The following is a 576,716-nucleotide window of genomic DNA, read 5'->3' as shown; positions in this document are numbered from 1 at the left end:
TAAATGAGAAAGATCAAGTCACGGAACCTGAACTTAATAAATTATGAGGAGAAGCAGCAGCTCTACAACATGGCGAATTACAAGGTCTTTGGGGAGATTCTTTCAAATTGTTGCATATGGTGGTTAAATCCGCCCCCTTAAAACGAAATCACTTGTTCACATCATATAGAGCGTATTTTTTACCCAGGAAGCTGTCTAAATTTACGAATTTTGAATATTGTTGTTTACGTTGTAAGCTTTCCAAGGCAGACAATATACATATGTTCGTTGAGTGCCCTAAACTATCTCTGTTTTGGTCCAAAATAGAAGAATTTACAGCAGAAGTGTGCAATATACGGTTTAAAATCACTCCGATGACCCTCTTTTTTGGGTTAGAGTTTGGGTCTCAGCTTAATGAGATAAGGACTAAATTTGTATTTTACGCAATGATTATAGCAAGACGAGAAATATGTAAACTTTGGAAGTCGGAGATTTCACCTACCTTTGCAGATTTTTAAAGCTACATTATATATATCAGCAAAGCCGATATTGCATGTGATAACTCTAGCCTTGATAAAACTTGGGCGGCCCTGGTGGCTTGGCGGAACCGAAGAGATATATTCCTGTCATTTCACCTGGGCCCTGTGGGTGCTTGGTATCCTACCCAACCGAGGGCCGTACAGACTATAGGGTATGGAGTGGACCTAGCTCACAGTGGAGGCTGGAGGGGTATCCTACCTCCTCTCCCAATCTGGAGAGAATATGGTAGATTTGGTCCAGCTGGCCGAAACATCACATTGAGGAGAGGAGGGGATACCCTTTCTAGAATACCCACTTCTGGTATATGAGGAATAAAAAACTTTAAAAAAAAAGACTACATATCATGAGTGAGTACATGTATGAGTGACTATATAGAACTGTTGGTGAATGAGTGGATGTATATATAGATGCTGGAATTATTGATTTTGTTGTTGTAACTGGTATGGGTATCTGCATTGTTTTGAAAATGTTAGTTTATATTTTTGAATATGTGTTTCAAGGGTTACATTACAGTGAAAGGAGGTATGTCACTGTGTCACAAGGATGGTGCCATGAGTGATGTCATGAGTGATGTCACTGACCATGTCATGAGTGATGTAATATGTGACGTCATCAGCAGTGCATTGCACGCGCAAGTTATAGTGAGTCCAACTAACTATAACGTGGGAATTTCAATGGTTTTTTTGTCAGTAAAATTCCCAGCTAACTATAACTGGTGTGAAACCTATGGATTTTTCAGTGAATTTAATAGGTTTTTTAAATGCTAATTCCTAACTATAACTGGTGTGAAACCTATTTTTTTTTCAGTGAATTTCATAGGTTTTTTAAATGCTAATTCCTAACTATATATAAGGCCCCAAACCTATGTATTTTCCTTTGAATTTAAAAATTTTGTTAATAGCAAATGTCTAAAGCTATAAAATGTAATATTTTTGAAAATAAATGAATCCTATATTTTATTTGTATTTAAAACAATTTTTTTAATGTATATATATATATATTTTTCTTTTTTTTTTATCCTGGAGCGCTCCCGGGGCGCGCCCCGGTGAGCGCCCCGGAAAGCGTAGTCTTTTGAAGCGCCCCAGGGCGCGCTCCGGAGAGCGTCCCATTAGCGCTATTGCCGCGAACGAAAACATCATCGTGACGTGTCGCGTAGCTGCGTCCACGTGATACGCACGGCGTAAGCGCACCCGAAAGCACTTGAGCGAATACGATCGCGCAACGTAATCATGTGACGCGCTTGCGGGGCGTAAGCGCGTCGGTCATGTGACCTGAAAATAACACTTTTTATTGGTGCAGAACAGTTTTGGTTTCATAATGATAAAATCCCTGGTCTTGTGACCTGAAAATAACACTTCTCATTGGTCCAGAACAGTTCTGTTTTCCAAATGATGAAAGACCCCACCTTTTTTCCTTATTCTGACTTTGTCCTTTGACTGAGGAAGACCTGTTTCAGCAATACAGAGAACTATTTTGTACTTTCAAATGGCTACTGTAGCAGCAACAGCTGGAGCATCTGCACCACCACCACCACCACCAAGAGGACCACCACAACAGTACATTGGTGGTCAAGAAGAGGAGGAGGAGGAAGAGGAAGAGGAGGAGGGGAGAAGATGGCTGCCTGAAGAGAATACCCCATACAAGCCAAGGCCACACATTGTATGGGAGTTTTTTTCAATCCCAGAGGGCAAGAAAAAAAGTGAATGCGCCCAAAGTAACTTGCCTAATCTGTGGCATGGAACTCTCAAGGGGCAACCCAAACAAAAGATATATCTTTTGGTAACAATACCATGATTAGGCATATGACCCGCAAGCATCCAAACAACTATTCTGCTGCAGAGTTCAGGGAACTGGCCACTAACCTCCCCCAGTCTTCAAGGACCACCTCCAAAAGAAAGCAACCCACTCCATCGGGACCAGAAACAACAGAGACGATGCCTTGTATTCAACAACTATTTGAAGATTTTTTAATTACATGCATTCATTGTGGCAAGCTGATCTCCTATGGGGAAAAGAGCGTAAAGCTCATCGTCCTTGCTGGTGACAAACACAATTGCCCCAAAAAACCCTAATTTTTTCATTTTTTTGTTTTTTGCTCCAGTTGAGCCATTTTCAATTCGCCCCGCGGGGCCCATTCATAACCCCCACATCAAACCTAGGGGGTCATAGGGGGTCTACTCTGCACCCTTATGGTCTTTTCCCCCTTTGTTTTTGCCAAAATTTTGATTTGAGTTTGAAAGGAGCAGGACACAATGCAGGAAAAGGTTCACCTCCAAGTGCTGCCTGACTATTTGTGTGAGAGGGAAACTCCTCCTCCCGGAGCTCCAAAAGTTCTTGCGTTACGGCTGCTCCCACAGTGACTACTTCACTGGTATCACTGGATGCATTGTGGGCAAAAGCAGCGTCCTGAGTCCCAATCGATGTATTAGAGTCCAATGTTGTGCGCGAAGCATGATATTTGTGCAGTTTTCATTTTCGCACATATTTGAACATGTCTATCTTAGTTGTAATTAAAGTCAACCCGTGGACTATATGTTAGTCCTAAATCTAAAATAGATGTTTCCTTTGGGGTCAGAGCAATGTCGGTTAGATTGATGACTGCATGAACATTGGTGTTGGAGTCATTGATAGTGTTTACTGCTGTGGTTGCGCTGGCTGCGCCTTGTTCCACTGCCATCTGGAGCGAGGTTTCCTTTGTCTTCCTCCTGCATTTACGGTGTTTGCTGCTTTTCCGCCTCTCTGCACGTTTCCTGTTGGCATGCTGCCGGCGGCTGCCTGGGTTCCTGAGCGCAGGGTTAGCTTTCGATCCTGCTGGACCATCTCCATTTCCTGCGCTGGAGTAAATTTTCGAAACCCCAACCGTAATTGACGCCTGGCTTCCGTGTCAGATTCACTTTCAGGTTGCGAGCTATCCCCTGACATCGAGGACACCTCAGTCTGCCCTGTGATTGCTGTAGTGCCTGTGCTAATGTTGGCGGCAGTAATGTTGTTATTCCGGCGCTGTTTGATGTTATCATACCTCTTTGCGAACGTGAAAATCTGGCCGTTTTCATAGTCCAGCCTGTCGCGTTGGAACTTGTACGCCTTCCTCTTTTTAATGACATCTTCCTTTCGCTTGAGGTGTATATTCATTTCCTCTCTGTATTTGGTGAGTTCAGGTGAGGGAGGTAGTTTGTCAATTTCAGCATTGATTAAGGCTATTTCATCCAAAAGCTTGATTCTATCACTTTCAGCATACTGGATGAGTATGGCCATTAGGCGTTTCGAATTTTCAAGGTTACAATGCGCCCAGTCAGCTAGCATTTGTGGGTTGGGTTTCTCATAAGAGGGGGCTAACAAGATGCCCAATCCACGCGGCACCCGCCCCACCTCTAGATAGCCCGTTAATGAAGTGTGCTCCCACCACTTAGATTGTTTACTTTTGCTGCATTTTTCGAGCCGCTTGAATAAATCCTTTGCACCAGTGCTGTGTTCAGGCACGGAAATAGAACTAGTATGTATATATATATATATATGCCTCCAAGGAATGCTAACAGCAAGCAGACACGGACCAAGATTGCGTGCATAAATGTCAACGTTTATTTTCAGACAGCCATTACGCGTTTCACCACCGAGGTAGCTTGATCACATGACAACACCAAATGGATTTTGGACCAGATATGAAGCTGCACCTTTGCACGTGACTGAGTGACCAGTGATAAACAAAAAGAAAACACTCACTTTAACCAACAAATATAGCATTGCAAAACAAAATATAACGTAAACGGGTTCATTCTAAATTGCATACATATAAAGTCCTTACATTCAGGCCTACTGTAATCCAATTAGTATTTGGAATGAATTGTATTATATATAAAAGTAAATATTTCATATTATATACACTAATACAAAAATATATATTCCGATTAGAAAATCTTAAAACCTTCGATGGTTCACCTAATATTAATTCCGTTGGTACAATTCATTTTACATGTCCTGAGATGACATAATTATGTGCAAATTTCATGATTATCAAACAGCACTTTGAAATTGTCAACTTGCGCTAAAATCATTGCTTAAATGCGGTACCCGTTCAATCTTTTGCAATTAATTCCCCCACCCTTTGGAGAAACTGGGAAAGTGCGTGAATTAAAGTGCATCGGTGAAAAAAAAATGTGATGTTAATTGAAAAAAACTTTATTTAAAAAACCAATATGATTCTTGGTTTAAAAAAGACTTATGCAGCTATTGGGACCTAAATGATAATACTCAACAAGGTTTAACACTATTGCTTCTTACTCATAGTGCTGATTTACATGGCATAAAATCTATAATTAGTTACATTAGCCATGATATAATTCAAATCAGGGTTAACATCGGGAAGGATTTGAGGGGTGAGGTCATTTGGAAAAGGAATACCAAATCACATAATTTGCTGTGTTACAAGCATGTGTGTAAATCTTCCGTATTGTTTAAGCCCCTGGGGTTCTTGCTGTTAAAGTTAAGGATGTAACGGGTCTCAAGTTTTCTCATCCTTTGTTCCCTGTCGCCACCTTTCTTAGTTTTGGGAATGGTGTCAATGACGTAATACGAGAGGTCCTGAAGATTGTTATTATGGACCTCACAAAAGTGTCTTGCGACAGGGTACTTCGGGTCATGATTGACAATGGCCCGAATGTGTTGTAGAACCCTTTTGCTAGCAGGTAATGTTGTACTGCCCACATATTTTAACGGGCACCTACATTCCAAAACATAGATAGCAAATTCTGTTTTGCAATGCAGGGGCTTGGAGATTTTGATTTCTTTATTGTTAAATGCCGTGCAATAGATTTACTTGTTAACACCATATTTGCAGGCTTTACATGTTCTGCATTTGGTGAAACCATTGGATGCCTTCAACCATTTATTGTGAGAGGATAATTCTGGGCAATTGGAAACCAAAGCACTATGCATTGAGGGTGCTCTCTTAAAGGCAATGCTAGATTTACTAGGAATTTCATGCCCTATCACAGGATCGCTCTTGATTATCGCCCAATTTTTATTGACGATTCTGGTTATAACTTCCTCCTGGGCACTGTAAGGGATAGTTAGTCTCACTGGCTCAGGGATAAGCACCTTTCTATCGGCTGCTTCCCTAACTTTTCTTGGAATCAAGAAAGTGTCCCTATCCTTCTCCAATGTTTTATTGATAGCTGCTTGGATGGTTTTCAGGGGATATCCTCTGGCAAGGAATCTCTCCTTACACTGGAGTTGAGCATTTATTAAATCTGCTGGATTGCTGCAGATTTTTTTGATACGCAGCATTTCCCCGTAGGGAATGCAAAATATAGTTTCACGCTGTCTCCTTCCTGTATAGTTTGGTTTCCAGTTTGTCACTGGCCACATAGATTTCGGCATCCAAAAAGTTGGATTTGGTCGCACTAATGTTGAATGTAAAATTCAGATTAACAGTATTGATGTTTAGAGATTCCACCCAGTTTTTGGCCTGATCAGCTGACCCATCCCAAACGAAAAACAAGTCATCGATGTACCTGTAATACAATTTTACATGTTTGTCATACAAGTCCGCAAGAATGACTACTACCTGGACTTTTGCAGGACTGACTCAGTAGTCTGCAAGGGGTTAAGGGACTGCATACATTGTGCACATTTGACTGTACCACTGATTGTCTCAATGCCTGAGTCATTCTGCAAGTGCATAGACAGTGACTGGGTTCCTAGAGTGCAAGTAGTTGACAGCAGGATACATTTAAAGGCACTTATGTTTCAGCAGAGTGATTAGATAAGGAGATGCTTCTGTCAGGATGCTTGTAGGAGTTGACAGAGCTGCTTTAGAGCCATAGAACAGGTCAACAGAGCTGCTTAAGAGCCAGAGAACCAGGTCAGCAGAGCAATTGAAGAGCCAGAGATCCAGGTCAGCAGAGCTGCTGTAGAGACAGAGAAACAGGTCAGCACAGCTGCTTTAGAGCCATAGAACCAGGTCAGCAGAGCTGCTGTACAGCCAGAGAAACCAGGTCAGCAGAGCTGCTTTAGAGCCAGAGAACCAGTTCAGCAGAGCCGTTATAAAGACAGAGAACCAGGTCAGCAGAGCTGCTCTAGAGCCTAAGAACCAGGTCAACAGAGATGCTCTAGAACCAGAGACACAGGTAAGCAGAGTTGCTCTAGAGCCAGAGACCCAGGTCAGCAGAGCTGCTCTAGAGGCCGAAAACCAGGTCAGCAGAGCATCTGTAGAGCCAGAAAAAACCAGGTCAGCAGAGCTTCTCTAGAGCAAGTGAACCAGGTCACCAGAGCTGATTTAAAGGGAGAGAACCAGGTCAGCAGAGCTGCTTTAGAGCCAGAGAACCAGGTCATCAGAGCTGCTCTAGAGTCTAAGTACCAGGTCAGCAGAGCTGCTGTGGAGCCAGAGAAACAAGGTTAGTAGAGCTGCTTTAGAGCGAGAGAACCAGGTCAGCAGAGCTGCTTTAGAGGGAGAGAACCAGGTCAGCAGAGCTGCTTTAAAGCCAAGGGACCAGGTCAGGAGAGCCGCTGTAGAGCCAGAGAACCAGGTCAGTGGAACTACTTTAGAGTCATAGAACTGGGTCAGCAGAGCTGCTTTAGTGCCAGAGAACCAGGTCAGCAGAGCTGTTGTAGAGCCAGACAAACCAGGTCAGCAGAGCTTCTCTAGAACCTAAGAACTAGGTCAGCAGAGCTGCTCTAGAGCCAGAGAACCAGGTCAGCAAAGCTGCTTTAGAGCCAGAGAAACCAGGTCAGCAGAGCTGCTTTAGAGGGAGAGAACCAGGTCAGCAGAGCTGCTCTGGAGCCTAAGAACTAGGTCAGCAGAGCTGCTCTAGAGCCAGAGAACCAGGTCAGCAAAGCTGCTTTAGAGCCAGAGAACCAGGTCATCAGAGCTGCTCTAGAACCAGAGAACCAGGTCAGCAGAGATGCTTTAGAGCCACAGAACCAGGTCACCAGAGTTGCTTTAGAGCCAGAGAACCAGGTCAGCAGAGCTGCTCTGGAGCCTAAGTACCAGGTCAGCAGAGCTGCTCTAGAGCCAGGGAACCAGGTCAGCAGAGCTGCTGTGGAGCCAGAGAAACCAGGTTAGTAGAGCTGCTTTAGAGCGAGAGAACCAGGTCAGCAGAGCTGCTTTAGAGGGAGAGAACCAGGTCAGCAGAGCTGCTTTAAAGCCAGAGAAACCAGGTCAGCAGAGCTGCTTTAGAGGGAGAGAACCAGGTCAGCAGAGCTGCTTTAGAGCCAGAGAACCAGTTCAGCAGAGCCGTTATAAAGACAGAGAACCAGGTCAGCAGAGCTGCTCTAGAGCCTAAGAACCAGGTCAACAGAGATGCTCTAGAACCAGAGACACAGGTAAGCAGAGTTGCTCTAGAGCCAGAGACCCAGGTCAGCAGAGCTGCTCTAGAGGCCGAAAACCAGGTCAGCAGAGCATCTGTAGAGCCAGAAAAAACCAGGTCAGCAGAGCTTCTCTAGAGCAAGTGAACCAGGTCACCAGAGCTGATTTAAAGGGAGAGAACCAGGTCAGCAGAGCTGCTTTAGAGCCAGAGAACCAGGTCATCAGAGCTGCTCTAGAGTCTAAGTACCAGGTCAGCAGAGCTGCTGTGGAGCCAGAGAAACAAGGTTAGTAGAGCTGCTTTAGAGCGAGAGAACCAGGTCAGCAGAGCTGCTTTAGAGGGAGAGAACCAGGTCAGCAGAGCTGCTTTAAAGCCAAGGGACCAGGTCAGGAGAGCCGCTCTAGAGCCAGAGAACCAGGTCAGTGGAACTACTTTAGAGTCATAGAACTGGGTCAGCAGAGCTGCTTTAGTGCCAGAGAACCAGGTCAGCAGGGCTGTTGTAGAGCCAGACAAACCAGGTCAGCAGAGCTTCTCTAGAACCTAAGAACTAGGTCAGCAGAGCTGCTCTAGAGCCAGAGAACCAGGTCAGCAAAGCTGCTTTAGAGCCAGAGAAACCAGGTCAGCAGAGCTGCTTTAGAGGGAGAGAACCAGGTCAGCAGAGCTGCTCTGGAGCCTAAGAACTAGGTCAGCAGAGCTGCTCTAGAGCCAGAGAACCAGGTCAGCAAAGCTGCTTTAGAGCCAGAGAACCAGGTCATCAGAGCTGCTCTAGAACCAGAGAACCAGGTCAGCAGAGATGCTTTAGAGCCACAGAACCAGGTCACCAGAGTTGCTTTAGAGCCAGAGAACCAGGTCAGCAGAGCTGCTCTGGAGCCTAAGTACCAGGTCAGCAGAGCTGCTCTAGAGCCAGGGAACCAGGTCAGCAGAGCTGCTGTGGAGCCAGAGAAACCAGGTTAGTAGAGCTGCTTTAGAGCGAGAGAACCAGGTCAGCAGAGCTGCTTTAGAGGGAGAGAACCAGGTCAGCAGAGCTGCTTTAAAGCCAGAGAAACCAGGTCAGCAGAGCTGCTTTAGAGGGAGAGAACCATGTCCGCAGAGCTGCTTTAGAGCCAGAGAACCAGGCCAGCAGAGCCGCTTTAGTGCCAGAGAACCAGGTCAGCAGAGCTGTTGTAGAGCCAGAGAACCAGGTCAGCAGAGCTGCTCTAGAGCCAGAGAACCAAGTCAGCAGAGCTGCTTTAGAGCCATAGAACTAGGTCAGCAGAGCTGCGTTAGAGCGAGAGAACTAGGTCATCAGAGCTGCTCTAGAGCTTAAGAACCAGGTCAGCAGAGCTGCTCTAGAGCCAGAGAACCAGGTCAGCAAAGCTGCTTTAGAGCCAGAGAAACCAGGTCAGCAGAGCTGCTTTAGAGGGAGAGAACCAGGTCAGCAGAGCTGCTCTGGAGCCTAAGAACTAGGTCAGCAGAGCTGCTCTAGAGCCAGAGAACCAGGTCAGCAAAGCTGCTTTAGAGCCAGAGAACCAGGTCATCGGAGCTGCTCTAGAACCAGAGAACCAGGTCAGCAGAGATGCTTTAGAGCCACAGAACCAGGTCACCAGAGTTGCTTTAGAGCCAGAGAACCAGGTCAGCAGAGCTGCTCTGGAGCCTAAGTACCAGGTCAACAGAGCTGCTCTAGAGCCAGGGAACCAGGTCAGCAGAGCTGCTGTGGAGCCAGAGAAACCAGGTTAGTAGAGCTGCTTTAGAGCGAGAGAACCAGGTCAGCAGAGCTGCTTTAGAGGGAGAGAACCAGGTCAGCAGAGCTGCTTTAAAGCCAGAGAAACCAGGTCAGCAGAGCTGCTTTAGAGGGAGAGAACCATGTCCGCAGAGCTGCTTTAGAGCCAGAGAACCAGGCCAGCAGAGCCGCTTTAGTGCCAGAGAACCAGGTCAGCAGAGCTGTTGTAGAGCCAGAGAACCAGGTCAGCAGAGCTGCTCTAGAGCCAGAGAACCAAGTCAGCAGAGCTGCTTTAGAGCCATAGAACTAGGTCAGCAGAGCTGCGTTAGAGCGAGAGAACTAGGTCATCAGAGCTGCTCTAGAGCTTAAGAACCAGGTCAGCAGAGCTGCTCTAGAGCCAGAAAACCAGGTCACCAGAGCTTATGTATAGCCAGAGAAACCAGGTCAGTAGGGCTGCTATAGAGGGTGAGAACCAGGGCAGCAGAGCCGCTCTAGAGCCAGAGAACTAGGTCAGTGGAACTACTTTAAAGTCATAGAACTGGGTCAGCAGAGCTGCTTTAGTGCCAGAGAACCAGGTCAGCAGATCTGTTGTAGAGCCGGACAAACCAGGTCAGCAGAGCTTCTCTAGAGCCTAAGAACTAGGTCAGCAGAGCTGCTCTAGAGCCAGAGAACCAGGTCAGCAAAGCTGCTTTGGAGCCAGAGAAACCAGGTCAGCAGAGCTGCTTTAGAGGGAGAGAACCAGGTCAGCAGAGCTGCTTTAGAGCCAGAGAACCAGGTCATCAGAGCTGCTCTAGAACCAGAGAACCAGGTCAGCAGAGATGCTTTAGAGCCACAGAACCAGGTCACCAGAGATGCTTTAGAGCCAGAGAACCAGGTCAGCAGAGCTGCTCTGGAGCCTAAGTACCAGGTCAGCAGAGCTGCTCTAGAGCCAGGGAACCAGGTCAGCAGAGCTGCTGTGGAGCCAGAGAAACCAGGTTAGTAGAGCTGCTTTAGAGCGAGAGAACCAGGTCAGCAGAGCTGCTTTAGAGGGAGAGAACCAGGTTAGCAGAGCTGCTTTAAAGCCAGAGAAACCAGGTCAGCAGAGCTGCTTTAGAGGGAGAGAAGCATGTTCGCAGAGCTGCTTTAGAGCCAGAGAACCAAGCCAGCAGAGCTGCTTTAGTGCCAGAGAACCAAGTCAGCAGAGCTGCTCTAGAGCCAGAGAACCAAGTCAGCAGAGCTGCTTTAGAGCCATAGAACTAGGTCAGCAGAGCTGCGTTAGAGCGAGAGAACTAGGTCATCAGAGCTGCTCTAGAGCTTAAGAACCAGGTCAGCAAAGCTGCTCTAGAGCCAGAAAACCAGGTCACCAGAGCTTATGTATAGCCAGAGAAACCAGGTCAGTAGGGCTGCTATAGAGGGTGAGAGCCAGGTCAGCAGAGCTGCTCTAGAGCCAGAGAACCATGTCAGCAAAACAGGTTTAGAGCCATAGAATCAGGCCAGCAGAGCTGCTTTAGAGCCAGAGAACCAGGTCAGCAGAGCTGTTGTAGAGCCAGAGAATCAGATCAGCAGAGCTGCTCTATAGCCTAAGAACTAGGTCAGCAGAGCTGCTCTAGAGCCTAAGAACTAGGCCAGCAGAGCATCTCTATTGCCAGAGAACCAGGTCGACAGCCCTGCTGTAGAGCCAGAGAAACCAGGACAGCAGAGCTGCTTTCGAGGGAGAGAACCAGGTCAGCAGAGCTGCTTTGGAGCCAGTGAACCAGGTCAGCAGAGCTGCTAAAGAGCCAGAGAACCAGGTCAGCAGAGCTGCTCTAGCTGACACTGACTGACACTGACTGACTGACTGACACTGACTGACTGACACTGATTGTCTGACACTGACTGACACTGATTGACTTCAAAGTTTCAAAGTTTCAAATTTAGCTTTATTCGATTTGTTTGATAAAATCATAAAAGCATACAAGTACATTTTATACAACAAATTTTAAAAGTTTTCCCCATCGAAACATTTATAAGAATCTATGAAACAGTTTTCCATATGTAAAAAAGTCGATGATGAAGTTACGGCAATCGGCCTCATGTTAAAGCGTCTAATAAATTTTTAAACATGTAAGGCTTACAGCATAGAATTTCTGTATTTCATCACTGACATTAAAAAGCGGGAAACGACAAAGATGACATACACCTCATCTAACAGGAGTAACTTCAAATAAGCGGTTTTACATGTTCTTATGCCCCAGTGTTTAAGAAGAGGTAAGAGGTACAATTTCCTTGGGGCAGAATACAGATTGCAGAAGAACATAATATGAATGTTACTTTGTGATGAATGATCATCGCATGGGCAAATTAGGTTCGGCGAAATCCAATCATTTTGTTTTGGAAGAGTGACCATACGGAAGAAAGTTCCTAAACACAGCCTGGTAAGAAGCATACGAGGATAAGGTGCAGTTTCAGTCCTAAGATACAATTGCAAACCTTCGATGGGGGTGATTATTTGGTAACTCAGGGTAGTATTTTTGAGTTTCTCAGTGTCCCATCTAACGCCTTCCAGGTGTGTGATTAAAAGTTTTTTGAGAGCTGACCTAGACAAATGTTCTAAGGACTCTGGGTCGTCATAGTATTCAGGATGTCCAATCTTAGAGAACATCAACCGGACGTGTCGCAGCCATTTGATTTTGGATGCAGCATCCAAGTTCATACAATCCGTGATGAGTTCTCTATTAAATTGGCATTCCATAGTGGTCCAGATTTTGTGCCAAAGCAAACACGGTGATAGCTTTATGGTGTCGCTAAGGTATTTGAGGCCAGTCTCAATGTGAGTAATAAAGGTTGAAGTAGATTTACTCACACCTAATAAGTAACGAATAAAAAGATTCTCACAAATTTGGAGTGAGGACACATCTTCAAAGCCCCATAGGCCTGCTCCATAGGTAACTGTCGCTACACATTTGGCTTGGTAGATCTGTATCATCTCAGCAGTTGGTTTGCCCCCGATTTTAGCTGCAAAAGTTCTCAGGGCCCCAATAGCACGGGTAAAGGCAAGCCTCCTAGCTGATACTGCATGTTTCCAGGCTCCTTTCCTCTCAAAAACAACACCCAGGTAACAAAAAGTGTCTGTACTCTCAATTCTTTGCTCGTCAAGATATATCAAACATTGTGGCCTTTTGCTTTTTTGGGTGCACGGCATGGAGAAAGTTTTGGAGATGTTCACTTTCAGATTTCTTTTCCCCATGTAGGATGAGAATTCTCTTACCGCTCTCTGCAACCCTACCTTAGTCCTAGACATAATTGCCGTGTCGTCGGCATATAATAGGATGGGTACAGACCTACCATTGACAGCTGGATAGTCACTTGGCAGATTTGTTAAATGCTCTACAATAGAGTTGATATAAAAGCTAAATAGAAGGGGCGCAAGTATGCAGCCTTGCCTAACCCTCTATTTATGGCAAACTTCTGAGTACATTGCCCCTGGGTCCCGAACCTCACTCTGGCACCGGCATCTCTGTACAGTTCTTTTATAAATACCACGATGGTAGGATCCACCCCAATAAGCTCCAATGTTGACCAGAGCTGCAGATGATCCACACAATCAAATGCTGAGCCAAGGTCAACAAATGTAACAAACAGGTCCCCTTTTTTGGCCTCAGTATATTTGGACATCAATAAGGACAGGTTTAAACATTGTTCCTGGGTACCCAATCCCTTTCGGAAGCCATATTGGAGTTCCGAGATGACCTTTTTTTCTGTCTCCCAGTGCTGAATTCTCTTAAGGACGATCCTTCCTGCGATTTTCATGAGGCCGTCCAATAACGATATAGGACGGTAGCAAGCAGGATCGTCCCTACTTCCCTTTTTAAAGATGGGCACCACAATAGCGTCTGACCAGGTGTTAATTAAGCCGCATTTGTTTCCCATATTTAAAACGTTAGTTAAGAGGGGAGCCCAAAATTCCAGATTTGTTTTATAGACATCCACTGGTGTGTGGTCCGGGCCAGGGGCTTTCCCTGAAGGGCTTTCCCTGATCGCATTTTCAACTTCTAGGGTGGTAAAGACCAAGTCGATTGGGTATGGGGAAACTGGGGGATCACTTAACTGATAGTCCTGCGTAAATTTATTCAAGGATAAGAGTGCCTTTTGTTGATTCTGGTTGTCCCCCTGGGTGTTGGTGTAGAGTTTGCCATAGTGTTCTACCCAGAGCTCTGCCGTGATTGCTACATCTATGCAATTGTCAGTGTCTTTTGTGTTGTATACTGATCTTATCACTTTCCAGAAGAGGTTAGTGTCCTTGTTCCTGGCAGCTTCTCCCAAAGCTTCCCAGGCCTCCCTTTTCATAGTTGCTTTCCGGCGAATGATTTCTCTCTTATACTCTCGTCTGGCCTGGGAAATTTGAACCCTATTTTTCGGAATGGCGTTTAAAGCTTTCTTCAAATTCTTTAGAGCAGCTGTGCACCTAGAGTCAAACCACCCGGATGCGTGTTTCCCATTCTTTTTGTGGCTCTTGGCTAAAACATCTTTTATGTACTGCTGAATATTAGCGAAAGCTGCCATAATCGCCTTAGGATCAATATCTTCTTCTAAACAGACAAATATTTCTGCAAAACAGGATGATATAAGGTTGTGAAAGAAGATTGTGGGGTTCAATTTTCCCACTTTAACACATAGCCATTTATCTTTGTTAAGGTGACCTCTAGTGGATAAAGTGGGCCGCTAGATTCCTTTGCTTTCTCCACTGGGAGCCTGACCCCAAAGGTAATAGGGTAATGGTCACTCATTGGGTCATCCCCTACCTCCCAAAAAGTTATAAAATTGGGTTTAGTGGGGGATATCAGTGCAAAGTCAATTGTGGTTTCACAGCCTCTTCCATTATATGTTGGGGCAAAGGGAACTGGGGGAGAGCATGCCTGATTAATGAAGGTGAGATCAAAAGAAAATATAATACTGTTAAGGAGAGACCCCAGATTGGTGTGTGAGAAGTGGAAAGGGCCATCCTCCTCACGATCTGCAAGGCCGCACAAACCTAACTCAGAAAATGGGCAGATGGCACAATTGAAGTCTCCCACCCAGAGAACTGTATGGTCTCCCGTGTTTTGATCTCTCACTTTATGGATGTGGTTTGACATTTTATTCAAAATGAGTTCCATTTCATTTACTGGCATATTGTTATAGAAGTTCACCAGTATAACCTTTTGTGTGGTGCCCCATTTAAAAGAAAGGATTTGGAAATATTGGTCAGAGTAGAAGTTGTATACCTTTATATCCCCTACATTCGAAATGTATATGCACAGACCCCCTTTATTGCGACCCTGGGGAGAGGGAGCAGCGGGTGAATGGAATGTTCGATACCCCATAATATGCCTTTCCTCTGCAAGCCAAGTTTCTTGGAGGCAGAGTATACCATGTTTCTGCACGGTCTCCAGCCAAGGTGTATGCATGATCTTATTGCCTAGACCTGCTACATTCCAGGATAATAGTGAGTGCTTTAGTTCGCTAACTTCCTGATGTGTTTGGCCCACGTTCTCCGTTACGTCTACCGGGACTTGGAAATGTACCCTATCTAGGTGTTGTGTGGCTCGCAGTGGGAGGGGGTGCTGGACAGGGCAGGGTTGTTCCACCGCCAAATGGGTCGAGTTGTTAACAATGAGTGGTGAAGTATCACTACTACTGGCAATCATTGCGTGATTTTGGTCACTTGGCCGGGGTGCGGGATCGACGGTTCCCAGTCAATCCACCTGATCTAGGCATCCAAACCTATTCATAGTGGGTGCTCCTTCCCACCAATTGTTGGTGGGTTGCCATCCCTGCCCCTGCCCCTTCCATCTATGATTGTGGGCTATGGTCCAGGCCCCAGGACGCTCTACTACCTGTTTTGGAGGGTAAAAAAAGGTAAGGGGTTTAGTGACAATGGCTTGTTCAGTCGCGTATGGGTCCCATGTGGTGATGAGATGGGCTGTATGAGGGTCTGCAAATGACACCACGATGCAGTCTCCTGGTATCGATTTGTAAGTACGGCCCACCCATGGGACTCTCCTGACCATTAAGACCCTACTCCTGTTGGTGTGAGGGAGCTGCCTGTTGACATTTAACCAGTAGATCACTTTGTTCTTTAAGGACCACTGGGTTTCCACAATGTCAGGGTCAAGCGGAGGTACCCCAGCCAAGATAACAACGTAGGGCCCAGCCTCAGGGGGGAGATCAATATAGCCTCCGCGAAAGTTCTGGTGGTTTTGATGTGAGTTAGGTATGCGCTCTAAGAGAGGAGTGATAGGGTTGCTCGCCTTCTGGTCAGCTCTAGAAGAAGATTTGGGCTGGACATGTTTTTTGGGCGGTTTTTTCTCTATTTTTGGTGGATTGACAGCGACATTTGCAATTGTCCTGGGTTTGGGAATTGGAGTAGGTTTGGGTAATGGGGGGGGGTAAAGGTGAGGGCAAGATTAAAGGGACGGGGGGGCCTCCTTAGACGCTGAAGCCGCTTTGATGCCAGTGTTAGAGACTGGAGCGGGTTGAATGCCAACGTTACTAACCTGGGGGGGACCCTCAGTAATATGGGGATGTGTTGCTTCCAGCTGTTTTAGGCTAAGCGTGGCAAGGGATACTAAGGTTTTATCCATTTCAAGAAGGTGATTCTCAATACGTGACAGTCTGAGTTCGAAGGGTGTCAATAGTTGTTTTAAGGTGACCCAGACTGTTTGGAGAAAATCTTCATCATCACCCGCTTTATCCATGTCCCTCCCTGACTCATTTTGCCCTCCCATTGTTAAGTTCTCAACAAGGATGGTAGGATTCTCTACAGCAGGGGCAGTAGTGGTATTAAAATAAGTGAGATTGCTATTACCCCCTGTTGGCTGGGTAGCTGGAGGTGATGTTTGTTTAGAATCCCCTGTGTTGGGTAGAGTTCTTCTATGATTGAAAAACTGCTGCCTTGCAATTTTGGCTTTCTTACGAGCATAAGCAGATTTTGCATTGTTTTTCTTTTTCGGACCTTGGCGACCTGGGTTTGTAGTTTTTGCTACAGAAAAGGAAGGGGCAGTTGTGTCCGGCAAAGTGGTAGGGTTTCCCTGTTCAGTAGGCGGTTGGCCCTCACTAGGTTTGGAGGTCATGGGTGAGAAGATAAAGGAAGAATCTAATGGTGGTGGAGAGGAAGAAGGGGGGGAGTGATGAACATCGGCGAGAATCAACAAAGGGGGGGGACGTGCAGCCTGTTGGGGAGATGCAGCAGACGCTATGTTTCCCAGGGAAGATTTTTTAGAATTTGCAAATGTTTGGGAGAGCCTGCGCGCAGCGTCTAACTCGATTGAAACCCTCTTCTGCATTTTTGTGATTTCGGCATCTATTGCCAAATTTGTTTTTACAAGGAAATCGTCCAAGGTACCTTTTGGCTTAGTTAAACCCAGCGCAGTCTTACTGCGACTCCCCCGAGTACACATAATGTATAAAGGTTATGATTTCTATATGGTACTCACTAAACTCAAGGTCCAGGCACGATAACGATGGAAAGAACCAAGGGGGGGGGCCAGGCCAGTCCTCTTAGTCCTCGAACGGCCTCAAACGGTCCCGCCCTTGTCCCGGGCTTCTCCCGGCGCCCTCCCGCGCGCTCCCACGCAGCAGGAAAGACTGCTCCTCTTAAAGAATCACAAGGGTGGCCTAGGGGGCGTGGCCGGCAGGGAGAGGAGCCCAGCTGACAGCGGGCGCGCGGGGACTCCTGGGAGTTTGAGTCCACCTGCTCTACCCTCGCAGCCCTGCCGGTGTCCACACGAAGCCCCTAGCAAGTGTCCCACAGCCGCCTGAGTCCGCGAAGCGGGATCCGCGCAGCGGGTCCGGCGAGCAGCAGCGGCTCAGCAGGCTGGATTTAGGTGATGCGGAGGTCCGTGGCGTGACAAGGATTCCTGATGAAGTTTTCCACTCCTGTGTGGGCTGGAGGCGCTTAAGTGGTGTTATGTTGGAGGCTGGGCCGGCAGGGAGAGGAGCCCAGCTGACAACGGGCTCGCGGGGACTTCTGGGAGTTTGAGTCCACCCGCTCTACCCTCGCAGCCCTGCCGGTGTCCACACGAAGCCCCTAGCAAGTGTCCCACAGCCGCCTGAGTCCGCGAAGCGGGACCCGCGCAGCGGGTCCGGCGAGCAGCAGCGGCTCAGCAGGCTGGATTTAGGTGATGCGGAGGTCCGTGGCGTGACAAGGATTCCTGATGAAGTTTTCCACTCCTGTGTGGGCTGGAGGCGCTTAAGTGGTGTTATGTTGGAGGCGGGGCCGGCAGGGAGAGGAGCCCAGCTGACAACGGGCGCGCGGGGACTCCTGGGAGTTTGAGCCCACCCGCTCTACCCTTGCAGCCCTGCCGGTGTCCACACGAAGCCCCTAGCAAGTGTCCCACAGCCGCCTGAGTCCGCGAAGCGGGACCCGCGCAGCGGGTCCGGCGAGCAGCAGCGGCTCAGCAGGCTGGATTTAGGTGATGCGGAGGTCCGTGGCATGACAAGGATTCCTGATGAAGTTTTCCACTCCTGTGTGGGCTGGAGGCGCTTAAGTGGTGTTATGTTGGAGGCGGGGCCGGCAGGGAGAGGAGCCCAGCTGACAATGGGCGCGCGGGGACTCCTGGGAGTTTGAGTCCACCCGCTCTACCCTCGCAGCCCTGCCGGTGTCCACACGAAGCCCCTAGCAAGTGTCCCACAGCCGCCTGAGTCCGCGAAGCGGGACCCGCGCAGCGGGTCCGGCGAGCAGCAGCGGCTCAGCAGGCTGGATTTAGGTGATGCGGAGGTCTGTGGCGTGACAAGGATTCCTGATGAAGTTTTCCACTCCTGTGTGGGCTGGAGGCGCTTAAGTGGTGTTATGTTGGAGGCGGGGCCGGCAGGGAGAGGAGCCCAGCTGACAACGGGCGCGCGGGGACTCCTGGGAGTTTGAGTCCACCCGCTCTACCCTCGCTGCCCTGCCGGTGTCCACACGAAGCCCCTAGCAAGTGTCCCACAGCCGCCTGAGTCCGCGAAGCGGGACCCGCGCAGCGGGTCCGGCGAGCAGCAGCGGCTCAGCAGGCTGGATTTAGGTGATGCGGAGGTCCGTGGCGTGACAAGGATTCCTGATGAACTGATTGAACTGATTGACTTACACTGACTGACTACTCTACTACTCTACTACCCACTCTCTCTTTACTTCTCACTCTCTACTACTCACTCTCTACTACTCTCTACTACTCGCCCTCCTCTACTCTACTACTCTCTTCTACTCACTCTCTAATACCCACTCTCTACTACCCTCTACTACTAACTCTCTACTACTCTCTCTCTACTACTCACTCTACTACTCTCTACTACTTCTCTCTACTACTCACTCTCTACTATTTACTATAGACTACTCTCTACTGCTCATTCTACTACTCTTTACCACTTGCTCTCTACTACTCACTCTACTACTTACTCTCTACTACTCTCTCTCTCCTACTCACTCTCTACTACTCACTCTCTACTACTCACTCTACTATTTTCTACTACTTACTGATTACTACTCTCTGTCTACTACTCACTGTCTACTATTCATTCTCTACTACTCACTCTCTACTAGTCACTCTCTACTACACACTCTCTACTGCTCTCTACTACTCACTCTCCACTACTCACTCTCTACTACTCGCTTTCTAGTACTCTCTACTACTCACTCTTTACTACTCTACTACTCTCTCTACTACTCACTCTCTATGACACACTCTCTACTACTATACTACTCTATACTAGTCTCTCTACTACTCACTCTCTAGTACTCACTCTCTACTACTCCTCTCTACTACTCTCTCTTTACTACTCACTCTCTTCTACTCTAGTATTCATTCTCCACTACTTTCTCTCTACTACTCACTCTACTACTCACTCTCTACTACTCTCTACTAATCACTCTGCTACTCATTCCCTACTACTCCCTACTACTCACTCTCTACTACTCCACTATACTCTACTACTCACTCTCTACTACTCTACCTCTCTCTACTACTCTCTCTCTCTACTACTCACTGTTGCTTACTTTCTACTACTCTCTACTACTTACTCTCTACTTCTCTCTACTACTCACTTTCTACTACTCTCTCTCTACCACTCACTCTACTACTCACTCGCTACTACTCTCTACTACCCTCTTTCTGCTACTAACTCTCTACTACTCACTCTCTACTACTCACTCTCTACTACTCACACTCTACTACTCACTCTCCACTACTCTCTAGTACTGACTCTCTACTACTTTCTACTACTCACTCTCTCCTACTCAGTCTACTACTTTCTACTACTCACTCTCTCTGCTACTCTCTACTACTCACTCTCTACTCTCTATTACTCACTCTCTACTCTCTACCTCTCTCTCTACTACTCTCTACCTCTCTACCTCTACCTCTCTACCTCTACTTCTCTAACTCTACACCTCTACCTCTACACCTCTAGCCTCTCTACCTCTCTCTCCATGCACACATATGCATATATATATATATATATATATATATATATATATATATATATATATATATATATATATATATATATATATATATATATATATATATATATATATATATATATATATATATATATATGCATATATATGCATTTATATATATGTATGTGTATTTTTATATACATACATATATAAACATATATATAATATGCATATCTATATAATTACAAATATAAATGCATACATATACATATATGTATATGCATATATATGCATTTATATATATGTATGTGTATTTTTATCTACATACATATATAAACATATATATAATATGCATATCTATATAAATACAAATATAAATGCATACATATACATATATGTATATGCATACATATGCATGTTATGTACATGAACGTTTGAAAAACACTAATACAAGCTAAAAAGCCACCTAATTACAAACTGAATTACAAACAGAATTGCTTTAACTTAAAAGAGGGTGAAACCTATTGCTTAAATGTTTTAAGTGTTATCACTTCATTCCAAACAAGATGGCTTCAGGTGTGCTATACTTGTGTCATAAGTAAGGCTGTTAGCACTCTAGTTGTTCTTTAGAACACTCTGGGAAGCTGCAGTAGAACACAGAAGAATCAACTGACAGCCTCTGCCCTTGTTGGATGTACATGTTTTACTGGGATTGTCAGACTTCATTCTCACATGACTGAGAAAGATAATGTGAATTTACAGAAAATATGCTCTCAGTTTAGCTTGTAGGCCACCTTCCAAACCTCTGTGGGAAAAGCATGAGAAAATAGTTTTCTCTCAAACATGATTCATGATATCCCATCAAAAGGCTTTTTCACATGGTAAAATCACCTTAGAACACACCACAATTCCTAAAATGAGTATGGTACCATCAACAAATGATTTATAATGTAACTACAGTCTTAAAATCTTCTATTATGTGCAATACTTTTTAATGAGGTGCTATCATGTATATTGGTCCCAAGATGGCTGCCAACTCTTCTTGGATGAAGTGCTGACAGCCAATAAGATCTCACGATGAGATGAGTGTTTAGGCTCCGCCCAGATATATAGATATATATATTTTTTTGCTTTAATATTTAAAAAACTACTGAACAGATGTACACCATTTAACATAAAGGCACGAGTCTAAACCAAGGACTACCTCTTTGCTAAATTTGGTGTAATTCCATTCAGCAGTTCGGGCTGTAGCTGCGACTAAAGATTCCTATGGATAATTGCATGGGGAAAACACGTTTTGGGACCCTCCTTTTTTCTCGGCCCCGCTTGACGAATCAGCCTGAAACTTTCAGGAGAGGAGCGCACCAGAGCTGGCCAAAAGTTTTGAAAATGTTACGAAGATTCGTCAACCAGCGCCAAATTTAGTGGGAATATGTTGCAGATTTCCTATGGAAAAAAGGTCCTAACTATAACTACGTATATGTATATGTATATGTATATATATACTATATTTCTACAGCCACTTATATACACATTTAGAAAGCCATAATGGTATTATAGCAGGCAGTTACATATCAGCACATTTATTTAAACATCTCACAGCCCTGATAGAGGTGTACTTCTACACTGTCTCAGATATGTAGGCAAGTACTGACACAACCTTCTCAACCATGTGCAGAAATAGTATACTAGCTACTAGTGCAGACCCTGTCTGTGCTCTCTCACTGCAAACTTTACTTGGCATGTTATAGGTCTATTTCAAGTGTCAATTCTACTCAAAACCTCATGCACCCAGTCACTGACCCAATCAGACACTCATGCACTCACTTAGACATCTACTCAAACAGTCAGAGAATCACTTAGACAGTGATGCACCCACTCACACACCCATTGAGACACTTATACACGTAGTCCAAGACCCACTCAGACACACTCACACCCACTCACACACTCAGTAAAGCTCCCACTGAGGCGCTCTTGCACTCACTTACACACTTATTTTCAAATGTTACAGGTAGGGCACAGAATTTTTCAAAAACCTTAGAAATTCACTAAAAAAACAAAGCTGACAGGGATGTTACAGTTAGGAAATAGAAATTAAAAACCTTTAAAATTAACTGGAAAAACCAAAGACTACAGGAACATTATATATAGGCTCACATGTCACATGTACAAAACCAGTGAAATTTAACAGTTATAGTTAACTGAGCTAACTATACCTTACACCCCCGCAATGCACTGCTTATGACCTCACATATTACATCACTCATGACAGGGTCAGTGACATCACTCATGACATCTCAGATGACATCACTGCTGACATCAGTGATGGCATCATCCACAGAACCATTCACGTCCCCATTCACACACCTTTACAACTTCACATACACCCACCCCCACACAATTACTCACAAACCCATTCAAAGACTCCTACAAGTACTCACACACCCACTCACTGAGGGGGGCCATGCAGCCCCTTCCCCTTTCAGGTAAGCAGCAGTCCTCGGGCATTGGGTCCTGGGGTCTTTTAAAGGCTCGGGGAGGCGGACCTCGCAGCCCCCTTCCTTTAAAATATACATTTGGCCACGAGGAATGGGGTTCCAGGGCCGGAAATGGCTCAGGAAGAGGGGTCACTTTAGCCATCGACGGTGTTCATTGTGATTGACAGCATTTTTCCTTTGCAAATGTGTATATCCCCAATGTGAACTAGTGCACTTCTGTGCAATTTCTCTTGAGCCAAAGTTTCCTTAAATTTGTTTATTTGTGTGTTTTTTTTGTTGCTATTTATTAATTTAGTTTTTTGTGCAGAAACTGGTAGCTCAGCTCATGGTATGCGGCTCCTGCTTGCTTACTTCCATACCCCAAGATGATTTTTGGTCCCCCAAATATCAGATGTGGCTTTCTGTTCATGCTAAAGAGGATATTGTGAAGCAAATAGCTTTGACATTTTAATGATTTTGGGGGAGGTCTGACAGCTCCCAAACATTGCGATTAGCTCACTTCTGATCTCTTGCACTCTTAGATGACTTCTAGACAGCAGACATGAGCTGAAGAGACCGTTCTGAAGCAAAATCAGATCAGAATTCCTTTTTCGTCTGGTACTGCACAGCCTACTAATACATAATCATGCTCCAGATAAAAGGCATGAACTCACCCAAAATACTAATCAATTCGACATAACTGAAAAACAGTATTAGTTGCAGGAAGCAGTTACTACAGTGTAGTGGACCTTACTGTGCTTTGGAACAATTGTTCTATGTTGGGATACAAGCAGTTGCTAGATTTTTTATAAATAACCCTCAAGCTTTGGATTGTGAATTAATGTTGCTGCTTGCAACAATTCTGTTTCTAGATGCATGATAAAAAAAACTCACAAATCTTTCACTGAGGCACAGTGGGGAGGGGGGACAGGGGTAGGACTGCCACCCCACTGCTCTTTGAGCAGTGGAAAAAGGAAAAATAAAATGATAGTAACACAATGTGTTTATCATTTTATTTTTCCTTACTGAGGCAGTTTTATGGGGTCATCACAACCAGCAGGGGTGAGAGTGGCTGGTGCACTTCAGTCCGCATTACAGTTTGGCCGACTGTCTTGGGCAGGCCAAACAGACATGTGCACTTAGAGTGTTCTCCACATGGTTGTATTGCACAGCCTTGGTCGAGAACATGCACAGGCTCCACCTACCTGTCTGAGTGTCGAACCAGGCCACTCAGACCAATCACAATGCCGCTGTCATGCTGGTGACAGCATCATAGTGACTGGCTTAGGAGAGTCTGGGAGCCTATGAGCATCCATGCATCAGCCAGCAGCCAAGTAAGTGAAACATGTTTCACACTGAGTTAAAAGTATGCAACTGACCTAGAATTCACACATAACATTACAAAATGTATAACTAATCATTCTTCCTTGTAGCAAAAGTGACTGAACTTTCTGCTTTTAAATTGAATCCCTATTTTATCAAAACCATGAAACAAAATTATCCCCATTAACCCTTTCAATGCGCCCGTCGGCCAACAGCCGTATCGGGCACTAACTCCGTAGTGCTGTGCATGTCCATTGGCCGACGCGGCCCCGCACACTCAATAAAACCACAGCACCACAGCTAAGCGGTTAATGGATTACTTTTAAGATACCCATGCTAGTCATCTACACTGATCAGGACATAAACGCAAAGCTAAATATCATATACCATGGTGAAGTGTCTACAACAGCACTATGCCACAAGAAACAAAGACCAGCAATGTAGTAGAATGGTGGCACAATTCCTTCTAAGGAACATTTTAAAGAGGCAACCAAGACCATACCAAATTTGAAAATTAACTCAAAGAACAAAGGTACCAGGAACGAGGAATGGAGCAATTTCTGACCTAAACCAAGCCAACAATATCTAAACAAATTAGGTTAATGAAATCTTAGCATGCTATCTGTTTGCTAACAACTAAGGCCTACCATGTCTAGAGTCAATAGTATGAAGCCTACTTTAAAACAACCATACTAAACAACAACTCTGTGAGATGGTGAATTATTAGTCGAGTCCAATAGGGTTTCAGTATTTAAACCTGAGCTCAACCCCTAATAGCTATGGCACAGAGCATACAGGCTTAAACGTAATGAAATGCGAAAGGTATTTAAGATGTACAAACAGTCAAAAACAAAGCACAACAACAAAAGGACAAAAATCCAGTTAGGGGAACCAGAGATATGAATTTAATTTTAAAATAAAAATAGCACCAAAAATTGCAAAGCTCCAACTAGTTGCTCTAGACCATGGCAAGGTCACAAGTTAGAGCCAAATCCGATTAATTGTTGGTTGCAAACAGGGACTGGATTAGCATCGGTCAAAAAGTTACCTTTTTATTTCAAAACAGTCTTTGAATGTCGAGGGGCCATCGATAAGACTGTCTGTGATAAAGGCAACAGGCTGAAACTGAAGCAGGGCTCACCAATAATGGGTTGCAGGAGGATGGGGACATGATGTGGTCTTTGATGAACGTGAGATCTCACATCGTGGGAGGTTCATGATTCGCACAAAAAATGGCCTTGACGATGATCAGGTGTTTGTCGGCATTAATTTAGTCATTGATGCTTCTCTGAAGAATGAGATTCCTTTAGAGTACTGCAGACTGGAGTTCGATGTCGTCAGATGCAACTTTGATGACTGTCCTGGGGAAGAATGTGGGGGGAGATGTGGGAAGTCCAGTCCCAAAGGTGAAGCTCCCTTTACAGATCAGTGGGCAGGTAGGTCTCAGACCTACGTCGGTTCTCTTGAGGAAACGTTGCCAAAACATCTCCACTTTTTGGGTAAGGCAGGAGCAGTATACTCTGATATCAGCCAATGGTTCCATGACCTCAGAAACAGCACTTGGGGGTCACTACTCAATCCACAGAAGCCATCATCAGGGTCCAGCGCAGTTCCAGTGAAAATGGGTTGGCTGGGATTGTCCTGGAAGTTGGACTTCTTACGGCTTTTGTGTCCTTGTAGCTTAGCAGGATTGTCATCCACCTAACTCTTGGGATTCCACTTCTTCATCCTAAGTGGGAGCAGGACAAGACCATTAGGGGTCTCCTCATAGATGTCAACAGAAGATGCTGTTCTACATCTGCCCTCCACAGGTCCAGTAGTGTTCTCAAGAAGGTACCCAGGTGTAACAACGTTTATGCCAGTGCCAGCTTGTGGATGAAGGACAATATTTTGTCCACACCCAAACTAGTTCTAGGCAGCTCTCGCACTAAGTTTGGAGCCAGACTGACTAGAAGGACAAAAGAGAGGCAGTCCCAGGTGTGAGCTGCATTTCTCAGTGATAGGGCAGGCATCCTTTGAAGGTCAGGAAGGGACTGGGCACAGCCCGGCCATCTGGCTCATAGAAGATAAACACCTCCCCACACCCAAATCCCACAGTCTGGGAGAAATCCATATCTCACTTCAGGGGAGCCATCGGGCTGATGACAACAGGACACTGCAAGGAAAGCCTTTTGGTTTTGGGCAGAAACAGATAACTACTTTAAAATGTCTGTTACTTCATAGTAATATAACATCTGAATTTTCTATTAAATTTAATTTTAAATTACTATTAAAATTAGCCCTTGAACCAACTTTCGGGCTATTCTCAAAATGAATGTAGCAGTTATTAAATATTATAGCGTAAACAGGGGTTAGCCTATGAGAGAGCCAATTTTGACATTGTGAAAAATTACTTTGGGTGTTTGTTCTGCCAGGGCATGTAAAATATTAAGGGCCAGGTGTAGGTGTTCAAATACCGGTCGGTAACGGCCGAAAATCGGTAATTTTGACTGTTACCGACCGGTATTCCGAATTTGAGATGTAGGTGTCAAAAAGTACCCAAATCGGTAAATAGGAGTCGATATTATTCTGAATCGGTATTTTCCGAATCCTTATTTACCGAGTTCTTTATTACCGAATTGGTAAATAAGAAATGGTAAAAATGGCCCATCGAGATGTAGGAAAGGCAAAAAATACCGAATTCCATGAAATTCGGTATTTAAGAGTCCGTATTTACCATGGATTGAAAGCAGTGGTAACCAGGTGCAGGCTATAAAAAAGGGCCCAAAATGCAACAGTTTGGCAAGAATAGCATTCTACATGATTGCGAGGCGGCTACGGCTACAGGCAGCAGGAGAGAGGGTTTGGAAAAGGGAGGAGCAGGTCTACAGGCACAGGATCACCCTATACCAACTGACTGAGCCAGAGATACTGCAGAGGTACAGGCTACACACCGGAACCATCCTGGACCTGATTAGGGACCTCCACCCATACCTGGATCACCCAACACCCAGGGCCCACGCCATCCCACCCCCATGTGCAGGTGCTGTGGAGCCTACACCTGCTTGCCTCTGGGAGCTACCAGAGTGTGATTGCTGCAGTTGGTGGTATGTCCCAGAGCTGCCTGTCACATTTTTTCCGTAAGTTCCTGGAGGCCATGACGCAGAGAATGGAACATTACATCCGGTTCCATGACACACCTGTGGAACTTGCAAAAACTAAAACTGAGTTCTATGAACTGGCACACTTCCCTCACGTGATAGGCTGCATAGATGGCACCCACATTCCACTCTGTCCACCTGCAGCCACTGAACACATCTATAGAAACCGTAAGTCAACGCACTCCATCAATGTGCAGGTGATATGCAATGCTGGCAACATCACCACAGACATAGTGGCCAAATTTCCTGGTAGCACCATAGAACTCCTACATTTTCCAGAATAGTGGGATATACACAAGGCTTGTTGCTGGAGAGTTTGGGGACGGATATCTGCTAGGTAAACAACTGTGATACACCCTGATAGTCATAGCAGATGTATGTGTCATGCGGATGTAACTAATGGCCCTCTCTTTACCACCTAGGCGATAGTGCATATGCTCTGCTTTCCTTCGTGCTCACACCCTACCTCAATCCAACTACCAGGAGTGAGAGGCGTTATAATGTGACTAAAAGGTCTACTCGCAACGTAGTGGAGCGCACATTTGAACTCGTCAAGAGCAGATTTTGCTGCCTCCACAAGAGTGGAGGTGCACGGCAATACACCCACATCCTGTGTTGCAAGATAATAGCGACCTGTGCCATGTTGCACCATCTTGCCACCAAAGAAGGCACAGAGGTGGAGGTAACACATCACGAGGACATTGATGATGACCAAGAACAGGCAGTGTAGTGTAGTTCCTAGTTTCCCACTAGGCCCTGCGCATTGGAATAACATAAACAGTAGTATCGACGTAGAAGTGCGGATCTTCCAGGCCTCCACTGACTATGCTAAACTTAATTGGGTGTGTTACCAACTAGCTCAGAGGTCACTGGAAACTTTCTTCTCTGCATAGGAAGTGATCAGCTTCCCTGGCACAGACAAGAAGGGATTCAGCTTTCCAACAACCGTGCAACATGACAACTTTGCTCCTCAGATTAAGAGTCAATCTCTAGGGTCGTGTGAAACAATAGACAGGTATTTCACTCAGTCAGGTTAGTGCAGTTTACTTTTACGAGATGTAGAGAATAGAGAGACGGGCGTTTGTCAATAAAGGGTTAACATTTATTGAACAGTCTTTCTTCTCGTACAAGAGAAATGTATTGCCACAATTGCAAGACTTGTTATTATAAAAAGTACGTACAGTAAGATAAGTATTGCGAAATAATACTGTAAAAGCATTGATATGGTTTCTTAGCCATACAATGGTTTAAGAGTAATAAAACATATATACAGTCATATATACATTAGGCTAAAATACTCAACTGGTGCTTCTAACTACGCCTACCCCAGTGTGCCTGACCTAAGCCTAACACGTGGAAGGGGAGTAAGTAAGTAGCTTTAAGTTAAGTTGGTTTTGCCAAGGTTTGCTTCAAGAATTCTCATCTAAGGGTTTAGTCAACACCATACCTCTGAATAGAATGATGGAAGTCTGGTATTTCTTTCAGGGGGAACTCGGTATCCCAGTCACCCGCGAGGGCAGACTGGAAACGCTGGAACTCTGTTCAGCGCGTCGAGAGGAGGAGGGGGGACAGCGTCCGCGGGCAGCTTGGCATCTGCTGGGCTCTTCGCAGAGGGACGGCTGTTCAGCTCCTAAGCTCACCACACCATCGTTCGCGCTTTAGCAGCGATAATGGTATCAATAGCTTCACCAACAAAGGGACAGCAGCAGCATCAGCGTACTGCATACAGCATACAACAGCAATGGGACACCAGCAATTGCTTAAGGCAACGTTGGTAGTATTTATACCTGACAGGTGCCTGGTTTGACGCAAGTTTGCTGGACATAAGACGTCAATTAAAGATGTCACTAGGAAGTGATAGCTATCAGTTGCTCATTAGAGTTCCATTACTAATCAAAACACAGCAAGCGGGGATTTCCAGGTTTGCTGAGTTTTTATCTTGTTGAAGAACTCGGAGTGTTAATCTAGGAATATCAGATAGTGACTTCTGCTCTGTCATTGCACTAATTGGTTGCAAAGGAAGTGGCAGAGAACTATTCTGGAATGTGGCTCTGTTTGTGTGAGGCCAGAGATGACTTTCTGAATATCGCACTTGAACGGTTATGCCAATATAGGGAATAAATGGATTTATAGCCGAATAGGGGCATAAGGTCACAGTATCGATCAGGAACCTAGATAAACACGCAACAGCAGAGCCCCAAGCAACAGGAGCAGCAGCAACTGATGGTAGATTGAGACGGGCAGAGATCACTCGTCGATATTTCTAGGTATTGAATGAGACACAGACAGGTGAAGTATGTAGTTTAATTATCACTACATTATGCAAATGTTCAAAAGTCATTGTCCAACATTGTCTGTGTCCATGACTGCATGCTCACAGTTACCCTCACTATGACCAGTCCTGTGGGGTGTGGGCAATATTTAACGTTTTCGGCCACGCACTACAGTGCGGGATGCACAAGGCTGTGTATCCACACTTTGGGTGGTGGCTGGGTCTGAAATGTTGCGCCTGAGGCTCCTACGCATCTCAGGCACAGGTGTACTGGAGCCAATCCTGCTGGTGGACCCTTCTGTTTTATCCACACCTGTGTCACCAGCAGTGCCAGTCTGGTTAGTGAGCATCTGCTCCATTGCAGAGGTGACCCCCCATGCCCCTTGATAAGTCTGTGCAGCAGTGCACTATTGCATCCTGCATTGATATTGAACGCCGGCACAGCAGTGACGTTGCAGTGGCAAAGCGGTCCAGGGCCTTAGACTGCTGCCGCATACACTGGCGCTCTCTGCGACGCTCTAAGTGGTCTCTGTCCAACTTATCAGACAGAGCACCCATGTACGGAGAGATGTCTGACATCCCCTTAGCAATTGCCTCCATGCTCACAGCAAAGTTGCCTATTCCATGGTTGATGTGTGAAAGTTTGTAATTGATGCTGCGCACCTGCCTGTGCACTGCCAACAATGCCTTTGCCTGCAGGTGCGGCACCTTAACCATGGTGGCCTCCGGGCCACAGAAGACCCCCTCTCCTTCCTGCCCTTCACCACTCTCCCGTGCCCTTCTGCCAAGGACACTGGCCCGCACAGCACCTGCAGTACTCTGCTGCCTGGCCTTGTCAGCCACAGGTTGATTACTCTGCATTTCACCCTCCTCATCCTCCTCATCTGAGGTTTGCAGAATCCTTAGAGGGGGCACATCAAGCCTCCTTGCTCTTTCCTGCATGGATGACTGTATTGTTGGTGTTGGCGACAGTGCTGCTGGTTCCAACTCAGGTGTTCCAAACAATAGTGGGGAATGCGGCTGAGGTGTTGTGGCTCGCTTAGGTGTTGTGGCTTGCTGGGATGTGGTGTTCTCTTTTTCAACAGCGCTGTGACCTGCACTTTGTCTTTCTTTTTCCTTTCTTTTAGGTACTGGTGCCCTCTCCTCCCTTTCTGGTGCTGTACTGCGTGAGGACTCTCCTGTGAAAAGATATGGACATAGGGTCAGTGGTGTCCTTCACCTGTGTGTCTCAATTAAATGCATTTATATCACACATTTGCCTAGTCTACATCAGCAGCTCGAAGTTGTGCGTGGCATGCCTTGCTGGATTCTATGGTGTATGCATTGCATGTATGTACCTATGACTACGTCCCCCATGATGCATTGCTGGCCATCAGTAAAAGCTGTTCTGGAGTGTTATGCTTACACACAGTGCGGTAGGGGGACAGGGTAATGGGTGAGGATTACTGTCCATGCATCTTACCTTGTTTCTTTGTAGCTCTGGCAGAGCTATCCATGTCCCCAATTCCATGGATGCTCTCTGGCTCCAGGGTGGATTCCACTAGCTCCTCAAGCTCTGTTAGTCTTGGAGCTGGGTTTTCCCCCCACCTGTGACACCAGCTTCCTTTCTTTGGGCAGCAATTTTCTTCTTAGTGATGATGAACAGGTCGTACCATCTTTTCTTGAGATCGTCGATCTCCCTGTGCGTCACCCCAATGGCATTGACCTTTTTCTGGATGTCAAGCCATGTGTTTCTTTTTACAGACTCTGCAACATGCAGAGACTGTTTCCCAAAAATGTGGGTGTGGTGCTTTACCACTTCTTCCACAAGCACCTGCAGTTCTGCTGGGCTAAATGTTAGTTTCCTTCTTCGCTCTCCTGCATCCTTCTGCCCTTCCTGAGACTTCATTGTGATGAACAGGTAAGCTCTGTAAAGCCAGCTCCTCTCTGTTTCCTCCTGCTCTGCTAACTGTTCAGTTGCTCTGCACCTGCATGGGTGTGGCCACTGACAGGTACTGGGGAGGGGTGCTTGATTTTGATTGGTTGTTTCCTCTGTGCCTTCGTTGTGGGGTGTGGTGGGTGTTCCTGATTGGTTTACAGGGTCACATGTCATTTTTCAGAACGCCTGAATCCTTATTTACCGATTTGGTAAAGCCCATTCATTCCTATAGGCCAGAAGGACCATAGGCATGAATGGGTATTTCCGAATCCTTATTTACCGAATCTGTAAATACCGATTCGCTAAGTGCCGATTTGAAATTCCGAATGATACCGAATCGGTAAAATTTACCGATTTTTTATCTACATCCCATTTTCCGATTCTGAAATACCGATTCGGTATGAGTCGGTATTTAAGAGTCAGAAGAAAAAGATTTACCTACATCTGGCCCTAAGCATTTATGTCCTACTTTTTAAATAGCATGCTCCCTACCCTGTGGTAATTTCAATCCTATTTTAGGGGTGAAAAACATATTAAAAAGGAAGGTTTAGGCCTGTCAAAAAGTTCATTTTGACAAGTCTAAATGGCACTTAAAGTCTACACAGGCAGCTTACTGATGGTAGGCCTGCAGTCATGTTTAGCATTGTCACTTTACTGTTGGCAAAATATTTGCTGCAGTCCACTAGGGACATTTAGCTTACAGGACTAGCTATGCTTTGCGCAATGTATAAAGGACGTATATGTAAGTTAAATATGGCAATTTGGAATTTAGCCAATTTAAGTATGTTTTAGGGGTCAGAGCACATGCAATGGGGCCTCGCTAGCAGAGCCCCATTGCAGAGTTACAAATTCAGCAGCATCAGTCCAAATAAATGGAGGTGATCCTGCAAAAAGAGGCATTTCCTTACAAACTCAATTTAAACCATCCCAATAACTAAAATACATACGTTATCAATATTTATTGAGCGATAATACTAAAACAGATCTTACATTTTAAAAACCTTAAACAAAACCTAAATATACAATACATAATACTTTGCCAGATAATGAAAAATTACAATAATTAATATCTACAAACACACATGCAAACCAATAAAACCGTCATTCAAATAGCCAATCACATCTCCATCACCTACACACATATCCTAACATACCATAAGGCATATAATAATACATAATAACACAACATAATTAACATCAACAAATCAACATTTCCCGCCCAATAAAAAAACATATAAATTAAAATAGCATTTACAATTGAATTGCTGACATCCTAAGAAAAGAAAGCACAACTGCAAAAATTGCAAAAGTAATATTAATAGAAAAGTGTACCAAATAAGCAGAAATAAACTGCACAGAAGAAATTATCCAATATACCTTAATTAATGCAGTGAATTCACTCAAATCTGAAAAACTTGCAATAATGAACAAACACCCCACTAATAAACTACAAAATCAAGAAAAACTAGCAATTTAATCACTAACAAAAAAAATCACCCAAACAACATTTAAAGTTCACAAATAAAACACAACTCAGTGCAAACCCTTTAAAAGCAATCATATAATCATAGAAAGCATATACAAAGTACATAACAATATGACAATTCACAATAAGTCCTACCGCATTACCCTAAGCTAAGGAAGTCAGATTACACTATGAAACAGCAAATTAAAATGAAAAAAACTAATAAACACTACCCGAGCTAACTCTTCATACCTCCTCTCAAACACTAAACACTTAGGGGTCTAATATTATAGCGGGCAGATCGCCACCGATCCGCCTGCCAAAAGTCACCGCCCACCTACCTTTTCCCCCGCCACATTACGATGGCGGGGGGACCCAGGCAGATTGGATGACCGTCTGCCGGTTTTCCACCGGTAGGCAATCCGATTGCCTACCGGGTGGAAAAGCCCAGCAATATGGTGGCGTGCCTTGCAGGCGCTGCCATCCATATCAGGATGTGTCTTTCCATGGCGGAGACTCCGCCATGGAAAGGCATGCGGTTTGTACATTGGGGGCCCGTTGCAGGCCCCATGGGTGTTGGGGGGTGAGGGTGCACTTAGGGGGCACCTATGGTACCCCCTACATTTGAATGCACAAGGTGGCAGTCACTGCGCAGGCCTGTCATGTTGTGCATTCAAATGCACAACATGCATTTCTCGCATTCCGGCAGCTGCTACTTGCAGCACCGCCCACTGCAATGTGACATATGTGAGATGTGCACGCCAGTGTGGTGGGTGCATCTTCATGCCACTGGAGGGACCGCTGCAACAATGGCACGCGGTCTTGTTTCCCGGTATTGTGGCCCGCCCCCCATCGTAATAAGCCCCTTGGAAAGTAATAGTAAATTACTTTTACCTGAAGCTGAAAACAGAAACAGGAAACTGTGACTTCAATGTTCACAAACAGCCCAAAATGTCGAAGACAGACTACATAATCAAACTGGCTAGAAAAGGGCAAAAAAAATTGACATAAATAACGCTTGCTTCAAATGGCAAACAATAGTACATCTTTAATAATGTTTGTAAATTAATCAAAATATATTTAAAATGTGACTAATGTAAAATAGATTATCAAAAGATTCTGAAAAACACATGCGAATAGTTAGTACCAGTACTTTTAAAATATTAAAAAGTATAACAAGCAAAAAATAATTACAAATAAATTACGTTTAATTAAAAATCTTACTATTTATAAGTAATATATGTTTAAAAAAATATATATCTCTACAAAAAAAGTATTTACACTTATTAGGCTATTCACAAAGTAACTTAAACTATTGTGTAAGTTACACATGTAAATTTACTCTTACACTTTTTAGTAAATGTACCACTTGTGGCTATTCATGATTTATGAGTGTAAATGTACTTAAAGTGTTGACTTACATGTCTATGCTGCCTGAAACTGAAGGTAGTGTCTAATTTGTAAGTGTAAGTTACCACTGTTGAAAAGTAGCAGTAGTAAATCAGTACCACTCGTAACCAACTACTGATACTGTAATTGCCTTCCATACATAATATTAGAAGAAGGCATTTAAAATAAAACCCTATAAAATAATGCTAAATTAAATATTTTAAAAATCATAATATTAACACATATACCAAAATATTTTTAAAAAATCACAAAGGAAACCCTAAAAAATCAAATAAATGTACAGTGTATAAAAATGACATATATACGATAATACAAAGGTATTGAAAGGACCCGCTGGTGCTCTGCACCACAGGACATACTTTATTTTTTGTTATCCTCAGGATGCCCAGGAAGAGCTACCTGGGCAGCCTTAGTGGTGTTTTTTTTTTCTGTAACAACAGTAAGCGCACATGGGTCCATATTACATAAGTTGCCCTGGGGGGTGCAACGTGCCTTTGCAGCACCAGCTTTGCATGCCCCTTGGGCACTTTGGTATTATAGAAGGGGACTCAGACGCTTGTGCGTCCCCTTCCATAATACTGATTGCGCTGGCACACTTAATGTGCCAGCGCTACCTTCAGAGGGTGTTCCCTCATTTGCATAGGGGCGTGCCTTATGCAAATGACGGATTTGCTTTGACTCTGTGCCCAGGTCATATTACAGACACGGGCATAGAATCAAAGAAGCCCTCAGGAGACTCACTGACAGTGCACCATTTAAAAGGTGGCACATGACAGCTGCACTCTGAAGGGGGTAAAGTGGTCCCATGGACCACCCAAACATCCCCTTGAAGGTGGATGCAGTCAATGACTGCACCCGCCTGCAAAGGGATCTCTATTGCCTTTGCTGCCTGCACTGTGACAACACGGAGCAGCTGCTCCTAGTTTTCACATGAATGTGCTGCCCCCAGGGTAGCGCGGGTCTGTGACTGCCCTAGGGGCAGTGCATACAATATAATAAGGCCCACTGTGATTGTCTGCACCTGGCGCACCTTTTAAAAACGTGCGCCGGGCGCAAACTATCACAATGCTTAATACGGCCCCAGGTGCGCTGACATCATTGCTGTAAAAGTGAAAGTAAAATGAGACAATGTGGTTGTTTTACTTTCATTGAATCAGTACTCGTGGGCATATCTCAGCTCTTCACCAGAATATGCTCCTCTGTGCAGTTGTATGTAGCTCCGCCTGACCAAGAGACTGAAGTTGGACCCACCTGTTTCCAGCAAAGGCAATAAATACGGTTCAGTGCGAGTTATGGAGCCCCTGGCCGAATCCATGGGCAAAGCATGTGTTATTTGGGGAGGTAACATCTCACCTTTGCAAACACGTTTGCTGTATGTTTCTAACCATCCAAGTAAATGGATATGAGATCTTCATATTGTAGTGTATTGGATGTCTGTGTACACGAGTTGTGTATATCACTCTGAGTCATTCTGGTGTGTTTATCTTTAATCCATGCCAGGTGCCTGGTACAAAGTATGGCAGCCTACATGGCAATGTGTGGTATAGTGATGTTTTTGCAAACTAGGATATAATAATAAGCACCCCATGCATAGTTCAGCAGACCTGTTCACACAATGGGCTTTCATTTCTCAATTCCCAATCTGATTCCCAAAGATTAATATTAATTTGCTGCTTATATACCATCAAATAATCAGCTGGTATTTAATTTTCAGACATAAGGATTTTGATGGCCTAATAATTAACACACAAAATAACATTAAAGCATACTTTAAATACTGATTCCATTGTGACAGAGATAACTGTCTTTGGTGCATTCTGTATTTCTAATTGACACATAAATGATTTGGAGATGCAAAGAAATATGGGGCATATTATCAAGGGGGTTTATCTCTGCTTTTTTGGCTTTAAAAGCCAAGAAAGCGGAGATAAAATTATCTCCCTATTACCTAGCTGTTGCTAACACCAGTTAGCGACAGCTAGTAGGAGATAGCGACCATCTTGGGCCCCACTTTGCATGTCAGTGATATTTATCACTAATGACATGCAAAGTGGGCGTGCCAAGATGTTAGCGACTGGAAACAGTCGCTAACATTGCTATCTCCTATTACCAACTTTTGGAGATATTCGCGCTAAGCGCGAATATCTCCAAAAGCTAACACCTGCCCTGAGCAGTTCTTAGCCATGTTATCCAATGGGAGGTGGATAACATGGCTAAGAGCATTAGCTCGGTAATGCATGAATATCGCTGACTTTTCTGCGATATTCATGCATTGTGGCCGATTTTTATCGCATTTACGATAAACCTTGGTAATACCAAGGTTTATCTGCGATAAAAATCGCCGCAGCTCAGCGGTAAATTTTTGTCTCTAACCAAGCAATAGCGATAATTATCGCTATTGCTTGGTAATATGCCCCTATGTTCTCTAAGTGGTGCGGTAGAATCTGAAACTTTGGACAACTCTGGGAGCTTCCTTTCAGGGCAGCTCATAGGCTTGCGGTTTACTAACTCATTTCTAGGTAACGTGTTGCAAAAGCCAACATATTTCTTCATTTCACCCATGTTCTTGTGTGGTGGAATGGCTTGCCCTCTAGATATTTTCTTCCTAAGGGATGCTTAGAGGTGTTTTTCTGTTATGTGTGCAAAATGCACAAAGAGGCCGTAAAGAGCCATTTTGTAAATCTGTGACACTCAAGCTGCATTTCACTGTGCTATTCTGTCACTCAGCTGATATATTGGAGTGGACAGCAGTGCTATGGGAAGTGCATTGGGCCCACTCAGTGTAGCTTGAAAGGGTGTCCTTAAGCCTTTACTACAGCACTTCTTTTAGGTAGTCATATTTCTTTGTTCACCTTAATTGAAATTAAGGAAATAATGTATGCACCACTAATTATTTGTTAAACAAAAGCTGTGGTGCATGAGTAATGTGGATGAGTGTGCACTGGGCGACAAAATATGCATAAATAGGAAATAATCAAATGATAAAATTATTAACATTGTTATTATTATTTATGAAAATTATTAAGCGCGCGGCTACCCCCAACCGGGGTGTCCCGGCGCTGGGGACAGCAGCGGCAGAGACCATAGGAATGCTAGTAACTGAAGAACAGCCATGTCTTCAAGCTGCGCCTGAACTGAGATTCCGATTCGATCAGTCGAAGATTTAGTGGAAGGGAGTTCCATAGCTTTGCCGTGACCACCGCAAAAGCTCTACCTCCTCTTCATGAGCAATGGAAACAGGGGGGGGAGCAGGAGACGGAGGTGGTTGGATCTGAGAGCTCGAGATGAGTGGACTAGCTTCAGCCTACGTCTGGGATATCCTGGTCCCTTCTCATTCAGAGCCCCGAAGGACAGGACCAGGGTTTTAAACTGAATTTGAGAAGATATCGGGAGCCAGTGAAGGCTCTTCAAGTGAGGGGTGATAGAGTGGCGATAGGGAAGGTTACATATCAGCCTGGCAGCAGCATTCTGAACAATCTGCAACTGATGTATAAGGTAAGCTGGAGCTCCCACATATAAGCCATTAGAGTAGTCCAGATGGGAGGTAATGAGGGCATGCACGATAGTCCTCTTTGAATCCATGGGCAGGTAGGGGAAGATCTTTTTAATCTTGCGCAGTTTGCCAAAGCAGGCAGAGGTGACTTTATGGATTTGGGCTTGAAAATGAACAGATGAATTGGACACCATAGAATGGTTAACATGCATAAGTGATCTACTGTACTGTTGTAGATGTATGTGGTGACAGATTTGGAGCATAATAGAGATGACAGAATGAAAGAAAGTGGAGCGGAAGATTGTAACAGTGATAAAAGTCAATATGTCTAGAACTGTAACAGGAGTCAATGAATGCTCACAGTTTCACACACAATAAGGCCTGCTTGAACTAAGTGATAAATAAAACAAGGCGACTGTCCAAACCTGTGTAACTGGCAATGCATGTGTCATATGAAAGGTTGGTTTCCTGTCTTGAAAAACTGTTTATTATTTATTTATTGAAAACACAGTTCCTGAAGCTTGAAGCCAAAGAGTATCCCAGGGCAGGGTGGAGAGTAATAAAAAAAGACCATTATAATGTTGCCCTAATAGTGATGTCTGCTTAGAAATTAATAGAAAGAGCAAGATTTTAATTTAGGCCAGGGAGGTTCAGTAATAAGGAATAAAATTCATTGAGCAGCAGTCCCACAGAAGTGATGATGCAGTAACTACGGAAAATCAAGAGCACTTGGAGTAGGCTGATGGGAGCACTGAGTGATAGAACAGATATATCTGGAGACCAGCTAGAATCAAGAGTTTTACAGGAGTCAGGGAACAGGATACAGTAGAGAGACCTATTCATATTAACAGTAACTTTCATAAATATATGTGCTTTTGTGCAATTTGTAATGACAGCATTTGATACGGAATTAGGGAAGGAACAATTGAGTTGTGATGCCAGAACAATGATCCATTTTCAGTGTACTCATAACACAGCTTAGCATAAATACATTCTCACTGAAGAAATTTGAACCGAACTGTAAACAAGAAAACGCTATGTAATTTTTTTTATATATGTATATACAAAATTAAACCGTATTGATGTATGTGTTATACATATGACAAATGTATTTCCTTCTAGACTGTAATAACACATGTTTAGAATCAATACTTAATATCATATTTAGTATTCCACTTTGCATGTTGCTGGATAATTTGAATCTGGTTTGCTTTGTTTTCACAGTAGTTATTAGTCTCAATGAACTAAACTGCAGAATGTAGATTTTTCTAGTATTCATGACGGAAAATCTTAATTTTATTAAAGACACGGAGGCGAGTATTATGCTTTCTAATCTTGCATTTAATTGCACAGCAGCCAAGATAAGCAAAAAACTACAGTTCCCACAGGGCCAGAAAACCAACTGGGCCATGGGAACAAACTGGGCCATGGGAATGAGAAAAAACGAGAACAGAGTAACCAATCACAGAGGACCTATTAGATAAGACCCTAAACTGACTGCGCAGCTTCCTCTTTTCGCTGGCGAGCAGATCATGAATAGTCATTAAACAGAGGGAAAATGAATAAAATGAAGGATATAGCCAAAGTCCAGGAACATAAGTCTTGTATCAGAGGAATCCAAGGAAGAAGACCAAACAGTAGTCCAGGAGGAGGATCCAGGAGCGTCGGAGTTGGAGAACTTGGAGGTGAGGACCGTAGGAGCCGAAGGGAAGATCTCCTAAGATGAAGCCGGTGGCAGGGCTGGATTCGCTGTAGGGAGGGAGAACAAATGTTAGAAAAATTTGTGGCGGGATAATACTCGCCTCCGTGTCTTTAATAAAATTAAGATTTTCCGTCATGAATACTAGAAAAATCTACATTTTATGGCAAGACCGGAGGCTCCTATTATGCTTGTTTAAAGCATATTAACAACATCAGAAGCCACAGTATGAACAGGTTTGCAATAGAACATGCGAAATATACTGTCATTTGACCAATCTGCTGATCTCAGAATGTCTTCCAAACGAGAGCCAGACCAAAAGGCTGTAGAAGCCATGGCTCCCCTGGCCGAATGAGCCCCGAAAACGGAGACATCAATTCCGGCAAGAGACATGACCCAACGGACCCAACGGGCAAGGGTAGGAGAAGAGACAGGAAGATGGGGTTTGCGAAAGGAAATAAGGAGTTGAAAATGAGAGGGTGTTCTGAGATCAGCAGTTCGTTGTTTGTACACTTTTAAACATTGCCCCACACACAATTTGGGATGAGCTGGAAAATAAGGATAAAACACTGAATCCAGATGAGTTTTAGTACGTCTGCGTATTTGAAATAGAACACCTGTAGGAGAGAATTGGCGAGCAGAAACATCTAGAGCCTTAACATCAGAAACTCTCTTAATGGAAATCAGACACAGTAACATGGTAAGTTTAGCAGATAGCATTTTGAGTGAAAGAACAGCATTGTCTGGCCAATTTGTAAACAATTTAAAAACCACAGTAATATCCCATAAAGAGGTATACTTAGCCAACGGTGGTTTCGCACAACGAACACCTTTCAGTAGACGACAGATCAGAGGGTGAGCACCAACCGGTTTACCATCAATTTGGGAATGGTAGAGAGAAATGGCTGAACGATAGAGGTTGATAGTGCGATAAGCCTTACCGGCACTGGCTTGCGAACCAAGGAAGTTAATGATGAAATTCAGAGAGGCTGAAATGGGATCGAGGTCCCTTTCCAAACACTAGCTTGTCCAAAGAGACCAGGCGGATTTGTATGCTTTGGATGTTCCAGGAGCCCAGGCCTGGCTGATAAAGATCGAAGCCTCTTGTGAAATGAGGACATCAGAAGTGGAAGGCCGGAAACTTTCCAGGCCGAGAGCTGCAGGGAGGAGTCGAGAATGAGACTGTGTTGTTTGCCCTGGGGATTGAGTAGAAGATCCCCGAAGGAGGGAAGAAGTACAGGGAAGTCCACTGCCATCTCGAGAAGAGTCGGAAACCACACCTGCGCTTGCCAGAAAGGGGCTACAAGAACCAGAGACGAAGACTGGCGGCGAACCTGAGAAAGAACCCTGTTGATCATCAGAAAAGGCGGGAAGGCATAATGCAGATGACGAGACCAATCCTGCAGGAAAGCGTCTGTCACCAAGGCCAGAGGATCCGGGCGCCAACTGTAGAAACGGGGCAATTGGGAATTGAGCTGGGATGCAAAAAGATTGATAGAGAAAGGGCCCCAAAGATGAAAAAGGGAAAGGAAGACGGATGGACAGAGCTTCCAATCGCTGGAATCTCGAAGAAATCTCGAGTGCCAATCCGCCACGCTGTTGAGATCGCCAGGAAGATACTCTGCTGTCAAAGAAAGGTGATGGGCAAGACAGAATTCCCACAGACTCTTTGCCAAGTCCGCTAAGGGTTTGGATCTTGTTCCGCCGAGATGGTTGATGTAGCGGACCGCAGAAACATTGTCCATACGAAGGAGGATAGAACAGTGAATCCTGTTTTTTGAAAGGCTTTTGATCGCAAAGGAACCTGCAAGCATCTCTAAACAGTTGATGTGCAACTTGGACTCCTCGGCGGACCATGACCCTTCAGTCGAGATTGGTCCACATCGGGCGCCCCAGCCCGACAGGCTTGCATCGGATTCTAAGACAAGATCTGGGGCTGTGGCGAAGATAGTGCGCCCGTTCCACGCATCTAAATGGTCTATCCACCATTGAAGCTCGGTGCGGGACTCGGGATCTAGAGCCACGAGATCTGAATAAGCGAGGCCTTGTCGAAGGTGTTGAATTTTTAGGCGCTGAAGAGTGCGATAATGGAGAGGGCCGGGGAAGATGGCCTGAATGGAGGAGGAGAGGAGACCGACAATCCTCGCTAGGGATCGGAGGGACAAAAGAGAGGACTGAAGAACGGACAGAATTTCCCCTTTGATCTTGGAAACTTTGGAGAGAGGAAGGCGAAGGGACGCTGCAGCAGAGTTCACCAGAAAACCCAAGAATTCCGTGTTCTGAGACGGAATCAGAGATGACTTGTCCGTATTGATGAGAAATCCCAGATCCAAAAGAAGCGACTGTGTCAAGAGAAGGTCGGAGAGGAGAGACTGTTTGTCGGAATTCATGAGGAGGATATCGTCCAGGTAAATAATTTTTCTTATGCCAAGAGATCGAAGATAGGCGACCACTGGTTTTAAGAGTTTTGTGAAGCACCAGCGCGCGGATGATAAGCCAAAGGGAAGTGAGGTGAAACAGTAGTTGACACCTGCCCACTGGAACTGAAGAACTTCCATTGAGAGGGATGAATGGGAACCGTGAGGTAAGCATCCTGAAGATCCAAACGGACCTTCCAGTCGTTTGGGCGAAGAGTGTCTCTCAGATGCAAAATTGTCTCCATTTTGAAATGGCGGTAAACCACAAACTGATTGAACTACTTCAAGTTGATGACGGTGCGGAGCTTCTTGTTTTTCTTTTGAACAAGAAAAATTGAGCTTAGAAAGCCTGAGGAGTCGAAGGGAAAAATCTGAATTGCTCTTTTTTGGAGTAGAGCCTCGATTTCTGTTGAGATCTGAGATGCCATGAGCGTTGAAAAGACGAGAGGGGGGGAAGAGTAGATTGAACGGGAGGGGAAATGAACTCGATTAGGTAGCCTTGCACCGTGTTTAAAACCCAAGGGTCTGAACTGAGGGTGCACCACTTTTGAAGGAACAGTGTTAAACGACCCCCCACAGGAGGGGAAGAAAAAGGCTTACCTTGCTGGTTGGAGTTCTGACGATAGTTTCGTTGACCTTTCCCTCTGAAGCCACGGCCACGTTGGGGGTAAAACTGAGGCTTGTAGTCCTGGTTGTTACTGGACGAACCTCTGGAGCCTTGGTTATAGGGACGGCCGGAAGAGCGGCCCCTGCCTCTGCCGGCCCATCCAAAAACCCGAGGGGCGAAAACCTTTTTTACTGTTTGCTGGGCTTTGTCCAAAGAAGCAAAAGTAGAAACGAATCTACTGAGGTCACGAACCAAATTTTCACCGAACAGGAGACCATTCGCCTTGGGGCCAGGATCCATGGGTGCCAGATTTGAGAGTTTGGGATCCAACTTGATTAGGAGACCCTTGCGACGTTCATGTGTAATTGCAGAATTCGAATTTCCCAAAAGACAGAAGGCGCGTTGGGCCCACATGGAGACTTCCTCAGCAGAAAGGTCTGTACCATCCAAGCGGGAGGTTTCCGCTAAATCAAAAATACGGGCTAGAGGGCCCACAATGTCCAGCAACTTGTCCTGGCAATTGGACCAGGCCTTGTCTACCCCTCTGCGGGGGTCCTTGCCAAACTTGGAAAAGAAGGTGAGGAGAGGTTGGTCAATCGAAGGAACCAAAGTGATTTTGTCGGGAAGAGCAGGCTTAGGGCATTCAGATTTGAGCCTGGCTCTTACCGGGGCCTCCAGAGGAAGGCGTAATCTGGAAGAGATGTATTCCCCAACATGGTTAGAAGGGAGCCATTCGGTAGAATTGGGGTGACGAATAGTAGAAGGATCGAACATGGGAAAACCTTCGGAGTCAAAAACTGGGTCAAAAGAAAAGGAATCCAAATGAGATGATTTAGGAGTGGGGGTGGAAGGGTCAGTTGTGTCAAAAAGGTCAATTAATTGATCAGCGTCATCAAAATTAGCATCATCATCATCATCTGTGTCCAATATGGTGGAAATCACTAACTTTCTCCTGGGAGACTCTGCATGTTTGTCTTTTTGTTTGCGTTTACCCTCGAAACCAACAAACCCCTCCTTAGTAGGAGGCCTGGGAGGAACTGAGTCCTCAGTCAAGAGCGAGGAAGACTCGCCAGTCACAGACGCTTTTTTAGAGACATGAGTTAATTGAGCAGAGTGGTCCACCTTTCTCTTTCTTCTTTCCCCCGCAGATTGGGCCAATACTTTGGACATGATGCTTAACATGGAGTTCTCCATATTCTTAGACATTCTTTTCATGGAAACTTCCACAGCAGTTTCAACTGAATTATTGATAAATTTACTCAAGTCCTTCTTGAATGACTGAGAGTCCTGAGCAGGGACCTCTTCAGAGGAACTATTGAGTTCCATTATCAGGTTGTGGCAGTAACAACAACAGAAACAGGCAGGAGGTAGGCGAGGGTTAATAGAAAGAGCAGGGGCGTGTACTGGGGGCGGGCCAAGCAACAAGAGGCAGCCGGCTTCACACGCGGAAGCTGAGACCAAGCAGAAGCGTTGCGCTGAGGAGCCGGTGACAGGAAAGGCTTCCTGACGAGAGAGCAGGTCGGAAAAGACGCGCGAAGCAGCGCGCGTAAGGGAGCAACCAAGCGCTGACAAAGGGGAGGGGGGGGGAAGCGAGGGCAAAAAGCGCCGGAGCACAACAGAACACGCGAAGAGCGTGAAAGGATTAGCGCGAGGTCGCGCTGTTTAAATATGTAGCAATAACATGAAAAAAACGGGCATAAAAACCAGTAAACATTAATTATAACACTGTGAGCATAGATAAAGTCACTTATCTGACTGCGAGCAGCAAGAAAAGAGGAAGCTGCGCAGTCAGTTTAGGGTCTTATCCAATAGGTCCTCTGTGATTGGTTACTCTGTTCTCGTTTTTTCTCATTCCCATGGCCCAGTTTGTTTTCTGGCCCTCTGGGAACTGTAGTTTTTTGCTTATCTTGTCTGCTGTGCAATTAAATGCAAGATTTGAAAGCATAATAGGAGCCTCTGGTCTTGCCATAAAATTGGGATGCAATACTCTTGACAAGATGATGGCTTCAGATTAACAAAGCTGTAAAGGTTATTTTTTTGACCTATTGTCTATTGTTATGTGATAAATACTGTACAGTGAGTGCCTTCATATTCGAAAACATTTACCAGTATACTGGAATTAGTTGTATGCTGCCCATATGTTATTTATTCGACCTTTGGCAGTGAAGTATGGGGTTATGCCAACATTGACCAACTGATAATAGCAGAGTTTAAATATCTCAGAAGGCTCATGGGATCGGGACAATATATCTCCACTGAAATTATACATGAGGAATTAGGTATCAGTTACATGATGGATTATATTAGGTTGCGGCTCCTCCTGCTCTGGTGTAGTGTTTGGTAAAATAAATTCTTAGTCTGAACGGATTAATCATACTTGATTGCATGAAATTAGACAATGTATGCAATATACCATGGCTGGTTTCCAGCAAAGATAATTTTACAAACTTAGAAAAACAGAATTATTTTGTATTTCATCTAATCTTACCAAACACGTCGTGGCCTGATTAAGGAAATATTTTAATGTATGAATGGCAGCTGAGAGAGAAACTCTATCCCTGGCCAAACCATTATTTAGAAAATGAATCATCGTTACGACAGTTCCATGGATAGAGCCATTTTTGCTCTATGTGATGCCTATTTACCAGCTCCGGACCGTCATTAAAAAATGTTTTAGGCTGGGCCTGTTTATTAGTTGTTGTATCTGGAGGTAACAAAATATAAGCATACTCATCCTCCATATTGTTCCTGTAATTTGTCTTTTAAATGTGATACCTTGCAAATTGTGATGATAAGTCCTGTGTCTGCTAAATGTTATTAAAGTTTCAACTTCTCTTTGGGAGGATGTTTTGGTGTTTCAGTTTAATGTTGATTTAGTGTTTTTGTTTATGAAAAAAAATATGTATTGAACAAAAAACAAATTTAATAAAATCTTTCTGAAAAAACATGATTAGTTCCATTTTTAGCCCCGGGACTGTATGAAAGCAAATGTAACAGAAGGTAATATAAAGTACTTTCATAAACCAATTTTGCCTGTTTTTCATACCACACAGCACATTAACCAAAAGGTATCACATTCTGTTGCATAGAAAGGAGAGAGTAGGACAGTATCTTATCTACTAAGAATTATGCACACACCTTTGCACCTGGCTATTTCTCAAGTTGATTAATGTATGCGTGGGTAAGGTATGCAATCAGTGCTATCACTAACAATGCACAAGTCATGTAGGACTGCTCTTGCAAGATCCAAGTGATCCTCAGAGCATGGACACAACGATAACACACCAGACACCAGCACTATCAATCATGTTAACCGAATGTTACATTTCTGCTCTTTCGAATAATTGCTACATCTCATGCTACAAACAGATCCCACAGATTCAAGTCTCAAACAGTAGATATTGCCCTGGGTAAACATATGTTGCAGATGTGTACATCATACTGCAGAGATCTCCTCAGGTTATACAGGGGAAAAAAAGCTGTGTACGTCAAGTGACAGAGCTAACCCTTAGGTTAAACATTTGATGCATGCCTGACCTCCTGAAATTATGCTTTTCCCACAGACTCAGACAGTGGACTTTCTGTTGGAATTGCACAGACGCTACACCAAGACACCTACAACAGCAGACCTGTTCTGCAACTTAAATATGTGACATGGAATTCATCTAAGACAGCAGAACTATCTCTTAGATTAAAAGGCACCTTAAACAGCAGAGGGAAAATTTGCCTAGAAGTCATGTAGTGCAGTGTGGCAACCAAAGAAAAGGAGCTACTGCTATCATCCCCTGCTGACGCATTTCTTGCTTCCTTGCATCATGGACACATCTTTGCATCCTTGTGCCTGGGTGAGTCTAGCAGAGATTGATACTGATATGGTGCCCCTCTAGCACAAAATGCTAAGCTCAGGCATAGTTTAAAACGTTTCTCACTTTGTATGTGTACATGGGAAGATGGAAATATTTCCAGAAAAAACGTTTGTTGAACTTTGCTTTTGTATCATGTTGTCCATTTTTGGTGTAAAGTTTTGTCCACCAATTTTAGCAGATAAGACTTTTGGACAAAAACCATGGGTAGTTGTCAGGGGTGGCTGTCACAGGTAAGAGCGGAGGGGCGGTGAGGTAGGGTGGGGGCATAATGGTGGGGGAGGGCGGGGCGTGGTATTGGGGTAGGGCGGGGAAGGGTGGTGGGGGAAGTTGACAGATGAGGGGATTGGTAAAATAACATTTAAAAATCAATAAAACTACTTACCTTGTGCTTGCCGCATTACCGAGTCGGTGATGCGGCGGGCGCAAGGTAAGTGGTTTTATTTATTTAATGTTATTTATACTGTCGTCTGTCGAATTCCCCCCCCCTGCCCTGCCCCACTGCACCACACTGCTCCACTGATCTTACCTGTGCCGATTTTACCTAGTAGTTGTATGAGAATGCTCGGTTATCCCCCAAGGGATACCCCGTTGACCTATGGCAGAGAAAAAGCAGGGCAGAGTGCTACTTTAGGTCTTATTTCCAGTGCAAACCACGTTTTACTGTGGAAAATGTATCCCAAATCAAAACTGTGTGCCAGTTTGCATAACTTTTGACTGCAAGGAGCGAGGTCGGCTTGCGGCACATGACCCAGCGGAACCAGTTTGGCAGCGCCCCTCCGTGGGTTCCCTTATACTGTTTTCCCCCATGCTTGGGCCACTTGTTCAGGAGCAGTGCGACATACTTTGCTCTGTCGCCCTAGAATCCCTCAATGCTTCTGCTCACTCATGCACCTTTTGACCGCCCAATGCCAACTGCTCTTGGACTGCGGTCTTGGCGAACAACTCTGGTGCAATCTCGGTCCAGCGACGGGGTCCGAAGCCATCAGCGAACAATGCTAGAAAATCCCGGTCCAGCGACGAGGGTCCGAGGGCCACCGACGAGAGGTCAAGGTATAGCCTTCCTGCCCCAGGCCCACTCTGTTATCCCCGCTTCCCCAGAGGTGCTTTGCTCCCATTGAGGGGGTTCAAACCCCGCCGGCCAATTGCCTGCCCCCCCCCTTTTCCCAGGCTCCCGGCTCATTTTGTGAGCTTCGCCTCCATGCTTTAGACGGCCCGGTCCTCAGGAGACATTGGGGCATATTACCAAGCAATAGCGATAATTATCGCTATTGCGTGGTTAGAGACAAAAATTTACCGCTGAGCTGTGGCAATTTTTATCGCAGATAAACCTTGGTATTACTAAGGTTTATCGCAAATGCAATAAAAATCGGCCGCAATGCATGAATATCGCTGAAAAGTCAGCGATATTCATGCATTACCGAGCTAATGCTCTTAGCCATGTTATCCACCTCCCATTGGATAACATGGCTAAGAACTGCTCAGGGCAGGTGTTGGTAATAGGAGACAGCGATGTTAGCGACTGTTTCCAGTCGCTAACATCTTGGCACGCCCACTTTGCATGTCATTAGTGATAAATATCACTGACATGCAAAGTGGGGCCCAAGATGGTTGCTATCTCCTACTAGCTGTCGCTAACTGGTGTTAGCGACAGCTAGGTAATAGGGAGATCATTTTATCTCCGCTTTCTTGGCTTTTAAAGCCAAAAAAGCGGAGATAAACCCCCTTGATAATATGCCCCATTATTCGTGGGCCATTATTCCTGGGCCTTTCTGGCCCGCGCCATTTTGCGTCACTTGTTGTGACTTTGCACCACCATAAAACTTGCTACATTTGGCCCTAGACTGACTAAAACTAGTTCAAAGGCGTAAATGACCTTATCTGCGGAAACAAGCGATGCAACATTTGAATAGAAACTAACTGATAAAAAGTCAAACGTATATGTGGTACGGCATAGTAAGAAAATGAAGGGATCCAGCAAGCGGCGGATGTAAAATAATACGGCATGGTAAGCAAGTGAAGGCATCCAGCTAGAGTAAAGTCATGCTCTACAATTATGTCAGTGATGCTCTGAAATGTGTAATTATAAACTAAATCCCACTGAAGACCTATTAAACGTGGGCCTTGTGCTGGCCATAATGGAGTTGCCTTCATGCTGGCATCGTAAAAAGTTGATTGTAGCATTATGCAAAGCTGTAAACTGCAGCTGAACACAGAGAATAAATAAATGGCGCCTGATTGAAAAAAGCGCTACAAGTACATTGAAGGAGTTGCTGTTGTCATAAACAAGGCGAGTGGGCTCATGTGTTTTATGGACTGAATCAAGCTCCCGGGATTAAACCACTGACTAAATAATTAACCCGGGGCTCTTGTTCGGTTGCTCGAGATATTAGACACATATCTATTTATTGTTTCGCTGAATTTTAGTGCTGGTTTCTTACGCATGTAAACCAGGTGAAAGATTTTGAATAGCGAGCTCATGCCAGCCATAAATGAACGTGTTACGCTCCAGATGAGCATCGGTAGTAAACAAAGAAAATTCTCGCCAGCAATAACATCATATTCTCTCGCTGTCCCGCAGCATGCGTTAAACTCTGCATCATAATTTGGAAAGGTTGGCTCTTCTTAGCAAGCAGTCGCCTTGCCACTGACCGTCCGACGTCTTCGGAATTTTATCGTTTTACATTTTATCGAAGGATTTAAATTATCATTATTCTGGGACATCAAAGCAATGAACACTTTTTTTCAAAGGGGTCCTAGTCAGAGTTTTTTTAAACATACCAATACAGTTACTATCTAAATTGAAAATATCATCTTCGATCTGCGTATTATTACAGTGTAACATTCTTACTCTCTTTTGTTTTACTTTTGTAAGTTTTATATAGCGCGAACCCGACCCAAAGGTGTCAGAGCGTTTTTACATGAGCACCAGTTGCGTTACAGATGGACATTTTGGTCACTGATTTGCAAAAAGCTATCCATACAATTTCTAGTCAATGCCACTCCCAAAAGACAAAATGTACCAGGACAGAGGATGAAATGGAATGTTCATGCTTACATGAACCCTTACCTTGTGTTATGTTAGCAGAGATTCGTATAGCCCTTTTTCATTACTACGGCCTTACAGCGCTGTCTGGTTGGGGTACAGTCACTGTCAGATTTCGAGGATTCCGTCAAAGAATAGAGTGGCATATTATCAAGAAGGGCGTTAAAATTATCGCCGCTCTAGCGGCAGGAAACTGCTGCTTAAGTGGCGATAATGGGCTTGATAATATGCCCTGGAGAATTCCAATAGAAGCCCAGGTGCACACCAGAACATGGGCTTCTATGGGAATTCAAATTCAAATAAAAAAAAAAAAGGGAATTCACAAGGGCATATTATCAAGCCCATTATCGCCGCTTTAGCAGCAGTTTCCTGCCGCTAAGGCGGGGATAATTTTGACGCCGTTTCTTGATAATATGCCCCGGAGTTTTTTATTGTTTGCGAAGGGTCGTTAGTATTGTGCATACAGTTGATATATTATACTGTTTGAAGTGTCTAGCGGAAGATCTGAACAATGTGGTTGCATGCCTTCTAAACGCTAGCATGTGCATGGCCCACCTTGAGGTAGATGCCTGATGTAACTTGTGGAGGTGTCGGGTCAGTATTTGAAGAGTTCATTATGTGTTTTCTTACAGAGCGTAAGTATTATTAACCCGTTGCATGTTCAAGCTGCACTCATGATGAGCTGAGCTCGTCACGGCAGTTGGAACGTTTGCACGCGGGGATAATTTCCCCTCGCTGTGCTAAACGTTCCAAAACGGATGTGGTCGTGACGAGTTCAGCTTGTCATGAGTGCAGCTCCACTGTGCCTCATGGTGAGCTGAGCTCGTCACAAGCTCGGCGCTGCCGCGCGCGGCCCCCCTACCACCTGCACAGCAGGCGAAAACGCCCAGCAGCCATGGGGTTAAGATCTGACTCAGTGCCGTTGGTGGATAGATTGGGCACCTATAGAGTACTTCTGATCCCTGTTGGTTGTCTATCTGATGTTCTGTCTAATCTCTAATGTATTCTTTTAGATGCTTCGATTGTTTCTCATTATAGTTTGTACGGTTGAGAGCTCAGTGCTCATTAATAATAAGGAATATCTAAGTTATGTTGTATGTGTGCTAGCTGTTGTGTTCACTGTTCAATTAACTCTCTTGTATGTCGTTTGTAGTCTTATAGAAACATTCTTTTGGGTGCACATCAGTTTGCAAGTATTAGTCACATCAGCATGGCACTGCACTTTTAGGTGAAGCATTGATACATATGCACAGTTGTTGGTGTTATTTACTATTATATGTGCTATTTTTAGTTCGTTGATACCAAACAGCATGGAATATTTGAGGATGGGTGCTGGATGAGTGTGCAGAGTAATGTCCACCATGTTGTTTTGATTGTTGCTGCTAGGAGAGGAGTGTTATTCTGAGAACCGAGATACCCACTTACATTGTGTATCTGTAAATGTGGCATATTTGTATAGCGCGAACAGTGACCCGGAGGCATCCCGGCGCTTGCACTCCTACCACAAGGGAACCCCTCCTGACTTTTCCTTGTGGGGTGTCCACTCCTGGGCATCCCATGGTGAAACCAGGCATCCCTTGTGCATCGTGGGCCTTTGTGGAGACTAAGCAAGCTATTGCCCAGAGTTGCAGCGTGGGACCCATGCTTAGAATCGGCACTGAGGTGAGAATATGCGGTCAGAGGAATTTAAGACCAAAACCCACCGAGGCGGGAATCGAACCCTGGTCCCTGGCCAGCGTTCTGCATCAAGGTCTGCCGCTCTAAGCATTGAGCCACTCTTCTCCACTGTACTGTGTGGGATGTGGGTAAGTGGTCTGTATTAATGTTTCTGGTTGGGTGCAGTTTGTAAGCGTATACATATTTTTGCCCACACTTCTCTGTGGGCAGGAACCACGGTCGGACCTCTCACTCTCCCATATGTTGTCTGTTTCAGTGGATCACATTTGTTACTCTCATTTGAGCAGAACAATTTATTTCTATTAAGCCACTGGGTTTAGAGAAATGTAGATTATCTCATTCGTTGTCGTCTGTATCTCTTCCCCCCTTAAACTGCCCTGCTCCACAAAGTATCCAAAATTCCTATTACCACCTTCCCTTTCCTTTTCATAGTATATGACGAGGTCAGGACCGGAGATGGTGCCTGGGTATGGAAAAGTCCAGAGGCTGATTATAGGGCCTACCTAAACTTGATTTCTGTAAGAAAGGGTATCCTGTTTACAGGAAATATGGAGAGTATATGTCCCTGGTATGCTGCTCAGAATTGTGGAGATCAGGATGCTTTCAAATGGCTAAAGTTTTGGATAGCATGCAATCCAATCTGGATCCTAGGCAAAGAAATGTTTTACAGGAGATGTGCGGCCAGACAGGCATCAATGATATTTATAATGTATCACACTAGGCCACAGAAGACGGGTGAGTCCGGGTGAGTCCAAAACACACGTCTAGAAGAATTATCATTTGCAAATGAACATTACAGACCAGACAACATGATACCACCACAAACTGCAAGTGTAGACAGGAATAAATTACAATCAAAACCTAACAACATGTTTTTACTAGTGCGTTTTTGAGCCTTCAGTGAATTTCTTTGGTTTTTTAAAATTCTATTTCCTCACTATAACATCCTTGTAACCTTTGTATTTTTAAAATTAATTTTAATGTTTTTTTTAATTCTATTTGCTAACTATAAATTCCTTGTAACCTTGGTTTTTATAGTGAATTTATATGTTTTTTTTTAACTAATAGTCACGTTTGCAGAGTGATGGAGAAGGGGGTCAGTGCCTCCAACCAGCTCACAGCAGTCCCACAGTGTGGGACTCACTGGAGGCATCAGGAGGGGTTAATGGACCCCAAATAACCTCAGCATCCAAGAGGACTTCATTCCCCAACTAGTAGTGCACCAGGGGGCACATGTGCAGAGTGTTGGGGAAAGGGGACGGGCCTCCGAACAGGTCTCAGTAATCCCACTGTGTGGGACTTACTGGAGGTAACAGGAGGGGTTCCTGGCCCCCAAGGACCCTCCGGAGCCAATGGGACTTCATCCCCCAACCAGTAGTGCACCAGGCGATGCATTTGCAGAGTTGTGGTGAAAGGAGATGGGCCCTACAACAACCTCTCAGAAATCAAGCTGTGTGGGACTAACTGGAGGTAACAGGGGGGGGGGGGGAGGGGGGGTGGTTGGTTCTCAAGGGCCATCATCAGCCAAGGGGACTTCTTCTCCCAACACGATGTGCGCCAGGTGGACCCTTTGCAGAATGGTTGTGAAAGGGGATGAAGCCTTCAGCGACTTCTCTGGGCTGGCTTTTTTAAATGTTTTTCTTTTATTAAGGGAGTGGGGATACTTTGCCCCCATCCCGTGCTATTTTCAGCACCGGGGACCCTATGCCCCACTGCTAGACCTTTTTTTAATGGTTGAGGGAGACCGTGCAGCTTTCTCCACAGCTGATTTCAGCCCCTGAGACTCCATCCACCGGGGCCAGCCTTTTAAAAAAAAATGTGGGTTACATAAGGTAGGAGGGCTACACGACTCCCCTCCCAGGCTGATTTTGGCCCCAGAGACCCCATCCCTTGGGGCCCAGCTGTTTAGAGATAGGGGAGGAGGAGTGTGCGGCCGCCCCCACCGGGCCAAATTTTGTCCCAGGGACCACTTTCCCAATATAGACTGGGAAGGGCTGTTTGTATCTCACTTCGCCAAAACTGCTGCTCTCGCATGCAATGGGCGTAGATACTCGTGGAGGTGATTCCACGGACTATTATAAATCTCCCAAATGAAAGCGTACACATTCGGGAGCTCTTATTTCAATGCTTTATTTAAAAAACGCCATAAACTGACAAAAGCGTTTTGGCCTACACAGCCTTTGTCAATATCTCTCTCTGCCTCAGTTGTGCTGAAAGCAACCTGCACACTTTCTTCCCTTGCTTGCAATGTCAGTTTCACAGCTTTTGGAACACATATGCGGCCTTGGCGGTGCAGAGGCTACTGAGGCCCCTTGTGTGCCATTTTCAAGCTGTGCCTAGTAGCATCCGAGTGGTGAGTCATAGAGGAGTGCATGAGACAGGCTATAGCCCCTTCCAGGGCTGCCTGCCATTCTTGCCATCGGCTGTTGGACACAGCTACATATTTCATCAGCTGGCCCCTGATTGTGGCCTTTGCCGGAACCCAAAGTGTCAGAACTGAGGCAACCAAGTCTTGATTGGCGTTGATATGGGCTGCAAGTTGTTCTTTGCCCACAGGATGAATGTAGGGGAATAGGTTGAGTGGTAGGGTTTCCGCACAGGTGAATCCACAGAGCAAAAACAAAATGACAAGTCAGCTGGTACACACAAGACCTCAAAATAACTGAACAACATTGCAAACAATTGGAACAGAAATGGAGAACCAGCAAAGGTAAAGTGAAAAATGATACTGTAAATAATACTCTGAGATAATGCCACCAGCTAATCTGAGAAACCAAGTGGAATGCCTAAGCTGAATGAATAAACAACAGCTCCAACAACAAAGAAATCTTTGCAATGATCAAAGATTTCACCACTCCCACATCGGCCAGCAGCCACATCAGCCAAACTCAAGACCTGAGAGTCCATGAACCTCTCTAGATGTCTTTTGGTGACGAACAAAGAAAACACAATAACCACATTGGACACCATCTGCACAGAAGAAACCACACCAGTGATGAAGATTATGCACTCCAGGACCCCGTCTGACCCTTCCCCACATCACGCTTTTGTCAAAGGCCTTCATCAGTGAGGTCCCCACCACCAACATTGTAATCAGCACACATACAGCCATCAATGCATTTGTAAAGAAGACATCAGCTGACCTGACTAAATTCACCAAATATCGACAAATATCCCTCCTTCCTTACCCCTCCTTCCTTACCCAGCCAAAGTCCTGGAAACCCCATCAACAATGCCTCTCCAACCACATCGCCATTCATGGACTTATCAATGCCACACAATTAGAGTTTAGACTCAACGACATGACGGAAAACACCCTCATAACAGCAATGTACAACATCCAGATGACCCTTGACATGGGGGAAACCAATCCCTCCTCCTCTTAGACGTATCAGCAACATTCACTATCTCCCACATCATTCTGATCTAAACACACCCATTTGATGGATCTGCACCTTCCTCACTGTGAGAACCCATACCATTAAGAGGCCACTCTATTCCTCTGAAGCATGGGAGCTCATTTGCGTGATCCTGCAGGATTCCTCGCTCAGCCTGATGCTCTTGAACATATAAATGACTCCACTGGCAGATATCATCTGGCATCAACATAAACATCTATATATGCACAGAATGCCCACAACTGAAACTGTCCCTATTGTACAAAATAACACCCAACACCAGGAACAAGTTCACCTGAAGTATTACCAAAGTAGCTCCCTGGATGAAGTTCTACTGTGTCACACTGAACATGGACTGGACCAAAGTGGTTGGATTTGGGAAAGACGTCTTGCTGTGGGACTTCACCTGATGGCATGTGGATCTCGGTACCATGCCAACACCTAGCTCACAGGCAAGAAACCTCAGAATCATTATAGACAACAAAGTGGATATGGCGGCCCAAGTAAACACAGTTGCATCATCCTGATCGTAAAGAAGGTTTTCAAGTGCCTACCAGACAGCACCAGGGAAATGGTCATCCAATCCCTCATCACCAGCACACTGAACTACAGGAACACTCCTGAGCATATTTACAAGATCTGTGATGCAGGGCAGTTCATTAGGTTACCTTGCTCCACTGTGTCACTGGGAAAGGGCTGGAATGCACCATATGTATCCAATATGGTGCATTAAATCCCTTTTACCTTGTCATTTCCACTTGCGCAGGCACCATTTTGGCAGCCTACCGCCAATAGCACCATGGTGCAAGGGTGCCTATGTTGCATGCAGGTTTGTGCAGAAAGGGGCACCTTCCTGCACAAAAACAATCCTGATAGGGTTTTCCCTCTTTCTATGTGTGCTAGAGAATGCAGCACACATAGCAAGAGAAAACAACAAGGAAAAATAAAGGTATTTCACCTTATTACACCTCACTTGGGGAGGAGCAAGATTTTGGCTCACTCCCAGGTTTACAAGTTCTTGTAAATCTGGGACTGCATCAAAAACCATGAGAGATGCATGGGAACACCCAAAGCAACTCCCATGGAATGCCTCCCTTGTGCAGAGTAAAGCAATACAGCGATTTGCTCTGCGTTACCTCACTCCAGATTTTTTAAGCCACACAAATTAGCTATGTGTGGCTTCATAAATCTGACTGCAAGCCTCTCATAAATATTCCCCTCTATGCACTGGAATAACCAACCAGCTCACACAAAGACTTCAGACCATTCAGAACAGTAGAGCCAGCCTTTTCCTCAACCCCTCCCATCTACAGCCCACATCACAACTCACCTTAAGGAACTCCACTGGACCTACACTGGCTCGCAATACACCGGACACACACTTCACACTCCTCACCCACACCTGCAAAACACTCCACAACACAGGCCTGAGTCTATCAGATTTAAACTAGCACACATCCCATGCTTACACAAAGGCTGATTGGGGGTGGCTCCTAAAGCCTGGAACAACTTTCCTCAACACATCAGAGCCTCCTACTTCTTTCATGAATTCCAAAAGAAGCTGAAGCCCTGGCTCATCAAGTAAGCCCACAGGGCAAGCCCTAAGCACCTACCACAAGCACCTGGAAAACCTTGCAGGTCATTAGCGAGCTATAAGAATACAGATACATGACATAATAAAGTCATATTATATTCTTAATGATCCCATTGATGATGTTAATAATAATGTGATACATAACCTGACCTGTAAGACATTGTAAATGGATCTGTTACATTAAGGGTTAAGTGATGAGTATATTATTGCATTGATGTATGAATTATGGCTGCATGTATGCTGAATGAGTTACAGACTGTAGAGAGATCATACATTTCAAATGTTAGCAGTCTTTCATTTGTATCCATAATTACTTTAACTATGTGTCAAATGAATTTATATAGACTAATATAAATATATACATTAATTGAAAACACCCCAGATATGGATCAGTGTTGGACATGGTTCTCCCTACATGGTCACTCCCAAACTGTTTGCCTTCACCTCTCCTGCTTCCTGCTTTTTTATGTTGGCACTATCACTTTGAGAACTTGACCTTTGCTAACCAGTGCTGAAGTGTGTGTACTCTCTTCCTAAACATGATAAAATTGGCCTACGCCTGATTAGCACATTTTCTTTACATGCGCGTCCCTAGTATAAGGTACTACATGTACCTAAGGTCTGTAAATTAAATGCTATCAGTGTGCCTGCAGCACTCATTGTGCCACCCACAAAAGAAGCCCTTTAAACATTTCTTGGGCCTGCCACTACAGCCTGTGTTGCAGTTTTAAACTGCCATTTTGACCTGGTAAAAAAACTTTTGAACTGTATTGTGTTGTGCACACCCTATATTGTGGTGTTGATAGTAGGTGATTTACATTTATTATCAAAATGATCACTTATTCTCGTGTGTATCAGGAAAGAGGTTACCTGCCTCTACTAATAATCCAAACACTTGAAAAGTGTCCCTGCACTTGATGCCTCATCGCACAGCATTGAATTACATCACACACTTACTGATTTGTTAAACAATGTTATACAATATCAAAGTCTAACTCATCATTGTACTATTTATTCAAGTAGAAATTCTTTCTCTCAAAATTGTTACTTTCTTTGAATAAACGAAAACAAATAAATTTTAATGTTACAGCAACAAAAAGTTCTTTAACAAAACAATGTAAACAAAATGTCTTAAATTGCACAATGTGGCAAAATTCCTTGAACATTCTGATGGAGATGCCTAATGCATATCAGGATATGAATTCCCTTCTTCAGGGGCCTCTATGAACAAAATATTAAAACTCATATTGTCAGTTATCTCATTTTATGTACAGGGAGAATCACAGCAACCCCGTTTTCTAAACCATGTAAGGACATGAAGACTTTGAGATAGAAGTACACTAAAGCATGCCAATGATTGTGCTCCCAAATGTGAACCAAAACATGTGATAACCACCAACGAACAAGCAAAGTTACAGAAAATTCCCCAAACTGTGCACGAGTAAATAGGTATATAAAAATGTGGAACTAGATGTAGAACAGCAACCACTGTGACAATCAATATAATTTAACACCAATCTCTGTGATGTAAATTTGAAACACACTGACTGAATGTCTAAAAGAACTCCTGATTCCATTCAATAACAAATTCACTGTGTAGATGAACACTGACATGGTCTACAATGAAAACAGCAGAAAGTTCCAAGTGCATGAGTCTCGTATAATGTGTTAATCTAATTTGAAAATTAACATTTCACAACTTTGATTGATACCTCGTGTACGATTTCCTAGGTGTAACCATGCAGAGTGACAAACGGGAAGCCCAATAATCGCAATCCTGGCCGATGCTGGTGCTAGAACGTAGAATGATGAAATATTGTGCACCGGCAAACATTGGGTACATAATTCGATTGCCTCAAATTAAATGTAAACGCCCTTGCCTACCTGTAATACGAACTGCCCGTGGACCACTCAAAACCGACGTGTGTAGTGCAACACTCCATTCATTCAACGTTCAATGTTTAAAAAAAGAAGAGAAAGAAGGACTACAACCCTTTGCGTATACTTGAAAGATAACCCAGTGAGCTATCGCCATCCTGAAACATGGCTTCGACAATACTGAAAATCCAAGAAAATGTTCTACACAACTTGAAACTATTCGTAATCAAGTCCAAATGTCACCAATTTCTGAAGGAGATCCAGATACAAGGTAGCCAATGTTAAAAAGTGGTCCCACTGTGTGACTTGTTGAAGTGGACACTAACTGAAAAACACAATATATAAGGAACATAAAAAACACTCCATATAGGTTAATAAATGCGAAACATTGTGCTCAACTTCCAATTCGTAAAGGAAAAACATCTGTTCACAACTACCAAGAAGATGTTATTGAAACTGTGACCTTATATCTCATGGTCGTCATTCTGAGGGATAAGTAGACCTGAACAGAAAACCCAAGGTAACATGATGAATGCCAGAGCAGATGCTCAGCAAACATCCAATATTTGAAAACTACACATAGATATCTCATTCTTGTGTTCTTATGGTGAACTCCATAGAGTGCCAAAATGATAAACAATTCCATTTCAAGATCATCAACAGCTGTTGCAAAAAACAGATCATGTCCATTTAACCCATTTAGAGTCATAGTATTAAACTTTTTAATCCACCAGATCACCCTCTGTAATAATATTTTGGAATTGTCTTTATCTAAACTGATTTGTAAAATTTCCAAATTGAGAAATCTAAGTTGGGCTATGTTGTGTTTATGTTCTAACCAAAGAGCACTTAGATTAGATTTGTATTCTTGTTGCGTATCATGCTCTTAGGCTCTGTTATTCTGATCTTGATTTTGCGTTCTGTTTTTCCTATATACATCATGCCACATAGCCACTTTATACAATATATCCGAAATTTTGAATTACAATCTCCTAAATGCATAATTTAATCAATTTCCTCATCTGTGGATGGTTGACGGTGTTCCCAGGAATTACTTTGTTGCAACGTATACAAATGTGGCATTTCCGTGTATGTGGTTTAGGTTGAGTTAATATTTCTTTATTGCCTTGACTTCTCGTGAATGCAAATAGAGGCTGATCTGCAAACAAGCTCTTGAAATCTGGCTCATGCTGGAGTAGTTCCCACTGTTTCTTGATGATTCTTTTTGTGGCTGTTGATTTAGTGGAGTATTTCGATACAAATACTATTCGATTCTGCAGTGTTTTGTCCCTGTTGCTAGTAAATCTTGTCTTTGAATAGAAGATGTTGTGACTTCAGCCTTGGTTAATGTAAAATGACGGTATCACCATTGCTTGAAGTTGTGTTTTTGGTGTTCCAGTGCTATCACAAAATCTTCATGTGTAGATGCTATTCTTTTTATCCTCAACATTTGTGAAAATGGTAACTTCTGAATGAGGATGGGAGAATAAAAACTGTTAAACAATAACAAATTATTCCCATCCGTTTCCTTCTTGAAAACTGTGGTTCTCAAATTGGTGTTGGATTTAGTGATGAGGACATTCAGAAACGGTAAGCTTGTGGTACTGATGGAATGTGTAAACTGGATGCGGGCATTTTTCTGGTCAAATTAATTGTGATCTCCAATGCCGCTTGAGTGTTGTTCCAAATTTTCAAAATGTCATCAATGAAATGACAATAAAAGATCAGACTGGAGTTCCATCCTGGATCCATGAAGATGTGATCCTGCTCGAATTTGGACATAAAGATGTTAGTATACTCTGGTGCTCCAGAAAAGCCCATGGAGGTCCCACTTACTAGCAGATAAAATTCATCTTTACACATGAAATAGCTGTGCTGTAGACAAAATTGAAGGATTTCCAAGATGAAAACTCTATTCACTTCAATAGTTGGTAATTGTAACAGTGCCCACTCGCATGCTTCAATACTTTCCTGTAAAGGTATGGACGTGTGTAGAGATGTTACATCAATGGAATATAACAAACATTATTCATGTACACTGATGTCCAAAAGGTTTAATAGTTGTAGAAAATGTGTGGTGTCCTTAATGTTAGATCTCCAATTCTGTACAAATGATCGCAGAAAATAAGCAATGTGCTGTCCCACTGGTTCAAATATCGACTCACAACATGAAACGATCAGTCTGAAAAGAGGATCATTAAGATTTTTGTGTACTTTAGGTAACATGGATAGACGGGGGTGTCTAGGATATTGTACTTTAGGAAAATGTCACGTTTTGGAAGAGATCCAATTAATTTCTGAAGCATTGTCCAATATCTTCATCAAGGCTTTCCTTATTTCAAACGTTGGATCATTCTCAAACCGCATATATGTAGAAGAATCCTTAAGATGATCCTTAACCTTAATTTCATGAAAACATGTTTCCATGACAACTAAAGCACCACCTTTGTCCGCTAGTTGAAAGGTTATCTGTTAATTCCGTGCAGGAGCTTAAGAATTTACTTTCATTATAGGGTAAATTAGACCTCATTTTGGGCTGCAAGTTTAATCTGATAAATCCTTTTTGATCATACACTCAAAAGTGTCCAGCATTTTATAGGATACCGGAGCTATGTACGTACTTCGAGGTTCAAATTCCTTGTATGGTATGTTGTATCGTGTAGGTGACAAAGATAGATTGACCCACCTTGTGAGCTCTCGGTTCCGTGCCCCCAGCTTCCGCGTGCGGGAGAAGGATCGTTGAAGTTGGAGGTCTTTTTGCAGGTGAATGACTTATAGCTTTGGTGTCCCCTGCTCGCCTTGCCTTTTGCGCTGGTGTGCTGCCACCCTGGAGTTGAGGCGCGGCCTCCGGGTCAACAGCGGCAGCGCCAGTATGAGATGTTTTTTTGCGATTGCGAAGGCGAGTGCAGAGAGCAGGGATCTGGCCGAGAGCACTTCAATAGCTTTTGACTCCCCCAAAGCCCCTCACACGGATATCAATATCGTCTCCCAGAAGCTGGCGTTATCCTCACTGACTGGCGTCCAGCAGGACCAGCATATTCTATCTTCCCCACACTGTCAGGATGACGAAGATAGGCAAGACGGTGGGAGGCCTCCAATGAAACGAGGTAAACCAATACTTAAATAAAAGAGAGGCAAGGTAAGAAAATAGGCAGAAGGGTGTCTGGAAGGAAAAAAGGGCAACCCAAGGAAAAGGGGGATACATATGGTGACCAATTAGTGGGGGAGGGGGTTCAGAACACGGCAATTATCCCTGCCACATCTAAGTCAACTACCCCACCCTGTGATAATTCAGCCTTCCAGAATTACCAGGTAAAAGGCAGGAGTATTAAAAAAGGGAAGAACAAGGCAGCGCCTAACACATTGAAGGTCACCCCCTCAGTAAGTCCGTTTTTAGGGTCAAGCCTGAGGTCCTACTGATTAGAAAGCAGGGGGTGGATCAAGGGGTAAAGCGGGCCGATATGCAGACTGGCATGTAGCCTACAGGGATATCATGGGCAGATTCTGAGCTACCCAAATTGTTTTTTACTTCTGCCACAGATTTGGCTACAACTGCAAGGATTGTTATTTCCCCCATCACCGACATCAATGCTGTCACCACTGTCACTGCCACTGCCACAGCCATTGCTAGACAAAATGTGGATGGAGTTGGGTTGGAAATAGATTTAAGACCTGAAACTTTAGAGCAGAGCGGGTCTCCTTCCTCTCTACCTCCATCCTCCCTGGAAGCTTTATTTGCATCCTTAAAGGAAGATATCAAGCAAGGGTTCACTGAATCAGCTCACTCAAGGGGAGAATAGGAGTTCCTAGAAAAAAAAGTCGATCTCCTAAACACAAACACCAGAACAGAATCACTTGGACACTCAGTCGTAGAGATAAAAACTAATTTAGGGACAGCAGAGGCAAAAATCCAAGAGCTACAAAAGGGCGAAGCCGCGCTGCGTGAAAGAGTGGAAACGCTGGAAAATAATTCCCGCAGGAACAACCTCCGTATTTTGAATATCCCAGAAGGGAAAGAGGGCTCTGACTTAAGAATATTCATAGTAAATCTGCTAAAGGAAGCCCTCCCACTTGATGACTCAGTAGAGTCCTTGACACAAGATATACAGAGAATCCATAGAGGCCCTTTCTGGTTAAATCCAAATTGGACCAAACCGAGGAAGATACTCATTAACTTTCTGACTTATGCCGTTAAAGAAAAAATCCTGAACTTGGCATTAAAAAAGTAAAGCAGTGAAAGGCAAACATTTCACTTTTGAAGTTCATTCAGACCTCTCAAGAGAAACACTGGAAAGACAGTGGGAGCTCGGGAGAAGAATGGATTGTTTTAAGAAGGTTGGCGCCTCGGTGCATCTTAAATTCCCTGCCTTCTTGAAGGTAATGCACAATAACAGAATGCATAACATCAGGTCCATTCAGGAGGCAGATGAACTATTGGACAGTATCGGCAAAGGGCCCCCATAAGCAACTAACCATGAAACAATGTTCTATAGTTTGAGTTGAGGGTGCATACAAAGGAGGAAAAAGAGGAGAGAAAGAGAGGGGTAGAGGGTAGGAAGGGGAAGAAGGGAATAAAGGGAAAACATAATATTAATAATTAAACAAACAAAAAAAAAGAAAAAAGAGAGAAAAAAATAAGAATAGAATAAAAATAAAGTATAAAAATGCTTTTTAACAAAAAGAGAAATAGGGATATGATTTGATGTAAGGCACACATTTTTCTTTCTTTCACTCTTAGGTTGGTAATACAAGGGTTAAAAAGGTAGAGGAAAAGGAGGTTACGGGCGCCCCATCTAGACAACAACTAGTCGAGACAAATAGGGGTTGGGTTCTCCAAGGTGGGTGGGGGGATGGGAGCACAGGGGCATAAAATATTAAAAAAACGAATTTGTCTTACTTTTCATAGGTTATGTTGACCAGAACGTTTTAGTTAGGTTAGCATTGACTGATGGGCTAAAACCAAGGTGTTGCTGTAGCTTCTTCTTAAGGAGGGCCTCGAGGGCAGAGGGTTTCCCCCAATGAATTCTTTGCAGTTATTGTTTTGGAATGTCAACGGTTTGAGGGTGGGGTCGCGGAGAAGGAAAATCCTTCAATATCTAAGAGATTCCCCGGCCCAAGTTTTGGTTATCCAGCAGACACACCTCCTGGAGGCAGAGACAAAAGACATATTAAGATCACAGAAGTGGGTGGATTCTTATGCATGCACAGATCAGACTGAAAACATTAGGGGGGTGTGGATCCTTTTTAAAAAGTCAGCCAAAGCACAGATTCTACAATATAAAAGGGACCCAGGAGGCAGATTGCTAATAATGAAAGTTTCTGTTAGAGAGGCTCTTTTTACATCAGTTGGATATTATGGCCCGAACTGTGACAACCCCACTAACCTTCAAACCATCTTCTCGCACTTATTGGAATTTCCCGAGCCGGTGATATGGGCAGGGGACTTTAACATCTTCCTAGATCCTAAATTGGATAAATCCCCTAATAGTAGAGCAACCACTCCTTCGAGATCAAGGACAGCCCTCTTGACAACAATCACGGAATTGGGTCTCAGCGATATCTGGAGAGAAAGGTCAGGGCAACAGTTGGGTGCTTTATTTAGGAATTTCAAATACAAACATAAATCACATATCGATTACATATTGGTTAGCCATACTCTAAGAGATAAAGTAAAGGACATAACCTATCTGCCATTGCATATGTCAGACCAATCCAGTATTATATTGACGTTACAGAGCCTAGGTTCCCAACAGGCCAGAGGGTGGTCCTTCGACCGCACACTCTTACTGGAAGAAAATGAGATGAGTTTCCTTTCTCGGGAAACGAACCAGTTTTTAGAGATTAATTTGGGAACCGCCAACATTCCTATTGTCTGGGACACATTTAAGGCTTTTTTGAGGGGAACAATAACCAATAGGGCTAGTTATATAAGTAAGAAATATAGAGAAGAGATCAGGGGCCTTGTGGAAGATATGAGGAAGGTGGAAATAAAATTAAATGCCCTAGAGGGAACAAAAGGAAGATCGGGACATTAGTAAAAAATTGAAGGAACAAATGGAGTCGGTTCTCCTGCGGAGGCTTATGCGTAGGTGGGAAGTGAGCAAGAGGGCCCATTTTGAGTACGGGGAAGGAGCTGGCAAATTATTAGCTTGGACAATCAAAGCAGACCAGCTCGGAACCATATCAAGGAGATCTCAGTGGGAAATGGAGAACCCCCCATTCTTTCAGATGGGGGCATAGGAAAGGCTTTTCTAGATTACTTTCAGGAGATTTACAAAGAGACACCCACAGATGATAAATGTAAGGGTATGTCTTGGCTGGACAACATCGCTTTAACACCTATAAGTTCCAAACAACAACTAGATTTAGGGCAGCCCCTTACACAAGAAGAAGTGAGTAAAGGAGTGGTAAGTGGGAAAAGGGGCAAGGCGGCCGGCCCGGATGGGCTACTAATAGAATTATATTGTGCACTTGGAGAGAGTTTAATACCAACAATAACTCTTCTATTTAATAAAATCTTTATAAATGGAATTAGTCCTCTGGCAACGTGGAATGATGCCACTGTTGTCCTCATTCTGAAACCAGGAAAGGACCCCACTAGCTGTGGGTCTTATCGGGCCATACCGCTCCTGAACATCGATTATAAAATCTATATAACTTTTCTGGCCAATAGATTGGTGGAGGTGGGCGGAGATATTTTTCATCTCGATCAAAAGGGCTTCGTGAAAGAGCGACAGTTAGAAGACCTCACTTATGATCTGGTCAGAGCAATAGATATCACCTCCGCATATTCACTACCTCTTGCCGCCTTGACCCTCGACGCTACCAAGGCTTTTGATAGGGTAAATTGGACCTACCTATCTGAAGTCATGGAGAAATTCAATCTGGGCCTAATATTTTGCCGGGCTATACAATCAATCTATAAATCTCCATCGGCCAAGCTCGTGGTGAATGGTTGCCTTACAAAGCCATTTGGCATAGCTATAGGACCCCGACAGGGCTGCCCTCTCTCCTCCCTGTTGTTCGATATGTATATCGAACCATTCGCACAGAAATTAAGGGACAACCCTGACATCAAACCTTTTAGATATGGGGATTGGGAGAGAAGGATAGCCCTATATGTGGACGATATTTTGATACTGTCAGTCGATTTAGACAGAACTCTCCCAACAGTTATTAAACTGGCTGGGGAGTTTGGTAGGGTCTCTGGCTATGAGATAAACCCTGGAAAGACAGAAGCTATGACTTGGAATATCCTGAACCCTGTACATCAGACCAGTCACAGTAATATGCATTATCTTGGGATCACAAATACCCAGGACATGAACAAATTGACAGACATCAATCTATCACAAACTTTCCGGGATTGTCAAAAACAAATGAAGTCATGGACACACCTCCCCTTATCCATTCTGGGGAGAATTTATCTAGTCAAAATGTCAATACTGCCCAAGGTCACTTTCCTCTTTAATACAATACCTCTCTATTTCGATAAAGATATTATTGGAAAATTCCAGCAAGATATCAATTCTTTTATTTGGGCGTATAGATCTACTAGAATCGAATGGAAGAAATTGAGACGCCGGAGAGAAAAAGAGGGGTTGATGTTACTGATTTAAAACTCTACGATTGGGCTTTCCAACTCACTCACTCTTGAATGTTACTGAAAACACCAAGAGACAAAGGGAGTGGAGTTCTGTTTTTGGCAATGCTGAAAGGGGCAGGGCTGCAAGTAGGTGGGTTTATGTATACATTTGGTGACCAAACATTTTTTAAAAAGGTCAAGCTTAAGGTCCTGCAGGGGTTTGCCAGGATATAGGCATCATTGAGAAAGGCAACAGGTCTCAGTTATTTTTCCAAATTGGCACCACTCTGGGACTCTCCAGCTTCACCATGTTTTCGTGACAGTTTGGCTATCCCACTAAGAGATGCTGGAATCAAAGTTTGGGGAGACTTAGTAACAAAACACTCATCCTATGGGAAGATCTAGAAAGGATAGTGTGTAGCGACCTTGCAAGATTCAAATGCATTCAGCTACATAGTTGGACACAATCTCAGTTTAAAAAAGGGGAAAATATAGGGGAAGGAAACAGCTTGAAGAAACAGCTTGTGGAAAGGCCAGCAGGTAAAAAGGAAGTTTCCCATTGGTATTGGACAATAGAACAGGAGATTGATGGTGAATTTAAGTTGGCTAATGAGCTATGGGGAGGAACTAATGAACAGTGCGACCATCTATGGCAAGACTCTTTTAAAATTATTTTCAACATCGTTAAACCTGCATGGATAAGGAGGAACCAACTATTTACAGCCCATCGCACATACCTAGCCCCCCTCAGACTGTCAAGAATCAGCAATGGTCCACAAGTTAGCTGTAAAAACTGCGGAATGGTCAAGGCCTCGGACCTTCACATGTTTAGAGACTGCCCCCATATCCAGACATTCTGGGAAGATGTACAAAGAACATTGGAGAGCATAATGGGAGTGAAAATCGCAATCAACCTAAAATTAGTAATCTTTGGCTTACACACCCAGATACTAGGTCCAGCCAGACTATTTCTATTTTATTCAATCTTGCTGGCAAGAAGACAAATATGTAAATATTGGGTTGATTCTGACCCCCCCCAACTCACTTGTGCTGGCTGACTTCCCTGTATGAAACATCAAAAACAGATAGGGCCAGAGTATGCAGAAGGAAAAAGATTGCATACTGGGACTTTTGATGCAGTGGAGTTGAGGTTTTTGTTTTTTTTTGGTCCTATGATTATGCCAACTGGACACTCCCTGGACCAAATCAGAAATGGCCATGGCTTATGGGGCTTTGAGAAGGTCCATTGGATCTTTTTGATCAATCTGGAGTGATACCTAACCTCCCAAAATCAATCATTGGGTAGTGCTCTTCTGTTTGATAACATATCCCTTCGGGCTTCGGGCAGATGGCATTGTGAGAATCCGAGGGTAGAGCCCACGTCATTCTAGCCCATTGAGATAGGGTAATGTACAGACGGTCAGTACGCAACAGGTATTGGCGCATGAAAAAAAAAAAGGTAGATTGTCTGACTCTTGGGACATAAGTGAAATATTGGAAAAGAAATGTCATAATATCAAGTTTCTCATGAATTTGAAGACTGATATCTCCAGTTCCAATGTGTTGCTGTCCTAAGCTGGCACAAAAGATGTACCTTTGTTCAATACTTTTCTTTGTTAGTGTCATGCAGGATACGTTAATGATCAAGCCTTAGTTTTGCTCCTCAAATTCCGACCTTCTGTTCTTTTTCTCAGCCCTCAACATGTTTTTTTGGAGCCCTTGATTTGGAGCTCATCCTGTTGACTGAACACTCGTTAAAAAAGAAGAGGACATGGAGTATGAAGTCACGTTGGGAATGTTTGCTAATTGTTGGGATGTACTCTCGGGATGGTGACTCGAACTCAATTGTGTTCTATTGGCATCAATTTCTTGATCTGAGACTATACTCTCTTGTGAGGATGTTGTTGGCTTCTGAGTCATTCTTCTATGAGCATAAACCTCACCCCATGTGTATACCTCAGTGAGCTTATAGTTAATTGTGTCATGTCAAAATGTTCTCAATTTACATTCTTGAATTTCTTTGCCAAAAGTGTCAAGTTTAATGTTCAATTCTTCAAGAGTTTTCTTCCAGAATTATGGTTCACATCTTAAAATCAGATTTATTCATTTCTACTTCCTCCTCTAGTTCTCTAATGGTACGTGAAAGTTCTTCTGTGAAGAGGAGGATTAAATCCAGTGAGCACTTGTTGCCATTTTTCCATAAATGCTTTGTTGAACTGGAACCTGAATAACAAAGGTTGTTTTGGTAATCACAGGCCATGTGGGATTCTCTGTACCTTATTGTATTGTGTGAGTGTGGAAGCATGAAGCCATTGATTCAGAGCTCTTAAGGAAATGTATTTGAGTTGTTTGATTTGTTGTGTGATTGTGCCTTCCTGTATGTTCAAAGCAGTAGTTTCCTTTATTAATGCATAGATATCCTTGCTTGAGATGTTGTGTAAGTTCTGGTGTCTGTTCTATTGTCCGTGGTGTTTGAAATAGCTTCAAAAGACATGTTTAAATGGGGGGGGGTGCTGCATCTGTGAAAGTGGCATGGAATCTAATGAACTGTATTGTGTTGTGCACACCCTATATTGCGTTGTTGATAATAGGCGATTTACATTTATTATCAAAATTATTACTTATTCGCATGTGAATCAGGGAAGAGGTTCCTGCCTCTACTAATAATCCAAACACTTGACGAATGTCCCTGCAGTTGATGCCTGATCGCACAGCATTAAATTACATGACACACTTACTGATGTGTCAAACAATGTTTCACAATATCAAAGTCTAGGTCATCATTATGCCATTTTTTTAAAGTAGAGATTTCTTCTTTCGAAATTGTTACTTTCTTTGAATAAGTGAATACATTTTATTATTACAGCAACAAAAAGTACTTTAACAAAACATTGTAAACAACATTATTGATCAAAGGTACATCTTTTGTGCCAATGTATGACAAAACATTGGAAATGGAGATATCAGTTTTCAAATTCATGAGAAACTTGAGATTATGGCATTTCTTTTAAAATATTTTACAGATGTCCCAAGATTCATAAAATCCATCTTCGTCACCTACACAAGATGACATACCATCCAAGGAATTTAAACCTCAAGGTACATACACAGCACTGGTAACCCATAAAATGCTGGACACTTTTAAGACTATGATAAAAAAGGATGTCATGAATAATGAAAGAAAAATTCCTAGAGATCTTGCACGAAATCAACAAAGGCAGCACTTTAGTTGTCATGGACACATGTTTTTATGAAATGAAGGTTGATGATCATCTTAAGGATTTTTCTACATATATGCGGCTCGAGAATGATCCAACGTTTGAAATAAATAAAACCTTGATGAAGATATTAGACAACGCTTCAGAAATTAATTGGATCTATTCCAACACATGAAATGTTCTATCAGTACAATATCCTAGACAACACCGTCTATACATGTAACCTAAAGTACACAATAATCCTTATGATACTCCATTCAGATCAATCGTTTCAGATTGTGAGTCGATATTTGTACCATTGGTACAGTACATTGATTATTTCTACAATCATTTGTACAGAATGGGAAATCTTACATTAAGGACACCACACATTTTCTACAACTATTAAACCTTTTGGACATCAGTTAACATGAGGTATGTTTGTTGTGTTCCATTGTGTAACATCCCTAAACACATCCATACCTTTACATGAAGGTATTGAAGCATGAAAGTGGGCAATGTTATAATTACCAACTATTGAAGTAAATAGAATTTTCATCTTGGAAATCCTTCAATGTTGTCTAGAGCACAGCTATTTTATGTGGAAAGATGAATTTTATCTGCAAGTAAGTGGGACCTCCATGGGTTTTTCTGGAGCACCAGAGTATGCTAACATCTTTATGTCAAAATTCGCGCAGGATCTCATCTTCATGAAACTCCAGCCTGATCTTTTATTGTCGTTTCATTGATGACATTTTTTAAAATTTGGAACAACATTCAAGCGGATTTGGAGATCAAAATTAATTAACTTAACTAGAAAAATGCCTGCATCCAGTTTACACATTCCATCAGTACCATTAGCTTACAGTTTCTGGATGTCCTCATCACTAAATCTAACACCAATTTGGGAGCCACAGTTTTCAAGAAGGAAACAGATGGGAACAATTTGCTATTGTTTAACATTTTTTATCCTCTCAACCTCCTTCAGAACTTACCATTTTCACAAATGTTGACGATAAAAACAATAGCGGCCACACATGAGGATTTTGTGATAGCATTGGAACACCAAAATCAAAACTTCAAGCAAAGGTGATACCCTCATTGTACATTAACTAAGGCTGAAGACAGAACAACTTCTATTCAAAGACAAGATTTACTAGAAACTAGGGACAAAACACCACACAATCGAATGGTATTAGTATTGAAATACTCCACTAAACCGACAGCCATAAAAAGAATCATCAAGAAGCAGTGGGAACTACTCCAGCATGAGCCAGATTTCAAAAGCTTGTTTGCAGATCAGCCTCTATTAGCATACACAAGAAGTCGAAGCATTAAAGAAATGTTAAATCAACTTAAACCACGTACACAGAAATGCCACAATTGTATACATTGAAGCGAGTAGAGCTTCCATCTTGGAAATCCTTAATTTTTGTCTACAGCACAGCAATTTCATGTATGAATTTTCTCTGCAAGTAAGTGGGACATCCATGGGCTTTTCTGGAGCACCAGTGTACGCTAACATCTTTATGTCGAAATTCCAGCAGGATAACATCTTCATGGGTCCAGGATGGAACTCCAGCCATTAATCAATCCCTCAGTAGTTAAAAGTTTGGTAAGTGGTTAGTGATCACAAATCAGAGCCAAGTTTCTGCCACACAAGAACTTTCTGAAGTGATCTAGCACCCACACACATGCCAAAGTTTCTCGTTCAATAACCGAGTATCTTTCCTGAGTAGGGGTGAGTGAGCAAGATGCAAAAGCAATCACAACTTTTCTATCGTCACCATTCAGTTGTGTGAGGAGGACACTGCCTAATCCTTGCTGATATTATGAGCAAGAGGATCAAAACGTTGTAAATTTGGTGTTCTGCCAATAGTATTCTTCATTTCCTCAAACGATTGCTGACAGGTGTCACTCCAAACAAATTGTACTTTGTTCTTAAGTAAAGATCTCATCGCATAGGTTTTTTCAGAAAACTGCTCAACAAATGTTGCATAAAATTCTGCAAGACCTAGAAAAGATCTAAGATTGTCCTTAAATTTAAGTGCGGGAGCATCAATTATAGCTCTTACTAAGCTGGCTTTAGGAATAGTATCAGAGGAACTGATCTCATGACTTAAATAGGTACGTTTCCTTTCCGCAAATTTACATTTTGAAATTTCTCCTGTCACACTTTTACTCTGCAGGATACTCATTACCTCTCTCAAACGTTCATCATTGATTTTTTTGTTGGAACCCATAACCAATATGTTGTTTTGGAAGATGACACCATGCATATCACCAAATAATTCTGACATCAATCTTTGAAAAAGTGCTGCCGCATTCGCCAAACCAAAAGTCATGCAGTGAACTGGAAACAAATGGTGTGCACAAGGCAGTAAATTCCCTGCTAGAAGGACGCAAAGAAATCTGGATATTGCAGAGGAGAGGTTAATGGTAGAAAACCATCTTGGACATTTAGTTAAAGAGCATTTCTCCAATCGTGGGTATAGGAAATTGGTCCACTATGATATTGTTGTTTAAATGCCTCAAATCAATTCACATATGAATCTTACCAGTGGCTCGTCTTGCGATAACTACTGGTGAGACCCATTTTGAATCTTCAATAAGTTCTATATTATGTGATGCCAGGAATTTTTAAGCTCTTTCTTACCTCATCTCTAACTATCAAAGCAATATGACATACTTTATGGATCTTAGGAATAGCATTAGGTTTCAACAAATCTTATGTGTGAACCCTTCAAGTCTTCTAATTTCACCACTGAATACACTAGGGAATTCTGTTAGAACCCATTTTTTTTTCTTCAGCTTCACAGGTGACTAATACTTGCTCGGGACTATTTGGATCCAGAACAATGTCTAACGCATGTTGATCTTTCCATCCTAAATCGGACTGACTATCTACTGCCACATACAATTTACATGACTCTCTTCGGCCGTTAAACTAAAAAATGAGCATTTTATATCCTAACATTGATTTCTCCCCTGTAAATCTTTCAGGATTAACATCAGTAGGTTCCAGATAAGGACCTATTGTATTAACAAACCTCTTCCCAAATGGAACGAGCAACAATAGTGAATGGAGATATAGAGTCTGCTGCTACTTATAATGTTATATCCCCATACATAAAGGTTTGTTGCAATCATATCCACTTAAATTCAACACTACATTTTTTTTCCCAGCAAGATTGGTACAAGACTTTTCAGTAGAATCATCAAAATCATTACCTGATAAGCTGAACCCACTTTTGTTAAGACATGCCATAACTGGGTTGGAGAAGTGAGATAAAGAATGATAATGGATTCAACCCAGATCTATGCCTGATAAGTTTTGGTGCTCCATCCATCAACTCCTTCTGTTTGCTTTTGTTCACCCTAAGTTGGCAGGGGATGCCCAGACATAGGTCTCTTGCTCACTTTGCTACTGGATTGAAGCTAGCCTGGCTGAGGAGGGATATTATCAGAAAAATGGTACCAGAATGCTTGTTTTAGATCCATGGAAGACCTGGCTTGGCAGTTTGGGCAGAACTGTTCCCATGAGGAACAGACACAAGACAGATTAGCATTTGCCTGGGCCTGAACTGGGGTGACCAAGTAAGCTAAAGAACGATGATGGATTCTACCCAGATCTGGGACTTGGGTTGATTGTCTGAAAAGTTTCAGTGCTCCATCATCTCTGTGTTTTCTTTGTTTGCCCTAAGTTGGCAGGGTATGCCCAAATGTGGGTCCCTTGCTCACTTTGTCACTGAATCCAAGCTAGATGGGCTGATTAGCTGTGTTTTTCTGAAATCGGTCCCAGGATACCTGTTTCTGTTCGAGGGAAGACCTTGCTTGGAAGTTCAGATTGGACTGTTCCCATGAGGAACAGGTTCAAACTGATTTGTGTATGGCTGGGTCTGAACTGGGGTGGCAACGTGAGCTTAAAAATGGTGATCTATTCAACCCAGATCTGTGACTTGGGGTTAATGGCTGAAAAAATCAGCGTTTCATCCATTATCTCCTTGTGTTTGATTTTTTCACCCTACGTTGGCAGGGTATGCCCAGACATGGGTCCCTTGCTCACTTTGCCACTGTTTTCAAGCTAACCTGGCTGATATGGGGTGTTACTCTGAAACCCATCCCAGTATTTTTGTTTCCGGGCCAGAGAAGATTTGGCTTGGAAGTTTGGGCTGGACTGTTCCCATGAGGAACAGGGTAAAGACTGATTTGCGTATAGCTGGGCATGAACAAGGTTGGCAAAGTGAGCTAAAAAACGATGATGGATTCAGCCCATATCTGTGACTTGGGGTAAGTGTCGAAAAAGGTTGAGAGCTCCGTCCTTCATCTTTTTTTGTTTGAGTATGTGAGTGTGTTCCCATCTTTCCTAGAATAAGGTTTGTGATGCATTTTTTGTTTGTTAGGTGTATTGGATTTTTCTCTTTTTGCATCACTAATTTGTTGACCAAAGTATAGTCATTTGAGGGAGTCACAGTTTGAGCGCATCTCTCTGAAATTTCCGCTTTCTTGACTAAAGGTATGATGTCTTTGAGGCTTGCTTCACCTTTAATTCACAACCTATCCTGAATGCTTTTGTTTTTTGTGCACATAACAAACTGATCTCTGATCAATTCATTAATTAGGGATCCAGATCTTCATTTAATGACAAAATCCCTAAGAGCAGAAACATAGTCTTTGATGGACTCATTGGTATCTTGCTTTCATTTGTAAAACACACGCCTGGAAACAGCAACGCAAACTAAAGATGAGGTGTGTTCTTCAAAATCAGAAATTGCACATTTAAAAACATCAAAGTCACCTCCTCTTTCTGATTTTTGTATTTGAATATATACTCTAAGAGCTTCAGAACCTAAACAATGTAATAATATACACTTGTTTCAGTCTGGTGACATGATAGAGCCATTGTCCTCTAGGGTGGCAATATAATAAATGAAATATTCTTTCCATCCTTGCCATTTGACCTTTGGTTCACCAGGATTAATAAAGAACTCTTTAGGGGTGTTTAATTTTATGCTAATGTTGATTGCACCTATAGAACTAGTATAGCCTGATGATGTGCCTGCTGAATTGCCTTCCATTTCTTATGAGAGAAAAATGTGAGGTGGCAACAAAGTCAGTAATAGAATTAATGCAATAAGAAGGAAAGGAAAGTACATACAAAAAAACAATTCTTTAGTTATTACTATAGTTTAAATTTCATTGATTTCAGCAGAGCCTCATTAATGTGTATTCTATGTGAAACTGTGAATGATTAAGCATATGCGAGAGAAATGCTGATCCAGGAGTTTAATGCTGATCCAAGATGGCCGAATGTAGGGTCACTGGAAACAATGAGATGGACACTTTGCGCACCAAAGGACTAGGGTTCAATCTAGAAAAATAACAATCGGAGCGGAAAGGAGAATGGAGGAGAGGAGAGGAGTTGACCTTATAAGCTGGGGCGGTCAACTGCAAATCTGGGGAACTGGGTTCGAGTCTCGTCAATGATGCTGAACATCCTGTGATTCTGGGTAAATCCCTTAATCTCACTGGGGCTGATTCACAGAACTAACTTAAGACAAAATCCTAAACTTACTACTTTTGGTATTCACAGAAGTTAGGATTTTGTCTTAAGACAAACTTAAGACAGACTTAAGACAGACCTAAGACAAAATCCTAACTTAAGTCTGTCTTAAGTCTCTCTTAAGTTTGTCTTAAGACAAACTTATGACAAAATCCTAACTTCTATGAATACCAAAAGTAGTAAGTTTAGGATTTTGTCTTAAGTTAGTTCTGTGAATCGGGCCCACTGTGCCTAACAAAAATGAATGTGTCCTCAGATAATGCAACTGGTGCTATTAAAGCGCCCTGATACCCATTTCAGGTCATGTTTGCGCTATATAAAACTCTGTAAAAAATATATATATCCTTTGGTTGGCAAATACTGAGAGAAGTCTTACTCATTCACTCACCTAACTCACACACATTCAATCATGGGGGATACAGTACCAATTGAAAAAGCAGTGTGTAAGTACACAAGAAAGATATCAGAAATATTATGTATCAATTCATTAAAAGCATATAAAACAATTGTAGCAAATTAAAAAACAGTTAATCACACATAGTATATTTATGTTGAAAGTAAAAAAACATCACACTATAAATAAACAAATGAACAGACTCAATAACAAAGACAATTAGACGAGAGCAATAAAAAGAGACTACACTTCGTCATAAAGGGACCATATTCAAATGAGGTAACATTGGGGCTGGGCCCTGATGTAAAAAAAGACAATCACGCTTGTCACGCAATAGAAGAGTAAACCGCACAGTGGGATGCCACACTAGATATTGATTGTCTTTTGATAAAACTAAGAGTAGGTTAATTGCTGTTTACTGTCCGCCTTTGTGCAGCTCCATAAAAATTGTGTCAAAGTTATGAGTAAATCAAAAATATTTGAAATTGAATCTACATGCAACCTGATGTACTGTATTGGCTGTAACTTGCTAAAAGATCAATAAAACTGCACTGAAACTATAAGCAAATGAGCATTTTATTTTGCTTTCCATTTAACTTTAAACTACTGACTAATTTGTCACGATTTATGACATAGTGCTACAAATAATAGCAGATCAACAGTTGTTTACCCCACTTTTTAAACTGGGTCCCCCTTGATGGATCAGCTTGAATTTAAAAATACATAGAATGACCTCAGCATACTAAATTACTGCAAAATTTCAGTGCCAAACTTCTAAGCACGCTACAAAAAACAGTGGACACAATGGTATACTGAGCTAATAATCACACACCTGATAAGTGTTATGTCTTTTGTCCAGCCGGACAAGGAATTTATTTAACAATTTTCTTAATAAAACTGAATGAACACATTAATAACAAGTGGGCACAGCCGTGACCCACAACATTCAGACAAAACAACGAACAGAATGGTAAAAGGAGCAAAGCAAAAATATGTCTGTGTACTTGTAGTCAGTGTTACAGACAGAGATTGTTATAACCACACCATTGCATTTCACAATATTTTAAATGTCATATTGCATAAGGGGTTTTTTTGGTCGACGACGTTTCAATGCCTAAGTTAAATGAGGGGCATCATCATCAGGACAAAAATATAGTCATTGTTGTCTTTAAATATTACACAGCCTTTTAACGCAATTGCGTATTACAACAGGCAAATCATCAGATCAGCAGATACCATGAACATAGGAGGAATCGGTACTGCCTTTTCCAGTGTGGAGAGTCGTCTGGATCGGGAGCGTAATAGCTCGGTATGCAGAAGTCGGCGGCGCTGTGGCGGATGGTGGGGTTCTGAGCGTAATAGCTCGGTATGCAGAAGTCGGCGGCGCTGTGGTGGATGGTGGGGTTCTGAGAACCCCACCATCCGCCACAGCGCCGCCGACTTCTACATACCGAGCTATTACGCTCCCGATCCAGACGACTCGCCACGCTGGACAAGGCAGTACCGATTCCTCCTATGTTCATGGTATCTGCTAACTATAACACCCCTGAAACCTATGGTATTTTCAGTGAATTTCTAAGGTTTTTTAAATGCTAATTCCTAACTATAACATGTCTGATACCTATGGTTTTTTCTGTGAATTTCAAAGGTTTTTTAAATGCTAATTCCTAACTTTAACATGTCTGAAACCTATGGTTTTTTCAGTGAATTTCAAAGGTTTTGTAAATGACAATTTTTAAATGTATTAACTGTTATATTTATATTTTTGATACTGATTTACTAAATTTATTTAAACTATTTATTTTCAGATATTTTATTTTTTAAATTACATTATAATTACATTATACATTACATTACAAAATATACTTTCTCAGATTGAATTACTTTAGTTTAAATACTTTTCAAATAGGCAATAGACGTTTAAGTACAGTAGTTACAGTTGTTGCAATGGGCAACACAATTTCAAACACAATGCAACATTGAGATCAATGTGAATTTCTAGTTAAATGTTACTTTATGGATTACTTTTCTAACCACAGGACTGGATCCAAAATTCAGTCCTGGGACATCTCCTGTAAAGAGTTGAGTAAAAGGGTTTTGGTTATAGTAGTGATTTTTAAGGAATATTATTGTATTTTAAAAGTTGACACAGATATTCTTTCACATAGAATCACCAATGTTATCCTATGGGAGTAAATTCACTTTGCAGGTAAGTAGTGTTATCGTAACTTTTTCTTACTCAGTGGTGGATCCTGAATCCAGTAGTGGTGCATCTCCTGTAAACAGTTGAAAGAATGCATTTAAGTCATACAGGCGATTTTTGGGAATATTTGTAGTTTGTGAAAATAGACACCTAGAAACTTTTCTGGTGAAAACCAGACAATGGATTCCTATGGAAGGAAATACAAGTTGCTGGTAAGTACGATTAGAATTACTTATCAGGGTCAATGCTGGGCAAAAAAAGATGCAGCACTGGGTTCTCTCCTGACAACAGGTGAGTTAATCAGAATTTGTTGTTCCGATGAATTTAGGTGAATATTTTAAAGTTTCAAAGCTCCACACAAGAATTTCCAAGTGAAACCAGTCAATGTTAGCCTATGGAAGGAAATTCAAGTTACTGGTAAGTATGGTTAGAATTACTTTTCAGGATCAGTAATGGGCTCAAAGATGCAGCACTGAGGCCTATCCTGATAACAGATGAGTAAATTGGAATTTGTAGTTTGGCTTATTTTAGAGTAATATTTCTAAGTTTCTTAAATCAACATTTAGGAACTTTTTCAGCAAAAAGCAGGCAATGATATCCTATGGAAGGAAATTCAAGTTACTGGTAAGTACAGTTAAAATTACTTTCCAGGATCAGTTCTGGTCTTAAAGACACAGCACTGAGGTCTCTCATGATAACAGGTGAGTAAATTGGAATTCATAGTTCGGCTGATTTCAGTTCGGTCCAGTATATATAGAGCCACTTTTCTACACCATCCCCTCCCTTCAACACTGTGCAAACAGACCCTCTAGCGCGTTTTAAGTTGGGGAATAATTCCCCTTCAATCATGAGAGTCCATAGAGTCCAACTAGCCCACTAGGTACATCCAGTAAGCGCCACAGAGCTGCGTAGCAGAGAGATGTAAAAAGGGGCGCAGCCTACACCACCTCTCTGCAACACAGCGCAGTGGTGCTTCCTGGAAGCACCTGGTGGGCTACTTGGCCCAATGGTCCCTCAGGATTGAAATGGAATTTTTTCCCCAACTTAAAATGCGCTACAGGGCGTGTTTGCACACATCACCTAAGGCCCTGTCCCCTCCCTTCACCACTGTGTAAACGGCACTGTGGCCATTTTAAGCTGAGAGATTAAGCCCCCTTCAATCCTAAGGGTCCCTAAGGTCAAACTAGCCCACTAGGTACCTCCAATGAGCGCCACAGAGCTGCGTTGTGGAGAGGTGTAAAAAGGGGCGTGGCCTCTGAACACCTGTCTGCAACGCAGCTCCCTGGCGCATACTGGAGATACCTGTTGGGCTATTTGGACCTCAGGAACCCACAGTATTGAAAGAGAATTCATTCCCCAACTTAAAATGCGTCACTGGGAGTCGTTGCACAGTGGTGAAGGAAGGGGGCGTGGCTTGAGGTGACATGTCTGCAAACACGCCCTGTGGCGCGTTTTAAGTTAGAGAATTAATTCCTCCTCAATCCTGCGGGTCCCTGGGGGTCAACTAGCCCACCAGGTACCTCCAGTATGCGACAGGGGGCTGCGTTGCAGAGAGGTGTTTCGAGACCTCGCTCCTTTTTACAACACTCTGCAATGCAGCTCCGTGGCACTTACTGGAAGTGCCTGTTGGGCCCTGGGGCTGGGGGGTCACGGACCCCCTATTAGAATTTTTAGTGCCCCGGGAAGATGGCGGTCCCCAGGACATGTGGGGGGGCTTGAGCCCCCCAGACAGGATATTTATTTTAAAAAAAGAAAAGCCCCAGGGTTGGCGGTCCCCGGGGCTGCGGGGGGAGGGCTTTGTGCCCCCACAATGTTAATAAAGTTGAGTCCCAGGGGTGGCGGTCCCTGGGGCTCGGGGGGCCTTAGAGGCCCCTCCACATTAAACTATTAAGCCCCCCGCAATTATTCTTACTTTGCCTCGGGGGTAGTGGTCCCCTGGGCAGTGTGAGGTGGGGGGATTGGACCCACCCACACTTCATTTTTACCAAAAACCCGGGATTTAGCCCCCCAGGGGCTAATTAGCATTGATGAATGGGAGCCCGCACTTCCTTTTTTTTTATAGGCAGGATCAGCGCTGATTTTGCCGATTTTTTGGGCCTTGGGGGTCCTTGTGGGACCCCCTGGGCAGGCCTAGGGGGTTAGGGCGTTTCTACCCTGACCCTTTTTCGCGTTTTCCGTGTTTTTTTATTAGTTTTCTTGTGCCTCGGTTCTACCGAGGCACAAGATGGCTGCCAAAACTTCCTAATTTGGAGTGTTGCCAGCCAATTAGAATACAGCTTGTGCACGGCAGGGTGCGCGGATCCTGCGCAGCTATAGATATATATGTACTTTTAGTTGTGATTTTCCCAGGAACTACTGAACGTATTTACACCATTTAAGCAAAAGGCACGAGTCTGAACTAAGGACTATCTCTTTGCCAAATTTGGTGTAATTCCATTCAGCAGTTCGGGTTGAACGGTTCCTATGGAAAATTGCATGGGGAAAACATGTTTTTGAACCCCCCTTTTTTCTCGCCCCCCGCTTCTTGAATCACCCAGAGACTTTAAGGATAGGAGCAGACCAGAGCTAGCCATTAGTTGTGAAAATTTCTCGAAGATTCGTCAACCGGTGCCAAAGTTATTCCAAATAGATTGTTGCGGATTTCCTATTTTCCAGTGATGTCATCAGTGATGTCACTGACCATGTCATGGATGATGTAATATGTGACATCATCAGTAGTTCATTGTGGGCTCGCGAGTTATAGTTAGCAGAACTAACTATAATGGAGGAATTTCTATGGTTTTGTACTAGTGAAATGTCCAGCTAACTATAACACCAGTAAAAGCTTTTTTCTAAGAATTTCTAACGTTTTTTAAATGCTGATTTCTAACTATAACATCTCTGAAACCTATGGTTGTTTCAGTGAATTTCAAAGCTTTTTTAAATGCTAATTTCTAACTATAACGTCTCTGAAACCTATGTTTTTTTTAGTGAATTTCAAAGGCTTTTTAAATGCTAATTTTTAACTGTAATAATAGTTAAACCTATTTTTTGGTACTAATTTTCTACAGTTTTTTATCTGTTTATTTATAAATATTTTATTCATTAAATAACATTATATATTTTTCTGAAAATTCCAAAACCAAATTTTTTTTCAAAATTCAAACTGAAATATTTTTAAATGTTTTTGTTTTCTTTTTATTTATTTATATTATTATTATTATTTTTTTTTAAATCCAATTTTTTTTCGGCGTCACGCACCCAAAGTGTACACATCACGGTAGGTGCACGGATTCTAGCTGCCATTTTAGAAAAGTCATGAAGGATCCACGTACGGTGTACAACGGCTGCTTGTTATTCAGTTGCATCATATACATTTAATATTATGTGATGTGCGCAATTGGTATGCGACTAGTCCACGACTCCTGCTCCAGCGCATTTGCAACACATGCGTATTACGGTACGCGATGCTTGCGCAGTGGCGGGTCCCGCGTGACGTAATATACGTACTGGGGCGAGCTGGGTGCGCGTCTCCCGCAAAAAAATGTTTATGTTCTAAAATGATATGTATTTGTCCTTCATATACATATTAGAGCAAGAGATTATCTAAGATAGTCATAAAAATTATATATTTATACTTATAATAAAGGTATATTATTTTTAAATGTATTTTCGCAAAGATGCGTCGGGTGCATGCTTCATGAGCGCAGAGTGCACGGATCCTATGTGATAAAAAAAAAAAAAGATTTAATTGGTTTTATTTTATTTATTTATTTATTTATTTATTTATGTGCTTTTATAGCGCAGGACTCGTCCCCCAAAGGGGTATTTCCGCGCTTATGTTCTTCCAGGGTGCCTAAAACGTATCAAGAGGTATGCAGGGGTTAGGGCGTCAGGAACAAGTGTGTTTTAAGGGACTTCCTAAAGGCTTGGAGGTTGGTGTTTTGCCTCAAAGTAAGGGGCAGTGAATTCCAGAGGATAGGACCCTTATATGACAGGGCTCGGCCTCCCTGTCTTGCCCTCTTGACATACGGGATCTGAAGTAACAGTTGGTTACTTGAACGCAGGAGACGGCCAGGTCTGTAAAGATAACATTTTTCTGCCAGATATTTGGGACCCGAGCCAAAAAGACTTTTATGAATTTTACAGCAAATTTTAAACTGGACCCGCTGACAAATGGGCAGCCAGTGGAGTTTCTCCAAGAGGGGGCGTGATGGTGACCTGGCTGGGGCATTAAGAACCAGTCTTGCTGCAGTATTTTGAGCTACCTGCAGTCTGTTAAGCTGTTCTTCGTTGGCAGATAAAAGAAGGGCATTACAATAGTCCAGTCTGCTGACCACAAGCGTCTGGACAAGAGTCTTTCTATGACTGTCAGGCAGAAACGGGAACACGCGTCTCAGGAGTCCGATGATCCAAAAACAGGACCCAGTTACCTGGTTTGCATGTTCTTTTAGCAGTAATGTCTGATCTAGCCGCACCCCTAGGTTCTTCACTGTCTGCTTAGGACGGGGAACCGGGCCTAAATCTAGAGGCCACCATTCTGGTGACCACAGGAGGGGTTCATAACATTTAACACTGTAACTATTGAAGGACCCCACCCATTTTAATCATTCTTGTTGGAGCATCTTTAGAGAGATATCTCTTTTCCTACAAGAACCCTTTTTGATTGTTTTTTTGGTGTTTTTCAAAAAATGTCAAACAAAATGTCTTCTGGACAGCTGCAGCAGCAGGAGGAAGTATCTGCTGAAGAAGAATTCTTGCAGGAAGCACCACGTCCACAGAGGCCGGAATCTGTTGTGTGGAAATTATTCACTTTTCCACCTGGAGAGAAGAAAGTAAATGCGAGAAAGGTGACATGCAAATTTTGTGACCAAGTCCTGTCAAGAGGCAGTGAAAAAAAATACTCTTGTGGCACTGCTTCTATGTACAAACATCTCCGGACTACACATCCTCTCAATCTTGCTCAGGAGGAAATGAGGGGAGCTGCTTTGAACCCCTCACCTACTGTGGCAAGTACATCTGGAGCGTCCTCAGGAACACCTGAAAGAAACATATGCTTCGGTGAGCAGTCGGTGGATGCAGTTTGTGCTGCGCAATACAACCATCATTGTTAATTTTTATTTTTATTTTTTTGGAATGATAAGTAATTCCAAAATTTTCCTGTTTTATTAGTTCTTTTTATTGGTTCATTTTTTGAAAAAACACCAAAAAAATACAAAATTGTTCAAAACAATACACCAAAAAATTTATCTGGTTAAAGAAAGAACTATATTTACAAGGTAATGTGTGAAAGTTTAGTTGAATATATGTATACAACATGATTGACTTAAAGAATGCATTAGTAGTGTATGGAGAATTTATAGGTGAAGATTTATTAGGAAGTACTGCAGTGTGACACTGCAAGCTCTTTAGCTGCACTGTGGCACTTCCGAAGCACAGGGATGTGACATATGTATATGAATATGTTGCAACTCTGTGCTTCCCTCTGCACTGCTGCAGAAACTGCAGACATGCGGTGGCACAGGCACCCTTGCACCATGGTGCAAGGATGTCTGTGTTGTGCGGAGATTGTTTTTGTGCAGGAAGGTACACATTCCTGCACAAAAACAATCAGTAAAGGCATTTTCCTCTTTCAATGTATGCTGTGGAATGCAGCAAGCATTGAAAGAGGAAAAAATTAGGAGAAATTAAAACAATTCTCCTTGTTGCGCCTTGCTACACCAACTCTAGGATGTCGCAGCATTAACACACATCTCCGGATTTATGATTTCTCATAAATCTGGAGATATGTCTTTGTCTATGGGTGTTGCGTGGGACCACCCACAGCAACACCAATGGAACGCCCCTTCAAAGCAAAGTTCTGTGTATGAAGGGGTAGTATTTACAAGGAGAGGAAAAACCACGCTGGGTGGCTTTTCCTCTCCTTGTAAATATGAAGGAGTGCCTGGCGCCATCACTACGGTACAAAAAGTGACATACTGGTGCTGCAGGGTGTTAGTAAATCTGCTCCATAAGTGCTTAGGTATTGGCAGACTTATACAATAAGGACATAGTGCTGGATCAGTGATTGAAGAATTGCATGAGACTGACAGGAGGTATCCTACGCTGTACGGGTACTACTTCAGTATTTATTGTAGTGGACCAATAGTATGTATCTGCTTAGGTAGGGATTAAGCTCAGAATATTTTATGTGTACTTGTGTTGGTGCCTAGGTCATTTGTATAAGAATACCACTAGTAACTGGAATGATGACAGTGCTGCAAACAGAGTGAACACTTAATTTATAAGTGCTTACGTATTGGTGGAGCGATAGGATACTTAGATAGTGGTAGATAAGTGATTAAAGAAGTGCATGGGACAGACTAGACGATTTCTACACCGCATAAGCACTAACTGCACGCAACCTGGGTTCATGCACGCAACCTGGGCTTCATCCTGGACTCCTCCCTCTCCATGACCAGGCAAGTCAACAACGTCTCCTCGGCATGCTTCAACATCCTACGCATGCTACGAAAGATCTTCTGGTGGATCCCCACCGAGACCAGGAAGACCGTCACCCAGGCCCTCGTCACCAGCCGACTGGACTACGGCAACGCCCTCTACGCCGGTACCACCGCCAAGCTCCAGAAGAGACTCCAGCGGATCCAGAACGCCTCAGCCAGACTCATCCTCGACATCCCACGAACCAGCCACATCTCCGGACATCTGAGAGACCTTCACTGGCTCCCCGTCAACAAAAGAATCACCTTCCGCCTCCTCACCCACGCACACAAAGCCCTACACGACCAAGGCCCGAGCTACCTCAACAGCCGAGTCAACTTCTACGCTCCCAAACGCCACCTCCGATCAGCCAACCACGCCCTCGCCGCCGTCCCCCGCATCCGAAGAGCGACTACAGGAGGAAGGTCCTTCTCCTACCTGGCCGCCAAGACCTGGAACTCCCTCCCGACCGACCTGCGCCTGACCCAAGACCACCTCTCCTTCAGGAAGAAGCTGAAGACCTGGCTGTTCGAGCAGTAGCGGCTCCCCCCCTCCCCCCCTCCCCCCCCAGCGCCTTGAGACCCTACGGGTATGTAGCGCGCTTTATAAGTGTCACTGACTGATTGATTGACTGGGTATTTAGAAGAGTGTATCAATAGTATGTAGCTAGTTAGAGGTCTGCTTGGATAGTGTACAAAATACTATAGCTGTACTTGTGTTAGTAGCTAGGCCATTCTATAAGTTCATGACCAGTAACTAGAATAATTACAGTATTACAAACAGAGTGTATGGTGAATTTATAAATGCTTAGGTATTGGTGGAGTAATAGGATAAGTAGATAGTGCTGGATGGGTGATTGAAGAAAGGCATGAGACAAACAGGAGGATTTCTACACTGCATAGGTACTAACTGGGTATTTAGAAGAGCGTATCAATAGTTTGTAGCTGGTTAGATGTGTGCATGCATAGCGTACAAAATATTGTACTTGCACTTGTGTTAGTGATTACGCCATTCCTTAAGTATATGACTAATAACTGGAGCAATTTCAGTGTTTCAAAGAAAGTGTGTGCTGAATTTATAGGTGCTTAGGTATTGGTGGAGAGATAGGATATGGAGATAGTGCTGGATGGGTGAATGGAGAAGTTCAAGGGACAGACAGAAGGATTCCTAGACTGCATAGGTAGTAACCGGGTATTTAGAAGAGCACATCAATAATATGTAGCTGGTTAGAAGCCTGCTTGCATAGTTTACAAAATATTGTACCTGCACTTGTGTTAGTGGCTAGTCCATTCCTTAAGTATATGACTAATAACTGGAGTATTTTCAGTGCTGCAAAGAGAGTGTGTGCTAAATTTATTAGTGCTTAGGTATTGGCAGAGTGATAGGATACATGGATAGTGCTGGATGGTTGAATGGAGAAGTGCATGGTACAGACAGAAGGATTCCTAGACTGCATAGGTACTGAGTATTTAAAAGACTGTATCAATGCTATGTAGCTGATTAGAGGTCTGCATGCACACTGCACAGAATATTGTAGCTGTACTAGTTTTACCGGCTAGGCCATTCCTTAGGTACATGACTAGTAGCTAGAATAATTTCAGTGCTGCAAAGAGAGTACATGTTGAATTTATAAATTGCTTAGGTATTGCGGAGTGATAGGCTGCATAGATAGTGCTGGATGGGTGATTGGAGAAGTGCATGGGACAGACAGGAGGATTCCTAGGTTGCATGGGTACTACTTTACTAAGTAGCTGGTTAGAGGTTTATATGTATATAGTGCACATCTGAATGCAGTTGTGCATTGATAGTGGTTGGATTACTTAATCTTACCTTGACAGTAGTACATATCGAAAAATGCTAAACATTGTTTTCAATTAAAAGTGCTTAGGTATTGGTGAAGTAATAGGATAAGTAGCTAGTGCTGGATGGGTGAATGGAGAAATGCATGACAGACAGAGGATTCCTACACTGCATAGGTACTAACTGGATATTTAGAAGAGGTTATCAATAGCATGTACATGGTTAAAGGTCTGCATGCATAGTGTACAACATATTGTACCTGCACTTGTATTAGTGGCTAGGCTATTTTTTAACACCTTCCATGCTCACACACGGTGCTCGTGTGCTCATGACGAGCTGAGCTCGTCATGACCGTTAGAACGCTCGCACGCTGGGCAAATTCCCCTGCTGTGCGAGCGTTCTAAAGAAACGAGTGTGGTCATGACGAGCTCAGCTCGTCATGAGCACACGACCACCGTGGCTCATGACGAGCTGAGCTATGTTATGATTTCATAATTTCATAATTTCCTCATTTACTACAGTCTCCTCAGTAGGAAATACTTTCAGTTTTTTACTTTGATTCCATCAAGAAGGCAATGTTAGCACTCGAGTTTCTTATTAGATCACTGTAGTAAAGCTACTGCTCACCAGAGAAGTCTGCTGCTGGTATTGAAAGTGCATGTTTCAGTTTCCATGTCGGAATGTTTTAATGAAATAGAAGAGGATTTGAGAAGTCACTCAAAATGTGCCCTAATTCTGGAGCACTAAATATACTTTCTATGGCAAAATGAACCCCCTCATTTTGTTCCTTTTTAATTTAAATGTTTTAAGAGTTACCACTTTATTCCAAACAAGATGACTTCAGGTGTGCAATATGTTTGTCATTAGTAGGACTGTTAGCACTTTATTTGTTCTTTAGAACACTCTGGGAAGCTGCAGTGGAACACAAAGGAATCAACTGACAGTCTCTGTCCTTGTTGGATGTACATCTTTTACTGAGAATGTCAGACTTCATTCTCACATGACTGAGAAAGATAATGTGAATTTACAGAAAATATGCTCTCAGTTTAGCTTATAGATCCCCTTCCAAACCTCTGTGGGAAAAGCATGATAAAATAGTTTTCTCTCAAACATGATTCATGATATCCCAGCAGATGGCTTTTTCACATGGTAAAATCACCTTAGAACACCCCACAATTCCTAAAATGAGTATGGTACCATCAACCAATGATTTATAATGTAACTGAAGTCTTAAAACCTTCTATTAACTGCAATGCTTTTTAATGGGGTGCTATCATGTATATGTCTCCCAAGATGGCTGCCAACATTTCTTGGATGAGCGGCTGACAGCCAATCAGATCTCACGATGAGATGTGTGGTTAGGCTCCACCCAGATATATAAAGTTATTTTTCCTTTAATATTTAAAAAACTACAGAATGGATTTACACCATTTAACAAAAAGGGCTCGTTCTGAAAGAAGGGCTACCTTTTTGCCAAATTTGGTGTAATTCCGTTCAGCAGTTCGGGCTGTAGCCGTGTCTAAAGTTTCCTATGGAAAGTTGAATGTGGAAAACGTGTTTTAGGACCCCCTTTTATCTCGCCCCCCCCCCTTGATGAATCACCCCAAAACTTTCAAAATAGGAGCTGACCGGGGCAGGCCATAAGTTTCAAAAATGTTGCGAAGATTCATCAATCGGCCCCAAAGTTATTGGGAATAGAATGTTGCGATTTTCCTATGGTAACTAAGTCCTAACTATAACTACCTACTGGCGACCTAGTGTGTTGCATGTTATTTTCAGTATAAAGCTGTACATCCAAAAAATCTGCCAAACTGTCGTTGATGGTGGCCGTGAATTTGAGATTAAGCTCATTGTTGTTAATGTCATGCAAAAATGCCATGGCCTCATCGTTAGAACCCCTCCAGAATATGCACACATCATCAATGTAGCGCCAGTAATGGACAATGTAATGTAAATGTAAATGTAAATTGATACTTGTATAGCACACTACTCACCCACAAGGGTCTCAAGGCGCTGGTATGAATACTGCTGTGGAACCCACCCTGGCTTTCCCTGTGAGGCATCCACTCCTGGGCACCCCCAGGGTGGAGGCCAAGCATCCTTAGCATTGTGGGGGCTATTGTGGAGATTAAGCAAGCTATTGCCCAGAGTTGCAGAGTGGGACTCAATGATTGGAATAGGCACCGAGGCGAGAATTATCAGGTCCGTGGAATTTTGAGCCCAAGACCCGCCGAGGTGGGGAATTGAACCCTGGTCCCGGGCTAGACCTCTGCATCAGGATCTGCCGCTCTAATCATTGAGCCACACTTCTCCACCAGTGTCGGTGGGTGTCGCCGAGCACGTGCCTCCCCCACCAGCCACATGTAAGCATGAGTAGCTGGGGGAGAAACACAAACCCACTGCCACCCCACACAACTGCTGGTAGATGTCATTCTGAAATCTGAAAAAATTAGAAATTGAGACAGATTTTAATCATTTCTGTTAACATGTTATTGTTTCCACTTAGGGGCACCTCACAGAAATTGCTCAATAGCTCTAATGCCATGGTGGTGATTGATGGAAGTATATAGTGACTCTATATTCATCACCACAAATAAATAGTCAGGATACCAATTAACATTCTTAATATTGATTAAAAAGTCAGTTGTATCTTTCAAATAAGATGGCAGGTTAGTCACATGTGGCTGGAAAAAAGAATCCAAATATTTGGAGATGTTCTCATTAATACTGCCTTGTGCAGAGATTATCGGGCATCCTGGGACAGGGGTAACCAGCTTGTGGACGTTGGGAAGCAAACACAAAATTGGAGTTATTGGATGTTCCACGCTAAAAAATCTGGATTCTTCTTTGGTAAGTAAACCAGCTCTTTGCCAATTATGGATCTTTTTGCGAGTAGTTTCCTCACTTTTATGCATTTCAAATTGACTGGACTTGGCATAGCATGAAGAATCAGACAAATGTCTTTCCGCCTCGATTAAATAATCGGACCTGGAACATAAGACCGTATTTACCCCTTTGTCTGAATTTTTGATGACAACATCATGATTACTTTGTAGTTTCTTGACCAATTGACGGTATTGACTGTTGTTGTAGTCAGTTTTTTTGACATTGTTAAGAACTTTCCTGTTAAGATCTTTAAGTTCTACAATAACCCAGTCACTAAAGACGTCCACAGCCTCCTTGGGCATGAGAGGTAGAAATGTTGATTTGGAGCGGAATGGACTGGGTGCTGGTGTGTTTACATTAATAATCTGACTGACCGCTGGAGCAGTTTGCTACTCATCTTCAAAAGCTAGGTCGTATAAATTTTGTAGAAATATCAGTTGGTAATTTCTTGCGGAATGAATTAAACTGAAAATATTTGATGCGCTTAATCTTGCGGATAAATTTAAAAACATCAATGCGGGTTTGGTTGTAAGAGAATCTATTCTTTGGACAAAAAGTCCTAAAGATAAAAGTTGGTTCTCAGCTTTAGAGAGTATCACGTCTGTCAGATTCACCACTGTATTCTCTGCTGAAGCTGTTATTTTCTCCATTTGGTACCATTATCTGCGCTGGCCAGAGGCGCAGTACAGGAACCCACGCCATCCAACTGGGTCCAGATGCGATCTGGCATGCCTCACAGCAATTGGCAACTTTTCAGTAATGGAATGTGCCTGGTACCTGCCCCTGGTGTAAGAGAACGGTAGCAGGAGGTATCTTACCTCTCTTGGGCACAGTGCTTCGCAACGTAGCCCCTGTGCATTGAACTTCTGAATCTGGTGGATGTGGCGGTATGAGGGGACTCGAGGAAGGGCTGAAGGATCCGGGCACAGCGGAATGTGTCACCATGCCCTGTGCACATGGGGTTCCGCCGCAGTGAAAATCTTTCAACATTTCCAACTCTCCCTGTCATTATCACCTACCTGGGCGGCTGCACGACTAAGGCATCCTGGGAGATGTGGTTTGCAATATTGTGAACAAACTACATCAGGTGAACAGCATTGTAGAGGGGAGGAGTGGGCCCGTGTCAATCAATTAAAGGCAGCAGGAAACAAAGCATGATGACTCATTGGTCTGGCAGAGGGCGCTGAAGAAGACGTTTTTCGAAATGCATTCGCCTTAGCTGGAGTCTGTGTCTGGATAAATAAAGCCTCTCCAACCTTCCCCTCAGGGTCCTGCTTCTTCTTAGTGAGGGAGATCTAGTGATATATATATATATATATATATATATATATATATATATATATATATATATATATAATATATATATATATATATATATATATATATATATATAAATATATATATATTTTTTTCTGTACTTTCTGTTGTACTTTGCCGATCCCCCTCCTGACGTCGGCGGTGCCTGCAGCGGTGACGATAAGCGCAAAATAATGTTTCCACAAAGTTAAGTCTCCGGAACTCTGAAGAAAGTAACAAGCGACAAACCAGAGGATAGCACAATTTACACTTTATTGTGCCCACAACAACGCGTTTCGGCGACGCCTTTTTCAAGTTTGGTGACCTGTGCCCAACTTTCCATAGAAATAAAGGCCGAGGTGCATATAAATGAAAAACATACTTGCCGGTCTCATTATGCATGGTTACATTTCAAGAAATGTTAAATAAAGTTTTTAAACATTTGAAATGAACGTGGCAATGAATTACATTTCATTCTGGAAAAATGCACATGATTATTGGGTGAAATCATAAACATTCAAGTGCGTTCATAGATCTGCATACAAAATATAATCATTAACTCATCATGTGTGGTCATAATACGGAGCGTCCATTGGTATGCCTCATATGTCTTGGGATAAAAACATGTTTCACTACATCTGAACAAATACCCAAAGATGAAAAAATGTACAAGAGGACCATACATAGAAATCACACATATGGGGCACTACCTGCACAAAAGAAATACTGATCCAACATCGGTTATTTATATATATGAAGTATAGAGGCCATTTTCAGATTCTTAGAAAAATAGGAAATAAACCCGTAACGAGAATGCTCTCCCTATATAGGAGCAAAGCTATTTCAACTGCATATTATGGCGGAGCATTATGAGGGAAAGCTAATACTGCAATCCTCCAAATACAGGAGAATACGCTTTTAATATTTGCTAGCAGTCTAATTGCTTAGTTCATAGAGAACTGTCTGTCCCCTATATTAGTGATTTTATTAAAACAGCTGGGTTAACATTATGGCATGGGATTTGGACACCAGAAGAAGCTAGGTTCACACAGAACATAATACTTGATTGTTTGGCCCTAGACAACAGTAGGAAAATATTGTGGCTTGAATACATACAAACCTTATTAAAAAGCTGCAAATTAATCCTAGAGCCTAAAGAACATATGCCTATTCTAGCATATAGCAAGAAACAACTGAAAACAAGATTTATTGCTGCTATGGACTTAGCAAGGGAGGATGAACAAAGCACGCAACACAGTGTTATTTCCTATTATAAACGCCCTTTTTTATGGGCATACAACCCTACCTTGTTACAGTAAGAAATGTCCAGCATAGGTTCTTGCTGACCAGACTAAGACTTGGTACCCTACATTATTTGGTTGTGTTTCCCAAGACGAGGAGAAGGTATCATGTCTTACCAAATTGTCCATGCGATGGAAAATTGTCTCAAACCACACTGCATTTTTTATTATTTTTTGATTTTTATAGGGCCATTCGTAAATTCGCTTTGAAACCCATTTTTAAAACAAATACATATTATCACTATAAACAAGCTTTTAATATTATATGTAGCTTGGAGGATGAAAAAATTATGAATGCTGCTTATAGTTTTATTCAAATGTCAATAATGAAAAGAAAGACTTACTCCCAATTGGAGGATTTAAGTTATAAAAACTATGAGAACTGAAGTTGGATAACAGAAAGCTCAAAATTTGATTATGAGTGATACTTAAAACCGAATGCACTTTATGTACCATGTGGTGATTTTTATGAATTTGTACTGAACAGTTTCCTAGGAACCTTATCGAAATGGACTGTAGTTTGTAAATTGATAGAGAATGTGTAAATTATATATTTGCTATTTTATGTTTTTAGCATGCTTTTATGGGCATGGAAAATTTGCCGAATAAAGCTTTTTGAATTTGAATTTGATTTGAGTGGGATCATGTGTTATGGAGAGTAATTATGTGGTATGGTAGTCAGTGTTCTGGAGTGGCAACATCAGGTTTAGTCTTCCTCATTTCCATAGAAGCTCAACTATGAACTCAGTGAGACAAAAAATAAGGAATCACAGAGGAGCACTTGTGGACCTAGTCAGAGGTCTGAGCAGGGCCACTGGAATTATACGCCTGTTTGGCTGCATCGATTTTTGCACAATTATACATTTTTTGCATTAACCACATAATTCATCATGTGCACCCTAATCTGAAGATTTGAACAAAAAAAGCCTTGTTTCTTGCTCAAACGTTATAAAGTGTGACAAGTGTTACAGTGTGGTGGAAAGCCCTTTGCAAACCTAGAATGGTCACCTGTTACTTATTGCTAAATGTGGGTGTTAAATTGGTACTAATGGTGTGCAAGCCACTCTTGCTTCCCTCTGCACCTCTCTTGCATTTTTATGCATTTCTGTTGCTTCTTTCTGCATGTTTTTTCTTTTTCTGCACTTCTCTTGTCTCATTCTGCAAATCTCTTGCACTTTCTGCACCTCTGTTGCCACTTTCTGACCCTCATGTGCTTCTTTCTTTACCCCTCTTATGTCTTTCTGAGCCCTCTTTGCCTCTTTCTGCACCTCTACTTCTTCTTTCTGCACTTCTTTTGTTTCTTTCTGCACCAGTCTTGCTTCTTTCTGCATCCCTCTTGCCCCTCTCTGCACCCTCGTCTCTCTTTCTGCACTTCTGTTGCTTCTTTACATAGTTCTCTTGCCTCCTTCTGCACTTCACTTACCTCTTTCTGTAACTCTCTTGGTTCTTTGTGGACCTCTCTTTTCTCTTTCTGCTCCTCACTTGCTTCTTTCTGCACCACTTTTGCCTGTTTCTGCATCCATCTTCCCTCTTTGTGCAACTCTCTTGCCTCATTCTACACCTCTTTTCCTTCTTTCTGCACCGCTCTTGCCTTTCTGCACCTCTGTTCCTTCTTTCTTCACCTGTATTATCTCTTTGTGCACCTCTCCTACCCCTTTCTGCACACCTCTTGCCTCTTTTTCCACCTCTGTTGGTTCTTTCTGCACCTCTTTTGCTTTGTTCTGCACTTCACTTGCCTCTTTCTGAAACTTACTTGCCTCTTTCTGCAGTTCTCTTGCCTCCTTCTGTACCTCACTTGCTTCTTTTTGCACCTCTGTTGGTTCTTTTGCACTGCTCTGGTTCTTCCTGCACCTCTATTGCACATTTCTGCACCCCTCTTGCCTCTTTCTGCACCCCTTTTACCTGATTCTGTACCTCTCTTGCCTCCGTCTGCACCTCTGTTCCCTCTTTCTGTACCATTTGTCTGTTTCTGCAAATCTTTTTACTTTTTCTGTAGTTCTCTTGCTTCCTTCTGCACCACTGTTGCTTTTTCTGCACTTCTATTGCCTTTTTCTGCACCTGTTGCTTCATTCTGTACTTTCCATGCATCTTTCTGCACTCCTCTTCCTTCCTTCTGTACCCCTCATGCATCCTTCTTACCTCTGTTGCACCTTTCTGCACTGCTCTTGCTTCCTTCTGTACCCCACTTGCCTCTTTCTGTACTTCTCTTGCTTCTTTCTACACCTCTGTTGCTTCTTTCAGCATTTTGCTTGCCTCTTTCTGTTTCTCATCCTTCTTTCAGCACCCCTCCTGCCTCTTTCTGCACCTCTCTTGCCTCTTTGTACACCCCTAAGATGTTTTTCTGCACCCCTCTTGCCTCTTTTTTGTACCTCTGTTGGTTTTTTCTGCACTGCTCTTACTTCTCTCTGCACCTCACTTGCCTCTTTCTGCACCTCTGTTCCCTGTTTTAGCACCTTTTCTGCCTGTTTATGCAAATCTCTTGCCTCTTTCTGCAACTGTGACTTAGAGATAGTTTTAATTAAGCGTGAGCGCAAAATCCGTTCCGCTTGCGGATTTCGCGGATTTTCGGTAAATCCGCAATCCGCGAACTCCCGCGAATTTACCGAAAATCCGCGAATCTGCGAGCGGCAGATTCGGGGGCAAAAGTTCAAGCCTTCAAGCTTGAAGTTGTTGTTGTAACTATTTTAGGATGGTGCCGGCAAGCTGCCAGCGCCATCCTAAAATAGTTACTAAGTTAGCTTCAACAGGAAGCACAGGAAGCACCTGCTTTATTTTATCTATTAGTGAAGCTAATTTAGTAACTATTTTAGGATGGCGCTGGCAGCTTGCCGGCTCCATCCTAAAATAGTTACAGGAAGATGATGGATGGACAGCTCACTCAAGGGAGCGTCGTCGAGGCTGGGCAGGTGTGCCTTCTTCCCAAATTTACCGTCGAAAATCAGCTGTGATGCTGGATAGAGGCCTTTGCATCCTTGACTTTCACGAGCGCAATCCTCGTGCTGTTCCTGTGACCAGAAGCTTCTTTCTCTTGATCTGCTGCTCTGATCGGTCTCTGACCTTTTATACACACAAGAGGCATGTGAACTCGCATGGAAACCCCGCCCGTTTAACCCCGTTCACACACCGCAGTGTGCACCGTCTTCCCGCCATTTACCCACTATGATGGACAGCTCACTCAAGGGACCCCTGCGCCCTTTGCATAGTAACACACACATGGTCGCTGGAACTAGTTGAAGCTCAAATTCAGTGACTCATTCATCAGCCCAAAAACAATTGTGAGCGTCGTCGAGGCCGCACAGGAGAAGACCCCCCACCATTAAAGAAATCCGCAAAATCCGCAAATCCGCAAAGTCACGGATTTTGCGGATCCACGAATCAGCAAATTCGCGGATCGTGGCTCCGCGAAATCTGCTCATGCTTAGTTTTAATCCCCTACCCTATTATAAACTAGGGCCTTACAGGGCAGGTCATGTCAACCACAGGGGTACCCCAACTCATAGTGTACCCTAGTAAATGTAGATGTTTTGACTGTATTTTAAGTGTCTTTCAGCATAGCACTGGCTCCGGGCCTGGTTAGTCAGAGTCAGTTACCACCAGTACCAGTCAGTAAAAAGTTGGGGGCACAGGATGACTTTGCAACAAGGCCTTTTCCTGCACCTCTGTTGGTTCTTTCTGCATATCTCCTGCTTCTTTCTGCACTTTTCTTCATAGGTTTCTGGGACGTTATAGTTATTTGGACATTTAACTTCTATAAAACCAGAGAAATTCAACCGTGATGTCATCAGTGATATCATTTGAGATGTCATCAGTGAGGTCAGCAGTGACCATGGCATGAAAGATTTAATATGTAACAACATTAAGGGGTCGATTAGGATCGCGGACGGACTTGCGTCCGTCCGCGACCCCAGAGCAGGAGGGAACCTCCGCATGGCATGCGGAGTTTCCTCCTGTGCAATTAGGATGTGACCGCAAGGGTTGCGGTCACATCCTCTATTTTTAACATTGCCGCGGGTGCAGCTTGAAGCTGCACCCGCGGCAATGTTAAAAATGCACGCATTGCATTTGCATGCAGAAAGAGGCAGGCACCGCGCGGTGCCTGCCGCTTTCTGCATGCAAATGCAGGGGGGTACCATAGGTACCCCCCATGTGCACCCCCCACCCCCCCTTCACCTAGGGGGCCCGCAACGGGCCCCCGCAGTGAAGTTCCGAATGCTTTTCCGCGGCGGAAAACCCACCGCGGAAAAGCATACTTTACTGGCCATCCTAATATGGTGGACGGTGTCTTCCAGACACCGTCACCATATTAGAGCTTTTCCGCCGCGGTTGTAAGCCAGCCGCGGCGGAAAAGCTGCGGACGGAAACCAGGACCCACCAGCCATCCTAATGTGGCGGTGGGTCTTTGGTCAGTCCGCTGCGGATTTTCCGCATCCTCGGGGCCGGCGGTGGCTTCCGCCGGCCCCGAGGATGCGGAAAATCCGCAATCATAATGACCCCCTAAGTATGGGCAGTTTTTGCGAATCAGCGGTCCGCGAATTCGTGCGAAATCGCAAAAAATTCTGCGAATTCGTGGATTTTTTTTACTTAACTGAAGTACTTTCTACTGGATAATTAGTAAGTGCTACCTTGTTGGGTAAATGTATAGTGCTTTTCCTGCACTATAGCTACGTAGGGCCAGAAGAGTTGCCTCCAGTGACCATGTGTGTGTAGCTTTGCCATCGCACCGAAGGGCGCTGGGGTCCCTCGAGTGAGGTGTCCATCATAGTGTGTAAAGGGCGAGAATACGATGCACGCCGCTAGTGTGTGTGGGGGGGGCAAACGGGGGGGCTTCTTTGCGGGTTCACATGTCTCTTGGGTGTATAAAAGGTCAGGCACAGATCAGAGCAGCAGATGAGGAGAAAGAAGCTAGTGGTTACAGGAACTGCACGGGGATTGCACTCGTGAAAGTCAAGGATGCAAAGGCCTCCATCAAACATCATAGCTAATTTTCGACGGTAGATATGGGGAGAAAGCACACCTGCCCAGCATCGACAATACGCACATTTGTTTTGGGCTGATTAACTTTGCCATCACGCTGAAGGGTGCCAGGGTTCCTCGAGTGAGCTGTCCATCATAGTGGGTAAAGGGCGGGAAGACGGTGCACACCGCTAGTGTGTGGGGGGGAAACGGGGGGTTTCTTTGCGAGTTCACATGCCTCTTGTGTGTATAAAAGGTCAGGCACAGATCAGAGCAGCAGATGAGGAGAAAGAAGCTACTGGTTACAGGAACTGCATGGGGATTGCACTCGTGAAAGTCAAGGATGCAAAGGCCTTCATCAAGCATCATAGCTATTTTTCGACGGTAGATATGGGGAGAAAGCAAAGCACACCTGCTCAGCCTCGACAAAACGAACATTTATTTTGGGCTGATTAACTTTGCCATCGCGCTGAAGGGCGCCGGGGTCCCACGAGTGAGCTGTCCATCATAGTGGTTAAAGGGCGGGAAGACGGTGCACACAGCTAGTTTGTGGGATGGGCAAACGGGGGAGGGGATTTTTTGCGAGTTCACATGCCTCTTGTGTGTATAAAAGGTCAGGCACCGATCAGAGCAGCAGATGGGGAGAAAGAAGCTCCTGGTCACAGGAACTGCACGGGGATTGCACTTGTGAAAGTCAAAGGATGCAAAGGCCTCCATCAAGCATCATAGCTGATTTTCGACTGTAGATATGGGAGAAAGCACACCTGCCCAGCCTCGACAAAATGCACATTTGTTTTGGGCTGATTAACTTTTGCCATCGCGCAGAAGGGCGCCGGGGTCCCTCAAGTGAGCTGTCCATCATAGTTGGTAAAGGGCGGGAAGACGGTGCACACCGCTAATGTGTGGAGGGGGCAAGCGGGTGGGGGGCTTCTTTGCGAGTTCACTTGCCTTTTGTGTGTATAAAAGGTCAGGCACAGATCAGAGCAGCAGATGAGGAGAAAGAAGCTACTGGTTACAGGAACTGCACGGGGATTGCACTTGTGTAAGTCAAGGATGCAAAGGCCTCCATCAAGCATCATAGCTAATTTTCTACGGTAGTTATGGGGAGAAAGCACACCTGCCCAGCCTTGACAAAACGCACATTTGTTTTGGGCTGATTAACTTTGCCATCGCGCTGAAGGGCACAGGGGTCCCTCGAGTGAGCTGTCCATCATAGTGGGTAAAGGGCAGGAAGACGGTGCACACCGCTAGTGTGTGGGGGGACAAACAGGGGGGCTTCTATGCAAGTTCACATGCCTCTTGTGTGTATAAAAGGTCAGGCACCGATCAGAGCAGCAGATGGGGAGAAAGAAGCTCCTGGTCACAGGAACTGCACGGGGATTGCACTCGTGAAAGTCAAGGATGCAAAGGCCTCCATCAAGCATCATAGCTAATTTTCGACGGTAGATAGGGGGAGAAAGCACACCTGCCAGGCCTCAACAAGACACACATTTGTTTTGGGCTGAATAACTTTGCCAGCGCGCCAAAGGGCGCAGGGGTCCCTCGAGTGAGCTGTCCATCATAGTGGGTAAAGGGCGGGAAGACGGTGCACACCGCTAGTGTGTGAGGGGGCAAACCGGGAGCTTCTTTTCGAGTTCACTTGCCTCTTGTATGAATAAAAGGTCAGGCACCGATCAGAGCAGCAGATGGGGAGAAAGAAGCGCCTGGTCACAGGAACTGTACGGGGATTGTGCCCATGAAAGTCAAGGATGCAAAGGCCTCCATCAAGCATCATAGCTCATTTTCGACTGTCGATATGAGGAGAAAGCACACCTGCCCAGCCTCGACAAAGTGCACAATTTTTTGGGGCTGATTGAGGAGTTACTGAATTTGACCTTCAACTCGGCCACCTGCTTTATCTGTATCTGTAAGTGCTTCCTGATCACGTTTAATTGTCTACTTGTAACTATTCTCTGACCCTGCTTCGAGGGTCAGAGGAGGGTCAGAGAATAGTTGCAAGCAGGCAAGGAGGCGCCGCTCAGGAAGCACTTACAGGGCTACAGCAGGTGCCCAAGTTGAAGTTAATTTCTTTGTAACCATTTGAAAATGGTTACAAAGAAATTAGCTTCAACTTGGGCACCTGCTGTAACCCTGTAAGTGCTTCCTGAGCCAAATTCGTCCCGTTCGCGGATTCTCTGATTTTGCTGCGATTTCGCGCGATTTGCGGATCACAAAATCGCGGAAAATCCGCAAATTCCACAAGCGGAACGAATTTTTCACCCATACTTAGACAAGATGAGCAGTACATTGTGGGGTGCGAGTTATAGTTAGCTCAAATACCTATAGGAGCCACATTTCTCTGGTTTGACTGAGTGAAATGTCCAATTAACTATAACGTCCCTGAAAGCTATGGTTTTTTCAGTGAATTACTATGGTTTTTTTAAATGCTAATTTCCAACTATAACGTCCCTGAAACCTATGTTTTTTTTCTGTGAATTTCAAAGGTTTTTTAAATGATAATTTCTAACTATAGCGTCCCTGAAACCTACGTTTTTTTCAGTGAATATATATAGATATTACCTACTGGTGGTCGCCAGTAGGTAGTTATATTTAGGACCTTGTTTCTATTCGAAAAGCGTTTTTCCTTTTGCTAATATCTTTGGTGGCGTTTGGCAAATCTACATGAAAGTTTTAAAACTAATGTGGCGCTCCGGTCATCTCCTGTCTTGAAAGTTTCAGGTTGATGTGTGCACACTTCAGTAACACCCACCGTTACAATGTTGGTTCAAAACATGAACTATGAATTACTTTAAACAAGGTCAAGGTGCACCACTTTGGAGTTTGCATGAACTGACAACTTTGATGAGGTTAGCAGCAATGATCACATTAGTTGTTACTTGTGTCCTTTAAGAGTTCTTTTATTAAGTTCAGTTGTAAGTAACAAATCACACACAGGAGCTACAGCCGACGCGTTTCGTCCTCTTGGGACTTCTTCAGGGCGAAGTGAGCAAAAATAGATAGACTAGTATCCTTGTGTCTTCTCCCGTGATTATCAGGGTACGTGGAGATCTCTGTAGCGAGTTGTTATACTTGATAGAGCATCCTGTTGAACAAAAAGTTCTCTGTGGAGGGATCTCGTATGTCCGAGTCGTTCTTATTATTGAATGGTGTATATCTATTTGTGGTCTGTACTGCCAAAATTCTCTTGAAAGGGTGTTTCAATATTGTACATATAAATATCATCAAGAATATAGATGATGATCCAAAAAGAGCTGGAACCAGGGTAGTAGTGAATGTAGGTATTAATCTGGCTATCTATTGTAGTTAGCTTGTTATGAGGAAAGGGGTATTGAGCCTTCTGCTTAGACACTCTTATTAAAGTGAGCTAAGGCATCCCCTGGTTCCTATATCCACCTGCAGTACAACGTCCTCCTCCGTCAAGTAGCAGCAGACCAGATATTACCTACTGGTGGTCGCCAGTAGGTAGTTATATTTAGGACCTTGTTTCTATTCGAAAAGCGTTTTTCCTTTTGCTAATATCTTTGGTGGCGTTTGGCAAATCTACATGAAAGTTTTAAAACTAATGTGGCGCTCCGGTCATCTCCTGTCTTGAAAGTTTCAGGTTGATTCGTCAAGTGGGAGCTTAGAAAAAGGGGGTTCCAAAACATGTGTCCTCCATGTTAATTTCCATAGGAAACATTTATCTTGGCCACAGCACAAACTGCTGAATGGAATTACACCAACTTTCGCTGAAAGGAAGCTCTTGGTTCAGAGTGCACTCTTGCTTTACATTGTATTAGTAGTTTTTTAAATATAAAAGAAAAGGAAATGTATATATCTGGGCGGATTTGATTGGCTGTCAACACTTCATCCAAGAAGTGTTGGCATCCATCTTGGGACCAATATACATGATAGCACCCCATTAAAATGCATTACTGTGAATGGAAAGTTTTGAGGGTCACCAAAAGGAGAACTTATAAAGGGTGATAACAGACTTTAGTTACATTATAAATCATCTGTTGATGGTACCATACTAATTTTAAGAATAGTGGTATTTTCTAAGGTGATTTTACCCTGTGAAAAGCCTTCTGCTGGGATATCATGAATCATGTTCGAGAGAAAACCATTTTTTCATGCTTTTTCCATTGAGGTTTGGAAGCTGCTCCAGAAGCTAAAACGAGAGCATATCTTTACGTAAATTCACATTATCTTTCTCAGTCATGTGAGAATGAAGTCTGACATTCTCAGTAAAACATGTACATCCAACTGTCAGTTGAATCCTTTGTGTTCTACTGCAGCTTCCCAGAGTGTTCTAAAGAACAGCTAGAGTGCTAACAGTCTTATGTGTTACAAAAGTAAGGCACACCTGAAGCTATCTTGATTGGAATAAACTGGTAACAGGTAAAACATTTAAACTAAAGAGGAACAAAATGAGGGGGTTGATGTTGCCACAGACATTATGATTAGTGCTGAAGAAAGAAAAATTAGGGCACATTTTGAGTAACTTCTGAAATCCTCTTCCATTTTTTCATTTAAAAATTCTGACATGCAGACTGAAATATGTACTTTCAATACCAGCAGCAGACTTCCAGTAAGTGGCATTGTGATTGACTCTTTAGTGACTGACTACGTGTGTGAGTAACTCTATGGGTGAATGGTGGTATGTGAGGGTCTGTATGGGTGTATGAGTTAATATAATAGTGGCTGTATTGATGAGTGACTGCATTTACGAGTGACTGTATGGGTGAGTGAGTGGATGTGTGTGTAGACCTAGGAATCAGTGCGTGGATATGTACTAACTGGTATTGGTGTGTCTATGGTTTCGAGAATGATAGTCTGTATTTTAGACTAGTTGGATGAAAGGTTATATTAGGGTGTGAGTAGGTGCACTAGAGATTAAGTTGGATGATGTCATCAGTGATCTCATCTGAGATGCCATGAGTGATGTCACTGACCATGCCCTGCGTGTTGTAATATGTGACGTCATCAGTAATGCATTGCGGGGGCGTGAGTTATTATTATCTCAGCTAACCATAATGGCTGAATTTCTCTGGTTTTGTACGTGTAAAATGTCAGACTAACTATAACGTCCCTGTAACCTGTTTTTTTCAGTGAAAATATATACACACACATACATATATATATAAATATATATATATATATATGTATATATGTATATATATGTATATTATTTTTCATAAACAAACGTGACATTTTGACTTTATATTTAGATGAAAATGTCATTTAAAATGTAACATTTAAAACTAAAAGAATACTGACAAACCAATTAAGTTCATCAATTATAGTTCCCTGAGCTAACTATAGCTTGTGCCCCCACCATGACCAGTGTTGTCACCAGTGATGTAATTTGAGCTGTTATCATTGATGTCATCAATGATGTCATTGAACATGTCATGAGGAAGTAGTCTTTGAAGTCATAAGCAGAGTATCGTGGGGGCAAAATGATCATGTGAAGCAAAGGTTTGGCTACCCTCCCGAGTTTTGGCCACATGCAGAAGGGGGTTTCGCTCAGGGCCTGGCTTTTGACCAACTCCCGCTGTCCATGGCCACTGTTGTGTGCAGTGGGGAGTGGCCACCTTCAGTCAGGCCCTGCACCCAAATCCTGGCTGTGCACAACTGAAGGCCATGCACAGTGGTTCATGGGCCATCCATGGCAGGGTCATGTGCAGGGCCTGGCCGGAGGCCAGTTCACAGCGGTTGTAAGACAGAGCCATACATGCATTTCCCACACATGCTTTTACAATGCAGGAACTACATAGAACGCATCATTAACATGTGTTCCTTTAGCACACAAGTCGTTACAATGACTTGCTTTAGGGAAGTGCTGGACTTTGGAATAGTACACTTTACACTTCCAACTCTAGTCTGCGTAACTGTAGGGAAGGTGTTGGACTTTAAATCCAAAAACCAGTCCAACAATGCGTTCCCTAAATCAAATCTTTGTAAGGGCTTGCATGGTAAAGAAGTGCACGGGAATGATGCACTTGATTTAATGCCTGCATTGTAAAGGTTTTAAAGGGTGTTTTTTATACACAACAGGCAGTTGACTGAAAATATTTTTTTTTAAAAATCAAAGGTTACAGTGGTACTATTGTTAGATGCGTTATTAAGGTCTCAACTTAAATTTTAAAGAATAGAAATCTACTAAAAAAAAACAAAGGTTAAACTGACATTTTACTTAGATGTTGAAAGTAGAGAAAAACTAACTTTTAAAAACCAAAGAACACTAAAATCCAATTTTAATTTTAAAGAATTTAATAGAATAGTTTCAATCAATCTTATTTTAAATTCCAAAATGTACTCTTAATTTATATATAAAATGTAATTATAAGTATGTTTAACATTTTAAACTACCCGTCCAAGTTCTAGAACTCCTTACAATCCCTATATATACGCTGCTCATCCTGGAGCCCTAAAATCTTCATACCAGCCTTTTACACTAACCATCCCTATACATGGCAAACTCCTTACTACCCATATTCATTACCATCCCTGAACCCTATAAATTCCTTAGTACCACTACACCCTACTCATCCTTGAGTCCTAGAATCTCAAAGCTGAACCTTAAGAACTTCTTACCAGCCCCATACACTATCCATCCCTGAACCATAAGTACTCCTATTTATCCTTTCCTCATCCCATAAAAACATTACTGCCGCAATTATACTTTTAAATGAATTCCAAAATCACACATTTCAATACTTTTTGTTGCATTTTGTTAATAATTTCCATAAATAAATTACTTAATTTTTTCAAATTTTAAATAAAACTATTTTTACTCACATGTAATTACATTTAACGAAAAATACTTTAACTATTGCAAGTTCCATAACCTTAATATGTTTACACACAATATTGTTAAGCTTAGCGCACCTAAAAATTATCTTACCTGCAAAGTAAAGAACTGTGATGAAAAATACTGAACACTTTCCTGACAAGTAAAGATTATTGATGGAATTACCTCAATTTAATTACTATTGGTATAATTCTAGCAATGTAACAATAACATATCAGTTCCATATCCATAGCAGATTAAATGTCAGCAATAATACCTTCTGACATAGTGGGAATCTCTAGGAATGATGGACAGACTTCTCCCTGGTTGCTGGGCAACCTTCCATACTCTAAATATTCCCATCAGATTTTTTTTAAATACATCTTTATTAGTTTTACATTTTTCACACTGCACAATAATACATTCTCAGTCTCATGGTAGAAGCCTACACTTCAGGATAGTTTCATCCACGTGATTCACAGTCCTAAGGTGGTTTCTCCTTCTGTGATTCAGAAATGGGCCATACCCTTCCCCCACTGGTTATCACAAAGCCATGTGGTCAACTCAGGAGGGGGATCAATGCGTCACCAGGGCAACAGAGATAGCATATAATGAACAACAAACAGTACCCCAAAAGAAGTAATCCAACTGTGTGTGTGACCCCTCAGTGCACCCTTTTGACCGCAAGACTGCTCAGGAAAATATTCTATTCCTGGGAGTGTCCCCTCTTTGCTTTTAATGCGCTGTTAGCCGGGGCATGACCGTTCCACCTCCATCACCCTCACATCAATTACATGGACTGCTTTGGGTCATGTCTTCCCCTCAGAACCCTGTGATCTCACCCATGCTTAATCTGTCTGTACAGGTAAGACTTATTTACACCTTTTCATGAGCTGGGAGATCCACTGACTTCCATGCCATTGCGTTATATATACAGTGCCAGTGCCAGATTAATATTCCTGCATTCTAATTTTGCATGCTTTGGGTCTAGGCATCATGCCCAACATTCAAAGTTCTGGCTAGGGATCCAAAACCATGTCCAAAAGTTCTGCAAGTACAGTGAGCAAGTTCCTCCAGGGTTTCGCTACCTTTGGGCATTCCTACACCATGTGGTAAAAGTGCACATCCTATGTGCCACATCTAGAGTACCTAATCCTGGCGCGTGGAACAAGCCGACCTGGTTTCTTTGGGGTATGTTTGGTGGTGTAGGTAATTGAATTGTAGTAATTTGAGTCTACTATTCCGTGATACCGTCTTGACAAATGCAGTGGCTACCACCCATTACTTATCAGTTTTGTTGTGGATGAGATACTACGTTAATTTTGCCTGGATTTCATCAATCTGTTCTGATAGGTGTGCCTGCAGAGAGGTGTAAAGGGTTGTTAAGGCTTTGCACCCACAGCCTTATTCCAGTAAACATGTACAACATACCACCACAAATTCCTCCACGATCACCCTCTCCACTCGGACCCTGGCCAATGGCTTTGTGTGTAAGAGGCACCCCCAATTCGGATATATCAGGCACAATCCAATCTTTTCCACTAATGTCTGCAAGTAAGGCCACCCCAGTGTATCCAACTCTTTCTCTCTGTACAGAGAGGCAGCCACCTCCGATCCTGTACCTCCGATATAGATACAGACTGAGGATTTGCTGGGATCAGCAATTCCTTCCCCTCAAGTGACACTTCTTGAGCAATGTGTTAAAACGCCGAAAAAAAGAGCACTTCAACTGAAGAAGTACAAGCTACAGAGTTATCCGGGCTTAATACACAGGATAGCGTAATATGATCTAAAGACTGGCAAGTTTTAAAAGAGGGAGTGTGGTGTTGGATATACTAAAAATTGGATGAATCCCTACAAATACTAGAAGACTCATTAGTTGCATCTCTTCCCCTGGTTGAGTAGGCGCCCCCTTTTTAATAAGGTTCGATATCTGGCAGGTCCCGAGGAAGGTGGCATGTCATTGTTGTTGTAGCCACCGAAACGCGTCGACCGTAGCCTTGTTAAGATCCTGCTATATGCAGTTGCTGGACTTGGTCAACTAACCTACTATATCACTCGGTAGCGGAACTTCCCAGATTAATGTGATTTGTGTGAAGGCTGGATTAGGATGGTGAGAGTGTGGTATGAAAGGTGTTGTGTGAACTTGGTGTGTCTTTCTACCTGGGGTTGATATTTGTTGTATATATAATGTTTCCTTGTTTGTCCCTTTGCATATGTGTATTTCGATTTTGAATAATCTGTATATTATTGTTTAATATATGTAAAACATTGTTTTTATTAAAAAATAAAAAAAGAGAATAAGATGATGCAAACATTTGTGATAAAAGAAATGAATTAAAAGAATATTTTTCTGTGAACTGATTGTGTCTATGAATAGTTTCTTGGTGCCTCACTTTTCAGGATTGAAATAATGTTAATATAATAAGATCGTAGGTCGTGAGGGAGATTCTTGTTTTCACGTTTCTGTATTTCCCCTCTTCTCCTTGACCTTTTTTGCTCTTTCTGAAGGGGTCCCCTATATATGCACAACCTTCCACCGCATCCATCACAGTGAACATTTTCTGCACACTGAACAACGCATTTATGCTTGTATGAACCTGCTTTGATCTGGGTGTACCAAGGCGGGCAGTGGAGGCAGTAATTTGTTATCCAGGATACCTCTGAGTATTTTGTAGTCTTGGTTTAGTAGCAATAGCGGACAATAGGACCAGACAATAGTAAATCACTACCTTTCTTGGGCAGTAACACTATCAGTGTTTCTTTTACTGATTGCAGGCCCTCCTCCCTCTGCTCGGTCGCCTGATACATAGACAAGAGTTTACCTGCAGCATCGATCTGTAGGCAGCATAAAACTTTATCTAAACACTATCCAGGCCCAATGTCTTTTTCCTTGCCATCCGGGATATAGCAGCCCAGACCTCCTCTATTTAAAGTGGTTTTCAAGTTCTTCTCTAGATGGAGGGGTGGGGGGTCACTGCTTTCCATCCCAAGTATGCCTGTAACACCCTGTGTGGCATATAACCATCTGTGGTAGTCTATGAACACTTTGCATATTGCTTCCTCTGTGTTAACTATCATGGGATTTTAATCCCTTATGGCCTCCATGGATAGTCTGTCCACTCTTGATCACAACAACCTAGCCAGCATTCTACCTGCTTTGTCACCGTCCGAGTTCTGTTGGGCTATGTGTGCCCCATAGGAGATACATCCCAACCTATGCCTTACTTCTGCATGGCACTTCAGGAGCTAGGGCAGGAATTGTTCCTCATCATCTGATCTTACCATATGCTGTTCAGCTCTTTTCAACACAAATGAGCCCATCAGTTTAGGGTCTTCAAATCCTTGCACTGGTGTTGTGCTCTTGTGACCTACTGATCATCTCAGTGAGTGTGAACTCTGGTTTGAGAATCTGAGGTCAACGCATTCTGATCTGGAACCCATACCTTGAGATTAGGAAACCAAGGGGCATATTACCAACAACTAGCGATAATTTTTGTCTCTAACTTGTTTAGAGACAAAAATTATCGCCGCACATCGGCGATTTTTATCGCAGATAAACCTTGCTATTAACAAGGTTTATCGCAAATGCGATAAAAAACGGCCGAAATGCATGAATATCGCTGAAAAGTCAGCGATATTCATGCATTATCGAGCAAATGCTCTTAGCCATGTTATCCACCTCCCATTGGATAACATGGCTAAGAACTGCTCAGGGCAGGTGTTAGCTTTTGGAGATATTCCCGCTTAGCGCGAATATCTCCAAAAGTTGGTAATAGGAGATAGCGATGTTAGCGACTGTTTTCAGTCTCTAACATCTTGGCACGCCCACTTTGCATCTCATTAGTGATAAATATCACTGACATGCAAAGTGGGGCCCAAGATGGTCGCTATCTCCTACTAGCTGTCGCTAACTGGTGTTAGCGACAGCTTGGTAATAGGGAGATAATTTTATCTCCGCTTTCTTGGCTTTGAAAGCCAAAAAAGCGGAGATAAACCCCCTTGATAATATGCCCCCAATTTCTATATGTTTGCACTTTCAAGCTTTTTTTCTTCAACATACTTTTCTCATGCTTAAACTAGGACTTAAAGAATGTTACTGGTGATGTATTCCATGATATATTCAGCATTGTCAATGGTGCTGGTATTAAGTCTGTCATATGTGATTTCATCAATAACATCATCAATGGTGTATTTGTGCAGCCACGTGCAGAGTCATTGCAGTATCTAGGCAATTTGTTTAAGCTGTGTAGCTTATTAAAAATGATGAATAGTGAGTTTTGGAATTTTGCAAGTACCCATGTACTGGAATGGGTATTTCCTGCAAGATAATCATTTTTTTAACAGATGCAACAAGAAATAATCAGTGATGGTTATATCAATAACAATAAAATGTTACGTGTACAATTTCTGCACTGTTACATATTGTTTTATTATATTATTGTATCCAAAATATTCTCGCAGACCAGGGGTTTAGTGCAGTTTCCTGAGGTCAGTATCTGAGCCAGGTTTTCAGAATATTCATTCCACATATTATACGTTTACATTCCATAAATTTAGATGGAACACATTTACATAGTCAGTGGTTATCCTGGAATTATAGCACAAATCTAGCTCTCCTGGATCAATGTAAGCTATCCTTGCAGTAAAGGAAATGTGTTGCACTGAAACATTGGTCCGTGGTGCTATTGCTTGTTACTCCTTGTACACGTGCGACTACCAATCAGTGTGTAATGAAGAAAAGCAGAAATACACTGTCATGGGTTGCTTTTTATCAACTGATTAGAAGACCTTTCAAATTCAAAAACTCAAAAAATATGTTTTTCTTATGTAGATGATATTTCCCCTTTAAACAGGAGATGAAGAGGGCACACGTCATAAAGAATTACTTATTTGTTCGAAATTAAAAGTTAAAAACAAAGACATAAAGCCCAGACAAGTGATGTTTTACCAGCTTTAAATGGTTTACTTTCTGTGTGTTTTGTTTAATAGGACAGTAAAGTCTGATTGGATTCCTTCAGCTGAATATGTGTTAAGAATATAAGATACATACACATAATATGTGCAGGGTTCCAGCAGTACTCTTGCAACATAGGAGGTAGGGCTATTTCTTAACAAGCCAAGTCCTAGAGTTCCGAACAAATTGCCTTATGTGCAGAAGAAGACCTGCTAGCTGGCGTTTTAGTATGTCCAATACTGTGGAATAGTGTTTCTTGTTCGTGCAGTACATAGCCCCAGCCAGGATCAGCAAAACGCATACAGTCAACAGTAACATCGGCAGTCGCTTCGATGATCTTTCATGGACTACGAGAAAGTAAAGAAAACAATATTTACTTCACAGAACAGTTTTAACATTACAGTATCCCTCCATAGCATTTCACGTCATGGCAATCTTTGCATTCCATTTGCTGTAGGATTATACTTTATGTCTCGTAGCAGAGCCAATTCAGCATAAAAGAAACCAATCTACAAAGATTGTCTAGGACAAGATTGACTACCACCTCCAGGTTATTACGGACACTGTTTCCAGACCTGGATATTTGTGTGATAGCCTAATACGTACATCTTCATGTTCAATGCACAAAATACTTTCAAATAAAAAAGTTAAACCTATTAGCTATCTTCATGCTTTATATACTTAAATTAATTGTATTTATGTTTTAATTGTTGGTCACTGCACCTTGACCAGGAAACGGGCGCATTCTATTTTACTCAGCATTTCCTTTATTGGGGAGGGGTGTGAATTTCCTGAATGAGTAATCTGAAAAGATGTGCATCCTAACTGCATCCTAACTTGTTTGCCAAGGGCATTTTTAATCACCTAACAAACAAAGGCATTGTGTCCAAGATTCACTCGGATAGCTGCAGCAGGCATTGTAATCCACCCAAATATCATCAAAGGGATGAGAACTAGTGTCTTTCTCATTAAACTCTGATCTCTTCAACAGACATGTAGCATACAACCTATTTAACCAGAATATAGAATACTGGAGAAAAGTATGGGCCTGATTCACAATGGTAAACTTACACTTTGTAGTACATTTACTACAGTTTTAGTATTCTAAAACTATCAGTGTAATTTTACCTCAAGTAATTTAATGACTGCAGAGTGTCTGCCACAAATGCAAAGTCTCCATTGTCGTAAAATTACTAGTAGTAAAATTGTGTTTCTAGGGCCTGATTCACAAAGGTATGATTGTTTGCTATTCACAGATGTATTTTACTAGCAGCATTTTTATGACTGTGGAGTTTCTGCACATAAAAAGATAGGACCTTCCTATTTTTTATATGCAGAGACTCCACAGTTGCAAAGATACTACTAGAAAAATACCTTTGTGAATTGCAAGCAATCGTAAACTTACACAAAAATGTAACTTTACCTTTGAGAATCAGGCTCGTAGTTTATGAATACCAAAACAAATGTGAACTTACAACAAAGTTTACCCTTGTAAATCAGTCCCCGAGTATTTAAATGTAGGCGTTTTTTGCAATTCTTTGAGGGCAGCAGGCAGTAAAATGGCCACTCCACTAATCTTGTCCACCTCAGGGAAGAAAGGTAAGGCTGACCACACCATGAATCAAGTCTACGACTCGTAGATAACGTATTTGTCACCACAGCAAACACAATAATTATATGCTTAGAAGAGTAGAAGTCAAGAAACTAGTCCGGTAGAACATGTCTAACCTTTCTATCCTTGCACTTCATCTTGCCCTTTGAGTTGTTTTTGGAATTAGTGCAAGTGCCATAACTTTTTACAATAAGGAATGCTTTTCTCATGAGATTGTCAGTTTCACAGTCTCGCTGAATTAAATTTACCAGAGGTGGTTAGCTCTTGACATTTTGGATAACGGTAAAAGTTTACACAGCTATACGTACGTCTTTCAAGATATAGGGGCAGATTTACAAGCCCCTTGCACCACGTTTACGCCGCCTTGCGTGACGCAACAGCGTGGCACATCCCTCTGAGGCATTTACAACGTGACGCATCTATGGAGATGCGCCACGTTATAAAGCCCAGCACCACAATGGGGGCGTTCCCACGCAGGGTGGGCCTTCCGGCGCTTGTGCCGCGACTCCAGCGATGCGCCGCCCTTACGTCACAAGATGCGTCACGCATCTGCCTACCCTTGCGCCTTGGCACACCGCATTGTAAATGCGGCGCATCTGCCGTGACGCAAGGGTAGTTTTGCGTGACGCATTTGTTCTGGGGTATCTCTGCTGATATGCAGAGATGCGCCAGAACTCGTAAATATGCCCCATAGATTTTAGTTGTTATATATCCACTCTGTTCATGCAGATTATGTTACATTTGAAACTAATCACGGTGTTCTTTTTGGGAAAACTACTTGTTCTCCTTAAGGAGTGTGGAAACCTCTTTGTGATTTTTTTTATATCAAAATATGTGAAGAAAAAAAACTGAATCACTGCTGAGGATTTTAATCGACACAATAAAGCAAAAAGGCGCTGTAAAGATTCATAGTTATAGAGAAAGATGAGGTGGAAACATTTCTGACCTGATTTATTATCGTCTATTTTGTATGTAGAACAAACCAAATAGTCCTTCTAAACACTGGGGAATTTATCGACTATCTGCAATGGGAGAACACGATCTCATAACCCAAGAAAAACGTATTTAAGGGCAAAAGGTTTTTGACTCGTATTGATTCTTTTTGCTGTGGGTCTTTTAGACATGAGCAAATTTTGTGAATCTCGCGTTCGTGAATTTTGCGGATTTGCGAACTGGCAATCCGCAAAATCCGCGAATTCTCGCAATTTTTTTTTTTTTATGTTCGCACGGGTTTCTGCAAGTTCGCGAGGGTTTTGTACAATTTCGCAAATTGCTAAATTGTACAAAACGCGTGCGAACTTGCAGCAACCCATGCAAACACAATTATATGAAGAGAAAGAAGCTCCTGGCCACAGGAACAGCACGGGGATTGCGCTCATGAAAGTCAAGGATGCAAAGGCCTCTACCCAGCATCACAGCTGATTTTCCACAGTAGATTTGGGAAGAGGCACACCTGTCCCGCCTCGAAGACGCTCATGATTGTTTTTGGGCTAATGAATGAGTCACTGATTTTGAGCATCAACTAGTTCGAGCGACCATGCAAAGGCTGCTCTCTACCCAGCATCACAGCTGATTTTCCACGGTAGATTTGGGAAGAGGCACACCTGTCCAGCCTCGAAGACGCTCAGGATTGTTTTTGGGCTAATGAATGAGTCACTGAATTTGAGCAACTAGTTCGAGTGACCATGTGTGTGTTACTATGCAATCGCCCTGAAGGGCGCAGGGGTCCCTTGAGTGACCTGTGTGAGGCTGTGCCTGTAACTATTTTACAATGGTGCCAGCAAGCTGCCAGCGCCGTTGTAAAATAGTTACAAAGTTAGCTTGCAAAGGAAGCACTTAGATAAAATAAAGCAGCACCTGCTTCATTTTATCTAGTGGTTCCTGTGCAAGCTAACTTTGTAACTATTTTACAACGGCGCTGGCAGCTTGCTGGCGCCATTGTAAAATAGTTGCATGAGTGGGGGTTCAACTTTTGAACCCGTTACGCTCGCGGATTTTTTTTTGCGGATTTTGCGGGAAATCCGCAAAATACGCGGATTGCGGATTTCCCACAAATCCGCAAAATCCGCGAGCGTAACGGATTTCCCGCTCATGCTTAGTCTTGGTGAAACATTCACTATACGAGTATGGTAAAATGAGTGAAGAGTTATTATATCTCTATGATTCTGTTGTTATAGGTTGATTATTTAATCAACCTATACATTTCTAAAACATCAAACTGATCTTCATCTAAACTTTTTTTACTAAAATGACAGATTAAGAATCAGACCAGATCATATTGATCAAGCGTCCCAGCAATGTTCCGATCAATTCAGCCTAAACCAGTTACGTTTTTTTTTTTTTTTTTTTTATATTGAGCAGAGCATCAAGAACATAGCAATCACAATCGAAATACATAACAGGGGAACATCATTAGATCAGCGGGTATCAAATAAGGATAAAATCAATTTGTTAAAAGCGTAAAGTAAGTGCAGGAAGCATATTTTATCAGAGATTCGAGAGCATATCAATTTTCACAATAATACCAATAATAAAGCATATTTAGAGATATATGGCATTCATTTTTTCGAAAGTGCTACAGTGCTAGAGTATTAACGTGCAAGAGTGCTAAAGTGACGGAATGCTAAAACGCGGAAACTGCCAGAGAGCAAACCTCCAGACCCCAGAACCTGTATCCCCTATTCCACCAACCCTAAAATTCAAAAGGTCCTAAATTCCTTGTTGGGATAAGGCTGCTAATCTGTCGGTCTAAATTCCTTAAATACTTCTAGGTTTCATTGAACTTTTTGGAAGCGCCCACCCGCCTCGCATAGGTTTCCTCAAAAGCCCTTATCGGTTTCATTTTGTTTAACCACTTCTCATAAGTGGGGGATTCCGCTGACCTCCAATTTTGAAGAATTAAAGAGTGTGCAACCAGGGAGGAGATGGATAGAAAGTCTCCTCTGCTTTTGTCAGATTTTCCCTTAATTTACCGATTCCGAAAAGGGCAACCCCAGCCTCTAACTGTACCCTCTTCTTAATTGCCCGATTTAAAGTTGAACAAATCTCACCCTAGAAAGGCCCTAGTCTAGGACACGTTGAAAAAATATGTAGCCAGGCCCCTTCACCTTCTGCCTGGCAGCGGAAGCATCTATTTTTAATTTCTGGGTATTTTTTATTGAGTGCTTTGGGTGTAAAGTATGCCAGTCACTGGGACAAAAAGGCCATTCTTTTAAAATTAACTGCTCTCAAGGCCTTGCTCCCTAACTGGCAAATGAGTAGCCTTTCTTGACTAGAGAGAACATTGAGTTTCCTGTGTTACCCTTTCTAGATGTTTCTCAACCAATAAGGGATTACTTTTATTGCTCAATAGGTGATACCAGTTCCCTACCTCTCTAAGCTTTGCTCCAAAAAGGGCAGTCACCAGCTTTGCCGGTGCACTAAAAGAGAAATTTTGTCTATTCAGAAAATACAAGATCTGTAAATATTTAAAAAAAATGGCTTCCTCCGGACCCTACTCCTCATCTGCACCTCTTGCCAGGAGATTACTCTGTTCTGAATTGAGAAATGCCCTATCTCTTCTAAACAACAGTCCTTCCAGTTTCTAAGAAGACTAGATTGAATTTGGAGGTCAAGGTTTTTGCATTCTCCTAATTTTAAATAAAAGACACCAGAAGAACCAGCATGTTTAAAAAAGGATTGAAATCTAATAGAATAATCCTTCAAAGTCTTACATCTCGTCTTTTTGGAATGTTTAGATGTTTTTAAAAATATTGAGATCTGAGAGCTAGCTTCCTGCACCAATTTATCCCAAAACAGTTGTCTTTTAAACCATATGAAACCAATAAATCAGCTGTTAAATCTAAAAAGGCTGCTTCATAATATGTTCGATCATGGGGTGAGGGCAATCCACCCTGGTCAATGACTAATTGTAATGGGGAGAGCTTACCCTTGATGTCTTCTTGCCCCAGACATAATAATATAATAAGGGAAGTTTATAAACCGCTTGGTTACGCTCGGAGCGTGTCCCCGCGCTGAAACTGAAAAACTCAGAAACAGAAGTAAGGAGTGGGCCCAGTTATCTTGAGAATAGATATGTTGTTAGTTTCTTCCGGAAGCTAGATTCAGATGGATCCAGGCGGAGGTTAAGAGGTAGAGCATTCCAGCTCTTCGCCACCAAGTAGCGAAAGGATCTTCCTCCCATGCAGGCCCTTCTCACCCTAGGGACCTTTAACACGCCTCCATGTGAGGAGTGCAGAGCGCATGATGGTACATACCTGGTGACTAGGGTCTGGAGTGGTGCTGGCGCCTTCCCATCAAGGATGCGATAGCAAGTGCAGAGGGCTTTGAATTCAACTCTGCTCCTTACTGGCAACCAGTGGAGGGTCTGAAGGGCAGCTTTAGAGTCCGATCTTTTGGGGAATTTTAAAATGAGGTGGGCTGCCGCATTCTGTAACACCTGAAGGCGGTTTATTGCCTTACAGGTTGCTCCTAGATACAGTAGGTTCCTGTAGTCTAGACGTGATGTGACGAGGGCATGCACCAGCGTTCTACGGACTAGGACTAGGACTAGGACCCTCCGTAGTCATTTTAGAACACTAAAACAGACACCCGCCACCCCGTCTATCTGGGGTCCAAAAGACAGGTCAGCATCAAGCCAGACCCCAAGGTTTCTGACTTCCTGACGAGGTGTTGGAACCTCACCTAGGCATGGGGGCCACCACGCCGACGACCAGACATATGGGTTCCTCCCCACCACGAGCACCTTGGTCTTGTTGCCATTTAATTTAAGGCAATTAGTGGACATCCAGGTTGCAAGATCTTGCATGCAAGCCCTGAAACTGTCCATGGCAAGGCCGGGCGCACGTGAAAGGGAGATAACCAGCTGCGTGTCATCGGCGTAGGACACAATTTGCAGCCCATGGCCCACAGCAATCGGAGCCACTGGGGAGACATAGAGATTAAAAAGGGTGGGGCTCAGGGACGATCCCTGGGGAACGCCCTGGCCCAATCCTATGTCCCTGGAGTAGTGATCACCCTGGCGGACCTGGAAGCTTCTCCCAGTCAGGAAGGATTGGATCCATTGGAGTGCAGCTCCTAATATTCCGCCACTGTTCAGACACTGTAGCAAGGTGGTATGAGCTACAGTGTTGAATGCTGCACTCAGATCCAATAGGATGAGGGCCATAGTATGACCCTCATCCACCCCCTGACGTAGGGTCTCCACCGCCATCAGGAGCGCAGATTCCGTTGAATGGCGGGGACGGAAGCCAAATTGGGTATCGTGTAGTAAGGCAGCCTTTTCCACGAAATCCATCAATTGCAGATTGACCGTTTTTTCAGCCACTTTGGCCAGGTAGGGTATAAGGGAAATTGGCCGGAGGTTCTCTAGTTTATCAAAACTGATATTAAGTTTCTTCCTAAGGGGTAGGACCACTGCCTTTTTCCAGTCTTTGGGCACGGTCTTGGTGCTAAAGGACACGTCTAATAGATATCTAATGTAAGGTTCCAATACCACTAGGCTATCCGCTAGACGTTTTGGTGTGGTGGGGTCCCGTGGAGATCCCGACTTCACAGATCTGCAGATTTTTAGGAGATCTTCTGGAGGCGGGGTGACAAAGTTGGTCAATCTATATCTATCCCCCCATTCCCTAGGGCTTTCCACAAATTCTGTCCCACTAATGGGTTGAATCGGAAATGCCGAATAAATTTTAGATATCTTTTCAGCAAAGAAATCTGCGATCCTATCGCAGGATTCAGGCGAACAGTCATCTGGGGCAGTGGCTGGTTTTCCACTCGAGAGAGTTTTATAGAGCGAAAAAAGCTCCTTCATCGAGTTACCAGCTTCGCTAATTCTGGTTGTGTAATATGCTGCTTTGGACTTCCTAATTAGCCCCTGGTAAAGTCGCCTCTCAATCAAGTAGGCATCTCTAGTTTCTTTGGAAAGAGTCCTACGCCATTGTCTTTCGACTCTCTTCAATGCGGCTTTCATGACTCGTAGTACATCATTGAACCATAGGGCAGTTTTTTGAACACGGTCACCTGATTTTGCTTTTGAAAGAGGAGCTGAACAATCTAGCACCTCATTGATGCGCTTACATAGATTGATGTTAGCCGTGTCTGCATCATTCCCCCCGGGGTTCCCCCCTTTAGTCAGCGCCTCGCAAAATTTAGACTGGGAGAAGGTGGCCCATCTCCTCCTGAGGTGGTACAATGCCGTTGGCTGCGGAGATCTTCCTCCAGGAATTCGTATAGAGAAAGGTACTAGGTGATGATCCGACCAGGGGATAGGGATAGGGGTCATGGCTTCTACTTCGCCCCAATTAACAAATATAGGATCGAGCAGGTGTCCTAACTGGTGAGTGGGACCACTTACAATTTGATTCAATTGGAGGGCTCCTAGTGCCTGACAGAAATTCTTGCTAACGTTGTCTAAGGGGTTGTTAAGGTGTAAATTAAGGTCTCCAAGTACCAGAAATTTGTCTTTACATAGCGCGGTCTCCATAATGCCCTCAAACAGACTCTCCTCAAACCTGGCTATAGGGCCTGGGGGTCTATAGATTAACATGCCCTTCAGCGTGCAGCCGTTATTCACTTTAATAGTGAAACTCCCTGCCTCACTGTCCAGGATGGGAGAATAGTCTAGTTGGCATCATAGACTTTCTTGGACTACAATTGCAATACCCCCTCCTCTGCCTGTGGGTCTATCCTGTCTATGTATAATATATCCCTCTGGAAGTGCCTCTAGGGCGTCAGGTGTAGAACCTTCGTCTAGCTATGTCTCAGTTAGAAACACAAGATCCCACTGTTTCTCAGTGAGAAGATCGTATAAGTCTAACTTGTGTTTCCGTAGCGAGCGTACATTAAGCAGTCCGCAGTGCATGATGTAGTCCGTAGTGGCCATATTCCTACCAGGATCATAGGAGAAGTGACAGTATTCGCAGCCTATGTTATCCTCCACTTGCAAGTTATGCTTACAAGACTCAGCAATGTTGCAGCGGAAGGTTAGTAGTTCCTGCTTGCTCCACCGTATGTGGTCCTCCCGAGGGGCATAGGGTATGGCCCTGGACCGCGTACGATCGTGGATGGGCGCAGACGGGCTTGCCTTAGGCGTGCCTTCGGTGCGCAGACGGCGCGCTGACGGCGCGCCCGCTGCGCTTACGTGGGGAGCACATTTTTAGGTGGTAGTGAATGGGCGTGGCCTCAAAAGTGGGCGTGCCCCAGCGTTCGAGCCGCGATGGCGGGAGTGGAATCCTTCCCTGTACCAGCGCTCAAGTCCGCTGTAGCAGGGTTAATAGCTGGCGTTTTTCAGGGAAAAGTGCTCAGGGTAAGTGCACAAGAGATTTTAAAAACACAGAAATACAATTCAATTTTTAAAAGGTTCGAGCAATCTCTCCCGGCTTCCGCCTCAGGAGTCGGTCAGTTACGTGTTTGGCGCGCTAGCAGATCAGCGCTTTTAAAGGGAGTGGAGGAGAGTGGGCGTGGCCTCAAAAGTGGGCGTGTCCCAGCGTTCGAGCCGCGATGGCGGCAGTGGAATCCTTCCCTGTATCAGCGCTCAAGTCCGCTGTAGCAGGGTTAATAGCTGGCGTTTTTCAGGGAAAAGTGCTCAGGGTAAGTGCACAAGAGATTTTAAAAACACAGAAATACAATTCAATTTTTAAAAGGTTCGAGCAATCTCTCCCGGCTTCCGCCTCAGGAGTCGGTCAGTTACGTGTTTGGCGTGCTAGCAGATCAGCGCTTTTAAAGGGAGTGGAGGAGAGTGGGTGTGGCCTCAAAAGTGGGCGTGTCCCAGTGTTAGAGCCACGATGGCGGCAGTGGAATCCTTCTCTGTATCAGCGCTCAAGTCCGCTGTAGCAGGGTTAATAGCTGGCGTTATTCAGGAAAAAGTGCTCAGGGTAAGTGCACAAGAGATTTTAAAAACACAGAAATACAATTCAATTTTTAAAAGGTTCGAGCAATCTCTCCCTGCTTCCGCCTCAGGAGTCGGTCAGTTACGACTCCTGACAAACTGTCTAAACATTGTTTCCAGCTCCTTAAAATAATTAATATTGATTTTAATAGGTATATTTATGAAATGAAAAACAAGTAAAACAAGTATGGATATTTTGATAATGGATACTCGGCCTTTCAAAGTTAAAAGTAGTAGCAGCCAATTATCCAGAAGTTTCTTAATTTTACTCTGCATTTCTACATAATTCAGCTTGTATAGCTGTTGATGTTGATCAGAAATGTAGATCCCCTAAATAACGTATTGGGTCGGGCTTAGCAGCTTGGTGCCTAAGATTGACTGGAAGAAAATTAATTTCCGAATTTTAAACAAGAATTTCTGTTTTGTTTTGGTTTATTTTATAGCCCCCAATTAATCCAAATTTGCTGAATTCTATTATGGCCTGTTCCAAATCCTGGCTATAGGGACTAAGGTATAATATAATATCGTCTGCAAATAACTTTAGCTTGGACATACCCAGAATTGGAGCATTAATTGCAGCATTTTCTCGAATTTGGATGGCTAATGGTTCAATAAAAAATGTAAATAATAATGGGGAAAGCAGACACCCTTGTCTTGTCCCCCGGTTTATTTTTAATGTGCCAACACGGTTTGTACTAATTACAACCTGAGCCTGAGCCCCCTGATAAATGTTCCAGAGCATTTCAATAACCTGAGCAGGAATTCTGAACCTGCCAATACCTGAAAAAAGAGTATTCCAATTTACCAGGTCGAACGCCTTTTCGGCATCGACCATCATGATACAAGCCGGGGTTGAGTTATTGTTACAGTAATCAGGAGCTTGAATTAAAAATTCAGTGTTTGATGACATTGATCTCCCTGCTATAAACCCTGACTGATTCTTATAGATTATTTCCTGTGCAACTGGTGTAAAAGGCTGCACCCAAGTCTTCATTAAGATCTTATAATCATAGTTGAGGAGACTAATGGGTCTATACAGGAATTGACATCCTTTGGATTCCTGCCCCTTTTCATGAAGCTGACAACAATCGCCTCTTTAAAAGGCGAGGGCACCGCACCATCATTTATGATATGATTGAATAGCTTGGTCAAGGGCGGGATCAACTCATTTGCAAATACCTTATAAAATTCTGTGGGTAGCCCATCATCTCTACAGGCTTCAGCTCCAGCAGTTGATTTCAGGCCTGCCACAATTTCAGCACTTGATATATCCTGTTTTAACTGTTCCACAAGAAGGTTAGACAGTTTCAGGAGATTTACGCCATCAAAATATTTCTGTATGGCATCTTGCCCAACTGGATATTCTGTTGTATAAAGCTGTTGGTAGTGCTCCAAAAAAGCCCAAGCAATCTCATCCCTATTTGACAATACGGATCCGGTCTTAGAATCAACCACCTCTTAGATTAAAGCAGCTTCCTTTCTAGTTTTAGTGGAGACGGCTAACACTTTGCCTTCTATTTGGCTTTCTTCATATATCCGTTGTTGGTAGGTTTGGGAGCTGCTAATTTCTTCTAATAAAAAGAATTCCCTCAGCTCATTTTTGGCATTTGCAAACTGATGTTTTTGGGACGCATTTCCCGGGTCTTGTGCACTTTCGACAGCCTGCTGGAGTTCTGCTATTTTAGCCCGTCGTGTTTTTCGACTGAGTAGCCGAGTAGGAGATCATTTATCCGTGCACAGCAGCCTTGAACCCCCCCCATACTGAGAAGGTTTCAGCCGTCCCCTCAGTAAGCCTAAAATATTAAAGAATCCATACTCTTAAACTTTTGACCCATTGTTGATCTTGAAGAAGACGATCCATCTGCCACCTGGATCTCTCCCTCCTCCCCTCATCAATTTCTAGGTCAGGCTTAATATATGAGTGGTCAGAGAAAAAGTTAGCCCTTATATGTGCCTTTAGGATATTCAGTGGCCCGGATATAAAAAACAATCAATACAGGATGCCGTCTGGTATTGGCAGGAATGGCATGTATAACTGTTTGTAGCTGGGTTGGCATTGCACCATGGATCCCCCAGCTGATAGTCATGCATTATAACCTCAAAAACTCTTTTTGTTTTTGGTTTCAATTGGTTTTTATTTTTATTAGAGGTGTCTTTTTTTAGGTCCTGGATATAATTAAAATCCCCCCCAATAATGATCTTACCAGGGGCTCCCCTTAGCAGCTTGTTGATCTTTGCCACCACAGAAGAGTCACCCGTAATCGAACCATAGTAGTTGACTAAGTTCAAGATACTCTCATTTAATTTTGCCACTACCCATAGCCATCTTCCCTGGGGATCTCTCCGAACTTGCACAAATTCCCAAGACATGTTTCTGGAAAAATAAATGGCTACACCTGTCATTGCTAACCCAGCTGATGCAAAAAGGCATCAGAAAATGTTCTCAGTAAAAAGAGCTTAGGTGATTTTGATTTGAGATGTGTTTCTTGGAGAAAAAGAACTTGGGGCATAAGGGAGGCCAGCCATCTTATAAGCCCACCATATTTCTGTTTGTTAAGGATACCATTCACGTTTACTGACACAATTCTGCATTTACTAGCTATGGCTATTGCTTAAATAGCCTTGATGTTTGATCAGATGAAAGTTCAAGTTCAAGTTCTGATATTTGTATAGCGCGCTACTCACCCAGAGGGTCTCAAGGCGCTTGAGGGTGGGTGGTGATTTACTTATCGAATATCCAGGTTTTTAGTTGCTTTCTGAAAGAGAGGCGGTTCTGAGTGAGGCAGAGGTGGGAGGGGAGAGAATTCCAGGTTTTAGCCGCTAAGTAGGAAAAGGATCTTCCCCCCCATGGTGGGGGGAAGATCCTGTTTTCTCCTCTCTTTGTTCCCTTTGCAACGGCTCTTTTTACTGCTATGTAACCCCCCATCGAGCCCCGTGGCCTTCCCCCCAGAAATGTGGAAAACCCCCAGCAATAAACCAGTTACGTTTTTCATACATCTGTCTCGCCTGTGACGTTAATTAAGTCGCACAAAAATGTTGTTTAATTGCTTTGCACTTTACTTTCTTGAGGTCTATGACTTCAAATCAGTCAAAGTCTTCTTTATCTTGTTGTGACAAACAATGTTGGTAAGCAAAGTCAAAAGTTCCAAACTGAAACGGAAAACAGGTAGCTCTATCACAGATATCGAGGTCACGGGATATCATAAAAGCCTCAAATTCAGAAGAACAAACAGAATAGTAAATGTGGTAATGTTGTGATAAATGAAGGTATCAAATGAACAACCTGATAACTGGACCTTCTGCACATTGTTGCAAGAGTAGTAGAGCTTCATCGCCAGCCTGTGAGTCCTATATACTTGAAACGCTATGGTAAGACTAGTTTTCTTTTCTCTCATGCCTTCTTTGAGATACATACATGATTAGGACGGCAAACAGTTTTGGTCATCATGATAAAGAAAGTAGTAACAAGCATCTTTTTTTAAGTTTATCTAATCTGCTATGCCCTAACGCTTTAACAGTGGCAAGGCATCTGGCCTTGATTGAGTCCCTTTCAACATCTATATTAGACCTGTGTATAAGGAGTCATTTCCGTACAATTGGTGCTACAAAACATAAATGTAAATAGAGCTATAGCAATGCTGTACGAGGCTGTAACATTAGCCTTTAAAATCTATCTTGCTCTGCTATATGGTGACCAGGACTTTTTAGAGCTGTTCAATTTGATTTTCCTAATTTTTAAGTCTAAATGGATAACACAGCACTTTGCAGAGGAAAAAACACAAGAAAAAAAATGATGTAGGAATCAACAAATGTATGACTGAAACATATGAAACAGAATGCAGCAGTAATAAAATACAGAGGTAGAATTCCCTAGGTCCTTAGTTTAAAGAGTCCGTCCTGAAACCTAAATGCCATAGTTGTTAATAGAGAAAATCTAGAATGCAGGAGGAACACAGACTATTTAAAGCAGTTCTCTTGTACCCGAAGAAGCATATTTTCCAGCAGTAAAAAAAATGTTAAACAAAAAATGGACAGGTCAATGACAATTCTCAATAATTATATTTTATATACAATTATATTCCAAATAAGGTAGCCTTTTCTCAAATGTAACCAACCTGCTTGTTATATCAGCCTTCTGCATCATTTGATAATGAGAACTCGTGTAATCAGCTTTTCAAAACAAAAAAAGTTGAAGGCATTCCAATTTCCATCTCTCAGGCTGACAAAAGTATGGGTCAAGCGAACGTCTGAGCAGGAGGCACGGGATTATGATTGATAACTACCACTTCCAGAAGCTTGAGTCAATAAATATCGAAGCAGTGATACATACCCTCACTTTCCCAGTAGTCTGAGAATTCCATATAATCCCTACCGTGTCTGGTCGATAAATGGTAGCTACTTTTGCTCTGTGTGTTAACAAATTCATCACCTAGTACTAAATGCTGGATTAAGAAATCTGTTCTCACCCAATTATAGCAAATGAGTCTCTTAATTCTGATAATTTCCTAAACTATTTACCAAGTGCAGGTCTTCTTTTGCTTTCCAAAATCAATGAGCAAACAGGTGCCTACCAGCAGTTCTTGGAACACCATGAACTGCTGGATAATAATTTTTTTGTTTAATTTTTTTTGTTGAGATAGAAACATAGGCGCAGTGAATAACCCAAATTGGGCTGCAATTGGATATATCTGAAATCAGAAATAGAGCTTAGTAGGACACTATATTTCCACATTACATCATTGTCATCTGTAAAAAAAGTCCCTCCTGGCATGGGGTAATGTGACCTGAAATGGGGTTATTCCTCTGTACACCAACCTCCGTCCTGCAGTATGAATGAGTAAGATCTACTGGTTGGCATCTCTCCAGTCGAATTAATAGATAATCATCAGGGTTGTGGGACTAGAACAGCTAAAACTTCTGGTTTTACTTTTTGACAACAATCTGGCACTGCAGCTCAATCAGAGTTCTATTTGCTCATACTCCTGAATCTGATCATCCTGGGTTGCATGGTAGACCATAGCTTGCTCCTTAGCTGCTTACGAGCAGTGGCCAATGTCTCAGAGCCAGAATTTGAATGGCTTCAGTTACTTTTCTCTGAGCGATCACAACACCTCCAGCATGGACCACTTCAATCTTTTGACACAGCTGTCCTCTATGGCATTCTCCTGGGCTCGCCTTTTTCCCTTTTGCTACTTAAACATTTTATGAAACCATTCTTTCGATCCTAAGTGACTGAGGTCTGTCATTCATTCCTACACACATGATACGCAGATTTAACAGCATGGCAATGGTCCACCAGATGACTTCTTCCTCTAGGACTGGATGAAGTGACCGCTTAATGATGTACAGTGTCCTCAATCGTAATGGGACCAAGACAGAGGTCTTCTTGCTGGACCACTGATATGGAGTTTAATCTTTCAACACCACCCCACAATCTTCCAACTTGTTCAGCTTTATCACACCATTCACCAACACAGCAGCAACAATGGTGATATTTGGTCCAGGGAGCTCTGTTTTTTATCACCCATATTGGGGCAGTCATATGATCATCATTCTTCTGCTTGCGATGTCATAAACAGTTAATTTTATGTATTGACTGAATCCATTAAAAGGGGGATTGTAGGAGCACTGATCAATGCAAACTTGATAATGCAAATGCTTTTATGAAGGGGCTACTCAAGACTCAGACTGACCAGCTGCAGGCAATGCCAGATGTTACTTTACTTCCATGAGTGTTACCTAAAAATTAGGCAGTATCTCTCTCACTTTGCGACACTGTAATGGAAAGCAGGTAGATGGGCACATTGTTTTAAAAATGTAATGCATGATCTACAAATGGCTCCCTTGAAAAAAACACCACCCTGCTTTTACTTCTATTTGCTTCAGTTTTACACAGTTGAAGCAATTTAAAAACTTGAGCAGCTGTATGATACTTGTAAACACTAAGGGCCCGATGTAGGTAATTCCTATTTACCTACTCTTAAATACAGAATCATACCGGTTCGGTATTCAAGAGTAGGTAAATAGGAAGGGGGCAGATGCAGGTAATTCTTATTTTAGAATTACCGAATCTGTAAGATTCGGTAATTACTGATTCTGTAAATACCGAATCGCTATTTCCTATTGATTGCTATGGGCCTTGAAGCCCATAGGAATCAATTGGAAATACTGATTCGGTATTTACCGAATCGGTAAATACCGAATCCTGCAAGGGTGAAAAGTGTGTTATTTTGATACCCTGTAGCACCCCAATTCCAGGGTTGTGTGCCATGTGGCACACATACATGCCCTAAGGGCATGTCTGTGTGTCACATGGCACAGGTGTACATGCACAGATGTGCATGTACACCTGAATTCGGTATTTTACCACCCAATTGTATTGGGCGATAAAATACCGAATTCTGAAGGCCTGTAGCACTGTAAACATTGCTACCTACATCTGGGATTTACCGAATTGGTAAAATTACTGATTCGGTATTTTACAGAATCGGTAAATTTACCGATTCGGTAAAATAATGGCCCCTACATCTCAATCACCAAAAACCGTTCGGTAACGGCCAAATTCGGCCGTTACCGACCGGTATTTGGTGACCTACATCGGGCCCTAGATGTGGAAAGTTGACCAGGCCTTTCTGTTCATAAAACAAATTGTTTTACCTCAATAGTTTGCATCTTCTTGGAGACAATTAAGGGCCTGATTGTGATGTTGGTCAGAGTTCCCTCCAACTGTCATCTCTGCGGTTTCGGAACTGACCGACCTCAGGTCGGCAGTCCGAAACTGTAATGATGATGCAATTGCACATGGTGCGGTCGCAAACTCCTATTTCCCTTATCGAGCTTGTGCTGCGGTCGCAAATCGTCTACAGCACAAGCTCCCATAAAGAAATGGGAGTTACTGTAAATCCCTGCACCGTGTGGCAGGCACAACATCAAATAGAGGCTCAAAAGCACTGTAATTATAATATAGAATTATGGCCTTTTTTAAAGTTGATTGATTAAGTTATTGCAGGAGCTGCTGCAGAGGAAAGCTACCCACATTGAAGTGCAGCAAGAACGAGGGCAAGAAAAGTGGTCTGTTTGTAGTAAAAAACATAATGTGCAAAAGAGGAATTCCCCCTTTTGGGGAAGTATGGACATTACTAACATTACATTCATAACATCAAAATCACTAAAAGGATTCCCTTAAAGTAAACTGGAGAGGACTGGCAATTTAATGTTACTATATTCAACTGCTATTGAAAAGCCTGCCCTGCCCATTGGTCATTGTGGGCTGCCAGTAGAGCACACTTGTCACCAAAGGAACATGACGAGACATGCACAGAAGATATCTTTCTGTAGGCTCTTCTACTACTAATGTTCCTGGTGTTCAGCAGCCGCGGTCGGTAGTAGGAGTTTCTGCAGGGCTGTGATATGGGAAGGGGGAGGGCCAGGGTGGGGGGAAGTAATGCATGGATTTCAGAGTTTAGCAGGTAAGTAAACATATAAATAAATAAAACGAATTTCGCTGCGTGCACTGCATCACCAAATGCGATGCAGTGCGCGCAACGAAATTCGTTTTATTTATTTATATGTTTACTTACCTGTTAAACTCCGTAACAGCCGCGGTCGGTAGTAGGAGTTTATGCAGGGCGGTGAGGTGCAGGGTGGGGGGAAGTAATGTGTGGATTTCGGAGTTTAACAGGTAAGTAAACATATAAATAAATAAAAAGAATTTCGCTGCGTGCACTGCATCACCAAATGCGATGCAGTGCGCGCAACGAAAATCGTTTTATTTATTTACATGTTTACTTACCTGTTAAACTCCTTAAAACATACATTACTATCCCCCCACTCTGCCCCTCCCCATCCCCACGTCATCGCCCTGCAGAAACTCCTACTACCGATGCGGCGGCTCTGTAATCTATACATTACTACCCCCACCCTACCCCTCTCCCTCCCCACGTCATCGCCCTGCAGAAACTCCTACTACCGACGCGGCTGCTCTGTAATCTATACATTACTACCCCCCACCCTGCCCCTCCCCCTCCCCACGTCACCTCCCTGCAGAAACTCCTACTACTGACCGCGGCTGGTGTTCAGATTTGCAGTAACAGTTACCTCTTTCTTTCTCTGAATCCTTTTGATTTTCGTTGCAACACAGACCTATTTTGACAAAAAGCTGTATATTTGGTCAAGGATGCGCCCACTGCCGCATGTAAGAGCAAAGCAGACTGGGGAGTGTACATGTGAAGCACTCTCTCAACTCTGAGAGTAGCTGTCTCACGTTACCATCATCACTCTTGTGTCTCACTCTCTTCACACAGGAGATCTTGCACTATATACGGCACTCTCGCCCTCCTCTCCTCATCAAGTAGCAGTCTCACACTCCTGACCACATTCTCACACCCCTCACAAACGAGCAGGCACACTATCAGAAGTACCTTTACACCCATCGAAGACGTGCTCTCATATTACTGACTGCACCAACAACCCTCACAGATTGATATTTTCAGGGAAGAGACAGCACTCTCACATTCAGTCACATTGAGGCCACACTCTTACATTCCTCGCAGACCAGCAGTTTCACAATACCTGTGATCAACCTCGAACACTAGCTACCTCACACTACAGGCAGCACCCTCACAACCTTCAAACTGCTGGTCTATAGTAGCAACAGAGCCCTCACACCTCTTACAGAGTATCATTGTCACTCTACTGACAACACTTTCATACTCCTCACATGCTAGGGGTCACACATTATTGAAAACACTCGCATCCCTCACAGAGAGGAAGTTTCGCAACCCCCATAGAAATATCACACCCCTCAGAGCAGTGGTCACTCACAATAATAGCATTCATACATGCCTCAGAGATCAGCTCTTACACTAAAGACAGTCCTCTCGCACCTCTCACAGACCAACAGGCTCACACCACCACAGACACTCTCACACCCCTCATGCACTAGCAGTCCCACACTAGAGACATCACTCTCCCTCCCCTCACAGAGTAGCAATATCACACTGATGACAGCACTCACATTCCTTAAAGCCTAACAGCCCCACTGCAGATAATACTTTCGCACCCCTCAAAGCAGTGGACTCATAACACCACCTCACTCGCACCCCTCACTAACAAGAAGTCTTACTTTACTGATAGACCCCCTCACACCCATCTCAAAGTAGCCATCTCACACTACACACAGTACTTTCACACTCCTCACCGTGTAGCAATCCTGCCTCATTAAAACGTTTTTTTCCTACACCCGAGGACAGTATCTCACACTACAGACCACACTTACACACCTAACAAACTCGCAGTAAGGCACTGCCGACAGCACTCTCGTGCTCCTCACACTCGCAGTCTCACACTACAAACAACACTTGCATACTCCACACAGTCTAGCTGTCTCACACTGCCAACGGCACTCTAACATCCCTCGCAGACCAGCAAAAACGCAAAGCCCTTTCACCCTATCACTCGTAGAGTCGCAAAAGGTGCCCACATCTTCTACTACCTGAAGTGTCTTCAGGGAGCTAGGTTATTTTAGGAACCTTTGTAGGAGTATTTTTAGAGGCATTTTATTACTAACAACTCCTCTTTCTAGAGCTTGTCAGTTAAACCATATAACTGAGTATCTGCTTGGAAGGCACTGTTGACTCTGGTGTAGGCATGCACGTGCGTGGAATGATGGCTCACTGACAGACCTATCACTGCTCCGTAGAGAATGCTGGCATGGAATACAAGTGGGACAGTTGGAGAGGAGTTGAAGTGGTGGCGACTGTGTCCTGTTGTGTTCTTTTATCGGGCCTTAGGTATAGAATATAACATGTGGAAAATAATTATTCTGGAGCACCTTTAAGCATGAGGTACAAGTACGTTGTAAACAATTATAGGACTTGCAAAATTGAACCGCCCACATCATCTATTGCTTTTCAGACGTTTCAGAGAATTGTCATCATTTTTTCAGATTTTTCTTGGAGCGGGTGGACGTCCAACAGTCCTAGGGCCTCATTTATGAGGCTGTGTGACACTTTTACGTCGCCGGTGCGTCACTTTTTGTGATGCACCAGTGGCGCAAAAAATGCGCCTTGTTGCGCCATATTTACAAAGTGACGCATCTAGGTAGATGCGTCACTTTGTAAACCCCTGCGCCACATTATACCTGCGCCAGGTATAATGTATGCAAGAGTCATAGAAGTGACGCAGTGAAATCTATGAGATTTCACTGCGTCACTTTTAGGACGCCGTTGCATCAAAATCTTGTGCCTGCCTCACAGCAGGCGTAAGACTGAAGCAGGCCCTTTCAAATGGGGCTTGCCCCATGTGAAAGGACGCATTGCTGGAGTTGCGTCACTTTTGTGACACACTCCAGAAATGCGTCACTTTTGCGCTTACAGATACGTCAGAAATACTGACGTATCTGTAACTTCTTGCGACATGATATGTCATACATTAAATATGACGCATCAGGATTGTCACAAGGAGTGCGCACTGAGAAGTGACGCATCCCTGCTTTCACGCAGCGATGCGTCATTTCTCATAAATGAGGCCCCTAGAGAGTGACAGGCTTGCTTACCACATCATGGAAATACTGACAGTTTTTAAGAGACTCCTTTAATGGTCCCGGGGAACACTTGTCTTGCTGGATTTAATACGAGGGGGGTATTTATACTTTGCCTACAGTTCTTTTATGATATCTATGTAATTATGTTTAAGATAAAGTAATGGGTCATGATTTCTTGTATTTGCTTTGATCACTATGTTCATAAGAAACACTCAATCAAGTATATTATGTTATGTCTTATGTGTGTTTGCTAGCTACAATTTTAGCACATCCACCATGGATGCCAACACTTGATTTCCATGTGCCATAACATGCTCTTTGTATAATTCAGCATTTACGCCTATGAAGAAAAACTACTTCCATGCGCAAATACCTTGCGCAGGTCTTGTCTGTGTTATTTTATCCAATTTATCCTGGGTGTGAAAATATGGGGAATAACACGTAGAAACACTACTCGCGTTGATTTATGTGTATTATTACATTTTTCGCACTAGTTAACCTAGACAATTGCGACCAGGATGAGCAAGTGGCATGAGCCCAGATAAACCCAGAAGAGATCTATAGGCGCCCAGCTCCTGATGTTAGTGTTAAATTGGGCGCAAAGGCATCGTATGCACGTTAACATCTCAACTCATGGGTCTAAATCGGCCCGTGAGTTTAACAAAGACTGAATTCAAAGAACAACACTGCAGTTGTTTCTAGGATTGATTTCACAAGTTTCTGTGGCTTTTTATTCCGATTTTTAAAGCAAAAGCAGGTCATTTAACTAGTGTTGGACCAAACATGCACTGCAGCAGCTTAAAGTGTCACTGTGAAGAATGCTGTGGGAGCGGACAAAGCTATAAAGCCAACCAAACACATAACAATTTGTTAGAAATTTTAAGGGAGGATGAAAAGAGCAAATGACCAGGCGTTAATCTTTAAAATAGCCTATAAAATGAAGCCGAGCAACTAAACGATGGCCTGGAGATTGTTTCATAAATGTTACATTTCTAAAGAATTACCTCTATGGTGAATGTTTTTTTTTTTGTTTCTCGGTAACACCAATATCACAGATTAATTATAAATGTAGAGGGACCGATTCACCAGAGATCATTTGTTTCTTAGCTTAGGGCAAAACGTGGACGGTGTGTGCATATTTTTTTCTCGTTTTGCATCGAAAAGCGTCACCAGAGACATTAGCATAAAACTAATTAGCACGATATGAATTAAAAATGGATTGCGGAATATTTGCTAGATTTTGGAAGTTATCCTTTGGACAAAACAACCTCTCAGGCATATCATTCTAAAATAATTTTACAGCAATCAAACGCATATAATTAATAATACAGCCGAAGCATTTCGAGGTCATTAATAGCCGGCGGAGCCATCACGTCATCTTCAACTTACCAATCATGTAGTTACAGCAGGAAATGTCTACAAATTGCAATGAGAAAGAATAATCATTGTCTGAAATTCAGTATGCTCAATCCAAATCACAGATAACTTTTTCTCTCACTTGGAAACTTTTACTCTTTCGTTCTGGGTGCATATCAATGATATCTACAATCGATTGATGACGCCTTCCTCCCGTACCTGCGTCACCCATGAAGGGACAGGATTCTGCACATTACTACCTCACCTCAGATCAAGAGGATACAGTTAACCCCAATGATAAGGCATCACACCGTAGAACAGATTCTGACGCACACATGTTATTAAAAAATACTCTATGATTTAATACAATGTTATTTATTACTTGACAACTATAGTATTAATTATACATATAAGGTTATATAATTCTGTTTTACTTTTCTCTCATCTTCTATTCTTCCTATTTCTCTCTTTCTATCTTTTTTATATTTTTCTCTCACTCTTCAACTTCGCACACATTTCAAAATACAGACTGCAGTTTCCGTAAGGCACTCTTCTCTTTAGCTTCGGTCATTGGTATAATTGGTATACAGTGCATCATCTTTCTGTTTATTCACCTTGGTCTCTCTTATCTATTTATGTATTAATCTCATTATAGACATGTTCACTATTATGTACCTTTTGCCGAAATTATTTTAATAAAGCTTATTGGAACAGATAAAAAAAAATAGACATCAAACGTGCACCTTGATTCGGGGTTCAGGAACATATTCTTGCAAAAAAAGACCTTGGTCTGCACCCAGCTTATAATGCTTGATCAGAATACTGCAGTTTTAGAACATGGAGACCCCGTACATTCTGCCCACTCATGACCCAAAGAAAGGGTCCTCCGAAGCCATTAGCCATGTGTGTGTGTGTGGGGGGGGAGAACATAATATGGGATAATGGTAACAATAGCGATCTTCATCGGAGATCAAACAGATTTATCAGTCTGTAGTTACAAGGACTACTCTCAAATCTTTAACCTAACTATACACATGTGGTTACTCATTGCAGTGTTTTTATTCACAGAAAAAATGTCTCTCAACTTTCATTTTTGGACTTTACTATAACTTTTGCTTTTTTGTTCAATGTAATCGATCCCTTTTTTACAACAATAATTACTGAAGGTCTCTAGAGTCTGCCCATTGCTAATGCTTTACTGAAGTAACACCAAATACACATCAATAGGTGGTCAGATGTAGTTTAATGACCATTAGTCCCAACAGCTCCCAGGAAACTGCCATTTACGTTAATAAAAATCAAATGAACAGCCAATAATAGGCTCAGAAACAAGGCATCCTTAAACTTTGATTAGCCCAGATCTAAAATTAATAAATAACCTTTCGCAACATTAAGAAATAGGCTCAATTTGGTTGGTTCTAGTACGCAAGCTTGCTTGACTGGAAGAGTTACTAGAATTTTCATGTCACTCACCTCTTTCCATCATAGTGTATTTTTTCTATGTTTCCTTAAGGGTCATATCAGATTGTACTGCTTTCATAGTTATCGACTTCACAATCAAAAGCAGGTTTGATATCAATACTTGCTAAATAGATATGTTGTTTCATCAAGGTTGTTTACTTTCCTGTAAGTAAGTATGAGGAAAGAATGTTCACCTGGAAGGAGAAGCCACCTGATGCCTGCAAGGGTGGATTTTGGGACTTTGACAAGCTGACCCACAGGACTATGTTAGGTCTATCAAGGGCCAGTGGTGCTGGCCTCTTTTTGCGACCTGAATAATAATTGGGGGAATGTACCTGTTGGGAGACCCTGGATGCTTTCTCTAGAACATCTGTGGACTGGCCCTTGGCTCTACTGACACACAGGTGTCCTGCAAGCGGCCAGGAGACTCTGGAACCTGGAGAGTGAAGCAGAAAGGATGTGCTGCTTCTTGGCTACAAAGAGTCTGCGCCTGGTACCCCCCACAATCAGGAGAAGAGTACCAATAGCCAGGCAAATCACAGAACTGGTGTGGGGATTCCTATAAACCAAGTTCCCCATTAACATCACCTTTAGACACCAACAGATCTGAAGAGGATGCTCCTGGTGGCTAGTGCTTGCCACCAGGAGCAAAATGACACATTCCATGAGAGAATGATCCCTACATGAACCAGGTACCCCAGTGTTAAAGCAGTCATATTTTAAAATATTAAAAATCCCTCTTTCTGGCCTTTCCTGGCATGTGTAGGGCCAGTGCAACAAAAGCTCCTCGGGCTGCAACAAGTGGATTTGCTAGGCACATTCCCTGAATCCCGTGTTTGGGTGGCGTGTCACGCTGGCTTCTTGTTCTGCTGCCCAAAATGAACACAGCCAGGGGAGGTAAACAGATTCTGTCTGTAGCTCCATAGTCACTGACAGGTCCAATGTCATATTTACTGTCTCTCCTGTGTGCAGGGAATTTTAAGTGAAGGTGAAAAGTTCTACAACCCTGGCACCACTGGCCAATCCTAGATCCCCATAATCACTCCTAACCTGTCCCAAGCCTCCTACACAGCATTCTGGAACAATCTGATGTGGCAACTTCAAGTTGCTCCTGAAAACAGGATCCCTGAAACATAAGCTCTGTCAATAGATGACATCGCTACCTAATCCATTCATGCCCAAACCTCCTGCACTGACTTTAGAGGTCTGGCCTTCCTCCTTTGTTTCTGTGGGCATAGGCTGTCCCAGCCCATGAGCAATATGACAAGCTAATTAACAGATACAGATTTTCTCTGCATCCCTTACTTTCCCTGGAACTGGGTGAAGCACTGGTAATGTCCCTATTATGTAAGGAGGCCTCCGATCTTTCTACTGGTGAGCATTGCAATTAACTTGACACAGTTGTGGGAACCAACACCTGGAACCTGAATATGAGCTGAGTCAGGGAAATATAGCTGGGGCACCTTGGTACAACGACTCCCTAAGGGAGATGAAACGCGGGGTGAGGAAGAAAGAACGGGCATGGCGTAAAAAATATGACGCCATCTCCAAACAAGAATATGTCTCATCCTTAGCCCAGTATAAACTAGCCATACAATCTAGGAAGGCTACTTTTTTCGAGGAGAGAATAGTGGCTGCAAAAAACCCACAAAAAGAAATCTTTCGGGTTTTGGCAGAGCTCAGGGTCAACAAAGAGCAAAGTCCCGAGTTTACTCAGGAGGACTGTCAGAGGTTTCAGGATTTCTTTGTAAAGAAGATATCTGACATCTTACACGAAATTGAGGAAATGGTACCCCTCGATTGCCCTTGCCTACAGGACCTTATCACCCCATTAAACATCCCATCATTAGTTGAGTTCGCCCCTATGTCTAAACTAGAATTACTTAACATCGCAGGCCGAGTTAAATCGGGTTCCTTGGTAGACCCCTGCCCTCCTGACATATTCAAGGTGGCAATGCCAGGAATAGAGGAAGAGGTCCTGCACTTATTGAACACCTCTCTTCGCACAGGACAGATCCCTCTAGCCTTCAAAGAGGCTCGCCTGATCCCCTTATTGAAGAAACCCGGTGCAGACACAAAATGTCTGAAAAACTTCCGGCCCATCTCTCAGTTGCCTTTCTTGGCCAAAGTGATCGAGCAGCATGTGTTAGCTCTTCTCTCGGCCCATCTAGAGAGTAACAACCTGCTGGAGACCAATCAGGCAGGGTTCCGTGCTAATCATAGCACGGAACTAGTCATGCTATCTATTCTAGATGAGCTAAGAACCCGGGCTGATGTAAAAACACCAAGTGCCCTGATACTATTGGACCTCTCCGCGGCGTTTGACACCGTGTGTCACAAACAGCTCCTGTCGCGGTTGAGATCCTTTGGTGTCATAGGCACAGCACATGCATGGCTCGCATCATTCCTGCAGGGTAGGACACAACGAGTGCAGCTGGGCGATTTACTCTCCACCCCCGCGCCGATCACCTGCGGGGTCCCACAGGGCTCTGCTTTGTCACCCCTACTTTTTAACATCTACCTGCAGCCATTAATTGCTCTCCTGAACAGGATGGATTGCCTAGTGTATAACTATGCCGATGACACCCAGATCATCATCCGGCTGGATGATGGCCCAGGAGCATCCACTAGGCTACAGGACATACTGAAAACCACAGTTAACTGGATGTCTGAGAACTCTCTGAAGGTCAATCCAGACAAGACGGAAGTGCTGCCCATTTCCATCTCGGGCAACCCCTGGAGCGACAAATTCTGGCCTAAAGAGTTGGGTACACCACCAAAACCGGCAGCCGCAGTCAAAAGCTTAGGCCTATTTGTGGATAACAAATTATCCATGGAAAAACAGGTTTCCACTGTTGTGGGCACCTGTATAGGCCTCCTAAAACAACTAAGGAAGATCTCTGCATTGCTTTCATTCCCTACTTTGAGACACGTGGTCTCAGCCACAATTCTGGCTAGGCTGGACTACGGGAACTCCCTATACCTAGGCTTGCCTCAGCAGCTGCTGGACAAGCTTCAGGGTGTTATGAATGATGCAGCTAGGCTCATATTCAAAAAACCCAGGACTGCCCATGCCTCTCCCCTGATGCAGGAGCTGCATTGGCTCCCAATACGTCAGCGAATTGTATTCAAGGGATTGTGTATTGCTCACAAGGCTCTGTACGGCAAAGCACCCAAATATCTGAAATCCCGAATATCCCCCTACACACCGGGTAGGACCTTGCGTTCATCGGACGCCACTTTTTTGTCCCAATCTCGCTTCAAACTGACCACGGTGGGGGGCCGTGCGTTCTCCAACGTGCTCCCAGCTTTGTGGAATAATTTGGATTCAGATCTCAGGAAGGAAAGTAATTTACTTCCCTTCAGAAAAAAACTAAAAACTGTGGGGCATATTATCAAGGGGGTTTATCTCCGCTTTTTTGGCTTTAAAAGCCAAGAAAGCGGAGATTAAATTATCTCCCTATTACCAAGCTGTCGCTAACACCAGTTAGCCACAGCTAGTAGGAGATAGCGACCATCTTGGGCCCCACTTTGCAAGTCAGTGATATTTATCACTAATGAGATGCAAAGTGGGCGTGCCAAGATGTTAGAGACTGAAAACAGTCGCTAACATCGCTATCTCCTATTACCAACCTTTGGAGATATTCGCGCTAAGCGGGAATATCTCCAAAAGCTAACACCTGCCCTGAGCAGTTCTTAGCCATGTTATCCAATGGGAGGTGGATAACATGGCTAAGAGCATTTGCTCGCTAATGCATGAATATCGCTGACTTTTCAGCGATATTCATGCATTTCGGACGTTTTTTATCGCATTTGCGATAAACCTTGTTAATAGCAAGGTTTATCTGCGATAAAAATCACCGATGTGCGGCGATAATTTTTGTCTCTAAACAAGTTAGAGACAAAAATTATCGCTAGTTGTTGGTAATATGCCCCTTTGTTGTACAAACAAGCATGGAGTAGCTCTTAGGTGCACAGCCGATTTCAAGTGAATGTAACACCTCATCACGTAACATCTCCCACGTAAATCTGGACAGACAGCGCTTAGAGACCCCTGTGGTTATAACGCGCCATACAAATTAAATAAATAAATAAAATAAATAAAATATGCCTAATACTAAAGTGTCATATGGAGTGCTGATATAATATTAGGGACTGTAAATCTGTACTCGGCTGAATGTGCAATTCTAGATTGTACCTTGCTGAATCCTGTAGGATTAAATGGAGCAACACTGTACTTTAGTGCAGATTTCACCTATAATGGTAACTCAGTGTAAGAACCGTAGACCTTTAGTATGAACCAAACACCTATGTAATGAATTTTCCCTTACATTATAAGGCCTTCCCCAGGTCAGTACCAATCTATGAAGAATTCATTCTGCAACAGGCTACCTGTGTGCAGATACCAGGCTGAGCAAGATGGCAGTGTCACATGAAAGCAAATGTGTGTTCATGTGTGTCCAGCTCAGATCCTCATAGCCTATCTGCACAGCAGTAGCCTCATGTTAAAAGATAGATGCTGGTGGGCAGTCAGTCCATTTATTGTCAATTTATCGTGAGTGGGGCTCAGGTACTGAGAGTTGTTCACATTTAAAACCCAAAACAGGGTAGTCAATTGCAAAAAGTCTAGGGGGGCGAAATTGGGGAAGTATGATTCTTTTGTTGAAATATTTTAGGTAGCCAGATTAATTAAATACTTTCATACCTTGTTCCCACTTTTATATGTCAAAGAACATTAAAAAACTCCTATAACAGATCATACATATTAAGGACTCACTGCCCTCGTCAAAGCGCTCTTATGTACTGCTGTACCTCCAGAAAATAATATAATGTGAGTCTTGACCTAAATGAAGCACATCAAGTTTTTTCTTGGAGCCTCAATAGAGAATCATCCCATTCAAGATTCTTGAATAGTTTGTTAATCAGGAATTTGTTAAATTCATTGTGGCTAATGATATACTAAATTCTTCGCAGAATTGCTTCAAAAGTGGCAACAGCACCGAATCTGCTCTTATTGTGGCTGCTGACGGTATTTGCCACCAGGTTGATGGGGCAGCCATTCTTGCGCTGCTTGATTTATTAACAGCATTCAATACCGTTTTCCTGGTAGGCTCTAGTCTAAGGCCAATCGAAACTGGATTCCTGTTGTCATACTATGATTGGATGTAGCATACCTAATGCTCCAGTCATATGTCACCATTCACACTAATGCACCCATGTGATCTCAAAAGAATCGTGACTCTGTTCCGGATACCGGTTGCCGCGCACACTCACTCCACAGCGCATCACTTTCATTCCAGGAAGCCGCATTCGAAGGAGCAGACGTCGGTCTCTTGATGTACTGCGTCTACTCGCATGCGCGCACTCGCGGATCCCGGAGGATCCTGCACTGGTGGCAGCTTTTGGGGAAAAAACGCAGTCCAAGACGCTGAGCTGGGCAGAGGACCTGCGACGCGTAGAGGGTCTTAGGTGCCCAGTAGAAGGACTTGAAAAGTCAGTGCGGTCCATGAGGGGGAACCAGTCATTGCCAGGGTTTGGCAGAGAAGTGAAAGCAGAGTTTGCAGGCACCTGGTACCAGCCCTTAATATGCCTATTTAATGCCTATTTAAACGTTGATCTGTAGGTGTGCTCCCTAATACCAGCTGAGTAGAGCTGGAGACAGCACCTGAATAATTAATCTGCTAATGGTGGCAAGGGGTTGAAAGTGTGCAGCAGTAGACCGTGGAACAGAGGTAAGTGTAGAGCAGTTTGCCCTATATTAATTTAAGATGTGGAAGAGCTGAAACTGCTTATTTCAACAACTGAGGTTATTACCTTTACCTAAAAACGTCATCGGCAGTTTTAAGTGTACAAGCTGTAAAATTGAGATTGGCAAAAGGAGCCGTGTATCTCAGGTGGACATTGGGAGGAGGAAGTAACATCTAACCAGGCCATACCATTGGTGACCCGAGCCCGGAGGGGGATTAATTATTATTATTATTATTATTATTATATAAAATTTATAACGCGCTCAGATTACCCAGGGGCATCCCAGCAACTAACAAAGAAGAGAATCTAAAAAGATGGCACCGTCCAAAGTAAGAGCCCGTAAGACTATAAAAACTGGGAAAAAGACAGAGAAGAACATTCCAGGGAGTGGAGTAGGCAAATCAAAGGGGGTGCTGAGTGAGCCAGCTGGAAAGAAGAAACAAGCTACAAGAAATATACAATCCTTGTCATTAAAGCCAAAACCAGCGAAGCCAAAAATAACAAGGGGTGGCTCATCAGTATCTAACTCGATTAAAGACTTCTTGGGAAGACATTTTAAGGGGAAGGATGTGACTAATAAGGAGGCAAGCATCAGAAGAATTTAGTATTGGTGGTAGGTGATTTCAATCATAGATTAGATCCCCGAAGGGTGGATAGTTGGTACAAAGAATTTTTAGAATCCTATAATATTGAAGTGGTCATCTTTCCAAGAGGTGAGATCTCACCACAGGATGAGACTTTTACTCAGTTTATGGGATCACTGGGCATGGTATGTGCAAATGGGAGATTGCAGCTAGATCGGCCAGCGGGACGGACTTTCGTGAGGGGCCAGCACCGCTGCCCAATAGATTATGTGTTTTGCCAGGCCTGGTGCTTTGATCTAATTAAAAACGTTGAGGTGCTGAAAATGACTGGTAGTGACCATTTTCCATTGAGGGTAGAACTACACATACCAAGAAGTAAAAATAGAGAAAGGGCTCTGCAGGTACATGTGGACTATCCAAAACGGTTAACAACTTGTATAACAGATGAATACATTGAAAAGTTAAAGCTAATCCAGCAGACAATCTCAACTGAAGAAATTCAACTTAAAGTTGGAATTTCTTGGTTTGAATCTACCATAGGGAAGCTGGCAGACTCTCTAAAGAAGAAATTTAAGGCAAAAAAGTCAGGGCTGGGGAGCCATAGTGCTAATAAAAATAGGAAGACCTGGTTTGATGAAGATTGCAGGGTAGCCAAGGCACAGATAAGACAGAAGGAGAAAAGATTAAGGGCTATGTTTAAGGTGGACTTATATCAGTCACTCCAGCAACTAAGGTCCAAATATAAAACGGAAATACGGGGAAGTTTATTTTGTTATTTTGTAGACTTCCACGCATCCTTCGATCTGGTGAACAGCGAGCTGTTGTGGGAGGCCCTAATTAGATATGGAATCCCAAATGATCTGCTACGTCTGATCCAAATGATCCATACTAAAAACTGGGCCCAGATAATTTTAGATTTAGATGGTAGCCTATCTGGGAAAATAGAGATTGGAAATGGGCTGCTGTTTTCCTTGTTCTTAGCAGATTTGCCATTGACCTCGGAGAATGCCATTGGGGCAAGCCCGAAACAAAACGGTAAGCATATTGCATGCTTACTTTATGCCGACGATCTGGTGATTATGGACCAGACCGAAGTTGGCCTGCAAAGGAAACTGAATATGTTTAAAGATTATTGTTCCAGGAAAAATCTTGTGATTAATATAGATATGACCAAAACCTTGAGCTTTGGCCGGAGGAAAACTGGGTTCTCATGGTGGATATGGACAGAGAAAGTGGAATCGGTTACTGAATACAGATACTTGGGGCTATGGTTTGAGAAAAGTATGAAATTGAACACTCACCTAGAAGCGTCAAAACTAAGAACCTCTGCATCGATTAGCGGCCTGAAATTGTTTAATAAAGACTAGTAATGACAGATAGACCAATGCTAAGAGCTTATTCAGCAATCGTACCCCCGCAATTTCTGTATGGCGCCGAATTGTTATATTTAAGCGGCAAGGAAGACTGGAATGTTGAGGAAGGTAAAAACCTAAAAATGGTATTTGCACTTCCCTTGTCAGCAATGGTCCAGACTGTAAGACTGGAATTAGGATTGACTTCATGGGGTATTCTAGCCGGTATGGCCCTACTTCGCTTCTGGCAACGTCTAGGAGTAGGCGAAAACACGAAATATCTCAATGGTGTAAAAACAAAATACAGAAAAGCAAACTAAAATGGGTAAGAGAGATTTGGGCAATTATGACGAAGCTAGGTTTTAAGATGGAGGTTAATGTGTGCCCCACTATCTCTGTGGTTAACATTGATAAGATACTTAGGTCGTTGGGGAAGGAAATATCTCATGCACAGGACCAAAATTATCTTGTAAATAAAACCTCAGTTCATTTTATGACTGCTGCATGGAAAAATGATCAATGCTTCCCCTACATTGATAGGTTACCCGATTGCCGATTACGGAGTGAGGTTTTTAGGGTAAGAATTGGGGTGAACCCTTGTTATATAATCAAATTGGCAAAGTGTGCAAGAATTGATAAGACAGGAAGATGCACCTGTACTTTGGGCACCCACTGTGATCTGCTACATATTTTAATAGATTGTCAGAAGTTCCTGGATTTACAAATTATGTTCTTAAAACAAATATTTAAGAAATATGAGATTAAAACAAGGGCCCAGGCTGTGACCCTGATGACTGAAATGACCCATTTAGATGTTGCTGTTGCTATTGGAAACTTATGCAAAGAGTGAAGGCATTTTTTTTATACCTTTAATGAGTTTTAGCAAATAGTTTACCAGCAATTAAGGTAAAAGTAGGTTTTTATATTGAATATGTTTTTAGGATGTATTTTAGCGTGTTTAATGAAATGTTCCTTCAGATGTATTTTTACTAAGATATGTATTGTTTGTGGACCAAATGGTCCGAATAAACGTGAAATAAATTGAATTGATCTCAAAAGTTTCCACTCACCCCTGCAGGATGCGTTGGGCAAGCTCTATTCTTCGGCCAATCAAAAGAAACTGTATTCCTGTTGTCATACTATGATTGGATGAAGTGTACCTAATATTCCAATCATATGTCATCATACACATTAGCACACCCAAGTCATCTCAAAACAGTCTATTGGTGAGCACCAGACCTGCCGTGCGGAGGCAGTGTGTGTAGCGAGCGAGAGCAGGCACTTTTAGGGGCAGAGTAAAAGTGCTCCCGGAGCAGGAATGGACTTTGGTGCCCTTGCATCTGGAGACTTGGAAGGACGAGTGAGGCACAACGAGAGGAAAGCTATCAGAGAGCAGCTGTATGTTGTTTACAACAACACCCGGAGCCCCAGCATCTAATCTCTCTGGGGCAGGTCCATGGCCATGCACAGACTGGCTACAGTGCAGGAGCTAAGGCATCTAAACTGCTCCAGGAGGTATGATAAACTCGCAATGGTGCCCCACACTTCATCACACCCCCTCCCTGTAATGGTGTTCTGGACACTTTGATCCATGTCAAAAACATGATTTTGTAAAGCAATAAATCTTGGGAGGAGAACTTGCAGGGAGTCATGAGTGGCATCACACCCTGGTCCTGACCCGATTGGCAGCCTTTAATGGTCAGAGCTGACCTCAACCTGGTGCCAGAATTAAGGTAAGTAGCGCATCGATAAATTTGGTTGATGTGTAATAATAAATTGATGAGCAGTGGGATGCATTGATGGGGAGTCCTGCACCGAGGAGGGGGAGGTGTGGTTGAAGGATCTGAGAGCCCTAATGGCCGGTTCTTTTCTTCAGAGCACACAGGTGGGACTTGAACATGAAGTTTTGGGTCAGGGCTTATTTCTGTAGCGCCTACCTCAAATATTATCAATGCGCTATAGCAGGGGGTGGTACTGCGTAGATTAAGAAGTAGTATTGAATAAAATGAGAAGGCGAATGGCAGTATGCGCTGGTGTTTGGTGAGAAGCCCTTAAAGTTGACTTTTTCGCCTCAACAGGATTTCACGAATTTCTTGGATCTGGCCCAAAGGTGAAGCCTTTTGACCCAGTGCAATTAGTGGTTTCATGAATGGCTTCACTCTTGGACCCAGCGCAACTCAACTCTCTTTACCGCCCTCTCCTATCACTCCAAGCCTACTAGGAGACAGGGCTCCACAAAAAGGGGTTACGCCAAATCAAATTGGCACTGTTACCATAAGAAAATCAATGCATGAGTTTGATGTTTTCATGAATGTGAAAGGTCGTGCAGGCATTTATTCCAGCTATTCCTAATGCATTTCATGTACTTTTGGCAAATGTCCCCCTTTTGTAGGGGTGGCTGAGCACTATTCCTCCCACTCGCGGAACTCCAATCAATCAATCAATCAGTGACACTTATAAAGCGCGCTACATACCCGTAGGGTCTCAAGGCGCTGGGGGGGGGGGGGGGGGGGGGTGCCGCTACTGCTCGAACAGCCAGGTCTTCAGCTTCTTCCTGAAGGAGAGGTGGTCTTGGGTCAGGCGCAGGTCGGACGGGAGGGAGTTCCAGGTCTTGGCGGCCAGGTAGGAGAAGGACCTTCCTCCTGTAGTCGCTCTTCGGATGCGGGGGACGGCGGCGAGGGCGTGGTTGGCTGATCGGAGGTGGCGTTTGGGAGCGTAGAAGTTGACTCGGCTGTTGAGGTAGCTCGGGCCTTGGTCGTGTAGGGCTTTGTGTGCGTGGGTGAGGAGGCGGAAGGTGATTCTCTTGTTGATGGGGAGCCAGTGAAGGTCTCTGAGATGTCCGGAGATGTGGCTGGATCGTGGGATGTCGAGGATGAGTCTGGCTGAGGCGTTTTGGATCCGCTGGAGTCTCTTCTGGAGCTTGGCGGTGGTCCCGGCGTAGAGGGCGTTGCCGTAGTCCAGTCGGCTGGTGACGAGGGCCTGGGTGACGGTCTTCCTGGTCTCTGTGGGGATCCACCAGAAGATCTTCCGTAGCATGCGTAGGATGTTGAAGCACGCCGAGGAGACGCTGCTGACTTGCCTGGTCATGGAGAGGGAGGAGTCCAGGATGAAGCCCAGGTTTCGTGCATGGTCTGTCGGTTTGGGTGCGGTGCCCAGGGCGGGAGGCCACCAGGAGTCGTCCCAGGCGGAGGGAGAGGAGCCCAGGATGAGGACCTCCGTCTTGTCCGAGTTTAGTTTCAGGCGGCTGGTCGTCATCCACTCGGCTACCTCTTTCATCCCTTCGTGTAGGTTGGCTCTGGCGGCGGCGGGTTTGTTGGTCAGGGAGAGGATCAGCTGGGTGTCGTCGGCGTAGGAGATGATGCTGAGGTGGTGTTTGCGTACGATGGCCGCGAGGGGGCTCATGTAGACGTTGAAGAGGGTGGGGCTCAGGGATGATCCTTGGGGGACGCCGCAGATGACTTCGGAGGCCTCTGACTTGTACGGTGGTAGGCGGACTCGCTGTGTTCTTCCGTCGAGGAAGGAGATGATCCATTCCAGCGCCTTGTCCTGGATTCCGATGTTGCTGAGGCGCCGTATTAGGGTGCGGTGGCAGACCGTGTCGAATGCCGCGGAGAGGTCTAGGAGGATGAGGGCCGCTGTTTCTCCATTGTCCATCAGGGCTCGGATGTCATCGGTGGCGGCGATGAGGGCGATCTCGGTGCTGTGTTTGGCTCGGAAGCCGGACTGTGAGGGGTCGAGGGATCCGTTCGTCTCGAGGAAGGCGGCCATCTGCTTGTTGACGGTCTTCTCGATGACTTTGGCTGGAAACGGGAGAAGCGAGATGGGGCGGTAATTCTTGAGGTCGGTGGGGTCCGCTGTTGGTTTCTTGAGTAGAGCGCTGAGTTCGGCGTGTTTCCAGCTCTCGGGGAAGATGGCGGTGTCGAAGGATGTGTTGATGATGTCTCGCAGGTGGGGTGCGATGACAGCGTCGGCCTTGTTGAAGATGTGGTGAGGGCAGGGGTCGGTTGGTGATCCGGAGTGGATGGAGTTCATCGTGCGGATGGTGTCTTCTGTGCTGATCGGGGTCCAGGCGTGGAGGGTGGTGGTGGGGGGGGGTGGCTGGTCGGTCGTGGTGTGCGTTGGTTGGTTGTTGAAACTGCTGTGTATGTCTGTGATCTTGTTGTGGAAGTATGAGGCGAGGGAGTTGCAGAGGTCTTGCGATGGGGTGATGTCGTTGTTTCCTGCGTTGGGGTTGGAAAGCTCTTTCACGATGTTGAAGAGTTCCTTGCTGTTGTGTGCGTTGTTGTCCAACCGGTCCTTGAATGCTGTTCTCTTGGCGGCGCGGATCAGCTGGTGGTGTTTCCGGGTGGCAAGTTTGTAGGAGGTCCTGTTGTCCGTTGTCGGATCCCTTTTCCAGACTTTCTCGAGGGCTCGGCAGTTCTTCTTGGAGCTCTTGAGTTCATCGGTGAACCATGGGGCCTTCTTGCTGCCGGGTCTGCTAGGCGGGGTCCTCAGCGGGGCGAGTTCGTCCGCGCAGTTGCTGATCCACTTCGTGATGTTATCGGCGGCCTGGCTGGGGTTCGCTGAGCTGGCAGGAGGGTGTTGGCTCAGGGAGGTGGCGAGCTGGTCTGCTGTGATCTTGTTCCAGCTTCTGCGGGCGGTGTGTTGCTGGTGTTGGTGGGTCGTCGTTCTCTTGAAGGTGAAGTGGACGCAGCTGTGGTCCGTCCATTGAAGCTCTGTGGCGTGGCTGAAGTCGATGTCTGTGCTGGATGAGAAGACGGCGTCGAGTGTGTGACCGGCGAGGTGGGTGGGGGTGGACACCAGTTGCTTGAGTCCCAGGTTGGCGAGGTTGTCGAGCAGGGTGCTGGTGTTGTGGTCGTTGTTGTTCTCCAGATGGAAGTTGAGGTCTCCCAGGAAGATGTAGTCAGCGGAGGGGAGGGCATGCGGGCTGACGAAGTCGGCGATGTCCTCGCTGAATTGTGTGCGTGGTCCAGGGGGTCGGTAGATCAGGGTGCCTCTGAGGGTGGTGTTCGGGTTGGTGTGGATCTGGAAATGCAGGTGTTCGGCGCTGGTCAGGGTGTTGTCGGTGCTGGTCGTGAGACGGATGGTGTTCCTGTGGATGATGGCGATGCCTCCTCCCATCTGGTTGGCGTTTCGGTCCCTCCGGACGATCTTGTAGCCCTCTGGGATAGCGATGGCGATGTCGGGAGCTGATGAGGCGTTCATCCAGGTCTCCGTGAGGAAGGCAACGTCAGGGGCTGTGGCGTCTAGAAGGTTCCAGAGTTCGATGGCGTGTCTGTGGACGGAGCGGGTGTTGAGGAGGATGCACTTGAGGTGGGTGCTGCTGGAGTTCGACTTGACCGGTGCTGGTGCGGGGCTGGGCCGGATGCAGGAGAACTTGCAGGCGTGGCAGCTGAACGGTCCGTGGGTGCGTCTTGGAGTGGCTTGGTGGCAGTCTGGGAGTCGGCCGGTGTTGAGAGCGATGAGGGTGGCGGCTGAGTACGTCAGGCGGGTCGGTCGGGGTCTTCGTGGGCCAGGGGTCCTGGCACTGGTCGCGATCCGGTCGCGGACGGGCGCAGACGGGCTTACCTTCGGCGCACAATCGGCGCGCCCGCTGCGCGTGACCGCTGCGCGTTCGCACGGTCGCCATTTAAGGCGAAGTGCGCGGGTGGGCGGGGCAGCTGGGAGGCGGGAGCGGGGAGGGTTACAGAAGACAAAAGGGGCGGGGACAAGCGGCGGTGGCGGGAAGGGAGGGCGGGGGGCGGCGCGGTAGGCGGACAACAAGGAAGGAGAGCAAACACGATAACAGGCAAAAACAGGCACAAATTACCGCTAAAAGCGGCAAAAACAGAGTTTAAACACCAAAAAAAGACAAGCACAAATTAATGACAAAACAAGGACAAAAAGCACTCGCAGCGGCGGCAGCCGGCAAACGAGGCAGCAGCGAGGCAGGGGCAGGCAAGGGGCACACGCAGCAGCTGGTGGCCGTGCGGCGCGGGGGTGTCCCACAAGTGGGTCACAGAATTCTGTGGAGTTTTTTGGTAACTCCTTAAAATTCCACAAAGTCAAACTCTGCAAGCTCCGCCCAGGCCTAGTGTTTTTTAAGCTTTACATCAGAAAGGCTCCCGCCAACTTAAATCACTTTTTCAGTGGTATTCCTCGAGTAAATAGCTAGGGGCCAGATGTAGGTCAAATAAAATTTGCAAATCCTTGCAAATCCTTAATAGCGAATTTTACTGATTCTCTATTAAGGACTCGCAAAATTGAATGTAGGTAGGAATCGCTAAAATATTAGCGATTCCTTAATATTCCCTAATAAAGAATCGCAATTTGAGATTCGCTAATAAGGAATACCGACCTATTCATTCCTATGGGCTAGGAGGCCCATCGGAATGAATGGGAAGATATTCACTATTTGCGATTCGCTATTAAAGAATCGCAAATAGCGGGCACTATTTCAAGGGTGCCAGGGTGTCAAAAGGACACCCTGTTGCACCCCCGATATGTTCATGTGTGCACATGTGGTGCACATACTTGCCCTAAGGGCATGAATGGGTGCCACATGACACTTTAAAAAAAGCAAAAAAGTGTTTTTTTTAAAGGAAATCGCTAAATACCACCAAGTATGAAGTTGGTGGTAATTAGCGATTCCTTAAGGCTAAAGTGCACTTTCTTTTGTGCTACTTACATTGCATTTAAGGAATTGCAATTTGCGATTCCTTAAATGCAAGAGCAAAATAAGGAATAATGATTTTGTGATTTCTTTTTTTGCTAGTAGGTTTAAACTCACCTACATTGCTAGCAGCCAAATATCAATCGCAAACGTGATTTTCAGCGTTACTGCTCGGTATTTGGCCACCTACATCTGACCCTGAGATCCGTTCCTATCGCAAGCAAGTGCTAGTTCACAGATTCCACCGGGTCAGATGGGCAGGCCGATCCATTTCAGTGGCTGGGGCCAAACTGTGGAGTACCCTGCCTACCTACACCTCAGAAGTGAATTCTTTTTCTGCATTAAAAAAAACTACTGATAACCTGGCTTTTCTCTCTCCATCTTCCTTAGTCATGGAGTTCTTTTCTGTTTGTTTGCTACTGGGTGCTCTCTGCTAGCGCTTTGACACCTTTTGGTATAGTGCACGCTATAAGTTCCAATAACATTACATAACACGACACGACACGACACAACATAACATAACATAACATAACATAACACAACATAGACATTCTGACTGCACAGATCAAAATAGGGTTTTTTGGGAAGTATCTGTTGACTACAAAGACTTCCTGATACAGAGTATGGTGAATAATTTAAAAAGACATCAAAATGATTGGGCTCTAAAAATGTATCTTTACATCAAAGATGACTATAAGCAATAGAAGGTGAAGACACAAAAAAGAGGACAATAAGACCACAGCTGGCCTTCTAACTCATATTTGGGTGGGTGGTTGGGTGACGCTTTGAACAGGACCACAAAAGGAAAACACAATGGAGGTAGAAGATATCACAATCAATACCCTAAAGTACCAGCACCCCAGCAGATGTTGTACTTGCCAGGCCCCTATGACCATTCACCCAAGATCCCCACTACCCCTTTTCGCCAAGAGGACGATGGAGGGTAGACGTTGAAACTGAGGCGAGAAACAAGTTTACTGGGAATTACCAGGACAAGAAGGGGTGAAGACATAGAGCAAGATCAGGGAACCCAAGCGCTGGACGAGCAGTCAATGGACTTGGTGGTGAACCTCACCAAAAAACAGATGACCATAGAGGAACATGGATCCTCAACAAGGATCTGGGTATTGTTCAAACTAGCTGTGCTGAAATGTTCAAACTATGATGTGAATTAGCAGAATTCTTCTAGAAGATCGGAATAAAAGCTTTCTTTAAAATGAACATGAACCTATATCAGACCAATGCCATACTAACTTGAAAAGAAATTGCCACTTTAATCCACCTCCAGCAACAATCACGTCATGGGTACTAGACATTTAAGAGGCTGTAATAAAATACATTGAAGGCTTTGATATCAGAAAAGTCAGATATAAGAATTTGACAAGGAAAGAGAGAGGCACTCTAGAACCTTAAAAAAAGAACCCCACTTGGTTATCAAGCAAGCTGACAAAGGCAGTGCCATTGTAATTCAGATCGAATCAGACTACGGGAAGCATGCCTTACTCTATTGAGAGATCTTAGTAGCTACAAAATATTGCAAAATCATCCCACAGAGGAACTACAATGAGAAACTGCAACATTGGTAGATCAAGCCAACCACGAGGGGTGGATTACAAGGAAGGAGGTTGAATCTCTCACCTCTGTGAAACATAGACACCCCTATTTTTCAAATTTCCCCAAATCAATAAACAGACAACTTCTCCACCAAGTTGTCCTATAGTGTCTGGCATCAGTTCCAAGTTTGAGCCACTATCCCTGTTTGTTGATTGGTTGCTGAGGCCACTTGCTAGGGAAATGAGGTTCTATGTAAAGGTACAAAACATCTAACTAACATAATTTCAGGGCTAGACTAGGACACCAGAACAGAGTTAATGATATGCTTGAATGTTGAATCATTCAATATGAGTATCCCTCAAGAGGAGAGCCTGAGAGTCATCAAAAACTTCCTGTCTGTAAAAGAATGCCTCACAAAGCCCCTGTTACTGGATCATGTGGCTAGCTAAACTAGCCCAAACAGAAACTATTATAGATTTATGGACATCATTCGCCTACAACAGCAGGGCACTTCAATCGAGAGCGCAATTGCCACCAACATTGCCTGTCGATATGTACAATGATTTAAACAACTACATATATGGAACAAAAACCCCTATAAATAAGAACTACTAGTATAGCATTGATACTTTGACATAGTGTTCATTATCTGGCATGGTGACACAGAGTAGGCTGCACAGTTTGTAGATTGGCCTTTTAATCCGAATCAGTTTCAGAGGTTTATTATGACTATCAACAACAGTGAGATATCATTTGTAGATGTAAGGATTAAAGCAGAAGGGGTTGACTGTACACTAATCTGTACTCGAAACCCACAGATAGAAAGAACCTTCTTCATTTTGACAGTGCACGCTCCGTGCTCTCAGGGCGAATCTCTCAGATGGACAATTTCTCCATCTGATATACTCACTATTAAACTAACAGACAGCACTAACCTAGTAGATTGATTCAGAAAGCTAACAACAGGACAAGGAAACATCATAGTGAGACTCTACTACTAAACGTAAACAAAGAAGAGAAGAAAGACCACATCTGTGTGAGCATGCATAGTAACATTTCTAATCAGGTCAAAAAAGTTATTACAGAACAGTGGAGGATACTAACATGCAACCAATTGGCCCTTGAAAAGCCCTTATTTTCTTTCAAAAGGAACACCAGGTTCAGGGACCTCAGAGTCCACATGAGACTGAGGAGAAACATCAACCAAAGCCAAAACACCCTTTTGGGCCTCCTAGGGTCATTGGCCATTTCCTGTGTGGACTGTGTTTCGTATGTCCCATGACAAAATATACAACTGTTGATCTTGGCTTAACCACAGCATGGGAACAGATAAGCAATACAAATTGTAATTCCAGCAATGTGATATAGCTAATTTAAAACCCTTGTAAGCTGCAGTATATAGGCATGGCATTAACAACATTAAGACAAGGATTAGAGAACATCAAAGCAATGTTATCTCCCATAGATTCTTGACCAAACTAACCATACACTATGAGGAGAAAGGACACAACAACAGAGATCTCTATTGGACCATAATTGAGAAGATAATAGCCAGTAATGATTTGTCAATAACCCTGCTGGAGCAAGAACAACAATGGGTGAGCAGACTGTCTCCCATAAACACAGCCTAAATGATGATACCCCAAGGAACCAGCTTAATTCTGCACAGTAAACTATTTAGGGCACCTGTCGTAGATGCCCCATCACACTGGAATCAGATGAATACATAACCAAGAGGCACAAGGCCCATTTAAGGTTATATGTTTATACAATTGTATGTATCCAAGCCCAGCCTGTAATTTATAGATTTCAAAAACTTTGCTACAGGCAGTCCAGACTGTGATTAATTGTAAATAAAACGAAGATTTTTGAGAACTCTTCAACTGGCAGCCCACAATTTGATGTGTTGGTGAGTCTAACAAACAGGCAATTGCCAGACTGCTTTTCCCATGAGCACTTCAGTAGTGTTTTTGATTTCGTTGATGACAAAACGTCACTGGGTTACATGCAGTCAGATTTCTGATTCAAAGGTATCCGCTATGGCAGGACTACATTTCCCATGAGTACTTAGGCAACTTTTTGATGACGATGACAACAACCCATCACTACACCCCTGCACACTTCCTGGAAGAGACTGTCAGAGCCTCTCCACATTAGTCGAAGCCAGAAGGAGAAAGGGGTTAAGTAAGGTCTCCAGGCGATATGGCACCCTCACAGAAACATGGCAAGATGAGGGATCTTTTTGACACACTCGAAGAGCTGTTCAGCAACTACCCAAACAGTGTGATCATAATGGCCGGGGGCTTTAATACTCATAACCTGGGGACAGTAACAGATGCTCCATCACCCAGGGACCGTGCTGGAAATTTACTGAATACATCTTTAAACACTTACAGACAAAGGTCAGTACAAGAGATACAAGTCATCATTCACGTCATGACTATGGATTCCCAGGAAAAATACAAATCAACAATTGATCATATTTTTATGTGCAAGCGCTTGCATGAACAAGTGGTAGAATTCCTAAAACCAGTGCAGCAGACTAGTGATCATCTCCCACTGGACGCAGTTTCTTTGCAAACGGTTCGTCTTCTGCACATCACTCCCCTGGGTTTGTCTAATGGGGAGGAAATACACGTGCTCCTGAGAAGACTAAAGTGGAATAAAATCGATTTATCAGGCCTGGCAGCCTGGAAAATCAATTGGCCAACACTTAACAATGATTATATTGAGGGGAACATACCCGAGAATTGGACAAAATTGGTGCCGGAGCTGCATCACCTTCTGTTAGGCAAAAAACCAAACCATTTGCCTGACCCCAGAGAAAGAGTGTGTTGCCAATTTCAACCAAGATGCAACAAAATTCAACTAAACAAGAAGGGACTGATATAAACGAATTGCAACGACAAGCAAGAGAGAGATGACAGAGCACTCCAAAATCGTCTGACAGCGAGGAAATTACACAGAAGAAACATATGGAACTTTAAAAGGCAACAAAAAGACTCCCAGTGGCTGTACATCTTCAGTCTGTTAACTCCAAGTAGACCGGCTGAATTTTAGCTATACATCAAGAGGTTGTCTGGGCACGGCCACGACCAGTGTAATGGACTGGAGTCGCAAGTCACACATGGATCAACCATGTGAACACACTGTACTGCAAGTCTTCTTATAACACCCTTCCATACCATCACCGACCCTTCACGTGCATTAGCACGCACAACGTCAATCAAATAACTATGGAAGAAACAACTGAATCTTTTGAAATGGGCAATCATGTGCTAGTAATATTAAAGAACTTCAGAAGAGACGGGTACCGAGGCCTAATGGCCTACCTGGACCCCTTTTTAAAGAAGGCTGTGAATTTTGGGCAACTATATTCACCCCGTTATACCAGTTTTGCATGGCTAATTCAACAATTCCTGAAGCCAGGAAAGACTCCTTATTACAACCAATCCACAAAAAAGGCGACACTGGAGATCCAACCAATTACAGGTTGATGGCCCTTCTGTATATTGAGGCAAAGGGATATGCATGCCTCCTCCTACAAGATCTACAAAACTGGGTTAACAATAACAGAATCCTACCAGTTTACCAATCTGGCTTCAGGGCAGGAGCATCAACATTGGATAACATTCTATCCCTAGCGTATCTGGTAGAACAGTCTACCCAGAAAAAAACAGCACCCTTTCTTCGCATGCTTCATGGATTACTCTGCGGCATTCAACTGTGTCAACAGGAATTTGCTCTGGCAAACTTGCAAAACTGGAGGATACTGACTATGCTGCTGAAAGCCAATATTGCCCTTTACACCATAACCTGGGTACAGGTGAAATTAACCCAAAACACAGCAACAAAAAAGTGTACATTGACTGAGGGCTGAAACAAGGCTTCGTACTGGCACCCCTGCTCTTTCAGACCTGGTAAATCAGTATCAAAAGCCATCCTGTTAGCTCCTAAACTTGGGTCAACTAGACTGTTTCTAATGTGGTATGCAGGCGATATGGTCTTAATGGACCACACTAAGATGGGTATGCAAAGAGCACTGGGCGAACTAAGCATTTATAACAACAAAAATGATTTAACAGCAAATGCAAGCAAAACAAAGGTAATAATCTTTGGAAAATATGCTAACAAACTCAAACATCAATGGCGACTGGGCCACTTGAAAATAACAACGACATCTAAACACAACTATCTAGGGGTCTGGATTATAAGCAATGGCAAGTCTACTGCACATCTTGCATCCATACAATCAAAAGCCAGGGCGGTGACGTATGCCCTTTGCAAACTCAACTCCAACTGGGCAGCCCGGCAACTGAGCCAATCTGAAAGGTAATAAGAGCCAAGTTACTTCCCTCAATTTCCTATGGCCAATTAGTATTTCCTGTGGCGCTAATTAACACCATGGAGTTTGCCAACTGCCGAGCAGTTAAACAGATTTTTCGGATACCTGCCCATGCTCCGAATACCTTGGTCTGGCTGGAATTCGGGTTATATGAACAATTTTACGAACATTGGGCATTGATTATTTGATACTACCAAGGGGCATGCGCAGCCCCTCGAAATACAATAAAAGCAATTTGAAAGGTAATCTTCACCAAAGGGAAAAATTCTTGGGCCGACGGCCTACTTACTGACTGCACTGAATTGCACTTGACCTGTCTAATTGGCAGGATTTTATTCACCAACCAGGATTTTTTAAAACTATTTTAAAGAAACAAGTAAGACTATTATCAAACCAAGATGATATGAGGCTAATAGAGTCCTCCAGCAGCAACATCAGACTCTTAGCTTGCTCCTACAAGGATAAATTGAGACAGGCATACCTTGACTCAGCCCGGAACAAAACAATTCTAAAGCAAATTCTGTCAGTCAGGCTTATGGTACTACCAATAAAAGATACCAATATTCTCTGGAAAGCACTAGAGTCGGTCACCACCGGCAGACTGTGTCATCAGTACGAGGAATCTGTGGCTCATCTGGTTTGTATCTGCCCCGATTGAACCACGCCAGCAGCACTTTACTAGAACCAGTGTTCTTAAAATATGGCACTCGCACCCATTCAGAGCAATGAAACTTCTTTTTAATTTGGAGGTGCCAATGGAATTGACAAGACGGGAGATTTGCACGCCAGCTTGCAGAACTCATAAGTAGAGATGAGACAAGGTTTAAAGGTTGAGCACAGTTTTAAACAATTGAACATATATCACATTTTTACAGTCTTTTAATTTCACATTTTGTGATTGCTTGATTTGTCAAATGAAATGTTTTAATGATGTTTTATCAATGATTGAAGAAGGTGTGTGGATGAACACTCCACATCCAGCCTTTTGTAACAATTTTAATAATTGAAACAATAACATTTATTCATTCATGTCACCTCAGTTTGGACCCAGCTATATGCAAATCAGTCTTGAACCGGCTCCAATCGGAACAGTCTAGCCCGGACTGCCAAGCCAGGTCCTAAACAGGAACACAAGCAACCCAGGACTGGTTTCACCCTATTTATGGGCTCTTCAGCCAGGTACAGCTTAGTTGCAGTGACGCAGTGTGCACGCGATCCACCGCTGGGCACACCTGCCCCCTTTAGGATGACACACTAAAGTATACAAAAGGTACGTTCATTGCCTGCTTGCCTACATATGTCCTCACATTGCATTAAGATGCAGCCCTTAATAGTGTTTATTCTCACAATTAATCAAGTGTTCGCCACTTGATGTTGGTACAGCAAGTGCTGGTTGTCCTTTGACACAAATCATCATGGAGCAAATGTGTAATTTACAACTTTTTGATAATTCATGTACATTTGTGTATAGCTAATGCACAATTTACCCATTATGGACGTTTTGAATGTCAGTAATAGAATTTATATGAGGCATGCTCATTTTACTCTTTTTATAAGTGATATAAATAAGTATGTGGTATTTATATACTGGAAACCTAGTCAAAAGACGGCGGAGCACTAAACATATTAAGTATTTGGAGATTACTCTTAAGCAAAAAGGGACTGTTATCGCATGATGATGTAGTGTTCTCTAAAAAGGTGTGTCTCGGCTCTTTGTTAAATTGTAGCAGAGGAATATATGATTATTCAACGATTACAAGTTCCACGCATGCCTTTACCACGCAAATTTTAGTTCGCATGTGTCTTTTGCACGCAGCATTTGACAACGCATGTTTTTACTCCGCAATCATAACGTTACGAAACATCTGACGTCCCATTTAAATTTACATAATGATACTGATAGGCTACATGCAGTACTAAGGAAAAGATCGATGTTTTAAACAATAATAAACAACAGATTCCCTTACATTTTATTTTTGTTTTTTTCATAATGCGCTTAATTAATACCCTAATTTACAAAGTTTTGATTCTTATCTTACCCCTGTACGTCTTTCACCATCAGCCCTTTCTTCCACCGACCACGGAAACAAGCATCAAAACACGTCTATCAAAACTGATAAAGGACTTCTATTATGACGTGCTCTTTTCCTTGTTCGTTTTGAGGCATTGTAGAGCATTTTTTTTACGTTTTCTTCTTATTTATTTATTAATATCCGCTTGTTTTTTTTGGGGGGGGGAGACCCCCCCAACCCCCAACCTCCCCCTCTAGCCTCCCCCAGTCCCCCCCCCCAGCCCCCAGCCCCTTAATTCCCCCCCCCCAGCCCACCAAAGCCCACGCAGATCGTACTTGCAGAACGACCACAGGAAGGAATACCACTCGCGTGGTAAAGGCGGTCGTTGAAGGCATACGCGTGGGAAAGACCTTTGCGTGGTGAGTGACGCGTGGTAAACGTTATGCGTGTTACTTGCTTCGTAGTAAATGATGTTTCCCATTTTGTATAATACCAAATTCGTGAGTTTTATAAGTATGTATACGATTTCATCCTGGAATACTGGCCCAAGAGACATGTGTTGCGAGTTTTACGCATACCATGCAACCAATGTCCTACGGATTTATGGACGTGAGAATGAAGACAATCCCTGAAGGGTAGAAATGTTGGGGCCTGGTCTATTGTGAGTTCGGTAATTTGAGGGAACACTACTTCGTGGTACTGTCAACGTTTTTAACATTTGACTCAGTACACTACATGCTTTAGTACTTTACTACTGCAATGATGGACATTTGGAAATATAAATAAACTCTATGCATATTATCTTTTGTTGGTAGTATGCCTTGTGTAATTGTAATAACACACTACAAAATAAAATAAATGGTGTAGTTCATAGTTTAGCAGCACTCATGTTACTGATAACAAGACCAGACCCGTTAGTTGTAACGACAATTGATCGCAATGGCTTGAAAGAACGGGGAATGAATGTAGTGCAAATGTCTACTCCATAGGTTTGCAATGGGCTCGCCCTCGAATAGGCATATGTTAGCTTTAGCACTTTTTAACTTAACCTCCATAAATTCCATCTAATTTATGCCTCCTCATAGGCTCTAAAGCGTGGGTCTGGCCAGCGCTTACTAAACAAACCTGTCCCGGATATTCCATGAGGTACCATAAGGATAATGACACAGCAGGCGCACCATTACAAGGCAGTAAAGGGAGAAGGCAAGAGATGAACAACGAGGCTGCAGGCCAAGGTGTTCATCACAGCTTGTCCAATTACTACAGAGCTGTGTTAGGGCTATTGGAACATTATTGTTGATTTACGATACCCTGCTGAAAAGGACGAAGAAGCAATACCCCAAAATTGTTACTTTTTTTATTATGAGCCACGATTTAATCTGTAGTTTTCCAAACAGAACTTGTCAGACAAAGAGTTACAACGTCTCAGTACTGCAAAGGGCCTCTCTGGCTTGTGATTGGATAAAGAGCTATATTGTTATTTGGAACAGGAATCTAGCTACTGCAAGGCTCGTATTGATATTGAATGGATTTAAAACGGTTCCATTCCTGACCTGAATATTGCATGTTAAATAATATTGTACTATATTAATAGCAAAGTTTAGTACATCCAAGACCATTGCAGGTGACATGTTACAGAAAACAGTAAGGGCAGAAGCCATGGTAGATTTTTAGGATGTCCACATGAAATACATGTAGGTATGAGATAGGGTATCCCTGTTGTACATTATAAGGCTATTGCATCTTAAGTTCTATGAACATATAGAGGACTGGGGTCAAAGCTGATCATGACACCACAACTCAGCTGTAACAACTAATCCGGTTGAACAGCTGCTTCATTTTCTCATTACATGTTAGAGACAGGTGTTATACTAAATTTGTGGGCTTCCTAGTATTTTACAAGGATCAATGAATGGTAATCACTCACAAAGCCATTGATTATGTAGAACACCCGAAATGAGCAAGACATTTTAGTAGGGGGGCAATATCCTAGACCTTTAAAACACCACTGATCTTTCAATGGTCACATCTCTACACAGAAAAGTGTTCCTTATTACGTGTACAGTACTTAATCGAATCAGGTGCAAGAGTTCTTTGCACTCTAGCTAAAATGTAATTTTGCGAATTAGGTGTTTTTTCATCCTTCAAACAATACATTCTATCGCAAACTTTTTTTAACACAAACTAGATCATTCTTTCTTTGGAAGGATGTGGCACGCATAAGTGCTTCCCTATGAACACTGTTTTTTAGGCATACATCTTATATACCACCCAATAGGAGAAATAAACCTATAACAAGTTCATATCGATAAGCTGGGAGTGCGGGCCACATGAACATCATATTTTTATACAAGTTCACGCTATGCTCCATATGGTGTTCAACAATTTTAAAGCATTTTACATACCGTGCACAGTTATTGCTACTGGGTCTCGAAAGCGAACTCTTCTTTCTACTTTGTCCTTTTCACCAACTACTCGGCTGACAAGTGATCTTTTTCTCAGGATTGATGGAGGGCATTTTCCTTCATTTATCTAATTTAAAAAAGAGACAGACTTTTTTATGAATGCACTGTGGTTATGAATTAGTTATGTTCACATTGTATGCATTGCTTTCATTTTAGGAGACTGAGTAGATTCATTATAAGTACACACCATTTTCGTTTTTAAAAACAAAGGGCCTGATTTCGATGTCGGGTGGAATCTCACCGACTCGGTCTTGGGACCGACCCACATCCGGTCGGCAATGCTGAGTGCCTCAGTAGGATGCGACCAAACACTCTTCGGTGGCATTACTACATTTCACTTTGGGAGCACGCATTACAGCCGCAAAGCAGCCGTAATGCATGCTCCCATAGTGAAATGGGAGGTGTGGTTCATCCCTGCACCTCAAGGTGCCTGCCACAAGGTGCAGGGATCAACAGGCGGCACCATAGGTGCCCCTTCAACCTCCAACCAGATGCCATGCACCAAAGGAGGCCCTGCTGAGGGCCCCCAAACACGCTATAGGCCGGCATGGAAACCATTGTCAGAAACTGTGCATTGTAATCTCAAGCATAGAATAGACAATACTGTATAATAATACCTCAGTTCCCTCTTTGAGAGCAGTTTAAATTCTAGTACGGCCGAAAAACCGGAGCGATTCGGTTACCAAACAAGCTTTTCTGTGAATTGCAAATCACCCACTTCAGCCTAAATATATCTCCTGAGAAAATTGCAAATTCAAATAAGTATGTTACAGAAATATCTATTTTTGGGCCTGGCCATCTCTGCAAGGTCACCCCAAAAATATTTGCCTTAACCTTCCACCTTTTAGCTTTTTGTTGTTGTTGGCCTTGGGGTTCCGTGCACTTTACCATTGACAACCAGTGCTAATGTTTGAGCTCTCTTCTTAAAATATGGTAACACTGGCTTATACCCAATTGGCATATTTAATTGTAATTGCCTAGTAAAGGGGCACTACATGTTCCCAGGGCATGTAAATTAAATGTTTGTAGTGAGTCTGCAGCACTGATTGTGCCACCTACTAAAGTAGCCCCTTCAAAATGTCTCAGACCTACCATTGCAGAGCCTGTGTGGGCAGTTTAAACTGCCATTTCGACCAGGCAAAATAAACCTTTTGCCAGACCCCAACCTGCCTATTAAATACATATGTCCCCCCTATAGTAGGCCCTGCACAGCCCAGAGGGCAGGGTGCAATGTATTTAAAAAGTAGGGAATGTACATTTAAGTTTTACATCTCCTGCTAGTGAAAAGCTTTCAAACTTGTTTTTCAATACTGCTAGGCCTGCCTCTCCCATAGGATAGCATCAGAGTAGCCTTATTACATGTCATTTCCAAATGGGAATAGATAATCAGTGAATGTTTGGTGTTTCTGGATTCACAATTTAAAATTCTATCTTACGGTAAGATGAATTTTAAACTCTAATTCGCAAAAGGCTTCTTTTAGAAAGTTGGTATTTTCTTGCCTTAGCCGTTTGGTGCCTTCAACCTGTCTGTAGGTCACCTTTTCCAGTGTGGGTGACAGTTGGGGATGTCTATTCCTCCTAGACAGCCACACACAATGGCAACTTAGAAGTGACTGTATGGCCCATCACTGGCCGGATGGGAGGAGGAGTTGGGTACACCCCTACTTAAACTTGAAAAGGCTGTGTCCTACCTCCACACAAAGCGATACAAAAGGGGATGATGGACGGAGCGTTTGAGCCAATCAAACACTCACCCCAGTCAACTGATCTGGGTTTAATCCATCACCATTCTTTAGCTCACTCGGCCACCCCAGTTCAGACGGTACACAGACAAAATATCGATTTTTAAATATCGATATACAAAAATATTGAAGTTTAAATATCGATGGGACAAAATATCGAAGGTAAGTAATATCGACAGTCTTAATATCGATATTAGTATGATATCAGTAATATCAAAGTTGTAAATATCGATGTCAATAATATCGAAATTAATAACTTCGATGTTACTAATATCAATTTTTAAATAAATTTAGTGTATATTATATTGTATTTATTATGTTTTATTATTTATTTTTAATGTAATTTAATTAAATATTGTCTTTTACTACTGTAGCGGGTTGTGGGTTTATAGGGGAATAGGGTGGGAAGTAATTTAATTATGTTAAATTAATTATTAATTAGTAGGAATTATTAATTAATTAATTGAGAAATAATTTTTAATTATTTTTATTTAATTGATTAATTGATAAATATGTTCTGTAGCGGGTTATGGGTTTATAGGGGAATAGGGTGGGAAGTAATTTAATAATAATTAATTAATTGATATATGTTTGTACATATTTTAATTAATAATTAATTGGTAATTAATTTCTATTAATTAGTTAATTAATTAATATAATTTTGTACATGTTTATAATTATTAATTAGTTGGTAAATAATTAATATTAATGATTTAATTACATTAATTATAGTAATTATTTATATATAATTTATTGTTATTCTTAATTAATTAATTGGGAAAAATAATATTAATTATTAAATTAAATTAATTACAGCAAATGTGCTAATATATTTACTTTATTGTTATTGTTAATTAATAATTAATTGGTAATTAAATAATATTAATTAATTTTGGGTAAAGGAGTATTTTTAGGGTTCAGGGTCAGTTTTCAGTTTTTGGGTAAAGGGGTATTTTTAGGGTTCTGGGTCAGTTTTCAGTTTTTGGGTAAAGGGGTATTTTTAGGATTCAAGGTCAGTTTTCAGTTCATGGGTAAAGGGGTATTTTTAGGGTTCTGGGTCAGTTTTCAGTTTTTGGGTAAAGGGGTATTTTTAGGCTTCTGGGTAAGTTTTCAGTTCATGGGTAAAGGGGTATTTTTAGGGTTCAGGGTCAGTTTTCAGTTTTTGGGTAAAGGGGTATTTTTAGGGTTTAGGGTCAGTTTTCAGTTTTTGGGTAAAGGGGTATTTTTAGGGTTCAGGGTCAGTTTTCAGTTTTTGGGTAAAGGGGTATTTTTAGGGATAAGGGTCAGTTTTCAGTTTTTGGGTAAAGGGGTATTTTTAGGTTTCAGGGTCAGTTTTGGGTTTTTGGGGTACAGGGATATTTTTAGGGTTCAGGGTCAGTTTTGGGTTTTTGGGGTACAGGCGTACAGGGTGAAAACAAAAAAATATTACATTAAATCAAATAAATTACATGAAAAAAATTAAAATTACATTAAATTATTAAGTGTTTTATTTATATTAAATGTATATGTATTAGTTTTAATTTTGTTTTAATATTTTTATTTAATATTTGTAAAGTTATATGTATTTTAAAATTATTTTTACATTATTATTAATACATTTAAAAAAACGATATTTTTGATTCCGATATTTTTGTACTACGATATTATTTTTTCGATATTTTTGTACTTACCTTAATGAAGATAGGATTCCGATATTTTTGCTGTCGATATTTTTGCTCCGATATTTTTGCATTTCGATATTCTGTCTGTCGATATTATGTCAGACATTCAGTTCAGACATGGCCATATGCAAATCAGTCTGACCATGTGCCTCATGGGAATAGTCCAGCCCGAACTGCCAAGCCATGTCTTCCCTGGACTGGAAACAAACATCCTGGGACCGGTTTCGGATTCATAATCCTCATCAGCCAGGCTATCTTGAATCCAGTGGCCAAGTGAGCAAGGGACTCACGTCTGAGCATACCCTGCCAACTTAGGGCGAACAAAGAGTTACAAAAGGGGATGATGGACGGAGCGTTTGAGCCAATCAAACACTCACCCCCAGTCAACTGATCTGGGTTTAATCCATCACCATTCTTTAGCTCACTCAGCCACCCCAGTTCAGACATGGCCATGCATTCTGTCCATCAACTGTGTTTTTTGCAATTTTCACCCCGAGTGGGCTGGGTATGCTCAGACGTGAGTCCCAGGCTCTCCACATCACTGGAGTCAAGCTATCCAGGCTGAAGAAGGCTGATAGCCAGAAACCGGTCCTTGGATGCTTGATTCCGGTCTAGGAAAGACATGGCTTGGTAGTTCGGGCTGGACTGTTCCCATGAGGCACAGGGTCAAGGCTGATTTGCATATAGCCAGTGTCTGACCTAGTGTGGTGTGGAGAGCAAAACAAAACCTCAAAAAACGATGGATTTAGGCCCAGATCCTTGTACTGGGGTGAATGTAAGACATTGTTCTGCATTCTGTCCATCAATTGTGTTTTTTGCTACCTCCACACAAAGGGCTGCATAACACCTATAGGTAGTCTGGAGCCAGAACAGGGAAGGCAGGGCATGTGTACACTTTACAGACATGCCTCAAGAAGCTTCTACACACTTCAAAAGGACAACTGTGTATAAAAGAATCCTCAGACACCAACTGTTCATTACACACTGGGCATGTTGATACTCTGCCAGAAAGAAGGACTGCTGTCCTGCTAGAAGCACTGCGACTCTCTGGACTGCTACTCCAAAGGAACTAATGCCTTGCCGTGCTGACCTGCTGCCCTCTTGCCTGGGAAAAAAGAACCAGACCTGCAGCTTCACCTTGAACCCAGGACCCCATAGTGACTCAAAGTGCTAGTCTGTTGACCTTCTGATCTGAGCCACAGGGACATCTAAGGCTCCCCAACAGCTCCTAGACCCGTGTTCAGTGAGTTTCTGACCCCAAGTACTGCCTTTCAGATCCTGGACACTTGCTGTAGCTCACAGGCTCTTAACATCATGCTTTTGGTGACCGCAAATGGGCCTGTTCACACCGGAACTGTGCCACTTGCACCAAAAGTCAGCATGAGATGCCACCAGCCTGCTTCTTTGCACCGCAAGCATCGCTCGCCCACAGAGGACTCCCACCGCAAAGCCCCAGCCTGCATGTTCATGACGCTTCACCTGCTCTTTGAGAAACGCCAACCACTATCCGTAAAGCTCTCCTTTATCCCTGTGGTCCTCTCCAAAGTAAACAGGTCTCATGCAATAAAACTTGAGAAGACAAAACTTCAGTGGGACTAATCTGAGACTTTATCCCACTCGTGATCTATCGCAGTCAGCCTGAACTTTTGACTATGATCCCGTCCATTGCAACGAGATAGCCACGATTGGCGTTTTATGCATTTAGGCACTGTATTGTAGCTTATTATAACTCTGGTTCTACTTATTGGGTTTTCATCATTTTGGTCTTTTTATATTTATTGAATTCATCTTTGCCTCTCTAACCTGGTATTAGATCTTTTTGTGTGATGTTGTCACTGTTTTACTGTTTTTAGTGTTGCACAAATACTTTACACATTGCCTCTAAGTTAAGCCTGACTGCTCCATGCCAATCTATGAGGGGGTTGAGCACAGATTAATTTGAGGTTCGCTTGTGAATGTTAATGATAATGATATTTAAGAAGTGCGCTAATACCAATGGCGTCTTGCTGCTACTGCCAGTAGTACCATAGTAGATACAGTGCGAAGGTAAAGGTATAAAACCAAACCTGGGATGCAGAGACAGAGAAATATATTGACAGATTAGAAAGGAATTTTAGAACAAGGAGCTAAAAATCATAGTTTCAGTTCCTTCCTGAACTTCAAGGGGTTAGGCTGAGTTCTTAGGTGGTTGGGCGGAGAATTCCACCATTTGCAGAATAGGAAAAACTTCTTCCTCCCCAATGTGCTCTTTTTATTCTAGGGACAAGAACTTTCCTAGCATTGCTAGACCATAGAGAACATTAATACTATATAAAAATGTATTGCTGGAAGCGAGGGCTAAACTGCTGCAGGGCCTTATGGGACCAATTTAAGGACTTTAACTTTATTCAGGCCCTTAATTGTCTGAGAAGGTTATACCTGCTGCTCAGCCAGGCGTGACCAGGTTCGTGGAATGTTGGTTTGGGGATCCTATTGAATGTTGTATGAGTGTGGTGTCAGTTGGAGGATGGGCTGTTCAGCAGGAAGGCTGCTCCTAATGGGGCTCTTCATCGTAACATTTATCCTAATAAATTAACTTACATAATCTAACCTGGACCATTAGACGTCAACGAATCCGTTAAGGGCATTGACCCATACAGTGTACCCAATTAAAAATGGACACGTTAAAAACCAAAGGTTTTTCTGAAGAAGAATTCAACAGAATTGTAAATGGCACTTCAAAAAATTATACTTCCATTACAAATACCAATAATGATGAAGACAAATGGCGCGAATTATGGAAACAACAAAAAGAAATTAGTTCGCACAGAATTGCATGCAGACTTTCTAATTGATTATCTTAAGAAAGGTATAATCCCCAGTGGCTTACAGGTCAAAAACGAACCGGGGGTTTTTATACGACATGCGGGATTCATAGTAAACTGGACCCTGATTGCCAACAGATGTAGCAGGGATTGGATGTTGCTAATAATCGAAACAGCCAACTCCATCCTAATAATAGAGAGAAAAGAAACAGCAGAATTAGAAACCAAGTTAGATACCTCAATACTGGAAGATACAAAGAAAAAACTAGAAGACATCTAAAGGGATGTCTCTGGCTATAGGGACTACTTTTTTGGTAAAAAAACGAATACATTCAATAAAGATGTCTCCAATTATAATACTGAGATAGTCTACCCCTATACTCAAAAAGATTTTTTTGATTGCCCAAGAGACAATTTCCCCAATAGAAACCAGTGGCAACAACCTTGGCGCACATACCCTAAAAAACGTGTGACCTTTTTGGACTCCTCGTATACAAGCACTGACTCTGAACAAGATAAAACAGTGGATAAAAACAGAGCAGGTGAATCTACATCGACCCCTAATAGAGAGTCATTGCCTTTTTTAGGACAACGGGGACGGGGGAACCACCAAAGCCATCACAACCATCCGAGAGGCAATGGGAAAGGGAAATTTTACCCTCAACCTCAACAACAGAGGAGATACTACACAAGGAGCAAACCGAAATGGGATTAAATCAAAAAGCATCAATTATAAATCTCTCTGATATCGCCCTTAATAAAATAGAAAAAGAAGTTCTAGAAAAGGGCTTAGGTTTTGCCATCAGCACCCGGGTCAATAAATATAATTTAGAAAGGGATCTACAGGGATTCTTTAGAAAAATTAGGCTGCAAGACTTCTCTAGAGATAAACCTCCAAGAGAAGGCCCCACGAATAAATCGGGTCTTAAACCCAAATCGACTTGGACACCCCATGTTGGTATGGTTAATAAACAAATAGACCTGTTCGAAAAGGTGGTAGAAAGTAACATCTCAGAACTATTAATGCATCCTTTGAGTGGCACAAATAACTTAAGTAGAGAGGAGAGAGTTGCTTTAAAAAACCTAGAAAAGAATGAGCTTTTAACCATTAAACCCAGAGATAAGGGAGGGAGTATAGTTTTAATGAATACTGAAGATTATGACAAAAGAATGATGCTCTTGTTAAATAATTCTGAACATTACTGTTCCTCTAGCAGACTAGAGTGGACTGCTCTGATCCAGAGAGTGAATGTGCTTCTTAATTTTGCTCATGAAGATGAAATAATCTGTCGAGATGAATATCATTTCTTAAAAAATGAGGCACCTATCATTCCTGCCCTTTATGGACTTCCTAAAGTCCACAAAAATATAGCTGACCCGCCTATGCGGCCCATTGTGTCATCCATTGATTCAATCACAGAACCCTCTAGTAAATGAATCTCTGACATAATATCGACAGACAGAATATCGAAATGCAAAAATATCGGAGCAAAAATATCGACAGCAAAAATATCGGAATCCTATCTTCATTAAGGTAAGTACAAAAATATCGAAAAAATAATATCGTAGTACAAAAATATTGGAATCAAAAATATCGTTTTTTTAAATGTATTAATAATAATGTAAAAATAATTTTAAAATACATATAATTTTACAAATATTAAATAAAAATATTAAAACAACATTAAAACTAATACATATACATTTAAAATAAATAAAACACTTAATAATTTAATGTAATTTTAATTTTTTTCATGTAATTTATTTGATTTAATGTAATATTTTTTTGTTTTTACCCTGTACGCCTGTACCCCAAAAACCCAAAACTGACCCTGAACCCTAAAAATATCCCTGTACCCCAAAAACCCAAAACTGACCCTGAAACCTAAAAATACCCCTTTACCCAAAAACTGAAAACTGACCCTTATCCCTAAAAATACCCCTTTACCCAAAAACTGAAAACTGACCCTGAACCCTAAAAATACCCCTTTACCCAAAAACTGAAAACTGACCCTAAACCCTAAAAATACCCCTTTACCCAAAAACTGAAAACTGACCCTGAACCCTAAAAATACCCCTTTACCCATGAACTGAAAACTGACCCAGAAGCCTAAAAATACCCCTTTACCCAAAAACTGAAAACTGACCCAGAACCCTAAAAATACCCCTTTACCCAAAAACTGAAAACTGACCCTGAACCCTAAAAATACCCTTTTACCCAAAAACTGAAAACTGACCCTGAACCCTAAAAATACCCCTTTACCCATGAACTGAAAACTGACCCTGAACCCTAAAAATACCCCTTTACCCAAAAACTGAAAACTGACCCAGAACCCTAAAAATACCCCTTTACCCAAAAACTGAAAACTGACCCTGAACCCTAAAAATACTCCTTTACCCAAAATTAATTAATATTATTTAATTACCAATTAATTATTAATTAACAATAACAATAAAGTAAATATATTAGCACATTTGCTGTAATTAATTTAATTTAATAATAAATATTATTTTTCCCAATTAATTAATTAAGAATAACAATAAATTATATATAAAAAAATTACTATAATTAATGTAATTAAATAATTAATATTAATTATTTACCAACTAATTAATAATTATAAATATGTACAAAATTATATTAATTAATTAACTAATTAATAGAAATTAATTACCAATTAATTATTAATTAAAATATGTACAAACATATATCAATTAATTAATTATTATTAAATTACTTCCCACCCTATTCCCCTATAAACCCATAACCCGCTACAGAACATATTTATCAATTAATCAATTAATTAAAAATAATTAAAAATTATTTCTCAATTAATAATTAATAATTCCTACTAATTAATAATTAATTTAACATAATTAAATTACTTCCCACCCTATTCCCCTATAAACCCACAACCCGCTACAGTAGTAAAAGACAATATTTAATTAAATTACATTAAAAATAAATAATAAAACATAATAAATACAATATAATATACACTAAATTTATTTAAAAATTGATATTAGTAACATCAAAGTTAATAATTTCGATAATATTGACATCGATATTTACAACTTCGATATTACTGATATCATACTAATATCGATATTAAGACTGTCGATATTACTTACCTTCGATATTTTGTCCCATCGATATTTAAACTTCGATATTTTTGTATATCGATATTTAAAAATCGATATTTTGTCTGTGTACCCTAGTAAATATATAGATAGGTTCCTACAACCAATGGTAACAAACCAAAAAGCATATATAAAAGATACTACATGCATGATTGAAAAAATAGAAGGCTTACCGTATGATATAACTACACAATGGCTGGTCACTTTGGATCCCACAGGATGATACCATCATGATGTTGGAGGGCCTCCTAAAAAATGGGGCTGAAGACCTGAGCCAGCACGCAACGTTTATTCTTGAATGTGCAGAAATTATTTTGAAAAACAACATCTTTTTATTTAAAAATAATTTTTTTAAGCAGATAAAAGGGGCCAGCATGGGGGCAACCTGTGCCCCAAGCCTGGCATGCTTATACGTAGCAGCCTTTGAGGATAAACACATTTTTAACAGTATAGCACCATTCAGTGAAAACATCACATGTTGGTCGAGATATATCGACGACATTTTTTTCATTTGAACGGGCACCTTAGATTTACTTAATGAATTTATTCTTTGGCTAAATCTAGGAGATAAAAACCTCAAATTCACTTCCAATTTTAACAAAGAAGCAATTGAATTCTTAGACATTAAAATCAGAGTGGACAATGCAACTTTAGGTGTTGACCTTTACACCAAACCAAGTGATCGTAACACATTGTTACACTATAAAAGCAATCACCCCAACAGTCAAAAGGACAACATACCATTTGGACAATACTTACGCATTAGACGTAATTGTACCAACATGCAAGATTTTAATAAACATGCAGATGCCCTTTCCATTAAACTCAAGAATCGAGGATACCCAGACAAACTAATCAAACGCGCATACAAACGTGCGAAATATTACAATAGAGATGCACTCTTTGACAAAAATGAAGCAAATAATGACAGAACTAACGATAGACTAATTTTTGTAACTAATTTCAGTGCAGCGAGCAACAAAATAAAGAACATCAAAAACCGTAATTGGTCTTTATTAAATAATAGACCAGGTGAAAATATCCCAAAACCGATGTTCAGCTTTCGACGTAACAGAACAATTAAAAACTGTCTGGTTCACACCTTTAAAGAAAAGACTCGAAACACCCTAAATACAATCAATAGAACTCCTCTCCCCACTGGGAACTTCACCTGTAATACGTGTTCCAACTGCATATTAAGCATGGGCGAATTTTGCGAATCTCGCGTTCGCGAATTTTGCGGATTTGCGAAGTCGCAATTCGCAAAATCCGCGAATTCTCGCGAATTTGAGGATTTTTTTATTTTTTTTGTGTTCGCGCGGGTTTCTGCCAGTTCGCCATGGTTTTGTACAATTTCGCAAACGCGAACTTACCTGTCGGGTCGCAAGTTTTGCGAACTTGTTGTTTCTACGTGTCCAGCCTGTTTGGGACACTCCTCTTCATCACTGCCACTCTCTGTCACCACTGCCACTCTCTGACCACTCATGCCACCCTCTGGCCCACCCATGCCACCCTCTGTTTCATCACAGCACCCTCTGGTTGTCCAGTCAGTGTACATTATTGTGGCAAAGCAAAGCACACCTTCCCTGCCTCAAGTGACCTGAATTAATTTGGGGCTGATTAATGTGTCACAGAATATTTTTTTAGCTGGCACCTGCTTCCTTAGTGCTTCCTGATTAGTGATCTTTTGCACTTGCTAAGTGCTTTCATTGTTGCAAAATTAGTTACAACACCTGCCCTGCCCCAACTGACAATAATGAATTAGGGGCTGATTAATGGATTTGAACTTCCAGCCTGGCTCCTGCTTGTCTCCCTTAGCTGTAATTCAGGACCTTTGTGGCATATGTGTAACTATTCTGAGGTTCAGAGCAGGGTCACATAATAGTTGCAAGTAGGCAACTGAACTCTGGAGGGGCCCCTCAGGAAGCACTACAGGAAATGGCTACTAATGATGAGCCTGAACTTTTGAACCTGGTAAGTAGTTTCAGTTTTGCTAAGATCGTATTTCTGCAATTTAGCGCTTATTCGCGGGGCGCGAAGTTGTACTGGGAAGCCGCGAACTCACGCGAACAGTGCGAGCAAGCCATAAAATCCGCTGCTTGCGGATTTGCGGATTTTGCGGGAGATTCGCGAATCTCGCGGATTGCGAATTTACCGAAAATCCGCAAAATCCGCGAGCGAAACGGATTTTCCGCCCATACTTACTGCATATCAATGATCAAAGGAAACTCAATATTATATAATGGAATCGAACATAAGATACAAAATTTTGCAAACTGTAAAACCAAAGATCTGATTTACATGATAAAATGTCTTTGCAACAAGGCCTACATAGGTGAAACAGCGAGAGATATTAAAACGAGAACACAAGTCTGCCATCAGGACACAAAAGAAATCCGCCCCATTAGTGGAACATTGGATAACACACAACCACAAACTAGAAGATCTCAAGTGGTGTGTAATCAAGGGTATATCACATAGCTCCAGAGGGGGAAATTTTAACAATAAAAGAAAAAAGAGAGAACAATTCTATATGTCTCTATTCAACACTTTTCGCACTGGTCTAAACAATAGAGATGAATGGGAAAGACTAATCCTATAATTAACATATCTAACTTAAAACCAATTGGAAACACTATTTCTTCCCAACATCCTCTCTTTTTCTTAGTAAAGTCCGAAAACAACATGAACAACCTAGAAGCTCTTTGTTCTCATTCAAAAGATGTGTCTAATACTCCCCACATGGGGGTTACCCTTTTAGTTTAGTTTGATGAGAAACGATTACAGTATACATAGAATAATGGCCTGTGTGATTATAATAAGCATGAATTACTAGGTCTCTTCCTGTCTTGTCAGAATTTGGATCAACAGCCTGTTGTAATATATCAAGTATTGTGGTAGTTATACCTGCATAATTGAAAATGTTCATGTAATAACGTATCATGTATAGGAAAATATTGTGCACAATGTATATGTTATAATAAACAAGCAGTGGTATATCGCATGGTTATGTAACTATCAGTTGCTTGTCAACATAGACCATATACATGTTTGTAGAATGAGATTGCCAGCATTGTGTATCCAAATCTATTGTGGAGGCTTAGTCTATCTAGTAATAAGAACTTGTATCTATATGTATCGAGTAAATACACTATACGGTCAGACGATATACAAAAAATAATGTAGCGAGATATAATGAATTCAATGCTCTAAATTGCATCGTCATCACGTTCCAAATTAAGGCAAAGTCACAATTTATTTGGGCCATATTTTAATGTGATACTAAGTCAACCCAATCCAAGATGGCCGACATACAAAAAAACGGAACTGCCGGACAAGGGACGTAGCAAATCGTGCTTTTGGTAATGATGAACTCCCATAGATCCTGACTACTTATTTGAAATCTTGCATTATTTAGAATTCTCTCATTCATATAGATTGCGAGCACGCAACTCGCGTATTCTTGCATCTAGATTATACACTTCCGGGTCACGTATTCAATCGTCCGTCACAAGGCCGAGAATTTAAATGTTATATGTATCATAGAAACATCTGCAGTAAAAAAACATAGAATGGATGCATATGTTAAATTTCTAAAGCTGGAACGGATAATCCCGTAGACACATTTGCTATCTGCCGTTTCCTCCACTTCCGGGTCAATCTGAGAGGCGTCAGCATAAAGACGCCGTCCCAAAACAAGCTGAATATACTTCGAATCTTCATGAAGACAGGAGCACGGAGGAGCAGGGAGGCCGCATTTTCATCTAAAGGTAGGCAAGTGTCCTGAAGAGAAGGGGGTTGGTCGGTACCTTACTTTTCAGTGTTACATGGACAATCTACTGACTGTCCACATGGGTATTTCGGCTACTCTGAAGGGAGAGCTTTATAATACCCTCCACCAAGAATGGGGGCGATAAATTTATATTTTTTATCTATAATCGTTGGGTTTAGATGTTGAATTTACCCCGAGCCCGGTTTTTCATAATGGATTTAGAGACTTTTTGCTAGATTAATGACGTTACTGACGTCTGGCTAGAACCACATTCTATCAATCACAAACGTAATAGTTAAATAGAGACCCAAAGCCTATATTGATATACTAATACATAGATTTGTAAAAACAGTCTATAGAACATAGACACAGCTTTTTAGGCGTTCCGTTCCCAATACACTTTGTTGTACATCCACAGATTTCTTCTATAATTAAGAAAGAGAAGATTGGGATAAAGAAAAATCAACATTTTTTCAAATTAACAAGACCTACCTGACTCTGCAGCAGGTTAGTAGACTATGTCTTCGCAAGGCTATAAATAAACAGTAGCCTCCAATATTATATATGCACTGAGCTCAGACATATGTGATGCTTGTATATTTAGGTCTAAAGAACCCAAGCAGCAATTCCTTCTATTGACGGTGGTCCCTCCGTGCATACAGAGGCTTATACCATTGACAGTTAAGGTAACCAACATCAATATGATAATGGCCACAGATATAAAAAGCTTTATTGTAACAAGATTATATACGATTAAGGAATATCCTGTGCTTATTTCGATACAGCCTGAGAAATATCAAGCGCTCAAGAAGTTTAGATCTCAGGGGAAAGAAATCGAAATCTCTTCCCACTAATAACAAAGGTATGATGCAACAATCTATTTATGCATAAAAAATTATAATCTGGGAGTATATCTACAGACCCAAAATGGAAGGAAGCTTCCATGTTAATATCAAATGTGATCTTTCATAGAGATTCTTTATTGAGTTTACGAATGTTTGTTTTGCTCCACAATGAGATGTTTTAGATACTAAGGGGTTGCGCATGTTGAATAAAATTTACAAATTAGATATGTATTAGCAGTAGCAAGGCAGTGGCAACACAAGGTTTTTAAAATAAAATATATTGTCTTAACTTTATAGATACCAAGTCAAAATGTTGCAAATGTCCTGAAGAAATTGTCAAGATTGATAAAGCACCGAAACGCCGCGTCGACTGTTTTTCACTTTTGACTGCATATAGATTCACTGCTTCACCACTGCTGGTGGTTTTTAAATAAATGTTTTTTATTATGTTTTAGAATGTAACCCATGTTGGGAGGTGATAAATAAATTTTATGATTATTTTTAATCGACAAAAATTGCTTTACTTAGTATATTTTCGTGTTGAAATGATTTTGTGTTAATGTCCACTCTGCCTTGCTTACATTATTGATTTGTTAAAAGGATAGGGATAATTATTCTTCCACCTATCTCTGACCCCGTCTAGGATTTATGTTTCAGCAATTCTAGCCTGCCACGGTTCATACGGGGACTTTAACCTTTTTGTTGACGTCATGTTATTACAACATATTTTGGTGACGATTTTAAAGGAATCGAAGAGGGATCCACACGTGTGAACTGAGTGGAAGTAGGAACTACGGATACTATCCTACAAGATATAAACCTGAAGAAATTTCTAAAAGAACAATTTTGAATGAACTCAATTGTGTAGAGAAAGTCAGTATGCCCTTCAGTCCCACCAGTGCCCTGTTCCACCGGACAACCTTCCAGCCAGGGTATGGTTAATCCAAGTGAACTTTTAATTGACTCAGTTAGAACAGACCTGCTGTGAATTGTACAAAACCAGAGATGCATAATTTCTTAATTTCACAATGGAGCAGAAGATGGCAGCAGTTTTTATGTCCAAATTGCGGCTTAGGTTTTATTTTTATCAGGACCTTTGTGCAGGTCTCTACCAGCAGTGTGTGATTATATGGTCTGCTACGTCATTATATATGGACTGGCAGCGTTGGTGGTACAGATGAAGTATAGCTGTAGTGGTGTGGTAATCTGAGGACCTAATTCTGCAGCTATTATCTGTTACCAGCTCTAAGTCCACGAGTAACAGCATTGAGAAGGGCACTTTTTTTAACTATAAGCTACTGTGCATGTCATCGCCCAGGCCACAAAGAATTCTCTACTGGTGGCCTTTTGGGTGTGTGCGCTCCCTTACCTTATCTTCAGGTAGCGTGTGGAGTAGTTTGGCAGCCCACCTCCTTACATAGAGACGGTGAGCAGCGAGTACTTGACGGGAGACATCCAGCGCTCTTTACAACTGCGTGCCGCAATCTTGACGTTGCTGTCAGTAAAGCACAAGAGAGTATCTACTTTCCAATCAAAGAGATGCAGAACGATGCACGGTCTTCAACTTTGACCTGTTTGTCACCAGCATACTAAGCGCTGATGACAATGTCCTAGGAGGTACGTCACAGGAGCCGCTAGCGGGATGGCATCTGCTCTCATTTGAGTTGTTTTATTGCAGGCTAGAATGAAAGTAAAATTTGACTGGCTTTAAGGATTAGCTGTGTTGCACATATGCAACATTGTGTACTAGCGGTAGTTTGTTTCAAGCAGTGCTCAAGCAGTGCTCTCATCTAAGGGTCTCAGCAACGACACTGCAATGGCGTGATTTGTACGTGGAAGTGGGTTAGGACTGGAGGTTTTCAGAATGCATTTTAGACATTTAAAGAAGGACATCTTGAGAGTGTGGTGTCCAGGCAGACTCGAGCATATCTGTCGGAGATTCACATGGTGAGCAAGCTGGGAGTACATTGCAAGCTGTGACAAATTGGACTTGATGACAGAACATGGCAGGAAATGTTTGTGGCGGACTGTGTTGACCACTTTATATGAGTTGTGTATTTGTGCATACCAAGAGGAGTTTCGGGTGAGAGATCGCTCACCAGTGATCTAGAGGGTTACTCAGGGCTGCTGTCCTATGCCATTTACATTTGATTTATGTGTGTTTTTACTGATGTGATGCATTGGTGGTTTGGTCATTAAGGGTGTGGTGTGTACCCATACTGCTCTTGGGTGTTACATGTACATTTCTGGGCCAGGTTATGAGTTGTCTGAAATGTGAGTCCTATGGTCCTTTGGTAAACCGAGTTCTGGTCTTAAATGGGGTCTCAAGTGTTGTTCTACCCTTACTTTGGGCTCGGGTGAAGGGCAGAGTTAAGCCAATTGATTGGTGATTAGGTGTGAGCGCAAAATCCATTCCGCTCGCGGATTTCCCGGATTTTCGGTAAATCCGCAATCCGCGAACTCCCGCGAATTTACAGAAAATCCGCGAATCCGCGAGCGGCGGATTCTGGGGCCAAAAGTTCAAGCCTTCAAGCTTGAAGTTGTAACTATTTTAGGATGGTGCCGGCAAGCTGCCAGCGCCATCCTAAAATAGTTACTAAGTTAGCTTCAACAGGAAGCACTAATAGATAAAATAAAGCAGGTGCTCGAGCACCTGCTTTATTTTATGTATTAGTGCTTCCTGATGAAGCTAATTTAGTAACTATTTTAGGATGGCGCTGGCAGCTTGCCGGCGCCATCCTAAAATAGTTGCAGGATGATGGATGGACAGCTCACTCAAGGGACCCCTGCGCCCTTCGGGGCGATTGCATAGTAACACACACATGGTCGCTGGAACTAGTTGAAGCTCAAATTCAGTGACTCATTCATCAGCCCAAAAACAATTGTGAGCGTCGTTGAGGCTGGGCAGGTGTGCCTTCTTCCCAAATCTACCGTCGAAAATCAGCTGTGATGCTAGATAGAGGCCTTTGTATCCTTGACTTTCACGAGCGCAATCCTCGTGCTGTTCCTGTGACCAGGAGCTTCTTTCTCTTGATCTGCTACTCTGATCGGTCTCCGACCTTTTATACACACAAGAGGCATGTGAACTCGCATGGAAGCCCCGCACATTTGGTCCCGCTCACACACTTGCGGTGTGCACCGTCTTCCCGCCATTTACCCACTATGATGGACAGCTCACTAAAGGGACCCCTGCGCCCTTCGGGGCGATTGCATAGTAACACACACATGGTCGCTAGAACTAGTTGAAACTCAAATTCAGTGACTCATTCATCAGCCCAAAAACAATCATGAGCGTCGTCGAGGCTGGGCAGGTGTGCCTTCTTCCCAAATCTACTGTCGAAAATCATCTGTGATGCTGGATAGAGGCCTTTGTATCCTTGACTTTCATGAGCGCAATCCAAATCCGCGAATCCGCTAATTTGTGGATTTTGCGGATCCGCGAATCCGCAAATCCGCAAATTTGCGGATCGTGGATCTGCGAAATCCGCCCATGCTTATTGGTGATAGAAGTTTTCTTCCACCCTTACTATGGTTAGGAGTGAAGGGCAGCCATTAAGCCAACTCTTGGGTGTTTGAGGATGTTACTTAAGTGTCTCGTCCTTCCTACGGGGTAAGGGTGATGGGCAGGTGTTTAAGCCAAACTTGTTTTAATTGAAATGTTGTTCCACCCTTACTATGGGTAAGGGGTGAAGGGAAGTGTTAAGCCAACTCATGGTTGTTTGAAGTTTTGTTTAACCCTTCCTACGGGGTAAGGGTGAGGGGCAGAGTGTAAGCCATATGTGAAATTCTGTTCCATCCTTCCTACGGGGTAAGGATGATGGGCAGAGTTTATGCCATTTCTGATGTGTCATTGGAGTTTTGTTCCACCCTTACTTTGGGTTAGGGTGAAGGGCTTTATTTAAGCCAAATGCTTTATGTTGGAGTCGTTGTTCCACCCTTACTTTGGGTTAGAGTGAGGGGCAGTGTTAGTCAAGGTGTCCATTTTTCTCGATGTTTTTTTTTTGTTTGTTCAGTCGTTATGGAAGATTCTTTACTGTACCTCCGGTGGTTGGTTCCCTGTGTGCTCTCTGTTGTATCAGACTGGCCTGCTGACATGGTGGTGGCTTTAGGAGTTTGATAGAGGATTATGGGGTGGTGGAGTTTAGGATGTTTTCTGATTAGAATGGTAGAAGATTACTGTAATATGTAATGACAGTTATACAAAATGCATGCAATGTGTTTTACCTATTCTTTCCATGCATCTTTGTGGTAACATGCATGATTTTTTTTTGCAATTAATATGTAGAAAAGGAGAATATGAGGGAAATCTTATGTGTTTATTTGTAAGGAAGGGTGATGTGTTCTTTTCCTTTGGTTAAATGTATGTTCTCTTTGTTCTCTGTGGCAACGCACATGGTTTTATACAATTAATATGTTATGACATGTTGCTTTTCTTTTTACAAAATGTTTGTGATGTTTTCCACCTTTTATTTCCATGCACTTTTATTATGTCTTGTTTGCTAAAGGTTGAATATGCATGCAAGAGCTTCTATTGTTATCCTTGGTAAAGAAGGGAGATGTGTTATACCTGCTGCTTAGCAAGTGTGACTGGGTTTGTGGAATGTTGGTGTGGTGATGCTGTGGAATGTTGGATGAGTGGGGTGTCAGTTGGAGGATGGGCTGAGCAGCAGGAAGGCTGCTCCTGGTGGGGCTCTTCATCTGAACATCTATCCTAATAAATCAACCTACATAATCTAATCTGGACCCCTGGATGTTGTATTATTACAACACAGATTATGGGAAGATTCATTAGTAATCTGGCTGTCGCATTTTGAAGTGTCTTCAATTTATTAAGAAGGCAAGTTTGAGAGCCTATATATAAGGCATTACAGTAGTCTATTTTAGAAATGACCAGCATCAAGATGACTATTTTCCTTAGCTGTAATGGGAGGAAGGGGAGGATTTTAAAAAGATTCTTAACATAAGAAAGTAGGAAGATGTTACTTGCTTTTAATGCTCTATAGACAGCTATTTGGTGTCAAAAGTGATCCCCAAATGTCATGCCTTCTGTACTGGCAGGGGCCCATGATTGGGAGCCCACTAGGAGGTGTTGCAAAAGGAGGTCTTGTTACCAAATAGCAATACCTCGCTCTTTATCAGAGTTAAGATTTAAATTGTTGTTCTGCATCCAGTTAGCAATGCTACGCATAGAGGTATTAAAATATGAGTCCACTTTTTCAGGATTATTCGAGACAGATACCAGTAGTTGGGTGTCATTGGCATACGAGAATACAGAGAACCCACAAGATGGAATGAGTTCAAATAATGGAGTGATGTAAGCATTAAACATTTTTGCACAGGGAAGAGTAAAAAGGACAGAGATATATTCCTCTAAGGCCACCACTTGCTTTCTGTTAGACAGGAAATACCTAATCAGTGTGAGAGCTGTGTCTTTAATACCTAGCCATATCCCAATTTAGTGGTTTTTAAAGAGTGAAGTAACCTGCTGTTCTGTGAGTGGAGTGAATATTCTCAGTACTAATTAATATATCAATTATATATCCCTCTTCCATTACTGTCCTTACGGGGGAAATGGTATTGAAAGGTAGGGTCAAATTGTCCAGGAATATTTTATTTACCTTTATAATAAGGAATTTTATCACAAAGCTTTTGGTTTGAGGTGATCATGTTTTTATTACTAAAGGTTGAAAGTTATTTAACTGTCTTAAATAACTCTTTAGTAGAGGTCTCAGAGGCTTTGATCTTATCAGTAAAAATGTTAATTGTAGTTGCATGTACCTGTATTTTATAATTTTTTTATCATATTTTTGTTTTTTGTTTTTCCTCTAGAGCATAGTTCTTCCCCCAGAGTTGTTCTTGGTGCCTGCATTTTCTTTTACATTCTCTGAGCTCTTGAGAATACCATGGCGCTGATGTTGAAGACTAATTGTTTGGCCTCATTTTTAAAGGTGCTTATTGGGTGACTGCTGCACCAACTCAGGCATCATAAATGATGGCAGCGTGATCCACATCATCATTAATTAAAGGCTTGGATTCACGCAACAAATTGTTCAATTTATGATTGTCAATTTTCTTGCAGGAGCGAGTTTAACGCTGCTATTGCCTTCGAGAAAGCAGCATTCAAAGTTGGACTGATTAATTTAAACATAATTGCCCCATGATCAGTCCATACTAGGATGAGAATGTTTCCAACCTATAGATCAGGATTGTTAGTAAATCCCTTCCAGCATGTGGTTAGCTTCATGAGTAGGACGTTTAGCCTGTTGTGAAAGGTAAAATTTACGTAGATTATCAATTAAGTAAGTGTTCAGTGTTTTTATCGCCCAAGCGTTCTAGATAGACGTTACCTTGTGCCTTACCCTGGCTAGGATTGTGGTTGCTGCTTGACCAAGGCTCATATCAACCAGTAACCCAATTTCTCTTATAAAATGAAATAAGGCAACTCCAATGTTATCCTAAGGGTAAGACAGACCCTGTAGTAGTGATAAACAAATGTAAGATGTCACTGGAAGAATATGTATAACTTAAAAATACATGTCCTGCTTTTTAAATAAATTGAACACTGCCCTCAAGGCCGTTCAGGGCCTACTCTAGGAGTGAATTATATGTATTAAAAAAGGAAGGTTTGGGCCTGGCAAGAGGTTTAACTTGCCATGTTGCCATGGCAGTTTAAAACTGCACACACAGGCTCTGCACCGGCAGGCCTGAGACATGTTTAAAGGGCTATTTAGGTGAGTGTCACAATCAGTGCGGCAAACCCACTAGTAGCATTTAATATACAGGCCCTTAATATACAGGCGCTTAGAGACCCCTGTGGTTATAACGCGCCATACAAATTAAATAAATAAATAAATAAAGTAGTGCACCTGATGAGGGACTTACAAGTAAATTAAATATGCTAATTGTGGATAAGCCAATGGTACCACAGTTTAGGGACAGAGCACAAGCACTTTAGCACTGGTTAGCAGTGGTAAACTGAGCAGAATCGTGAGGCCAGCAAAAATAGGAGGTCGGAAGGCAAAAAGTTAGGGAAACCACCCCAAAATGGCAGGTCTAACAGTATCTATTTCTGTTGTGCATGTTTTGGATTGCGGTTCTGCGGTTGCGTTTTTTTGTTTTAAGCCTCAACCATAGCTTCAGTTTATCTAGTAATCTTTCCTTTTTTTAAACATAAGTTAATGTTCTGTAATTAAGGCTAAATATCACTTCACTTTAAGATCTGTTTTTTACAGTAATTATTTTGGGATTTGTTGGGACAAAAAAGTCCTCTGCATAGTAAGAGACCTATACCACTGCCCTGAGTGTCCAACTGTACTGGTGCCTGGATCCCTATTGCTGATTATTTTTTATCATAGGTAAACATGGATCTTGTTATGTTATGTTATGTTACGTTAATAATCAGGTTTTTAAACCCTTCCTAAAAGTTAAAAGATCTGTGGCATTTCTTAGGTGAAACGGAAGGTCATTCCAGGCTTTCGCCGCACAGAAGGCAAAGCTTCTACCATCCCACAACACTTTTTTTGTGTGTAGCACTGAGACCAACTTGGCACCCAGTGAGTGAAGTGGCCTTTTCGGTGTGTACGACTGGAAGTGCCATTTTAAATAGTGTGGTCCTCTACCTTAAAGCGCTATAAAAACCAACCAGAAGGATTTGAAACACACTTGACTCCTTCCTGGGAGACAGTGCAGTTTTTTTAATTTCCTTGGATATGGGAGAGAACCTGAACATACCAGTAAGGAGTCTAGCCCGGTCACTAGTAGAACGGTGATTTCGATTAAATCTACCCCTGAGGCGGAAAGCCGGGGGCTTATACCTTTACTACCGCGCTATAGAATGTTGTAGACTACCTGCTATTAACGTGTGTAAATATTTTAATTTGCATTTTTTAAAACTTTAATTGTCTAAAACTTCAGCGCGAGATTCGCTTCGCGCTGAAGCCAGTATAAACATTCTTAAGGCACGGTGCAGCCGATTTGCGGGCTGATACCGGCTTTCACCCACTTCACGCGCCATCTTGCGCTGAGGAACAGGTCACGTTCTAGTTGTTGGACGCATCCCGCCCTCCCTGCCTATTTAAAGCCCAGTCACTAGTAGAACGGTGATTTCGATTAAATCTACCCCTGAGGCGGAAAGCCGGGGGCTTATACCTTTACTACAGCGCTATAGAATGTTGTAGACTACCTGCTATTAACGTGTGTAAATATTTTAATTTGCATTTTTTAAAACTTTAATTGTCTAAAACTTCAGCGCGAGATTCGCTTCACGCTGAAGCCAATATAAACATTCTTAAGGCACGGTACAGCCGATTTGCGGGCTGACACCGGCTTTCACCCACTTCACGCGCCATCTTGCGCTGAGAAACGGGTCGCGTTCTAGTTGTTGGACGCATCCCGTCCTCCCTGCCTATTTAAAGCCCGGTCACTAGTAGAACGGTGATTTCGATTAAATCTACCCCTGAGGCGGAAAGCCGGGGGCTTATACCTTTACTACCGCGCTATAGAATGTTGTAGACTACCTGCTATTAACGTGTGTAAATATTTTAATTTGCATTTTTTAAAACTTTAATTGTCTAAAACTTCAGCGCGAGATTCGCTTCACGCTGAAGCCAATATAAACATTCTTAAGGCACGGTACAGCCGATTTGCGGGCTGATACCGGCTTTCACCCACTTCACGCGCCATCTTGCGCTGAGGAACGGGTCGCGTTCTAGTTGTTGGACGCATCCCGCCCTCTCTGCCTATTTAAAGCCCGGTCACTAGTAGAACGGTGATTTCGATTAAATCTACCCCTGAGGCGGAAAGCCGGGGGCTTATACCTTTACTACCGCGCTATAGAATGTTGCAGACTACCTGCTATTAACGTGTGTAAATATTTTAATTTGCATTTTTTAAAACTTTAATTGTCTAAAACTTCAGCGCGAGATTCGCTTCGCGCTGAAGCCAATATAAACATTCTTAAGGCACGGTGCAGCCGATTTGCGGGATGATACCGGCTTTCACCCACTTCACGCGCCATCTTGCACTGAGGAACGGGTCGCGTTCTAGTTGTTGGACGCATCCCGCCCTCCCTGCCTATTTAAAACCCGGTCACTAGTAGAACAGTGATTTCGATTAAATCTACCCCTGAGGCGGAAAGCCGGGGGCTTATACCTTTACTACCGCGCTATAGAATGTTGTAGACTACCTGCTATTAACGTGTGTAAATATTTTAATTTGCATTTTTTAAAACTTTAATTGTCTAAAACTTCAGCGCGAGATTTGCTTCGCGCTGAAGCCAATATAAACATTCTTAAGGCACGGTACAGCCGATTTGCGGGATGACACCGGCTTTCACCCACTTCACGTGCCATCTTGCGCTGAGGAACGGGTCGCGTTCTAGTTGTTCGACGCATCCCGCCCTCCTCAGAACTCACGAGATTTGGGTACAAATACAATATGTCAACCCGTCCGCGCAGCGGGCGGGCGCAGCGGGCGCGCCGGTGGCGCGCCAAAGGCAAGCCCGTCTGCGCCCGTCCGCGCCGGGACTGGGCCTAGGGCCCCGACCCCTGGCCAGACTTCATCAGATTGCAGGATAACCCATTCTCGAGCCTCCTTACTAGAGTTACGCGCCTTTCCCAACTCTCGATGCCTGGTTCATGACCCTAGCAGTCCTACATACAATACTGCTATTAACTGTACCAATTGTAATACTACGATCTTTATAAACAATCAAAAAATTCAACCTAAAGCAATATCAGTAGCTAAAGAAACTGACTATCTCATGGCCCTGATTAATGCGAGATCAGTATGCAAGCATAGACAAGAAATAGCGGACCTCATTACAGACAACAACTTAGATGTCCTTTTCGTTACCGAGACATGGCTGGATGAAGCATCCGTACCAGATCTGGTTATTGCTGTGCCTCAAGGTTATATTATTTACCGACTGGACAGGAAACAACAACGAGGGGGGGGACTCGCAATTATTGCCAGAGAAGGATTTCCAATTAAAATAACACCCATCTCAGCAACTACATGCGAGGCACTTCAATTTAGCATTCGTTTCACTGCCCTTTATAGTTTCAAGGGATTACTCCTATATCGTCCCCCTGGAACCAGAACACCCTTTATAAACACCCTCAGTACAATAATGGAATCACTAATCATGGAGGAATCCTTCACTATCCTGGGTGATATGAATTTTCACCTGGATCTGAAGGAGGACAAGGATTCTCAGACCCTGATTACGGATCTGGACATGTTGGGGCTCAAACAATTGATCACGTCCCCGACCCACCAAGCCGGACACATTCTCGATGGCATTTTCTCTAATGTTGAGACCCTACAGATACTTAACATCCTACCATTGCCCTGGACGGATCATTATGTCATATTCAATAAGCTGACTCTAACCGATACTTTAAAAACAAAGGCCATGCCACCGAAGCCAACCACTTTCAAAATCTGGAAAAATATAAACCACACCGAATTAAATAATCTACTGGACAGCTCTTGTCCATTACTTTCCGCTGACCCATCCATTGCCACTCAACAATTTCACGACTGGCTAAGAAACGCTACCAACACCTTAGTACCAACAAAAAAAGTTTCTACGAACAGAACGACCCCTTCTGCCCCATGGTACACCGAGGAGCTCAGGAGACAAAAACAGCTTAATAGAAGCAAAAACAGCTTAATAGAAGCAGGGAAAGGAAGTGGCGTAGAAATTATGATCCGGATGAGAAGGCGAAATATTAAGAGTCACTATCAGTATATAAAGATATGATTATGGAAGCAAAGAAAAAAAAAATTCTGAAAAAATCGACAAAGCTAAAAATTCTACTAGACAATTGTATGACATCACCAGAACATTATCCGGTAATGCACCAGATCTTACCCCGCCTGCCTCTCAATCCTTCCGTGATGAATTGGCTAAGTTCTTCTTCTCTAAAGTCAATGATATCTATCAGGCTTTTTCTTCAAACCCCTTAAATTTGCCCTCCCCTAAGCCTGCACAGGACAATGAATTCACCAGTATTAAACCATTGACCATAGACCAAACTAAAAAAATAGTCTCTTCTATTAAGACTGGATCTATACTGGATCCGTGCCCTTTTTCAGTTCTCCCACCAGTGATGAACACCCTCATCCCGGTGATCACTTCAGTCTGTAACACCATACTAGGATCCGGAATCTTCCCTGATTTCTTAAAAAACACGATCGTGAAGCCTCTATTGAAGAAAGCTAGCTTGGACAAGACAGATCCAAAAAACTATAGACCAATCGCAAGCCTACCTTTCTTAGCCAAAGCGGTCGAAAAGGCCATGAATCAACAGCTGGTTGAGTACCTCGAGACACACCACCTATTGGATGACTCACAATTTGGCTTTCGAAGACACCATGGCACCGAAACCGCCTTAATCAAGGCTGCGGACGACATCAGGACCATCCGAGATCTCGGTGGGACAGCAGTTCTGGTCATGCTGGACCTGTCGGCGGCCTTCAACATGGTCGACCATAACACTCTTGTCGACCGTGTCGAAAAGATGGGCATCCATCAATCGGCGAGTAACTTGATTGCCTCATTCCTAACCGATAGATCACAGGCAGTCACCATTGGCCCTTATCAATCTGTCAATCTGTCATTACCATGTGGGGTTCCTCAAGGCTCATCCCTAAGTCCGACACTTTTTAACATCTATGTGTCGGACCTTGCTAATGTCATCAAAGCATATGGGATGAGCATAACCTCCTACGCAGACGATACCCAACTGGTTTTGGGTATTAAAGATAATGGACCAGAGGTGGCTGACCGATTTCGGCACGGAATGCTCGCAATCAGCAAGTGGATGGCATCTAACTGTCTTAAGCTAAATTCCGATAAGACAGAAGTGCTAATTTTTGGTCCCCTTAGACCTGACTGGTCATCAACCTGGTGGCCATCAGGAATGGGTGAGCCTCCTAAGCCAGCACTCAAGGTTAGGAACCTAGGAGTAACATTCGATGTGGACCTGAATTTTATGGCACATGCAAATAAGGTAGCGGCAACAGCCCACCATAAGTTAAAGCTGATTAGGAAAATTCTCCCATTTCTTCCTGTTACTGCCGCAAAAACACTAATCAGCTCACTGGTTCTAACTTCCCTTGACTACTGCAACGGGCTATTTCTAAATGCCCAAACCAGGATAATAAATAAGCTTCAGTCACTACAGAATGCTGCTGCACGGCTTCTCTCAGGAACACCTAAATTCTCCTCAGTATCTGACACCCTTAAGAACTACCACTGGCTAACGATCCGCAACCGAATAAAATTTAAATCTCTATGCATAGTCTATAAAGCACTACATGACCAGGCTACCCAATTTTTTAAGGCAAAGCTGACACCTTACAAACCAACCAGACTGCTTCGATCAACCACTCTGAACCATCTAGTGGTCCCCCGATCCAAGACAGTATCTTGGGGAGACCGTCGCTTTCTGGTTGCGGCTTCAAAGCTCTGAAACACCCTGCCACTCTGCATCAAGACATCTCCTTCACTTATGCAGTTTCGTAAATTATTAAAAATCTGGCTATTCGATCAGTAGTCCAAAACAGTCTTTCTATGAGCGATGAGGGAATCAATGGAATCATTTAGCGCCGAGACGCCCACGGGTATTCGCCGCGCTCAATAAATTACAAAAATAAATAAATAAATAAATAGTGGCTGCATTTTGTAGCAACTGGAGTTTGCTCATAAATCTTTGTTGAATATTTTCCAGGGGAGCACGGGGGTGGTTAGGGTTGTACAGAGTAGGGGAGGGGAAGGGCATGTGGGAAAAAAAGAAAAAAAAATGTCCAAATCGCCGAATAGGATACCTAATCGCTTACTCCTACTAAGAAAAATATGTCACAGGATAGGATAGCCCTGCAGGTATATATGAAGCTTCTGACATGGAATTTAAACGGTTTAAGGGTTAAACACAGAAGAGTGAGGATATTTCAATATTTGAAAGATGCGCCTGAGCATATTTTTATTGTGCAAGAGACGCGTTCTACGGAGCAGGAGTTAAGGGAAATCTGTAGCAGTAAAAAATGGATTCAGCATGTTATAACCACATCACAGCATAGTACTATTAAGGGAGTTGCAATTTTGATTAAGTCAAACCCTGCTATTACACTACTAGAATCAAGACGTGACAAAAAAGGAAGATGGGTCATAGCAAAGATAAAATACCACTCTTATAAATTCACAGTAGCATGATGTTATGGGCCGAACTTAGACGATCCACTCCCTCTCAGAGAACTGTTGGTTTAGCTCTTAGACTTTGATGATCCTTTAATTTTAGCAGGGGATTTCAATCTAGTTCTGGATCCACAAATAGATAAATCATATAAACTTAAGACTACGCATAACCCTAAAACAAGATCCCTATTAATGAATGCAATATATCAGTTTGGCTGGAAGGATATATGGAGGAAGAAATGGGGCACAAAAAGAGAATTCACTTTTCACAATAAGAAGCTGCGCCATAAGACTAGATTAGATTTTTTTCTAATTTTAGATCAGCTTTGTGAGGTCGCACATGAAGTAAAACATCTAGGAGCACATATCTCAGATCACTTGGCAGTTTCTCTAGTCTTGAGACTATCAGGCTCGCAGAGCAATAAAAGATGGACTATGGATAGGAGTATCCTGCTGGAGGATGAGGTAATAGAGAAATTGATGTCAGAGTTTAAAGCTTTTTTTGAGAACAATTTGGGGACAGCCACACTTTCTATTGTTTGGGATTCGTATAAAGCTTTTTTGAGGGGGATAGTATTGGCTATTCAGTCTTCCAGGCATAAAATATACAGGGCAAAGATTTCTGAGATTGAGCTAAAAATCACCACATTAGAGCGCGACTTATTAGATCTAAATTTAGCTGCAGAAGCTAATATTCGGGAAGAATTGTCAGGATGTAAATCATAACTCGAAGAGATTCTGGATGACAGACTTAGAAAGCGATGGCAGGCTAGTTCTCTCGCCCATTTTGAATATGGGGAAGCCAGTGGTTAGCTATTAGCTTGGAAGGCTAAAAAGGAGCAAAAGAGGAACACAATTAAAGGAGTTCAGCTGGGCAACACTAGTGTCATCTTAGAAAACATTGCTGATATAGAAGAAGCTTTTTTCAAACATTTTGATCAAGTATATAAGGAAGATTTAGCTCCACAGGATGATTTAATCCACGCATGGCTTGCACAATACGCAGTCCGGCAAATTGATGATCAGGCATCTGAGAATTTAAACAGAGGAATCAGTTTGAAAAAAATAGTTGGGGCAATAAAGTCAGCTAAAAGAAGCAAGGCTCCGGGCTCGGACGGCTTACCCGCTGAGCTTTATAAAGCATTAGCTCCAGTAATTTCCCCCGTTCTTCAAATGCTTTTTACATCCATTTTTGAGGAAGGAGGTAAAATCCCTTCTTCTTGGGACGAGGCTACGGTCGTTCTTGTTCTTAAACCCCTTAAATCGCCCTCCCAGTGTAACTCTTATAGACTTATCTCTCTGCTTAACTTGGATTATAAATTTCTGGCCAAAATATTAGCGGAGAGATTAAATGGGGTAGTTGGCTATACAAGATCAGACGCAAGCATTAGTTGGGACAATTGATCTCGCTTCCCTTTACAAACTTCCAATGGCGATCATAACACTAGATGCCACTAAGGCATTTGATCGTGTAAATTGGATATACTTGGCTAAAGTTCTGGAAAGGTGCAATCTGGTCAGCAATTCTGTAGATCCATATCTGCATTTTACCATGCCCCAATAGCAAGAGTTTTGATAAATGGAAGTCTTACAGCACCTATAAAAATCAATAGAGGTACAAGACAGGGATGACCTCTCTCACCCCTGCTGTTTGATTTATATAGAGAATCATTGGCCGAAAAACTTAGACAAGATCAGCGTATTTTACCATTCAAATATAAGAACTGGGAGAAAAAAGTGTCTCTCTATGCTGACGACATGATGCTATATTCTTCAGATCAAACTAAACCGATCCCCCTTATTTATAGTGCTGCCGTTCATTTTGGGCAAATTTCTGGGTACCAGATTAATCAATCTAAGTCTGAATGTATGACCTGGAATATAGCGACGTCAAGTCCTATTCCAATTTTAAAACACAAAATAAGATACCTGAGGGTACAAATCACGCAGGATATAGAACAACTCTCTGACAGAAATGTGGCTAAAATCGAGAGAGACAGCTGAATCTTGGAGAAGTTGGTCACTTCTTCCTCTGACTTTAATTGAGAGAGTCAATATTATTAAGATGATGCTGCTTCCGAAATTAATTTTCCTATTCCAGAATATTCCGTTAGCCTTTAAAGAAGTCAAGCTTAACAAAATCCAAGCCAAATGGAACTCCTTTGTTTGGACCTCAAAGGGCATAAGGATTGCATGAAAGAAGTTGCGAAGAAAGAAAAGCAAAGGAGGGCTTTGTGCTCCAGATCGGAAATTGTATGCCTGGACTTTTCTAATGAAGGCGGGGATAATGCTATTCGATACTCCAGACAGGACAGAAACAGGTATTATGTTTCAGACGATAATATCAGGGGTTCAAGGAGGGGCCCAGGCTTTCCTGCTGAAGTTCGGGGACCCGCGTTTTTAAAAAAAGGTCTGTTTAAAGATGTTGAGAGACATGGCTTACGTCTGGGCTAGGGTAAGGAGATCGCTGAGCATCCCATATTACTCTGCTATGGCTCCAATTTGGGAATCACCTGGCTCTCCGGAGTGGACTAAAGATTCATTGATTACCCCTCTTCTGGAGGCTAATTTAAAATCTTGGGGTCAGCTAATGCCGGAAGATGTGTTGTTAAGTTGGGACGAGATCTGTATTCTTACGAACAATAACTTATCCAAGTTCAAATATCTACAAATCAAGAGCTGGAGTCAGGCCATTACAGTTGAAATTGGCGTCAAGACAGCATTGGAGGAACCTCTGCTGAGGAAGAGGCTCATAAAAACATCAATTCTGTATTGGACTATTTTGGAAGCGGAAAACGGAGACTTCTCTTTGCCTGCTAAACTATGGGGAGACCAAGTTCCGGATGTCGAGTTTCAGGATTTATGGCAAGTATCCTTTGACCTACTTTATACCACAGTCTCTCCCACCAATTTAAAGCGCAACCATATTTTTTCTCTTCACAGAGTATATTGGTCTTCTGCTAGGCTGGCAACATTTTCTGAAGGTCCTACTCCCTGTTGCCCAAAGTGTAAGCAAGAAAAAGCTGACGACCTTCATATGTTTTTAACTTGTCCTGTTCTAAGAAATTTTTGGGTCACTGTAGAAGAAGGTATGGAAAACCTGTTTAATTTTGATATACAGGTTAGTATATCTCTTGTTTTTTTAAAAAAAAAATTGCAATTATGAGGAACTTCCTCAAGACATAAATAAATTGTCTTTATATTTAATTATTTTGACACACAGAGAAATATGCAAACTCTGGGTTAAAGATAGTGCACCTTCTTACCTAGATTAGATCAAGGCAATTAAATATACAGTTAATTTAGATAAGCTAATTTGGAAGAGAAGGAAGAATTTTTGGATTCCCTGTATCGAATGGCTGGATAGGATGTAAACAATCATGCCCAATGATTATGCCTTTTTGCAGAATGAGCTACCCTAAGATCAGTTCGAGGGCCTGGAAAGATAGATGAACTGAATTGAATTCATCCTCTTCGGTATCTTCTGGTACCCTGTGGGTATCTGTAGAAAGAGCATCCATCAAGATCTTCAGAGTTTAAGGAGGGGCCTCCCTGCTGCGTAGTGGGTGGCACGGACCTGTTATTCTGAGAATATCTTTTTGGCGTATGAGGACAAAAAAATAAATAAATAATCTTTGTTGAATATTTAAATAAAGGCTATTGCAATAGTCCAGCCTCAACAATACCAGTGCTGTGACAATTGTTTGCCGGCTACCCAGGGGTAAAAACGGCAATATTTTCCTGACTGTTCTAAGCACATAGGCTGTGGTTGATGCCACTGCATTTACTTGATCAACAAAGGTATGTCTCTCATACACTAGTACTCCCAAGTTTTTTTACATTTTTTGAAGGCAACGGGAGAGAGCCTATTGAGTCAGGCCACCAATTTGGTGTCCAAAAGTTGGTATCCTTTCCAAACAATAAGACTTAAGTTTTGCCTGAATTAAGTTTTAGACAATTCTCTGACATCCATCTCCAAACTGATTCCATGCAGTCTGGGAAGCATTTATCCATACCCACCTCCTGGCGAGGTAGCAGAGAGACCACAATTTGTATGACATCAGCATATGAGGTGAGACCAAATCAAATGCACTGATAATGGGGGCCAAGGAGGAAACGTACTCATTGAAAAGCGTAGGGCTTAGAGATGACTCATGTGCGACACCACAGGGCAGTGAAAAAGGTTTGGACTGGTATTTACTCAGAGCAACAATTTGTCCTCTGTCAGATAGAAAAGATTTAAAAAGATCCCAGCCTTTGGATCGGATCCCACATGCCTTTAAACGGTCCATCAGGATGTCATGATGGACCGTATCAAAGGCCGCAGACTGATCCAATAGGATCAGAGCCGCCCTACCACCCTGATCCACCGCTTCTCTGATCTCCTGTGTGGCCTTAATGAGAGCAGACTCTGTACTATGTCCCTCTCTAAAGCCATACTGGGAGGGATCCAAGGCTTGTGTCTCAGCTAAGAAGGTACTAAGTTGTGTATTTATGATTTTTTCAATCAATTTAGCTGGAAGCGTAAGGTGAGAAATCAGGCGAAAAATATTAGGATCCTTAGGGTCCAAGCTAGGCTTCCTTAGAAGGGGCAATATAGAGGACATCTTCCAGCATATTGGGAAATGCCCTGTTTAGAACATGCCAATAAAAATAGAGGACAGTGATAAAGCAATCGGACCCAGGGCCAATTTGGCATGGACCATAGGGCAACCTCAATTTGGTTGCCATGAAAAGCCCAAGAATATTGCCAGGGTTCACTGGCGGAGAAGTGTGAAGAAGTGTGGCTCAATGGTTAGAGCAGGCAGACCTCGATGCAGAGCTCTGGCTAGGGACCAGGGTTCGATTCCTGCCCTGGCGGGTCTTGGGCTCATTAATTCCCCTGACCGGATATTCTCGCCAAAGTGCCTATTCTGATCATGGGTCCCACGCTGCAACTCTGGGCAATAGCTTGCTTAGTCTCCACAACAGCCCCCACAACGCGAGGGATGCCTGGTCTGCACCATGGTGGTGCCCAGGAGTGAACACTTCACAGGGAAAGCCAGGAAGGGTTCCCTTGCGGTATTTGTACAAGCGCCGGGAAACCCACTGTGGGTAGCTGTGCGCTATACAAGTACAAAAACATTTACATTTACATTCACTGGCAAGAATTTATCAAAAGTAGCAGTGGAAATCCTCATGGGCTTGAATTCCTCCCTTGCCCTGTTCATCCTGGAAGCACTTGAATCACTAAAAGTCAAAAAGATAGTCTCCACTTTGGTCAAGAAGAACTTGGCAATATCTTCACAAAGTTCCTGACTTTACTGAACTTTAGCTGGGCTTAGAGAGGCCAGGCTAGAGACAGTTCTAAATAATTACTTTGCTGAATTCTTTGTTACATCAATACAGGTTGCATAAAACTTTTGTTTAGCTGAGAAAAGAAGTTGTATATATTTCTGCAAGCCGATTTAAAAGCGTTTTCTGTTTCTTTATAGCTTTTCCTCCAGCTCCGCTTTAGACGTTTCCAAATGAGTTTTTGATTTCTCTGGTCATCTGTAAACCATGGGGAAAACGGTTGGGATCTTTTGGGAAAAACTGTTTTTTCTGGGGCTATTTTGTCACAGGCTTTCTCCAGCCATTTGGATTATCCTGTGGTGGCCTCTTCCACTCCCATCTTGCATGTGTGCCATGACTTAAACATGTAGTTTGAAAAAAGGTAACTTGAAAATCCCTTGTCAGCTTGGGTATCAAATATTAGGTATGATAAACTGCCAGGGGGACTGAGCCGGCTTTTGTGTCGTATGAACACTATATATATTGCCACCCAAAGATATCAATCATCAATTTTCTCTTTTTTGAATGATTCCCTTGTTGTCAGTTTACCTATGACATAGACATGTGTCACGGATTGTCCTGGTTGGACCGAGAGGGGTGCCCTCGTTCAACAGGAGTTAAGCAGCACATGTGCACTGGTGGCAGCATACCATGTAGTGATCAGCAGTAGTGAACAGGTCCTTTTTACCCAGTATCACTGGAGTGAAGCCTACCAGCTCATTCACTTTTTAAAAAGTTGTGCTGCTACATGCTTAACTCACCATTGGCCTGGAACCTGGAGAGTGCTACGCAGGAGTAGTGACTACACTGGTTATATGTGTGCCTGGGAAGGTTAGAGTACATGGATAAAGCAGTACTGTTCAGTATATGTGTGATTAGTTCATGTACTGAATGTATGTAAGCCTGTTATGGATACATTATATGAGAAATGTACTGCGCAGTTCATGAGCTCGTGTATGTGTGCATGTGTGAAGTACAATACATGAAAGGTGAAATGTTGTGCAGCGTGCACATGATGAGTGTGTGTATGCTGGCAGTGTGTGTTTGTAAATAGCACACCTTGACACAAGACAGAAAATCTACAGTACCGAATAGTCCATGCAAGCTGACTGTGTGCTAAATACATGTGTGACTTTAGTGGCACAATGCATGGAAGTAACATTGCTGGAGAGTAAGTGTGCTGTGAATGTAAACTGAGTACAAGTTTGTCTGCAGTGGTAAATTATATGGAGAACCTTGGGTCCATTTTGGGAAGCCCAGGTCTGCTAGGTGCAGACATGAGGAGTACAAGAATACCTGAAAGAGGGGGCCAGGCCAAGTGGCGAACCAAGATGGCCGCAGGTTAGAGTCGCTCTGCAAATGAATCTTCCATCCCGCAATATCCGTCCTACTAATTCGAGGCCGAGGTGGGATTCTGTTTGCAGACACACACCGGAGCAGATTGAGCCCAAACTTGAGTCATTACAATACATGAAAGGTGAAATGTTGTGCAGCGTGCACATGATGAGTGTGTGTATGCTGGCAGTGTGTGTTTGTAAATAGCACACCTTGACACAAGACAGAAAATCTACAGTACCGAATAGTCCATGCAAGCTGACTGTGTGCTAAATACATGTGTGACTTTAGTGGCACAATGCATGGAAGTAACATTGCTGGAGAGTAAGTGTGCTGTGAATGTAAACTGAGTACAAGTTTGTCTGCAGTGGTAAATTACATGGAGAACCTTGGGTCCATTTTGGAAAGCCCAGGTCTGCTAGGTGCAGACATGAGGAGTACAAGAATCCCTGAAAGAGGGGGCCAGGCCAAGTGGCGAACCAAGATGGCCGCAGGTTAGAGTCGCTCTGCAAATGAATCTTCCATCCCGCATATCCGTCCTACTAATTCGAGGCCGAGGTGGGATTCTGTTTGCAGACACACACCGGAGCAGATTGAGCCCAAACTTGAGTCGCCAGGACCCAGGGATCCAAAGATGCGGCTGCCGCAAGTGGAGGCCTACAAGTCTAAAGAAGCCGGGACCTTGAGTGACGAGGAGGCCCAAGGAGGCACAGCAGCCCACGGACGGAGCTCGATAATTATCTGAAGACCTAACCAACTGCCAAAACAGGGCCAAGGAAACTCCACAGCGTTGGTCGGAGCAATGAGTCGAGGAAAGAACAAAAACCTACTACGAAATAGCCGGCTAGCTGAACCCAACTTAGAGGTGCGCATCTCGGAGGGCGGACCAGATGAAGCAGAACTCAGCCAAGGGGTGCAACGGCTGGAGAGAACCCCATGAGTGCAAACAAGCCCAAAGTGGGAAAAGTTAAGGGAAGAGGGTCCAGTAAGATCGCCGGGAACTGTGGTAGAGAAGTACCCTTTAACTAAAGTACAAGGCCCCAGTGGCGTAGTTCTAAAGGCGGGAGTGGCCGTGATTTTGGGTCCACTATCCTCCAGTGGCGCCCGGAGAGTTAATGAAGGTTGAACCAGATCGGCCACTATGTCGAACGTCAGGGGCACCAAGTCCACTCAAACTAACAAATTGGACAAGTACACCTGCCCGAAGGGGTCTCTGGCCTACAGCACACACCCAAAGACAAATTGATGGGAGGACCTGAAGGCAATCCCCTGGAACATACATTGAAAGATGTCATGGTTGCCCGTGGCAAAATTCGTGCATCGTTGGAGTAGAGAATGGACACGATCTATTCTGAAGTCATGTTAATCAGAGTGGATTTGACAACGAACAGGAAAAAGGTCAAACAGCTCGAAATCACTACGACAAGCCGAGTGGATGACACAAACCAGCTGCAACTTGAAATCAGAGAGCTGCAAACATTCCATAAGTTTGCCGAAGGCAAACTTGACTATTATGAAGGACGCACTAGGCGCAACAAGGTGCAGATCCTCAGTGTACCGGAAAAAGCAGAATCTGTGGATCTCTTTGTTGAGAACCTAATTCTGACCCAACTACAGCTGATAGGTCTCTCTAAAATCTTTGTGGTGGAAAGAGCTCATAGGGTACCCGGGGGACGACCAAGGGCAGGTGCGCCTCGCTCCTATATTGGCCAGACTCTTGAACTACGTTGATAGGGACGTCATCCTACAAATGGCCAGAGTAGCACCCCCAATCCGCATAGACAATTCCAGCATCACATTCTTTCCGGACTTCACCCAGGCAGTTCAAAAACAGCACAGATCGTTTTTAGCGATCAAGAAGAGGCTGAGAGACACAGGCCTAAAGTGTGCTATGTTGTTCCCGGCGCAGCTTCGAGTGGAGGCCGGGGGTAAAAACAGATTCTTTAAAGGTCCAGATGGATGGAGGGAATCGGCGGAAAGCAACTCCCAATCTGACTAAGAGGTATGGGGATGCCCAGAGGTCTTTGAACCACAACTAAAGTCCTGGCAACCCCAGTGACTGTTATTTGCCTAGTATTAATGGACAAAAACAAAATGGTTAGGGAAAATCCGGTCCTGGTGGCTCACTTTGAACACTGCGTACCAGTACCAGGACTGCCAAACTGGGGGTGAATAGATAACAGTGTCTTTCGGGAGGGAGGGAAAGGGTGGTGTGGGCTTATTTCCCCCCAATTTTTCTACTTTTGGTTTAACTATAGGGCGACAGGCACTCTTCATTGTTGACGACATGGGCAGTTCCAAGCCCAGAGTGCAGGGGAGCAGGGAGGGGGGCATTGGGAGGGGTTCATGTGTTATGGTGTGTTTGTTCCATTTAATTGACCAGGTATCATGGTTCCGATGCACAGGAAAACTGGTAACAACTCATGATGATGCAATGGGATAAGAGCTTTAAATTGATGAGCTGGAACGTAAATGGTCTGGGGGACAAAGTAAAGCGCACTGTTGTACTGTAGAATATCAGTGGCCATGCCCCAGATGTGGTATTGCTTCAAGAAAAACATCTGGTGGGGAACACGTGTAGAGCCCTTAATCGGTGGGGATAAAAGCTAGTCACCCATTCGGGGTTCACCTCGGGATCGAGGGACACAGGTATACTATTGAAAAACTCCTTCACTGTGGCGGTGAGGTCCACTTGGGTGCATACATGAGGGAGATACATAGGTATCACGGGACAATGGGAGGGACACACGTTGACCCCTATGTCAGTATATGTGCCACCAGGCCTCCAGCGACTTGCATTTAAAGACTTGAGCTCCATCATGCTGATGGTACCGGACGGTCTCCAGGAGGTGGGGGTGGATTTGAACTCTGTGGTCTCCGGTACCCTGGATAGACACCCTCCACAAGACCTCCACCCATCGGGCCAATGCCTCCCAGATTTTCTGGAAGCACTGGGATTGCTAGACACATGGAGATCGTGTCACCCTGATACCATACAACACCTTTTCCACTCAGGCGCTCATAACAGCTACTTACGAATCGACTATTTATTGACCCCACCAGACCAGCTTGCACACTTTCGGGAAGTCAGACACATGGCAAGGGGGATATCTGACCACTCCCCGTTATGGGCCCAATTTATTATCGGCAAACACAGGGTGAGAAGAGTTGCACAAATCAACTCCTGGTATCTTCGACACACAGGAATATGTAAAGCATTACACACCTCAATACAGCAATATTTCCAAGAAAATGGAGAATTGGTGCGCTCCCACCAAACATTGTGGGAAGCATTTAACACCTTGGCTGCTAGGGGGTTTCCCCCCCAGTGCTGGAATCACAGAGGTGCCTTTATTCATGACGAGCTCAGCTCGTCATAAGCACAGCTCAACCATGCCTCATGACGAGCTGAGCTCGTCATGAGCAGCGAAGGTGTTAAAACAGTGATAAGAGGACAGGCACTTTCTCAAATAGCAGGAGCTAAGAAAGAAAAAGAAAAAGAGGAGGTAGCACTAGAGGCGGAGATCCTCTGCCTAAAAGAAGAAACAATAGGGAATCCCATTTCGGATAGGACCCATATCCTGCAACGGAATCAAGATAACTACAAGGCCTTAGTGACGAATAAAGCCAAGGAAATGGGGAGAGAAACTCAGGGTAGAATCTATGACCAAGGGGACAAAGCAGGGAAAATAATCACATGGTTAGACAAAAAAGAACTAGCGAGCAGACTGGTGCCTGAGTTGACTGACAGGGAGGGACGCACAATCACAGACCCCCAAGAGATTGCTAACACATTCGCAACCCACTTCGCGGAATATACTCATCACATACACCTTATAAGAGACAAGACTCCCATGGTTTCTTACAAGACATTACGTTACCGAAACTCTCGGCCCCGGAGCTAGAGTATCTGGAGGGCGCTCTTACAACAGATGAGATAGCACAGGCAATTAGAGTCCTAAACTCTGGAAAAGCATCGGGTTCCAATGGCTTGCCGATCGAACTCGACAAACTCAGGCCCGATATACTAGCTACACACTTGCGAGCCATGTTCGAAGAGGGCAAAGAAAAGGGGAATCACCACAGCACCAGAGAATAGCGACTTTAGTGATGATCCATAAGGAGAGTAAGAGCCGGACAGAGTGTACATCATATAGACCAATCTCTCTGCTGAACGAAGAACCAAAATCTTGGTTAAGCTATTTCCACACGATTAGTCAAAGTAATCAGTAATATGGTACATCCGGACCAGGCAGGCTTTATGCCCCAGCGCAACACAGCTCTGAACTTGCGTAGAGTACACAGGGTATTGGGGAGAGCAGCCACCATTCAAGAAGAGGCAATACTTGTGTAATTAGATGCCACAATGCCATTTGACATGCTTGAATGGCCTTACCTCTTTGTTGTCCAATGGGTACAACTCCTCTATTTGAATCCCCTGGCCCAAGTGGTAGTGATCAACAAAAAATCGGGAATCTTCACTCTGAGTAAGGTCACTCATCAGGGATGCCCTCTTTCCCCTCTTCTATTTGCTCTTGTCCTAGAGCCCCTGGCATCCTGGATAAGGAAGGACCTGGCAATATGAGGATTAAAGTGGGCAGACACATGGGAGGACTGTATCTCCTTATATGCTGACGATGTCCTTCTCTACTTAGCCTCCCCAAACAAATCCGTCATAGCTGTACTGGACATCTTTGCAATATTTGGCAGATATTCCAGCTATTCGATCAACTGGAGTAAATCCATATTGTAGGTCCTCAAGGGCCCCCCCTCGGGACCTTCCCAGGAGCTGTCCAGTGCAAATCACCACAGAAGGCTTCAATTACATGGGTATTTATGTCACCACAAACACCACAAGAAAATGCAACCTTAATCTCCTCCCACCTCTACAGAGACTAAAGAGGGACACGGAACGATGGAAGACACTTCCGCTCTCATTGCTGGGTAGAGCCTCCATATTTAAAATGGTGTCCTTGCCCCGGTTTCTTTACGTGTTACAGAACTCCTTGGACTTAGTCCCAGCAAGTTATTTTATGGAGATTGAAAGTTTGCAAAGGAGCTTGCTTTGGAATGGGAAGCCTCGTTTAGCACTTTCCAAGCTCAACCTCACCTGGTACGATGGTGGTATTGGTCTCCCTGACCGTAAAAAACATTACTTGGCTGCACATCTAGCTGCCATTAACCATGGCACATACAGGCGAGCCTATGACCCGGGCTACGCAATGGACAGATGGCTACTCCCAGGAGGGAACTATAACAGGGCCCTCTACACAAAAGCAGGGAAACAATATCTGACAGGACCAACTGAACATTCAGTGCAGGTTTGGCAAGCAGCCACCAGAAGCTTGGGATGGGAATGTAGGGTAACACTAGCCGCCCCACTGTGGGATTCTGACTTGCTGGGCAATCTGTGGAAATAGAGAGGGTTCGACAAATCGGACCTCATCGGGATATCCAAGATAGGTGACCTTTGGGTTAAGGGTGACGTTAGATCATTTTCTTCCCTACAACAGGACCATGAATTGACCAAAACTGAACACTTCAGATATATGCAGGTGCGACATGCACTACAGACATGCTTCTAGAAGGGTGATGCCCTTTCGGAATCCTTGCCTCTCAAGGACAGACTTTTGGATGAGTACTTGCCAACAAAAGCTATCTCCCTCACATATAAAATGTTAATAAACAATTCCGGTGAACCTCTCCAACAGCTAAAAGAAAACTGGGAAGGGGATGATGTTATCATTGATGATGAAGATTGGGCAATAGAGTTTACCTCACCATGAGAAGTAGCAATCTCGGCTAGGCTGAGTTTGATACAACTCAAAATACTGCACCGTATCCACATAACAGGGCCATGACTAGTACGAATTGGGAGGGCAGAGGACAGCACATGCAGGAGGAACTGTGGAAGTGAGAGAACATTCCTGCATATACTCTGGGAGTGTCCACACATACAGGGATGCTGGGGAAAAATACACGAGGTAATGGGTGAGGTACGTGAACAGACCATCCCCTTGGAGGTCAAACAATGTCTTTTAATGTGTGGGAAGGAACCTACAGATTTAACCAACAAAAGTATAATGAGGGTCACACTGCGACTAATGGTGGCGAAACGCAATATTGCCCAAATGTGAGAAGCAACTCAGGACCCAACTGTGTCAGCCTGGAAGAGGGATCAGGGGGCATATTATCAAGGGGGTTTATCTCCGCTTTTTTGGCTTTAAAAGCCAAGAAAGCAGAGATAAAATTATCTCCCTATTACCTAGCTGTCGCTAACACCAGTTAGCGACAGCTAGTAGGAGATAGCGACCATCTTGGGCCCCGCTTTGCATGTCAGTGAAATTTATCACTAATGACATGCAATGTGGGCATGCCAAGATGTCAGCAACTGGAAACAGTCGCTAATATCGCTATCTAATATTACCAACTATTGGAGATATTCGCGCTAAGCGCAAATATCTCCAAACACTAACACCTGCCCCTAAGCAGTTCTTAGCCATGTTATCCAATGGTAGGTGGATAACATGGCTAAGAGCAATAGCTCGGTAATGCATGAATATCGCTGACTTTTCAGCGATATTCATGCATTTCGGCCGATTTTTATTGCTTAGGAGATAAACCTTGATAATAGCAAGGTTCCTAAGCGATAAGAATCGCCGCAGCTCGGCGATAAAAATATTGCTGCTAAGCTAACATAGCGATAATTATCGCTAGTTGTTGGTAATATGCCCCATGGACTGGTGCATGTTCCGGGAAAAAACTGTATATGTAGCAAGAGATAGCCCGAAAAAGTGGTCTCGTATATGGAATGATTGGAATGTATATAGAGGTCAAATCTGTACCCCACCGACACCACTAGCTCAAGATGATCAAGTCATGTCATGAAAACAAGGAACTAACGAGATGTAAAAACTCTTATGTATTTGAAACCAGTGATATTGCACCAAGGAAACTTAGTACAACATGAAAATGCACCTTGCAATGTTGATTTCATTGTTTAATAAAAAAAAAAGAATGCCCGATAGATTTGTGTATTGCTGCATTCCTGTGAGCTGGGTAGAACACACTGGAGGAAGGGATAGTCCCCTTTAGCCTTCAAAAGTTTGTTCTTTGATTCAGTGAAAATCAGAAGGAAGTGGCCATGACACATCAGAGGAAAGGAGATGGAGATGATAAAGGAATCATAAAAAGTTGGGCTAAGAACCTCAATTAACCTTTTAATGCACATATCACAGTGGCTGATTTCCAGGTGTGAAATCTGGTCACTCACATGAATTGTGTTGTGGGAAAATCAGCTTCAGAGTCTTGCCTGGTGTGACAGACAGCAGTCTTTCATGAGGAAAGAAGAAAGAAAGATTGTGTGTCCTGGTGCCATTGGGGTGCCCTGTATGTCAAAAGGACCCACAGGTAGAGTTGCAACTGTGAGAAATGCTGAAACTCATAACCGTCTCAGTGAGGGTGTTTGTACTGGCTGCTAATGGTGTTACAGCACTATAGGCACTTTGATCTAAATCCTGAAAAGTGAAAAGGGACCTCTTGAGTATGGCTCAATAGTGACCATTCCCTGGTTGTGGCACCAGTGAATGAGGAAGAACCCTGATCACGTTACATGAAGGAAGGTGGTCAGGGGTTTGCCTAACAACTACTAGAGCCCCAACCTCAACGGCATTGTCTTATTACTTTTAAATGTCATACTCCTTTGCATGAGTAGAGTTCAACATGAAATCATTTTTTCCTTACAAAAACAAGAATTTGACTGGACATTGATTTATTGTTAATACTTTTTGTACTTTGAATTATGAGTTGTGTTCACTGACTTGTATCTGCACTCCTCCCTCAAGGGAGCTTTGCCTGCTTGGCCACAGCTAACTCTGACAGTCAAGTGCAGAAGGGATACTTGGCCCAGTTGAGGAGGATCCATAGTAAATAGGGACCCTAGACTTCGGAAGTAACAAACCTCAACCACCATGTTTGGGCCCAGTAGCACCTGCGTGCCCTGTGGCCCTCTGAAGGGGGTTCTGACAGGTTTTATGGTCATATACAACATGCAATACTTGACTGAACACAACTAACAATGTGCAACCAGTCTCTGCTATGCATGGCCTTTGACCATGCACAGTGGGGGTTAGCCAAAACGAATGGCCTCCAAACCTCAGTCACATATTGGCCCAGGGTGGGGGCATAGCTTCAAGTGGGTGTTTGGGGTGTTACACCCCCCTCATAGTTGGTCACAGGAGCCTTCCGTTGGATTTGGTGAGGTGTCTGTCAGTAAGTCGAATCATACTGCTAATAACTAGCATTTTACACAGATATGAAACTGTTGCTGAGTTCGTTCTCCTTTTTTATTCTCATCTATCGTTTTTGTAATTGGGTGCACATTAAACGTATGTGAGGGAATCTTGCTACCTTTGGCACTTAAATGAATATCCACATTTCTGATCTAAAGTTTACTGCAAAAATACATGAGACAAAGAGCCTAGTTTTATTAGCATTCACAAGGCACAAAATGTATATGTCACACAATCCAAATGTCTAAAACAATACAGGTTTGAAAGCAAAAGGACACAAGATTTACCTATACATTATAATGTATGTTTATGCTTATGTTTATGTTTTTGTGATTTGTTTTGCGCGCAAATACCCGGAGGTGTCTCTGCGCATGTGTTTCCCAGGAAAAAGCACGCTGAAAGAATCACTGATCAAATAACCATGTCTTGAGCAGGTGAGAGTGGGACTTTGTCTGATGGACAAAGGAAGCAAATTCCAAAGTTTGGGGGCTGCCACTAGGAAACGTCTGTCTCCCCAAGTGGAGGTTCTATTACGGGGAACTTAAAGAAGACATGACAAAGCAGATCGCAAAGATCTGCTGGGGGCGTAGATGTGAAATGCAGTCTTCAAAAACTGTGGTCCTACATTGTGCATTGCCTTGTTGGTGATGCAGAGCGCTTTGAATTTAATCCTATTTCCGACCCTTCGCCAGTGAAATTGACGTATGGCCGCTGAGGTTGGTTGGCGTTTGGGGATGCCAAGCAGAACTCTCGCTGCCGCATTCTGAATCGATTGTAGTTTGTGGAGCACCTGTTCCTGAGCATTCAGGAACAGGGCATTACCGTAATCCAGCTTAGAAAATACAAGAGTGGAGGTCAGCGTTTTTCCTGCAGATGGAGGAAGGTATGTAAGTATTTTCTTGATTTTCCTTAACTTGTGAAAGGAGGCGGATACCACTGAATTCACATGTTGTTTAAACAGCAACTTGTCATCGAACATGATCCAGAGGTTTCTGACCTTAGTGACTGGCACTGGTGGAAGGCCTATTTCACTTGGCCACCAGATGGAAGACCATCTAGGCAGAAGGTTTCCAAAGGTCATGACCTCGGTTTTGTCCGAGTTTAACTTTAAGCAATTACTCGCCATCCAGGAACCGATGGCGAGCATCCCCTTCTGAAATCTAGTTGCCACAGCTGACCCGTCCTTATGCACCGCCACCACCAGCTGGGTGTCGTCCGCATAGGTGGTTAGGCTCAGTCCGTGTTGTTTAATCACCCTTGCCAAGTCCGACACATATATATTAAATAGTGTCGGACTTCGCGATGATCCCTGGGGCACTCCGCATGGGAGGGTTAAGATGGGCGAGTAGTATTCACCCAGTTTCACCGATTGTGTGCGGTTCGCCAGGAAAGATGCAATGAGCTCCTTTGCTAGATGGTTAATCCCTAGGGTCGCGACACGGTCGATCAGAATGGAGTGATCAACCGTGTCGAATGAATGAGGTATGAATGAAAAGACAGTATATCTTCTTTTATTTCAGGTACTTCAGAACCACAGCAAGTTCACCTGAGTGTTTTTTGCTTGCACAAGCTTATCTTCTGCATGCAACGCGTTTATCTGTACAATTTGTAGAGGTGCATCACTGGGGGAACTCTTTTTCTGTTACTGCCCTGAAGAATGCCCAGGAACTGTTGAGGCCAATAGAGTAGGATAGAAACATATAAGCGATTATGAATTAGGGTCATTGGACCATGGTATGCTTATTGCCCCTCATATTCATAGATTTTAACTGTTCCCAGTCACCCCGTGAATAAAGGTATACCCTGGGGGTGAATGAAGAATTCTTACATTTAAAAAAACCTCTAAAAAGCTCTTCAAAGAGCTCCTTGGAATATGATTGTGCCTACCCTGACCTTTAGGAATTAGGGTGAACTCGATGATGAAGCTTGCCACTACTAGAGTGGGTGAGGGTTTTATGTGAACAAATATTTTGCATTTCCCCACTATTAGATTCGCTGGAATATCGATCTTCCCTTTGTTTTCATATTAGATTATTTTCATTAGGGAGGATACCAATTGAGTTTCATGTTATCAAATAGGGAGTATGTATCCGTTGTTCTTTCACAGTTAAAAGAAGCTCTCTACCCTGCTAGAATCAGGAGTCGCTCTCCGGATCCAAAATTGTTAAAGCATTTAGGCAGGGCATAGCTGTAGGTTTTTTTCTAAAAAGCGAAGTAAGTGAGACCAACCTTATTTAGAATGAAAATGACAGAACAACTAGGACTTGCATACAAGGATGAGATGGCATCAATTATCCTAGTGGCCCCATTTCTACTCCCAGACACAAATATCACACAGAGTCTGGCCCAGTTGCAGAACTGGGAAAAACTGAAATAACTCAAAAGGAACCATATGAAGACTCTCCTTCACAGAGCAATAATGACAGAATATTTGAGAGCAAATATTGCTCCAACAGGCTAACTTGTAAGCAATTTATCAAGAATCTTCGTGGATGGCCCACTGTTCAGGAAAGAATGGTCCAATGGTCCCTCATCGCTTGGCGAGGTTTACGGGACTGGCTTATTTTTAAGTATGGGCGCAAAATCCGTTCCGCTCGTGGAATTTGCGGATTTTCGGCAATTTCACGATCCACGAATGTAGTGAAATTGCCGGAAAATCCGCAAATCCGCTCGCGGGTGGATTTTTTTTTTGCACAGGCCCGAGTTAAAGCTCAAATTCAAATTCAAATTCAGTAACGTTTTTCAGCCCAAAAAATTAGTGAGCACGGTCGAGGCTAGGCAGGTGTGCTTCCTCCCTATATCTACCATCTACAATTAGATGTAATCCTTGATGGAGGTCTTTGCATCCACAAGTTTCTCGCGCGCAATGCCCGTGTACTTGCAGTGACCAGGAGGCTGCTTTCTTCTCATCTGCTTCTCTGATCGGTCTCTGACCCTTTATAAAAAAGAGGCATGTGAACTCGCATGGAAGCCCCACCCGTTTGGCCCCGCCTCACACAAACAAGGGTATGCAACGTCTTCCCGCCCTTTCCTCACTATGATGGACAGCTCACTCGAGGGACTTCGGCACCTTTCGGCGCTGTGGCAAAATGACAGACAACCGTGGTCACTGAAGACAACTCTTCTGGCCCTTTACGCAGCTGTAGTGTAGCAAAAGCACTATACGTTTACCCAATGAGGTAGCACTTACTGATTAGCCAGTAGAAAGTACTCCAGTTAAGGAGAGGTATGGCACAACATGGTGGCATCTTTGTGGACAAATATGCAGGCAGGATTCATTCTGGCACGATGCTCCTGTCACAAAAATTAAACCTCAACTGGAAACACTTACAGATATAAATAAAGCAGGTGCCCGAGTTGAAGCTCAAATTCAGTAACGCATTATATTCAGCCCAAACAACTAGTGAGCATGGTCCAGACTAGGCAGGTGTGCTTCCTCCCCATATCTACCGCCTACAATTATAGGTAATCCTTGATGGAGGTCTTTGCATCCACAAGTTTCTCGAGCGCAATCCCCGTGTACTTGCAGTGACCAGGAGGCTGCTTTCTTCTCATCTGCTGCTCTGATCGGTCTCTGACCCTTTATAACCAAGAGGCATGTGACCTTGAATGGAAGCCCCACCCGTTTGGCCCCGCCTCACACCCACTAGGGTATGCAACGTCTTCCCGCCCTTTCCTCACTATGATGGACAGCTCACTCGAGAGACCTCGGCGCCATTCGGCACGGTGGCAAAGTTACAGACACACGTGGTCACATATATTTGTGCAAATCCACGAGTTCGTGGATTTTGCCGTGAACTCGCAGATTGTTTTGCCATTTCGCGAGATTTCGCGGACCGCAAATCCGCAAAATTCATCCATACTTACTTATTTTAATTATAAACACAGCCAAATGACTTGCAGAGGGTCTGATTATAAAAATAAAAGCCAGTGAAGAATTACTCAATACACAAATTAAGATCTCAGTTTACAAAAAGAAACTAGAGGAAGTCAATAAAGAAATTAATGAACATAAAGACTTACTGATGCAAAGCAGACAAATTACAGAAGAACATCAAAATGTTTTCCTATGAGAAAGTCTATCCCTACATCAAAGATGACTAGAAAAAGAAAGCTGACTCGGATGCAGAATCTCTGACTCCAACTCTGACACTGACGAATGGTACAGTGACAATTCTAATCGGAGTAAAAGGGGTAGATGAAGACAACCGGCAAGGGGAGGCTTTTACAATCCAAATCAAAACTTTCCACCTAACCAGATGTTCCTTTGGACTGGCCCTTATGGATCCCAACCCTTCCAAGGGCCTCCACACTAACACATAATGCTCTTCTTCCAGCCCCAGCAACATTTTTTAGAAAGAGGTGGCAGGAGAGGAAGATGGGGCAGGAGAGGAGGATGATGTGTCCAGTGGAAGACAAACAAAAGGGATGGCATGAACACCTGCAGCCGCACACGGGACAACCAACAATCAGGCCTGAGCAGTCTATAGACGTAGTAGTCAATTTAACTATAGAAGAGTTGTCCACTACCGAAACTGCAGAACTTAACAAGAGATTGGGATTTATTTCAACCACTCAAATGAATACATTCTAGATGAGATGGGAATTAGTGGAGTTCTTTAGAAAAATCCACATGAGAACCTTTTTTGAGAAAACCTCATATGTCAGGACAGAAGATGGATATACCGACCTGTGAAGAAAGTCTGGCTTCCAATGTCCGCGGTCATCCATTCCACCCGAAGTACTAGCCTTTCAAATAGGCCTACATCAATAACGTATTTGCCTATGAAGATCAAATGTTCGTACAATGCCACAGGACATCTATGGGCAGTACTTTTGCCCCGAGTCTGGTATGTCTCTTCATCAGCTGGTTCAAAGAGAACAATATTTGGGACAACAACCCCCATAGTACCGAAATCCACCTATGGCGCCTATACATAGATAACATCTTTGTGATATGGCATGGTATAGACACAAGTATCGATCCTTTCTTGACATGGCTCAATGAGAGGAATCCATTTCTAAAATTCACTCCGAATGCAGACAGAAATTCAGTAGCTTTCCGTGATGTGACTCTTATAGCACAAGATGGCAGACTTATAACTACACTGTATATAAAAAGCCTACGGACTGCAACAGTCTCCTACATTTTAGCAGTGCTCATTCCAGGACATTGAGGGAGAATCTTCCAGTGGGACAATTCCTGTGTCTCAGAAGGAACTGCACAGAGCTACATGTGTATAAAAATGAAGTTGAGTCATTTTCCAATAAACTGAGAGAAAAATCCTACCCTGAAGAGATAATAAAAAAGGCCCAGAAGAGAGCACGGAATATCCAAAGGGAAGCCCTTCTAGAAACTAACTTCAAACAAGAGACTGATACTCTGATTTTTGTGAGCACTTACCACTCTATGACAGACAGTATCGAAAATGTTTGTCAACAAAAAACGGTGAATTCTCATATCCAGCAGTCTAAACATCCCCATATCCTATGCTCTCCTTTAAAAGATATAAGAGCATAAGGGACAGACTAGTACACAGCAACACATGGCAAGGGGCACCAGAACAACAATCCAAATTATGGGACGTACCCCAAATACCAGGCCATTACCCATTTGGTAACTGCGCGGTATGCCCCTTGACTGAACACACACAAACGCTAAAACTAGGTCTAATAATGGCATGGGAACAAAGGCCCCACATAAACTGTAACAGCAGCAATGTGGTCTACACGAACACATGCCCTTGTAGACTACGTTACATTGGCATGACAACCAGAGAAGTTAGGATACGAATAAGTGAACACAGGAGTACAATATTGTGCAAGAAACTATCAACAAAATTGACAGCACATTTAATTAAGAAAAATCATTCTGACAAAGACCTTAGATGGTCCATAATTGAAAAACATATCCGTTGTACTGACATGATTAAGAGGCTCTTGGAAAAGGGACAAAGGTGGGTCTATAGGTTACGGACCAATAAAATAGGATTGAACAAGGACATCCCTTGACATCAACTAAATCTATAAGAAGATACAGTAGACCCCACTCATACATGACCCCACACCAGGGAAGTAAGAATAATGCATCATTTATGAAGGATGGATCAGATAACATATACTCTGGGATGATAGTACCAAGGTCCAACGGGCAAGGTCATCCCTATAGTTGTAAATAGTTTATAGTTCATCCCAGTTATTGAAAATTCGAGGGATACCAATAAACTCCATATAGATACAATTTGAACCACAAATTATCTATTGGATCAAAAGCACTGGTGGAACAACACTCATAATTTGGAAACGCCTACACTATAGCAATTTAATCGGGGGATGTCTGTCTGCATTTTTATTCAAATAAAAGTTGGGTAGATAATCGGTACTACATGTCCCAGAATGCTGAATTTGCCAAAGGGAAGCACAAGATATAACGTCATTTGACCATCCGCTGAATCACATGTCACCATGAAGTCATGAAAGGGTGAGGGAGCTAGACAAAAGACTTTCAAATCTCACTCCCTCCCCCACTTTCCCCCATCCATGTCAGAACTACTTTTCATCTAGGCATATTGGAATATGAGCAAGCATGGAGTTGAGGACATGCCTACCGATCATGTGACCACCAAAGTGATTGCAGCTGACGAACCAGGCGGGTGATTTTAATGGGCAGCTCATACTTACTCTACCACCAGCCAGGTCGAGCGGAACACAGAGCAGGTTTGCCGCAGGTTTTCCGCAGGTAGGGACCCTTGAAAATGTGAGTAAACCCAGCCGATTCACCAAATGTCAGATATGACAACGCAATAACCAAGCGTATTCTGGTAAATTAAACTCAAATTTGGTTGCTTTGTGTTTCCTTTTCTTCCCTCCTCTCTTTTATATTGATCTTTATGTAAAAAAAACTGAGTTTGACTACAGGGCCCACCGCCACCTGATATACAAAAATATATTTAATTGAGGTAAGTCAAATCATACTGCTAACAACTAGGATTTTACGCACATAAGGAACTGTTGCATGTCACGGCCGCTGGCATTATTTCTCTTTTTCATTCTCATCTGTTGTTTTTGTAATTGCGGGCACATTAAATGCATGTGGGTGAATTTCGCTACATTCAGCACTTAAATGAGTATCTGAATTTTAGATACATAGTTTACTACAGAAATACATGGGACAAAGAGCCTAGTATTAGCATTCACCAGGCAAAAAAATGTATATGTCACACAATTTAAACGTCTAAAACCATACATGTTTGAAAGCATAAGGATACAAGATTTACCTGTAAGAAAGAATGTATGAATGAAAATACAGTATATCTTCTTTTATTTCAGGTGCTTCAGATACACAGCAAGTACACCCAAGTGTGTCTTGCATGCGCAAGCTCATCTTCTGCCTGCAACACATTTATCTGTCTGGTAATAATATCTTACTTTACATTTAACAAAAACCTTAGAAATCCACTGAAAAACCCAAAGGGTAAAGTGATGCTATAGTTAGGTAAAAAGTCAGTAATAATGCAACATTTTAAACTCTGAAAACCACTGAATCTTCCCAGTTATGATTACCCATAGTAACTATAACTTGTGCCCTCACCATGCACTGCTTCTGACCTCTCATGTTACATCACTCATGACATGTTCTATGGCATTGATGACATCACTCCTTCTATGCACAAGCAGCATTATGTAGACAGCCCCTACTATGCTCATCCTTCACCCTGTGCACAATTCTTTGCGAAGTGTCCACTCTCTCACCCAAGCATCATTTGATGGGCAAGCTCCTACCACCTCACATACAGGCACATGCATCAAGCTAAATAGTGCTCTCAAAATTTGCGAATCGCAAATAAACCCTCCTTGCGAGCGCAATTTAGCTAATCCCAATGCATGAACACAAATCTGAGAAAACCCCTGAAATCGTAAAAATAGGGAATCGCTAATGTTGTGGGGACATAATTTATGAATCCTTATTAGCGAAATCCTTTTTTGCCAATCCCAAATAGTGATTCGCAAATAAGGAATCGCAAACAAATGCAAGAAAAATCGCAAATTGCGATTTGGTTGAAATTCGCAATTTTGCAAGTGCAACTTAAGAAGGATCACAATCAGGTGGTAACCATGAGTGAAAATGCCATACAGGTGCACATCATCAGAAACCTATTTAAACCTCCCCAGGAGGCCACAGAAACGTTCACATTGGCAGCGCTCTGCCTGCTGGCGAGGAGGATGAGGCTCCATGCAGCAGCACAGCGAAGAAGCAGAAACTATGAGCGCATCTTCAGAGTGCACTTCACATTGTTAGGGCAAACAGATGAAGAAATCTACAACAAGAACAGGCTGAATGGTGACATGATCCTTGACTTAATAGCAGAATTGGAACCCCTAATGCAGCACCACACTCGTAGGACCCAAGCCATCCCCACTTATGTGCAGGTCCTATGTTGCCTACACCTGCTTGCATCCAGCAGTTTCCAGGGGGTAGTAGCTGTTGCTGGAGGGGTGTCACAAAGTTCCCTTTCACATATCTTTAATTCTTTCCTGAACGCCATGGTGACAAGGATCCATAACCACATTAGCTTCCCCACAACCCCACAGGAATTGAATAGGACCAAACAGGACTTCTACCAGGTAGCACAGTTCCCACATGTAATAGGATGCATAGCTGGAACGCATGTTGCCATTTGTCCCCCTGCTGTGAATGAATACATTTTTAGGAACCATAAATCCTATCACTCAATCAACATCCAAGTAGGCTTCAACGCCAACCATATCATCACAGACATTGTGGCTCAATACCCTAGGAGCACACATGACTCCTATATATTCAGACATAGTGGCATACACACCCGTCTGCTAAGGGGTTATTTTGGTGAAGGACATCTGCTTGCTAAACTCATATAACGATTCCTCACAAACAATGGTCAAATGGCAATGCATAACTGTTACTAACCCATTGCTCACTACCCTGTAGGTGAAAGTGCATATGCTGTGCGAAACTACATAATGACGCCTTACCTCAACCAGGCCACCCCAAATGAGCCGAGGTACAATGCAGCGAACATCGCCACATGAAATGTCATCGAACGCACCTTTGGGCTGATGAAAAGTTGCTTCCGCTGCATCCACAAGACTGGCGGTGTATTGCCACACCGGCCCGACACCTGCTGCAGAATTGTGGCTGTGTGTGCCATGTTGCACAATATTGCCACCAGGAGGGACATAACCATTTAACTGACAGACAGTGAACCAGAGGAGGATGACCAGCAGGGGCCGCACCTAGGCCCAGCACATGGGGCAAGCTCAGCAGAAGGGGAAAGGAGACGTGCAGAAATAACGCAACATTTTTTCTGAGGTGAGTAATGATGAGATAAGACACAGCATTTCCGAACTGTACTATATTTCTCACAATTTAAAAATGTTGTGGTGTTGAAGCACACATATCTCATGCCAAGTAGCACAGGGATTGCATTAAAAAAATGTGTACAATGACATAATCATAGGACTTGAAACTCAGTCACTAGTAATGTCAGTGGCAATGGTTACTTCACCATGGTTGATTGGCTCTGGACATGCCTGTCTATCTTTTCCTTCCACGCACCCCCAGATGCCTTTCGCCTGCTTCATCTCCATCCCTCATGGAGCCTACGGAGGGTGAGGTGCTGTGAGTGGTGCGCTTCGTGCAAGTGGTGACTGGCATTGACAGGCTGCTGAGGCTTGAGGCCTTCTCACTCCCCTCTTCCCCTGGCATATTGCAGCCCCCACAGTGCCAGACCGCATTAGTTCCATGGCATTGGTTACCTGGCCCAATGCCTTGTCCACAACCCCACAACAATGAGTCATCTCGATCGGCATGGAGATGGACCTACAGGACAGCAGTGCAGTGTTGGCGCTCAGGCGATTGTTTGATTGTGTATAGCCCTTAATCGCTGCATCAACTGGTGATGCCGTCTCATCTGTGTCACCTGGCCCTCCTGCATCAGCCTGGGCAGCTCCTGCATGGCCGCATTTGACTGTCTGTTGCCCTCCACCACAGCTGTAGTGAGTTCCCTCATGCAATCACTCATGACAGCAATGTTACTTGCCATCATGCTGATTTGGGCCTGCACTAACCGCATATTTTTGTCCTGCAGGCGCTGCACCCGGAGCATCTGTGCCTCCAGCCTACCCCAGACATTTGTGGATTGGTCCCCCTGCAGTGGGAATTGGGACCTTGCTCTGCGCTTCCAGCTTTGGACTGTGTTGTGCCGGACCTGTGCTCAGGGTGTTGTTGTGGGGGTACATTGAGGCTGGTTTGTCTCTGGTGTTGTTACTGGCTCATCCTCAGTTTCCATGGTCTGCAGTGGTGAAACTGTGGCCCTGCGTGTAGTGTGGGCAGTGCTGTGGTTTGTGGGACCACAGGTGTATCGATGTCAGTCACAGCCGGAGTATCCCGTGTGTCCCCGCAGTCACTATCCTCAGCCTCTCCTTCTGCTGCATCTGTGATGTTAAACAGTGCAAGATTTTCATTTTTTGGTAGGGTTATGTCACATTAAGCATACTTTGGTTCTCAATAAATTATTGAATCTCACATATTGTTCACTTGTTTTAACTTCTTATTGTCTGTTTGACTACGAACCTGCCAAACCTGCCTGTGTCTCCCATAATGCATTTGAGTGTGCGTGGAATATGTGGACTGGCATTGCTTTCTGTACACTTGTGCTGAACGGGGCGATGTACTCATTTTGATACATCTCTTGTAATGATCACTTGCATGCATCTTACCTTAGATGTGCTGGGCACTCAGGATGTGTCCAGCTGGGTCACTCCCCCCAACGCTTCAGGCTGGAGTGTGGACTCCACCAGGTCCTCCATAGGTGTGTTCCCAGGCTGTGTTGCTGGTCCCCCTCTGCTCTTCTTGGCCTCCTTCAGCCTCTCAGCAATCCTCTCTTTGGCACGGCTGCGCAGGTCATACCAACGCTTCATTAGTTTGTCTATTGAGCGGTGGGTGACCACCAATGCATTAACTTTATTCTGGATCCTGAGCCAGATTTTGTGCATCTGTGCCTCTAGGACCTTCAGTGACAGTTTGCCAAATAGCTTGTTATGGCTGCTGACTACCTCCTCAATGAGGTGTTCAATTTTCCTCTCACTAAACTTCAGCTTGCGTTTCCTGCCTTGTGTCCTCTCCCCTGATGCTGAAGTATCAATTTTTAACAAGCGGCTGGTCTGCATGCACAGTTGTTGGATCTACTATTCTGCTCCTGCACTCAGCCTCCTCCTCTCACTCAGACTGAGCAGTCAAGTCAAGTCAAGTCATAACATTTGTATAGCGCACTACATACCCGGAGGGTTTCAAGGCGCTTAGGAAGGGGAGGAAGATTATTTGTCAAATATCCACGTTTTAAGCTGCTTTCTGAAGGCTAGATGGTTTTGGGTGAGGCGAAGGTAAGCGGGGAGTGAGTTCCATGTTTTAGCAGCTAGGTATGAGAAGGATCTGCCTCCCATGGTGGTCTTGTTGATGCGAGGAACAGTGGCGAGGGCTTGGTTGGAAGAGCGTAGTTGGCGGGATGGGGTGTAGAAGGACAGCCGAGAGTTGAGGCAATCTGGTCCGATGTCTTAGAGAGATTTGTGTGCGTGGGTAAGCAGCCGGAAAGTGATCCTCTTATTGACGGGTAGCCAGTGGAGGTCTTTAAGGTGACCAGAGATGTGTTCATTGCGTGGGATGTCTAATATGAGCCTGGCTGAGGCGTTTTGGATTCGTTGGAGTTTCTTCTGGAGTTTTGCGGTAGTGCCCGCGTAGAGGGTATTTCCGTAGTCCAGTCGGCTCGTGACCAGAGCGTGGGTGACTGTCTTCCTTGTTTCGGAGGGGATCCAGCGAAATGTTTTTCTGAGCATGCGAAGGATGTTGAAGCAGGAAGAGGATACGGCGCTGACTTGTCTGTTCATTGAGAGTGAAGAGTCCAGGATGACGCCGAGGTTCCGTGCGTGGTCTGTCGGGATGGGTGCTTTTCCGAGGGCTTCCGGCCACCAGGAGTCGTCCCATGCAGAGGGGGATGTACCTAAGATGAGGACTTCTGTTTTGTCTGAGTTCAGTTTCAGACGGCTTTGTTTCATCCATTCGGCAACTTCTTTCATTCCTTCGTGTAGGTTAGTTTTGGCGGTGCTGGGGTCATTGGTGAGAGAAAGGATTAGTTGAGAGTCGTCCGCGTAAGAGATGATGTTGAGGTTGTGTTGGCCTGCGATGGCCGCGAGGGGGCTCATGTATATGTTGAAGAGGGTGGGACTGAGTGAGGAACCTTGAGGTATGCCGCAGATGACTTCAGAGGCCTCGGACTTGAATGGAGGAAGGCGGACTCTCTGGGTTCTTCCGGTGAGGAACGAGGTGATCCAATCAAGTGCTTTTCCTTGGATTCCGATGTTGTTGAGGCGTTGAAGAAGGGTGCTGTGGCAGACTGTATCGAATGCTGCAGAGAGGTCGAGGAGGATGAGGGCGACTGTGTCTCCATTGTCCAGTAGAGTTCGAATGTCGTCTGTTGCTGCGATGAGGGCGGTCTCAGTGCTGTGTTTTGCTCGGAAGCCAGATTGTGAGGGGTCGAGGGATTTGTTGGCTTCGAGGAAGGCGGCGAGCTGGTTGTTGACTGCTTTCTCGATGACTTTGGCCGGGAATGGAAGAAGCGAGATGGGGCGGTAATTTTTGAGTTCGGTGGGGTCCGCTGTTGGTTTTTTCAGAAGGGCGGTGAGTTCGGCGTGTTTCCAGTCTTCTGGGAAGGTAGCGGAGTTGAAGGAGCAGTTGATGACGTCTCGGAGGTGCGGTGCTATGACGGAGTCTGCTTTGTTGAAGATGTGGTGAGGGCATGGGTCTGTGGGGGATCCTGAGTGGATGGAATTCATCAGGTGGATGGTGTCCTCAGTGGAGATTGGGTTCCAGGCGTTAAGGGTGTTCATGGGGGGAAGATGGTCAGCAGATGGTAGGGTGGGTTGGTTTCCGGGTTGGTTGTCAAAGCTGTTGTGGATGTCTGCAATCTTGTTGTGGAAAAAAGAGGCTAGGGAGTCGCAGAGGGTTTGAGAGGGGGTGATGTCGTTGGAGTTGGCCGAGGGATTGGAAAATTCCTTGACGATGTTGAAAAGTTCTTTGCTGTTGTGGGCGTTGTTGTCAAGTCGATCCTTGAATGCTGTTTTCTTGGCTTTTCGGATCAGTTGGTGGTGAGTGCGGGTGGCGCTTTTGAAGGCGTGGTTGGGTCTTTTTTCCAGGCCTTTTCAAGGGAGCGGCAGAGTTTCTTGGACTTCTTGAGATCATCTTTGAACCATGAGGCTTTCTTGCTGCCAGGTTTGCTTTGACGTTTTTTCAGTGGAGCTAAAGTGTCTGCGGTGTTGGATAACCATAGGGTGAGGTTGGCGGCGGCTTCGTTGGCGTTAGAAGAGAGGGCTGGGGAGTTTCGAAGGAGCGATGCGGAGATTTGGTCCGTGGTGATTTTGTTCCAGTTTCTTTGCAGGGTGGGTTGGGAGTGGTTGATGGGTTTCGGCTTGTTGTAGGTAAAGTGAACGCAGCTGTGGTCGGTCCAGAGGAGATCCGTAGTGTGGCTGAAGGAGACATGATTGCTGGATGTGAAGATGGGGTCGAGTGTGTGACCAGCGATGTGGGTGGGGGAAGTGACTAGTTGTTTAAGTCCGAGGTTGGCGAGGTTGTCCAAGAGGGTGGTGGTGTTGCGGTCGTTGGTCTTTTCAAGATGAAAGTTGAGGTCTCCCAGAAGGATGTAATCTTTGGAGGGGAGCGCGTGTGGGGTGATGAAGTCCGTAATGTCTTCGCTGAATTTTGCGCGGGGTCCTGGTGGTCTGTAGAGGAGGGTGCCTCTGAGTGTGGTCTTGGGGTCGATGTGGATCTGGAAGTGAAGGTGTTCGGAGTTGGCGAGATTGACGTCTGAGCTGGTTGAGATGCGGATGGATTTCTTATGGACGATAGCGATTCCTCCTCCTGTGTGGCCGGTACGGTCCTTGCGTGTGATCTTATAATCTTCAGGGATGGCAATGGTGATGTCTGGGGCGGAGGAAGCGTTCATCCATGTTTCTGTTAGGAAGGCGACGTCTGGAGAGATGGTGTCTAGTAGATTCCATAGGTCAATAGCGTGTCTGTGGACCGATCGGGTGTTGAGAAGGATGCATTGTAGGTGGTTGGGGTCGGGAATCTGTGTTGTGGTCGTAGCAGAGATGTGGTCGGTGCCGCTGAATTTGCAGGAGTAGCAGGAGAAAGGTCCATGGGTGTGTCCAGGAGCGGCTAGGACGCAGTTGGGAGCGCGACCGGGGTTGAGGGCTAGGAGGGTGGCGGCATCGTAGGTAACGCGGGGGGGCTGGGCAGTGCGAGGGGCAGGGGGTCTGGCGCTGGGCGCGGTCCAGGCGCGGACGGGCGTAGACGGGCTTACCTTTGGCGCACCTTCGGCGCGGATTGGGCGCGGTTGCTGCGCGTAAACGCTGCGCGCGGGAATAGCTGTCATATATGGATGGTGGAAGGGGAGGGGCGAGGGCGGTTCAGCTGGGAGGCGGGTCGGGCTCACAAGGGCAACAATAATAAACAAAATGGAGGCGGAGGGGGGAGCACAGCCGAGCGCTAGAAGGAAACGCGCTAACAAAGTGAAAACAGCGCAAAATTCACAAATCGAGTCTAAATCAAGCCAAGCGGCGCACAGGCAGACAGCAGGCAATGTTATTCAGCAGTTCAAAAGCAAGGCAGCAGAAACGATACCATATGTCTCCAGGGGACACTGGGAGCGACCACCCTGCTCGAGGGAGAGGAGCGAGTCACGCTGTATGCAGGTAGGGGAGCGCTGTTTATGGTCAGTGGGAGGGCGGTTCAGCTGGGAGGCGGGTCGGGCTCACGAGGGCAACAATAATAAACAAAATGGAGGCGGAGGGGGGAGCACAGCCGAGCGCTAGAAGGAAACGCGCTAACAAAGTGAAAACAGCGCAAAATTCACAAATCGAGTCTAAATCAAGCCAAGCGGCGCACAGGCAGACAGCAGGCAATGTTATTCAGCAGTTCAAAAGCAAGGCAGCAGAAACGATACCATATGTCTCCAGGGGACACTGGGAGCGACCACCCTGCTCGAGGGAGAGGAGCGAGTCACGCTGTATGCAGGTAGGGGAGCGCTGTTTACGGTCAGTGGGAGGGCGGTTCAGCTGGGAGGCGGGTCGGGCTCACGAGGGCAACAATAATAAACAAAATGGAGGCGGAGGGGGGAGCACAGCCGAGCGCTAGAAGGAAACGCGCTAACAAAGTGAAAACAGCTCAAAATTCACAAATCGAGTCTAAATCAAGCCAAGCGGCGCACAGGCAGACAGCAGGCAATGTTATTCAGCAGTTCAAAAGCAAGGCAGCAGAAATGATACCATATGTCTCCAGGGGACACTGGGAGCGACCACCCTGCTCGAGGGAGAGGAGCGAGTCACGCTGTATGCAGGTAGGGGAGCGCTGTTTATGGTCAGTGGGAGGGCGGTTCAGCTGGGAGGCGGGTCGGGCTCACGAGGGCAACAATAATAAACAAAATGGAGGCGGAGGGGGGAGCACAGCCGAGCGCTAGAAGGAAACGCGCTAACAAAGTGAAAACAGCGCAAAATTCACAAATCGAGTCTAAACCAAGCCAAGCGGCGCACAGGCAGACAGCAGGCAATGTTATTCAGCAATGTTATTCAGCAGTTCAAAAGCAAGGCAGCAGAAACGATACCATATGTCTCCAGGGGACACTGGGAGCGACCACCCTGCTCGAGGGAGAGGAGCGAGTCACGCTGTATGCAGGTAGGGGAGCGCTGTTTACGGTCAGTGGGAGGGCGGTTCAGCTGGGAGGCGGGTCGGGCTCACGAGGGCAACAATAATAAACAAAATGGAGGCGGAGGGGGGAGCACAGCCGAGCGCTAGAAGGAAACGCGCTAACAAAGTGAAAACAGCGCAAAATTCACAAATCGAGTCTAAATCAAGCCAAGCGGCGCACAGGCAGACAGCAGGCAATGGTATTCAGCAGTTCAAAAGCAAGGCAGCAGAAACGATACCATATGTCTCCAGGGGACACTGGGAGCGACCACCCTGCTCGAGGGAGAGGAGCGAGTCACGCTGTATGCAGGTAGGGGAGCGCTGTTTACGGTCAGTGGGAGGGCGGTTCAGCTGGGAGGCGGGTCGGGCTCACGAGGGCAACAATAATAAACAAAATGGAGGCGGAGGGGGGAGCACAGCCGAGCGCTAGAAGGAAACGCGCTAACAAAGTGAAAACAGCGCAAAATTCACAAATCGAGTCTAAATCAAGCCAAGCGGCGCACAGGCAGACAGCAGGCAATGGTATTCAGCAGTTCAAAAGCAAGGCAGCAGAAACGATACCATATGTCTCCAGGGGACACTGGGAGCGACCACCCTGCTCGAGGGAGAGGAGCGAGTCACGCTGTATGCAGGTAGGGGAGCGCTGTTTACGGTCAGTGGGAGGGCGGTTCAGCTGGGAGGCGGGTCGGGCTCACGAGGGCAACAATAATAAACAAAATGGAGGCGGAGGGGGAGCACAAAGTGAAAACAGCGCAAAATTCACAAATCGAGTCTAAATCAAGCCAAGCGGCGCACAGGCAGACAGCAGGCAATGTTATTCAGCAGTTCAAAAGCAAGGCAGCAGAAACGATACCATATGTCTCCAGGGGACACTGGGAGCGACCACCCTGCTCGAGGGAGAGGGGCTAAATGAAACATGGGCTGGATGATTTCCTGGTGGGGATGTCATCACCATGCATCAAAACCCGACTTCGCTAATAGAGATTTCACTAATAGTGATTTCAATAATAGCGAGGTTTCCGGAAATAGCGCGACTCGGTGCCGGTATCGCTATTTACGATTGCGAATTTTACAGAATCTGTAAAGAAATCGCAAAATTAGTCATACATTGGAAATACGATTTCTAAATAGCGATTCCTTATATTTTGCTACTTAGGAATCGCTATTTCTTAGTCTGGTGCATACACACCATAGACTTTATTCTGTGCACAACTATTTACAGAGAGGCCAATGCCTCTGGACACAGACGTTTTACTAACTAGTTAAGCTCCAAACTTCCACTGCCTTCAACAACTCTTTACAAATATGGCACTATCTGCTCATAAATGCTACATTAGGTGCCTAAGCCCCTGCTTCACAATGCCTTTATCCTGTGTACAGCTCTTCATGGAGAGCACACTCCCACCAGACACCCACGCTCCATTGGGTGACTATGCCCCTACTACACACAGCATTCACCCTGTGCACAGCGCTTGAAAGAGAACCACTTCTTCAAGAAAACCAAAGCCACAGTCCATGGCCAAGCCTCTACTATGCCCAGCTTTCACTCTGTAACATAACAGAAAACAACAAGGGTACCCAGTCAGTCAGCAGAGGACCTCGGGTAACTTACGTTATATCTAACAACAGTGGTCCCATGCAAGTTTAGAATAAAAGGATAAACATATAGACACAATCGAACTATATTTGTTTTAGAGTGATTTGTCCAGCCGGACAGTGATCACAGAAATTTTTACTATATATAATGAAAAACAGCAATTCTCTTACATTCAGCAAAGAGTGAGACACAAGCCTGTGCCTTCACGCTTACAATTCGGCAAGGTGAAAGGAAAGGGAGAGAAAGAATCTTAGGCAAAAAGTGAGCGATTTCTGTAAAATATAACAATGACAGAAATTCAACCACACCATAAACAGCATATCTCAATGAATATACACATTCATATATGGTGCGACAAGAGGTCGACGACGTTTCGATTCCATAGCCTAAATAAACGGAATCATCATCAGGACACAAAGTGTTATGCCTAAAACCTGTTCTACACAATAGCCTAGAGAAAAAAGAAATTAGGAAATTTTAGTCAAAAGGAACATAGAACAGAACTTATCTGGTGACTTTTGGTGAGCCTAAGTGACTACATGGTCCATAGGGGAGCAGAATATAGCACGCGTGATTTCGAACGATTGTGTCTATATGTTTATCCCTTTATTCTAAACTTGCATGGGACCACAGCTTTCACTCTGTGCATAACTCTTCGCAGAGAGAGTGCTCTATTCACACAGCAAACCACATTAGTGGCCAAAACCCGAATGCACACAGCCTTCAGTCTACGCAGAGCTCTTAACAGAAACTCCATACTAATTAAACACCCACACCTCTTTAGGAGGCCAAACATCCTGCAAAATATTACAATTATTACCAGTACAAAAAGTATAGACAATTTGGTGTAAATGCAGCTTGCTAAATACCTTTCAGTGTAATAAGGGTATAGTAAACTCTCAGGCTCATTGGATAAAGTTATCATTGATATCATCAATGATGTCATTGAACATGTTAAGAGTGCTGTAATATGTGAGGTCATAAGCAGTGCATGGCAGAGGGGCAAATTATAGTTAGCTCACTAAACTATAACTTGCTAAAGTCAGTGTTTTCATCAGTGCATGTATATACAATTATATACGCATATATTTATATGTGTGTGTATATATATATATAAATATATATATTGTTTTTTCACTCAAAAAAAACAAAGGTTAAAGGGATTTTATAGATGGAAATGTCACTTAAAACATATTGTTTTAAATGAAGAGAACCACTGAAATTCACCAATTTGTGTAATCTTAAGCAAGTATAACTTGTGACGTAAAGTAACTATAACTCGCACCCCCGCTATGCACTGTATTGTCATCAATGGTGTACTTTCAGATGTTGCAGTGAAGTTATCAATGATTTCATAGAACTTGTCCTGAGTGATGTAATATGTGAGGTAATTGGCAGTGCACAGTGAAGGTGTAAGTATTGCTATTTTAGAGTTATAGTTATTTTAGATAACTATAGCTGGTGAATTTCAGTGTTTTTGTTTTTTCTGTGAATTTCTATGTTTTGTATAATGCATAGCAGGATGTCACTCATCGTTTGTGGCGTAGGTTTGGGCACAGGTTTGAAGTCTTTGGCCGTGTGTAGACTGCAGTTAGATTCAGGGTCTGGCCTCTAAGTCTTTCTTTTAACATTTTTTACCCATGACTCATTAAGATGGCGCCCTTTTGGAGTTGCCTGTGGTGATCTGCTGTGCCCGCGACAACCTTGGACTGCGAGGTGGGGAGGGAAAACGCCGCTAGGGGGCTGGTACAGCGGTGAACAGATTTGGCATTGAGCAATATCCCCACCATCCACAGGAACCACAGAGAGGAGCAGTGACAGTCTGCCCGGTGGAGGTGCCGAATAGGACCTGCGGTGCCTGGATGGGTGGATTGGCATCGCCTTGCCGGCGGCGGAGTGGCTCCTTACCCCCAGAGCTGGTGACGAGCTATGGCACGATCTGCATGCTAGACTATGGTAAGGGACTTCGGGGCTGAAAGCGGATGCTACTGTGTTCCCCTGTGTGGCAGATATCAGCGGAGAAGGAGGAGACTGCATGAGTCGGCCTGCCTGAGGCGGAGTGGCCCTGAAGAACTCTCCCTGGTGTGACAACAGAGGGAACAGGGGACAACATTGAATTGGAGTTGGCCATACGGCTGCGAGGGATCCAGTAGGCCAACTTGTGAACTCTTCCTTTTCCCCCGGAGGCTTTCAATTTCATCTGTGCGAGTCACCTGCCTGAGAGTTGAGAGGGCTGACGGGGGTGCGGGCCCTGGGGTGCATTTTCAACCCAGAGCTTGACAGATGAGGCTATACAGACACCGTGGCCCTGCATTGTGGACCGTGAAGCCGCCAGACATATCAGTCTTGGACTACAAACAAGGCTCAGGGAGCGACTTCGACGGAGACAGTGGGCGAGATAAGGAGTCACAAGGGATATTTTAGCCCAACTTCTGTGTGTGACGAGGCCAAGGGGACAAACTACAGTTAGTCCATTGGGCCTGTCTCCGGGCTCAGCCTCTCGCCCCTCTGCGGAATTTTAAACTTATTGGGCAGGTCGCTGGAGTGAGCGTCGTTGGGGTGAATAGAGGATTGGTGCTTTCTTGGGTATTTAGACCAGGCAGAAGGAGTAGAAGTGCCAGCCTCCATGGCCCGGCAGACACCATCCACGCTGCTTTGAGAGCCCTGATCCAACATAGGGTGTGAATTTCAAGGAGGCCAAGATTGTGGGGCTCGGTGCCTGGCCGCGGAACGTCACCAGATCACTTAAAATGGCGAGAGACAAGAAGCCTGAAACAACAAAACGGGAAAAATTGGATCAGTTCACCAAAGTACTTCCCGCAGAGGGTGGTCTTGCTCTCCTTTCAGATAAAGAGACTATACTACAGGCGATTCATGCATGAAGAGAGAGCTTGGAAGGGAATATGGCAGAGATACATTCAGAGGTCACACTACTATGCCATGATCTGGCGCCACCGGCAACGGTGGTGGTATTCCATGCAGCAGAGAAACCCCTGGACGATTGTGGCTCCTATCAACCCATATCACTGCTCATCATAGAAACAAAGATTGTGGCCACTATCCTCGCGATGCGCCTCTTGATGGTTATCGCCCCCTGATACACAGAGACCAGTCCGGATTTAGGCCAAAACGAGCCACACGCTTTAACCTATGGCGACTGGCTAATTGGATGGACACTGTTCGGAGCTGAGACAGTCACCCTATGCTCCTTTCACTTGAAGCCGAAAAGGCATTCAATACCATCCTATGGCCCTTTATTGAAGGTACATTGATAACATTTTGGATTTGGTCCAGTATTTCGGGAATGGCGGGCACTCCTATTCAATGCGCCTGAAGCGAAGTAATTCGCTCATAACCTAGAAACATGATCAAGTGCCTTGGCAGTGTCTATAAGGCACTGTGCAGGAGCTTGCTCCTTGAATAGAAAGGCAACAGCTTAATAGACCTGGTGATACAGTATTAAGCATTAAGGAATGCCATTACTTAAATCCTGTTTGATAAGGTGACATTAAATGTGTGTCTTAACTACAATTCACCACATAATGATAAATATGTTTTCACCTACCTTATCTTCTCTGTACATTGGACCCATCCAAAAGTATACCTCATGCTGCAGTAAGCTCAATGCACAAGTAGCAGTTTCAATGGCCTTGAACACTGTTGCATTAGCTTTTCTGATTTCAGAATGAAGAATTCGATCTCAGCAGAAGTGACTGGAATACTCTTTCTAATAAAAAAGGGAACATATTTCGTGAGGCTTTTTTGTAATTTGTTTGAGTTTCTAAAATGCTGCAAGCATTTATAGTTGGAATGTACGGCTATGCATTTACATTATCTCTATTCTACACTGAGAAAAAAAAAACTATATTGTGTTTCAGAGTGTGTATATAGTACAGTTCAGTAATCAAGATTATTACAAAATTCGAAAATATTGAATTTAACCCAGGTATTCGAGCTGTAATACACTCTAATTCAGTCATTTGAATAAAGATGAAAGGGGAGGGCCTGAAACTGACATTTTCTACTGTTTAGTTAACATCTTCCTAGAGTGCACGTGGTCTTTTGGTTTACAGCATTTAAAGAATGGTGACATTAATCTATTAAATTTCCCCATATTTTTTTGCCAGATAGCATGATGAAGATGTTCCCGTTTACTTTTAGAGCTGGCTTTCATAGACCACACTTCTTGTTTTCAATTGTTTATAAAGCAAATCACTTTGGCCCAATTCACAAGCTGTTTTGCACAATGGTCTCCTTTCTGTCTTCAGTACATTATACAAATCTGCAATCACAGATGGTAGGTTCTGATTCATTGCTTTCAGGTACGGCAGAAATTTAACATAACCAAGTTTAGGAGTAGTACGACCACGGGTGCTGTCACTGGAGGGAAAAAGTAGTGACCATTGCAAAGGAACTCAACACTAACAAAGTTGTAACTGTGCGACTTTTCACAGATCATCGCAATGTAAATTACATGTAAGAGTGTTGCTAACATCTCCATATTTCAAGGTTCAATGTGGAAAGAGAAAATTCTCCAAGTGGAATATGATGTTTCACCTGAAGAAACAAGCAACAAGTTTACTTTGCTTATCTTCAAATACTGATGGACAATTCCACCAAAATATACAGGAGAGGCGTAAGTCTATTGGTGGAGTAGTACTTGTGGAAATCAATGTTAAATCTATGTGAATCTCAATGTAGTGAGAAACATGAGAAAATTGTTGAAAGATCCCTAAAATGAATAGATTTTGGAATTTCATAGTTAGATCTTAACAATCGCCCTCATTTTCATCACATTTAAAATACAAACATATTTGATCAAGAACGCCCTATTGTTAGGTCTCTCCTAAGGCAGCGCATGCACTCTCTGTTGTGAAACATTTTGATAGCTTTTAGTGGGCTCACAGCCCACCCATTGTTTACAGTTGGGTGGGTTCATTGTAACTCTCAGTTGCTTGCTTCTTATTTGATATCTCATGTGGGCTTTACTTCCCAGTTGTGATTTTGTCTCTCTCCCAAAGCATGGGCACATTACTGAATCCTGACACTCCTCTTTTTTATGATACTTTTTTTCTTTTTTATTAAGCACTCTATTACATTGCATGTGTTTTTCCACTGTCTCCCTCAAGTGATTCTCTTCCTTGCAATCTCTGTGTCGATTTGTCTAACCATATGCTTCTCTGCCTCCCATACAATGTTGTTCTGAGTCACCGTATGCTTCTGTGCTCCCTCAATGCTGGTTGGTTCTGTAGTAACACTGCAGCTGTTGCCTTTGAGTCTGTCACCTTCAATCATTGTGACTTTGTTAATCACATGCTGGCTCAGCCTAGTAGAGTATTTCTCTGACACATAATGCTATTTGGGTGCACCCATTTGCCTATAATGGAGCTACTGCACTGCAAAGCATGAGGAACTATTTATACCTGCCAGGATCTCTCTTTGTTGCCCCTTCCCAATTCTAGGCCATGAGTTCCTTTGCCATCAGCGAGGGTTTTAACCTAACCATCAGCGAGAGTTTTAACCTAACCGAGAGAAAAACAGATATGCTACTCTGGTGGGGGTAATCTGTTTTCTCTTGCACTTGACTTGTCATACTGTTAGTTATTTAAACTGGAGCAACGAAAATGTGACCTGAAACGGCAAACAAATGACAGCGTCGGACCTATGGAACAGAGCTGCTAAAACCAGAGAGCAGTAGAAGCAGTCACAACACCCAGGATGCAGGGTTTGAATCACACAACTGGCAGTCCCCTTGAGACGAGTCCCACAATTATTGTTGAGTGTTGTTTGCACATTTTCTTCCCTGGTGCTGCCGTCAGAATCATAGAGGAAGACTTAGCGCCTCATTATGAGTTTGGCGGTGTGGGAGCTGGACTGCCCAGCTCTCGCACTGCCCAACCCATAGTTGAACCGCCCACCAGAAAAGGAGTTTTTTCATTTCTTACAGGTGGTTCTTTAGCATTCCTGTGGTGGTGATTATGAAATTGGCACTGCAATTGGAACATCAAAATCAGTACCTGTAGGCATGGACTGCTGCAGTTCATGCCGTGCAGGTAATGGGGTGGATTTTCACAGGGGGGCATAACATGTGCCCCCCTGCATGCACCCCATGGCCCTGAAGCAACAGGGGGAACTGTAGGGCCCCCTTTGTTTCCTCCCTGCCACGGTTTTCATGGCAGGCTCACCGCCATGAAAACCGTGGCGGATAGAAAACTTGCAATATGCTTGGTGGGACCGTGGTGGTCCTGTCAAGCATATTGCGGTCTCAAGACTGCCACAACAACGCCAGGGATCATTGTGAGAGGGGCTGAGGTCTGAAAGTGTGTGTCACTTGAGGGTGGAATTCATGTTCAAAGCTCAATGTTTATTACCACTGTATTTTTGCAGTCACAATGAATATGGTAAAAGAATTGAGATTTAAATAGGCATCATGATGTAACTTCGTTCTTTCATCTAGAAGTAACATTTATATGTTTAAAACATTCGTGCTGACTTAAAAGACCACAAACCTGAACTAATCCAATGCGATTATTGGGTATCGCCTAGCTAGCATCCTGACGGATGTGAAGAAATGTGACGCACACAACAAAATCAGGAAAAGTGTCAACCAACTACTTATCTGATCGCTACAGGTTTAGCCAGTTAATTTCACACCTACCGCCATTTATCACGCACGAGCCCTAATAAACAGGAACCATGGAATTTCATAGCATGACTGCCATTCGTGACAAACTATAAACTAATTTTAATTTGCATTTTATTCTACAACTTTTGCAAATTGCAAGTTGCCGTTCACAGATACCCGAATGACAAGGCCAATTCTAGTTCTGAGTTAACAGCACAGCTGATAAATAAACTGTTTGCTCAGAATACACTTAGACTGACCTTTGCACTCGCCCCCTCTAAATTAAATTTTGTTTACAAACGTCTTTCCACTATTGGCTTGAGTGATAATTATGTCTTGGCTCAGTACTAGCTTTCTTTCACCTGCTAGAATGTTTCTTTCTGCCTCTAATGCAGTGTTTGCATTCAGGTGCACGAGGGACATTTGTAAAATAAGCTTCTTTGTCTGTTCCTACTTGCTCCTCTCTTGTTCCTCGTTTGCACTGTCAATCACCCTCTCTCACTTCTGACTCTTACCCCTTTCCCTGTGTGCTCCTCTGTCCCCCACCAGTCAACTCCTCTAATTTCTCCATCCTGCTTTGCATTGTCTACACATCTTCCCCACGTCAAAAGCTACTTCATGTACCTCACGCCTTCCCCTTCCTCATTCACTTTTGTTATTGTCATTATCCGCCATCTGTCATCCACTTTCGTTCCTCACCTCAGCTCTTTCATTTTTCTCCTCGTTCACGCCACTACTTCATCCCTTCTGGAGTCTTCTCATTAGTGCTAGAGGACTGGGTTCCTTTTATTTTTTTTATATGTCAGAAGAAGATCGGGTGGTAAGGAACTTTCATTTGAGGCATTCCTTTCTTTCCATGATATAGAACCTCTCCTATATTCAAGCGTGGTATCTTTGTAAAAGAATTTATCACCATCCGGTGAAGAATTCGGGTTTGAAGTGCCGCAGCCGCGATCACTTTAGGAGCATAACAGCAGCCGTCTGTATCTCTCTCCCATTCGTGAATGATTACAGTTAGGTAACTGTAATCAGGAGAGGTTAGACACTACCCCCTGGAGGCTACGAGTAAGACGCCTCGAATTTTCACCCCAAACATCAGGTTGTCCCCCTTCTTGTCCTGATGAAGACCCGAAACGGTTACTAATAAGTCAGCACCATACCGCAGGGTCGAAACGTCAACGTTAATTCACCAATTGGTCCTCACTCTATCTCAACAGAAAAATATGAATAACTATACTGTTTGGGAGAATTGAAGTTATTGCTGGACCTGTGTTTTTAAATGCATTTCCATGAAACTGTATCACTACAACAGTCACCGTTAATCACTGATAACGTTCATTCACTTCTGCACCTTTTTAATGCTATCACATTTTCAAACTGTATGGACAACCGAACTTTTTATGTTTGAAAAAAGATTTGCAAAGTGACTGAATAATTACAACTTTGCTAACAGTAAAAACTTGTGGTGTGTGTGCTTTTCATGAAAGTATCTCCATGATTATCAATGAAAAATGTATATATGAACAAATTCTAAGTGAAGTAGAAACTGAGCAAAGAAATTGAGTATAATCCGACAGAACCACTATTTACATAAAACGTATTACCCAGGTTCTGAGGGTCACTGGGTTACCCCATTATAATTAATGGGCATTTTTGATATGGCAGTGACCCCAGAGTAGATGTATGAGAATTTAATCAGGAATGTGTTTAGAGTAAACTCAATCAATAACGTTTATTTGGAGGCGATTAGCCATCCATAAAAGCAGTGTTCTGATACAAGGCAGACATAAGAAAGCATGAACAATACAATTCATAGCATCAGCTCAAAGTATGTGCACACATATATAGTAAAACACAGAACAAAAAGAAATTAAAATCAGAAGCAATGCCACGATATATCAGTGATCAAAGGACAGGTGTGCAACAATTAAAGAGTAGAAAGAGGGCACGTTCACATCTGGGTGAATTATTTCACCAAGTTCACTATGCATCCGGTTAGAAAAAAGTATGAGCACCAAATCCATTTAACATAATTGACTAAGATAGGATGAAACCAGAGTAAAGAGGCAGGATAAAACCTCATATTGGGTCCACCATGCACTCCCCATCTACCCTATTGGGTGTACATACATCTTTTTCAGGTACAAGGGTGTAGGGATACAGTAAATGGTATATACAGTACTGATTTTATTTAAAAACATAGGTTGCGTATCCTAAGACCATAAAGGTTTGCAAACTCAGTCCCATTACTGTAGGAGATCTGGAGAAATATTCTTTCTGGCGTAAAAGACAGCCCATAAAAAGGATGCAATACTGCAGCAGATCTCGAAGGAAGGCAAATATCGTAGGTTTAAATATGTGGGACGGCATTGAGTAAAGTGTAAAGGTCTTATAATCTGTATACTGTAGCCCTTCCTCTGATAGGTATAGCATTTATAATACAGCACCACATTTATAGTATTCTGAGCCATTGCATCGTCACAGGGACAAATAATTAAAGTTGTGGACCAGTCATTCGTATTCGGGAAACTAATAGATTGATGGAAAGTCTCCAGTCTAAAATGAATCAAATTAAACTCAAATAACCCAGTGATAAACCGGTTAGAAATTGTCACAGCTAGATGATCAAATTTGGTTGTATCATACATACTGCTCCACATAACAGCAAATCCGATGTCAGTAGGAGTGAAGTGATAATAACTAAATGAGTAGAAGGCATAGTGTGAAGGTAAGTAAAGAATGCATGATTTTCTTGGTCATTTTAACTTAACATTAACTTATGATATCACTATGGATAGAGCATCATTTCTTTGCATCATTTTACTACTATGATCTCCCAAGCAACCCTTTATAAATTCTTCCCTCATGTATCCCGCCTTTTGACTCATTCCAAACCTCATTTTTCCACTGTGATTTCCTTAATCCCTCTCTAGAGACTCCTCCCTTCTTTTACCCATCCCTCTTGTATCCCTCCATTATCCTTTTTAATTCAACTAACAGATTTGCATGTTCACCACCCATGTTAACACAAATCTCCCTATACTAATCCACCACTAATCTTTTTGTGTTCTAGAGTAGCATGCTACTCACCAAAATCTCTCAATCCCTCATCCGGGGTAGCAAGAGCTATATAAATACAATTACAATTACAGTAACAACACATGCTCACTTACTTTCACTTATTCACACTCATTCTAACATTATCACTGACTTGCAGTCATTCATTTTCACCTACTCTCTTGCACTCACTCTTACTCTGAATCACTCATTTGCACTCTCTCACTCTTACTCCGACTCACTTATACTCACTCACTCCTTTTGACAAACAAACACAACCATGATCCCATATACAAACATACATGTGCACACACATATATATTCCCTCTCACCCAAACTCACTGTCACCTACATGCATGCATACAACATACATTAAAATCATTTTTTTTTTCTGATCTAAGATGCCTGTGAAGGTCCCGATCTTGCTACTCCACTTGTATTACACTAATAGTGAATAATAGACAATGATTTACTATTAATGTAATAAAATGAGCAGAAAACAAGGTTAGAGCCTTACTCATATAATGCAAGACACCCCAGTGACCTTGGCACTGATTTTGTCACCTCTTAGGCCAGAGGACCCAAATGCAGTGCCAGAGGTAGCAACGGGCAAGGAAGGGGTCGCTAGTGCGACCCCAGGCAATCCATAAATGATGTCCATGATTTTACATTTACACTTCTAGTTATATTTGCTTGAGTAAACATACATTCACGTTTTACAGTTTTATCAAACGTTACACGTGTGCATCTAGAACCATGAAACTGAAGTGCAAATGCTTAGTTAAAGTTAGGCTAATTAAAGGCCTTGCTTTGAAATGCATTTTGTTTGATGGGCTTGTTCTTTCTTTACAGGTGTGGTTCCAAGGCATCATTAGCTAGAGAAAGAAGTATTGCTGTCTTTGTTAGTTGCTTGATAGTAAGGCCTGAGAAGAGAAATCTTGGCAAGAACTTGGAAAACTAATGAGCAGATGAAGCATCCTATTTATCGTTTATCAAGAACAGAGAGATGTTGAAGGTCGCAGTAACTAGCCGCAGCCATTGTAGGTAAGAGCGGTGGGGCGGGGAGGGGTTTTTTGGCAGACGATACTGAGCAAAAATTAAATAAATAATTAATTATCCTTCATCATCATCTGTTGAAATCCCCCCACCCGGCCTCACCACCCACCGCTCCTACCTGCACGGGATGCGGCTGGCAGTAACTGTCCAAGTTCTGTGGAATAAGAAGTCTGGTAATGTTGCAATTCCACAACGTGAGGTTTGACGTCATTTGTCCATGGAGGGGTGAGGAGAGATACGACTGATGCTGAAGTTTCTGTATGTTTTAACTAATGTTCACACTGTCAGGAGTTAGAGCAGATTCCCTTGGACTTTGAGGGTCACATACCACTTTGCTTTCTTTATTCTTGCAAGTGTGAAGCTTTAGGCTAAACACTTATTCCAATTCTGGAAGACTTCTACTAGAGTCCTCACTATGCTGACACCTTCTCACATTTTTGAACACCCTTGAGACTCCCCAGTCTAGAAACCATCCTTATTCTGATCCTAAAATCTTTTATCTAAACGATTTGAGAACATATTCGTGTTTAGGAGGGGAGACCAGCGTTTCTTTATGAAATACCTATTTCTATTTCTTGTGTTCTGTATTCTCATGGCTGTGATTATTTTACACCTTAACCTTCTAAGACTGAACCTACTGCATGATTTCAGTTTATCAACCGTAATTCTGTACCTTTTTAACAACATTTCGATATTCATATATGTTGGCTTAATTACTAATTTGCAATAAATCACTTAACTTCAATTACCAATTCTTGGTCCTTATAGTGTGGCCAAATGGACCTCACAGAGCTTGAACTGTTTTATTATATCTAACTCCCTTATTATCTCAGTCAACTTAAAAAATATACATCAGAAGTGAGATTGTAAACCAGCTCCTGTTCGCTGTCACATGGTAGCTTGTCGGATTGTTCAATTATTGAGACGGTTGTAGTTATTGTGTCTACACAAGAGCCCCAGATTGCCCCAGCCCAGTCCTGATCCCAAATCACACATCCCGATCCGGAGAAGCAGAGATATTCCAGCAAGGTAGAATGGCGTTGTAACTGCGGAGGAGTGAGTATCAATAGGGTCAGGTGTTGCAATTGCATATGTCCAGTTAGCAGGGTTTTGCTGATATTGCGTGGTTTGATGCTGTGATGTTTTAAAATGTTGTGCGGATGTGGAAGTGCTTAATGCACAGAAATTGAAGTTGTTATTGGGCTCGACCTAGCATTGTATTGTAATTGTCAGTTAAGATTTGTGGTGTTAGTCGTGAGGTGCCAAAAGCTTCACAATTAGGATAAGGACTTATACCTTTGTGTGAGAATGAGATGTGGTTGGTGTGGTCGATCATTTTGCACAGGGTGGAAGCTGCACTAATTTGGGGGATTCACTGCTCACTCAAGTGTGAGTCAGAGTAGGACAGAAAGTGTCTCTCTGGACCATTTCTTGTGTGATTTAATACTATCAATTCTTTAGCGGAGCAGACAAAGTTGCTGAGTTTGCTTTGCATTTCGTGTTATGCTTGTTTTACAACATTCTAAAAAGATTGGAAAGGAGGGTGAGCCACTGCAAGGAGTAAGAAGGATGTCACAGTGTGGCGTACTGAATTTGGCCCGTTTCCACTGTGCTGTTATTGGTTGTTACATCATAGTGCGTACCATTGAGATTGGGCAGTTCGTAGTTGTACCACACTGTTATTGCTTGTTAACATTGAAAGAGAATTATTTCCTGGTTTGAAATGAAGCTCTCTCTGTGATTGTTAACATTATTGTTGGAAAACAAAATTCTTTAAGGCAATGCGAAATTTGATTTTGGGAGGTGAGAACATACCTGTTTGAGAAGGGGAAGAGGTACCACTCAAAGACACACCAGGTTAATATATGGCCATAAACATGTGCTTTCACACATATATTTGGCTGAATCAATGGCATAAGATCACTGAGAAAGAGGTTGCATGTGTTTCCAAGCTATGGCACATAATTTGAGAATCATTGAAAATTTGAGAAGGGTATTGTACAAAATGAACCCTCCTCATTGTCCTGCACTATATGAAGCAATTAATGTTTGGGAGGCTGCAGCTCATGTTAGGCAAAGGAAAACATTTTGGGGAAAAGTAAAAAAGGCAGAGCTTAACTCTGCTGATGCCAGATGGGATGCAGAACAGCAGAAATCGAGAACTTATTTAATAGAGGGAACTATATTGTAAGCCATATTGACGAATGAAGAACACGAGAAAAGTAAAGAAGGAGACTGACAGAAAACCCAGAGAGTGCAGGCGATGTACTGTCATCAACAAGTACACCCCCATATAACGTGGTCCAGCCTGGAGGATTGAATGGTACAGTTACTAGTGGAAACTCTGAAGTAGCCACTGCACTAGTAAATACCACACTGAATTTGATGGGAGTGAGTTGAGGGCTTAGTTTTCATGTTAACACCACTGGTCCCAAGGTCCTAGATGCAATTGCTGTTCCATTTACTATGGTTCCAGCAGTTCCTTTGTACAAACCAAGGTCGGTGGGAAACACAACACATATTTTGACAATACCTTTTGAAGGAGATATGTCACATAATGCTCCTGGGGTACCAGTAATGGAAGGAAGTGTTACTTTCAACTCAGCTGAATACTCTTTCTTATGTCTCTACATCATCAACCATCAATCAGACATGATTTACTGCTGTAGGAGAGTCCACCTAAAGATCGCAACATTTTGACATGTCTTTTTGGAACTCACCCCAGAGTGTCACCAATAGGAGTCCCAGGGAAGGGATGGCGTCCAATACCTCTTTAGTACAGAATTGTATTTATTCCAGAGAATGAAATATTTTAATAAGATTGTTCAACAAGTCCCCAAGAGAAAGTGAAGGTTCAAGATCAGGCAGGGAAAAAATTCACACCCGTCAAGGGAAAATGCAATGGATGTGGTCAAACTAAAGTTAGAACTGGATGAGATAATATTAGGCACTAACTGATTTTTCTCAATTAGATACTTACCAAGAGAATGAACTTGTATTCCTGTGTAAAATTGTGACCAGATGTGCAGGAAAAGCTCATGAGGAACTGTCTGAATTAGCTGGGAAGTATGATGTGAATTTAAGTATAACTAAATCATTGCAGAAAAGTTACTGTGTATATTTTGATAAAATTGATATTTGGCCATCAATCCAGCCTTGAGGGAAATGGCACGCAATCCACAGCACTGCCGCCGTGAGGGGACCGGCCTTTCACCATCCGCCATGAGGGCAACGCGAGACATAGCGAACTACACTACCCAGCTCCCCCATGGACCGGCGCACAGTTCCTGACGCTGCTAACGCGACCGGAGGCCCTGTAAGAGCGCGGAGCGGCGAGCGCTCCAGGGGCCATCAATCCAGCCGTGAGGGAAATGGTACGCAATCCACAGCACTACGGCCGTGAGGGGAACGGCCTTTCACCATCAGCTGTGAGGGCAACGGCCGTAGTTCAGACATACTGAACTACACTACCCAGCTCCCCCGGGGACCGGCGAACAGTTCCTGATGCTGCCGATGCGACCGGAGGCCCTGTAAGAGCGCGGAACGCCTCTCGCAACGCGAGTCGCGTGCAGGAGCGCCCGGGAGAAGCACGGGACAGTCTGTGGCAGTCCGGGGCTGAACACGGCTGGGCTGGGCCATGGACCCTGGCAGTCTCAGATAAGTCTTATCTCCTATTTCCCGTGAGATTACTATGTTTTAGTCATATCATCGTAATATCTGTATTACTTTTCTAATCCGAGCGATTCATGATAGCTGTGGTGTTTTAAATATTGGTTTTGTTGCTCCCGTATAAAGCTTAAACTATGTCTAAACTTCGATCCGCTAAAACTACCTCAGCATCAGCCACAATGGATAACTACTTAGTCAAACTAGTAAATAAAATTAATAATGACCGAGGAGCCTCATTAAGCCGGGGTAGCCCCCCTGCCTCCCCCACTAATGTGCCCACCTCTTTTGATATAACAACGCTAGATAAAAGCTGTGAAGAAGGCAACCAGGCCATAATAAATAATAAAATTGCCAATGATATTCTAGTTTCTCCAGTATCAAGCCAGATGATCCCTCTGAGTCCTCACAACAACCTTCCCCGGTCCGTAGAGTAGTAAGGGCATGCAGGAAGCCTCCAAATAAACGGGGGGGTACTAAGAAAACTAAAAGAGTGGATATACCGCCAAAAAAGTTAGTGGGAACTGAGACCCCAGAAAAGGAGGGGATGTCTACTTTGAACCCTGAGCAATTCAATTTGTTAGTTAGCATTATTGAAGCTAAAATGGAATTGATTATTAAACCATTAGTAGCCAAATTAGATCAGGTCTCAAACGAAGTAACTAGACTGGGTGGCCTCCTGAAGACCCATATTGCCCTGGCCGAAACTAACAAGGTCATAAAAATGGGTAATAATGTAAGCAAGGAAGTAGTATTACTACCTGAGGGGGGGACCAGGGTAAACCAAATAGTCATACCAGCCCAGTTGCCCACAGTGATTCAGGGAAACCAAACGAGCCAAGGAAACAAATTATCTACTGAAGGTGAGAACAAATGGGGGGTGGACAGGAGTGAGGAGAAGATGTTTTATCAATCTCCCTCCAGATTGCACCCCCTACGTGGTTGTTCTAACTAATGTTCCCCCGGTTGACATCCACTTAAGCCAGCCCCAACAGGAATCTCACGATTCTCTGAAGAATACATCTGTTTCCTGGTTACACAAACACTGTGGCTTCCCAATTGCTTACTCTAATGACATAATAACTACTAGAAGGGTTAACTGGATTGGTGACTCTAGAAAGACTAGTTCGGGGGACTGTGTTATTATTAATTTTAAGCACCCCCAACACGTTGCTACAGTTCTGCTTAGAGCAGCCTCCCTACCGTTTGTAGAAAACGGTGTGGGTGTACGTCCACTTGGCTTCTTTTATAGTCACCTCAGTAATGCAATACCCACTGATACTAATCAACAGAGGCCGTTCTCACCTTCTCTTAGGCCAGGTCTAGCTATCCCACTACAAATTCGCTTCCATGCTTTAAACAGCTTGGACTCCAATGATTGACTTATCCCGGACAACCGGTTGCCCAGGAGTGAGGATAATAATACCCTGGTAATCGGAATAACCGAAAGCCTTACAGTTTCTACGTTAACTAGGCCGGGGAATTTCAATCTGTTGAATGACCATGAGGGCCTGCCTTTGGGAAATCAAAGGGAAATAGATAGCCCCACTGTAACCCTGCCATTGGATAGGGATTGTTCAGGGAGTAAGGGGATTATCATTACTAGCTGGAATGTTGCTGGACTGAAATCTAAAGGGAATGGCCTGGGCTGGTCAGATTTTATTAATAGCTATGATATCCATTGTTTCCAGGAAACTTGGTGTAGGGAAGAAGTAAACTATGAGGGTTTTGTTTCTTATAGTTTGCAGGCGCAGGGGAATGGACCAGGGAGAGCCAAAGGCGGTCTATTAATCCTAGTATCTATCAAGCGCCCGATCATTGTAAAAAAGTATTTTACGGTTGGAGTGCATGCCCAGATCCTCTGGTTATTAGAGGGGCATGCTCATAACATTCTTCTGATAAATTATTACAATAACATTTTCGATAACTCCAGTGTAGAAGTTGTTGATGATCTGGCTAGTACTGTCAAAAATTAAATTTCAGATGTAAATGTTTCTTTTGATTTTATCTGGGTTGGAGACTTCAATACCCCATTATGTGAACTGCCTATGGGGAAAATATGTGGGTTTACAGATGATGCCGGCATGGATGATTTACATTTTGGACACAACCGTTATGGGGAGGCTTTAAATAATCTCTTGGGCTGCTATGATATAGAAACCTGGGGTTTCTAAAAGACGAAAATGGCCAAACTATTCCTTCATTTAAGAACTTGTGCTCCAGTTCGGTTATTGACCATGTGATCGTCTCCTCCAATGTTACATCCTGTTGGTCTCCTCCTAGGATTGAAATTTCTACCCTAAGTGACCATAATTGTATAATTTTGAAAACCTCCCTATGGGGTCACAGTTTGGTCAACGTGGGTTCCACAGTTTCCAACCTGGAGCCCCATAGACCTAACGGAGTTAGTTTAAGATGGGTTGGGGATAAAGCTACCAAATTAATTGGCTCTATTGTTGGGGATTGTATGGGAGAAATCTCTTTCATGCTTGACAAATGTGCCGATTATGAACAGGTTTTAGGTGCTTTTAACGATATTACCAAATTTATCGATGCCAGGTTCACCAAACCTAAAGGGGGTCAGCGTAAAAATGAACCGGCCTAGTTTAACCACTTATGTACCAGGCGGATCACTGAAATAATATCGAGCCCATTAATATCGACTTGGAAAAATATCGATGAGAAAATATCGAGTGACAAAATATCGAGTTTCTATCTTTATACAGGTAAGTACAAAAATATCGACTCTAAAATATCGACTGGAAATAATATAGACTGTCAAAATATCATTTTTTTTATATGTCTTTAAATTAAGTTAAAACTAATGTAATAATAAATATATTTAATATAAACTTAGTTAAAATGATTAAATAAATGTAATATTAATAAATAATTAATGTAAATTAAATAAAAATATAACAAAAATAATAAATATATATATATATATATATATATATATAAATACATATTATTTACTAAACATATATAACATTTTTACCGTAGCATAGCAAAATGGTTAAAATTTATTGTAACAACTATAGTGAATTCAACAGTAGAAAAACGCTGGATAGCGTAGGGGTAAAAATTACTATTCCCACTCCAGTGGGTGCAACAGTAGGGAAAACGTTGGATAGCGTACGGGTAAAAATTACTATTCCCACTCCAGTGGGTGCAACAGTAGGGAAAGCGCTAGATAGCGTAGGGGAAAAAATTACTATTCCCACTCCAGTGGGTGCAACAGTAGGGAAAGCGTTGGATAGCGTAGGGGTTAAAATGACTATTCCCACTCCAGTGGGTGCAACAGTAGAGAAAGCGCTGGATAGCGTAGGGGTAAAAATTACTATTCCCACTCCAGTGGGTGCAACAGTAGGGAAAGCGCTGGATTGCGTAGAGGTAAAAATTACTATTCCCACTCCAAAGAGTGTAACAGTAGGGAAAACATTGAATAGCGGAGGGGTTAAAATGGCTATTCCCACTCCAGTGAGTGTAACAGTAGGGAAAGCGCTGGATAGCGTAGAGGTAAAAATTACTATTCCCACTCCAAAGAGTGCAACAGTAGGGAAAACATTGGATAGCGGAGGGATTAAAATTACTATTCCCACTCCAGTGGGTGCAAGAGTAGGGAAAGCGTTGGATAGCGTAGGGGTAAAAATTACTATTCCCACTCCAGTGGGTGCAACAGTAGGGAAAGCGTTGGATAGCGTAGGGGTTAAAATTACTATTCCGACTCCAGTGGGTGCAACAGTAGGGAAAACATTGGATAGCGTAAGGGTTAAAATTACTATTCCCACTCCAGTGGGTGCAACAGTAGGGAAAGCGTTGGATAGCGTAGGGGTAAAAATGACTATTCCCACTCCAGTGGGTGCAACAGTAGGGAAAGCGTTGGATAGCGTAGGGGTTAAAATTACTATTCCCACTCCAGTGGGTGCAACAGTAGAGAAAGCGCTGGATAGCGTAGGGGTTTACAATGACTATTAATTAACAATTAACTATTTTAATTATTTTACATATTTAAATAATTATTATTAAATTACTTCCCTTCCCCCTATAAACTCACAACCCACTACAGAAAATAATTTACTAAATAATAATTATTTATCAATGAAATATTTATAATTAATTACCAATTATATTTTAATTAATTACCAATTAATAATTATTTAAAAATTATTATTAATTAACATATTTAATTAATTAATATTAAATTACTTCCCACCCTATCCCCCTATAAACCCACAACCCGCTACAGAAAATGATTTACTAAATATTAATTATTTATCCATTAAATATTTATAATTAATTACCAATTATATTTAAATTAATTACCTATTAATAATGATTTAACAATTAATATTAATTTACATAATTAATTAATTATAATAAAATTACTTCCCACCCTATTCCCCTATAAACCCACAACCTGCTACAGTAAATAATTTACTAAAAATTAATTATTAATTATTTATTATTTTTAACAAATTATATTTTAATTATTTACCAATTAATAATTAATTAACAATTATTATTAATTTACATAATTAATTAATTATGATTAAATTACTTCCCACCCTATTTCCCTATAAAGCCACAACCCGCTACAGATTTATATTACACAATTATTAAAAATTATTAATAACTACCTTATTTTCGATTTTTTTTTGTCTATATTCTATCTAGTCGATATTATGTCTAGTCTATATTTTTGATTCGATATTTTGGCTATTAATATTGATATTACTCAATATTTTTGTAGTCTATATTATGTCTGGTCGATATTTTGGCTAGTCTATATTTTTTACTCGATATTTTGTCCCTATACATAAAAAGGGCAGTAGGTCTGAGGTAAAAAATTACCGCCCGATCTCTCTTCTTGACTCTTCAGTCAAGATTATGAGTCGCGTTATGCTAGCAAGGTTAGAGGAATGGGCAGAGGAAGAGGGCATCCTCGCTGATAGTCAGTTTGGATTCAAAAAGGGCAGGGGCACACTCGAGCAGTGCTTAAACCTTGATCTATTGATCAGGACATATACTGAAGCCAAACCAGGGTCAATTTACTTCTGCTTTGCAGACCTGAGTAGTGCCTTCAACATGGTTGACCATTATATTTTATGGTCAACCTTGTTACAGTTAGGAGCACCAGAGGGCGTAATTTACTTTCTGGCTGAACTGTATAGGAAATTATCAACTTGTGTGCGCTTTGGCACTAATGGTGAATGCACCCCAAAATTCGGTGTCAAAAGAGGGATTAGACAGGGCTGTGTATTGGCCCCCCTCCTTTTTATCTTATTTATGAATGGAATTGACGAGATTTTAAAAGGTGTTAAAGCAGACGCCCCCATGATCAATGGAATTCCAGTACCGGTGTTATTATACGCCGAAGACGCTGTCCTGCTCTCCAGAACACCGTTAGAATTACAACGCTTGATTAACAGATTTTTCACTTTTATCAGTGATAGAAAACTAAAAATTAACAAAGGGAAAATGTTTAACATGACATGTGGGGCTAAAAGTAAAGCTTCTAATTGTTTTTTTTATTGATAACGTCAAGGTGCGTCAGGTGGATACATTTTGTTATCTCGGTATAACCTTCTTCAAAGATAGATCATGATCTAACGAATTTAAAAACATCCGCATCAAAATGGCTAAAAATGCACATGGTCTTTTTAGATTTGCTCATAAGGTGGGGGACCGACGTACAAATGATATGCTTAAGATCTATCAAGCCAGGTGTGTTACTATCTTTATGAAGCCGGTGTATGGGGGCACAGGTGCGACCATAAGTTGCAGCAGGAGGAAAAAAAATTTCTGAAAAAGCTCCTGTCGTTACAAACTTCTGCTTCAACCGAGTTAATTCACCAGGAAACAGACACCAACATCCTGATCGATCAATTGTCCCTGAGGCCATTAATGATCTGGCGGTCAATCTGGCTTCAGGAGGAAAAAACCTTCACTAGATCGATCATCTAGGGTTGTCTCTTGTTGGATACATTTTCTTATATTCCCTGGCTAAAATATGTGATCAGTTGTTTTTCTGAGATTTTTAATTTAAATGTCTTGGTTGACCCTGGTGCTGCGGCTCTAATCCCAAAGGCTGAGTTGAAATCTAAATTGTTGGCCTTTTCTATGAGAAAGAGAGCTGCTGCTAACGGATCTTTATCAACTGTCACATTTTACAATATTGCTGAAGGTTTTCCCCTTTACTTAATATGGGTGACTAGGCCATCTCACAAGTGTGTGCTTACCAGACTGAAGTTTGGTGTAGCACATCATTTAGTAGCTCTGCCAACCCTTAAAAAAAATCCGCAGGGGCCATGTATGTGTGAGGGTGTATCTAGACAAAGCACTTTGCACTTTCTTTTGACCTGTAAACTGTATATGAATTTTCGTACTACTTTTTAAAAGCCACTATTTTTAAAGTATGGAGTACGCACAGTTATGCAGGCCATGAGTCTTATTTTAAACTTGCAACATGTCGATGTCTGTTTTTTAACTGCTACATTTTTAATTCAATCTGTAAAAGCAAAGAAAAGTATGTGTTTTTAAATTATCGTGTCTGTTATTCTCTGGTAGCTTTTTATTCTGTAATCCACTGTAAATATTATGCTTTGTATGTGTTTTGTGCTTTTATGGTAATTTTTTATGCACCGAATAAAGCTTCATCATGACTTGACTTGACTTGACATTTGCAGTATGAGAACACCAGTAATGAAAATACAGATTAAGGAACTAATTGGTAAAATTTGAAAATGGAGTGAGCTGGAGAAGTGAGAAGGCAGTTGAGCGAAGAAGAAAGATCTAAAGAACCCAAAGGAAGAGCTGACTCTGTCCTTAAAGGATGAAGAAAATGCTTTGAATTTCCCCTTGATGGAAGTGCCCGGTGGAGGTTATGTCCATGTGCCTTGGATTAGTATTGATCTTGTGTCATTAACTAATGATTTCTGCTTTTGAATGGTGTACACAGGTTGGGAGATTTGTGAAGATTTCACAAGTCTTCTGGGTGGATTTCAATACTTTCTTTGACATTGTGGTACAGAGTGATTTGTGAGCAGAATATAAGGTAATTAAAGTGTGGCCAGAGAAGGTACCTCATGGAAACCTGGCAACACATGCCCCGTCATTGTTGGCGATGAAAGAGTATGAACAGGTGATGACCTTTTTGAAAGGGAAAATACCTGCTAAAGACATTGATTGGGTCAAGATTGACAGGACTACTCAAGAGTCTAAAGAGTCAGTGCTTGCCTTTTATGAGGTATTGTGGCAAGTGTTTAAACAACACAGTGGAATGAAGACTCTTAAAGCTAAAGACATGGGATATTTTGTTTCTCAAGGGGTTGGGAGTTGAAATTAGCTTGATGAGATTCTAAGGTATGTCAATCAATCAATCAATCAATCAAAACATTTAGAGAGCGCGCTACTCACCCGCGAGGGTCTCAAGGCGCTGGGAGAAGGGGGGGCGCTACTGCTCGAAAAGCCAGGTCTTGAGGTGCTTCCTGAAGGAGAGATGATTCTGGGTGAGTCGTAAGTGGGCGGGGAGGGTGTTCCATGGCCGCCAGGTAGGTGAAGGATCTTCCTCCGGTGGTGGTTCTGCGGATCCGTGGGACGGTGCTGAGGGCGAGGCTGGTAGAGCGAGTTGGGTTGGCGTGTAGAATGTGAGGCGATTGTTGAGGTATTCGGGACCCAAGTCATGGAGAGCCTTGTGTGGGTGAGGAGTCTGAATGTGATCCTTTTGCTGACGGGGAGCCAGTGCAGGTCCCTCAGGTGGGCGGAGATGTGGCTGTGTCTGGGGATGTCCAGGAAGAGTCGTGCTGATGCATTCTGGATGCGCTGGAGTCTTTTCTGTAGTTTGGCAGTGGTCCCAGTGTAGAGGGCGTTCCCGTAGTCCAGACGGCTGGTGACGAGGGCCTTGGTGACTGTCTTTCTGGTTTCATTGGGGATCCAGCAGAAGATCTTACGGAGCATGCGGAGGGTGTGGAAGCAGGAGGAAGTAACGGCGTTGACTTGCCTGGTCATCGTGAGGGAGGAGTCAAGGATGAAGCCCAGGTTGCGTGCGTGGTCCGTGGGCTTGGGGGGGGGGGTGCCCAGTGCAGAGGGCCACCAGGAGTCGTCCCAGGTGGAGATGGATGGGCCGAGGATGAGGACTTCCGTCTTGTCTGAGTTCAGTTTCATATATGTCAAATATTGAAGTGATGAATTGGAAATGAAGCAGAAGCATTTGTAGGAGAAATTGATGGTGGTACAAATGAAAGCAGCACAAAGAGAAAGTCAAAGTTAACATTTTGTAGGGATGGCAGAGTGTTGCTGAGTGACCTCTCATTGCTGAGTCCAATTTTGATGGAAATATCACACACGGCGGCCCGGCCGTGGAGAGGAGCAACGTTACCAGCTGGGGTGGAAATCCTTGCCAGCTGGGAGAAGCTGGTTCTGAACCGCTAGGGACCTTGATGGCGCAACATTCAAATGCGTAATGAGCCAGCTTCCACAAACATCGCCTACTAAAGGATTAAACATGCTTTATTTTAAACAACACATTGAAACTTACAAAAGTAAAAAATTAAACTCACATCTTTGACTCCATGTGCCCCATAATGCACTATGGACTTTGCACTAAGCTACGCCCATTGGGGGTCATGGAAACAAATAAAGTCAGTTAATGAAAAATGCGAACCTTTAATGTGTTGAATTGCAGCCCTAGAAGAAGAGACTTTCTGCCTTGAAACGCGTCGTCAAAAGAAGGAGAAATGGTGTTTGTGAAAGGCTGCCTGCATATCAAAGCCGGATGGCAGAGTGTTGCTGAGTAACCTCACGTTGCTGAGGGCAATGTTGATGGAAATATATATATATATATTCACTGAAAAAAGCATAGGTTTCACACCAGTTATAGTTACCTGGAAATTTTACTGACATAAAACCATTGAAATTCCCACGCTATAGTTAGTTGGTATCACTATATGCACTGCTGATGATGTCACATATTACATCACTCATGACATGGTCAGTGACATCACTCATGACATCACTGATGACACCATCCTTGTGACAGAGTGACAGACCTCCTTTCAGTGTAATGTAACCCTTGAAACACATATTCAAAAACATGTTCATACCAAGGTTCAGTTTCCCCACTTTACTTGAGTCGGACAGTGGAAATCATTTCAATAATGAGGTCCTGAAAATGTTGTGTGCAACGTTGCAGGTGGAACAGAGATTGCAAAGGCTTCTAGTGGAACAGGTCAATGGCATGTTGAAAGCCAAAGTTTTTGCATCATATATATCATTAAACAATGGTCCTTAGAAAAGCAATTTATACAGTGACAAATGAAATATAGACCCAGCTAGGCGCTATAGGTATGCAATGTCCAGCCGGACAAGGGATTTTAATATATTGGATAGAATTAATTAAACATAAATGAACAACAATAGAGCGGGAGGCACTCCTGCATCCAGTACATAGGACATGAAACAAAAAATCATTCAACTTGAAAAATTCCAGGCAAAACAAGAGAAAGGAAGCTTAGAGAGATCAGTAAATGAACAAGCTATCCAAAATAGTAACCACACTACTTTTATACATTGGCTAAGCGTGGCACTATTGAGTTGGTCGACGAAGTTTCGATCCAATGCACAAGGAATAGTGGGATCATCATCAGGACTGAGCAAATAATTGCCTGAATGTAAATACAATGCCTGTAAGGAGGAAAAAAGAAAACAGGGAAGCCTGTTAAAGAGCTGTAGTGTAAGGGCTTGTTCAATGTCAGAAAAAGTCACGCACTAGGTAAACTGGTTGTCTAATCCACAGGAGTTAGCACATGCGTGAGTAACAGCATGAAACTAACTGAGGCAATCAAAGTGGTAATGAGTGTGTTGGGCGATATCGCCAGAGGAAAATACACGGCGAACACATTTGTGCATCGGCATCTCTGAAATGGCCAGATGCTTTGCCTCTTGTGTTGATGAGTCTCAGAAATATTCCAGACAAAAAAAATTGAATATCCCTGCATGAGATAATCATGGGGAGAGCAATGAGATTGCTTGCAGTGCCTGCAAGTGCACTTATGAACATTGCAGATGACTCTTGACTACTGCAAGGGACTAGCTGACGTCGTCCATTCTGTGTCCTGCCAGGTTGAAGCTGTTGCCGCCTCTCTGAGTCTGGAGCAGTGCCATGACCTCAGTCGCAGCGACTGGGTTTTGGTGAATAAAGAAACATGTATGGAAGACCTGCTTGGAGCTTTGATGACGTAGACTGCACCAAATATTTCTATCCTAGTGGTGAATACAGCTGTTAAATGCAGGGGTCTCAGCAACTGCAGCCAACAGTAAAAGAGTGGAGTGTGCTCTTGATGGTGACAGTACCCCTCCCTGCAGTGCAACCCACAACTGAGAGACCGTGAGAAGAGAATGCACAGAGTACAGAGACTTGGCAAGAGCCTGTGGCAGGTCAACCTCTGCCTGAGGGTGGTCATGATGAACTACAGTTGAAGAGTCTTGACCTAAACCAATAGATGATCCAGAATCAGACCCTGACAAAGGGCCTAGTGGTGTGCTGCACCAAGTAGAAGCTGAGGACCATTGGCAGAGAAGGCAAAAAAGAGAGAGATCAAGATTGCCAATAGAACGAGAACTGAGTACTATCCCTGAGGATACTGAGGATTCTGGCTTGAGTGATAGTGAACAACCTGTGCTCAGGAAATCAGAAAGAGATGTATTGCCACGTCAGAGGTACTCATCTCTCGAATGGACATTCTTTGCTGCAGAAAAAGGGGAGAGAGAAGTTTAGGATCTGGAGGATAAAAGTGAAATTCCAACTGTCCCTCCATAAATATATACTTGTGGCTGTTTATCCTTAGCTTGATTTCTAGATCGAATTTTGAAATGTGCTTTTGAATAAAAGACAATTGAACAACCATTGTTAAAGGAATTAAAAAGATTACCGAGGCCTGAGGCTGCTGCAGGAGCATAAGGGTGTCATTTAGAAAAGCACAGAGTAGGGTTAAGGAAGACTCATGAAGACTTTGCAAATGCTTGCATCAAATGGTTTATGGTCTTTGTTTGTCATTGCATAAGTAAAAGCACACTGAAGAAATCTGCTTGCTACAACTTTTTGTTTAAACGGTCTAATTATAGAGGAGTCATGGAAAGTGATTAACACAATAAGCGTAGATTCATATCAGCAGGTGTGTTAATAGCTGCAAGTGTAGTATTAATTATTCTCCCTGTAGGATTATCTCACCTACATTTTCCACAGGAGCTGAGACTACGCCTAGTGTTAACCCCTAAAATCCTGCATCCTAACGGCGATAATTTGTATGCACATGTTTATAAAGCTTTGCATGTAGACCTATCTAGAGGAGATTATACTTTAAATGCTTATTTTAATTTGCTTTATAAAAACATTGACACTATGGATGCAAGAGACTCTGATGCCTGTAAGCAGGTGCCTGTGTCAGTTTCATACGGAATTACCTATCACCATATTCCTCTTACATATGGTGTTAAGTGCAGGCTTCTGTTAAATCTGGTTTATGGAATGGGATATTTCTCATAATATTTTTCAAGTTATGATTTGGTACCTTCTGAAGTTCCTTTGCTCAACAATTTTAATAGACATTGTCATAATTAGATAATGGAGATAGTTTACAATCTCCTTAGGTCAAAAGTGACACTGGACCCAGCTTTATGCTAATAGACACAATTTGACATGTTCCTTAACTGAGGTTGAGAAGAAATTATGAGATTTAACATAAGCCTGTAATAGAGCAATTAATGAAATGGGGAAAAAAGGAGAGGATCAGAAATATAAAAGACAGTGGTATGCGGAAGAAGCAAATCATGAAGATTTAGGAGTTATGCCTGCATTACATCTAGATGGGCAACACAAAGGGAAATTATGTGTGAGTATGTATAAATCTTCTCTTGACACTATTTACATGGAACAAAAGGATTATTATCATATTTTCAAGTATGTAGGAGTTTGCCTTCGGTTCTTGGAAGGACAAGATCCTATTATTCCAGGAGTTTATTTTTTTTGGTAGGGAACAATCATATTTCAAAGTACCCATGGAATGGTATTGTACAAGATTTTTAGGAGTAGTATTCCCAAAGAATTATATTGTGGAGCATTTAAAGGATCCTATATTGGAGACAAAATCCAGAAGTAAATGAGGTAGTAGTGGTGCTGAAATTGTGGGAGACATTTTATGGTGCAATCATTCAAACTGTAGGTGTAATCTAGAATGATCTCAAGATTAGAAAATTGTCCACAATTGTGGATAAATTGCCCACAAGTACACCAAGTTGCTTATTGGCTGTAGCTCCTAAAATGGTGGAGATCCAAGGTAATGCAGAATCGTCTTGCATAAGACATTCTTGCAAAAGAGGGCGGAGAGTGTTGGATGTTAAGGGTTTAGCCATGCTCTACCTATATTCCTGACAAGTGTAAGGTCTTAAGGAAATTAAGCATGGGCGAATTTTGCGTATCTGGCGTTCGCGAATTTAGCGAATTTGCGAACTCGCAATCCGCAAAATCCGCGAATTCCCGCGAATTTGCAGATTTTTTTTTTGTGTTCGCAAGTCTTTCTGCCAGTTAGCGAGGATTTGGTACTAGTTCGCAATTGCGAACACACTTGTCGGCTCGCAACGGTCGCGACTATGTTGTTTCTACATCTGGTTCATCATCACAGCCTCCCAGCACCCTCTGTGTCACCACTGCCACCCTCTCTTTGACCCATGCCACCCTCTGTTACATAAATGCCACCGTCTGGTTCATCATCACTGTAGAAGATGGGGGGGAAAAGCAAGCACACCTGCCCTGCTTCAACTGACATGAATTAATTTAGGGTTAGTTTATTAACAACACCTGCCCTGCCCCAACTGACAATAATGAATTAGGGGCTAATTAATGTGTCACTGAATTTGAAGTTCCAGCCTGGCACCTGCTTGTCTGCTCCCTTAGCTGTAAATCAGGACCTTTGTGGCATACAGTTAAGGTCAGAGCAGGGTCACACAATAGTTGCAAGCAGGCAACCGAATTCTGGAGGGCCCCCTCAGGAAGCACAACAGGGAATCGTTACAAATCATGAGATTGACCTTTTGCACCTGCTCATTTGTTTTGCTTTTGCAAAAATCGTTTTTCGGTAATTTCGCGCTATTTGCGAGGCTTGGCATCGTGCGAAACCGACCGCGGAAGCCGCCAATTCATGCGAATGAGCTTTATTTTTTTTGCGGCGTGTTATTTCGCGAGTTTTTTTCCAGTATTCGCGAGCCGCTTGCAGCGCAACACGCGAATTTACCCCAAGGTCGAGTACGGGCGCGGCCATTTTGTTTGCGTGACGTATTTCCGTTTCCGCCCGCTATGTATAATCTCACGAAGTAAGCGCATTGCGAGTACAAGTTCGCACGAGATCGTGAGGAAAATCGCGTGCGAACTTACTTTCGCGCTAGTGAACGGGCGGCCATCTTGTTTTTCATTCATTTCCTGTGTCTGGGCATGGTGTTTATCCTCTTGCTATCTTTGCCATCCTTTGCTTGTTTTCAGTTTTTTTTCGAACGATTTTGCTTCTTATCTATCCCTCTCTTTTCCTAGCTGTATATTTTTGTCTTTTCTGCTATTTTTGTTTACTTTTAAACTACTTTTTTAAACTCTTTTCTTTTCTTCTTCCCTATCCTATTCCTTCTTAATTTTCTACTTCCTACCTTACCTGCCCAGACCATGGTGAAGCCAGGCGCCGTGAAGCTGCCCAGGCACTTGAGGGACGCAGCGGCAGTGGGGAGGAGGAGTCCTGGACCCCGTGCCAGGACAGCATGCGGGCGATTGAGGGGGGAGCAGGTGACGCGACGGGAGATCTTCAGCCCGGAGGAAGTGGGCGCGCTGGTCTACTTCGTCCAGCGCCGCCTGCCCAGGACCATCGCGGGAGGCGGCAGGAACGCGGCCGGCGGCTACAACATCCGGGAGTGCCGGAAGCGGTGGCAGAAGGTGTGCTGGGCAATGTCCCAACTCTCCGGGGTCCAGCGCACCTACAGCAGGGTCACCCACCGCTGGACGGACGTCCTGGACCGGGAGCGCGACCTGCTGGACCAGCTCGGCTTGGAGATCCCCGGGCTTGGTGAGTAGTAGTAGCTATTTCATCACTCACTACTATGTTTTCTCCTGCTCTGTGTTGTTGTATTGCAAATATTTGTTTTTTACATGGAGCAAGCCAATAATGCTGCTGACGATTACATTGTAGTTAAATTATATTTCAAAATCTTCTGTGCATTTCAGGTGCACTGCTCTCCTTCTCAGTGGCGTTGCTACTATGCTTATTTGTTTTCTATTTTGTGGTCTCATTGGCCTGAGTAACTATTATGTATGAGTGTACTTTACAGAACTGCGTAATGCTAGACACTAGGGGGCAGATTACATTTACAAGCCCCTTGCGCCACGTATACGTTGCCTTGCGTGACGCAACAGCGGAATAAACGTGGCGCATCCCTGCGAGTCATTTACAGCGTGACGCATCTAGGGAGATGCGTCCCGTTATAAAGCCATGGGCCTGCGCCACAATGGGTGCGTTCCTAGTACGCAGGGTGGGCGGTCCTGCGGCTGTGCGCCTCGCAGAAGTGCCTGCGTGAAATCTACAAGATTTAACGCAGGCACTTCTGCGACGCTGCTACGTCAATTCAATTCCTTATGCCTGCTTGAAGCAGGCGTAAGGACTGACACAGCATGTTAAGTATTGGGTGGCCCTGAGCATTACTGGAGTTGCATTGCATTGGCGACGTGACTCCAGCGATGCGCCGCTCTTACGTGACGAGATGCGTCATGCAAGTGCCTACCCTTGCGCCAGGGCGTGCCGCATTGTAAATGAGGCGCATCTGCCATGTTGCAAGGGTAGTTTTGCGTGACGTATTTGATCTGGCGCATCTCTGGAGATGCGCCAGAACGCGTAAGTAAGTATGCCCCTAAGGGGCAGAATTGCAATTACCGTCGCATCCCTGCAAAGTAGCAGGGATACGCCAGTAATTGTGCGGCCCGCTACCACCACCAAACATGGTGCGCCGTATTTGCAATGCGGCGCACCATGGGCCCAAAATGTCACCGAAGCTTTACTGCTGGAGTTGCGTCGCAACGATGGCGCAGCTCCAGCAATGCTCTGGGGTACCCTATCTCCCCAATGCTGGGTCAAGCCGTACGTCTGCTTCAAGCAGGTGCAGGGTTTGTGTGACGCATCATTGTCCTAAAGGTGACTGATTGAAATTTTGTAGATTTCCCTCAGCCACTTTTAGGATGTGTTCCAGCGCAGGAATGCCCTCATTTGTGCCGGAACGCCCCCTGATTGCGCAGGGCTTTATAACGGGATGCATCTCCCAAATGCGTCACATTGTTATAATATTATACGCCGCACCATGGCGCCTCTTTTGTTTAGCTGCTGCGTCCCAAAAGTCAAGCAAGAACGGAGCAAAAGAACCGCAAGTGGCTTAAATCTGCCCCTTCCTTTGTACCCCTGACAATAAGAAAAATAGTGGCCGTGGATTGATAGTTTGACTATTTAAATGACTGGTTATGTAGCAGGCAACTGTTAGTGTTGTCACTGATCTGACTGAAATCACAATGGAGTTTGTCTGTCACTTTCCGTCTTGCCTGCGGACTGCTGCCTGCCAGTCCTAGGTGAACCTTTCAGTACTTTGTTTAGTGAGTTACGTGACTTTCGAAGTCGCAGGTCCGCAAATCAATGAAAACTAACCCTAATCAATATAATTTCGCGGAAATATTTTGTTATTGTTGTTTTGAAATGTTTGATTTGGTTGACATTGACAAGCAACAATCATCCATGTTTTCTGTTCTTTCTTTCATGTTGTACGTCAGCTCCCCCCAGGGGCGAGGGGACACAGGAGCAGCAGGCGGGGGATGCTGTTGAACAGGGCCAGGATCGGGCAGGCGAGGGCTCCTTTGCTGGCCCCAGTAAGTTTTCATTTTAGACTAGTACTTATTTTTCCTAGCGTTCCTCATTTGATTTTTTCAAAATCGTCTTTGATCTTCTTGTAGACTGTATCTAAATTCTTATCCTGCCTCTACTATGACTCCCTGTGGTATTACTAGATTATTCTTATTAGTCTGTCTGTGTAGCTAACTAAGATTGCACGGTTGGCGAAACTCCCATTCTAGTCAGCAATAGCCTTATCAACTTAGTGCAGTGCAGTCCTCTGGGATTGTCCATAATGTCTTTTGAAGTGTTCTATCTGCTTTGAAAATTCCCAACTATAAAATGTGAATGACCACCAAGAAAGAATAAGATACTACCTTTTGGTTTGGATAGGAGGACAATCCATACCACTACTGTTGCGGGGACAATTCTTCTGCAGAAACAGAACTATGGACAATAAATAGTGCATAGTTTATCAATTATAATAGGCGCTGTTAGAGTTTCCACATACCTCTGTGATAACAGACTTTGAACCCCCAATGTCCTTACTGACTGACTACATAGTGTGGCACAGTCATTTACCTCCCGAATTCATCGATGATTGATCCCCAATCATGATTATCCAACGTAGCTCAAGAGTACGGACTCGGAGTCAGAGTCAAGAAGTGTCAGAGGCACCGACTCATGCTTGCAAAAATTGAAAAACCTTTCGCTCAGTCACTCTAGTCTGGACCAAAAAACACAGAGTCTATTTAAGTTTAAAAGCTTTATTAAAAGTAAACACATTTATTAAAATGAAGTCATAATAAAAAAACTAAACGTTTAACTGAGAATGGAAAAGTGGTTAGTGCTGACAATTAATTGGTCGGGCCGAGCTCTCACCTGGTTTCAACTTGATCTTGTTGTTAGAAGTCCATCTTCTGTCCATCAGTTGTGCCAAAAAGTGCAGCAAGACAACACCCTTCCATTTTTTTTTACTTTCGAGTAGACAGTCACAAATTACATTGTTTTCACATGTCTTCATTCCTAGACCAAATACTAGTGAGTGGTTTATTCTAACATTCTTAAATGTACTTTGTAGGTGGAACATCTGGTGGCGGGGCCAGCGTGGAGGTGGTGGTGCTCAACACGGAGGCGGAGGGCAATTCTTCAGGGGAGGAGGCGGCGGCTCCAGTGCCGGCTGTGAGAGTTGAGACGGTGGTGGTGGCGGGCAGAGGTAAGCTCTTATATATTCCTTACTTATTGAGATTGAAGACGTGGCTGGGAAGGAAAGAATATGAGATGCATGGCTGGGTGAATGATGAAGCAATGATTGGTGGAAGGACAACAGCCTGGGTGGGTGACACAGAAACTGTATGTGTCCATAATATACCTGGATCATGCTACTATCTGACTCTTAGATAGCATATGTGTATCTAGAGCAGGGGTACTCATAGTACGGCCCGCGGGCCGGTGGCAGCCCGGCAAGCCTTCCTTGGTGGTGCGCAGACCTTGCAGACAATCACTGCTCCCCCGGCCCCCACAGAGCAGAGGCTTTGTTGTATTTCACCTGTTAGCGCCCCTGCATCTCCACTCTGACAATCACTGCTCCCCCGGCCCCCACAGAGCAGAGTGGAAATGCAGGGCCACAAAGAGGTGAAATAGAACAAAGCCTCTGCTCTGTGGGGCCGGGCAAGCAGTGATTGTAAGGGTGGAGATGCAGGGGCGCTACAACAAACAAAGCCTCAATAATATGTTAATGTTCTTTTAAAGACCTGTTAAGTACTTTGGTGTGGCTGTCTGTGTGTGCGCGTTGAGGAAGCTGTCTCAGCCCGGGCTGAAGGCTGACACAGACAGACACACACACAGTGAGATGACAGAGGGGGAGGGAGGGCAGGAGGGAGAGAGAGATGGAGAGGGAGGGCAGGAGGGAGAGCAGGAGGGAGAGAGATGTATGTAAATGCTGGGTCTGGCGGCTCAGTGGATGAAGGCATCTGCTGCAGGGACCTGTGTGCAAGCTCATGGTCACAAGTTTTCGTTTTGCTTTAGTCCCGCCCCCTCTGACTCCGCCCCCACCAGTGCGGCCCTCGGCCACAAACTACACTGTAAATTTAGCCCCTGAGAGAAAGTTTGTGAGTACCCATGATCTAGAGAGAGTAGACGGTCAGTGGATGAACTAAGTGTAACTTTGAAGAGCTTGTAACACTGCACCCGCACGTCCATTCCAGTGTAGGAAAGGCAAGGAAAAGAAGTTGTAATTTTGTCCAAATACGACCATCAATAGTAGCAGTAGTTTGTATTGCAAGCACAGCATAGATCCGGTTATTACGGTGGCCACTCCCTACCTCTCTTAATAAGTTTAGTAGTCATTCATGTGTGGATGTATCACTGGTCACTCAATAAAAAGCAAAGCACCTACAGTCATCCCATATGTAAGCAAAAACATCCCATGTGAAGTGATAGATAATCAGATTATTTATCTTCTTCATTTTTCCATTTCTAGTACTCATTTGCACTGTAGGGTGAAAGTTAAATTAATTAAGCAGTAGCCCTTGTAACAGAGTATTCTCAGTGCCACCCGTAATAGAAAAGTAAGAGCTTCACCACCTGCATGTACTGGACCGGTACAGTAACGCAAGTCTAGGTCACTCATCATGGCGTGCGTCTCTTTTTCTCGGGTGCAAGTTCACTGCGCTGGCATTATGCCGGCTTGCAGAAGATAACGTACCAATTTTCCTAAACAAGAGACAAGAAGAAGAATAAGACTGGTGTACTTTCATAGTCGACTCCAATGGAAGTCCATAGTGCTCGTAGAATTTGTTGTTCCTTAAACTCCCACTAATGTTAGAGCAAGGATGAAGAAGTGGGAGGTTAGATAGATACTGGCCTCAATAGTTATGTAATGCGCTTGCAAGTTGCTAGTTGTACTGCAACACAAATTTCTGCTGAATGATTGAGTTAATCTTAAAGAGCATTGGTTACAGACTATGTCTTTCTTTCTTCATATAGATGCTCCTTCCAAACCAACAAGGAGGAAGGAGCTGGCTAGAGTGGCCCAGCAACGGAGGATCGATGCCACTGTTGCAGAATATCGGCGGCTGGTGGCCCTGGAGGACGACGAAAGTGTGCAGTCGACCACGACAACGTCGTCTGCATCAGCCTCCGTGCCCCCACGGGCTGCCACCCAGCACAGTGCTCCAGCCAGACTGAGCCGGGCTGCCAAAGCCAAACGCCGCTGCCGAGCAGCAAGGACAACAGCTGCCTCTCACAGCCATTGCAACTGCAAGGCACGCCTGCGCCGCAGTACCCTGAGGGTGTCCCGCCTTCAGCAGGAGCTCCACCACTTTTCCAACCAGTTGGAGGGGCTCCGCGTGGAGCACGCCTTGCTCCGCCAGGAGCATGATGCCCTGGCCCAAAAAGTTGACAGCATCCACCCATAGTGTCCCTTGTCCCTTTTTTAGAGACTTTTGGGGGGTGGGAATCGGGAGTTGGGTTTGGGACTTTTAAAGGACAACCGTTGGGGTTAGGGAGGGTCTTGCGGGAGATTATTTTGTTAGGGATATAAATATACTTTTTCAAACTTTATCTGAGCATAACTGTTTTTTACTGCTTGCCTGGTGGGTGGGGGTTTAACAGTAACTTTGTTTTCCTGAAAGTTTAGTTCCATTTTCTTCCTTTAAGTGTAAATGCCCAAATGTTTTCAACACTAAGTGCCTCTCACAGAGTAAGTGAAGTGAATTCAAGAGTCCTAGGACTTTAGTAGTACTACCGCCAGTCTCTCGTCTCTCCTAATACTCCATTATACTCCCTCCCACCAAACGCTTATCTTACCTGTAATTTGTGTTTGAAAGTAGGGCTAGACCCAGGGCTGGCTCCACGGGAAACAGCGAATAGGGTTGGCAATCCTGGGCGGATAAAATTTCCTCATAGCGGTGGTACTAGTGGTGTGACACAGTGGCAGTTGCATGCCTATGAAAAAAAAGAAAATGAAATCTGGTTTGTCCTCCTGAGCAATACAACGGTACAATAGAGAATATAGCAGGTGACAGTACACTAGAACAGTGCCACATTGTAGCCTAACAAATGGTAAAGTATAACTACTAATTCGGTTGAAGTTCTTTGACATTAGCCATGGGTCTTTGTCAAGCAGAGTAAGAATATAACCTCGGATTTCTTCACCAGCCTGTTGCTATCACCTTATCCTCCCCAGCAAGTGTGTGGATTTATTGCTGTAATTTAGTCACACATCAATCAAAACCACACAGCCCGGGGGAAGAGGGTTAGGGTTTGAAAAATGGATGGGTACGGGGGTTTTTGGGAAAGGTTTTGGGAGACAAGAAAAAGTAGCACAGCATGGACACACAATTGTGAACATAAACAAATCTTTGGGTACAAACCTATCCATCAATCTTTGAAAGTGCATGCACTACTGCATGCATGTCAGTGAAAAGTAAGTAGTACTTTCGTTTCGACAACTGTGGAAGAAAGAATGCGACAGTACAGGGCGTGTGTGGAATTATTGATAACTATATTCAACATAAGGTCTCTGTTGCCAGATACCTGAGAGCCTTGCTGGTCACTATAAATCCATTCACAACACTCAATGGGGTTGGTCTGGAAGGTATAGTAGATAGAAAAGGAGAAATTGCTCTTTTTCTAGGTGTCCCCTCACTCACCAGGGTTGCCCCTTGGTGACATGCTTCATCATTGGGGCCATCCCAGTCCTCTACGGGCTGGGGCGTTCTGCGACTTGCGAATTACGTAGGAGCACTTACAAATGACTATGTGTGGTGCAGATGTGATAGTGGAGTGGACAAAGTGATGTGTTAAGGGATCAATTTAGGAGCAGAGAGAGATCCAAGAAATGCAGTCACAGTCATAGAAAGAAACAATGGATACTGTATCTGTATGTTGTTGTAGTTGTCCTGTTGAAATTGGTAAGTAAGTTGCATGCAGAAAAAAATTCCTCTTATTAGCGGCACTCCTCCATTGCAGCTGACGCTTCGTCCATCAATGTTGGTCACCAGAAGACACCCTGTAAAAAAAGCACAGCATGGACAAACAATTGAACATAAACAAATCTTTGGGTAAAACCTATCCATCAATCTTTGAAAGTGCATGCACTACTGCATGCATGTCAGTGAAAAGTAAGTAGTACTTTCGACAACTGTGGAAGAAAGAATGCGACAGTACAGGGCGTGCGTGGAATTATTGATAACTATATTCAACATAAGGTCTCTGTTGCCAGATACCTGAGAGCCTTGCTGGTCACTATAAATCCATTCACAACACTCAATGGGGTTGGTCTGAAAGGTATAGTAGATAGAAAAGGAGAAATTGCTCTTTTTCTACGTGTCCCCTCACTCACCAGGGTTGCCCCTTGGTGACATGCTTCATCATTGGGGCCATCCCAGTCCTCTACGGGCTGGGGCGTGCTGCGACTTGCGAATTACGTAGGAGCACTTACAAATGACTATGTGTGGTGCAGATGTGATAGTGGAGTGGACTAAGTGATGTGTTAAGGGATCAATTTAGAAGCAGAGAGAGATCCAAGAAATGCAGTCACAGTCATGGAAAGAAACAATGGATACTGTATCTGTATGTTGTTGTAGTTGTCCTGTTGAATTTGGTAAGTAAGTTGCATGCAGAAAAAAATTCCTCTTATTACCGGCACTCCTCCATTCCATCTGACGCTTCGTCCATCAATGTTGGTGACCAGAAGACACCCTGTCCACTGCCTGCCTGGCGGATGCTGAATTGGGGCTCGCTAATGTGAAGCCTGACTCCATCCTTTTTTCCCCATTGCACAGACTGAAACCCGGCCTGTAATTATTCAACGAAAAACAGGAAGTGATATATTATTACAACACCACTGATAAATAAATATAAGGTATGTAGGCTGTGGAGTGCAAAAAGTCACACTTTGATTTTCCTAGTAGACAGTACAATATTTTTGAAAGTGTGTATTCTGTCTGAGTCACCTTTTGAAGGATAAATAAGTATGGGCAAATAATTGTAGTGAATCTTTCCCCTCAAGCTAGGTGTACTGCAAACTGTGTTTTAGAACAAAATTAGATCTTCCCAGCAGTGCTCCCACCCAGACCCTTACTAAAGCCAGTCTCAAAAATGTAGAAGACCCCCAATCAAATCTCCAAAAACGAGGCCTAGAAGAAAACTGGTGACAAAACGTACTTTGAAAGTAAAAGTAGGCCCAAATACCCCCTTACCCACCGTGGATTGTATTCAAACCACTTGCAAGCAACCAAGCAAAAGTATCCATAGCCAGCATCGCTCCAAGACTCGAAAACCCCCCCACCCAAACACATGCAATAGAAATACTGCTAACCCTAACGAACCCTAAGTTAAGAATAGTGGCAAAGGTTTTCTTTAACTATGCCAAATCCCCCCTTTCCCACCATGGATTTTCTTCAAATGGCTTGCAACCAAAATTACACATTCTCACAAGTGCTCTAAGACCCCAGAACTCAGCTGCAAAAATCTAGAACACCCCGAAACACATGCAATCCTGCTGCTAGGGCTAACCCTAACGAACCCTAAGTTACAAAAAGTGCCAAAAGGCTTTTCCGCGTGGATTTTGTCCCAACCACTTCTACCCGGTATTAGACCTTCCCAGGAATGCCCCAAGACCCGCCAACCCACCCGCCAAAAAGCATAACACCCCCAAACAGGCCAAAAGCAAAATCTCATACTTACAATATTTCTCGGCCTTCGGTCCAAATGCGCTGTGTAGCTAGGCCATAAGTCCGGTTTACCACCACGGATTTCCTGAAAAGCAAATGCAATCAAGATTAGAGTGTCCCAGCAGTGCTCCCAGACCCCGAAACCCACCCACAAACACCAGGAAGCCCCCCAAACAGGCCCCCGAAAACGCTACATTGAGCAAAATGCCAGAAATAGCAAAAAAAAATCAGCGCTGATTTTGTCCCAACCACTTCTATCCCGTATTAGACCTTCCCAGGAATGCCCCAAGACCCGCCAAAAGCATAACACCCCCAAACAGGCCAAAAGCAAAATCTCATACTTACAATATTTCTCGGCCTTCGGTCCAAACACGCTGTGTAGCTAGGCCATAAGTCCGGTTTACCACCACGGATTTCCTGAAAAGCAAATGCAATCAAGATTAGAGTGTCCCAGCAGTGCTTACAGACCCCGAAACTCACCCACAAACAGCCGGAACCCCCCCTAGGAGCACCTCAAAGGCAAGCAAGTCAGCAAAAACACAAAATAAATTCCGCCTCGGATTTGGTCCAAACCACTTTTATCCGGTATCGGAGCTTCCCAGCAATGGCCCCAGAGCCGTCAACCCAGGAGAAAACGAGTAGAAGACCCCCAAACAGCCAAAGAGCAAAAGTACAAAAATGGGGACTTCTCATTTTTTGACCAATTTCCCAAATCACTCCGCGCGCGCTCTGCAGCTAGGCCCTAACTCCCCTCTGCCACCATGGATTTGCTTCAAACCTCTTGCAAAGTAAAGTATCCATAGCCAGCAGTGCTCCCAGACCCCGAAACCCACCCACAAACACCAGGAAGCCCCCCAAACAGGCCCCCGAAAATGCTACATTGAGCAAAATGTCAGAAATAGCAACAAAAAAAATCAGCGCGGATTTTGTCCAAACCACTTCTATCCGGTATTAGACCTTCCCAGAAATGCTCCAAGACCCACCAACCCACCCGCCAAAAAGCATAACACCCCCAAACAGGCCAAAAGCAAAATCTCATACTTACTATATTTCTTGGCCTTCGGTCCAAACGCACTGTGTAGCTAGGCCATAAGTCCGGTTTACCACCACGGATTTCCTGAAAAGCAAATGCAATCAAGATTAGAGTGTCCCAGCAGTGCTCCCAGACCCCGAAACCCACCCACAAACACCAGGAAGCCCCCCAAACAGGCCCCCGAAAACGCTACATTGAGCAAAATGTCGGAAATAGCAACAAAAAAAATCAGCGCGGATTTTGTCCCAACCACTTCTATCCGGTATTAGATCTTCCCAGGAATGCCCCAAGACCTGCCAACCCACCCGCCAAAAAGCATAACACCCCCAAACAGGCCAAAAGAAAAATCTCATACTTACAATATTTCTCGGCCTTCGGTCCAAACGCGCTCTGTAGCTAGGCCTAAAGTCCGGTTTACCACCACGGATTTCCTGAAAAGCAAATGCAATCAAGATTAGAGTGTCCCAGCAGTGCTCCCAGACCCCAAAACCCACCCACAAACACCAGGAAGCCCCCCCAAATAGGCCCCTGAAAACGCTACATTGAGCAAAATTTCAGAAATAGCAAAAGAAAAATCAGCGCGGATTTTGTCCCAACCACTTCTAGCCCGTATTAGACCTTCCCAGGAATGCCCCAAGACCCGCCAACCCACCCGCCAAAAAGCATAACACCCCCAAACTGGCCAAAAGCAAAATTTCATACTTACAATATTTCTCGGCCTTCGGTCCAAACGCGCTGTGTAGCTAGGCCATAAGTCCGGTTTACCACCACGGATTTCCTGAAAAGCAAATTCAATCAAGATTAGAGTGTCCCAGCAGTGCTTACAGACCCCGAAACTCACCCACAAACAGCCGGAACCCCTCCTAGGAGCACCTCAAAGGCAAGCAAGTCAGCAAAAACACACAAAAATTTCCGGCTCGGATTTGGTCCAAACCACTTTTATCCGGTATTAGAGCTTCCCAGCAATGGCCCCAGAGCCGTCAACCCAGGAGAAAACGAGTAGAAGACCCCCAAACAGCCAAAGAGCAAAAAATGGGGACTTAATCATTTTTTGGCCAATTTCCGAAATCACTCCGCGCGCGCTCTGCAGCTAGGCCCTAACTCCCCTCTGCCACCATGGATTTGCTTCAAACCTCTTGCAAAGTATAGTATCCATAGCCAGCAGTGCTCCCAGACCCCGAAACCCACCCACAAACACCAGGAAGCCCCCCAAACAGGCCCCCGAAAACGCTACATTGAGCAAAATGTCAGAAATAGCAAAAAAAAATCAGCGCGGATTTTGTCCCAACCACTTCTATCCGGTATTGGACCTTCCCAGGAATGCCCCAAGACCCGCCAACCCACCCGCCAAAAAGCATAACACCCCCAAACAGGCCAAAAGCAAAATCTCATACTTACAATATTTCTCAGCCTTCGGTCCAAACGAGCTGTGTAGCTAGGCCATAAGTCCGGTTTACCACCACGGATTTCCTGAAAAGCAAATGCAATCAAGATTAGAGTGTCCCAGCAGTGCTCACAGACCCTGAAACTCACCCACAAACAGCCGGAACCCCCCCTAAGAGCACCTCAAAGGCAAGCAAGTCAGCAAAAACACAAAAAAAATTCCGCCTCGGATTTGGTCCAAACCACTTTTATCCAGTATTAGAGCTTCCCAGCAATGCCCCCAGAGCCGTCAACTCACCCGCAAAGAGGTAGAACAACACCCCCACAAGTGCTGAGTCTTTCTTCATTGGGCGTAAACCAGCCCTCTGCTTTGATGGAAATAGGAGTCTGGAGGAGGAGGATAGGGGAGCATGTTCTTCTGAACTTGTGAACTTGAGAAATGCAGACTGCGGCACCTTCAAATCAATAAGCAAACAAGTGAAGACAGTTCTGCTGATGGGCTTGTTTTTGTGATTAGGTGATTAAAGTTTGAATTATATTAACTGTGCACAACAAAGAAAGACAGACACACAGGAATAAAAGTGAATAAGGACGAAAAAGAAAGTTATTGATTCATTGTCTCATTTTCAGGGCTCGGCGTCACGGTCCACGAATAAGAATAAGGCCTCGTCATCATACTCTGCGAATTCAGGCAGGGTGAACTCAGTGTCACCTGACAGAGAAGAAATTCCCTCATCTATGTTGCTGTCCACCTCGTCTTCATCCGGCGCGCTTTCTCATACTCTGTAATCTGGTGGTATGAGGTGCTGATTCATCTTGATCATTGTTAACCTCTCCACATTTTTGGGCGAGAGGCGGCTCCATTTGGAAGTTACAATGCCACCAGTAGCACTCAGAAGACACGCTTGCGAGTGGGCAAGACAAGTAGTTTAAAGCCAGGTTGGAGAGCTGTGGCCACAATTCTTTTTTCCCATGCCAATACGCCAATGGGTCAGCATTAACATAGACTTCTGTTGAGTCATTCAGATAGTCCTTCACCATCGACTCAAGGTTCTCCTCCAAGGTTCCTCCACTTTGCTTAGCTGTTGCTGTGACCTTTTGAGAACCAAACCCAAGCCAAGCTAGCCAATCCTCTTCAGCCTCCAATGTTACTGTTGTGTCTGGTGGTGCAGATGATCCGGTTGGCGGTCTCTTTAACGGCTGAGAGGTCACTTGTGCCGCAGCTTCAGGTGCAGATGTGGATTGTTGTGACTGGGGATGGCCTGCTGATGCTGATGTACTGCCTTTTCCTTCAATTTGCTGCCGTTCTCTTTCAAACCTCTTGGCTGAGGAGGCTAGCCACTGTTTGTACTTTGTAACATCTTCATCAGCAAAAGGAAAGAATGCTTGGCCTGCCAGCGCCTTTTTGTAACGTGGATCCAGAATAGTAGCACAAATGTAATGCTGGTTTGAGTGGATCATTTTAAGACGTTCATCACCTTGTAGGTGCTCTAATAATTTCTCCGCCAGAACAAAAGGGTCTTGGTTTTCTTCATCTTTTTCAAACACAGAACACACCTCCTTCCGTTGGTGCTCCAGCATGTACAACAATGGGATAGCTTTTCCCAAATTACAGTCCTCCTTGCTGACTGCACGCGTGAAGAACTCAAAAGGACGAAGCATGCGTGTCAGGCTTTTAACTATGTCCCATTGCGCCGCACCCATCCTCAGGTCCTCCTTCTGAGCTGTACCCTGTGTTAACAAATAGTGATCGAGTACCGTATACTGCTCATACAGACGCTCAAGCATGTAGAAGGTTGAGTTCCAACATCTTGCCACCTCCTGGATGAGTGCTTTCACTGGCATTTGACGTTCATATAGCAGGCTCCTCAGATGCTTCCGGGCCTTAAAAGAATGGCTGAAATGGTTGCACATTTTTCGGCAGGTGTCCACTACCCTGTACGCTGCACTGTCTTTATCACTCAAGAATTTTTTGACAACCAGGTTTATACAGTGCGCCAAACACTGCACTCTGAAATAGTCACCCAGCTGCATGGCCTTAACTACATTGGCGCCATTATCCGTGGAAACATAACCAACCTGGTGTTTTTTTGGGGACAGATAGTCAAGGACCTTTGTGTTAAACACATCCAAAATGTTTTCTGCTGTGTGACGTTTCTCCAAACCAAACATGGCTAGTGTTGCATGTTTCCGAGCAGCTTTAAAAACTTGGTCCGGGTCAACACCTGCGTTTAGCTTTGCTTTAACCCCTGAAAAAGAGACCCAGTGTGCAGTGATGCACATATAATCAGCGCCTGCGCCACTGGTCCACATGTCTGTTGTCAGATGTATAGTGTGAACAGCACTCTTCTGCAAAGCTGCCCCAATCACCTCCAGAACATCTTCATGTAGTGCTGGAACCGCAACTCGGGCAAAATAGAACCGGCTAGGAACCTTCCATTTAGGGCAGAGCACTGCCACTAATTCTAGAAAACCAACCCCTTCTACAAAAGAAAAAGGGAGAAGGTCCAGAGATAGCATTTTAGCCAGCTTAGTGTTATACAGACGCGTCAGTGGGTGGTTGCGTTCATATTGCGCTTCTGTAAACAACATCTTTTTAATGTTGCCCTGGACCAAGGATTTACGGGATGATGATGATGATATCTTTGGCCCAGTTACGCTCGCTGATGAACTTTTTCGCATTGGTGTCTCACTCTCTCCCACACTCTTAGTGTGGCTCACATGGGGTGTGCTGCTGACAGGGGTACTGGGTGTAAGTGAAGTGTTTGACACGTCTTCTTCCTCATCATCATCATCAGATGAAACATCAACGTTTTCATTACGTGCAATTCGGGCTTCCTTGATCGCCTCTAGGTGCGCAAACCATTGGACAGCGTGCGTTCTCCTATGATGACCTCTCTGGCCTCCGGTACCATAGTTGGTAACAAACTTACCACGACTAACTCGAAGCTTACAAATGCTACAAATGGCTACGCTTTCCTTTTTTGAGCAAACACTAAAGAAGTCCCAAACTGCAGACTTGAAATGTCTTTGGGGGCCGGAGGAGGCGGCGATACTGGTGGTGGTGGTCCTGCTGCTAATGCCAGATGAAGTGGAAGATGTGGATTGCCGAACTTCAGTACGTTTTGCACTTTCACCACCACTAATTGAGGTCGAGGTGGATGGAGGTCCCTTCTTGCGAGGAAGAAATATGGAAGCGGTAGGTGTTGGTGTATTAGTTAACTCCAAATCCAATGATTGTTGTGTTTCCATTGCCTCCTCGTCGACATCATCATCACGCTCAGCAGCTTCTCGGGATAGGGTGAAAATGTCTCTTTGCTGCATGCCGCTGGGGCTGCAGTGACCTTTATGATGACTGGCTCGTCGTCGTGAGAGGCTTCATCAGCAGCAGTATCCGTCACTTCTTGTTGAGCCTCATCACACTCCATAGCTATTAGTTTTTCGACGACCTTCCTTTTACGCTTAGGTATCTTTTGTCAGATCATGGTGTGCCTCACTCTCAGACTGCCGTGATGATGGTTCCCAATCTTCATCCAGATCATCAGAAGGAGGTGGGCTTGAAGAAGATGTAGACACCCCCCTTGATCTTTTCTTTGCTAGGGATGTGGAAGACAATGAATGATCATCAGGAGGAGTGGCTTCCTCAAATGATACCTCGGTTTGATTGTCAATTTCCTGATGTGCCCCTACTTCGGGAGGAACAACTATTGTGGGCACTTGTGACCCTCCATGCACCTCTGCTTGCGCATCTCCTTGCGCTGCCTCTCCTTCCACATGTACTTGGGCTTGTACTTGCACATGGTGTTGTTGTTGCGGCTGTGGTTGTTCAACACTTGTCAGATGAGTTACAACAACCTGTGTTGATTCAGGGACATTGCTGCTACTTTCTTGCGATGAGCCAACATCACTGGTCGATGGTGATTGAAGAAGTACACTGACTGCCTCTGAAGCACTCAAGGGCTTTGACTTAAGTTGGCGTGGTGGAGGAGGCACTGAACCCAATGGAGCGGGGGTGCTGCTCCCAGCTTGGTCCCCAGCAGATCCCGCTGCTGCTGCAGGCGTACTTTTTTTTTTGCTCCCAAAAAACGCGGCGGCCGGCACACCAGCCTCCTTGGTAACTTGCTTCTTCTGCTCCTTACTAGCAACTTTCTTGCTAGAGGAGCTACGGAGACCTTTTTTTTGGGCCATCTTCTTCAGAGCAGGTCAGACAGCAGGCCGCAGTTGCACGAATTGCAGAGTTGTCTGAGGCCAGACGTGACGTCGCGTGACGTTATGCTGCACACACACACCGCTGCAGGACTTCTTCCTGGCACTGGTGGTTCTCTTGAGTCGTGTGCACCTAAAAGCAATGGAAGACAGAGGAACATCAGTTCAGTTATACACCCCAAAAAAATCGAAAAAACCCAGAAAAATCAGCACAATCCCATGCCCTCCATGATGCTTAAATTCAAGACACCCCACAGAAAGACTAGGCAAATGCAACACTCACTAGTCACTACCCCTGGTGAAAAGGCCACAACAACAGGCCAAAAAAACGAAAATCACAGAAGAATCAGCACAATCCCAAGCCATACAGCCCCTCCATGATGTTTAAATTCAAGCCAACCCACAGAAAGGCTAGGCCCATGCACCACTCACTACCCCTGGGCATAATGGATGAAAGCTAGGCAAAATGGGTGCAGGCCTGCAGGCCTGAGAACACTGCCTGCATTCAAAATGGCCCCCTCCATCACAGCACATGGCCAGGGCCTGTAGCAGCACTCAAAATGGCCCCCAACCACATGGCCTGTCCACAACAGGCCAAAAAAACGAAAATCACAGAATAATCAGCACAATCCCAAGCCATCGAGCCCCTCCATGATGTTTAAATTCAAGACAACCCACAGAAAGACTAGGCACATGCACCACTCACTACCCCCTGCAAAAAAGGCCACAACAGGCCAAAAAAACGAAAATCACAGAAAAATCAGCACAATCCCAAGCCATCCAGCCCCTCCATGATGTTTAAATTCAAAACACCCCACAGAAAGACTCAGTGCACCCACCACTGAGTACCCCTGGGGAAAAGGCCCCAAAACAGCCCAAAAATCAAAAATTCCAAAATTGTAGTTGCAGCAACTGTAATGCCCCAAACAAACTTACTTGTGAAATTTCTAATCCAAAAGTGATCCAAAGAAAGTCAAAAAGGCCTCAAATCCAAATATCCAGCAGCATCCACAAAAAGTAATCCTTCCAGCTCCAGATCCAAATGAAAAGTGACCAGGAGATGGACAAAGCACTGAGAGGAGCCTGCTGGACAGGAACAGGAAGTTGAAGACTGTGGGGCACTTCCTTCCTCCCACCCCCCCCCCTCCCCAAAATGGACTCCTCGCAAAAAAAGGGCAGGCAAATGTTAACCTGAGGAGTTATTCAGATAAAAATCATCATTTCCAGAAGGTTTATGCTGCTTGCTGGTGGATTTCTTGTGCAGAATTGCAAATTTTATATTTTCGCGAGTGTGAGAGTGTTGCTGCTCGCCGCATCTATAAGCTTGCAATTGCGAAGTACCGCGATACGTGCTCACGGCGTACTCTGCGTTGACAAACTCTCGCTGTACAAGTTGGCAAGCCGCGATTACGTAATCGCGCTTGCCAAATTCCCGCTGGATCCCGCAGCAAGATCCAAAATGGCGCAGCACTCGCAAAATATCTAGAAAAATAACTCGGCAAACGATGAATGACGGGAAGTAAATGCTGCGCCTCGCAAAATTGTATCACCAAGAAAAAAAAATCCGCTGCGTGCGAATTTGCGGATTTTGCGGGAAATTCGCGAATCTCGCGGATTGCGAATTTACCGAAAATCCGCAAAATCCGCAAGCGGAACGGATTTTACGCCATGCTTAAAGGAAATACATTAGGAACATTGCTGATTTGAAAGGAGAAGTGAAAGAAATAGAAGTTACAAGTGGATTGGAAGCAATTGGCAATGGATTTGCTTGAGTAGGCACATGGTTTGGAAACTTTGAAATGGGAATGCTTGGTTCAATTTTGATACCCCTTTTGATAACTGCCATTTGTGCAATACCTCTGTTGGCAATGTTTAAGATGTATATGTACATGAAAGCAAAAAGAGAGGCACAGAAGAGGAGGTGATTAAACAGAAAGAGAGTGGATATAGAAATGGAGGAAAGTTTTATGATGACTTGAAAGATCTTGAGAATACTAGTTGAAAGTTGCTAAGAAAATTCAAGTATTTGACTCAATCTCAACTGATATAGATTTATATGTGTGTTATTGTGATCGCTAACATCCCCATCAAAGGCGGTATTTAAGCAGCGTGATTTACACTTCTCCCTGACAAATCATAGAAGTGCAACTATATATGTGCACCTGACATTACACTTTCTGTGTTCCTTACTTTTATTAACACATGTAAACTGTTTAAACACATTTATTGAAATGTATGTACTGTGTACTTAGGGGATTTTTAAATATGTATACTAATGTTCAACATAACATGAAACATGTATTCGCTACTCACGTTTTACATTTAAACTTTAAGTTATATTTGCTTGAATAAACTTATTTATGTTTTGCAGTTTTAAAGTTATGCATCTGCATGTATAACCATGAAACTCAAGTGTACATTAAATGCTAAGGTAAAGTTAGCCTTAATAAAACCTTGCTTTTAAATGCATTTTGCTTGGTTCACATGTTCTTTCTTTGCAGGTGTGTTTCCAAGACTTCAATAGCTTGAGAAAGAAGTATTGTTGCCTGTATTAGTTGCATGATAGTAAGGCCTGAGAAGAGAAATATTGAAAAGAACTTGGGGAACTAATAGGCAGATGAAGTCTCCTATTGAATGTGTATCAGAAAGAGAGAGATGTTCAAGGTCACAGTAACTGTCCAAGTTCTGTGGGATAGGACATTCTGGTAATGTTGCAATTCCACAGCATGAGGTTTGACATAATTGGACCAATGGGGTGGGGAGAGACACTACTGATGTTGAAGTTTCTGTATGTTTTAATTAATGTTCACACTTTTAGGAGTTAGAGCAGATTCCCTTCGATTTTGAGGTGTACATACCTCTCTGCTACCTTTGTTCTTGCAAGTGTGAAGCATCAGGCTAAGCACCAATGGGCTGATTACAATGCGGTGATAAAAGGCCCTTGGTCAGAGCCTTTCCGAACACATCGTAATATTCAGATCGGATTTCTTTCTGACTGCCTCATTACAATGGAGATGGTTGGAAAAAATCCAAACAGTCATTTCAGCTGGTTTCCTACGGGCTCCAAGTGTGGCCTGTAGTCCCAAGGGAAACTCCGCTCTTGGGATTATGGTGTTGGGTTTTGGCAGCCTTTCCATGCCGGCCTTTCCGACAAAGAAAGGCTGTCAGAAATCGCATTTGGGTGCACGGCCTCTGGTTGGAGGCCAAGGGGGCTCCTATGGTGCCCCCCTGTTGATCCCTGCAACCCGTGCCTGCCACAGGGTACAGGGGTGAACTGCACCTCCCATTTTACAATGGCAGAATGCATTTGGCCGGTTTACAGCCAAAATGAATGCACCCATTGTAAAATGAAGGAATGCGACCAAATAGTATTCGGTTGCATCCTAATGGGTCGATCGGGACCCTGACTGGGTGTTGGTCAGTCCCATGACCGAGACGATGTCGGTCGAAGGCAACTCTGCCTGACATTGTAATCAGCCCCTTATTCGATTCTGGAAGATTTCTATTGGAGTCTTCACATTTCTGAAACCTAATCACATTTGTGAACTACCTTGGAACCCCACTCTAGAACCCATCCGAATTCTGACCCTAGAATATTGAACTAGATGATTTTAGAACTCAATAGGGTTTAGGTGGGAATACCAGAGTTTCTTTATGGAACACCTATTTCTAATTCACGTAGTGCGTGATTTCAGATCATAAACTGTACTCCTTTCCATTTTAGTATTATTTTGATATTTTTATATGATGGCTTGAGTTTTTGTTTCCAATAAACCACTTAACTTCAGTTAAGTCACATCCTCCTTCCCAAAATCTCTCAGAAGAGGTGTTGTCCTCTTTTTATGTGTGCAGCAGAATATAGCACACATAGAAAAAGAATAACTAGGAGAAATAAAGGTATTTCTCCTCATTGCATCTCGGTTATGCATCCCCTGGGGTGCCGTAGGAATCTGACATATTCCCGGATTTGCAAAAACTTGTAAATTTGGGAATGGGTCAGATTGCATGGATGTTGCGTGGGAACACCGACAGCAACACCCAAGGAATGCCCCTTTTACATAGAGTAATCTGTGACAGGGGGACATATATACAAATCCATGCAGGGTGGCTTTAGGTGGCCTTGTAAATATCACCCGTCACACTGCACCACTGGTGCATAAAAAAAGTGATGCACAAGTGGTGCAATGACTTGTAAATAAGCCCCAAAGTTCCTTGTGGTTCCATCATAGAGAGTTTACTAATTTAATACTGAAGTCTACAAAATTAATATTACAAGATTTAGCGGCCGATTACGTTGTCGGTCAGAAAGCATTCTGACCAAATCGGTCTCAAATCTAATTCGGGGAATCTGTCCATCTATGATTCGGTCGGACTCCAATTGACTTCAATGAGAGTCTGTGTTCTGACCAAATATACAGGCTCCCATTGAAGAAAGGGGTGACTGGGGAAAATCGTGCACCCTGTGGCTGGCCCCCTTTGATGACTGCCACACTGTGCATGGTTGGAAAGGGGGGTCCCTTGGGTACCCCCACTGGCCCCATTCGGAAGGCTCCAGGTAAAGGGGCCCTGCTATGGACCCCCAACATCAGATTAAGACAGCCAATCCATGGCAAAAAAACCAATTCAGAAAGGCTGTCCAAATCCGACATCGTAATCGCTCAGTCGAAACGAGGTCTATGGACCTATACGAGTTGGCTCCGACCAACTCCGATCCTCCGAATGCCATTCAGAATCGAGTCAGACCCAACTCGGAAAGTCTGAATGCTTTACGACTATCTAATCATCAGTCTGACAGCTTTCTGAATTGGTCGGAAAGATGGATTCAACATGGTAATCGGGCCCTTAGACTTGATTTTCCAGTCACCTATATCAGGTACCTCAATTTTTCGTTATAGTATAATCCTGTGTTAAAACTAACTCATCACACAACATTTTTGGAATCCTGAATTAAAGCTGATTTTTTTATTTAAAAGATATTTATGATAACAATTCCTTTTTAACCTTTGATGAATTACTGTAAAGATTTAGGTTACAGCCATCAAATATTTCAAATATGAACTTTTATGTAATTCGATGAATTACTGTAAAGATTTAGGTTACAGCCATCAAATATTTCAAATATGAACTTTTATGTAATTCAATCTTTGATTCATTTCCCAATAATTTTCCTCTGATTGAGAATTGTAGTACATTTAAACATTTGCTTCGTCATCTTACGCTGTATCATTGGTTTATTAACAACTGAATAATTATGATGGGGACAATATCTATGTTTTCTCTTCTTTTTGGAATAAGGAACTAGATTTGTCATTATCTCAGGTTATATCGAGAACATTTTGGTTTAATAGTATCTCTGGATGATTGCCTTTTTATCTATCTATACCAAATTAATTCCTTCATACTATTCAATTATCTATCGACTCCTTTAGGGTTATTTAATTCAAAACTTTTACTGTCTCCTAATTATTGGAATTGTAATCTGAATACACGCTCATTACGACATATGCTTTATGATAGTCATATTGTTGGTAAGTGTTGGAAATTGATTTGTAAATCAACTTCACTTGTCACGAAACTGTCTGTCATCAATAGCAATCTTCTAGATTTTTAAATTTCTGCAGCTTTTACGTCAATTAATACCAATTTGAAAAAATCCTTCATTATAATCAGTAGTGCCAGGTGGTCATGGATAATAGTTTCCAGAAGAGGAGCAAATTTCACTCTATTAGTTGTCCTTCACAGTGCTCCTAATTCTTATTTATTTTGGAAATCAATTGATGATTATATTGCATTACATCTCTAAATATTTAATACTGATAAGCTGTACATTGTTTCATGTATAGGTTTGCTGGTCACATTTAGTAGCTCTATTAAGACTTATTTGTATTGATGATTTTATTTATTCCCTTTTTATTTACTTTTATATTTTTATCAACAATATTATAATTTATATTGTCTAGGTATTTTATTGATTTTTATGTGATATTTTCCTACAGTTTATTGTTCTTTAAGCTCATTTATTATATTGATGTAACATTGTATGTACCTCTTTCTGTTCTCTTTTTTGCATGGTCTTCTCATTTCACCTAAAATTTAATTAAAATGTGTTTAACTGCCAATACTGCTTCCTTATTGTGCTGGTACTTGTGATTATTATTTTGATCACTTGAGAGAGTTTTTGTTTGTTTGGCATATCTTGAAACTGGACTCCCATTTCTTTGTTCCAAAACAGAAACAAAGTAATAGAGCCTGTGTCTATTCCTGTGCGGCAATAAGGCACACACACTTATAAAGACACATATTTCGCTTTCCCATCAAATCAATTAGATTTCTGTGGGTTTGTGCCTCCTTGGTCTCATCGATGAAGGTATATTAGTAAACACTAAAAGGAGGAGGTAAAAATCTAATAGACTGTATTCACACTCTCAGCTCAATGCTCGTGGTTAGTTGCTCTATGTGATTTGAAAGCAGAGAGTAGTGAATGAATAGAAAAGTTTGTGTGATGTTGTTATCTTTAGAATGTGTGATGCTTTTTATCACAGTTAGATAATCTATATTAGTCATTAATGAGAGTGTATACGAAAGTATTTTTATGTTAGTTGAAGCATCCATGTTTATAGAGATAGATGTATGAAAATTATCACACAAAGCAAAGTGTTAAGTGCAGAGAATAATAACTCAAATTTACAAATGAAAATAATGCACACAAAAATAAATATAATAAACACACGTGCTCATGGTCAGCCTCTTGTAACCCTTGTTTTTTAAAGTACCCTTTGAATTCTGGATCAGCCCACAGTTAGTATAGATAGAGTGGTGCAATGTGCCAGCCTATTTCGACATTGAGTAAATTAGCAGCGTTATTTAAATTTAGGGTCTTCCAACAGTTCAGTTAATTGTTGTTTGTGGTGTCAGGCAGTGTGAGAGATTGGAATAATGCATTTTTACAGCTAGGTCTGCAATGCGAAGGCTCGAGGAGAGGCAAGGGGCTCCTTTTTTGGCCATCACTGCTCCAACCCACAGAAAGTGATAGAAGCAGCATCTGTGGAGCTCTCCAATAGCAAGAGCCACTAAGAATGTAGGGGTATATTAGCGAGAACCTCGGTAAAATTATCGCTGTTTTAGCGGCAGGAAACTGCCGCTAAAACGGCGATAATGGGCTTGCTAATATGCGTTATAGAATTCCAATAGAAGCCCAGGTTAGATGTGCAGGACATCTAACCTGGGCTTCTATTGGAATTCTATAACGGATATTAGCAAGCCCATTATCTCCGTTTTAGCTGCAGTTTTCTGCCGCTAAAATGGCAATAATTTTAACGAGGTTTTTGCTAATATGCCCCGTACTCCTTTCATCACCATATTTCCCGAGGTTTTGCTGGTTATGACGTAAGTGGAAGTTCAACTTTATGTTTACGATTGCGTATCTTTCATATTTGTACATCTCTGCTCACATTATTTTGTTCTTTACTTTCTCAGTAAAGGGCTGACATCCAGTGACTTCCTCTGCCCCTTAGCAGGGTTTGAAAAAGATCCAATTCATGGAAGTCCGAAACTTTACATTGATGGTATCAATGTGTTGCATTCTTAGTATCTATGTGCTCAGCAGCAAAACATATTTTCAGGAGGCAGGGGGATGATTCCTTAAAGCAATCCTCAACCTCTGAGTCGATGTTGCCTCTCACCAGCTCGCATTTGGCTGCCTAAGTCCCCTTCCTAGCAATATACGGCTGTTCATTCAAACTAAGTTATATATAATTTAAACTGTGTGCTTTTCACTTAAACTGTGTAGCTCTATAAATACGATTAATTGATTGATTGATTTCACCATAGATTTATCCAATTGAGACGGCTGCTACACACTTTGATTAGAACTTGGGAAAGATGTACGTAAGTAATCGTTTGTGATTACCAAATGGCAAATGTTTGTGATTCACTATTTGGCAATCGCAAACACCCATGTACAATGTGTGAATTACACATTTTTTGATTCCCATTGGGTCACAGTGAGATCTACCTCATGAATAATAATGAGGTCGGTTTTGGTTTGCAACCCATTGAGAATCGAAAAGAAGATCACAGGGATGGTGGCCTGCAGGTGTCAGCAGATCCACATGTCTGTGATTGCTTTGCAATTAAGCATTTTTTGTTTTTTAAAATGCAGCCTGTTTTCTTTTAAGGAAACGGGATGCGTTTCAAAAAGGAAAATGAAAATATTTATTTTCAAGAGTAGGCAGTGGTCCATGTGACGGCTCCCTACTCTCATAAATGTTTTTACAAACATTGATAAAGGGGAAGGGGTCCCTTGGGGGCCCTTTCCCATTTGCAAATGTGGTACCACCAACATGAGGGTGGTGGTAAATTGCAAATGTTTTGTCACCGCATTTTGGTCACAAAAAATTAATTTATGCCACTGCAATTCATTATGAGGAAGCCTTAAACATGCCTCTTCCTAATACTGAATTGCAAATCCAAAATGAGATTCGATAACAGGTTACGGAATCGCAATTGAGACTTTGTTCATTTAAAAAGGCATTTTAGCGTTTGCAAACTCAACCCACATACTAATGTAAAAACGATTAGTACCTCTGGTCTTTGATAATTTATTAATGCTGTTTTGGCTAAGCAGAGCTCAGTTTGGATCCTTGCACAATACCCCAGCATGAACAGTCATTTTTATGTTTAGTTATATACAAAAGGCTTAAGAAGAACCCTTGACTTGTTCAGAATGGTGGATAATGTTTCTCAGTGCGATGCACAAACAGAGAGAAAGACCATTTTTTGTGTGTCATTCACTTTTTATTATTTAATTTTGACTGGGAAGTAAAGGTACATACCAGGCCGGAAATCTTTATTTTCAAACATGTTGTTTTCTTTGATCACATTTTCTGCTGACCTAACAAAATAATGGCCCATGAAGCTCATAGTGTAAAACACTGATTACTCCTGCAATGCAGAGTAACTGCTTGAGAACACATTGAAACTATTAGGAAAATACTGCAATGAACAATGTCCATTAAAAAAGGCATATACAGTACAGGGGCCGCTGGTGAAATTTCAAAGTGGTCAGGCGTAAAACCTGGGGATGAATATTGAGCAAGCGTAGCATAGCGAGCAAGTCGGGCCGACATAAGGGCGTTCAGCCAATGCATCATTTACCCAATCATCCCCCCATGAATTCATCCGTTTCCATCATACACTGCATTAATCTGTTCATGCATACATACATACATCCATTCTTCTAGAGACTCTCCCAATAACTCCCCCACCCACCCATCCATCCATCCATGTATACATTCACTATAAAATCATCCGTTCATTTGTCCACCATATGGAGCATTCATCCATTCATTAGTGTGCGTGTGTAAATATATATATATATATATATATATCTATATATATATACACATATACATATAAATCACCTACTGGCGGTCGCCAGTAGATAGTTAGGACCTATTATCCATAGGAAATCCGCAAAATTCTATTTGGAATAACTTTATCGCCGGTTGACGAATCTGCGTGACATTTTCAAAACTTTTGGCTAGCTCCAGTCCGCTCCTATCCTGAAAGTTTCACAATGATTAATCAAGCAGGGGCGGACAAAAAAGGGGGGTCAGAAAACGTGTTTTCTCCATGCAATTTCCCATAGGACCTTTAGCTGCAGCTACAGCCCGAACTGCTGAACGGAATTACACCAAATTTGGCAAAGAGGTAGTCCTTGGTTCAGACTTATTTGGTGTAAATCCATTCAGTAGTTCCTGAGAAAATGACAGTTAAAAGTACATATATATCTATGGGCTCGGAGGGTCCGCGTACCCTAAGTGGGGCCTGCACGCACCCTGCCGTGCATGAGCTGCTTTTTAATTGGCTGTCAACACTACAAATCAGGAAGAGTTGGCTGCCATCTTGTACCTCGGTAGAACTGAGGCAGAAGAAACCAAACAAAAAATGCGAAAACCGCAAAAAGAGGGAAGGGTAAACACACCCTGACTCCCTAGGTCTGCTCAGGGGGTCCCACAAGAATAGCGGGATGCACGTAGGAACAGCGCATCCTAGCGATAAAAAAGACACGCGGTCTCCTGCGCAAAATGCCAAATCCTGGGAACATTATCAAAAGAAAAATTTGGGGGGGGACCCTATTCCCCCCACACTACCGCAGGAACCACCACCCCCTGGGGTTCTAAGTTAATATATGCAGGGTGCTCACAGGGCCCCCCGCAGCCCTGGGGACCGCCACTCTCTGCGGCTTCTTCAAAATGGGTTGGGGGCTCTCCGGCCCCCCAGCCCCTGGGACCGCCACCCCTCGGGGTTCTAAAATGTTAACTGGGGTCTTTGAGGCCCTTCAGCCCAGGGAACCATCACCCCCGGGCTCGATTTAATGTATGCAGGGGGCTATTTGGAAATGGGTGGGAGGGGGCTCTCAGGCCCCCCCAGCCCCGGGGACCGCCACCCCGGGGCAGGAATTTAATGTATGTGGGGGGCTCATGGGGTCCCCCTGCAGCCCCAGGGACTGTCACCCTCCAGGGCTGGGTACCTGGGGGCCAACTAGCCCACCAGGTACCTCTAGTAAGCGCCATGAAGCTGCGTTGCAGAGTGTTGTAAAAAGGGGCCTGGCCTCTGACCACCTCTCTGCAACGCAGCCCCCTGGCGCATACTAAAGGTACCTGGTGGGCTAGTTGGCCCCCAGGGGACCTCAGGATTCAAGGTCACTTAATCCCGCAACTTAAAACGAGCCACAGGGCGTGTTTGCACACATGTCACCTCAGGCCCTGCCCCCTACCTTCACCATTCTACAAATATTCCTCTAAAATCAGCCGAGCTACTAATTCCGATTTACTCACCTGTTATCAGTAGAGAACCCAGTGCAGCATCTTTTAGCCCAGCACTGACCTTGAAAAGTAATTATAAGCGTACTTACAGTAACTTGTATCTCCTTCCGTAGGAATCCATTGTGTAGTTTTCAACAGAAAAGTTTCTAAGTGTTGATTTTTGAAACGTACAAATATTCCTCTAAAATCAGCTGAACTACGAATTCCGATTTACTCACCTCTTATCAGGAGAGACGTCAGTGCTACATCTTTGAGCCCAGTACTGAACATGAAAAGTAATTCTAACCGTACTTACCAGTTACTTGAATTTCCTTCCGTAGGAAAACATTACTGGTTTAACTTGGAAATTCTTCTAAGTGTGGAGTTTTTGAACTTTAAAAGAAATTCCTATAAAATCAACAGAAGTACGAGTTTCCAATTTACTCACCTGCTATCAGGAGTGACGTCAGTCTCAGTGCTGCTTCTTTGAGCCCAGTACAGATCTTGAAAAGTAATTCTAACCGTACTTACCAGAAACTTGTATTACCTTCCATAGGAATCCATTGTGTGGTTTTCACCACAAAAGTTTCTAAGTGTCTATTTTCACAAACTTAAAATATTCCTTAAAAATTGCCTGTATGACTTAAACGCATTCTTTTGACTGTTTACAGGAGATGCACCCGTGCTGGAACCAGGATCGACCACTGAGTAAGAAAAAATAATGTTAACACTACTTACTTGATAAGTGAATTTCCTCCTGTAGAATAATATTGGTGATTGTATGTGAAAAAGTGTCATCTTTTAAAATACAATAAAATTCCTTAAAAATCACTACTGTAACCAAAACGCTTTTACTCAACTGTTTACAGGTGATGTCTCAGGACTGAATTTAGGATCCAGTCCTGTGGTTAGAAAAGTAATCCAAAAAGTAATGAATTGCATCTAACTAGAAATTCACCTCAATGTTGCATTGTGTTTGAAATTAAGTCGCCCATTGCAGCAACTGTATCTACTGTACTTAAAAGTCTATTGCCTATTTGCAAAGTATTTAAACTAAAGTAATTCATTCTGAGAACATATAGTTTTTAATGTAATGTATAATGTAATTGAAATGTAATTTCAAAAATAAAATTTCTAAAAATAAACTATAAAAATATTTAGATAATCAGTATAAAAATAAATTAAAGTAGCAATAAATACATTTAAAAATTGTCATTTACAAAACCTTTGGAATTCACTAAAAAAACCATAGGTTTCCGACATGTTATAGTTAGAAATTAGCATTTAAAAAACCTTTGAAATTCACTGAAAAAACCATAGGTTTGAGGCCTGTTATAGTTAGGAATTAGCATTTAAAAAAACCTTAGAAAACCACTCAAAAAACATAGGTTTCATACATGTTATAGTTAGAAATTAGCATTTAAAAATCCTTAGAAACTCACTGAAAAAACCATAGGTTTTAGGGGTGTTATAGGTAGTTGGACATTTCATTTGTTTAAAACCATTGAAATACCCACGTTATAGTTAGTTGTACTAACTATAACTCGTGCGCCTGCAATCCACTGCTGATGATGTCACATATTACATCATTCATGACATGGTAAGTGACATCACTGATGACACCACTGATGACATCTCAAATGACATAACTGATGACATCACTGATGACATCATCCACGTGACAATCTGATACATTTTATCATTTTATTTGCTAGCTTGCCCGATTGGGCAAGCTAGCAAATAGAGCAGGAGCTCCGATTGTCAGCTGACCTAGAGCCCGTCCTCTATTTAAAACACATGGCAGGCAACCCGTGCAGCGGACGCGCGCATTGCGAAGAACAGCAGCGCGGCCTGTAAGTGGCTCTGTTCTGCCTTGCGTAGTATTTGGAGAATGTGTTCTTGCTTTTTAAAACTTTTAATTCACTGTGCTCATTTTAAAAAAATGAAGTGTTTGAACATCCCTGGCAGTGTGAAATTACCTCTAACATCCACCCTTGTCCACAGCAAGCACTCGGCTTGATTGTTGTGGAGGGTGAAGGGCGAAAGCTGTCCTGCTGGTAACTAACGCGCTTTTGGGCAAGCTAGCAAATAGAGGCGGAGCTCTGACGGTCAGCTGACCTAGAGCCCGTCCTCTATTTAAAACACATGGCAGGCAACCCGCACAGCAGACGTGCACATTGAGAAGAACAGCAGCGTAACCTGTAAGTGGCTCTGTTCTGCCTTGCGTAGTATTTGGAGAAAGTGTTTTTGCTTTATAAAACTTTTAATTCACTGTGCTCATTTTTAAAAAACAAAGTGTTTGAACATCACTGGCAGCGTGAAATTACTTCTAACATCCACCCCGGTCCAACGCAAGCACTCGGCTTGATTGTTGTGGAGGGTGAAGGGCGGAAGCGGTCCTGCTGGTAACTGGCGCGATTGGGCAAGCTAGCAAATATAAGCGGAGCTCCGACGGTCAGCTGACCTAGAGCCCATCCTCTATTTAAAACACATGGCAGGCTACCCGCACAGCAGATGCGTGCAGTGGTCGCGCCTTTGTCGTGCCGAAGACGAGCCAAAGACTAGCCCGTCTGTGCCCGTCCGAGCCCGAACGGGACCAAGGGCCAGAAGCCCATCCCTTTTCGCCCCTCACAAAACTGTGCTCTCATCTGACCAACTATGGGCACTCCGACCACCATTCTTAAAAGGTTGTCAAACCCTCACTGCTAAACACACAGGTAATGCAACATGCAGCAAATGCAATTTTTTGCTCGTAAACTTCCAGCCATACCCCCGAAACAAAGAAAATGGTACTACGCACATCCCTTACGTAACTTCTCACACTGACAATTTTCTATTTTTTAGTATAAATTGTCGCTCGCTTCCCAAACATAAACTTGACATTTTTAACCTCATCTGCAAAGAACAGCCTGATGCTCTCTTTTAGATTGAAACATTGCTGGATGACAGCGCTGGCCCTGACATTGCCGCAGCTCTTCCCTCCAACTATGCCATCATGCGAAGAGACAGAGCACAAAAAACAGGAGGTGGTATAGCTATTATTTTAAAAAATCACCTGCATTTCAAATTTGATCCCTTAGACATCCCTAACTGTGAAGCTGCCTCATTCAAATTAACTCTTTATTTTTTTATTTTTTATTGAACAGAGCATAGTTAAGGTACAATACATATATGGACAATTTGAACAATGGAAATGAATACACAATATTTAAAAGCTTCTTCTATTAAAAGCTGACTGAAAGGGAGGATTTTTGAATACTTAAAAGCTGTGAGCAGTCAATGTTAATAAAACTATATATATACATTTTCAGATACAAGCAATGTGCAACATCCGCAAATTCGGTCATAAAGTGCAAATGCAATACAGTACAATCCAACCTGCAATAAAGTGCTAGTGCTTAAAAATTACTAGAAGTGCAAATACCGCAGAAAAAAAGTGTGCTTGTGACTTATTAATAAAACCTACCAACACTTCAAGACTGCTTAAGAATAACATAGACCTACTATCAGTATTCAATCTACTTTCTAACTTAACCCCTGCTTATTTCCTCCAGATTTTCAAAATACTTCCAATTCCTATCAAATCTCCTAACTGCTCCCACTCTACTAGCATAAGCTTTTTCAAAATTCCATGACCTCCTCATTTTGTTAACCCATTTCAAATGGGATGGAATTTCCTTTGATTTCCAATTTTGGAGTATAAGGGAGCGGGCAACAGCGCAAGAAATAAATACAAACATTTCCTCAGCATCTTTAGGCAACCCTCTGTCATTAGATATACCAAAGAGGGCCAATTCGGCTGAGGGCAGAAGTGTTTTCCCTATAGCTGCCTCAATATCTGAGAGAATGGCCTCCCAAAAAGATTTCAGTTGAGGACAAGTGAAAAAAATATGAAGCCAACCACCCTGGCTGTCAGCTTTGCATCTGAAGCACTTGTTCCCAACCTCCGGGAACCTTTTCTCAACTGCCTCCGGAGTCCAATACGCTAGCCAGCGGGACAGGAAAGCCATCCTCTTAAAATTAGCGGCCTGTAATGATTTATAGCCAAACAAGATTACGGTTTCCCAATCTTTGCGTTTTAAGTTACATTGTGTTAGGCTACTTATTTTATCTGGATGGCGATCTATCATAACTACTTGCCCGTCACAATGGAGCCTCTTGTACCAATTCCCTATGCCGCTGATGTTAGCTTCATATAGGAGTGTTACCATCTCACTCGTCGAATCAAGAAGTCCACCTATATCTCTTCTTAGAAGGTGGACAATTTGTGAGTATTCAAAAAACGTTGGTCGCCAGGGAGTAGTCACTCTAGCCAGCACTTCTAGCCACGTGATAATTCTATTCTGAACAACGAAGTGCCTTAACTTCCGAAATCCCAAATTCTCCCAATTGTATATGCCTGTTTCTAATTTGGCAGCCCAGACAAAAACATTCTCGTAGGCTTAAAAACTGGGGTTCAAATTAACTCTTAATCCTAATTTTACTTTATCAGTTATGCTAGTTTATCGTCCACCAGGAAACCCTGCACAGTGGGCCAGCACATTAGCTGACCATTTAACTCCTCTTCACCTAAACTCCAAGAACTTTTCTCTCATAGGTGATTCAAAACTACACCTAGAGGATCTTATAAACAATACCTGTACCAACTTCATTGAGGATCTTGCAGCCCTTAATATGAAACTTCTTAACACGGGCCCCACACACATAGCAGGACACCTACTTGACCCTATTTTTTCCACTCTTCCTGAGATGATTTGTGCCCCTGCCATTCCTATCTGCTGGTCAGATCACTTCCTATCTAAATTTAGTCTTACCGAATCCAACCCCACTACCTCACCTTTTGTATCCACAATAACTTCGAGTAGGAATTGGAAAAAATTAGACCTCACTTCCTTAAACAAAGCGCTATGCTCCAATGTCCCTTCAGATGAACTTAATGTTGAAACTGCTGCTGAGATCACGTAATCTTGGCTCTCCAAAGCCATTGATTTATGTCTTCCTTTATCTCACAGGAAACTTAACAATCATCACCCCCCTGCCCCATGGTTCAATGACTCCCTTAAAACTGAAAAATCTAAATGCAAAGCGCTGGAGCGGGAAATGGCGGAAAAACTATCTACCTGAGCTAAAATCTACTTACATCAAGGCCAGAAATAACTATCACACTTCGTGTATTAAAGCCAAAGCAGCCTATGTTTTCAAAACTATACCGGAAGCCACTAATCGCTCAAAAATGCTCTTTGGCATGGTTAAAGAACTGGCAGGACCCAAAACAGATGTTACTCCCCGACCTTTAGACAACAACCAATGCAACAATCTTGCACAATTCTTCAGAGGGAAAATTGAAAAAATTATTTTGGAAATGACTGTCCCCAAATCCGACAACAGCTCCCCCACTAACCGTGAGGGCATTGTAACCCCCTTTGTTCTTACGGACCATCTAGACTGTTGGCCACCTATAGATATGGATCAAATGAAATCCAATCTTGATAAAATCAAATCAGGATCACCCAATCACCCCTTACCTATTACCATCATAAAACAACTTGATACCCCTCATCTGCAGGTAATTCTGAATACGCTAAATGCCTCACTCTCACAATCCATCGTACCAGCCTGCTGGAAACATGCAATGGTGACCCCCCTTTTAAAAAAGCCTATGGCGGACCCGGAGATCCTGGCAAACTACAGACCCATTTCTCTCTTACCAACCTTCTCCAAAATACTGGAAAGACATGTCCACTCACTACTTTCACACTTCACTGAAAATAACAACTCTCTTCACCCTTCCCAGTCTGGTTTTGGAACCGGCTACTCTACTGAGACAGCATTACTAGGAGTCACAGAGAAACTCTGTCAACTCTTAGATGATCGCCAGACAGTCGCACTGATTCTATTAGACCTCAGTGCGGCGTTCAACACCATCTCGCACAAACGACTGGTGCACACGTTAAAAAACTCAGGTATTGGTGGTTCAGCACTTGATTGGATCATTTTCTTCCTGGATATTCGCACTTTTCAAATTATGTCAACCACATCCCGCTCCCAAACCTACACTGCACCGCACAGAGTTCCCCAAGGTTTGATACTTATCCCGCTATTATTTAACCTTTATGTTAGACCTCTAGCGGATATAGCTGACCAAGCTGGACTAACTCTTTTTACTTACACACCCTCCGACCTCAAATTAGGTCTCAGTAATATTTCCAATTGGATGACAAAGAACCAGCTGAAACTTAATGGTGAGAAGACCGTGGTCCTTATCTTGGGCAAACAGTCATATTCGGAATCTGGGCGTCATTATTGACGATACACTGTCTATGCACCAACATACAGTCAAAGTGACGGCACTCTGCTTCACCATTCTAAAATGGCTTAAGAAAATAATATGGATGTTGCCCGTCTGCACTAAAAAAACTGTAGTTCACGCACTTATCACGTCAAGACTTGATTATGCCAACATTCTCTACCTGGGATCAAACAAAGCTGTGGTCCGGAGACTGCAGCTAATTCAGAACTCAGCTGCAAGCTACTTTGTAAAATTCCTAAGACCTTTAGAATGGATTTCAGACCTTTAGCATCTCTGGGTATCTCCTAGAATTACATTGGCTCAGGGTGGAGAACCCGATCAAGTTCCAAGCCCTGAGCTACATGTTCAAAATAAAGGCAGGCACAGCTCCCCAATACCTTCAGGCCTTAGTTCGCCCCTACAAACCTTCCCGCTGTCTAAGATCTGAAACTCTAGATAACTTTTTTGTGCCTAGGATCAAACTTTCTAGAATGGGAGGAAGATCTTTTTCTTTCTTGGGCCCGTCCATCTGGAACACACTCCCATCGAGCATACGTAAAGAAAAAGACTACATCCGCTTTCACAGAAACCTTAAAACCTGGTTGTTTGAACAGTAGGATCACCCGCAGGACCTGCTAGCTCTAATTCATGTTCGCTCCGACGCCGGGAAACCCTTTTTGGGTAGCTGTGCGTAATATAAAATCAATAAATAAAAGAAATAAACAATAAATAAGCTTTCAACACTCATTATCAAATATGGAGTACCATATTTGAAACCATTGACACACCAATACACGTTTCTAAAAACCCACTCAGTGATTCCTACATCTACACACAAATCTAAACACTTACCTATAGATTCACTCATATGTGCTAACAAAGATGAATAGAACACTATCAAATATACTTATACACCTACAACGACATTACACACCAGCACATATCCTATTACCTTATGCAGTCACCCTACTCACTTATGCAAACAATTGATCATACTTACATTTACTAAGCTACACACTTACACAAACACCACTTTATTTATTTATATAGATAGTAACTCATACTTAGTGTGTTATAAAATCACTATCACAAGTATACAGTTATCCATATGTCACTCATACAATCACTGAGTCTTATGTATACTTATTTATATACAACAAGTGTCACATACACTGTATTTTATATTTCTAATTTGTTGGACATGTATCATTGAGAAATATATTTACTCATCATCACACCCATAAAGAGATTCACTCACCCAAACAACTGTTTCCACATACAGTCTTAACCTCATATATCTACTAAATCAACTATTTACACATCTTTGGACAGTCACATACCTCCCACCCAACCACACACACATTCATTCACTATCCCATACAAATACTCACTTAACTAATTAATAACTAATATAGAGTTTTACATAGCTAGTAACCAACTTATGTAGTAGTTTACACAACAAGAGGTAGAGTGATATAGGTATTCACACAGTTTAATCACTATCCTATATATTTCGTGAGACACTTTAAATTCGTCACTTACACAGTCAATCACATTGCTACCAAATCCTCCATTCAGACACTTATACATCCACTCAGTCTTCAAGACAGATTGATATATATATATATATATATTATATATAATATCTATTTAAATATTGAAGCAAACCACATTCACTGGATGATGTCATTAGTGATGTCATTTAAGATGTCATCAGTTATGTCATCAGTGATGTCACTGACCATGTCATGAATTATGTAATATGTGACATCATCAGCAGTGGATTAAGGGCGCGTGAGTTATAGTTAGTACAACTAACTATAACGTGGGACTTTCAATGGTTTTAAACAAATGAAATGTCCAACTAACTATAACACCACTAAAACCTATGATTTTTTCAGTGAATTTCCAAGGTTTTTTAAATGCTAATTCCTAACTATAACATGTCTGAAACCTAAGTTTCTTTCAGTGAATATATATATAGGAGGAGAAATCGAAACTTACGAATGAGATGAATGCCAGACTAAAAGAAGAGGAGGTGAAAATCATGGAACAAAAGACTTACAAGTTCCAACGCAATCGAAATGATTATGAGTTAGGCCAAATCTTTACGTTTTCACGGAAGTACGACACATTGCGTAGGCCAACAGCTGGGGCACATGCAACTGGTCGAATAAAAGTGGCAAATAGAAACAAAGACCATATCGACTCCACCGTATCTGGTATAAGCTCTGGAGGGGGGAGTGAGTCAGACTCAGAGTTTCGTAATATGGCGTCCAACACTCAACAAAAGAAACCGTCTCCTGGTGAAGAGATTTGTTTTTTATGTCAGGATAGGATGCAATCTCTAAGACCACGTGTTCAAACAAATTACAAAGAAAACACAAGAACTACATATGAAGGAAGAGATATAGGGCAAAGAGGCATCATGCCACAAGACCTTATTGATGTCTTTCAGGAAAACATTATCAGCCAGTTCAAGGGATTACAAAGTAAAATCTGCAGGAGCAAATACAGATATGACAGTACAACTAATGATTATGAGTCACTTGTAAACAGACTGTGCAAAGACAAAAACATTGTAATACGACCGAGTGACAAAGGGGGAAATGTAGTGCTGCTGACTCAAAGCAACTATGACAATGAAGCTTACAATCAATTAAACGACCGGCAATACCATGAAAAAATGAATATGGCCCAAATCAAAACGATGCAGTCGGAATTCCATCAGAAACTGACAAAATAGAAGAGTAGAATCTTTTGTCAGAACCAGAATACAGATTTTTGAGAAAGGACAAACCAGTGACACCCCTTATTTATTTTTTACCAAAGGTTAATAAAGATTTGGAAAATCCCCCTGGTAAACTGATTATATCTGCCAGAGTGGGGGTTACTTGAAAATACCTCGGTATATATTGACTACTTTTTGCAGAGCTATGTCAGGTCCTTGGATTCATATGTTCAGGACACTGGGGACTTTTTATTCAAACTGCAAAGTATTAAATGGCAAGATGACTATTGAATGATTGCACTGGATGTAACAGGGGTGTATACCAGTATTAGGCACTCTGATGGATTAGCTGCTGTGAGTTTTTATTTATCACGAAGAAGTGTACTCTTTAAAGATCATAACTTGATGTTGATACAAATGCTCAAATTTTGCCTGGAGCACAATGTGTTTATATATAACAACCTCCTATATAGGCAACGGCAAGGAGTAGAATGGGGGCCAGTTTCTCCCCAAGCTATGCTTGTTTGCATATGGGCGCTTGAGAGGAACTGGTCCTCAAAAGGGCATTTGGCGAAGTCATTGAATCTAAAGTGGTAGCATGGTACCGATTTATAGATGACTTATTTGTAGTGTGGCAAGGCAGTCATGAGAAAGCAATGGATTTTGTGACGCAAATCAATGTTAATGAATACAATCTTAAATTCACTGCTACACTTAGTCAAACCATGGTGTCCTTCCTGGATACAGAAGTATATGTAGTGGTAACAAACTTGAGACCAGGATATTTAGGAAGGCAACCGCTGGCAACACTATCCTCCATGCCAGCAGTGCACATCCAGCTCATTTGATAATGAGCATAGCATAAGGCGAAATGCTTCGCCTGAGAAGGCTGTACAGTAATGGCATCGACTTACATCAGGCTCAGGCAGCCAGAAGAACTAGGTTCCTGGAAAGGGGGTACTCGAGTAAAGTCATTGAAAAAGCCAGATCGAAATCCATGCTTGTCAGTCGACAACAACTATCGAGCAAATATGACACCACAGTTGTGACAACCACCCAGCCTACAATAATAATAATAATAATAATAATAATAATAATAATAATAATAATATTAATAATAAATTGATACTTGTATAGCGCACTACTCACCCGCAAGGGTCTCAAGGCGCTTGTACGAATACCGCTGTGGAACCCATCCTGGCTTTCCCTGTGAGGCGTCCACTCCTAGGCACCCCCAAGGTGGTGGCCAGGCATCCTTAGCGTTGTGGGGGCCGTCGTGACAATAGATACGGTCCTGACCAATACACAGGGTGAAAAACAAGCTAATACCTTCAGGATCATAGTTGGGTTCAACAAGCAACAAAAAGATTATTAACAGCAATTGGCCTACTATTCTTAAGGATCCTGTCATTGGCAATACACTCCCCCAAAAAGTGTTTATCACTTTCAGTCGAGCACCCTCTATGAGAGCTATTTGTCAATCAAGACAATACGTCCCGGTAGCAAGGCACTGTAAAGATCACCACCAAAGTAAAAACAAAGGGCTCAGGTACTATGTCACAGATGCAGTTAGTGCCAGCAGACGGGGAGGTAATAGAGAATCAAAGCTGCGTAAATTAGAGACCAAATACATTTCACAACTTAACACTAAACAACCAGGGGGTCTCAACCTTACGGAGGACCTACATACTTGTCTTTATTAGCACTTGATATTTATTTATGTGGAGTGGTGTGGCTCACTGGTTAGAGGCGGCAGACCCGGGAGCAGAAGTCGGCCGGGACCAGGGTTCAATTCCCGACGTGGCAGGGTCGTGGACTTTGGTCAGCGGACTCGATAATTCTCGCTGCGGTGCCTACTCTAATTCAGGGGTCCCACTCGGCAACTCTGGGCATCAGCTTGCCTAATCTCCACAACGGCCCCTCCAATGCCGGGGATGCTTGGCTTCACCTTGGGGACTCCCAGCAGGGATCATCCCACAGGGAAAGCCAGGACCGGTTCCCCAGCGTTACACAGCGCCAGGAAACCTCCGGGTAACGGTGCGCTTTATAAGCTCAAACATAATAATAATAATGGTCCATATACCACCAAATATTTACAGTACAAATTATTTTGAATAGTTTTTACTATTTTTTGATAACTATTTATTATTTTAAATTGGGCATGTTTTATTACATTTATCCCATACTTAGTGTGACCTCCAGAGGTAATTTAGCAATTTTGGATTTTTGTTTAGTATGTCTGACAAGTCCTTGGGCTTACCTGATTGGTTGATTCTGTTTTTTCTCTCTTACTATGCCAATCCACATAATGGATTTGGCATTCTTTCCCTCCCGCTGCTTTTGTGCATACACTACAGTATTCGCTTTGATTCTCCATGCTCATTTGTAATTACAGTCAGTCTCCTATGCACTCTATTATGTAACTAAGATAGTACTGCACTGATTGGATTATGTCCATCTATACTAGATTTTGGGCTATGATTGATTAGGAAACTACATACCAGATAGAACTGGGACCAACCTATCTATGTATTGGATTTCTCTGGATTTTATAATGTACTTCAGCACTTTATATTTACACTTTTTATGGGTTATCAGCACATTCACATGGGTCGTTGGCTAATGAAATATATTTACAGTACTATGCTTCAAATGGGGATTTATCCCGTGATTTTACACGTGCTCGCTATATTTGACATTAATCAAATGTTAGAAGCAGTGCACACTGTAAATAGATTTACACGACTGCTGTAACATAGGAAGGGGTTAGTGAGTACTATTATAGTGGATTGCCATTGATTAATTCTACTTTAGTCATAGAATATATTTATTTATTTATATGTTTTTAATGATGACCTACCTCCCACTCCTAATAATGTATAGGACAGGAGTTCCTCTGAAACCTATTCATTTACATTATTGACACAGGTTACCTTATTTATGCACTGTGATTAGACAGATTGTGTGTCTGTTTGCGATTTGTTGCACTATCCTTTGCATTATTATAGCATTATTTGGCACATGTTAAAAGGACTAATTTGCACTTCCGAGTGATATTATTTGGAAGATATATGTATTTAACTTGTATTTATTCATTTTAGCCCATTATGATTTTATGAAGTTATTTATGAAATGTAACTCTGAGGCATTTTGTTTTCCTTGTCTATGCCATGACACACTCATCCTTTTGGACACACTCTCCTGTAACTCGTCCGCCCTCCCATCCATCTATGTACCCTTTTACCACTGCTGAATCACAAGAGCTTCTAGCCTTCCCCAGCAGATCTCTCATTCATCCAACATGTATCTATCCATCCATCCATCTTTCCACGCACCAATCTAGGTAGCCTCAACTCTACGCATGCACGCCATCAAACCGTCTACTAAGTTTACTATATCTAAATGATAGATGCTTCAAATTGTCTTGACATACATCTTCTTATTTTTTATGAGGTCACAAGATCTTTGCAGTTTGAAGAGCACTGATTGAAAAGAACCCCTTTTATGAGGTGCAGACAGATAGTGAGACCATTCATTATTGGTTCACAATTCCCCCTGCATGCACCCTATTCGTGAAGAATAATTCTAAAAGAGAATTTAAAGGCTGTTGTAAATCAAGGGAGCGTTAAACAAACAAAATTGTAAATAAGTGCAGCCAAAGTACACAAAATTATGTTCCCATACCATTTGTATAGAACAAAAGCAGGCCCTTAACATACACAGCACATTGGTTAACAAGGGGCATATTAAACAGTTTTCTCTTCTTATACCCAGAATATGTTAAACTTTGTCTGCAAGAGAAAGTTTGACTGTGATTGAAGGCGGACTCCAAGACCTCGAGTAGATGAGCGCAGACATTTTCTGAAAATCAAGTTGAAGGGGGCTGGGGGGACTCAACTGCTTGACGGACCCAGAAAAAGATTTCACAGAGGGCTCTGTTGAGTTGACTGCTGTTAGAGCCCCTTCGTGAAATGCTGCCAGGCGGAGCGAGATATGTAGACTTGCCCTTTACCACACAAATGGTGCCAGCGCTGTATGTTCCTGCACATATGTGGCCCCCCTATAATTATTTATTTAGGACTAGGAGGTTGTTGTTGGGGTCGGGTGCGACTCCCTGGCCCTACAACAGTACTATAACAAGGACAGCAGCTGATAAGCATCTGTAGCCCTCAGGGTCTGACTCGGAACTTCAAATCACACAGGAAAAGGTTCCCAAGCTGCAAAGCCATAATAGAACTGAGCAAAAAGTTAACCGTAGCTTGCTTCACCCGTTATGTCTTCTTCCCTCTGGTGTATCAACTGCCAAATACACTGCGGGCCCCTCCTGCTTCAGCACGCCCTCTGGAAAAAAAGCATACCTACGTATGGGGTTGGGGAGGGGCTCGCATGTTTGCTGACACCTAATCAGCCCTGCCCTGCCTCCTTTGTCGCTGGCGCTCCGTGGATCCCGCCCAAGGTCAAGGCATTAACATCCAGAATCAAGCAAATGCAATGGCATTGAAAAATGCCACACCCACCACCCTGACGACACAACAATGCTTTTTGCCTTCAGGGTGAGTATTCTCTCTCCCGGCAGCCGGCACATGCGCAGCTGTGTTCACTTATACATCTAGTAAAAAAAAACGATTTCAGTCTCCTTACTGCCTGAAACAAAGCACTATGAAGCCTTACATTAGGAACTCCGCGTTTTGTTTGTTTATTGTTTGGGGAGCAACGCCCACTTTGCCCCTTAAGACCAGCTGCCCCTGATTCAGTAAATTTTTCCTTCTTTCAACTATTAAATTCCTTTTGTTCCTCACTTCCTCTATATATTTTGCATGTTACTATCTCTATACTTCTGTATCTGAAATATATGTCTCAAATTCATCTGTCTCTTCCATCTCACACATTCTCCCTCTGTATTAATTTACTAGTCTAGCTATGGTCCGCATCTCGCTAGCTCTTCCTTGCTTCTTGTTTTTCTGCACTCTCACACTCCATCTTCAGATTCCGTATTATTCTCCCTTCTCGTCAATCCAGCAATCTTTTGTTGCAATGATACGAAAGAATAGAAATTCTACCAACAATGTATTGATGAGTCATTGAATGTCTTTGTTTGTGCCTCTCCTCTTTATTATCCCAGGTTATCTCCTACCAGCCTCTTTCTTTTTTCTCTCTTTCACTGTTCTGTTCCAATTCTGTTTCTTTTGAATGCACCTTTGAACAACCTTAAAACTGTCTTATGTATAGAGAATCATGACAAAACAAGGAGAAATAAAATACAACGTTAAGAATGCATATGGTGTTGCACTTGAATGCAATAACACAGTAGCACAAAATATTCAGCTGTTAGAAATGCTGAATTAAGCCCTGGTTTTCCACATAGCCAACAGGAAATGGCACAGATAAAAACAATGATTTACTAAGGACGGTTTTTAATATCCTTATGGAAAACCTAAGCTCTCTTATCCCCAAATTCTAACAAAGTGGTAAAATCCAAAACTGCCGACTATTTGAGTAGTCTGGGCAGAAAACCAATACGTGTTCTAAAGGCTCCTTAGCAGATCCACATGCTGGGCACGGCTGTACATCCACCATAGGGGATTTGACACATTTAGTGGTAAACGAACAGAGGGACAAGGTCCCATAATGGAAAAACAAGGACAAGCGCCTCGCATGAGGGGATTCAATTTCATCCATAAAATCTTCTCTAATGAATGCACCGGTTACTTACCAGTAATCTTCATTACTCTGAGTATAGTCTTCCTTGCCACATGACCAATGAAGTGAGCTTCAGCTCCACACCAGAACCCTCCAAAGCAAAAATCTAGACTCCCAAGCCTCCCATTTCTTCCCAATATGGCCGACCCAGTACACCCTTGACCTTCAAAAGAGGCAGGCTGGCCCAACCCTTCACCCTGAAACTACCAAGCATAACATGAAACCGATAGCCAGACGGGGAGGGAGGGACGGGAACTCATGTGGCGAGGAAGACTATACTAGGAGTAATGAAGATTATCAGTAAGTAACCAGGGCATTACCTATTTGCTAGTATTCCTTGCCGCATGACTAATGAAGTGAGCACATACCAAAGCCAAGCGGTTTCATGGAAACTCACAAGAAACTATTAGACCAGAAGGGGATATCAAAGAAGCAAGGCAAACCCAACCACCACAGACAAGAGGAAGAAGCCACCCAAGAGGAAGGCAACCACGAGCAGGAAGCACTAGCCCAGGACAGAGAGACCCCGGGAGCGTCAAAAACCCATGCCCCTGAGACCCACAGGGCCGCCAGAAAATCCCCCGAACCAACGACTGAGGGAGGACAGAGAAGGCATGAAACCAGACCGTACAGTGCCAAATACAATACACAATGGGCACTGCAACAGGAAGAGGCAGGCAGGCCCAAGCACACCAAGACTGCCCGACAGACAGCCAAAAGTGAGAGGGAAGCAGAAGCCCCAGACTCCAGAATGAAAGGAAAAGAGGGCAGCATCACCACAAAGACAACAAGAAGCCACAGCAAGCAAAGGACGCAGTCCGACCAAAACACGGCAACACTGCACGTGGGACCACTAACACGGAGATCAGAAGCCACCCCAAATCTAACGACCGGAGGGGCAGAAGGAAGCAAACCCACCAGGCCCGGTGGACAACCCCTGGAACAGAGGACAGAAGCCAAGGGACCAGACACAACCAAAGCAGACCAGCAGGAGCCGCAAGAACAGAGGAGAGCGAAGAAAGGAATCCAGCACACCCACCTTCCTGCAGAGATGAAGGCCAACAAAACACCACAAACACGGTGAGAAAACAGGCAGGCCACGGACCCCAGCAGGACAAAGGACCCACCGGAAGGGAGCAAAATACCCCAGGAAAGCCAAGAAACCAGCCCTTGGAAGCCACAGGAACAACCCAGTAGCAACCCGGCCACCAACAGACCCAAGGCGGCAAACAGCGGTAAACCCACAAGGCCGCACAAGGAGTCCAAAAACAGAAGAGACCAGGTTCAAGGCCAAGCCACCAGAAAGGAAAGCGAAGGCCCAACACCGGGTCAGCATGAACAAGGAAGCAGAAAGCACCAGGCAGCAAGAAGAACACTGCATTAAAGAGCGCGGCATCCTGGTGCAGGGGCCAAGCAAACCATCCCTGTACGAACCACCTGAAGCAACGAACCGCCGAAGCGGGCACCCAAGAGGCTACCCAGCCAGCCGCTAACCTGGCGCAACCCTGCCGAATAACTGAGCGCCAACAAGAAAAGGCATGTACAGAGAGGCAAGACCATAGGCAGAATCTTAAATGGCGAGAAGGAGAGAAGTGCCGGGCAAAACGAGCCCAAAGCCAAGCCAAAACCTCTAGGGAGCAACCCTGAGACAGCAGGCACCAGTACCTAATAGTAAGGAAATCAAAAGGGGGAGGAAGAGGTGGTGCTGTGTGGCACCGAGGTGGGCACGTCCTCCTCTTGCAAAAGTAACTGTAATCAAACAGGTCCACCTCAAACAAAGAGGTCAGTGCGTATCTTGATGACCTTGGGATACACACATGTGGTTAAAATACCCCTCACACACCAAAAGGGCCCTTGGTGTCATGCTTCATCATCGGGGTCTTCCCGCCCGGCTGCCGGACGGGGCAGTGCTGCGACAAGCGACTACGCTGGAGCACCTTTTTAATTGTGGGTGCTATGTGAGTGAATGGAGTGAGTGTCAGTGGGGTCAGGGGTGATAGGTGAGTGATGTTAAAAAATACCTGGCCTAGTGATACAAAAAACTATTTAATAAGCACTGGCTGGTATTGTTAAAAAAAGGTGGTGTCGGAAAGAGTAAGCGGGTTTATGAGCTTACTTTCCTGTGTGGGTCGACATGTTTCGGGGCGACATGCCCCTTCGTCAGGACCGGGGTAAGAGATCCCCCTGTCACTCACTAGTGTGTCGCCACGGTTGGTCTTATTTTTACAAAAAAAAAAATGAAAATAAAGGGATCAATGTGTATGTATATATATTTTATATTACTAGATACACATCCCTAGCTATGAAGTAAAGTACTCATGTAGTATGCTCTTTACGATGAGGACCAGTGCCTCATGGGCCAGCGCTAGATCAGAGGGTATAATAGGGGTCCAATCAACCCGCAGCCTCGTTGTGCTTCCTCCTCCGTCCGTGGCCTCCGTGGAGCTAGGGATGTGTATCTAGTAATATAAAATATATATACATACACATTGATCCCTTTATTTTCATTTTTTTTTTGTAAAAATAAGACCCACGTGGCGACACACTAGTGAGTGACAGGGGGATCTCTTACCCCGGTCCTGACGAAGGGGCATGTCGCCCCAAAACATGTCGACCCACACAGGAAAGTAAGCTCATAAACCCGCTTACTCTTTCCGACACCACCTTGTTTTAACAATACCAGCCAGTGCTTATTAAATAGTTTTTTGTATCACTAGGCCAGGTATTTTTTAACATCACTCACCTATCACCCCTGACCCCACTGACACTCACTCCATTCACTCACATAGCACCCACAATTAAAAAGGTGCTCCAGCGTAGTCGCTTGTCGCAGCACTGCCCCGTCCGGCAGCCGGGCGGGAAGACCCCGATGATGAAGCATGACACCAAGGGCCCTTTTGGTGTGTGAGGGGTATTTTAACCACATGTGTGTATCCCAAGGTCATCAAGATACGCACTGACCTCTTTGTTTGAGGTGGACCTGTTTGATTACAGTTACCAGTACCTAATAGCCAGGGAAAAAGAAGAAGATGCTAAAATCACACAGGAAGCGGGGGGCCGCAAAGAGGAAGGAGGAACACGGAAACCCAGCACCCCCGGACAACCAACACTCACAGCTGTGGAAACCAAGGGAGAGAAACCCAGGCGATCAACACCAACAGGCCAAACGTCTCGTCCAGGCCAAACAAGCCCAGGACCCGTGGAAGCAAAGGGAGAGAGAAAAATGCCTAGCCAGCAGCCGGATGAGGACGCATAAGAGCAAAAAAACAAAAAGGGAGCAAACCCAGCATCCCACCTGGCTAAAAGAGGCAGGCAAACAAATGCCCAGACCAGAAACCAGAAGCCCCTGCAGGGCTGGGGCCAACCCCAGACAAGCCAAAGTAAAGGCCAACAGATGCCACCCGAGAAAACCACCAGCAGGGGGACCAACCAACCCTGTGACTACCAGGCACCCAAGCACCCGGTCATGACCCACGGGCCGGAAGAGACCGCAATCACCCGGGAGGGGGACACCAGAAAGGCAGACCGTAGGCCACACCTGCAAACAGGGTGGAAAAAGAGCCGCGTACCTGACTCGAGACCAAGGGGAAGAGTAAGAGAAAGAACACCACCAAACCAGACCAGACCGAACCCGTGAAGCACAACTACGACAAAAAGGAACTGAGGGTGGGACAAGAGAAAGTACAGTCACGGGAAAATGAGAAGACAAGTATACACCAGTACCAAGGACGGCCCAGCAGCACAACAAATCAAAGCACCGCCTGCCAACAAGGTACAAGAACTTCCAACACACCGTGAAGGACCCGACCCCAACCGAAAGTCGGGAGGTCAGAGGACAACCCAAAGAGGATTGCCAGGAACCAGAAGGGCCCCAAGACCCCACCGGAACAAGCCCTGCCTGAGAAGAACCCAGGAGCCAGCCAAGACCAACAACGGACGGCACAGCAGCAAACAGGACCCACAGAACCTGCTACAGGCACCCCAGGACGTAAGGAGTGGCAACAAACGGACCCCAACCGATCCCCAAAGGGCAGGAGCCGAGGAGAAACAGGAACGGCCACAAGGCGCAGCAGCAACCAGCAAAGCCAAGAAGCTGTGGCCCCGGACCAGAGAGGGCAAGTCCTCAGGAGCAGAAGCAGAAGCAAAAACCCACTCGGAGACCACATAAGCAGCCCATAGAAGGATGGATAGATGCCAACAGCAGTCCACCCCAACAGACACTCAGCAGCCAACAGCAACCGGGATCTCCAGGCGGACGCCCAACCAGGGATCAACCACACCAGACCCCACACCCGAAAGGGGAACAGGCGGGAAGGACCACCGGCCCAAAACCCGGAAGGGAAAAATGAGACAGAGATAACACAGCAACCAAATTGAAGCCATGGCACCGTGAAACACCCCTAAACTCCAGTAAAACACCAGGTCAGGAACACATCACCCAAAGGGCAAATGGGCGAAAATCTGTCCACCAGGACTTACATCAATGGCAAAACATACAGCACAATAAGTGCATATAACCACCCAATGGATCCATCTCCACCCCATTCCTGTGAGCCTGTGCCACCAGAGGTACAAGACCAAACTTCGAGCTAAAGCTCCCTGGTAGAATAGAGAAAGATAGGAACAACACCAGAAAGGGCCTAACGTAGAGGCAAGCAGGGCACGAGACAGGGAACGTACTCCATCGTAAAGCTGCTGCAAATCAAAAAAGAAAAACATCAATTTGCACCACAAAAGTAGACCGAAATGACCAGCAGGTAATAAAGACAAAGCAACTGAGCAAGAAAAGTAGTACGCAGAGTACCAACGCATATAAGCACAAATCTGCAAAAGTCAGCGGGATAACCAGAATCACAGGATGATGAGCGTCGGTGCTGAGACTTGAACCAGCTACCCCAGCATCCGGGAGACCGCTCTAGCCCTAAGGCTACCTCCCATCTCCAGCATATGTATGCACTGAGAATAGAAACAGGCCCATGAACACTAGGCATAATTGGGAAATACAAGCAACCCCAGTAGGAGGAAGAGAGAATTGGAAGGGCCGGGAACAGAACCTGCGACCACGAGGACAACCCAGGCAGCCGCAGCAAACGTCAAAGTCCACACGGCCATCAGACCCGGTTGCGAGGAAGCAACACAGAGACTACTGAGACAAAAAAAGCACATCTGAGTCCAAACGAGGACATGTGGGGGAAAAGGGACCCAGCCCCCCATCGTGCTCCAGAGACGCAGCCTGCACTGCAGCATGGAATATTGCCCGGAAGGACTGAAAGGAAAAGACCACAGCAGGGACTTGTGAGCTAGAGCCTGACACCTCTGGACGAACCGCCCCCTGAAAGCACTGCACACAGGCGAAGGGGACAGAACCACAATACACAAGCATTGAAAACAATCAGATAGTATCACACTATGGACCCACACAAGGCACACACACAAAACACCAGCCGCATGCCGACGGTCCGAGTAATGAGCGAGCAGTGCACGAACCGGCCCGCCCCTCGGAGGTTGGGTGAGAAACGCGGTGTACAGCGGCCCCCGTGCCACAGAAGATCCATGCAAAATACCTGCAGGAGAGGCCAAACTTCCCAGTGCCCTGGAAATTATAGGGCAGAAGAAGCCTGCGCCGGAAACTGCACCTTCCCCAGCGTTAAGCAGGTAAGCCCTTTGAGTTCCGAGGAGCTCGGAAAAAAACTAAACCAGAGGAGAAGCCCGGCTGCCGGACACCTGGGCCGCTGGACAGAAGGCGTCGGCCACAGCGAGGGCCCTGGGGGCTCCACAATGCAAGCTGGGCAAACTGGGAATCAAACTAAAAAAAGAGCATGGCCACAGATCGGGGAACGGTCCGCTGGGCCCCAATGCCCTACACACATGCCAAAAGCCACTCCACCGAAGGGTTCCCCCTCCTAAAACACACCAATGGAGTGAAGGAAGAGGAGACATGGGAAAAACAGTCAAGCTTTTAACTACGTGAGTAGAAAGAAAGCACAGAACCACGGAGCACCAGCCCAGGCACAGACAATGTGATACGAGGAGCAGAAAGGGTCCTAGTGCAGAGCCCCAGATCACCCCGGCCACCCGCCTGCCAGGAGTCAGAGGCATGAGACCTACTATAGGAAAAGGCACGTTGGGTGCCCACACAAAGGCCAAAATGAACCTGCCCTCCCCGCACCGGAAAACCCAGAAGGGGGAAACAGACGGCAAGAGCACAGCCGACTGGGAGTCTATGGTCAAGGCACCAAAATAGACTCCCAACACGGCCACGGGGGCAAGAGGGGTAGACAGGCAGAGCCACAGACCCCCACAACCGCCCCCTATTAACCCTTGGCTGGCTATAGCTGAGCCTAACCGCTCCAGAAAGAGAGGAAATGGGGGAAGGAATGGGGAGGATCCTCAAGCACATGGGCCCTGTAGAGCAGGGCCACCACCCAGGGGCTCAAGTACCTGCTAAGGCAGGAACAAACTAACCTGAACAGCACACTTGTAGAGTCAGCCCAAAACAAAATAAACAGACTGAAGGGATGGGGCAGCCCGCCTCTTATAGAGGTGAAGGGTGTACTGGGGCGGCCATATTGGGAAGGGATGGGAGGCTAACCTTTTGCATTGGAGGCTTCTAGTGTGGAGCTGAAGCTCACTTTGTTAGTCATGTGGCGAGGAAGACTAGTGAGGAGCTAATGAGCCTTTAACCAAAAGAAAGGCATCAGTCAAACGGCCGTCCCTAACTTTGGAGTATATTAAGCACTTACGGAACTGCCAATATTCTAGTTTGATGTTAAACTTGGGAATTGACCCAATCTCTCTCAAGGCACTCCACAATAATGGTAGCTCAACCTCTCCCAAGGTGGCTTTATTTAACTTGATCCACAGTATGTTAATAGAGCCCAATAGCATGAGTATATCTTCTAAAGAATCTTGATATATATTTCATTCTATGTCTCTTTCTCCCCTTTCTGTCCCTCCAGTATCTTTGAGTTGCTATGAATCTATTTTATGTCTGTCTATGACTTCTACTCTTGATCCTATCTGTTCATCTTTCTCTCTCATGATCTGTTTCCCCAATTCTTTATTCAACTCATCCCCTCCTTTTATATGTCTTTGTCTTTTACTTCCCCTCTTTTTGTCTTTCTCATTTTCTTCTGTTTCCCCCATATCCTTCACTAGACCCATCCCTTTTTATTAACTCTATGTTCCTGCTTTCCTTCTCTCTCCCTTTTACCATCTATTTCAGACTATTGTTCTCCTCTTTTCCATGTACTTTCTGGCTCTCTTTCTCCCTCTCCCTTGTCTCTCTCCCTCCCTTCTCTTTGGTTCCTGCACTCATTCCTACTGGCTCACCTTTTCATCCTCACTCAACGACATTATACACACTTATTCATATAACCCCACACAAACATACAGATACACATTTGGCTTTCAGTTACCAAATATTTCACTCCTAAAATGCCAGAAATATTGGATGAGGAAATGTTTTTTGAGAGTGGCTTAGATGCGAATTTTAATACTTTGCAAATGCCATCGCATCCTGGGAGGTAGAGCACCTGCCCCCCTTAACTCTCTTATCACCCCCTACAGATCAGAGCGAATGCTCAGATCTTCTGGCACTGGCCTGGTCGCAGTCCCTAAAATCTGCAGAGCCCGCATGGGGGGCAGATCGTTCAGACTTCTTGCAGCCAAGAATTGGAATCTATTACCGACTGCATTACGCCTTGAACCTTCTGAGGCCAAATTTCGCAGAGCCCTCAAAACACACCTGTTTCGCCTAGCACTGCCTTAAATTTCCACCCCTCCTCCCCCACATACTCAATCTCAGTGCAGGGACACGCCGGAGAGCGTAACTAAGCGCTTTATAAAATTCCAAAATAAATAAATAAATTTAATTCTCGTTTGATAACCTGCTTCCATCAGGTTTTAAAGTCCAACTGCATTGCATCGGCAGGGACCTGAAGTCAGCAACATTCATCTGGTCTTCAACCATCTTTATCAGTTATGTAATTATTGAAACACCTAAAACAGCCGTGGCCCATGCAGGTAAGAGTGATGGGGCAGCGCCAAGTTAGGGAGGGGTAAGGGGGATTTCGGCAGATAATGACGAAGGAAAATTAAATAAATAATTAATTTTCCCTTGTCGTTGTCTGTCAAAACCGCCCCCACCTGGGCCACCGCCCCACTGCTCTTGCTTGCACGGGCCACTTTTTCTCCTTCATTGAATATCTAAATCGTAAATAAGACAGAGTATAATATTGAACACTGATTGGATTACTGAACAGCACATCAGATGTTCAATTATGATTGGTGGAGGTCAAAATTAGATTAGGCTCAGGTGAAATTTCCGTTGTGCTGTGTAAACTCACATAATTTCAGGCATTTTGCATAAGAAGCACATGCGTAAAATTATACTTTTATTCCAGCTTGTGGAATTTTTCATCAGGCCAGAGAAATATCCTATAATGGGAGCATGGGAACAACACTAATTCACAGAAAGAGAGCTGCTACTGTCCAGGTTGTGCCATTTGGCACTAATTTGAAAGCGCAAAATCTGTCCTCATGTCCAATAGAGATGCGAAGACACACTTCACACTTCAAAACAGCCCTAAATTGCACAACTTTCCATTATTTCGAGTTATTTTCAAGACATTTGTCTTATTACGCAAAGGAAAATTACACTGATTTCACACACTTCCAGTAAAATGTTAGATGTCCTGATGCACAAAGTTAACAGTAAAGGGCAATTTTATTGGAATGGGCAGCAGAGAAGGAGACAATGGGCGATGATACAGAAGTTTAAAGTCCTAAATAACACGTGTGAATGTGGTGGCAAGTAAGTCCAAATTAAGTATGCCTTTTACAGGCTGCAAACTTACAGCTATGAAATGTTATTATCCTGCCCCAGGTCTTATTATTCCTTATTTTTTAATGGTATTTCTTGCATAAGCATGATTAAATACATAATAACAAACTGATTAATGAATCAATAGACATTCTTTTGATGTACTGTACTCTTCGGTTTAATCCTGCTGTTCTAGATACACAACAAAAAGATGAGGAAAAAAGGGGGAAACTAGGTCCTAATGCTGAAGATGGTCTCACAACTTTGCTCCCTTTCCCCAAGGGATGATGTCACTGCGCAAATCAAGCTCACTTTGGTTGTGGCACCATAAACACATGATTTTTATTTTTTGGATCTTGTATTTTCTTATTATGGTTTAAATCAAATCCTTGATTCTCGATGCATAAGGTTTTAGAATTAAACAAATGTAGGGAAGCACACAATCTGAAGATTGCTATTTCATCTACTACCTACCTGTGCAGGTCATACAATTGAAAGCTTTCAAAGTAATTCACATATATACCTCCTGGAAAAGATTCTACACGATAAACTGGTTTAACTAAATAAGAAAAGACTGAACCCCGTTAGTTCTAGTGTTAACTGAAAACATCTAACAACGATGACATCTACATCATTACATCTCAAGAAAATATAGCAAGAATCCTTATTACAAAAGTATTTGTCTCTAATAGACTATCCGTATTTAAATTACATTAAATAACAGTGAACATTTCTGCAATCACTGGAGACATATTTGTTGCGTAGCTTGACATTCAAACACCCAAACATGGTACAACATTGAGAGAACATAATCATATGCTAAGGAAAAATACACTTAAATGTTTGTAAAGGATTTTGGGAGCTTGTACACAAATCAGGAAGATACTTGCATCACATTCAGAAGTTCATCTTTTCATTTATGTTCATCTTATTTCTTCATTACAGTATATTGAAAGGGATGCAATTCGAGAATGCGTTCTTCATTGACTGCAGCAAACAACTACCTAATAATATTTTCTTCATTTAATTGAAAATTCATTGTCTTTTCTGGGACACCCATCTTGTTTATTTTGTAGATACTAAACGTGCCAGCCCCCTAGCAGCATGAAAGAGCACTGCATCACTCACTCCTCTATGGGACTAGATTATGTTTCTGTAAACAGAATGTGAATAATAGAGAGTGAAACAGGCTTAATCAAGCATTGCAATCAGGAATACTTTGGATTAAGAATGCTACCTAATGCTTACTTTTCTGACCAATTTTAAGAAGTAAAAGAATTGGCCAAATACTCCCTGTGATCGGGTTCAGTATCAGGCAGTCTGCTTTTTCCCTAAACAAAGCATTGTAAACTATAACTTTAAACTAATAAATTCAAATAAGCTGAGATAGGAATACACCTCCCGGAATACATTCAGTTCTCAATTCACTGCCTCAGACAGAGATATTTGGGCAGTAAAGACATGGTTGTAGCTCAAAACCGTAGGTGTTCTCCTCTGAAACCAACCTGTGTGTTATTTTGTGTGCGCTACTGTTCTGTTAACCTCATTGCAATCTGAAAGGGCTTGTGTCTGGCACTTTGAATCATAAAAAATTGCAAATCAATACATGCACGATAATGCCTCAGACATAGCAAGTAGGAGTTACAAGCACAGCACCCATACCGATTTACACATGCACAGGGGTTCACATATTGTGGCGATTTGGTGTTGTGGCTACAGGCAATGCTGCAGCGGTACTTGGGAAACCATGAATGGTATGGCAGGTGTTTCTGGTTCTCTGATCTTTTTGTCTTGTTTGGGTGTATAGCCTACTTCCCCCTTTTTTAAGTGACTGTATGTCTTCAAAGAACCCAAGGTTGGTGTGTGTCTGTGAAATACCACAACATTGTGCAGGAAAGATCTGCTGAAAAAATATATACAGAAACTCAACTCCCCTTACTAGTAATGTGTATTCTCATCTCTTTCACTGCCTAGCATTTATCTGGCAGGTTTCCTACAATGTTCATCTGAAACTTCTCCACCTTGACTACTTATTCCCAGGTGCCGACATGTGGGTTGGATTATCTGGACTTTTGGCTAACCTGCGCATGCACACCACATATGAAAAATCATCGTATGATGAGAATGTGAAGGTATGTTATTTCCAAATTCCCCTGTTTTATGGCTGATATTAAAAAATGGTGTATTTGAAGCTGGCTTTCTTGTACAATGGAGAAAACTGACATCATTTTGTGTAAGACCATCTAAAGGGTTGCTGTGAATTAATGACACATCCTATATAACTGTGGGTCTTTCTATGATTTGATACTGTGTTTTATTATTGAAAGGGTACCAATAAAAACTACATTAGAGTTTTATCATAAGATACCATGAACAGTGCATGGCACATAATTTATTCACTCTTCCAGCGTGCTGTAACCCCAGGAAAGGTACAAGGAAATGAAATATCTAATGTTGAAACAAGTGCGAGCTTAGAACATAACAGCATAACAGTATAACTACAGCGTATAAATTCCCTATCTCAGCTTTGCTGATGGAATAAATATTTCAGACAAGCAAAGTACTTTGGAAATGATGCCCCGTGCAGCGTTGCCTGCTCGAGTTCAATTATTTCTAAACCAAGCAATTTTCTCATATCAGTGAATCTGTTTTTATTGCAAATAGAGTTGTATAACAGGAGGCGGATGCATCGATGATACAGTTACTTTATCGTAACATTACCAGCTCATACAGATTGTGGGTGCTTCCATTCACATACGCGGCACACACACACACATGCACGCACACACACACACACACACACAGAAAAAGGAATAGCAAAAATGTGCTGACAATCAATTAGTGAATGTCCATAAGCAATGAAGGAACCCTGTGCAGCAATACAAATAAGAGTTCATCCAATACCATGGAGACTGTAGTATTTTTGTAACCAAATGCAGCACATTAGTGTTCTCCTGTAGGACATATTAACTATCAATAAACAATCAGAGAGACTCTATTGCCAGCAGTGATATTCATTAGGATTAGTGAGCTATCATCCTGTCCTTCCAAAATGTGTTTTTCAACAATTGACGAATATGACAGACCTACAGTGTTGGAATTGTCCCAGGGTAATCTACAGAAGCACTCATGAATTCAGTGGCTTTCGGTGCTGGGATGCCAGAGGACTAGAATTCCAGATTCCATTTGTTATCTCCACAACAAATTGGACTACTATGATATTTCTCCTAGAAAGGAAATAACAACAAGGATCTGGGTAACAGGGTCCTTCCCTGTGTGGTTTTCCCAGATTTCGGAGAGAAAACTGGTTACATTTTCCACCTTGTCTGAGTAGGCGGAAAGTGCCAGTAATGGGTTGATGGGGGTCAGACATTTTTTGGGTACAGTGATGTGATGGGGGTTAGGGAACGGCCCGGCCAGTCTGAGGGAGCATTATCTGTTCCCTCTTGTGGTGCTGCTGGTAAAGGGAAGGGGCTGAGTTGTGCTCATGTCCCAAGCTGCTCCTGGGTCTGCAGCACTTTTACCTTGTATGGATGTGGCCTTTTTCAGTGAGTCTAGAATTACTGGGTCGGGAGACACTGGGTTCCACCTAATGGTCCAAAGCAGTATCCCGCCCAGAGCTATCAGTCTGAGTAGGATTAAGAGCAACTCAACCAATAGACTCAAATTAGACCAACATTATTATGTTTGTGAACATGTCTACTGTTCATCAAATGCTCATAACTACACTTAGTGCTCTTTTGATATTGTGGTGGTAAGTTCACACTTGTGTCCTACGAGCGACAAATTATTAGTGGCAAACATAATAATATTTCTTTATATATACTGAAGCATTCAGTACTATCTGAACATTAGATTTACTCCTTGTAGTATACCGTATGGAGCAATCTCTTATTTTTCATTAAAAGATTTCTTTTTGCATTACACTTCCACTGAGCTCTGCAATGGATCCAAGACGTTTCCGATTTCAGTGCATAAGGAACTGATTTAGAGTCAGAAAGGAAGAGACAATTCTCAAATTTCTGTAGAAAACTCTGTAGATGAAATTGATTTTTCCAGCTGAATTTGCTCAACTATAGTGGTGGACGAAATGTGGTTAGTGGATTTCATGCTGCAATTAGATTTTCATTCAGAAATGTAAGGATTTCAGTCCCATCTGAGCACTAAACGACTTCTTAAATGTATCTAGGTATATTTTTAATTCATCAGTGGTTCAGTACTTCATATATTGGACCTTTGTCTAATCTTCGCCATGGTAACTATGCAGAAATTACTGTTAAAGTTATTATACCGCAACATCAATGTACATCCTTGAACTAGAAATATTTTTAGCATGGATACGATTTGTATTAGACATGGAAGGAAGTAAAGAACTGGCTGTCCGAAGCAAGATAACTGTGTAATGATAATCAGACTGTGGTTGTTTATGAATTCATACTTATAGCCCTGGCCCTGATGAAACTTCATTTATAAAAACAAATGTTGACCTGCTCGTTGTTCTTGAAATGTCAAAATAGGAGTTGTAATAAATAGTTGATGACCTTTTATAGACAAACAGTTTGTCCAACTTTTTTGAGTCTTCATTTAGCAAACATAAATAACGAGTTGATTAAAGCACTACCAGATAATTTGAATGGAAGCAGATACAATACAAGCTGTAAAGCATTTTCAAACCTCAGTTGTGACTTAAAATGAGCTAGTTCTCATCAAGGCCTAGTAGTAGATAACTTTCTCCATTTCTCCTTCATTCAGTATCAAGGCACAACAATATCTGTGAATGTTAGTGATCCCTTGAATGCTAATTACAATTTTATTTTGTTTTGGTGCTCCCTAAAAGGAGATGGGTTTTTACTTTCCCAGTGTCTTTTGTATTATGTTCATACACTTTAACTTTAAGTAAAGTTTGTATACTTTCCATTTATTATATACAAAGTGGCAAATACATCATTGATAACCAAATAAATGTAATGTTAAAATGACAAAAATATACAACTATACATTTGTTTTCGGTGAAAGAGTCTCTTTATCTCTTTCAAAATGATTAAACAATATTAAACCCTTTATGAACTATGAATTCTACTTCGAAATCCCTACATATTTACTTAGTGGGAACTCCTGATCAGAATATTTGCATTCCACTACATTTCCTATGTCTAATTGATCCCACCCTAGGATTTGGTGAGAAAGTCAAAGTTCTGTGAATATGTAAAACTCGTTGGCTCTGCCATGATTTCCTGATCTAACTACTTTTCACTTCTGACACAGCATGATTTGCGTCAAGCAAGCATTCAGTGTACTTTGTCTATAGTCATAGTCACGCTTCACCATCTATCAGCGCCACCTGACCATCCTCTAATATTTTCAAACAAACAAGGAGAAACACCCTATTACCTCAGTGATGCGACAAAAGTGGATTTGTGGCATTTATAAATTACTCAGGGCACACATCTCATCCAGCAGCGATTTTACCGTGGAAGGGAGGTTAATGTTATCAGTATCCTGTGACTTCTTCCAGGATTAGCTTGAGGGAACCCTGGGTAACTCTCCAACTATTAATTACCCCTGTGGCTACCTGTATGAAGTCTTCTATCAGGTTTGTTTGCACACTCCTCTCTCTTCTATTTCCAATTCCAGGTCCTCACACACACTCCGGCACCTCAGCACCAGTTGGTATATACCAATGATTATATCACAACTGCTTCAGCACTGGCTGACACTACAGCACATATAAAAAAAACGGCATGCAGACAGACACATAGTGAAAAACTAAACTGAATGGAAATTTCGAATAAATTAACAATCTAAGGTCACTGTTAATCCTGATCAGACAAAATAAAACTCAACTACTAAATATGGCAACATCAATTCTGCTCTGCCTGTCCTAGATAAAGACAAAGGGGCATATTATCAAGGGATTTATCTGTGCTTTTTTGGCTTTAAAGCGAAGAAAGCAGAGATAAAAATATCTCCCTATCAGCAACAGGGTGCTAAGATGCAAATTCGCATGTTAGCACCCTTTTTCTCTACGCTTCTCCTTGCATCTCTAATGAGATGCAAAGGGGGCGTTCCAGAGAAAAATAATAGGAGAAATGTTGTTAAGCGACATTTCTCCTATTATCAAGGATATCGCTAACCCTGTTAGTGATAAAAAAAGCAGCGTTAACCGCGGTTAGCGCTGATTTTTTTAAACCTGGTATTTTCCTGACTTAGCCATGATATCCTATGGAAGGTGGATATCATGGCTAAGTTTGTGAGCCCCTATCATCAAGCTAACGCCAAACTTCAAGAGATTATTGTTGGTGTTCCAGCGATAATCTCTCATTTGGCAGTTAGCGCGAGGATTTTTATCACTTCTGAGATAAGGGTTGCTAATAGCAAGCTATCTCAGTGACGACAATCCACGCTACCCGGCAATAATTATCCTAGCGCTAAGTGCGCTTAGCGATATTTATTGCTGGGGCTTGATAATATGTCCCTAGATTGCTCATTTCTGCAGGTGTAGGCACGACATTATAACAACCAGAATCCTATTATTTCAATTTCTGGCAGTTTTATACCATGTCTTTAAGAAAAATGAAGGTCACAGATGGGCCCTGGAAATGGACTAAGTGTAAGATTATTTTACTCAGTTGAAAGGAAGTACCACTGTATTGCCAGCTACGCCTGCTTGGTCAATTTAACAGCATGCACTAAATTAAACGGAATTTAGACTAGCTTATGTTGATAGTACGATATAAGTATTACAATTGTTAAACCGTTGGGGATGATATTAAACGCCATTTACGAAACTATGGTTTTATATATACAGTTTATTGAAAATAAATAAATGGTGCAAAGACCTATAACAAAGCACAAAACTAACCATCAGAAGCTCGTAATAAAGAAAAGGAGTTTTACGGAGTATCCTTCTGTAACACTGTACAATCTATCACCAATCACCAGAAAGAAAACAACATAATCAAAGTTTTAATTTTTCTGTGAACCAACTGACGAAATACGATAGCATAACAGGCTACCCAGACGTGCAAGACATGAATTCCAGAAATGTCTAACAATATTAGAGACTTTACCAATGAATACATTACTCCTACATCAAAAACATTCCCCAATTATCCACTGATGTATTCTTGTTTCGGCAATCTTTAGATTTGCTTTCTTGATATCACTATCGCCCCGCATACCCATGAATTCAATGCAGGTCTTTAACAGCATCAACAAAGACAGAATGGGATTGATGTGACTGTTGTGAATTTATTCCTCCAAATGTAGAACACAGGTTGATAAAAAAAGGGGTTTATCAATCATCATGAAAGAGGCTGCACTCAGAAAGGGTTAAAAAAGCAGCTGATAGACTATATATTATATCCATATATAAAATCGACCAAAGTAGTCTATTTTGAAACCCTTGTGGTTGCTAAAAAAGCAGCATAAAAGTGAGAGCCGATAAAGTAAATATTTATTTCTTGGGTGATAACGATGAAATCACTTCAGCTACCTTAATATTTTTCAAATATATGTGACTACATAATATATTGCACTGATAATCTCCATATAATGTGCTACAAGATGGTGGACTCATCAAAATCAATTCTATTTTGGGTGCAAGATGGGAAAGATAATCAAAAATCATCGGTAACTAATGAAGCCGATTTTAGTTTAGAAACCTTGGTTGGGTTGCTTTGAATAGGCCTAAAATTACAGTACAATGCCATTCTTTAAACCAGTTTCTTGATAAACAATTACTCCTATGTTGACATAGAGCGGAGAGATGTTTACAGTTGGGTGTTATCAAATTAGCGTGGAATTTAGGGACAATGTATGTAACACAAACTGCTATGAAGAGGATAGTCTGCTGCAGGGATATGTCCTGACACAAAATTTTCACAGATAGCCTACCTAGGGGACACCTTAAAGATGTAGAAACCAGGCCCATGATTTCCTGTAATGTCAATGGCATTCTTAAATAATTATGCAATCCTCATGCTCTAGGAATCTTGTTTAAGGGAACCTGCTCCCTGGATTAACTACCTAATATACACTAGTTAAGCTGCTACCTCTCTGAAGGACAAACTAGTAGTGGATTGACTACTTCATTAAGCCCTCCAAAATTAAGTGTGAATGTATAAGATTAGCACTGTATTGCACATTAGGTTTGGTGGGTAAATTAGAATAGCCCGGTTTGTGCTAAACTCGTACTAATTGTTAACCCTAGTGGAAGTAATGACCTACAAGTCAAAATCACCTAAACATGATTACCTATTGTATTCTTCAGGATTTTCAAAAACACCCATGCATTTGTGTGTGCGATGTTAATGCCAAATGTTACTGACATTTATAATGCTATTACTGCATTTAAATGACCAACCACTAGGAAATCATTTTGGCCATCTATTCTTCATTATCTATAGCTATTCTAGAGGGTGTTATACATTGTTTCAATGGGTCTTGTCACTTGAATTAACATAACATATCAGATCAGATAGCCTATAACCTTTGGCATGCTGCAGTTTGCCTATAACACTTGGCATTGAGACAGCTGTACCTCGCTATTGTATTTCACTTTATCTCTTGCTCAGTGTACAATAATGGTCATGATTTTCAAAATATTAATTAACTAGTACGTGACCTTAAGCACCAAAGGCTTAGGCCTCATTCTGAAGTCCCTGGTCTCTGTCCCTCACAGATAGCGATTAGTGTGGTAAATTTGGGCGCAGACAAGTTGCCAGATACTACATGTGGGCCCCTATGGGTGTCCTTAGAAATAAGGAATAACAGCAGGATCAGTAATGCAATCCTGTTTATACTGCTGAACCTTGCTTTACCCCTCAGTATTTCACCTGAATACTCCAGTTGCCTGTATTTCAAGGTGCCTAACTTGGCGCAGAGTAGGTCCATGACAGAAATTACAATATGCCTCTGTGGGCATTGGGAATTTACCCAGTAGGTGTATTCTTTAAGTGCACACATTTCGTATACCCCTGACATGGTGGTGGGCATATCCTGGCCGTGCTCCCTCTTTGAAAAAGCCCACAACTACTTGTTAGACAGTGCTTCAAACTGAAATTTTTCCCACTGATGAGGAAACAATTCTGGCATTGTGTCTGGTCATGTTAACATACTCCTATATTTGACCAGGTTGCAGTGCCAGTAGAGGCTTGACCATTGGAACATTTGCTTTAGACACTATTGGACCTGATTCTTCTTGTAGGGTCTTCCCAATGCATTTTTCCACCTGTTGATGAACTTGTTTATGTTGGAATTAGGATTCTGCACACCTTTTCCCTGTTAACCAGTTGTAAAGTGCTTGTGCTCTCTCTCCCCCAAACGTGGTACAATTGGCAACTACCTTATTGGTAAATTAAATTTACTTTTACGTCCCTAGTAAATGGTATGCATGTATCCAGGGCCTGTAAATTACATGCTACTAGTGGACCTGCAGAACTAATTGAGCCTCCCTCTAAAGAAGCCTTTTAAAACATGCCTTGAGTCTGCCACTGCAGCATGTAGTGTAGTTTTAAAATGCCAATTCAACACAGCCAAATAAAGTGTTTGCCAGACCTAAACAACCTTTTTAATACTTATCAGTCACCCCTAAAGTATGTCTTAAAGGCTGATAGGGCAGGGTGCATTGCATTTAAAAGGTAGGACATAGGTTTAAGTTTTACATGTATTGGTAATGAAAAGGTCCTAAAATGTTTTTTCACTTCTGTAAGGCCTATCTCTCCCATTCACCAACCCTGGGTTGCCTTATTACTAGGCCTGGGGGGGACTTTGCGGGGTTCTGCAATGCGGAAGTCAGCAAAGTGACAAAAATACTCTGTTGCAATCCACTAAGTTCCGCAAGTGACGGAGTGAGGTAAGTCGTGCTGATTTTTAATGCTGGACAGTTGTCCCGCACTGTAAAATCAGTGTAAACGGCACCATGAGCAGATCAAGAGGGCGCAGCTTCTTCCTGCTGGTAGAGTAGATGTTGTACTTGAGTGGCATTTACCTCAACGCAAGCAGCAGGTTTCTCAATGCGAGTGGTAAAGACCTGAAGCAACCACCTGCACTGAGAAATCTCACCGGAAGGTGGTCTATCATTGGATTATCCTCGCTCGTGCTCCGCGAGAGAGGACAATCTCTGCTCTGCACCACTCTGCAAATTTGTTCGGAATTCTGTGCTCTACGCAGAGCACAGAGTGGTTAAAAGTTTACAAACTCCACAAGCAGAGCTGAGTTTGTCACCCAGGCCTACCTATTAAATTTATTAAGTGATAACGTCTGTGTGGGAACAGATAGAAATATGGTATTTACAATCAAATGAAATGTAAATTAAAAGGTCCTCTTTAATGGTAAAGTTAAATTTTAAGTAAAAATTCTGAAAATGACACTTTTAGAAAGTTGTCTTTTTTTGTCCTAACCATTTGTGTCTTCTGCCAGTATCATGGGTCACATGACTATGAATTGTTGGGGTTTGTGTATTCCTTCCTTTGACACAAAAGGGATTAGTTATGGGCAGGATGAATCATCCTCCCAGGATGGTTGGGGAGGAGCTGTGCCTTGCCCCACTTACACTTCAAAGGAACCGGAAACTAGTCTTTTGTCACCTCAGACTTTATGGAGCCTTGACAGGGAAGGGGAGAACTGTCCAGAACCAGATGTGGGGATAGAATAGGGAATCACCCCATCTGTCTGAGCTACAGAGACACATCAAGATCCAGAGGCCTCCCAGCAACCACCCAGCTGACCTGCTGCACTGGTCCTGCATGGACCTGCAGACTTGACCAGCCTGAGTCCTGCTGGCCTCTGCTGGATTAGTTCTTAGTTCCCAAGAGATACCTCCCAGGTCCTGAACCCTTAGTTGACATCGGTTGAGCTCCTCCTGTGAAGAGAATGTAAAATTGTGCTGTTTTTGGTTTTTCACATCTGCAACCTGACCTGTTCATCCCGAAACTCTACTGCTCGCAACGGCCTCCAGTGCACAGCTTGGTGAACCTGACAATGCACTACAGTATCACCGAGCAACAACCGGCAATGTAAAGTCTGCACTTCTTTTGTGCTACTGCGACAATGGCCCATGGTGACTCAAAGCAAAGCTCCAGCAACATCCGTCCATTACACCCAACTAGCTTTTCATGCTGCAGTGATTATAGCCAGCACCGCCCAACCTGCTTTTCGTGCTACAGCAACGACAATCCATAACACTTTTCATGCTCTTCACTGCCTCATCCAACACGAAATGAACTCTTCACGCCAGAATTTGATAAGGTTACTTTTTTAGCAGAACTAACTCGGTTGGTGTATCATGCTTGCGCTCCATTGTGGTTGGCCTGAACCTATGACTTTCCTTTGGTCTAGCATGACCATCAATGGTGCTATGTGCTTTTTGGTGCTATATCTTCCTAAAATGTTTATCTGTGGGTATATTGATTGGATGTTTGTCATTATATTTATTAACATTTATCTTTCTATGATTTTAATTTATACATTTCGCTAAATTGGAATTTTTCTTGTGTTGTGTTATCACTTTATTACTATGTGTGTGCTGCATAAAAACTTTACACAGTGCCCCTACGTTAACCCTGACTTCTTTGTCCCAGGCACCAGATTAATTTAGCAATTTTTATGGTTCACCGTGATAAGGTTTGTAGTTATTTCCTGAGTGGGTCTTCCACCTCCCTCAACCTATAACCCTAATTTCTTACAAACACCCTCATAATAGGACAGTGCTGGCAAGCATTGTTTCTAAATTCCTGTTACAGTTGCCCTGATAATACTGAAATAGTTTCCCTTAAACTCCTTTAATCAGTTTATATGCAGGCTTTTCAAGAGATTGTCCAATTTTCTGTATGAACATCAATGATGGGTTACACACACTCAATGACACTCAGCACAGACATCAGCAAGCTGTGTGGATGCTCATAATGAAACACATTATGTCGATGCTTTATACTGGTAGTGATGTGTTTTATCTAGAACCCGATCAATATTGTGACCTTATGCCCCTATACGGCTATAATCAATAAATATCCCTATAATGGCATAATAATCAGAGCCATATTTCAGTAATTCGCCTCTGCAGTCCATGACACAGCAGAAGCCACTTCCTTAGATTCCTAGAGAGCACACCGAGTTCTTTCGACATACCAAACCCCCAGAAACCTGGGAAAGCCTTGCTTGCTTTGTTTTGATTAGTAATAGAACTCCTGCGAGCACTGTAAGAACGACCAGTTCTTAGTGACATCTTTATTGACGTCTTATGTCCAAAAACTTACGTCAAACTCAGCACCTTTCAGGTATAAATATACCAACGTTGCCTTAAGCAAACACACGGTGGTGAATACTGGAGCAGAACAGCTGTCCCCTTGCAGAGAGCCCAGCAGATTTGAGAAGCCCATGGACGCTGTCCCTCCTCCTTGACGCGCTGAGAAAGACACTGTCTTTTCTCCTGCCGAGAAAATCCAGCTCCGGCATTTCCAGCCTACCCTTGCGGGTGACTGGGATATCGGGTCCTGAGAGGGAGATACCAAACCTCCTACATTCTATTCCAGAGGTACGGTGCTGACTAAACCCTTAGAGAGAATTCTTGAATCAAACTCTTGACAAAACCACTTAAACTGCTACCTACTTACTCCCTCCCACGTATTAGGCTTAGGTCAGGTACACCGGGGTAGGCGTAGTTAGAAGCACCAGTTGAGGTCGTTAGCCAATGTATATATGAGGCTAAGAAACCATATCAATGCTTTTACAGTATTATTTCGTAATACTCCTTTTACTGTACGCACTTTTTATAATAACAAGTCTTGCAATTGTGGCAATTAATTTCTCTTGCATGAGAAAGAAGACTGCTCAATAAATAATATATTTTATTGAAAACGCCGTCTCTCTATTCTCTGCACCCTGGTGAAACTAAGAACGCACGTATTACTGAGTGAAATAGCTGTCTATTGTTTCACACGACTCTAGAGATTGACTCTTATTCTGGGGAGCTAAGTTGTCATGTTTATGCGGTTGTCGGAAGCTGAATCCCTTCTTGTCTGAGCCAGGGAAGCTGGTCACTTCCTATTCAGTCAAGAAAGTTTCCAGTGACCTCTGAGCTAGCTGGGGCAAACCTAAATTAAGTCTAACATAGTCAGTAGAGACCTAGAAGACCTCAGTCCTACGTCTACACTGCTGTTTATGTTATTCCAATGCGCAGGGCCTATAGGGAAAATAGGAACTACACTACATGGCGCCCAATGTTTGGTAAGGTGATAAAACTAACGCAAGACGTTAGAGTAACTCTGTCGTGCTTTTTCACACAGACCCTTTTTCCCGTAAATACTCCAATAGACGTCTGGAGTGGGTGAAAGGTTAAAATTCGCCGGAACTTAGTAGGAAGAGATTCCTATGTAGAGTTTCTGGTTTAGTCAACGTTGAAGGATACAGTGTTCCAAAATATTGTGCACCTAATCTTTGTTTCGTTGAAAACTGCTCTGCAAACTTTCATTAATACAATGTCAGAAAATGGCAATAACAACGGAACCAATGAAACCGCAGTAGATGCAAATTAACCAGGTTTCAATGTTACAGGGATTAATGAACAGGATGCAATTATCATCCCAGCGAACATAAGAAAAACTATAACTTTAAAACTTATAGAAAACGGACTGTCATCACAAGGTGGTACAGTCATTTTCGTGATAGAGCCACACGAATATCGGCAGACAGAGGTATTCTATTCTTGGATAAACTTTCCAGCGGCAAACGCTACAACACACGAGTTTCACTATTACAAAATAGAGGAACCACCGGAAGAGTACTCTCCATTCGAGGAGATTGAAATCCCATTAAAATACCAAGAGCACCTGTTCTGGTTTAAAGGCGCCCTAAAACATAATGATCACATCACCAGGCTCGGTCCACTAGGTAGACCAGGAGCAACGTGGCCGGTTCTAGCCAGCTACACACCACATCCAGACATTGAAAAAATGTCCAGAGAAGAACTTTTAGCACAGCTAAAATTATTAATTAAAATACACAGACAGTTAGTCCAATATGTAATGCGGACTGCAACAGTCCAAACAGCTGTTAATATTCCACAGCTAGCCCCTCATCAGGGGAACACAAATAAAATTACACCCTAGAACATACAATAATATCTTGGAAAAACTCCCGCAAAACGGGAACAAATTCCTTTCTGGTTAGCATAGAAAATTACTCAAATAGAGGCAGTATTCCCGAATACTACCCCTATTGAGAAACACAGAATTCTGACTATCTGCCTTCCAATGGGGGTCCCACCACATGTGGAGGACTGTGACACTTGGGGTACAGTCTTTGCTTCCATTTACACAAAAACGCATGGTGTTCCATCCATGGCGGTAATACCAGATGTGCTAAAACAAATTCAGAATGAATATGGTCCAGAACCTGCTTTTACTCTTGGTATGAAATTACTGAAAGACTTCAAGCAGGGCTCGGCTATATTACTAGCCAGCTTAAAAGGAGAAGCAGCATGTGTGGCGATCCGCCAGAAATTGAAAGAAACAGATATAACAGATCAACCAATTGAGCTTGCCAGAATAATAGAAAAATGCTATGAAGAATTAGGTAGAGATAGTTTGGGTGGGAAACCAGTAAAACCCCAACTACTTTAAAATCCTGAATATTATTTATTAAAAATAATCTAAACACTCCTAAAAAGAGCTGGGATGGAAATAAACAATCCACTCCCAAAGAAAAAGTTTTCCAGTCCAGAGGAAGGTCTCCTCGACGTAGAGAAAGAACTCCGAATCGAGAACACCAGTCTCCCCAGAGGGAGCACTCTGAGAAAAGATATAACTTTAGAAATAGGGATAACTTGAAAAAGCCTGATAGATATCAAAGTATTGATACACGTCCCTCTCGATCTTTTTCGCAGAAATCGGAAAGAAGAGGACGGTCAGATCCAAGGGAAGAGCACACCAAGTCCAAAGACAAGGAACCTGCTCAAAGTAAAAAATTACAATTTCCAAGAAAGAAGGTAGCCATTATTAGAGTAATCGAACATGCCTTGAATACTGAGTACACATCTGAAAAACGGAGAGTGGGCACAGACAATGCTAGACAGTGCAGCAGAAATCAGCATAGCTCACAAGATCCTGATGAGTCATCTGGAGACAGTGGACACGAATGAATACATTCAAGTAGAAACTGCAGATACCAGAGTTAGCGAACCTCATAAGATATACGAAATAACACTGCGTATAGAGGGAGATAAGATTAGGAAAAAAAGGGGTCTATTTTGGGATAACCTCTCAAAAGGCTATGACATCCTGTCAGCCGAGAAAGATTGGCCCCCAGAGTTTGTCAGGGAGTGCCCTCATGGCGAAGAAATGATTATGCCTGCCTTCTCAAATCAAGGAAATGGGCAGTAGCCCAGGCACCTGCATTATATAAAAATCATGTAGGATGGGATGAGGACTCTCCTCCTCACAAAATCCAGTTAAAATGTCAACCAACTGCACAAAGGCAGTACCCAATTAAGCAAGAAGCTAAAAAACAGGTCAGGGAGATTTTAGATAAACTTGAATACCAAGGGGTGATTGAAACATGCACCTCTCAAATGAACAATCCTTTGTTTCCTGTCTCTAAACCGGACGATTCGTATCATCTAGTCTTGGACAACAGACACCTTAACTCATGTTGCAAAACATTTGCGGTACAAAATTCGCACAGTGAGGCACTAATGAATAATATAGTTCGCAAAAAATACAAAACAACATTAGACATATCTAATGGGTTCTTTTGTCAAAATATTGCACCAGAAAGCAGCTTTCTCAATAATGGGGTCACAGAAAAATGTCTGTAGGCTGCCACAGGGATTCAAGAACAGCCCAGGACTATTCTCAGCCAGAGTAACAGAGTTACTACAAATGTATGATGATGAGGCATTATCTTATGTCGATGACATCTATCTCACTGACGACGACTTGGATACTCACTTGAAAAGAGTGAACACCATAATACTAGGGTTCGCAGCAGAGGGTTACAAATTCAACTTTAAAAAGTCACGAATTGCCCATCTAACAGTCCTATTTTTAGGATACGAATTATCAAGTGAAGGGAAAAGCCTATCGGACAACTTCTTAGAGAAGTGCGCTGTACTCCAATCACCGAAAACGCTGAAGAACTTACAATCGATTCTAGGCTTCCAGAATTTCGGAAGAACTTACATTCTAAACTATGCAGAGAGGGTTAAAGCTCTCTATGAATTAATAAAACCTGATTTTAAACCAATCAACTGGACTCAAAAACACACAGAAATTTTGAGATCACTGCAAACAGACATGTTAGCTAAAACAAAATTAGAAACACGTGACAATACACGCAACCTTGTAATCCGGGTTATCCCAGGAAAATGATGCGGATTCACGTACCTGACCTCTAATGAGGGAGAAACGGTACCAATAGCTTACAAATCACATTTGTACACAAAAGCTGAAATAAAACTCAGTTCAACTGAAAAAATCCTAACTGCGGTTCAGACTGCCGTAGCAAAAGAAAGGGCCCTAACACAAGGTAAACGAATAATAATCGTTACACCTATACCTGCTTTAGAAGCGGTAACTAAAGCGAGCATTCCAAATGCTAAAGCTCTGCATCCAAGATGGATTCAATGGGTTAATTCTCTTGCTGCAACAGACGTAGTATATTAATTTGATCCTAACCTAAAGACACAGGAATTTTTACAATATGAATATGAATGTCTTCTGCCAATTGAAATCCTGCCTCTAGAACAATACGGAAGTATCATATATACAGACGGATCAGCACAACCCGCAGTTGGGGGTAAACAAGCTTACAGTTCTGCGTGCGCGATTGTTAAAGGTCGTTGGCACAAAGGAAAATTTAGACCACTGGTCACTAAGACGCAATCTCTAGGAGATTGTACAGCTCAGCGAGCTGAACTACTAGCATTTAAGATGGCGCTTGAAAATACCGATCGCGAATCCCCCACACTTATAGTGTGCGATTCATATTATTGCGTTCAATCTTATAATGAATACTTGCAGAATTGGGTTGAAAACGGGTTCAAAGATGCAAAAGGTGGCACAATCAAGCATAAAATGCTTTGGGAACAAGTAGTTCTTTTACAGAAGGAACTACAAAAGACACACGTGATACACACTCTGAGTCATCAACGTGATGGCATTCACGTTGCAGGGAATTCATTGGCTGATGAAGCCGCGAAGGCAGTTGTACAAACGGCTTCCGTAGCTGCTATCACCCGGTCAAAAACAAAAATAGACAGCGATATAGTACAAGCTGTCAGTGCGTCAGTAAAGGATGATAGAAAAACACTCCCAAAAGGCTTTCCAGAAAAGTACTCATATTTAACAGATACGAATAATGTTCCTTTTGCTCGAATCCTAGAGTGGGGGATAGAGTAATTCCAAACATGGAACACAGGTTAGGACTAATTACAGTGGCACACGAAGGGCTTGCTTCTGCACACGCTGGCGTTTCCGCAACAATATCATTATTAAAACAGAGATATTGGTGGCCCGCATGAGAATACAAACTAAGAAATATGTACTAGAATGCGAAATATGCCAAAAAATGAAAGTATCAATAGTAAAACGACCAGCGCAGACACCCCTTCTCATCTCAGATAAACCATTAGCATATGTTTACCTGGACCACTGTGGTTCCCTACAAAGGGATGGCAACTATAAATATATCATGGTCGCAGTGGACTCCTGTACAAGATTTATATGGATGTGGCCCCAGCGCTCGCTGACGCCGGACCTGTTATAAAAGATTTGCGAGTCTTTATCGGCACATACGCAATTGCCATGCTTCATTCTGACCAAGGTCCTGCTTTTAGCTCTCGAGCTTATAAGGAGGCCATGACAAGCATGGGCATTGGATTGCGGTTCTCTTGTCCCTTCCATCCTGAGGGAAACGGGGTAGTGGAAAGAAAAAACCGAGACATAAAGCAATCTATAACGGCAAAGGTATTAGGTTCGGGTGATGGGTGGGTCCAGCATTAAACAAGTGTCCAACGTAGTCTTAACAACTTGCCAAGAATTTCTGTAAAAGGTTTCAGCCCGTACGAACTATTGTTCGGAACTAGAATGTATGTTCAGGACTTAGATAGTCTTGCTTCAGTGGTAGAAGATAAGAAAAAAGACTTTGATATCAAAGATCGTTTGGCTGTTTTACAGGACTTAAATGAAACAAGAAAAGCCCTGAGCAACATAAAGTTAAAGCAACAGCCAACCACCACTGAGGACACACCACCTGTCCCAGCAAGACCTGTCTGGATTCCAAAGATTGGGTATCTGGTCAAGAAAGAAAATAGCGGTGAAGAAGGAATTTGGGCCTTCTTACAGAAAAGCAGTACCTGTCTTAGCAATCAACGGAACAAGATCAGTAGTACTACCGCCCCTTGCTGGTAAAAAGGAGAACAGAGTTGTATCCATAGACATGGTAAAACCACAATCATGTGGCCTATAATAAATAGTAGGCCCAGTGGACTCCCAAGAAGTAACAGAATACCCAAATTTGCTAGTATCCAAGAGGTTCAAACTGAAAGACTAATCACATTTGATAAACCTGCAGTGAATAAAAAAGGACTATGCAGAAATGCCATGGAACTTGTGCCTCTTGAAACCCAAATTGAAACAGTTTGTCATGAAACACCAGTCTACAATGATGTAGCATCAGAATGTGCTAATGAAAGGCAAATTGAGAAAACCATTCCAACAATCGACAGAACTGCATTTGGCTGCTTCATCAATTTCGATAACTTTTCTGAAGATCAAAGCGACCCTGAAGTGATGCCAGCAACAAGGACTTTTAAAGAAAAAGCAATAGAACTCTTTCATCAACTCAAAGAAACCTATCTTCTTTCTCCATGGTTAGAATTTTGGATTGGGCTAGGTGTATTTTTCCTCCTGCTTTGGCTAATCATGGTACTTTGCTTGGGAAAATTCATTGAGGGAAAATACAGTACAATGGACACAGCAAGTCAGAACATCAACTTAGTTCTGAAGCCTCACAAATCATCTCACATCGAGGAAAGAGAACTATCATCAGTGAATGTCACAGCCATTCAAATACCCGGCGGGGTAGTTTGGGACGAAACAGACTACGAAATATATGGCCAGGTCGAGCTCTTGAAATATCCTCATCAGTTTAAGGTTTCATTAAGTGACTTTGTAAAACCAAGTACATTCTCTGATGATTGGGATTTTGAAAGTATAAATATTATGATGTCGGATTTAGTTTTGTCAGCAAAATTTACAGAACATGATTATTTGCAAGGTTCATCTAATTATGAACAGATGTACTGTTTTACCCATTATGCAGACCACTATTTACAGAAATCTGCTCAACCTAGAAATGTTTTTAAATATAACCAATGGGAACATTGTGCTATTCCACCTAGAAGCAGTTCAAAAACATTCTATGAGAAATTCCAATACTTCTCAGGGTTTAACACAAGTAATGCAGAAATATTTTATTATAAACTGTTAGTTAAAACAGGGACAAAAACCATGCTGACAAATACTAAATTGATATATTCAGAAGCATTTTATGAAAAAATGATTACATTTGGTTTTGATTTCTGGAAGAATAACATTGAAACAAAAACCATCTGGGGTACAAAAGATTGGCAGGTACAAAGCCTAGAAGCATTATTTCGAGCCTGCATGATCCCAGAACAAATAATGTTCCTGAATGACACAATTCAACAAACGACCTGTCTTGGCCTAGCCAAGATTAAAGACCTTAAAAAACCATCTATTCCAAAGCCAATACCTGATAATGCAACCACAGATATTGAAGTAGACGTATCCCCAATTTTAAATGAAAACAGAACACATCCTGATTGGAAAAAGTGGTTAATCTGGCCTACAGACACGAATAACTGTCAAGACAGATACCTGAACAAATTACAGGGTTTAAAAATGACCAGACCAGATCCTAGATACACCCAGAGACAACATCCAGGGATAGTAACAACATACAGTGTAGGGAAACTATGCCTTGAATGGCTACAAACATCCACACTGGCACAAATTAAGCAAAACTTGTCTTTACTTAAAGATGGTGCTGACTTGCGAGATTTCATAATGGGACCACGCAAACAGCGTCAAAAACGTTTCATAGCGGCCAGTATATAGGCTGCTTACAACGAGGCATGGAAAGAGACTCAAATTGAAACAGCAGATAAAATACGAGAAATTGATCGTATTAATTTGGAAAAATCACTTTCTGTTGTGGACAATGGGTTAATGACTCTGTCCTCCCGAATATATTCACTGGACAGTATTGTATCATCTGCTATTGATATAATAGACCAGGACTTGCTAATGTTACAACATGGCCAGTCCCAATTAGGTTCTATTGTACAGCTAGGCTGGATGTTGCAAAACCTCCGTTCAGGCTACGTGCCATGGCGTTTAATCAACACAACGTCATTGTTTTCTATCTTTAACCTTACTGATAAACAAATCAGTTGGGCACAAAAAGGAGCAGACTATACAATCCTGAGCATCGAAAAACTTGAGAGATTACCATTGACAATGTCAGAAAGACCTGTCATTGAATGTATAATACACGGGATTATCACAATTCCGATAACAACTTTCCAGTTTAAAAATTGCCTTGAGTATATACCGGTAGGCCAGTATGAAAGGTTGGGTAAAGGATACATTAAGTCATCATGGAAATTACCTTATACACATACATGTTATAGTGACAACAACAAAAATGTATTTCTTAGTGGTAATGAGTGTAAACAATCAATAAGCGGTATACTTTTGTGCCAAGGTATTGACTTGCATGGGGCCTGTGAGGGTACTTCGAATAACCTTTCATGCCACCAGCACGGCACACCTGCAACACAGATAGAGCCATTCTTTAGGCAACTTTCTAACGGGAGTTACGTTCTAATAACGGATCACAGCTGTTGTGGCTTGGTGCCAGGGAAAGCATATCTCTTAAGCGTCAGCTCCATGGTCACTTGCTGTATGCAGGCATTGTATCCAAATGGCTCTGGAGACTCAGTGGCTCCGATTTGGCCTCCTTTGAATATCTCTTCTATACGAATTGATACTTTAAGCAGAATGAAGTCTGTGCTTTTGCAGACAACAGTGCCCATCACGTCATCAAGAGACGTATGATCTCCAAGTTGCAAGGACAACTGCAGAGATACATACACTTTTATCAACAAATTGCCTGGTGCATTTCACAGAAATGCTCAGACAAATCCTAAATATGTCGAATGCCAATGGTATCTCGAATGTATTTAAGACAATTTTTTTGGGACTGTTAACACCTTTCGAAGCAGTCCTGGGCATCTTTCCCAATTTTGTCCATTCGGTCTTTGGCAGCCTACCACTACTTTTGGGACTCGTAGCAGGTCTTTTATTTTTGACGCAGACATGACTCCGGTAAGGATGGAAGAAATAATCCTAGCAATACGCTACCGGGACCGCATAACTAAAGTCCTTGGTTTCTTTCATTCAGACCTATATGGCAGACCTGCATCTTACCTGTGCTTCGATGTATGCTATGCGGAGAGGAATGCATGTTAGACACCTGTCTTGCACTACAATCAGCATTACCAATGGATATCGATACTTTGCTAAGTCCAGTAACGGCTCATGCATCGTGTTGTCCCCAGCGGTTACCAATCCTGATGACGGCATTCGTTGAGACTCCTGCGCTACGATTAGGTGGTGGCAGTGAAGCAAGAAATGAAAGCAACATCACCCAGGTACGACCTTCTGTGAACATTGCTGATCCTGAAATCGATGATAGCAATCATGCTCACAACTGCCAAGTTACAGCATTATCGAACTTGGTCGAACTGTCACCTGAATATGTAGACCAATTCTTTGCGAGCCTGTCTGAAATGATGTTCTCCCCTGAACAGAAACAATTACTTTTTGGAAAACAATCCGGCTGACAGCGTTCTCATGAACTCTGAATTCGGCCTTCAGCTTTGATAAACAAAAGCTACTTAAAAGTATTTTTGCCCCGCTCACCATGAAATTATTTTTTCCCCAAAAATTCCAAAATATTTACCTTTTTTTCTGGCACACGTACTTTGCTTAAAGTAGAACTATTCATAAAGAACAGAGCTTCTATTTTTATTAGATCTAGAGACAAAATATTACTTCAGCCTCTAGCACATTTTACAGCAATTGTATTTATATGTGATGAAATAGTCGCGCCCCTCTTTTCTGTATTGAGAGACATTTCATGCGTAATTTTTCGCAAAATCGTTCAACTGAATATATATGCAAATTTTTTTTGAATGATTACTCTGCTTAAAAATGTACAGTACCTTTTATCATTTTTTATGTATTTCATGTACACCATTTCAAATGCAAAATGTATTTTGGGGTGGGTAGGAATACACGTGCATCTTATTGCTTAAGTTTTTAGTAATCGATGGACATAAATTCGTGGAGTGGGTGATGTGTTTTCTCTAGGAACCCGATCAATATTGTGACCTTATGCCCCTATAAGGCTATAATCAATAAATATCCCTATAATGGCATAATAATCAGAGCCATATTTCAGTAATTCGCCTCTGCAGTCCATGACACTACAGAAGCCACTTCCTTAGATTCCTAGAGAGCACACCGAGTTCTTTTGACATACCAAACCCCCAGCAACCTGGGAAAGCCCTGCTTGCTTTGTTTTGATTAGTAATAGAACTCCTGCGAGCACAGTAAGAATGACCAGTTCTTAGTGACATCTTTATTGACGTCTTATGTCTAAAAACTTACGTCAAACTCGGCACCTTTCAGGTATAAATATACCAACGTTGCCCTGAGCAAACACACGGTGGTGAATACTGGAGCAGAACAGCTGTCCCCTTGCAGAGAGCCCAGCAGATGCCAGAAGCCCACGGACGCTGCCCCTCCTCTTTGACGCGCTGAGAAAGACGCTGTCTTTTCTCCTGCCGAGAAAATCCAGCTCCGGCGTTTCCAGCCTACCCTTGCGGGTGACTGGGATATTGGGTCCTGAGAGGGAGATATCAGACCTCCTACATTCTATTCCAGAGGTACGGTGCTGACTAAACCCTTAGAGAGAATTCTTGAATCAAACTATTGGCAAAACCAACTTAACTTAAACTGCTACTTACTTACTCCCTCCCACGTATTAGGCTTAGGTCAGGTACACCGAGGTAGGCGTAGTTAGAAGCACCAGTTGAGGTCGTTAGCCAATGTATATATGAATGTATATATTTTATTCATTTTAACTATCTTATGGCTAAGAAACCATATCAATGCTTTTACAGTATTATTTCGTAATACTCCTGTTACTGTACGCACTTTTTATAATAACAAGTCTTGCAATTGTGGCAATTAATTTCTCTTGCATGAGAAAGAATACTGCTCAATAAATAATATCTTTTTTTTTTTTTTTTAATCCTCATCTGCCCGACACACGTTCCTAAGATGCAAAGAAGACAACCCAACCACCTCACTGCCATTGGGAGCAAGGCCCTGGAAATTGAGCCGCTACACAAACTAGGCAGAAGTTATTACGAGTTGGAGGGAGATACAATGCACCTTGTTAACGCTCCTCTAGGCAACTTCATGCCTGTAAGGCCAGTATGTAAATAGCGGAGTCGGGGCAGACCACAATACTAAGCCATGGAGTAAATGGGCATAATCATCGGATCTTTGGGGGGAAAAAAAACCCAAAAAACCCAAGGAGGCGAAGAAAGCTTCACTTCCAATCTTTCAAAAGTTTCCAAAATGTGAGGCTCTGGACTCTACAAGTTCTTTTCAAATCTACCTTAGATGTTTCATAGAGTGAGGTTAGCCAAGCGGAGTGAGTGGGAGGGATGGTATCTACCCAGTGCATACATATCTGCTGTCTTGCAAACAGGATAGCATAGAATAGAAAGGACTGCGCTGCCCCAATGATATTCTGATCAAACCCGAAGATGACAAGTGGTAGCGTTGAAGGAATGTTGGTCTTGAGAATTGAATCTAAAGTGACTTTAATCTCTTTCCAAAAAGCGGATATGTGGGGGCATTCCCAAAACATATGTGTATCTGAGGCTGCTGGTAGTTGGCATTTATTACAGCATTTCCCGTCCTGATATTTAGATAGACGTAAAGGGGAGAGATACGCCCCGTGTAAGGTAAACAAATTATTTTGTCTAATCCAGGCGTGTTTAACTAGTTTATACAAAAGGGAAAAGGATTTTATCCACAAGTCCTCATCTAATGACACAATTTCTCTTCCCCATAGCTCCATTGGGAGATTAAAATCCCCATCTATCTCTTCCAATATGGACCAATACCAAAGAGCCACCTCCTTACCTCCTGTCTGTTTTTCTACTAGATGTTGTTCTAGGGGGCTAAGTCTCCCAATATTAGGGTTTTTCCTGATTAATTCTCTGGCCCAACTACTGATTTGTATGTACTTAAATCTTGACAGAGTCGGCCCTACTTTCTCCCTAAGCTCCTCCCACTCTATCAAGATGCCTCCAGATATAAATTCACCCCATCTTGAGAACCCAGCTGTAATTAGGGGGGTTGCCAGGGAATCCTGCAGGCACAGTGGGAGCCCAGGAGAGTCCCATATCTGAGCATAGTTAGAAAAGTATGCCAGCCCCACTCTTCGTTTAATTTGCACCCATGACTTCAATAGTGTTAAAAGAGTCTTAAGCCTCACCTTTTTGAAGAACGTTCGGTCTCCAAACTTGAATAGAAACCCGTCTAGCGGGGGGTTTGCCCCTACCAGCATTGCCTTAAACAATCTCCCATTTGAAGAGAGATCTGGTGACTTCAGGAGCATTCTTGAGTGGGAGAGCTGAAATGCCCAAGAGTAATACTGCAAGTCTGGGAGGGCCAGCCCACCTTTTTCCCTCCTCCTCCTTAATTTTTTCCAGGCCAACCTTGTGGCTTTATTGCCCCAAATAAAAGAATTAATTTCTTGCTGGCACTTAAGAAGTTACTTGGAGTCAAAGGCCACGGGAATAGAGTTGAAAATAAAAGTCAGTTTCGGAAGGATAGACATTTTTACAATGTTGACTTTCCCAAAAATTGATAATCGAAGACCCGCCCAGGATTTCAATAGGGCCCTACATTCTCGGAAATAATATCTTTTATTGAAAACGCCTGTCTCTCCATTCTCTGCACCCTGGTGAAACTAAGAACGCACATATTACTGAGTGAAATAGCTGTCTATTGTTTCACACGACTCTAGAGATTGACTCTTATTCTGGGGAGCAAAGTTGTCATGTTTATGCGGTTGTCGGAAGCTGAATCCCTTCTTGTCTGAGCCAGGGAAGCTGATCACTTCCTATTCAGTCCAGAAAGTTTCCAGTGACCTCTGAGCTAGCTGGCGCAAACCTAAATTAAGTCTAACATAGTCAGTAGAGACCTAGAAGACCTCAGTCCTACGTCTACACTTATGTTATTCCAATGCGCAGGGCCTATAGGGAAAATAGGAACTACACCACAGTAGCTCTGAAAACTACATGGACTCCCCAAGAAATAAACCCAATGCATGATGCATTTCACAGCCTGAAGCACCACACCATATTCTTAATGCATGCACAATAAACTAATGTTATGTTATGCTATTGTGATGAATGAACAACGTTTTGTTATGTTCTCCCTTTTTTACTCACTGGTTTTGCTGGCTTTATAATCCTGTGTGCTTTGCCACTGTTTAAAACCAGTAAAGCACACAAACAGGTGTGGTACACTGGTATTTCTATCTGTCATACAAACTTCGAGTCCATTGGAAGGAGTGAGTAAAATACACGTATATCAGGGAAAGTTAAACTTCATGTGCGCTGCAGTCTGATCTTACACACCCACATATGGGACTCAACATTACATGGCTGCCAGCCAAACCACTGTGCTTTGGTTAGTCTTAGGTTTATATGTTCTGCAGTAACACATGTCAGTAAAAATTGCATTTGCCTAGTAAAATGCTTATTTTTACATATTTATAAGCCACTCCTAACGTGTGCCTTGTATGTCCACAGAGCTGGGTTCTAATATATAAAAATGGGGCACATACTGAATAGTTTGGTGTGTTCCCAGATAGAAATAAACCCCAAAACCTCAGATCTGGGCCACACATCCTTGGCTGAATGGAGCATGCCTGGTGGCAGAAGGATTCTACCACTTTGGAAAGGGGATCACTGGGCCATTTTATAGTAAGGAAAAGACGAAGTGCTGCAAAGGGAGGTGATCAGAAGATGTAAAAGTAACAAGGTGCCACTGAATAGTACGAGTTGGGTAGGGGTGGAGGGGGTAGAAAACAAAAATCACCTACCTGGCTGCCAGACACCACCTCTTCTCTGCCCTCTTCTGTTGACGCAGGGATTGACACAGGTCCCAGACTCCCCTAAGCCAATCACGACGGAATGGTGAGAAAAAGAACAATGGATTTAACCCAGATCTCTTGACTGAGGGTGAATGTATGATTTATTCAGCATTCTGTCCATCATTTGTTTGCATAGCACTTTTCACCCTAAGTGGAATGGGTATACCCAGATGTGGGTCCCTTGCTCACTGTGTCACTGGATTCAAGCTAGCCTGGCTGAGGAAGGGTAATACCCAGAAACCGGTCCCAGGATGCTTGTTTCCACTCCAGGGAGGACCTGGCTTGGCAGTTCAGTCTAGACTGTTTCAATGAGGCACAGGGTCAAGACTGATTTGCATATGGCTGGGTCTAAATTGGGGTGGCATGGTGAGCAAAAGAATGATGAATATAACCCTGATTTCTTGACTGGGGGGTGAATGTATGATTTATTCTGCATCCTGTCCATCATTTGTTTGCAGAGCACCTTTCACCCTAAGTGGGATGGGTATGCTCAGACGTGGGTCCCTTGCTCACTATCCCACTGGATTCAAGCTAGCTTGGCTGATGAAGGGTAATAGCCAGAAACTGGTCCCAGGATGCTTGTTTCCGGTCCAGGTAGGACCTGGCTTGGCAGTTCGGTCTTGACTGTTCCCATGAGGCATAGGGTCAAGACTGATTTTCATTTGGCAGGGTCTCAACTGGGGTGGCATGGTGAGCAAAAGAACAATGAATTTAACCCAGATCTCTTGACAGGGGGTGAATGTATGATTTAGTCAGCATTCCGTCCATCATTTGTTTGCATAGCACTTTTCACCCTAAGTGGGATGAGTATGCCCAGATGCGGGTCCCTTGCTCATTGTGCCACTGGATTCAAGCTAGCCTGGCTGATGCAGGGTAATACTCATCAACCGGTCCCAGGATGCTTGTTTCCGGTCCAGGGAGGACCTGACTTGCCAGTTCGGTCTGAACTGTTCCCATGAGGCACAAGGTCAAGACTGATTTGCATATGGCTGGGTCTAAACTGGGGTGGAATGGTAAACGAAAAAGAACGATGAATTGAACCCAGATCTCTTGACGGGGGTGAATGTATGATTTCTTCCGGCATTCCGTCAATAATTTGTTTGCATAGCACTTTTCGCCCTAAGTGGAATGGGTATCCCCAGACGTGGTCCCTGCCTCACTGTGCCACTGGATTCAAGCTAGCCTTGCTGATGAAGGGTAATACCCAGAAACCGGTCCCAGGATGCCTGTTTCCGGTCAAGGGAGGACCTGACTTGACAGTTTGGTCTGGACTTTTTCAGTGAGGCACAGGGTCAAGACTGATTTGCATATGGCTGGGTCTCAACTCAGGGCCGGCTCTAGGCATGTGCAAGCTGTGCACCTGCACAGGGCCACCAAACCCCAGGGGCCACCACGCCAATATATATCCTTAATATATTAATCCTCTGAGGATGGATACATATTTGCGTGGTGGCCCCTTGCAGGGATTTGGCGGCCTCCGGCTCTGTTCCACTACTAAACACCCTGACCCCCTCCCATCTTTACTGGCCTGCGCGCTCCGCCCCGCCCGGACCACCTCTTCCGGGCCCCCCACCTACGCTCCTTGCCCAGGGCCACCATGAGCCTAGATCCGGCCCTGCTCAACTGTGGTGGCATGGTGAGCAAAAGAACAATGGAATTAATCCAGCTCTTTTGACTGGGGGTGAATATGTGATTTATTCAGCATTCCGTCCATCAATTGTTTGCATAACATTTTCTACCCTAAGTGGGATGGGTATGCCCAGAAGTGGGTCCCCTTCTCACTGTGCCAATGGATTCATGCTAGCCTGGCTGATGAAGTGTAATAACCATAAACCGGGGCCAGGATGCTTGTTTCCGGTACAGGGAGGACCTGGCTTGGCAGTTCGGTCTAAACTGTTCCCATGAGGCACAAGGTCATGACTGCTTTGCATATGGCTGGGTCTAAGATGGGTGGGCAATAAAACAATGGATTTAACCCAGATCTCTTGACTGGGGGTGAATATATGATTTATTCAGCATTCCATCCATCATTTGTTTGCATAGCACATGACAATACTGCAGCATCACTGATACCAATGTCTCCTGCAATTACTCACAACAATCTGGTAGCCTGATTTCACAAAATTTAAATTGTTCACATGGGCTAACTGAATACTTTCACAACAAATCGTTTCTAACATTCATGAAAACAACACACCCAAAAGCAGTATACACTTAGAGAAATCAGCAGCCAATTATTTGCCCAAGGACAATACATTTGTTCTGTGATGCTCCAGATCAAGTTCTGCCACATGGGCAGCACCAAGCAAAAATGGTATTGAAGTAGGTGACTGGAACTGCACCATAAACGTCCAGGGACATGAAAGTGATAGCATCAATTAGGTACAACATACCTAATTGAGGAGTAGCGCAGTGTGATACCAGTCAGCAAGGTGAGCACAGTCAGAGGGGACAAAACATCTGGTTAGTAGTATGTGAATGGAAGCAGGTCACGGGGGCTGGTAGGCTGCAGCTGGGAGATACTCATTCAAACACTATTGCACAGTCACACTGAGCGTATGTGCTGATTTCTTTCCAAAACTGCATTGGATTCACTGTTGAAAAGAGCACCTCATGTGCTATTCAACTGATTTGTTTTACAAACACTTACTTCAGAATAGACATGTGGGGGGAGGAGGGTCTATCAGACTACCTGAAACCTAATCTTTATTGAAGCAAAATCAAACCACCTAATACCCACAACCACTTCTGAGGTAACCTTGACAGATGCTTAACTGTGACAGTCGGGTGAAATGAGATGGTGACACTGACCTGATTTCTTCTAGTTCTAATGAATATCTAAGTACTCATCAGGATACCACTGGAATGACAATCAAAATAGTAATTTTTTTTCATATGATGCTTCATACCACTGTTTATGTTGTTACTAAGTGCTGTCATTTAATAATGTTATTATTTTGCACTAGAAACTGTGCTCAGTTTCATATCTTCAGAAGGATGGACTGAATTTGAATTTGTGACCTTCAAAGCATGATGATTGTCAGGAGTGAGCATTTAACTTACAGAGTGACCTGTCAAACATTAACAATAAAAGCACTTCAACTGACAGGCATGGCATCATTCCTTTCCAAAACATTCTGCCAATACACCTTTGACAATAGTGAAGAAATGTTCTTAACAGTTAACAGAAGAAACCATTATCTTCAAAATCACAGCAGCAAGCAACCTGACAGTGCCTCCTTTAAAAGAATGGAGATGTACTGATGAATATGTCACAACTCATGCATGTGATTTCCTGCTTTCAGTATCACATGAACTGAAGGTATCTCATTTGTACATAGGAAGACAAGGAGTGAGGAAACAAGGAGACTGATTGCCAAATTGTCCAAAATGAGTATAACTCAGCAAATGTTGCTTTATGTGGATTCGTTTGAAGTGCAAGTATATGTTTGTAGGAATGGAAGCAAAATATACAAGGGTCCTGGACTCGGGCAGTTTATAGATTAATTTATGGCCATGGTGACATTAATAAATTTCACAAGCGGTGACATTCGCAGGAGGTCCTGCAAGATCTGAGCAATTCTCCAATCCTGAGAGTCAAAACTGAGTAATTAAACACATCAACCTTCTCCAAAAATCAAGGGCAGCTTGTGAAAGTGTGCTGAATCATACTCTTGGGAGCACCATTTTGTGGTGAAGGTTATTATGCACGTGATGTGTGTTGGGAGCAAAGTTTATAGATGGAAGCATCACTGGCACACAACAACAAACCTATGCATGTGTATAGCTACAGCTTCCTCGGAAGCACCTCCATTGTATGCAAACAGGGACAGCCTGCTGCACACACTTTGTTGGTGTGTTTAATGCTGCAAGTTTGTTGAAGGAAGGCAGCACTGCTATTATCTAATTTCCGACACATCATCTAATTCTGTAGACAATGCACTCAGGACTGTCATTTTTAACTATGACGAATCTATATAGGGAAAAGATAGTTCACACTGGTGCAAAATGACACATTGGAAGAGCAACATCAAAGTTTAGTAGCAATCCCCGACCCATATAGCCATTTAGGCAGTCACTCACTCACCCATACAGCCAATCACATTTAATCACCAATACAGCCACTCACTCACACATTCATTCAAACACCCATTGAGCCACTCACACATCCCTTATTCACCTATACATCCACTCACACACATACACCACTCAGACACCCACTTCCACACTAATACATAGACACACACCCACTCAGATGGCATATGTTATAAACAGAATCACTCATTGCTAGTTTAGAAAGAATATGAGTTTAACTTATGCAGTGGCTTACTGTATATCTTTAAGTCTCGGAAACATGCATGAAGCATTTTCACTCACTGAATGATGTCATCAGTGAAACCATTTGAGATGTCCTCAGTGATTTCATTGACAGTGTCATGAGGTATATAATATGTGATGTCACAAGCAATGCATTGCAGGGGTGTATGTTATAGTTATCTCAGGTAACTATAACTGCTGAATTTCAAGGGTTTTCTAAGGTATTTTTAAATTCCATTTTCTAACTATAATGTCCCTGTAACCTTTGATTTATTTTAGTGATTATATATATATATATATATATATATATATATATATATATATATACACACACATATATGTGTGTCTGTGTGTGTATATATATATATATATATATATATATATATATATATATATATATATCATTCGGTTTATCCACAAGGGAAGGTTTTTTCCTCATGCACTCCCGTGTATTGAAAATCAGGAAACCACACCGGGTTTAAGTTGAATTCGCAAATTTCTTCTTTATTATTTCTACAGCTTCCAGCAAAACCTAACGCGTTTCGGTCTCTACAGAGACCTTGCTCACAGGTTAGTATCTTGTGGTACTAGTTTGGGTTAAATAAACAAAAGTGAAAAGGGTAAACACTATGGCATTGCATCACTTCCTGTTTGCACTATAGTGTTTCTGGGACATGTAGTTTTTGATGAATCGATTGAATAAGAAGGCTCGGGTGAACGCCGACGTTGGAGCAACCTGGAGAAAGACGCGAAACAACACGGAAAAGGGAACCTGCTGGCGCAGGCTGGAAACGGGAGACGACGATCTCGGAGGGGAGCGAGTCTATCCGAAGTACCCTGCTGCCGGTAAGCGACCTAGACGTGCTTTCGCCCTAACAAACTACAATAAATTGTTGCACTACTATAGAACTGTCGGTTGGTTTCCTAAACAGTCCACCTCACTGCATTTATGTTACACGAGTGACACATAACTCGGGGAACAAAGTCCTTTAAAATTCACAGTGAAACGAAACTGACAACAGTTTCAAAGTGACTGCAGGAGCCGTGTATATAAGCGCAACTTGGTCATATTTCTTTGAGAAAAAAAAATAAATAAATAAAAAAAAAAAAAACACAGCAGAAAATAACAAATCCAGCAAAACATGGATAAAAGAGAAGCATCACGCACAACCCTTATACAAACTTGTTTTGATGATGATGTAGCTATGACCAGCAACGGAGCCGGCGCACGTAAATCAGATGTTAAGAATATGCTACGAGCATGGGAGAAATTATCTAAAAAAGAAATCAATAAATGGTGGGAGGTTGCAGCCTTGAAAAAATACTTGGATGTAAAACGTATTCCGCGTGGACTACGCATCAACCTCATGCCAAGCCACCAAGATACCAGCAATGAACTACTGACTGAATGGGGTGAATATATTTTGAAATCCTCACTAGGACTAATGGAGATCCTGATAAAACATGTTGAAATAGCCTTGGAAAAAATCACCAAACAACTTAAAGATTTAGAAAATGATTTGGCTAAAATAGACTTAAATCCAGAAATGAAGAAATTTAAAGAGGACTTAGAAAAATTCATTGATAAACATGAGGAAAGTGTCAGAATCCGCAAACAGACCAAATTTCAAAGGGACAAGGAAGATTACGAGGATGGACGTATTTTCACTTACGCCAAAAAATATGAAAAATTCAGAAATAGTGATTTTGGAAGTATGTCATCTGTCTCCTCCATTGTCTCAACAGAACCAAGCCTCAGTGGGGGAGAGGAGGAACAAAGAGAAGCCAGAGCAAGGAATTCTTTTTTAGGCGATCTAAAACTGGCCTTCAACCAAAAGACTTGGGAAAAATCAGTGGGTCCCCCCAGATACACAAACCCGAGAGGAAGAGGGAGGGGAAGAGGACGAGGAAACACACTCCAAAGCAAACAAGGAGAGGCAAACGAAAGTACGGCACAAGCTACTGGCACAGACCGCGTAGGCACAATGACTCGCAATATGAGAAAAAAATGGAATGTATAACCGAAAATGATAAAACCATTGAAACGGATTTAAACATAATCAACATGGACACTAACGAACAAGATACCTCTCATAATCAAGAACTACAAGTTATTAATTTGTCATCAAAAGAATTCAATGACATTGAACTACAAGTCCTCAAACGGGGCATGAATTTCTGTCCCACCAGCAGCATGAATTTAGCTGAAACAAGAATAGACCTTTACAAATTTGTTAGAAAAATAAAACTTGCCAAACTGTTTATTGACAAACCCAACATGGCTACCTACAGGAGAACAACCATACAACCAACTTTTCAAACTCCTATTGAAGACGCTGAACACTTCGTTAATCTAATGGAACTAAGCCAGGCACCCCAGGAAGGAGGTGGACAAGTACAAGCATATTGTGTACAACTAGGAGCTGGAATCTCTAACATAAAACCCAAGTCTAGATTTTATCCACAACTACCACCGGGAAACAAAATTGACTTTTTTCAAGAATGTGTTGTCAAAGACCTTTACCAACTCAACACACCATTTACAAAAGACAACTTAACCAGACAAGAACGCCAGGCCCTTAACTCGCTACAACAGGACAATACAATTGAAATCAAAATTGCTGATAAGGGTGGCAACATCGTCATACAGGATAAGGAGGCTTACATGCGGGAAGCTTACTCTCAACTTCAGAACACGGAATACTATGAACGATTGAAAACTAATCCCTTACCGCAATTGAAGGAGGAATTGGATACCAAACTAGATTTATGGCTTTCACAAAAACTATTGGACCCTGATGAACATAAATACTTACAAACCAAGCATCCCAAAATGGCAACAATTTATTTCCTGCCTAAAATCCATAAACATGCCACTAGACCACCAGGCAGACCTATAATCTCTGCCAAAGGGGCATTATTGGAACCCATTGCAAATTACATCGATGTATTTCTATTACCCTATGTAAAAAGTTTAACATCATACATCAAAGATACGGGCGATATGCTCAGGAGACTCCAGGATACCCCATGGCCACCCACCTATAAATTAATAACAATGGATGTGATATCATTATATTCAAACATTGAAAATAAAATTGGCATGGAGGCATGTAAAGCCTTCCTCAAGGACAGAAGCATACAACTTACAGATCATAATAATATGTTGCTAGACATGATTTCTATGTGCCTGGAGCAAAACATCTTCCTATTTGGAAATGAAATCTTTCGACAAGCAAAAGGCACTGCGATGGGCTTTTCTTTTAGCCCTTCGTATGCCTGTTTAACAATGGGACAATGGGAAAAGACATGGGCATGGAGATCAGAGAATGACCAAGCAGTTCAAAAAACCATAGCATGGTTACGATATATTGACGATTTGCTATTGATATGGGAAGGAACAAATGAAGAATTTGAAAACTACTTCAGAATCTTGAACAACTCGAATTTTGGTTTGCATTTCACGTACACGATCAGTGACTCTAGGGTCGTGTTTCTTGACACGGAAATCTTCGTCAAAGATAATGTACTACACACCACGTTACACCGCAAAAGTACAGCGACAAATGCGGTGCTACATGCACAAAGTTTTCATCAATCTAGCTTGTTACAAAACATTCCGTATGGAGAGTTCCTCCGGATCAAAAGAATATGTTCAAATGACAATGATTGCCAAAAACATCAAGAATTAGCAAAAACTAGATTCTTAAAAAGAAAATACAATCCGACATGGATACAAATTGCCTCAAACCGCTCTACAATGATCAACAGAAGTGAGCTATTAAAAGATAAACAGAAACCAACAGAAGCTGAACCAGAAAAGATACGATTCATCACCACGCATTCAACAGCCAACCGATCCATCATAAGGATTCTCCAAAAAAAACTGGCACATTCTTCACATGGACCCCACAGTGTCTCAAATTGTTGGTGATCATCCCAATGTAACTCACCGAAGGGCAAAGAATCTAAAAGACAAATTAATACACAGCCATTTTCAAGAGCTAAAAAAACCAGAAGCCTGGAGAAGACCGAAAGGCTTTTTCAAATGCTCAGGATGCAAAGTATGCTGCATCGCAAAAACAACTAAAGAAATAAAAATGGCCAACAAAAAAACATGGCAAATTGAACAACTAATCAACTGCAAAACCCAATTTGTGATATATGCCCTGGAATGTCCATGCTCTCTAAAATACATTGGGAGCACCAAAAAAGAACTTAAACTGAGAATTTTAGAACATGTCCGTGCAACTGTCAACTGCGATCGCAGCAACGCCATGGCCAGACACATGGAAAAAGAACACAAGGGCGATTGGAAGTCCCTAGTCTTTTATGGAATCGAAAGCGTTGGACCGAATAGGAGAGGTGGAGATCGTGAACTGGTATTGAGGCAAAAGGAGTCCAAACATATCATGAACTTTCGGACCCTCAGCCCATTCGGGCATAATCAGGATGAAGAACTGCATTGCCACTTGTAAAGCAATTTTGATTCATTGATCAAACTGGAAGTGATGCTGACTCTAATTTTTAACTCTTTGAACCCACATGTAAATTGTTGTTTATTGTTGTTTATTTTGGACTTAAATACATGTAGTTGCAAATCTTTTTCAAGCAGAAGTGTATGCAGTAATACACACAATAGCTTGGTTGCCCACTGGAGGGCTCAATCGTGCCTGAACATGCATAATTAATTATTTGTTTGCACCCTAAAATGACCTTTTGCGGTATAAAATCGTCTACCCACTAGAGGGTCTCAATATGTTATTAATTGACTCAAATAGCCTCGTGAGTAATATTGACAAGGTTGTCAGATGTCAGTTCTAATTTATTTTCTTAGAAATTCTACAAAAAAGATATGTTAAATTGTTGGTTAATTCATCAAAAACTACATGTCCCAGAAACACTATAGTGCAAACAGGAAGTGATGCAATGCCATAGTGTTTACCCTTTTCACTTTTGTTTATTTAACCCAAACTAGTACCACAAGATACTAACCTGTGAGCAAGGTCTCTGTAGAGACCGAAACGCGTTAGGTTTTGCTGGAAGCTGTAGAAATAATAAAGAAGAAATTTGCGAATTCAACTTAAACCCGGTGTGGTTTCCTGATTTTCAATACACGGGAGTGCATGAGGAAAAAACCTTCCCTTGTGGATAAACCGAATGATTCAAACGCAGCGGGTCCTGCTGCGCCTCGCGTGCACCGCCGCAGAGCGCCTGAGAGCCTCCGCATCTGGGCCAGACGGAATCGATATATATATATATATATATATATATATATATATATATATATATATATATATATATATATATATATATATATATATATATATATATATATATATATATATATATATATTCACTAAAAAAACATAGGTGTGAGGCACGTTATAATTACAAATTAGCATTTAAAAAACCTTAGGAATTCACTGAAAACACTCATCATTTTCAGGGTTGTTATAGTTAGTTGGACATTCTTCTTGTAGAAAACCATGGAAATTCCCCCGTTATAGTTAGTTCAGCTAGCTATAACTTGCGCACCTGCAATGCACTGCTGATGACATCACATATCACATCATTAATGACATGGTCAGTGACATCACTGATGACATCTCAAATGAAATCACTGATGACATCACTGGTGAAATCTTCACGTCACTGTTGTTCTTTAAAGTGTAAATATGTATTATATATATGCCAAGCTGTATTGAAGAATGAGTGGATGTATAAGTGTCTGGATGAAGGATTTAGTAGACTGACTGTTTAAGTGAGTGATTACATGTGTCTTACTGAATCCATGGGTTAGAGACTTAAATGTGTGAATGTCTGTAACAGTCTGTCTGTTGTATAAGCTGCTGCATGGATTGGTCAGTAGCTACATCAGTGTCTATGTGGGTTATTGATTGGTTGTCTGATTATTTGTTTGGGTGCCTGAGTGTGTGTGTGGGTGGGAGGTGTGTGCATAGAGGTTTGAGCGGTTGATTCACTATGTGTATGGGTTCAAGAGTGCATGTGGAAACACCTGTATGGGTGGGTGAGTATGTGTATGGGTGTGTTGGTGAGTGAATGAATGTCTCAATGGTACATATCCAAGTAACTACATATGTAAAAGGCAGTGTATGTGAGAGTTGAAGTATATAAATGACTACACGTGAGAGTCAGTGAATATGAGAGTGGCTGTATGTATGAGTGTGTACTTGTATCAATGATTGTATAAAAGTGTAAGTATGTGTTTGTTTCTGTTTGAATAAGTGATGTGGTGTGTGTATAACTATATAGGTCAGTAAATGGAAGCATGATTGAGTCTTTGCATGACTGACTATGTGTGCGTGTAACTCTGGATGAGTTGTGGTGTGTGAGTGTATGTATAGGTGTATTAGTGCTTATGATAGTGTTGTATCAATAAGTGACTGCATGTATGTGTGATTGTATGGGTGAATCAGTGGATGTGTATATAGACCTAGGAATCAATGAGTATGTATGTAGTAACTGGAATTGGTGTGTCAATGGTTTCGAAAATGGTAGTCTGTATTTTACAGTGGGCATATCAAAGGTTATAGTAGAGTGTGAGGAGGTGCATCAGATTTTCATGCAGATGATGTCATCAGTGATGTCATTTGTGATGCCATCAGTGATGTCACTGACCATGTCATGAATGATGTAATATGTGACATCATCAGTAGTGCATTGCGGGTGCGCAAGTTATAGTTGGCTGAACTAACTATAACGGGGGAATTTCCATGGTTCTGTTCGAGCAGAATGTCCAACTAACTGTAATGTCCCTGAAACCTATAGTTTTTTCAGTGAATTTCTAAGATTTTTTTAAAAGCGAATTTCTAACTATAATGTGCCTAAAACCTATGTTTTTTTTCAGTGAAATTCAAAGGTTTTTGAATGCTAATATCTAACTATAACATGCTTGAAACCTTTGTTTTTTCCAGTGAATTTCACAGGTTTTTAGAAATGCTAATTTCTAACTACAATGTCCCTAAAACCTATATTGTTTTTAAGTAAATTTTAAAAAGACGAGCATACTTTTTGTAGTGAAAAACTAACTGTAACGGTAGTCTGGTATAACTTATAATTTAACAATGATTGAACTAAATTATCACTAATTAACATGGTAGTGTGAAAAAAGTGTGATGCAGCAGCTATGATACCTGACTTCGAACAACAGCGTTCAGAGTTTGATTTCCGGCTCCGGCAGCATGTTAGCCCACCACTGTGGGCAATACCGTGCTTAATCTTCCCAACGCCTGAGCGCCGGGGCACCTCTCTGGACATAGCTGTACGCTTTACAAATGCTAGCATTTTTTACATTTAAAACCATAGTGATAAGAAATATTAGCACATATTTTTTTCTTCTATTCTGAACGCTATTTTTTATATGTCTTCTATTTTGAATTACAGCAATTAATAGATGTGTTTAGGCACGAGAAAGGAAATAACACGGTTTGACGGATAACAGTTTTGAAGCTCCCCAATGTACGTACATATTATACTGCTTATACGTGTGAGGATGGAAATCGAAACCTTTACCGGTTCACATTTTCCAATTATTCTCCCAACATGTGCACAAGTTAAACAGTAAAAACGTGAGCACGTGTCAACTGTAAAACATTTTTCTTCCATAGACTATTCAATAACCTAAAAGTATATAAACCACACCAGTTGATCGATTAGTTTTATTTTAGCGAGCTATTTACGTGTGTCCATTCTGTAAACGTGGGTCCGTTTTCTAGCGTTGGATTCTTTTTTGCGACAACAAAACATATTACGGAGTTGTAGGTTGTTTGATCATGGCAGAGTAGGTATTTATGATACATAGCTATTTATGAATATTTAAAGATTTGTATTTAGAAAAAAGTGTTATTGGTTGTTTTTGCCATTTATATGTAACGTCAGCAGCTTGCATTCAGAAAAAAACGGAATAGAGTTAACACTGTTCCTTTTCTGGCTCCATTGAGGATATATGCTGATTCTATGTACATTGTAATAATCAAAGTATAGCAGACTTCAGGGGTGTTGGTGACCCATGGACGCGAAGACTAAAGATTTGTATGTAATGTGAGCAGCTTCTGGTTCGTATTCTGTTTCCCCCCTGGGATCATGTAGTGTGAGCATGTATATTGTAATATTCACACTATATATACTCTCAGATGCGTTATTGACCCCTCAGCGCAAAGACAAAAGATTTTGAAATCCCGGAGAAAAGAAGCTTATACATAGTGCTTCATTTAATGTTTTGATGAACTGATGCTCTCTTATATTAACAAGAATATGGGCCAACACTTTTACAAACTATAGACGCGAAAATTTAGCCTGCGGGGAAAAAAGATAGGGTGTGGTCACCCTTAAGGGATATCTTTTGAATTGCATTTTTATTTGTTACCCTTTTGATATATACAGGTACACTTTCCTAAGAAAGCATATTTGTGATTGCTTAGTAAAAAGTGCTTCAAACCTGGACTGAAATTTATGCAGCGCAACCTCACCTACTATTTTGCTACAAGGAAGTAGCACTCTCCGCGACAGAAGTAAGTTAACATTGCTCCAGAGAAGTAGCCTACTCAGGAACTGATTTAAAGGAAAACCGTAACAGCGCGCTTTGTTTTTGCATCCCCCTCCTCCATATTATAATATTTGCTCCAAAGATGTAGCACTCCCCGTCAGAAAAGTAAACACCACATTATAAGTAAATAGTGCTTCTGGGAAGTATCCCACCCACAGACTTAATAAAAGGAAAACCACAACACAAGCTGTTATTTTACCGCAGTTATTTGTAGACCCCATGCACATTATAGAAATTGCCCTTAAAATATATTTAGAAAATTCTACCTTCACAGTCCCTGTCCACCACTGTGTGACCACTGTACAGACCTAATAGTGTTCCTACTCTCCCCTCTACTACTTCTTTTCCCGTACTCCTTTGAAGTGCGTCACAAAATGGCTGACAACAGTGAACTGTTCCCAGCCAATAAGGGGCAAACTTGTAATGGAAACACTTTAGCAAATAAAATGTCCATGGTGTTCTGCAGAGGGGGAGGGAATGGCTGCCTACAATTCTACTTTTAATGCTTCACAGCCAATGAACATTAAGCTGGGGAAGGTCCTGCTTGTAACACGTTAGCCAATCAGATGTCCCTGATTCTCAGCGGAGGAGGAGGGAACCACTGACAACACTTCTACTTTCAATGGTTTACAGCCAATGAACATTAAGCTTGGTAAGGTCCTGCTTGGACAATCAGATGTCCCTGCTACTCCGCGGAGGAGGTGGGAATGGCTGGCAACACTTCTACTTTCAATGGTTCGCTGCCAATCAACATTAAGCTAGTTGTTGGAACACCTCAGCCAAGTAAAAGTTAAATTTGTTCAGCGCACGGGGACAGAAGAAGCCCTCCCACATAATAATAAATTTCCTCTAACAAAGTGACACTATCCATGATAAAAGTGAACACTGCATTATAAGTAAACATTACTGCACAATATATTAAAGGAAGGCTGCAATACTATAACACCCCTAAAACCATAGGCTTTAGGGGTGTTATAGTTAGCTAGACATTTCACTGGTATAAAACCATTGAAATTGCCCCGTTATAGTTAGTTGTACTAACTACAACTCACGCGCCCGCAATCCACTGCTGATGATGTCACATATTACATCATTCATGACATGGTCAGTGACATCACTGATGACATCTCAAATGACATCAATGATGACATCACTGATGACATCATCCACTGAATGTGGTTTGGTTTGTTATTTAAATATGTATTATATATATAGCAATCTGCATTGAAGAATGACAGGATGTATAAATATCTGGATGGAGGATTTATGAGCAGTGTGATTGACTGTTTACTTGACTATTTATAATTTCTCACTAAATATATTAGATAGTGACTAAACTGTGTGAATATCTGTACCACTTTGTCAGTTGTTGTGTAAACTGCTGCACCACTTAGTTACTAGCTATGTGAAAGTCTATATTATTTATTGATTAGTTAACTGAGTATTTGTATGGGAGAGTGAATGTGTGTGTGGTTGGATGGGAGGTGTTTGACTGTCCAAAGATGTGTAAATAGTTGATTTAGTAGATATATGAGGTTAAAACTGCACATACAAACAGTTGTTTGGGTGAGTGAATTTGTTTATGGGTGTAGTGATAAGTAAATATATTTCTCAATGAAACATGTCCAAAAAAGTAGAAATTTAAAACACAGTGTATGTGACAGTTGTATATAAGTAAGTACATATAAGACTCAGTGATTGCATGAGTGACTGTATGGATAACTGTATACTTGTAATAGTGATTTTACAACACACTAACTATGAGTACTATCTATATGAATAAATAAAATGGTGTTTGTATAAGTGTGTAGCTGAGTAAATGTAAGTATGATCCATTGTTTGCATAAGTGAGTAGGATGACTGCATAACTGAGTAGGATGTGTGCTGGTGTGTATTGTCGATATAGCTGTATAAGTATATTTGATATTGTTCGATTGATCATTGACAGCATGTATGAGTGAATCTATAGGTAAGTGAATAGATGTGTGTGTAGTTCTAGGAATCACTGAGTGGGTTTTTAGAAACTTGTATTGGTGTGTTAATGTCTATATTTTACAGTGAGTGATGAAAGGTTATACTAGTGTATGATGGGGTGTATCTGATTGTCACATAGATGATATCATCAGTGATGTCATCATTGATGTCATTTGAGATGTATTAAGTGATGTCATCAGTGATGTCACTGAACATGTCATGAATGATGTAAAATCTGACTTCATCAGCGGTGGATTGCGGGCGCGTGAATTATAGTTAGTACAACTAACTATACCGGGGCAATTTTAATGGTTTTATACGAGTAAAATGTCTAGCTTACTATAACACCCCTAAAACCTATGGTTTTTTCAGTGAATTTCTAAGGTTTTTTAAATGCTAATTCCTAACTATAACATATGCAAAACCTATGTTTTTTTAGTGAATTTCAAAGGTTTTTTAAATGATATTTTGTAAAATATATTTATTGTTTTTTTTAAATATTTTCTAACTACATTTTTTAAATTTTTTATTTTTAGATATGTTTTTTTTAAATTACATTATATATTTTTTTATTTTTTTGTACAGAAAAATATTTTTTTTCATTATTCTATATTGTTTACTAGCAGCCAGTCCCGACGTTGTCCGGGTATGAATTGCTGTCATAAACCAAACCAATTAATCGGAGGGTCCAAGGGCGAGTTTAATGACCCACACTAGGTACATGCCCCAAAACCATATAATTCATCACACAAAGAGTACCTAGAGGTCAAACCAGATCTGTCACTCAACTGTGGATACAAACCCCAACACCATACAAATAACACAGTGGGAACAAACAGTGCAAACTGAGTGTGATAATTAATGAGTTAAGACTCAAGGGCATAGGGAAAGAATTCCCATCAGAAGCCACACTGTACCGCCCTCTTTTACATCATTTGGGTACTCCTTGCCCAGGAGGCATAACAGAACAAACCGGCCGGTCAGATGTTACCATGACCGTTTGTAAATGTGAATGGAACGTGTCAATAGAGGGAGGTTATTGGAAATTTTCAATGTTGAAGTGGCTACTGAAAAAGCAGTGTGAAAATAAGTGAGAAGTGAGTGGAGAAAAACTTAAAATTAGATAGGCTGGTTAGATGTTAGTGATTTATTGTAATCTCCCAGTCTCCCAAGTTTAAAAACCAGGTGCAAACACAGATTTAACATAATATCTGTGATCAGTAGTGGTCAACATGTTTCAGCATATCAATGAAAGATTTTCATGCCTTCGTCAGGACCCGTTGTGAATTAACTACTGCTTTTGTAAATGAAAAAATAAAAAAATATCACCTGCAATGTTCAGGTTGTATTTTCAACCACATACTATTACCGCATCATGTTGGAGACACGACATCCACAGGAGCAACATGTAGAACAAACAACAAATGACAACATTATGTCACATTCATAAAAGGTGTTCCATATTGATGTATTACATCCTTTCATTTCCCAATGTGTCTAAATCACAAGATTTGTTGGTTTATATTTATTAAAAACCACTCACCCATATGGTTGGGATACCCGTCACCCCCTCCCAACACACTCCCCAAGAATGGGAAGACTGAAACGTTTCTTGAACTTTTGGAAGGCGGGAGGGAGTTACCCTCCCGGCCGTATTTATTAAAATATGAAACAAAATTAAAACGTTTAAAAATAACAGTTTCATATCATGTACAATTTCATTTACACATTACGATGTTTCATGGGCTAACCTTAACACATCTCTAATACAAAGGTTCTCCTAGCCGATTCTAAAACATCCTGTAAATGCATTTCAAAAATTCAAATTGTACATCCTAACATTACGGGCCAACGGCAAGGTCGTAACCGGTGTCAGATCCCTAAACCAGAACTCCCCCCTCACTTGTGAGGGGCGGGCGCACAGAGGACTGTCCCTCTGTGCCAACTTCCAATTTCCCTTGTCTTAACGGGGGCCCCATATTTACTCGACGCCATCTTTAGTGGTCGTCCGAGGACTCGTGTGAGGTGTCTAGAAGGTGGCGTAGACCCCCCTCCCACCCCACACTGCTTACCACATCTGCCGTCGCAGATGTCCTGGCCCCGGGAAATTCCCAGGAGGGGCCCGTAGCCCCTCCTCCCCAGGGAGGGGCCTTGACCGCCTTCCCTTTCGGCGGCCCCATCCTTATAGGGGACCGCCTCCCCTTTTGAGGGGCCAATGGCCGCCTCCCCCCGGGGAGCTCCCATCCATAATGGGTGACGCCCCCACCTCTAGGGATCTTCCAATTAATGCTCACCGATCATGACCTTATCGCCCGACCAAAATAAATACGACATTTTTTAACTGAAGAGGATGGAAAAAGACAGACATACTGCGATTCAAAGTATAAACTCCTACTAAGCTTTGACGACATACATGCAGAAAGAGCAACCACTTTATTTACATACCAAAATTACGAACTTTATTCGAAAACAACCTAAAAAGGAAACAGTATCGTGTCACTCGACTTTATTCCAAAACAAATCGCTGTCATCAGGGGCTGGTGGGTGGGTCAAAATTGGCTCCTTGTTCTGTCTCGAGCTCACGTGCAACGGGGAGGTGCAGCTTCTGAGCACAAGAACAAGAGGATGCTTCCTTGGATCGTCGCTCCTCTTATCCTCCCTCGGGCGGGCGTGGACCGTCCTCCAATCCGCCTCCAGGGCGTGGCCAACGGTGTAGGTGTCTAGGACAACCCCTCCTTGGGCGGGAAAAAGGCGCGCCCCGGCTACGCCGCTTCGGGCATACCAGCCGAGACTCGCCTCCCTCCCAAAAATGGCTTCCCGGGGGGGTCGGGGTACTCCACCATACGTTCGGGGGGACCGAGCGGTCGCCCCTTTCCATATGGTTGGGATACCCGTCACCCACTCCCAACACACTCCCCAAGAATGGGAAGACGGAAACGTTTCTTGAACTTTTGGAAGGCGGGAGGGAGTTACCCTCCCGGCCGTATTTAATAAAATATGAAACAAAATTAAAACGTTTAAAAATAACAGTTTCATATCATGTACAATTTCATTTACACATTACGATGTTTCATGGGCTAACCTTAACACATCTCTAATACAAAGGTTCTCCTAGCCGATTCTAAAACATCCTGTAAATGCATTTCAAAAATTCAAATTGTACATCCTAACATTACGGGCCAACGGCAAGGTCGTAACCGGTGTCAGATCCCTAAACCAGAACTCCCCCCTCACTTGTGAGGGGCGGGCGCACAGAGGACTGTCCCTCTGTGCCAACTTCCAATTTCCCTTGTCTTAACGGGGGCCCCATATTTACTCGACGCCATCTTTAGTGGTCGTCCGAGGACTTGTGTGAGGTGTCTAGAAGGTAGCGCAGACCCCCCTCCCACCCCACACTGCTTACCACATCTGCCGTCGCAGATGTCCTGGCCCCGGGAAATTCCCAGGAGGGGCCCGTAGCCTCTCCTCCCCAGGGAGGGGCCTTGACCGCCTTCCCTTTCGGCGGCCCCATCCTTAGAGGGGACCGCCTCCCCGTTTGAGGGGCCAATGGCCGCCTCCCCCCGGGCGCTCCCATCCATAATGGGTGACGCCCCCACCTCTAGGGATCTTCCAATTACTGCTCACCGATCATGGCCTTACCGCCACAGGCCGGATAGTTGACCGGCTATCCGTACTCCCCCACAAAAATCCTACCTAAAGGTCATGGCTGCACAAACTCGTTAACCAAGCTACAAAATCTCCTATGAGTAAAACATTTCCCTCGCAGGACAAATGGACCCCATCCTTCAGATACATATGGTCCCCCCGGATACACCCATGAGGAATACAATGCAATGTACCTGTACGAAACAACCTACCAAGTTTGTTATTTACTTTCTTCACCGACTGATTTAAAGCTGACACAGAGATAGCCCCCCGCCACACCTTCCGCGGAATCATGTGTGACCATGCAATCGTGCACCCCGGAACCCTTCTCGCCAACCAACTTACTGTGGATAAGATTAATTCAAGAAGAATTCGTCGACCAGTGGTCACCAAATCATTGCCCCCAAGATGCACTATGATTACAGATGGCGGTGACCTTGTCCGCCCTATCAAACCCTCCATAAAATTTTGAAACTGGTCAATACAGAGCCCGCCCCTTCCGTAGAAGGTCACCCTGTACCCGTATTCCCCAGCCATGTGAATCATATCACCTGCTTTGAATACGTCTGCGGCACGCCTCACGTATGAGTGGCCGACGACCCACACCACTCTTCCCTCAGCCGGTGATCTTTGACCGCTGGTTCCTAGGTGTCGGGTCAACTGCACAGTCCGCCCCGCAAAGCCTGCTCGCGAAACTGAAAACCAAACAAAAACAAGAAGCGTGAGTGCATGACATTAGCTTCACAACATGTGCAACCACACATACCTCTTATAACAATTTGAGGACCAACGCCCCAACTGTTTCACTTTATCCACACTCAACCCCCTGGCTGTAGCCTCCGTAGCAACACCTATCCGGAATGAGTGGGTCCCAAAATCGCCCGGGTTCAAGCCCGCTGCCGCGATTGCCATTGTTAACACCCGCTGAACTGAAACCTCGTCAGTGGGGTGGCGTCGGTATGTCTCAGCAAGCTCCCCCCCCCATGATGCCGCCCTTTGCGCTAAGTACTCTTCCACGCATTTCACTGGGCACATGTGGGATCCCAGCATGCGCTGAACAACCACACTGTCTCCGATCGCTCCCTGATCGGTTTTGGACTTGGCTATAGTGACTACCATTGCGTCACCTCTAATCTGGATGTGTTCTCGACACAGACCTCCCCCCGTATCCCGCTTGTTCCTTGCTACCAGTTCGCTTATCCGCATAGCCCCATGGAACGCTAGTGAGAAGGCGGCCCGGAACAGCACTGTCTCTGACTGAGATGAACAAGTCGCAGGGAGTACGGACATTAACTGGGACAACATTGCTAGCCCTATCGGGCGCCTCTCGTCCTCCCTACGACCCTCAAGGCATTGCCACTCGCGCAACGCCTTCTTTACTAGAAAGGACGCTGTGGGGTCCTGAATGCCATGAGCCTGCGCCATGAATGCAATGGCGGCTCGGTGTCTATTGGCTGTTGCCACTGATCGACCTGCCTGATGCAATGAGACTAGAAATTTCAGGACATACTCATCCTGCCCCCAATGCTCCCCCCTAGCTGGACCCAAATATGCCCAATAGGAACGGAACGCCCCTTCATATGCCTTCCTCGTCCTGGGGGCTAGACTCTCTCCCACGAGGTTTTGCAATCCGGGGCACCGAGAGACCAGAGAACTTCGGGAAATGGTGCCGCCACCAAGTCCGCAGAGGGCAGATGGCCCCGGAAGGCCTGCATGTGGGAACGAGAGAGTGCATCAGCCGTCTGGTTCAGTACCCCAGGCACATGTTTTGCTCTAAAGTGGACGTTTAATTTCATACATAGCAGGACAATTTCTTTCATCAATCTCAAGATCAATTTGCAGCGTGCTGCCTGATTATTGACACATTCTACCACAGTCATATTATCCGACCAGAACACCACAGTGCGATCACGAAATCCCTCCGGCCATGTCTTCAAGGCCACTAGAATAGGGAACAGTTCAAGAAACCCAATGTTACCTGTGAGTCCACTCTTGTGCCACCATGCCGGCCATGTTTGTGCCGACCATTGATTACCAAAGATGGCACCAAAACCCACACTCCCTGCCGAGTCGGTCCACAAACCCAGCTCCTCGGAGGAAACCGCTGGTTTGTTCCACAGGACACGACCGTTAAACTCCGCCAGGAATGCCAACCATATGCGCATGTCCTGGCAAACCTCTGCCGAGAGTCTTGTGCGGTGATGCCCTTCCTTAAGACCAACCATGGCTTGCGCAATAGAGCGAGAAAAGGGGCGAGCCATTGGTATCACTCTAAGGGCAAAATTAAGCTGACCCACAACCTGCTGCAACTGATGCAACGTTACTTTCATCTCGTCAACACATGCCTCAAGTGAGGCCATAAATTTCAATACCTTTTCCTTAGGCAAACGGAAGCACCCCTCTTCGGAATCGAGCTCAATTCCTAGAAACTCGAGCGAAGTAGACGGCCCCACTGTTTTGCCCGGTGCCAGTGGCACGCCAAATATTCTCATGAGATCACAAAATTTACTCAAAGCCTGTGCACATTCCGTGTCCCCAGCTGCCCCCAGAAACAGAAAATCATCAAGGTAATGCATAACCTGCGTAAAGCCTGTGGCTCTGGTGAACGCCCATTGTAAAAAACTACTGAATTTTTCAAAATACGCACAAGAGATGGAGCAACCCATTGGCATACATTTATCCATGTAATAGCGTCCCTGGAACACAAAACCTAGCAGACGCTGATCCTGTGGGTGTACCAGGAGCAACCGGAACGCTGACTCAATATCCGACTTTGCCATCAGCGCTCCGGGCCCCAGGCGATTCAACATGGCGACAGCCTCATCAAAGGAAGCATACCGCACCGAACAAACTCCCGGGTCAATCGCATCATTCACGGAAAGACCCTTAGGAGCGGACAAATTATGTATTAACCGAAACTCACCTGGGTCCTTCTTGGGGACTACACCCAACGGTGAACAAACAAAATTCTGGCCAGGCGGGTTCGCATATGGACCCGCAACCCGACCTCGGGCCACCTCCTTTGCAATCTTTGCCTGTACTACAACCGCATTCTGATGAACCGACAGTTGGTTTTCACACAGCGATTCCCCCCGAAAATCCCCCGCTGGGATGCGGAAACCACATGAGAAACCGGAGGGAGGGGCCTTGACCGCCTTCCCTTTCGGCGGCCCCATCCTTAGAGGGGACCGCCTCCCCGTTTGAGGGGCCAATGGCCGCCTCCCCCCGGGCGCTCCCATCCATAATGGGTGACGCCCCCACCTCTAGGGATCTTCCAATTACTGCTCACCGATCATGACCTTATCGCCCGACCAAAATAAATACGACATTTTTTAACTAAAGAGGATGGAAAAAGACAGACATACTGCGATTCAAAGTATAAACTCCTACTAAGCTTTGACGACATACATGCAGAAAGAGCAACCACTTTATTTACATACCAAAATTACGAACTTTATTCGAAAACAACCTAAAAAGGAAACAGTATCGTGTCACTCGACTTTATTCCAAAACAAATCGCTGTCATCAGGGGCTGGTGGGTGGGTCAAAATTGGCTCCTTGTTCTGTCTCGAGCTCACGTGCAACGGGGAGGTGCAGCTTCTGAGCACAAGAACAAGAGGATGCTTCCTTGGATCGTCGCTCCTCTTATACTCCCTCGGGCGGGCGTGGACCGTCCTCCAATCCGCCTCCAGGGCGTGGCCAACGGTGTAGGTGTCTAGGACAACCCCTCCTTGGGCGGGAAAAAGGCGCGCCCCGGCTACGCCGCTTCGGGCATACCAGCCGAGACTCGCCTCCCTCCCAAAAATGGCTTCCCGGGGGGGTCGGGGTACTCCACCATACGTTCGGGGGGACCGAGCGGTCGCCCCTTTCCATATGGTTGGGATACCCGTCACCCACTCCCAACACACTCCCCAAGAATGGGAAGACGGAAACGTTTCTTGAACTTTTGGAAGGCGGGAGGGAGTTACCCTCCCGGCCGTATTTATTAAAATATGAAACAAAATTAAAACGTTTAAAAATAACAGTTTCATATCATGTACAATTTCATTTACACATTACGATGTTTCATGGGCTAACCTTAACACATCTCTAATACAAAGGTTCTCCTAGCCGATTCTAAAACATCCTGTAAATGCATTTCAAAAATTCAAATTGTACATCCTAACATTACGGGCCAACGGCAAGGTCGTAACCGGTGTCAGATCCCTAAACCAGAACTCCCCCCTCACTTGTGAGGGGCGGGCGCACAGAGGACTGTCCCTCTGTGCCAACTTCCAATTTCCCTTGTCTTAACGGGGGCCCCATATTTACTCGACGCCATCTTTAGTGGTCGTCCGAGGACTCGAGTGAGGTGTCTAGAAGGTAGCGCAGACCCCCCTCCCACCCCACACTGCTTACCACATCTGCCGTCGCAGATGTCCTGGCCCCGGGAAATTCCCAGGAGGGGCCCGTAGCCCCTCCTCCCCAGGGAGGGGCCTTGACCGCCTTCCCTTTCGGCGGCCCCTTCCTTAGAGGGGACCGCCTCCCCATTTGAGGGGCCAATGGCCGCCTCCCCCCGGGCGCTCCCATCCATAATGGGTGACGCCCCCACCTCTAGGGATCTTCCAATTACTGCTCACCGATCATGACCTTACCGCCACAGGCCGGATAGTTGACCGGCTATCCGTACTCCCCCACAAAAATCCTACCTAAAGGTCATGGCTGCACAAACTCGTTAACCAAGCTACAAAATCTCCTATGAGTAAAACATTCCCCTCGCAGGACAAATGGACCCCATCCTTCAGATACATATGGTCCCCCCGGATACACCCATGAGGAATACAATGCAATGTACGTGTACGAAACAACCTACCAAGTTTGTTATTTACTTTCTTCACCGACTGATTTAAAGCTGACACAGAGATAGCCCCCCGCCACACCTTCCGCGGAATCATGTGTGACCATGCAATCGTGCACCCCGTAACCCTTCTCGCCAACCAACTTACTGTGGATAAGATTAATTCAAGAAGAATTCGTCGACCAGTGGTCACCAAATCATTGCCCCCAAGATGCACTATGATTACAGATGGCGGTGACCTTGTCCGCCCTAACAAACCCTCCATAAAATTTTGAAACTGGTCAATACAGAGCCCGCCCCTTCCGTAGAAGGTCACCCTGTACCCGTATTCCCCAGCCATGTGAATCATATCACCTGCTTTGAATACGTCTGCGGCACGCCTCACGTATGAGTGGCCGACGACCCACACCACTCTTCCCTCAGCCGGTGATCTTTGACCGCTGGTTCCCAGGTGTCGGGTCAACTGCACAGTCCGCCCCGCAAAGCCTGCTCGCGAAACTGAAAACCAAACAAAAACAAGAAGCGTGAGTGCATGACATTAGCTTCACAACATGTGCAACCGCACATACCTCTTATAACAATTCGAGGACCAACGCCCCAACTGTTTCACTTTATCCACACTCAACCCCCTGGCTGTAGCCTCCGTAGCAGCACCTATCCGGAATGAGTGGGTCCCAAAATCGCCCGGGTTCAAGCCCGCTGCCGCGATTGCCATTGTTAACACCCGCTGAACTGAAACCTCGTCAGTGGGGTGGCGTCGGTATGTCTCAGCAAGCTCCCCCCCCATGATGCCGCCCTTTGCGCTAAGTACTCTTCCACGCATTTCACTGGGCACATGTGGGATCCCAGCATGCTCTGAACAACCACACTGTCTCCGATCGCTCCCTGATCGGTTTTGGACTTGGCTATAGTGACTACCATCGCGTCACCTCTAATCTGGATGTGTTCTCGACACAGACCTCCCCCCGTATCCCGCTTGTTCCTTGCTACCAGTTCGCTTATCCGCATAGCCCCATGGAACGCTAGTGAGAAGGCGGCCCGGAACAGCACTGTCTCTGACTGAGATGAACAAGTCGCAGGGAGTACGGACATTAACTGGGACAACATTGCTCAATCAATCAATCAGATACACTTATAAAGCGCGCTACATACCCGTAGGGTCTCAAGGCGCTGGGGGGGAGGGGGGGGGGCGCTACTGCTCGAACAGCCAGGTTTTCAGCTTCTTCCTGAAGGAGAGGTGGTCTTGGGTCAGGCGCAGGTCGGACGGGAGGGAGTTCCAGGTCTTGGCGGCCAGGTAGGAGAAGGACCTTCCTCCTGTAGTCGCTCTTCGGATGCGGGGGACGGCGGCGAGGGCGTGGTTGGCTGATCGGAGGTGGCGTTTGGGAGCGTAGAAGTTGACTCGGCTGTTGAGGTAGCTCGGGCCTTGGTCGTGTAGGGCTTTGTGTGCGTGGGTGAGGAGGCGGAAGGTGATTCTTTTGTTGACGGGGAGCCAGTGAAGGTCTCTCAGATGTCCGGAGATGTGGCTGGAACGTGGGATGTCGAGGATGAGTCTGGCTGAGGCGTTTTGGATCCGCTGGAGTCTCTTCTGGAGCTTGACGGTGGTCCCGGCGTAGAGGGCGTTGCCGTAGTCCAGTCGGCTGGTGACGAGGGCCTGGGTGACGGTCTTCCTGGTCTCTGTGGGGATCCACCAGAAGATCTTCCGTAGCATGCGTAGGATGTTGAAGCACGCCGAGGAGACGCTGTTGACTTGCCTGGTCATGGAGAGGGAGGAGTCCAGGGTGAAGCCCAGGTTTCGTGCATGGTCTGTCGGTTTGGGTGCGGTGCCCAGGGCGGGAGGCCACCAGGAGTCGTCCCAGGCGGAGGGTGAGGAGCCCAGGATGAGGACCTCTGTCTTGTCCGAGTTCAGTTTCAGGCGGCTGGTCGTCATCCACTCGGCTACCTCTTTCATCCCTTCGTGCAGGTTGGCTCTGGCGGCGGCAGGGTTGTTGGTCAGGGAGAGGATCAGCTGGGTGTCGTCGGCGTAGGAGATTATGCTGAGGTGGTGTTTGCGTACGATGGCCGCGAGGGGGCTCATGTAGACGTTGAAGAGGGTGGGGCTCAGGGATGATCCTTGGGGGACGCCGCAGATGACTTTGGAGGCCTCTGACTTGTACGGTGGTAGGCGGACTCTCTGTGTTCTTCCGTCCAGGAAGGAGATGATCCATTCCAGCGCCTTGTCCTGGATTCCGATGTTGCTGAGGCGCCGTACTAGGGTGCGGTGGCAGACCGTGTCGAATGCCGCGGAGAGGTCTAGGAGGATGAGGGCCGCTGTTTCTCCATTGTCCATCAGGGCTCGGATGTCATCGGTGGCGGCGATGAGGGCGGTCTCGGTGCTGTGTTTGGCTCGGAAGCCGGACTGTGAGGGGTCGAGGGATCCGTTCGTCTCGAGGAAGGTGGCCATCTGCTTGTTGACGGTCTTCTCGATGACTTTGGCTGGAAACGGGAGAAGCGAGATGGGGCGGTAATTCTTGAGGTCGGTGGGGTCCGCTGTTGGTTTCTTGTGTAGAGCGCAGAGTTCGGCGTGTTTCCAGCTTTCAGGGAAGATGGCGGTGTCGAAGGAGGTGTTGATGATGTCTCGCAGGTGGGGTGCGATGACAGCGTCGGCCTTGTTGAAGACGTGGTGAGGGCAGGGGTCGGTCGGTGATCCGGAGTGGATGGAGTTCATCGTGCGGATGGTCTCTTCGGTGCTGATCGGGGTCCAGGCGTGGAGGGTGGTGGTGGGGGGGGGGGTGGCTGGTCGGTCGTGGTGTGCGTTGGTTGGTTGTTGAAACTGCTGTGTATGTCCGTGATCTTGTTGTGGAAGTATGAGGCGAGGGCGCCTCTCGTCCTCCCTACGACCCTCAAGGCATTGCCACTCACGCAACGCCTTCTTTACTAGAAAGGACGCTGTGGGGTCCTGAATGCCATGAGCCTGCGCCATGAATGCAATGGCGGCTCGGTGTCTATTGGCTGTTGCCACTGATCGACCTGCCTGATGCAATGAGACTAGAAATTTCAGGACATACTCCTCCTGCCCCCAATGCTCCCCCCTAGCTGGACCCAAATATGCCCAATAGGAACGGAACGCCCCTTCATATGCCTTCCTCGTCCTGGGGGCTAGACTCTCTCCCACGAGGTTTTGCAATCCGGGGCACCGAGAGACCAGAGAACTTCGGGAAATGGTGCCGCCACCAAGTCCGCAGAGGGCAGATGGCCCCGGAAGGCCTGCATGTGGGAACGAGAGAGTGCATCAGCCGTCTGGTTCAGTACCCCAGGCACATGTTTTGCTCTAAAGTGGACGTTTAATTTCATACATAGCAGGACAATTTCTTTCATCAATCTCAAGATCAATTTGCAGCGTGCTGCCTGATTATTGACACATTCTACCACAGTCATATTATCCGACCAGAACACCACAGTGCGATCACGAAATCCCTCCGGCCATGTCTTCAAGGCCACTAGAATAGGGAACAGTTCAAGAAACCCAATGTTACCTGTGAGTCCACTCTAGTGCCACCATGCCGGCCATGTTTGTGCCGACCATTGATTACCAAAGATGGCACCAAAACCCACACTCCCTGCCGAGTCGGTCCACAAACCCAGCTCCTCGGAGGAAACCGCTGGTTTGTTCCACAGGACACGACCGTTAAACTCCGCCAGGAATGCCAACCATATGCGCATGTCCTGGCGAACCTCTGCCGAGAGTCTTGTGCGGTGATGCCCTTCCTTAAGACCAACCATGGCTTGCGCAATAGAGCGAGAAAAGGGGCGAGCCATTGGTATCACTCTAAGGGCAAAATTAAGCTGACCCACAACCTGCTGCAACTGATGCAACGTTACTTTCGTCTCGTCAACACATGCCTCAAGTGAGGCCATAAATTTCAATACCTTTTCCTTAGGCAAACGGAAGCACCCCTCTTCGGAATCGAGCTCAATTCCTAGAAACTCGAGCGAAGTAGACGGCCCCACTGTTTTGCCCGGTGCCAGTGGCACGCCAAATATTCTCATGAGATCACAAAATTTACTCAAAGCCTGTGCACATTCCGTGTCCCCAGCTTCCCCCAGAAACAGAAAATCATCAAGGTAATGCATAACCTGCGTAAAGCCTGTGGCTCTGGTGAACGCCCATTGTAAAAAACTACTGAATTTTTCAAAATACGCACAAGAGATGGAGCAACCCATTGGCATACATTTATCCATGTAATAGCGTCCCTGGAACGCAAAACCTAGCAGATGCTGATCCTGTGGGTGTACCGGGAGCAACCGGAACGCTGACTCAATATCCGACTTTGCCATCAGCGCTCCGGGCCCCAGGCGATTCAACATGGCGACAGCCTCATCAAAGGAAGCATACCGCACCGAACAAACTCCCGGGTCAATCGCATCATTCACGGAAAGACCCTTAGGAGCGGACAAATTATGTATTAACCGAAACTCACCTGGGTCCTTCTTGGGGACTACACCCAACGGTGAACAAACAAAATTCTGGCCAGGCGGGTTCGCATATGGACCCGCAACCCGACCTCGGGCCACCTCCTTTGCAATCTTTGCCTGTACTACAACCGCATTCTGATGAACCGACAGTTGGTTTTCACACAGCGATTCCCCCCGAAAATCCCCCGCCGGGATGCGGAAACCACATGAGAAACCGTCCTTCAACACCCCAGCGGAGACATGATCAGGGTATTCGTTCAGCCAAGGGATCATTGCCATGATGTCGATGGGAGTAGGTAGCAGCGCCCCTCGGCCGTCATTAGACCTGTTTAGCGCCGCCTCTGTCCCCTGAATCGCCATTCTTGGCTCTGCATGAACTCTCGGGGTGTGAAGATTGTCCGCACCCTGCACACTCATGCCTAAATTTGCACGTCCCCTGTGGCCTAGTGCACTTGCCCCTGTTGAAGCTCCAACAAACCCCTTTTTTGCCAGAGTTCCCATTACTCCTTGTGTGCTGATCACCACCGTCGCCCGCTCGAAAGGGCACCGCCGGGGAATGGCGGGAAGGCTCTGTCCCATTCCCGCCAAACGAAGACGCCTTTGTCGGGTTTGACCTGACCTGTTTCTGCCAGGAAATGGAGTTGAAACAATCCCACGTCAGGGATGAGCCGTGCTCCTTGGCCTTACGAAATTTGTTATCATAACCCAACCATTGATCACCATCGTAAGATTCATAAAACTCCATTACTCGTGTCTGGTAACAAGCCAACTCAGTCAATACCTCGGGCCTACGTTCCCCCATGATTGCAGTGAACATCCCGAAAGCCCTGGCCCAATTAGCGATTGTCTCATCAACTCTGAAACCCGCCATCTTTGCTCGCCATACACTTGGATGCAACAATTCCTTCTGATTTTTAACGTGCTCTATTTCATAATGATCAGTTAATAGCGAAAATATATTCACATATTTATCCGCCCATATCATTTCCTTTGTGGCCAACGGGATATGTTGTACCACCTTTTCCCTTCTTGAGGGTACCGACCCCTCCCCAGCCATTGGCAACGGCTTCTTACCCGAATCAGTAGCTGAACTTGCTGCTGCCGCTGTTCCAACGCCCGAAGACGGCTGTTCCGCGGGAACCTGAGGAGGAACAAAAGGACAAGGTGCCTTCGCAGCATCTCGAGACTGCCGCAACTGCTTCATTATTAATTTGGCCTCTTCGGCCGTATCCCCTGGAGCTATGGCACCCTCATTATTCTTGCCCAACCACGCCGCCAACTGTGCGGCCAACTCGGGTGGCATATCCCCCTCGTTCACAGGTGTAACTACGACAGGGATTGGCTGTCCTGCATCCGGAATCGGAACTGGGGCCTGTATTGGCCTGACCGGGCTCGCCGGAGGTGACTCGGGAACCGGAGCCTCACCCCCTGCCACCCTGTTCCTGGCCCTTTTACCTCTCCCGGCAGGGACTACCCCCGGCAATGCTGGTCCGATGACTTTCTTAGGCCGGCCCGTACCGTTCATGGCCGCCATCTGCTTCTTCATGTCCGCCATGTCCTTCACCAGCATACGGAGCATTTGGTCGGTGCTAACCTTCTTTCCGAACTTTTTGCCCGGCATTCTCTTACGATAGTTGACCGAAAGATCCTGTAACCAGAGTTCGAAGCGCTAGAAGAGAAAACACAAGAATTACAAATTCTCAAAACTGGCTCCTTGTTCTGTCTCGAGCTCACGTGCAACGGGGAGGTGCAGCTTCTGAGCACAAGAACAAGAGGATGCTTCCTTGGATCGTCGCTCCTCTTATCCTCCCTCGGGCGGGCGTGGACCCTCCTCCAATCCGCCTCCAGGGCGTGGCCAACGGTGTAGGTGTCTAGGACAACCCCTCCTTGGGCGGGAAAAAGGCGCGCCCCGGCTACGCCGCTTCGGGCATACCAGCCGAGACTCGCCTCCCGCCCAAAAATGGCTTCCCGGGGGGGTCGGGGTACTCCACCATACGTTCGGGGGGACCGAGCGGTCGCCCCTTTCCATTAGTTGTGGTTGTTGCGCTTCACCCCACCTGGCTACAGCTCAGGTTTAGAGGAGCACCGCTCTAAATCAAAGAAGTTAAAATAGAGGTGACAATCATGGCTTCTTATTTGTGTCAGTAAGATTGCGCTGGGAAACTGTGTTGTTGTATCCAGTTTTCCTGCGCACATCTATAATCAAATCCGTGCTCATAAGAGTACAGATTATAGTTATAATGTCATTGTGTTTATATTCTCAACGGACAGTATTTTTTTTGTTGACTATCCCCATTCTGAATGCAGCACATTTCGAATCGTATCTTGTGTCAATAGAACCCAGCAATCATCCATTATTGCACGTTCATATGGCAGACGAGATTTTTAAATCCCAAAATGTCGCCAGATCACGCTATTGTCATTCTGGTCTTTAATTCATTTCTTTAGCAGTATGCGTGCTACGATGTTGTCTCCTAAACACAAGCATCACCAAGCTTGTAGTTATTGAACTGACGCTCGTGTGGCAGACGAGATTTGTAAATCCCAAAATGCCGCCAAATCACGCTATTGTCATTCTGGTCTTTAATTCACTTCTTTTGGCAGTATGCGTGCTACGATGTTGTCTCCTAAACGCAAGCATCACCAAGCTTGTAGTTATTGAACTGCAGTAATAGTATGTGTTTGAACATACAACCTGAACATTGCAGGTGATATTTTTTATTTTTTCACTTACAAAAGCAGTAGTTAATTCACAACGGGTCCTGACAAAGGCATGAACATCTTTCATTGATATGCTGAAACATTTTGACCACTACTGATCACAGATATTATGTTAAATCTGTGTTTGCACTTGGTTTTTAAACTTGGGAGACTGGGAGATAACAATAAATCACTAACATCTACCCAGCCTATCCAATTTTAAGTTTTTCTCCACTCACTTTTTACTTATTTTCACACTGCTTTTTCAGTAGCCACTTCAACATTGAAAATTTCCAATAACCTCCCTCTATTGACACATTCCATTCACATTTACAAACGGTCATGGTAACATCTGACCGGCCGGTTTGTTCTGTTATGCCTCCTGGGTAAGGAGTACCCAAATGATGTAAAAGAGGGCGGTACAGTGTGGCTTCTGATGGGAATTTTTTCCCTATGCCCTTGAGTCTGAACTCATTAATTATCACACTCAGTTTGCACTGTTTGTTCCCACTGTGTTATTTGTATGGTGTTGGGGTTTGTATCCACAGTTGAGTGACAGATCTGCTTTGACCTCTAGTGTGATGAATGAATTGCTGCCAGCCAGTAGTATAATGTTTTGTAGGATTTTATTTTGATAGCATTTCTTATCTGTGACAGACCCGTGAAACGCTCCGATTCACAGTGCACTTCTGATGCCCTTAAGAGTGCGCATTCAGTAGTTTGTGAACTCGAGTTTCCCTACTTTATTTTGTCCTTGCAATATTATATAGCGCGTACTCGACAACATGGCATGAGCACAATTTACATTACAGAAGAACACATTCATTTGTGGTCGGCACGGGGAGACAACGCGATTTGCCTGGAATCACAGGATGTTGAGCTGATGCTGAGATTCGAACGTATCTCCCCAGCTCTAAAGTTCGCAATTCTAGAACTTGTGGCAGGAGGTGTGTCTAAAACTGTATGTCGGTGCTGGCCATCAATGAGAGAGACATGTGCATTTTTCAAATGGGTGGTGAAAAAATATGAGTATGTTGCTGGAGATGTGGGCCGCCGTGCAACCAAGGTACTTACCGGGGGAGGGTAAACACCCATTATTCCGCAACTTTCTTTCCGCATACCATCACTCCGCATACTTTCATTACGAAAGTACCATGACTCTGCAATGCCATTATAACGCATGGCATTACATTTTATATGCTTTTACCACGCATACATTTACAACAAAATTCGTTGTAAATGCATGAATGGTAAAAGCATGTTTTTTTTTAATGTTTGGATAAGGTAAGTATTGGTGTAGGGGAATATGTTTTGGGGTAATGAGGTATATGTTTTGGGGTGTTTGGGTATTTTAAGGGTTCAGATATAGTTTTGGGTTATGGGGTGCAGGGGTAGTTTTAGGGTTTAGGGATAGGTATGGTTTTGGGGTACAGGGGTGTTTTTAGGGTTCAGGGCTAGGTTTGGATTTTGGGGTATAGGATTATTTTTAGGGTTTAGGGGTAGGTTTGGGTTTGTGGTATAGGGGTCTTTTAAGGGTACAGGGCTAGGTTTGGGTTTTGGGGTAGAGGGGTATTTTTACAGTGTAGGGCTAGGTTTGGGTTTTGGGGTACAGGGGTATTTTAGGGTTCAGAGGTAGGTTTGGGTTTTGGGGTACAGGGGTATTTTAAGGGTTCAGGGCTAGGTTTGGGTTTTGGGGTACAGGGGTATTTTAGGGTTCAGGGGTAGGTTTGGATTTTGGGCTACAGTGGTATTTTTAGGGATTCAGGGCTAGGTTTGGGTTTTGGGGTTCAGGGGTATTTTTATGGTTCAGGGGTAGGTTTGAGTTTTGAGGTACAGGGGTATTTATAGGGTTCAGGGCTAGGTTTGGGTTATACAGGTACAGGGGTATTTTTAGGGTTTAGGGATAGGTTTGGGTTTTGGGGTACAGGGTATATTTATAGGGTTAAGATGGGTTAGTGTTTAAGGGTGTTGGTTGTATTTTAAGGCGTAAGGGTGGGTTATGATTATGGGGTGCAGGGGTATTTAAAGGGATCAGGGTGGGATCAGCACACGATATGAGACATGGCATGAAGGGTGGAACGTACCACATGTCCCCAGCATTTGTCATGCCCCCAGCACACGCCCACAGCACATCGCACACACGCCTGCAAGGGACTACTTTGCTGACATGGTTCTTTTACCTTTTAAATGTATATAGTGGGTGTCTGCATAGCCCATGTCCTTCTGCTGCAACTGCCCTTTCCAACGCTGTATTGGGTGTTGAGATTTGTGCTGTGGTTCCTGAGATTACCCGCCTCAAAGGTTTGGGCTCTCTCTTTATTATATTAGTATAAATAATATATTACATTTTTTAAATTTTTTTTTATTTTTCTCCGGAGTCACACACCCAAACGTGTCTGCCATTTTATGGTCACTGTCTAGGATTCGCATAGGGTGTGCAACGGATATGACTTTTCCAACGCTGTTGCTACTCGACTTGTTCACGACTTATGGCGCATACGCGAGATGTACGTATTATGTGACGTGATGGACGCACGGTAGCGGGTGACGTTATATGCATATTGGACGCGGTGGGTGCGCAAACTCCCACGATTTTTTTAATGTTGAAAAATGTATTTATATATTTTTAATATAAATATTAAGACAAGAGATAACCTGAATATTATTTAACTTTCTTAAGTGCATCACTTTTGAATGCAATTTCGCGAGTGCGTGCTGACCTCAAAGAAAGACATTTAATTGGTTCATTACACTTGCTATTTAAACTATTGAAAGACCCCACCCATTTCAATCACTTTCCTTGGGAAAGAGCTCCTCAGAAGATCATATGTTTCTTTCTTTTTGAAGAAGATATACACTTCATTCAAGTATAGCTGCCCATCAACCTGCTACTTCTGATACAGAACAGTCTTCAGAGCAGATATTTGTTGCCGAAGCTCCCCCAAAGGAAAGGTACAGCAGTATTGTTTGGAAATTTGTTACATATCCACCTGGATTGAAGAAGGTAAATGCGCCCAAAGTCACCTGTCGCATTTGCAAGGCTATGCTTTCAAGGGGAGAACCCACAAAGAATTATTCTTGCGGAACTGCAAGTATGCGCAAGCACTTGCAAACTAAACATCCAATCAACTATGCCAGGGAGGAGTTAAGAAGCTTGAGGGAGACTCCTTCTGATTCATCGGCAGTCCCGAGTACCAGTGGAGCAACACCTGTAAGCTCTACATCACAGCCTGACATCCATCCCCAGTTTGGGAAACTAAGAATGTCATGCATGAAATGCGGACGGCTGATTGCGTATGGGGAGCAGTCAATGGATCTGGTGTGTTGAGCTGTTGACCACCACCATGTTAGTTTTCTTTTCTCCTCTCCTCCCAGTTTTTAGTTCTCTCTTACCAGTTCAAATTTTTTCCCCTATTTAAAAAAAAATACAAAATCGTTCAAAAAATCCTCCAAAAAAACAAAACAACAAAAAGAAAAAAAAAGTTATTTTCAGAACTAACTACTCTGGTTAAAGAAAGAGCTAAATTAGAATTCTAGTGTGTGAAAGTTTAGATGAATGTATGTGTAGTGCATAATTTACTGTAAAAATACATTTGTGATGTATGGTGAATGCATAAGTGCAAAATTATAAGGAAGTACTGCAGCATGACACTGTAAACTGTTTAACTACAGCATGCTGTGGTACTTCCGAAGCACAGGGATGCAGCATATGTATATAAATATGTTGCAGGTCTGTGCTTCACTTTGCACAGCTGCTTAAACTGCAGCCATGTGGTAACACAGGCACCCTTTCACCAGGGTGCAAGGATGTCCGTGTCATGCAGAGATTTTTTTTGTGCAGGAAGGAACACCTTTGTGGACAAAAACAATCAGTAAAGGCATTTTTCCTTCAATATATGTTGTGCATTGTAGCATACATTGAAAGTGAAAAAATAATGAAAAGTGAAAACAATTTTCCTCATTGTGCTTTGCTACACCAATAGGAGGATGGTGCAGTATTCACAAACATGTCCAGATTTATGATTTATGATGAATCTGGAGATGTGTCTTGTTCTATGAGTCTTCTGTGCAAACATGCACTGCAAAACCTATAGAACACCTTTTCAACACAAAGTGCTGTGTATATTGAGATTATATTTACATGGAAAAGAAAAGGTATGCAGAATGCCTTTTCCTCACCTTGGAAATAGGAAAGAGAGTTAATGTCTAGGTCAATTGTTATTATAGGAGTAAATTTCTGTACTGATAACAGTGAACAAGATACATTTACAACTACCTACGTTTTAGGGAACTGATAGGACATATTTAAATATTACTAAAGGAAAGGGATGCGGCCTAATATGACATGTGCAAAAACACTCAGTGATGTGGATTAAGTTAAAGAGTTTCATTTCTTTCAATTCTGAAATTACCGACACCTGCAAAACAACCATATCAGTCTATTCTGTAATATACCATGTATCTTGCAGATCGGTGTTCTTAAGCTGTCCCCTATTTCATATGTGTCTGCATTGGAATTTTGTGGCACAAATATAGTCCATCCATCTTCCTTTTCTTTAACTGTGTGGAAACACAGTCCATTGTGCATTTTAAGACTTACTAAAACTTACCTCAATAGTAATACACGTAAAAAATGTTACACATTTTGTTCACTTTCTAATCTAAATAGTGGTAAATTTGATATCTTAAATTAGGATCTGTAAAAAAAAAAAGGAAAAAATAGGTATAACATGTAATAATACATTTTTAACAGCACATCATAATTTTATCATTTTACAAAGTAATTTTGTTGCCGTTTTTGCTGTTCTCAGAATATATTGAATTTCAATAGAAATACTGATTTCAATCGTACTCATCACATACCAGCAGGCAACAAAAAACAATCAATTAGGTTGTTTAAAAAACAAATCCATCTATAGTGAAATACTAGATAATACAAATCACACATAAATAAAATGATTACTGCTATGAAAATGTTATAACTTAAATTTATAAACACTTCAAATGATGTCAGTTAAAATTATACACCGAGAAATTTGTGCAACAAAAAGTCCATAATTCAAAGAAACACCTTTTCCTTGAGGCCAAATTGTATTTTTGAAGTCATTTATTTATTTATTTTTTTAATTTAAAAGTTTTGCAGAACAACAAAAAGGTGCATTCAGTGTCATACAGTACAATACATAGTAATACTGCATACAAGTATCCGGATCAAAAGCTTGGCAAATATCTCATGGTAACATAAATATATACAAATATTGGATTATGTTATATTTCCTGGACCATCACATGGGTGGTAGTGCAGAGGCCCAATATCCACAGCAGTCACTCATTAACATAGTGTCACAGGCTAAACTAGAACATGGCCGTGTCCATTTCAGACATGAGAGAGGGGCCCACAGGGACATACATTCAAGTGAGACGCCCCGTGCCCTTTGGCCTGAGCGGCGAGTTCTGCAAGTTATTTCCTGTTGCCCATGTTTCAGAGACGCAAATCCCCCCTGGTACCCATGTGTCACAACACAAACTGAGTGTGGGTGTGTAGCGGGGTCGTTCCTAAGGGCGTTCTACCTGTGAGATAGGTGGTATGTCTGTATCGCTGGGATAAGCATTCTCCGATAAATAACACTTCAATGGGGCCCAAATATCAGTTGGCCTAGAAGACACCGGCAGTAGTTCAGAGTATGTAGCAATTTGTTCCTGACAGTATGTGAGATCCCGCAACCAGTTCTTGAATTTGGGGGCTCCGCATCTTCCCCATCTGCAGGCCACCCTCCTTTTAGCCACCAAGAATGCTAGCGCTATAAACTTACGGTGTGTCGGCGGTATCAGCTCCACATATCCCAATAAAGCGAGCAATGGAGAAGGCATCAGGTCTGTATGTGTCATGGTGGACACCTCCATGAATATCTGTCGCCAGTAATCCTGCACTTCCTCACATTCCCATGCCTGATGTAGGAAGTCCGCCCCAGGGGCAGTGCACCTGTCGCAAGTGTCGGTGACACGTAGGTGAAATGTTTTTGCAGTCATTCTTATATAAATTGTCCTATGGTAATCCTATTAAATCATAATAATAAATTCCTCAGAGGCTGAATTATCTTCCTAAAACTTTGGCTTTAAAAATATTAGGTAGGAATTTGGTAATTCAGAAGGCAAACGTTTGAAAACCAACGCACAATTATTACAAAGGCTCCAGCCTTTCTCACTTTTTATTGTTATTGAAAGACCATCATTATTTATTTATTTATTTAATTTGTAAAGCGCGCTATCACCTAGCAGGCATCCTGGCGCTGAAAAAGTAGCTCAAGGGGGAGAGAGAGAGGAAAGCACAAAACCAGCCACTAATATTTAGGAAACAGCCAGGTTTTCACACTTTTCCTGACAGGAAGGATCTCACAGATTTGCTTGATTTCCCAGGGAAGACTGTTCCACAATTTAGCCGCTGCTACCCGAAATGATCTGCCTCCTGACCTAACCTTTCAAACCTGGGAACCCTCACTAATCTTGCTGATGAAGACCGCAATACTCTTGTCGGGACATACCATTAAAATTTTTGGCGCAAGCGCAAGGGGCCAATTTCATATGGGCCGGAATGCCCGCCACCCCTCCCAACACCAATTCCCCATGGGAGGAGACAGACACAGGTTTGAACTTTTGGAAGGCGGGGGGAGTTACCCCCCGGCCGTATTTATTAAAATATGAAACAAAATTTAAAACTTTAAATTAAAAACGTTTCATGAATCATGTCCAATTTTATCTTCCATTACATTTTGATGAAGACAAGTTCTTGGCTAACCTTAACAAATCTCTAATACAAAGGTTTCCTAGCCGAGTCTAGCATCCTGAAAATGCATAACATTCTAAAATAAAATTGTACAACCTAGCATTAAGGGCCAACGGCAAGGTCTTAACCGGTGTCAGATCCCTACTACCAAATTCCCGCCCTCACGGTGTGAGTGGCGCATGCGCAGAGGACTTTACCCTCGCAGCCAACTGTAACTTTCCTTGTCGTGGGGGCCCCCTTTCACTCGACGCCATCTTAAGGTCGTCCGAGATCTCGTGCGAGGTATCCGTAAGAAGGACAGCGTGGACTCCCCCCCTTCCCCACACTCTCTTCCGCCGGAGCGGATATCCGCCCCCCGGGAAATTCGTAGGAGGGGCATATAGCCGCCCCCCCCTGGGAGGGGCCTATTGCCGTCTCCCCCTGGGTGACCCATCTGTAGTGGGTGCCGCCCCCCCCATGGGAGGGGCCAATGGCCGCCTCCCCCGGGCGCTCCCATCCATACTGGGTGGCGCCCCCCCTAGGGACCTTGAAATCACTACTCACCGATCATGACCTTACCGCCCGACCAAAATAAATACAACAGTTGTTTTACCTACTAAGGAAAGAAAATACACCTATCTGGAACAGCTTGACAATTCACCAACTTTGACATTGCTACAAAGGGAAAAAAGTCCTAAAGCACAAGACAAATTTTATTATTTAAATCATTCCTCTACGTTTCTACAAAGGAGAAAAAGGCCTACAAGCATCTATTCAATCAAAAGGCATACATTTATGATGCAAAAATTGACTGTATCTTTTTATTACATTCGAATAATCACCAACAATTACTTTATTCCACAAACATTGCAAAAAGGGGCTGGTGGGTGGGTCAAAATTGCAGCTTGTTCCCTAGAGGGCTCACGAGCGACGAGTGGTGCAGCCTTCAGAGCACTGGAACAAGAGGAAGCTTCGTTGGATTCCCGCTCTATTTATCCATCTGCGGGAGGGCGGGGTCCCGCCTCAAGCACGCCCATTCGTGCACAGACTTCCGGGCAGGTGTTTAGGACAACCTCTTCTGGGCGGGAGGGGCGGGCTCCGGCTACGCCACTTCGGGCATACCAGCCGAGACACGCCCCCCGCCCACAATGGTTCCCGGGGGATCGGGGTACCCATCCATACGTTCGGGGGGACCGAGTGGTCTTCCCTTTCCATATGGGCCAGGATGCCCGCCACCCCTCCCAACACCAATTCCCCATGGGAGGAGACAGACACAGGTTTGAAGTTTTGGAAGGCGGGGGGGAGTTACCGGCCGTATTTATTAAAATATGAAACAAAATTTAAAACTTTAAATTAAAAACGTTTCATGAATCATGTCCAATTTTATCTTCCATTACATTTTGATGAAGACAAGTTCTTGGCTAACCTTAACAAATCTCTAATACAAAGGTTTCCTAGCCGAGTCTAGCATCCTGAAAATGCATAACATTCTAAAATAAAATTGTACAACCTAGCATTAAGGGCCAACGGCAAGGTCTTAACCGGTGTCAGATCCCTACTACCAAATTCCCGCCCTCACGGTGTGAATGGCGCATGCGCAGAGGACTTTACCCTCACAGCCAACTGTAACTTCCCTTGTCATGGGGGCCCCCTTTCACTCGCCGCCATCTTAAGGTCGTCCGAGATCTCGTTCGAGGTATCCGTAAGAAGGACAGCGTGGACTCCCCCCCCTTCCCCACACTCTCTTCCGCCGGAGCGGATATCCGGCCCCCGGGAAATTCGTAGGAGGGGCATATAGCCATCTCCCCCTGGAAGGGGCCTATGGCCATCTCCCCCTGGGCGACCCATCCATAGTGGGTGCCGCCCCCCCCCGTGGGAGGGGCAATGGCCACCTCCCCCGGGTGCTCCCATCCATACTGGGTGGCGCCCCCCCTAGGGACCTTGAAATCACTGCTCACAGATCATGACCTTACCGCCACAGGCCGGATAGTTGACCGACTATCCAGCCCCCCCCACACCTCCTAAAGGTCATGTCTCCTCAATGCCACTAGCCATGCTATGGAGTCTCCTATGAGTAAGTAATTCCCAGCCCTGGACAGGTGCACCCCATCATTCAAATAATAGTGATCACCCCGAATACACCCATGGGAAAGGCTTTGCAAATGATTGGAGCGAAACAGTTTCTCAATCTTGTTGTTGACCCTCTTTACCGAGTGGTTCAACGCCGACACAGAGATACCCCCCCGCCAGATTCTTCTGGGGATCATGTGGGACCAGGCAATCGTACACCTCGGGAGCCTTTTGGCCAACCAGCTGACTGCTGACAATATGTGCTCTACTAACACCCGTCTTCCCAGTCTTACCAAGTCATTGCCTCCCAGATGCACTATGATTCAAGATGGCGGTGACCTATGCCGCCCTAAAAGTTCCTCCACAAAGCTCTGAAATTGGTCAAAACAGAGGCCTCCTTGCCCATGGAAGGTCACTCTGAACCCATATTCCTTAGATGCGTGAGTCGCGTCACCTGCCTTGAATATGTCCCCAGCGCGCCTCACGTATGAGTGGCCCACGACCCATACCACTTGACCTCCAGTCGGTGATCTTTTCCCGCTGGTCCTCTGGTGTTGGGCCGATCCCAATTTTTGCCCCGCGTCACAGGCTTGCGAAACGGTAATCCAAACAAAAGACAACAAGCGCGAGTGCATTCCATCAGTCTTTTATAACATGTGCAGTCGCACATACCTCTTGAAACAGTTCGAGGACCAACGGCCTAACTGTTTCACTTCCTCTGGACACAGACCCCGAGCCGTAGCCTCCGTAGCGGCCCCTATTCTGAATGAGTGGGTCCCAAAATCACATGGGTTCAAGCCCGCCACTGCAATCGTAATTGCCAGCACCCTCCGAAATTGAAATCTTGTCAGCGGGGTGCCGTCCTTGTGTCTAAACAGGGTCCCCCCCAAGTTGTCAACCTCTGAGCCATGTAGGCCTCCAAATATCTTACCGGACAACCGGGGTTCCCCCGGGCGCGCTGGAGCACCACACTACTCCCCAAAGCCTCCTGGTCTGTTTTAGACCTGGCTATCGAGATCAGAAGAGAATCGCCCCTTATTTGGACGTGATCCCTGCATAGACCTCCCCCCATGTCCTTCTTATTCCTCACCACAAGTTCACTTACCTGCATAGCCCCATGAAATGCCAATGCGAAAGCCGCTCGGAACAGAATTACCTCACTGGGCGAGGAGCATGTCTCATCCAGTTTCGCTAGTAGCAAGGACAATCTGTCTAACCCAATCGGGTGCCTTTTATCCTGCCTGCAACCCTCCAGGCGCTGCCAGCCCCGGAGTGCCTTCCTGACCAAGAATGAACCCGTTGGGTCCCGTACCCCGTGGAGCTGTGCCGTGAATGATATGGCAGCCCTATACCTGTTGGCGGTTGCCGCCGATCGACCTTCCTTGTGAAGTGCCACCAGAAACCGGAGGAAGGACTCTTCCCGCCCCCAGCTATGCCCCCCTACCGGCCCTAAAAAGGCGCAGTATGAACGGAACGCTCCTTCATAAGCTTTTCTTGTCCTGGGCGCTAAACTGGCTGCCACGAGGTCTTGTAGTCCGGGGCACCGATCTGCCATAGTGCGTCGGGGAAAGGTGCCGCCACTAGTTCCGCTGTGGGTAGATAACCCCTGAAAGCCTGCATGTGTGAACGAGAGAGTGCATCAGCTGCATTATTCAGTACACCCGGCACATGCCTTGCCCTGAATTGTACATTCAATCTCATGCATCGCAATACAATTTCTTTCAACAGTCTTAAAATCCACTTGCAGCGTGCAGCCTGGTGATTAATGCACTCGACCACTGTCATGTTGTCTGACCAAAACACCACTGAGCGGTCCCTAAAGTCTTCCGGCCATGCCATCAGAGCCACCCAAATGGGGAATAGCTCCAAGAATCCAATGTTACCTGTTAGGCCACATGAGTGCCACCACGCCGGCCATGTTTGTGCCGACCATCGGTTTCCAAAGATTGCGCCAAATCCCAAGCTCCCCGCCGAGTCGGTCCACAACCCCAAATCGTCCGATGAGGCTGGGGGTTTGTTCCACACCATTCGACCATTTAAATCCACCAGGAATGCCAACCAAATGCGCATATCCTGGCGAACCTCTGCCGACAGTCTAGTGCAGTGGTGTCCTTCCTTAAGGCCCACCATAGCCTGTGCCCGCCGGACCTAGGAAAAGGAAATCATCCAAATAGTGCATTACCTGTCTATGCCCTGTGGCCTCGGTGAACGCCCATTCCAAAAAGGAGCTAAACATTTCAAAATAGGCACATGAAATTGAACAACCCATGGGCATACATTTATCCATGTAATATTTCCCTTGAAACGTGAATCCCTGCAGGCGCTGGTCCTGAGGGTGGACCGGGAGTAACCTGAATGCAGATTCAATGTCTGATTTTGCAAACAATGCCCCGGGGCCCAGGCGATTCAGCAGAACGACTGCGTCATCGAACGATGCATAACTCACTGAGCATACCTCGGGGTCAATAGCCTCATTTACCGAGGCCCCTTTAGGGGCCGATAGATTGTGGATGAGTCTATACTCCACCGGGTCTTTCTTCTGAACCACTCCTAAAGGAGAACACACAAATTCCGCAACTGGCAGGCAGACAAATGGCCCTGCTACTCGCCCCAAGCTGACTTCTTTCGCTATCTTTCTGGCGGCCACCGCCGGGTTGTGCTAAATCGACAGTTGGTTTTTACAAGAGGGGCTCCCCCGAAAATTTCCCGCCGGGATCTTGAAGCCATACAGAAAGCCATTCCTCAAAGTCCCGGCGGACATATGATCTGGGTAACGGTTCAGCCAGGGGGTCAAAGCCAAGATATCAATGGGCGAAGATGTTTGCTTCCACGGCACCACATCAATCCTGCTTGGATACCCCCCTTTCCTCCCGCACCATTGGTCTTGGATCCGCAACTGGTTTCCTGGTGTGAGGATTTCCCACAGCCCGAACAAGCGTTCCGGAACCTACACGTTCCTTGAGGCCTGGTACAGGTTCCTTTGTTGAATCCCCAACAAACCCCACGCTTGCCTCCATTCCCGCCGGACCTGGGATGTGGATATCCCCCGGCGCTTGCCCGAAAGGGCTGCGACGGCTTCTGATGGAATGTCCCAGAGCCACTCGTGCTTGGTACGGACGTACCCGCGGGTCCGGGCAGGAGCTGGGCATGCCATGACACTGTGTCCAGACAATCCCATGTCAAGGTCTCGTTAAACTCCTTCGCTTTTCTAAAGGTAACATCGTAACCCTTCCATTCATTCCCCCCGTACATTGCATGGAAATTCATGATCCTGTTCTGATAACATGCTAAGTCAGTCAACACTTCCGGTTTACGCTCACCAATAATTGCCGTAAAAATAGAAAAGGCCCTGACCCAGTTCACCATGGTCTCATCGACCCTGAATTCCGCCATCTTGGCCCGCCATACGCTGGGGTGCCTCAAATCTTTCTGGGTCTTTGCATATTCTAACTCACGATGGTCAGTCAAAAGTGAAAACATGTTAATGTACTTATCTCTCCATACCATTTCTTTCGTAGCCATGGGAATGTGCTGTGATAAGCTTTCCCACCTTGAAGGTACTGGACCCTCCCCCACCAATGGCAACGCTCTCTTACCGTCTTCAGCCGTCTTCCAGCCGTGTCCGTTGTCTTCGCCCGACCGTCCGTCGTGACCCCCATCGCTACCTGCGGGGGAATAGAAGGTACATTCGCCGCCCCGGCGTCCCTTGACTGCTGCAACTGCTCAATAATTGATCTGGCTTCTTCAGCCGGGTCTCCCCCAGCCACTGATCCCCCTGCTCCTTTCTTTAGCCATGGCAATACTGCCGTTAACTGAAGTGCCAGTTCCGGGGGCATTTGGTCATCCCCAATTGGCGTGATCACTACGGGAATTGGCAAACCCCCATCCGGTCCTGGTACCGGGCTATCTACCGGCACGCCGGGGATGTCTGCGCCTGGGCTCAATGGAGTTACCTCTGGTACTGGGACCTCACTGGAACCTGCCCTCCCCTTCCTACTCTTACCCTTACCCCCTGGGGCGACCTTCGGCAAGGCCGGTCCTATGACTCTTTTAGGCCGCCCGAGGGGGCATTCTGGGCCGCCAACTGTTTCCTGATGTCCGCTAAGCCACTGCCGAGCTGATCCACTTTACCCATTTTCCGGTCCATCACCGCTACTTGGTTCACCAAGGTGCGTAGCATCCTCTCCATCTCGGAGCTCTTTCCCGCTTTCTTGCCAGGCATGACTTCGCTTACTCCGTCCCACTTGATCGCAAGGGTGACTCGATCTTCCACACGCCCGACACTGAAAGAGAAATAACAAAGATTACAAGTTCTCAAAATTGCAGCTTGTTCCTTAGAGGGCTCACGAGCGACGAGTGGTGCAGCCTTCAGAGCACTGGAACAAGAGGAAGCTTCGTTGGATTCCCGCTCTATTTATCCATCTGCGGGAGGGCGGGGGCCCGCCTCAAGCACGCCCATCCGTGCACGGACTTCCGGGCAGGTGTTTAGGACAACCTCTTCTGGGCGGGAGGGGCGGGCTCCGGCTACGCCGCTTCGGTCATACCAGCCGAGACACGCCCCCCGCCCACAATGGTTCCCGGGGGATCGGGGCACCCATCCATATGTTCGGGGGGACCGAGTGGTCTTCCCTTTCCATGAAGGGCCTTAAAAACAAGGCAAAGAGATTTGAATTGCACTCTCTGTCTCAGGGGGAGCCAGTGAAGTTCTAATAAGGCTGCAGTAGCAGAGGAGCTTCTAGGCCACCCTAAGAATAGTTTGGCCGATGCCAAGTGGATTCTTTGTAATCTGTCCAACAGGTAGTGAGGGGATTCCAACAGGAGAGCATTACACTAGTCAAGCCTACTGAGAATTGTGCATCTGGCTACCTGTGCTCGTGCCTGAGGAGGAAGTAGAGGGAACATTTTCCGAAGGGATCTGATGATCGCAGAACAAGAGGCCGCTGTTCTTGTGACCTGAGTTTCTAAGGTAAGCTTATCTTCGAATATGATGCCTAAGTTGCGGAGAGAAGTTGCCGGCAGGAGTGCAGACACCATGCCCGAAGGCCAAAAATTGCCAGGTTAGAAGAGGAGAGATCCTGTTTGCCGAGCATAAGATGACCTCCGTCTTTCCTCCATTAAATTGTAGCGAATTAGCCTGTAGGCAGCAGGCCATGTCTTGCAGACAGTTGTGAAAAGCCTCTACTGTGGTCGAATCCTCCCCCTCAAAGGAGAGAATCATTTGAGTGTTGTCTGTGTAGTTTACAATATCAATATTATAGGCCTTAAAGATAGCAATCAGAGGTTTCAGGTAAACATTAAATAGGATAGGGCTGATAGCTGAACCCTGAGGAACACCATGCGACACATTAGATATGGTGGACTGGAAGGGGGGAAGGGAAACCACCTGCTGTCTGTCCTGCAGAAAAGATCTAAACCACCTCAAGGCAGAACCCTTTACCCCAGCCTCGCTCAATCTTCTCAACAGCATCTCATGGTTGACCATATCAAAGGCGGCAGGCAGGTCAAGCAGAATCAGTGCAGCTGCCTGTCCTCTGTCTGCACGCATTTGAAGCTCATCCATGACGGTCAGCAGTGCCGTCTCGGTCCTGTGAGCCGGTCGAAAGCCAAACTGGACCTCTTCCAGTAGATTGTGTTGTTCCAGGTAGGAAGAGAGAGTCCTGCTAACAGCTCGTTCATCGATTTTAGCAGGGAATGGCAGCAAGGAGATAGGCCTATAGTTTTTAGAGCAATCAGGATCAAGCGAGGGCTTCTTCAGCAAGGGAGAGACTAGAGCTTGCTTCAATTGTGGCGGAACTACACCATTGATGAGAGACTGATTGCAGATCAGCCCCAGCAATGAAAATAGTTCATCATTGTATTCCTTCCAGATCTTATGAGGTAAAGGATCTAAAGGTGATCCAGAGGAGATGCCCTGGGCCAAACAACGAAATTCCTCCACAGTGAGGGGTGCAAACTCCCAGAGCAGTTCATGATCTTGAACACAGAGGTCGATGTCACCATCCTCTGAGTCATCCACCTCCTGCACTACAGTGTCCTTAGCTGCCAGGCCCGGGTTCCCTGCTACTTGCTGACCACCCACAAGATCATCAATGATCAGCTGAATCTTTTCACGGAAGAACCTGGCCAGGTTCTCACAAAGTTCAGATGAGGGGGTGATTACATTATTGGAGCAGTCAGGACTGATAATACTGTTTAAGATGTTAAAAATGCTTCTGGAGCTGTTAGAAGCCTTACAAATTACAGAGGAAAAGTAGTCAGCCTTTGCCCTTCTGATCTCGTTCTTATACTCCCTGACCTTTGTTTTCTATCGCAACCTGTCTGCTTCCATATAGCCCTGCCTCCATCTCCATCTCCTCGCAGCCTGTTTACATGATAGTTTAAGTTTCTGCCCTTAGATGTGTGATTTTTCATAGGGGCGCAGGAGTCCAGAGTGGAGGTAATTTTTTGGCACAGAGAGGCATAAATATCCATGACTGATAAGTCAGAAGAGAAGCATTCCCCAACCTTAAAGACAGAGCCAGAGCACCTCAAGCGTGTCAAAGCCTTCCAGTCCCTGCTAGTATATTCAATTAGGGAGCGGGGGAACCTGTGTCAAAGGAGGCTTAAGCTCAGCAAAGAATGTTATCAGGAAATGATCCCTCCAGTCCATCGGCAAGATTTCTCCAACGTGAAGGAGGCGGGGTCTGGAGAAAATAAGGTCAAGGAGATGCCCAGCCTTGTCGGTGGCTTTAGTGACCAACTGGTAAAGCCCAAGACGTTCACACGAGTGAAGCAGATTATGGAGCCCAGGGTCCAGAAAGCCATTCAACCACAGGTTAAAGTCTCCTAGGATTACTAGCCTGTGGTGAGTGGCTGCCAAGTCAGTAAATGTGTTTAGCAGAGATTGCTGCTGCTGGCAGATGAAGGCCCCTGGAAGCCTATAACAAACTATCCCATTAAAAATTATGTCAGAGTCGTTCTTTATAGCCAATCCCAGAAGCTCCACACCAGCAACCACATCCATATTAATTGTCCCTACCTTCCAGATATCTTTGAAGATGACTCCAACTCCACCTCCCCTACCATTAGGTCTGGGTAGGTGGTGGATATTGTAGCCTGGTGGACAAGTCCGGCCAAGATTGACATTACAGTCAGGGCTGGTCCATGTTTCTGTCAAAAACTGCATGTCGAGCTCATGAGTGAGCACCAGCAGCTGAATGTCTGCACTGTGCTTTGGCAAAGATCTCACATTAAGGAGTGCACAAGTTAACAAACTCTTATTCAAAAAGTCACCAAAGGGGGCTGTTGATTCAAGCAGCCTAAGAGACCCCTTATCAGCTTGGAGCTCACCCAAATGGAGAAGTATCTCTCTGGAATATTTAGCGGGCTCTAAATCATGACTATGGTTCCCCCTGAAGCCCAGGCGGGCAGCATGGCTGGCGCTGAGTGCTTCCTTGGCATGGACGGGCGCAGACAGGCTTGCCTTAGGCGCGCATTCGGCGTGCCACCAGAGCGTCCGCTGAGCGCTCGCCACCTCGGTGAATTTGAGGCGCCCTGCTAATAATTGCTACTGCTACAAAAGTCCTTACTGATATTGATGGTTGTGTAGCTACAAAATGCTGTACAACGTTGCATTATTAAAATTATATATTGTCCATATCTTAGTATAAATAATGTTGATAACATTTCTGATTTGCATTGGCTACACTCCATATTTTGATTTGCAGCTTTAACTAAATTATTGAAAGACACTGATTTACAGTCCGGTAATGTCAAATATCAAAATCTTTCAGTGTCTACATTAGTGCTACATGTATAAATACAATTCTCACAATAATGATCCCATTTATAACAAAGGCCAAAAATACTCTCTATGTCTACAACTTCATTTTCCAAAACAGTAAGCATATACTTTAAAAATTCCTGAGCATCTTGTTGGATATTTTGTGTAAATTGTGTAAAACCAGAACATACATCTAAAAGATTACGTACATCAGAAACGCTTTGTATTTTACTTTTATCTGTTCTCGAGTTTTCATAAACAGAATGCAACAAGGAACAAAGGGGCATATTATCAAGGGGGTTTATCTCTGCTTTTTTTGCTTTAAAAGCCAAGAAAGCGGAGATAAAATTATCTCCCTATTACCTAGCTGTCGCTAACACCAGTTAGCGACAGCTAGTAGGAGATAGCGGCCATCTTGGGCCCTGCTTTGCATGTCAGTGAATTTTATCACTAATGACATGCAAAGTGGGCGTGCCAAGATGTTAGCGACTGGAAACAGTCGCTAACATTGCTATCTCCTATTACCAACTTTTGGAGATATTCGCGCTAAGCGCGAATATCTCCAAAAGCTAATACCTGCCCCTGAGCAGTTCTTAGCCATATTATCCAATGGTAGGTGGATAACATGGCTAAGAGCATTAGCTCGGTAATGCATGAATATCGCTGACTTTTCCGCGATATTCATGCATTTCGGCCGATTTTAATCGCTCAGGAGATAAACCTTGATAATAGCAAGGTTCCTAAGCAATAAAAATCGCCGCAGCTCGGCGATAAAAATATCGCCGCTAAACCAACATAGCGATAATTATCGCTAGTTGTTGGTACAATGCCCCAAAATCTTTTTCCCGATTCTCCATAATTTGGTGTTGCAAACCTTTAAGAAAAAAAACAAAATTGACCACTACATTAGCATAGCAGTTGACATCAGAACTATTTTCAAACTGATAACCAACAATCTCTTCAACAGTCTCCTTTTCTTTTTGCTTGCAATTACAACATTATTTTTTTCCCCTTCTATACACCTTCAGTACAGATATTCTCATACCTTCTTTTTTGACCAACCACACACTTTTCAAATACAGGATATTGACTAAGCATGGGCGGAAAATCCGTTTCGCTCGCGGATTTTGCGGATTTTCGGTAAATTCGCAATCCGTGAGATTCGCGAATCTCCCGCAAAATCCGCAAATCCGCGAGCAGCGGATTTTGCTCGCACTGCTCGCACTGTTCGCGTGAGTTCGCGGCTTCCCAGTACAACTTCGCGCCCCGCGAATAAGTGCAAAATAGCAGAAATACGATCGTAGCAAAACTGAAACTACTTACCAGGTTCAAAAGTTCAGGCTCATCATTAGTAGCCATTTCCTGTAGTGCTTCCTGAGGGGCCCCTCCAGAGTTCAGTTGCCAGTTGCAACTATTATGTGACCCTGCTCTGAACCTCAGAATAGTTACACATATGCCACAAAGGTCCTGAATTGCAGCTAAGGGAGACAAGCAGGAGCCAGGCTGGAAGTTCAAATCCATTATTCAGCCCCTAATTCATTATTGTCAGTTGGGGCAGGGCAGGTGTTGTAACTAATTTTGCAACAATGAAAGCACTTAGCAAGTGCAAAAGATCACTAATCAGGAAGCACTAAGGAAGCAGGTGCCAGCTAAAAAAATATTCTGTGACACATTAATCAGCCCCAAATTAATTCAGGTCACTTGAGGCAGGGAAGGTGTGCTTGCTTTGCCACAATAATGTACACTGACTGGACAACCAGAGGGTGCTGTGATGAAACAGAGGGTGGCATGGGTGGGCCAGAGGGTGGCATGAGTAGTCAGAGAGTGGCAGTGGTGACAGAGAGTGGCAGTGATGAAGAAGAGTGTCCCAAACAGGCTGGACACGTAGAAACAACAAGTTCGCGAAACTTGCGACCCGACAGGTAAGTTCGCAATTTGTGAAAGTGTATAAAACCCTCGGGAACTGGCAGAAACCCGCGCAAACACAAAAAAAAATCCGCAAATTCGCGAGAATTCGCGGATTTTGCGGATTGCGAGTTCGCAAATCCGCAAAATTCGCGAATGCGAGATTCGCAAAATTCGCCCATGCTTAATATTGACCTAAATTAGTAACATATGTCCTTCTTAACCTATTATACTCTTTGACACAGTTGGCATCTGCAGTAAACTTTGTATAATCAAAATCAATAAAAAAAAAACAGATCATGTTCTGACTCGCGACAAAGCATCATATGCCAAACCCTCTTTAACCACAGTATTTCCAATGTTCACCAAAGCACTGTCAACACTTAAATCTTAAGATTTATGAATAGTCACTGCATGTGCCAGAGAAACTGGAAACTGTTTTTTATGGACATATAGGCCCACATGCATCAAGCACTTTTTCATTCGCAAACGGTGCGATTCCTTAAAATCGGCCGTTTGCGAATGCAAAAGTTCTTTTTGGGATGCATGAAGCAATTTTAGAATTCGTAACATGTTTGCGAATTCTAAAATTGCGAGTGCTTTTAAGAAGTCGCAGATGTGCGATTTCTTAAAAGCAATGCATCATTATTTTAAAAAGTGAAAATTCGCAAATAGGGTGTCAAATTTACCGAGTGGTTGAACCACTCGGTAAATTTGGAAAAAGTGTTTAAAATGTTGAAAATGCTTTTTTTTCAACATTCATGTTACGGACACACATGTCCTTAGGACATGTGTGTGTGCAAAATGATGCGAAAAATACATTTCAGGGGTGCATGGGGGGGTCCTTTGGACCCCCCCTGCACCCATGAAATTTTCTAAGTGCCACTCGCAATTTGCATTGACTCCTATGGGCCTTTTGGCCCATAGGAATCAATGGGAATTGCGAAAATTAACTTAAGAATTCGGTATTTCTTTGGGATTCGGTAAAAATTGCGATTTTTACCGAATCACAAAGAAATACCGAAAAAAATTATGCATAGCATTTTGCACTTCTTAATTTGCGATTCCTTATTTTTCGCAAATTAAGAAATGCAAAATGACACAATGATGCATGTGGGCCATAATCTTTAACAAGCAAAAAATTAACTGAACAACGACAATATGATCAAATTTTATTTTTAAGCATTCAATACCATCTTTATTTTGATAATTAACAAAATCCACAACTTTGCCCATTGCTCCATTAACTAAACCTTTTTCTACATCCAAATTGCGCCTTAAAATTATCCGACAGTTTCTACATGCATATAGATTCTTTTCTAAACCAGCAGTTTTAGATATTGATTTTTCTAAAGAATCCAATGTTATCTTCAATTATTCTGTCAAAATAATAGTGATTCTTTCATGCTCTATTTCATCAATGGCTTCCATTTTTATTATTTCTTAATTTTCCAGTTTCAAAAATTGTTCATTGGATATAGAACACTCACGCAGTGTTGGCATTAAGCAGATTACAGATTTGTTTTCTGCAATTTTCATGTATATTTTCTCAGGAACTACGTTTTCATTTGGAAACAAAATTGAAAGTAATCGAGTCTGCAAAGCTTGTTTGCCATGATCAGTCAGTACTCCAATTCTTATATCTTGAAGAATAGTTCCATAATCAACATCATTTGCCTGTCGCATAATTGTAATGAGTTCTTTGTATTCAAAATATGACCAAATATTCATGTTTCAACACTACCCAGAGCCTTTCTGGTGTCTTCATGCGCAAGTGTTTTAAATACTGCTTGTCCTTTACAGGAGTCAGTTGGAGTAGATCTCCAAAAACTATGACGTGTTTTACTCCAAATAACACATCATACTCTGTTGTAAGAATTTGCTGCATTCTTAAATGCACAAAGGCAAGCATTAAATTTGATACCATGCTTACCTCATCAATAATGAGAAGTTTCATTTTCTTCAAAACTCTTGAAACTTCACAACAAGCTTCTCCAGATAGCTTGTGGTATTCCAATTTGCTTTCATGCTCTACTGGTAGCATTAGTAAACAATGTAATGTAATTCCTTTAATGTTGTGTGCTGCCAACCCAGTTGGAGCAGTGACAACACAAGACAAATGCGACTCAATTGTTTTCTGTAGATAACTTAATTACTTTAATTAAAAAACGTTTTCCTGTTCCAGCTTGTCCACTTACATATATTTTCGGATAGGTTGAAATGACGTGCATGACCATTCTTTCTTTTCATGAAGTAATCCATGGTCAATCTGTTGTCTCACTTGCTCATATATTTGTTTTTGCTCAACATTTAGTTGTTCTTCCAACTTTAATAAGTTTGTTATATCTTCTTGAGCTTGATGCATTGCTGTTTCCACCTCATTCATGGCGATTGCTGCTTCATTTTCAACAATTGGTTGTCCTAGTGGATCTTGACTCAGCGCAGATGAACTTTGACTGTCTTGAGAACTGTCTCTAGCAATCTCAGCTGCAATTGTAGCTTCTTGATCAATTTCATCGTTCAACATTTTCAAATAATTTGCAAAAGCACTGCATTGTATGCTATCTTTACAAGCATTAAAGGAATCTTCATAGCTCTGCAAATCTCCAAGTAATTCCACTTCTGAACACCTTGGTTTGAATAGTTGTAAAAGGGCTAAATAGTAAAAATCCAATTTATCAGCAGTGTCGCAACTCAGCTTCCTGTGATTAATCAACTTTCTTTTCATTTGTTTCACCAAACATCCTTCGGAACCAATGACTCCATATTTTCCATCATGGATGTTCTCTGTAGTATCCCGTTTAAAAGTGTAGTTTTGCGGCACTTCATAGAGACACATGTTCTCAAGATGATGACTGCTGTTTGGGTGATATGTGTCCAACATATTCCTTTTCAAAATATCTGTACTTTCTGGATCTTTTGTTGCTAAATATTCAATTTCTTGTACAGATTTCAGTACTCGATTTCGCATTACTGCAAGACCTAGATTCACATAAATGATTCTTCTAGATTTAGAGTATAGACTTGCAGCTGATAACTGATCTGAGCATTCATATCCACCGAGTTCGCGCTGCGATAACGTCTTCAAACTGAAACTGTATAATTTCTTACTTAGAGTCTTCTTGTGAGAAATCTCTTCCCACATTTCTTTCAATTCCGTCTTTCCTGATTTTGTAATATAAGATGTTATATATCGAGCAACAGCGATAGAATTGTCCTCAACATATTGAATATCCATGTTAGCATTCCACATAGACAAAAAAAGTGGGTTGTAGTCATTTATGTACTTTGACTCTTCATTTCTTCTTAAGTAGTAGGTATTTTTAAGAGACTTTCTTGTGATAGTATGTCGCAAAGATGACATAAAACTGTTCACTCTTCCTTTGGGTATTACAGAACGTGGAAATCCAAAACGACATTTGGTGTAGAACTTCTCCTTAGATTTGTGCGTCGTCGACAGTATTTTCCACATTGGTGGCTTTGGAATCGTAACACTTGTCCTCTTAAGTTGTTTTCTTCTGTGCTTTTGGGTACAGCACATGTTGCATATTGTTCAATAAAACTCAAAACAGTACCATCCGCATCTGCTCCAAACATGGGAGCATCCTTAATCCATAACAGCATATGTATATGAGGAGCACCTATTGCTTGATACTCCTTTTTCCAAAAGAAATCCACAACTTCTCCAAGGGGCCATTCCTAGTCGGAGTGTTTGAGTAGGGTAGTAGGTTGTGCTGGGGTAGTGTCCTAGGGTAGTACAGTGGTGTTTATGTAGTGTGTGGGGACATAATAGTGATAGTGTTTTAGGGTTTGAGGTACTGCAGTGGTGTTTGTGTAGTGTATGGGGTTGTGCTGGGGTAGTGTTTTAGGGTATTCAGTAGTGTTTGGGTAGTGTAGGGACTCATGCTGGGGTAGTGTTCTAGGATACTACAGTCGTATTTGGGTAGTGTAGGAGGTCCTGCTGAGGTAGATTTAAAGTTTAGGGTAGTGCAATGGTGTTTGAGTAGTGTAAAGGGTCATACTCGGTAGTGTTAGAGGGCCCGATACACAGAACTAACTTAAGACAAAATCCTAAACGTACAACTTTTGGTATTCACAGAAGGCATTTAGTAGTAGTAAAGTTAGGATTTTGTCTTAAGTCTGTTTTAAGTCTGTCTTAAGTCTGTCTTAATTCTGTCCTAAGTTTGTCTTAAGGCTGTCTTAAGTCTGTCTTAAGTCTGTCTTAAATCTGTCCTAAGTTTGTCTTAAGTTTGTCTTAAGACTGTCTTAAGTCTGTCTTAAGTCAAACTTAAGACAAAATCCTAACTTTACTACTAATAAATGCCTTCTGTGAATACCAAAAGTAGTAAGTTTAGGATGTTGTCTTAAGTTAGTTCTGTGAATCGGGCCCTTAGTGTTTAGGGTAGTACAGTGGTGTTTATGTAGTGTAGTGGGACATTCTAGGGGTACATTTAGAGTTTTAAGTAGTGCACTGGTCTTTGTGTAGCGTAGAGGATCATGCTGTGGTAGTGTTTTAGGGTGGTGCAGTAGTGTTTGGGTACTGTAGTAGCTCGTGCTAGTATAGTGTTTTAGAGGTTAGGGTAGTGCAGTGGTGAATAGGTAGTGTAGGAGGCTGTGCTGGGGTAGTGTTTTAGGGTAGTGCAGTGGTGTTTATGTATTGTACAGGATCGAAGCCTCCGAGATCATCTCCAGCATACCTCAAGGATCCTCTCTCAGCCCGACACTGTTCAACATTTACAAGGCCCCGCTCGCACACATCACCCGACAGCACGACCTCAATATAATCTCCTACGCCCACGGCACTCAACTGATCCTCTCCCTCACCAAGGACCCCATCACTGCTAAAGCCAAACTCCATGAAGGAATGAAGGCCGTTGCCAACTGGATGAAGATCAGCCGCCTGAAGCTGAACTCAGACAAGACGGAGGTCCTCATCCTCGGCTCCAACCCGTCAGCCTGGGACGACTCCTGGTGGCCAACGGCACTGGGGGCAGCTCTGACCCCCACCGACCATGCACGCAACCTGGAAATCATCCTGGACTCAATGCTCTCAATGATCAAGCAAGTCAATTCCGTCTCCTCCTCCTGCTTTAACACCCTCCGCATGCTCGGCAAGATCTACAGATGGATCCCGACAGATACAAGAAAGACAGTCACCCAGGCCCTCATCAGCAGCAGCCTCGACTACAGAAACTCCCTCTTCGCGGGAGCCCCGACCAAGCTCATCAATCGACTACAACGCATCCAAAACGCCTCGGCACGACTGTTCCTCGATGTACCATGACTGGGCCACATCACCCCACCTGACTCCCCGTCAACAAGAGGATATCCTTCAAGCTCCTAATTCATGTACACAAGGCACTCCGCAAGACCGACCCAGCCTACCTCAACAGACGGCTCTCCTTCTACATCCCTAACCGGCAGCTACACTCTGCCGACCTCTCAATCGCCACCGTCCCGCGCATACGAAGAACAACCACCGGCAGGGGATCCTTCTCCCAGCTCGCAGCAAAGACATGGAACACCCTCCCACTGAGCCTACGACAGACCCAAGACCTGCTGAACTTCAGGAGGATACTAAAGACCTGGCTGTTCGATCAGTAGCGGCCCCCACCTCCCCCCCAGCGCCTGGAGACCCTTGCGGGTATGTAGTGCGCTTAACAAATGACTGATTGATTGATTGATTGTAGGGATAGTGTTTTAGGTTTTAACATAGTGCAGTGGTGTTTGAGTAATGTAGGGGGTCGTGCTGGGGTGGTGTTCTAGGATAGTACAGTGGTGTTTGGGTATTGTAGGAGGTCCTGCTGAGGTAGATTTAAGGTTTAAGGTACTGGAATCATGTTTGGGTAGTGTAATAAGTCGTGCTGGTATAGTGTTTTAGAGTTTAGGGTAGTGCAGTGGTGAATGGGTATTGTAGGTAATCATGCTGGAGGTAGATAAAGGGTATAGGGTAGTGCACTCGTCTTTCTGTAGTGTAGAGAATGATGCTAGGGATAGTGTCACTGCAAGAGTACATGTATTTATATATCTAAAAACATATGAAATAACAAAATCATACTCTCAATTTTCCCAAATGGACACTGACTCACAGTGTGATTCTAGACAAATAACAACATTTCTTATAAATGGAGTAGTAGGGTAGTACAGTGGTGTTTGGGTAGTGTAGGACGTTGTACTGGGTTAGTGTTCTAGGGTAGTGTAGTGGTGTTTATGTAATGCACAGGGTAATGATACGGATAGTGTTTAGGGTTTAAGGTAGAGCAGTGGTGTTTGTGTAGTGCAAGGGGGCGTGCTGGGATAGTGTTCTTGGAAAGTACAGTGGTGTTTGGGTAGTGTAAGGGATTGTGCTCGGGTAGGTTTAAGCTTTAGGGTAGTGCACTGGTGTTTGGGTAGTATACGTGGACATACTGGGATAGTGTTCTAAGGTAGTTCAGTAGTGTTTGAGTAGTGTAGCCTGTTATGCTGTGGTAGATTTAACATTTAGGATATTGCAATGATGTTTGGGAAGTGTAGGGGATTGTGCTGGGGTAGTGTTTTACTATTTAGTTTAGTGCAGTAGTGAATGGGTACTGTAGGTGGTCGTGCTGAGGGTAGATTTAGGGTTTAGGGTTGTGCAGTTGTGTTTATGTACTGCAGGAGATTATGCTGAATTAGTCTTTTATGGTACTACAGTGGTATTTGTCTAGTGTAGAGAGTTGTGCTGGAGCAATGTTCTAGGAAAGTACAGTGGTGTTTGGGTAGTGTAGGAGGTTCTGCTGGGGTAGATTTAAAGTTTAGGGTAGTAAAGTGGTGAATAGGTAGTGGGGTAGGTGGTCATGCTGGAAGTAGATTAAGGGTTTACAGTAGTCCAGTGGTGTTTGGGTAGTGTAGGAAATCATACTGGGGTAGTGTCACTGCAAGACTGCATGTACTTATTTGTCTGAAAAAACATCAAGCATGCATTAAATATATTTCAGAACTGCATTTTACTATTCATATTAAACTCATTTTGGAAACACATAACCAATGACTATTTTCTAATTCTACCAAAATGTGAGAACACAATACGTTTTTAACCAATTACTTGTCAGGAAACACATGAATTTTCAAAATGCTTCTCTCAGAGTGATTCCTAAATGCACAGACTCGCTGTGTGATTCTAGACAAATAACAATATTTCTTATAAATGCAGTAGTAGGATACTATGGTGGTTTTTGAGTAGTGTTAGGGGTCCTGCTGTGATAGATTTAAGCTTTAGAGTAGTGAAAGGCTGTTTAGGTACTATAGGGAGTCATACTGGGGTAGTGCTCTAGCATAGTGCAGTGGTGTTTATGTACCATAGGTGATCATGCTAGGGATAGCGTTTTAAGGTTTAAGTTAGTGCAGTGGTGTTTGTGTAGTGTAGGGGGTCATGGTAGGGTACTGTTCTAGTAAATAAAGTGGTGTTTGGGTAGAGTAGCAGGTTGTGCTGGGGTAGATTTAAGGTTTAGGGACATAAAGTGGTGAATAAATAGAGTAGGTGGTCATGCTGGAGGTGATTAAAGATTTACAGTAGTGCAGTGGTGTTTGGGTAATGTAAGAAATCATACTGGTGAAACTGTTACTGCAAGACTTCATGTACTTATTTGTCTGCATAAACATCAAGTATGCATTCCATATATTCCAGAACTGCATTTTACTATTAATATTAAACTCATTTTGGAAACACATAACCAATTACTATTTTCTAATTGTATCAAAATGTGAGAACACAATACATTTTTAACCAATTACATGTCGGGAAACACATAAATTACCAAAATGCTTCTCTCAAAGTGATTCCTAAATGCACATACTCACTGTGTGATTCTAGAAATATAACAATATTTCTTATAAATGCAGTGGTAGGATACTATGGTGGTGGTTGGTTAGTGTAAGGGGTCCTGCTTTGATAGATTTAAGCTTTAGAGTTGTGAAATGGTGTTTAGGTACTATAGGGAGTCATACTGAGGTAGTGCTCTAGTATACTGCAATGGTGTCTATGTACCATAGGTGATCATGCTAGGATAGGGTTTTAAGATTTAAGATAGTGCAGTGGTGTTTGTGTAGTGTAGGGGGTTGTGGTAGGGTACTGTTATAGGAAATAAAGTGATGTTTGGGTAGAGTAGCAGGTTGTGCTGGGGTTGATTTAAGGTTTAGGGTAGTAAAGTGATGAATAGGAAGTGTAGGTGGTCACGCTGGAGGTAGATTAAGAGTTTATAGGAGTGCAGTGGTGTTCTGGTAATGTAGGAAATCATACTGGTGGAAGTGTCACTACAAGATTACATGTACTTAATTGTCTGCAAAAATATCAAGCATGCCTTCCATACATTTCAGAACTGCATTTTTACTATTAATATTAAACTAATTTTGGAAACACATAACTAAGCATGGGCGAAATTCGGATTTCTCAGCGAAATCGCACAAAAATCTGCATATTTGCGAATTTTTTTGCAAAATCGTTGATTTTTTTGCGATTTGCCCTGGGGTACTTTCTACTGGCTAATCCAGTAAGTGCTTCCTCATTGGGTAAATGTATAGTGCTTTTACTACACTGCAGCTGCGTAAAGGGCCAGAAGATGTGTCTCCAGTGACCATATGTGCCTGTAACACAGGCCCAGGCACACATGGTCACTAGAGACACATCTTCTGGCCCTTTACGCAGCTACAGTGTAGTAAAAGCACTATTGGGCAGATTTACAAGCCTCTTGCGGCACAGTTGCGTCACTTTTGTGATGCAGCGGCAGCACAAAAGATGCGCCATGGTGCTGGGTATTAACAACGTGACGCATCTGAGACATGCGTCACGTTGTAAAGCCCTGCGCCATCAGGAGGCGTTCCGGCGCAGGGGAGGGCGTTCCTGCACAGGAACGCCTCCTAAAAGTGGCTGAGTGAAATCTACAAGATTTCACTCAGTCACTTTTAGGCCAATGCTGCGTCAAAACCCTGCACCTGCTTGAAGCAGGCACAAGGCTTGACGCAGCATTGGGGAGATAGGGCCCCCCAGAGCATTGCTGGAGCTGCATCGCGCTTGCGACGCAGCTCCAGCAATGCGCTGCTTTTACGGCACAGATGCATGACGCATCTGTGCCGTTTTTGCCACATGGTGCACCGCATTGTAAATACAAAAACTCACAGTTGATGGACAGAATGCAGAACAATGTCATACATTAACCCAGTACAGAGATCTGGGCCTAAATCCATCGTTTTTTTGCACTCCACACCACCCCAGTTCAGACATGGCCATATGCAAATCAGTCTGACCCTGTGCCTCATGGGAACAGTCCAGCCCGAACTGCCAAGCCATGCCTTCCCTGGACCGGAAACAAGTTTCCGAGGACCAGTTTCTGGCATTCCAGCCGTCTTCAGCCCGGCTTGCTTGAATCCAGTGGTGTGGAGAGCATGGGACTCACGTCTGAGCATACCCATCCCACTCGGGGTGACAAATGCGAAAATCACAGTTGATGGACAGAATGCAGAACAATGTCATACATTCACCCCAGTACAGAGATCTGGGCCTAAATTCATCATTTTTTTGCACTCCACACCACCCCAGTTCAGACATGGCCATATGCATATCAGTCTGACCCTGTGCCTCAAGGGAACAGTCCAGCCCGAACTGCCAAGCCATGCCTTCCCTGGACCGGAAACAAGCTTCCGAAGACCGGTATCTGGCATTCCAGACGTCTTTAGCCCGGCTTGCTTGAATCCAGTGGTGTGGAGAGCATGGGACTCACGTCTGAGCATACCCATCCCACTCGGGGTGACAAATGCAAAAATCACAGTTGATGGACAGAATGCGGAAAAATGTCATACATTCACCCCAGTACAGAGATCTGGGCCTACATCCATCGTTTTTTTGCACTCCACACCACCCCAGTTCAGACATGGCCATATGCAAATCAGTCTGACCCTGTGCCTCATGGGAACAGTCCAGCCCGAACTGCCAAGCCATGCCTTTCCTGGACCGGAATCTAGCTTCCGAGGACCGGTTTCTGGCATTCCAGCCGTCTTCAGCCTGGCTTGCTTGAATCCAGTGGCAAAGTGAATAAGGGACTCACGTCTGAGCATACCCTGCCACACTTATGGCAGCCAAAAGCGGTACAAAATGGGGTGGTGATGGACTGAGCATCTGAATCAATCAAACAATCACACCCAGTCATTAATGGCGCTTTGATCAAACCATATTAGTCTCCTGGAGACAAATTATATCACAATACAAGACTCGTAACTCTTGCGCCACTCGCCGTCTTTTATCAAGTGAATTCAACCCCCTCACATTCAATGTACCTATCCTAATACCCCTGCCCGCCATTTATCTGTCTCAAAACTTAATCAACTCACTCCACAGACTGCCTGCAACAGAGCAATATCTGCCCCAAATAGATTCATTTCCCTATTATACTCATGTATTGTATTCTGTTTTTCACCACCCCGCAGCCCCACCCCGTGTCCCCTACCAACCCACCCTCCCACGAACCAACAAGAGGCTTAAGCACCATGTCCTCAGTGATGCAGAAGTGCTTTAACCGGTGCCCCTCAATTGACTCCCCTGCCCCCACCCATTATTTCTCTCTCTCCATGTTGAATAATTAAACCTAAGATCAGACCCAACAAAAAAGTAATTCGCAGGGATGTCACCCCCCCTTTTCCAATTTCCTTCATTCCTATTACAATTTCACTTAACTTAAAACTGGCATAGATATCTCTTGAATACCTTATGCAGTATATACATATACATATTAGCCCCTATTTTTTTGGGGTGGGATACATAGAAATAGTCCACAATCACTTAAAGCAAAAAAATAAGAAAGAAGGAAAAGAAACGCATGATCTGCCAAAAAAACTACCGATACACAGGAGAGAGAGAACCTCATTGACCTAATAAAAAAAAACATAGTTACACATTTCACCCAGTATACACTCTTGTATCTAGTCATAAAGATTTTTTGCCATTGTTATTTATAATACTATCATTAGCGTTGCGGACTCTTATCCATTTCCTTCATATACTCCTGTACATCCGTCCCAGACATAAAGTATCTGGTTTGCCCTCTGAAAATGATCTTTAATTTGGAACGGTTGAGCAGAAAATCTTGAGCCCCCTTAGCCTGTAGGGGAGCAATTAGTTTCCGTAGTTGCCACCGTTCGTGCACTGTTGCTTGGCAGAAATCAGGACGGATGAAGAACTCACACCCCATACCCCTCCGTTTTTTCTCAGGGTGTGCCAGGTCGTATAAAGCTTCCCAAAGTAAATAGTTATTCAGGCAGATTAGAATTGCCCTGGGATATGAGTTTGAATCGACTTGTTTCTCCATTCCGGGCTGCCGTAAAACAAAAGGGAACCTATGTGCCAGGATCACTTCTATTTCCCAGTCCCAGGTGTTAAGTTCTGGGAAAGCTTCCTTGAAAAGCTGAATAATAAACTTACGTGGATCAGAACCTTCCTTTGTCTCGGCTATACCTAGCAGGTGAAGATTGTTACGACGTGCACGATTTTCTAGGTCCGCAAGCTTCCAATCCACATCTGATTTGGATTTTTGTAAAGTCTTGATGGCCGATTGTTGCTTAGCCAAGCAATCCTCTGCTGAGGAGACTCTCTCCTCAACCTCTACCACCCGAGTAGTGACTTCAGCACACGTCTTGACCAAGCGCCTCACTGTGTTCTGAAGTTTCCTGACGGCCCCTTGTGAGCGTAACCCTTCAGCCTTGGTCTCAATGCAGTGTGCCCTTATTCTCCTATAAATAGTCACAATTTATAACTAAGTACTATGCCTATGCCATCTTGAAACAACGTACAACTCCGGAATATGTTTGTTGACGGAAAAAGAGAATCCAATGCTAGAGAACGGAACCTGCAACAGAGATTGGAGATTCAGACATAGCTCCGGAAAACAAAACTAATTGCACAGTAGGTGTGGTTCATTTAGTTTTTTGTTGTTTAGTAGTCTATGGAAGGAAGATGTGACTCCGCCTATGTAGATGGCACAATTTGCGGTTTACACGTGCTCACGTTTTAACTGTTTTTCGTCTGCACGTGCTCGGAAAAGTTATAAACTGTGAAGCTGTAAAGGTTTCGATTTTGATAGTAACACGAATAAGGTATCATTATCTACAAACGTTGGAGAGTTTAAAAGGTGTTATTCTGTAAAATGTGTTCTTTGCATTTTCATGATTAAAAGCATCTAAATAGAAGACGTATAAAAACATATCGTTATCATTAGAAGAAAAAAAAGGTTTAATATTTGTTATTTTTATGTTTCTTAATTTAAAAAATGCTAGCATTTGTAAATCGTAATCCTACCCTCGGAAAGGTGTGCTGGCGCTTGGGACTTTGGGAAAGGGCATTAAATAATAAATGCCCTATTCTATGCACCTGTAGACTTGGCTTTTAAACTTTCATTTGCCTAGTCTGTATCTTTAAACTTCCTCCAAACATTTTGGTACTGCTATTTTAGTATTGTAGTGAGCCCTTCAGCAGTATGTGTTTATGTATACACTGTTCTAAAAGTGAAGCTGCTGTACATTTTGCCAGACACTCTCCTTGCAGAATTGTAATAATTCAGCCAGTACCCAAATAGTCATGCTGCAAATTGGGCCTTAGGGCATGGACTGCTTCAAACTCCTATATACTATGCATGCAGTCTTCTATGCATGGGCAAACTTGTATTTTATAGCTTTTATTATCCAGTCTATATTGCTACACTTCCAGCAAACTCCTTGTGATTGCGAATTCAGTATTGTAGTGAAGTATTCAGCAGAATGCCCTTATGTATGCACTGTGCTAAAATTGAAGCTCTTTTAACCCCTTCAGTGCTGCGCGAATTCCTCTGTGGTGCTGAAGGTTCTAAAGAACCTATGGACTCATGACGGAATGGTTCCGTCATGAGCACAGGCCAACCGACGCTCATGACGGAACTGTTCCGTCATGAGCACCGAAGGGGTTAAATTCAGACAGACACTCTCCTTGCAGAACTGTAATTATCCATCAGTACTCAAGGAATCATGGTTCAAAGTAGGCCTTAGGCCAGGTACTGCTTTAAACCTGTATAGAGTATGCATGCACTCTTCTATGTAGCTGCACAATTGTTTTTTATACATTCAATTGTCCAGTCTGTATCTTTAGACTTTCACAATCACTCTCACTCCACTGTTTCAATATTGCAGTGAGCCATTCAGCAGTATTTCCTTATATATGTACTGTGGTAAAACTGAAGCTCTTATAAATTCCGTCATGCACTCTCTTTGCAGAACTGTAATAATGCAGTCAGTACCCAAGTAATTATGGAGCAAAGTAGGCCTCAGTATATGGACTGCTTCAAACTCCTATTTACTATGCATGTACTGTTCTATACACCTGCAAATTTACCTTTTATATTTTGAATTCCCCAGTCTCTATCCTTCCACTTCCACCAAACACTCTGTCATTCCTGTTATAGTTTTGTAGTGACTCATTGATCAGTGTGTAGTAATCCATTCACTATATTTAAACAGTAATCAGCAAATGTACAATAAGTGGTACATTTGCAGAGATATGCCAGTTATTGTGCATTGTAATATCAGCACAATGGATGCACCGCATTTACAATGTAGTGTATTATGGAGCAAAAACGGCACAGATATGTGATGTATTTGTGTTGTGAAGGTGGTGCATTGCTTGACTTGCGTTCCAAGTGCAACGCAGCTCCAGCAATGCTCTTGGGGTTCTATGCTCACAAAGCTGTGTCAATCCTTACACCTGTTCAAGCAGGTGCAGGGTTTTGACGTAGCAAAGGCCTAAAAGTGACTGATTGAAATCTTATAGATTTCACTCAGTCACTTTTAGGAGGTGGTCCTAAGCTAGAACACCTCCACTCCCCCCCATCTCTGCGCAGGAAAGGGCTTTATAATGTGATGCACCTTCCATATGCATCACATTGTAAATATCAGGCACTATGGCACATCTTTTGCAATACAGCTGCATCACAAAAATGACAGAAAAGATGTGTAAAAGAGGTACAAGGGGGTTGTAAATCCGCTCCTAACACATACAAATTCACCCAGGCAGTTTCACTAGCAGTGGAAATTGAAGTATAGACTTCTAACATATTTATATGGATATGTTACATTGACGTGCTTCGGAGGTACTACAGTATACTATAGGTAAACACCTTATACATTTATGCTGCAGCACTCCCTTATAGTTTTGCACTTTCACATTCACCATACACTACTAATTCATTCTATCATTTATCCACTACACAGTGATTCTGACAAAGTTTTACACACTAATATTGAAATATAGCTCTTTTTAAGCGAGTGGAGGTAGTTATTTTTAGTTTTCTATTTTTTTTTAAATTTCAGCAAGTTTTTGGTTGGTTTTTTTTATAAACCAAAAAAATGAAACTGGAAACAAAAAAACTGTGGAACAGGAAGAAAGAAGAAAAAAAAATATTATTGTTTTGGGCATCGGTGCTCTTCTTTGCTCTTCACAATGAGGTGAATAGACTGCTCACCGTAACAAAGGAGTTCTCTGCAAAATTTACAATGAATTGTAAGATCTGCAAACTGAGGCACAATAATAGGATGCGGACTGCCCGGAGGAGGTGGTGGTGCAGTTGAGGTAGAAAGAACTGCACTTTGAGGGTTCTCCTGGAACCTTTGTGTTGCCATCCTTCCATAAATATTTGGATGCACATTTTTGACATGGCGAGCCATTGAGGCTATTCCGAAAGAGTACTTTTTAGTGGGGTCAGATCTGGAAAGTGTAACCTCACATATCTTGCATGGTACTTTCGGTACATTCACCTTTTTCTGTCCCTTCGGAAATGAAGAAAACTTCCAAATAAAAGCTTATTTTCTCTTTTTCTGTGGTGGCTCAGTAACAAAATCATCCTTAGAGGAATGTACTGAGGAAGTCTCAAAAAGAGCAGCCATTGTAGAGTTTGGTTTTAAAAGTCTACAGCCCCACAGAATAGATGTATTTCCTGGGAAAGTCGAAGTAGGATGATCAAAATGAGAGCGGTCTTCCAACAGTTGGAATAGGAAGTAATATGAACCAATCAAAACTCTCCTTTTATGGTCACATGACTTTGCGTATGCAGTGCTGTTACGGTGCTCTTAAGATGTGAGCATGTTCGACGTACCTCTGCGATTTGCGTAATTGCTTTTGAAAGTAATAATCGCTTATTAAAAGTTAAAAAACTATTTTCATGATTGTCCTAGACAATGTCTTCCCTTAATATGTACATTAAATACATAAATATATGTTTTTGAACAATTAGAAACTTTTGTGCCGTACACTTACGGGGCGCCGTACATGACGTCACACAGAAGCGTTGACGCGAATACGCGATGCTCAAGGCCAAAGCCTATCCGTAACGAGTGCGCGGCTACGCGCAGAGGACCATTTACTATACAAAGTGTGGTGCGATCACTGTACGCATACGGTGCGATTACCCCAAAAAACATGAAAAAGGAATTAAACAGATTTTAATTGCAAAAAATGGAGATTTTTTTAATTCGATAATTTAGTGTTATTATTTTACATTAAGGATATGAAACATTATTTAAAAAATCAAATAAATATAAATATGTTTCATCAAAATGTAAGAAATTAGTATAAAAAGAAAGAAATATAATAATCTATATATTTAAATATGATCATTTACTAAACTTTTGAAATTCACAGAAAAAACCATAGGTTTCAGCCATGTTATAGTTAGGAATTAGCATTTAAAAAACCTTGCAAATTCACTGAAAAAACCATAGGTTTCACTCATGATATAGTAAGCTGCAGATTTCACTCATCAGTGATGTCATGAGTGATGTCACTGACCATGTCATGAGTGATGCAGTATGTGACGTTATCAGCAGTGCATTGCGGGCACGCGAGTTATAGTTAGCTGAACTAACTATAACTAGGGAATTTCAATGGTTTTGTATGAGTGAAATCTGCAGCTAATTATAACATGTGTGAAACCTATGTTTTTTTCAGTAAATATATATATATATATATATATGTATATATATATATATATATATATATATATATAACGCTCCAACTCCTCCTCGTATATGAAGAAGACGACAGCACTCGAGGGTTACTTTTTCAAAACATGCAGGTTTATTTCTCGCAAGCACCCTCCACAAACGCGTTTCGGCGTGCTGCCTTCGTCAGTGTGGTAACAACATTATACACTCTTAGTGGATTATATAAGACATTTTCACTTTCTTGTCACAACCATAGAAATAGACAGAGGACAACCCCACTATAGTCACTGTAGGCGCCATTTTTGAATGTCAATATGTGCAACCTAAAGATGATTTACAGGTTATGCAATAAAGCCCATAGATGGGCAAATCCATACAGGAAGTGGGTATACACAAAAATTATAATGTTTAAGACATAAACAGAATAAAATGAAGCAGTGGATCGGCTAGGGTCCTCTATCTAGTATGTCAGATAATAGTCCACCAATATTCTGCAGGCACATGGCTTCTTATGTTACTGAAAAAAATCGCAAAAATCGCAAGACTGTACAACTCCGTAACTGGATATATATTTTCATCCCCATTGTTATGTAACTACGATTATGCAAGCCATGGGACATAACATTATTCAAATCCTTTGCATAGGTGGAATCTGGGCAAAGGAACAAATTCCAGTAAATATGATCAGGGTCATTCAACATAATAAAGGGCCCTGATTTCCTGGGCGTACAGACAGTGCGAGGATGTTAAGTTAAATTATATGTTCTCGAAAAACAATTGAGTCTTACATTATAAAGCAAACAAACAAGTACTTCAGCATGCGTCATATTCAACATCTCATTACAGCTACATTGAAGACCCTATATGTATTTTATGATCACCTGGAATTCTTACTACGCTACTCCTCTGTCGTTTTTTGCTAGTGGGGAGGTGTTCTATACTATATGGCCTACACGGTGTTTATGATCCTATTTCCCCAGATGGAACGCCATCTCCTCCCCCGCATTCCGGCCCCTAGGGTGCTTCGTGGAGAGGTCTATGATGAACCTGGATTCCAGTCTACGGAGTCGTCTCAAGCGATCTCCACCCCTCACATTAGCGGGTATGGTATCTAGACCGTAGTATTGTAGCAGTTTACGGTCACGTCCATGAACCTCCGCGAAGTGGCGGGCCACTGGATAACTGGGGTCAGCTTTGTCGATGGCTCTCAAGTGTTCCATGACCCTCAGTTTCAGTTCTTTGATGGTGCTGCCTATGTAGCGCAAGCCACACGGGCAGTGCAGACAGTAAACTGCGTATTGCGTACTGCAGGTGATTAATTTTCTTATAGGCATGCTCCTTCCTGTGTCTGGTATAATATACGAGAGAACCCTCTTGCTGATCGCACAGGCTTTACATCTCCCACAGGGGAAAAACCCTTTTTGATCTTTCAAGGTGTTTACCCTTGGAAGGGGTTTTTCCAGATGACTTGTAACGAGCATATCACCCACAGACCTGGTTTTGCTGAATGTCACTAGTGGATTGGGGGGAAGGTCATCTTTTAATACAGTATCTGTTTGCAAGATATGCCAGTTCTTTTTAAGCATTCTTTTCAGGTCATTAGCCCCAGTGGAGTAGGGGGTGATCATTCTAATTTTATTGACATTGGTGTTTTTGTTTACATCACGGCCTGATCCATCCGGTCTGGCAGTGAGCAAACTCCCTCTCGGTATCTTATTAACCCTTCTCAACGTATCATGTAATAGGTCTTCACCATATCCCCTTATCTTGAAGCGGGATATGCATTCAGAGGCAGCCGCCTCAAAGTCCGAATCCCTGGAACAATTCCTACGGAGTCTCAAGAGCTCTCCGTAGGGAATGCTGTTGATCAATTGTGGTGGGTGGCTGCTGCTGGCAAAGAGTGTTGAATTGCCAGCAGTCTCTTTTCTGAACAAGCAAGTGTGTAGCTGCCCATCTTCAACAAACACCCTCAGGTCTAGGTACTCCGCTGCCACCGGACTAATAGAACCCGAGAAGTGTAAGTTGAGACTGTTGTTATTGTGCAGTTTGATGTATTCCGTGGCTGTCTCAATATTGCCGTTCCAAACGATGAAAAGATCATCGATGTACCGATGCCAACACACCGCAGTTCCCACCTCCTGCCCAACCCTACAGCTCCTGGGTACCTGCTCCTCCCACCAGCCCACGAAAAGGTTCGCGTAGCTGGGAGCGAAGCAGGTACCCATCGCCGTCCCTGACTTCTGTAAATACAGTTGTTCTTCAAACAGGAAAACATTGTGGGTTAAGCAGAATTCAACAAATTCCAGTATCATCAGATTATGTCTAGCGAATCGCGCCTGGCGCTGTTCTAGAGCATGTCTTATCGCTTGTAATCCCTGTTGGTGTTCGATTATAGTGTACAAGCTGGTGATGTCCAGCACTACCAGCAAGTAACCTGGATTCCACTGCAGATCTCTTATTTTCATGAGGAAATCCTTTGTATCCCTGACATATGATTTCAGGTTTAGCACCAAAGGGAAAAGAGTATTGTCAACAAAGCGCAACATGTTCTCCTTCAAACTCCCAATAGAGGAGATAATGGGGCGGCCAGGTGGATTGTCTTTGCTCTTGTGAAGTTTCGGGAGATGGTAAAAGGTGGGAATCATTGGGCAGTTGTTGCGTAGGAATAAATGTTCATCCTTGCCCAGCATCTGTAGGTCGTACCATTTTTTGATGAGAGTATCATACTCTTTGATACTCTGTTGGTACATAGTCATGGTACACTTGATGTAGAAGTTTTCATCCGAGAGCTGTCTCAATGCCTCAGTTTTGTAATAGTCCCTACTCATTAAAACAATGTTCCCGCCTTTATCAGAAGGTTTCACCACGATGTTGTTGTCTTTTTTTAGTTTTATTAGCGCTTCATGTTGCTGTTCAGTGATGTTGAAGTTGCGACTGGTGTGGTTAGACTTTCGATACCTCATGAGGTCGTTGATCATGGCTTCGCTGAACGCATCCACTGCATCCCACGGGGACTGAGGGACAAATACGGAAGGAGGTTTGAAATTACTCTCCTCCCTTTCTTGATCAATCCCTTGCAGCTCAGCCCTTTGTGCAGTGTCCAAGTGTTGAACATCTAGTGTCCCATCTCTTTCAAGATCTTCCAGAGCTTCTACTGTTACTAGATCTCTACTGCTCAGGGCATCAGTGGCTGTTATTCTTGCCCCCTGATTTTTGGGATCTTGAGTGTGGGGGCGTAGTTTTAAGTATTTGTGGAGTTTTAATTTTCGCGTGAAGCGAAACAGATCAATCCTTGTTTGGGTATATTCCAGTTCTTTGTTGGGGCAGAAGGTTAGTCCTAGACTGAGAACTTCGGTTTCTTGGTTGGTCAATTGTTTGGACGTCAGGTTAACAACCGTTAAGTTGGCTTGTTCTTGTGAGCCATTTGTATCAGGAATCGCAATTTCTTGGTGCGGTTGCGATTGACCCAGCGGGAGCTCCTTGGTCCCCCTCTTCCTCCTTTTTCCGCCCCTTGACCTCCTCGTCCTCCTGGTGCTTCTGTTTCTGGTTCCTCCGTGTCCGGGGGTTTGTTCTTTACTCCACGGAGCCACGTGCTCTTGAGCACCTCGTACTCCTCTTGAAAAGGGGTTCTGTTACATTTGCCTTGTTGCGTTCCGCGATTTCACCCCCGTTGTATTTGCTCAGTTTGTTCGTCGCCTGACTCATTTTCAGTGACCTCTGACTCAGAGGTGGCGATGTCCAATCCTGTGGATGTTCCAGTGATTGTGCTTGAGCTTTTCAATAGAGCCTTGCATGGGGCGTCAAATTTCTTGGCATAGGTAAGGACACGCCCTGTCAGGTAGTCATTGGCGTCCCGCTCGTACTTTTCTTGCTTCCGATTCCTTATTTTAGTCTCATATTTCACCAAGCGAGCTTTCATTTGTTCTTTTTTCTCAGTGATTGACAATATGATGTTTGAATCGGTCTCTTTGTCAAGTTCATCATTAATCGATGAGATCTCGGCCAATACTTTCTCACGGTCGCTCCATGCATATTTTATCAATATTTTCAGAGTCCCCTCACAGTACGTGGCAGTGTGTTCAAACCAATCGGTGAGCAGCTGCGGATCTGGGTGCTCATAAGATGGGACTGTATGTACCCTTAGGCCCCTAGGTACTCTTCTTTCCTCCACATAATTAGTGAGACTGGTTGCCTCCCACCACTTGCGTATTTCACGCTCATAAAGCCTCTCAATTTTCACCATAACCGATGTTAACTTGTCACAAGACGGCTCCGCAGAAGCGCCTGCTGCTGCTGCCGGCGGCTTTTCTCGCCGTTTAAACATTCTCTGTGCAAAGAAAAGACTTGCAGCGATAGTATGTTTTCACTGTTTGTTACACATGTGACACTGGAGGTCACCACTAGGGGGTGGTGATAGTCTCCATCAAAAGTATATAAAAAAGCATTTACATTTTGACCATGTTGCAGCGTGAACAAGGGCACCTTTGCCCGAAACGCGTCGCTGGTTCTGTGGATTAAATAAACAACATCTTGCTGACTTTGCTGGTCCGTTCCTCATTCTTGCTGGCGTGGAAGCGTTGTCTGCGAGAGCAGAACGTGCTGAGGAGGAGCTTTGTTTTCCATATATATATATATATACACACTCCACCGGCGTATTCCTCCCTTCAGTCACGGAAAGAACAACACAGGAGCCGTGGCCTCTATTCGTGGTGCAGTTTATTTCAGACACAACGTTGTGTCTGAAATAAACTGCACCACGAATAGAGGCCACGGCTCCTGTGTTGTTCTTTCCGTGACTGAAGTGAGGAATACGCCGGTGGAGTGTGTATATTGTAAGGGGGTGGCTACCCCTGCCGTGAGCCAGCTGATACAGAGGTTGGGGATTAGCCAAATCTCGTGTTTATATATATATATATATATATATATATATATATATATATATATATATATATATATATATATATATATATATATATATATATATATATACATATATATATATATATATATATGCACTCCATCCATTCCAGCCCCCGCAGAATCATCCACAAACTCATCCACGGAAGAAGGCACAGACTCGAGGTAGTCGGGATTTGGCATCTGTTTATTCTCTTGGGTCACCCTCAATCCCAGAGGTAAAAGAGAGACGCGTTTCGGCTTGCTAGAAGCCTTTATCAATCTTGTTGGCGCCATTACAAAAACATATTATATAGCCCTTCCCAATTACGACATTAGTAAACATAGAAAACATACTGAAAAATGCTACAACAATGTGGGCCCTATGCAGCATACAGATCCATGTTACCTACAGCTGGGTATCAGCGATGGTTAACTTAAGGTGCAGCATATTTAAACATATAAATTGCACAGATCATGTAAATAGTTAACGTGAAATCTCTTCATTACAAATTGCATGGGCAAATAATTCAGCATGTTCACAAAATGTACATCACCTCCCGTAATTGGTACACTGTTGGCATATTAAATGCGCCGCCAAACATCTCATCCTGTGTTGCCAGAATATACAGCATAAAATGTATTTTAAAAGAACAAGCCGCTAAACCAAATGTGCCTGAATGGAAACATGCTCAGTCCCGGGGTGCTCTTCACAAGCAGATAACCAAGACCACTGGTTGATGTCCTTTCCCTTCGAACTATGGTATCAGTCTGACAGCTGCCATGCTGTAAATGTCACGCTCCCGAACATCAATCCAATATAGGCATGGGGACAGAATAATTGCAGCAGCACCCTGAGGTCTTAATCTACACAAGATGTGGAATTTTGACATGAATGCCTGTCTTCAAGAACATGCTTGAAACCTCCTGGGGACTACCACTCCCATAATGCCTTTTGTTGGTAAATTAATGTACGAAGTTTTGCAATGAAATGTCCGATATGAAAACAATGTCCACGATCATACCGGCAGGACAAAGGCAAATGTCAAAGCGTCTTAGTGGTAAAAACGGCATTGAATACAGTTCTCCTGAGACACAGACTCGGGATTGAGGGGGACCAATTGGACAAAATGATAACGCCAAACAAACCTCACCGCATCGGCGTAGCCATCCGCGGTGCCCAGTCACCAGATGGCGCCAGACTCCTGGGCAAGGCATTTCTTGCTGGGGAAAACTTCGGCCCACGCTGGCAGTTGCGAAAACCGCCCCGCTGTGGGCCTTTGGTCTCCCACTGCAGTCATCCTCGTTCCTCTCTCTGGCAGCCAAGCTGGGGGCTCGCCCTCTAGCACTCCTGTACTTCATCAAAAAACATGCGGTCACAAGGGGAGAGCCACAAACGACTGGTGTTCTGTGTAAAGAGTGACGACCGCTCACGCTGAATTTGAATGCACTCCATCCATTCCAGCCCCCGCAGAATCATCCACAAACTCATCCACGGAAGAAGGCACAGACTTGAGGTAGTCAGGATTTGGCATCTGTTTATTCTCTTGGGTCACCCTCAATCCCAGAGGTAAAAGAGAGACGCGTTTCGGCTTGCTAGAAGCCTTTATCAATCTTGTTGGCGCCATTACAAAAACATATTATATAGCCCTTCCCAATTACGACATTAGTAAACATAGAAAACATACTGAAAAATGCTACAACAATGTGGGCCCTATGCAGCATACAGATCCATGTTACCTACAGCTGGGTATCAGCGATGATTAACTTAAGGTGCAGCATATTTAAACATATAAATTGCACAGTGCATGTAAATAGTTAACGTGAAATCTCTTCATTACAAATTGCATGGGCAAATAATTCAGCATGTTCACAAAATGTACATCACCTCCCGTAATTGGTACACTGTTGGTATATTTAATGCGCCGCCAAACATCTCATCCTGTGTTGCCAGAATATACAGCATAAAATGTATTTTAAAAGAACAAGCCGCTAAACAAAATGTGCCTGAATGGAAACATGCTCAGTCCCGGGGTGCTCTTCACAAGCAGATAACCAAGACCACTGGTTGATGTCCTTTCCCTTCGAACTATGGTATCAGTCTGACAGCTGCCATGCTGTAAATGTCACGCTCCCGAACATCAATCCAATATAGGCATGGGGACAGGATAATTGCAGCAGCACCCTGAGGTCTTAATCTACACAAGATGTGGAATTTTGACATGAATGCCTGTCTTCAAGAACATGCTTGAAACCTTCTGGGGACTACCACTCCCATAATGCCTTTCGTTGGTAAATTAATGTACGAAGTTTTGCAATGAAATATATATATATATATATATATATATATATATATATATATATATATATATATATATTTTTTTTTTTAACTGGTAGGAATCCAAATGGACTGAACTCATTTGTAAATACATGGTACCCGATATGAAATATCAAAAGTGTGCACTTTATTGTAATAGTATTTGTTGTTGTCAAACACTTTTAATTTTGCACTTAGCACTTTATCTTTCGTCATTTTGAACATTGTGAAAACCCTTGTATTAACATACTACAAGATGGCCGCCACGAAAAATGTAATTGACCATCATCTATTTTGATGATACGGAGGAGGGCGGATAGTTTAAAATGGCGATGAAGTTTGCACAATACTGACACTGTCGAAGCCTGTGAGCGAAACGCGTCTGTCGGGGGTGAAGGGGGTTTGGAAATAAATTAACTTTGGATTACAACATCGGAGTGCTTGCCGTTTTTCTGGACGTAACAGTTTGGAAGTGTGTGGCTACATTGAAGCGTCTCACCAGCGCTGGCTTCAAGCACCCGGGACACTGTGGAGCGACGGCAGTGAAGGACCTGTGCAGGAATTAATTTTGGCCGTTTGCCCCGAGGATAGTAGAGCGGAAATCAGATACGGAGGAACAGATGTCGACCTCCGGGTGAGCGAAAGAGAGAAGGTGATTGAAGAACATCTGTCACCCGCAGACCGTGAGTGGTCAGTGATGTCACTGACCATGTTATGAGTGATGTAATATGTGACGTCATCAGCAGTGCATTGCAGGCGCGCAAGTTATAGTGAGTCCAACTAACTATAACGTGGGAATTTCAATGGTTTTATGTCAGTAAAATTTCCAGCTAACTATAACTGGTGTGAAACCTATGTTTTTTTCAGTGAATTTAATAGGTTTTTTAAATGCTAATTCTTAACTATAACTGGTGTGAAACCTATGGTTTTTTCAGTGAATTTCATAGGTTTTGAAAATGCTAATTCCTAACTATATATAGGGCCTCAAACCTATGTTTTTTTTAGTGAATTTCAAAGTTTTTTATAGCAAATTTCTATTGCTATCATTTATAATATTTTTTATAATGAATCCTATATTGTATATTTATGTAATACTATTTTTTATATGTATATATTTTTATTTTTTTGCCCTTGAGCGCACCGGTAAGCGCAGTCTTGCGGCATACCGGTGAGCGTCCCGTTAGCGCTATTGCCGCGAACGAAAACATCATCGTGACGTATCGCGTAGCCGCTAAGCGTGAGCGGAAAATCCGTTCCGCTCGTGGATTTCGCGGATTTTCGGTAAATCCGCAATCCACGAACTCCCGCGAATTTACCGAAAATCCGCGAATCCCCGAGCGGCGGATCCGGGGGGCAAAAGTTCAAGCTTTCAAGCTTGAAGTTGTAACTATTTTAGGATGGTGCCGGCAAGCTGCCAGCGCCATCCTAAAATAGTTACTAAGTTATCTTCAGTTAGCTTCAACAGGAAGCACTAATAGATAAAATAAAGTAGGTGCTCGAGCACCTGCTTTATTTTATCTATTAGTGCTTCCTGATGAAGCTAATTTAGTAACTATTTTAGGAAGGCGCTGGCAGCTTGCCGGCGCCATCCTAAAATAGTTACAGGATGATGGATGGACAGCTCACTCAAGGGACCCCTGCGCGCATCGGTGTGATTGCATAGTAACACACACATGGCCGCTGGAACTAGTTGAAGCTCAAATTCAGTGACTCATTCATCAGCCCAAAAACAATTGTGAGCGTCGTCGAGGCTGGGCAGGTGTGCCTTCTTCTCTAATCTACCGTCGAAAATCAGCTGTGATGCTGGATAGAGGCCTTTGCATTCTTGACTTTCACGAGCGCAATCCTCGTGCTGTTCCTGTGACCAGGAGCTTCTTTCTCTTGATCTGCTGCTCTGATCGGTCTCTGACTTTGTTTTATACACACAAGAAACATGTGAACTCGCATGGAAGCCCAGCCCGTTTGGCCCCGCTCACACACTTGCGGTGTGCACCGTCTTCCCGCCATTTACCCACTATGATGGACAGCTCACTCAAGGGACCCCTGCGCCCTTCGGGGCGATTGCAAAGTAACACACACATGGTCGCTGGAACTAGTTGAAGCTCAAATTCAGGACTCATTCATCAGCCCAAAAACAATGGTGAGCGTGGCCGTGATGAACCAGAGGGTGGCAGCCTTGAACCAGAGGGTTGCAGAAATGAACCAGAGGATGGCAGTGGCAAACCAGAGGGTGACAGGGATGAACCAGAGGGTGGCAGTGATCAACCAGAGGATGGCAGTGGCAAACCAGAGGGTGGCAGTGATGAACCAGAGGATGCTGTGATAAACCAGAGGGGGACAGTGATGATCCAGAGGGTGGCATTGGAGAACCAGAGGGTGGCAGTGATGAACCGGAGGGTGGCCGCGATGAACCAGAGGGTGCTGTGATAAACCAGAGGGGGACAGTGATGATCCAGAGGGTGGCATTAGAGAACCAGAGGGTGGCAGTGAAGAACCGGAGGGTGGCTGCGATGAACTACAGGGTCGCTAACAGGCTGGACACGTAGAAACAACATGGTCGCGACCGTTGTGACCACACAAGTAAGTTAGCGTTCTCGAACTAGTACAAAACCCTCGCGAACTGGCAAAAACAGCAAATTCGCAAATTCGCACGAATTTGTGAATTTTGCGAATTGCGAATTGCGAGTTATCAAATCTGCAAATTTGCAGAACGCGAATTTGCAAAATTCGCCCATGCTTAGTAGCGACGTCAGCGTGATTCGCACGGCGTATGCACACCGGGAAGCACCCAAGCGCATACGATCGTGCTATGTAAGCGCCCCGGGGCGCGTAGCGTAAGCGCATCGGGTCATGTGACCTAAAAATAACACTTTTTATTGGTTCAGGACAGTTTTGGTTTCCAAATGATGAAAGCCCTGGTCATGTGACCTGAAAATAACACTTTTCATTGGTTCAGGACAGTTTTGTTTTCCTAATGATGAAAGCCCCCACCTTTTTTCCTCATTCTCACTTTGTACTTTGAGTGAGGAAGACCTGTTTCCAGACCTATTAGTACCTATTTGTACTGAGAAATGGCTACAGTAGCAGCAGCAGCATCTGAGCCACCACCACCACCACCACCACCACCAAGAGGACCACCACAACACCACAGTGGTGGAGATGAAGAAGAGGAGGAGGAGGAGGAGGAGGAGGAGAGGCGGCGCTACCTGCCAGAAGATACTACCCCCTACAAGCCAAAGGAGCACATTGTGTGGGAATTTTTTTAAATCCCAAGGGGCCTCAAGTAAGTAAATGCGCCAAAGGTTACTTGTTTGATCTGTGGCACTGTACTTTCGATGGGGAACCCTGCCAAAAAATATTCTTTTGGCAACAACACCATGATTCGCCACATGCAACGCCGGCACCCTAGCAACTATAGTGCGGCAGAGGTCAGAGAACTGACCAGAAACCCTCCCCAATCTTCTCCCAGCACCTCCCAAAGAACCCAACCCACTCCGTCGGGACCAGAGACAAGGGAGATGGTCCCAAACATCCAAACCCAGTTTGGAAATTTCAAAATTGTTTGCATATTTTGTGGGCGTACAATTTGCTATGGTGAGCAAAGTATTATACTCATCAACCGTGCTGGTGACAACCACAAGTGCCCAAAGAAACCTTAATTTTTTCCTGATTTGTTTTGCTCCAGTTGAGCCGTTTACAATTCCCTATTTTTTGTTTGTCCCCATAAAAATTCCCCCCAAAAAATAAAATTGTCCATAAAAGCCAAAAAAAGTACAAAATGTTCAAAAAAACCAATAAAAAAATATAAAACAACAAAAAGAATAAAAAACAGTTCTTTTTAGAACTACCTCTAAGTTATAAAAAAATGCTAAATTTTTAAAAATATCTGTCATTCTTTTTTCCCCATGGTTGGCTCCCCGGGTGCTCCCCCCGCGCAAATAGAAAAAAATATATATTTTTTTGCCCCGCGGGGCCCTTTTATGGCCACAAATCAAACCGAGGGGGTCAGGGGGGGTCTACCCTGCCCCTTTTGGTCATTTCCCCCTTTGTTTTTGCCACCTCTTGTGTCTCGGTAGGCCGCTCCGGACTGTTTGGAATGTTGACAGACATCCGAGAGCCAATCAGCTTTCCGCGCGAACGCACGTAGCGCGCTGGTACGCACCCCGGTGCGCGTACCCGGGCCCGCTTATAGATATATTTATTTTTTTACCTAAATTACTCAAAATCCACTGGAGCACATATCTTGAGACATAGCAAAGGCACATCGGGCTACCAGTCCCTACAATTTTGCCAAGTTTGATGGAAATCCATTCAGCCGTTCGGTATAAAAGTGAGTCCAACCGCCCTATGGAAATTAACATGGGGAAAACACGTTTTGGGACCCCCCTTTTATCTCGGCCCCTGCTTTACCAATCCCCCCCAAACTTTCAGGGAAGGAGCAGAGCGCAGCGAGGCAAATTTCAAAAATTTTCAGGCAGATTCCTCAACTGGCCCCAAAGTTACTCCCAATAGAATGTTGCGGATTCCCTATGGAAAACAATCCTAACTATATCTACCTACTGGCGACCGCCAGTAGGTAATATATATATGTCCGTTAATTTGCAACAATCCAGTACGCTCTCAGTGAAAGAAATCCACAGACCAGCTCAAATTCCAAGGGTTTTTAATCCACAAAACAACATGTTTCGGCTTCCCAGAAGCCTTGATCACGTTAAATGGAAAAGTGCCCACAATCGTGGTAATAAAGCATTCGGCAGTCAACAGATCATACATATATATATATGTATAAAGAAGCAATATTTGTGTATGTTCTTTAATGTTATTAGTGTGAAACAATATTTTGGGGATATGTTTGTACCTATTAGGGTGGGCATACAATAGTTTTGTAACCAATAGTTTTGACACAATATTTATGTTACACAATATTGTTGATTCCAATGTTGTGTCAGTGATACGGGCAGGGATCGCATAGATAGGGCTCTTCCACCTCCGGCAGTGGAAGATACACATGTAAGCAGCATAGGGGAATTTCTCGGACCTGTGGGTTTTTATCCTGGCTTGTGTCTGAGAGGCTGCAATGCAGCAAAATACTGCACTCTGCCAAGGGGAGGGGAGGGTGTTGGTGAAGGACACCTGATAAACAGAGAGGGAGTGAGTGAGAGAGAGAGACGACAGTGCTGGTTATAGACTTTCCATTGCTAAGCCACAATGGGGAACAGTGCACTGATTTGACCTTTATACGGTCTGACATTGAGAAGGCAAGGACAATTGTTCTCTCTACTCACCAGAGCCTGGAAAGATATGACAGATGTCATTCATGAGCTTGTAATTGGGAGATTTCACACAACATTCTCATGAAAAGGGGCACTTCACGAGGCTCCTGGCCAGTGACTGTGCAGCTGTAATGAAGAAAATGGTGTGCTTGGCATCAACAAACAATAGTTAAAAAACAGCTAGCCTCAGCTAAGAGTGAAACACTCCTCTGCCTCTTCATTGAGCCCCAATATCCATCTTGTCCATTTGGAGGAGCGAGGAAAGGAAAGGGAGGGTATTTATATCCAGACCTCTGCCGATAGGGTGAAGAAAACAAGAAATGTATTTTGGTTGAGTCTGTCATTATCAGGATTTCACCAAAAATACATATGGGTTTTTATCAAGGGGGAGTTTGCAGAAGTGTCTCTTGACTGAACCTTCTCTCCTGAGAGGAGAAAACCATCACCATCTCACTTGAGGAGGATTTGGTAAAGTAATGTACCTCGAGGAGGTAGATGTACCTATGGATAGAGATATTGCTTCTCACTCCCTGTGTTTACAGCGGAAGAGAGGCTCGGGAATATTCTCCACATTTCTGATAGTTGTAGACCTTTTAAACAGTCTTTTATCTCTACTTAGATTTGAGGTTAAAAGCCAAGTGTATTGACTTTTGACTATATTAGAACATGTGGAACACCTATTGCCATACTACTGGACATGATTCCAATGTAATTCTATGTTTTTTATTCATTTGTTGAATTGATTTTTTTTTTTGTTAGCAACTTTTTATTTTTTATTTTCATTTACAATATATGTGCGCTGCACCGAACAAAGTGATGCTCTTTTCACTAATAGTATCATAGATTGTTGAACGTTGCATATACAGTTATTATCAAATACCTTAATTTAAGGAGGGTTAGAAAGTGAAGGCATGAATACACACTCAAGAAGCGTTTGCATTCTGGAAATATTGCATTAGTAAATGAATATGAAATGTTATTTGCTTCAATATCACTAGTATAACTTATTTTTGTTTTAAGTATCATGCTTCCTGAAATCCAGGATGCTCACACTCAAGTTGATGCTTTTAGTAGCCCCTTGCTATTTCCATGCTCAGTTTGCATATGCTTTAAGTAACAATATTAAGCATTGCATTCATTGTGTCTTTTCCTAAGACATGTATCATAACTGCTAAGAAATCTAATTTATATTTAAAACCGAAAACGAAAAAACACACATGTGATGGAGCTTAACATGCTTAAAAAGGCTGCATTGGGAAGATTACACTTTAAAATCCTTTGAATATTGCGAAAACGTTATCAAACACCAGAGTGATCAATTTTTAATATGAAACTGTTGCACAGAGCAGTTTCTCCAAACCACAATTTTTGCTCAGTCTACTTTCTTTTGGATTGGGCTTCGACAGCTATTTCACACATACGTGGTACTTTGATCGAGTGGATCGCTGTCACAGCCAGGATCTCTCATTACAGTGGCCCAGTCTCTTCATTGTTGTAAATATAAGTGTACTAGGTTAGAATGAGCTGCATTGCAAATTGTTCAGTAATCTATGCTTGCCCTGACAGAGTAGCGATTCATTGTGGAAAACAGATGCATATGTTTGGAGTTAATGACATGCAAAACATGTAATCAAAATATCCACACTGAATGAGATACATGATTAAATACATCAACACGTTTTGAAAAATGTACATTTGATACTTTTGCACGTATTCTAATTTATATTTGAAAACAACATTTTATACCCACAGCAAAATGAAAGCATATATATAAACGGGGACAGTAAGACATCAGCATAAAGCTAATATGCAGTTGCACAAAGTAATATATTCATAACCAACATCAACTTGAGTAAGAAAGATAATGTGAAACCTCCCTCATACTTAAGCAGCATTTCATGTTCTTCATGAAAGAGAGTGGCTTGAATTCTAGAGAAGAGGCAAAGCAGGGTGATTTCTTAAGACAGGAACGACAAGAATGCATTTGTTTACGCTGTCAATCCTTCTGTAACAGTAAACACATTGCAGCTCAAAGGTATTTTTTTTCTTTCAACTCCTTGCCCAGATAAATGCTTAATAAAAATATTGCAACAATATTGATAGCTATGACAAGAGCAAAATGTCAAATAAAGACATACCATTTCCTCATCATACAGAAAGCAGCCAATGTATCCGAAATTCTGGAATGCTGGGCCAGGAAGGTGTAGCATTAGATGCTTCTTCTCTGTCTGTCAATTTATTAAGAGCTGTCAAAGATGCTGCAATCAAACTAGGTCATCACAGCAGGTATGCCTTGGCACTGGGAACACTATCCAGAGATGAGCACCAAACTACCTCAGCAGAACATTAAAGTTTCAGCTGGGATTAAATGGAGACATCTTAATAGGCAATGCCGTCCTAGCCTAGGGGTTATTTAGTATGCAAGTAGGTGAGTAACAACTTTATTTGTCAATTGCAATAAATGAAAAGAAAATAAGTACACTTAAAATACCATAAAATCCAACATGATTTATCCACAGACAGAACCGAACTATTTATACACAGCAACAAACAAATCATCAGAAGAAACAGTTCAGCAGATTAACCAGTCATGTAATTTGTGGAAAGCACAACAAGGCAGTTAATCATGAATACTTCTGGTTGCAATGCCTTTTCAACATATAGGATGCAATTACCAAATTCTTAGTTTAAAAGTTGGTTCATTAGAAATAAACAAAGTACAGCATAATAATGCATATAAACCAATAGGAAAGATGTATTTGAGGGGAAAAGGGAGGGGGAAAAAAGGGGATACTATAAAAAGTAAGTCATACATGATCAATTTTAATAACAATTCTGAGGACAACGTAAGAATTATTATGCACTGACATGTACTTTAACCCCTTAAGTGCTGCCTCGGTGCATTGGCCGACGGCAGCACTACCTCCCCAGTGCTGCGCACGACCATTGAACGTCCATTCAGCACTAGTTCTAATGGACAGCGCAGCACTGGGGAGGAATGTTTAATAGCAGCTATGGGGTTAAAGAGATGTAAATAAATAATCGCTATAAAATTGGAAAAAAGAAACATCATGGAGGATTCAGAACTTCCTCTGTGTTGGGGTGATGTTGAAAAGAGGATTGTACTTGTTTATCCCCAATTTTATTTTATCGTAGATCACAGAACAGAGCGCTTAAGAACTAGTGAGAATGAAGGGGCTCCTTACTATGTCCAGTGAATTCACATCCACTGGAAACGTAGCAGTCTAGAACCACTCGACCTTAGTATTAGTATGCGAACGCCCATAGTGAGGTCAGACACATCTATTGTACTATGGCAGCTTGTGAGGTGTGTGGAAAAGGCCCGCAGCACAAGCTGTCATAGTAAAGTGGATGTTTGGAAACATCCCCGCACTGTATGGCAGGCACCTCACAGTGCCCGCCACATGGTGCAGGGATGTTTTAGGGGTCACCATAGGTGACCACCAGGTCCCATAAGGAGGACCAGGGGGAAAGAGGGCCCTTCTAGGTGCCCCCAAAGAAGGGCCCCCAAAGACACTTTCTGACAGGCTTTACATGTCAGAAATGCCAACATGAAAAGCCTGTCAGAAAGTGCCATCATAATCCTGATAGTAACAAGCTACAGGAGGTTACCCATAAACCTGATAGAGACCAGGGTAAATATTATATAGCACAAAACAGTGTCTCCAGGGATGTTGTTTGGTAGGAAAAATTATCAAGGAGCACAATGAATTACCAAGAACGGGGGAAGGGGAGCAGGGAAACCAAAGACTGTGAAGCAAAAAGATTAAGGAATTGCTTTCCACATTTATATGATTATACGGTCAAAACATAACACTGTGGGGGTCGACGGCGTTACAGCCTTTATACAATGTTAAGCCATCTTCAGGACCAGGTTACAAATTGGGATACAGTGCTGTATGAAGAAATAATAATAACATTCAATGGTGGACCTTGAAAGGGAAAATCAAGTTAAAGGGCTGAAGATGACAGAATAAATGCCCCGGGGGCAAAATGATGAGCCAAAGGTAGGTAGACAGTGGTCACGCTGAGCCATTGAAGGGCCCGTCAGGTCATGCAATAATAAGAAGCTCACCTTAATTGTGATTGGAAATTATTATTGTGCCTAGGCTTAGAGAATTTGAAAGGGAAACAAAAGTGTAAAAACTAGATGAGAAGGGAAGAATTAGGCACTGACCTGAGAAGCCAGGACACTCAAATGCGAATGGTGAGAGGGCGCTTGAGGAATAGAAAAGGAGAGCTTCAATGGATGAGGCTGCTGGATGTGGGTCGCTCGGGAGGAGGACGAAGGCTTAAAGGAGGGAAAATGGTAAGGAGAGGGGAAGAGGGAAATTCAGAGGGCGACTTGCTAGGCTAAATCTACTGGCAAGTCACAGTGGATATCGGGTTTATTCTACTGGCAAGTAACAGTGGATATCGGGTAAAGGCTGCCAGGCTCAGTTTGCAAATTTATCTGGGGAAACAGGAAGGTAAAGAAGGATGCATTAGGGGTGGAGATGTGAGTATAATTAAAAAAGGAAGGAGAGAAATGTGGCGAGGACACTTATGAGGAGGGCAGAAGCACAATTCAGTCTTGTGGTCAGTTTCCTGGCCAATTTGGTGGGATGGTGAGATCGGCGTCAATCCAATTGGCAGCCGCGGCCCGTGGAGGGAGTTGCGGTGGGGCATAAAGGCAGGGGGAGGGGCAGGGTGGGGGTGCAAAAACCGAAATATGGATAATTGGAGGTAAGTAAACAATTTAATTAATAAAACGAATTTCGTAGCGTGGGCTGCATCGCATTTTGTGAAGCAGGGCGCGCTACAAAATTTATTTTATTTATTAAATTGTTTACTTACCTCCAATTATCCTTATTCCGGTTTTTAGCAACCCCCACCATGCCCCTCCCCCGCCCTGGCTTTCTGCCCCAACACAACTCCCTCCACGGGCCGTGGCTGCCAATTGGTGATATCAACCTTCAGAGAAGATTGCGCTGGGATTTAGTGGGAAAATGCATCCATCTAAAATAGGAATGAAAGTTGGGCTAGTGGCAGTACAAAGGGAGAGAGCGAGTACCACACGGAAAGCAGCGCGCCACATAACTCACAGTTCTATGGATGAGCGCAGTGGCAGCAGGGTTCAGTCTGCTGGGGACAGGGAGATACATTGTGGCTCCGGCGTGAGTCCAGTGGCTAAGGACAATGCTGGGGATGCATGATTTAAGGCTGATTGAAAGCAATGGGGGTGTACTTGCTATGGCGTAGGTACATCAGATGTGATAAAGAAATAGAAGAAAGACCCAGATGGGATTGTGTCAAGCAATAGGAAATGTGTATTGGAGAAATGATCCAATGAATGAGAGGAAGGATGGTCAACCTGGACATAATATTATGCTAAGTAGTGGTTAGGTTTGAAAACAAGATTCAATACATAAGTCAATTTGTAAAGTATGAGAAGACATTGTATAAAAAAAGTTTGAGTATACAAAAATATTTCAAAATTGGATAAACATGCAAAGGTGATTATAAATTTAGAAAATCGCGGTGTAAATAAATCTGTAGAGGCGAAAAAAGGATTTCATGAGATATAGCAAGCCTTACAGATGACATTGATAAAACATGGGCATAGTGATGTGCATTAAGAATTAGTGCATGCACAGAGGGCGATGGTGTCTGTACAGAATCCCGATGGCGGAGCTGAGCCTGGCTCTACCGTCAGTTGGGCATTATGGTTACTTAAGACGACGACGGGCACCTTAACACTTTCGGAACTGCGTCCGAATCCCCTGGCAGTTTTCACTCTGACCACTGTCATCCTTATATGACACTAGGTCGGAGCTTTCCGCCCGACATTGTAATGTGGCCCGAAGTGGCAAGTTTATTGTTGTGGCAAATTGCCCACCACCAAGCTTGAAAGGATAATTGGGAGAAGTCTTCCCAATGTTTTGTTATTTCTTTAAATGCTACAGCTAAAATGAAATCTATAATTTGTGTGTGTGTATAAACCACTTTCCAACAGTCATCCAGACTTTCCAAGAGAACAAAATTAGCAGAAAAGGGTATCGTGGAATTAAAAATTGAGCTAATTTGCTTCCAGACATACATCCAGGACATGTAAGTTAAGAGACAAGCGAATAATAAATGATCGCTCTCTGCAGGATGTGATTGACATGACCAACAGCTGTCAGGTGAATTCAGTGAAGTGTAGCAGGAGGAATGAAATGTCTGTCGTAGATGTAAAATAATATTTGTTTAGAAATAGCAGAACAAGACGTTTTGTATAAGCCTGGGCGTAGTATGCGTAGTGGGGCTACGTGAAGCTACGCAAAGTGGGCGAGAAACTACGCCCACTTTCGCACTTCGCGTAGCCCGACTACGCGCCGCATGCCCCCCTCCCCTACATAGCTAATTTAAGTATATGCGCAAACAAAAATAAATAAAAGGCACTTACCTTATCCGCTGCGTCCCGGAGCTCCCTCTGCTCGTTCACGCCACTGTCTTGATAACCAGTGCGCATGCGCAGCCGCCCGTGCATGCTCATTCCTCGCGAGAAATGCACATGTGCGGGCGGCCACGCATGCGCATTGGTTATCAAGATGGCGGCGTGAACGAGCAGAGGGAGCCCCGGGATGCAGCGGATAAGATAAGTGTCTTTTATTTATTTATATTTGCGCATATACTTAAATTAGCTATGTTCGGGAGGGCGGGAGGGAGACGGGTGGCGGGCAACTTCGCTACGCCCACGGAGTGGGTGTAGTGTTGCCTGCTACGCCTACTTTGTGAAGGGCAAAGTAGGCAATACTATGCCCACTTCGTGGGCGTAGCGAAGTCCTTCACTCAGGGTTAGCTTTGTGTAATGTTATCCGGAAACGTCGCCAAGTAGAGACAGGCCAAAATACTTCTAAATCACATTTCCATGCTAATTCAATATCCTTTTTTAGATCTATCCACGCGGATTTGTTGCAAGTATCAGTAAATAGTTCAAACGTATGGATTTTTAAGAAGAGGAGTACATAATTAGAGGAGGTTGATTGCAGTTTGGATGATGCAAGATTGAAAATGATTGTGATCGGTAAGTATAATGTTTTTTAATATTTGAAATGTAATTTGAAAGGAAGATGGAAGGTTAAAAAGAGTTTGAGATTGTGGAAAGGTCAGAAAGGAGTTACTGGAGTTGGTTGACCCATATTAGTCTGGGTTTGCTCACAGATTTCCAAAATTGGGGTTTGTTATTATGTGGTAATAAAGTATTTTGATAAATTGTAGAAATGAGGAAGAAGAATCAAGGATTTTATAAGGTTCTAGTAAATCACAAAGAAATTTGAAAAGAGGTGTGGAGAGAGTCTGAGGTCTTCTGGAGTAATCCAAGTATTCACGAAAAGAGAAAGGAATGAGAAGATTCTGAAAGCCAATAAATGGATTGCTTTAAAATAAAAGCTGGGTGGTATTTAAGAAAATTAGGGAACTTAACCACACCATCTGATTTATGATATTTTAGTTTCAGTGGAGATATACAGGTTTTTTACCATTCCATAAAAATAAATAAATTATGGAATAGATGTTTTTAAAAAAATTTGAGGAAATGGACAATGAGATGTTAGAAATAGTGTATAAAACAATGGTTACGACATCATCTTTATAGTATCAAGGTGACCCCACCAAAATAGATTTGATGGGTACAAACGATTAACTAAGTATGTTAATTAATGTATGTATTCATGTAGGATTATTGAGATAGAAGTTTCGAGTGAAGAACAGAACCTAAATCCTAAATAATTGATTTTTAACGTGTTCCAGAAGGATCCTGATTACTTTTCTCGCCAGAGGCAAAAGAGTAAAGAAACTGATATAGATCCTTGGGGATGCAAAATAAATAAATGTATGTCATCTGCATAAACTGCCAATTTACCTGCTGAGTATTCCATGAAAAGCCTTGTATGTTCAAATGATTTCTGATCCTCCAAATGTAGGGTTCCAAAGCAAGGTTAAAGAGAAAGGGATAAAGAGGAGAACCTTGACATACACTCCTGCCCAAAGTGAAATAGGAGGAAGTAAGCCTGTTAGCAAAAATAGATGCTTGAGGAGCAGTATAAAAAAGAAAAATTATTTGAATGATTTTGGCCCAAAAGCCAACCAATGAGGAGCATTGAAAGAAAAGAACCAATCTATATGTTCGAAGGCCCTCTCAGAGTCTAACATAATTGCTGCTAGCGATTCAGACAAATGTGTGGACTTCGGTAAAACAAAGCTTATTACAAAGCTTATAACAAAATTGCGAGCTGATGCCATGAATTTTCTCATATAGTGTGAAAAGCAAGTTCATCTGTGTAATTAAGATGGAAAAAAGAGGTGAAGGAAGTATCTAGTAAAAGTGAGTTATTAAATCTCCACCTGGTTTAAAAGTGTTAGGTAAAATGTCCAATTGAACTATGACAGGGACATGGTCCAATGTTAAAATGGACCCTATGTCAACAGAGTGTAAGGTTTGAGGTAAGGTATGAAAGATAAAAATATAATCAATTAACAACGGCGAATGATGGACTGAGGAGAAATATGTGAATTCATGTAAAGTGGGGTAGAGATTCTCCATGCATCAACCAGTGCACCTTGTGTGAGAGTATGAACAAATATTTGTTAGTCTTTTTAGCCACGTTAGTTGAAGCAGAATTTCTGCCAGTAAAGGGTTTAACAATCTTATTACAATCTCCTGCACAAATGACATGATCCTCTGAAAATTGTAAATTTTTTGGGAACAATTCTGACCAAAATAACAATTAGTATTAGTTGGAACAGAAAGTTAGGTTAAACATAGAAACCAAAATATTGTCTATCAAAAGCTAATAAGCAACCAACGTCTTTCAGTATAATTTTCCTGAGAAATCTAATGAACAGTGAGGTACGTATGACATAGGGTTAGACTGCTATTCTTTTTACCATTACCTGGCAAAAAGAAAATATTACCAACCTACCCCTTTTCAAGTTTCTGATTCTGTAAGGTGAGATTCTTGTATGAGAGAAATGGCAGCATTAAATGTGAAAGATGGGTTAAAACATGTTGATGTTTAATTTGTGAACCCAGTCCCTTGACATTTTAAAATACAAATCTAATATGCCAGGGGAGGGAATAGTGAGAGATATATTCAATGACATTAAGGAACAAGTTACATAGACAAAGTATGGAGGAATATTTTAGTAAAAGAAGGAGAAAGAAAGAACAGCATGTAAAAATGTTTACAGCCAAAAAAGTATAAAAAAAGTTAAACAACGCATGCAAGCTGGAGCAAACAGTGCAATAAGGAAATGCAGGTGTAAAATGATTAGGGCTCCCGGTTTTATGGTATTTATGTTTTTTTAACATTTCTGTCTGCATTTATCCATGTTTATTTTTTGGCCATTTTATCTGTATTTATCCATATTTATTTTGTGTTTAGCATATAAATGAAGTTGTTATACTGTACATTTCCATATTTATTTAACTGATAGATGCACACTCATACTTTGATGTCTGTCGTGTTTTAGCTATTTAAGCTGTCAAATATTACATAACAATACACCCATTGGTAAATACTAGCATTATACAATAAATGCATGTTGACATATGCTGTTATTTAAATAAATGTCATTCAATTTCTTAACTTTCTTGCTGCTCAGCTGCTGGCCTATAATCCATGAAAAACACCATGGAGATTCACTTAAAAGAAGCACCATTTTCTGTATTTATCCACTTTGAAAAACAAAAGCAGACAGAAAACACATTGTTTTCTGTCTGTATTTATCTGTAAAAAATCTGTAAATACAGAAAACAGGGAGCCTTAAAAATGATTAACACTGGGTTGAAATAAGAATATCAAGTTTTAATAGGTTTGGAAATGTACATTGTTTCAACTCTACAGTGTTGAAGAAATGCCTTCACTCGAGAGTGATCCTCCTATGTAGGCGTCTTATTTTTTTAAGTCACTTTCAACAAACATAAATGGAAAAGAACAAAACAAGCGCTGAAGGATTGGAGAGTTGGTCTCATGTTTAAAAATTATTTGTGTCTGGCTGCAGGATTGCCTTGACTGCTGAGAGAAACTTAAGCAGGTCAGTATGTTCAAGAAAATAAAGGATGATGCCTCTTGGCTTTTTGGTGGAAGAAGCTGTAGTAGGTAGGTGACCTAATCTGTGGGTTTGCTGAATGATGAGACTAGTAAATAAAGTAGTCCTTCCAAACCCTACGGTAGTCCATAAATACATAGGTTATTCCTTCAATTTCTAGTCTCTAAATCTTCAACCTGTTTTTGAAGCAAAGAGAATTGTGTTTTATAGTGATTAACTGCAAGAATAGTAGTGTGAAAGGTTGAAATATGTTGCTCAGCTGTCAAGATTCTCTCTTCCATCATGGACCACCTGTCATCAAGGGTTGTGAGTTTTACACTGGTTTCTATGTACGGATACAATGCTCTAGTTTCCTCCAATAAAAGGTCCATTGTGACCAAAGAAGGTGGCTTAGTAGGGGATGGAGGGTTCTTTTTTAGTGTCTTAGTAGTGTGTTTCCCAGCCATGGGTGGTGGAAGAATGATGGTAGAGGAGTCACAGAAGAACAGGGATCCTCCGTCCCCAAATGCACCGAAGAGTGAGGAAAATATGAAATAGACTTATATAAAGAGCCACAGGGGTACTTGTAGACCCATGTAGTACAAAGATTGACAAGCAACTATTTTTTCAGTCTATTGATACAAAGCTGTATTTGTCAATGCTTTGAGGAGAAAACCTTAATATATGACTGAACTGTGTATATTGAAGTTTGAAGAGAAAGAACACTGCCTCCAAAATGCAAGAAGTATTGTAAAATAGAATGCATGGTGATAAACTTAAATGCTGACACAAGCATCATGAAGAAAAAAGCAGAGCACAGGCTCCACTTTGCTGCAAAATGGTATAGAACAGCACTCCAATGTCCTACATCAGATCCAATGAGAAAATATTGAGAAAATAGTGAGTGTTGACGGTAGAAGCTATTGTTGTGATGAAAATGGCATTGTTGACCTCCGGAGTGCTATACAGACTCTACCATTTCCTTGGTTGTCAGGCCACGGTCCCTACAATAACCAATTCTTAATCGTGTTAATCGGCGGGCAAGATCAATATCCTTTATACAAGGGAGGCAATAGCCTCCCTTGTAAATGAAACCTGGGATTACTGACATGTATTCTCATACCATATTCCTTCATCTTGTTTGACACAAAGTTCGTATATCTTACCACTTTACTTATTGTCAATTACACTTTACTTATTGATTATCAGTAATTAATGACAGAAGAGACAGTTTGCCAATCAGGCTAATCAAGCATAATGTGGAGAAAATAACTTCTGTGATATCTATAGAAAATAAAACAATTACATATTATGTGATCAATTGCTTATCAAGTTGCCCCCCAAAAGGTGGCTCATTCAATTCATCTAAGAATACCTACTACAAACCTGTTCAAACTGAAGAATTGAATAATAATGTAATCAAAAGTGAAGAAAGACAATTTTTACACCGGCAATGTGATCTGAGGGAAATGATTGGTGTCCAGATACTGTACAGATATGTGTGACATGATTACTGTATTTACTTGATTGGGTTGGCTTTGCACCGATCAGAAATGATCTGACCTTTTTTCTTAATAGATGTTGAAATTTGCACCTGGTGCAAATGGGTTCAATTTAAGAGGGGAGCAGATAGCTCTCTAAACACTTACCTAAAACCCAATCAAAGAAAAAACAAAATATATGGTCTAAATTGGACACATTCATCGCCAACATGACTTCTAATTAGAAGCCATCTCTCCAACCCCTCTCTTACCTTCCACCCCACATAACCACCCACCCCCTCCATTCCCTCATCCATCCCTTTGCCCCTCCATATCCCCTCATTACTTCATTGATATCCTTGCTTCCTTGCTGTCTTCCTCCAATATATCCTCTTACTTTTCCATTTTCTGCCTCTGTGCTAAATGACATATATAAAAAATACTCTGAATATAATTAATGACTCAAACTTCCAATGTCCTATTTAATTCAACTAAAAAGTCATTGGTGCCATGAAATACTACGAAACTTTCTTGGATTTAAAAGCTATCAGCACCTCATTTGTAGTGCCACTGCCTACATGTATGCACATTGGAGAGATCTAAACTGATGTAGGTTCCAAGTTGATCTGGGCTCCAGACTAAAATCTCAATAGGTGCATTTTTACACTTGGCACAGTTTTGTTCATATTACAAATTAAATAAGGATACTCATAAACAATGTAGTGATTTCTAGTATAATGTTTAAACCTTTAAGTGTGACAGTGAGCTAAACCAAGTTGTCTACCCTTATCTCATTTTACTTTGTCCGTATTTACCCCTTAAAAAAAAACAGGGGACTCAGACATATGTAAGCAGAACAATAAGGAGGGTAGGATACAGGTTTATTTAAAAAATGTCGTTTTAAATATATTATTAAAACATAGTTTATTGCCAGGTATGAGAAAATGGTATTAAAAAATAAATAGCCCTGGCATACTCTGCTGTTTTAAGTATGCAAACCCAGATTAGTGTAAAGACGAATTACCTCATTGTTAACTTAAATATATGTTTAGTTTATAGCAAATGCTGGTACCATTGCTATAAAATGAAAATTTACAAAGAGATCACCAGATATAATATTATCAAGGAACACACTATTGGAGTTGGGTCTAAAAAAAATTGATTCATACTTACCTGTAGATAGTTTGGTCCTCGATGTTCTGGTAATGATATTGTGACTACTCAATATTCCTTCCAAGCTTTTCCAGGCCTACACACCATGCCATCTCGATTCCATGACTATTGAAAGTACTTTAGAGAAACTTAGTAGTTTTCCATTCATGTTATGTGTAAGAAGATCTTTTACCTATTGCAGTAATAAACCAGTATGCCAGTTCCCTATATTTTTTATCAATTGGCGAGTAATTGCCATATTTTACAATAAGCCTTATTAAAAATTCAATTATCTTTATTTACATTTTTTTGCCTGGACATTACTCATGTGCACAGATATGGTGAGGGTGAGCGCCCCAGTCATACTTTGGCTTGCTTGCTTTTTCCTCCCTATTTTGCCACATATGTGTCTCATGTGCACCCGCCCAAAAGTACTGACTTCATGGATAGCAGTACCATCTTGGCTGACTTTGCAGACTATTACAAATCACTTTGCACGTCTCATCCAGGCACTGGCACCAATGCATTGGTAGATTACTTGTTGGAGATTGCTATGGTTTGACTTGAACGTGGCCAACAGCAATTTCTCGCCTCCTCATTATGTGTGAGGAACTTTGCAAGCTATAGATGATTTAAGAAACTCCAGGGCTCCAAGACTGGATGGGTTCACAGGAGATTTCAATAAAGCTTACAAATCACTCTTGGTCCCTCCTCTGTTAGAGATTTATGCTGAGTCTCTTGAGCAGGGCTCTATTCTACCCACACTGCGAAAGGCTGTCATTACACTGCTAATTAAACCCAACAAACATCCATATCTCTCTACTTCTTATTGGCCCCGGTCCCTTATAAACCATGATACAAAAATGTTGGCCAAAGTATTATCCAATTGCCTTTTCCTATTAATGTATTGCATACTTTCTCCTTTGCAGTCTGTTTTTTGTACTGCGTCATTCCACTTCAGTTAACCTTTGTACCCTTTTCTCAGTGGTCAATCAAATGTCCCCTACCATTCCGACAGCAGTTGCCCTATTAGATGGCAAAAAGTTGTTCAACTTGCTTAAATGGTCCTTTCTCCATGCCGCTTTGGCCAAATGAGCCATGCCTAATGGTTTTTGTAATCTAATTTGTCTATAATAACAAGGTCCCTTGCCTGTTAATGGCTCAACGGTACACTTACAGAACCTTTCCCCTTAAGAAAAGGTACCCGAAAATGCTGCCCACTCCCCCCTTTTATTTATTATAACCATGGGCCCGCTGGTTCACCACTTGCAGGAATGACATCTCCACAGGGTCCTTGAATTTAGCTTCTCTTTACACAGATGATATAATGCTGTTTGCACAAGACCCTTATACAAATTTGCTTCCGCTTGTCCAAGAGATACAACGCTTTGGCATCTTTTCTGAATTACATATGAACTGGATTAAATCTGAATTATTTCCGCTTACTGGTGCCACTATACCCGGTGTTCTTGAGTTTCCCCTACAGTGGTGAAAGGACTCCACTAAGTATTTAGGCATTTATATACATAGGGATCGCTTGGAAGTAATTTGCCGCAATTATGGTCTCTTTTTGGATAAACTCAAGACACAGGTGGAACGTTGATCAAGCTCCCAGGGGGCATGGCTGGACACATAGCCATCATTAAAATGATTGTGCTACCACTTTTTATTTACGTATTTTAAAAGATTCCCATTGCCCTCACTGGCAGTTTTATGCCTCCCTATGTGGGTTGCCCATCTGACTTATATGGGCTGGTTTCCATCCCTGTATTCGCAGGGATGTCCTCAGACTCCTCTATGAGCGTAGTGGTCTAGGTGTCACTGACTTCCAGCTTCCAACTGTGTATGTAGATATTCCTTTATTATATATAGCTTCTGGGATAGGTAAGTAGGAGAAGATAGGAAGTATAGATGAAAACACCACCAGGAGAAAGCTCCAAGCAGCTCAGCCTGAGTTGACCAACTGACACTGTGAGCACAGAGAGACACCCAGGCATTCCATGATATCATAGATGTCAGAATAGTAGAGAAGTAATTTACTACAATTATCACGTAGCTCAAGTTAATTATGCTTACTATTGGAATCATCCAGATTCTATTTTGCCATTTCTCAAACCTGAAGGAGCACAACTCCTACATCTCCCAATGTCAACCATATTGCTGCAAGGGCTCCCATGTGACCCTAACACCATCCAGACTCTCACCACCAACAGTTGGGCATGGTTCAGGCTTCTGCACTGCCTCAATTGGGATACTCTTTACTCCCCACACCTTCTAATTATAAAGAACCATTGGATCCCACCTACAGTTGGTGCAATGATCTCTTCATACACATGACTTACAGGCGACTTGTTCACGATTGTCGTACTCAAACCCAGCTCCACAATTACTAAAAGTGGCCAATTAATGATTTTGGAGAGATGTGCATTCCATTGCTTATGTAGTACACTGTGTGGGGTATTACCCCCTTATCCAATCCAACCAAAAGATTTCCCACAACACACACTGGTGACCATTTCTCCCATCAATAGTCATCTTGTTTTCAAAATATATCATACTTTCCTGCAACTGAAGTCCACTGGTGAAGAGAAAGCTAAAGTGGCATGGGAACGTGACTTAGGTATCTCTAGTCCAGATAAGACTTGGTACAACTACCGTACACAGACTAAGCTTGTTTCTGGAAACCACTGTCATAAATTGTTGCATTATAATTATCTCCACAGGGCTTATACTACCCTGGGGACCATGGCAAAATGTTACCCTTCTAGATCCCACTGCTGCCCTAAATGCCAGGCGGACCATGCAGATTTTCTTCACTTGTGATGGACCTGTGTGGTGACAGCATCTTTTTGGGGAAACATCTACTTTACTTTGTCTTTTGTAGTTGAGCGACCTCTTGCACCTGATACTCTGATGGCTTTGTTGGGGTACGACGTGCCATTATCATTAGGATTACGCCATTTTACTTCTATTGCCTTACTTCTAGCCAGATGACAAATGTCTCTTCACTTCACCCACCACCCCCGCCCAACGGTAGCAGCTTGGCTGAAAGATTTACCCTTTTCTGTCACTAATTCAGAATTGTATGCCTCTTTGCAACCCATTACTTCCAGGCCTAGTGATATCTGGCAACCACTGCAAGAATTTATTATCCATGAATTGTTCCACGACCTATGAAACTGCAGATTGAGCAATTGCTGCTCATCAAATGTTGTATATGGGTGCTCTTGTTTATACTTTGTAATACCTAATGTGCTTGGTCTGCCTTTAATATTGACTTTATGTTCCCTCCTTCCTGGACTTTCATTTCTTTTCATAATTGTATTCCTTTCTAGTAATTTACTGTACCGCACAAGTATTTTATTGCTTTACATTTCTGTTTTCTTTATTGGCTTCATAGGATGTATTTGTTGTATGAAATGATAAATAAAGTTTTTGTAAAAAAAAGATTAAACTCAGTTTCTCTTTCATTATGCTCGGACCGTACTCTGCTCATGAGTCAGTTGAATTAAAAATTCTGTTGGAAAATGTGAGGAGTTCCCACCGTCTTCTCAGGCATCAGTGAGTCTCTCCAATTGGGAAAAACATTAACTAGCAGGGCCAGGGGTTCATAATAAATGACTAACTTCGCTTCATTTTAAATCTGAGTATGAGGTTACTATCTTTCAATACTGTGTAAATGTGAGACATTCATTCAAACACATATTTCTGTAATTCCAAGGAAATATTGATGAATTAGCAGGGTGAAAATTGAGTCATCTTGTGTTTTTGGAATGTCAGCAATGTATGATTACAAATATATGTTTAGTAATTTCTAGATGTTATCAACCTAAAATAAATCTTTAATTCTTAATAATACACATGTATTGCTTCTCCTATGCAAAGAACATCATCTAGGGTTTTAGTAGAGGGTTATCCTTCCTGTCCTATTTATAGGTTCACATATTTAGTAAAAGGGAAGGCATTTTGGATTTCTCTATTATATTCTTTTTTTATACCCATTGCCAGATTCCCAGTTTAGCTGACATACTGGTAAATATTGAGGCTTCCCACGTTCAATCTTTTTAGGAGACTAATACATACCTTTTACCAGCAAGTCTGGTTTTAGACACCAATAAAAGACTAAAATTGCCCCAGTTGTGTTGTGAGATAATACTTGGTAGATGTGTGACAATGGTGCAGGTTGCTTGTTGGATACGCTTGACCCCAAGGAAGCTTTTTATTTGGAATCTGCCAATTTTATGTAGGCTTTTCACTGTGGTCAAGAACAAGAAGACCTCCCCTAGGACTAAATATATATAAAGGCAAACACTCTAATCTTTGGTTCAAAACATCATCATTGTCCGACACAGAGCGTATTTATTTGAAAAACATATGTCTATTTATTATCATTTTCTGGGATATTCATCAATAAATTCAAAATCAATAAAAACATCAATATATATACTCTATTTACATTTCATAGCATGTGTGAAGAACGCCCTCATCCTACGCAATGCTTCTGATACCCAAGTGTACACAACATTTTCTGAAGACAACACCACTGTCTAAGTCTTAAAAATGGTACTCATAATAATTGCGAAGTGGATGGTCAATAGCAACATTCAGCTCCATACTTCAAAAACTGAAATTGTGATGTTCAGCTGTGATATGAGAATTGGTTTGGTCCAGTCCCCACCTCAGAAATCCCTAGGCATAAGATCATTGCCTCAAAAACAGTTAAAAAAATAACTTTGTCTTCAGCTTTGACTAGTCACTCAACACCCACACAGGAACAGTCATGAGCACCTGCTTCCATCACACTTCCAAACTAAGGCACATTCTTCCTCAATATTATCTGGGACATGGAGATTTGGTGATACCATAAACTCCTGACTTGAATTTAACAACTGATTATACCCTGCTATCCCACCATTACAATCCATAGGCTGTCCACGTTGTAGAATACTGTGGTTGGAAACATCAAGGGTGTCACTTGAAGTGCATATATTACTGCAACCAATGAGTATTACTCAAAACTCCATGCGAGATATATGACCAATCAAAGAATACGTCTCAGATTTCTGTTAAAATGAAACTGCGCGTATATATTGCGGCTTCATTGCTAAAAGACTTAAGAATTTCCCAATATGAATTTACGCTATTAAGATTTTATTTTTACCAGGCGAACCCATCATGTAAAATTCGCGAGTCATCTTGAAATAGAAATCTAGGAGGTGGGAGCCGCCCAATCATCATAGCCTACACAAAATTCCGCAAGAAATAAACCGCCAATCAATGAAAGCGATTTAAAACTCCGTGAACACCGCAAAACTACGTGGTAACATTGCCGCCCCTTAGGCAAGATGACGCAACAAATAAGTAGGAACAGATGATAATGATCCACACCCCCTCACCCATTAACACGAGTATATATACCAAATCAGCAAACGGGTTTTTGTTGATCAAATTTCCCGCGTTTGCAGTCGTCAGACGGAGTTTCCGCCATCGGACATAGAGAGCCCTGCCTTCTATCCTTAGGTGAGTCTGAAGACCGAATTCAGCCCCTAGAAACTATGTTAAGACATTACATAGATTGGGAGTTAACAGAGCGCCCTTTTTCTTCTCTTCCCGTTTTACCACAGGCAGGGAGATCTTTTAATACCAACCCTCTCTACAAGATCTCAGAATCCTTTTTTTCATCACCACATCAGAGAAGTAGAGAATCTGGGCTTGCTAGGTAAGATGACTAAATAACGCTCCTAAAGACCTAACTGCCAGAAAATAGACAAATAGTCAACCTCCATATTAATTATTCTCTTGTAGGCGAATACAACACAATACCTCGCCAACTGATCGCTCCTCAGAATAGAAGAATATATCTCATATATTAAAAGAACGTCGAAATTTTAAATAGGTAAGACTGAACTAAATATAAACAATGGGACATTTTTCCATTTCGTCCTCTACTACCACCGCTATAATTAGAAAAAAAGAATACTTCAATATATTCCTTTTTGTGCATATATCTCTTTAAACATAGATACCAATAATACTTCAGAAACTGCTCAACCAGAGATAGTGCAGAGTGCTAATCTACATGAAGGGTTCCGGTGGCGGATGCTAATTATCAATTATCAATCATCTATACTAACCAGGTAAAGATACCTGAAAACAATCCCTTAAACAGTAACAATAACTAAAATATTTTATAAATTACTAACAGTGAACGCACTTCCCCTGTTTAAACATAGGCAACACCTGACGCTGAAAGAATCTATAATAAGAAGCAGGCATCTTACCTGTTCGTTCCTTTAGAACAAGAAAACATTTTTTAATAGTTAGTATTCAGTTCCTAACATGATGAGATAAAATAAGTATCTTAGGCTTGAATAATTTCTTTACATATTGAAAAGATGAGAGATAAGAAGAGTGCTGTTATATCGGGCATCGATCACTCTATCTTGAGATATACACAGATAGTCCTTTATATTTCTGAATGATTTATTGCTTTTCAGTAGACATCTGACCTTTTGCCACATACTGAATATCCTGATCCTTAGAGAATCGCATTGCGTTCTTAAATATTGAGTTGACAGATATCTATGTCATCTGTTCCCTTTTGTTCCCCACATACCACTTATGAATTGTCCCTCCCCCAACGTCTTGGAGAAATTACAAGGAAATGACAACAATAGAGGAAATTATATACTAGATTGCTTTTTGTTAAACAAATGTACTTTGCATTAACTATGGCTGCTAAAACACTAACCTGTTGTTGAAAAATAATGTTTTTAAACTTGCATAAGTATATGTATTGATGTGCATTCTTATTTTTATAGATATTACGTGGCTACTCCAGGAAGAAGGCGCTGGCCGCCGAAACGCGCGTAGAGTCATATAATCTCGCCACTTATCTCCTATAGATAAAGACCTAGCTTTTTAGATTGTTTATTTACTCTTTATTTCATGATGTTTATGATAAACTATACTGTGAATTTTAATTTTGTGTTATGTGAATGAATTGTTTACTTTCTTAAATTGTTAAATAAAAAAACATTGTCTTTTAGTCAGCTGTAGTCAACCACTTATTACTGTTTACCATTAGGGTATTTTAATCACTAATTGCCTAGGTTGTTACTTTTCATATATATTACTGCAACCAACATGGCACTTCGCTCACTCCCATTTTGAAATAGTATTCTCTTTCAACTAAGGTGTATTGGTCAATAATAAGCAAGCAATTTTTCACTTCACTGCATGACATATATAATTCTTTGTGCTATCCCTTACTTTAATATCTCCTCCACAAGTAGCAGAGCTTTTCACTTTCAGTGTCCTTATCTCTGTACGTCACTTAAAATCAAAGTTCTTGGCACCCAGTCCCAACATGTTTTCTAAAGGTCCCGGAAAACATACTTTATCTAGGCTACCAGGTGTCTGATAAGATGCACACCAAGCGACCACCTTAGATGCCGTGTGTAAATTCTAGATGCAGTTCACTTCAGTTCAGTTTCATTTGGTCAGTTTAGATCAACCATCCTAAGCACCTGATTAAGCTTTTTTTAAACAATAACTTTCCAATTCCCTCAATTTTTGTGTTTTCCAGATGTTGTGTAGTGAATTCCATGTGGTTTTAGTCACCATCTACTTTCATTATTACGTTTAGTTCCATTCTATATAACCTCTCAGGTATTAAATGCATTCACTTACAAAAAATTCTGCCTGGCTTCTCTGACCTTTTCATTCTAATACCCTTACCAAATGTTTATAGGAGAATATATGTTACAGTTTATTTTCCCATTTGAATCTGAGATCTTTAGCCAAAATCTCAACATACAGTATGTCAATCAGTTAGGTATATAATGAAGATACTCGAATTCTGTAGTTCTCCAGTGTTTCTATGATGCGCATTAATTGTGACCTGAAGAAACCTCTTGCCCTTCCAATAGCTACCAATAGCATGTTTGAGACATCGTTTCAGCTGTACATATTTCTTATGCAGTGACAGATTGTAAAGAAACTTTGTCTATGGGAATTGCAATAGGTATATCTCATTGTCCTCGATGAAAATCTCCTGTTCTGTCTTCGCCCTTGTCTTCCCAATCCCAATAAAAGGATTGGTGGTTAGTTTTGCCAGTAGAATTTGGTGGAGGTTCTGGATTAACTGAAAGCCAAATTTCAGTGTTAATGGAAGTCCAATTATGATCTTTTCACTAATTCGGTATACAAAAATAGAATGGAGCTCCTCGGGGGTGAAAGGTTGCAGTCTTCATAATGCAAGAATCTGAGTGCCCGCTTTGCCAAACATACCGGATTACATGGGTAAACACGCTTTACCAAGGGTACCATGGCTCACCTTTGGTTGATGGTCCTAAGCATCAAGACAGTCCCAAGAAAATATATGGAGGTGAGTTAGGTACAAAACAACAACTGAATTGCTGTTGAAATCAAGAACCTGAAATTGCACAAATATTTGAAATAAAATGAAAATCTGCAAATAAATAGTTGGTAATGGGGATTTAGACTTGGGATGTTAAAAACAAAAAATTCTGTAAGAAACAATAGACAGAATGTTTACTATCTTAAATAGAAGAAAATGCTGAGGGTACCGACTGGAGAAGAATGATAAATAGGGGAGGTAATACTGAACTGACTGCTGATTGGGGGTGACTTTTCACACTTTATACATGCTGTGTTAGTGTTTTCCAAGAGTGGGTAAAATTGCACAATTTTTTCATTGCTTATTACATATTTAATTTTACATGTAAAACACATGGGCAGCCATCTTGCAAAAACTGTAAGAGGCTTGCCACTGCATATGGAACATATAGGAGATACCATTTTCTGCCTGAACCAAGTCTCCTGCGAGACAAAATTGAGTATTGTATTGTGGTATTGTGGTATACTTATAGAGCGCAGCCTGTCACCACCAAGGGCATCCTGGCGCTTTTGAACCCTGATCCAACAACAATTTCAGCAGCTAGCCTGTCCTCGGGAAGAGGTAGGTTTTCAACGCCTTTCTAAAGGCTGAAGGAGCCTCAAGGCTCCTGAGGGATAATGGCAGGGAATTCCAGAGTTTGGCCGCCGCTACTCTGAACGATCGGCCACCCATCCTCACTCTCTGGAAGCGCGGGACTACTAACAGCTTGGATGACGAGGAGCGTAAGGCTCTAGATGGAAGATACCAAGCAAACATTCTCCGCAGTGGGATTGGTCCCAAGCCATGAATAGCTCTAAACACTATGCATGCTGCTTTGTAGCGGACGCGAAGGTGAATCGGCAGCCAATGGAGTTCCTGTAGCGCTGCTGTAGACGAACTGTAGTAGGGGCAGGAAAGAGCGAGTTTGGCAGCCAGGTTTTGTACCCTTTGAAGCTTGCCCAGTAGTGTTGCAGGGGCATCCAATAGTAGTGCGTTGCAGTAGTCGAGTCGACTTAGGATGGTACTCCGCACTACTTCGGATCTGGCTTGCTCAGGAAGGAGAGGTAGGACCTTACGCAGCATACGGATAAGCATCATGCACGTTGACGTGGTCTTATTTACGTGCAGATCCAGCTGTAAATTAGGCCCAAAAATGACCCCCAGATTACGCGCCGAATGTGTGGCTGACACCGTCTCAGAAAAGGACGGGGGCCAAAAGTCAATTGGAAGGTCCCTGGGGACTCGGTCGCCGGAACAATGCAGCACCTCAGTTTTAGTACTGTTGAACTGTAACGAGTGATATTGAGTGATAAATATAAGTATATGAACCACAGAAATTGAAAACGATATGCGTAGGTCAATAATTGGGATTCACACAAAATGAAATGTGCATACAAAGTTACAAAGCCTTGTTTTTCAATGCTTGAACATTAACAAATGTGCACATGAGCAGATGTCACATTACATTATTGCAGTGTGGCTCCTAAAGGGAGTGCTGCGGGGAGGGGCAGGGTGGGGGTGGTAAACTCAGGCATACGGCCGGAGTTAAGTAAATAAATAAAACAATTTACATTGCGCGCGCTGCATCGCCAACTCATCGATGCAACGCAAGCAATGTAAATTGCTTTATTTATTTATTTACTTAACTCTATTCGGCCGTATTCCCTAGTTTACTACCACCCACCCTGCCCCTCCCCCGCCCGCAGCACTCCCTCGAGGTGCCGCCACTGGTTTCAGATAAAGAAATAAACCTCAATGAAAATCCCTCTGTAATGTCTGCAATAGTATGCCGGGACATATAAGCAAATGGCAGTGTGCGATACCATTCACAAGACGGGATAAAACTTTCCTTCCCTGACTGTGTGGAATTTTAGTTTGCGATCTGAACATCATCTGCGCCAGCTTGTCACCTATCTACTACGTGCACGGCAGCCACTCTAGGTCACCTATGTACTACGTGCATGACAGCCATTTTAGATCACCTATGTACTACGTGCTTGGCAGCCATTTTAGATATTATGGTCTCCCTGTCCACGATCGATCGCCAGCGCGCCCCTCTGACCCAGCAAGCATCCTCCGCGCACCCTGGCTTCCCCCTCCCTCCTCCTTATGGGCATGACCCTTCTGCATGACCCTGTCCTTGGGAGTCACGCCAGCGCCTGACCAACACCTCCTCTCCTCCCATGAATGCCCCTCTGTTGATAAACCTCCCCTCTGCACTGGATTGTCCACGCGGCATGAATACCACTCCATTGATGGCCCCTCACCCCGTGTCCGACTGTCCACACAGGTCTGAGGCCATTGCCTAAGCCGGGAGATATCATTTACTGCCCTTTATTGTATGAGGTCGCCCTCCTTCAAAGGACCCTCTATTGATCCAGGCCTCCCCACCCCCTGTGATATGATCAGGCGCCCACATCCTAAGACTCGACGGAACACTCAGCTGCGTGATGACCCCCTCCTCTTATCAGCGGGTTGAGGACCTCTATTGTGAAGGTATATGGGGGTGGGATTAACACGAGGATTACGGGGATGTCTTTTCCTTGCTTTACAAAGTTCTGATTGTAATAAAGGAAGGTCACATGCCATAAACCAGTGTATAAGAGGCCAGGCCTCCGAGAGGCTGTTAGAGCACCTCGAGACGATACCTTGTTGTCTGATCTGATGTGTTCTGCTCCGTCGGAATAAAACTTCTGTTTCCTGCCTTCTGGTCTCCGGCGCCTGCCTCATTGCTTGGTAAACTTGAATGGTACAAGGGCGGTTAGCGCCGGGCAAATCTTGAGAAAGGTCCTAGCCCTACCTTTTTCTACAATTGGCGTCCCAAAGCGTGGGGCCCATCAGCGACACGTGGATCCAGTGGGAGAGGTCCCGATGACAGAGTGAACGACTGCAACGATCGGGAAGAGCTCATGTCCGATAGACCCTCGTCTGACAGCCGATCATCCAACCTTCACTAGTTCTGAACAGACCTCTCTCGAGTGATCTACGGTCCTGACTGGGAACCATCAGGAGTGCCGCGAACATCACGAAGGAGAGAGGACGATCGGGCGCTGGATCCAGAGGACAGGAAACCGTCCATGCGGTCCGGGTAAGGTCGTGTAAACACGACGAATTGAGGAAAATTGTTTGTTTGGATAATACTAGTATTACGCTTTGTTGAAACCTCTGGAGATTCGCTGTCTGCAAACGGAGAAAAACAACAGGCTCTCTCTTTGCAAACAGTGAAGGATAGGTAACGCAGACTTTTGTCCCCATTGTAATCCGTCGTGCCTATCTTCCTCCCCCACTGTTTCCCGAACTGTCGTTCGTGGATTATTGTCTGGAGATTCTTTTTCTGCAAACAGGGAAGAACAAGGTCTCTCTTTGCAGGGAGAGAAAGAGTGGGTAACGATAACTTTTCGTGCCCACTTATTCTCCCCACTGAATTGTTTTGATTGACCGATTGTTCGGTATTGGTTCGTTTGAGGTATTCACCGCCGGCAAACAACGGAGAATAGAAATATTCTGTCTAGTCTTTGCCCGCCGTGATAAGATAGGTAGTGCAGACTTTTTGTCCCCGGTGTAAACCGTCATGCCTATCTTCTCCCCACGGGTTGGTAGCCTGTTTAGCCCGGACCGCTTATTAGAGATGAACCATCCAGCTCCACTGGAGGGCACCCCTAATAAGGACATGTTCACTAAGTATGGACTAGTCGCTATAGCTTACACTAGACTATGGCATAAATATACGAAAAAGAACCCTGAAAGTCAGTGGCCACTGATAGGTTCCTTTAATGAAAGTAAAATAAAAACATTAGAAATAGCGCTCCAGAAGAATAAGACCACGCCCACTATGCTCGACAGTATCGGCATGTGGCGCAAAGAAACGGAACAACGAAAGAAAAGAGAAGAAGCAAAAATAGGGAAAGAATTACGAAAGGCAGCCCACCTGGCCGCAAAGCAACTAGAAGAAGAAATAAAAGAAAGAAAAGAAGCTGCACAAAACCAAGAATCAGGGTCAACAGGCCAATGTCCTGTTAGGACCCCCTCTGCGCTCTACCCTGAATTGCCCTCCAAACAACGGGCAAACGATGAGTTACTGCTAGGTCCCCCAATCATCTACATGCCCCCTCCATATGCTCCCAGCCAACAAAACCTGCAAGCCCCGAGTGTGAGTGAAAGTGACCCTGGTGCTAGTGCACCGGCCTTCACGGCCTCCGCACCAGCCACATTAACAACTTCATCAGACGACCCCGAGGCTAGCAAACAATCATCAGCCAGGCTAAGTAGATTAAGCAAAGATGAGCGGGATGGGATCAACGAAATAGCAAAGACATTGGTAGAACGAAGGGAGAGCGAAGAATACACAATGAGCGTATATAATTCACATGCCAACAGCCATAGACGGCATTTCATTTTGCGATTCAGCTACCACACCCTGAACGCGTATGAAGATAGGTATCAGAGTAAGGGTCCCGCTAAACTAACAACACTGTATAGGAAGATTGATGTTGGAGATGGGACTGAACGTGAGGCGACGGAGCTCTTCATGCAAATGCTTGAGGTCTTCCGCCACCTCGCGGAACAGAAACCAGAAGCCAAGGTTACGGTCCCTGAAACAACCTCGGCAGAAGTAGCCAATACTATGATGCCTATCAGAGAAGCGGCTCCTTACTGGATCCCGCCACGGGGCCAGGGAACGAGCGATGATATTAATAATGAAAATGCAAAGGGGAGGGTTGTGTACAATTGGGTTTACCAACCATGGGACCGACAAGACATCCTAACCTTTAAGCAAACCCTGCCCGACTTAAGAAAGAACCCGACGGCATTTTATACCGAATTGGGCACAGCCTTGGGTTCGACAATAATGACTTTAGCAGATATTGACTTGTTCTTTGGGTTATGCCTGCCAGCTGATGTGTGGAAGCAAATCCGGAAGGCTGACCACACAGATCTGTTTGGACATACCTGGGACCAACTCGGTAAACTAGATAGACAGCGAGAGCCGGGGAGTAAACCAGTGAAGGACATACTGGAACTCCCAGACAAACTGGTCCAGAAGTTAAAAACCCTGGTCCCGGAAAGAAAAGTAGACTGGTCGATAGTCACGGCCTGTCGACAGAAACCCCAGGAGGATGTGTCAGAATACTTCTCCCGATTTGAGACAGTGTTCTCCGACTACAGTGGCCAAGACATGACCACCGCAACCGGACAGCACCTGTTTGTGCAAAATTATGTAAAAGGACTAACACAAGAAGTCTCCCAAAAACTGCAGACGAGTGAGAGTAGTTGGGGGGCCTCCAAACCCGCAGCTATCCTTCAGATGGCTCAGTATTACGAGCACCAAAAGAATGAGAATGATAGGGCGTCCGAGAAAAAGAAGAAAGATTTAAAGGAAAGGGTAATGATAGCCCAGATACAGGGTATAGCGCTAGGACGGGAACACCAAAGGGGGAACTACCAATCAACCGCCCCCAGAGATCTACCTCCTAAAGATCACACCCCAGCACCCCACACTGGACGTAGAGACGTTAGCAATGACCAATGCGCCTTCTGCAAAGGGCTCGGCCATTGGAAATTCCAGTGTCCGGTTCTGCTAGACATGAATAGAAATAGGGATTCCAGGGATGTGGCAGGTGGCCCGAGAAATAGAGTACAAGGACGAGGGAGCACCAACGACACCAGCAATGACAGATCAGGGAGACTGAACACGTTTGACCGTCCCCGACAAAACCAATATCAGCTGTCCGAAGGTGAACATGCCCCCGACTTTGCATAGGACTGCCAGGGGCAAGGGAGGGATCCAGTCGAGCTCTGTGTTGACCAGCAAGGTCCTTATGTCACCGCTAAGGTCTTGGGTACAGAGTCTCCATTCTTGGTAGACACTGGGGCGACACGTAGTGTGTTATCAAAACTACTGATTCCAAGGGCACCCTTGTCTGGCTCACACATAACGTCGATAGGTTTCGATGGGACGCCCTCCACTAACCACCTGTCCGTGCCTATTACCTTTGACCTAGAAAACAACACTACTGACGCGACATTTCTACTCTCCTCCAACTCCCCTGACGCCATTATGGGTATTGACTTACTGAAACATTTTCGAGCTACCATTAGGTGTTCCCCAGATGGAATACGAGTCATCCTGTACGACAACCCAGACATGCCCAGATCCCCTCCCCCACGACACATGTGCTCCATAACTGACGCTGACCTGTCCCTGCTTGACACCCTGCCTCCGTACCTGTGGGCCAAAAATGACTCTGATGTGGGGCGAATGATGATTGATCCTATTCACATAACTGTACGACAGGACGCTATGCTCCCGAAACTCCCGCAATATCGGATATCGCCAGAGGGTGAGAAGGCACTGGTAGCGATCATTCAGTCTCTGGTAGATGCAGGAGTGGTTGAAGAGGTGGTTAGCAACGTCTGCAACAGCCGAATCCTACCTATTGTTAAGAAGCAAGGTGAAGGAGATGAGAAAGCGTACCGCTTCATCATCGACTTGCGAGAGATTAACAAAGTGGTTGTACCCCAATATCCTGTGGTCTCTGATATCACCACCATTCTGACCCTCATCCCGTCCACTGCCATCACCTTCTCTGTTATCGACCTTAAAAACGCGTTTTTCTCTATCCCCATTCATCCAGACAGCCGTTATCTCTTCGGCTTCACCTTAAAATCCCGCTCGTACCGATTCTGTAGAGCTCCCCAGGGGTACACTGAAAGTCCCAGCATTTACAGCCAGGCCCTCAAAAGACAGCTGGATGCCTTCCAGCTACCAGAGGGAGTGGTGTTGATCCAATATGTTGACGATATCCTGTTGGCGGCTGACACCACCCCGCTTGCAACGACAGCCACCGTCCAACTCCTACACTTTCTTGCAGAGAATGGCCATAAAGTCTCCAAAAAGAAGTTACAGTTCTGCCAGCCACAGGTGACTTACCTAGGCCATCTTCTGTCCAAAGAAGGGAGGAAACTTACACCCGACCGAATCCAAACCATCCTAGATACCCCCATCCCGAAAACACAAAAGCAGGTCCGCTCTTTGGTCGGCCTAACCTCTTTTTGCAGACAGTGGTTGCCTAATTACAGTCTCATTGTGAAACCATTACTTGCCCTGTTGACCAAAGATGTCCCCTCCCCGCTTCCTTGGACCACTGAGTGTCAAGCCTCCTTTAAGGAATTACGGGATGCACTCTGCTCAGCGCCCGTCCTCGGAACGCCGGATTACTCCAAACCCTTCTCCCTCTTCACCCACGAAAGGGAGGGATGCGCATTGTCTGTCCTAACTCAATCAATTGGTCCTAAGCAGCGCCCTTGTGCCTACTTCTCCGCCACTCTTGATCCTGTAGCCAGAGCTTTGCCTGCCTGCCTTCGAGCAGTAGCCGCCGCTGCTGTCTCTATCCGTCAGAGCGAGGGAATTGTACTTTCCAACTCCCTCACAGTGCTAGTACCCCATGCAGTCGACACCCTCTTGAATCAGACAAAGACCCAACACCTGACTAGCGCACGACTGACAGGGTATGAACTGACGCTACTTGCACCCCACATCACACTAAAAAGATGCACGACTTTGAATCCTGCCACATTGTTACCCCTGCCTGAGAATGACCCCGACGTTCCTCCCATACACGACTGTGTGACCCTCACGGACGAACAAACTAGGAGTAGGGTTGACCTCCGAGACACTGCTTTTACTGACCCCGATGGAGAGCTATGGGTAGACGGCTCATGCATCAAACTCCCAGATGGCACCACCTCAGCTGCCTATGCAGTAACGACAGCCCGAACAGTAGTTGAGACAGCCTGCATCACACAACGATCTGCCCAGGCAGCAGAGCTGATAGCCCTCACCCGAGCATGCATCATAGCCGCAGGGACCACCACGAACGTATATACGGACAGCCAGTATGCCTTCGGAGTGGTCCACCATTTTGGGCTCCTGTGGAGGGAGAGGGGATTCCTGACATCCCACGGCACCCCGATCCTCCACGGAGATTTAGTCTCCGCTCTGATTGAAGCAGTTCTCCTCCCCAAACGATTAGCGGTGATAAAATGTCAGGCACACAAAAGGGTGACAGACTTAGTCGGACAAGGGAATGCGTTGGCCGACATCACTGCACGAACCACAGCTGAGAATAGGACGGTGACACGCATGTACATGACCAGGTCACAAGCAGAAACATGGAGTGACACAAGGATAATGATCAGAGACATACAATCGGCCAGCACCCCTCACGAGCTTACTAAGTGGGCAAGGGTGGGTTTGAAGGATGAGGAGGGCTGTTGGCGAACGAAGGATGCAAGCAAATGGTTGCTGCCCGACTCATATCTGATTCCCATACTGACAATGGCTCACTCCCCCGCACACATAGGATCTGCACCCATGATCGAACTCATTTCCAAAGTCTGGCACAACGACAAAATCCCTGACTCAGCCAGACGCCTAGTTCAGCAGTGCCTTATCTGTCTGCAACACAACCCCGGGAAAGGAACTGTAGTACCCCGGGGAGGGTTTGGGACCCCCAATCATCCCTTTGAGGTCCTTCAGATGGACTACATCCAACTAGAAAGATGTCAAAACCTGAAGTATGTACTAGTCATCGTCTGTGCCTTCAGCAAATGGGTGGAGGCCTATCCAACCCGTGACAACACTGCCATGACTACTGCCAAAGTACTACTGAAGGAATTCTTCCCTCGCTATGGCCTTTGTCGAATTTTATGGAGCGACAATGGCCCCCACTTCATAGCTGAGGTTATCCAACTAATCCTAAAGGGGTTGGGGGTGAAGCAACGGTTTCATGCGGTCTTCCACCCCCAATCCGCCGGTCTAGTGGAACGCCATAATGCCACACTGAAGCTGAAACTGGCAAAAATAGTGGCCACCACTGGACTTAACTGGCCGGATGCCCTCCCACTGGCCTTGTTATCGATGCGCTCCACTCCCACCAAGCACCATCTGACCCCCTACGAGGTCGTGTTTGGGCGACCGATGAATCTCTGGACTGCTCCCAAACCGACCTCCATTCATGACGTCCCGGACGTCCTACTGTCTGATTATTTGTGCAAGTTAACTAAAACGTTGTCTGTCATTCATCAACAGGTGCAGCAGGCCATCCCCGATGCTTCCAGGGGCCCCGGCCACGACATCCAACCGGGAGATTTCGTACTGATACGAAATTTCCAGCGAACCAAGAGTCTGGAACCTCGGTGGACGGGCCCCTGGCAAGTGCTGATCACCACCCGAACGGCACTCCGAGTGGAGGGGAAGAAGCACTGGCTGCACGCGCATCATTGCCGGAAGGTCTCTGCAAACCTGGCCACGACAGAAAACGTCAGCACCCAAGAAGAGCTCCTGAGCAAAGACCGACCGATACTGGACTGTTATCCCGATACTGAGGCACTCGAACTTGCAAAATTCTCTGATCCCACTGTGCCATCCAGAGAAGGGTATTTCCTGCGTCGAAAGGAGGGAGTTTCGGCTAAGTAGGCCACGGACTAAGTTAAATCTCAGAACGGTGACCTAAACACAATCAAGGGTTGCCGGGAGAGAAGCTAAACGAAGTCTGTGGTTCTGCCCACTACCGAGCCCCCTTGAAGGTGATGGAAGCGCCAAATAAGAAGATGATGGAAGCGCCAGATAAGAAGATGATGGAAGCAACGGGAAATACCCAGTATAGAAATCCAAAGACTGACAACCTGCACAAATCAAAGACAATTGCACTCTTCATTGTCTTCCTCTTCTGCCTCCTCCTCATGACCTCCTTCTGGATTCTGGAGGAAAGCACACCGGCTCATGAGACATTGCTACCTACTGCACAGCCAACACCCCTGAAAGAGCATCACCTAATCTCTCTGTCGCCTCAGCTCCGAGAAAGGCGCAGGGAATTCTGGAACAATTCCTTCGTGCAACTGTTGCACCAACACAACCTTGCTGCAAATGCTACGAACTGTTGGATCTGCGGGTTGCTCCCGCATGCCACTGGACACTCCATCCCCTTCATCCCTTCACCCTTCTCAGTTCACGGCTCTTGCCTCGCCTGGTTGAACCTCATGCAAGAGAGCCACAGGGACAACGCCACCTCCAGCCGGACAGTGTCACACTTCTACTCTGGGTTCTGGCTGAACAAAACAGGAAAGACCCCAGCTGCCCTGTGTCCTGCGCTCACAGGCGCCACCTTCATCAAAGACATTCCAGCCAAAGAACGAGTCGAAGTACAGGTGCTCCACAATCCAGCCAGAACCACCTTCACTCATCTGGAAAAACAAACTACCGCCACTCTAACTGTGGCCCTGTCTGTTATCAATGTCACAGGTCTCGTGTGTCTCGAAGGCCAGGGAATGCAGCTGGTGGGTTACAGCGCCTGCCGAATCACCAGAACATTGGACTCAGCCGAACCCCCTTCTTTTGTTGCTTCTCCGAATATGTACTTTGTGTGTGGTACCAAGGCTTACACCTGGCTCCCGAGAGGTTGGAAGGGCACCTGTTATATTGCCTTCGTTCTCCCACCCACATATGTAGCCCCTGCCAACCACCACCGGCAGAGGCGTGCAGACGACCTTGGACAAGCCGACTCCACCGGAGCACAGTTCCTGGATGCAGCAAAGGAACTTGTTCCCCTGTGGGGCCCAATGGCAAACAGCCGTGCTATCCGACACCTGACCCAGGCAGTAGAAACAACGATCAACATCACGGCTGGTATCCTCGCCAACAACACTGCGGAGCTTCAGGCGGTTCGCCTTGTGACCCTTCAAAATCGACTCGTCCTAGACGTGGTCCTAGCCGACTGAGGAGGAGCATGCCGCATCATCGGATCCAGCTGCTGCACCTACGTGCCAGACAACTCGCCTTCAGTCTACAAAGCCATCGAACACCTCCACAGACTTTCCTCGGAGGTTCACCAAGAACAGGAAGGATGGTCGCTTGGGAGCTGGTTTTGGGACACTTTGAAAAATTGGGGTTGGAAGTTGTTTTCCTTCGTGCTGATACCTGTTGTGATATTATGTGGGTGTTGCTTAGGTATCCAATGTCTGCCACCTTTGGTTCGGCCTTGTTTCTAACTGTATGTGCCCAAAGACTTTGGACTTCCGAAATGAGCACATGAGCCCCCTCTATGAAGTAGAAATACGTGGCCTTATGGGGATAAATCCGAACTGACAAGTTGGCGAGACATGTTAAAAGGGAGGACTGTGGAATTTTAGTTTGCGATCTGAACATCATCTGCGCCAGCTTGTCACCTATGTACTACGTGCACGGCAGCCACTCTAGGTCACCTATGTACTACGTGCATGACAGCCATTTTAGATCACCTATGTACTACGTGCATGGCAGCCATTTTAGATATTATGGTCTCCCTGTCCACGATCGATCGCCAGCGCGCCCCTCTGACCCAGCAAGCATCCTCCGCGCACCCTGGCTTCCCCCTCCCTCCTCCTTATGGGCATGACCCTTCTGCATGACCCTGTCCTTGGGAGTCACGCCAGCGCCTGACCAACACCTCCTCTCCTCCCATGAATGCCCCTCTGTTGATAAACCTCCCCTCTGCACTGGATTGTCCACGCGGCATGAATACCACTCCATTGATGGCCCCTCACCCCGTGTCCGACTGTCCACACAGGTCCGAGGCCATTGCCTAAGCCGGGAGATATCATTTACTGCCCTTTATTGTATGAGGTCGCCCTCCTTCAAAGGACCCTCTATTGATCCAGGCCTCCCCACCCCCTGTGATATGATCAGGCGCCCACATCCTAAGACTCGATGGAACACTCAGCTGCGTGATGACCCCCTCCTCTTATCAGCGGGTTGAGGACCTCTATTGTGAAGGTATATGGGGGTGGGATTAACACGAGGATTACGGGGATGTCTTTTCCTTGCTTTACAAAGTTCTGATTGTAATAAAGGAAGGTCACATGCCATAAACCAGTGTATAAGAGGCCAGGCCTCCGAGAGGCTGTTAGAGCACCTCGAGACGATACCTTGTTGTCTGATCTGATGTGTTCTGCTCCGTCGGAATAAAACTTCTGTTTCCTGCCTTCTGGTCTCCGGCGCCTGCCTCATTGCTTTGTAAACTTGAATGGTACAAGGGCGGTTAGCGCCGGGCAAATCTTGAGAAAGGTCCTAGCCCTACCTTTTTCTACAACTGGTTCATTCCACCTTTCAAAATCACTAAATATGTTGATCCCGTGGTGTAGATCACAACCTCTTGCACAATGTCCTCACTAATTTATGGCTCCTGCTCTAAGATCTTCTGTTGGAATGCTCTACATGATTACAAATAAAAGCTATTAAATTAAAATAATTTCACACAATAATTATCCACACATTTTAAACGACTTCTGGAATTTTCTTTATAAAATGGATCATTTTGTAGTGTTTTTCTGGATTTTAAGGGAATGCTTTTTGTTAATATTCAGTTCCAAAATGGAATGATTGTGTATATTTTGTCTGCCTACACTACGAAAGTCACCTGGTGTTTGTTCAAAGAATAAATCCAAAAATGGATATATAAAAGCTTCTACAAGAATGTTAGCAACAAAGCCAGCGTCCCCAGCATTTGGATAGCACTCATTACATACTTCTCAGTAGTAACCTAGCAGTGCACTGCTGAGTAACATAGACCTAGGGAAAATGCACCTCAAAATGTGAAATTTCGCATTCTCTGGATCTAAAAGAGATCTTTTGGGGATACTCTAGACAGAGGATCACATTCTGCAAATCAGTATTCAAACAGCTCGTCATGGGAACAGTCCATCCCGAACTGACAGGTCAGTCTGGGGTTGCTAGTTTTCTGGCTCTGAATGGACCTGGCCTGGAAGTTTTGGCTGTACTGCTCTTATTGAAGTAGGACTAAGGCGGATTTGAATATAGTTGGGTTCTGTCTGGGGTGGCATAGTGACTAAAAAACAAGGAACTGGATGAGCACGACTGACTGAGATTATTTGCACTCATCATTTTTAATATTCCTCTCTGCACCAACAAGTATCAGTGCCTGCTCTGAACCAACAGACGCATGAGCAGACCATACCATAGAGTAACCGTGGGTGTAGTTTGCGTAGTCGCTCTACACGTAGCTACCCGAAGTGCATTTCGCACTACGCAAGCTACGCAAGCTGCGTAGTGCTGTAGGGGTAATGGTGTTCGCACTGATTGCACAGTGCCTGATGCTTGTCCGCACTGTGCACATCATTGCAAACGGCATCTTGCACAGTGCAAGCGGTTGTTTTCTGCCGCTCGAGTAGATACGTACTCCAGCATCAGTTTTCTCCACGGGGACTGATAGTTTCTCATCGCGAGTGGTCTCGAGCATACGAGACCACTCGCAATGAGAAATCTGACCTCCCCGCGCTGAGAATCTCGCCGGGAGTTTTATTTTCTACGCTCGCGATTAGCAACTTGACGTTGAGGACCACGAGCAAGCAAAAAATGCCCACTACGCTTCGCGTTTTTGCACTCTGCTACTTGCAATTTGCGTAGCGTGTAGATGCACAAACTACGCAAGCGTAGCGTAGTCCTACGCCCAGGGTTACCATAGAGAAGTAATTTATCAGAAGAGTGTATATGCCTGGCAGACACATAGCAAAGATGCATCTTATTTTTCTTGAGCCACCCGGATCAACAAAACTGGTTCTCAGATCTAACATATGTAACAGAGTGGTCAATTCTAAGGTCCCTATTAATTTTTGAGTGGGGATAAAATAACAGCAATTATACGTTTTAGGGGATTAATGTGTGGAAATTGGGCTTTCCATGGTATTTTCCACATTATTTCCCACACAGAGACTTCGGGGGAGGTTTACTAAGATTTTGCCCTGGGTTTGCATCACAAAAGTGACACAAATCCGTGCAAAATATTTTCCCTATATACTTTCCAGCTCTAAACTTGTTTAGCACTGAAAATAACGGAAAGGTAAGGCAAAGCAGCGTATAGTGCTGTATCGCAGTACTTTGCACCAGGGGGGCGTACTAAGGATGCAGCATGGCTGTTCCCATGGAACCACCCAAAGCTTCTCACGCTAAACCCAATTGACTAAATAAAGTAGATTAGGTTTAGCATGAGAAAACTGTGCCCTTTTCACGTAGGCGCACAGAAGGAGACATGCTTTAATTTCTCCTTCCTTTTCAGACTTTGCATGTATACATTACTGTACAAAATCTACCCTAGACTAATGCATACACCCTAGCAGGCTGGCGCTAAGGTGTGTGCTGTGCCCATGGCAGCTGTAATCAGCGCCGGCGCAAGGGAAAGTGGAAGAGAGAGCCATATCACTGAAGATATGGCGCTCTCCTGCTCCCTCCCTGTTGCGCAACGCAGCACAGCCTCGCGGGGTTTGCACTGTGTGAATGTTTTGTAAATCCTCCCCTTCATCTGCTAGCAGTAGGTGAAACTGTGTGTGGAATACCACTAATCAAAGAAGTTTCTGCTAAGCTCATAATTCTGTTACTCCTGTTACTGGATACATCAGAATTAACGGGCTACTCCTAATGAGGGCCCTAATATCCAGTCGACATGACCACTCTGTCCCTCCCCTGATGTTAAACGAGCTGTGGAAGTCCCAAGCATTAGCCCGGTCGGAAGGGTATTCCTTAGCAGCTCAGTTTACAGCGGATAACACCAGATGTCATTTTAGCTTGAATCACATATCTATTTTTATCTGGTCTACACCCTACCAGACTAGCTCATGGGAGATCATGTGAGGACAAGGCTTCCTGAGGAGCCTGGGCATCAATAAAAAGAGGCACAAAATAGAATGAAAGATCCTGTAGGATCAAAGCTAGACAACAAGCAAGGCAGTTGTTTGCTTTCATTTATGACTCTGAGAGCAGGTGATGTAAGTTTACAATTAAAGAGCACCAAACTGTTTCCCAGAAATAGTGCTTGCATAAAGCAAGAATCCATGTTTCACATACCAGTGTCAGATCACAGAGCAAAACATTTGCTGTAACCTCGCATCCATTAACTTAAGAGCATTTAACTGTGCGACTCGTTTGGCAAAAACACATTTTAATCTAGACTTTATTGTGCAGTTGAGTGTTTTTTTGTTAGAGAGAATAAAAATGGAAATAAGTCCATAAAAATTGATCTGGTCTCTTATCGCTCCCTAAACACAAGCAAGCAGTCAAAATGGTCTTTTTTTTTTAAATACTGTGGAAATAAAAAGAGCCTTGCACACCGCTTGGTGTCCACGGGGCAGTGGAATGTGCATTTAAAGTGGTACGCTTAACTCGTGTAAACTCAGTAACACTTTCTATGTTAATGAGCCATATGATTTAGAAAGGCAGAGAAGATCATATCATAAAGATATAAAGTTGCCAACTTTGCACCACATCAGAAATAGAATTTCATATATAGGTTATACTTGCATATATTTCCCAAAACTCTATGTACTCTTTAACCCCACATATTTTAAAGTATTTGAATGTAATTTTTAAGAGAAAATATTAGCCCAGAACATTACTTATAACAACATCTATTGTATCACCAATTATCAGAAAGAATCGCCAGACTGCGGTTAGATCAACAACAGAACCTTTCAATGTATACCGTGGATCATGCCCACCTGTCCCTGTGCCTGACCGGAATATTGGCTTTGACCATTTCCAATCACTGTCTGTCATACTGGATGCTTTCTTCATTTCCACAACCTTTGCCAATTTTTGTAGGACACCCACCCGACTCATAAACTTTTCATTCAGCATGCACCAATCTATGTTGGCTTGTCAGACTTCGATCATCCAAAATTATTTTAGCAGCTGCATAATACAAATTGCCATGGAAGTACAACAGAAGTTTCACCCATTTTCGTGCACCCAGGCAAACATGCGCTGTAGAAGGAGCTGCAGATGTTTGTCAGTTCCTTCCTGTAACATCCACTGGCACAGTGAAGATTTAGCACCTGCACAATGTGAAGGGGACATTCCCACAAGCAATAAATGTATAATAATAAAACATGTGCAGGTACCTATAGGATCACGACCTGTTTTATTCGGCCCATCACAAATATAGCAGAATATGTAAAAACCCATCTTTTACAATAGTATTAGTTTTGCACTTTTGGGGAACGTGATAGAGACTAGCCAAAATTGAAGTTTCTCATGCCTCTTAACAAGGAACACGATTATCCTAGAAAGATGGAGGTGCATTTTTTAAATCACATAGACATTCAGTATCCTGAAGAAATACAAACACACTCTGTGGTTACTCCACTATTGGAGCGTAGTTCCCTAAGGTATATGAAGTCTTTGTCTTTTAAGATGGCTTTGTGAGGGGGCGTGGTCACAGCGGCAACGAAGTTGGATGCTTAGTCTGGAGCTCTGTTGCTGCTGGCCCGCTGGTGCCAGGATCCTGCGTCTACCGCCCCAGCCTTGTTCTACCCGTCGCTGCCTACCAGTCGGGGGGAGCTGAGGGTGTTGCTAAGGAACCGTGGGGCCTGTGGTGCCCTTTGGGGCCATGATTACTGGGTTGGTCATGGGCAATATCTGACGAGGAGGAGGCTGGAGTGAGGAGCAGGGTCATACCAGGGCTTTATCCGGCTCCTGCCTGCTGCTGATGTGTGCAGGCACCCAGTGGTGGGGGAGTTTCCCATTGTAACTTCCTGGGAAGGGGCAGGCTTAAGTATATGGTTCAGGCTGGCTATTCATCTGGAGCCCTGGGGGTTTGGCATTTTGGTCCATAGTCCACGCCAACCCAGATAACGCAAACGTGGGTGGATTCGTCTGGTTGTTGGATGGCGGTATGTGGCGTATGGAATGGGACGTGCCTGATAGAGGCTTCCTGATACTTTCCTCCTGGTTTTGAAGGGCATGTCCTGGTGAGCATGGGCAAATGGATCACTGACTGCCATAGACAGTGCTGTTATTGGGGGGCCTCAGCCTTACCCTGCAATGGGCTGTGAAACGCATGGTGCAGATAGGGGGGCACCCATGGATAATTTCTTTCCTTACTGATGGCCATGGAGTTAGAGGACCTGTGGCAGGTGACGCTGCTGGGGACTGGCAGTTCTCACACACAACCAACATCTCTCACTCACTAGCCCACCTTGATTATTTTCTAGTACCTGCGTCACAACGTTCTAGGAACAGGAACATCACCTACTTGACATGGGGCACTTGGACTCACTCCCCAATCTTCATGGAGCTGTGGGCTCCTGGACCCCATCCCAATTCTGGCTGGCATCTGGACCTGTGGGAGCTGACAGATGGAAATACTTGCCACCACTTTTCGGATGTGCCAGTACTTCTGGGAAAATGAGGAGTCAGTTTCTTTCGGGATAGTACTCTCGGAGGCATATAAGACGATGGTCTGGGCCAGATATATGCATATGAAGAATAGGGAGGGACATCAAAATGTGCTGGGGCTGGAAAGGGAGTTGTCGTATGGGGTGGCTGAAAATGTGTGGAGCAACCAAACGCAGAGTATGCTCGATGTTTGGCTTAGTTGAGGGAGGAATATAGCTGGCTGGTCCACCAGGAGGAAAGGACCCTTTACTGGGCAAGCCAGAGCAGGCTCTATGAGGCGGGGATGAAAGTGAGAAAGCTGCTGGCGTGGTTGGCCAGGAAGGAGGAGGGCCAATGCTGGATCCTGCCGGTCTGTACACCAAATGAAGAGAGGGCAGAAACACCTGTGACAACAACCCAAAACTTTGCTTGCAATCTTCGCACTCTTTACACCTTTCGCCTCTGGCAGGAGGTGGTGGAGGGTATGCAGGTGTTTGTGCGTGATCTCCAAATGCCTTGTTTGGGCAGGGAGGTCTGGGAATCTCTTGAGGTTGAGATCACGGAGAAAGAAATTGTTGAAGCCCTGGCACATTCAAGAGTGGGAAGACCAAAGGTTCTAATGGCTTTCCTCCAGAGTATTTTCAGGGTGTGAAAAGGAAGGTGCTCAATCCTTTGCATTATTCATTTATATATTTATTTATTAAAAAGTTTTGCATAGCGCAAACATGACCCAAGCGGGTATCACATGAGGTTGAGGAGGGTACAGATCGATAAGGCAATTAGGCAATATATATCAGGAGCAACATTGACATGAATACGGGTGAAAGTGAGCTGTGACAGAGGTCAGGTAGTAGGTACGACAAGTTACATTGGGAATAGCAATAACACAGAAGCAGGCAATACAGGGCTGTAGCATAGGGCAGTTGGTAACACCTTACGCTAAAACAGGCTGGACGGTAAGAGAGAGAGGCTACTAGTTCCACAAATTGTTCATCAGTAGAGCCTTCACTCCCTTTTGAATGAAAAAGTTGATTTAATCAGTCTTGTTTCAACAGGTAGGGAGTTCCAGATTCTCGGGGCAGAGCCGGAGAAATTGCGTTTGTAGGTTTTCAGTTTTTTTTTATTTCTTTGGCTTAAGTAGCAGAGTGCTGGTGCTCCTAGAGGACTGAGCACTACCAGATAGTTTGAGCATGTTTTTCAGGTATAGAGGGGTGCTGTTGAAGTGTAGTGCACAACGGGTCATACATGCACATTTTTAATTGTATCCTTGCCTTTAGCGGGAGCCAGTTGAGTGATTTTAGTTCTGGCGAAATGTGGTTGGATTTCTTAGAACCAGTGATAAGTCTAGTCGCAGCATTCAGAGATGCTCTGAGTTGGGCTAGGCTGAGTTTAGGGAGACCGCATAGAGTTGCACTGCCGTATTCGAGTCTTGAAATGACAAGTGCTTGCACCGCCGATTTGAAGTCATCTTGTGGAGGTCAGGTTTTAGTTTTCTTAGGATGCTGAGATGGTAGTTTGCTCCTTTGGTCGATGCTCTAATGTGGTATTGCATGTTTAGATTCTTATCTAATACAACACCCAATTATTTAGTGAAGTCAATGAAGTGTGGTGTGCAGTTGAAAGTGGTGAGGTTTGTGAGGAAGTTCACTACAGTGGGGGTTTGCCTTGTGGGTGAAATGAGGAGGAATTCAGATTTAAGAGCATTTAGTTTGAGGTGGTTGGAGGCTAACCAGTTTAAGGTTTTGTGCAGGGTTCCGTTGAGAGACTGGATATCTTCTGGTGAAGATAGTTTCATGTACAGTTGGGTATTATCCGCATACATGTGGTATTGGATGTTGGAATTTTTGAGGATTACAGTCAGTGGTTCCATGAAAAGTTTGAAGAGCATTCTCTGTTCTGTGGGGCTCAGTTGAAGGGTGAGTTTCCCTTGGATCTTCGGCAGGTGCAGGTTGTAGCGATCCATAAACTTAGGAAGCCCTCGGCATACTGCACCTTGCATCAGTCGATTTCCCTACTGAATGTGGAAACTAAGCTGCTTGCTAAAGTTTTGGTGAATCACCTATTGCTAATGATAAATGGAGTGGTGCTCCGGGTCAATCAGGGTTCATGTCACATAGTTCTATCCGCCACAGTCTCTGGTGGGTTTTTAGCTGCTGGGCTCAGAGGCGCAATATCGAGGAACTGGTCTTCTATTGGCATTGGACCGCGAGAAGGCATTTGACTCCGGGTATGGCCCTACCTGTGGGCCCTTCTTGAGCTTATGTTCTTCGGTTCTTCATTATGGGTATGGGTACAGCTCTTGTACTAAACATCTTGGCAGAGAGTGCGGCTGAACGGGGTACAGTCAGAGGAATTTGAGCTGGCACCTGGCAGTAGTGCCCCTTTCCCTGCTGCTCTTTGTGGTAGAAATGAAGCCATTGGAGGCCTGTATTCAATGTGATGCACTGTTGTGGGGTCTCCACTGCGATAGATATGGGGAAGATGTGATCTCCATGTCCAAGGACGATGTTATGTTCTACCTGGCGATCCGGACTGCTCGCTGCTGATGGTTATGGACATCCTGCGCATTTTTGTTTTTCTCCAGAATCACTATTAACTAGGGTAAATTCATGGCATATCGCTGTCCCACTGTATGCTGCCGGGTGACTGGCATCTGCAGTCGGTGTGGTCTGACCTCAGGTTTACCTACCTGGGGATATATGTGACTGATGATCGCAATTTGTTCAGTGAGAGAAACGCAGGGAGGGTATTACATAACTTTCATAGAGTCATCGAGCACTGAAGGCGGCTGCCTCTGTCCTTATTGGGTAGGACAGCCCTGTACAAAATTATTTATCTCCCGAAGTTCCTTTATGTTGCACAAAACTCACTGTTTGAGGTTCTCAACTGTTTTTTTCATGTAGTGGAGGCATAGGTTTGGGTCCTTTCCCAGGATAGGGGTGTCCTGATGATAGATCTTGAGACAGTGATGAGGCATTGCTCTTCCGAATCTGCAGTTGTATTATTGGGTGGCCCGCTTGTTGCGAACTGGAGGGAACTGGACCTGAAGGCCGACCAGCGGGTATTGGAGCAGCATAGCTTCATGCAGTGAACGTATGGTGCGGGGAGAGTTTCAACTATCCCGGAGCCGACTGCCTTGGTGTTGCAGACCTGGTGGCATGCAATGGGCAGACTGGGCTGAGTAGGTTGCTTAACCCTGGAGACGCTGCTGTGGGATTGGGGGGCACTGACAAAGCTCCTCAAAGTCTCAGGTCATAGGCACTGGGATTTGATTGGCATCTCCAAGGTGGGGGATCTTTGATGAGGCACAGAATGGCTGTCATTTGCAGACCAGCAGAGCCAATGAGAAGCTGGGGGGAGACATTTTCTGCGATACGGGCAGATTAGCGCTTTCTTGAGGCAGACAATCCCTATCCAGAAGACTTAGAGGACAAGAGTCCTTTGGACTATCGGGCACTGGCTTCCCCATTTGCATAATGCTGTCTGGCTGTTATATTCCACAATACTTAGTAGTGGCTTTGGAGGTATACAGACAGGGGGGAACATGTAGTGTCCCCTCAATGTATCCCGATGGCGGGAGAGCCTTTGTTCCTACACCATCAACCTTTTCATGGAAGCAAGGGCGGAACTTCTAATATGCTAAGCAGGACTGTACCAGTCCCGCTGAGCATACTACATTGTGGTGCGCCACCTCCAGGCAACAACATTTCCCTGGCACAGCCATCAGTCCTCCGCCACAAGGAGTTTGCTAGTTGTAAAGCAAAAGATGAACCACTGCTACTGCAAGTCTGGCAATTGCAAAACTGCCAGACTCCAAATCAGCCCTTTATGTTTAGCCTCTTATATTACATTTTGCTTCTTTTTTTGATAATCAATTTTATTGTTTTTAACGAACACAGTAATTAAACTAGGCCTGGGCAGTGAAATTCGCGCCGTTCGCGGAGTTTGCAGAGTTTTCAGCACTCCGCACTCTGCGTGGCTCGCGGAGTGCAGAAAACTCCACTTTGCGATGTGCAGAAGCGTTTTTTCCCCGCTCGCGATCGCAAAAGGTAAGCGTGCGAGCTGCCGCTTGAGTACAATTTCTACCCGAGCTGCAGGAATACCAGCACAAACTGCTGTTCACCCTGCACTCCGCCATTTGGAGAACTTTGCTGAGTTTTTTTGTAACTTCATGGAGTTCTAGGTAGCAAAACTCTGCAAACTACGCCCAGGCCTAAGTTCAACAAACACAATCGGTCTGTATAGCATTGTCACCAACCATGGCGCACCCAAGTTGTCTCACTCAAGATGACCCATTGTTCAATGAACTTTTTGCTTCTTTTTTTATATGGACTTTATTGATTTGTTAAGCGTACTTAATTTTCTAAGCTGCTGCGGAGCTCCTGAGTTATGTTATGTTATGTTATATTGTGATTTGTAGAGCGCGCAACTACTCCTGAGTATCCTGGCGCGAAGCAGTCTAACACAACTGGCGAGAGAAGATGAGTTAGTAGGCCTGTTAAAAAAGGTGGGTTTTAAGTGATTTTTTAAAACATCTTAGGTCAGAGTGTGGCGCAGCTCTAACGGGAGGGCATTCCAAAGGATGGCTGCTTTAACAGATAGAGACTGCCCGCCCATCCTAGCTCGGCGGAAATGAGGAATTACCATCAATCGTTGGGCAGCCGACCTAAGCGGGCGTTGGGGAATGTAGAAAGCAACTCTCTTCTTGACCCGCTTTGTGGACCCCCAGGAGACCCTGGACCACAGGTTAAGAACCACTGGCCTAGGCTATAAAATGCCTAAGGGGCATGTGCTTTACAGAGCATGTCCGCGACCTACCAGAGGCCGGATGAAGATAAGTCATGCCCTGCTCTTATTTCTGGTGCTCAGCATCTGGGTTTTGTAACCTATTCTTTCCTGTTGTGCAGGTATTTTAGATCTTTGATTTCTCATGTCTATGGCTAACATGGTGTCAGTGATAAAAAAAGAAAAACTACCACCACTTATTACCTAAAAAGTGCTTTAAGTCAAACTTGAATTCAAGTCAAACAAATTAGTTTTACAGGATAATGCTGGATGTCTGGCTTCAGGGAGTAGAAAAGAGGATAGAACTGTGACTGATCAATCTGTTGTGTATATTCTGTATGAATTTTCCCGATTCATGCCCTTATATAGGTACAATCCACATTGCCCTTATATAGGCCTAGAAATCCAGTCATTATTTAGGCATAGCCCATGCTACCCAAATACAGGCATGGCTACTTCCATCCGTTCATCTACATCACAACGATTTCTTGGAAAACCAGACTCTTAAGCCATTAGGAACATCCCCTTGCTTGACTATTGATTTCTCCAAGAAACTCATTATTATGCATGAACATCTATACCCAAGAGGTTCAGTCATGACGTTCATATGCCCGACTCTTACGTCAATACTGGCATTCCTAAACACCTTCAAGGTATAAATATACCTTCACTTGCTAAGGCAAAGCACAGTGTTGTTCGGTGCAGTTCGACTACCTACTTGCACGACACAGCTCCCCACAGCAAGTATCAAAGGAAGCCAACTCCCCAGGTGAAGCACTGACCAGACGCTGTCATCCTCCTGCCAAGAATCCAGCTCCAGTGTTTCTGACTCCCCTTGCAGGGTGTTGGGAAATCGAGTCCCGGCAAAGAGATACCAACCTCTCTCATTCTAAGGTATGGAGCTGTAGAACCTAGAGAAACCTTCAGCAAATTCTTGGCAAAACTAAACCTATGCTAAAGCAGCACCTACGTCTTCCCTACTACTAGACTTAGGTTAGGAAAACAAGGGTAGGATTATTTAGAAGCACCAGTTGAGTATTTTAGCCTGTGTTATTTATGTATGTATTTTCATATATGTCATAGCAAATGCTATTACAGTATTATTTTATATTACTGTTTACGCTGTACGCGTTATACTTTGCATTCTGTCTTACGATTGTAGCAGTTCATATCTCTTGCGTGAGAAAGAAGACTGTTCAATAGACCTTTTATTGAAACGCCAGTCTCTCTATTTCTGTGCAACTCTGTAGAAACGAAACATGCACGATTGACTGAGTGAAATAGTTATCTATTGTTTCCACGACTCTGAAGATATTATTCCGACTCTAAGGGAAACAAAGTTGTCATGTTTATGCGGTTGTCAGAGACTAATCCCTTCTTGTTCATTCGAGAACGTTTTTAGTGACCTCTGAGCTAGCTGGCACACACACAATTAAGTTTAATGTACTCTATAAAGACATACAGACCTTAGTCCTATGTCAAAACTATAGTGTATATTATTTCAATGCACAAAGCCTATTAGGGATATAGGAACTACACTACAAATCTGTGGAACAATCTGGAAATAATGAAAAAGTGACTAAAGTGATGATGTACATTCCTTGCAGTAACAGGTATTTGGGTTGGTTATCTTAGTATTTGGGTGACAGCTTAATTACCGGAGGGCCCACTAGTGAGCCTATTGCGAGAGCAGTTGTTCCTAATACTGATAGCAAGTATGAAGTCTCAAAGTACTTCTTCCTGTTTGAGATGTCAACGTGTTCAGTGCAATTTTATACATTTAATAGTGATTGTGACTGCAACTTCAAAAATTATAAAAATGTGATCCCTCCTGCACACACTTGGTGTGTCCCTTGCAGTAACAGGTATTTGGGTTGGTTATCTTAGTATTTGGGTGACAGCTTAATTACCGGAGGGCCCACTAATGAGCCTATTGCGAGAGCAGTTGTTCCTAATACTGATAGCAAGTATGAAGTCTCAAAGTACTTCTTCCTGTTTGAGATGCCAACGTGTTCAGTGCAATTTTATACATTTAATAGTGATTGTGACTGCAACTTCAAAAATTATAAAATATTTGATCCCTCCTGCACACAGTCAGTGTGTCCCAGTTTTGCAGCATCCCATGTTCACTTCAATAGCCTATAGTGGCACTGTGACATAAAAACATCCCTGGTTTCTGTTCAGTTATTGGCAAAAAATATAAGACAGGTTGACACTTTTAATTCAATGGGGTAGAGCTACTGTGCCCTAAACTGTAATTTGCTCAACTTAATATGAAAGTCCAATCAGTGATGCTGGCATTAACCTCACACAGATTAGAGGGGGAATCCCAGCTGCAGCATCATATGTCTCAGATGGTGTAAACTGACTTTAGAGTGACTATTGAGCAGTCCTGTGTGTATTATGTTTCCTCATGGACCATTGTGTTAATAATACACTGTGCAATCCAAAAATAGATGGTCACCCCAAAATTTGAGCATCACAATAAATACCTCAAAATTCACAGCACACAATAATGAAGGCAGAGGCTCAGAAATTGTAGTGCTTCAGAACATCTGAAATTTAGGAATTCATTTTTTCAAAATCTTAACAAAATTTGAAATCACAATCTTAAAAATGGCACCTAAAACTTACAGATGCAATCACACATCAATTGAAGGGCATACCATATACGAATACCATATATGAATCTTGTGTGGACTTTGTGGTGGCTGGGGGCTGCGTGTCTCACATCGCTCAGCGAGAGGAGGAGGAGCCCTGTTTCCTGGCGCGATGCGTGTTGAAAAGCACTGCTTCCTTCCTGCGGCACGGCATGAGTCCTATGTTGACTTTGTGGTAGCGGGGGACTGCATGTCCCAGATTGCTCAGTGAGAGGAGGAGGAGCCCTGTTTACCTACACCACGCATGCTGAAAAGTGCTGCTTCCCTCCCACGGGGCATGCAGTGCAAAGGTTGTGCCCAGGCAAACCCCTTGCCAAGGGCAAGCCTGACCATGCCTGTCAGAGACCGAAGGAGGCCGGGCTTGGTCCTCCCTCTTGGTCTTCTGGCCTTGGATCTCTGTCTGGAGACAGTTGTTGATTCTGTTGGACACACAGCTATTGAGGAGTCGGGGGGCTCAAACTCCAACATAAGGTAAACCAGGCAGGGCGTTTTGCTAACAACTTTGTGTCCAGTCGCCCATCTTGCTGTTTGTCGCTTATCAGATTATTGCTTCTCTTTTACCTCCAGTCCCATTTGGTCAAGACTAGGCAATACCTGCTAGAAGTTTTTATTCTGCTGCCATGTCCTGATTTAACCCCATTTTCAGCATTGAATTTGGTTTCTTATGGAGAAACTTAAGACGGTTGTGGCAGCTCCTGTGGCCCCTGGCGATAACCACAGTGGACTCCTTTTTACAGGATGCAGTGGTGGTCTTAGATAAGGAGACAGAGCTTGTGGAACAACAGCTCTTCCTTTCCCGGCTAGTCATCTGCTCCCTTGCTTATCTAGTCACCGAAGAGGTTCAGCTTGATGCAGCCTGGTGTTGGTAGAATTGGTTGAGTCAGTCGAGGGGGCCTCACCCCCACACACTCCTGGCCAGGGAGCAATTGGGATACCAGACGCACTTGACATTATGTATGAGGCGAGCAGGGTTAAAACAGCATCACTGTTCATGGCTAGTCATAGCAAGAACACTACCAAGCCAAGGGCTTCCCACCCTCTTATGCCAAATCGGAAGGTTTCGGCGATGGTCCTGAGATAGGGCCGAAAACAAAGTGACCCCTGACAGGGGGTAAGGCATAGCATCCCAGGGCAGAGGCTCTGTTGTCTAACATTTGGCGCTCAGGCCCTGTCTACAGAGGATATGGCAGCCATGACGGAAGGGTTTGTGGGTTCCTTACTGGCATAAATGGACTCTAAATTAGAACCAATCAAGCAACGACTGGCCTCAATCAAGCAGAAACTCTTTAACCTGACCCAGTATGTTCACGTGGGTAGCAATGCAGCCAAACATGGTCCTGTGGCCATTCTGGGTCGTATTAGCAATGAGGGTTTTAGTAAGCCTGGGCCGTGTACTGTAAATCAGGGGAACTTATCATCTCCCTCAAACTACAGGAGAGCACTCTCCAACCCCCACAGACCCTCCCATTTCTAGTCTCAAAGGATAGGTCAAAGGGGAAGGATTCTCCCTTGAGAACCCCATGATGAAGGCCCAGTCTGGCATCACCAAGACCAAAAGGGGGGAGTGCGGGATAGGAGGGGAAGTCACCCTAATTTATGAAATGCCAGGTACCAAGAGTCAGAGCCCAATTACTCTTCACCTACCACCGGAAGCTACACCATATGTAGTGGTCTTGGGGAATGTACCCATGCTGAAGCCAGGTATTACAGAGGACTTTCACCAACTGAAGAACAAAGTATTGCAATGGCTGAACACCAGTACGATCTTGGGGATAAGACTGAAGAGAAATATTAACATGGTGTGTAGAGTTGCTTGGGTTGGGGGGTAGAAAAAGAATTGCGGTGGTGGCTGTGTTATAATCAACTCCTCAGTGGTCCTCAATGCAGCTAACTCAAGCACCTCCTTAGGTCCTGCCACGTCTATCCTGGTCCTCCCCCGGGGTTTTTATATCGCCCCTTGAGTCCTGCAACATCTTCTGGATTATTGAAATTTGCAACTGGTAACCTCGCAGGTAAAGGGCGCTCAAAGTCTCTCCAGGGAAAGAAAGTAAATTCTCAAATTCGTGGTGCTGCAAGGTGAGAAAAAGGGTGGTTACCAGATTCCCCTCAAAATCCACATGTGTGGGAAGAAAACATTAAACAATGGGGGCTCCCACCTGCGCTCCTATATATCAGTTAATGATAGTTATATTCCAAGAAAAGGTTTGCACAATATAGAAAAACTGCATCAAACAATTATAACACACACAAGTGAAAATGAAGATGCAGTAGCAACTACAGGCGCAACAGCAGGGAGTAACAATAACAATTTTTTAGAAGAAGTGCGTCGGATAAGGATAGGAAACCGACGAGATCCAGGGAACGCAAGACTAGGAGAGGCGCCAGAGGCAAAGGGAGAACCACAAGTAAGACAGGGCATGAGGACTCGGTCCTGGAAAAATTAGCGATGAATACATCTGGTATTAATGAAATTGAGATAGTGAATCTCTCGTCAGTGACTTTGACAGCTGACATGATTTCTTTGCTCAAAAAAGGTTGAAACTTTTGTCCTTCTAATAGAATTGATTGGAATTTAACCAAGATTGACTTATACAGATTTACGAGGATGTTGAAAATAAAGAAATACTTCGCAAATCATCCAAAACCATCTAGTACTGTTATTAGACAAGAACTGAGTAATTTAACAATTCAAGAGGTACGGGACACACAATTATTACTTTCCCTTACAGAGAGCGAAGAAGACCCTGTGACCATGTCGAAATTACTTAGTGACTTGGAAGTTAACCAGACAACAATAGAGAGTGGTTTGAGAAATAAATCACGCTGGACCCCACAATTATCATCGGGCAATGTCATAGACGCTTTTTATAAAGCGGTCAATCTGGATATTGACAGACTGATCAATAGAGATATTAGACAAAATAACAGATATCCAAAACAAAATAATCTATCCACTAAAGAGCGTATAGCCTTAAAATCTTTAACCTTGAATTCTGACATAGTCATTAAAATGGCAGATAAAGGAGGGAATATAGTTATATAAAACTCTTCAGATTATGAAAGTGAAGTTTACTCTCAACTTAATGACAATCATTACTATGAGAAGGTGGCATCGAATCCGATGTCCAAAATAACATCTGTGATCAATAACAAACTGAAAATTTGGTATGACCAATCTCTGTTGGAATTTGATGAATATATGTACTTAAAAGTCACATCACCACGCTCCCCTTGTTTTTACTGTCTACCAAAGATACATAAAAATTAGAGAGAAACCACCAGGGAGGCCCATTATATCGGGCATTGATGGACCAACAGAGAAATTGTCACAATATATAGACATCTACCTACGTCCATTTGTTAACAATCTACCTTCACATATTGAGGACACAAGACATGTACTTAACCTTATGAATTATGTCACATTGGAAAATGGAATGATCTTGGTGACTCTAGATGTGGTCTCTCTGTACAGCAATATCGATCATGATCTGGGGATAGACGCTATAGATACCTTTCTCAGAAAACGACCAGCAGAACAATATGAACACACAATGATGCTATTAGAAATGACCAGATTAGTGCTTGAGAACAACTACTATCTGTTTAAAGATAAATGGTTTAAACAGAAGTATAGTAATGCGATGGGATCCAGATTAGCTCCGTCTTTTGCTAACCTATTCATGGGTTGATTCGAGGCGGAGTGGATCTGGGGTCCCAGAGGGAGCAAATGGATCGACCACATATACTATTGGGGCCGATTCATAGATGATTGTTTATTGATTTGGAGAGGCACTATAGAGGAACTAAACACGTTTTTTGATTATTTAAACAGTAATCAAGTTCATATGAAGTTCACAACAGAATATAGTTATGAAAGGTTGACCTTTCTTGATGTGGAACTATTTGTTGAAAATGAAAGATTATGTAGTAGGATGTACCGTAAATCTACAAGTTGCAATTCTGTATTATCTGCTTTAAGTTGCCACCCCTCATGTCAGATTAATTCTATTCCTTATGGCGAAATGCTGAGGGCACGTAGGAATTGTTCTGAGGACACGGATTTTGAAACTAATTTAAGTGACATGAATAGTAGGTTTAAAGCACGAGGGTATCCAGACAAAATCATTAATACAGCAATAAGAAGAGTCAGGAATATATCAAGACAAGATACACTAAAATCCAACCCGAGTCCTAGAAATGCTAGAGAAACAAAAGAATTGGTTAGACTGGTTACCAACTATGGCGAAGGGAGCCATCAGCTATTTCTGATTCTTGTAAAATACAGGCATTTACTTATGAGTGACTCTGATATAAAGGGAATTCTGAATGACAAACCGAACATTACGTATAGAAAAGGTGCTACTCTTTCCAACAAACTTTGCCCAAGCTATTATAGCACTCCTGAGAAACCAATTTGGCTTAAATAGCAACCAAAAGGTTTCTTTCACTGTGGAAAATGTAGTTCTTGCAGGTGGGCCGTGACTAAGATCAAAGAATTTAACTATAATTGAATGGGAGAATACAAAATCAATACTTTTATTACTTGTGAGACTACATACGTGATCTATGTAATTGTGTGTACATGTACAAAGATATATGTGGGTAGCACTATCCGTAAACTTCGTGAAAGGATGGTGGAACACTTTAGAGCACTAAAAAACGGTGACACAAGATATCCTATAGCAGCCCATTACATCAACACCCAGAATGATACGATGAAACACCAATTCCATTACCATGGAATTGATGTTGTATGCGCAGATAAGAGAGGAGGTGATAGAACCTTACAACTTCGGCGCAGAGAGTGTATGTGGATCATGAAACTTAGGGCTGTTGAAGATGGGCTTAATTTAGATTCAGAGCTTCAATACTTTCTTGGTCACTGAATATGGAGTTGTACCCATGTATGATAACATAACAGCACATACATATAATTATATACTCGATGTTAGGCCCATTATGCATGATGCATCCGCTTAATTAATATTAATACAAAATTTAAAAAATGGAGAACTGTGCAAATGTTGTAAATAATGGAAATATACATGCATCATAAAATGGAAGGAATGTGTTTTCTAACTGAGAAATATGACTTTTCCTCTGCCTCTGTTATCTCTTCTGTCTAGTCCTGGTTCTTTTATTTATTAACTATTTCTATAATTTCTCTATTGCTTTTACCTTCCTGATATTACTCAACATGTATCTCTGAGATTTGGTTCCTATTGGATTCTACCGGCTTTCGTCCCATATCACCATTTTCGCTGGCGATTATGAACAACCTACTCCATGTTAGCACTAGGTATAGGAGGATTGTGTATTCGTATACTAAAACACGGTTCGAGACTGGGGTAATTAGGATACAAAATACTTTCTATTTTTATTTTATTTTATTTATTTTTTCGGAAATCGTTCAGGAATCGGTGAACTTTGTATTTTTATTTATACAGAACCGATATTACTCAAAAGCATAATATACGTAAATGTCAGATAAGGGAGCAAGAATCGCGCATAGATACTGTAGAGCATGTTCATTATTTAGGTACTAAGACTTAGATTATAGATCTTAATTTACGTTTTATTCTTGGATCTGAACAATATACTTTTAGAATTCAGCTCTTTTACTAAGGGGATATAATCCTTAACTATTCAATAGAGATATTTGCACACTACAATATGGCGCTGGTAAATGGCTCGATATAAAAAGACATAGCAATATGGCGACCACGCAGTACGCCAGATTTGAATAAGACGATGACTCTATGATACACGGTAAGCGTGAATTACTGCCCGTTCTTCTCCTTTAAACACGTTTTTAGTTGCGCATCTGATTAATTTATATTATTTTGCCTTTCATATTTTGTGGACTTCTTCTACTACAGACCCACTACGGATACAATTTCAGTGGGTGAGTCCTCCTATCTCTATGTGGGTTTATATATGAACACCCTTCCCTTTGGGATCGCTCTAATTACTTCCATGTTTATTTATTAATCCTCACGATATTGCCATTAGAACCGAGAAACGTAGGTGAGTCTCGGCAAATATATGCGAGAACTTTAGAATATATAGTAGTCAGTCCTATTTGGAGACTAACCCAGATTATTTATAATTTTGATCCTTTGGAAGTGTGTTTGAAATAAACATCCCCAAAATGAGACACCTTGTGACATCAATATAATATGCTTCAACCGATCTCGGATTTGGTTGTGTGACCGAGGTGAGACGCGGTAAAGCATTCGTCTCTCTATGAATATGTTTCTTATCTAAATATAGCAACTAATTGCTCTTGTCCGTCTGACAATTTAGATTTCTCTGGATAGCGCTTGAAATAAGGTCCGCGAGTACGAATTTTTCTCATTTCATCAAAGTAAGTGATGTAGTGAGTTACAGATACCTAGATACATTTTGTAAACAAATTTCTTTAAACTTGTAACATGTGATTGTTGCATATTGATATTCTCCTTACAGAATTAGATCGCCATAGTAAAGGGATATTCTTTAAATTGCGCAAAGTGGAGGTGTTTCATAAAATTGGTGAGTTAAATAGAATATTTAACTGTACCTCAAAACCCAAACCTACCCCTGAACCCTAAAAATACCCCTGTACCCCAAAACCAAAACCTACCCCTGAACCCTAAAAATACCACTGTACCCCAAAACCCAAACCTACACCTGAACCCTAAAAATACCCCTATGCCCCAAAACCCAAACCTAGCCCTGAACCTCAAAAAACCCATACCTATCCCTAAACCCTAAAACTAACCCTGTACCCCATAACCCAAAACTATATCTGAACCATTAAAACACCCAAACACCCCAAAACATATACCTCCGTACCATAAAAAATATATACCCTTATACCCATACTTACCATATCCAAACAGTAAAAAAAAACATGCATTTACCATTCATGCATTTACAACGAATTTCCTTGTAAATGTATGTGTGGTAAAAGCATATAAAATGTAATTCCATGCGTTATAATGGCATTGCAGAGTCATGGTACTTTCGTAATGAAAGTATGCGGAGTGATGGTATGCGGAAAGAAAGTTGCGGAATAATGGGTGTTTACCCTCCCCCGGTAAGTACATTGGTGGCACGGCGGCCCACATCTCCAGCAACATACTCATATTTTTTCACCACCCATTTGAAAAATGCACAGGTCTCTCTCATTGATGGCCAGCACCGACATACATTTTTAGACACACCTTCCGCCACAAGTTCTAGAATTATGAACTTTAGAGCTGGGGAGCTACGTTCGAATCTCGGCATCAGCTCAACATCCTGTGATTCCAGGCAAATCACTACCACAAATGAATGTGTTCTTCTGTAATGTAAATTGTGCTCATGCCATGTTGTCGAGTTTGCGCTATATAATATTGCAAGGAAAAATAAAGTATGGAAACTCAAGTTCACACACTACTTTCTTCTATGTTCTCTCACTACACAGTATTTTATGGTAAATATTAATTGATGTGTGAGTATAGCGATTTATCTGGCTCTCAACTGGTTCGTCTATATTTTCTAAAAAAAATTCTGAAGGGTATGCATGTAATAAGGATAATAATTGTCTAGATGGAGAAATTACGTATATGTTCTTGGAACATTTGCGGGTTAAATAATAAAAAAAAGGGGGATTGCCGCACAAAATATTTTGACTATGAAAATTGATATTCTTTGTTTTCAAGAATCACATATAACCTGGAATGATAGACATTTGTATAAGGATCTGGGCTTAAATTTAGTAGTATGTACACGCCAAGGAACAACTACAAAAGGAGTGGCAATCCTAATTAGGAGAGGCTTAGGAAACTCTATTCGGAGTAAAGCGGATCACTATGGTAGATGGGCAGTTACCGAAATCAGAATCAACCAGAAAATATGGACTATATGTTCAATATATGCCCCAAACGTAGATGATCCAAATATCTTAAATCTCCTAAATCTAGAATTAGCTGACTGGTCCCCGTCTTTAATACTATGTGGAGATCTAAATCTGAATATAGAAGCCAATATGAATATACGCGATGATGTTATTTATCAAGGAGGGAAGAAAAAATCGTTTAAAGCTCTCCGCTCTATGATACTGGATTATGGTTTATTTGATGTTGCCTACGAAAAAAAACCTCTGGCACCTGGGTTTACATTTTTTTCCTCGCCACATAGGAAATTTGTGCGCTTAGATTACTTATTTATTAAAAAAACACTACTTGATGATACTAAATTTGAATCCTACCCACGTATAATCTCGGATCATAATCCAATATTGATTGAAATTAAAACTAATATGCTTCCCAAACCCCAAGTCAGAAGCTGGACATTTGAATTAAACTATTAATTGATCCTGACTATCAAAAATTAATTTCAGAATGGATAAAAGATTTCTTTTATATTAATCGGGGAACAGCTTCTGTACAGAATGTTTGAGACGCATTCAAAGCAGGAATACGTGGAGAATCACTGTCATACGTTATTAAGAAGCAAAAATTATTCGTCAAAAAGTAGATCTCGGCTATAAAAATATTCTGGATTGGGAGAAGAAATTGGCAACAGCAATCGCTTTAACACAGCCAACGAATGATATAGAAAATAATCTAGCCATCCACAAAGCGTAGCTATATGAAACCTTTGCAATTAAACTTGCGGAACAGATGGCAACCTTTCGTTCTCAGATCTATGAGATAGGTGAGAATTCAGGAAAAATTCTTGCTAAAAGAATTAGACAGAAAGAAATTTTCAACACCATAGACTCAATACAGGATAATACCGGGCAAATACATAATAGACCTGAATCAATTTTGGAGGTTTTTCGACAATTCTATTTAAAACTTATAACAATGCATTTTATTCCTCAGCTCTCCTCATGAATTATGGAAGCTCTAACTTTCTACCATTACTCTCTAGTGATCAAAAGGTAGCTTTAGAAGCAAAAATTACGTGGGAGGAAATCGAACAAGCTATAATTTCACTAGCAATAGGAAAGGCTATGGGACCTGATGGTATCCCATTAGAATTTTACAGGACTTTCAGGACTCTCAGGAATTGTGTAAAACTAGATATGCTCACTACTTTTCATGAGGCCCAAAAGGGCATACCGCCAGCCTCTTGGGCGTATTCTGTGATCATGACCTTTTTAAAAAAAGATAAAGATCCCCTCAATGCTGCATCTTACAGACCAATCTCATTAATAAATGCTGACAGCAAGATATATTCTAAAATACTCGGCTCTCGACTCTCAAAAATAATATCTACAATTGTTTCCCGCTGGCAGCACGGATTCATCCCAAATAGAGATACCTCAGAGCACGTCCGAAGAATTATCGCTTTGATGGACTGGGCCGAAGGTACGAATACTTCAATCGGGATCACCCTATTGGATGCCGAAAAAGCATTCGATAGGGTGGCCTGGCCTTATCTTTGGGATTTGCTTTATATGAAAGGATATGGTCCAGGCATAATAACAGCTCTAAAAAGTCTATATCAAAACCCGGTATCCTGCGTCAAAGTGGGTACTAATTAATCTCCATTTCCTATTCAACGAGGAACGCGTCAAGGATGCCCATCCTCTCCACTTCTCTTTGCTATTTATATCGATATTTTTCTTAATCAATTAAATCATGAAGAAGACATTATCCCGGTATAAGTTGCAGGAGTTAGTTACAGGGCTCTCGCATACGCAGATGACGTTGTAGTGGTAACTAAAAACATAGAAAAAGCTTTCTCCAAGATTGAAGAATTGGCTATAATCTTTGGTTCCTTTTCAGGATACAGACTAAACTTATCCAAAACACAAATACTTTTTGTTGGACAACCCCCCAGCCCCTCCCCCTCCCCCCCGAATCAATGTAGTCTCTGAAGCAACTTATTTGGGAATCAAATTAACCACTCCAATTTCCAATATTCCTAAGCTTAATTATACTCCAATCTTGAAGAAAGCTAATACTACTCTGGAACAAATAGATCACTTACACCAATCACTACGCGGTAGAAATATTGTCTTAAAAATGGTAATTCTACCAAAATTTTTATATTTATTTAGAACAGTGCCACTTGAATTTCCATTGGCTTTTTTCAAACAATTAGAAAAAATGTCAGTGAGATTCTTATGGGGATTCAAAGGTACTCGCAGAGCTTATAAAAAATTGATTCTACCAAAGCCTAGAGGCGGTTGGGCTACTCCACACTTCCTATTTTATTATTTAGCAGCTGTATTACAATTCATTTCCCCCCTAATTCTGGGGCACAAAGCCCCGTTATCATTGGCACATAATCCACCGATATATGAATTTGCATTAGGTACTGAAGCTCGAGGCTATTTTTTAAAAATATTAGAACCAAGCTACTACAAAAAAACGAAATTTAAAGTTATAACAGCTGCATATAAAACCTGGAAAATTATAAAGAGACTAGTTGGGATTCCAAAACTATTACGATACACCCCTCTAAATTCACCTCATTGTTTCCCCCCCATATTCAGAGATACAGTGATGAACCGATGGAGAAACAGCGGTATTCAATACTTAAGTGACATATGGTGCGAGAATCAAATAATTAAGTTTTCTGAACTTCAACATAAATATAAACTCTTACCATATGATTACTTCAAATATCTACAGATTTATAGTTTTCTAATTTTGTTATCTGCTAATGAACATCACGGTTTTAAAAAAAATCTTATTGATAGATAGTCTTCACACTAAAAGAAAAATAGGATATTTCTACAATATACTTATGACGTATCTTCCAGATGACTTAACTGTTTTTCAACAGAAATGGGCCGCGAAATTTGGATTGAATGAGGTTCCGATGGAAGAATCGATCGAACTAGCCAAAGCTATTTTATTTTCAGGACGTTCTCAAACTCAACATCATATGGTAATGTTCGATCTATATTATACACCTGCTAAAGTCAAGAAATGGGGGGCTACCGTAGGAATCTGTTGTAATTGCTGTACTCTGATAGGAGCAGACGCAATACACATGTTCTGTTCATGTACTAAACTGTCTAATATATTATTAGAAATGCATACATTTATTCAGATCATACTAGGGAGAACAATAAATCTCACTCCGGATTTGATTTGATTTGGTCTATCATCAGACTCCATAGAAAAAGAATATGCTTCTTTGATTTTTATAATGATGTCTGAATATCGAGCATGTATCACCCAGGAATGGATCAATCCCGAACCACCTACCTTTTCGATCTGGAGGGCTCGCCTACTAGCCAAATTTAATCTCGAACTAGCAATATATTCAACAAAAGGACGAAAAAGGAAACAATTAGGGATTAAAATCTGGGCCCCGATACAACAATGGACTCAAAGGGATTGAAAGTGATAATGATTGTCTTTTCTTTTATTTTACAATCACGTTAAGACTATTTATTCCTAATATCTTTTTTTCTTCGAAATTGTAACTTCTGCATATTGACCTCTCTTTTTTTATTGGAGATTCTGGTTTCATGTGTCCATATTCTCTGCTGAATGTCATGATGTATAATGAAATATTCTGATTTGTTTGCAAAAAAATCTGTGAAAAAAAAAATGTAAATTGTGCTCATGCCATGTTGTCGAGTTTGCGCTATATAATATTGCAAGGAAAAATAAAGTAGGGAAACTCGAGTTCACACACTACTGAACGTGCACTCTTAAGTGCATCAGCAGTGCACTGTGAATCGGAGCGTTTCACAGGCCTGTCACAGATAAGAAATGCTATCAAAACGAAATCCTAAAAAACAATATACTACTGGCCGGCAGCAATTCATACCCGGACAACGTCGGGACGGGCTGCTAGTTTATATATAAACAAAATAGAAAAGGTTGTACTGGAGACTAAATTGTATTAGCCTCAGGTAGGACATCATGGCCTTCCTGTTTTTCTGTACACAGATGGCACTGTCTTGATGGCCAGGACTGTAAGGGGTTTGTAAACGTTCCTTTAGTACTTTGTTCAATTTATGGAAGAGCAGAACTTGCTGATCAACAACTCAAAATCCTATGTAATGCAAGTAGGTTCTCATTCGAGCAGGCCCTATACTTTTAAGGTTGGGTCCACCGCAGTCCCTAGGATGTGGGGTTTCTCCTATCTGGGGGTCCCATTGGATGCCAAGATGAACTGGGGGCCCTTAGAAATTCATAAGAAAAGTAAACTTACTTGGGCGAATGCAGCTATTTTTAATTTTGTCTACAGAGTAGGCAAAAGACCGGTTGGGGCAATATTGCTGCTCTGTAAGGCCAAGTGCATCACGAAGGTGTTATACAGTAGTGAAATCTGGGGCTATATTGCTCTTGATGAACCTCAAATCGCCGAAAACAGCTTTTGAGACAGCTCCTAGCTGTACCTCAGGGTACCTCCACATTTAATGTACATGAAGAGCTTGGTATGGCCTATCTTACTGATCTGTTTCTTTTGGCCCCCTCTCATAATGGTTAAAAAACCTGGACCAGCACGGGACTTCATTAAAAAATGTATCTTTAGGACTGTATGGACCTTGACCATGCTTCCCATATTCCGTGGCTCAAATACATCAGGGAGTGCTTTGTGAATGTGGGAAGAGCAGATCTTTTATTTAATCCAGAATCGAGAAACAAGAAGGAGCTGGTTGGTATCAAGGAGGCCTTTTTTAGACAGCAGTTACTAGCTAGGGAAGAGAAGGTGCCGTGTAAGCCTAGTGTACATTGTTTTATCATCCTAAGAACAACGCAGATGATCGAACTTTACCTATGAGGGTTTGTGAATTCTTAAGATCGCTTTTATTGACCGATTTGACCTTTTCCATCTCGTTTTTTATGGCAGATCAACTGGCTGTGCCTCGTGGGAAAGTGTCAATATGGGAGGCAGAACCTTCCCTGCAGTGGGACTAAAATTTCGAATAGCCTATCGCGAGAGATTAGGGCAATCATGGAACTAATACCTTTCAGAAAAGCCTCAGAGGCCTGAATGTTTGCCCAATACATTTTCATTTCCAGACGATACGTTTCTGTTAACGATTCTTGGGAAGTTTGATACATTTAAGATAACAGCAGCGCTCTAGAAAGAGCTCACAGATGCAAATACAGATATGCGCAAAACATGGAAGAGTGTTTGTAAAGGCTGAATTGGAAATTACCGTTGAATCCTTAATCTTCCAGTCAATGCTTTTCAATTTTTGTATTTTGTATTATAGGGTACTATTATTTATACATTCTATGATTTACCCATCTGTATGAATGACGTACCCGAAAGTACTTTCAGTTATAGGTGGGTTGAGGTGCCCTTGAAGTGTCTTATTTCTCTGACTGATGTTTCATTTTTTGTGCTCTCGCTTTTTTTCATTGTTTATTCGCTGTCTTTGCCAGCATCAGTGTATGTGCCCGCTAACCATTTTAATGGGGCTGTTAGGGGCAGAACTTTAAAGCTATTCAGTTAATTTATTTGAGAAAGGCCTCTGTTGCTTCCTGTCCAGCAAACACGCCGAAACTCAAGTACATTGTAAAACAAAGTAGCAGTTTTATCACATTATAATTACCATTCTTTAAATTAATACAGCAATTTCACATAGTGTTTTGAATTATGAACAACCCGAATGGACACAGCAAGCACAAAACCTAGATTTAAGTTTAGAGCAACAACAACCAAGAGCCTGTGAAATTGGAAGACCAAAAAAAAACACAGTAAAAAAATCCATAAGTACTTGCCTCAGCTTTCCTGATTGGACGCCTCCGGGCAGAGCTACTGTAGTGGAGTGAGGTTTGTTCAACTGTTCGTTGCGTCGAATACTTGCTAGCTTGTCGAGTGTCCAAGTATCAAATAGAAGCTGAAGTGCCAAAAAACAAAAGTGGATGAAGCTACCGGATGACGCAGCAAAAAGTACTACTGCTTCCCAGGGGGGCACGCGCCCGAATAAGAAACATGCTTTGTTTCGTCACACATTCTCCTGCATTTATTGGGCAGTCAGTAGCCGCTCGTAAATCAGCAACAGGCTCCTCATAAAGGACGCCATTGCTTCATTTTGTCGCGGAGAAAAACTGTCATGTTACTACTTGTTAAAGGCTACTGCATAATTATAGCAACCCAGCGTAATGCCATAGAAATGGCTTCAAGAGCGGAGATGATCTGGCTGCATCATGCATGCTGTACATCTGCACTGACCATTTACGCGCACCACTGCTCTTAACAAAACACACTTTCTCTGTAGTGGCAATTAACGGAAAGCACTGATTGCGTTCTGCATTGACTACATAGTCTGTCAGGGGACAGCTGCGTGATGTGGCATAGCAAGCATTATTGGGCTGAATCCGCGTCCAGAGTGATTCGGTGCCAACATGACCACAAATGGACGGACTGAGCAGAACTATTGATTAGAGGTTTAAAATGCGCGTCCACTGAAGGTGGTAAGAGAATGTAAAAGAGTGAACAGCGTTGTATATGCAGGTATTTCAACACCTGTTATTCCATAGAATGTATGCCATCATTTGTGTTTATGTTACATATGTTTTGACAGGAGCTATATGTTGTTTTTCAAATTTCGAGTTTTATTGAAAAGAAAAACAATCGAATTATTGTTGTGGGCTGCAATTCGTTTGGATTTAATTTACAATGAATTGTCCTTTCTGTGTAAGCCTTTGAAGTGGTGTTTTGTTTGAAATAAGTTTTTCATCAGAACATTCATGTAACCTCCCTGGATGAAATTTACCCTTTACCCGTCCCATGCTACTTTCATATTTCGGCGGCAGCATTCCTGAACGGAGGAGGGTTCCCAATGAAATCAACACCCGACTCTGGATTCAGTGTCTCGCTCTTCTCTGCAGGCCTATTTTTAGGGCTGCCACGACAGCGCATCTGTCTGCATGACCTATTGTCTTCAATATGCAAAGAGTTTGTTTTCGGTCTGCCAGCTTCAGACATTGGCTCATTTGGGTCAGTCGCCTTCAGCTAATGCTTTATGACTTTGTCAATCGCATCTTGCATCCACCCGGGAAGTATACATTCCTCATCTCATGGCATTGGCTATTTGGTGTACCCGTTCAGCCTCTAGGTGATTCCTTTCCAATGTGCGAGTTGCATTATTTTCACAACGTGACAGAGAATAGTTGGTGAATATTGAAGACATTTTGGAAATCCGTCTAGCAATGTGAAAGACATTGCATTTTCAATAAAAAGCTAAAATAATAATTGAGCACCAAATTTGGCTTGATTTTTTTTTTGTTTTGCTTGAGAGGTTTTGAGATGCAACTGGGATACCTTATCCCTAAAAGTGAATTTGAGAATATTCAGATGCAATATACCATTACATTTGAAGATATGGGAATCTCAAACACGAATGTGATCCCTGACACAGAACTCTGGGATGTATTTGATGTTTTTGAGTCCCCAAAGTCCTAAAATAACCTGGGGATAGACAATAAGTGGCTTGACCACTAGTCAATGTTTTTTTTCTGGGTTCGAGTATTCTTTGGGTATTCATTTTTCTGGTTTGTTTTGGGCTAATCTGATGTTACTTGTACTAGAACTCATTCTCAGTATGTTATATGATATGGGGCTATTTCGGAAACCTTCACATACCAAACCAATAAAAAAGCAAGTTTCTATGTTTAATATATATAAATAGATTAGATTAAATTTTCAGTTTGAAAAGGTGAGAATTCAAAAGAAGGGAACCTTCAATATGAAAGGCTCCCTGCCCTATTTGGCAAACCTATGTTGTAGAACAGCAGTCACATGTTTGAGGCAGAATGAAGATGCACCATGGCTAGCAGTGCTGAAAGGTAGAAAACATGGATTGAGGAGTAGACAATCCAATTTAGCAGTCAACATTACTTGAAGCTAGTTTTTTTAAAGGGGAAGAAGCACATGTGTACCAGTACTGTGTGCCCAGGGATGCCAGAGACTCCGCCATCATCATCCTCATCATCTGCCGAGGATCACACCCCCTGCCCGGGAGGAGCTGAGATCAGGCACTGGATCGCAGCACATCAACATTCAGAATTTGGAGAGCGCAGGCTTCAAAGAGGGATGAAAAGGCCCCAAATTCCCCCTGAAGGTCTAAGAGCAACACTTGCAGCCTTTCCAAGTCATAACTTCTCCGCTGCAAGACCCCAACCTTAAGATCTCCACAGGCTGGAGGCGCCAAGAACCCAGGGTCCCAGATCTGTCCCAGATCTGTGGATGGACGGCCCAGGAAGTGTTTGGAAAGCTACCAATGCCAGACACTCTGCTTTTTGGGTCCTGCCAAGAAAGCGTCCTCATAAATGCTTTGGAGAAGGATGTGAACAACTAAAGCACAACTGTAAGCAGGACCCCCTAACATGACCTCTGATGTGCGCAGTGGTCCTAAACCAGAGCCCCATATAGGGCACTCCCCCACTTTGGTTGTGTTAGTGGAGTGGAGTGGAGTGAAGTGGAGTGGTGTGGCTCACTGGATAGAGGCGGCAAACCCGGAAGCAGAGAACGGCCCGGGACCAGGGTTCAATTCCCCACGTGGCAGGGTCGTGGACCAGGGTCAGCGGACTTGATAATTCTCGCCTCGGTGCCTACTCTAACCAGGGATCACACTCGACAACTCTGGGCATTAGCTTGCCTCATCTCTACAACGGCCCCCCACATTCGCCGGGGATGCCTGGTTTCACCTTGGAGATACCCAGTAGGGACCATCTCACAGGGATAGCCAGGATGGGTTCCCCAGCGGTCTACAGCGCCACGACGCCTCAGGGCAGCAGTGCGCTTTACAAGACACATTACATTACATTACATTAGCCATTCTAGGGCGGCTGGAAGCCAAACTCGATAACTTGCACAATTCAGTGGGAGAGGTCCCTTGTCGAGTTGCACATCTTATGGAAAAGATCTGGGTAAAAAAGTGTCGAGATTTCCAAGAAGGCGGTGCAGTGTCTTTTGAGGCGATGAGTCCAGGAGGCGTCAGAGATTGTAGCTTCAGCAGATCCTCCCCAACCTCTCGTCCAGTGAGCCCAGGGGAGCCTAGCCCGAGTCTCCAACCAGTCTTACCTGATAATCATGACCCAACGCAGGTCCCTGGCTTACCACAAGTGTTTTCAAGTGAGCCAGAGTTAGATGAACCCTTGAAGCAAGATACATTGTCTGTTGATAGTTGGGACCCACAAGACAGCCATTTCATGATGGCACCATCTCCAGGGGTTCATAACTCACTGAATGACCAACAACCAGGGCCTGTGTTTCAGACTCGGCTGGACCAGCAGGAGGACCTGTGCCTACAACCAGGGCTGCTGGGGGGGGCAAGATCTCAGCATGCATTTAGTGCTTCCAGCTGGACAGGGACTACAGCGGGGCCCATGCAAGAAACCAGGGCATGAACCACAGCTGCACCACAGCTTGCAACTAGTGCTTCCAGATGGGAAGGAACCAGGTCAACACCTAAAACCAGAACCATTGCCCGTCGGTGGCCGTGGCCCACAGTGGAACCAGCGCACAGAGCCGGTACGTCCAGACGCACAGGAGGCAGATGTGGATTACTAGGTAGTGTCACCATGTACTGACGCACACAGTCCATCCGCGCCCGTATCATGCCTCGGATGGGATACTCTCCGTGCAGGTGGGACGGCTCTCACAGGCTCATTGGAGAGAAGTCTGGAATCGGATCTATTACCAGCCATGCCAGACTCTATGACTTCCTCCTGTGTGTCTTCATTAAAAGAGACAGAAGATCTGAGGCCTGTGGATGATTACACCAAGAGGAAACATGGCAGTGGCTGTCCCTCAGGCTGTGGGACGGTGACAAATACAATTTCAGTCATCATTAAAGAGGAGGAGGAGGAGGAGGAGGAGGAGAGCCATCCTACTACCTATCCGAGGCTAGAGAAAACACAAAATGTCAGTCGTGCTCCAGCAGCCCTCCAGTCAAAAGAAAGAAGTGTGAATGAGGGAGAGACCAGTACATCCACGGAGTGTAAGATGTTTACTGACAATTTCATCCTAAATCAACAACACAATCTCCAGACAACAGAAAGACGCTTGACCAGCAGTGAGTGGAAAAATGCATATAGGACTAAGATATTTTTTGCGGCACATTAGAGACCCGACAAAGGGCTGAAACCCTTTCCCTGCACAGACTGTGAAAAACGCTTTACTCTAAAGTCTGATCTTGTAATTCACAGAAGAATACACACAGGAGAGAGGCCATTTCAGTGCACTGACTGGGAAAAGCTTTACTCAAAAAGTAAATCTTCTAAATCACACACCGGAGTGGGTGCCGAAGGCATGCCAAAGGCAAGCCCGTCTGTGCCCCGGAGGCGATCGGCGCAGGCCACGCTGCCGGCAAGAATTCGCAAGGCCAGTGTATAAACTACGCAAAAGACACACTCTTAGATATGAGGAGGGAACCGTGTGTATGCCCCCCTTTTCCTATATCTGGTTTCCGGCAGCAACATAGGAAGACATGCCCCCTATGTGGCTGGGAGGGCTTTACCTCTAATACCCAGCAGCCTTTAAATAAAGGGATCGGGGGAAACATAGGCTCTGATGATTCCACCTACGGCCACAGCAAAAAACAACTTTGCGCCCTACTTCTCAATACCCGGTTTCTGAAAAAACACGCTCTCAATATCCACGATCTACTAGTGGATAGATTGCCGGATATTTTATTTTTAACTGAGAGATGGCTGAGTGAGACATCTAATCCTACCTTAGCATTGGCTATCCCTACAGGCTACCAGATTATCAGGAAAGACCGCCAGGTAGGCACAGGAGGTGGCATCGCCATTATCTTTAAAAACCACTACTCCTGTTCTACTATGCCCGAGGTTGAAATGGAGGGCACAGAATGCCTCGGCTTTCACCTTGTGATATCACCTCATCAGTCCATAGCTGGTATCGTAATTTATAGACCTCCGGGGCATGCTGGCAGGTTTCTAGCGGCAATCTGCAATGCTGTTTCGCCATTTGTCCTCAAATATAAGCACTTTCAGTCCCTGGTGCTGGGTGACTTTAATCTACATATGGATGTTCCGGAAGATGCTGACTCAGACAGATTACTAGACACTCTGAAGGTGCTAGACTTGGATCCTTATGTCTCTTCTGCTACTCATGAAAAAGGCCATACCTTAGACCAGATCTTTTCTACAATCACACTAGGCATGAGTCAACCCCATGCTCTTCTTTGGTCTGACCATTTCCTCCTTGAGTTCTCATATGAGAAGGCTTCTAACCCTATCAAGACTCCAGGGAATTGCAAAATCATTAACTACAGACCCTTTCACTTAATCAAACCGGACGCACTTCTTATCGCCCTTAAAAAAAGCACCCGATCTTTCTCAGCAGGGACCTCGAGAAAGATGTCGAGGACCTCGATGACTGGCTTTTGTGCCGGGCTGGGAAACTTGCCCCCCCTGCCTCTCACTCTGGAAAGACGGCCAGGCCATACGCCCCCTGGTTCACCACTGCTCTCAAAGAAAGTAAGCGATCATGTAAGCATCTCGAAAGGGTCTGGCGGAAAAACTTTGACCTCAATGATAAAACCACGTACAAACAGGCATTAAAGACCTATTTCAAACAAGTCCAGGAGGCAAAAAAAACGTTCTTAGCTGCCAAGATCAAACGTGCGCCGTACAAAAACAAGGACATTTTTAAAATTGTTAGCGATTTTTCCTCCCCGGCAATGGAAGCTAAGTTATTTACTCCCCCTGAGGCATGGACGAGTCGCATGGCATCCTATATTTACATGATAAAATCGTAAGCATTCAGGAATCCTTCCTGACCTCTGCTTGGGCGCAGAGTGACAAGGGTGTGCCTAGTTCCCCTCAAAATCAAGTTAAGGGTCCTTCCTTGGAACAGTTCCCACTGATCTCAATGGGACAAACTCTTGAAGTCATGAGGGCCTCAAATCCGGCTCTCCCTCTGACCCTTGCCCTGCGCACACATTGGCATCTATCGCAGATATCATTAATCCAGCATTCAATCAGATCTTAAATCTCTCCTTGAAGATGGGTCAGATCCCTGACAAATGGAAGAGAGCCAACATCCTGCCTCTCCAAAAGAAACCTACCCTGGACCCTGAACTAGCTTCTAACTACAGACCCATATCACTGCTTCCCTTCATGTCCAAAGCCCTGGAAAAAGTGGTGAACAAGGTCACCACGGAGTTTATCGAAACCAAATCCTTACTCCACCAGAGTCAGTCCGGGTTCAGGGCCAACTTCAGTACTAAGACAGCACTCCTGGAAGTATCTGAAGCTATTAAAGAGGAAGTGGACAGAGGTGGCAAAGCTATAGTGATACTCCTGGACTTATCAGCAGCGTTTGATACCGCCCCCCACGATCGCCTCCTGCAGCGACTCCGGGAGTGCGGGTTTGGGGGTACGGTACTCAACTGGTTCACCTCCTTTTTGAAGGACCGCCAGCAAACAAAATGGGCCCCACCTTTTGCTGTCCCAATGCCACCTCTTGAGGAGGGTGTGCCCCAGGGCTCATCCTCTTTAATCTGCATATTACACCCCTTGCAACTCTGGCTGAGAACCACAGAGTAAAAATTGTATTGTATGCCGACGATACGCAGCTGCCCTTTACCAGCGGCAAAGACATGGACTTCAAGGGCGACACAATTAACAACTGTCTAACAGAGGTATTCTCTTGGCTCCAGCACAACCAGCTTAAATGCAATCCTGGTAAATCGGAGATTATCTTCTTTGGGCACCGCCTCAGCAACCTCTGGCGCAGTTGGTGGCCCGCTGACATGTCCCCTCCCACGTCTCCCGTAAAGACAGTGAAAAATATAGGGGTGAAGCTCGATGAAAATCTTTCCATTCAGGCACAGATCCAATCTGTGACTGGGTTGTGTTTTGGCCTGCTTAAAATGCTGAAACGGTTCCTGCCCCTCTTATCTATCACCCACAAAAAAACAGTGGTCCAGGCATTAATAATCTCCAGGTTGGATTATGTGAATATACTCTATCTGAGTTTGCCTAAGTATCTATTGACTAGACTACAGGTGACTCAGAACGCCGCAGCCAGAGCAATACTCATGCTGGGTCCCAGAGCCAGTGTGGCGGCACAGTTGAAGTCTCTTCTTTGGCTCCCTGTCCGCAAAAGAATTCATTTTAAAGCCATGGTCCTGGCTTTTAATGCCCTTCACGGTTTAGGTGCTGGGTACATTACAAAAAGAGTTCAATTTTATCATCCACACGTGCCCTCAGGTCAGCAGCACTGCAACTGGCTCGGTCCCCCAGATACCTTCGGGCACGTATCGGGGGTCGCTCTTTCCAGGTGCAAGAAGCCAAGTTGTGGAACAATCTACCGATCGATCTAAGGTTAACTCAGGATCTCCTGGGGTTCAGGAAATCTTTAAAAATGTTGCTGTTGCAGCGGTAGACCTCAGTGTTTGGCTCTAATTTTGGGCTGAGCCTTCATCCTGCTTCAGCGCCGGGACACTGAATTGAGTAGCTGTGCGCTCTACAAATAAACTTTTAACATAACATAACATAACATGCTCTGGATATCTTGAAGGAATTCTAATTTCAGTGCCTTTTGTGGATATGTCCATTAAAAACTATGGACCCGTTTCGGACTTTGATGGTCAACCCACTATCGATCAGGGTGGTGGAAGTCTTTCCCCTGATACCCTGGACTACCACCAACCATACTTTGAGATCTCTCCCAGTCTTTCAGACATCTTTGTATCTTTAGATGAGCTGTGTCATGGTGGCACCTCCTCTGAAGACACTGACATTTGGTAAGTAGTCACCATGTTTCAGGCAGCAGCTCACTAAACCCTTTTGTCTTCCGAAAACAACCTCCCAAAGTGGGTGTTTGTTTGTTGAAAAAAACAAAAACATTACCCTATCACCCTTGAAGTTTGAAAAAAAGTACATCAGACTGTCCACTCTAAATTGGACAGATAGTCTGATGTACATACGTTGAGGACAGTTCTGTCAGTCTTTAGATTTCCAAAGGTGTAGCCCAGAGGGGCAACGCCGTCTAAAACATCATGATCTGTCGAACTTTCAAAACAGTGGGCAAACCATCAGTATTATTGCAAAGCTACGCCTATTGAGGGATAGCACCCCTTTTCACTGCTGACGGAAATCCAATGGTTTTATGTTCAATTTTCCAGTTCAAATAAAGTTTTTTGAATTCAACAGTATTATTTCGATTCCAAGTTTCTTTAATGCATCAACACATTATTTTCATGGTTGTTGTTATCTTTCACAATAATTCTTCATCCTTCTTTATATGATCAAAATCATCATCACCAGTTAATTGTCTTCCCAATGCATTTCGGGCTCAAATGTGCCCTTTGTCAGGGGTTCACTTTTAAGTGTAAAGTAACGCTACTTCGAGTCTGGCACCCGCTGTTTTAATCGTGTGGTCGTGGCTTTCTGGTGGAGTTAGCAGTGCACAGGGGTGCTATCCCTCAATAGGGGTAGCTTTGCAATAGTCCGGGTTCGTCTTACGCTGTGTGGAACAGACAGCGATACCCCAGCTGCACGCTACAGACCATTACAACCATTAGACAGAAGGTCTATTGGGCAGTGCGAGTCCTACACACCTTGAAATGAAATGAAATGAAATTTGATTTGTAGAGCGCATGGCTGCCCGAAAGCGTCCCAGCGCTTGCTTAGGGAACCCGTCCTGGTATTCCCCTGTGAGATAACCCATTACTGGGCATCCCCAAGGTGAAATCCAGGCATCCCGCTGCGAAGGGCCATTGTGGAGATTAAGCAAGCTATTGCCCAGAGTTACAGAGTGGGACTCCATGATTGGAATAGGCACCGAGGTGAGATTTGTCAGGTCCGGGGAAATTTTGAGCCCAAGACCCGCCGAGGCGGGGAATTGAACCCTGGTCCGGGCCAGACCTCTGCATCAGGGTCTGCCGCTCCAACCACTTGAGCCACACTTCTCCACCTTCATTGTCAAACAATCAGTATGGCAGACAGGGTAATCCGCAAGGTAGAAATCACGCCTTAAGTGTTGTGTACATGCATGAAGATGACACAATTACTATGTGGTAGATAAGAGATGATTTATAAAGATTATAGTTGAATATGGAGAAAGACATGACTAAGCATGGGTGAATTTTGCAAATTGGCAATTCGCAAATTTGTGGATTTGCGATTGGCAATCCGCAAAATTCGCGAATTTGCGGATTTTTTTGTTTTTGTGTGTTCGCGGGTGTTCGCGAGGCGCTTTGCGTGCACGCGGGTGTTCGCGAGGCGCTTTGCAATTTCGCAGGCTTTTTTTTTGCCTGCTTAATCACTGCCACCCTCTCGTTTTTTATGCCCATCTGCCCTCTGTACCACTCGTTTCTGTGCCCTTCTGCCCTCTGCCCCACTCATTTTTTGTCCCCTTCTGCCCTCTGTCCCACTTTTGTGCCCTTCTGCCCTCAGCCCCACTTAGAATGGCGCCGGCAAGCTGCCAGCGCCATTCTAAAATAGCTAGAAATAGCTTCAACAGGAAGCACTAATAGATAAAGTAAAGCAGGTGCTCCAGTTGAAGGTCAAATTAAGTTACACAATCATTAATCACCCCAAGTTTGGGGTGATTAATGATTGTGTAACTGAATTTGAGCAGCACCTGCTTTACTTTATCTATTAGAGCTTCCTGTTGAAGCTGACTTTTGTAACTATTTTAGAATGGCTCTGGCAGCTTGCCAGTGCCATTCTAAAAGAGTTACAAAAGTCAGCTTTAACTTTTGACCCAATCCATTCTGTTCGCGGATTTTGCGGGAAATTCGCGAATCTCGCGGATTGCGAATTTACCAAAAATCCACGAAATCTGCGAGCGGAACAGATTTTTGGCCCATGCTTAGACATGACCAAAGGGACCACCTATCAAATACATCAGAAATTGGATGTGAAAGTGTAAAGCAGAACTGCCTGATCTCATCCTTTAAGGAAAGGATTCATTGACTGAAGAATTTTGCCTAACTGGAACTTGGCTACATAAATAATAGGATTTAGTAGCTGATACTGCTAAAGTTTGTAGATAGCTCTAATAAATTCAGAAACACAACACCTCCTATTCTCATTAACATGTGCAATTTGTCCAGTATGGAAGATACTATCAGTTCTGTCCTCAGCCATGGGCGAGAGTCTGCCTCATAAGAATCCAAAATATTGTGGTAGTCTCCCTACTGTCCTCCCAAATAAGTTAGTGGAGCTTTTGTTGGCTGGCATATTGGGTGAACATCTGCTGGATATCCTGTGTCAAGTGATTAGGGTAAATAACTATTAATCAATTTCAATATCAGAGTGCTTATGATTTCTTTAAGGCTCAATGAAGTTTTGCATTAACATGGTTCTGAAGTGAATTCAATCAGTTCTGGTATTACTTACAGTTTTTCATATGTAATGAGCATGACATGCTGAAATAATGTTAATTTTAACCGTGGAGCTTTCTTGTCATTTGACTACCCATCACAATTATTGATGGTGGCATAATCTTTTCCTTAATATTACTATCTTTGTTCATCAGAAAATTGACGCGAGGTCCATCAGATCAGCTGAAGGTGTTACACCCTTGTCTAAGGGTTGAACAATGAGTCCAGATTTATAAATATTTCTAGAGACAAGTCCTGTGCCTTTAGCTTTTCTTCTAAATACAATTTGTTGGTTTCAAATTTATGAAGGAGGATGTATTTGTTCTTTAAAGATGATACATAAATGTATTTGAAGGAGCGTAATCCTTCACTCAAGATCCAGCTTCCAGGCAATATTTTTTTATATTGAAGTTTTAAGAAATGGTGCTAAATGTGACAGAACATAAATAGCAAGCATGAGCAGCTGCTCACTAAACATGGTCTTGGCGTAGAATTTATACCCAACTTACTGCTGGCATTTAGTGCTATTTGCTTCGTGTTAAGTGCACCCTTACACCCAAAATGGACATGAGGATGCATTTTGTGCTAAGAAGCAACACTAAATGCAGCAGAACACTGTTAGACCTGGCATCCTTGGCATGGCCTCCACCTAACTTTTTGCTCAGCCCACCTTTGTTTAGTGACTACGTTTTTGCTGGCCTTAGGATTCTGCACAACCTACAACTGCAAACCAGTTCTAAAGTGCCTGTGCTCTTTCCTGAAAACATGTTTGATTGGCTATACCAAATTGGCATATTTAATTTACTCCCTCAGTGAAAAGGCACTACTTGTGCTCAGGGCCTGTAAATGAAACATTGCAAAGGGACCTGGAGCACTGATTTTGCCACTAAGTGTAAGATCTACACCCAGGTAAATTGGTGTGATCTATACTGCTTTTTGGGATATAATTGTTGGATCCTTGTCCCCAGGTACCACCCGTGGCTTGCTTCATCATCGAACCCATGCCCTACAAACCTAGTGTGGGTTGGCGGCCTTAATGTAATTGTAAACAGAACGTCTGATTTATTGTTTAGGGATTGTGTTTATGAATGAAATTGCCTGCCAGATCCAATGTGTTTTATTCTATTGGTCTATTGAAAAGTCCCAGACATTTTTGTACTCCATTTATCAGATGAGATGAATACATTCGCTGATGCAGAAAAAAAATACGTTGCCTCAGATAAACGTCAATCCACAGTTTTGCATAACCCTCTTTAGTGCTATAAAGTAATACAATTTTGGGAAGCTGAGATTTCCAATCCCAGCACACGATTCTCACTACTTCTAAGTGGTGACCTATTTACAAAGTTAGAGATGGTCTTTTAAGTTTTACATGCCCTGGTAGAGAAAAAACTCTAAAATGTGTTTTTCTCTGCTGCAAGGCATACCTCTAACATAGGATAACATTGAAGTTACCTTATTACATTTTAGAAGTGTAATTTCAAAATGGGAACATGTTTGGTGTCACTGAAATTGCAATTTAAAATCCCAATTTATAGTGATGTCGGATTTTATATTACAGTTCTGAAAATCCCACTATTATAAAGTTGTTATTTTCTTGCCTTAACCATTTGGTTCCTGGAGCCAGTCTCATAGTCACTTGACTGGGTGTGGGTAACAGTTAGGCTTTGTGCATTCCTTCTAGATAGCCACACACAATGGGGAGCTTAGGTGTGACTGGATGGATCATCACTGGCAGGATGAAAGTGAGGAGCTGGACCCATCCCCACTAACATTTGAATAGAAGTCAAAGTCAAAGTCAAAAAATTTATATAGCGCGCTACATACCCAGAGGGTCTCAAGGCGCTTGAAGAAGGATGGGGAATTATTTGTCAAATATCCACGTTTTAAGTTGCTTTCTGAATGCTAGGTGGTTCTGAGTAAGGCGAAGGTGAGTGGGAAGTGAGTTCCAGGTTTTAGCTGCTAGGTAGGAGAAGGATCTACCTCCATGGTGGTTTTGTTGATGCGAGGTACAGTGGCAAGGGCTTGGTTGGAGGATCGTAGCTGGCGGGAGGGGGTGTAGAAGGACAGTCGTGTGTTGAGGCATTCAGGTCCGGTTTCGTAGAGTGCTTTGTGTGCGTGGGTAAGGAGCCGGAAGGTAATCCTCTTATTGACGGGGAGCCAGTGGAGGTTTTACAGGTGATCAGAGATGTGTTCTTTGCGTGGGATGTCTAATATGAGCCTGGCTGAAGCGTTCTGGATGCGTTGGAGTTTTTTCTGGAGTTTAGCGGTGGTACCGGCGTAGAGGGTGTTTCCGTAGTCCAGTCGGCTCGTGACCAGGGCGTGGGTGACTGTTTTTCTAGTTTCGGTGGGGATCCAGCGAAATGCTTTTTTGAGCATGCGAAGAATGTTGAAGCAAGATGAAGAAACGGCGTTGACTTGTCTGTTCATCGAGAGTGAGGAATCCAGGATGACGCCCAGGTTCCGTGCGTGGTCCGTCGGGATGGGTGCTTTTCCAAGGGCCTCTGGCCACCAAGAGTCGTCCCAGGCGGAGGGGGAGGTGCCTAGGATGAGGACTTCTGTTTTGTCTGAGTTCAGTTTCAGACGGCTGTGCTTCATCCATTCTGCTACTTCTTTCATTCCTTCATGCAGGTTGGGTTTGGCAGTGTTAGGGTCTCTGGTGAGTGATAGGATCCGTTGAGTGTCGTCGGCGTAGGATATGATGTTGAGGTTGTGTTGGCGTGCGATGACCGCGAGGGGGCTCATGTATACGTTGAAGAGGGTGGGGCTGAGTGAAGATCCTTGAGGTACACCGCAGATTACTTCGGTGGCCTCTGACTTGAATGGTGGAAGGAGGACTCTCTGGGTTCTTCCGGTGAGGAACGAGGTGATCCATTCCAGTGCTTTTCCTTGGATTCCGACGTTTCTGAGGCGTTGTAAAAGGGTGCTGTGACAGACCGTGTTGAAGGCTGCAGAGAGGTCGAGGAGGATGAGGGCGACTGTGTCTCCATTGTCCAGTAGAGTTCGAATATCGTCTGTTGCTGCGATGAGGGCGGTTTCAGTGCTGTGTTTGGCTCATAAGCCGGACTGTGAGGAGTCGAGGGATTTGTTGGTTTCGAGGAATGCGGCGAGCTGGTTGTTGACCGCTTTCTCGATGACTTTGGCCGGGAAAGGAAGGAGTGAGATAGGGCGGTAGTTTTTGAGTTCGGTGGGGTCAGCTGTGGGTTTTTTCAGGAGGGCGCTGAGTTTGGCATGCTTCCAGCTTTCCGGGAAGGTTGCGGAGTTGAAGGAGCAGTTGATGACATCTCGGAGGTGCAGTGCTATGATGGAGTCTGCTTTGTTAAAGATGTGGTGAGGGCATGGGTCTGTGGGGGATCCTGAGTGGATGGAGTTCATCAGACGGATGGTGTCCTCAGTGGAGATTGGCTTCCAGTCATTGAGGATGTTCAGGGGGGGTGGGGGTCCTGCAGGGGGTAGGGTGGGTTTGTCTTTGGGTTGGTTGTCGAAGCTGTTGTGGATGTCTGCAATTTTGTTGTGACTGTTTCCTTTCTCCACATAAAGGGCTGTCCACCTCTTGCAGTTAGACTGGAAATAGGACCATGAAGGCAGGTCATCTGTGTACTCCAAAGGCATGCCTCCAGAAGCTTCTCCCCACTTGAAAGGTACAACTAGGTACAAATACTGGACCTGAGACACCACAACTTCAGTACATGTCTGGGCCTGTGGATACTATGCCAGGTAGAAGAACTGCTGTGCTGCTGAAAGGATTGTCTCTCTGTTGGACTGCTACTCTGAATAACTGCTTCCTGCTGCCCTGATGCCTGGGTGAGAAGGAGTAGACCTGCATCTCTTGAACCCAGAACCAGAGTGACTCTAAGGGTTAGTTGGTTGGCCTCCTGACCTGAAACCTCTGACACACAACAGGCTTTCAGCAACCTTGCATCTGCACCTGGATTCTGCCATCTGTAAGTTTACCCTGCCAAGTGCTGCGATCCTAGTGGCTGAGTGACTTATCTTCACTAGTAGATCCTCACAAAGCTCCCAAACCAGGATTTAAAGTACTCTTTTGAGCATGCTTAACTGGGTTCCTGTGGATGGCCCGCACTCCATCGTTGTTGGACTGAGCTTGTGACTTTGTTCCTGTCTGGTGCAGCCAGATATCCATGGTTGCAGCTTTTGTTCTTTTTGGTGCTATTTTCACTGAAATATTTAAAAAAAATTGCATATCTGGGGATCTACTGATTGGATTGTTTGTGTTTTGGTCTTGTTCTATTTATTAAAGGAAGCTTTGTTTTTCTAACTTGGTATAGGATCCTTTTTGTCTGGTGTCTTCATTTAATTTTTTAGCGATATAGTCACTTTATTACATAAATCAGACCAAGGTGATACTTGAAAATTGTTACTCATTGAAACAACACATGTCGAACGCAAAAAAAACAAGTCTTTTTTTAATGTATGCAATGACTGTTGCTCTGTGTACCACAATGTTTATTTTGTTTCACCTTGAATTTGTGTTCAAAATTTATTGTTTATATGTGTAACAATTTTCAAGTATCATCTTCAGTCTGATTTATGTAATAATGTGACTACATCACTAAAAATGAAATTGATATAACAAATAGATTCTAAAGACCATACATTCATTTAATGGCCTTCAGCCTGTTAAATAACCTTAACAGCAACTAAAACGTGATAGTTAGTACACTTTTTTCCTGTTACTTTTAGAAAGTAGGCATTTTCTTGTTTAACCATTCTGTGTACCTCTGCTGTTTTGCAAATTGACTGTCTGGTTTTGGAGTGACAAGGGCTGGGGGGGTGCATTCACTATAGACAGCGTAAGGGGGGTGAGGTATGCCCTGCCTTTCTTGGGTAACTCATGGCTGACTGAATATACCTTGGATGCATTTATAGTATTGGGAAGAGTTTAACTTGCACCTGAATAGGCTGTGACTCATCTACACAATTCTGTCTCCACCTCCTGTGGTAATGCAGCACCAGAAAAGACAAAAATGGTTTGGGCTGTGTTCACAGACCCTTGCCACAATGAGAACACATAGAAAATGGGGTATAAGTATTGGACCTTGCAGCCCAGAGAATTTGATCACTTCTGGACTCAAGAGGAGAAGAGCTGGAGAGCTGCAAGGAGGAGGATCACAGCCCTTAGCTGTGTGTGCTTTGCTGAGTTGGCCTGAAGTTGCTGCTTCTGCCAAGGAGAGGAAAAAACCTGGAACTTTGCTGTGAACGAGCTTGAAATAGAATCTGTAAGGAGCTGTGTGTGCTGGCCTCCTGTTCAGATTTCTCAGGGACAGAAAGGCTTCACCTGCAACCCACTGACTAGTACCTGGTTTCCTCCGTGGACTCCAGTATTCAAAAGGGCACCAATTTCGGTTCCTGTGCCCTGAGAATTGTGTGGCTAGTGATGCAAAGCAAGAAGAACAACTCCGACGCCGTCAGTGATGCTGCCACCTGCACAAAGGGTGGGGGCACCGCTTGGGAAGGCATGACACACAGCCCCACCTGCACCTCTGCACCGCCCCACCTTGTGTGTGTGTAAATTGTGTGTGTCTTGTCAAGCACACTGCTACCCGGAGGCGTTCTGGCTCTTTAGACTGCTGCGGAACCCGTCCTGGATTTCCCTGCGAGATGTTCCCTCCTGGGTATCTCCAAGGTGAAACCAGGCATCCCCAGCATTTGTGGTGGGCCATTGTGAAGATGAGGCAAGCTATTGCCCAGAGTTGCCGAGTGTAATCCCTGGTTAAAGTAGGCACCAAGGCAAGAATTATCGAGTCCGCTGACCCTGGTTCATGACCCTGCCGCATGGGGAATTGAACCCTGGTCCCGGGCCATCCTCTGCTTCCGGGTCTGCCGCCTCTAACCAGTGAGCCACACCACTCACTTCATCACAGCTCCGTCGTCCTTCAACGTCTGCCGATGCCTGCAGTTATTGTCCTTGCCAACACCAGCGGCAGCATCACATTATCACAGAGCTGATAACCGACAAGAGTGACTTCACAAACTCTTTGATGTCGTATCTCTTCACTGGAAACAACACCTGACCGCTGACACTGCCTAACTTTCCTGTCCTAGACTCGCCTCCTCACAGACTCAACGCCTCGCCTCCCCATGGCCGAAAGGAACCTGCTTCGCCTCAGCACCAACGCCTCACCTCCAGGATGCTGTGCAATGTCTGCTGACTTTGTTTCCAAGGTTTCCAAGGTATTGTTGCTTGGGGATATGTTTAACTCCATGGCTGAAGCTGCGCACCTCGCAGTTGGTGCATACTTTGGATTTATGCCTGTCTGGACATTGTAATAGCCCCAGGTGGAGCTATTTGTTTCTACAAGTGCTATTTTTGTTTTGAAATACCTGTTTTAAAATTGTTATCTTGATACATGTATGTTGGATTGTTGCCTTTTTTGTCTTCTTTGGTTTAGATAAAAATTTGTTATTTTTCTCAAATGGTGTGGTGTCCATCTTTGATGTTTTCACTGTGTTATTGTGTGTTTGGAGTACAAATACTTTACACATTGCCTTTAGGATAAGACTATATGCTTGTGCCAAGCTTCTAAGGGGGTGAGCAGGAGTTATCTAAAGTGTGCAACTCCTATACACTGATTAGAAAGAAGGGTCCATACTTGTACAAAGTTGCATACCTCTGCCAATTAAAGACCACCATTTCTAACAATTATCTGTAATCAAAGAGTAGCACAGAATTACTAGAATTCCTCTGATTACTCTGGTGTAATTTAAATTCTTCCAAGCCTACAATCAACTAATTATAGCAATAGATAGAGCGTTTGGGATCAATAATCACATGAAATGATTAGAAGTGTATACATTAGTGTTAGAAATGGGAGTCTCAAGTTGGCAATGGTTTGCCTCTTTGCCCAAGTAGGGACCCTTCTTCCTATTCAGGCTAAGGGGTATACACTTCCAAAATAACCCCTGCTCACCCCGTTGGTAGCTTGGCATGAGCAAACAGGCTTATCTCAGAGGCATTGTGTAAAGCATTTCCTTTGCATATACAGTGATACAGTGAAAAGGCTCCAAATGGACACCACACAAGTTTAGAAAAATATGTAACTTTTATCTAAACCAAACAAGACCAAAATGACAAAAATCCACAATACAGTTATTAAAATATGGCTTTCAAAAGGTAGAAACAGTTCTGTTTAAAGCAAATTGCAGATGCAACAAGTTTCACACAACGTACCTTAGATGTGTCACACACACAAACAAAAACTGTTGCAGGGAAGGTGATAAGTCTGTACTTTCATGGGAGGTGATGTGTCAGTGCCTTACTGCCACACAGGAAAGGTGATGCGTTGGATCCTTACTGAAGGGGAAGTGATGTGTCGGTTTTCTACTGTGCAAGGAGATGATGCATCAGTTTCTTATTGCGTCCCTGGTGTTCTTGCAGGTGTGGCACCCAGATGCAATGCGACAGAGGATCGGGGATGCATCGGTTTCATCAGCCGCAGTCCCATGTTGGTTCTTGCAGCTGCACAGCAGGGCCTACGTCCGAATCGGTGCAGTTGCATCAAACTTCCCTTAGTTGCGCTTCTTTTCCAGCTCCCAACAGCAGGTACGACCTCCAGAAGCCCAGAACAGCAGCAGGCACCTCTTAGCAGGTCAGAAGTCCAAGCAAGGAAGTTCAGGGGCGCTGCGGGTAAAGTCTTTGTTTCCCTGAGGCTTTAAAACCAGGAGGCAATCTCTACTTCAAGCAGGGGACAAAGCACACAGCAAAGTCATTGTCCTTTCCTTGGCAGAAACCACTACTGGAGGCCAACCCCAGACAGCACACAGCAAAGAGGCAGTACTTCTCAGTTTCTCCAGCTCTTCTCCTTGGCAAAGGTTCCTCTTGAATCCCAGAAGTAATCTAAAAGTCTGGGGGCTGGGCCCCAATATTTATAACACACAATCATTTGCTCTATGTGGCTAAGAAGCTCTTTGCCCAGCCAAAACCAGTTCAGTCCTCTTTGGTGCAACTTCCTGGCAGGAGGTGGAGACAGCATTGTCAAAGGTAGACCAGGCCCTTTCAGGTGTGAAAGAAATCTCTTGTCCCTACACTGAATGAAGTCCTGGTGTAATCAGCCCAGCCCTAACTCACCTTGGAAAGGCAGGACACACCTCAACCCCCCAAATGCCTTTCTGAATAGTATTCATATCCCCAGCCCCTGAAACTCCTAAGCCACCCGGGCAATACACAAACCTGGCAGAGGCACACAGGATGGCCAAGCAAGACAATATCTACTTTCTAAAAGTGATGTTTTCAAACCCAGACTGTAAAAATCATCCTCACTAAAAGATGTATCTTTATATTCTGAGTTCAGGCATACTAAACTTTAACTTGCTATCTTGATTTAATGGGAAACTATATTCATAAAATGGTATAAATGAACCCCCATTCTATCCTATGGAACAGATAGCCAGAGTCAAAAATTCTTTATTCAGCTAATACAAGACATAAAATCACAAAATAAAAATGGCAACAGCAATTATTAAAATAAGTAGAATACCATACATACATAGCAAATACAATTTACATATATAGATTCCCCTAAAACCAAGTTAAAAGGGTAAAATAGATATAAAACTCATTGTTAAAAACAAAGGACAGATAGCCTTTCAATAGTGAAAAATGAAATTGGCAGTATTTCACTATCAGAACATGCCACAAACATTGGGGAATGTCCTACCTTTCACAAAGACTGCACACTGCCGACAGGGGTACTTTGGGCCTACATTAGGGGTGACTCACATGTAAGAAAAGGGAAGGTTAACCTGCTTGTCACATAGGGGAACATGCAAGTGCAAACGGACGTCACACAAGGAAAATGGTAGATGTTTTATCATGATAGGGAAAGTGCAGGTTGATGTCATGTATAAAAACATAAAAGAAACAAATAACAGCTGTGATTCACATGAAACAGACTGTGACAATTTCTGGGTATGGGATTTGAATGTTAGTGCATTGTTTATGTAGAAATGTGCCGTTTCTAATTACCCTCCTTCTTGGCAATAATAGCCCATGCATGTAAGTCACTGCAACATTGGTGGATATTATCACTTTTCAGACTAGTTCTGGAATTTTAACAGTTTGCATCTCTTTCAGGTCTCACCTATCCTGGTCTTTAACCCTGGATCTTCACTAACAACGCTGGTGACAAATCCGGTACTCAGCACCTCCTTGCGGTAGTGTTAGAGTTTATGAGAATTTACTCCTCCTGTAGACACTGGTAGTAAAGAATTGCTGATTGACCCGTTAGGGGCAGAAGGCAAGAAACATGTCGCCTGCATACACATACTAGACCCTGTGGGATCATTGATATTCCAGTCAGGGCTCACACATTTTAGTTAGGTTAGTACACCCCACGAATAAAATTAGTTCCCTCTAGGGCAGTACTAAACATATTTTAATCCACTACTCACGCACTACATAGGCCCCTTACCCTCACTCACAAAATGGCTGTCTCTTAAAAGATCTCCGACAAAGAGCCCATTCGCAGAAGCCCGTCAGGCATTGCAGCGCCGGCCCGATGAGGAACACAGCCCAATGATGAAGCATGACATCCCTCTAGGAGTGTGAGGGCAATCCATAAAAGACCTGTTCACTCCCACCCTTGTTAGGAACTGTACATGCTTTTGATTTACGTGTCTTCTAGGAGCATTATGCAGGACCTCATCTAAAGCTCCTGGTTCCTATATTTTGACTAACATTTTTAATGACCACTTTTGCAAGAAGGATATTATGCCAAGAATTAACTCATGAACAATCCAGCTCCAAGTTAAAGTCACAAATATTTTTTAAATAGTGCATGTGCAGTGCCAAGAAGTGGACTTGTACATGTCTCTAAACTAGTGGTTATCAACTCTAAACCCCAAACCACTGCCCGCTCCGTTTATTATTGTCAGTGCAAGGCTCAAGTTACACTTCAAAATTAGACCAGCCCTATATGAAACTGAAGGTGTCTGGCATTCACATTTAGATTGATTGTCAAATACATTTAAGTTGGATGAATCATGTGGAGGATATGTTTTCACAACAGCTTTATGCCAGAAACATTGAAAAAATCGTTTGGACTGCCATTCTCGTAAAATCCCATTAATTCTTTGAGAGGAAGAGTGCTGTTGGACATGGGTCTTTTTGCAGGGTTATCCCCAAACTTTTCGCTTCTTCCTCCGATTTTGTCCTGACCTGTGTTTGTTGGTTTTAGAACTCTGGACACTTCACCACTGCTAATCAGTGCTAAAGTGCAAATGCTCTCTATGTAAATTGTGAACATGATTGGTTATCCATGATTGGCATATTTGACTTACTCGTCAGTCCCTAGTAAAGTGCACTAAGTGTGCCAGGGCTGGAAAATCAGATACTACTAGTAGTCCTGCAGCACTGATTGTGCCACCCACATGAGTAGCCCTGAAAAGATGACTCATGCCTGCCACTGCATTGCCTGTACGCAGTTTGCTAACTGCCATGTCGACTTGGCAAGTGCACCCACTTGCAGACCCTAATCTTCCCTTTTCTTACATATAGGATACCCCTATGGTAGGCCCAAGGTACAGCCTTTGGGAGGGTGAAGTGTATGTGAAAGGTAGGACAATACTGATGTGTGTAACATGTCCTGATAGTGAAATACTGCCAATTTTGTTTTTCACTATTGAAAGGCTATCTTGCCACATAGTACAGAATGGGGAATGCTTTGTAAAATTTTACAAGCATATCTTGCCATAGGGATAAGACAGAAAAATAAAGTTTAGGCTCTCTGAACTCAGAATGTAATCACACATCTTTTACCAAAGATGGTTTTTAAAATGTGTGTTTGAAAATTGCACTTTTAGAAAGTAGGCATTTTCTTGTTTAACCGTTCTGTATGCCTCTGCCTATTTGTGTATTGACTGTCTGGTTCAGAGTGACATAGGCTGTAAAGGTGCATTCTCTCAGATAGCCACCAGGGGATTGATGTGTGTCCTGCATTTCCTGTATGAGACACAATGCTGTCTCCATATCCTGCCAGGCAGCTACACCAGAGAGGGCAGAACTGGGTATGACTGGGCTCAGAGACCAGAGAACAAAGACATTTTGTAGTATTAGTATTAGACCTAAAACCCCTGAACTTTAGACTACTTCTGGAATCAAAGGGAATCTTTGCCAAGGAGAAGAGCAGGAGAAACTGAGGAGAAGTACTGCCCTTACTGTGTGTCTGGGATTGGCCTGCAGTTTCGGCTAGGAAAAGCAGAAGTACTTTGTTGTGTGCTGTGTCCCCTACTTGAGGGAAGTCTCCAAGGGCTTGAGTAGAGCTTGCCTCCTGTTTTGAAGTCTCAGGAACACAAAGACTTCACCCCCATCTTTCCTGAACTTCCTTGCTGGGAGTTCTGACCTGGCAAGTGGTGCCTGTGACTGTCTTGGGCCTCTGGAGGTTGTTTCTGTTGTTGGGAGCTGGAAAAGCAACCCAACAACATGGAAATCGATGCAGTGCTCTTCTTGCAACAGTTTTTCCAACGCAAAGCTGTGGTGCAAGAAGAATCTCCCGCAGTGTCGCGTTGCTGCTGAAACCAACGCATCACTTGTCGCCACAGCAAAAATTGACGCATCAAGGGATAGCGGCTGAAAAGGTCCACGCAGGCCACTCACCACCGTTGCTTCATTAGCCGACGCATCCCGGATTTCCACTCATCGTCCCTGAGAGACAAGCTTTCCCCGACGCATCACCTTCAGATTGGAGTCATCTCAGAATCGACTCATCGCTTCCTCCGACAGACCAAACCTGACGCATCGCCCCCCTGTGTGCAGCGGAACTGTTGCATTGCATCCACAAAGGTCTCAGGAATCAATGCATCTCTTTGCTTTTCGGCGTTTCCCATCGCTGCAGCTGTTTGGATTGGTGAATTTTGTCACACCAACAGGTACTTTGCAAGAAATCAAGCATCCATAGTTTTCTATGGACTCAGTTGCTTAAACATTTTGATAGTCATTTTTCTTAATACTTGAATGTTGGATCAGAAGAGGCTTTTAGCCCGCCCACACTTACCACTGTTTTAGAGCATGGTCACTTTTGTTTGCTGCCGTCTAATTCAGCATAAATCATGATACCTCACTTCCTGTGGCTTGAGTGGAGCACCACTCAACTACAGATCAAATAAACTTAACTAGTGTCCCTTCGCTGCAAATTCTGTGATTAAGGTACTGTTTTCTACTGTCTTTATAAAGTATGTGTTACTATGGCACCATTACTAGGTTTGCCTCTAATTCGGGAATTCAAAGTCGGCCTCATTATTGCCCCACTTCCTACCCCGCCCTTGTTTGTTTTTGAGACCACTTACGCTGTTCCTAGTTCTTTGCATGCTGTCACTTGGTTTATTTTGGAAAGGTGGCCAAAGTAATGCAAAAACAGGCCTAGATGAACTTCCTACATTTTTATTGTTGTCTACTTATCTGTATCGTGGTTACCGTTAAAAGGCCTTCACTTCACTCGGACTGTGGAGCAGCACCAGTTTCTGATCAGTATCTCTGCTACAATCTCTCATTCTCTTTTATTTGAACAGAAGTTGATGTGGAAGGAACAGTAGACTTTAAGAGTGGAGGCCCCAACCCCAATATTTTGTAGTGGTAGGGGAGGGAGAGGAGAAAAGTGCTCCATTTGAAGTGCAGGCTGCGCCGTGATGTCACGAGCAGACAAGCACACATGTGGAGCTGCCCTTCGTGCAAGCAGATGGATCCATGCTGGAATGCAGGGGGTGTTTTAGTTTTCCTCCGGTTCATCACTGAAGCCTGTTTGGAACACTCTGAATCTAGCCATTGGAACTGGTATGCTGCAGAGGTTTCAGTATTCATTGTTTCAAGCCCCTGCACATTTCTCTCTCTCCCACTTTTGCTGCCAACCTTAAATACTAGACTTTCCAACGGAAATCCCTCACGGGGAAATAAAAAGCTGCCTTTTTGTGTATTTATTGCTGTCGATCTCTTAGATACAAATTCCAACATCAGAAAACTCTGCTTTCACATTTCAGTGGTAAAGAATGTTTGCCGTCGCACGCTCAAAAAACACTCCAACAGCTGCACCAGCAAGAAAGCCACCTAGTTCACCATAGATCTCCAGACCTCCAAACGAGCATGTCGGAAACTGGAGAAGAAATGGCTCCACGATCAAACACTGGTCAGCCACACAGCACACAAGAACGCCACCCACAGACATCACCACCTCATCAGACTAGCCGAGAGATCTTCCTTCAAAACCCACCTGAAGAACAACGCACACAACAGCAAGGAGCTCCTCAGCATCGTGAAGGAACTCTCCAATCCCAGCGCCAACACCAACAACATCTCTCCCTCACAAGAACTGTGCGAATCGCTGGCCACCTTCTTTCACCGCAAGATCATTGACATCCACGACTGCTTCATCACCTCGACCACCCCGACAACACCAGTCCCCACCTTCCCGACGAACACCACCACATCAACGGCCTGACCTCCTGGACCAACGTGAACGACGATGAGACACGCAAGGTCATGAACTCCATCCACTCAGGATCACCGTCAGACCCCTGCCCACATCACGTATTCAACAAAGCAGACGCAGCCATCGCACCCCAACTACGGAAGGTCATCATCATCTCTTTCGAGACAGCCAGATTCCTGGAAACCTGGAAGCACGCTGAAATTAACGCCCTCCTCAAGAAGCCCAAAGCGGGCCCCAAGAACCTCAAGAACTTCCTGCTCATCTCCCTGCTCACATTCCCGGTGAAGGTCATCGAGAAAATCATCAACATGCAACTGACCCGCCACCTCGAGGACAACAACATCTTAGACCCGTCCCAGTCCAGATTCAGAAGAAACCACAGCACCGAGACAGCCCTCATCACCGCCAAAGACAACATCAGGCGCCAACTAGACATCGGCGATACATCAGCCCTCATCCTCCTGGACCTATCAGCCGCCTTCGAAATGGTCTGCCACCGCACACTAAAAACTTGCCTCTAAGAAGCAGCAATCCAAGAGAAGGCCCTCGACTGGACCACGTCCTTCCTCCACGGCAGAACCCAGAGCGTCCGCCTCCCACCCTTCCGATCAGAAGCCACCAACATCATATGCGGCATACCCCAGGGCTCATCCCTCAGCCCGACGCTATTGAACGTCTACATGGCCCCCCTAGCACAAGTGGCCTGCCAGTACGACCTCAACATCATCTCCTAAGCTGATGACACCCAGCTCATCCTCTCCCTCACCAGGGACCCGCACACCACCAAAACCAACCTCCATGAGGGAATGAAGGCCATCACCGAATGGATGAGGAGCAGCTGACTGAAACTAAACTGCGACAATACGGAGGTCCTCATCCTCGGACCGAATCCCTCAGCCTGGGACGACTCCTGGTGGCCGACCACGCTGGGAACAGCACCAACACCCACTGACCACGCACGCAACCTCGGAATCTTCCTCAACTCCTCCCTCTCCATGTCAAAGTAGGTCAACCCCATCTCCTCATCCTGCTACAACAGCCTCTGAATGCTACGCTGGATCTACAAATGGATCCCTACTGAAACAAGAAGAACGGTAACACAGGCTCTCGTCAGCAGTAGGCTAGACTATGGCAACACACTCTACGCAGGAATCCCGGCCAAACACCTGCAATGACTACAACGCATCCAAAACACCTCCCCCTGACTGATCCTCAATATCCCTCGCCGCAGCCACATTTCCCCCCCACCTGAGAGACCTACACTGGCTCCCTGTAGTCAAGAGGATCACCTTCAAGCTCCTCACCCAAGCACACAAGGCACTCCTCCGTAGGTCACTCGGAAGGTTCCTAACTTTCTAACTTTGGGCTTTTTACGCACCATAGACTTTGTATTGAGAAGTGCGTGCACTTTGAACACTGCACCCGAGTCCCGTGGGCCTTTCCCGACTTAGTCATTGCCAGTCTCGAATAGCTCCAGCGATTCCCAAGGCCCTAGGCCTCTTCACTTTCCTATAGGTATCTCTTATACCACTTTCTTAGTATATGGTTTAGGTGGCCCCTAGGGCTCATCCATATTGTGCAACTTTTGTGTATTTTAAACTGTCTTGTGATTTAACGCTTGTGCTTCTGTGCTCATAAAGAGTCCAGGGGATTTTATAGTTAATAAATCAATATATATTTTCAATATATATCTGTGTGGTGTCCCTTTCATTTGGTATTCAAGGGGGTTGTGTATGGTATAACAGCTGGCTTCACATGCCTTTCAGAGTTTAGCCTAAGACTGCTTTGTCCACGTTACCACTAGGATAACTGGTCTACAAGGTTGAATTACAACCATCATCATAAGGGTTGCTTGGCATGGTACAAAGTGATCACTAGAATTAGTGAGCATTATATACCAGGCCAACTTCTCACACTGATGATTTTGGAATTGATTCTTGTATTGTTTCTAAGCCAATTGAGACTTTTCCGTAGGAATATGTTTGTATTTGTGCCTGTTTATCTACTAAACCTCTTGCTGAGGTGTTTGTATACTCCATTATTTTTGGCTTTGTAATACATTTTTGAATTTAGTCCTTAGTCAGTGGTTCTTTGGGGAAACTATGGGAGTACATTGAAATGAATTGACTACTTGTTCAGATAGATTGCTTCTACACTCTATGACAGGTAAAAAGGTCTAGTCGACCTGTGACGGGATTCTAGATAATGATATTCTGGCTCTAGAGGAATAATCCCGTTACTGTGAGTGTTGGTACAAATACTTTACACATTGCCTTTGGGATAAGCCTGTCTACTCGTGCCAAGCTACCAAGGCGGTGAGCAGGGGTTATCTAAAGTGTGTATCCCCCATACCTACCTCTGCCAACTAGAGACCCCCATTTCTAACAAGTGCTAATTATGTTTACTTTTTTTTTTTTAAACACTGTGTTGCATGCTTAAGCAACTTCCATTTGGACAATGTGAAATATTCGTCTTGGAAGTTGTGTGCAATTTTGTTTTGAACAAATTGGTGAACTCAGTTAATACACTTGCCCACTGCTGTAAAAGGCACACTGCACTGTTTTCAAATAGCTTTGCCACAATGCAATATATGCAGAGTGTAAGGAAAGGCCACAGGCGGCGATGCTGGGAGCAACAAAGAGAAGATTAGATGTTAACAGTTAGGAGTAGAGAGTTATGATAATGAGTTGAACCCTGATCCGAATAGTGACAGATAACTTAATGATTTACTAAACAGTGAAACCAGTGGAGTAGCTTTCATTAGTGCAGCAGGTGTAGTGCTACTGGGGCTGATTATTGCTGTATTTTACAAATCAAACAGCAGCCAGGGGGACCATTTCCTTCCTTGGTCTAGGACCCTTGACACGATTTTGTTCAATACACATAGCCATTTGAATAAATACAGCCTTTTTCCTGCCATAGAGGATGGTTCCTCTGATAACATCCTACTGTGCATGTAAAAAGAGGCAGCACTCACAGGAAACACAGAAGCTTTAGGGTCCACAGTACATGTGAAAGCACAATTAAAGCAAAGCAACGGTGACTCCGACGGCATACAAATCCAACAGCTAGCATCCATTTGCCACAGACTCATGCGGTTGCATGCAGTTTTTTTAGTGAATAATCTTGATTCAGAATTTGTGAAGTTGTTTCCAGTGTTTAGCACCGGCTCTTCATAGTCTGCGCCGGCTTTTGTGACAGCCCACCACATGGTGGCGTTGTCTTTTTAATTCTGAGAATTATTTATTTTGTTTTGCAGATTTCTATAGTGCGAACTAGACCCAAAAGTATTGGAGCTCTTTAGATGAGCACCGGTTATGTTGCACAAGGACCCCGAGCCTCGAACCTTGGGTTCCCAGCTCCAAAGTTTGCAATCTAGCCGTCAGACCATATCCTCTCCCCATGAGAGGAGCACAGCAGCTGTGTGTATTAAGTCAATATACACTGAAGACAAATAATACCAGCCTCTCAAGCCATTATCATAGCTTTGCGTGGCCTGAAATCCTCTGAACTGTCACACGTGTAGGATATAAATGCTTAGGTGTTATGTTGGCATTGTCAATGGCAGCGCGGGCAGGATATGGGTGGTTGTTATATATTTATAATTACTTTTCCTGATCCCTTAACCATTCCTGCTCTCTCGTGCTTGTAAGCACAAGAGATCTTCTTTGTTTGTTCTCGAATGCCGCCTTTCACGACTGAAAGGCAGCATTCGAGAACAAACAAAGAAGATCTCTCATGCTTGCAAGCACGAGAGAGCAGGAATGGATAAGGGATCAGGAAAAGTAATTATAAATATATAACATCTTCCCCTCTAGGAAGGGTAACAAAGAAAACAAACATTTGAAAATACAAAGCTACTCCAAAACATAGTCTCTCAATCTGCAAGATAACTGCTTCAAACGAAAAGCTCTTTTGGTTGCAACTTCAGAAGTCTCTTTGAAAACTGTATCGTGGGGTAATGACAAATTGACAGGGACAACAAATTGTGAAGCTGCAGAAGAAGCAGGAACCGCTTCCAAGGGATGCCCCCGGGTAAGCTGAGCGCGTTACAAATTTCATATTAATATTATTATTATTAAGGGGAAAGGAGAATGCACAGGAACCACTGGTTGAGAAGACGTGGAAGTTTCAGAAACGGAATTGGAAGAGGAGGGTTGTACGTAAGTCAAATCAAACCAATCGCAGTGCTCAGACTCTGAAGTGGCATGTTCCTTGATGACGTGGGCCCGAAGTGGAGATACCTTAACAAGAACCCGCTTGTTCCACCATCCCTTGTCATCAAGAAGAGCTGAAGCTTTGCTGACTTGTGTGACCAAATTTGGGGAAGAGAATTTAGACTTCCCTTTTAAAACTCTTTTGGGATTCTTAATGAGCACCATGTCCCCTTTTTGCAAAGGCTGATCAGAAGAAGGTTTGCCTTCTTCAAAACGTGATTTCATGGAAAATTGTTTAGCGTTCACATGTTCCTGAACAGAAAAAGAATTATCAGACGAATTACAATCTTTATATAACCAACTAGGATTGAGAAACGAATAAACTTTTCTTTTTCTAAGTAAGGTAAATGGTGACACACCAGTTGTAGAGAGAGGAGAGGTATTGTAAGCCCACACTTTGTCATGAACAAAAGGCAAAGGATCTAGCCTAGAGGAAATGGCAGTTTGAACACCCTCCTTAATAATACGATTACACCTCTCAACCAAACCATTGGAAGAGGGTGAATACAAAGCAACTTTGTAGTGAGAAATATCATGACTTTTGAGAAAAGAGCAAATTTTTTGTGAAACAAAATGAGTACCGTTGTCTGTAACAATGGTTTTAGGAAAGCCCTCAATATCATACACAGATTGTAAACATTTAACAGCATTGTCAGTAGAAGCAGAGTTGCAAAAGGAGTAATAGAGCCATTTGGTATAGTAATCAACAAGAAGAATTAGAAACTTGTTTTCAATTGGTAAAACATCATATGGACCAGAAAAGTCCAAAGCCACTTTGTCCCATGGACCAGCCGGAAGGGGAACAGGACATAAAGGAGTGGAAAGAGTTTTCCAATGTTTGTCAGAAAGTATACATTGGGTACAATTATCGATCGTCCTTCTAATGTGAGAATCCATGGAAGGCCACCAGTAAAATTGTTTGATGCGTTGACAAGTCTTTACAATACCAAGGTGACCTTGATGAGCAGAACGAATAATATGATCACGTACTGACTGAGGAGGAACAAATAAATCATTACGCATAACCATATTATTAACTAAAGAAAGTTCCTCAGACACATTTGCAAAACCTTTTAAATCAGAAGACAGAGTTCTGCGTTCAGGCCATTTGTTGACAATAAACTCTTTAACTATAGAGGGAATAACATCATCTTTATAAGCTAAATTCCATTGAGCCTCAGAAATGGGTTGACATTCAGCAATGGCATCAATGGTAGCAACGACACACTCAATGTCATCATCAACAACAGAATCATCAGTCAAAGACATTCTTGAGAGGCAATCTGCCCTGAAATTCTTGCCCCGGAGATATGCTTGATAACGAAATGAAATTCGTGGAGTTTGGAAAGAAGGCGAACAAGTCTGGCAGAAGCCCTATTTGAAGTACTGTTGGAAAGCATGTGCATAACGGGCTTGTGATCTGTGGAAATCTCAAACTCACGACCCCAAATGTAAGATTTGTTTTTTGAATAGCCCAGACGCAAGCCAGAGCTTCTCTTTCAATCGTACTGTATCTAGTTTCAGCAGAAAGAAGTGTTCTGGATACAAAGGCAACCGTATGTTCTTTGCCCTCAACCCATTGTCCCAAAACGGCACCCAAACCAGTAAGACTGGCATCAACAGTGATAAAACACTTTGAGCCATCCGAAAAAGGATGCAAAGCAGGAACCCCAAACTTACATTTGTCATGCCTAACAGTCACACCAGCTTTTTCCAATACTTGTAAGACAGTGTGGAGAGTGTGATTATGTTGAGAAATGTTGTTAGCGTAAATCAAAATATCGTCCTGATACGTTTGCACGCCAGGAATGTCTTGAAATAAGTTGTCCATCAGTTTTTGAAAAATGCTGTCTGCCGAGGCCAAACCAAAAGGAAGCCTAAGGTACTTAAAAGCACCAAAGGGAGTGATAAAGGTTGTTAATACTTGGGATTTAAGCGATAAGGGAATTTGGTGATAAGCAGACCTAAGGCCCAGGAGGGAGAAGAATTTAGCCCCACCCAAGTTAGCCAATAGGTCATGAATTTTGTGAGAATCCATGGAAGGCCACCAGTAAAATTGTTTGATGCGTTGACAAGTCTTTACAATACCAAGGTGACCTTGATGAGCAGAACGAATAATATGATCACGTACTGACTGAGGAGGAACAAATAAATCATTACGCATAACCATATTATTAACTAAAGAAAGTTCCTCAGACACATTTGCAAAACCTTTTAAATCAGAAGACAGAGTTCTGCGTTCAGGCCATTTGTTGACAATAAACTCTTTAACTATAGAGGGAATAACATCATCTTTATAAGCTAAATTCCATTGAGCCTCAGAAATGGGTTGACATTCAGCAATGGCATCAATGGTAGCAACGACACACTCAATGTCATCATCAACAACAGAATCATCAGTCAAAGACATTCTTGAGAGGCAATCTGCCCTGAAATTCTTGCCCCGGAGATATGCTTGATAACGAAATGAAATTCGTGGAGTTTGGAAAGAAGGCGAACAAGTCTGGCAGAAGCCCTATTTGAAGTACTGTTGGAAAGCATGTGCATAACGGGCTTGTGATCTGTGTAAATCTCAAACTCACGACCCCAAATGTAAGATTTGTTTTTCGAATAGCCCAGACGCAAGCCAGAGCTTCTCTTTCAATCGTACTGTATCTAGTTTCAGCAGAAAGAAGTGTTCTGGATACAAAGGCAACCGTATGTTCTTTGCCCTCAACCCATTGTCCCAAAACGGCACCCAAACCAGTAAGACTGGCATCAACAGTGATAAAACACTTTGAGCCATCCGAAAAAGGATGCAAAGCAGGAACCCCAAACTTACATTTGTCATGCCTAACAGTCACACCAGCTTTTTCCAATACTTGTAAGACAGTGTGGAGAGTGTGATTATGTTGAGAAATGTTGTTAGCGTAAATCAAAATATCGTCCTGATACGTTTGCACGCCAGGAATGTCTTGAAATAAGTTGTCCATCAGTTTTTGAAAAATGCTGTCTGCCGAGGCCAAACCAAAAGGAAGCCTAAGGTACTTAAAAGCACCAAAGGGAGTGATAAAGGTTGTTAATACTTGGGATTTAAGCGATAAGGGAATTTGGTGATAAGCAGACCTAAGGCCCAGGAGGGAGAAGAATTTAGCCCCACCCAAGTTAGCCAATAGGTCATGAATTTTGGGAAGTGGATGACAATCCACGATGATATTATTATTCAGTGAGCGTAAATCAGCACACAATCTCACCTCCCCAGTTTTTTTGCGAACTAAAACTATTGGGGAAACCCATTCTGATGAATCACAGGGAGCAATGATTCCTTCATCGCATACATTTTTCAAAACACCTTTTAGTTCATCTCTTGCACTCAAAGGAAGAGAACGAACTTTGTGAATGACAGGTTGGGCATTGGGTTTGAGTCTAATTTCATGCTTAAAACCAAGAACTTTACCAACCGTATCTTTAAATAAGTTTGGAAAAGAACTTAGTAAAATGTCCATTTTGACTATGGGAAAAGAAAGATCTGAAATATGAAAGTTCCCAGAATCATGACTAGTGTAGTAGTCATGAGGGATATCACCTAAAGCAATAGGTTGATCAGAGTTTGAGGATCAAACCCATTCTGGCTAAGTCAAACCAACCCAAAATATCTCTGCCCTTAAGAGCAACATAGACTTTCGTGAAGGTGTATCTGCCAAGACAAGCAATGTTTGAATAAAGGAAACCCAGCATGTTGATGTCCTTCTCGCCAAAAGCCTTTGGATTGACGTCAGATTTGGAACTTTTTCGCCCCAATTAGCATAAAATGCGAGATCTGATAAAATGGTGATAGGAGAACCAGAATCAGCTTTGACTTTAATTGAGACTGTACTAATTATTAATTCGCACAAGGGCCTCTTAATGTTAGAAAATTCAACAGAATCACATTCAATAGACAACATAACATCATTGAGTCTGGTTGAGCAAGATTCTAAATACTCTTGAAATTCAATATTATTGACTCTGGTAATTTTTTTGCGACCCCTGCACACAGATGGAAAATGACTAATGTTCTTGCAGGAAGAACATTTTTTCCCAGATGCAGGACAAGAGGGAGAATTGCCAAGATGGTTTCTTGACCCACATCTGTAGCAAATGAGGGGTTTCTTGTTTTGTTGTCTTGAAGAATTGTTAACGTGGTCAATAGAAGTAAAATTTGAAGCTTGATCAACCAAATGAAAACAAGGTTGAGAGATGCTTTCTTGCAAAATTTTAGAGGAATAAGTTGCTAACTCAATCCCTTTTGCGATATCAATTGTTTCTGATAAAGAAGTATTTTTACAACTCAACAAACGTTACTGGATTTTTTTAGAAAAACAAGCAAAAATGAACTGGTCTCTGATAGAAGCATCTGTACTAGCGCCAAAGTCACAGGTAGAGGCCAGAATTCTGAGTTGAGCAATATAGTCTTCTACACTCTCATCAATACTTTGTTTGTGTTTGAAAAAATATGACGTTCCAACACAATACTAGGCTCATTGTTGTATTGTTTATTGAGTATAGCAATGGCTTCTTGATAAACGTTCCAATTGTCATCAGAATCACCAGAAGGAGAAGGAATATGAGGAAGATTTTCAAAAACTTGTTGAGCAGCAACTCCCAAACATCCATAGAGAATTGCAACCTTGCGAGGAGGATCATATTTAGTAGCGTCAATGGCTACTAAATAGTTCTCAAAACCTCTGAGCCAGTTGCGCCAGATAAGAGGAGGTTTTCCTGGAGTTTGCAAAAAAGGAGCTGGTGTTTGAAACTGTTGTGAAGAAGCCATGGTAAAACAAGTTTGTTAAGGAAAAAATAAAAATAAAAGAATAAAACCTTGCATTTATAAGTGTTTTATAATACTGTGGATAAGCGTGCCTTAGCAAAATATAATGCTTTGTTAAATTGGTAAACTTGGTAGACAAAGAGGTGTGGATACCGCTGGAAAGAAACTTTGCATTTGTAAATGCTTTGTTGTTTATGTAGAAAGAACGTGGTTGAGGAAAAGCGTGCCTATCACTGAATTTGTGATAGACAATAAAGCATGTCTATCGCTGAAGAGGACTTTGATTTATTGATGTTTGATTTTTAAATAAACATGGTAGGCAGTCAAGCATGCCTATCGCTGTGGTTGTTTAAATGAACATGGTAGGCAGTGAAGCGTGCCTATCACTGTGATTGTTTAAATGAAATGGTAGGCAGTAAAGCGTGCCTATCGCTGAACGAAGGCTTGAAAAATCGCTGTGGGCGGGTGCTTGAAAATGGCCGACCAACGCCGTTGTCAAGGTTACAGTACAGCGTAACTTTTGACAGGCGGTGGGTTTGATTGTGGAACTGATGTGTAACGCGCGTGAAGTAGCGCGAGAAAGAAGATGACGGTGAACGCGCGTGATGAAGCGCGAGCCAGCAACTTACAGTTTCCAAATGCGTTGACAAAAGTTTGCAATTGTCATGAAATCCGCACGGATAGTTGAAGACTTGGCAGTAAAGTACTTTAAAGCATACGACCTGATGAAGATTAGAGTTGGACTGGAGGCAGAAGACGAACAACAGCAGTGTCCGGGTGAGTCTTGAAAACTTGACCTTCTGGCGGTGGGTGCAGGAAAATCCTGATCATCGCCAATATGTTAAGTATGAACCGGAAGGCTACTGCAGCCTGCACCACTGTTAAGTATGAACCGGAGACTTGTGATGGTTCAATCGTAGGTTTATTGCAGTTAAGTATTCAATCCAATACACCCACAACCAGAGCCGTCCAGTCGTGAAGAGGCCAACGTCCAGAATGATGTGCAAGGAATCTTCACGACTGAAAGGCGGCATTCGAGAACAAACGACTGGACGGCTCTGGTTGTGGGTGTATTGGATTGAATACCTAACTGCAATAAACCTACGATTGAACCATCACAAGTCTCCGGTTCATACTTAACAGTGGTGCAGGCTGCAGTAGCCTTCCAAGAAGGTCCCTGGCACTATTTTGTTTTACACATTAAGCACTGAAAGGAGCTTAAGTAGATACTATATTTCATTCAGTGAAGCACGGGAAGCATTTAAAAGTAATACTAGTCAAGAAAAAAAGGTTTTTGAGTAACCAGGGATTATCAAGGCGCTCTGCTAAATTGGACGTAATAGTTAAAGAAGGGAAAGATGTTGCTGTATGGTGCAACTAGGTGAGGGGATAAGCCCTGTAACCCACCAATTGAGTGCGGGAAGCAACCCTCACAAAACAAAATTCGAGCAAAAACCTAGGCACACATAAATTAGATGTGATAATCTGTTAGTGTAGACATATATAGAACATTATGCAAGCCAACAAATACGGAGATGATCTCTTGATGAGTTTTGAATTTGTTCAGTCTTTAATTTCCAAGACAAAGGCTGGTTTGTCTTGAAAATTAAAGACTGAACAAATTCAAAACTCATCAAGAGATCATCCCTCCGGCACTGGAGAACGCAGGATTAGTCATAGGAAATGTAAGAAAAAGTTAAAGCCCACAAGGGGTAAGTAGTTCGCTGTGCTTCTGCACTGTGGATGCTGTAGCATCAGTGCTGGACTCACAGAGTACATTATGTGCAAACTAATCTAACAGGCTGCTGCAAAATCGACTGAACTGCACTAGACAAACAGGATGAGGATCACATCAAAAGTCCCTGCTGGTCCCAAAATAAATCTTACGTGTACAACAAAGTAGTATTTCCAAGCCCTTTTCTTTCCTCTTTTGGTTTTAGACAGAAATTTTTGTATTCCTGGTTTTTCTACCCGTCTTGCATCGATAGATCATGGCTACGCTTGTGTGTCAGGTCAGGAGGTGGGGGTAGAAGGAATGGGCAACTTGCAGGAGGGAGTTCAAGATGGAGAGTGCAGGGGTAAAGTTTTAGCATCTAAAAGGGTACGCAGCACACATACATAGGATGAGGTCGAGAGCAAAACATGCATGCTCACCCATAGATTGCTTGAGGAAAAATAAAATAAATACTTCTCTGATTGTGGGCAGTGGAACGATGCAAGACATCCAATCAAAAGAATAGCAAAAAGTACATGCCGAAAGAGACAGATAAGCCCTAGAAATAGAAGGAATGCCATCAAATAGGAAGCAAGCAAAAGAGAGTGATAAGAAAGACAACCAATGGTAAGCAATGGGTGGGCTCTAAGATTTTGGAAAGCCCACATAAGATTTTTCGCACCCAAACAGCTGTGATGTCAGGTAGCCTCAACCTAAAATCAGGCGCACATTGGCATCACCTCTCAGGCTCATCTTTCTTGCTGTGTATGTGCCAGGATGGAAGAACCCTGTCTCCTGCCACAAAGTCAGGCTTCCCAAACCATGATGTACTTCTGGCTTCAAGAAATTCTCAGCCAGTATCTGGTCTTGTTTGAAGGTTAAGCCTATTAAATGAATATTCTGATCTCAGTGCCAGAACAATCAATAGCTATTTGCATGTGACTCGTGCATAGAATTTTATGTGCTCAACATTAGATCCATTTCTTTTTATACAGTAAAACTATTTGGAAAAGTAAAGTGCTCTCTTGTCAGCAGCAAATCTAATAACCATTTATTCCTAAAATACCCCATGGATGGGCAGTCAGTATGTTCAGGCAGGTCTAGTATGCTTTTGTTGCACCGTTAGAAGTGACCTTTTGATTCTTCTTTGAATTCCAGTAATTTAGTTATAGCGAAAATGGTGATCTGTTCCTTTGGGTCAATTAAAGGTCAAGGAAAGGGAATTGATACCTTTTCCACTACCTAAGGGTCTCTTGTTGTTACATTTTACTGCTCTCTTATGGATACGATTTACATCTACGTGGCCTGCTACCATCTACTCATCCATTAAGACTTTAGAATTTTGTACTGCCTCTTGAACATCAACCAAAGAACATCTTCAAAACTTTCAGGTGTTGGATGTTTAAGAGGCATGCTATTTTCAGATACCTTCAGCTTTATCAACCGAAGCATCAACATAGCTATTTTTGCCATGATAATTCCAGTGGGTGAAGTATCGCACACATTGTGGTAAATGCTGCAGCACTCTAGCAGTCTTGCCAAGTGCCATGCATTGCGTGTTAGTCTAATGCATAAAAGCAATGACTCCACATACCCGCAAGGATTTGCAACTATCACACAAATTCCTGGTAATTGTCAGGGCTCCTGGCCGTAATTGAGAGAAAATACAGCTAATTATAAAAGAAAATGCCTCAGCTACATGCAGGGGACTGACAAGCAATGTATTTTAGGTTCCTGTGGGATAGGATGTAAGTTTTACTGCCTCTGGCCACATTGGTCTGCACTGATGCCCTGAGGACTTGCTTACCACCTCTTCCTTTTGTTAAACTGTGGTAAATATTAGTGCTTGAGTCTGGTTCATGTATGCTGCACAGCTGACTACGCACCAAGGTACAGTGTGTTCCTTGAGGGATCTCTTCCCCATTCAGCCTTCTGGTCACTCACCATGCCAACAGCAATCATAATGGACCACAGGGCCTATATTGTCTTCCATGATAGACTCCACATCTGCTTGGATCTAGCACATAAAAGAGGCGAGTGAATCACTGACATAATTTCAACAGGCATAATATCGACATATAGTTATTTTGACACAAAAATATCGACCATATTAATATCAAAACTATGGGGCCTATTATGATAACGGGCGGATCGCCACCGCCTCTATGACAGTGGCAATCTGCCCGCTGAAAACCACCGTCCACTCCCTGATTACCCTCACCAGATTACCATGGCGGGGGAACCCCACGGATGTAAAGACCGTCCGCCGGTTTTCCGCCCAATCGCAGAGTCGACCGGGCGGAAAAGCAGCTAACATGATGACAGTGTCTGGGAGACACCGCCATCCATATTAGCATGTTTCCGGGGTTGTGCCTTTGATGCCGCCACAGAAAGGCAGGCGGTTTCTGCCATTGGGCATCCGTTGCAGGGCCCCAGGGACTCTGGGGTGTGCTGGGGTGCACATGAGCCGGTACCTATGGTACCCCCCAGCAGTTCCATGCACAACACGGCAATCCCTGCGAGGTGCCTGCCATGCTGTGCATGGAAGTGCACAACATGCCTTCCTGGCATTGTGGCGGGCGATGCTGAGTGCACCGCCCGCCCCAATGTTAGGAATGCTGGATGCGCCCGCCACTGTGGTGGGCGCATCCTAATGTCCCCCATGGGACAACCCGCACTTATGGCGGGCGGTCCCTATTTGCGTCGGGATGGCGGGCAGACTTTCGCCATCCTAATGTGCCCCTATATACTTATTTAAGAAAACACAAAAATATTGAAACAATAAAATCGTACAACATAAACATCGACATTTAAAATATCGTAGACATATTTATCGATTTTCAAAAATATCACACATTGATTATAAACATTGACTATGTACAATATATCGACCACAAACATATTGATCACACAAACATAGTAAAATTTAATATATTGACTTTTCAAAACTATCGGAACAATTAAAATTAAAAAGCATAAATATAAATAAATATCTAAAAATTAATTACAAATCAAATTAATTTAAATAAACATTTTTTTCTAGCAAAAATTACACAACAAAATATTTTTTAAAAATAAAACACCATTAACAACATTTATACATATCAAATTTCCTAATACAAAATGCATTACCTATGGTACCCCCCTGCATGTGCATGCACAACATGTCAGGCACCGCAAGGTGCCCGCCACGTTGTGAATGCATATGCACAACTTGTATTCTTAACCTTGCGGTGGGTGCTGCATGGAAGCACCGCCCGCCGCAATGTTAAAAATGCGGGATGCGCCTGCCAGTGTGGCAGGCACATCCAAATTGGAAATCCAGGACCGCTGCATACATTGCGGGAGGTCCAATTTCCCGGGGCTATGGCGTTCGGACAAAGTCCAGCATCCATACTACTGAGCCCCTTAATAACATTACTACTAAGTTTACATTTTAAAAAATACCACATTAAACACCGTATTTCTAAGTCTCTAACCAGGCCTCAATGAAGTAAAAACTAACTAAACAAACAATACGTAACTTTAACATATAACTCTTCCTAACATCACTAATACATCTCTAAATACACTAAACACTATCTAACTATGTTAAAAATTAGTTAAACCGTACCTTGTTCAAGGTGAACCAGCTCCCAACCACAAGCTTCTCTCCAAATAAATGACCCAAACAACAGCGAGCGGTTACAAAATACAAGGCCCAAACAAATGTAGCCAGTTTAAACATAGAGAATTTATTTTTGTAAAAATGTCATATAAAATGGTAACATTGTAAAATTATTTAATTAAAATACTACAAATGTCATAATTTATTTTGATAAACATTTCAATATTTTCAACCTTTGTAAAATTATAATAATAAATATGATATCGTATTTAATATTTAATGTTATAATTCAATAAAATGAAAACTATCAAAAAATAATGTACACAACATTGTTCCTATTTTTTGGTGTTATAAAAATAAACATAGGAAAAGAAATTGTAATACTTAAAAAACATATGTAATAATTTTGAGTAGTAATAATTTAAATAATAATATAAATATATTTTATGTTTGTTAAACAACAAAAATATGATACGTTTATATTATATAAAAACTACACTTTTTTTGTATAAATATGTCCAACACATCTGTAATTGTAAAAATTGTGTTTTCTCATAAACAATTATGATTAATATTTTATAAATAATTATTCAGATATTCTATATTAAAAAATATACAAACTATTGTAAATGTACATTACCTAGTTTCAGAAATGTATGCACTAATATATTTCAATTTTGTTTTATGTATTACATTTTTTTATTTCATTATCCTACCCAAATTACCCAATAGAAAAATGTGTTATTACTTCCACAATAATAAAAAACTATTATACTGTTCTAAATATTTTTGTATTTATTATATTTTTTTACATATGCAAACTCACTTTATTCCTAATAAATATTGTAACAAACCAATATTCCTAATGTATTGTCTACCATTACATATTTTTCAACTCCAACAATTTTTTTGTTATTTTATATTTATAAATTAAACTATATTAATAAACATCTTATTTTTTATATTTAAACGTTATCAATTTCCTACACTAAACCTAATTAATTTACAATTCCCACTGTACTCTAAAATAAATTAGGGTAGGTGCTGGACACTAAACCTAATTAATTTACTATTCCCAATCCAGTCTAAAATAAATTGAGGTAGGTGCTGGACACTAAACCTAATAACTTACTATTCCAACTCCAGTCCAAAATATATAGGGGTAGGTGCTGGACACTAAGGGGGTCATTTGGATAGCAGGTGGATTGCCACCGCCCGTATGGCGGTGGTGATCCACCAGCTGAAAACCTCCGCCCGCTAAGGGTTTCCCCCGCCACATTACCATGGCGGGGGGGGGGGACTCCAGCGGATAGAAAGACTGTCTGCTAGTTTTCCGCCCGGTCGCAGAGTGGACCGGGCGGAAAAGATGCTAACATGGTGGCAGTGCCTGGGAGACACCGCCATCCATATTAGCATTGCTTCTGGGTTGTGCCTTTCCGTGGCAGCATTGGATAGGCAGGCGGTTTTTGCCTATGGGGGCCTGTAGCGGGCCCCCAGCGATTCTGGGGGGGTAGGGAGTGCACATGGGGTGGTACCTATGGTGCCCCCTCCAGTTCCATGCACAACATGGCAGGCACTGTGCAGTGCCTGCCATGTTGTGCATGGAAGTGCATGACATGCCTTCTTGGCATTGCGGCGGCCGGTGCTGAGAGCACCGGCCGCCACAATGTCAAAAATGCAGGATGCACCCGCCAGTGTGCATCCTAATATCACGAATGGGACCCCGCACTAATGGCAGGCGGACCCATTCTCCGACATCCTAATGACCCCCCAAACCTAAGTAATTTACTATTACAACTCCAGTCTAAAATAAATTGGGGTAGGTGCTGGATAGCAAACAGAGATTAATTTACTATTCCCACACCAGTCTAAAATAAATTGAGGTAAGTGCTGAACACTAAAGATAATTAATTTATTATTCACATTCCATTGTACATTAATTTAGGGTAGGTGCCGGACTGTAAACAAAATTAAATTACTATTCCCACTCCAGTCTAAAATAAATTGGGGTAGGTGTGAGACACTAAACCTAATTAATTTACTATTCCCACTCCAGTCAAAAATAAATGAATGTAAGTGCTGGACACTGAACCTAATTAATTTACTATTCCCACTACAGTCAAAAATAAATGAATGTAAGTTCTGGACACTAAACCTAATTGAGGGCCCCATTAGGATGTCGGGCGGATTGCCCCTTCCGGGCCGGCGGTAGCCACCGCTGGCCCGGCAGGGGCGAACCGGACGCCATCCATACCTAAAAGACCCCCCGCCATATTAGGAAGGCTGGGGGGTCCGCGGCGGACGGAAAGACCGTCCACCTCTTTTCCGCTGGTAGACTCGTTGACCAGGTGGAAAACATGTATAATATGGTGGTGGTGTATGCAAGACACCGCCATCCATAATATGATGATGGCAACAATTGGAATTTCCATGGTGGCGATGCCCTTATCCCCTATAACACCAACATCCCACATCAAAAAATCTAAATCAAAATTCTAAAATCTAAATTCTAACTTAAAATTACATTTTAAATTTGTATAAAATTGTACAAATTTATTTTTAAAACACTCCCCATCCTTATCCCCTATAAACCCAACATCCTGCTCCTAAAATTATATTTCAAAATAGTAAATTTGTATTCATAATTATATATATAAATATTACAATTTCAAAATATTTCATACCACATTTTCAAACACTGCCCACCCTTACATCCTATAAAAACAACTAAACACTACTAAAAATTATAACATACAATACATTTCTTCAAAACACAAATTTATTAAAAATACAATGCTATAACAATATTTTGACATTACGATATTTTGTCATTCGATATTATTAACTTCGATATTTTTGTACACACTTAGAAATCAATATTTTTAACACCGATATGCAAAACATCGAGATTTATTACCAACAATATATAAAACTCAATATTTTTGTATATCAATATATAAAAATCGATGTTTAGACTACTTACCAGGCAAAGTTTAACAGATAGTATAAACTATTATTATAAATGGAAAAATAATGCATTCCGGTTTTTAACCTCATTTACTTGGCTAAGATTTTAATCATGTGTACTGATTCACAAAACAGATGGAACAACACTTAAAATTAACTGGGCAGGGGCATAAACACAAATTCTTGCAGCCCCTGCTGCCTCTGTGGTAAAGGGATACCACCACCCTCCATAATTCCACAATTCAGCTTAAAGCCTCTGAATTTCTGAAAGATATTGAAGTCCCAGGGCCCCTCACCACGTTCTGCAGGGAGGCTCGACCATTTTTCATTATGGCACTTGTATTAGGCCTAGGGATATGTTTAAGGGAAAGAAAGGCAGAAAAAGGTGTCTCGTTTGTACATAGGCACAAAGAACAATTGATGGACAGAATGCTGAACAATGTTAAACATGCTCCCCAGTACAGAGATCTGGACCTAAATCCATCATTTGTTTCCTCCCCATGCCATCCCAGTTTAAATCCAGCCATATGCAAATCAGGCTTGACTTTGCTCCCAATGGGAACAGTCCAGCCAAAACTGCCAGGGCAGGTCCTTCCTGGACCGGAAACAAGCATCCTGGCACTGGTTTTAGGGTTTCACCCCATATCAGCAAGGTTAGCTTGACTCCAGGGGCATGGAGAGCACAGGACTCACGTCTGGGCATACCCATCCCACTCGGGGTGACAAATCCAAAAAGGACAATTGATGGTTTGTACATAAAGAACAGACAAGACATGCCAGTGTGTGGTCTAGAGTTAAAGCCAGTGCAAAGGTCCTCCAGGTAGATACAAGATGGCTTCCTGCCTGATTATTTCCATGTATTAGGGGATATATTCACTGGTAAGAACAGCTAAGAAGCAGATAACACAATGGAAGACCATTTTGTGGGATGCTAGCATCCTCTAACCCAATAAGCGGCACATCCGGGCCAGCTTTATAACTGGTGTCACTCAGTGCGATAACATTTTTGGGCATCCCCAATACCCTCCTCCTCCACAGATTCCATCACTGTCTCTCTCCAATAGGGTTCCTCATTTTTCTATGGCCACCTTGTCACATTTAAATAATTTGATTTATAGCACCTATCATAGCAGTGTAGAGTGCCGGATCACTTTACTTCACGCACACATACAGAGACAATGAATCCTAAATGTGTAAAACAGTGCATACAAAATGTTACATTTGACATAGGTGACTGCAAGGTGTAGTATTTAAATGTCATCCATACAGTAGATATTTTTTAAAGAGGGCTTGGTTTTGAGAAGCACAAACTCCAGATTCACAATTTAACACTATGGTCAGAGTTGACTACACAAATACTTTTTTTCTAGCTAAGCAAACCCTTTTGAGCTAAATTAGGATAATGAAAGATTGAAAAACAACATAGCTTTCTAACATATATCATGAAGTTTCCATGCAGCTCTTTGGTGGCATCTTATCTCTCACCTTGCTATATCACTATTGTAACTTAGGAACTGCAAGTAACAATAGGATCGCTAAGACAAAAACAGTAAACCACTTTACTATCACATAAAATACAGTTCTGTGATCTGCATGATGCACATTCTTTGCACCCGGCATGTTAACCCTCTGCACTACTTTAGGTGAGGTAAAATTGCCACTAGACAAAACTCTGATCCCTTTCCAACAGGAACATTAATCTCCAACTTTATCTTCACATTTCTACTGTTGCCTGTAAACTACTGGATGTGAAAGGAATTCTATAGCAAGTGCTTTGAAACCCAAAACAATTTGCACAACACAGTGCCAAACCAGCTCTGTGATAAAATGGCCCCAGTAACAATACTGACCCCTAGGAGTAAAACTGGCCCTCACCCTTCCAACCTCCCAGTGAAAAGTCTGATGCACGGTACCGGCAGGCCAGCCATGCTAAGATAGCTTAATCTCGGTATCTGCGACTGCTTAGAAAATTAAGTACTAATTACAGATTAATAAAGTGTATATAAATCAAGAAACAAAAAGCTAAAATTAAAGGCTAAAAATTAAATTTGTATCCTTAGATTGATTTGTTGGAGCAGTGCAAGTGCATCAAGGAAGATTTAGTTAGGATGATGATTGGCATCAGTTGAATTTAGAAAAGCTTCAACCCTCCCAATAATACTAAAATTGAAATATGTTTATGTTTGTTTGTGAACTAAATAAAAGATTTCATAATTTGTGTATTTGTTAGATGAATACATGTTTCTACACATTTTTTATATTGTTATTCGGCTCTACTGATCGAAAATGCTTAGCCCAGGGTCAGCAGCTTCGAGTAATGACTCTGCGAGCTTCCTCAGATTCCAACATTGATTCAACGGGAGATCCATGAGTTCCAGTAGTTATTAAGTGGGGTTACACATATGTCAAAATGTTATGAATCACTGGTTTAAATCATGCACTGAGATTTCACAGCAGTTTGTTTATAATGTGCCACCCTATGTGTACGTAGTGGAAGAATGGCGATTACATGTCTGATGATCTTGAAGATTATATCCAGTACGGATTCTGATATTATCTACAAGCTGTTTAAGTGAAAAAACACGAGCACTCAAATTCTGAGCAACCAAGAGTCAATAGGCCATGATATTAACAGTTCAGAATGTAATGCTCCTAGCTGCTGTGTGGTGGGTCCAGTGCTTACTTTGTAAAAGAATGAGTTCCAGTGCCCAAAGTGCTGCTCAGAAGCCTTTGCCAGCGCTATTAAAAGCCAGCACACCAAATGCATTATCTTGATTCCACCTCATGCATTCTTTATTCCACTTAATGCCTCTTTAATCCAGTACCAAAAACACCCTGCTCTTATGTATGTCTCTTACAGTTACCTGCTGTCTTCTTCCCTTGAGACTGTTTTATGTATTTCTCTAACTCGTTCTTTTTTAACTCTGTTGCTTTTCCCTTGATATGCCAGAGTGCTGGAATATCTCAGTAGGTCAAACCACCTTTAGGGTCCTATTGTATTACAGATAATTATGCAGTTGTCGCAAATCTATTTAGGACATCTAACACCCTGTGCGGGGATTCTAAGTGGGAATTGCCGCCACCCTCCTGCAGAGACTGCCAACCATACAGAACGCTGCAGTCAGACTCATCCTCAACCTTCCCCAATTAACCCACATCACTCCCCACCTCAGAAAACTCCACTGAATAGCCATTGAGAAGAGATCAAGCTGCTGACCCATGTAAACAAGGCTCTACATAACCATACATACATAATACCCACAGGTGAGCTAACAAGAAACGAATATTATCTTTATGTTTACGTATCACGATTACAATGTGATATACGGTAAACTCATTGGAAATGACCACAAATATAATCTCTTTTACAGATAATTTACGACTAACAGCTCAGGTAAATCCGTTAAAAATAGAAACATACCTATGATTTTTTGTGTTTAATAAACTACTCATAAATAAGAAGCCTATACAATCCCTTCCTTTTAGATCAACTGTAATCAACAAAATAATCTTCACAATATAATCTCTATCGAGTTACCCAGCGCCTGTGGTAAGAATCTCCAAGATTATAAGACTAGAAAATCAAAAGCACAAAAGCCTCCATGGCATCTTTAGTAACAAAGTTTCCTTTCTTTCTTTAACAGACCCCCGACGAAGGGGCCTCAGCCCTGAAATGCATTGGGTTTTTTAATGTAATGTTTTGTTAATATGCATTTATGACAAATAATGCTATTGTTTACTTTGGAATTAATGTTCAATGTGTAATACATGTATAAACAAATGTATACATTGATGATCTATTGATAAAATTGATTTTGAAACATGTGATTGGAGAATTTGAATTTTCTCGTAGTGCGCGCTAGAGTCCTGGTGACCTCTTGGGACCAGGCTACATATTTTGTTTCACACAGTTTAGCAGGCACTAATCTAGCGTAGCACACCTATCAAACAAACATTCAACTATTGCATAAACAGAGTGCAGTACCCACACTTATTCATTCTAGATAATTACTGCAAAACGAGGTACCTGCACCACAACTAAAATGTCTTTCGACTCCTTTGCTGCTATTACGGACAACAGAGCGAATACTAAGGTGTACACAACAGATGAAGCTACTCAAATATACAAATTGATCAAGGAAACCAAGACTTTTGATGCTCAAGGAGGTTCAGTAGTGCAAAAACTCAAACAACTTGAATATTTATCAAAACATTAACTAAATCAGCGCCTCAACGCGTCAACATTGATACAATATCACCGTGTGAAGCGAATCCCAAGAGGCCTTAGACTGGCTATTCGACCAATGCTCTATAGATTGAACAACAATCCACAATTCATGGAAAAATGGTTTGAAATACTTAACAAATGTTCTTTGGACTTGATATTACTATTGATTGAAGAGCTAGCGAAAACAATAAGAGATTTGGAAGAGGAAATATTCAACGTTAAGAAGGAATTGTCTGCTAAAATGGAAGTGGAGCCATGGAATAAATATCTAGAGGAAATAGAAATAAAACTAGATAAATATGGCAAGGAGCTTCAGGAAACAAAACTGCGTAAATTCAAACGCGATACAATTGATTATAAGTTGAATGAAGCCTATTCTTGGGCCGAGGTATACGCCACAAGAAGATACACTGGTAAAAAACAGCAAACAACTTCATCACAAGAAAGCGTGGTGCCAGACAGTGATGCCAGTACTTCTAGACAACCTTTAATTCAACAACAACCTCTTAAACCGGGACAACAAGCAACAACCACAATGGATTCAGCATCTACATCATCATCTGATGTTTTTTTAGAGAAGGGCCAAGCCCCAAGCAAACCTCCGGATCAACTCGTAACACAACCGGGCGACAAAAAACGCAACGAGGAAAAGAAAAAGGAAAAGGATCAGGCCAAGAAGACAGGCTTACGGAGCCAGAGCAGAACCTAGTGATTAACATTTCCAAATACCCTTTGTCGAAATTTGAAGAAAGATTGCTAAATAAAAGGTACATCTTTTGTGAGTACATATTGTACAAACGAATTAGAAACAGAAGTGGCATTCTTTAAATTCATGAGAATCTTAGGCTTGAAACATTTCTTCACTATACTCAATCCCATTGAAACATTGGATAACACCACAGAGCAGTTCAAACCAAAGAGCAATTTCATAGCTCCAGTGTCCCACAAAAGCCTCGATACATTTGAGACATTAGTTAAAGCTGACATGAACAAAATTCAATATAAGAGCAAGTTGAACAATTTGACACGAGCGGAACGCAGTACAATACAAGCTTTGGCCAACAACAAAACAATCGTTATCCAAAAGGCGGACAAGGGGGGAGGACTAGTCATTATGGATTCGGAGTTCTACATACAAAAGGGAAATGAACACGTTCAAGATGAGAATACTTACGTAAAATTGGAGAAAGATCCAACAGCTGAAATTTTGCAAACTTTAGACAAGATCCTAGAAAAAGCAGAGGAATTGAGCTGGATCAACAACACCACGAAACGCTACCTGAGACAAATCTATCCAAGAAGACCAAAGATTTACTTTTTACCAAAAGTACATAAGCATTTACACAATCCCCCAATTAGACCTATCGTGTCTGGATGTTCATCAATTTTTGAAAACATAGGAATTTTCATTGATGCCCATATGCAACCATTTATCCAAGAATGGCCAACATATCTGGAAGACACGTCGGATTTTCTAAGAAGCCTCTCAACGCTAAATTCGAAGGGTGCATGGATTGGACATTATGTACAATAGACGTAGTATCCTTATACACGTTAATTCCCCATAAACAAGGATTGGAGGCCATGGAATGGGCCCTACTCAGAACTGACAAACCAGAGGCACTTAAATACTTGATAATGCAGCTCCTGGAATTTTGTTTGATTAACAGTTACTTTTCATGGCAACAAGAATACTATACCCAACTCAGTGGCACTGCTATGGGTTTTCCCGGAGCCTGCATATACGCCAATATCTTCATGGCTAAGTTCGAACTTGACTACATTCTAGAAGATTGCACCTGGCAAGAAGGCATCGTGTATTATAAACGATACATTGATGATATCTTTATAATTTGGAAACGGCCTGTGACAGAACTCAAGCAAAACATCGAGAGTTTGAATCTAGCTAACCCAAGAATACAGTTCGCAAGCAACATAAGCACAACATCCATACCATTTCTGGACGTCTTGGTAGAAATAACTAATAACGCAATTCAAACAAGATTGTATAAAAAGCCAACTGATAAAAATACAGCGCTACTATATGGAAGTTTCCATCCGACAAATTTGATTAACAACCTTCCCGTATCTCAATTTATGAGGATAAAAAGGATATCATCCAACGAAGAAAATTGCAAGAAAAATCTTGAAGATCAGAAACAACGATATCTAGACAGGGGCTACCCTAAAAAGTTACTGGAAGCACAAATTGAGAAAATTAAGGCTATACCAAGAACAGAACTTATGCAGAAGAAAGCAAAGACAGCGAATAAGAGGATGGTATTCGTATCAAAATACTCGACAGCGTCGAGGGATATAAAAAGGATCATACTGAAAAGATGGGAGATCTTGCAAGTAGAGAAAGATTTTGGATCACTGTTCATTGATAAGCCCCTATTCGCCTACAAAAGGACACAGAATCTCAAGGAACTTCTCTGTAAAGCAACAAGGCATGATGAGACCAATCAACGGCAGGAAACCTACAAAGGAACTATGCGATGTTACAATTGCAGAACTGCAATAATGTTATACCAGGAGACATTTTACTACACCCTCGTAAAGGAGAAAGGATTTACCTTAAACACACCACCAACTGTAATTCAGAGCATGTAGTATACTCAATCAAATGTCCCTGTGGATTATTGTATATTGGTAAGACAGATCGAAAACTGAAAATACGACTTTCGGAGCATAAAAGTCGGATCCGAAACAAGAACTATACATCCCCACTCGCAAAACATTGGATGGAGATGGGTCACACAATAGCCCAATTAAGATTCCAGATTATTGAACTAGTTCCCCAATGCTTGGGATTTGATAATGCTAGAATCCTGCTCCAAAGAGAAACCTTTTGGATTCGTAAACTTCAGACATTGGCCCCTAATGGGTTAAAAGACAAAATGGAAATGATTTGCTTCCTCTAAATTTTTTGATCTATGATAATCATGTGCCTTAGATCCTTGAGGGCTTCAAGCATGCAGTGATTTGTACACACACAGGACACGTATTTAGTACACACAAACGCATCAGCGTAATAGTGAATACACAAGATTGTAGATAGGCAGAAGATTGTAAATAGGCAGAATGGTGCATTAGTTAAGTAGTACCTTTAAGTATTCTTTTATGACTACTTGAGCTTTTCATGTTATGTGTGTCATATTGTCATGATTATCTGTTTTTCTTCCAAATGGCATATGTAAAGGCTATGAGTTAGCTGTACATTTTCACAATAACATAGCTTAGAGATATTTACCGTTTGTGGCCCGAATAATACGTAATTCTAGCTTGAAAATATCCAGTTTATACCTTAATAATGGCGGCCGATTTAGCAACTTCGAACTAGTCCTTTGTCTATCGCGATGCGTTAAACCTATCAGTCGAAAACAAAAAAAGGACCACCGAAACATTGGTTGAACTTCATTCAACAGATCGGTTGAAAACGTCGTACCCAGCATGAACTCTCCCGCTATCGGTAAGATTATAAACTAAACTTGTCCGTGAGTTGCACGACTACTGAACCGCGAACAAGTAACTGAATGCGGTTATTTCTTATTTGCAGTCAAACCACTTTAATTCTTTCAGCGAGACCGGTAGAACTACAACAGAGGCTTGCAGGTAAAAGATTCTCCTTTTTAACTACACAGACTTTGACATTTTAAGTAAATATCATCTCGCTTAGTGATATCTTTATATTTTCCATCCTCTCAGGATCTTTGTATAGGCGGCCCTACATAATACCCACAGGTGAGCTAACAAGAAACAAATATTATCTTTATGTTTACGTATCACGATTACAATGTGATATACGGTAAACTCATTGGAAATGACCACAAATATAATGTCTTTTACAGATAATTTACGACTAACAGCTCAGGTAAATCCGTTAAAAATAGAAACATACCTATGATTTTTTGTTTAATAAACTACTCCTAAATAAGAAGCCTATACAATCCCTTCCTTTTAGATCAACTGTAATCAACGAAATAATCTTCACGATATAATCTCTATCGAGTTACCCAGCGCCTGTGGTAAGAATCTCTAAGATTATAAGACTAGAAAATCAAAAGCACAAAAGCCTCCATGGCATCTTTAGTAACAAAGTTTCCTTTCTTTCTTTAACAGTCCCCCGACGAAGGGACCTCAGCCCCGAAATGCATTGGGTTTTTTAATGTATTGTTTTGTTAATATGCATTTATGACAAATAATGCTATTGTTTACTTTGGTATTAATGTTCAATGTGTAATACATGTATAAACAAAGGTATACATTGATGATCTATTGATAAAATTGATTTTGAAACATGTAATTGGAGAATTTGAATTTTCTCGTAGTGCGCGCTAGAGTCCTAGTGACCTCTTGGGACCAGGCTACATATTTTGTTTCACACAGTTTAGCAGGCACTAATCTAGCGTAGCACACCTATCTCACAAACATTCAACTATTGCATAAGCAGAGTGCAGTACCCACACTTATTCATTCTACATAACCACTGCCTGAACTTTCACCAGCCATCAAGAAGACTACGCTTTACCTACCTCTCACTTGCCTTTACTCCCCGCATCTACTGAAGTAGAAGTAGAGGATGCCCCTTCTCCCAAATTGATACAAAGACCGGGAACAGCCTTATCACACAACTCTGGACCATCACCTCACTTTCAGAATTCCGAATGGCCCTCAAAACCTGGCTGTTTGAATAAGCCTCTGAGACCTGCAAGTGCCTGGATACTCTATTGGGTGATCAGCAGCACTATATAAATTCAGAATGACATTTATTATCTATCCTATTTGATTGAAAATAGCCGACATGATCAGACCATCTATTTTCTACCTGAATTGTCATCCACTGGTATTTTCTGTCACAGTATATAGTGATGATTCAGAAACTCACTAGAAACTCTCTTCATGGCACAGCTTTATGTATGGTTGTTTTTGCATATTCTGATGACTACCAGGTACATTTTGGATTTCAAGATTTGTGGGGTGTTTCGAGAGTTACATATATTTTCATCCTGCAAGATCCAGAACACTGACTTCCATGTAATCTTAAATAGTTAAATGCCAAAGTGTTAGTTAAGAGTCATGAAAATACATCATTATGCAAAATTACACAAATAGCATGTAACGTAGTTTATTAGAAATAAATGTCTGCTTGAACCAGTCACCTATGAACAAAAAATACATACAAAATAGCAAAATGAGAAAGTCCGTGCTTCTTGCGAATTTTCTATAACGTGTGATTTTTTAAAAAAATGCAAATTTTACAACAGGTTCAAGTCTTAACCAGTATGAAATAGTTACCAATGTTTAATTGAGAAATCTCGGATATGAACTAGTATAATCCAGGGCCCAATGTAGGTAAAACCGAAATACTGAGTTCTTAATAGCGAATTTTACTGATTCGCTATTAAGAACTCGGGGGCATATTATCAAGAACGGCGATATAATTATCACTGTTTTAGTGCCAGAAAACTGCAGCTAAAACTGCGATAATGGGCTTGATATTATGCCCTTGTGAATTCCCATAGCAGCCCAGGTTAACACCAGAACCTGGGCTTCTATGGGAATTCACATAATTTCCTGCCGCTAGAACGGCGATAATTATATCACCGTTCTTGATAATATGCCCCCCAGTATTTCCGATGAAGATAAAAAATCGCTAGAAGTTAGCAAATCGATAAAAATCGCGAATAAAAATACAGATTCCTCATTATCGAATCGGTATTACCGACTCCATAATACCGATTCGGTAATTAGCAAATCCGGTATTTCAAATATTCGCAAAGCTGTGATTCAGCCAATCCTGTGCTTCCTGATGACCTCATAACCAGGAAGTGGCAACACTCATGCAGCTGCACTGATCCTGAAGCTGTTGGAGAGGCAGGGAGCAGGAGCAAAAGCACAGGAGCTTCTCAGCTACCACCTAGTTGATACACAAAAACAGAACCATGGACTCACAGGAGAAGGGGAAGGATGCTGGAGAAAGAGAGCGCAAACACAAGTTCAGTGAGAGGGAGTTGGAGGTCCTCATAGAGGAGATGGTGAAGGATCACAACCAGCTCATTGGAAACAAATCACTGCACGTCCCTGAGGCACAAAAACGGAGGATTTGGCTGGTGATCCAGCAGAAAATCAATGCCATCGGCGTCACCGATCGCTCAACAGAGGACCTCAAGAAGCGATGTTAGGAGCTCCGGAAATGTGCCAAGGAGAGGGTGGCCGAATGGCTGAAACAAGCCAGAAAGACAGGTGGGGGGGACATCATCAGCGCCTGCACCAACTGCATTAGAACAAATGGTGGAGTCCACCCTCCAGCTGGAGAGCGTCAGTGGCATTGGAGACGTGGACAGTTTAGCCACAGGGTCCAACAGACAAGGTAAGATGCAAGCACAGCATGCTGTGCCCCCTCCCTAGCCCCAATCCCCCTGCAAGAATCCCACTCCAGACCATGTTTTGCCTAAAATCAGCAATGCATCATGGGCGATGTAGTCCCTATCAACTAATAGCCTATCAGTCAGTCCTCAAAAAAGCATATGCATGTCACATCTATAGATAAGCAAGCAGGGGACAGACAGCTAGATTGGCAGTCATGAAATTTATTTGTAGGCAAATGCTGCCAGACAAGTGAGTAATAATATATTCTGTATCCACAAGCAAAATATCGTGCCACGCTGCAGAAGGGGAGACAGGGGAGGCTTCCAGGGACCAAAACACACAGGAGGAGGATGTCCTATCACCTGCTGATGCCACACCTCCATCACCTCCATTACCACCATCACCACCACCACCACCACCACGAGCGAGAAGGTATACAATGGGTAGCCTCCAGGAGATGGAGGGCACAGAGGATGAGAGCCAGGGAGCACAACAGACCCTGCCGAATGATGATATACAGGCATGTGTAACACAGTCTCCCATGGAGGTTGGCAACACAGGTGCACATAGACGCCGACAAAGGGCACACAGTCCTGAGGCAGAGGAGTCCAGTATCTTCTTTGGTTTGGAGGGGAAGATGCTTAAAGTGCAACGCCTGCAAGGAAAAACAATGAGGGCAGTGCAACGCCAGATGGTGGCAAACAATATAAACATCAAGGACATGAAGGAGGCCATATACTGCCTCAACAACATAGTGGCAGAGGGCATGAAGGAGAAGTCTGATGCAGTGAGGCTGTTATGCAGCAAGATTGATAGCGACCGTGGTGCAAGGCGCAGGAACAGGCAGAGACTGGAAGGGCACACTAAGGCAGATAACAGGCTGGGCAATGCCACCCATGTCCTCAGCAGGCACTCAGTGGCCATGCAATTGGAGATGGCCAAGTACAGCAGTGAAGTCACTCAGGGGTTGGTAACAGTCACCAGTGCTTTGGAGGTGCTTCAGACCAACCAAATTGCTGCCACAGGATCAGGGGATGAGGCTGAGAGTGAAGAGGCAACAAGCCACTGCAGCATCAACCCCCATTACAGGAGACCAGGAGGTGCAGTGGTAGGCACGGTTCAGCCGCAGGACACATCACTGGCGAGCACAGTGTGCCAGCTGAATGTAGCAGTCCTCCGCGTGGGCACAGAAGATAAGCACTGCCATCACATTCCATTGTGTGGTGGGTGACGTAAACCATTGGACACATTGATGGGACTGGGGATGTGGTATGGTGGATTGACTATGCCATGTTTGGCTTGACCAGAAACTGTGAGGCCATCATAGTGTTGCGGTGTGCTGTACAATTGCCTAACTAAAGGTCAATTAAACACCATCACACAATTGCAGTTACTAGTTTTGTTTCATTACTTACTCAGAAATAGGTGTTTGTGATCTCTGTCTCCCATCTGGTGCAACTGCAACGCCTGCAGCGCTGTGCTGTGGCTGGGGACATTCCGCATCCTCATCCTCTGATTCATTGATTTCAACGGGTGTCCCTCTCTTTGTGGCAAGGTTATGCAGCATGGCACATGTAGCTATTATTTTGCAGCAGGTCAGGGGCCAGTACTGCTGTGCAGCTCCACTTTTGTGGAGGCAGCAGGCCCTGCTTTTGAGGAATCCAAATGTACGCTCCAGCACATTGCGCGTAGATTTATGTGCCACATTATATCTTCTTTCACTTGGGGTAGATGGGTTGAGATATGGAGTCAGTATGAAAGCACGCACCGCATATGCGCTATCACCTAAGTGTAAAAAAAAGGAACATTATTCAGTCAGCAATTGTGGCATCAAATGTATACTTCAGGTGGTGTCACATGGATTTAGCTAGCAGGTAGCCTTCCCCAAATTCACCCGCAACAAGATGGGTATAGATCCCACTGTTCCTGAATATGTAGGAATAATGTGTGCTCCCTTGGAATTTTGCAACCATTTTGGTTATGATGTGAGAAGCATCACATATAACCTGTACATTTATTGAATGTGTGGATTTGCGGTTGCAGTAGATGTACTCAGTCGCAGAGGGGGGCAGATTGGTATGTGTGTCCCATCAATGCACCCTATGACGTGTGGGAACTGGGCCTTCTGATAAAAGTACATCTATGTCTTATGCAGTTCTGTCTGTGTGCTGGGGAATTGGATGTAGTGTAGCATCCTTTTCAACAGGGCATCCAGGAATGTATTGAAGAAATGTGAAAGGCAACTCTGTGAGACTCCACCTTCCACAGCTATTACCCCCTGGTAACTGCCGAATGCCAGTAGGTGCAGGCAACAGAGTACCTGTACAGGTTCAGGCAACAGAGTACCTGTACATGTGGAGGTATTGCGTGTGCCCTAAGTGTCTGGTGCTCCAGGATTGGTTGCAGGCCCCGTATCAGGTCCGAGATGGTGGTTGGTTGAATCCTGTACCTCTCATGGATTTCAGCCTCTGTGAGTTGGAATAAGGTGATCCGCAATATGTATACACGTTCCTGTCGTCTCTAGATCCTTTGTGCTGCATCTCGTATCCGTAACCGCCTTGCAATGACGTAGAGGGCCACCATTGTGTTCAGGCTGATGCATTCTGGGGCTGTTTATATGCTGTGCACCTGGTTACACCTGCTTTGAGTTCGTGGTAATTTGCCACTCTAAATTTGCGATTTTTTAAGGATTCAGTAATCGCAAGTTTATGTACATTGCTTAGCGAATTTTTTTAGCGATTCCTTGTTTTGCTAATCGCTAAATAGTGAGTCGGTGTGGCATTTTGCCTACATAAGGAATCGCTAGTTGTTTTCCGTTGTTTTTAGTGATTCCTTCTTTAGCGATTCGGTGTTTCTGCCTTTTCATTTCACATGCTTTATTAGCGATCGCTAACGCTGAAATTCTGCGATTTTCAGCGTTAGCGATCGGTATTTGGCCACCTACATCTGGCCCATAGTTTTTAATTACTTGTGCAAATATGTTTTCCTAACATAGCAAAACTGTTTGAGAAGTAACAGGAAATTGCGTTGCATTGCATTGCAGCCATGTTCACTGTGGCAACGTTGCAATGCAAACACTTGAGATCGCTCAGTGCTTCTCACTGTGACCTTCACAAACACTGCGGTGAATCTAATCAATCTACAGCTGACAATGCCTTGAAATATAAATGGTTCAGAAAATATAGATGTTTATGTAATGCTTTCAGCGCTCTGCTAAGTGCTCTTACAAGAATGCATGATGTGTGTATTACTGTACATACATACAGGCTGCTGTGTGAATACATTCTAGAAATTCATCTTCTGACCCTTAAATCACGCTTGGCAATAGATCCATGTTTTTCACACCAATGTTTAAAGAACCATGACTAGATTTATTGCTCTGCTTTGCCTGAACCTGCTGCTCAAGGCTACACTGATTGAACATTGTCCAGTAAACTCAATGCACATGCTTTTTCCATCAGTGTGTCTCTTTCATCCCTATCATTTCTTCATTCTAAGAATGTTATTCAGGATAATTCTGGCCCAGGTTAAAGCTTAAGAAAGAATTTAGCTGGGATCAAAAAAAAAAAATGACAAATGTTAAGAAAGAAATAAAAACACCAAAAGAAAGGGAGAAAACACAAACGAAATAATATTAATTGTAGATGGTAGTGATGCTAATGTAATTCACAGTCCACTGTGGTATTGTCAGAAGTCTATTTTGAGATGTGAGTGCTGTGCGAGGGAAGTTATTAGCAAAATACAACGTGCTTTTTTATTGGAAAGTGAGACTTAATCATACCACAGGACTACTATTGATGACTCCCTGAGCAGATCACTCAAGTTTGCATTGCGCAAACTTCATTTAATGCGAAATTCTGGAATTTGGTAAAGGTCAAATGTCACCCAAGCCTATAAATTGCTACATGATATTTAAATGTGAGCTTGACGTCTAAGATGAGCACATTATTGACTGAAAAGATAAAGCAGCGAAATAGCTAACGATGAGAGCTAGAGCTGTACACGAGGCAACTAACTAGAGCTGGGACACAGGTACCCATCAGTCGCGTGTCCAGTTTGGATTTAACCAAATGGTTCTGTGAAGAGGTGCACCTGGTTCGAAATCAGAATGGACCCATGCCGCCAGTGCTTTATTTGTAATATAATAAATGCCGGTGCCCAAAGTTTAGTTCAGAGGAGGCAGACGAAATCTGAACATCGGTGTGCTGAATACCAAGGCTGTGCAGTCTGAATTCCACATAAAGCCTCTTTCATCAACCACTTCCTGTCCAGTTATCTCACTCTTTCAAAACATTTTCATCACCACTGTCTTTCATTTTGAATTTTTCCATCTTTCTCTTCCTCCGTAATTCCCTCTGTTGTGTTTTTCTGTTTCTGGTATGATGAGTAAAAAAAGTACAGCTCCTCAAAAATGAATGCAGGTTGGCTCCACCTGCCACAACCATCTCAAATTAAGCACTGTGTACGCACGCTTTGTGAAATGGTAGTGAATATGACCTTACAACCTCAAAAATTGAATCAACAAGTAACGGGAAAGAGAATCACACCTGAGCTGTCACTATCATGCAATGTTCCTGCCTAAAATGTGAAGTAGATAGATAGCACTATCAGCCATTTTGAAACCTGCCAAGAGATCTAGGAAAATTAGTAAAGGCTTCCATTAGTCAAAAAACGTGGCACATCGCCTTGAAGATGAATGACTTTGTAAGCCACCATTACCTCCTCGAAAGTCTCCTTGTAAGCCTTCGTCGCCACCTGAGTTACGCCGTGAGCTTCAGCTCACCAACAGAACGCTCAAAGCAATTTACGCTCTAGTCCTCCCACCCCTCCCCAACATGGCCAACCTCCTTCACCCTTGACCCAGCTCGAACTAATCCACTTCCTATACAACTACCAAACCCAGTAAGCGACCACATGAAGTCGATAGCCAAACAGGGAGGGAGGGGTGGGATCTCATGTGGCGAGGAAGACTATACTAGGAATAATGAAGATTACCGATAAATAACCGGGGCATTATTTGAAGTGATATTGCTAAGGAGGGGGAAGATTGTTGGAGTAAATCTAATGCACTCGTTAAGGAACACCTTTTTCTGATGTTTACCAATGATGGAAAACTTGGTAACCGATATCAACAGGGCCGGACTGGAAACCAAAACCAGCCCTGGCAAAGTGCTCGGCCGCCCCCCTCCCTCCCCCCGGGGGGGTTGTGGGTGCCGCCGAGCTCTTTGCCAGGGCCGGTTTTCGGCCGATTTTGTTACAGGGCCGATTTTGCAGCTATGCTGAAAAAACAGACCTTTAGCAAAAACGGCCCCCAGGGGCCTAAAACCGGCCCCCCACCGTGCGGCGCACCGGGGGATTGCCCGGTGCCCGCTACGGCCAGTCCGGCCCTGGATATCAGGTCTGGAAATGCAGACGTTTTGAGTTTGAAAATGATCTGCCCAGAGATTAGGGGCAATATTGTGCAATATAGCTAGAGAAAATGAATCATTTGGCAATAATTGGCACTGCTTTATGATGGATACAAATGAAGAGTGTGGAAATATATTTCCTTTTAATTTTTTTGTATAAGCAGGATACCATAAAATGACTCCACAGCACTTCCCTACCAGAGGGTAACTTCCCTACCATGTACATTTATGACCTGGAACGTTGCAGGAATAAGAGCTAAAAGATCAGACCCTACTTGGACCCAATACATTTTTAAACATAAGGTCATAGCTCTGCAAGAAACGTGGGACATTTCACTTTCCTTTTACTTAGATGGCTTCCTAAGTTTTACAATACCCGCTAGTACCAGTAACGCGGGGAGAGCAAAAGGGGGGCTTATTACATTTTTTTCATTAGATCTAGCAGGAACTTTTAACCTACTGAATTCAGGTTCCCCAAACATTCTAGCAATAGAATGGACAGTCTCCCCAAGCTGTATCATACTAGTAATTAATTTTTACAATGCCTGGGGTGGACCAAATGAATTCGAACATGTGCATTGTTTGGCGAACTTGATAAATAAATACAGTCAAAATTCACATACTCCCTTCGAAATTTTTTTAATGGGCGATTTTAATAGCCACAAATGTCAATTGCCTTGTCAATCACTTGATGCAGATTCTCCTGACGGAGCCTGCATTCCTCACTTTGAACACACCAAAATGGGGGAGTCACTTGACTTATTGTGTGCCAATTTTAATTTATACGAATCATTCAAAACTGCTATTAATGAGAAGGTCCCCACGTATAAAGGTACAACTAAGGGGACGATAATTGATTACATATTTAAGTCCGTAGGCTTAATTTCAAAGACAAGTGACTATAAAGTTACTGTCTCACACCATAGTGATCATAACCCTCTGTCAACTGCAATACACTGGAGTGACTTATGGCGCAGGCAGGAGGATCAGCCCCGGGTTTGCGCCTTGACGGTGCCCAGTGATCAGGGGAGACGACTCAGATGGGGTATGGCCATGGAGGAACGGTTTATGGAAGCCCTACTTCCCAAAATTGAGGGACCGATAGAAACTTGTCTAGATCAAACTGCCTCGAACCTTCAGGTTGTCGCAGCTTTTAATTGTATCTGTGCACAAACCATCAGGGATCTTACAAAACCTAAATCTAAGTACCCCACAAAGCCCCACAAATGGTTTGATAGCAAATGCTCAAGGGCACATAGAGAACTGAAACTGGCTCTTAAGGCCAAGGAAAGGGATAAAGAACTAATCTCTCATCTAAGACGGGCCTATAAAGCCAATGTGAAGGCAAGGAAAAATGAAATTAAGAACAATGCTTGGACTGATCTTCTCAATGTAGATGTTTTAAAAAACAGTAAACAGTTCTGGGAAATCATCAACCACTCCTTTTTTACAGGGGAGAACAACCTGAACACAGATTGTGTAATTCCCGATGAGAGATGGGTACAGCATTTTAGCAAGATTTACGGGGGTGAACCATTAGTCTGCCCAAGTACCACTGAGGTGGCTCACTGTGCAGCCACAGTGGTATTTACGGAAGAGCAGGTCCTTAAAGCCATTACGGATACCACAAAAAATAAGGCTCCAGGCCCGGACGGTGTCCCGGCAGACTTTTTTAAATATTGCCCAGTACTCTGGAGTAAAGTTTTGACCAGAGTGTTCAGAGCAGCAGCCGAAGGATGCCTACCTCAAACTTGGGCAACATCCATAATAGTTCCCAATTTCCCTCATCGACTCTACTTTTAAAATCTTAGGTAGAGTCCTTTTGAACCAACTAAGGGAAAATATAGAACTGAATGGGGGACTCTCGAATATCCAATACGGCTTTCGTGAGAATAGGGGGACATTGGAACAATGTTCTAACCTCCACCTTCTAGTCTCCAGGTATACGGTGGCCGGGGAGGGGACAGTTTACCTGGCCTTTATGGACCTCTCCTCGGCCTTCGACCTGGTGAATAGAAGTAAGCTATGGACTATCCTACTAGAGCTAGGCATAGAGGAGCCCTTGGTGGCATTTATGGCAAGGTTACATCAAGATCTCAAGGCAAAAATAAGAGTCACCAGGGACGGAAGGTGCACGGAAAGTTTTAAATCTGAAAAAGGGGTGCGCCAGGGTTGTATCCTGGCCCCCCTTCTTTTTACTATTTATATAAATGGTCTGGGGAAACACCTAGAAACAGGATTGGCTGATGTTCCCCGTGTAGGAGGATCTCAGATCCCAGCCCTCCTATACGCGGACGATGCCGTCCTGATAGCACGAACAGGGATTAGCCTACAGATTCTTCTGGACCGTTTTGGTTCCTTTATGGAGAATCTAGACCTGAAAATCAATGTCTCCAAGTCCCACACCATGATCATTGGTCGTAAAGTAAATATGTTGCAGAAAAAATCCTTTATTTGCAAAGGGGAGATCCTTTCTAGGGTCCCAGTCTTTCCTTACCTGGGAGTCCTTTTTGACCAAAGAGGGTCCTGGGTCCCCCAGGTTAAAGCTAAAAGTCTTAGCTTAGCACGATCTTCATCAGCCCTGCTGGCCTTTACAAAAAGACTGGGAGCAAAACCAATAGAGGCTGTGATTAAAATATACAACAGTAAGTGCGTTCCAATCGCTATGTATGGATCTGCGATTTGGGGCTACGCAGAGACGGCAAAAATACAGAGGGTAGAAAACGGTATCATCAGGAATATTCTATCTGTCCCAGATTCCACACCCACCTTCTCTATCCATGAGGAAATAGGCTTACCATACATCTCTGATAAACTAAAATTAGCCCCCCTCCTTTTCTGGGTCAAAACGTGGTTGAATCCCGAGCTGACGCTAAACCATGCCATCCTCAAGGACGTCATTGCAAGGGATAACGCCATGAGAATCCCCTGGCTAAAATTTATTAAATCTACTTTACTAATGCTGGGGAGACCGGAACTTTTTAATGACCCATCTAACATTAGGAGGGAGGATGTCAGATGGATTAAGCAGATGTTTTTGGAGAGGGTTCGTATGGATAGAGAAGATGTGGAACTGAGGAAACCCATGGTGAGGGCACATATCGTTTTAACTACTTCGCCCACCATGGAACCCTACCTAAAAACTGTGACTAATCCTCTTCATAGACTCCTACTGACTAAATTCAGGATGAATTTAATCCATTATTCTTTAGGAAATTTTCCGGTGTGGTCAAAACCTGATGATGGTCCGCCATGCGGATGTGATAATTTTTCAGTTCAAGACACCCTTCATTTTATATTTTTTTGTGACTTTTATAGAAGTGAAAGGAAAAAATATCTATTCCCTGTCTTGAAAGCGGCGGGCTTTACTCAAATAAGGCCAGCCTTAATCTTCCTCCAAACGTTAGCAGATACTTACACCATGTTTAGTGTTGCTTGCTATCTAACCGCGGCATTTAGAACTAGGAAGAAAAGACTACCCCAGATTGACCTGTTTTAACTCAAATTTGTTTTTAAAGGAAAATTTTTAATATTTGTAAATAGATTTGTACTTTTGCATGCAACAATCTGATGAAATGTAATCATTATGCAGAAAACCCTTTTTGTAATGAGATCAAGTGATGTTTTTAAATACTGTATTTGTGTTTGCTTTATGCCTTTTATGATTTTAACAAAAATCGAATAAAGAGTATTTTGACTGACTGACTGACTGACTCCACAGCACTCGATCAAAAACCACTAAAAGCGTTCTTCAATCTGTAATAATTCATAAAAGGAAAGGAATACAGGAATGGCACCTGAACAGGGCTTCTAATTGACTAGCATGATGTAAAGCTACATGTGATAAATAGGAGAGGTGAGCAAGACGGTACACAACACTCGGGGCATAGGACTTAGGCAGCTGGGCTTTTATTTTGCTTAATTTAATGGCCCTTTGTTGACAGCTTCAACATAGTAAGTTTACAGAACAGCAAACTGTGAAAGTGTCGCAGTGTGAATATAAATAAAATAAAAAACAATATATGATAGGGTGGTGGCTCGTAAGGCTTTATACAATGTACTGTGCTTGAGACACTTTGTTAATCTGTACTGAACTAAACTCATAACTAGGAACATTCTACAAATTAAAGCCATGATGACAGATGAGGGTGTGGGTGTCCCCGTAAAATGTTGCTTCAGTGACCAGTGCAGGATTTCATCTCTGGGTACTGTCACATCATCATTCAAAAAAGTAAATGTTCCAAATAATATTTGTTGGCACCACCACCTTCCATACAAACACACTTCAAATATTAATTTTGATATGATTCATGGATGAACACCCGGTCCAGTGCTTTCTCCTAATCCATATATAATAAACATGAAGAAAAGGACTATAATATTCTGATGAGATGGCACTTAACCCCAATTCGTCAACATACAATGTTTGAGCCTTGTACTGTATCCTGGCGAGGTTGTGATAAAAGAAAAATTATTACATATATTCAATGGTCTTTTGAGAACATACCAATGTTTTGGAGAGATATGCTGCTCTAGATCAAATTAATACCAGCCAGTAAACTCAAACAACCCCCCCTCGAACTGCTGTTTGGTGATACTGGACACAAATGCACCTACCCACTTACCACTATGTTGGGTAAACTCACTTACATGCTTCTAGCAGCCAGCATTAACTGTAAAAGCCATGCGTGTGGAGATCTTCCTATTGTAAAGGATAGGAAACATTTAAAATGTTTATTTAACTTGAAAACGTAGTAAACATATTTGTAGGTTAAATATTAATATACATTATGTTCATATATTTATTTTGAATGAAGAACAACATAAAAAATGCTACAACACTAATACCTTCATTTGATATTACTTATTTAATTAATGTAAATACATTACATTATTTTCTGAAGTTTAACTTGAAAGAACCCAAAACAATTCCGACTTAAAGTAAAAAAGAAAATCTTTGCTATCATATGATAATAATTATTAACAGTGAAGTACAAAATACATTGTAACTAATTAAATTACATTTTAAAGGAAATATATGATAAAATAAATTGCTAAATTCAAGAACGTGTTTTAAAGTATGTTAAAATAAAGTGAAAAATATGTTTTATTTTAGATTATGTTTTATATTAAATTATATTTATTTCTATTTGTATCTATTTTAAATAATTTTACATTATTTACCATGAGGTTCTGTATAAGTCCAAACCCCCATTAATTTCTATAGGAGAGTGTTGCAGTACCAGTGGTTGACCTTGTATGCTGCTGTACTTATTGATGATTGTTTTTTACAGTATCAACTTATACTTGTAAATTTGGCTCCACCACTTTTTTCAGATGGGAGAGACGTGTAAATCTACATCTGAATAACTTTACACTTGGATTTTGTGAATTGCCAAAAGTAGTAAAGTTACTCAAAAGTGTAGGAGTAAACTTACAAGTGTACATTACTCACTAGTGTAAGTTAACTTTGTGAATATCCCCCAGTGACTCTTCAAACGTTCCAATGAGCTCAGGGACAGCACTTAGGTGCCAGGACTCACATCAGGGAAGGCAACAGTAGTGCCCAGTACAGGTCCAGTAGCTGGTCGTTAGCTGGAAACTCCAGAAAAAAAACCTTTTACAGCGTTTTGTTTCCATGTAGCCATAGAGGAGGTCAGCAACTGAACAATGGAGTCCACTTTTCAGTCCTGGGTACAAGTGAGAGCAGGTCCAGCCCCTCTGGACTTTATACAGGTCACAGACATTGGTTCCTGTTCTCTTCTTTTCTTTCTCAAGTCTAGATGAGTTCTAATGACCTGTGGTTGAGGTCCCACTTTGGTAAGTTCTACTAGACAGTGGGTGGAGGTGACTCCCCTACACTCCTTAACCAATGATAAAATTAATCTCAGGGGCTACCCTTCTCTCTTTTGCAGCACATCCTGTCTGCCTTACTTCAAACTATACCACAGAGCACTATTCTGAGGCAAATCCGTTATGGTAGCATCTTTCTGCCTTTAGGGGATGCAGGTGTGCCAGCCAGTGGTCTGGATAGTGAAATGAGCAGTTCCCTCCGCCTCACTTACAATAAACTGGCTATGGCCCCCCCCCCACTGGGCTGGTGCCAGTATATGTACAGATAAACCAGAGAGCAAACATTCTCTTCTCCAAGTCTCTTTTTACACTTAACTATAAATGGGAAGGTCTCACCCTGGTTCTGGTTCCTTTCAAGCTAATCAAGTTGCTTGACCCTCTCCAGTTGCCCTTTCTGAGCTGATAGGCATCACATACCTCACACCCAAGGATTTCTGATAAAAAGACCTGCACCATTGTTGCTGCTCTGGGAGTGCTATTGTCTCCTCATTAAAGGGAAGCACTGACTGGGCGTTGATGCCGGTAAGCTGATGTTAATTAGCCTACTGGAGGTTCAGGAATGTAATGCATACCTTTTTTGTAGTTTTTATCATAGGAGCAGCTACAACCTTGTACACGTATTTACCTATTGGGGGCTAGTCTCTGTGGGTACATGGAAACATTATACTTGCATGTACTACTTTTAAATAATAGGCATCCTACCTTGATAGCTGTAAGGCCTACTATTGGGTGACTTATTTAATATTTAAAAGTTGGGTTATTTTCCATCTAAAAGATTATTTTGATAAGTGAGCCTGCAAATGTTAAACTGCAGCAGTTACAGAGGTAGGCGAGGAGCCATGTTTTCTTTGTCAGACTAGTACATGTCACAGCATGTGCTAGAGTCCACAGATGACATTATATTTTTCCTTTCCATTGGAGTATTTTCTTGCACCATATACCTTGGACGTACTTGAAATGTAAATGCTCCAATTTGGAGTTAGCCAAATATGTCATGTATTAGGGATCAGAGAGCATATACACTGGGGCGCAAACAACAGTGCTGGGGTGTGCAGAGTTTAAAAACCAACAGCACCTGTACACAAAAAAATTAGGGTGCCCACTCAAAAGGAGGCACATTCTTGCAGAACCACTATTCCATGTATCGCTATATCACTGAGCTTGATTGAACTTCCAAGTTACTCTTCAAAATGATCTCAGAAATCCTGACTCCTAACTGTCATGGCAGACATTACTCATGTATAGCAGCTTTGTGATCATTAGGAATGTATCTTCCTGGTCATTGTCAGGGAACTGAACTCGTACATAGGGTCCACTTCACAGCTCCTACCTTCGTTTTATGCTCCCAAAATACTAACATAAATGATCTACAGTTGCAACATCTTCTTCTCAGTATTCTCCATGCATAAATTCACTGGCCTTGTGATGTTTGCAGGAAATCTGGCTCCCCATTGAACCTTTCAGCTCATGAAGTCCTAAGCAAAGTAATTTATATGAAACCCTGAAAAAGTGAAAACTAGAGGCAATTAACCCAGGAAATGAGTGGCCCATTGCAAAAGGACAATCAACATGCCATTGTCATATTTCATTAACATTTTTTCTTGCCAGACAGTAAAGATGGCTTTCAGCTACAGTTGGAAAAGTGACTGGGCTTTGTTTGACATCTGCAACAACCAAAACACAATTGCTAATGGAGATGGGGCAAACTCTTTCAAAATATTAGATGTCTCTTCAACAATAAAGGCTGACCATCCCCCATCCTTATCTGCAACCTTGACCGAGTGGACAACTAGTGAAAGGCTCTGAAAATTAAGGTCTCTAACGCATTCCAGATCCAAATCAAATATAATAAAAGCAAATTCTCACTAAACATAACTAATACTGTAGTAAACACAACTTTATCTTTTTGGAATGGTCAAGTGCTAGAATATTTGATCGAACAGTTCTGTGTAAGCTATTTTTTTTGCATGGTTTTTATCTAATAATGTAATTTTGATAAGGATTTGATTATGTCTAAAATTAACATTGCAAGCTCAATACCATATTTACCTAACAAACTATTTTCTTTCGGATTAAGTTCAGATGGTCTACCTGTAAAAATGCACATGTGAAATTATAAATGTTTTCAATTGTTCATATTCGCAGCTTAGCTGGTCAGTGTGTACCACAGTCCTTCACCAAAATGCTCTGCAATGCCTGCTGACAAAAAAAGGATAACCTAGCTTAATATCAAACTTAATGCGCCATAGAGAAATCCTATGATAGGGCCCTCACACTTTCACCCTCATCCTTGCAAGCAGAATCAGAAATATCAGAGTAACTCTGTCACCAACATTTCATAGGATCTGCAGATTGACTCTAATTTAAAAGTCTCCCTGCACCTGCTGTGACTCATTAGAAGGGCTTTCCATTGGACTAGATGAATGAATAGTATATATAACCATTACAGTTGCATTAAACTGAACTGAGTGTGCCAATAGTCTGTGTTTAATGGCATCCAGGTCCCTCCTGTGCAAGCATTATTGCAGGCAAAACACTTCTACAAGGCTACTGATACTACTAGGTGTTTGCAGTCATATCATTATGGGCATGGACGTTTTTAATTTGCTTCAAATTCATAACGAGATCAGCAGAAATGGAGGAGTAAGGCAAACAGTTTGGGAGAAGACCACCCTAAGCCTCATACTAATCTGATACTAAGCCCCATACTGATCTGATACTAAGCCTCATACTAATCCAACATAGCTCTTATTCATTTTAAGGTCACAGATTGGTTTTAGTTTGTGGTAATATATATGTTCAAACACATAGGTATTATTTTTATTCTGGTGAGGGTGGGATTAGTATGAGGCTGGGGCACGAATAGGCGTGTAGACTTAAGCATTTGGTTTGTTGCATCGTTTTCTTACATTTGGGGTCACATTGGGATACTAAGAGACTGCACTACATTTTCCTTTAAGATTCGCAGCTCCAAGTGAAATGGGTCATGGGGTCAGGGTTACACCTCCTTGATTGATAAAACAGATGGTACTCACGTGGGAGAGTTTCAGAGCAGCAAAGAAAAAAGAAGTAATCAGACATTTACTACAGTTTTGAAAGAGTGTGGAAGTGGAGATCAGGCTGCCCCCGTGGCTTTTAAGGTAGTTTCTCAGGTCCTCTATTTATGTTATAAACAACAGGTTGGTTACTAATAGGAATTGGGTTGAGAACAGGGAAGCTAGGGGATGCTGGTGCATTTTAGAGCATTGTGTGCATTATGGATTGGAATTGGCATTTCACATCAGTGTTTTATCAGTTTGGGATGCTTTTTGTATGAAGGCATCGTATCTTTGGGATACTTTATGTTTGGGAATTTGTTCAGCAAGCATGGGAGGGTCATTATTATGTTTATATAAGCATGGTCTTATGAGGGTGTGAGGTGGGATTGTGGAAGGGTGAATCACAAGGGGCAGGGGGCTGCAACTTTATTTAAACATATTTGACACAGACAGTTCCTATTGAGCAGTTGGTTTAGATGTTTTTTTTTAATTGTTCAGTTACCCCTGACGAAGGCCTTCAGGCCCGAAATGTATTAGGTGGAAATGACATGAGTCTACTCCATATGAATGGTTCACCATGTGTCGCTGTTGAAAGCCTGGATGGGCATTCAGAAGACATTTGATAATGTAAAATAAAGAACCATTGTGGAATCACGCTATCCTCGCTGTGATAGAAAACCTATGGACTAACTGTGAAGAAAAATGTTGACAAGAATATCAGTTTATTATTAGGATCAAAATTGAAGTGTTAGAACTGGGGGTCTCTAGTTGGCAGGGGTAGGTACCACTGTCCAAATAGGGACCCTTGCATCTAGTCAGGCTAAGGAGGAAACCCTCTTAGATAACCCCTGCTCACCCCCTTGGTAGCTTGGCACGAGCAGTCAAGGCTTATCAAAGGCAATGTGTAAAGTATTTGTACCAACACTCACAGTAACACAGTGAAACACCACAAACTGACTCTACAAGAGTTTAGAAAAATAAAGGTAGTTAATCTAAACTACACAAGACCAAAACGACAAAACTCCAACATACACAGTTCAAGATTATGGTTTCAAAAGAGTTCTTAAAGTTGCGATAAAATAATCCACAGTTGCGTGAAAAGTTCACAGTTGCGTCAAGTTTAGTCAACAGTACCTTTAAATGTGACAAAGTTCCAAAACAGAAGCTGGTGCGGTGGAAAACAAGCGATGCGCCACTCCTGAGACCTTGGGGAGGCGATGCAACAGGCCAGCTGGATGTAGCAGGCGTGATGTGGTGACTCCGGTATGTATGGGGAGGGATGCGATACCTTGTATGGAGCCCGGTGCGGAGGTTCCGTAGTGAAAGAAGCTTGCAAAGGCACGATGCGATGATATTTGGAGTTGCGACGATCTTTGGGGCGACGGTGCGCGGACCAGCAGTGATCTTCCTCTCGCAGCTCCTCGATGCGATGGCTCTGCGACGACACTCAGAGCGACATGATGCGGTCCGCAAGCAAGCGATGCGACAATCTCACCCAGCGACGACAGGCTCAGCGACGACACTCGCGGCAATGGTAATCTTCCTGCACCGGTCTGGTGCATCCCGCAAACTAAGGATGCGATAACTCAGACAGCGGCAACAGGCGCTGGGACGATCTTGGCCTTCGTAACGGCGGGAATTTCCTCGCTTTGACGGGGGTGCGCTCCGCGAGTGAGCCTAGCGACAAAACTTGCAGAAAGTCTTTAAAAGCTTGGTTTCTAGCTTCCCAATACAGGTACAACTTCCAGAGGCACCACAGCTGGCCCAAGCACTGTAGGAAGGAAATAACTCTCGCTGCAGAGTTCAGGGAAGCTGGGGGGTGAAGTCCTTTTGTACCTGAGACTTCTTAACAGGGAGCCAGCTCTTCTCAGGCCCTTGGAGATTCCTTCAAGCAAGGGGATACAGCTCCAAAAGCAAAGTCCTTCCCCTCTCCTTGGCAGCAAAGCAACATAAGGTCACTCCAGCAGAGCAACAGCAGGACAGTCTTCCTTCTTCAGTGTCAGCTTTCTCCTTGGCAGAGGTTCCTTCTTGATTCCAGGATGATCTAATTTTCTGTAGGCAGGGGTCCGGTACTTATACCCCTAAAAGTCTTTGATCCCTTTGTGCAGGAGGGCTCTGAGCCCTGTCTGAACCAGTTCTGGGTATCGCTTGAGCACTTTATTTTCCTGGCTTCTCCTTTCCTTTCAGAGAGAGGGGCAGGGTTCTCAGCCGCCCAGCAGGAGGTGGAGCTAGCACTGTGGGAGGCAGGCACGGAACTATTCCGGCCCAGGTGCTATCCACTCCCACCACTCAAGATGCAGATGCAGTCATTCAGCCTAGGGCTGACTCAGCCAGCCTCCTGGGGGCTCCCAGCCTCTGTCACTCCCAAACCAGACAGTCAATTCACAAACAGGCCAAAGCACACAGAAAGGTCATACAAGAGAACAGCAACTTTCTAAAAGTGCTGTTCTCAAACACAGGATTTAAAAACAACCTTTCCTAAAAGATGTGTTATTAAATTCTGAGTTCAGGGATACCAGACATGTATGTCCTATCTTGCTCATATGGGAAGATATGCTGGTAGCCACTGTAGCCAGCATTCCCCATGATAACCTATGGGGTAGGATAGCCTTACAATAGTGAAAAACGAAAATGGCTGTAATTCACTACCTCGAGCATGTCACCTGCACTAGTACATGCTCTACCTTTCACCTACACTGCACCCTGCCCAAGGGGGTAACTTGGCCTTCCATAGGAGTGACCAATGTGTACAGAAAGGGAAGGGTTAGGCCTGGCCAGTGGGGACACTGACCAGGAGGACATGGCAGTTCACAGACTGCACCCAGGCACGGCGGTGGCAGTCCTGAGGCACCATTTTAGGGCTACTCATGTGGGTGGCACAATCATTGCTGCAGGCTCACTAGTAGCATTTGTTATCACCAGCCCTGACACACTCAGTGCACTTTACTAGGGACTTCTTGGTGACACAAATATGCCAATCATGGATAACCAATCACAGTAACAATTTACTCAGGGAGCACTTGCACTTTGACACTGAACAGCAGTGGCAAAGTGCCCAAACATCTAAACCAGCAAATCCAAAATCCAGCACAGCATAAAAAATACAGGAGGTAGAGGCAAAAAGATAGGGGGAAACCACGCCAAGGATGCCAGGTCTAACATGGAGTAATACACAAGCTGCAGTTTATTGTGAGGAAAGATTCATACACTATGCAGTGCGACTGATGGCGGCGTAAATCACGTGCCTTTTTGGATATTTATCATGACTTTTAGAAAGTTGGCCTTTTCTTGTCTCAATCATTTGTTTTCTGCAGACTGTTTCCTGGCTCACATGACTAACTGTAGCTGGCACTTCATCCTTGTTTATTGGTACCAGGCAGTAAAACAAATGGCCCTAGGTGTTGGAAGGAAGGGCCATCTCTGACGCGATGAGGGCGAGGAGCTGTCACCCTCCACACTTGCACATCACAACGACTCTGCCTGAACATACTCACAAAAGGTTTGACACTGATCTTTTGTGACCCCAGACAAGCTGGGGCCAGAGCAGGAAGGCTGTACATTCCAAACACCTCTGCCGTGGAAACCTCCAGAACCTTCTCCTACTTCAAAGCTGGCACTAGGTATAAATATTGTACCCTCAGACACAACTGTTCAGTATATCTCTGGACCTGTGGAAGATTCAGAAGGACTGCTTTGCAACTCTGCTAGAAGGACTGCTACTCTTTTGCCCTGTAGCCTGCTATTGTGCTGCCTAAATGAAGGATTGGACATGCGTCTTGTTTCCAGAACCACCAGAGTGACTCCGTGGGCCAATTGGCTGGCCTCCTGATCAGATTCACAGGGCCAGAACATGCTCCAACAGCCTTCAACCCAGCACCTGTACTCTACCAGCTGTGAGTCATGCCCCCCAAGCGGTGCCAACCCAGTCCGGGACCATTGGAAGCAGGCCTGAATGTGTTCTGCCAGCATAGCAGAACAGACACAGTGTGATGCACTACCTTGCAAGAGTCTGCATCAAAACTGCTGTTTGACACATCCCAGAGGCAGAACTTTTTTCTGACTGCTCGCAGCCCTGTGAACTGCTGCTGTGTGACACTTCTCCACACAGGATATTGCAGCGCTGCCAAAGCTCCTCGAAACTGATGCTGCGTGACTCATCTCCACACATGGAGCTTGCACCACCACCACAGCTTCCTCGGGACCGCCGCTGCTCAACGCATCTCCATGTGAGGACCTTGCATCGTCTGTGCTGTGCAACACATCCTCGCCACAGGACTTCACATCCCTCCGCAACCAGGATTTAAGGTACTTTTTTCAGCTGGCCTAATGTAGTTTCTGTAGCCATTTGTCGCTCCATCGCTGCCATCCGTAACTTGTGACTTTGCCCAGGTCTGGTTCGTCCAGATAACCACTGTTGGTGCTTTGTGCTTTTAGATAAAAACTGTTGGACTTGGCCCTTCTGGCAGGTTCACCCCTAATCTTTTTGCTTTTAATCTGTGATCTGTGTTAATGATTTTCTGGTCTGTGCGCACTTTTTCCCTGTGTCCCAGAGTAAAGTGCGTGCATGTAGTTAGGCTGGCCTGCTCTCCCATAGGAATGCATGGGGAATGTCTGTGTCCCTGGTAGTTCCTGATGCGTGGGGAGTGCAAGCTCGAATTTGGTATGTGCGAGCTCGTGAGAATGAATGCTTCACAATGACGTATGTGGCATGAGTGTGTCTTGTGTAGAAATGCCACTTCTAGGACTTGGCATATTAATGTAAAATATGCCTGGCGTGTGATTGGCTGGAGCTGGCTGGTGAGCCTGGCTCCAGGAAGGCTGGATGGGTCTGCCCGGTGGTGAGTGTGAGATTAGCATGTTGATGTCTTGGGAGGAGTGCACCTGGTCCCTGATGGGCCTGGACTTTCCCCACACAATGCTGGCTCCACCCCCTGTAGTGCGACTGATGACCCTAGCCCTGCCAGTGAATGAAATGGGTGGTTGAGCTATCAAGGGTACTTCAAAACCAGCTGCGACTGGTTTCCCCCCACCCTGCACCTACAGACAAAGGGTTTTACAGTATAAGAAGGGGCTGTGTCCCCATACAATTTGGTTCTGCTTTGGATCCTTGCCGGAGGGGGCTGCTGCTGTTGCTGGGGCCAGGAGGACCGCCACTTGGCTGTCTCCCTGCCTGGAGACCCAGTGTGCTGGCTCTGGGCCCAGCCTTGCCCCCCTGCCTGCCTAAGAGACTTTGTGCTGGACCTTGTGTTTGGGGAGCGCTTTCCCTTGTCCCCAGCGATGGGAGCGCTTTGTTTCTGCCCTTTTGCGCTGGGAGCGCTTTTCCCTGCCTGCCTAGCGCTGAGAGCGCTTCTCCTTGCCCCCTAAGCGCTGAGAGCGCCTTATTTTGATTATAGCGCTGGGCGCGCTGATGGTTCTACCCCCGAGCGCTTACTAGCGCTTTGCCCGGCCGAGCGAGTGCCCACCTCGCTTTATATTTGAATTGGAAGCCGGTGCCCACCCGGCATTGCCCCGTCCTTGGATATTTAATTTATCACGAGGGAGCCCACTCCTCGGATACTGAGAGCCCGCCTGCATGCCTGAAACGAGCCGCCGCGCTGCCCGCGGGGACCCGGAAGTATTGGGCCGACCGGCCAATTGCGGTGCGGCCCCCTCGAGGCCAACCAGAAGTCCCGCCCTCGGCGCCGCAGCGAGACGAGAAGGAGAGCCCCGGTCTGCCTGAGAGCCCCGCTGGGGCTGCACTGCAGTCCCGCCCGAGGAGCAGCTTGTCCTAGTAGCCGGTGAGTGCCGCGAGGGAGGGAAGCTCTCTGTGTGCTCCGGTGCCTGCGAGAGGCACCACGGTGATTGAAGCCCACAAGTGCTCCGGGGGCATTACTTCCTTTCGAGTCCCCCGTGAGGGACTCCAACGTTCCGCATCTCTGTGTTTGGGAGCCGCGAGGCTCCTGGGGGCCATTTGTATATTTCGAGCCCGAGAGGCTCAGGCAGCCAAATTGATTTACGAGTCCCGAGAGGCTCGAGTGCCGGCACCCTTGTTCATTGAGCCCTGAGAGAGGCTCCTGAGCGCCCATCATTGTTTTAGAGCGCAGGAGCTCTAAAAGCGCCAGCATATTTGTTTTGTGAGCCCAGAGAGGCTCTTAGGGGACACGAGTGTGGTCAGAGCCCCGAGGCTTCCACACAGTACTTGCCCTCACCTTGTTCTTGAGTAAGCATGGGCGAATTTTGCGAATTCGCGATCCGCAAATTTGCGGATTTGCGAATTCGCGATCCGCAAAATTCGTGAATTTGTGCGAATTTGTGGATTTTTGTTTTTTTTTATGTTCGCTGGGTTTTTTGCGAGAAAGTCGCCCCGGGGGATCCCAAAGCGGTCAATGAGATCCTGAAAGGACAGGAGCGCTCCGTCCTCGTACAGGTCCCCGACGAGCTGTAAACCGGAATCCTCCCAGTCCGCCAGTCGTGACCAATCTCCTCCGTGGGGGAGGGCCGTCAGCATCCCCAATGGTATTTCAGGCGCATATGGCGTCCGTAGGCGACCTCTGTTATGAGCCCGATTCCAACAGAGTCGGATAGTCCGCTCCTCCATCGACAGGTCCCGTAGGACTAAGCGCTGTCGCAGCGCGATAAAGGAGAGGACGTGCCTGGCCATACCCGTCCCTCTACCGTCCTCCGGGCCTCTGAATTCCCTGGCTATCTCCTGGGTGTAGGTCTGGAGCTGCGCCGCTAGGTAATACTTCTCGAAGTCCGGCACAGCGAGCCCCCCCTCGTCCTTCGGCCTCATCAGGGTATTGAGGGCCACCCGCCGCCGGCCCGTTCCCCAAAGGAACCCGACCACCATAGAACGCAAGCGACGAAACGTAGCCGGTGGGACCCAGATCGGCAAAGTCCGAAAGTAATACAATAGTCGGGGGAGCGCCACCATTTTGAGCAGGGCGATGCGTCCCGCCACGGAGAGCGGCAGCGTGGCCCAAAAGTCCATGCTACCTCGGAGTGCTCGTATGCAACGGGCAATGTTTCCATCTAGGAGGTCGGGTTGGTCGTGGTACACAAATACCCCAAGGTATTTAAAGCAGTCGGGCTCCCATCTGATCTCCTTACTTAGCGCAGGAGTGGGGGTACCCCTACGCATCGGGAAGAGGCAGGTCTTAGACCAATTCACTTGGAGGCCCGAGACCGCTCCGAACTCCGTTAGCGCTAATTCCGCTCCCCGTAATGCGTCGACCGGATCCTCCAGGAAGAGCAACAGGTCGTCCGCATAGAGCGAGACGTAATGTGGGCCCGCCGCTGTCCATAAGCCCGTATAGTGGGCTCCCGAGCGAAGATGCATCGCTAGTGGCTCCACCGCTAGTGCAAAAAGAAGCGGGGATAAGGAGCACCCTTGCCGCGTGCCACGCTCCACCGGATATCGCGATGAAATCAAAGGGCCCGATCTAACCCTGGCCGAAGCGGAAGCGTAGAGGACTGCTGTCCATTTGACAAATCCCTCCCCGAGGCCGAATTTCCGTAATACCGTGCATAGGTAGTCCCACTCCAGGCTATCAAAAGCCTTCTCCAGGTCCACCGACAAGACTACCGGGGACGGGGCATCCACGAATGGTTCCCCAAGCAAGCGGAACAACCTTCGGATGTTCATAGTCGTATTCCGCCGTGGGATGAAACCGGCTTGGTCTTCATGCACTAGGGAACTCATATGTCCCAGCAGCCTCGAGGCCAAGATGCTGCTCAATATTTTGTAGTCCACCGTCAGCATTGAAAGGGGATGGTAGGACCCCGGGTCAGACGAGTCTCGGCCTGGTTTGAGGAGAGGAACCACCAACGCCTCACACATCCAGCCAGGGAGACGACCCAACCTCTTCGCCTCCCTGTAGACCACCAGTAATCGAGGGGCCAAGAGGTCAGCGTAAGCTGCATAGAACTCCACCGGAAGGCCATCTAGGCCCGGGGTCTTGTTCCTCGCCATCCGTTTGATGGCCCCGCGGATCTCCCCCAAGTCGATGTCAGAACCCAGGGTTTCCGCCACTTCCTGTCCTACTGTGCGGAGTTCCAGTGGGCTAAGATAGTTATCAAGCCGGTCTGGGTCACGTGCGGAGCGACTGCGGTATAAACTTTCGTAGTAATGCCGGAAGCAACCAAGAATCTCCGGTTGGGTGCACACCTCGGTCCCATCCGCCCTACGCATATTTGTCGTCGTTTGGGACTGGCGCGTAGGGTTGGCCAACCACGCCAGTAACGCGCTCGACCTGTCGCCCTCCGCAATAGACCGGACCGTATAGGCCTTATAATCGAAACAGCGGAGCCGTTCGACCTCCACCGCTACCTTCTCCCTCGCCTCTACCGTTTGTGTTTGCAATTCCGGGTGTCCGGGGCGGCTAATTTCGAGCTCGCGGAGCGCTCGGTCCGCTGTGTCTAAGTCAGCCAGGATAACACGCCGCATGCCCACCTTCTTAGAGATACAGTAGCCCCTCACCACCACCTTGAAAGCGTCCCATTCGAACGCCCTAGTACTCGCGGAGCCGCCTTTGGACGCAAAATAATCCGTGATTCTCTCCCCTAGGTCCGCCTTGAAGACACTGTCCTCGAGGATCTCGGGGCGCATCTTCCAGGTGGGTACTGCCGGCGTCCCAGGGAACCAGCGAATGTCCAGTAGGAGGGGGTTATGGTCCGAGAAGGTCCGCGATAAGTACTCCGATCGGACCGCTGCCGAAACTAATTCGGACGAACCAAGAAAGCCATCTAGTCTGACATGCAGCTCATGAAGGCTCGAAAAGTATGAACAATCTCTAGACGCGGGGTGATGCGCCCTCCAAATGTCCGTCAAACCCCAGCGGGTCTGCCAATCTTGACGGCCCTTAGCCGTCCGCCGGACCGGGGAATCGGGGAGCGGGGGATGCGAGCGGTCTATGTCTACATCCACTACGGAGTTAAAGTCTCCCCCCAGCAGGAGGGGCCCGGCGAAAAAGTGGGCCAGCGAGCCCGATAACCTGGAAAGGAAGGCAGTCTGGTCCACATTAGGAGCATACACACAGCAAACGTTCAGGTCCCTCCCTCCTAGCGTGCCTGATATGGCCACGAAACGCCCCTCTGGGTCCAACACTGTCCTCGTGACCTGGAAGGGGACTCCTGCCCTAATCCATATTAGCGCCCCCCTGGCATAAGCAGAGTACGCCGTGGAAAAGACCTGCCCTCGCCACCTACGCTGAAGCGCCGCCCCTTCCGCCTTGTTCAGATGCGTTTCCTGCAGCAGCGCCATTTGCACTCCCCTACGCACTAAATAAGCATGGACCTTGTGACGCCTGGACATAGTGTGAAGCCCCCTCACGTTCCAAGTAATACATTTCAAGTTAGCAACATCAGCCATTGTCCCAGAGTGTTCTTGCACAGTCTCCCCGTTCGGGTCCCCACAAAGAAAAAGCATCAATCCTCCCAGCGCTGACGGCGGCCATTTTCCCCAACCAGAACCAAACCACCCAAAAACCAACAAAGCCCCCCCCCAACCACCCCAGAACAGGACCCAAACTGCACCATCTAGATCCCATCCAAACCTCTACGGAGATCAACCCCAAAATCCCCACTAGTCCTACGGTCGCCACCGTAGGAAGGCCTTATGGGCCAGGTGCGGGCTGAGCGGAGGCAGTGGGCCCTCGTCGCCCAGGCTACCAGGACTATTGTAAGCCCCCCCCTGTGTCAAAACCTTCCGGGGCAAGAGCAGAAGCCCCCCAACCCTCCCTCCTTCGTTGTCAGCAATAAAGAACGGCAACCGCCTCCCCCCTGCCGGGCCCCCACCCAAAACAAGGCAGCATATCCCGTTACCCTTGTCCGTCCAAAAGGTCCTCCACCGATTTCGGTGTGATCACCGGTGTATGGGTACTGTCTGCCACTGAGTCTTCCGAGTCCGATGGTGCCCCCTGAGCACCCGGGTTTTCTTCCTCCTCCTCGATGACTTCGCCTCTTGCTCCCGACAGTTCCGACAGAACTTCCAACACTCCCCTCCGCTCCGATGATGTCTCCGCAGTCGAGGGCCCTCCCGAGCGGCCGCGGCGGTTCCTGACCCTCTTAGATCGCCTCCTTTGTTCCGGCTCCTCCGCCTGATGGGTCGAGGCGCTATAACCATCTTTCCCTGTCCGGTACAGTTCGAGCCAGTCACAGACCTCCTCTGGGGTGTCGAAGAACTGGGTTTTGTCGTCGACAATGACTCGGAGCCTTGCGGGAAATAGGAGTGAATATTGGATGCCCTCACTCCTGAGTTCACGCTTAACCGCCAGGAAGGAGAACCGCTTGCGCTGCGTCTCGTAGGTGTAGTCAGGGAAGATATTCACCTGACTGTTTGCAACCTGGAACGGGCCATTGTGCCTGGCGGCATTTAGGATCAGGTCTCTGTCCCGGAAATGTAGCAACCGCGCCACCACTGGCCTTGGGGTTCGTCCCTGCTGTGGGGGCCGTGCTGGGACTCTGTGGGCCCGTTCTAGAGTGTAAAAGGAGGACAGGCCCTCCGGGACCACCGTGTCTCGGAGCCAGGTCTCCAAGTATCGCACCATATCGCCATCCTCGATTTTTTCCGGCAGGCCTACCACCCGAATGTTATTCCTCCTGTTGCGGCCTTCCGCATCCTCCGCCCTCCGTTCGAGGGTCTCGATTCGGGACATGGCATCCTTTATCGTCGCAGCCAGGGTTCTCTGCGCCGGTTCTAAAGTCTTCACCGTGCCCTCCACCTCCTTGACCCGGTCTGAGAGTTTACCATGGTCTGCCCTAAGGAGGCCCAAGCCGGTCGCCACCTGGGCAATGTCCTGTTGGAGGGCCGACCGAGTTGCCTCTATCGCTTCCAGTACACGGTCGAATTGTTGCTGGAGTGGTGCGCCACCAGGTCGTTTAGGGTCTCCATGCTCTTCCTTGTCCTGGGCTTCAGAGTCTGAGGTGGTCTGGCTGGATCCCTTGGCTCCTTTAGGTTTCCCCATGCTGCCAGGGGCTCTCCGCGAGGGTCCCGGAGTAGGCGTCTCCGTGTACAAGTGTCCAGCACGACCTTCCCGGGATTTCGTTCTCAAGTCGGGTATGGGCGATCTCCTTCTCCAGAGCCTGTGGAGACTCCGCCGCTTCGGCTCACGCCACCGCCACGGCGTCCGAGGGCACCGATAAGGGGGCGGAGACAACCGTCGCCGAGTCGGGCAGGCCCGTTCACCCACTATAGCTCCGGGGCGAGGGCCACCAACTCCCTCGGTTGACCTGTGGCGCCAGAGTGTCGCGCCATCCATGTAGTTGGGCTGGCCAGGAAATCGTAGCTAGTTGCGGAGTCGCGGTGCAGACCACCGCCTGGAACAGAGGGCACCCGCGCCCGGTGCCCTCTAGTGCGTGGGCACCCGCCCGGTCGTCTAATCGAGTATGAACCCGTTGTAGAAGGTCCAAACCTGCCAATGTCCAATGTCTAAAACAACTGAGGATGGTGAAGCCGGGTGCCAGGCGACACCCGCGAGACCTCTTCAACTCCGTAGTTTCGATCAAGGGGACAAAGGGGTCCGGGCGCCATGTTGGGTCGCACTCCGCAACTCCGCAAACTTCGGCATTTCTTCGAAGCCACCCCCGTCCAAACTCCACCAAGGCCCCCGGCAGGGTGTCGTCGCCTCGCTCAACCGAATGCGGGGTCTGGGGCGCCCCTCAGCCTCCGATGTTCAGGATAATTTTGGGCTTAGTCCCGGAGCCGAGCTCTCAGGCGACCATCGCCATCGGCGCCCAAGCCACGCCCCCATTGTAATTTACTTGTGTATGTGATTCCTGCGCAAATGTTTTACCTGCACCTCTGAATATGTTTTAATTCCTCATGTGCAATATATTTTATGTTTTATCCCCTTTGCTAAGAGTGACCTGCTTAGAGGATTGTTTATGTTCCATGACCTTTGCTAAAAGTGACCTGCTTAGGTGTTCTATGTTTTATCCCCTTTGCTAAGAGTGACCTGCTTAGAGGATTGTTTATGTTATTACCTTTGCTAAATGTGACCTGCTTAGGTGATTGTTTAGGTTTCCTTCCCTTTGCTAAAAGTGACCTGCTTAGGTGATGGTTTTCCTTCCATAGGTCCTGATGATAAGGTCCTAGTTCCCTGCGTGATTTTTCTACAGTGTTTAGGGTTGCGTAGGAGGTATTTACTCTTTACCAGTGATTACTGGTTGTGTGCTGCATTTACTATTTTAGTGCTACAGTCATTATATGTTTATGTGCTAAGTGTTATACCTACAAATATTATTTCTTTTTTTTAAGTTTGATTTATTGAGGAAGAAAAAAAAATATGGGGGGGGAGGAAGGAAGGGGGATGAAGGAGAAGAGTTACAATAAGTGGGTGGAAGAAATAAACAATATAATAACAATTTCATAAAAAAGTAAGCATTACTAGCATGAGGAATTATGAACATATCATGAGAATATAAATACAATAAGAAAAAACACAGTATAAAGAAATACCATAATTATAGTTATCAATTAAATAGAGATAATAGGTAATAAGAAAATCACGGAGGTTTGCGAACTTCAACTGTATCAGGAGTAGGAGAGGGATGAACAGGAGCAGAGGAAGAGAGGTATGTTACCAAAGGGAGCCAAAGCAGGTCACGTTTGATAGCTAGGGAGATGGGAGATACATAATTGGTGTCTAATCGATGATTAAAACAGACTGCATTCCACCAAGACTGATAGGAAATATTTGCAGCCTGTTTCCAATTAGAAGTGATAGTATGAAAGGCTATAGCAATGAAAAGGTCAAGTAAAGGGTAGTGATTGGGGGAGTGAGGAAGCTCTGATGAGAGGGAGCCAAGAAAAACTAGTGAGGATGAAAAGGGAACCTGAAAATGGAAAATCTTTTGTATTTGCCCCCAAACCAACTTCCAGAACTGGGAAGTAGGCAGGCATTCAAATAACATGTGTTTAAGGTCAGCAGAAGGGCAAGGACAAGACCAACAAGTAGAGGGAGTGTCTGGTGAAAAGCGGGACAAAGCAAGTGGAGTAAATAGAGTTCTGTGGTAAATGAAAAATAAAGTTTGGGTAGTGTTAGCAGCTCTAGAGGTCTTATGCAGTTTAGTCCAAAGTTTATCCCAAAAAAGTATAGGCCAACTCTGAGAAAAATCCAAGTCCCACGCAAGTTCAACACGAGACTTCAATCGGTCAGTAGAAAAACAGAAAGAATTATAGAGAGCAGAAGCAGAAGGAGAGCTCTCCAGTAAAAGGGAAGTGGATCTGTGGTCTAAAGGAACATCATTGGAAGGTGGAAGAGATTGAAAGTAAGAAAGTAAGACTGGAAAAAGGATATTGCGCTCGGGCTGAAGCAGGCAAAGAGAAAAGAGATTGAAGATCTTGGAAGGAGAGAGGCGTATTCTGAGAAAATAATTGAGAAATCCAGCAAATTCCTCGAGAGTACCAGGATTTCCAAAAAATGGTACGATTACGAATTTTGAAAAGAGAGTTATTCCAAATCGGTTGTTCATGAATGGAGAGAAGGGATGGGTAGGATGAAGTTAAGTAGGGAGAAAGGAGATTACGAGAATGTGAAAGAATAGGCGAGCGAAGACGAGTTAAAGAAGACGTAAAGGACATGAATTCACGGAAGGTAAAAGGAGAAATGAAAGAGGATTCCATACTTAGCCAGACAGGGGGATAATGAGGCAGATTAGATGAAAACCAGCGAGTCGTTTGCTTCAGGGAAAAAGCGCGGTGATAGTGTTTAAAATCAGGAAAGCGGACTCCAGAATGAGCTTTGTCCTTACGCAAAGAGGCAAGAGCTATTCGAGGACGTTTACCGTTCCATAGGAATTTTAGTAATAAAGAATCGACCCTCTTAAAGAAAGAGAGAGGAATATGGAAGGGAAGCATATAAATAGTATAAAGAAGCAAAGGGGATAGCATCATCTTTATAGAGTTGAGTCGACCCCACCAGGACAAAAAGAGCGGATGCCAGCAAGTGATAGCCGTATCCATTTTCTTATGAATATAATCAAAGTTCAGTTTAGGAGTGTCAGATAGTAAAGGAGCAAACCATACTCCCAGGTATTTGATTTTGGATGGTTGTCATGAAAAACCTGTACGAGAAAAGAGATGTTTCTGACAAAGAGGATTCAAAGGTAAAATTTCACACTTGTCAGCATTCAGACGATAACCGGAAACTGCAGAAAAGGAAGAGACCTGCTGGAGAAAAGAGGGAATAGAAGTAACAGGATTGGAGCAATAAAAAAGAATATCATCGGCTTAAACCGACAGTTTGACTTGTTGGGAACCAAAAGGAAAGCCAGAGATAGTGTCATCGAGACGAATTTTAGTAAGGAAGGGTTCTAAGGCTAAAACGAAAAGTAAGGGAGATAAGGGGCAACCTTGTCGAACCCCTCTATGTAAAGAAAAATAATCAGAGGACATCCCATTAACAAAAATAGAAGCTTGAGGATTAGAATAAAGTAAAGAAATAATAGAAATAAATTTGGAAGGAATACCAATCCAAGGTAAAGCCTGAAACATGAAGTCCCACCCAATCCAAGGCCTTCTCCACGTCTAGGGAGATAGCTGCGAAAGGAAGAGTGAGGGAAGAAGATTTGCTAAGGATGTTAAGAAAAACCCGGGAATTATCAGAAGAGAGAAGACCCTTGACAAAACCAGATTGTTACGGGCCAATTATATCTGGTAAAAAGGGATCCATGCGTAATGCTAATATCTTCGCTAGAATCTTGTAATCAGTGTTAACCAAAGATATTGTTCTATAATTTTTGCATAAGGAGTGGTCTTTATCCTCCTTTGGAATTAAGCAAATTAAAGCTTGTTGAAAAGAGCCACTAGAAGAACCGGCATCAGAGAAAGACTGAAAAAAAAGTAGGAGTTTAGGAAGAAGAAGAGAGGCAAAGTGTCTGTAAAATTAAATTGTGAAACCATCAGGACCCGGAGATTTACCATGATGAAGTTTAGATACAGCATGGGATATTTCAGAAAGCGAGATGTCCTGTTCTAAGGTGCGAAAGTCAACATTTGAAACCGAGGGAGATGGAATAGATTGAAAGTAGGAAAGGAGATCGTCAGATGTTGGACCCTGTTCTGGAGTATAAAGCGTATCATAAAATTTGGCAAATTCAGCGAGAATATCTTTATCCTTGAATGTGGAATCACCGGAAGAAGTTTTAATAGACTGGATTTTTGTGCGTTTTTTACGGATCTTTAAGTAGTTGGCCAGAAGCTTCCCCATTTTATTCTTACCCCCATAGTATCTGGAATTACACTTTAGCAGAATATTAGAAGCTGCGTCTGTTGTGAATTTATTAAAAGAGATTTTTGCTTCAATAAGAGCCTTAAGGGAGGAATCAGATTTAGAAGCGTAATAAGCATGTTCTAAAACTTTAATGTTAGCCAAAATTTTCTCCGACTTGGCCTCTCGTAGTTTCTTCCGTCGAGATACAAAGTTAATAATAAAACCCCTAGAGGCTGCTTTGAATGAATCCCAAACCATAACAAAGGGGGAGTCAGGGGTTTGGTTTAAAAGAAAAAATTCCTTGGCAAAAGCAGTAAATTCGGTACAGAAGGTGGGTTCCAAAAGTAAAGCATTATTAAATCGCCATCTGACCGAGTGGGGAGAGAATGGGAGTAGATCAAGATCTACATAAACTGGGGCATGGTCAGAGAGTAAAATGGAGCCGATTTCAGAACGAATAGCATGTTGGGATAAGGGTTTGCTGAGAAAGATATGGTCAATACGGGATTGAGATTGATGGGGAGGGGAGAAAAAACTATATTCTGTAACATCAGGATTGCATAGTCTCCTAATATCTACCAATGCATTATTTTGAAAGGAGTTCACAAACTGCGTGTGCATTCTAGAGGGAACAAAAGTAACTTTTGAGTGTCGGTCAAGGAAGGGATCAACAATCTGATTACAGTCTCCAGCGAGGAGTATGTAATCTCCAGAAAGGGAAGATAACTTGGAAGAAATAGCAGGCCAAAATGATCTATCAATTCCAGTAGGAGCATACACATTAAAGACGGTGAGTGGAATATTATCAATGAGTAAATTAACAATGAGCCAACGGCCATCAACATCACATTCATGAGTAATCGAGGAAACATTTAACTTTTTATGAATTAACAGTACAACACCATTCTTCCTAGACGTCGTAGGAGAACAAAGAACATGACCCACCCAACAGCGTTTAAGTTTCAAAGCCTCCGGCTCAGCAAGATGGGTCTCTTGAAGGAGGGCAACATCAGTTTTAAGTCTTGCTAAATGTGAGAGAACCCTCTGTCTTTTAATGGGATTATTTAATCCCTTAACATTCCATGTCATTACACGGAACGAAACAATTTAGAAAAACAGTTAAGAGCAACATGCTCAGTAATGCATAAGAAGTATAATAAAGAGAAAATGAGAAAAAATAGAAGAGGGCGGTGAAAAGATAGAAGATTCAAGGATGAGGACAATGTTGAATCCAGAAAAGCAGAGAGAAGAGCAGAGAAGAAGAAAGTAAAGAATGAGAGAAGACGAAGAAAAGAAAAGTTGAGAAGAGTCCATGATAAGAGAAGAAGAACAGAGGACAGCAAGAATAGCAAACAAGAAGACAGTACAAGTCCAAAAAGAACGACTGAGAAATATACTTACGAAAATGAAAAAACCAAAATAAGATAGGGGATGGTGGTGGCAGGAGACGACGGCGACAACATCCAGAGCAAACACCAAACCTCAATTGCTATGACATCAAAAGGGCAGCACGAGGAAAAATGAGGTAAAACAGGATGGCGAGGAGAAGGGGAATACCTGCTGAAGAAAAAGAAACATTAGGATAGATGCATGGAAGTGAAATAAACAAGACGAGAGATGGGTTGAAACAGTAGGAGCACGAAAAGGGTAGGCAAACATAATGACAACAGTAAATACATCAAAACCACATCAGAACGAACGAGGAGGAAACCAGAAGCATATTATAATGAAATCAAACAATAGCGAACAAATCCAGTCATCCGGGCTTGGACATATCCATGACATCAGGGCCATGTCGGTGAAGAAAAGCTTGCAGGGCCTCAGGATCCTCGTAGGTGGTTGTTTTGTCTTTATACGTAACCTTGAAGAGGCACGGATGCAGAAGACCATATCTGGCATTAAGGGCTCTGAGCTGCGGTCTCATGTCTAAAAACTTCTTCCTGCGCTCCGCGGTGGCCTTGGAGACATCCTGTGATATGTAGAGACGGTGGCCCTCCCAAATAATCTGCTTCTTGAGCTTGGCGGATGAAAGGACCTGTAGAAGGTCAGTGTATTGGAGAAACAGCATGATGACACCCCTAGGCTTGATAGCAACCTTAGGACCAAGGCGATGAGCTCGTTGAATGTTAATGGAAGACAAGGCTGAAGCGTCTAGGATCTTGGCAAGGAAGGACTGAAAGAAAGTGGTAGGATTTGACCCTACTGAAAGTTCCGGAAGGCCGTACAAGCGTAAATTATTCCTACGATTTCTGTTTTCCAACTCTTCCGCCTGTCGTTTAAGTAGTAGTATTTCCGCTTCGATGGACGGGATACGTGAATAAGAAGACTGCAAGGATTCTGTGGACTGTTCCAAGGTCTGAACATGCGTGTCCAGAGACGACCATTTCTCCTGCATAGCCGGCATGTTTTTAGTGGTGGCCTCCATGAATGGCTTGAATGCTCGCAACTCCTCAAAGATGAGATCCATAGAGGAGGGAGAAGAAGCACTCCCAGGTGAAGGAGGGTCCTTTTTCAAACGCTTAGAAGAAACCAAAGAGGATGTTGTTTTGTTTCCAGTGGAAGCCTTAGGAATGGCTCCATGAGCGGAGTCGGATTTTGATGGCCGACCCTCTTCCATGTCTGGGAAAGGCGAGTCAGAGTCTGATCCAACCGGCACTTTAGATGCGGAGTTGAGTTTCAAATTGCGAAGTTTCCCCATGAACTCCAGAGAAGCAGTTGAGAGGGAGCAATGAGTCAAATGGAGCGAGGCAGTAATGTAGGTACCTTATAGAGTGAGCAAATTGCAGGCATTAAATAGTAGAAAAGATAATGAGTAGGGTCACTCCATGAAAGCCTGGGGTAAAATGGGAGAATCGCAAAGTCATGAGGTAATCATAAGAGGGCAATTGCAGAGCCGGAAAAACAAGCTGAGTGAGCCATAGCATGAGAGAAGAGGACACATGAATTCCCCCTCGCAATATGGAAGGAACACAGCTTGGGCAATGAGCAATTATGAAAGTTCAGCAAGGATGGTGAAAATAGCAAGCTGCATCTATCAACAAGACCTTGTATAGATATGAGGAAGTCCACAAAATGGCAGGCGGGAGCACAAATGCAAGGTCTTCCATGCGCAAAGAAAAGGAAATGTCCATAAGCCATACCAGGCTGGAAAGAGGGCTCACCTCTCAATTAGGGCTGTATTCAGGATGTATTCAGGATGTTGGCATCATATGCGGCATATCAGCAACTGCTTCACCGGCCGCCATGAGGACAATGCGGCCGGCGCACAAATGGCGGCCTCAATCGCCGGAATCAGCACCTCTGTGACAGCGCGCAAAATAAATGCACAAACCGGGAAACGGAGATAGCGAGCAGCGCACCTCACGTTCCGGTCGACATATCCATCTGTGGATGACTGCAAGACCCCTTCAGTGCTGCGAGGGGAGAAGATGCGCCGAGGCTGTGTCCGGAGCTCCGGAGCTACGCCGCCATCTTGGCCGGCGTTCAAGCCACGCCCACAAATATTATTTCTAACAAGTGCCTACCCCTGACAGAGGTCCATGTGGCCCTGTCCTGTACATAATCCCTTGTAAATTCTGCCCGTGCCTGTTGGCACATTGTAAAGTGTGTGTGTTATCTAATGTGTTTTTACTATAATACAAAGACTATTTTTTATATAACCTTGTGTGGAGTTTCCTTTGTGGTGGGCCTTGGGTGTTAAACAAAGAACAAAGAACGTACCCCGCCAGTTGATAACGTGGTCCCAAATCTGGGATCCCAATATATGTGGGGTGATAAACCTAGAAGTTGGCACTGCACATTACAAGATTTAACATGATTCAAACATTTGCACGACAAAGTTTCTTAGCAAAATATAAGTATTTTTATTTTAGTGTAGAAAACATTTATATACACCTATAACACATGATTATTTTATAAATATTGCACAAAACACATAATCCATTTGAAAAAAGATAAAAGTGACAAAATTGCATTCTTTTTTTGACCTACCCAGTAACATTTCATGCTTCAATCATACTATCATTCTTTCAGTTTTTCACGGCCTAATCTTACCTAAAGTTCAGACATTCCACTCTCATACTTCAATCCATACAAATTGTTCTGTTGTATGCCACATAAAGATGGTAAATATGTGGCATAGAGCAGAATAACGTTCCAGACAATTAATCTTATTTCGGCACCTAATTGGTACTACATAGTGTGCCGTGTTCCTGGAGCCACGAGCCGACGCGCGTTTCGGTGAATGGCCAAATGGGCCACACCTTCGTCAGGGCTGGGAGATGTTGACTGGGAGGAAGCGGGATAGTAATCTGAGGTAGTCTGTGGAGGGTTCCTTAGAGCAAAAAGGTGCACAAGAAGTTTTTTTCGGCAAAGCAGGAAACTGAATAATAAATTTGTTTATCAGAGGAAGAATTCCACTGAGTTGGGATTTATAGGTGAGCAAGATGCTGGAGGTAGCTGCACTTAGAAGTATTTTCAGTTGTGTCACGCAGGCGTCCCATGAGTGTTGACTCCGGGGCGGCTAGTCTGAAAACTCTGTGTCCCCCAACGTGGCCGGCATGTATCAGCTTGACTGGGAGGGCACAGTCCGTAACTAGAATTCCGTCGACCCTTCCCCACAGGGGACAAAGTTCAATGGTGCGCTTTAATCAAAGGGTCCTTACACGAGGCTGCTGGGCGTTCCTACCGCGACGTCCATAAATCAGGTTCTGTTACAGGCGCATTCGTTTGCAGGTCATTAAACGGAGCTGCTTGATATTCTTTCCAAAAGCGTCCATAGGTGGGGTTCCGTCGATAGACCGAATCGACCTATCCTCAACCGGGTTGTTGCTGGGTGCGCGCGCAAACGCTTTACACATCGCCTCCGAGATTAGCCTTGTTGCTCACGCCACGTTACCTAGAGGGTGAGCAGGGGTTATCTTGGTGTGTAACTCCCTTGCCCTGACTTAGACTTGGTGATCTCTGACTGACTTTGGCATGAGCCTTGGCCAGCCGGGGATCCCATTTCTAACAAAAACCTTCCCTTAAATCTTTAAAATTGCTTATCTCCGGTTCTATTGATTAGAATGTTGTCATTTTGGTGTTGGGCGGGCTGCACTGAACTATTTGCTTGGTAGGGAAAATAATCTTCACCTTTTTAAGGTTCAAATTGTAAGGCAACAATTGTGAGGTAATGTTGGACATGTTGTGGGGCATGAGTAGGTAGAAACGGCAAACAGGTTAAATTGTCCATTGGCCTCTAAATCTAAAAACAGATATTGGTGTGTGTTTTTTAAACATAATGTGGTGGTGGTACTTTTATCAACATGAGATGCATGAAATGCTGATTCAGAACCTCTTGGATTAGAGTTGTTAAACTGAAGAGCACCTTCAACCTCTCCTTCCCTGTCAGCTGGCATTTTCAACTTCTGAACTCAATGTTATTTATTTCAAATAAGCAAACACACCTTTAAATCAAATCACCTACCTCCTCCTCCTTGGTAAAAATTCTATTTTCGCAGATTTTGATTTTTAAAAAGTGACACTGCAGCACTTGATGAGGTATTCGTGGTTGCTTATTGTGTAACAGCAGGGCCTCCGTTGGGGAGGGCTTGACTACATAATCCCTCCCCCACACACTTTCCCTACCCTCCTGAGGCTTTCTCCGTAACCAATACCTTTGATGATGTGTTTAGCAGACCCCGAGTTTGAGAAGCGTTCCTGGGAAATAATCCATGCCAAGGGCAGATTCCAGCTCCAACTTGTGCATAAGGGTCTCTGAGCAGTAGAAAGTAATACTGTGTAACAAGACACTGAAGGGCAGACACCAAATGACATCATTATTTTTTCCTGTATTCTTTTCTAAATGGTATGTTGCCAGTCTAGCTCTTGTAAACTCTGCTATGCCAGTGGCTGATGGAGTTTTTTTGTAACTCCATGCTTTACATAGAATGCGAAAAACTCCACAAACTCAACCAGCGGAGCGGAATTCATCACCCACCCCTAATTGTATGTTGTTGGTGTAGGAGAGGTTGTTGATGTTGTGAAAGCAGATGATGCTGACTAAAGGGTTCTAGTATGCAACAAATGAGGTGGCAGACCTCCAGGATGTATTTTACCAGATGGAATGATTCATTGGAGTTCATGTCCATGGATCACAATGTTGTGTAGGCATTGGTTAAGGATGGTGTGGGAGACTATCAAATGCTGCAGAGAGTTCCAGAAGAATGAGGGCCACTGTGTGCCCTCCAACCAGAGTCATGCAGATGTCATCTGTGGCAGCGATCAGGGTAGTTTTCATGCTGGGAGATCCGTCTGTAATTTGTGACCACTGAAGTTCCGATGGAAGGGTTCTTCAGCAATCAGAGGACATGTGCATGTTTCCAAGCATCTCAGAAAGTCGCAGAACAGAAGAAGGATTTCTGAATTGCTGTGAGAATTGCGCTGATGGGTTACATCCCTCTGGAGTAGGCATTGTGGGGGCTGGGGTACAATGGGGCCCTGGACTGACTGGGCTTGATGGTGGTGGCAATTTTATCTTGTGTGATGATAATGATGGCAAGTATTTGGTTAGCATTGGTTCTTTTGATAGTTTTGGGAGGCATTAGGTAAGATCTATTAGGTCCAGTTGCTGGTTGAAGTTGCTGTTTATGGCAGTGATTTTGCCTCTGCAGAATTTATAGAGTTTGTTGCAGAAGTCCTGGTAGTGGGTGATCAAGTTGGATGCACCCCTGCCCGAGATGAACTCCTTCAAAATGTAGTAGATGTCTTTGCTTCTGTTGCTGCTGGCATTGCTGTGGTCTGCCAGAGTGGCACATTTGATGGCCCGCGTCTGGGTCCAGATTATTTGGTGGTTGTGTCTCAGTGTTGTTTAGAATGTGCTTCTGTCTGCATTTTCCCAGCTTGTTCTCCATTTGCACTCCAGTTTTTTGCAGTGGTGTTTCAGCAGTCTAGGTTTTTCCACGTACCAACTGGCCGGCGGTCTAAATCTTGTCATCATGCTGTGTTTGAGGGGGGCAGGAAGTTGGCACTGGAGGTAATCAAATTGTTTACATTTTTGATGTCTTTTGTAAAGTTGTTGCTGTGTTCAGGTCAATGGATGTTGAGAGTGGTGTTCAAGTCCTGGTCAGCCACACTGTTCCATTTTCAGTGAACGGGTATGTCAGTGGTGTTTGTGATACTGAACTTGACAAGGGCATTGTCTGTCTGGGAGACTGGTGTGGGCTTGTTGACATGATGTTGTCCAACATGGTAAAAATAGTGTCCAGGTGTTTGTCCTGTGGAGTGGTTAGGTGCCTTTAGTCGTTGGGTGAGGCCAGGCTTTCAAGATCTATGATGAGTGCTTATGAGCTGGGGTTAGCGTGATCTTTCAGGTGAAAGTTCAGTCCTCCAAATAGTAGTCTAGAGTAGAGGACGAGTGGTGCGGTGAAGTTAGTTCGCGGTTCCGGTTGTCTCTAGATGAGAATGCTACTTAGGGGAAGGTTGACTGTGATGTGGATCTTGAACAACAGATGTTCCATGTTTGCAGATGACGAGTCCATGGAGGTAGTGCAGCTGAAGATATTCTTGAGGATGATGGCAATTTCGCCTTCAGGCATGTGCAGTCTGTCTTGCCTAGCGACTTTGTAGCTGGAGGTGATGCCTGTGCCAATGTCAGGTGCCGATGTAAGGTTCAGCCAGGTTTCCATGAGGAAAAGTAGGTCTGGGGTATTGTCATGCAGCAGGTCTGGGTCTCTCTATCGTTTTTGGTGAGTGGGCAAGTGTTGAGGAGAATGCATATGTGTGCAGAGTGTTATGTTAGTGGTTGCAGGACTGTGTAAGTGGGTTAGAGTGGAGTGTTGGGTGGTCTTGGTGCAGGTGTGTTGAGTGTTAGTTGTAGGTAGGTGCATGAAAACTTGCAGGAAGCTCAAGAGAATACTACTTCACTGTTATGCGGTGCAGTGAGGTACAGCATATGGACTGGTGGCCAGGTTCGAGTGCACGGAGGGTCACATTGTTGTAGCCACGGGATGGGGGAAGTAAAGGGTTCCTAGTGCTGGGTACGGTCTAGGTGCAGACTGGCACAGATGGGCTTGTCTATGGAGCATGTTTGGCATGCACTGACACTTCCGAACTGCAGCTACCATTAAGTAGATCTTTGAGGGGGGAGAAGCCAGTGATGTCACTTTCTATGCATGTGGATGATGGAAATGAGTCCTCATACTTGACTTCTCCTTTTAATGACTTAGGTTTGCCACTGTCTGCCATTGTGATAGACTAAGGGGTAAACAATGTGATAATGAGGCATAACGGGTGACTTATAAAACCACTGGCAACATAAAATAACCCACCTGTCTGCAGTTATGTTAAGGGACGATAGTCCAAAATAACACCTATTTATTTATTTAGCTGTTTTATAGCGCGCTCAGATACTACCAGAGTGTCCTGGCGCGTGATGATATGATATTTTAATAGCAGCCTCAGATTGCCTTCTACTACATCTTCACTGGCCTCAAATAATTGCCAATGAACAAATTGTTTCTTACTGTACAATGGTCTCCTGATGATTAACCACCTGTCATGTACACTCACAATATTGCCTTTTTAGTGGGACGAGATTCTCTTTTTCATTTGCTCCCATTTTGGAAAGCTCAGTTTTAAGATACTGTCCGAATAACCGAGGGGGCATATTAACAAGCTGAAGTATCGCCGCTTTCTCGGCACAATTCGCAGAGAAAGCGGCGATACTTCCAGTGCCCTATTAACAAGGGCATTGCAACACCTGTCTCAAGCCCACTTTGCATATCAGCGAGAAACATCGCTAATGACATGCAAAGTGGGCGTTCCCACGTCCAACCACATGTAAAATGTGGTTGGAGGTGGGAACACCCTATCACCAAGGCAGGCGTTGGGAGGAAAAGACCTGCGATAAACTTGTTTATCGCAGGTCTTCCAACACCTGCTCTGACCAGGCGTTAGGCATTGATAACATGGGGGTGTGGATCATAAAGCTGAATCCACCCCCCATATTATCAAGGCACACATTAGCGCGTGAAAACAACGCTTGTTTTCACGCGCTAATGTTCACTATCGCCGGATATCGCAGGATTTACTATCGCCTACGTGTTGCGCGTTGATAATAACGTGCTAACACGGCAAAAAAATCCGGCGATAGCGCCGATAGTGAAATGTGCGATGTGCGTTTTTTAACGCACATCTTGTTAATATGCCCCCAAGTTCTTATATCACAACTCTTACGGTGAATCTTGTTCACTGAGCACAGTTTTGTGTCTCTGTGTCCAAAGACATGTAATGATATCCCCTTCTTAAGAACAATTAACAGTGTTCCCCACAAGATATCCTGGATTCTATTCCAGGGAGACTTAGGAACCTTTTAATAGCAAACACCAGATTTTGAATGATTTTGAAAATGGTATTAGAGGGCGAGGATTTGTAGACTTACTCTTCCAACTTTTACAACGCATTTAGCTGCCTCACTGAAAATAGTTAGAGCCTAAATTCGAATTGATTGCTTTACAAGTAGTGCCTGTGCATAGTGATTGAGAGATTTTGCTTTGCGACTGCACATTTAATTAATTGCATCATGCCCAAAGTCAGATTAATAAAATTCTAATTTAATTATAAATTAATTAACTCATGTTTATTTCACACTAGCAATAAAGTTAACAATCACATTTAAACATTAATGCCTTAACTGCAATCAACTTTATGTTGGCAAACATAGCATATGAAATTCAGATGTGGCTCATTCACCTTTGCAGACAATCTCTCTCCTTGACGCTGCTGAGGCAAAAGTCAGTAAAATAAAAAAAGATAAAGTCTTACTAATATGAAAATGAGGTTAAAGCGGTCAGGAGAATTTTGGGTGAAACATTACACTGGTAAATAATTTACTAATCTGGGTAAATTGTTAATGACATGTCTCTCCAACCAGAATTAAACTAACTGTGAATTTAGAATAAATCAGGATCTTTCAGGAAGAGATGACTAGACCAAAAAAGATACAGAAATGTCATCAGCAAGTGAAAACTGGCCAAAGGTTCCACCGACATCCGAAAATCTATCAACATCAGTTGAGCTTATGAAGGAAGAGGGAGAAAAGGGACGTTTTCCAAACTGTAGTGTACCCAGAGGCATTACTCCTGAGGCGGAAGCCGGGAGCACACAAAAATCGCTAATTCTGAGCAAATTTTAAATAAAATACCTGTGTGTTATTTTAACTGCACCACTTATCCTGAGCACCCCCTCCTCCTCACCGATCTCAGCAGTCCTGTGCAGCCGATTTGAACGCTGCCACAGGGTGGAGAAGTTACTGCCGCCATTTGCGATGAGAGCCCGCAGGCTACGCCCACAAACGTGAGGCCACGCCCCCCTGCACAGCTATAAAGGCGCGCTGACGCCGGAAATCATTCAGAGGCATTACTCCTGAGGCGGAAGCCGGGAGCACACAAAAATCGCTAATTCTGAGCAAATTTTAAACAAAATACCTGTGTGTTATTTTAACTGCACCACTTCTCTTGAGCACCCCCCCCTCCTCACCGATCTCAGCAGTCCCGTGCAGCCGATTTGAACGCTGTCACAGGGTGGAGAAGTTACTGCCGCCATTTGCGACGAGAGCCCGCAGGCCAGGCCCACAAACGTGAGGCCACGCCCCCTACTTTACATAAAAATGTGTTTTCCCTGGACGCGCAGTGGACGCGCCGCCAGAGCGCCAAAGGTAAGCCCGTCTGTACCCGTCTGCGGCCGACAGGGGCGAGGGGCCACCCCCCCAGGATCCCCCACTAGGATTCAATATTGCACTGATGCACTTCTTAAACTTAAACCCCCCAAGGAAGCCTGCTGCCAATTTCGCCACCATCCTCTGGCCCTCCCCATCTCCTGCCCTCATTGTAACACTACCCTTAAACAGCACCGGCATATCCCGGAACAGCAAAGCTTTACCATACTGCTCCTAAACTGCAGATCTCTGCCGAAACATAGTGCAGAAATTTTTCTGCTAATTGACGAACAAAATCCTGACGCTGTTCTACTAACCGAGACATGGTTAACACCTGACTGCGATCCAGATGTAGTCCAAGCACTTCTCCCTGGCTATCAGATTACTCGCAAAGACCGCACCCAACGGCAAGGAGGAGGCATTGCAGTTATATACAAATTTGGATATCAGTGCCACTGCTCACCAGATTCGATTCCAGACTGTGAAAGTTTGTCTTTCTGTCTTAAATTCACCCCTAATGACAGCCTTACAGGGATACTCCTATATCGCCCTCCAGGACCTCTGAACAACTTTCACAGGTCATTACCCTCGTAAGCGGCGGCTCATGCCATGTCCGCCTCCAATTTTACCATACTTGGCGACCTAAACATGCATTTTGACGACCGCTCCGATAACACTGCCAATGAACTAGTCTCCAGCCTAGCCGCTATCCAACTGGAGCAACTAATTAAAACCCCTACCCACAATAAAGGCCATCTACTTGACCCTGTCTTTAGTAATTGTCCCAACCTTTCGGTTGGCTCCATTACGCACCTCCCGTGGACAGACCATTTTCTTATCCCCCTCACTTGGTTCACTCACAAAGTTACTCCTAACACTCCTTCCCCACGTATAAGGAGGAACTGGTCAAAACTCCCTTTAGAACAATGGAATAACCAACTAACTGCCACGAAACCCTTGCTCACCCAGGACCCCCTACTTGATAGTGGAATCTTTAATAAATGGATCGAAGATTCCCTCGACACCTTCCTTCCCACTAGGAAAACAGTATTAAAAAGAGCGCAAGTAACGGCCCCTTGGTACTCAGAAGAACTCATGGAATTAAAACGTCAGTGTAGGAGGTTGGAAAGGAAATGGCGCCTTGAATACACTACCACTGACAAATCTAAATACAAGGAAGCCATAAAGGCATATAAACTTGGGATCACTATGGCCCAATCTACTTACTATAGAGGAAAAATCCTCTCTGCCAGATCTAAACCCAGAGAAATGTATCAAATCGTTAAAACCCTCTCCAAAATCTACCCCACTGCAGTGTCAACGAATAACCCTATCAGCCGCTGCAATGATTTGGCTGATTTTTTTCACCAAAAAATCAACAATATATATTCTTCCTTCACCCCCTCCACCCCCGAGCCAAATATCAACGGACCTCAGCTCTCAATAGAGACAATACTTCCATGCCAAGTAACCATGAACAAACTCCCACCATTAGACCTGGAATCACTTCAAACTTTTGCACAACAGATAAAATCTGTCTCTCCCTTTGACCCAGCACCACCCCTTACGATGACCATAGCCAGTCAAATCATTTTTCCCACCCTCCTAAAGCTACTGAACTGTTCCTTAGAAAAGGGAGTAGTACCTCCCATATGGAAACAGGCGATGGTGAGAGCGCTTTTAAAAAAAACCAATCTTAACGTGAATGACTCCAACAACTATCGTCCCATCTCTTTGTTACCGTGGGCAAGTAAGATATTGGAGAAACATGTTAATCTCCACCTAACAAAACATCTTGAAGAAAATCTCCTACTGGATGTCACCCAAACAGGTTTTCGCCCAAAACATGGCACGGAAACAGCCCTTCTAGCCGTGGTGGAAGAATCTAGAAAGATCTTAGATCGAGGGGGATCAGTGGCAGTGGTCCTCCTCAATCTCAGCGCTGCGTTTGACACGGTGTGCCACGAAACCCTGTTGCAACGACTGCTTGATCTTGGAGTCTCTGGAGACGCCTTGGCCTGGCTAAGATCCTTCTTGAGCGGAAGGACCTTTCAGGTATTTGATGGCGACACCCGCTCTACCAGCAAACCTTTGAACTGCGGGGTGCCCCAGGGCTCTTCCCTAAGCCCCACGCTGTTCAATGTGTACATGAGACCGCTGGCTGGGATCGTTCGTCAATATGGTATTAAGATCATATCATATGCGGACAATACCCAGCTCGTGGTCTCTCTGGCACAAAAGAACAGCGGGCTCCCGCAGGTCAACATGGCCTCCTGCATGCAAGAGATAAAAAGCTGGATGACGGCATCCTCTTTGAAGCTGAATGGGGATAAAACCGAGATCTTGCTTCTCGGTCCACCTTCCCCCACCACCATCCCCCAGCTATGGCCCTCCTGCCTGGGCTTGCCACCATCCCCGAAGGAGGATATCAAGAGTTTAGGAGTCTGGCTCGATAAATCCCTGACTCTTAATACTCAGGCAACTAAAACTTCAGCAATCTGCTTCGGGTTAATCCGGATGCTAAAAAAAATCTGGGAGCACCAGAATACGTACTAGAAAAGCTTCAACGCACTCAGAACTGTGCAGCCCGGACCTTACTCCAGATCCCCCGCAGAGAATCAGTTAAGGCAGGGATTCGATCTCTCCACTGGTTCCCGGTCAGGGAGAGAGTACAATTCAAAGCCCTCTGTATCTCCCACCAAGATTTTTACAGAGTTGGCCCACAGATCAACCACTCCCTTCTCACCCCATACTGCCCCGGCAAGCAACTTCGTTCATCAAATGCCTGCTTGACCGCAATTCTCCGAATCAAAAGATCCAGGGCAGGAGGCAGGTCCTTTGAGCTCAACGCCGCCAAACTTTGGAACTCCCTCTCCCCGTCTCTAACCAGACCCTTTCTACTTTTCGCAAAGAACTAAAAACTTTCCTTTTTAAAAACTAGTCACCCTTTCCCCTCAGAGTACTACACCCTCTACCCAGCGCTTGGACGCCCTCGGGCAGCAGCTGCGCTATATAAATCCCCTTTTCATTTCATTTCATTTCATTTCATTTCACCCATTGCATAAATTATCCTTTCATATGTTTTATACTCATAGTCAATGTTGAGGCGGTTTAGTATCAAATCCCTTAATGCTCAAAATGCAGTACACATATCTGGCACTTATCACTGTCAGCATTTAGCAGATAGAGTCATTAGTGAAATTAATCTCACTTTCGGCACTATATGCCCAGTTCATTCATCTGTATATTAGGCCAATAAGTAATAATAATACTTATTGGCCTAAATATGCAAATGAATGGACTTGGCAAATCGCTGCCTTGCATTACTCTGCCCCAGGGAGGCATTCCATAGGTGGGCCGTCGGTGTTCCCAAGCATTCACCCATGGATTTGGGAGCATTGCCAGATTTACCATTTCTGATAGACCTGGGAATGCTTCGGCTCCCAGATGAGATATAACAAGGAGAAATATCTTTATTTCTCCTTGTGTTTTTTCTTTGTAGATCTGCTGCATTCTACAGCACACATAAAAAGACAAAAAATACTCTCAGGATTGTTTTTGTGTAGGAAGGTGTCCCTTCCTGCACAAAACAATCCTGCCTGCAACTCAGGCATCCATGCAGCATGATGCAAGAGTGCGTGTATTGGCGCTAGGCAGCCAAAAGTGCGCCAACTCTAACAAAGGTGGCTTGCTACCTTGCACTGTGTGAAAGATTGATACATTTGACCCACAGTGCTCTGATGACGTCATTGCTTGCTTCTGTGATGATCACTCCAGTATATAAAACGTTTGACCCGTTTAAAATGTAGGTGTGTAACATGTACAAATGTGTAGCATAAATTACATACACACACACACACACACAGGTGTGTGTAAATTACGTTTCAGTTTTCTTTTATGAATCATACCCATTTTACAGAAGCACACGTTATGATTATGACTGGCGTACAGCTCCTTTCTACGAGACCCCAAACTCCCCTTTTTAGTTTTTGAATGTTAGAATTACAACTATTTAACAAGCAAAATCAAACAGGTAGCCAGGTCATTTGATTCCTTGACTGAATGGAAAAAATGACACAGAAACACATTCTGCGGTAAACAAAGCCCTGATTGTAAGCTACTCATAAATGGTAAAGCCATATAATGTCATTAATGGTGTAAAACGCATGCTAAACGAAACATCAGAATAGAAGTGGAAAAAAAAATTCTCGCCCCTGTAGTATTTGTCCTTGATCTCTCGTCTCATTAAAGTAGTTTTCTTCCTATAGTTTTATCCAACGTATAAATAACCACAAGTTGCTGCATTTGTTGAAAGGAAAGAAATATGACAAAAGTACGTGACTTGCGTGTAGGGTTGAGAGAGGGAAGGCAGCTGGAAGAGATTCATGTCTCTGAGGGTCTGTAAGAACTATTGATAGGTATACTTTACAGTCGATTAAAAGGGAATAGAAGCACTAGATAGAAGTAAGTATCCCTATTTCCTCTAACTCTTTTGCTTCAATGATGACTCCAGAAAAGTTTTTTGATTCCATAGACAGAAATGATGTTCCAGTGGTTGATGCAATCTTAGTAGAATCTTTAAAAAGCATAAAATTGTACAGTGACAAATGCTGTTCAGTATTGCTGTTCATTCAGTTTATCTGGAATTTCCTAGAATGGGTGTTATTTAGCAGTGCTGTCTTAAGGATTTTTGGGCCCTAGGAAAGGTATTTTAGGGCCCCCATTCATTACAACTTTAAAATGGATTACCCCATTTTGTGCTAATTGTAGCACAAAGAGAGTTGAAATATATCTTTCAAAGGTTTCCAAAAATCCTCAAGCTGATGCTGGGCAGAGAGAGATGGAGGTAGAGATAGGCAGAGAGAAGAGAGGATTGGCTATAGAAATAGTTAGACGTGAGCTGGAGAGATAAAAAGTTTACTTTCCCCAGGGGCACTTATAAAGTGAGGGCCCAGAGGACTTTGCCCCCTTTGCCCATGCATGAAAACACATTTGGTAATTAGGGGTCACCATGGGTATCAAATGCTCCTGATCAAATTCTTGCTACCTCTATTAATCTCCGATTTAACCCTGGCACTGCCCTGTGCATGTTGGTATAGTGTGTCATGGTCAAAATAGCGGGAACATGGGTGACAACGTGGCATTAAAATTGCCAGGCTTAGGATAGTCGCCTTTTTAGACCTGTCAAAAGTGGTTATTTTGACAGGTCGTATTAGCAGTTTAAAACTGCACAGTCAGGCTAGAGAGGAAAAACCTGCAGTTATGTTTAACTGTCTCTGTAGTCAGTGGAACAATTGGTCACCCCAGATTATTCACCTTTTGTTGGAACCTATATGTTTGCTGGCTACAGAACTCTGGGCACTTTAACTGTGCTGTTCAATGATAAATGGCTTATCTTCCTGTTTTCAACATGGCACCATTTGGAAAGTCCTAATTGGCATATTTAACTTACCTTTAAGTCCCCAGTATACGGGACCAAAGTGCACCCTGGGTCTCTAAGTTAAATGTTACAAGTGGACTGCAGGACCCATTGTTCCATCAACTACAGGGATGGTGTAAACATGACTGACGGCCTTCCCTCTGTAGTCTGGCTGTGTAATTATAAACTGCTAATTCAAACTTTCAAAATACTCACTTTTGACAGGTCTACACCCTCTTTTTAAAATATTTATGTCACCCCCTTATCAGGCCTTCTTGCCTACAAAGCAGGGTGCAACATATTTAAAGCTAGGACATGCAAATGTTAATGTTAAACATGTCCTTACAGTGACTGCCACATCAGAGCTATTTTCTTTGTAGCAAGGCCAGACAGCTGTTCCATAGGAAACTACAACGAATGCAATGTTGAACATTAATACAGTTTCTCTGGCATGGGGCTAGTCAGAAAAATAAACAACTATTTTTATATTTATTGAAAATCCAAATGAATGACAAAGTTAGATTTTTTCTAAATATTATTGAAAAGTAATTTTTATAAAGTTACCTTTTCCCTTATTAAAGTTGGAAGATGCCAGTCTTCATTTTTGCTCTCCCACTTCTGCCAGCCATTAATTAGTATTTGAATAGATGTGAAGTGTTTCCCATGAGCAAAACAGAGATTGGCCTGAATAGGCAGAGACGACCCCTCTGATCCAGACAGAATATGCTGTGAGCATCACTTTTGAAATTAGAATGTCAAATTCTGCTTGACAAGGCTGCTGGGGTTTTTCATATGACACTTGGGGCCTCACTTCAGAGAGGCCTCCCCTGTCACAGGCAAATCTTAGCTGACAACAGGCCAGGCCTTTCTTTTGTCTTACAAGCAGGCATGCTACAATCACAGTGGGCCATTGTTTTTACATTGGTGCAGCACTGCTACTCCCTAGAACAACAAAAAAATGGGTTGTACACTGGAGAACGATATCAGGAGAGACTATGGTCATACAACTCTGTGCTTGTTTGGTTTGCCCCTGAACAATTAAAAGTCTCAGTCCACTTCATTTCCCTTGTTCTTCCTGTTTTTGACATATTTCTCTTTCTATTATTTACTCAGTCAATATTTCATTGATCCACCCACTCACTGAACAATGAACACAAACATTCATCCATCAATTCAGTTCTTCAATACCAACATAAACAGATTGTAACCAGAGGCAAAAGATTCACAGGCTTACAAAATAGCAAGACATTTTATGTCCCTCAACCTACCTCAATAATGTATCTTTAAATAATCATTGTTGTTGTGATGACTACTATTCTTAAAATACATTTATTCAGAAATCTAAACCAGTAACAGAACTAACTGCTATATTGATTTGCATAATAGGATGAAGTTAGTTACTTGAGTTTTGATATAAGAGGGGTAAGACCTTATACTAATTAATATGAGTTTAAAAAAATGTTTAAGGGTTTCTTTTGCACAATTTCCATGCCTGTTTCATATTTATTACATCTATTCATTTGCAGTTGTGCATACTTTTCTAAATGGCCAGCAGGTGCTTAGCACAAATCTCAATGCACCATAATCACTAACTGCTCATGGTAATAACAATGGCTGACATCCTCTGCTGAGGGTGCATCTCTGTTAACTGACTTCGCTGCCATTCGCTGCCAAAGCTGAAGGAAAAGGTGGATAATAAGAGAAGGAAAACTAACGGCTGATATTGCCCAACAACATGCATGTCCAATAGTAGGTGGTCCATAAGACTGTTGACGCCCTTCTCCCTATTCTCACCCAACAAAGACAGACAGACGAGCTGCTCCTTTCTGCTGTGTATCTCTCCTTCATGCTCTGTTCAAACTGAGAATGCACGCAAACAAAAACAGTACCAGGATTTTAAATGGTCAGATTGGCTGATTCAGCCTCAGCATTCCAAGCAGGCTGCTAGCAGGAGTTATGTACGAGGGGCATTAGCGTCACAGGTGAACATTTAGATAAATGTCCACTTACAAATATGAGCAGTATTTTAGGCTGAGATAACTTGTGAAAATATATATTTATATATATTTTAGCTACTGGCAATCATGAATTGAAGGTATAGTCAGAACCTAGTTTCCATAGAAAAGGCATTTTTTTACTTGCTTATAACTTTGGTGCAGTTTGCTGAATCTTCCCAAAATTGTACCCCCATAAAAGTGACTTCCTGTTTCTAGTTGTGCATGGAGAGTTTCGAGGTGATCTGTCAAACTGGGGCTGAGAAAAAGAGGCAGTAAAAAAAGTGTCTTTCCCATGTTAATTTCGATAGAGACTTTAGACACAACTGCAGGCTGAACTACTGAATGGAATTACACCAAATTTGGCAAAGTGGTAGCCCTTTTTGTGATTTGGTGAAAATCCGTTCAGTAGTTTTTGAGATACTAAAGGAAGAACAAATTTGTATCTCTAGAAGCGCGGACCCTTTGCAAATCCAACAGATCTCATAATGAGATCTCATTGGCTGACAAAACTTTAAACAGGTAGTGTTGGAAGCCATTTAAAGACTCAGACTGGGTTCCAAACAAAAAGGTAAAAAAAAAAGAAGGGGGCAGAGTAGGAATACCCTTACCCCATAGGCATAGTTTTGGGGTCCCACAGGGATCCCAGCAGGGCCAAAAATACTTTTTAATAACAAAACTAGTGGCAGAATTTGTGAAGATTTGTTAATCATTGTAAAACATTTTTTTTTAAATCAAGCACGGTCTCCGGTGCTTGTTTAAATTTGAGCCCCTGTGTGGGCTAGGGCCCAGGGGATTATTGTTATATGTATTATGGGAAGGGTGGTGCATGTGGCACCGCTTCCCATTGCCAGTTTTGGCCCCCAGGATCACCACCTCCCCTAGGCCCCATTGTAAAAGACGAGGGGGCCCCACGGACCCCACTCCTTACGTTTAATTTGATCCAGGGAGCACCACCTCCCTGGGGGACGCACATTTATCATAGGAGGGGGGCTGCACCTTATTCAGCCCTGGGGACCACCCCCTCCCTGAGGCATGGCCCAACCCCAAGCCGAAGGGGCCACAAGTTCCCCTCTCATGCCATTTTCACCCCTGGGGACCACAATCACCTGGGTCACCCCCGGGACATAGCTGTGTGCTGCTGCCAAGTGGGAGCAAACAATAAATGAGCTCTCAGAGGGTAGAAGCAGGAACTGCTTCTGCTCACTGGGAGTGGATATTTCATCTAGTTTCCTGCCCACTGTCAAGATGGCAGGTAAATAGATGAAAGAACTGGTCCTGTAAGCAGAGAGCAGCATTGTTGCTGGTTCTTGAATGCAGGAGCAATACTGGCCCCCACTGGAGGTGGGGAGCTGGTCGGGACCTTGGGGCAGTGGAGCTCTCCCGCTGCCCCATTTTCTGCAAAACAGTGGTGGACTCTTGATGGATTAATGGGAAGAAGAGGTTCCGTTCTGGTCCTGATGCTCATTTCACAGAAATTAAACCTCAACGGGACACACTTACAAATATAAACATTGCTGATGCACCAGTTGAAGATCCGCTTCTGTAAAGGACAAATTATGCTAACTTCCTGGGCTTTGCAAAGGCAATGCAAGCGTGTTTTCTCAACAAATCTATATTGAAAAACGATCTGACATCCTTGGTGGAGGTGAATGCATTGTTGATCTATCGGTGTGCAATCTGTAGTGACTGTGACAATCTGGTTCTTTCTTGGCCTCTCCTGGTGGGAGCAGTGGCCATGATTCTCTCTTTAAATTACTACGTGTATGCAAATGTGCAAATCACTTGTAGGCCCGCCTGTTTGGCCCCGCTATGTTCACCTTACTAGTATGCAAAGGTATTCCTACCTTTTGCCAGAATGATGGACAGCTTAGCAAGAGGCCCCCCAGTGCATTTCCACCTCTTTTGGTGGCAAATTATTGATGCAGACGAATATGAGGACATCTCCACAAAACAAATAAGCACTTGCTTCATATAGTTAAGAGAAAGAACCCTTGTTTGGTGGAGGTTTATGTCTTTGTAGTCTCATTGCCTTCTCTATAGGAGGATTCATGTTATATCAGATTTCTGGATTAAGATGCACGTGGAACAATCTCAATGTTGAAATTAAACGCACACAAGGTCAACAGAGACACTCCCTTGTGGTCCATTATGAAGCTGTAGTGTAGAATAAACACTAGGCATTTACCCAATGAGGTAGTACTTACTAATTAAGCAGTAGAAAGTATTTCAGCCGGGTAGGCACTTTCTGATAAACGGTGGACTCTTGACAGTGACATCATTTGAGATGCCATCAGTGATGTCATGAGTGATGCAATATGTGAGCTCATTATCAGAGCATTGCAGGGGCAAAAGTTATAGTTAGCTGAATTTCTATGGTTTTGTACATGTGAAATCTGAGCCTAACGATAAATCCCTTTAACCTTTGTATTTTTCATTTTTTTTTAATGATTTTTAAATTCTGTTCTCTAACTATAACATCCCTTTAGTGAATATATATATTTATATAACTTTATTTTTTATCAAGATGATATGGGTCTGGCCGCTTTATGCCTGAAGGTATTACGCCATTCGCTTTATAATGATACACTGTGTTGTTTCTTTTCTAATCATCTCTACGGCTCTCAGCCTATGATTATAGGCTCTGTGGTATTTCATCAAATTCTGACTCCTGTACAAAAAGAGGTGATGTATTATTGTAGGTTATGACATTTATGCCTCGAAAGAGCAGCTCTCTGCCCTCTCATGAGTTACAGTCTCTCCTCCCTTTAGAAATGAATACCCTTCTCCAGAACATATGTGATGTATTGTTGCCATACACTGTAAATTATTTCTAGCACACAGAGAGCATACACAATGCCCTCTATTTTCAAAAGTTGGTGATGAAATAGAGATGAACACCTTGGAAAGGAACCATAATATGGTTCATGTTACACTGTGGGTTTTGCTGTGTTTGCACATTGGCGTTTCTATTCCACGAACTTCTGCCTCTCCGCAATCTTTGCATTTCTTTTCTTCTGCTGCCATTTGCACACCATTTCAAATTCTTTGTTCAGAAAGTATCTATAGTAATGACAATAAAATTCTACTTTTACTAGCAGTTTCCCAATATTTTTGTTACTAATGACAGACACTCGGAAATATTTTTTTGACACGTGCAACATTTATTGGTATATTGAGGAGGAAGTGAAAAATAGATGTCTATTAAAGTTTATTAATTAGTAATCCTGTTTTGATTTAGATATTATGAAGATATTCTTGATCACCCACCAGATCATAACATTCAATCGTGTTTTCATGGACCAACCAGTCAAAATAATCTGTGATGAAAATCAATATATTCAAATTGTATTCACACAATTAATTGTAGAAATATCTGACTATAATGTAATATTTGATGGGTCAATGAGACCAGTATTGTTCTTAAATCCTTGCTGATGCACTCATATAAGAAACCTAAAGTAAACATTTCACAGTAGGGGGTCATAGCATCAGCCGTCCCAGAAGGCCACATTTAAAGATTCAAGGGAATTTCTGGTACCTCTTTGCTAGTGGCAACTGAGATGGCTGTCTGAAATTAAGCCTTACAAAAAGTTAAATTATTGGGCAAAATTCACAAAGTTTCCATGTTGTGCAACATTTTTGAAGATTTCTCAAGTGTTGGCATTAGGTAGCATAGTGCTTCTTGAACAAGATATCTCTCTGAGAAACATTTTCTAGTCAAACCGGTTTCCTTCAGTATCTCATTTGGCTTTGTACTTGATGTATGTCTTTATGTGAAAACATATATATGCAGGGTACTGGCAAATTGCATTTCACACTTGTAGCAAAAGTGAGTTTAATTTTATAAAAATTTGCAAGATTAATGAGAAAAAATGACATGGTTTTGAGCACTAATTGTTTTCACCTAACACAAGAGAGTGCCACTGATGGGCTCCTGGTTAACATCTGTAGTACTCTGATATTTAGTCTGAAGATGAGTTCAAGTTCAATTGTCATCATAGTCCGTGTCCACTTAAAGTCCTGGTCAATCGCAAGGTGTTTTAAAGATCACTCTAATGACTGAAAAGTCAATAGCTTTATACTCGAAAATGATAATAGTAAATGTGAGAATGGTAGAAGGCTGGGGTCCTGATTTATTAGATTAACATGCAGTAGAGCTGCAGCAAATAATGTGCTGTGTGAGGAGAGAGTAGGAGAGCGCTATATTTACAGTAATCTGCACTCTGCTCCGCATAGCCCCGGCACAGAAATGTGCTGGCATGCACCACAGACACAACTATGCACCGTAGTGCATGGGTGTCTCCATGAGTCTAGCATACAGCTATATATATAGATGCATGTATGTATAGCTGTACAGTGCAGCGCTCATGCAAAGCCGGAAAAGAAAGGAGAAATGAAAGTATTTCACTATGATTGCGCCTGGTTGAAGTCGGGGCTGTTTTCTGATGCCAAACCTTGTCTACTTTTTTAAGTAAATAGGGCAAAGCATCAGAAATCTTGAGTGGTTGCATGGGAATGCCCATGCACCACCCATGGTACGCCCACTGGGCACTGAGTAATGCAAAGCATCGTGCACTACTTTCGAGTATTTTCAAGCACTAAACAAGTTTAGTTCTGGAAAGTAAATTGGTCAAAAAGATTTAGCGTCGATTTGCGACACTTTGGTGATGCAAACATGGTGCCAAAACATAGTAAATAGACCCCTAACTATGCAGCGTCATTGAATTTTCTTTTCAGATGCGTATTATGACTATGTTTTCAGGTAGGTCATTAGAGTCTAACATGTAGCCTAGAGCCTAGAGTCTCTCCCTCTTTTTATAAAGTGTAAGGGTTGAATTCTTTTGTCTGCATCCCCCTTTCTTTACGTAAAGGTTTGAAGGTCTGGCCAATTGTGGAGTCTCTTTGATAAGTAAATTGTCAATAGCTTTCATATTGCTGAACACTACCATATTGTTGATATAGGGAGAAGAAATTGCATGCAGTCAGCTATGTAGCCTCATTGAATTCAGGACACATTATTCATTCACTTAGGGCAATTCAGCTTTGCTTGCAGACTTTTGATTTGTATGATATAATTTCTCTGCCAGATCAAGAGAGCATTACTAGTGTCCAAGCGGTTAAGGTACCTGATCAACCCTCTAAAAGTTAACCTTTAAAATTATTTGGGCCATTCCGTAGCACACATAGAAAGAGGAATATGCCTCCCAGGATTGGTTTTGTGCAGGAAGGTGCCTCATCCTGCACAACAACTATCCTGCATACCTATGTTAGAGCTAGGCTGCCAAAATGGTGGACAGGAAAGCAGCATACTGACTTAAAAGCGGCACATTCCTGCCCTTTCCCTGTCACACAGGTGACTTGCTGCGCTGTACTGCTTAGTTTCTTTATAAATGATGCCCTTTGGGTACAAGTTCACTCCCTGTGAAGTCCTGTGTCCACTTCAAAAGTGTGGCCAATCCAAAATATTTGAAGATCTCCTTAAAAAGAAAAAATGCAGATTTTCAAACAAACAAAATGTGATCATGTTTTTGTTAAGTGTTAGTTTGCAGTCACTATGCACCTATTAACAAATAGTGCTGGTCATGGCTCGGTCATTAAGGTCTTTGGTTGAACATTATGGTTTCAAACTCTACTGTTTCCCATGTCTTTTGTGTAATTAAAGGTCCTTTCAAACATAAGGTGTTTAAAGGATCTCTATAAAAATCGAAAAATCAATACTTTTCAAATTGGAAATTTTTAACCATATTTTTGTTAATGAGGAAAAAGTTAGTTTACAGTTGCATATAGAGCCTTGTTGAGTTCAGTTGTCAGGTCCTATGCCTAGGGGCGTCTCCAATGATAAGGCAGAGGAGTGTCGCCCCACAGGAAAAGTAAAATTATAATAACTGCATGTTATTATCATTTTATTTTTCAGTACTCCTCTATAGGGGTGGGCTGGACTGCCCACAGAGCAGCGTAGGAGTGGTGGGCACTCTCTAAGTGCACATGACGGTTTGGCCAGCTACTTGGGCCGCCAAACCGTCATGCGCATTTGGCAGTTTCTCCACTGGGCTCTGTTGCACAACCTGGGTGGAGAACATGTCCAGGCTTCCCACCCCCACTAAGATCAATCATGATGCTGCAATCAGCAGTGTCGTGATTGGCTAGTGGAGTCTGGAAGCCTGGTTGTTTCCTGTTCCTGCTTCTCGCATTGATGGAAGAAGAAGAGGATGGAAGACAAACGGCGGCCGATAGGTAAGTTTGAATTTTTTTTCTTTTCTTTTCTTAACTCCCCACTCCCTCGACCCACATTACTGCCCCGTAGCAGCCACTACTGCCTATGACATAACTGTTTTCTTGCAGTTAACTAGAGTGTTCTCATTGCCTAGTTCATAAGCACTCTGACTCTCAGTCTAAGGTTTCAAACCCCAGTGTCTGCATTACCCCGTGCCAGCTAATTGTCTCGTTAGTACCAAGGCATTTCAAGGATCTTTGCTATAAGAGAAAAGGCAATAGCTTTCATGTTGCAAAGATATAACCGTATTTTGTAAATGGGGTAAGAGTTTGCTAGCAGAACTATTGAATGACACCTCGTCATGGATAGTAAGAGCTATATAAATGGAAATAAAATTTTAATTTCATATTTTATGTAATGAAAATGTTTTCCGTCACCTCAGTAGAACATTACTAGTGGACTTATGGTTACGGTCTCGTGCTCTCACTCTGAAAGTTACATGATCAAACCCCACTTTTTGAATGGTAAGTATCTTGCTTAAATATTTAGCCAACAACAAAGGATTTCGAAGATCGCTTGAGTACGTGAAGAAGCAAATTGTCATGTTATGTATGCGTAATACTTTTTGTTATTGGGAGTCGAGTTTGGTAGCAGCCACTTATGCTGCCTTATATTATAATACTTGGACATATTTCAGAGCCAGGGCCACTGGAATTATTCGTCAGGGGAAGTAACAAATTATGTGGCAGAGTTGACTAAATTAGTTTGCAAGAAAAGGTCGATTATGATAGGATTAGTTAATTAATTTGTCATTTCCACCCATGTTAACACTATCTTAGCAAAGCTTTTCCCTCATACGTACTACTTCATAACTCAAATACATCAAAAAGCTATTGAAAGGTTACCATTCAACCTTTGGGAAGGGCCTTCCTCTGCGTGTCGACATATAGCACTGCATTTTAAATAACTTTTGATCCATTTGAGCTATAAGAAGCGTTTTCTTTTCAGATATTTCTGCTACATATGCAGTTCATGATGGATAATGTGGCAAATGTGGCAAATATATGTGCAGGGCATGCCACATCAGCAGAATCTCATATTTCTAGTGGCTCTGGTCATGACTATGTTTTCACAGTGCTTACTGACTTACCAGTTGTGTTTTACTGGTTATGGTCTCTTCTTTTGAGCTTGAAAGTTAAGTGTTCAAGGCACATTTTCTCCTTTGTAATATTTCTATTCAAAGGTCTGCCCAACCACAAGGTGTTTTGGGATCTTTCTAATGATTGAAACGACAAAGCTTTTAAGAAGTACAGCAATATATCTTCTTAATTGAAGAAGTGCTTAGTTGTAGCCACCTTGCAGTTTTATTGAATACCATATAAAGAGGAATGTACTTCTAAGGATTGCTATTGTATAGGAAGGTGTTCCTTCCTGTGCAAAATAATCTTGCCATTAAGGCAGGCACCCTTGCACCATAGGGCAAGGGGACCTGTGTTTGCACTAAGCAGCACACAGTGCACCAGTGTAAGAAGAGAGCAAAAATGCAAATATGAAGCATTTCTGCCCTTTCACGCAGCACAGTAAGTTCACTTGCTGCACTGGGTTTATTGAAATAATACTAAATGTGCCCTAAAGTGTTTTATAAGCTCTGACATAAGTGATTGTAAGAAAATGTCCTGTGTATGTGCTCTGACCCATAAAAATATGTGGAATTGGTTAATCCCTGATTGACATATTCTTATCTTTAAGCAGCCAGTATGTGATACTCTGTATACCCAGGGCCTATAAGTAAAATGTCACTAGTGGACTGCAGCACCTAACATGCCACCACTAAAATGAAAAGGCAAAGCATATCTTTAGGTCTACCACTGCAGTCTGAGGGGCCGAATACGAGTCTGGCATGCCTTGGACCGCTAGACGCGTGGTGGAGCAGTGGTGGCAGTGGTGGCAGAGTGGCAACTGTCACATTACAACCCTAGTGGTGGTGCTGCCCTGGGACCACAGACACCACCAGGGAAATGCTGTTCCCTAGCAGTGGAGTGGAGGTCCAGAGGCATATATATGCTTGGCGGGACCGTCGTAATCCTGCCAAGCATATTAGAAGTTTTGTCTCTGCCAGGATTTTCATGACAGTTCCTCCTCCATGAACATCCTGTGGAGAGGACAAAAGGGAGCCCTACAGGCTCCCTTTTGCCTCATGCCCTGTGAATGCACATGGGGGCACAACATGTGCCCCCCCCCTGTGTGCATGCACAGATGTTCCAAGGCTGCATGGACTTTCCAGTCCATGCCGTGCAGGAACTGTTTTTGACGTTCCCATTGCGGTGCCTATTTTATACACAAAAGGAATCACCCACCAATGACTAAAAAAGTCATTATATGGCAGCATGTTCTCATACAGGTTTGGCGGTGCGACAGCGGGCCAGTGTTGATGCTGCACTGTCAAACTCGTAATGTGCCCATGAGCATGCAGTTTTAAAGCTTCAGATTGTATCTGGAAAAATAAACCTTTTGTCAGGCTAAACCTTATAAGTCACCCCTAAGAAGGACATAGATGCCTGAGGGTAGGATGCATGGTATGTAAAAAGTAGGGTGTATGAACTTAAGTTTTACACCTCTTGGCAGTGAAAAATCTCCCAAGTCATTTTTCACTGTGGCGAGGCTGGTTTTTCCATTGAAAAGCACTGGGTAACATTTTAATACCTCATACTGCATATTACTAGTTTGAGAATTGCTAGAACCATAATTCAAGGATTCAAAGTAATAGTAATTAAAAATCCAATCTAAAGGTCAAGTCAGGTTTTAAAAGACTAATTTGAAAATGCCACTTTTAGCATGTTATAATTTTTCTGTGTAAAGCCTCTAGCAGCCTTCCCAGAGTTCATCCCCAACTGTCAACTGGCAGCCTGCTGGCCACCTGTTATGTATTGTTATGTTATGGGCGCTTATATCGCGCACAGCTGCTCCAGCAAAAGCGCGTCCTGACGCTTGACAAGGTAGACAACACAACACAACTGAAAAGCAGGAAACTAAAAAAGGACCGACAAGCTAAGGAAATAGGAAGGTCTTAATGGCCCTACGAAATGAAAGAAGATCATCCAGTGCACAAATCTTTAAAGGAAGGGAGTTCCACAGGGCCGCAGCTCGCACACGGAAAGAGCGGCCACCCGCACGGCTAAGCTTGAATCGAGGAACCACTGCAAGTTCCTGCCCCAAAGATCGTAGAGAGCGGGTAGGAACATACAGAGACAGAAGGTTCATAAGGATCTGGGCAGAAGAGCCCTTGAGGATTTTATAGGACAAGCAAAGCACCTTGAACTGAATCCTCTGCTTAACCGGCAGCCAATGAAGAGAGTGCAAAGTATTGGTAACGGAACAGAACCTGGGCAGCCCAACCACTGCTCTGGCTGCCGCATTCTGAAACCATTGCAGACGGGTGATTTCAGCCTGATTAACCCCTACCAAGAGGGAACTGGTGTAGTCAAGCCGCGAGATCACAGTCGCCTGCACCAGCTGCCTAGTCGAGGCATCAAAAAAAAAGACTGGTTTTAGCACACGCAAAATGCCAAAACAGCATGCAGCAGTTTTTTTCGTGTGGCAGACAAAGCTAAGGGCCGGATCTAACCACACCCCGAGATTTTTTATCTCCGTTACCGGAGTCGGGGTGGTCCCAAGTTCAGGTGGCCACCACATGTCACCCCAGAGTTCCGCCTGCTTGCCGATAATCATAATCTCCGTTTTTTTTGCGTTCAGCTGAAGACAGTTGGAATTCATCCAGCTGGCGACCGCCCTAAGTCCATTCTGGAACCTTGGGGTATCCAGACATGAGTCAGCGCTGAGCGTGACCGCTAACTGAGTGTTGTCAGCATATGAGACCGTGGTCATGCCCCACTGCTTGACGACATCAGCCAGCGGCCTCACGTAAAGGTTGAACAATGTGGGGCTCAGCGAGGATCCCTGGGGAACCCCAAGGTCCAGAGGGTGGAATTTGTACTGATGGGGTGGAATGGCCATGCAAAAGGATCGATCGGCAAGGAAGGAACAGAACCACTGGAGAGCCGGCCCCACAATGCCAGCTTCCTCTAAGCGCTGAAGAAGAATCGTGTGCAAGACGGTGTCAAAGGCGGCGCTAAGATCTAATAAAACAAGCGCCGCAGTTTGACCCAAATCTAGCACCGTGCGCAGGTGTTCCACCATGGAGAGTAAGGCTGTCTCCGTGCTGTGACCAGCCCCGAAACCGTTCTGCGTCGGGTCCAAGATGTTAGCCCGCGAGAGATGGTCAGAGAGGGTCATATTCACATGGGCCTCTGCTACTTTCGCGGGCCACGGAAGAAGCGATATCGGGCGGTAGTTCTCAGGTTTGAGAGGATCTAAAGAAGGCTTCTTCAGGATGGGCGTAACCACCGCCTGTTTCCACTTGGTGGGGACCATACCTGAAGCAAGCGAAAGATTGATCAGAGAACACACCGGTAGGAGACCGAAGGATGACGGGTCCCTAAACACCGCTGGTCTTAACGGATCAGCCGGAGAACCAGACTTAATTTGCAGAGCCAGTTTATTGAAACTCTCCAGCAGCAGACTGGGAAAAGTATGCAAAACATCGTGCTCTTGTGAGCTGCGCGAAACTCCAGCATACGGCATGGCAGTGGGGAAGGCTCGATAAATGGCTTGGACCTTCTCAAGGAAAAAGACCGCCAAGGCCTCACAATGTGCAATGGAACTAGTTTCATTAATAGGGGACTTTTTTGACAGCAAATCTTTAAGAGCCTTAAAAATGGATTTCGAGGGGTTCGGGCTATTGCGGAATTCAAGGGAATAGAACGCCACACGAGCTCTACAGACAGCGCGGTGATAAATTTTAATGGTGGCCAGATACGCGATTTTTTTACTGGAGTCATATGTTTTCCGCCATTCTCTTTCTGCGCGTCTGCACGTACTTTTTAGTATGCGTAGGGATACACCTGCAAGAGGTGTGATTAGCTCTCAGAAAAGGGAACTGTAAGGGTCTTGGCAGGAAGGAGGAGTGATCACCTGCTGACAGGATGCCATGTGTGATGTGCCCACCAACAGCACAAACTACAAGGGGCATCCCCTGTCACCTGGACAAGCAACTCACACCTAGCCCTACTTCTGTGATTGCCCAAGTAGTAGTTGTGAACCCAATCTCGTAGGGGGGACTCTTTCAGAACTGATTTGCAGGGGTTGACCTCACATTTTACCAGACACACCTCAGGGGTGTACCCAGAGCTCTGTGCAAAGGGACAAAAGGTTGTGACATAATGTTTTAGTTAGAGAGGGTCACTATGGCATAGTTTGCAATAAAAAACACAGGAAGTGCTGCATAAGTGGGGCGGGCACTCCTGTGAACTTTTACTCAATTGGTTTGGGAGTGGTTGGGAGTTTCCTTCAACCACTGGCTGGCCCTGGGCATACAAGTGGCACACTCAGTACCCTCTGGAGAAAAGCCCCAAGGGATGGACCTGCCCCTTTCTTGCACCCAGGCCAGAAGAGTACATTTCAAGGGCTAGTTGGTTAGCCTTCTGTTCATCTCCAGCAATACAAAAGCTGCAAGAAGCCCACATTTTTGCTGAACAGTTTCACCTAGATTTGCCCTGGACCCTGCTGATTGGCTTCTGGGACATTGAGACCTAACCACAAGTAGTAACCAAAAGAGAATGGACCCTTGGCTGGTGTTAGAGTATACTCTATCTCCCTTCAAAATTGCAAGACTTGACACTTTGACAATTAGAGCCTCAAACCTTCCGCCGGTGTAGAGGTTTCCATTTAGATTCTGCAGTTCAGCCGACAACCATAGATGAGCTCCTCTTCAGATACAGCGGGGACTCCAACCCGCTGACATCCTCGCCTATGAGGAATTTTCTCCAGTAAAACGACTGAGTCAGAAGGCAAATCTTCCACAGGGATGAACATGGTTCATGTTTCCAACCCACCCTAGATCATGGTCAGCCTTAATTTTTTACTTTGACCCGGTGTAACGCAGCCAGATACCCGCGGTCGGTGCTTTTATGCTTTTTGATGCTAGAAACACCTAGCACTTTGAAAAATCATATTTATAATTTTCTTTACTTTTCTGTAGTTTTATAAATTGGAGGGGGATTATTTTTGCCTTACAGTTTCTACATGTTTGCATTTTAATACTGATAAATGCTTTGCTATGTTAAGAAGGTCTGCTCTGAGCTAAGACAAACCCAGGGTTGAGCTCAGGTTTAAAATATTGAGATCTAACTGGACCTAGTAATGAGTAGTAGGGTCATTATTACTTGAACAGGACTGCCATGCATTACAACTAATAATCCATTTTTCACATTGTTAAATTAATCATTTTCAAATTTCCAATACAACTATATTTTTGCTATAGTTAACTTACAGTCAATGTTGCAGCCTCTTTGAAATTCAAATTCAAGCTCATTCATAATAACTATGTTTTCATCCAGGTCACTAGAGCTCAATTTACAACATGGTAATTAAGGTCTCATCTGATTTCTCTGGTGCTTAAGGCTTCACACGATACAGAAAGACTGGTCTTTCGGCTTACTAAAGGTCCTTTCAATAATGATGCGTTTCAAGAATCACTATAATAAGTGAAAAGACAATTTTCATATTACAAAAATATAACCATATTTATGTTAACTGGAGAAATGGTAGGGTTCAGTCATGTATTCAGGCACATTGAATTACCTTACCAGGTCTGCAGACAAAACGAGGATTTCAACCAGCTCAATGGAATTTTTCTTGTCCTATCAGTTGATAGAGTTTGGCGGACAGGTTACTCCATGGCATTGTGACAAATATCCTGTTCACTATTATTACAAGCGCATTATTTCTTAGTGGACTTGTAATAAGGTGGATCAGAGATCCATCGCTTTGTGACAGAGTAATCCATCTGCCAAACTCTAAATTGCTAAGCCTTTAGTTTAAGGGAAAGGGTCCCTATTTAAACTTTAGTAGATAAGGTATGCCGTCCCACTGATGATAGAGTACCTGTCGAAGTAAAGTTCCACCCAGTTTATTTAGAGGTGTGCAGAATGTATGTAGAGTATGTAGATTGCAAAGACTACTCCATATCCATCCCCTACATACACCTCTGACAGCCTGGAGTAAGGAGGTTTGGCCATGTGCTTGCTTGCCCTGTTTAAAATGGGACATTTTTCACTGTCTGTCACTGCCAGGTAAAGCCTGGTGGTAGGGAAAGTGAAAACTATAAAATTGCCCCAACACCATGGGAAAAAAATCCCATGGAAAGGAGGGTCATTTTTTTAATCATTAAATAGAAAATCCCACTTTTCTTTTCAAACACAGGGAGATTATGGGTCTTATGAGTTCAGTGGTCCATTGGTCCGCCAAACCCATGGTGGAGGTGCGGTGGCAGTCGGGGGCCATTGCACCGGCGATTCAACTACCATATTACAAGTACAGCGACTGGACCTCCATTGGACTGCCACAACCGCCAGGGGCCGCTGCGGCCCACCGAGTATATTGCAAGTTTCCTCAGTGCCAGTGGTATCATGGTGGTGTTCATGCAATAAAACTGCTGGTGGTGATAAAACTAAGGGGGCCCTACAGGGCCCCCTGGTACCTCATGCCATGGGGATTCATGCAAGGAGAGCACATGGTGTTCCCCCCTGTCTGCATGCATACCCAGTTCCTGGAAGGCAGGGACTGAATAGTCCATGCCATGCAGGAAGTTTCTTTAGCGTTACAATTGCGGTGCCTTTTTCAAAGGCAATGCCGTGGGGATGCCAAAGGACCACCCATTAGACAACAAGGATACTCATGATCTGGCAGGCAGCTGGCAGTCAATTTTGGGGGTGCAGGCAGTGGCATGCCGCCCCGCTCCAGCATCGCCAAAGTCGTAATCAGCCCCTTAGTGGTTTGTCCATATTCACAGGCTGCTGATCCGATGCCAATACTCAATCCTGGTTCCCCAGTTCCAAAGTCGGGAGCTCTGACCCATGATATTTCCATAGAAAGCACAAATAACATGTGCTAAAGACTATTGTTGTTTGCGTTTACCAAATATCCAGTTGAATTGAAGAACTGACCAGCAAAGCAAACATATAATTGAAAGTATATTGACAATGCAGATAAAAGTGATAGCACTTCATCAAAGACTGCATTACCTTTTTTGATATTTTCAAGCATACTTTCACCTGACACTATTAGAAGAACTTAGGGTCCGATTCAGCAAAAACATTTTAGAGTATGTTAAGTGGTACTCCACTAGCACTACTTCACATACTAATAAATGCAGTTCATAATCCTATGGCTTGAGCTCCAACTCCATGGCAGAGATCTCCAGCTATAAGATTGGGTGGAGTCAATGAAGATTTATGGAGGGCTTTAGGGAGGGACCAGGTAATACAAAGTGCACACCAGCATGAAAGTAAAGCAATTACTATTCACCAACTACACTTCTGATTCTAGAACAGCTCTAATAGTGACAAACCAGCCTTAAATGGACTTGAGCCTAGTCTGAGAGTAAGTTAAGCACCACACAGAGTCAACCAATGGATATTCCAACAATCTTTCAAAGAAAACAATAGAAGCAAACATCCCGTAGGAAGAAATGTACAAAAAATAAATTCTAAATGTAGAGTGTATGCATGTTTACATTTTGGAAATTTAAAAATTACACATAAATAATGATACTTTTTATATTTTTAATGAAACATTAATTTAAAAAAATAAACGAGATATTTAACTTAGTTTAAAAAATCCCCAAAATATAACAATGTTTTAAAATATAACGTATAAACAAGTCTATTATAAGTGTGGGTGGGTGAATTTTATTTTAGTGTATGGTTCAATAATAATGTTTTAAATGTAATTTATATGTTTTGATTAATTGAAAATTTGATACAGTTAATTTTATGATGCAGTATGTTATATTATCTTGTTTAGGTAGTTCCTGGTTAACGTTATTTGTTTGAACTCATTTTACAATGTTGTTTTACATTGCATCAATATTATTTATAATATAAACAATAACAAACTTTAAAAGTCCCTACATTTTCCTTTCAGGAGATCTCCACTCCAGTGGCAAAGATATCCCCAAACAAGCTCAAGCTTACTAGTAGTAACTTTATGCTTGCAAATTTAGTTCTACAAGTCTCCACCCCCTCAATTGAGTGGGTGGAGTTTCATGTCAACACCTAGATGCAAGTCTCCACTCATAAATGGTGAATAACAAAAAAAGGTTGTGATTTACACCACGATGTTGATCTACCCATGCAAAGTCACCTCTGTCAATCAGGTCTTTTGCTTACAAAATCATTGTGTCCATTTTAGTGCTGGGTGGGCTTCTTTTAAGTGCCTTTTGCTTCATAAAATAAACCTATAGAGTGCATGGAGACTGTGACTTGTTTTGCTTAACCCAGACTGTCATGTGAGGCATGGCACTCCCAACTAGGGAAAAAGCTCTTCAGATCTCTTCAATACAGGGCCGTTATGGTTTTGTTTTCAAGCAACAAAATCCGTTTGGGAGTTGATTTTTCTTTTAAGAAAAAAAATAGTTAGTGGATGCATCAAAATGGGGGTCCATTCAACAAAACCTCAGTGCCTTCAGCAGAGCTGCAGCAGCATTATCTATCTGGTAATCCCAATATTCCACATCCATTCTAACAGGAGACGAAAGTGGACTGTGGTGCTATGCTTAAGTGCGAGGTGTCCAGCTTGAGGAAAGGTTTGTTAAGTTTATGACCTCTGTAGTTAAAGAGGTGTAAGCTGGGTTATTTCTAGCATGATGATAGGGAGACTGTATTTATATCATCATGCTGTAATTCAGATGTCTTTTAGTTTAACTGCATGATCTTAGATCTAGAAACTGTAATGCTATAATATTAAAAAAAGTGTCTTTCATTTTTGTGATGCTTCAAGTTTTATTGCGAAATTCAGTATTGGTGGGCAGACAAGGGTGGTGAGCAACTACAGTCTGCATCTGAAAGGGCCACCTGATCCATGCAGCTAAAACTACATTCATTTGATGTCATATTTATGAGTGTAATATATTGTTATTTTCTGGTGATTGTTAGTATTCATCAATAAATGATTTGAATGACTTGTTGACTACATACAGAGATACGACTGCTGGTTATAGACCAGAGCTTTACCATGCTGTGCAGCTGCCGAGAATGTTGCCATTTTTTGTGCCATGCTACCAGCCAGAATCCTGTGAAAGCAACTTCCCAGAATGCCCATGCTCATCTTACCAAGCCAACCACGCTATATAGACCTTACCACCCAGGGAAGAAAATACATATACACAAGCGTACTAAGATGTAATAGGGTGTGTGTGTTCTTTCTTTCTTCTTGTGCCATTCAGTCGCAAAATCAAAATTATGGGGCCCACCTGTAGATGTGATGAGGTACCCTCACTGTCCCGTATCTCACAGGTATTCATTGGTCTGGGGCTAATTGGGGGCCCCCTGAAGGTTTGGTGCCCCCAGAAGTGTTGAGGACCCCTCTGCTCTGGAGTGGCTTTTGCTACACCCCTGCTGCCATTGTTGTATGTATATGGTGTAGGTATGTCTTCCTCAAGGGTGGCAGTTTACCTTAAATATTTTCAAGGAGTGTGAGAACACTCATTATATTTTTTCACATATATTTTATTAAAATATCGAGAAAAAAAAATTTACTTACTAAATCAGGATATATCAAATGCCTAGAATAATCTACTGCTTTATAGTGACAATCACCTTGTAAAATAAAGTACTTGGCCCTTTTGAAAAATAGAATTCTTATAAAACAAATTCCTGGTGGTGGATGTCGAGCTCACATGCTAAACTCGCATGTGGAAATCTACACCGAATCAGTTTCAAAATTAATTGGTCGCCTCGCCACCTTTACAGTAGACAAACTGATTACTGCAAAGCTAAAGCGCCAAGACACCCCAGGGTATATGCTGCGCTTTACAAATGCCAATAATAAATAAATAAATAAATAAAATACATGAACATCGCCTAATTGAACACCCCAATATATCAGGTGAATCGATTCAAGAAAGTCAAAAATGAAGCTGTAATACATACTTCCAACACAAACAGAAGAGATTGACTGAAGCCAATAGGTAACTGTGGTATAGCCATGTAAGGACAATATAAAAATGTAATATTACTTGAATCCCCAAATGTCTGTCCAGAACACCACTATTTCTCTAAACAAGTTTGAGAATGTTTGTGCTATCATATAAATGAAATGACAAACCAATGCAAAGCAAAACTTCTGTCGCTCACTGGCAAACTTTGTAAAGGAGAAAAATAGCAATTTATCAAAATGACATTTCGAGCACAAATGTCAGCATTATGATTCCTTACAAATCACAAGTAAGAGGGGATGGCATAAGGGTGCTCAGTCCTTCCATGCTGTTCTCTAAATGACTCAAAGGTTTGAAATAGGGGTGTGCGAAAGTTAAAAATTGTTCAGCAAAATACACATCACTTTTGCAAAATTAAACATATTATGCTGAATACATTTTACATTTGACCATTTTACTGAATATATTTTACCTCGAGCAACATTTTTCATGCAAAGGAATACCTTGCACAAGGAACTCAAGCAATATACCGGCTGGAGACTTCTCAGAGGAGAAAATGTCTTGCAGTAGCAGCTGGCAGGGGACGGCTCTGGAGCGACAGGGGTGGCGGGGCGGGGAGGGGGATGCACTTACCTTTTCATCGGCCGCTTCGCCTAGTCTTGTTCAGCTTCCTTCTTTCTACAATCCTGGCAGCAGGGAGCACCTGGCTCCTGGGCTTCCCTGAGCCAATCACAACGCTGCAGGGCAGTGTTGTGATTGGTCTGAGCGCTGTGGTGGGGAACAAGAGGGCCGGCTACATAGTCATGTGCACTTATGGAATATTCAAACCACATCCTTCACCTGGGCAGTCAGCCATGCCCTGCCCTAACCCTGCCCCGCGGCTACAAAAAATAAAATGATAATAATGACGTTATTATCATTTTATTTTTGCTGTTTTGCTCTGAGAACACTGGGGTGACACTACTCCTTCTTAGTGGAGGAACCGCCCCTGATGTCTTGTTTGAGGAGAAAGTGGCTCCCAGCAAGACATTATCTACTTGAAACAATCTCTCTGGTAAATTTCTTGGTTCAAGTCTATTGTAGTGTCCCAAAAGGACACTTTTAAAACAGCCTCATTTTGTCACATGGGGGACCACTTAAACCAGCTCTATTCAGTGCCTACTTTGTAAAAGGAAGAGTGCTGGTGCCCAAAGGTCTGCTCAGAGGCCGACTCAAAAGCTGAAAGGGGCAGCTGTCACTGTCCTAATGACATTCTATGATAACAATTTACGGAGTCTACCCAGTAACCCTAAGATTTTTGATATAAGTATTCAGAGTCCTTATTTGTTCAAAGTCTCTTAAGATTTTGTTTTGGAAAATCAACAATTCTGCTGGTATTTGAGAAATAGAAGGGCAGATTATAGATAGTTGAAGAACAACAGTGAAGTGATGTCGATCCACAGGGGGTTTGTTCTTGAAATAGAAGAAGAGTCTTATTTTGAGAAAAAAAACGAAACAGTTCAAGCTTAGTCTCGAAAAATTGGGACAAAATTTAGGCCCCAGCTAAGACCTGACAATTCTGAAAGACAATTTTTAAGTGGAAAGATTAAAAATCGTCAAGGAGGAAGATGCCATTGATAAAACATGCTCCTGGTTTACCTCCCACCGGATAGGTAAGGTCTCTGTTGGTAAAATTGACCTTGTCCTCACACTCTCTCTATGGATCTCCCCCAACCTCGGCCTCTGGCTAAAAAATATGGCCGACTGAATTTGAGGTGGGGTTATGGACGGTGCTGTATCAGAGCTAGTATTTGGGTGTGGGTCAGTTTCAAGTTCGAAGACACCAGAAGCTGAAGACTCTGAGAAAGTAACCCGTTGCCGTGTGGGGAAACCCCTTTTTAAAAATGGCAATTATTGGATTCATAAAATCTGTCTGACAGATAGGAATAAGTAAGATTCTTATTGTAGTTTGTAATGTCCTTTTGGTGCTTCGTGCACTCCTGATTGAGATGAAAAATCTCAAATTTAGAGAAATTTTTGCAGATTAGCCAAAACCTCTTTGGCCCTCTAGAGACTTTGATCATCCAAATTCCTTTCTCTAGATCTGCAAATTATTTGGATAGTTGTTCGATATGCCAATACCCAAGCCCATCCAGTGCTTGGAGCAATGTTTAGATATATGTCACCTCCATACCTTGGATCATCTACAAAAATCTCTGGGATAGTCCTTATTTGGAAGCCAACCAAGATCGCCTTGCCTTTAAGGTAAGTAGTCATGAGATGGCCATGCAATTTGGTACTAATCAATATCATTTTTAGCCCTTCTAGTTTTTATATCTTATCTTGCAAGGTTGAATTTTGAGGTTGTGCTGCAATTGGAAAAAAGGTAGATGCAGCCAAAAGCTCCACTATGACCTGCTCACTTTATGATGCAGTGCCTTTGGTGGAAATAGTCACACCCACAAATAGACACACAGAAGAGAATCATTGAAAAATATAAAATATATAAAAAACTCAAACTCTAAACCCTTACTACCCAGTGGTAGTCAGTAAATATGATAACAACTTACGGATTCTACCCAGTAACCCAAAGAACCAGTGTACTTATATTAGCACAACTGACTGCAGTTCACTGGGCATAGCATTGACCCATGGTGTCAATCTATAGGAGCAGCCCTGGTCCTGGTTGCCACTTGCGCTGCCTGCCAATTTATCCTGGAGGTGCTGTCGCAACCTTCCACCTACTCTGCCCCGGTTCAAGTCCCCATATCGCCCTGAGTGAGTTGAGTGCTTCTGACCTCATGAATTGTTGTTAATATTGCTGTTGATATTTTTGCCAGTCTGCATGTTCTTTATCTGCCTGTGCCCCAATGCCCCTAACAGTTAGTGTTGTCACCTATTTGCTTTCTGTGCCTGAAATTAGTTTGCCGCCTTATCTTTATGAGCCGTAAGTACCTAAGTAACAAATTAGTTATTGTCACCATTTTCTTTCTGTTGATATTGTTTTTCACCTGTATATAGCCTAGCCAGTACACACCAGACCAACCTGCACTCTCTTTTATTGCCAAACCCCCAAGCCCCTCCCACCTCCCAGGGCAACTTAATGGAGGCCGCAGTGCGGCCAGGCTAATGGCGCACCAAAGGTGCACCAAAGGCAAGCCCATCTGCACCCATCAGCGCCTGGACTGTGAACTCTGGTCCACCACTATCTTATGGGAATTTCACAGCAGACCTCCTCGTCCTGGACCCTTCACACAACAACTGCTGCATCCTCTTACCATGTAACACAGCGTGACCATTCACCTGCATCCATTGCACTTCTGCACACTCCACCGAACCACACCACATCCAACAAAAACCATGACCAACCGGGTTCAACTCAACTGCCTACTGATCAACACCACATCACTCAGCACACCCGCCACTGAAATATGGGACACCATCTCCACTCTTGCCTCAGACGTCACCTTCATCACTGAAACAAGGCTCATGCCAGCTCCCAACATCGCCATTGCAATCCCTGCTGTTACAAAATGAAACATTGAGACTGCACCAACAAACACAGTGGTGGCATCGCCATCGTACACAAACAATCCATTACCTGCGCCATCATCAACAATGAACACACACCCGTCATGGAACACATGAACTTTCTGCTCCGTGCAGATGCATGAACCACCATCAAAGGCACCCTTGCATAAAGACCACCAGAACCATAATTTGGCATCAGCCATGTGATCACAGAACTCATCACCCCCTCGCCATTTAATTCAAACACTACATTCTCCTGAGAGACCTCTACTTTCACCTAGATGACCCCATCAACACAAATACCACCAACCTCAGGAAAAGACTAGATAACATCAGCCTGAAACAGATTGTCACCGACCCCACACATCAGAACTCAGAACTCATCTGGACAGACCATGCCATTGTACACTGCACCCTTGTCAGACCACTGCACACCACCCCCATCCTAGACAGCGTTCCCCACCGCAGCCGGCCCACAGTGGGCGTTTGCATAGTACATGATTTCATTGATGATTTTACACAAGCTTGAACAAAAAACTCGCATTAAACCTACTACGGTAAATGAATGCTTTGCTCACCATGGGAACTAGATGTCCCACAATGCATCAATGAAATCATGCACTATGCAAACGCCCACTGTGGGCCAGAAATTGAATAGATAATGCCAAAAATTAATGGTGAGCTGTTGGTGCGTCATTTTAGCAGCCCATGAAGAAATGGACTTGAGCCCTGAAACGCGTCGGCAAAATATGCTAATTTTGAAAGATCGAGGCGAGTTGCATTTCAATGCCAGATGGTGTGAGCGCTGGGAGTGCCTTCTCAATGCTTCGGGCGCTTTAGTTAACAGAAATTTACATTGCAGCCCAGCCGTGGGGAAGAGCACCCTCGTGAATGCAGAGGCTGTGGATTTGAACTTTTCAAAACCCTGACAGCGCAGTGCTCAGTATGCTTACTGAATTTACAAGTGACATTTCAAAAACCTACTAAGGATTTTACATAAGCTTGAACAAAAAACTTGCATCAAACCTACTAGGATAAATTAATGCTTTGCTCACCTTAGGAACTAGATGTCCCACAACGCATCAATGAAATCATGCACTATGCAAACGGCCACTGTGGGCTGGAAATTGAATAAATAATGCTGAAAATGAATGGTAAGCTGTTGGTGCGTCATTTTAGCAGCCCATGAAGAAGGGGACTTGAGCCCTGAAAAGCGTCGGCAAAATATGCTAATTTTGAAAGATCGAG

At 43.3% G+C, this 576,716-nt stretch overlaps 1 protein-coding gene and 1 pseudogene across 1 annotated transcript; one reads left to right on the top strand and one right to left on the bottom strand.

Moving 5' to 3' along the window:
• Positions 1-106,928: 106,928 nt before the first annotated feature.
• On the bottom strand, positions 106,929-455,488 carry C9H14orf180 (chromosome 9 C14orf180 homolog). The gene is made up of 5 exons (XM_086936658.1): positions 455,168-455,488; positions 217,555-217,716; positions 154,453-154,579; positions 128,373-128,399; positions 106,929-107,287 (listed from the first exon to the last, which is right to left on the bottom strand). The coding sequence occupies exons 2-5, from the start codon at positions 217,579-217,581 to the stop codon at positions 107,088-107,090; spliced, it is 381 nt and encodes a 126-aa protein (XP_086792784.1). The 5' UTR covers positions 217,582-217,716; positions 455,168-455,488; the 3' UTR covers positions 106,929-107,087.
• Positions 441,817-459,579, top strand: LOC147690258 (uncharacterized; annotated as a pseudogene).
• Positions 459,580-576,716: the final 117,137 nt, after the last annotated feature.

The sequence above is a fragment of the Lissotriton vulgaris genome, chromosome 9 (genome assembly GCF_964263255.1).
Source record: "Lissotriton vulgaris chromosome 9, aLisVul1.2, whole genome shotgun sequence".
Classification (NCBI taxonomy): Eukaryota; Metazoa; Chordata; class Amphibia; order Caudata; family Salamandridae; genus Lissotriton; species Lissotriton vulgaris.
This window is presented reverse-complemented; position numbering and strand designations above follow the sequence as displayed.

Bases quoted from the DNA above. Each gene is read 5' to 3' on its own strand.
- C9H14orf180 (XM_086936658.1), bottom strand. From the start codon at position 217,581: ATGGGTCCAATGTACAGAGAAGATAAG. The intron at 154,580-217,554 runs GTAGGTGAAAAC...TTTTTAAATTAG, and splicing joins CAATGTACAGAGAAGATAAG to ATAAATGAAGGAAAATGCCC. The intron at 107,288-128,372 runs GTAAGTTGAAGA...ACTTTCTCGTAG, and splicing joins CTGCTGTAACTACATGATTG to TCCATGAAAGATCATCGAAG.